Source organism: Homo sapiens, chromosome 14, assembly GCF_000001405.40.
Source record: "Homo sapiens chromosome 14, GRCh38.p14 Primary Assembly".
NCBI lineage: Eukaryota > Metazoa > Chordata > Mammalia > Primates > Hominidae > Homo > Homo sapiens.
In genome coordinates, this window is record NC_000014.9 from 61,665,531 (window position 1) to 62,242,246 (window position 576,716).

Here is a 576,716-nt window from a genome sequence, read left to right on the forward strand (position 1 = left end):
TTAAGTATACATATTTGCATGGGAATGGTTTTAGAAGGATTTATTCCGAATTGTCAAAGGAGATCGCCTCTACATAGTGGAATTTGCAGTTATTTCATTTTGTTGTTTTCCTTTTTTCTTATCTGTATTTTTTAGTTTTGTGACAAATCCATATTTGTTTGTTCTTTGCAAAGTTAAAATGTTTCTAAAACACAACATTTGTCACTGCTATTCAAATAAAGTTATCAAGGACTCACTCTCTGTACCTTCCCAATGCCATTTCCATTTTTGATGTAGGGAACAGGAGGAAATGTTTCTCATGGGTTCTCAACCACCAGAAGACAAAAGACAAGCTGAAGCTATCATTAGCTTCATTTATTCCCTCCCACCCATAGAGTCAGCACCATCCAACATATACAGATCCCCTAGACACCAGCATGGCCCCTCACCTTGCTGACAGAAGCAAAATACAAGATCTGTAACTCTCAGGAACAGACCTGATGATTCTCCTCTGGGCCAAGGCCAACATATACACTTCTTAATGCCCTGTGTGTACCACCCGACATATTTAGCCATCGCTCACATTTAATAATATAGACCCTCACCAGAGGTTACCTCTGCAGATCATTTCTAGGGAAATTCATTGTGTATCCAAGACAGGAGAGTCAGAGGAATATTTAACCAATTTAAATAAACCTGCTATCTTCAGTTTATTTAGCAGTGCCCTTTATATACACAGTTATATTCACAACTGCAATAATTTCTAATTACTCTTATCTACTCAATAAGTGAATTAATAGCGAGGGCGACTTATTGCTGTCCATTTATTTGTATGACAACAATCCTGAAGGTAGTAAAACTGCATATGTTAGCAAACATGCAGTGATTCGGATTTGTTTTAACTCAGATTGGGCACTCCCCTGGTTGATTGAGCTCAGTTTTATTGTAAAAATGCATCCACCAATTAATATCACCTAAAAATAATGCTTAGGGTTTATACATTGATTTCTTCAGTGAATAAACACTATCAAGCACCTACTCTGTGCCAGGTGCTGAGTGGACTCTAGGCAAATGGACAGAAATAAAACGCTGTGGCTGGGCACGGTGGCTCACGCCTGTAATCCCAGCATTTTGGGAGGCCGAGGAGGGCGGATCATGAGGTCAGGAGGTCAAGAACAGCCTGGCCAACATAGTGAAACCCCATCTCTACTAAAAATACAAAAATTAGCCGGGCGTGGTGGCACGCGCCTGTAGTCCCAGCTACTAGGGAGGCTGAGGCAGGAGAATCGCTTGAACCCAGGAGGCAGAGGTTGTGGTGAGCCAAGATCACACCATTGCACTCCAGCCTGGGTGACAAGAGCAAAACTCCGTCTCAAAAAAAAAAAGAAAAAGAAAAAGAAAAAAAATGCAAATTAAAACCACACTCCAGCCTGGGCAACAGAGTGAGACTCCATCTCAAAAAACAGAAAAAAGAAATAAAACACTGTTTCTGCACTTAAGGACTTCTCAGACTGGTACTGGGCACAGTCGGGTAAGGAGGCAGTTGTCCTCCAGGGAAGTAAGTGCCATGGTAGAAACTCCAGCTATCTATGTGTTGATAACGCTCAGCCTATAACTTTGTCTCACATACTCAGGAGCTTTCTGGGTACCTCCACTTGGATGTTCCTCAGAAAATCAGAAATCACCCTGAACATTTAAAAGAGAAAGTGTAATGCTGCACAGGGAAGACAGAGCACTGAGAAGCCAAACAGAAAACTCTGAGGGTTCCCTGAATCTGGCATCAGCAGGAAGCCACTATCACCCCTAGACTGGATGGACAAAGGAAAGCCTCTGTGTCACTAGAGCACAAGGCTAGGTATTGCTGGAGAAGGCTGGAGCAAGCCTGTCGGGAGGGAGCTGGGGCTGCAGAGAAGATGCATCCACGACTGTAGACCCTGTCTGAGGTGGAAAGAGAAGAGGAGTAATATCTCACTTTTCCCCTGCTCTTGTCCTCTAATACCTGACCAGTGCCTCCCATTGCCCAAACCACATCAGAAGCCCACTGACATGGGAGCCTAGGAGTTCTAGCCAGCAAATCAGCTCCCAGTCATGCATGACAGAGGAAGGAAAGAGCAAGAAAAATGCATCTGTGGGCAAACAGGTCCCAGACTACTATGTGCCTCAAACTCACCCAAAATGTTCAAAACTGGACTTTTCTTAATTTTTTTTTCTGAGACAGGTTCTCACTCTGTCACTCAGGCTGGAATGCAGTGGTGTGATCATGGTTTACTACAGCCTTGACCTCTTGGGCTCAGGTGATCCTCCTACCTCAGCCTCCCGAGTAGCTGGGATTACAGGCGTGTGCCACCACACCCGGCCTAAAACTGTACTTTTCATCTCCCTCACAGCCCACCCCTAGCTCCAGAAACCTCTGCCTTTGTTTCCTATCCCAATGAGTGCTGCTAACAATTGTCCAAGACAGAAACGTATATAGCATCCTCAGTGCCTTTCTCATCATCATTCTGATGATCAATCCTTTGAGCTCTGTCCCCTTAATCTCTCAGACCAGTCCACTGATCTCCATCCCAACCACATGACCTGCTTTCAGGTCACCGTCACCTCTGACATCGTTTACCACACCAGCCTCCTAACTGATCTCCTGCTGTTAGACTTGCCTCTCACTCTCTTTCAATTCATCTTACCCAGAGTAATCTTTACAAAGTACACATCTGATTATGTCAACCTCTTGCTTAAAGTCTTTCTTTCTTAGAGTACCAGTAGAGTGTCCTCAAAATAAAATACAAACTCCTTTTCATATGAGATCCTTCTAATCTCGCCCCTTCTTCAGCCTCATTTTCTTGTTCATTGACTCATTCTTTCATTCAATAAGTGTTTGCTGAATGCCCACACTGTGTCAGGTATTGGACCAAACACTGGGACACACCTTACCCTGCATGAGTCAGGCTGTCACTAACCAGCAGTCTGAGCCACACTCCCTCTCTGTTTGTCTTTTCCAGCCACTTCCTCCTTTACCCATTCCCATCCCCTAACTTCCTCCCATTCTTCCTTCATATCTTAGATGACTTCCTCCAAGCAGCCATCCCTTGCTCTTCAAGCCTGGACTTACTTATGCCCCTTCTAAGTGTTCCCAGAGTGCCTTGTGGATACTTTTTCCATGAGCTAGCCACACTTTATTACAGTTATTTCTTTTGCTGGTCTAACTCCCCAACTAGTGTGTAAATTATTTGGGAGCAGCAGCCCTATTTTATTTACTGTTATATTCCCATCACCTAATCAAGCACATTGTAACCCTTCAAATATGTATTAAATGAATCAATTAATTAACTAATAAGCACAAAGTGCTGTGGGAAGGTGCTCTATGAGGGACATCTCACCCACACTTAGGGGTGATAGAATGGTAGGAACAAAAGTTTCTTCCCAGAGTCTTCCCAGAGAAGGTGGTGTCTAAACTGTATTTTGAAGGGCAGCTTGGAAAAGTTGTTGGAAGTTAGAAGGACAAAACTTAGGTGAAAAGGTAAGGGAAAACACACCAGTGAGAAGAGTTAGCATGGTATCAACACAGAAGATTTTTCCAAGAATTTTAAGTAGCTTTCTATAGCTGGTTCCTAAAGTCCAAAAGAAAGGCTGGTGAAAGATGAAGCTCATTAGGGATCATGAAGGGCTGTGCTAAAGGTTAGGAGCTTAACCTGAAATTCCTGAAAGATGAAACAAGGAATTGAAATGATCACATTTGCACCTACAAACAACACTCTGGCAGCTGCTGGTGAGTGAATTAGAGATGAGCAGGCCTGGCTGCAGGAAGAGCAGTTGAGAAAAGAAATGATCAGGGCTTGAACTTGGACAGAGGGAAGAGGTGTTAAAGAAATGGAATTGACAGGACTTAGTGACAGACTGATAAGGGAAAGGGAAAAATAAAGGGTGACTCTAGAATGATGACTTCAATTTCACCATGTTGAGTTTGAGAGGCCTCTAGCGCTGGGCCAGAGTCCAGGTAGAAATATCCATTTGAACTAGATAGGTATGAACCCAGAAATGTTCTAAACTAGATACCTGGGGTAGGAGTGACAATGAGAGTGATAAGGTAAAGTGACAAAGGGGCAAGTATATGGATGTACACTACACAAGTCTTCCAACTGTTCTCTAACTTGAATTTTTTATAATAAAATGTTGAGAGGGAAAAGTTGAGAAGAGGCTGATGATGAAATACTGAGTAGCAAAAGCCTAGGCAGAAAATGAAGAAGAAGCGATTCAAGAGGCATATAGAAAACTAGCCAAGGATGGGTATCCTAGAAATCAAGGGAGGTGTTTCAAGGAGGAAGAAATTGTCAAATTTTGCAGATCAGAAAAGTGAAATAAGAACTCTAAAGCATGTTGTGAATTAAGCAATTTAAAACCTAGTTAGGACAGGCGTGGTGGCTCACACCTGTATTCCCAGCACTTTGGGAGGCCAAGGCAGGCAGATCACTTAAGGTCAGGAGTTCAAGACAAGTCTGACCAACATGGCGAAACCCCATCTCTACTAAAAACACAGAAAAGTAGCCAGGCGTGGTGGCACACACCTGTAGTCCCAGCTGTTCGGGAGGCTGAGGCAGGAGGATCACTTGAACCTGGGAGGTGGAGGTTGCAGTGAGCTGAGATCATGCCACTGCACTCCAGCCTGGGTGACAGAGCAAGACTCCATCTCAAAAAAAAAAAAAAAAAAAAGTGGGGGAAAGAAAAAATAAAACCTAGATAAAGGCAGTTTCCTGGAGTGATGGGAATAGAAGATAATGGGACTAAGCAGTGATTGGGAAGTGAAAAAGTAGAGACAATGAGTGTAGGCTGTTCTTTTGAGATTTAGTTGTGAAGGGAAGGCAGTATTAAGTGAGAGAGACTGGGTGAGGTAGCTCATACCTGTAATCCCAGCCCCAGCTATTCAGGAGGCTGAGGTGAGAGGATCTCTTTAGCCCAGGAATTCGAGGCTGCAGTGAGCCATGATCACACCACTGCACTCCAGCCTAGAGGACAGGATGAGACTGTCTCCAAAAAAGAAAAAAAAAAAATGATACCTAGAGGGGACAGTGCAATCGAAAGCCTCTCTTTAAGATGGGAGCCATCTGAGCCTGTTTGTACGCTAAAGGGGAAAGAATCAGGGTGGAGTTTTGATAATACAGGTGAGAGAGGAGATCAATGATAGTTCTGGGTCCTTGAAGATAGGGAGACAAGAGCAGAGAGCAGAGATAAGCTGCTGGCAGCAGGAGAGACATCTCTTCCTAGAGCGAAAGAGATAAGGATGGGAGCAGATGCAGGTACATTTGTCAAGAGGAATGCAGGAAGTCAAGTGAGTTCTTGTCCAACTGCCTCCAGTTTCTATATGAAATGTTGGAAAGGACAGTTGCTGATAGGAACGGGAAGGGGACAACCCAAACAGCAAGAAAAGAGGACGGAACCACCCGGGTAATAAAATTTCCATATATACCGTGCAAGTTTACCGATTTTCATGGGATTGGAGAACTGTAGGGTAAAATGTAATTAATACTACACTAGACTATATGCAGCATAATTTAATCTTTCTTTAATGTTTTCATTGCCTGTGGATTGTTTTTACAAATATCAATTATAATTACAGTACAATCTGCTTAAAGAAGTGTGAGAGGAAGTGCTAGTTGATAGAAACTTCCGGCTGACAGAGTTCACAACGTTTTGCCAGAAACAGACATCCTTTTATACAATAGGAAAAAAACTGTTTTCTTCTACTGTACTCTCAAAACTCTATTTCTGACACCACATGTAAGGGAAAATGAAAACAGTTTTTCGTCTCTATACTCACACTTTTACAGAACACTTCTGTGACCAAAATGTGTGGGGTTTTCCCCACACCAGCCAATTCTCTGACACCAGCTGGTGTCAGAGAATTTAACTCAATTTAACTCAATTCTGACACTACTTACCTGGAAATAGTGTCAGATCCCATAGGTTAAGGGCTCAGTCTCATAAGACTGCCCCCCACTTCAGATGCCAATCACAAGTAGAGGTCTCCAGATTGCCCACAGCTTCTGTCCAACTTGGCTAAAAATTGGAGGTTCCTTTGACTTCCTCCTCAGGTTCAATAATTGGCAGTAGTGGCTAACAGAACCCAGGAAAACAGTTTACTTACTACTGCCTATTATTTCAAAGGATGTTTTGAAATATACAAATGGAGGCCGGGTGCAGTTGCCAGGCCTGTAATCCCAGCACTTTGGGAGGCTGAGGCTGGCAGATCACTTGAGGCCAGGAGTGACCATCATGAGACCAGCCTGGCCATCATGGCGAAACTCCGTCTCTACTAAAAATACAAAAATTAGCCGGGCATGGTGGTGCACGCCTGTAACCCCAGTGTTAGAAATATCGCTCAAATCCTAAGGAAATTGAACACTCGAACAAAGAATTCCTAGCCAAACAATTTTACTTCTGCGCAGAGGGGTGCCTCCTCGGCCAGTTGCCATGAGAGCACACCTGAACAAAGGGGCACGAGAGCCTTTATTCCTGACGCAAGTCAGTCCTGCCCCTGTACCCTTTCCCCATTGGCCGGGGTCGGGTTGTACAATCTAAACTAATTCCGGTTGGCTAAACATTTGATTTTTTTAGATAAGGTGGGCACGTAAAAGAAAGTGGAGAGGAAGGGGAAGGGGTGTCTGTAATGAGCTAGAAAGTTAGTCCTCTTTCCAAATAAGGAAAGGAATGTGAGCTGGTACTGGTAACGCCTGGTACTGTGGCGTGCCTGGGCATCTAACAAAGGAAAAAAGGAGAAAAAAAGTGGGGGGGGGGGAGGGTACTATGAATTAAAGAATAAAAGATTGATCAGACTATTTGAAGAGAAACCTCATCATATCCCACACCAGCTACTCAGGAGGCTGGGGCACAAGAATCGCTTGAACCCGGGAGGCGGAGGTTGCAGTGAGCTGAGATCATGCCACTGCACTCCAGCCTGGGCGACAGAGTAAGACTCTGTCTCAAAAGAAAAAAAAAAGAAAAAAAAAAATACACACACACACACACACACACGCACACACACAAATGGACAGCCAGATGACAAGACATGTAGGGCAAGGTTCAGAAGGGTCTCAAGCACAGGAGCATCTGTCCCTGTGGACTTTGGGTGTGCCACCCTATCATCATGTGGATGTGTTCACCAACCCTGAAGCTCTCCAAACTCCATAGTTCAGTTTTTCTTTTTTTTTTTTTTTTTTTTTTGAGATAGGGTCTTACTCTGTCACCCAGGCTGGAGTGCAGTGGTGTGATCTTGGCTCACTGTAGCCTCAACCTCCTGGACCAAGTGATCCTTCCACCTCAGCCTCCCAGGTAGCAAGGACTACAGGCGTGCACCACCAGGCCTAGCTAATTTTCGTATTTTTAGCTAGACCTGGTCTCAAACTCCCGGGCTTAAGGGATCTGCCCACCTTAGCCTCCCACAGTGCTGGGATTGCAGGCACAAGCCACTGCACCTGGCCCGTAGTTTTTACGGAGGCTTCATCACATAAGCGTGATTAATTATTAACTCAATCTCCAGCCCCTGTTTCCTTCCAAAAAGATGGAAGGTGGGGCTGAAAGTTCCAAGTTTCAAATCATGGCTTGGTCTTTCTGGTGGCCAGTCCCCACCCAGGAGCCTGCCGAGTGCCACCTTGTTAGAGCAAAAGATGCTCCTATGACCCAGGAATTCCAAGAGATTAGAAGTTCTGTGTCAGGAACCGGGGTCAATGACCAAATATTAGAACAAAAGATGCATGTAGCACCCCAATGGCTCATGAAATTACAAGGGTTTCAGGACCTCTGTGCCAGGAACAAAAGCAGAGACCGAATATATATATATTTTTATTATGTCACACCTTCCTATGCCTAAAAATTCTCATCTGCAAACCAAAGCACTTATCAATTCTTGTGATTACTGTGTGATGGGGCCTTTAGGGCACCTTTGCGTTGTGCTGGAGGCTCTTGTCTCAGAGCAGTGTTTTTGAGGATGTTTTCTTAAGAAGTATTCAAAGAATTTCCTGAATTAACACAGCTTCCACTTAGGACGCCATACAGTTTCCCTGGGCTAAGAATCCATCGATGTGACTTTCAGTAATCTCCCTCCAAAATACCACAGAATATAATTTAAGTCAGATTGGGTTTAGGTCAGTCTCTTCTATAAATTATATTGTACGAATAATTGTGAGGTAGAAAGTTGAAAAGCTCATTCTATGAGAAGGAATAATGAACCTATAAGCCTTAAATCTAAAAATTAGCAAAAGTGTTTAATGACAACATTGTTTTAAGACTACTATAAGTCTAGGGAGATCCTCTCTCTCTTTTTTTTTAACAGGACTTACACAACGAATACTTTCAGCCATAAGCGACCAAAGCTTTTATTTTTAAAACAAAATAAATGAAATAAACAGAAGAAAGAACAGATAATTTCTGCCCTTTCACCTCCACCTCCTCACCCTATTTTCCCCTAAAATTCCATCAACTTTCTACTTAGTGATAAATACTTACACTTTTCTGCAAATCTCTGCTACTGTACTATAAATATTTGTTGTGCTTGTTCAGGCAAACCACATTTTTTAAAAACAAAAGAGACTTATTAAGACATGATTGAATCAGTAAACATTTATTGGCCAGGTGCGGGGGCTCATGCCTGTAATCCCAACACTTTGGGAGGCTGAGGCAGGCGGATCACCAGGTCAGGAGTTCAAGACCAGCCTGGCCAACACAGTGAAACCCCATCTCTACTAAAAAGACAAAAAAAAAAATTAGCCGGGCGTGGTGTTGCGCTTCTGTAATCTCAACTACTCAGGAGGCTGAGGCAAGAGAATTGCTTGAACCCAGAAGGTGGAAGTTGCAGTGAGCAGAGATCACACCGCTGCACTCCTGCCTGGGTGACATTGTGAGACTCCATCTCAAATAAAACAATAACAACAACAACAAAAATTTATTTTACCTGAAGTTAACAATAATAATGTCATATGCAAAGTTTGCCATTTTTAAATTTTTATTTTACTTTAAGTTCTGGGATATATGTGCAGAACTTGTAGGTTTGTTACATAGGTATACACGTGCCATGGTGGTTTGCTGCACTTATCAACCCGTCATCTAGGTTTTAAGCCCCACATATATTAGGTATTTGTCCTAATGCTCTCCCGTTCCTTTCCCCCCGTCTTCCGACGGGCCCCAGTCTGTGATGTTCCCCTCCCTGTGTTCATGTGTTCTCATTGTTCAATTCCCACTTACGAGTAAGAACATGCGTGTTTGGTTTTCTGTTCTTGTGTTAGTTTGCTGAGGATAATGGTTTCCAGCTTCATCCATGTCCCTGCAAAGGACATGAACTCATTCTTTTTTATGGCTGCACAGTATTCCATGGAGTATATAGGTCACATTTTCTTTATCCAGTCTATCATTGATGGGCATTTCTGTTGGTTCCAAGTCTTTGCTATTGTAAATACTGCTGTAATAAACATAAAAGTTTGCCACTTTAACCACCTGGTTGCAGCTGGTGGTAACCAGGTTACTACGGTTGGTTTGTTGGGGAATTTTTTAATTATTTTCTAGTGTAGTTTCTGCAATTGGCTTTCCTGGAAACATACTTGAAACCCAAAGTTGCATGCCAAAGATTTATTGGAGAGATCTCTAAGGAGATATATTTGCAAAGAGGAAAGGAAGACAATATTGGGCAGAGGGAGAAGCCAGTCCCCGGTGCATTTGCAACTGAGACTTTAGCCAATCCGGCAGGCAGCTCTGGAATGGAGATGGCCCTTCTGAGTTGTCTCAGATTGAGGTAATCTGGCTATGTGTTTGTACCTGCACATGAGCTAGGCTTTGTTTGCAGGTCACCCCATCGCAGTGGAGATAGAGTTTGGCATGGTCGTTTTCTACGGCAAAGGGCAGAGAGAGACACAGCTGCAAGCTATCAGTTAATATTCCCAGCAGCTGGGGTTAGATGAGCCAACCCTGAAGAGATTCTGTGGAGCACCACAGAATTCACCAAAGCCTGCCACCACACCTCACAATTCCACTTGTTTCTTACAAGTTTGCCCCATCTAAGAGTAGCTTATCCAGGAGTTTGTTTGGGAAACCCCCATGTTTTCTGGACAACTTAAAAAGGTTAGTGTGATGGTGTCCAGCCTCTGAAGCTGCCACAAAATATCTTAGGGTCATAACTGATACTCATTATCCTCCTGCACTGTCCACCCTCATTCAACACCTCTGTTGGTCTAGGCAGCTTGCCTGGTGGGGTAACCCCAGCCTTCATTCCTGAAGAATCTGAGCCTCTAGTTACCATTACCCTTCTCCGGTGGTGGCTGTTGATGGTATCCATTTACTTGTAACAAAAGGGCATGGGAAAACCAAGAGAGGCTCCATGGATTGCCTGAGTGCCAAACACATTCTTTACTGCCCCTACTGTGGAGTAGTAGCCCTACATTCTTCTGACGATCAGGAACAATTACTTTTTGCCAGGATAGTGATTCCTTTTCTTGCTTGCTAGTCTCTTGTAAAATAGAGCCCAAAGTGACCAGGTAACAGCTGGAGCTCAAAATGCAATACTTTTTTTTTAAATTTTATTAAGTTCCGGGATACATGTGCAAGTTTGTTACATAGGTAAACATATGCCATGGTGGTTTGATGCACCTATCAACCCATCACCTAGGTATTAAGCCCTGCATGCATTAGCTATTTATCCTGATGCTCTACCTCACCCTGCCACTACCCCTCACCCCAACAAGCCCCAGCATGTCTTGTGCCCCTCCCTGTGTCCATGTGTTCTCATGAAATGCAATACTTTTATTATGTGCTTTGGTAATAGCGCCTCCAGATCCACAAAACCCAAAGCAAGGATAGAAAGTACAGATTTCTCAAAAGTACAATTTCTCAAATCACTTCCTGGAAGTGATGATATAAAGGGACATTCCTATACCATTCCTTGGTTCCCAAACCCTTGTATTCTATTAGGGATACAGAAGTACCATATAATGGGTTATCTCACATTCTGGGATATGGTACCAACCAAACTCACAGGGTATCGTCTCCAAGACGGAGGCTCAGATACATTTGTAAGAGTCTGTTCCACCATCCTATCAGGCTGGATGGCTTCTGGGGATATAGTATATGATAGAACCAGCAGACCCCATGGCCCTGTGCCACAGCTGCACCCCTTTGTTATAAAGTGGGTCCCTAGGTAAAGTCTGAAAGAGTTCAGCTCACAATGGGCAGCTCTAGGTATGTGGCTACTTGATGTCTCATGGTCATATGCTCTAACCCTACCACAGCCCAGTAGCCTACAGAGCTGCTTTTTAACTGGTTTGTAGTTCTTTGCAGCAGAAGGCATGGCTTTGTACCAGAACCCCCCAGATGTCTAATGTGATTGTCCTTTCGGGACTTGACATGAACTTCAAATGACATTTTTTCCCCATGACAAGTACCTCTAATACGTGCATTTTGAATGGTGGCAATATTGCCCACAAAAGAGCAAAAATAGATTCTTGGGTGGAAAAAAACTCTTAAATATCATAATAGTTTGTGGTTCTCCAAAGCTCGATCCTACCTGACAATATCTTATTCCTTATATCATTTCTCTTATTGGGTTTTCTTAGGCATTACATGAGCAATATTGACATTGACTTTATGGAAAATACACAAAAGGTATAAAAAGATCAATGCTACAAAACTATGGTGAATAGATGGCTGTGATTGGCAGACTTTCTTTTGATGGATTGCTCTGTCTTGAGGTTGTGTGGTGAGAGGTGTACTCTGTGTCTATTGGCCACCATTGGCTACCTTGTGGGTACTGTCTATGTTTGACCCTCAGTGCTATTGTGTATGACTTGGACTTTGAGAATTAAGTAAAAATAGTTTATACATTATTATTTAATTCTACAAAAGTCATTCAACCCATCATTAATTTTGTCAACTGCTGAAAAGAAATATTGAGAATATCTTTCTGAATATCTGACTATGATTTTATTGAAAGCCCATTAAACTCAAGACAGTCTATGTGTCTTATATTGTAATAGTTCTTAATAAAGAAGGTAAACTTACAGAGTATTTCAAAAATTTCAAACAGAATTTTGAGCAATGTAACACTGCTACTTCCTTAGTTAAGAACACATGAACAAATGAGGATGAAATGATTGGGTCTTAAAAAGTTGCAGAAATCCTTACAAAACCTGGTCATGCTCATACATTTGCCTAGACTGCAATTTCAATAGTGATGAAGCAAAATCCAGTATTTTGAAAGAACTGCCATTGAGCAAGAATTCAATTCAAAGACATATGTATGAGTTGTTAGTTAACATTTAAAAGCAGTTAATTGGCACATTCAAAACAAGAAAAAATTTCTATTCAAATTGATGAAAGTTACAATAAAACCCTCCTAATGGCAATTGTTTGTTGTCTCAATGATGATTGTGTATTGCAAGAAGGGATGTTTGTAAGTTCTTTAGAAACTGACTATACTAGAACATCGATTTTTGCTACTATAAAGTTTTTGTTTAATACAACACAAGTGCCATTGGAGAATCAGGTGTCCAGTGCTTCTGATGGAGCAAATTCCGTGGCTGGAAGACACAAAGGTTTATAGCTCACCTGAAAGAAGTATGTCTTAATGTTCTTGCATTAAACTGCATTGTTCATCTAGATCAACTGGTTGCAAAAATGTTAGCCCAGTTCTTTATCACTCTCTCACTGTAATAATTAAAACCATCAGTAAAATATAGTCACATAGTAAGTCACATTTTCTGCCTTTTCAGAAAATTAAGTGTTGTTAAGAAACAGTATATAAGGTCTCGATGTAGAAAAGTCAGATGTTTTTCTGAAGAAACCTGTCAACAAAATTTGTAAACTTTTTTGATATAATTCATTTTTTTAGAAAGTGAATGAGACACAAATTTAGCAAAGGAAATCCGCAAACACAAAAAATAGCTTATATTTATTGGTTGGATTTTTCAGAAACTTAGTGAAGTATCATTTCAACTTCAGACAAAGTTTAATTTGCATGTTAGCAGCCTTCACTGGAAATATTTTAAAACAATATAATGAGAAAATAATTGCATGGTATTCAGGAGTTAGTTGAAATCAAGATCACTCACTAAGAATAAGCTTAGAAATTATTCAGGCAGGCCGGGCATGGTGGCTCACGCCTGTAATCCCAGCACTTTGGGAGGCCAAGGTGGGTGTTCACCTGAGCTGAAGAGCTGGAGACCAGCCTGGGCAATATGGTGAAAATTCGTCTCTCCAAAAAAAACAAAAACAAAAATTAGCCAGGTGTGGTGGAGTGGGCCTGAGGCTACTCAGGAGGCTGAGGTGAGAGGATCACTTGATTCCAAAAGGCTGAGGTTGCTGTGAGCCAAGATTGCGCTACCACACTCTAGCCTGGGTGACTGAGTGAGACCCTGTCTCAAAAAAAAAAAAGGAATTATTCAGACAGTTTAAGATAAACTTCTAACCACAAAGCAACCTAGAACAGCATGGTTTAAGAGGAGCCAAAATCCAGAAAACAGTACTCATTGTCTTGTAATCCTGTATGACATTTTGCTAGTAGAAGTCACCACCTGTTTAGGCAGGAATTCCAATTCCCTAAAGATTTTTGAGAATCCCAGAGGAATGTCTTGCATGCATTAATTAAGTAGTCCAGGTCATTCACTCTCCTAACTGTGGCTGGCCTCTGCCATGCTTGGGCTCTGGTGCAGCTAAATGCCGGCTGGAGCTCTGCTTACACGCAGCTGCTGGCCTCTGCTATGTTCATGTTTTACACCAGGTACAGATCCTTGCTAGCCCCTCCAGCTACCAGTGCTCTCAATCCTTGCTAAGTTGTAATAGCACAGCAGCAGTGAGTTGCTAGGTGAGAAAGGAAACAGTTTTCTCCCTTCTGTGTTAAACTATGTTAAAGGGTCCCACAGCAACATTTCTTAGAACCTAATGTGTTTAAAACCAACAAAAAACCCAGAACTGCTCTTCAATCCCTTAGCTTTTGTTGCTAAATCCAATTCACACCAGGCTTTTTCCCTATAGGGCAAATTGTCTGTGAGATTCAGCTGGTTTTTTTTGTTCTATTTTGCTCTCATTAGATTCTTCATTATCTAAAAGTTCCTGTGTATGCTTGAGATCCAATTATTGATGCTATCCCAGTTATTTTCCCAAAAGGCTTATCAGCAACCTTATAAATCAAATCAAATGGAATAGATGTACATGGAAAGGAAGGTGCCTATTTCTGTCCCCATAGCTGTATTGGAATCTTAGTTTTGGCCAACCCAGAAATGCCCTATTATATTTTCAAAATAAATATTTGTAAAATATTTTACTAGGCAACTTAATATATATTTAAAAGGAAAAAAACTAAAACAGGATTCTGGAGATTTGAATCCTAGTCTTATCACTAATTTTCTTTGTAAACTCCTGCCATAAACCTATTTCTTAGTGCAATGTATTAAATAGTTTTGCATGGTGGCTTTGAAAATCAAATAAGGAGATGGATGCAAATGCACTTTGAAAATATTAAATGTTCAATTCAAATGTGAAGAATTCTTATCTTTGTAATACTTAACAAAAATTTGGTCTTTGACTCTAATTGTCCACCTATTTAGTTATAATACTCACTCTACGTTTCTCAGTCTTAATTTTCTTTTTTTTTTTTGAGACAGAGTCTCACTCTGTCGCCCAGGCTGGAGTGCAGTGGCATGATCTTGGCTCACTGCAAGCTCCGCCTTCTGGGTTCACGCGACTCTCCTGCCTCAGCGTCCTGAGTAGCTGGGACTACAGGTGCCCGCCACCACGCCTGGCTAATTTTTTTGTATTTTTAGTAGAGATGGGGTTTCACCGTGTTAGTCAGGATGGTCTTGATCTCCTGATCTCGTGATCCACCCGCCTCGGCCTCCCAAAGTGCTGGGATTACAGGCTTGAGCTACCATGCCTGGCCTCTCAGTCTTAATTTTCTAAGGACTGTGTAAAATAAATTATTTTAAAGGAGCTTTGTCATAAAATGTTAGAGCTAGAAGAGAATTGGAGATCATATGCTCAAATCCCTTATTTTAGGATGAAAAAAGTGAAGCATAAAGAAGGAAGTGTTATCAGAATTGTGGATGGTGGAACAGGTCAAGAACTCAAGATCCTGATCCATAAATAGCAATCACTTCACCACATCCTAAAAGACTGTCCTCAAGGATACTAATTCTCCCTTTTCTGGGATTAGTTAACACAGCAATTATCCAACATGGGTTTCACTGAGCTTCCAAGTAAGCTATTTATTTATTCACACCATTCCTTATTTCCAGAGCTTCTACACACCAGTGCTCCTGGAACTCTTTTTAGGGCAGCAACAAAATGATATTTATTGAGCTCCTTTGCTGTGTTATGCACAGAAGGTACTGCAGATATAGCATTTAATAAGACAGACAAATTACTGCCATAATAGAGCATATATTTTACCAAAATACTGACCATAAAAGTAACATATGTATTAAAATAAAAGTAAGTTATTCTCCCAAGCTTATAGGACACACAGCTAATGTTCTTCTTGATAGTGTATTTCTTTAGTTGGAAGGCTAATGGAACATTTCTTCTCCCTAGTGGACCAACATTCAAGTTTCAGGTTTCCTAGAGGTAGTTTCCAAGTCCTTAAGCCATTTAAGAATATGTCTATGGATGCCCACATGCATTATGAGAAATACCTGTATGTCTCAGTTATCTTCCTCAGACTCAATGACACATGTATTTTTGCTAATACTCTCAGCGGCATTCATCCCCTAAACATGGAACAGCCCTTGCTAGGGCAGGAAAGAGCAAGGAACACATTTTTAACATCTGGGTCTGGCCATTTCATTTTTCCTCTGCGTTCTGGAGCGGGGATAATTCATTCAGCTATTTTATCTTCCTGAATTTTCCTCCTTTTCGCCAGCTGACAGTTAACTGCTATATATATTCTTCTGGTTGGGGTACTGGAAGCAGGGTGCGTAAAGTACCGAAGAATGGAGCTGGGATCCGGGAGTCAATGGGCCATAGGCAGAGACGAGATGAACAACCATAGGCTAAGGTGTAGATAAAATCCGGGTGATCAACCAATTGACAGTTGAACTGTAGTCTGGTGAGGATCGCATGAAGGAAAGGAACAGAAATTAGAAGAGCAATACAGTGAACAGGTGGTGAGCCTCTTTATGACAGTATCATTTCTAACAAACTTTATGGAGGTAAAATTTACATACAATAAAATAAGTCATTTTGTGTGAGCTTGATTTAAGATATGCATACATTCATGTATCCACCACTACACCAATATAATATAATAGTGTTTTAGGGTGGACTTCTGTTATTCCAAGGCATAGTTTTCTCAGCTTATTTCCTCCCACAGTTCCTCAGATAGCCAAGCACTGGGATTTGTCTTTGCTCCAGCAGCAAGTATCAATGAAGTATCAATAGCAACAAGATCTTGAGGCAAGCAAACTCTTGTTCCTGAACCGAGTTGCAATAGATCTCGCTAAGAGGATCTGGAACAGGGCTTGGAGAATGTCTGTGCAGCAAAATCAGAAAATGTTCTGTTTGCCTGGTCACATGGGGGATGTGGTAGAGACAGTCAGTTGAAGAATCCAGATGCTTGTCTGTCTAAACACAGATACAACCCACTGGATGGTCTTCCTTTTGTCTCTTATGATCCTAGAAGAGCAGACAAAAAGTGAGGGGCGGAGGTATAGTCAGGACCAGAAAGTGTTGGTCCAGGTAACGTTAGAGGGTGTCTGCAATTCCCAAGATCCACCCCAAAACTTGGCACATTGTACCTATTTAATATCATGATCCCTGTAATAAGATAATCCTGTGAAGTTCTGGCTTACTTGATACTGCCATGTAATTTACACTCACACAAGAGAGTAGCTAACCTGTCTTTGCAAGTCCAGGTATAAAATTAATCAACTTCTTGTGACTGCTTCTGCTTCTTCGTAGACAAGTTCTGACACACTTAACCAAAGGAAACTTTATAAGTTTTCCAATATAAGAGCCAAACAGCTAATGTTCCTTCATTACCCACAAAAAAAAATCAAAGGGAAAACATTATCCACCCAAAATTTGGAAAATATGAATTGCCAGTGGCTTAGGGCACATGGGAAGAAAACCAAGTTAGGATAAATATTAAGCTATGTATGATCCTTCTTTCTTTTCTGCTGTAATTCTTCCATTACAGTTTTTCATTTTAAAATAGTAAAAATCCTCAAATAAAAAAGATACAACTTGTAGTGAAAATTAACAGTTAGGGGAAAAAATAACTTTTAAATGCCACGTTCACTGGCATTTTCAATGTTTTGATAGCGTTTTTCTTCCTGATAGAAACCACAGTTGTTTTTGGGAGAATGACTGTGTCACAATAGCTTATAGAAGTAAAAGCTTGTGTCCTAAGATTTATTTTGAGATTCTCTCACCTACTCTCCATCACCTGACTGCCTGTATTATTATTATACGAGAAAAAGAGTTTTCTTCGTAGCATTGAAACAAAATAGGATGGAAATGCACAAAAATTCTGGAAGATTCACCAATTAACAAGAGTTATTGTTCAGCAGTGTTTTGGCAGAAGTTCAGCAGACTGTATATAGAACTTGAAGATGTTTCTCCTGTAGAGACATATGAACACATTTAAATTTTGGCCCCAAATAAAAAAATAACTATATAATATTAATTCATGTCATGGTAGCTTGGTCAAAATCTAGCAGGTGAATTCTATAGTAGAAGAATTCTTAGATTCATTGGCTATTTTTCACCCTTTGCTTTCATAAAAACCAGATATATCTAAGCTGGTTTGAACTGGATTTTGAAATTGTTAGTCATTTACGATAAAGAGATATAGTGTCCTTGCTGCTGAAAAATGATGTATGAGATGCGAAATCATTGTAGTCACTCCATAGATAGTAAGGACAAAGGAAAGAAAAACCCTAATCTTCTAACTGGTTGGAATAGTGAATATAGGTGGAAAGTAATTTTCTCTATTTACCTCTCATTTAAGGTTGATAGCTTTCACAAACAGATAAGGAAATTGATATGGTGGGGTTTTCCTGAAGCAAACTAATATCTAAGGTTCTCATTCTATAAAAGTTTGTCTTCCTAGCTATTAAATGTCTCCTTGCTAACCTGCCTAGAGAAATCTAATTTTATTTGCAATTAAATGTAAAAGATACTTGTTTATAAATATTAATGCCACATTAATTTTTAAATTCTTGTGATTTTGTTGACTTTATTATACATCTGTTTACTTTATAAAATATTTTTATATCATATAAATATTTATATTTAAAATATTTCATATTTTAAATATTTTACATATCATACATCTGCTTATTTTATAATATTTAAAATATTAAACATTTGTTTTCAGCAATCCTCCCACCTTGATCTCCCAAAGTGCTGGGATTACAGGCATGAGCCATTATGCCTGTCCTTTTATGTTTATTAATATGATATGTATGATATATAAAATGTTAAATATTTAAAAAATAAACAGATGTAGAATATAGAAAAAATTTAAAATATTAGATGTATGTGAATTTGTAGGAAATAATCTCCAACAATATTGTAATATGAAATACATTCAGCAGATAGACAAAGCATAAACTATTCTATCATTTGTACATAAAGGAAAGGACACTAAACACAGATATTTTGGTATACTAAATGAATACCTCTGACAGGTACACAAATAATTGATAGCAGCAGTGACCTCTAGAGAGAAGGAAGAGGCAAAGGAAGTCAGGAGAACTTTTGTGGTATTTGCTCATTTGCTGTATTTGAAAAAATTTTAACTAAATGTAAAACATATCCAAAAAACACACATGTAGTTATATCACTCAATTTTCTCTCATTCTAAAACTGACACTCCAGGAAGATGAACTATGTTTTTTCCCCTGCAGTAATTCCCCCCACCTCCACATTCCATAGATGTGAGCATTTCGTACACACTATTATCGCAGTTGGAGTAGAATAAAGGAGCGACATGGTCTATAATCCTATTTCAACTGCTTCCTAGATTTTGGCTTTGTATTTGACCATACCTCTTTGACCATTAACTTACTGATGCATAATGTGATTACTAGAATTCCTACCTCATAGGGCTGTCACGATGCTTAAAGGAAAGAGCATATCTAAAATGCTTATTACAGTGTTTGGAATGTAGCAGGTGCTCAAGAAATGATTGTTCTTGTGTGCTGGGCACCGATCCTAGATTATGGGACTGCCAAGATAAAAGTGTTCCAGCCCATAAGGAGCTCACACTCTATCTACAGTTGCACACAAACCTGCAGATTAAACCAAAATATATGTCTGACTCAGTAGAATGGACACAATATATTGAATTAATGAATTATAAAATGATATAATCTAAGTAAGTTTACACATTGTATTGTCTGGGATGGGAGATAGAAAGCAGGCAAAGCCAATTCTTTTTTTTGTTTTTTCAGGATGGAGTCTTACTCTGTTACCCAGGCTAAAGTGCAGTGGCGCAATCTCGGCTCACTGCAACCTCCACCTCCCAGATTCAAGCGATTCTCCTGCCTCAGCCTCCCAAGTAGCTGGGATTCCAGGCACACGCCACCATGCCCAGCTAATTTTTGTATTTTTAGTAGAGACGGGGTTTCACTATGTTAGCCAGGCTTGTCTTGAACTCTTGACCTCGTGATCCACCCGCCTCGGCCTCCCAAAGTGCTGGGATTACAGCCGTGAGCCACCGCGCCCGGCCCTGCAAAGCAGAATCTTAATAAATATCCTTCTCCTGGTAATTTATTTATTTATTTTGAGGCAGTGTCTCACTCTGTCACCCAGGCTGGAGTGAAGTGGCATGAGCATGGCTCACTGCAGCCTCAAACTCCTAGGATCAAGCAATCCTCCTGCCTCAACCTCCCATATAGGTGAAACTACAGGCACACACTACCATGCCTGACTAATTTTTAAAATTTTTTTATAGAGATGGGGTCGCACTATGTTGCCCAGACTGACTTCAAACTCCTGGGCTCAAGCAATCCTCCCACCTTGACCTCCCAACGTGCTGGGATTACAAGCAGGAGCCACCATGCCTATCCTTTTCTGTTTATTAATATACCAACTTACAGCTAGCTACGCTATTTACTCTTCAGCTATTGAAACTGATCATTTTAACAATTTAAAATTAATTTTATGAGTGAAGAAATATATTGAAATCCTGTAAGTGTCTGAATCAGGGGAGACTATTACCATTAATTTTCAAAAATGCAACTCTGTTCTTTGTTATGTCTTCTTTTTCTAGAAATGTAATATCTTATGGAACTGTGGCTTTTAAGAATCTTCCAATTGACTTTGATGTTGGAGAAATACCAAATATCATTTTCCTTTCTAGTCAGAATATAGTGAATGGGATGTTTTATTAAGGTTTATTCTTACACATCAACCCTTTTGCTTCATTCAGAAAGATAGGAAAACGTGACTTTGGTTAAGAAAAAAAGGGGGATATTCATTTTGAAAGTGGCCTTGGATTAATTTTAAAAAAGGTATTCAGGCCAGGAGCAGTGGCTCAGTGGCTGACGCCTGTGATCCCAGCATTTTGGGAGGCCAAGGCGGGTGGATCACCAGGTCAAGAGATAGAGAGCATCCTGGCCAACAAGAGATAGAGACCATTCTGGCCAACATGGTGAAACCCCGTCTCTACTAATACAAAAAAATTAGCTGGGCATGGTGGCACGCACCTGTAGTCCCAGCTATTTGGGAGGCTGAGGCAGGAGAATCGCTTGAACCCGGGAGGTGGAGGTTGCAGTGAGCCGAGATCGCACCACTGCACTCCAGCCTGGTGACGGAGCGAGACTCCATCTCAAAAAAAAAAAAAAAGTATTAGTTTTTTTCCTTTTAATTAATAGACTTTATTTCTTAGAGCAGTTTTAGGTTTAAAGAAAAATTGAACAGAAGGTACAGAGAATTCCCATATACTCTCCCTTTCCTCACCACCCCCAGACTCATGGTTTTCCGTATTATTGACATCTTGCATCAGTTTGGGACACTTGTTACAACTTATGAACCAATATTGATACATGATTATTAACTAAAGTCTATAGTTTGTATTAAGGTTCTCCCTTAATGTTGTATAGTTATATGGGTTTTGCCTAATGCATAATGTCACGTATCTACCATTTGAGTACCATACAGAATAGTTTCACTGTCCTAAAAAATCCCCTATGTTCCACCTATGCATCCCTCCCCTCTTCCTGTTAATCTCTAGCAGCCACTGATCTTTTTACTAGCTCCATAGTTTTGCCTTTTCCAGAACGCTGTAGAGTTGGAGTCATACAATATATAGGCTTTTTGGATTGGCTTCTTTCACTTAGCAATAAGCATCTAAATTTCCTCCAAGTCTTTTGGTGGCTTGATAGCTCATTTCTGTTTATTGCTGAATAATATTTCATCATATAGATACAGCACAATTTGTTATCCATTCACCTATTAGCAATTCTTGATTGTCTACAATTTTTGGCAATTATGAATAAAGTTGCTATAACATTTGTTAGGTAACATATGAGTTTTCAACTCATGCAGGCAAATAACAAGGAGTGCAATTGCTGGATTGTATGGTAAGACTATGTTTAGTGTTGTAATACACTAACAAACTGTCTTTCAAAGTGGCTATACCATTTTGCATTTCACCAGCAATAAAAGAGAGTTCCAGTTGCTCCACATGCTCACCAGCATATGGTATTATCAGTGTTTTGGATTTTAGTAGTTTAAGAGTGTAGTGGTATCTCATTGTTATTTAAAATTTGCAATTCCCTAATGACATATGATGTAGAGCATCTTTACATATGCTTGTCTGTCATCTGTATGTCTTTAGTAAGGTTTGTTCAGATCTTATGCCCACTTTTTAACTTGGTTATTTATTTTCCTTTTGTTGAGTTTTAAGAGTTGTTTGTATATTTTTGATACAAGTCCTTTATCAGACATGTGTTTTGCAAATATTTTCTCCCAATGTGTGGCTTGTCTTTTCATTCTCTTAGCATTGTCTTTTGCAGAGAAAAGGTTTTCTAAATTTAATGAAGTCCAACTTAGCAATTTTTTCTTTCATGAATTATACTTTTGGTGTTGTATCTAAAAATTCATTGCCAAACCTAAGGTCAACCTAGAATTTTTCCTATGTCATTTTCCAGAAACTTTATAGTTTTCCATTTTCCATTTAGGTCTAGAATCCATTCTGAGTTAATTTTTGTGATAGGTGTAATAAGGTGAGAGTCTAAAGTTAATTTTCTTTGCGTGTGAATATCTAGTTGTTCCATCAGTATTTGCTAAAAAAAATTATTCTTTCTTTATTGAATTGCCTTTGCTCCTCTGTCAAAAACGAATGGCTATTTTTGGTGGCTATTGTTGTGTGGGCTTATTTCTGGGCTCTAAATTCTGTTCCACTGATCTATTTGTCTGTACTTTTGCCAGTACTACACTGTCTTGATTACTGTATGTTTATATTATAGCCTTGAAGTAGTAGTAGTGTCAGTCCTGTAAATTTGTTCTTCTTCAATACCATACTGGCTATTTGGTTTTGCCTTTCCATGTAAACATTAGAATCAGCTGGTTGATATCCACAAACTAAGTTGCTGGGGTTTTGATTTGGATTGTATTAAATCTATAGATCAACTGGAAAAAGAACTGACCTGTTAATATTGAATTTTCCTTTCCATGAACATGAACTATTTCTCCATTTATTTAGATTCCTTTGTTTTCTTTCATTCGAGTTTTGTAGTTTCCCTCATATAGATCTTATACATATTTTCTTAGATTTATACCTAAGTATTTCAATATTTTAGTGCTAATGTAAATGGTAATTTTTTTTTTTTTTGAGACAGAGTCTTGCTCTTGTCGTCCAGGGTGGAGTGCAGTGATGCGATTGCGGCTCAGTGAAACCTCCGCCTCCCACGTTCAAGCAATTCTTCTGCCTCAGCCTCCCGAGTAGCTGGAATTACAGGTGCCCGCCACCATACCCGGCTGATTTTTGTATTTGTTTTTAGTAGAGACGGGGTTTCACCACGTTGGCCAGGCTGGTTTCAAACTCCTAACGTCAGGTGATCCACCCGTCTCGGCCTCCCAAAGTGCTGAGATTACAGGCGTGAGCCACCATGCCCGGCTGGTATTGTGTTTTTAACTCAAATTCCAACTGTTCCTTGCTGTATACAGGAAAGAAATAGACTCTTGTACATTAACCTTGTATCCTGCAACTTTGCTATAATAGCTTATTTGTTTCAGGAGATTTTTTGTTTGGTTTTGTTATGTCAATTCTGTGGAATTCTCTTTTTTGCTCTTGTCCTTTGTTTCTGTGTTGTCTTCCACTCATTTTCTGTCTTCTTTGGTTTTAATTGAGCAGTCTACATAATTCCATTCTTTCTCCTCTCTTAGCATATCAATTATACTTTAGAGAAAAAAATTTTACTGGTTGTCCTAGAGTTTGCAAATACACATATATGACTAATCCAAGTCCACTTTCAAATAATATTATACTGCTTCACTGGTAGTACAAGTATCTTATAACAGTATTCTTAATTCCTCCATCCCATCCCTTTTAACATTGCTGTCATTCATTTCCCTTTTCCATAAAATAATCCAGAATACATTTTTACTATTCTTTTTCTGAACAAACTATTATGTGTTAGATCAATTAAGAAAAAGAAAATACTTTATTTTACCTTTATTCCTTTTATAACGTTCTTCCTTTATGTGGATTCAATTTTCTGATCTATATTATTTTTCTTCTTTCTGAGGAACTTCTTTTTAACATTTCTTGCAAGGCAGTTCAACTGGCAACAAATTTCCTCCATTTTATACGTCTGAGAAAGTCAGACTTTCTTTTGAAGAAAGGACAATTTACTCCTTTAATTTTTACTCCAACATTTTTGAAGGTTAATTTCACTGAGTACAGAATTTTAGATGGGTGAGTTTTTTCTTTTAACACTTTAAGTATTTCATCTCACACTTTTCTTGCTTGCATGGTTTTTGAAAAGAAGTTTGATGTAACTCTTATTGTTCCACCTCTATAAGTAAGGTGTTTTCTCCCACTCCCATACTCCCTTGCCCCTTCTTTCAAGATTTTCTCTGTGTCTTTGATTTTCCACAGTTTTGAAAATACTATGCCTAGGTGTAGATTTTGAAGATTTTGTTTATTTGTTTCTTTAAGAGACAGGGTTAGGCCAGGCGCGGTGGCTCACGCCTGTAATGCCAGCACTTTGGGATTCCAAGGCGGGCGGATCACCTGAGGTCAGGAGTTCGAGACCAGCCTGGCGAACATGGTGAAACCCGTCTCTACTAAAAATACAAAAATTGGCTGGGCATGGTGGCAGGCGCCTGTAATCCCAGCTACTCGGGAGGCTGAGGCAGAAGAATCCCTTGAAACTGGGAGGCAGAGGTTGCAGTGGGCTGAAATTGTGCCACTGCACTCCAGCCCGGGCGACAGAGTGAGACTGTCACACTCACACACACAAATGACAGGGTCCCACTCTGCTGCCCAGGCTGGAGCACAGTGGTGCCATCATAGCTTACTGCAGCCTTGAACTCCTGGGCTCAAGCAATCCTCCCACCTCAGCCACCCAAGTAACTGGGACTACAGGCACATGCCACCCACTCAGGCTAATTTTTTATTTTTTATAGAGACAGAGTATCCCTGTGTTGCCCAGCCTGGTCTCTAACTCTCTAACTCCTGGGCTTGAGTGATCCTTCCATTTTGGCCTTGAAAAGAGCTGGGATTACAGGCACGAGTCACCATCCCTGGCCAGTCCAGGTGTAGATTTTTTTGTGTTTATCCTGTCAGTGCTCTCTGAGATGCCTGGATCAGTGGTTTGGTATTTGTCATTAATTTTGGAAGATTCTCGGTCATTACTTAACTATTTCTTCTTTCCTTACCTCTCTCTTCTCTTTTGGTACTTTCATTACAGTTAGGTTATAACTTTTGTAATTGTCTCACACCCACAGTACGTGGGTATTCTGTTCCATATTTTTCATTTTTTTTTTTTTTTTGCTTTGCATTTCAGTTTTAGAAGTTTGTACTGACGTATCTTCAAGCTTACTTATTCTTGCCTTGGCTGTATCCAGTCTATTGATGAGCCCATTAAAGGCATTTTTTCATTTGTTCTATTGTTTTTTATTTCTAGCATTTCCTTTCTATTCTTTCTTAGAGCTTCCATATCTCTGCGTACATTACCCATGTGTTCTTGCATGTTGTCCACTGTTTCCTTAGAATCCTTGGCATATTAATCATATTTATTTAAAATTTTTGGTCTCAAATTCAAAAATCTCTGCCATATGTGAGTCTGATTCTGATGTTTGGTTTGTCTCTTCAGACTGTGTTTTCTGTCTTTTAGCATATTTTGTAATTTTTCTATCATTGTTGTCATTGTTGAAAGCCAGACATGCTGTATCAGTTAAAAAGAACTTAGGTAGATGCGCCTTTAAGTGTGAGGTTTCATGTTTATCTGGCAAAGAGGTAGGCTTTGTTACTGTTCGTGGTGTCAGAGGCTAAAATTTCCTACTGTGTCCTTGTTTTTGCTTCCTATGTTGTCTTTGGCTGTCCCCAGAGACTCTTAAAATAGGGTCTGAGGTTTGAGTTCTTTTAGCTGTAATGCCCCGTTATTACACAGGAGCTCTTCTGATGTGGTGATAAGGTGAGGGGGAGAGGAGGACTTTCTGCAGTCCTATGATTAGGGCTCAAGTCTTTTAGTGAGCTTGAGTTGAGTATTTCCCTTCTCCCCTGTGGAAGGCTAGAGCTGACCAGAGTTGGTAATTTCCCTTCCTCCAGATTGGTTAGCCTTTGGTAGATTCATCTGGTTAGGCTCTGATAGAGAGTTTCCCTTGAGGCCAGGTCTTGTTAAGAAGAACAGAGAGCCCTGAGAGTATTTCACGATGGTTACTTACCCCTTCTCCCTGGCAAAAGCAAAGCAGATTTTTCTCAGATCTTTACAGTGAGAATCTGACAGGATTCACAGAGGTAAAACTGAGGTAAGTATTGAGGCCCCTCTCAGACTGAGCCTCCTTGGAGTTTTTTAACTCTCAAGCTAGTCTGCACTGAGCCTCCAGCAATTCCCCAATTACAGTTTAGTGTTCCTACTGATGTTGGCTCCAGCTGTGAAACTAGCTTCAGCTTCTGGCTTCTGTGCCTGGGCTCTGCTCCTGGTAAACTGTGATTCTCTGAAAAGCTGTGATTCTCTGTATCTATCTGTCTGTCTCTCTAGTTTTTAGGGCAGTGGTTTTTCCTGTGACCTCAATTCTCTGGTGGATCTAAGAAGAGTTACTGATTTCAGTTTGCTTAGCTTTTTTTTTTCTTGTTGTGAGGATGGGAGTGACAACTTCCAAGCTCTTTACATGTTGAACAGGAAACTGAAAGCCCCTTGGTGTTCCTTTGTAAATTCATCTTAAAAATATTTATCATAATTGAAAAGTGCTAATATCAAATTTTCAGTCTGTTTATATTCCCCCTAAACTCAGATAAATATACATTTTATTTTGTGTGTCTGTGTGTGTGGGTTTTGTTGTTGTTTGTTTTTTGTGTTTTTTTTTAAGATATAGGGTCTTGCTCTGTCAAGGCTGGAGTGCAGTGGCACAATCGTACATCTCTGCAGCCTCGAACTCCTGGGAGAAAGTGATCCTCCCGCTTTAGCCTTCAGAGTAGCTACGACTACAGGCACTAACCACCAAGCCCAGCTAATTTTTAAAATTTTTTGTAGAGATGGGAGTTTCACTTTGTTGCCCAGGCTGGTCTCAAACTCTTGGCCTCAAGTGATCCTCCTGCCTCAGCCTCCCAAAATGTTGGAATCACAGATACTTTGTGTCTTGATTCTTGAAAGGAAAAAACAAAGATTTTTAATGCCTCTTATCTTGTACGCACTTTCCTTCCAAACAATACCCTTTTGCTGCCATTGTTCTCGTTATGAATAGCTTAAAGAAAAAGAAACAACTAAGGGTAGTAATAGGCCAGGAATCACTTACTGAATACTAGGTCTTCTTGTATAGTTTGATACCCTATAAATTGTGTGCATCTGATGCATTTCACCTTCAAAAGGCTCAATGCTCTGTATTATTTAGTAGTAATCAAAATTTCAAGTTTTACTTAACCTCCTGATTCACTGCCCAATTTCCTAATAAATACGGGCTAAGGGTCAATGGGGTCATTTGCAAGTAATCTTGTAGTCTACTCAGAAAGTTCTGCAAAGTTAGAAAGTGATTAAATGACTGTTTGTTAAGATATACTTACATAGTAATAACCTAAATGCATTTGTTAAGTGGTTGTAGAGAGAGGGATTTAAAATTTTATCCTATATGAAATTTTCCTTTTTGGTGTCTGTTATTTAATAGGATTGTTTGAATTAGGGGATACTATTTGGTGCCTTTGTAACTATATGAAAATTAGTTGGTTGAATATTACTGCTTTCCATGTTCATATTTATATTTGTATAGACATATATATATATACACATATACTACTTTCCTTTCCATTTTCATATTTATATTTGTGTATACACATATACATAAACATATATTTTATACATTTTTGAAAAGGAAAATTAACTTAAGGGCATATTTAATGAATATTCAAAAATTTTTTTGCTGATCAAATTATCATTCTGCTTTAAACTTTTGAAATGATCCAAAAAAATTTTAAATGACTTAGATTTACTGTTACAAAATGCTTGTCTTTTGATGTCACAAACATTATATACTATAATCACTGGCCAGAGATAATTGCTATAAGTATAATGAAAAGGGAAATGATGGAAGATCTCTGCAGCTATCCTCATAAATGAGGGTGGGAACACGATGGGCAGTTCCAAAGTTGAAAATAGAGAATATATGTGGATTTATATTAACATAATTGGTATTCTTGGATAGTTAAAAATGGCTAAACTGTAGGAGAAGCCCGAGTAATTACTGTTAACAGAGGAATAAATTTGAGGGCAATAATAATGATGATAGGCCAGGCACTGTGGCTCATGCCTGTAATCCCAGCACTTTGGGAACCCGAGGCGAGCGGACCACCTGAGGTCAGGAGTTCGAGAGCAGCCTGGCCAACATGGTGAAACCTCGTCTCTACTAAAAATAGAAAAATTATCCGAGTGTGGTGGTGCGTGCCTGTAATCCCAGCTACTTGGGAGGCTGAGGCAGGAGAATCACTTGTACCTGGGAGGCGGAGTTGCAGTGAGCCGAAATCGCGCCACTGCGCTCCAGCCTGTGGGCCAGAGCGAGACTCCGCCTCAGAATAATAATAATGATAATAATAATAACGCCACCAACAATACTAAGAGCTAACATTTACTGAGTGCTTACTATGCACCAGATATTGTTCTAAGTATACATTTATTATCTCATTTAACCATCCATAATACTGTGGTATAGACACTTTTATATCCATTTTATAAATAAGTAAACTGAGTTATGGAGAGATTAAACGACTTGCCAGTAAGATTCAAAGCCTGTGTACAAGCTCACGCTTGATTCTGGAGCCAGTGTTCTTAACACAGTATCTTGAGAATGTTAAACTAAAAAGTTTTTAATTTACAGTATTCTTTCCACAATTAAAAAAGAAATTATGAGTAATTATTTTTAGTTCTTTCTTCTCTTCAGGCATTTCCCATGGTTCTTTTCAAGACATAATACATATCATTTAGTGTTGTAGATCTGAAAAAACAAAAGTAGCGTGAAGATCAAAAATTTTCTAAAGAGACGGAGTCTCGCTACGTTCCCTAGGCTGGAACACCCAGGCTTCTCCAGCCTCACACCTCTGAGTAGCTGGAACCACCCTGTCCGCTAAGGTCAATGTTTAATCGTATCTTTGTAGGTCTACTGACCAGTTAAAAAGAGGTGCTGTATACATTGGTTGTTGTCTTGTCAGAGTTTGATGCTTCTATATAGACCATTGTTTTTACATGCTAATACAATTGAAAGCCACTACAGATATTTATATTTACAACCCAAAGCTAGGTTTTAACAAGAAACTCATAAGGCAAAGGTGAGAAGTAAAATAATTTAGCGCCAAGTGGAGATATATGTGCAATGCTACTTTGTTGGGCTCAAAACATATTTTTCTTTTAGAAGACTGACAGGCTTGAAGTTTATGCCTCCAAAGACAAAAGTGATTATGTTTTGTTTAGTAGCTTGCAAAGTTGCCAAAGGCCATTTTTTCTACTCTTTCCCTGAAATTGGTTTATATGCTTATTAAAGTCATTTATACCTATTTGCAAATGCTTAACATAGTTTCAGATTTTAAGATTTCCCTGCAACTTTATTTCCCTTGAAGTTTACAGCAACAGGAGTTCATTTTTATTTTTAATTGCATTTATTCAGTAAGTAAACTCCGCCACAGAAAAACTTAGTAGACAAGGTGAGTTCCCCTGTGCTCCGTGGCAAAGAGTGCGGTGGGTGACATTGACCCATGGTTAGGTAATCTGGTAAGGAAAGACCCCGTTGTAACACATCTGAGCAACGAGACCAAAGGAAGGGCTTGCTGCCACGAGGCGAAGTCTGCTTTTTTGAACAGAGAGCCCAGCAGAGTTGGGCGGCAATCGTGCCCAGCACTGAGGCCGAGGAGAAAGAGAGCAGGAGCATTACATTACTGCACCAAGAGTAGGAAAATATGATGCATGTTTGGGACCAGGCAACCGAAATCCCTTCTCAGCAGCGCCTCCCAAAGCCGGGCACCGCCTTCCTTCGGAGAAGGCGCAGAGTCCCCAGACTCGGGCTGAGCCGCACCCCCATCTCCTTTCTCTTTCCTCCGCCGCTAAACACAGACGAGCACGTGAGCGTCGCAGCCCGTCCCAGCTGTGCCTCAGCTGACCGCCTCCTGATTGGCTGAGAGCGGCGTGGGCTGGGGTGGGGACTTGCCGCCTGCGTCGCTCGCCATTGGATCTCGAGGAACCCGCCTCCACCTCAGGTGAGGCGGGCTTGCGGGAGCGCGCGCCGGCCTGGGCAGGCGAGCGGGCGCGCTCCCGCCCCCTCTCCCCTCCCCGCGCGCCCGAGCGCGCCTCCGCCCTTGCCCGCCCCCTGACGCTGCCTCAGCTCCTCAGTGCACAGTGCTGCCTCGTCTGAGGGGACAGGAGGATCACCCTCTTCGTCGCTTCGGCCAGTGTGTCGGGCTGGGCCCTGACAAGCCACCTGAGGAGAGGCTCGGAGCCGGGCCCGGACCCCGGCGATTGCCGCCCGCTTCTCTCTAGTCTCACGAGGGGTTTCCCGCCTCGCACCCCCACCTCTGGACTTGCCTTTCCTTCTCTTCTCCGCGTGTGGAGGGAGCCAGCGCTTAGGCCGGAGCGAGCCTGGGGGCCGCCCGCCGTGAAGACATCGCGGGGACCGATTCACCATGGAGGGCGCCGGCGGCGCGAACGACAAGAAAAAGTAAGCCCATTCCCTCGGCCCGCCGCCTTCTCCCCCGGCGACCCCGCCCGCCTGCCCGCCCTGGGCTCCTGGGCCGGCCTCGGCGTTAATGGGATTGGGGGGGGCAGCCTTTTTGTTTCTGCTGCTGCTCCCCTCCCCTCTCTTCCCCCAACCTCGCCGGCCGGGCTCCCCCGCTGTCCACGTCGCCATCTTGTCGTGGGGGGTGGGAGACGCCTCGAAAGTGCTTTCAGGGGCCGGGGTCTGAGCCCTGCTTGCCCTCCCCGCCGGCCGTGGGGGCCTCGCGCCGCCCACCTACCCGCCTCAAAAACCCAGCCTGCTCTGTGGCCCCATCCGGAGGGGACTTTACCCAGCCTGAAAACCCCGGGAAGAGAAATGAGCTGCAGCTCGGTAGCCGCGGTTTGCACCCGGAGCTTCCGCTCCTTCCCGCCCCCATCCTCTCCAGTTCCATTGAAAACTCGGCCCTGGGGCGGACCCTGCACGCTGGTCCTGGCTTTCCAGTGGACTTGGGGCCTTGAGTTCCCGACTGAGGGACTCGCGTGGTCGGATGCGATCTTGTCCTGTAGTTGTCCAGCCGTCGCGGGTGTCTTTGCCTTTGTGCATTAGGGATTTGCCGCGATGGCCTTAAGATGCGAACTTTTTAGTTTGCACGTGCAGGTTTTGTTTCGTTTTAATCGCCTTGAAAAACTTGCCTAGACTGAGAGTCAGAGTAATGGGAATTTAGGGAAATGGCAACATTTTAAAGAGAACTTCAGAATTGGATACTTGAGTTCATATCACCTGTCACGAGAACGCAGATATTATAAATGAATATATGCCTCATTCATTCTTCAAATAATGAAAATGTAGGGGCTGGTTAAATTTAGGCAGTTTTAATGATACTGAAAAAAGTATATGATGAGTGAATGAAATGCGGCACTAAAATGTTGCAAAAATTTTCGAACTCTGTCTCATTTTCCTGAAATTGAAGTATATTAAAGGAAAACCGTCAACATATATCTAAAGTAAGTAATCACTCGGTTAGAACTTAATGCAAGTTTTATAAATCACCTTGAAGTTTGAGTCTAAGGGGTACATTAGAGATTAAGAATTGTGAGTTGGACCAGTGGTGTTAAGAGCGGACTCCCCCATCCCCCAACACACACACAATTTTGCCCACTTTGGCATTTTAACTTTTAAGGAAATCACTTAAGGAATTGAAGATTTAGAGTAAGAGTTTTGGTTAGTAGACTGGCTTTGCTGTTAAATCCTTCCACTCTTCTGGCAGAGAGATTAATTTCCCTAATCAGTATCAGCAGAAGATAAACTTGTTTATATTCCTGCTGTTTTGTAGATCCCTTCTCCTGGTCCTTCTTCAATAGAATATTAAATTCTTAGTTTGTATACAGCAGAGAAGGTCACTTATAAAATTCAAAAAGTGAGCAAACAGGTCTAGATTAATTCCAAGAGTTACCAGGAATTAATTGCAGTTTATTTTGCGGAGGTGATTACAGTGCTTTTGATGAAATGATAAAGCTGCTATATTGTAAACCTAAGGCAGATTACCTCTGTGTAGTGCCAGTTTTCTATCCTTATTATATATTGAATCATACTTAATACAATGCATTAAATTATGTACCACTTTTTTTATATACAGTATCGAACTCATTGTTTTGCCATTCATCCGTTCAGAATATCAGAAGCAGTTTTGAAACGAATTAATAAATTAGCTACTGTTCATCAGCCCCAATTCTAAATAAGCTCTTAGATTTTCCTCAGCCCATCTGTTACTTTCAAAATTTTCTCATTTGAAAACTTGGCAACCTTGGATTGGATGGATTCATATTTCTTAGTATAGAAGTTCTTGATATAACTGAAAAATTAAGTTAAACACTTAATAAGTGGTGGTTACTCAGCACTTTTAGATGCTGTTTATAATAGATGACCTTTTCTAACTAATTTACAGTTTTTTGAAAGATAACTGAGAGGTTGAGGGACGGAGATTTTCTTCAAGCAATTTTTTTTTTCATTTTAAATGAGCTCCCAATGTCGGAGTTTGGAAAACAAATTTGTCTTTTTAAAAGAAGGTCTAGGAAACTCAAAACCTGAAGAATTGGAAGAAATCAGAATAGAAAATGGGTATGGTTATGATACTGTAGATTTAACGCAGGACATTTCATGTTGTTCCTAGTTATAGGGGCTGAACTTATTTAATAGCACGTGCATTTTGATTTTTAGATTTTTAAGGGAATGTCAAGAGAGTAATGATTCTGTTTCAGGCTTCAGGCCAGACTCCTTCAGAGTTTTCCAAAACAAATAATTACTGAATCATTAAAGTAAAATTTCTGAGAATAGATATTCCTTAATTTCCTTCATTAACTTTGGCCATTAAAAGTCAAGAAGCTCTCTCATTTATTAGCAAACTTTTCTCCTTATGATTCTATTTTGATTGTCCTTTTGTTTGAGGAAGCAGCATATGGTGGTTAAGAGCATAGGATCTAGAGGCAGATACCTCTGAGTTAAGGGTCCCAGCCCTTCACTTGTGAGCTTGAGCAAGTTACTGAATGCCTCTGAGCCTCTTTCCTCCTTTTGAAATGATGATAAGAATAGCAGCCATCTGAGCAGTTATTGTAAAGGTTAAATGAGATAATGCTTGTGAAGCACTTAGCCCATTGCAGGAGTCTTGATGACACTGTGTACTTGAAAATAGATGTTACCTGTTAAAATTCTTGTTTAAACTTCCACAACTCTTAAAACTCTTTTTTGCTAGTCCTTCCAGCTGTTTCCTTTAGTTTCTTTTCTGTGTCTTCATGCATCTTTTCTATCTCCTGAAAGTGAAAAGACTAACATTGGATCCAGAGCTTGAAAAGCGTTTTTTTCCTGTTACAATGGGCAAAAGAGTACATCCTTGGGTTATATTGGCACCTAGTATCAGTTATTTTTCTTGAGCATCTGATCTGCTCTCTACTCTAGTGGAGGCCTCCTGCTTCACAATTGCTCACCCCTGTGTTTTCTCCCCAAATAGAATACTGAGTTTACTCTGGACTCTAGAGTCAAACATACACAGTATTCTAGTCTTACTGTTCATTTAAGCAAGATATGTGCAAGACACTGCATTCTTAGTACTGGCAGTAAGTTAAAACATTTTTCGTCTTGATGCCAAAGTTTAGACAATTTTATAAAAATTAACCTTTGTAAAAGATAATGAGTTGATAAAATATTCTCAGTAAAGCAGCTACGTGGTAGAAAAACTGTCCTTTGCTTATGAGTTTCTCCAGAGTTAAGACCATTGGGTTCCATCTGAAGGCAAGACTTCAAGCTTGTCTTACTGGTCTGTTTTGTGGCTCAATTTGTATGAAGTCTATGCACTCTTCCACACGTGTGTATTTACTGAACTATCGAGTTATTTTAGACTGAGAAAGTATTGGAGTTCATTCCTACGGTCCACTGCAGAGCACCTTGTGCAGTTTGGAGAATGTCAACTTTTCTACCTGTTAACTTCCATTGTCTTTACTTTTAACGCCATTGTCTGTGACTCTAATGGTGTCACGGCTCAGGGTTTAGATTTTGTGGTTACATTCTATTCTTGTATGTCAAGAGTGGTGTATAGAAAGCTGAGGGGGATTATTTAGTCTCTTGACTGATTTTTTTTTTTTTTCTGAAGAACTCAGTTTATTATGTTTGGTGGTGAAATAAAAATTGATGTGCATGGATGTTAAAGATTTGGGTTAAATTGTGTGTTCATAGATGCCTTCTCTTAGTATATAATTTTTTAAATTTAGATACTTAAAATACTGTATCCCTTTATCTAAGATTAACATAAGTCTGTTTCTTAACCAGGATAAAAAAATCTAAATTTAAATGTGATGTTGGATGAGTTTCCAATCAAGAAATTGATTTTTTAAACTTTGTGACTAGTTATCCAGTGGGTGGATTTTACCCAGTGTGTGTATGTGTTTTCTGCTTAACTCTGGAAGGTTAGAAAGAGAATTTGAAACTAAGACAAGCCAAGCTTCTTGTTGCTCAGTATTTTTGGTAAAAATATGGTCAGATTGTTTAAATTAACTATAGGCTTTGGAATTTTAAAAATAATTATATCTCTTGGTCTCTTGACACATCAAGAATTAACTGTTTTGTATATGCGTTGAGTATTAATGTTCATGTTTTCTGCAGTAGAAATTTATAAACCCTTATTTATTTGCCAGACATGATCCCTTTAGAGAAATCTAGTATCTAAAACCTGAATTTTTAAAACAAAATTTAAAATTTTTGTTTCATAAAAACAAAAATGTGATTACCTCATGGCTTTTTTCTTATAGCTTTTGATTGTTTTTTAAAATCGTAGTTCAAAAACATTAACCTAAAATTTACCATCTTAACCATTTCTAAGTACTGTTCAGTAGTGTTAAGTATATTCACATTGTGCCACTAACTTCCAGAACTTTTTCATCTTGCAAAGCTGAAATCTTACCCATTAAACAACTCCCAATTTCCCCCTCTCCTCAGCCTCTGGCAACCACCATTTTACTTTCTGTTTCTGCAAATTTAACTACTCTAGATGCCTCATATAAATAGAATTATAGGGTTTTAATATTTTTGTGATGGGCTTATTTCACTTTGTGTAATGTCCTCAAGGTTCATCCATGTTGTAGCATGTGTCAGAATTTCCTTCCTTTTTGAGTCTGAGCAATATTCCATTATATGTTCCATATTTTGTTTCTCCATTCATCCAGCAACGGACACTTGGGTTGCTTCCACATCTTGGTTATTGTGCTGCTCTGAACATGAGTCTGCAAATCTCTCTTTGAAGCTTTCACTTTTTTTGGATACATATCCAGAAGAGGGATGCTGGATCATATGGTAACCCTTTTTAATTTTCAAGGAACCACCATATTGTTTTCTATAGCAGTTGCACCAGTTTACATTCCCACCAACAGTGCACAAGGGTTCCTATTTCTCCACATCCTTCTAAACACTTGTTTTCTTTCTTTCCTTCCTTCTCTTCTCTTTCTTTCTTAGCCATCTAATGTGGCAAAGTGGTAGCCATCTAATATGTTGAAGTGATTGTTTTTAAGGGCTTGTTTGTGGATAATTAACCAGCTGAAAGCTAACTACAGTTTGCCAGTGGAAGCTTTAACTGAAAGGAGAGTAAGTACCTCTAAAAGGAGAATTCAATTTTTCTAGTGACTTAGATTTGTTATGCCAGTACTTTTTCACAGAAACACTTTTTGGGTAAAATAGTGTACACCTGTTCTATTGTTGATAAAGCCCAATTTAATTAGGAAATTTGTTCTCTAAGATTTAAAACAATAATTGAAATAATGTATTTTTATTAAAAACTGTTCCCAAGATGTTAGCTTTTAGCTGTTCTGGTGATCTCAACTGTTATTTATGAGTGTTTCTTTATTTTAAAATTTCACCTTAACCGGTTACAGTTTTAACCATAAAGATTATTTCAACATATGATTTTGAAAATTTATTATCTTGTAAATGGGAAAATGTAGTGATGGAACATAGTTTACTGTATGTAGTTCTTCACTTGTTTGAAAAGTCACAATATATTTAGGCAAATTAATTTAAAAGTGTCTAGTATTTAATATTGCAATTTTCACTCATTAAGGACAGGTCCCCCGTGTTTCCCCCTTTTTTTTTTCCAAGTAGTTTGGGAGGATTTGTTTTTCCAGCTGAAAAATACTATGGTTAAAAATAAGGTTTAAAGGCGAAAGTTGAAGTCTTTGAGGGTTGGGATACGTTTCTGTTCTTAAGAGTCTTGTAAATTCAGATGCTAAGCAAATTTCTTTAAAATGATTTCTACCCTCCCCCTTTCCATTATAAAACTGGATATGTTTCAGTGGACCAAATCCCAAGTAGGCTGAATTTGAAATTTGTGGGCTGGGCGCGGTGGCTCATGCTTGTAATCCCAGTACTTTGGGATGCCGAGGTGGGTGGATCACCTGAGGTCAGGAGTTCGAGACCAGCCTGGCCAACATGGTGAAACCCCATCTCTACTAAAAATACCAAAATTAGCCAGGCGTGGTGGCGGGTGCCTGTAATCCCAGCTACTTAGGAGGCTGAGGCAGGAGAATTGCTTGAACCTGGGAGGCGGAGGTTGCGGTGAGCCAAGATCGCCCCATTGCACTCCAGCCTGGGTGACAGAGCAAGACTGTGTTTCAAAAAAATTAAAAAAGAAATCTGTGGTGTGAATACTGGTACGTGGTGTACACAGTGAGCTCTTAATAAGTATTTGAATTAACAAATGAGACAATGATTGAATAATTGGATGAACAAAGAGAATGCAGGTTTTTAAAAGGTTTCTTTAGAAATATTGTCGGCCCGGCACGGTGGCTCCTGCCTGTAATCCCACCATTTTGGGAGGCCGGGGCAGGTGAATCACCTGAGGTCAGGAGTTCAAGACAAGCCTGACCAACTTGGAGAAACCCCGTCTCTACTAAAAATACAAAAAAAAAAAAAAAAAAATAGCAGGATGTGGTGGCACATGCCTGTAATCCCAGCTACTCGGAGGCTGAGGCAGGAGAATCGCTTGAACCTGGGAAGCAGAGGTTGCAGTGAGCCAAGATCGCGCCACTGCACTCCAGCCTGATGACAGTGTGAGATGCTGTCTCCAAAAAAAAAAAAAAAAAATTAAAAAGAATGTTTTAATTCTTTAGTTCCCTGTCTGAGATTCACTGATTGGTAAGAAGAAAGTTAAAGAATCTCCTTTGACTTTTTTTGATATAGATATTTAAATTCTATTACTTTATAGTAAGGTTGGGGTTTATTTTCTTTGCTTTATAATAGAAGAGCATTGATTATTCTCTTTGCTTTATAATAGAATACCATTTAAATAGGAGTTCCCTGAGTGTGTTTACAATCATTTGATCTGGCTAAACTATTTTAATGTTAATGAAATTTTAAAATTTTGGAGGAAAAAATTTAAAAACTACACAGGTGCACAAAGAAATAAAAATCACCTGCTTTTTCACTATGTAGAGACCATTGTCTACTATTTCTCAATTCTGTGTTACATCTGTATGTTAATAACTGTAGGATTAGGGACTGAGTACTGTTTTTAACCTGCTTTTAAAAAATTTACATCTACATTTTTTCCCATCTAAATAGTGAGGAAGAGTATCAGAATTTTGTAGGCTTGTGGTGATGGTTAAATTAGATAATATTAATGTTGGGTACTTAACATAATATATGGCTCTTAATACTCTCCAGATTTCAGATATAGTCTGTTTTACCATTACTGCCTTTTTATCAAACCTATTCTCAAAAAAGTGAGAAAAGTGCTGAGATTACAGGCGTGAGCCACCATGCCCGGCCTCATGGTTCTTTCTTAATAATAAATTAGAAGAAGTAGAATTACAGGGTCAAAAAGTATCCATTTTAAAGCTTTCAATGTAATTGCCTGTTTATCTTCTAGAAAGTTTGACCTAGTTGTATTTTAGAGTGTCATTTTCTTGAACTTTATCATCATTAAAGTTTTAAATTTGGAACACTGGCAATTTGATAAGTATATTAGGATTCTTCTTATTGCAAGTAGCAAAATACAACTCAATCTAGTTTAAGAGGGGAAAATGTAGTCATTGGCTAACACAATCTAATTTTGGTTTAAGAGACAAATCTAGAGTCTCAAATGATCTCAGAGTGTAATAATCCCTGACTTTTGTCTTGATATTACTTGGCTTGTATACCTTTGCTCTATTTGCATGCTGGCCTTACTCTGCCACTGACAGGCTGTCTGTATGGTGTGGAAGAGGACGGCTAGCATCCCCATACCTGCATCCATACAGTTTGTAATATAAAAAAAAAAAAAGTAAAAAAAACTCCCTCTCTCTTCTAGTGTCTATATATCAGTTTCCTAGAAGAAAACGTTTTGCCCTACTTGGCCATGTGAATGGAGTTCCCTGATTACATGAGTCAAATATGTCTTATTGTAGCATATTTGATGGTCTTCTTGTAGAATATTATCTTACTATACACAGAACTCTTGACCAGTAATTAATGGGCCATGAGTTTTTGTTGCAAGTCATTTGAATTCATATTCTATAGTTTTCTACCAAGTGTAGTCATTCTGCAAGCTGTTCTTGTCATGACTTTTGGGAAGTTGAGTATTTCTTCTATGGGTTAGGGTTTTCATCTCAAGAAAAAGATGATCCTTTTCTCTACTAAATATGTGTTAAGATCACACATTTTTCTAGATCGTTTAGCTCTACTGTGTGATCTTACACAAATTGCTTTATTGGGATGATAAGAATAATTGCCTTATAGGATTGTTATGAGAATGAAATGATACATCAACTCATATGAAACACTCAGAACAGCTCTTGGCACAAAGTAAGGGCTTAATTAAGTAGAAACTATCCATATATTCATAATATTATAGTATTGGTTAAGTTGTTTTCAACATTGTTTAGAATCGCTCAAGCCTTCTTTGTGATAATCTGACGAAGGCTATTCACCACCAGTGAGTAAATAATAGTGGCAGAATAGTTACTGATGCTTTTCCTTTACTTGGTTTTTTTTCCATAAACATCTGGCCTTTGCAGACTAAATACTGGTTTATGTATAGACATGTTATTCTAAAATAATTTTCCATAGTGGTAATACTAAAGGAAGAAAAATGTTCTCAAAGCTATTTATTTGGGATGTTAAAGGAGGGGGAAATTAAGAAAGCCTACATTTCCATGTCCTTTGTGTCCAGAATCTCATTAAATGTCTTTTAACTTGTTAGCAGAGGAAAGTTGGATATTGCCTGCCTTTGTAGCTAACATAGTTAAAATATTTAAATGGTTATAGTGTCAAACCAGTAGTCAAAGCCTTCACTGTGAATGGATGAAGGGATATTTTCTTGAATAATTTAAGTTGACTTATTTCAGTGGTTCAAAAAATTTCTTCAACGCTTAACCATGACTCAGGCACCTAACTATTATACTATGTCCTGTAACAGATTGTTGTGCATTCATTTATTCAACAGGTATTTGTGCAGCTAATTTATTGAGTACAGCATTGAATCGTTGATGGCTTAGGCCACAGTTGAACATTCCATTTTTTATGTTCATTCATTCATTCATAGCATATTCCATTTTTAAATTTTCAGTTCATTGCACTTTAAAGTTTGAGGTTCTTGCGAAGTACAGACTTTTGGGTTTAAGTTTTGTTATTTAATGTCAACCACCACAGGCGCATTGGCCAGTCTGCTTTTAGAATTTTCAGACATACATACACAAAACATTCTCACAAGACAATCTACTTATTTTCTTTTTTATTCCTGTGTTTCTTAACACAGGATTAATGTTCAGATCTCTTTTGGAGCAAAATAATCCTCTGAATTTTTGAGATGTACCCAGTGACCTCAGTCTGAGTATGTATACTGCATTAAAAAATGTAACCTTGTTCCTTTTAGTGGTCATTTGGTAACAGTTTGATCATAAACAAATGCAGCCTCAAACACAGAAGGCTTGAGGCAAGTATACAGAACTATGGAGAGATCATTTAGATGATGTAGAATATGCCTTTTCTTTTTTTACAATGCCACCAAAATGAAAACACGGTTTTAAAAATTCTCATAGAGTGTAACTTCAACACTGCTTTAACTCTATTAAACAAAGCACTGCCATGTTGTAATTCCTATTTATTACTCTCTGGAGTTGTATAAATTACCAAATCCGCCTTTTGTTTGATATCCTTTTCAAATATCTGAGGGTAGCTATCATGTTTCTTCCTTCTATTCTTAAAAAATAGTCCCAAATTTCTTGAATCTTTTAATTTAAAAATTATATATTGAGCATCTGATTTGTGGAAAGGCATAGGCCATATTAAAAATGGGGCTTCATATTAAAATGGGGAAAAGGGTGGAGATTCTCAGGTGGAATCTGAGATCTGCCACACACTAATAGTGTTACCTAACCCTTTTTAAAGACAAAGAAACAGGATCAGAAGGTCACTTTGGAAAATTTATTTGGTAATATTGGATAGGATGGATTAGTATAGTTGGAAAACAGAGACTCTTGCTTTAGGAGAGCTGCTCCTTTGTCATTTCCAGAATCTTAATCATGGTCAAGGTTTAGAGCTAAATATTTAATAGAAGAAGTCTTTAGGGTATGCTTTCTATTGTACACCCTTATTTCAATACATGTGTTTTTTCCTGTTATGTAAGTACTTTATTATTATTTATGCATCTTCTATTAAAGTTAAGCAAATAATTATTTCAAGGACACATTCTTCTACATACACACAAAGTTTAGGGTCACTGACCTTCTTAGGTTCTAGTCTTAGATCTGTTACCATCTAAGAGCATATAAATAAGGGAAACAGAAAGAAAAGGATTTACAAGCTGAGAAGGAAGCAATGCAGAGAAAGAAGAGTGATAGAGTAGGTAATTTGGGGAAAGTCAGTGATACACAGCTCTTAACCATGAACAGTGATTCTTCACTCTTGAATGTTTGTGACATTCATGAAGGTATTAAAAGCTGACTTTTAAAAAATTGTTTCAGAGAACTGGAAAAAAATTCAGTTGCCACATTCTTCCTTAGGTCATCTTTGAACTCTACTCATGCACTTACGTGTTTAAGGCAAAGTTTTACTAAACGCACACTTGTTCTTGCTGGCTTATTGACTTTTACTGCTAGCTTCTTATTCTTAGCAATTATACCTCACATTACATAGTATTGTGAAACTCACTATATTCAGTGTTTTGCCTGACAAACATGGTATGTTATAGGATGTGTATTCAGTTATAGCTAAAAATAAATTATTCTCGTTTTTCAAAATTTGCTGGCCTACCTGTTAAGCTTTTGCTTTAAGACCTGCTAATGTTTCTCAAACTTCTGTGGTTAAATCACCTGAGTGTCTAGTTGCTCTATGGATTCCCAGGGACCCATTCGCCAGAGATTCTGATTTGGTAATTTTGGGATGGAACTCAGGGATCTGTAAATTTTACAAGCACTCAGAAATGAAACATAGACTTTAAACAGCTAAGAGTGCTCATCAGGATTATGTTGATATTATTTTTTAAACAGATGTGCCAAGCCTTTAATTTGAATTTCCAGGGTTGGGATTTGGCCTTCTATATTTGGGGGAAAAAAGTTCTATTGATGATTGTGGATATATACCACAGGTCAACCATTGAATAGTCTAGTCAGTGTAGTTAGTGTATTTTATAATTACTAAGTTCTAAGTATGTGGTGTATTAATGTCTTAGGAGGTGGATATATTTCCTGTATTTGTAAAGCATTTGGGTAGGTTTTTTAAAGAGAAAAGTATGTAACAAACTAGTTTTGAGCGTTGCTCTTTTACTTCTTTGGGCATTTTTGAAGAACACGTTAAGTATCTTCTTAGAGCAGAGGGGCTCAGAGTGGTCCCCAGATTATCATCATTGGTAACACCTAGTTGGTGCATTACTAACTTGTTAGAAATGCACATTCTCAGGCGCCATTCAGACTTCATAAATCAGAAACTCTGGAAGTAAGGCTCAGCATTCTGTGTTTTTTTTTTCTTTATTATACTTTAAGTTTTAGGGTACATGTGCACAACGTGCAGGTTAGTTACATATGTATACATGTGCCATGTTGGTGTGCTGCACCCAGTAACTCGTCATTTAACATTAGGTATATCTCCTAATGCTATCCCTCCCCGCTCCCCCCACCCCACAACAGGCCCCGGCGTGTGATGTTCCCCTTCCTGTGTCCATGTGTTCTCATTGTTCAGTTCCTACCTATGAGTGAGAACACGCGGTGTTTGGTTTTTTGTCCTTGCGATAGTTTGCTGAGAATGATGGTTTCCGGCTTCATCCATGTCCCTACAAAGGACATGAACTCATCCTTTTTTATGGCTGAATAGTATTCCATGGTGTATATGTGCCACATTTTCTTAATCCAGTCTATCATTATTGGACATTTGGGTTGGTTCCAAGTCTTTGCTATTGTGAATAGTGCCACAATAAACATACGTGTGCATGTGTCTTTATAGCAGCATGATTTATAATCCTTTGGGTATATACCCAGTAATGGGATGGCTGGGTCAAATGGTATTTCTAGTTCTAGATCCCTGAGGAATCGCCACACTGACTTCCACAATGGTTGAACTAGTTTACAGTCCCACTAACAGTGTAAAAGTGTTCCTGTTTCTCCACATCCTCTCCAGCACCTGTTGTTTCCTGACTTTTTAATGATCGCCATTCTAACTGGTGTGAGATGGTATCTCATTGTGGTTTTGATTTGCATTTCTCTGATGGCCAGTGATGATGAGCATTTTTTCATGTGTCTTTTGGCAGCATAAATGTCGTCTTTTGAGAAGTGTCTGTTCATATCGTTTGCCCACTTTTTGATGGGGTTGTTTTTTTCTTGTAAATTTGTTTGAGTTCATTGTAGATTCTGGATACTAGCCCTTTGTCAGATGAGTAGATTGCAAAAATTTTCTCCCATTCTGTAGGTTGCCTGTTCACTCTGATGGTAGTTTCTTTTGCTGTGCAGAAGCTCTTTAGTTTAATTAGATCCTATTTGTCAATTTTGGCTTCTGTTGCCATGGCTTTTGGTGTTTTAAACATGAAGTCCTTGCCCATGCCTATGTCCTGAATGGTATTGCCTAGGTTTTATTCTACGGTTTTTATGGTTTTAGGTCTAACATTTAAGTCTTTAATCCATCTTGAATTAATTTTAGCATAAGGTGTAAGGAAGGGATCCAGTTTCAGCTTTCTGCATATGGCTAGCCAGTTTTCCCAGCACCATTTATTAAATAGGGAATCCTTTCCCCATTTCTTGTTTTTGTCAGGTTTGTCAAAGATCAGATGGTTGTAGATAAGCGGCATTATTTCTGAGGGCTCTGTTCTGTTCCATTGGTCTATATCTCTGTTTTGGTACCAGTACCATGCTGTTTTGGTTACTGCATCCTTGTAGTATAGTTTGAAGTCAGGTAGTGTGATGCCTCCAGCTTTGTTCTTTTGGCTTAGGATTGACTTGGCAAGCATTCTGTGTTTTGAGAATTCTTCCAGGGGACTGTGATGAAAACTGACGTTTGAGAACCTTCATCTTAGAGTAAAAACTTTACATACACATTTTTGTTGTTTTATTTATCTAGCACAATACTTCTTTTTTTTGAAATGGAGTTTTGCTCTTGTTGCCCAGGCTGGAGTGCAATGGTGTAATCTCAGCTCACCACAACCTCCATCTCCCAGGTTCAGTTGATTCTCCTGCCTCAGCCTCCCGAGTAGCTGGGGTTACAGGCACGTGGCAACATGCCTAGCTAATTTTGTATTTTTAGTAGAGACGGGGTTTCTCCATGTTGGTCAGGCTGGTCTCGAACTCCCGACCTCAGGTGATCCGCCCACCTCAGCCTCCCAAAGTGCTGGGATTACAGGCGTGAGCCACTGCACCTGGCACAATACCTTATATATAATCAGGGCTCAAAGATTTGTTGAGAGGCTCAACACCAATTCTGGACCAGGAAAGATTTTATTTATATCACTAGTCAGGAATAATCTAAAAACAAAAAGCACATTCTTCTTACAAGTAATATTTCAATACACATTAATGTAAACACATGGAAAAGTATTAGCTACTTAATAAATTAACATGTAAATGAAAAATTTACACATTATGGCTATTTCAGATGTGATATAGATTTCATTTTCAGAAGGAACCCTCCAATGTAAAACAGTGATTCTTTTCCCCGTTTATTTTACTGCATTAGAAAATCACATTTAAAGTAAGCATTTTGGTGAGGTTTGGAAGGTGAATAAATCCATCTTTTCTTTAATTATGGATATTTAAGAGAGATGTTGTTGTGCCGTTTAGATAATAATGATCTAAACCAAGAAATTTAGTTGCTTTCAAAAATAAAATAAGTGTATGCATTCTGAACATTTTTCTTTAGAAACAAACCATTTCATCTGTTTTTTTGAATTTCAAATTAATTATACAGAATTTTCAAAATTTGAAAATTAGGTTAGCATGAGAAACTGAAGATACTGAATTATATTGCCTGTTCAGTCTATACTTTTCTTTAGGATATACAGTAGGAAAGAAATATGATAGTTCAAGTTAGATTACTACTTCTTTCAGAGTTTTTTGACAAATGCAGGTACAGTGATAGTGTCAGTTCATGGTGAATTTTTGTTAAAATAAATTACAAAAAATTTGTGATCCTGGTATCTTGAAACTAGTTAATATTTGTAAACTTTGCTAACACTGTATATCACTGTATTCTGGTTTTATCTGTGCATCTATGAGTTATATGTGTGTATAGCTACATATGTTTATATTTATACACATACATTACACACAGGAGTGGAATCATACTCAATTTTTTTTGTATAGCCTGCTCTGTTCATATAATACTATATTGTAGCATCTAGTATAAGCAAAGATTAATTTTTGTAGACTTTGCTTTTATCCTGAAATTTTGTGGTAGCTGGTTTAATGGAAAGACAATTTCTGTGACGTGTTTTGTCAGTTAGGGATTGACCCTGGTAAAATATTGCTGGATAACAACAAGCAATGTAAAAATACATTTGTTCCATAAGATAACCTCCGTGAAGGTAGAGACTTGGTCTGTTTTGTTTATTGCACCGTGTCCTGTTCTGGGAAGAGTGTTAGACTCATAGAAGATGATCAAGAAATATTTTTTGAATACATCAATAACATTCTCTAACATGTGGGTATCCTAAAGGTTTATTTTTAAAGTTTATTGATTAGAATTCAGAAGATATTTTCCCAGATAAAATAATAGATTGCTAGCTGTCTTGAAAATGTAATTTATATTTAATTTGAAATGTCAGGTTTTTGCTATTTTTTCCATTAAGTAGAGATAGGGTTTTTAAAAATTACATGTGATGTTTTAAGTATTCTGGTTTTGCAACAATTACTAGATAGAAAATGTAACAACAGATCCTATTAATAATACTTCCAATAATACATATAAAATACTTGTCTAAAAGTAACCCTCCTTAAAAAAACAAAGCTGGCCAGGCGCGGTGGCTCACGCCTGTAATCCCAGCACTTTGGGAGGCTGAGGCAGGCGGATCAAGAGGTCAGGAGTTCAAGACCAGCCTGGCCAACATAGTGAAACCCCATCTCTAGTAAAAATACAAAAAATTAGCCGGGTGTGGTGGCAGGCGCCTGTAACCCCAGCTACTCAGGAAAATCGCTTGAACCTGGGAGGCGGAGGTTGCAGTGAGCGGAGATCGCACCACTGTACTTCAGCCTTGGGCAACAGTGCGAGACTCTGTCTCAAAAAAAAAAAAAAAAAAAGGCAATAGGATTAGGTATCAACTTAATGAAAACTTCGTGACAGCACTTTCTTGAAAAAGACTGTGGAAACCAAAGTTAGTAAACTCCTGTTTCTGCCTGGGTTCGGAAAACATAAAGATGATAAAGATGTTTAAGTATTCCTTTTTTTTTTTTTTTTTTTTTTTGAGACAGTGTCTTGCTCTGTCTGGAGTGCAGTGGCACAATCACAGCTCACTGCAGCCTTGAACTCCTGGGCTCAAATAATCCTCCTGCCTCAGCCTCCTGAGTATCTGGAACTACAGGAGTGCACCATTACACTCGGCTAGTAATTTGATTGGTTAAGAACATTAACTATAACTCACACATTTTCCTGACCACATTTGCTTAGGACAAAACAGTAAAAGACATGAGTGTAGATGAAAGCGATAAGGGAACTAATCTTAAACACTGAACCTCTTTTCAGCAAATTGGCTTTCTAGTTTCTCAGCTCTCTCTTTACACCTCTAAATCTCTTTCCTGGCAAGATCATTTATTTGCCTTGGTTTATGGTGATACTCTTCATTGTTATACTGGTGGGTGATTGTTTTAATTGATAGCTGTTTTTTTCTACTTCAGGAAGATGACACTGCTGGCTCTGCTGGCTCTGATGTTTACCTTGTGGCTAATGCCTGTGTTTGCCTGTGTTCACATTTATTCCACGATTCATTTGTTAACATTTACTAAGCTGCTTTTCTGTGCCAGGAACTTGGCTAGATAAATAAATGGTTGTTTTTGTACACAGAATTAGCTGTCATAATCAGTTACTGTAGCATTTATTCTTGCAAAAATATATATTTATACTTCAACTAGTGATCGAATCTCAACTTATTAATTCATACATTCAGCCAGCACATAATTGAATACTTCTTATGTGTCAGAAACTGTTCTAGGTGCTTGGGATGTTCATTGAACAAAATAGACAAAAGTCTCCGCCTCTATGGAACTTACTTTCCAGTGAAGGTGTGGATTGGTGGGATAGAAAATAAAATAATCAAGTAAGATATGTACTTAGGCTTTCATAAAAATACAGCAGGGCAAGAGGACCAAGATGGAGGCAGTGATCAGGGAATCTCAATGAGGGTGAGACTGCGACAAAGACTTGAAAAAGGTGGAGAAGCAAGCCTTGTGGGTATTTAGGGTAGCAGTAGTCCAGGCAAGGGGAACAACTAGTGCAAAGGCTCTAGGAGGCAATGTGTTTGAAGTGTTTTAAGAACAGTAAGGAGGCTAGTATGGTTAGAACAGAATGAGCAAAGGGGGCAAAGTGGTAGAAGGTGAGATCAAAGAGGTAATGAGGCCATTGTGGAGGCCCATATGGACTATTGGAAGGGCTTTGGCTTTTACTCTAAATGAGGCAAAAACCATTTTAAGCAGAGAGGAGTGATATGACTTGATTTCTTGTTAAAAGGATTATTCTAGTTGCTGTTACAGAAAAAGATTACAGGGGTGCAAAGAAACAGGGAGACAAAAGAATATAAGATTTTCACTGTAACTTATATCTAGTATGCTTGCTTATACTTGAAAATGCATATCCAGATAATTGTAGTAAATTCAAATATTATGTTTATTTAATAGTACTAACATTGATATGCTGGTTAATTATGATTAGGAGCACTAATAAAGCACAAATCAGGGATTCCCAAAAAGAATGTTGAAAGGGCAGTCAGCTTTTCCTGTGCCAGAAATCAAAGTCATAGCAGATTTGGGGCAAATATGTCAAAGTCAAACTTACGCACATCACTACTGAGAAGACAAAGATGAATGTGTGACAGTTTCCTGCCCCCAAGAATCTTTAAGCATTGTGAAGGAAGATTAATATAGCCAAATAACTAGAGTGATCAGTTCTACCAGAGAGGACCAGTTTTGGAAGCCAGAGGAAAAAAAAAAAAAACAGAAACAAAATGATGTTTGAATTAAATCTTTAAAAGTTTCTCTTATAAATTTACCAAGCCACATATTGGGAATGGTACCCCAGGCAGAAGGAGTAGAGTAAGCAAGCCAGAAAGGAAATACTATGGTGCTTTTGAGTAACTGCAGTGTGGCTGAAGAATGTGGAAAATGATGAGGATAAAGAGGTGGACAGGGAACTAGGTAAGGGAGGGCTTCCTTTTAAATAATTAGACCTTGTCCTGTGTACATTTAATGGGATTTTAATCAGGCCATAATGCCAAATTTCTTTACTTCGGAAGGATCTTTATGGTGATGGTTTCAGAAAGAAATTAAAGCAGAGTAACAGTGGTTAGCAATAATGATCAGCTAGTGGTTCCCAAACTTACGTATCATATGCATCTTGGAAGTTTTTAAAAACTCAGATTTTGGGATCCTGACTTAGATCTACTGAATCAGAATTTACAGATTCAAATTCCCAGTGAGGCCTAGGAATTTGAAATGTTGAATGTCCTTCACGATGCAGCTAGACAAGCATTTGGGAATAAAGCATTAGGTGACTATTTCAGTAGACTAAGGAGTGGGAGGCCATTTAAGCTCAAAGGCTATTCTACTTCTCACTATATTTCTAGTACCTAGCACAGTGCATGGTACTTGATAGATGCATCCTTTCTCCCATACCTCGCCCTACACATCTCTTCATGTGTATCCTTATTAATATCCTCTATTATAAACTGGTAAACATGTTTCCCTGAGTTCTGTGAGCTGCTCCAGCAAAGATGGGTTTGTGAGAATCCCAACTTTTGAAGCCTGTCAGTCAGAAGTTCCTGAGGCCAGACTTGCAACTCCTGTTGAGGGGGCAGTCTTGGGGACTGAGCCCTCAACCTGACACTGTCTCCAGGTAGATAGTGTTAGAATTGAATTGAAGGACACCCAGTTGGTGTCCGCTGCAGAACTGATTGCTCACCTGGTGGTGGAGAGAACCCCTCCTCTCCCGATAGGGTTGCAGAAGTTGTCTTCTGTGTTGTTGATTGCTGTGGTGTGGGAGCAGAGGGGGGAAAAAAGCTGTTGGAGAGTTTTTTCCAAAACAATAGGAGATTATTTAGATTTATAAAAATAGAATCAAAGTAGATTAACTGAGCACATTGTGAAATATAGAGTAGAGCTGTGTGTAAGGAGTATATCTTAATGTCAAGCTGACACCAAATTGAATGTTTGCTGGAACGTTCAAAAATCTAAGCTTCCCAAATCTGTGAAAACACTCAGGTTAGTAAACAGTCTTATGCAAACAGCAAGACAATGCTCAAAGCCATTTAAGGAAAAAGAACAGTAACTGAATTCTCTTATGGAAATGTGAGATGTTGTTTTAGTAAGTACTGATGGTGTTATACTTTTTGTTTATTCGTTTGCTGGTATTTCAGTTCCTAAAATTCCTTCAAATATGCTGCAAAATACAAACCAAGAACTTGGTGGATTTTCCATTTGTTTTCCTGTGGGAAATGATGGAATTAAAAACCTTGAGGATTAGACCTTGAGAGTTACCTTCCAGTGTTTATGCCACCATTATACAAAATTCTGGAGGACAAAACCCTTCCCACTTAAAAACCAGTTAGTTTCAGAAAATCACCTCATGTTAGGAGACTGCATCATTATAGTATGTGTGTTAGCTTTAGGTATAGATCTAAAATATTTTTAATATTTTAAAAACTTAAGCCTTTCTTCATTAATTTGGCCTAATACAAGTTAGAATAACTTTAAAAATGAGTACAAACAACAAGGAAGGGCCAGGCGCAGTGGCTCAACGCCTGTAATCCGAACACTTTGGGAGGCCAAGGTGGGCAGATCACCTGAGGTCAGGAGTTCCAGACCAGCCTGGCCAACATAATGAAACCCCATCTCTACTAAGAATACAAAAATTAGCTGGGCGTGGTGGCACACGCCTGTAATCCCAGCTACTCGGGAGGCTGAGGCAGGAGAATTGCTTGAACCCAGGAGGCAGAGGTTGCAGTGAGCCGAGATCGCGCCATTGCACTCCAGTCTGGGCAACAAGGGTGAAATGCCGTCTCAGGAAAAAAAAAAACAGTTTCTGTGACTGCTAGACAAATGTTGAGCAAGTAAAACACCAACAATGTTGAACTTAGATATTGAAATAGCTGCTCTGTACAAATAAAGTCTACTGGGAGTATAGACTGAATTACCATCTTTTGACTCTTTCGCCATAATGATTGGCATTACCGGAAGGGATTACCTTGCTTTGAAGAGCTGCTGGACAGTAGAGCAGAGAGCATCTATTACCATTGTAGGTGCCTTTCAGTTAGGATTTTGGATTTATAAGCAAACTCCAAGAAAGAGCCTGGTTCTGAGTTTCTCTGAATAGCTTAGGTCAAGTCCTAAATTCTGAAGCCAACTCCTATAATTCCTTCTTTATGTCTTTGGCATGTGAAGTAGGCAAATTTCGAACTTTATAATAATAGCCTAGACTTACAAATACTTGCCTTGGTAATCAGGATGAGTTTTTGAGAGACAACATAGTCTAGTGTTAATCGCGTGGACACCAGACTGCTTGAGTGAAATACAGGTTCTACCATTTATTAACGGAGTAATGTTGGGTAAGCTATTTAGCCAGGGTCCTTATCTGTAACATGGTGATAATAATAAAGATTAAATAATAGGTGAAAAATGTTTAGAATACCACTGTGTTATTAGTAAGCACCATGCATAGGTGTTTGGATTTAAAAATACTGGCAAAGGCCAGGTTGGGTGGCTCACACCTATAATCCTCGCACTTTGGGAGGCCAAGGCAGAAGGATCGCTTTAGCCCAGGAGTTCAGGACCAGTCGAGGCAACATAGATTCCGTCTCTGCAAAAAATTTAACAGAATTAGTTGGGCATGGTAGCGTGTGCCTGTAGCTACTTGGGAGGCTGAGGTAGGGAGGGGGAGGATTGCTTGAGCCCACGATTTCGAGGCTGCAGTGAGCTTATGATCATGCCACTGTACTCCAGCTTGGGTGACAGAGCAAGACTCTGTCTCTAAAATAAAATGAAAATAAAACTGCAGGCAAAAATGCCAACTGAAGAGTGAACATGAACTTTTCTTTGCATTTTTCTTGGGCCTGAGACTTTAAGAAGTGCAGGGCAGTTAAAATGATGAGATATAATTCTCACCTATCAGCTCAGCAGAAATTAATAAGATTAAAAAGATGCGTAATATATAATATTGCAGAGTGCATGGGGGAATTGATATACACATTCATGAACTGGCAGAGACAAAAATGGGCACAGAACCATTTGGAAAGCTATTGTGTATTTTAAAAAATTTCAGTAGCACATTTTTTATATCATGAAATTTCACTTCAGAATGTCAGTCCTGTAGAAATACTGACGCAAGTGCAAAAACAACAAAAACCAACTTGTACCTTCAAGGCCAGAAAGAGTTATTTCACCAAATAACATAATTGAGGTACATTAACTTTATTAGAAGTAAATCTGATAATCTGCTCACATTTTAAATAGTTATGGTTTAACTTCAGTTCTTGAAGTCACATATTTTTACAATTAGGAATGCTAACAGGCTTTTTGTGCAATACGAAAAGATGACTTTAAATGCCTACAATTATTTTGTGTCCTTTTATTTTTTTTTAATTTTTACTGACCTACTACAAAGCACTAAATATTTTATGTTCTTAATCTGAAGAACAATAGACATTCTCTATAAAACAACTCTTGCTTATTCATGAACTTTGTACACAAGAAGCTTAATAAGACGGGCTCAAAATTATTTTTCTAAATATATTTCCTATACAAAATAATTTCAAGATATAATTGTTACTTTTGTGTCTAATACTGTATGTTAAATAATAAAATGGTAAGCATGTAAAAACTACAATACCACAAAGATTGAGCTATTTTGCCAGTAGTATACTCCAACTTTAGTTCTAGAACAGTTGTAGAAATGGGTAAACAAACTGTTTTAACTGTACTCTTAACTGAAATATAGTACCTTATGCAGTAGCAGAACATATCAGCAGAAGAACTTCACTTGACCTGTACTTAAAAACAAAACAGATGCAATTTATAAAATTTAGAGAAATATAGTGACCTTATTTGCATGTGGAAAATGTACTTCTTTCTGATCTACATATCTTCTGTTGTGCAATGTAAGCAGTAAAACAAATAGTACAGGATTCATCTCTGTGGGACCTAGACCCCCTGGTCTAACAAATAATTCTTGGTCAGTACTGTAATTCTGTGGTATAAAACTGATAAAATTAGCCTTCCTGTGACTAGACAAGAAGCCGGGCAGTTTAAATGCTGAAACTCACAAGAACTTCAGAAGCTTTAGCTTTAAGCTTTAAGCTTACTTAGAAATGTTATAAGACCTCCAGTAGTCACATATGAAGAATATCATGAAGATTTTTCCATTAAATCTTTATTATAGATCCCTTGATTGGTTTCTGTCTAGACTCATTGTGTGATAAAGGACATAATAATTTTTATCACCTTCATCTAATATAGGTTTGTCAACTCTATATTAGTTGTTTTCTTGAAGGCTGGTTTTCTTCCAAAATTCAGTCTTATTTTCAGTCTACACTAGCTTTTAAATATACTGTCCTTTAGATGCTTTATCTAACCTCAAATTTCTAATGGATTTGTCTTAGACACTTATTGCCACTCCTTAGATAGTCATTGCTATCTTTGAAGTTCTGGACGATACGTGTATTACAGAGGAACTGGAGACATTCCATCACCATAGTTAGCTTGATTGGATACCCTTTAAAAGCATATACTCGCGCCTGTAATCCCAGCACTTTGGGAGGCCGAGGCGGGTGGATCACTTGAGGTCTGGAGTTTGAGACAAGCCTGGCCAACATGGTGAAACCTGTCTGTACTAAAAATACAAAAATTAGCCTGGCATGGTACCACATGCCTGTAATCCCAGCTACTCAGGAGGCTGAGGCAGGAGAATTGCTTGAACCTGGGAAGTGGAGGTTGCAGTGAACCAAGATCTTGCCATTGCACTCCAGCCTGGGTGACAAGAGCAGAACTCCATTAAAAAAAAAAAAAAGCATATATAGCACATATTATAAGGTTTTCAATTTTTTCACCAAGTGTTTCATTTGGGTAGTCATTTATTGGTAGTTTACATCAGTTGAGTGGTTCAGAAAAAATACAGTAAGTTGCTTATAAAATTCTGAACACTTTGGCCAGGCACAATGGCTCAAGCCTGTAATTTGAGCCCTTTGTGAGGCTGAGGCAGGAGAATTGCTTGAGCTTAGGCGTTCAAGACCAGCCTAGGTAACAAAGAACGCCTGGAATGATTGTGGCATTTGAACTAATATTCAGGTTTAACAAGAGATAATTGACCATCACTCTATTTTAGAGGCTTTATTTGAACCAGATAGAAATCTATTTCCCACAGCTATCACTGCCTGTCACCTACAACTTAAGGGGGTTGGGGAGGAAGTGAGAGATTTTCTGTTAGGGCCAATAGGGACCTGCTAGATACCCCCCCATCCTGGGAATGGTGTATGGAACTCCAGTGTATGCTGGAGTTATTATCATCATACTTGTTTTTTTATTTTACTCTTCTGCTTATACAGATCAAGTCTTACGTTTTATTTTTAAGTTTAAATTGAAAACATTTACAGAGAACAATGCAGTGAAATGAAAAAATTACAGACTGCTGGCATTTGCATTTTCATGTAGCCTCAGTGACTAATTTTTTTTTATTGTACAGCATTGAGAAAATCCTAGTTCATATAACTAGTTATAGTTCATATAGATTCATATAACTAGTTTTAAGTGATAATAGTTTCTTCCTTTTTTTCCTCCACCATCTAACCAGATGAAGATAATAGTTTTTAATAGCTCACCGTAAATTTCAAGGTACTCAAGTTAAATTGATCTAGATGCTTGAGTTGAAATTTTTCTATCAAAGTTCAATAACATGCTTACATTCCTTATTAAAGTATAAAAGTCCTATAAACACACAAACTTGAGTAAGTACTAAAACTAGTATCAGTATTGTCACAATACAACATGTTATATTGTAACAAGAGCATTTGCTGAGAACTGTGCTTGTTACTCCAGAATGTTGCTTCTATGGTTGTACCTTTCAACTTTGCAGATCATTTGGAAGGAGGAGAGATTTGGGGTGGAGACAATTCGGTACTTCATTCACAGGATGTAAGGAGGATTAAGTAAAATAATGCTGGCTAAAAGTCCTTATTTAGCATACTGCCCAATGCTCACTAAATCATAATAGCTGTTTTTAACATTTGGTGAAGAATCTATTTAACAGGAGTGAGTTGAGGGGCATAGGAGATCATGTGAGTGTTTAAAGTAGAAGCAGCATTCCCCATTAAGAAGAGAAATACTGTGGAAGAGCAAAGACTTTAAAACACCTGGGTTCAAATCCTATTTGCTACATAATGGCTACTTTTAACCTATTGAACGCCAGTTCCCTCATTTGTAAAATAGGGACAATATTTAACCTATTTACAGGTTGTGAGAGAACTAGGCACCTAGTACAGGGTAATGTTGGCACATGGTAACCTTTAATAAACTGTTGCTATTCAACAAGCTATTAGATGTCACTAGGCAGTTAAGCAAAGGAAGACAGCTTTTGCTTGGTGTGACAATGAAAATCTTTCTGATTTCCTTCTTGGAAGAGTTCCCTGAAGATATGTCATTGTATTGACACCTTTATTTTTGCTAACCTATCCCTCTAAATTCTGGATATTGTGTGTGCCACAGCTTTTTTTCTTCCATATTCCTGCATTTATTTGGCACCTGTTGTGCCAGTAATAGATAAGGGGCTGCTAAGGGAGGAGGCAACCTGCACTGGCTTATAGCTGCTAATGTCAGTTCCTATAGCTTATCGTCAGTGTTATTCATGTGGTAAAAGGGTGAGAAAGTACTGGAGTCTAAAGAAACAAGTAGAAATCAGTTTGTAGCTATTACCGTTCTACCTGCTAACAACTCCTGTTTTCAAGTTATTATGTACAACTTTAGGTAGTTTCTCTAGCCTTAATCGTGGTTTCTCTGTATTGAGACTACTTTTGAATTCTATGAAGTACAGCCTTAGATGTACAGGCTACTTTAAATTTTTGCCTAAAATAAAAACATTCTCTCCAATTACATATGCTGGGGAGGAAACACCTGCTTCCGACAGGTTTAAAGCTTGGTTTTGGACTTTTTGTGAGAGTTCCTTATGTGTGCAGTAATCCAAAATTTGTATAGTTGCCCTTTATAAAAGTACATTAATCTAGTAGACAAATCTCCATGTAACTTAATTACATGGCATCTTCTAATCCTTCTGTGATAAGCAGAAATGTAAAGTTTTATTCAAGTTAAGGCAAACTAACTTGTATACACTTTCCATCTCGTGTTTTTCTTGTTGTTGTTAAGTAGGATAAGTTCTGAACGTCGAAAAGAAAAGTCTCGAGATGCAGCCAGATCTCGGCGAAGTAAAGAATCTGAAGTTTTTTATGAGCTTGCTCATCAGTTGCCACTTCCACATAATGTGAGTTCGCATCTTGATAAGGCCTCTGTGATGAGGCTTACCATCAGCTATTTGCGTGTGAGGAAACTTCTGGATGCTGGTGAGTTATTTTACAAGGGTATAAATAGGCCTGAAAATTAGAAGTTAGAAGTAAATAGAAATTATTTTTAGAAGGTGGTCGCAATGTTTTGATTTTGTATACCTCTTTATATTGTGATATGTACACGTTTAAAAATTTTTCTGTAATTCTCACTATTTTTATCAAGCTTCATTTTTTTCTCATCAGTTATTCTTTGAAATAATCATTCTTTATGCACATAATTTGTTTTGCTTTATTCTCTTAAACATACTCTCAATTCTTTTCTAATATAACATCCTTTTTATTACCTGCTTTTAAAGCTTTAGTCAGGAATAAGATACTGGCTTTTCCCCTCCCCCCTTTTTCTCCTGTTCCATCTACCTTTCTTCCTTTAAAAAACATGACTCAGGCCGGGCGCGGTGGCTCACGCCTGTAATCCCAGAACTTTGGGATGCTGAGGCGGGTGGATCATGAGGTCAGGAGTTCAAGACCAGCCTGGCCAAGATGGTGAAACCCCATATATACCAAAAATATAAAAAATTAGATGGGCACGCTGGTAGGTGCCTGTAATCTCAGCTACTAGGGAGGCTGAGGCAGGAGAATTGCTTAAACTCAGAGGGCGGAGCTTGCAGTAAGCCGAGATCAAGCCACTGCACTCCAGCCTGGGCGGCAGAGTGAGACTCCATCTCAAAAATAATAAAATAAATAAATAAATAAAAAACATTACTCTTCTTTCTTCTTCTATGGTTTGCTTTGCTGCATTACTTTAATCATGAAAAGCAGCTGGCACATCTAATTATAGTTTTTCTAGCTTCTGGCCTGCACTTTTCTGTGTTGAAATGGCTGTATATATTAAATAAAGTGTCTGCGAGAAAACTTTGTAAAAACATCTAAATATTATATCATTTAAGTACAACTTTTTAACTAATTATTTTCCTCTTCTTGTGCCCTTTTTAGGTGATTTGGATATTGAAGATGACATGAAAGCACAGATGAATTGCTTTTATTTGAAAGCCTTGGATGGTTTTGTTATGGTTCTCACAGATGATGGTGACATGATTTACATTTCTGATAATGTGAACAAATACATGGGATTAACTCAGGTAAAATGCACACATATTAAGAGCTCTTCTATATGTTTTTATGATTTTATGATCTAGCCCTAATTTTTAAAAATGTGTTTACAGTTTGAACTAACTGGACACAGTGTGTTTGATTTTACTCATCCATGTGACCATGAGGAAATGAGAGAAATGCTTACACACAGAAATGGTAAGAAAAGTCTGTTGTTTGATTTAATGTGACAGGTGGTTTTACATAATAAGATACTATTGCTAATTATTAAACTTTGCTATTGTACTTACCCAAGGCAAAATGTTATTTCATGTTTAATAAAATGTCTATTCTTTGTTAAAACTATTATTTTAGTTTTTAGGAATTTCATTTTGAAAGCCCACCTAATTGCATAAATAATTGTGTGGGTGTGAGAAATAAAATGGAAAAGTAAAATCATGACCAAGAGAGTTACAAATAACTTTTTTTTTTTTTTTTTAAGATGGGGTCTCGCTCTTTTGCCCATGCTGGAGTGCAGTGGCACAATCAGCTGACTGCAGCCTTGACCGCTGGGACTCAAGCGATCCTCCCACCTCAGTCTCCCAAGTTAGCTGGGACCACAGACGCGTGCTACCATGCCCAGCTAAATTTTTAAAAATTATTTGTAGAGACAAAGTCTCACTATGCTGCTCAGGCTGGTCTTGAACTACTGGGCTTAAGCCATCCTCTCACCTCGGCCTCTCAAAGTGTTGGGATTACAGGCATGAGCCACCACGCCCAGGCTACCTTTTTTTTCCTTTTCTTTTTAAATTGTGATAGGGGTTCTTGCTGTATTGCCCAGGCTGGTCTTAAACTCCTGGACTCAAGTGATCCTCCTGGCTCAGCCTCCCAAAGTGCTAGGATTATAGGCATGCGCCACCACACCTGGTGGAGTTAAAAATTAAAATACACCATTAAGGCAAGGAGAAATTATAATACAAATGGCAGATAATAGGACTTTAGACAGTCATTAAAGTTGAGGTGCCAGTTTGAGTCTAAGGCCCAATAAAAAAAGTTCACCAGAATTTTAAGACAAACAACTGCTTATTTGACTTCTTTGGATGTTCTCAATAATTCGAGACCGTGTAGTTAGATTATAAAGTATTACATTGTGGATGCCCACATATTAACAAAAATAGAGAGTAAGACCTCTAATTCTTAGGAATTAATTGTTAAAAATAATCAAGTGTTCCAAGATTTTTTGGAAACTACCTCTTGAATTAAAAAATTAAAGTCTTTCTACATTTTTATCTTGTTAAACAGTGTATACTGATCATAATTATTTAAAAAATCATGTGTTCTAAGATTTTTGGAAAGTACCTCTTGAATTACAAAAACAAGAAAGTCTTTCCACATTTGTGCCTTCTTAAGCAGTGTATACTGATCATAATTGAACTTTTCTTCATGATGGAAAGTTACCACAAGGAAAATTTCTTATGTTCTGCTGTTCTTTGTTGCTCTCCAATTTAAGTGCATACGTTTGTTTGCTTCTATATTATAAAACCTCAAATTTACTTTTTGTATAATTTTTGAGGTTTTCTTTTTCATCTCATTTATTATAATAATAGCTAACCTCCATTGAGAGAATGCTGTGTGCCAGGACACTGTTCTTCCTATTTTATATGCTTTTAACTCCTTTATTCCTCACAACAACCCTGTGAAGTTAACTGTTAGACAATTTCTATTTTACTAGGAAACTGAGGTACAGAGTTACTAAGTAACTTTCCCAACATTATTTGGTTAGTAAATGGCAGAGCTTGGGCTGAACTTCAGTAGACTGGCTTCAGAGTCCACGCTCATTAGTCCTTTGGAGCGCTTTTCATATTCTTGAATTCTCACATTCTGTCTTTTTTCACTCTGTCAGCAGGACCTGACTCCTGTTTTTAAATTTCATATTGTGTTTTTACTGTTAATTTGGAAAACAAATGCATACTTTTTAGAATTCTGTATAAAGGAGGAGTAAATATGCTGTGAACAAGGACCTAAGTGGGTTGTCAATGAGTTTAATATATGAGTTCTAATGTGCAGAGTTGAGGTTTATATTGACTGCTCAGTGCTTCCCTGGGGCTAGACTATAAATGGATGGATATTAGGAAGTCTTGTTCTGATTTGGTAATGATGTTAATGCATTATTCTAAATCAGATAGTCTTAATATAGTTTAAATGTATGTTTCGAACCAAATGTTCTTTTTTAAAGCACACAAACATTTTGAAATCATTACTAATGTGGTTAATGAATTATTGATGTTCCATTGGGAAACTAAAATGCAGATTTTTCTCTTTTAGAAATCAGGGACTATTGCAAAGCATCACATTTTAGTGATACACTGAGAGCCAGTGGTGTGTTTATACAAATAGTCCTATTTTCCAAATAAATTCTAGAAAAATGCTTTAGAATTTATAAATTATACAAAATATGACTTATTTTTAGAGAGTTTAAAATTTAGGTTTTTTTAATGGTTTGTTTTTGTTTGTTTGTTTTTTGTTTTTTTTTTCCTCATTAGGAAAACACTAGTACTTTTCAGTTACCTTGATTTTTAAATTAATCTGCAGGTCCCCATTCAAAGGCCTTGGGTTCCTTTCAAAGGTCAGTATAATTCAAGCTTAGTTTATGAAGGACTGAACATACCCAAAGGATTTTGCATGTGGATCTTTACTGCCACTACCACAACCATCAACACCTACACACACACGACACACACACATTCTCTCTCTCTCTCTCTCTCTCTCTCTCTCTCCCCCTCCCTCCCGCACTCCTTCCCTTCCCCCTCCTTTGCTCTCATGGCATCTTTTAAAAATATACTCTTAAATCCTTCCAGGGAGGGCAAATTCACTTCTTAATCTAAGTAAACCCAAATGGCATGCATCAGCACCAGGACTGCCCATCTTTCCTAGTTCCATTATTCATAGAGTATAGGCTGGAATTCATCTTGTTCCTCAAGAGTCCAGCATTTCTAGTTAACCATGCCTACATTTAAACTTACTCTCATTTCTTTTCTACTTTACAGTGTTTTTTCAATATACTAGCATTACAGTTTCCAGATTTGATTTCTCTCCTGTCTTATTTCCATCAGTTTTCAAGTCTATTAAGATTCTACCTCTTCATTTGTCTTTTGCCACCATTCTTTTCCCTCATACTCTACTGGCTCAGCCCTCTCATTACAGTCACCTAATTCTAACATATATATTGCTGCTAAGTTAATTTTCCTTAAGTTACTGATTGTGCTTTTTTAAAGCCCCTTGTTGAATATTTAGGCAGGACTCCATGTGGACATCCACAGCCCTCCGTGGTACAGCCCTAACCTTCCCTTCTAGCTTTGCCTTACTACTCTTCTACGTGTACTCTACATTGTGGACAAACTACTATATGCTGTTTTTCAAACATGTCCTATTTTTCCTACCTCTGTGCTTTTCATTCTCTTACTTCTCCTTGGAATACCCTTCTAACCCATCTCTACTTACTGACATTCTAATGTCTCTTTTTCTAAGCAAGACTTCTTGATTTCCCTTGACTAGAAATTATCTTCTAAGCTCTCCCTATCCTTCTTTAAAGCATTTTTATAAGTCTCAAGTACCAACTCTACATTGTGTTTTTGTTGACCTTACTATATCTACTACATTTTTAACTTCTTCAGGAAAGGTGGCGTATCTTACTCATCTTTGTATTGCCTACAATATCTAGTCCAGGTTCTGAATAATAAATATTTTTATATGTGTTCTGAAGCACACTGACCAATGAAGATAAGAAATCAAGAGGCTAGTTCCTTATTTTTTTTAATTTTTTTTTTTGAGACAGTGTCTCACTTTGTCACCCAGGCTGGAGTGCAGTGGCACAATCTCAGTTCACTACAACCTCTGCCTCCCGGGTTCAAGTGATTCTCACGCCTCAACCTCCCAAGTAGCTGGGATTATAGGCATGTGCCACCACACCTAGCTGATATTTATATTTTTAGTAGAGATGGGGTTTTGCCATGATGGCCAGCATGGTCTCAAACTTCTGTCCTCAAGTGATCTTCCTGCCTCAGCCTCCCAAAGTGCTGGGATTACAGGCATGAGGCATAAGCCACTGCGCCCAGCAAGATGCTCTTTTCTCAGTCACCTAAATATAATCTCATTTTTAGTTATAGAAGGTTTGAAATTGGAGTGAATAGACTTTACTTAATTCTGACTTTATTTCTGTAGCTTTTTTTTTTTGAGATGGATTCTCGCTCTATATCCCAGGTTGGAGTGCAGTGGCACAGTCTCAGCTCACTGCAACCTCTGCCTCCCACGTTCGAGTGATTCCCCTGCCTCAGTCTCCCAAGTAGCTGGGATTACAGGCACCCACTATCACACCCAGCTAATTTTTGTATTTTTAGTAGAGACAGGGTTTCACCATGTTGGCCAGGCCGGTTTCGAACTCCTGACCTCAAGTGATCCTCTTGCCTCAGCCTCCCAAAGTGCTGGGATTACAGGCATGAGCCACCGTGCCCTGCCTATTTCTGTAACTTTTGATAAGTCATTTGATCTGTTGTTGTTGTTTTCTCATAGTAACAAAGTAGAAGTAATTTTCTGCCTGCTTTACTAGATAAATTAAGGGGAAAAAAATAAGATACGTAAAAATGTTATTTGTTATTAAAAAGAAAGTTGTTATTTTAAAGGTTCTATAAAGACATAGAGTGCTTATTAGAAATTGAGCTAACACATTCAGGAAAGGATAGGAAGAGTTTGCTGAAGTTCTTTCTTTAGGGATTCTTGTGTACCGATAGCACAGTTAAAGAGCAAACTCATACCATTTTTATATTTCTGTGTATTTGACTAAGCTTACTGGCTTCAATGATTAACTGTTATCCCAAATATGGATTATCTTTCAGCCAACTCAGGGAATCACAGCTACTGAGTAGTGTGTGTCAGATCTCTTGGGTGTGCTGGAGTGAGTAAAAGGGGAATGAATTACTGTGTTCATGCTGAGACTTAATTGAACGGGTATTCAGTTGATCTAGGTGATGGGCACTTTGTTACTTTTATTGTAACAAATTTGTATATTTAGTTGCTTTAAAACTTTATTTCATGCTTTCATTAGGCCTTGTGAAAAAGGGTAAAGAACAAAACACACAGCGAAGCTTTTTTCTCAGAATGAAGTGTACCCTAACTAGCCGAGGAAGAACTATGAACATAAAGTCTGCAACATGGAAGGTAAGTGAAAATTATTTGTGATTGATTATACACTTTATTTATACATAGACATTGTAGTATTAAGATAACTTTAGAATTGTGAGGGAAGGTTTACAGTTCCATGGTGTTTGGTTATGTAACATTTATATCTTCAACTCATTTGCATGTGATCTCCAAAATGCAGAACCGTGTAGTAATTTGCCAATTTGAGGCACAAACTTAAATTACGTGAATTGTGGCACTGGTGTTCCAGGCTTAATCAGTTGGCTTTGCCAGCCACACAATATTTGAATCCTGATAGGGCTTAATTTTCTATTAATCATGGTTTTATATCTTTGTTCAATGTTGAAACATAGTCATCAGTGCAAGAAATAACTATCAAACAGCCATGATGATGAGATGAATGAAAAAGCAGCCTAGACTTTATACGAGGGGAATTTTTTAAAGAGTAATGTATAGGCCCTGGGCAGGAAGTAGGTCATAGGTGGTATCATAGGAAAAATGTTCATTGATTTTCAAAAACGTGATTAATCCACTAGTGACAGTAAATTTTATCAAAGCTTACTGGCCATGTCAGACTCAACTACTTATCTCTGCTTTTTTTTTCCCTAGCATTGTAAATATTTTTTTTAACTGCTTTGTTCTTCATACACAGGTATTGCACTGCACAGGCCACATTCACGTATATGATACCAACAGTAACCAACCTCAGTGTGGGTATAAGAAACCACCTATGACCTGCTTGGTGCTGATTTGTGAACCCATTCCTCACCCATCAAATATTGAAATTCCTTTAGATAGCAAGACTTTCCTCAGTCGACACAGCCTGGATATGAAATTTTCTTATTGTGATGAAAGGTAAATTAGATCTAAAATGTGAATTTGAAATTTTTAATTAGTCTACAGCATTACTGAATATTCACCATAGCAAAGATTCAGCGCTGGCCATGCATGGTGGCTCACACCTGTAATCCCAGCACTTTGGAAGGCTGAGGCAAGCGGGGGGTGGATCATCTGAGGTCAGGAGATTGAGACCAGCCTGGCCAATGTGGTGAAACCCCATCTCTACTAAAAAATACAAAAATTAGTGGGACGTGGTGGCAGGCACTACTCAGGAGGCTGAGGCAGGAGAATCGCTTGAACCTGGGAGGTGGATGTTGTGGTGAGCTGAGCTCACACCACCACACTGCAAGCCTGGATGACAGAGCAAGACTCCCATTTCAAAAAAAAAAAAAAAAATTACTCAATGTTAAACTATACTTTCCACTAAATTGAACAGAATGATACATCCTATAATATTAGATTAACTTTGTAAATTAATTCAGCCACATTTATTGAACATTTACTCTGTACTATGAACACTTACTTTACTAGGTGCTATCCAGAAGTTAAGATGAGTCTTTTTTTCCCCAATAGGGGCTCTACTTACTTAGAGAATTTCAAAGATATGCAGTGTGTATTTTGAGCAAAGATAGATTACCTTAGGTTGGGGACTAGAAAGCCAAGTGTTTGTACATCTCTTCATCCTACATATTTTCCCTGAGAAGCTTCAACCTTGCCCATGGTTTCTATTACTATTTCCCACATTTCTTCCTGTAACTAATTCTATTTAATTGCCAACTTAATATTTCTATCTGGATATTCTTCTGTATTGTAAACTAAGTATTACTGTAACAACTGTACTACTACTGCCCCCAAACAACATCATCATCAAAAACTGCCTTTCTTCCTATAATGCTTATTGTGGTTTAATACACCACCATACACACATGACTCCAGCAAAACTTTGGAAGTCATCTGTAACTTTTCTTTTACATTCATTGGCTACATACAGTTGGTGTCTAAATCTTACAGATTTACTATCTACATATATCTCTTGATCCATTTCCTCCTTTCCATCCTTGCACTCCTGCCATTGAATTCATTAGCTCATTATTACTCTTGACTTGAGTTGTTGGCATAGCTGCCTTTTTGCCAACAGATTTGTACCCTTATAATCTTTCATCTAAGTTGCCAGAAAGTGGGTGTCCTAATGTGAAAATCAGATCATGTCATTCTGTTGTTGAAAATGCCTCAAATGCTTCCCTCCATCTTTGCACACAAAAATATTTTGTTTATAAAAATACTAGATGAGGGAAGTAAATTTTTCATTTATCAAAAGAAGATGTGTATTTTAGAAGACTGAAAAAAAATAGACCTACACAATACAATCTAAACTTAGCATGGCAAACAAAGATATTTATGCTCTGGCCCTAACTCTGTCTTTGGAATCAGATGTTAGATTCACTCATGGCTTGCAGCTCTGATACTTACAATGTGGCCTTGGCCTTGGTACTTAACTGTTGTAAAATTCACATTCCTTATCTATAAAATAAGAATCATGGCTGGGTGGGGTGGCTCATGCCTATAATCCTAGCACTGTGGGAGGCCGAGGTGGGTGGATCACCTGAGGTCAGGAGTTTGAAACCAGCCTGGCCAACATGGTAAAACCCCATCTCTACTAAAAATACAAAAATTAGCTGGGTATGGGGGCACATGTCCGTAATCCCAGCTACTTGGGAGGCTGAGGTAGGAGAATTGCTTGAATCCAGGAGGCGGAGGTTGCAGTGAACCAAGCTTGCACCACTGCACTCCGGCCTGGGAGACGGAGTGAGACTCCATCTCAAAAAACAAAAACAAAACAAAAAAAAGACCTCAGAAGGATGTTGTCAGGATTAAAGGAGTCCATTGAGTGCCTAGTACAGATAGTGAATGCTTCACTACTGGTGTCAACTTTAAGAAAATGAATATAGAAAAGCTAAGAATTATTTTAAGGTGTTTACTACTAGCATGTAAATGTATGATGGGACAGAGATTTCCATCCTATTTTGAGGAATTATTTTTTATTTTTTTGAAAACTTAAGGTAACAAAGTAGAGAGGAGGCCAGGGAGAAAGGAAGGTAGTGGAGCAAAAATGAGAAAGGGAGTGACATTCCCCTCTAGTTATAGCAGAAAATTAGCAAAATGATCATGACAGGAGGTAACAGTAAAGACAGCCAGCTCATATATCAACCAAGACAGTTTTGAGTTTGACCAGCAGACTGTTATTTTCTGGTTTAGAGCTCTTTCCAGGAACTTCTTGCATCTATAACCCCTGAGAACCAAGCTATGGAAAAAATTTTGCTCAATTTTAAGAAAATCTAACATATCAAGCTCCTCAACTCCAAAATATTCCACAAATAGCTGCTATTTACTATACTGAGTAATAATCATTTAAAATTATTCAACACTTTATTTGAGCATCTACTATGTTCATGGCACTAAAGTAGAAATGAAGATGAACAGTTCCTGCCTCAAAATAAATGAGTAGTATACTGCTTTAGATCATGGGTTTCCTAGTCCATTAAAAACACTTTTTGGTCATATTTTCTGGACACCCCGACCCTTTTGGTATAGAATATAACCTATGTAATTCTCTAAAGTTAAATTAACCTCACTTTTCTTGCTCTAATATGTGTAAAACTGACCTTCTAGGAAAGCATATACAGTTTATATTTTTGACTTCTTGGTATCTTTTAGTGATAGACATACCTCAGATTGAGAAGCACTGATTGACATTAGATTAAATCAGAGCTTCCTATGACAATATAAACAATACCTTCATTAATCTGATCCCCCTACCTACTTCTTCAGCATCATCTCATATCTGTCTCCACTAATCATATTATAGAATCTTTGTTACCTGCACCATGTTAAGCATTTTTAAAAATCTTTTGTTTATACCATACCTTTTTCCTGAAAGCGGTTTTGCCTTTCCTTTGTCTCTAGTCATAAGTCTCCTATAAGAGGCTGTTCCTCATTCTACCATTCCTTTGCATGGATAGGATTCCATGGAATAGATTCTCATCACTGCATTTATCACATTATTTCCTAAGTAGTACAGTACATCTACTGGAAGATTAGCCACGTATTGAGTTTTGTCTTTGCATTTTCATGCCTAGAATAATGCCGGGCACACATAGGCATATTAAGATTTGAATAGTGAAAAAGTTTTTAATTCCATGGGGATTTTATTTAAACAGAAAAATATAAGACCAATTAGAATTATTTTTAAAGCATAATTTCAAGAAATATGACTGATTTTGTTTAAAAACATGTTTTCCTTTATAATGCTGCCACCTGGTGTTGCTGTGTTTAGAGATGTCCCTTTGTAAAGAATTGAGGGTTTGAGTTGAGTTTGGTTTGGTTTTTGGCAAATCAGCTTTTCCTTTGTATATTTATTTTGTAATAAACTATGGAAGATCTTGCCTTTAAGTGTGAGAACACAAGCAATGTTACTTTTATACCTTTATAGAATATCTTGCCTATGTCCTTCCTGTAGTTAGGTAGGGTTTTTTTTTTGACACACAGCATGTTATATAAGGTTTGCTTGCACCTCGGTAGGAAAGTCCTCTGAAATCTAAAGGCTGAGAATCTAAAAGCTTAACTCATGTTTTGCTCCTAGAAAGACTTGAGAAGAGAGTATTTCTGTTCAGCATGGTACTAAGAAGACAGCTTTCTCTTCCTCATGTCATGGTTGCCATTTCATACTGCTTACAGAGAATAAGATCTAGTCTCTGTCTTAAATAAAGGTCTACTCTCTGCCAGCGAGCTAGATAGGGTAATTGGATTGTTTTCCAATCTATTTTCATTTGAAATATTGTTTTATCTGAAATTACTCCCATAATTTCATGTAATGCCAAAAACTAAACTAAGTACAAGAGCATCTTCAAAAACCAACATAATTCCTTTAGTTCCCATTTAGTGTAGATGCTCTTTGGTTGATGATATTAGAATTGTGTAATGGCTATTGATCTCTCAAAGTGAGGTGTTGCCTAGGGGCTTAAAAGTTACTACATAAAGAATTTGGCTTTATGAAGAAATGTTACAGATTTTATCTATATTTTAAAATAAGTGTAAGTGACTACCTTTATAACTTTTACCATGTAGTTTAGTAGTATTTCTTATCTGTTTATTAATACCCTGCCTTGTTACCAAAAGTATGTATAATGAGATGTAATAAGAATAGGTAACAAGTAGGCTGGGCACGTTGGCTCATGCCTGTAATCCCAGTACTTTGGGAGGCCAAGGCGGGTGAATTACCTGAGTTCAGGAGTTCAAGACGAGCCTGACCAACATGGAGAAACCCCATCCCTACTAAAAATACAAAATTAGCTGGGCATGGTGGCACATGCCTGTAATCCCAGCTACTTGGGAGGCTGAGGCAGGGGAATCGCTTGAACCTAGGAGGTGGAGGTTGCGGTGAGCCAAGATCACACCTCATTGTGCTCTCCAGCCTGAGCAACACGAGGGAAACTCTTGTCTCAAAAAAAAAGACCAGGTAACAAGTTTGGGTGAACAGGATTAAAGAGTTAAATAACAGGAGGAATCTAGAGGACTTAAAGAAATGTGTGGTGTTGGATTTAATAACTGTAGTTGCCAAAGGTGAGGTGTAAATTTATTCTAAGCAAAGGAGGATGCTCATTTTTGAAAATTCACTTGTCCATAAGATTAATGCCTATCAGTTAACTTGGGAGGAGAAAAATTTTTCTTTATCAGTGTCTCCCTTTTTTTTCTTAAATCTTGTATTTTTTACTAACAGAATTACCGAATTGATGGGATATGAGCCAGAAGAACTTTTAGGCCGCTCAATTTATGAATATTATCATGCTTTGGACTCTGATCATCTGACCAAAACTCATCATGATAGTAAGTACAATGGAAGAACTCAGAGATATTCTAATTACTTAACTGTTGCAACCTCTGTACAGTTTGGCTACCCATCTAATTCTCTGGTTAAAAGTTCTAGACTAAATGTGTTAACAGGCCTATTCAGTAGAGATCTTGACCATTTTGTGTTTTGTATGTGTTGCAACAAATATCAGTAAAAATAGAATCATTTAATCATAGAAAAAACTTCCTGGCATTTTAAATACAAAGACTTTTGAAAATCCAAATATTATAGAGTATTGAATAGCATAATTTTCAGAATTCACATAAATACTCAGAACAGTGGTTGGTATGTAAAAGGCACTCAGAAAGTATTTGTACAATCAATGAATGTGAAGGTGGTGAACATCACCTTTGGTAATAAGTACCATTTTAAAAAATGCTTATAAGTGCATAGTTAGGTATTTATATTTATGGGTTCATGAAATATTTTGATATAGGCATGCAGTGCATAAGGATAAATGGAGTACCTATCACCTCAAGCATTATCTTGTGTGACAAACAATCCAGTTATACTCTTTTGGTTATTTTTATTTTATTTTATTTTATTTTTTTCTTTTGAGACAGGATCTCACTCTCGCCCAGGCTGGAGTGCAGTGGAGCAATCTCAGCTCACTGCAACCCCCGCCTACCGGGTTCAAGAGATTCTCCTGCCTCATCCTCCCAAGTAGCTGGGATTATAAGCATGTACCACCATGCCTGGCTAATTTTTGTATTTTTAGTATAGACAGGGTTTTGCCATGTTGGCCAGGCTGGTCTCGAACTCCTGACCTCAGGTTATCCACCTGCCTTGGCACCCGGCCTCTTTTAGTTTCTTTAAAATGTACAATTAAATTATTTTTTACTATAGTCACCCAAAACAAGTACCTTTGACATAAGATTTGATTCTGAATTTTACTCAAATGAATGTTAAGATCCCCAAGATAAGTTAAACTTTGGACTATCTCACCTGTTTAATCTGTACCTATGCATGACTTCCCACTGTGCTTGAGGATACCTGAATATCACTGAGTTTGTGTGACTGATCAGCCTTGAACTCAAGAGTAAATCCAAGTCTGCAGTCAGGACACCCCAATCCTCAAAATAATACCATCATTAGCATTTATTTAGTACTTTCTCCCAAATCAGTATTTAATTTAAATTGCCAAAAGACTTACAATGTGGTATCAATTTATATTTAAATATGCTACATATAGCTTTTTAAAGCATCTTTGGTTCTCTGGAAACCATAGTCAGAATTTAAGGAAGTTATTGTGGCACCATTTTCTTGAAAAAGGCTATTGATTATTCTCTAATCTGACACCAACCTAAGTCATTAAAGGAATTTTAGTTACTGAAGATTGTATATTCATGAACTCTTCACTTAGCTCACTGGCAGCAAAGGAGTTTTATTTAGGGGGTTTGAAAAAGGAAATGGGTACATTTTCAGCTATTCTGGGACGCACTGTCAGAATGTAAGCAGTTACAACTGATTCCACTAAATAAACATTTGTTTTCCAAAACAATGATGAACATTCAGCATCTGTTCATTTAATTGAAAATTCAAAGTTAAAATATTTTCTCTGCATGATTCTTTTTCTTTTCCCCCCTAGTGTTTACTAAAGGACAAGTCACCACAGGACAGTACAGGATGCTTGCCAAAAGAGGTGGATATGTCTGGGTTGAAACTCAAGCAACTGTCATATATAACACCAAGAATTCTCAACCACAGTGCATTGTATGTGTGAATTACGTTGTGAGGTAAGTAAGTTTGAGAAATAAACATTTTTGGGGAACAAATAGTAATTCTTTTTGGATACTCTGTTCATTTATAGGAAGATAAGATAATAAATATTAACTAAATTTTAATTCTTTTACATCGCTACCAAATTATTATTTTCTATACTCTGACCTAGGTTTCCAGTCCAGCTATTCCACAGTGATGCTGCTAAACACTGTCAGTAGTTGTCTATCCCCATACCTTCACTCCTATTTTTAAAAAGACCATGAAAAAAATACCAGATCCATTGATTGGTTTGGTCTAATTATACAGATATCGGCATATACTATCTCAAGACAGCTGTGTTCTTTTTGTAGGAAGAATCCTGGCCTAGATTTGTATCATAGCTCTACCACTCATTAGCTCCCTGACCTTGGGGAAGTCTCTTCATTTTTCTGAATTTCATCTATGTAGATAATCCTTCAGAAGGTTATAATGAAAATTAAATGAAATTCTATGAGATTAGGGAGGGGGGAGGGATAGCATTAGGAGATATACTTAATGTGAATGATGAGTTAATGGATGTAGCACACCAACATGGCACATGTATACATATGTAACAAACCTGCACGTTGTGCACATGCACCCTAGAACTTAAAGTATAATTTAAAAAAGAAAAGAAATTCTATGAGATTAATAAGCTATATGATGTAATACATGGCTCTTGTATATTCATGAACTCTTCACTTAGCTCTTTGGCTTGTGAATATTATGTACATCAAAATTTAATTTTTCATTTGATCTATTTTACTAGACTCCTGCCCCATCTAGTCTACCTGTCCACATTATTACCACATTCTAGTCCATCTTGCCCATTACTACCAGGCTAAGCTTTCTAGTGTGGATATGTCATCATCTTATTTTCCTTAGAATTTTAGCGATCTTTTTATCATTTCCAAGATAAACACTTGCCTAGGTGTACAGCATCCTTGTTTACCATCATACTCACGCATTAGAGATTTAGCCTTCCCTTTAAAATCTAGGGTCACTCCTCTTAGGAAGACTTTGGGCAGTTTTTATTTTTGCTACTTCTGACACCATCCTTTAATGTTTTAATATTAGTGCCACAGAGTTCTTTTGTGACTTTACCATTATGTAAGAATCTTCCACTTGGAATGTCTTTCTCTTCCTCACACCCCAGTCTGCCTAGCAAATGCCACTTGATCCCAAGTATCAGCTTGTTAGCTTCTCAGTGAAGCAAGCCTTCTCTATTTTAGCAGTTATCACAGTGTATTTTAATTGTTTACATATCTACTTTCACAATGGGTTATAAATTTCTTAAGGTCAAGGGTTGGCTATTTTAATCTTTGCATTATCAGTTCATTTCAGATAGTGAACATTTAATACGTTAATTAAAGGAATAATTTACATTTAAGCCAAACGTGAAGATAAACTATTGCTCATCATCCCTCTTCAGCCGTATCCTGTAGGTGGTATCACCTTATATTCTTACCACCAAAGAAAATATGGCCCCTCTCTTAGAAAGATCTTAATCATTTATCTGTGTATCTTTAGGACTATCCTTAGATCATGCCTCACATATTGATGCCAAAGAGTTCTTTTGTGCCAATTTCATAATGTGTGTCAGCACAACAATTCTGAAGATTTGTTGGTGTCTTTCATGTACTTGACTACAAATTGCCTTGCCATTACTACTCTTCTCAAAGGATATCTGAAATTCTTTTTTTCTTTTTTTTTTTTGAGATGGAGTCTCACTGTCACCCAGGCTGGAGTGCAGTGGCGTGATCTTGGCTCACTCCATTTCCCGAGCTCAAGTGATTCTCATGCCTCAGCCTCCCAAGTAGCTGGGACTACAGGTGTGCACCACCACACCGGGCTAATTTTTTGTATTTTTAGTAGAGACAGGGTTTTGCCATGTTGGCCAGGCTCTTGAACTCCCAGGCTCAAGCGATCCACCCGCCTCAGCCTCCCAAAGTCCTGGGATTACAGGCATGAGCCACCACGCCCAGCCTGGATATCTGAAATTCTTAACTGAAATTAGTCAAATTATCTTGTACTGGGGATTTTTTTTTTAATTTCAACTTTTATTTTTGATTCAGGGGATACATGCATAGGTTTGTTACATGGGTATATCATGTGATGCTGAGGTTTGGGGTACAATTGATCCTGTCACCCAGGTAGTGAGCATAATACCCAACAGTTGTTCAACCCTTGCCCCTCTCCCCTAGTAGTCCTCAGTGTCTATTGATGCCATCTTTATGTCCACAAGTAACCCAGTGTTTAGCTCCCACTTACAAGTGAGAACATGCAGCATTTGGTTTTCTGTTCCTGGGTTATCTCACTTAGGATAATGGTCTCTGGATGCATCCATGTTGCTGCAAAGGACATTATTTCATTCTTTTTTATGGTTGCATACTGTGGATTTTATTGGGTCTTTATTTTGTATTAGCATTTTAAAACCCTAAATGTGACACAGTACGCATGAGTGATCATGCATCTCAAGAAATCTTGAAATGTTCCTGTCCATAAAGCAGAATTTTTTAAGAGACCATTTCACAGTCTCCCTTCCCCTCACTGTATCAAGTGCTCATTTGTGAATTACCAATTTCTCTTGTTTTGACAGTGGTATTATTCAGCACGACTTGATTTTCTCCCTTCAACAAACAGAATGTGTCCTTAAACCGGTTGAATCTTCAGATATGAAAATGACTCAGCTATTCACCAAAGTTGAATCAGAAGATACAAGTAGCCTCTTTGACAAACTTAAGAAGGAACCTGATGCTTTAACTTTGCTGGCCCCAGCCGCTGGAGACACAATCATATCTTTAGATTTTGGCAGCAACGGTGAGTAGTTATTTTTGTTAATCCCCTAAATTGTGTCTGTTGCTACAAGCCCCATTTCAACTAAACATTACTTTACGGTTTTTGTTGGTAATCATTTGGACATTACAAGCTAATATATGTTTATAGTTTTCTTAAATGTATTTGCTTAAATATTTTTGCCCCCGTAATTTCTTACCATTCTTGCTTTTTTATACTGTTGGAAATTGTGCTTCAAAGTGTCCTTAAGGTATTTCTTCTTCCCACATAAATTTTTCCTGGCTACTCTATTTCTGTATCCTGCTGTCAGATTTTCTCCACAGTTTAGCAGAGTTATATGGAAGTAGGCATTGTTGCATTAAAGGATAAAAAAGTAGTCATACTATAACATCAAGCATTGAAGATGAAAACTGCAATTTTAAAGTAGAGAACATTTTAATGTATAAAAAGGTTGGTATTGCCTTTTGTCTTTTATGCCATAGAGATTAAGACGCGGTATCAATAGTGGATTGTAAAGGTAACTCAGACTTATGGTTATACTATACTATTGTATGTAAACTTTCTGATGAAGGAAAATTTGGTGACATTTTGTTGTTTGATGAATTAGACAAACCTTTTGTGAAAAAGAACATAAATTTTTTATATGTGAAAATCCTTGTGGCCGGGCGCAGTGGCTCACGCCTGTAATCCCAGCACTTTGGGAGGCCGAGGCGGGTGGATCACTTGAGGTTAGGAGTTCGAGACCAGCCTGGCCACCATGGTGAAACCCCGTCTCTACCAAAAATACAAAAGTTAGCTGGGCGTGGTGGTGTGCGCCTGTAATCCCAGCTACTTGGGAGGCTGAGGCAGGGGAATTGCTTGAACCTGGGAGGCAGAGGTTGCAGTGAGCCAAGATTGCGCCATTGCACTCCAGCCTGGGCAACAGAGCAAGACTCTGTCTTGGGTAAAAAAAAAAAAAAATCCTTCTATACTTTAGATTGACTCATATTTTTTCCCCACAGACACAGAAACTGATGACCAGCAACTTGAGGAAGTACCATTATATAATGATGTAATGCTCCCCTCACCCAACGAAAAATTACAGAATATAAATTTGGCAATGTCTCCATTACCCACCGCTGAAACGCCAAAGCCACTTCGAAGTAGTGCTGACCCTGCACTCAATCAAGAAGTTGCATTAAAATTAGAACCAAATCCAGAGTCACTGGAACTTTCTTTTACCATGCCCCAGATTCAGGATCAGACACCTAGTCCTTCCGATGGAAGCACTAGACAAAGTTCACCTGAGGTAGGTGTCATGATATAATCAGAAAGGGACAACTTTCAGATTTTAACATTCAAGAATGTATTTATAAGTTTGATTCAAACACTTATTTGAACCACAAATTACATTTGTGTGTGTGTTTGAATTTTAGCACTTTAAAATTATTGCAAGAGCTACTGCCTAACCTAGACCTGAGCACATGTTTTAGGCTCAAAGATAGTCAGGAACATGGGAAGAAACTAGCTTAATATAAACCAAAAGGTGAAACGTACATTGTTTCTCTATTATTTATATCAGTAGGACAAAAACATCTTGAATTTGGACATTTAAAGAGAATAGTACTAAGTGTGCTCAAGGTAGCTACAGCCTATACCTGTTACCCCTTTTAGTTTGTTTTATTGTGTTTTGTTTTGTTTTGAGAAAGAGTCTCACTATCACCCAGGCTGGAGTGCAGTGGTGCAATCACAGCCTCAACCTCCCAGGCTCAAATGATTCTCCCACCTCAGCCTCCCAAGTAGCTGGGACTACAGGCCTGCATCACCATGCCTGGCTAATTTTTTAACCTTTTTTTGTGTGTGTGTGTGGAGTTGGGGTTCTCACTATGTTGCTCAGGCTGGTTTTAAACTCCTGGGCTCAAGCGATCCTCCTGCCTTGGCCTCCCAAAGTACTAGGATTACAGGCGTGAGCTACCATGCCTGGCCCATTACCCCTTTGAGTTGGAGAACTGTCTGGTAGCAATAGACTTACGAGGGTTTAAATGGGAAAGGACCTTATAAATTCTTTGCCCAATTTAGTCTAATTTCCATCACTATTTTGAAATTTTGGGTAAGTATAATATGAAAATAACAAGTGTTACATAAAATAAATACTTAGTAACTGGTCTTTTTTATTCTGGATCTGTCTTGATATTAATTGTCCTATGAACACAAAAATAATCTTTAAAGGCTAGGCTGGCCAAGACTTAGAGATATCACACAGGGCTCTATTTCTAAATCTAGAATGATTCCATTTTAGGGCTTCCTACATCTAAAAATATGCTCAGGAGTAGGGCAACTTAGATCTGAACATTATAACTTGATAAATGAGGCATAAATAAGCTTTAATAAGTGGTAAATAATTCTACATTAGGTATTTGTTGAATAAAACTGACAAGCTAAGAGTAGGGGATTTGACATCTCACAGCCTTGTGTTGAATGAATATATATCCTATGCTCTGGTTGCTTAATTTACCCAGAAAAAAAAATGTTTGATTCATCTTGGTTTTTATCTAACAAAAGTAAATCTAACAAAAACGTTAGAATGAGGAAAGCAAAATTTCTTGTTTAGAATACACAGCTATAGTTTTTTGTTAAACTTCTTGCCCAGAACTCTTAAAATAGTAATAATGTACATTCGTTCAGGTATATGCAGGTAAAATAACTTAGGTTTCTACTCCCACCCCCGACAGTAACAGTGAGATTTTTAGGTAGCTCAGTCACCACAGGAGTGTGCCTTCTCAGTTCAAAGGTAAATTCCAGTGAATGTAGCATCTAGTTAATTGGTCAATTAGGTACCATTGTGGGATGTGAATTACCAAATAGGTTTTATTCTTTAGAATAAGGTGTTTCTTTTCATCTCAATTTTGTAAATGATGTTATATTACATAGTCAGAAATATATATATTGGCAAAATTAGTTACCAGTATAAGCTTCAAAATGTCACTATTTTCACAAATTTTTTTTTTTTTTTTTTTTTTTGACATGGAGTCTCACTCTGTCGCCAGGCTGGAGTGCAGTGGCATGATCTTGGCTCACTGCAACCTCTGCCTCCCAGGTTCAAGTGATTCTCCTGCCTCAGCCTCCTGAGTAGCTGGGATTACAGGCGTTTGCCACCATGCCTAGCTAATTTTTGTATTTTTAGTAGAGACGAGGTTTCACCATGTTGGCCAGGATGGTCTCGATCTCTTGACCTCATTATCCCTCCACCTTGGCTTCCCAAAGTGCTGGGATTACAGGCGTGAGCCACTGAGCCCGGCCTAGTTAAATAAAATTTGATAAACACGATGGACTTGGTTGTGTGTTTTCTGGTTTTTCTGAGATCTAGTTTGAAAATTCTGACAACTAGCAAAGTATATGGAAGCTTCTTCAGGAAATAGTAAACATATTTCTTTTTACAGCCTAATAGTCCCAGTGAATATTGTTTTTATGTGGATAGTGATATGGTCAATGAATTCAAGTTGGAATTGGTAGAAAAACTTTTTGCTGAAGACACAGAAGCAAAGAACCCATTTTCTACTCAGGTATATGAACTTATTTGTTTTATATTAAATTTCATTAATTTTTAGTCTGAAGTGACTTTGAGTTTCACTTGTTTTTTATTTATAAGGTGTGGCCATTGTAAAAACTCATGTATTTGCTGTTTTAAAGGACACAGATTTAGACTTGGAGATGTTAGCTCCCTATATCCCAATGGATGATGACTTCCAGTTACGTTCCTTCGATCAGTTGTCACCATTAGAAAGCAGTTCCGCAAGCCCTGAAAGCGCAAGTCCTCAAAGCACAGTTACAGTATTCCAGCAGACTCAAATACAAGAACCTACTGCTAATGCCACCACTACCACTGCCACCACTGATGAATTAAAAACAGTGACAAAAGACCGTATGGAAGACATTAAAATATTGATTGCATCTCCATCTCCTACCCACATACATAAAGAAACTACTAGTGCCACATCATCACCATATAGAGATACTCAAAGTCGGACAGCCTCACCAAACAGAGCAGGAAAAGGAGTCATAGAACAGACAGAAAAATCTCATCCAAGAAGCCCTAACGTGTTATCTGTCGCTTTGAGTCAAAGGTATTTATATGTAACATTCAAGTTATAGTTCTTTTATTATTTTTGAGATAAATGTATGTGATAGTACATGATTTTTAAACTTATAGCAAACTTTCTGATATATATGCCCTAACGCAAATTCTTGAGAACTCAAAAAACTTTCTAAATTAACCTCATATATTTTTTCTTTTTCTTTCTTTTTTTTTTTTTTGAGACAGAGTCTCGCTTTGTCGCCCAGGCTGGAGTGCAATGGCATGGCACCATCTCAGCTCACGGCAACCTCTGCCTCCTGGGTGCAAGAGATTCTCCTGCCTCAGCCTCCCGAGTAGCTGGGATTACAGGCATGCACCACCACGCCCGGCTGATTTTTTTGGTATTTTTCATAGAGACAGGGTTTCTCCACGTTGGTCAGGCTGGTCTCAAACTCCCGACTTCAGGTGATCCGCCTGCCTCAGCCTCCGAAAGAGCTGGGATTACAGGTGTGAGCCACCATGCCCGCTCCTATTTTTTCTAAAATAATTATAAATTCTAAAATTACCTATCTAAATGGAGGAGGGTCTTCTGACACCTTTAAAATAAAATCCAGCTCAGTACTGTAAATGTGTTTACAGAACTTGTTTAAAGTTCTTACAGTTGTTTAAATCAGACTAGTTAACTACCCTCACTACTTAGATGCTTCCATTTCTTAGAGCTCTTTTTTAAGCTTATCTGAAGAAAAGCCCTTCCAATTTAAGGGTTATTTCCAATTGCACATTCCAAATTGAGCCTTCCATCTTCAGCATTCAATATAGATATTTACAGGCCCCTCTTTTAAAATTTTATTATAGTTAACTTGTATTAAAGTTGCTTTTATTTTTCATTACGTATTTGTAGAACATTAGCTATATATATATTGCAGGCTACATAGGTTTTCAAACTGTACAACAGGAATCTAAGCATGAATTGTTACTTCTATGGAGCTAGTTCAAACAAACATATGGACATGACCCAATTTTTAAGTTATACTTTCTGTATATAATTTGTAAGGGGATTTCACATATTTTAAGTTTGAGGCTATAGCTAGAAGAAATTAAGTTTTATCTAATAAGTGTGTGGAAAAGGGAAATGATTCCTTCTCTACTATGTCTAGACTAAGCCAGATATCAATAGCAATAGGAAAGAACCACTGTCGTAGCCAGAACACATAGCTTTTTTCCCTGCCTAACATTCCCACCTTGACCTAGAGTGCTGGGAGAGGTCTTTTCCCTAAGCTTGGAAAAGACATTGGGGCTTTAGATGAACTCAGAAGTACTTTACATTACTTTATTTACTGTGTCACTTACTCACTTTTGACTCTGAGCTCCACGAGGGCAATCACAGTGTCTTGGGCATTTTAGTGATACTAATACTTAGCTCATGACCTAATGTGTAGTACTTCCTCAATAAATGGTTGTTGAGGCAGGGCGCAGTGGCTCATCACTGTAATCTCAGCACTTTGGGAGGCTGAAGCGGGTGGATCACCTGAGGCCAAGAGTTTCAGACCAGCCTGGCCAACATGGTGAAACCCGGTCTACTAAAAATGCAAAAATTAGCTGGGCGTGGTGGCACGTGCCTGTAATCCCAGCTACTTTGGGAGGTTGAGGCAGGAGAATTGCTTGAACCCTGGAGGTGGAGGCTGCAGTGAGCCGAGATCGTGCCATTGCACTCCAGCCTGGGCGAGAAGAGTGAAACTCGGTTTCAAAAAAAAAAAAAAAAAAAAAAGTTGTTGGACTGACAGATGCATGAATACAGTAGTAAAAATGACAATCACTTATAAGTTACAGTTTACTATCAGCTACAGAGGATGGGATATCCAGTTTTCTGAACAACTGTTCTCTTGTACTTGTCAAAGCCAAAGTGTAACAACACATCAAGTCACTTTAGCAATTTATTTTTGAGACGGAGTTTTGCTCTTGTTGCCCAGGCTGGAGTGCAATGGCGTGATCTCGGATCTTGGCTCACCGCAACTGCCGCCTCGCTGGTTCAAGCAAATCTCGTGCCTCAGCCTCCCGAGTAGCTGGGATTACAGGCATGCACCACCACACCCAGCTAATTTTGTATTTTTAGTAGAGACAGTGTTTCTCCAGGTTGATCAGGCTGGTCTCAAACTCCCGACCTCAGGTGATCCACCTGCCTCAGCCTCCCAAAGTGCTGGGATGACAGTTGTGAGCCACTGTGCCCAGCTAGCAACTGTTTTTAAACATTAGTTCCAATGTAGTGTACACTGAAAACTTTTATGAAAGGAATTTCAAAAATTAAGATAAACCATTAAAAACGTAATTACTAAGTACTACTACTACTACAATGATATTTACATAATAGACTGAGTTACATTTCATAAAGACAATATATCTGTATAAGAATTTTTAAACTTCCCTGTCTATATAATAGAAGTTTTAGAGAAATTTTTTAAAAACCAAAGAAAACTGCAAAATAAGATCACTTACCTATTTGGCATTCTCAACTGTCTGGAACAGCAAGGAGCCATTATGATTATGCATTTGGTTTGTGGGGTGTCTTGAAAAGTCAAAATAATGTAACAAAGCTGATGTACTTTACTCATTAGAACAATTCTTCACAATTTAATATTAATTTTAGATATACATAGTTCATGTTTGATAACCAGATCAATACTGAGTGAAAAATAGCATAGTGGGAAGAGCAGGGGAGGGGAGGTAGGGATCTGGAGACCTAGAGTGTACTTCCATATTGCAACTAGTGAGCAGTAGGACTTTGAGAAAGTTACCCAATAGGCCTCAGGGTTCTAATTTATAAAATGGGTATGATATGCCTGCCTTATCTGTCTTGGGAACTTAAGTAAGGTTAAAATGAACTAATGAACTTGAAATGTTTTATAAACTGAAAATGCTATACGAATGTGAGATTGATCTTGTATTTCAATAGTCCCAACAATATCACTGCATTGTTATATTAGGTGGAATAAAAGGACAATATTTAACTGTTTTGACTCTACAATAGTGTCAATTTAGTTGTGTTCAGCTCTATTTTATAAAATAGGGATACGCATACTGTAGAAAATTTCCTGTTAAATTAAGCTTTGACGGCCAGGTGCTCACGCCTGTAATCCCAGCACTTTGGGAGGCCAAGGTGGGCAGATCACTTGCGCTCAGGAGTTTGAGACCAGCCTGAGCAACATAGTGAAATCCTGTCTCTACAAAAATATGTATATATAAATTAGTCATAATCCCAGCTACTTGAGAGGCTGAGGTGGGAGGATCACTTGATTCCAGAGGCAGGGCTTGGTTGCAGTAAGCAGAGATCACGTCTCTGCACTCCAGCCTGGCTGACAGAGTAAGACCGTGTTTCACCAAAAAAAAAAAAAAAAAATTAAGCTTTTACTTTTAAGATGATAAACTTTAGTGATCAGGAAAGTTATCTTATGTATATTATATTCCTTAATATTGGAGAACTAAAGAATTATGTATTTTCTTTAAAAGCGCTCACTGGATATTTTTTTTAAAAACGCTATATTTTCATTTAGAATTTTTTTCTTTTCAGAACTACAGTTCCTGAGGAAGAACTAAATCCAAAGATACTAGCTTTGCAGAATGCTCAGAGAAAGCGAAAAATGGAACATGATGGTTCACTTTTTCAAGCAGTAGGAATTGTAAGTATGAGTAGTAGGTTTTGCTTTTCTAGCTAATGTGCTATTTCGTGTGTGTGTGTGTGTGTGTGTGTGTGTGTGTGTTTCCACGTTTCTTCCAAATAGTAAAGTTATATTTTCAGAAGTTATACATTGGGTTTTTTTACTCTGTATGCACTGGTTTTTAAAAATACAAATGTTTAATACATACATTCTTGGTATAAAAATTCCAAACAATTCCAGTGTATTTTGAGTTAAAAAGTGAAGTTCTCCCCTTACTCCACCCTGAATATCACCACCAATCTCATTCTCTTCCCTTTAAGTTACTTTGCCTTATTAAAAGAACTGCTATTGGCCAGGCACAGTGCCTCACGCCTGTAATCCCAGCACTTTGGGAGGCCAAGATGAGGATCACTTGAGGTCAGGAGTTCGAGACCAGCCTGGCCAACTTGGTGAAACCCTGTCTCTACTAAAAATACAAAAATTAGCCAGGCGTGTTGGTGCACAACTATAATCCCAGCCACTCTGGAGGCTGAGGCAGGAGAATAGCTTGAACCCGGGAGGTGGAGGTTGCGATGAGCTGAGATCAGGCCACTGCACTCCAGCCTGGGTAAGAGAGTGAGAGTCCATCTCATATTTAAAAAAGAACTGCTATGTTTTGGGGTAAGTCAATGGTGGTATAATACATTCTGATATTTTCAAACTAAATTAACTGGAAAGTATTTATAGACAGAATGGTCATAATGGATGACAAATAACTTAAGAAAGAATTCAAAATAATTTAGGGTAGTATTTAAGAAACTGCCTATAATGTTATTAAATTTACACCAATTTCAAGGTTTTTGGTTGTTTAAAAAAAAAATTCAACAAACTAAACTTGAAATAACTTTACTGTTTATAGGGAACATTATTACAGCAGCCAGACGATCATGCAGCTACTACATCACTTTCTTGGAAACGTGTAAAAGGATGCAAATCTAGTGAACAGAATGGAATGGAGCAAAAGACAATTATTTTAATACCCTCTGGTTAGTTTATTCTTTTTGACCTTGAACATCACAAAGACAAAATACATGAAACATTTTTATTTAGGAGCTTTAATCTAAGTGAGAATGACTTTGGTTCCTTAGCAAGATTAAAAAGTAAAGTTGTGGCTGGGCGCGGTGGCTCACACCTGTAATCCCAGCACTTTGGGAGGCCGAGGCAGCCAGATCATCTGAGGTCAGGAGTTGGAGACCAGCCTGGCCACCATGGTGAAACCCCGTCTCTACTAAAAATACAAAAATTAGCTGGGCGTGGTGGCGGGCGCCTGTAATCCCAGCTACTTGGGAGGCTGAGGCATGAGAATTGCTTGAACCCGGAAGGCAGAGGTTGCAGTGAGCCAAGATGGCACCACTGCACTCCAGCCTGGGCGACAAGGGTGAGACTCTGCCTCAAAAAAAAAAAAAAAAAAAAGTACAGTTGTATTTCATGTGATGGTCTTAATACAGAGATTAACATTTCAAGGTGGAGCTTTTCATTTTTAGTAATTTTCTTTGATTTCTCTATGTCCATGTGCTGTCAATATTGATAGAAGCTGAAATTTGTGAACTTTTATGACTTCTTTTTTTTTTTTTTTTTTTTTTGAGACAGGGTCTCGCTCTGTTGCCCAGGCCTGGAGTGCAGTGGCATGATCATAGCTCACTGCAGTCTCAAACTCCTGTGCTCAAGCTCAAGCAATCATCCTACCTCAGCCTCCTGAGTAGCTCGCACTACAGACATGCCTCACCACACCCGGTTGCTTTTTGTAGAGATGGGGTCTCACTATGTTGCCTAGGCTGGTTTCAAACTCCTGGCCTCAAGTGATCCTCCTGCCTCAGCCTGTGCTAGGATTACAGGCATCAGCTTTGATGCCCACCATATTTATGCCTTTTTCCAAATTGTTATTTCTTTGTGCCTTTATTGTATCCTGTAAACATTTCTGACACAGCAACAGTATCACTGGATTATACTTACTTTTTAACATAGTTGTGGTTTTGCCAGGTAAACTAAAAACCCTTCCAGAATTTTGCTTTATTTTCTATGATACCTAACACATTGTGGGTGTTTAATAAATATTCATTGACTAGATGAATGTATACTTAGGTATCTCTTTTGTTTTTCAGATTTAGCATGTAGACTGCTGGGGCAATCAATGGATGAAAGTGGATTACCACAGCTGACCAGTTATGATTGTGAAGTTAATGCTCCTATACAAGGCAGCAGAAACCTACTGCAGGGTGAAGAATTACTCAGAGCTTTGGATCAAGTTAACTGAGCTTTTTCTTAATTTCATTCCTTTTTTTGGACACTGGTGGCTCATTACCTAAAGCAGTCTATTTATATTTTCTACATCTAATTTTAGAAGCCTGGCTACAATACTGCACAAACTTGGTTAGTTCAATTTTGATCCCCTTTCTACTTAATTTACATTAATGCTCTTTTTTAGTATGTTCTTTAATGCTGGATCACAGACAGCTCATTTTCTCAGTTTTTTGGTATTTAAACCATTGCATTGCAGTAGCATCATTTTAAAAAATGCACCTTTTTATTTATTTATTTTTGGCTAGGGAGTTTATCCCTTTTTCGAATTATTTTTAAGAAGATGCCAATATAATTTTTGTAAGAAGGCAGTAACCTTTCATCATGATCATAGGCAGTTGAAAAATTTTTACACCTTTTTTTTCACATTTTACATAAATAATAATGCTTTGCCAGCAGTACGTGGTAGCCACAATTGCACAATATATTTTCTTAAAAAATACCAGCAGTTACTCATGGAATATATTCTGCGTTTATAAAACTAGTTTTTAAGAAGAAATTTTTTTTGGCCTATGAAATTGTTAAACCTGGAACATGACATTGTTAATCATATAATAATGATTCTTAAATGCTGTATGGTTTATTATTTAAATGGGTAAAGCCATTTACATAATATAGAAAGATATGCATATATCTAGAAGGTATGTGGCATTTATTTGGATAAAATTCTCAATTCAGAGAAATCATCTGATGTTTCTATAGTCACTTTGCCAGCTCAAAAGAAAACAATACCCTATGTAGTTGTGGAAGTTTATGCTAATATTGTGTAACTGATATTAAACCTAAATGTTCTGCCTACCCTGTTGGTATAAAGATATTTTGAGCAGACTGTAAACAAGAAAAAAAAAATCATGCATTCTTAGCAAAATTGCCTAGTATGTTAATTTGCTCAAAATACAATGTTTGATTTTATGCACTTTGTCGCTATTAACATCCTTTTTTTCATGTAGATTTCAATAATTGAGTAATTTTAGAAGCATTATTTTAGGAATATATAGTTGTCACAGTAAATATCTTGTTTTTTCTATGTACATTGTACAAATTTTTCATTCCTTTTGCTCTTTGTGGTTGGATCTAACACTAACTGTATTGTTTTGTTACATCAAATAAACATCTTCTGTGGACCAGGCCCCTTTGATCAGCTTTTATGTTCAAATATTAATAATATTTGCTTCAACACCTCCAACTCATAAAATTGTTTACCAACAATTTAAGCACTTATGAAAATTACATGGTACTGGTTATTTCTACATTTATCTTAGTGCCATCACCTTAATGTATGTTGAGTCCCTAAATGTCATGTTAAATAATAACAACCATAATATCCCATTGAAAAGAGTATGTTGTTAGAAAAGAAACATCATTTTTAAGTTTCTGAGCCTATTAAAATGCTCAAACACAAAATATTAGTATTTTTAAAATATGAATGGGATGAGTGAAGCAGTTCTCAGCATTATAGTCACAATGTTACAAAGGCTAGAGCTTCTCTGAAGATTTCTAATCTGTTCCCATTAACAGATTAATAAATTTAGACTTCAAATGAATAATTTGCCCAAGCTTTAAAAGTAATAGATGGCAGACCAAAAATGTAAGCTTAAGTTTCCTGACTCTAAAGTCAAACTTAGAACAAATTTGGTTTGTTTTTGTTTTAATGATACTGCGTTTTAAAACAAAGTAGCTTTATCCTTTTTCTCCTGTATTTTTCTTTTACAAAATAGCTGTATTTCTTTTATACTGATAATCTCATTTTTAAAAATCAGACAGTGTAGAAAGATATTTTTTAAAACAGAAAAATCACTATGAATCCCTGCACCTACAGGTACAGAAAATTATTTTTATGAACAAATTATGTAGGAAGTGCCAGAGCCTTAGGTCCTTTACCCTGAGGTATATATACTGAACAAAAGGAACTGAGCCACAGATCTCTTAGGTAGCTCTTTTTATCTTACAATGGAGGACAGTGATTACAATTATATGAAAATTTTGGAACAAAAGTTAATACTAAGATTCAGTGCAAAATTTGGGGGGGGGGGGGGCACAGGTATACTTAAGCACAAACACTGTGACCCAAAGTGCTTCAACATTTAGTTACAGATAGTAGTATACTAGAAGTGGTATTTTAGAATAAAGTGGTTGCTTAGTATTCACAGGTCACAAAACAAAAAATTATTCTTGTATAGCAAATTAGCTTCAGTTGAAAACTATTTGTAAAAGCAGATTATGTAATGACCAGGAGTTCAGGAAAATGACTTCTGAAAGCATTGAGAAGGGAAAGCCACGTTAAAGGACAGTACAGCTGGAAGGAAGCAAGTACTTACCCACTGCTCAGTCACTAAGACAACAAGCTCCTTGGAGTGCTTTAAGCTACGGAATAGCAGAACTGGCCCTTCCCAATTTTATGCACCGTCACAAATTTCTTCATAATGGTTTTGTCCAAGGCTTATAACCCAACCCTGGCAACTATAATCCTTACTTTATGAAACAGCTGTATTTCTTTTATACTCATAACCCAGAAAAATGAGAATGTATGTTCTGAGTATAAAAGAAATGTAGCTATTCCATAAAAATACAGGAGAAAAAGAATAAAGCTATTTTAATTTTTTTAATGCAGTATCATTAAAAAACAAACCAAGTTTGTTCTAAGTTTGACTTTAGAGTCAGGAGACTTAAGCTTACATTTCTGGTCTGCCATCTATTACTTTTAGAGCTTGGGTAAATCTTCATTTGAGATCTAAATGCTATATATAGTTCATTCATAGCAGTACCAGATAAGGGAGGAGTATATCTATACAGTATATAGTCTTGAAGAAGTGATCTAAGGCTCGGAGCTTTTGAGGTGGCCATGAGTGACTCCAAAGTCCATGGAGCTAACCACCCTGCAGTGCTAGCCAATCCAGTTGAACATACCCTTTTCTCCATTGTTAACTGTTTGTTTAAATAGCAAACAGAAGGCGGCAATGGAGGTGTGGAAAACTGAGGATCCGATGTCACTTGAAAGTAATGAGATCACATAACATTGAGGGAATGTCCTAAGAGGAGTGGCAGGGCATAAATAGAAATGAATAAAAGTGTTTTCAAGTGCCATTTAGTGGGTTCTGAATTTGAACTAGAGATTGAGATATCCAGTTATGGAGACATTAACTCAAATTAACAAGGTAGTGAATGGGAAAGCACAAACTATAAAAGACTGTATCAATGTATGGTATTTTTTCCCAGAGCTGTTTTGACTTAATGGCATAATAGATATGTTTAAGTTTTTATAACCTCACGATTATCATTCCAAATCTTATTTTCCTCCTAGAAGCCTCTGTACAGAAAAGATGAACTTAAAATTACTCGCTTTGTAGAAACTTAATCTAAAAGTTCAAAATGTTTAAGTAGCAATACCTAAAACAAGTTGCAGAGTAAAGAATCCTCTTTTTTTCTTTTTTTCAACATTAAGATTTGGTTAAATAAAACCTTTGCAAACGTGTTGCCAGCTGGAACCAACAAAAATGTAAAGAAAAAAACTTTTACTTTTTTTTTTTTAAGTTTTCCACTAACCACTTTGCTCACATTTCGTTCCTTTAAATAGAGATGAACCTGTCGTCCCAGATTATTTTACAGAGAAATAGTGAAATTAGTGGAATTCGATACAAAAATAGTCTCCCTGTAGGATAAAAGTTATACTTTACCATAAACCTTCCTATGAACGCCTTCTGGAGCTTTGATGTGTTCACACCTTTCAGAGGTTTGGACATAATTTTTATTCTTACCTGTAGTGGATAGTTTTTCCAAGACGCTGCCCAGACACCCGATCTCCGTGTACTATTGAATTTCGTTTATTCCCTTGTCTTGGCTCCATTCTGGGACGGAGAGGAAAGACAGGTGCCTGAGAGCGGCAGCGGTCAGAGCCCCGCGGGGAGAATACCAAGCATGCGGAAGGTACCCGGCACCCTTCTGTTCCTGGTGTGGCTGGCGCTACATGATGAGGATGCGAAACCCAAGCCAACCCGAGAAACTTCCCGAGCCCCGCCCGGCGCGCGGCAGGCCACGCCTCAGTACGTGCTCGGGCGCAGCACCGCAGTCCCGGGCCCCGCCCGCGGCCCCGGCCGTGGGCTCCAGGGCTCCAGCCGCGCAAGGCGACTTTCGTGTACGCTGTGGGGTGGCTGCTGCCCGCTGCGCGTACGTGTGGGAGCGCATGCGGGAGGCCCTGGCCGCTCCTGGCCTGCGAACGGGCGGCGCCAGGCGTGGGGGGTCAGCCCTGGGCTTTGTCTTCTGGGACTTGTCAAAGTCGGAAGCCTAGTGCTTCCCCAAACTTTGTTTTTTAGATGGGGGGGGCGTGGGCGAATGGGACTTGATGTATTGCGGAAGAGCTGCCTCCCGAAATTCCCAAGCAAATGCTTTGGGGTATGAAGCTTTTTCTTTGTAGAATAGAAAAAGTTGAGTTCTAACAGATTGGATAGTGGTTAGTTATATAATACTTTTTTAAAAAAAATTAGACATCTAATCAAAAATAGAGGAGTTCTATGTTTATTTAAATATATTCCTCTTAAGGCACTCAAAGAGTTCGTTTATTTTAAATAAAGCACGTTGAGATATGCCTAGTTAAGGATCTCGAAACTTTATCCCACTTGGTGCCGTTTTTATTTTGGTGGTTTTGTGGGGGGTGGTTTTTTGGGCTTTTTACTGTTTTGATTTTATTGTATGCCAGCTATTGAGAATCCTTTGGGAGAAGATAATCTTGTTGGACAGAAGGGAGATGAGTGTATAGAGTACGGAAAAAGCTTGGAGCCTTAATCTCTGTAATAATTGGTATGTTCAGATTGCACAATGTATTATAAAGTACAAAGCCAGGTATTTAGAATAAATAACTTCGCCTCTGCATATCCACAGCTCACTACATTTTACATTTTATTTTCATTTGTTTCCTTCAGGAAAATTCATTGTTTGTGGTTTCCTCAAATAGCATTTTATAGAAAGCAAAGGTACACTTTTCAAAAGTAGTTGAGGTGTTTTAGATACTTTTTTACTAATAAAAACTGATCTGTAGCCTCACTTATCATATGTGTGTGTGTTCGTGTCTAATCAGGGAGGTGCCCTTTAATGAGAGTGCCATAATTCTTTTGGTCCTACGGATGCATAATCATTATAGATGGACAATTTTCCATAGAAGAGAGCAGGCTGGTGGGGCTGTAATATTTATCACAAAGGGTCATGCTTTTTACAAAGTAGAGAAACACTGTGTAAAGTCAGACAAGTAGATTAGGATTCTGTGAAGTAAAATCTAATTTTAAAGATCTTTGAAATATTAACATTAAAAACCCTGTTTTATGTAGAGATCCTTTCCAAATATGACTGGATAATATTATTTCCTCTGAAATGGATTTTTAAAAACGGTTCTACATACAACTGCTATGACAAAATCTTTCATAGGCGTACAGAAACAAGCTGGACAGAAGTCATAAACTGTTGCCTGACTCCCTAATCTGCTGGTAGAATATTAAAGCAAAAACCTAAAGAAAGTGAGCTACAAATACGGAAAATTAGAAAGGAGCCAATACAGCCTGGGAGGTACTTTGCATCAGCCTTTGCCTCTTACTTAGAGTTTTCCCAACTGCAAATATTTATCATTCCTGTGAATTTCCTTATCACTTCCTCTTTAGCTTTCTCACTTCTCTTTTTTTAACCTTATAATTTTTGCATGTCTTATCCCTCGTACTAAACTCTTAGTTTCTTCAGAGCATGGTTCCCATCTGACTCATCTTTGATCCGTCCTAAAGCCTTCCACTCTGCATGCGCAAAAACAACTCACACATGATCCAAGGTGGAGAGGATTTCAGGTGTGTCAGAGACTAGAGAAGAATTATGATCAGAGGAACAAAGTGGGGAACAGAACCATTTTCTAGCTCTTCCAGGGAGATCCATTCAATCAATGAGTAGTGTTGAGTGAGTACAAGATATTATTCTAAGACCTCTAGGTGATATAAATATTCTAGAATATGGTGCCTGCTATCAAGGGTGCAGTTAATTCCCATTCTGTGAGGTATTCACAAATTCAACTGTACTTGTGCAAACACAGTTGAAATCTAAATAGAGTTTTTATTGGCCCTTTGAGATGTTCCAAGCCACCGTTACCTTTCCTTTTCATGGACTGTCTCCAGCTTGATAATCACCGTCTCCAGCCCAGGGTGCTCCCCGCAGGCGCCCCAAATTTGGCATGTCAAAAATTAACTCCTTATTTGTCTTCCAAATGGCTTCTCCTCTTGCATCTCCTGCTCAAGGAATGGCACCATTCAGTCTGAAACCAGAACCCTAGAGGTCACTTGTCACTACTCCCTTATCTACCATATATAGTCTGACACAGTCCTTTGCTTTTCTTAAATTATAATTATGGAAACTTGAACATGTACAAAAGTAAAGAGACTATAATGATGCCAAAGTGTCTTTGCAATTTGTGTTCTCTGGGAAGTAGACTCTGAGATGGAGATTTCAGGTGATTTATTGGGGAGTGCTTTTCAACACATGTGGAAGAGAAAGAACAGAAGTAGGCAGAGGGAGAAACAGCTGAGGAGCAGTCCCAACAAAGCCTTTAGCAGCCACATGGGGAGCTCTGGAACTGCAATAGCCCTTGAGACTTGTCCCAAGTTACAGGGAGTATGGAGGCCTTTACACCCCTACACTGATCAGTCCCTTGATGTGGGCTGCCCCCAGGAGACATGACCTTTAGTAAGGCAGGTTTCTTCACCTGAGACAATCCCCAGAAAGGGCTGACAGCTGAAGACCATCTTCTGCTGCACTTCCAGCAGCTTGGAGAGTAAGTGGTTCATTCCTGAGACATCTGTGTGTCATCACAATATCACCCACAGTGCAAGCTTTAACAGGGGTCAACTCATGGATGATCTTTTTTTCAGCTGTACCTCTACATACACGCACACACACACAAGTGTACCCATTATTTTGGTTTTTGGGTTTTTGTGGGTTTTTTTGAAATTGAGTCTCACTGTGTCGCCCAGGATGGAGTACTGTGGCACGATCTCGGCTCACTGCACCCTCTGTCTCCTGTGTTCAAGCGATTCTCCTGCCTCAAATTTTTGTATTTTTAGTAGAGATGGGGTTTCACTATGTTGGCCAGGCTGGTCTCAAACTCCTGACCTCTGCTGAGCCACCTGCCTTGGCCTCCCAAAGTGCTGGGATTATAGGCGAGAGTGAGCCACTGTGCCCGGCCAATAGCTACTAAATTTTAAAATTACTTTTTTCCTGTTAACAAAAGTAATCATATTCCTTGTAAAATGTTATAAAGATACAGAAATGAATTATGTAAGAAGTAAAGTCCTTTGGCACTCCACCTCCAAGGACAACTACTGTTTTACATTCATTATACTGTTCCCATTGAGAACATTTGAAATATAGAAATAACATAATCATAGTGAGAGAGAAAGGGCAGGTCTTTAATTTTCCTTTACCACCTTGGAATGTAAATAAATGGTTCCAAGTGAGAGAAGTCTCTAGATCTCTTCCGAATTTTCTTCTTTAAGATTGATATCTAGTTATCCTTTACTCAAACGGTTCAGGAGCACTGAGAAATCCAGGGAGAAAAATCTTCCAACTCAAGGCATTCCAGGCCTTGAGACCTCTTGCCTATTTGTCCAAATTCTGCTAACTTCTTTCCCTTGCGTCCTGTGTCCCAGTGATGTAACCTTCTAACACGCTCTCTGACCTCTTTGTCCTTTGTAGTTGCTTTCTCTCTGTGTCTGCAACACCCTTCTTATTTCATCTTCATCTCCTTAATTTCCTGCATTTTTCACAACTCATTTCTACTTTAGAAAGCCTATCCTCTCAGGGACTGGATTAGGAGATTCTCCTCAGTGTTCCCATTTTGTGTGGTGTTTAACTCTTGCACGGTATTAATCACACTAAAATTGTACTTATGTACTTGAAGTGAATTGTTCTGTACTAAATGATGAGCAACCTGAAGATAGGAGTTATGCCTTTAAATGCATACCTAGCAGAATGGCAGCTTAAAGAGCTCTGTGGCCTCACTCCCCATGAAACAACTGTAACTGGTGAAGCACTTTAAAAACAACCATTTAAAGTTTATTGAAACTGCCCAAAGGTTATACAGCAAATGAAGAACTGTTTATTCAAGAAAATCTACTACATCTTGGTAAGAACAGCAATAGTTAGTCAGAGGTACTCTCAAGTACCATGCCTCACATGCCACTCCTCACATGCCACTCATGCCTCACATGCCACTCATGCCTCACATGCCACTCATGCCTCACATGCCACTCATGCCTCACATGCCACTCATGCCTCACATGCCACTCATGCCTCACATGCCACTCATGCCTCACATGCCACTCATGCCTCACATGCCACTCATGCCTCACATGCCACTCATGCCTCACATGACTTGCTGCTTCTACCACCTTGCCCACCTTGAGGAAAGTTCCACACAGGTGGGTATGGCCAAGAAGATGGGGCTCCTTCTTCTCCCAAATCCCAGTAGAGGACTATGAGCATTTTGGTCACAACCATTTAACCAGTCTTTAGGAAATTCCAAACTTTCCCTCATCTTCCTGTCTTCTGAGCCCTTCAAACTCTTCCAGCCTCTGCTCATTACTCCTGTGCTCATTACTCTATGAAAGGAAAATAAATCTCAGAACCACAAAATCACTAAACCAAGGGAAAAGTCAAGCTGAGAACAATGTCTTATTTAGGAATAAAACTTCTAAATGAAGTTGTCCTGCCTAATCGGACCAAACCAATGTATATCTTACACATATTGATTGATGTTTCATGTCTCCTTAAAATGTACAAAAGCAACCCAATCACCTTCAGCACATGTCTTCAGGACCTCCTGAGGCTGTGTCACCAGTGTGTCCTTAACCTTGGCAAAATAAACTTTCTAAATTGATTGAGATTTGTTCTAGATACCTTTTGGTTTACAGTTTGAAAGCCACTTCCACATCTTTGTAGCAATGCCTCAATCCTGGTACCAATTTTCTGTGTTAGTCCACTCGTGTGTTGCTATAAAGAAGGACCTGAGGCTTGGTAATTTATAAAGAAAAGAGGTTTAATTGGCTCATGGTTCTGCAGCCTGTATAGGAAGCATGGCACCAGCATCTGCTTGGCTTCTAGTGAGGCCTCAGGAGCTTCCAATTATGGCAGAAGGTGAAGGGGGAGCCAGCACATCTCATGGTGAGAGAGGGAGCAAGAGAGAGAAAGAGGACGTCCCAGACTCTTTTAAACAACCAGATCTTGTGTGAACTAACTGAACAAGAACTCACTTAGCACCAAAAGGATGGTGCTAAACCATTCGTGAGGGATCCACCTCCATGATCCAATCACCTCCCACCAGGCCCTACCTCCAACATTGGGAATCACATTTTATCATGAGATTTGGAGGGGACAAACATCCAAACCATATTGTGTATCTCCCTGGAGGGACAAGCTGCCAGCATTTCTACCCGCTCTCATGTTCTGTTGCAAAGGCTAAATTCCAGATGAGTGTGGCCTGGAGAATGGAAAGACTGGGGACTCCTTTCCTCCTTTCAGACTGCATTCACAGAGCAGTGGCTCTATCCCAGGTGTAGCAGACTGAGAGTAGTGGAGCCCCAGTTGCCCTTATTGCAGCTCACATATAGGGTGCGAGTTCCAAGCAAGGACAGGCAAGCTGAGAAGAATGAATGGAAGCTACTTCCCCCTTGCAGAGCCTTGCTTATAAAGCAGGAGAGTCAGCCAGGCGTGGTGGCTCACGCCTGTAATCTCAGCACTTTGGGAGGCCGAGGTGGGCGGATCACTTGAAGTCAGGAGTTCAAGACCAGCCTGGCCAACATGGTGAAACCCCGTCTCTACTAAAAACACAAAAAGTTAGCTGGGCATGGTGGCGTGTGCCTGTAATCCCAGCTACTTGGGAGGCTGAGGCAGGACAATCACTTGAATCCGGGAGGTGGAGGTTGCAGTGAGCCGAGATCGTGCCACTGCACTCCAGCCTGGGGAGCAAGAGTGAAACTCCATCTCAAAAAAAAAAAAAAAAAAAAATGAAGGAGAGTTACTCTGAGAGAAGAAAGTGACTGTCCCCATCCTCAGCTCTGGCTGGAGCAGTGGCTCAGAGATTTTGCTCAGGGGGAGAAACATCCATAAGAAAAGAAAATTCTGAAGCTCTTCCCAGAAGAAATTAGTTTATTTGGAACGGAGTAGGGGAAAACTTGAACCTAAAGGTGCTCTTAAAAACAATGGATATTTTGGTTGTAAGCAATTAAGAGGAGGCTAGTACCTTCTAAAAGCAACAAGCTAAACTGCAGACCACTAGTTTACCAGAAAAAGCTAGGGAAGAAATGGCTAAGAAGAGCCTTCCTGGGATCAGAGCAAACCTCAAGATTGAACTCAAAAACTACCTCTGCAAAGGAGCCTAAATTTAATCAGATTAGACAATGGAGTAATTTATTCCCCCAGGGCATTGTCAAAAACAACAGAGCAATCAGCTAGCAATTAGTGGACTCTAACAGCTGGGTGGATACTAAAAGGCAGACAGTTTGACAGAGAGATGGGGAAAGACAAAGATTACTGGTAAAACCACTATCATCCCAGGGTGAAGGGTCTAAGGAAGGTCAAGGCTGCAGTCTCTGAGGAGCAACATCAGAAGCTTCACACTGAGCTGGGGAACTGGACTTCACTAAAGCACTCCAGTCAAGTCAGTAAACAAATAAATAAGTAAACAAAATCAATAAGCTTCAGAAGGGGAAGCAATCAATACCCAGATTTATATAATAAATTGTCTAAAGTATCAAATCTTTAATAAAAAATGCATGAGATATGAAAAGAAACAGGAAAATTTGATCCATACACAGGAAAAAAGGATGCAAGAGAAATTACATAACAGAGGGCTCGATGGCTGACTTTTTAATAAAGACTTTAGAGCAGTCATTAAAAGTATATTCAAAGAATCAAAGGAAACTCTGCGTAAAGATGTAAAGGAATGTATGGTGACAATAATTCATCAAATACAGAACACAAATAGCTAGAAATTATTTTTAAAAGAGCCAAATAGAAATTCTGGAGCTAAAAAGTAAAATAACAAATAAAAACATCACTTCATTGAGCACCTACTGTGTATCAAGTACTTATAGGTGCTGATGGTACATTAGTGAACAAACACACACCCATTCTCCCAGGTTTATCTTTAACAGTATGGGAAGTCTTAGCCTGGGAAATGAAGTAAGAGGGAAAGAAATAAAAGCGATAAGGACTGGAAAGGAAAAAGCAAACTATTATTACTACTGTTATTCACAGCTGCAGATATCATCTATATAGAAAGCCTAAAAGAATCAATAGAAAAATTATTATAAGAGTTTAAACAAGGGGACTGGATACTAAATAAATATATATAATTCAATTGCATTTTTATATATTGGAATCAAGCAGTTAGAAAATGTAAGGCAAAGATACTAAATACAATAGCCACACAAAAACATAAGACATATAAGAAAAATCTAACAAAAGACAAGTAAAAAGTTCAGGGAGAAAAATTATGAAACTTCAGTAAAGATGCTACAGGTGACTTAAAGAAATGTTTGTGGATAGAAATAATACAATAAAGATATTATTTTGGCCAGGCGCAGTGACTCATGCCTGTAATCCCACCACTTTGGGAGGCAGAAGCGGGTGGATCATTTGAGGTCAGGAGTTTGAGACTAGCCTGACCAACATGGTGAAACCTCAATCTCTACCAAAACTACAAAATTAGCTGGGTATGGTGGCACATGCCTGTGATCCAAGCTACTTGGGAGGCTGAGGTAGGAGAATCACTTGAACCCTGGAGGTGGAGGTTGCAGTGAGCTGAGATCGCGCCATTGCACTCCAGCCTGGGCAACAAGAATGAAACTCCATCTCAAAAAAAAAAAAAAAAAAAAAAAGATGTTATTCCTTCCCAAATTGACTTACAGATTTAATGTAATTCAATTGAAATCCCAATGGCGCTATCAGAGAAATTTGACAAGTCAAATTTAAAATTTATATGAAAAAGTGAAAATTCAAGAATAGTCAAGATACTCTGTAGTAATTAGTGTGGTGTTAGAGAAGTGAAATCTAAATGGAGCCTTGAAAGTAGATAACAACCCTAGGAGTAGACTGAAGCTGGAGCCGGCACTGAAGGTTCCTTCCTGTGCCAGGCTTAACCACTTCAGTTTTAGAGGCTGGGAGGTTGAGGGATTTGTGGCCTGGGGGGCCCAAGTGTTTGGGATGAGGGTAGTAAGGAGGCTTAGAGTGGTAACTGTTATACTAACAGTAATGGAAATACTGCACTATGGTTTGGTATTTTAATAACAGGTACAAAGCCATAGTTGTGTACTGTTTGCAATTAGCCATGCAACTTGACATATAACAGAAGTGAATTTTGGGAAAGGATGGACTTTTCAATAACAGATGCTGGAAAATTATACATACGGGAAATACATATACATACATATGGTTATACATATGGAAAAAAGTGAAATAGGATCCTTATACCATACATAGAAATAAATTTTTAGATGGATGACAGTAAATTAAAAGTGAAAGGTAATACTTTCAGAGTTTCTGAATAAAATTGCAGCAGACATGTTGGCAGTCTGTTCTGGTCTGAATGTCTCCCAAAATCAATGTGTTGAAACTTAATTAACAATGTGATAGCATTAAGAGGTAGGGCCTTAGCAGGTAATTAAGTCATGAGGACTCATGAATGGGATTAGTGATTTTATAAAAGGGCTGGAGGGAACTAGCTAGGCCTCTTTTGTCCTTCCGCTATTATGCCATGTGAGGACACGGCAACAAGGTGCCATCTTGAAAGCAGAGAGCAGCCCTCACCAGGCACGGAATCTGCCAGCACCTTGATCTTAGATTTCCCAGCCTCCCAGAACTGTGAGAAATAAATTTCTGTTGTTTGTAAGCTACCTATTCTATGGTATTTTGTTATAGCAGCAGAAATGAGCTAATACGTGGTCCAACAAAGACGTGTGCACCTCTTCCAGCGATTGAAACTATTGTTGGGGAGAGGTTGCCTAATTAGTGATGACGTTTCTCAGCCACCTTTGCACCTGAATGGGTCCATGTGACTGAGTTCTGGCCAATGGAATGTGGACTGAAATGGTGTATAACAGTGCTTCTCAAATTATCTGTTGTAATGAACCATTTCCCAAATGGTTCCCCCACTCTATCATGGGGGAAATAATGCATTTTGGCTCACTGCAACCTCTGCCTCCCAGGTTCAAGTGGTTCTCCTGCCCCAGCCTCCCAAGTAGCTGGGATTACAGGCACACGCCACTACGCCTAGCTAATTTTTGTGTTTTTATTAGAGACGGGGTTTCACTATTTTGGTCACGCTGGTCTCGAACTCTTGACCTGGTGATCCACCCACCTCAGCCTCCCAAATTGCTGGGATTACAGGCGTGAGCCACTGCGCCCAGCCAGTTGCAATACCATTTTCATAAAACTCAAAACCAACCACAACTAAAAAATATACCGTTTAAATATACATACATATGTGATAAAATATATACATGAGAAAGAGAAACAAAATTCAAGGTAGTTATTTATTTATTTTTTGAGATTCGGTCTCACTCCGTAGCCCAGGATGGAGTGCAGTGGCACGATCTCGGCTCACCACTGCAACCTCTGTCTCCTGTAACCACCATCTCCCAGGCTCAAATGATCCTCCCACCTCAGCCTCCCGAGTAGCTGGGACTACAGGTGTGCACCACCATGCCCGGCTAATTTTCACCATGTTTCCCAGGCTGGTCTCCAACTCTTGTGCTTAAGCAATCCTCTTGCTTTTGTCTCCCAAAGTGTTGGGATTTCAGGCGTGAGCCACCGTGCCCAACCAGTAGCTGTGATTAAAGTAGGGTACAGTCAAAGGAATAGGTCAGAGGAGGAAATCGCAGATTGATGTGAAGGCGTTGGTAATGTTCTGGTTCCTACACAGGTGAAAGGTGTACAGGTGTTTAACTGCTATGCTTTTTATCTCACACATCGCATAAATTTTTCTGTGACATAAAATATTACATAACATTTAAAAAACAGGTCAAGAGGGCAGGGTGCAGTGGCTCACGTCTGTAATCCCAACACTTTGGGAGGCCGAGGGGAGCGGATCACCTGAGGTTAGCAGTTCGAGACCAGCCTGGCCAACATGGTGAAACCCTGTCTCTACTAAAAATACAAACAAAACAAAACAAAACAAAATCCGGTTGGAGTGGTGCATGCCTGTAATCCCAGCTACTCGGGAGGCTGAGGCAGGAGAATCGCTTGAACTCGGGAGGCGGAAGTTGCAGTGAACCGAGACCGCGCCACTGAACTCCGGCCTGGGCAACAAGAGCGAAACTCCGTCTCAAAACAAAAAACAAACAAATCCAAACAAACAAACAAACAAACAAAAACAGGTCAAGGATCAGAAAAGTAAAGTGAGTTGACACTCCATTTACACACAGAAAGCCCAATGTTTTTCTATTATATCAGGATACCTCTTCTAAAGAATGATAGCTTACCTTTCAATCAGAGAAATGATCTAAAGTTCAAAATGTTACTCCATAGCTAGCTCCTGGAGGAAGGAAGCTAGGTGGCAGCGTGTACACAAAAAGGCAATTCATCCAAATAATAATATAACAAGAATATAACAAGTAGGTATTTTCTGCTAAGTGCTATGTAGCACAGGGGTGAATGCGTGGCAGGGCAGGAGGAGGGCTGTTTACAAGAGGGTATGAAATGCAGCTCTTCTTTTCAAGAGTGGTTGCAGAATGCCAGGGCTACAAAGAGAGGGCCGCACATTAAGCATCGTATTATGTGGGTACAGAGTATTAGGGTTCTCGATGACCAGAAGGAGAATGAGTGCAGTTTGTTTCCTAGCAAGCCTTCTTTAGCTTCTCTTCCCAAGTGGGAGTGGGGTTGGGGTTGGGACTGTTCTTTCCTAGCTCAAAAGTTCACTTATGTCACACTAGGGTCAGTTTAAAGGAGAGTGCTAGTAAGGGTAAAGTCAAGTTACATAACCTAGCGGAAAATGAAGACCTAAAACCGCTCGTGAGCAAACACAACACTTTAGACGTAAACCTCTTCCAAAGAAGGGTGGATCTCAGCACTCTGGGTGAAAGCAATCTCAGCCAGTAAAACATCAGAACGCTTTCACGCACGCGCAGTAAGCACACGACCGGTGGCAAGAGCCCGGATAAAGGCGGAGCTAAAGGTGCCGGATAATGCATCACGGAGCGCGTGTGCGCACGCCGTAGGGGGCGGGCCGTTCGGGCTTGGTTTCCTGGGCGACCACCGCTGGCTAGTCCGTTAGAGGCGTGCGGGCTTCGGAGGCGTGCGGGCTTCGGGTGCCATGGGGACTCCTCCCGGCCTGCAGACCGACTGCGAGGCGCTGCTCAGCCGCTTCCAGGAGACGGACAGTGTACGCTTCGAGGACTTCACGGAGCTCTGGAGAAACATGAAGTTCGGGACTATCTTCTGGTGGGTGTTTCTTGTCCACCACCCGCCTCTCCCTGCCCGCAGGTGGTGTAGAAAGTTGCCTCCTTCCCGGCGATATTGCACTTGTGAAGGGCTGAGAAGAGCGGCAGTCACCGAAGGTTGCCTCCATGACTCCTGGACCTTCCCCTGTGCTCAGGCAACGCGCTTTCCCTGCTCTATTTCATTGTGCCCTGATGGTTGTTGCGGCCTCCTCCCAAATATGCGTCTCTGCCTGGCCTCCCTTCTAAACTCCTCTCTCCCATCTCCACCCTGAGCCAGGCCACTATCATTTGCCCTTCCCCAGTCTTGTTCTAGGACCTGATGTTTAAAAACACACAAGCAAAGACAAAACCCTTCAAGATTGAATTAATTTTTCCTCCAACAACCAAAGTTGTCTTTTTTTTTTTTTTTTTTTTTTTTTTTGAGACGGAGTCTCCTTTTGTCGCCCAGGCTGGAGTGCAATGGCGCGTTCGCGGCTCAGTGCAACCCTTCGCCTCTCAGGTTCAAGTGATTCTCTTGCCTCAACCTCCGGAGTAGCTGGGATTACAGGTGCCCGGCACCACGCCCGGTTAATTTTTTGTATTTTTAGTAGAGACGGGGTTTTACTATGTTGGCCAGACTGGCCTCGAACTCCTGATCTCGTGACCCGCCCGCCTCGGCCTCCCAAAGCGCTAGGATTACAGGAGTGAGCCACCGCGCCCGGCCCAAAAGTTGTTTTTCAAAAGTGCAAATTTGATTATGTCACTCCCCGACTTATTACTCTGTAGTGGTGCCCATTGCCTTTGGGATAACGCTTGAATTCTCTGACTTGCCAAGACCATTCCTCACTGGCCTTTGCCTATCTCTCCAGCTTCGCCTGCCAGTCCCCTCCATGCACTCACTTTCTTGCTCCAGCAGCTGCTTTTTTTTTTTTTTTTTTTTCTTTGGGCCCTCTACAGGCTTTTCCTAATCCTGGAGTTTCCACCGCAACTCTCTTGTTTTGTCCACCTTATTCTTCACTCAGGGTTAAGCTCAAATGACATCCTCGGGGGAAGTCTTTTTTGCTCTTCTAGACTGAGTACGCTGTTCATGTTTTTTCCCCGCATAGCACCCTGTTTTTATTTTATGTCACCGCTTTCCACATTTTGTTGTAATGGTATAGTTGAAAAGGCAGTGTGGGATTGTTAAGGGCATAGGTTATGGAACCCAATTGGCTGCATTTGATTGCAGGGTCCGCTATGACTTGGGGCAAGTTACTTGAGTTTCCATATCTGTAAAATAGAGGCAATGATAAACCTCATAGTAGTTGTGAAGATTAAATGAGCTGATATATCAGAAATACATTCTAAGTGCTCAATAAATGTTCATTATTATTATTTTTTTTTCTTGAGACATAGTCTTGCTCTGTCACCCAGGCTGGAGTGTAATGGTGCGATCTCCTATCACTGCAACCTCCACCTCCCGGGTTCAAGAGATTCTCCTGCCTCAGCCTCCCGAGTAGCTGGGACTACGGCTTGTGCCACCAAGCCTGGCTAATTTTTGTATTTTTAGTAGAGACGGGATTTCACCATGTTGGCCAGGCTGGTCAAATGTTCATTATTACTACCGTTTTAAAATTTTCCTTTGACTAGACTGACCTCTGTGAGGACAGTGACTGGATGAATCTATTTTTATTACCATAGTACATATAATATTAAAAAGGCGAAATAACTGATTTTCTGAATGAGTTAAACCTTATGATTAAAACTTTTTCTGAACAAAATGTAAAAACTCATTTTCTCTCTGTCAGTGTAAGCAAATTACCTTTGTAGTTTTTTAAATTGCAAGGAATGGAGGATGAAGAGCTGTTTGTTGTACAGTTAATAAAAGGAGAGAGACTTTTTTTTTTAAATGGCTACTACATGCCATTTATTTATAGCTTTATTTATTGCATAAGACAGTTATAAAAAGCAGGTATAATTATCCTTGTTTTATAGATGAGGAAATTAAGGCTTAAAGAGGTTAAGTAATTTCTCCACCATTACAAAGATAGTGGATTGTAGAGCAGATGTTGGAAACTATGTATCTGCCTGTTTCTAAAATCCGTTAATATTCCACTGTACCACTTCTTGGGGGGAAAAATGCATTTAAGGAAAAAGCTAAAAATGTAACATTTACATTTTCTAGTAGGGAGAACCTAAAATGATAAAAGAAGCAGGAATCACTAGAGTGGTGGATTTTCTTGAGAAATTACTTTGGTTACCGTAACTAGAGTAGGCATTTTGTATTCTTTTCCTATATTTATTATTTGAAGACCCAAAATGTCCTCCTACTACCCCCTTCCCTTCCACCCCTGCATTGTAATCAGATATAATAGAGCCCGTGTTTATGGCTGCAGGGCAAATGTCTTTATTGTTTGTTGCTGGTTTTAAAGTAAAAGTTCTACATATTTATATTTGTATAGCGTATTAGTCACTCGCATCAACACTTTGAGACATTTATTTTAGCTAATGTTTTATTTAAAATCTGGCATTTTTTATCTACTAATTTCAGGTCTTACATAGAAACCTATAATATGCACAAATGTGGCTTCATTGTTTTATCCAAAGTGGTAAGAAGACTGTTACATTGACTTTTTTAAGGCCTTGTTTTTTAAAATTTTTTGTTAACTTAGCACAGCAGAACAGTTTCAGATAGTTTATTCATTATGCTGTTTATATCCACAGAAAATATATGTGAACCTCGAAAATTTGAGACACGTCTCAGTTAATTTAGAAAGGTTATTTTGCCAAGGTTGAGGACGCACCCGTGACACAGCCTCAGGAAGTCGTGTTGACATGCGCCCAAGGTGGTCAGGGCACAGCTTGGTTTTGTACATTTAGGGAGACATGAGACATCAATCAATATATGCAAGAAGTACGTTGGTTCGTTCTGGAAAGGCGGGACAACTTGAAGCAAAGGCAGGAAGACTGGAAGTGGGGAGGGAGCTTTCAGGTCACAGATTGGTGATACACAAATGCTTGCGTTCTTTTGAGTTTCTGATTAGCTTTTCCAAAGGAGGCAAATCAGATATGCATCTATCTCAGTGAGCCGAGAAGTCACTTTGAATAGAATGGGAGAGGTTTGCCCTAAGCAGTTTCCAGCTTGAGTTTTCCTTAGTGATCTTGGGTGCCCAAGATACTTTCCTTTCATGTACATTTCCTATGTTATTTCATTGATTGATTGCCAACAAAGCCTTGTTGCTCTCTTGGATGTTTGGACAAAGCTTTTGGTTGTATGCTGGAGTATGCTCTTCTCCCTTCCTCCTCCTTTCTTCTGATGAGCTTGCAGTGCTCTGGACAATTAGGAGTGCGGGTTACTTTGTGCTGTTTCTCTATCTTTTTCGCCTCGGCTTCGCAAGGACAGAGGAGATTTAGTGCAAATCCCTGAGAGTATTGGAGAAAATGTTCGTTAGGTAAAAAGTAAAGTAGAGGTTCTGCTTCAAAGAGTTTCCTCCCCATCTAATTAAGACTAAATAGTAACTTATCTTAGAAGCAAAATTTATTCAAAGACCTATGCTAACATTCTTAAATATCTGCTAGCTGTAATAAAGAAATCAGTGTATTTTATGTTCTTAGCTCCCACAATTTAGCCTAAATATTTGCCCTGGCGTGCTTATACTGGTCCAAGCAAGCATTAAGTCATAGCCTGTTCTTCTTCCTTATTTAAAAGTGTTTTTACCTTTCTCAGCATTCCACAAGTTACTTCAAGTTCTAAGTTGCTAGTCAATGAAGACAGATACAGAATGTGAAGTCCCGTTCCAGCCAATAGAAACCGGACACAGCAGTAAAGTAGATGTGTCAAGTTATAAATGACCCTGTCTCCTTTGTTCAGTGTAGCAAAACTGCTGGCGACTGTACCCTTTTGTGCAGAAAGTAAAAAAATGGCCTTGCTGAAGAAATAAAATTTACGTTCAAGTGATACTTCTTTATAGCACCAAAGAACAAGCATTTTTGGCAATTGTATATTAAAATGCACATAGTTCTGTAACATAACCATGATTATTTTAACATTATGGGTTTTAAATATTTAACCAATAGTAATTTGAAACCCCTTCCTTCTTGCTCTTCAATTTGGCAAGTAAAGTTGATGCTTTTGGAAGCTGCGTCATGTTTACCTAGTAGTTGCCTTTGCCTTGGTGTAAAATTATCTCTTTGTGCTTGAATCATGAAAGAATCAGGTATGGAATCCTCATCAAATTATAACTACCGTTTAAACAAGTATATACTTTTGGCTTTTGTTCATTACTTATTCACTTAATGAGTCGTAATATATTTTCTCTCTGTTTATTAGTGGCAGAATGAGAAATTTAGAAAAGAACATGTTTACAAAAGAAGCTTTAGCTTTGGCTTGGCGATATTTTTTACCTCCATACACCTTCCAGATCAGAGTTGGTGCTTTGTATCTGCTATATGGATTATATAATACCCAACTGTGTCAACCAAAACAAAAGGTAATACTTAGTGAGTTATTTTTCCTTAGCAGAAATGTAAAACAAGTACCATATTTTTATAATAAATATTATATGATTAAATATGATTTAAATAAAATGCCAGTATTTTAAAATTATAATATGTTTGTGAAAAAATATTTACATTTAGTACAACTTTTTTTTCTTCCTGGTTGCAGATCAGAGTTGCCCTGAAGGATTGGGATGAAGTTTTAAAATTTCAGCAAGATTTAGTAAATGCACAGCATTTTGATGCAGCTTATATTTTTAGGAAGCTACGACTAGACAGAGCATTTCACTTTACAGCAATGCCCAAATTGGTATGTTGCCTAAAATAATTTGGTTTTTTCAAAATGAGCAATTATACTTTATTGTCCATAAAACCTCTCAATCTCCAGAAAATGGAATAAGTATTGATAGTGTTCAAGACTTTTAGCTTTTTTTTTTTTTAGACAGAGTCTTGCTCTGTCGCCCAGGCTGGAGTGCAGTGGCACCATCTCGGCTGACTGCAACCTCCGCCTCCCGGGTTCGAGGGATTTTCCTGCCTCAGCCTTCTGAGTAGCTGGGACTACAGGCATGCGCCACCACACCAAGCTAATTTTTGTATTTTTAGTAGAGACAAGGTTTCACCATGTTGTCCAGGATGGTCTTGATCTCTTGACCTCGTGATCCACTCACCTTGGCCTACCAAAGTGTTGGGATTACAGGCGTGAGCCACTGCGCCCGGCCTGGCTTGTAACTTTTTTTGTGTGTGTGTGCCTTTTTGATACAGAGTCTTGCCCTGTCGCCCAGGCTGGAGTACAGTGGTGCTATCTCAGCTCACTGCAACCTCCGCCTCCAGGGTTCAGGCAATTCTCCTGTCTCAGTCTCCTGAGTAGCTGGGACTACAGGCGCCCTCCACCACGCCTAGCTAATTTTTGTATTTTTAGTAGAGATGGGGTTTCACCATATTGGTCAGGCTGGTCTTGAACTCCTGACCTCAGGTGATCCACCCGCCTCAGCCTCCCAAAGTGCTGCTCACCTCAGGTGAGCCACCATGCCCGGCCTTGTAGCTTTTTTAAAATAGGAGAAGGTATTTTCTAATTACTACTTTTTTTTCTGCAAGCAAAAATTTAGCCTTTGCTTTTTAAATGCAGTGTATCTGGGTGCCACATATTAAGCGAACTGTTTTGAGAACAAATTAGATTTGGCATCTGCATTTGCTCATGTCTCAAACATCAGAGGAGGTTACTGAAAGACGTACAAAATTGTTAAAAATTCTTTGGTGAAAAGTTGAAACTTCTAATAGCATTTGTTTTTTTTTAATCTAGTGGTAATTGAGACACTAGGTTGAAGAGCACTAGTTCTGGTTCTGCCATTAGCTGGCAAATTATGTAATTTCTGTCTTATCTGAATTTGTAGGCATGTGGCATGGCATGTGAGAGGATACTTCACAAGTCTAACAGTCTTTGGAACGTGGATATTTAACAGATGTACCCTTACAGCTGGTTTTGTTTTATCTGTGTTTACTTATAGACAATTTTTAGTGCTGGCTTATATTTCAATACTTTTAACAATACTGTTTAAAAGATACTCATTTAAAAAGACACGTATTATCACATAGCTGTCATATAGGATGAAGAAAAAAATTCACCGAGCTGAAGTTACAGAAGAATTTAAGGACCCAAGTGATCGTGTGATGAAACTTATCACTTCTGATGTATTAGAGGTAAATTTTCTTTTATGCTCTTGAAAATTTTTAAAAATTGTTTTATTGCCAACTACATATTGAGGTTATACCTTCATCTACTGGATACTGATTTTTCTAATGATTTTAACCACTCTAGGATGCTATTTCTCTAGAGTATCAGACATAAAATAGCCTAAATATATCAAGGCTTACAAATCTTGAAATAGCGTGAGAAAAAAAGATGTAGAAGACTGGACCTGGACTGAAGATGTGTGGATTCTGTTACTAAAACTATTGTTTGTATTTGACTTTAGTTAGGTCATAAAACAAGAGTTTAAAGTGACTTTACTTACTTTTTTAAAAAAACAATATACATGACCAGGCATGGTGGCTCACACCTGTAATCTCAGCACTTTGGGAGGCCGAGGTGGGTGGATCACGAAGTCAGGAGTTTGAGACTAGCCTGGCCAATATGGTGAAATCCCGTCTCTACTAAAAATACAAAAGTTAGCTGGGCATGGTGGCGCACGTCTGTGGTCCCAGCTACTGGGGAGGCTGAGGCTGGAGAATCACAAACCCCAGAGGTAGAGGTTGCAGTGAGCTGAGATCGCACCGCTGCACTCCAGCCTGGGCAACAGAGCAAGATTCCGTTTTGAAAAACAAAAAAACCAATGTGCATTTATTTCCTGAGGTTTTTTTTTTTTTTTTTTTTCTCACACGGAGTCTTGCTCTGTCACCCAGGCTGGAGTGCAGTGGTGCAATCTCAGCTCATTGTAACCTCCGCCTCCCAGGTTCAAGCAATTCTCCTGCCTCAGCCTCCCGAGTAGCTGGGACCACAGGCGTGTGCCACCATGCCCGGCTGATTTTTTGTATTTTTGGTAGAAACAGGGTTTTGCCGTGTTAGCCAGGATGGTCTCGATCTCCTGACCTGGTGATCTGCCCACCTCTGTCTCCCAAAGTGCTGGGATTACAGGCGTGAGCCACTGCACCCAGCCTACTTCCTGAGTTTTAACATTTATTTTAAAACCTACCATTGAAAACAGTGAGTCTATTTTGATAATATATTTTCGTATTTTGTTTGAGTGTACAGTATTGGGAAAAATCTTATGCATGGATAAGTAGTGTTACAAATCTTTTTAAGCATGAGTAGAAAAGCATTGCTTTGAGGTTGAAACAAAATCTCAGTACAGGGTTACAGTATTCCAAATCAATGATATTTCAAAAGAACATATAGAGAGGAGACGAGAGGGTAAGGGGACACTTTGGTCGTGCTTTTAAATTTTCTTTAAGCCTAAATGTCTCCCTCATTACTATTAGGATTATAATATTTTATTTCATTCGGTTGTTCTGCAAATTGAAATGAGGTGATGCCTAAATAGTGCTGAGTGTGGTATATTACACACAGTATATACCCTTAATAAATGTTAATTCCCTTTTTCTCCAGCCCTACTCAGTCTTTTCTTGTATTACAATTGAAAGACAGGGATCAGATCTTAGATTTACTCAAATGTTTGTTTAGATGCCCCCATGTTCTTTTTTTTTTTTTTTTTCTTGTCCCTGACACAGGATCTTCCTCTGTCACCCAGGCTGGAATGTAGTGGCACGATCTTGGCTTGCAGCAACCTCTGCCTCCTAGTTTCAAGTGATTCTTGTGTCTCAACCCACTGAGTAGCTGGGATTACAGTTGTGCACCACCATGCCCAACTAATTTTTTCTATTTTTAATAGAGGTGAGGTTTCACTGTGTTGACCAGGTTGGTCTTGAACTCCTGGCCTCAAGCGATCTGCCTGCATTGGCCTCCTAAAGTGGTGAGTTTACAGGTGTGAGCCACTGTGCCCGGTCGCCCCCACGTTGCAATAACATCAGCCTGTCAGGTTGTTTGTAATTCAGGTAGCAAATTGATTTTTGGGAGCACTCTGGGTCTGTTCTGTAAAGTAACTTTATTTTTGAGCAAGGATCCTTAATCTCTGGCCTGGAGATGGTCCATGTCCCTCTCCCCCACCACATTGTATGAAAAATTGATGTCATACATATGGATCCTTTTTTTTTGAGATAGATTCTCTCACTCTGTAGCCCAAGTTGGAGTGCAGTGGCGCAATTTTGGCTCACTGCAACCTGCAACCTCTGCCTCCAGGGCTCAAGTGATACTCATGCCTCAGCCTCTCGAGTAGCTGGGACTACAGGTACGCACCACCACACTCGGCTAATTTTTTGTATTTTAGTAGAGATGGGGTTTCACCATGTTGCCCAGGGTGGTCTCAAACTCCTGAGCTCAGGCGATCCGCCCGCCTCAGCCTCCCAAAGTACTGCAATTACAGACATGAGCCACCCCACCCAGCTCATATGGATACATTTTTAGGGTGAGGTACTGTAATTATCCTCAGATTCTCAAAGGTGTTCATGTCCCCCAAAAAGGTTAAGAATTACTGTATTACAAGGAACTGAATATTCCTCAATATCTGAAGACATAGTATAATGCAGGAACTCTGGGAAAATATTTTGTGTAGATTGTTTTACTTCTACAACATTTCTGCAAAATAAGTGTTTTTAAACATTTTTAATTATTATTTTTAAAAATAGGGGTTTTTATCCGTGATTTAAAGTTGAGGAAACTGAGTTACAGAGACTAGGTTAGGAAGTAATGGAGCTAAGCTTCATACTCAGTTTTGTATGGCTGTGGTGCCTGTTTGTTGGACAGCAAAGGACTGGTCTGAGGTGGGACTGGGGTTAGAAATTTGTCATTCAACAAACAAATGAAGTGTAACAAGAACTAGGATTTTTTTTTCCCTCTAGCAGCTTAGTGAGAAAGAGGTAGGAGAGAGTTTATGTAGAAAACTAAATAAGATAAAAGTACTTTGTGTAATAGAAGGAATTTGTATTTTGTCTTTTTGGCAGAGGGGAGTCGTAAAGTTTTAGAGATTGGAGAGACATAATGTTTATGTTTGGAGTTGAGGTAAGGAGCTAGTTAGAGGGAATGGTTGTATATAGGAGAGGTAGCGAGCAAGGTTCCTGCTATGGAGGAGGTGGGTGTGTCTGCGATTGAGAGTCCATGGAGGGAGTAGCCTTGAGCAGAAGGCATACTTTTTCCTTTGAAACTTGAGGAAAGAAGGTGAGAATGGATTTTTATAAATCTTTGTGTAGAGGAGAAATAGAAGGCAAACAGACCTGATTGCCTGAACTTTAAGAGAGCATCATGGGGATCAGGGAACTGAGAGTTGAAAATGTTTGGAATAGCGGTTGTGGAGAATGGAAGAAAGATTTCGGGATACCAGAAAGTTGAGAAATGCTGATGTGAATCATGAAGAGAGAGGCATAGGACATTTTCAAACAGCAAGACATTATTCTTATCAATATTCTAATGAAAAAAGATGATCTGAACCCAGTTGGTTACAATTTCTTTTTTTTTAATTTTTGAGACAGGATCTTGCTTCATCACCGTGGCTGGAGCGCAGTAGGGTGATCGTAGCTCACTGCACCCTCAGTCTCCTGGGCTTAAGTGATCCTCCCACCTCAGCCTCCTGAGTAGCTAGGCCCTCACCACCATGCTGGCTAATTTTTTTTTCCGAGACGGTGTCTTGCTCTGTGTCCCAGGCTGGAGTGCAGTGGTATGATCTTGGCTCACTGCAACTGCCACCCGGGTTCAAGCGATTCTCCTGCCTTAGCCTCCTGAATACCTGGGATTACAGGCACGTGCCACCACGCTGGGCTAATCTTTGTATTTTTAGCAGAGGCAGGGTTTCGGCATCTTGGCCAGGCTGGTCTTGAACTCCTGACCTTGTGATCCACCCACCTTGGCCTCCCAAAGTGCTGGGATTATAGGCGTGAATCACTACGCCTGGCCCATGCTGGCTAATTTTAAAACATTTCTTGTAGAGACAAGGTCTTGCTATGTTGCCCAGGCAGGTCTTGAACTCCTGAGCTTGGGTGATCTTCCTACCTTGGCCTCCCACAGTGCTGGGATTATAGGCATGAGCCACCATGGTTGTCCGGTTTTAATTTTTCTGACTGTTGACCAATTTGGTGGTAGAATGTAAATATTTTTTCAACATATCTTTTTCAACATGCTTTTTCATTCTAAGCTCTTTTAAGTTGGGGTTGATGAACAAAGGTCTACTCTTTTAGAGTGAATAGAGAAGAGTATCAGAAGGGTCAAGCTATGAAATGCCTATACCTGGAAGCTTTTAGGAATGGAATAGTCTGTGAAGTTATCCTGGCTCTGTCGGATCTCTGGCTTGTGACATAATTGCTTTGAGAGCCTTGTCCCTTGATACTTCTGCTGGCTCTATATCTTTTGTCCTAGCATAGCCTGTAATCCATTCTCACTGATAATTCTTAAATTTAATACTTTTAAATTTTCCTTCTACTGCCTGCAACTGCTATTAAGTCTTCATTTCAGAAGATCTGAATTCTGGTCATGATTCTGCCACTTGTTCTAGTTTTGTGGTTAAGAGGCATAATAAAATGAAAAGAGAACAGGATACTGAATCAAAACATTTGACTTCTAATTCTAGCCCGCTGCTATGTAAGTAGGACCTTGAGCAAATTATTTCATTTCTGTTTCTTCATTTATACAGTTATAATAATGGACATCGTGTGCTGAGTACTCACCATATACCTGGAACTATGCTAGATGTTTTATGTATGTTATCTCACTAATTATCATAGTAACCCTGCAGAGAAGGTGGTATTTCCTTAGTTTTTTTTTTTTTTTTTTTTTTTGAGATGGAGTCTCCCTCTGTCGCCCAGGCTGGAGTGCGATCTTGGCTCACTGCAAGCTCTGCTTCCTGGGTTCATGCCATTCTCCTGCCTCGGCCTGCTGAGTAGATGGGACCACAGGCGCCTGCCACCATGCCCAGCTAATTTTTTGTATTTTTTTAGTAGAGACAAGGTTTCACCGTGTTAGTCAGGATGGTCTTGATCTCCTGACCTCATGATCCGCCCGCCTCGGCCTCCCAAAGTGCTGGGATTGCAGGCGCGGGCCACCATGCCTGGCCTTTTTTTTTTTTTTATTTTTTAAGGCAGAGTTTCCCTTTTATTGCCCAGGCTGGAATGCAGTGGCACGATCTCGGCTCACTGCAGCCTCCACCTCCCCACCTCCCAGGTTCAAGCGATTCTCCTTCCTCCGCCTCCCGAGTAGCTCGGACAACAGGCACCCGCCACCATGCCTGGCTAATTTTTTGTATTTTTAGTAGAAATGGGGTTTCACCATGTTGGCCAGGGTGGTCTCGAACTCCTGACCTCAGGTGATCCGCCTACCTCGGCCTTCCAAAGTGCTGGGATTACAGGCATGAGCCATCGTGCACGGCCCCCAGTTTTAAAAATAAGGAAACTGAGGTTTAGAGAAGTTAAGTAGTTTGTATAAGGTGAGGCACAATAAGGTACAGACACTATGTTTGAATGTCCAAGTCTATAAGGCTCCAAAGTCCATGCACTGTCTTTTATTTCTTATTTAATTTTCTTCTTCTTTTTTTTTTTTTTTTTTAAAGGTGGGGGTCTTGCTGTGTTGCCTGAGTTGGCCTTGAATTCCTGGGCTCAAGCCATCCTCATGCCTCAGGCTTCTGAGTAGCTGGGACTACAGGTGCACACTACTGTGCCTGGCTTCTTTAATCTTCTATAGTGCTTTACATTCTACTGAATACTTTCACCTGTATAAGCTTGTTTAATACTTAACAATGGTGGGTTTGTTCATTTTGTACAAATGCGAAACATGAACATGATTCTTAGGTTGAGGGACTTCCCCATTGTCATCCATTGAGCAAATGACAGAGCTCAGACTCAAAAATTAGATCTGACTGGTGGTCTTTCTCTATCACATGAAGTAAAAATAATGAGAGTATAGCCAATGTAAACTGTAAAGAGTTAGGGGCTCTCCATGTCTGGACACTGTTCTCCCATTGCAGATCCTGCATATATGAGCACTCACTCACCACTATTGATCAGTTTCTCATTTTTTTTTTTTTTTTTTTTTTTTTTTTTTGAGAGGCAGAGTTTCACTCTTGTTGCGCAGGCTGGAGTGCAATGGTGCGATCCTGGCTTACCGCAACCTCTGCCTCCCAGGTTCCAGTGATTCTCCTGCCTCAGCCTCCCGAGTAGCTGGGATTACAAGCATGTGCCACCACACCCGGCTAACTTTGTATTTTTAGTAGAGACGGGGTTTCTCCATGTTGGTCTGGCTGGTCTCGAACTCCAGACCTCAGGTGATCTGCCCACCTTGGCCTCCAAGAGTGCTGGGATTACAGGAGTCAGCCACTGTGCCTGGCCTAGTTTCTCATTTCTTGAACAGGTGTTGATTCTACCAAAATCTGGAAATGAATTGAGTGGTCTGAGTTAGGGATGACTCAGATGTTGCAATGTCCATCTGTGATGGAAGTGTCAGTAGTTCTCTCTTGATCTTAGAGCCAAGTCCCTATGCCAGGTTTTCTTAAGTCCACTCTGTGGTATGCTGTCTTTTTCCTTACCCCACAGATCTGCCCATTTGGCTGGAGATTTTTGGAGGAAGAAGATCTAATAAATAATGCCACAAATGGTGTCATAAATCACCCTCTATTTCTTTCTTTTTTTTTTTTCTTGAGATGGAGTCTTGCTCTGTTACCCCTGCTGGAGTGCGGTGGTGGTTCAATCTTGGCTCACTGCAACCTCCGCCTCCCGGGTTCAAGCAATTCTCCTACCTCAGCCTCCCAGGTAGCTGGGATTACAGGCGCCCACCCCCATACCCGGCTAATTTTTGTATTTTTAGTAGAGACGGGGTTTCACCATGTTGGCCAGTCTGGTCTTGAACTCCTGATCTGGTGATTCTCCCACCTTGGCCTCCCAAAGTGCTGGGATTATAGGTGTGAGCCACCACACCTGGCCTACCCTCTATATCTTTAATCCTGAATGTTATCGCTGAAGCAATGGGGAAGCTTATGGGAACAGGCACATACGTTTTGGGATTTCTGTGGCAGGTTGGATGAGAGTCGTTACATAGGAATTTCCAGCAGAGCATAAAGGACTATGTAAATATTCTTGATGTGACAATATGATATAAAAATATCTTAGTTATCAGTAGTGATATTTAATGATATGTCATGCTACAAATAATTGTGATATTCTAGAATGGAATTTTATGTTAACTGATTTGTCTTTCCCCAATGTCTTCCCCATAAGTGTATCTTATATCTTAGTTAATGTTTGTTGAGGTAAGTCAGTAAATCCATACCTCTGGAATCCACACCTCTATGTTAATGAAGTTGTACTATTTTGCTTACATGATTATGTTATTTTTAATATACTATAGCATGTTATTACCTATCAACTGGAAGTCACTTTGGAAGGTGACTATTTTGTGTTGGTTTTGCCTTTTAGTTTCTCCTCAAAAAGTGAAGAAATAAAGGACTCATCTTTTTGCTTTTAGGAAATGCTGAATGTTCATGATCATTATCAGAACATGAAACATGTAATTTCAGTTGATAAGTCCAAGCCAGATAAAGCCCTCAGCTTGATAAAGGATGATTTTTTTGACAATATTAAGAACATAGTTTTGGAGCATCAGCAGTGGCACAAAGACAGAAAGGTATGCAATCACTTGTTTGGTGCCTCACCATTGTATTTTACACGAATGTTTATCCGTGGATGATAATGTTGGGAGGCAGCCTAGTTTTAGAGGCTGTAATCCTGTGGAGCTAAGATTTATAGGGCTTGGCTTTTCTAGTTCCACTTTTGCCACTTATTAGGTATGTGATGTTATTTAACCTGATAAATGGAGTATATATGTATTTTCTTTTTTTTTTGGTAGAAGAGTAAATAATCTTGTTATACCTCAGATTTATTACAGACTTTATAATTTGGCATTTTTTAGGGGTTGCACACTCAGTCTTTGGGCTAAATCCTGCACACAGATGTGTTTTGTTTGGCATAGTGTTGATTCTAACACTGTTTAAAATTTTTGAGTTAATTACCAAATTTAAGTATTTGTGAACTTCACCTAAAATTCTAGACATACAACTTCTCTTAAAATTCAGAAGGTCTGGTAACACTGATTCCACTTTGCTGCATGACAGCAGACAGTGGGACCTGAGTGGGGGCTTTTCCTACTGTGATAGGGCAGGTGTTTCTCTGTTTACACATTGTCTACCTGGTATGGTTTATCTTTTTGCAAGTCTCATCAACACAGATCTTCAACTTAGTTTATTTAACCAAAAGTATTGATGCTAGAGCTACCCATATTTCACATTAGCCTTTTCCAGCTAGAGAAACTTTTTTTACCCTGGAAACCTAAAGGCTAGCCTTGTGAAATTTACTTTTGAAACTATTACTCCATCTTATTTTAGTAAATCTAGGAAAAAAAATTTTTTTAAAGTAAGCAATTTCTGATTACTTACTATGTGTCTTGATAATGTGTTGGTGTTTTCACAAATGCCACACAGATACTGTTATCTATATATTGTCCTTCAGAAAGATTTCTTGCTACTTTTTCACTTTCTGTTATATAAAGGAAGCTGGCTCAAAACTTAATTTTAGAAAAGATAAACAAGGAAACTGATAAGATGATAGTCTCGGGAAGAAGAAAATAACTTTATTCCTCTGCATTTATTTTAATGAGAGATAGCAAGTTCTAGAATGTTTGGATACTTTAAGTCCTACAAATAGGTTACACAAATGACTTAGGCATTTAATGTAAAAATTTGTTAGTATTCTTTATGTATATGTATATAGACAGGGTCTTCTTGCTCTGTCACCCTGGCTGGAATGCAGTGGCATGACTGCAGCTCACTGCAGCCTCAACCTCCCAGGCTTAAGTGATCCACCCACCTCAGCCTTCAGTGTAACTGGGTTTGCAGACACGTGCCACCATGCCCAACTAATTTTTTTTGTTTTTTGTAGAGACAGGGTCTTGCTATGTTGCCAGGGATAGAACCAGTTTAGTTTTAATTTTTTTTTTTTTTTTAGAGATGGGGTCTTGCTATGTTGCCCAGGCTGGTTTGGAACTCCTGGCCTCAAGCGATCCTCCCACCTCAGCCTCCCAAAGTATTAGGATTACAGGATTAGCCACCATGCATAGCTAGTATGCTCTTTTAATAGATAAACTCTCTTCAAAGAGCATTACTCCAAGCTCTGAAAACCTGAAGGAAAGGAGAATAAGCCCATTTTCTTACTACCACATAAAGACTACCACATGAGTTAGGAGGATTTAAGCATTTTGTTGATGAATTGTAGAACATTTTGATGTAATCTGATGTAATCTTAATGTTAGGTGGTATATAATGTGAATGATCTTTTAGTTTTTCATTTATTAAAAATGATTTCTCACCATTCTAAAATTGATTTGCAGTTAATTGAATTGTAAATTTGTATGTGTGTATGTGTGTATGTATCTTTTTTGCTCTTTTAGAATCCATCCTTAAAGTCAAAAACTAATGATGGAGAAGAAAAAATGGAAGGAAATTCACAAGAAACGGAGGTCAGAAAACTTTGCAATTCATATTATGTGTGGCTGTGATTCTGTATACTGAGCATTGTGACCCATGGTCAGTATTATAAGACATATAAGAGAAAATTCTGAATCATGCTTCTGTGAAAAGGTAGTTTGTTCTTTACTGGAAGCCTTGTGGAGGCCACATCAGGTGTAGATTGGGAGAGAGGATGATAATAATTTTCCGCAGGGAAAGGAAAGCTTGACTATGGAAAGTGCCCTCAGTTCGTAGAGGATCAGGATCAGGCTTTTGTAATATATCTTTTCTCACTTGTCAGCCTTTCAACCAGTGTAGAGCCCAAGCTATTATACTATATACTGCTTCCTGCCTCCAGAGTTTTCATCCATCTTAGTGGATGAGACAAGGAGCCATCTTTGAGTATAGGCAGATGAGGAGGGAATGGCAGTTCAGGGCTCTGCCTGATCACCCAGGCTTTCATTCATACTGTCCTCCTTGAATCCTGAATGAAAATGATCTCTAACTATGGGGATGGTGTTATGGCACCTGCTACATCTGTGAGAGAATATGATGTATGTTTATGTGTGTGTACTCAATGTATACCCAATGTATGTTAGTTTCTTTTACCCTACATTGTGTCTGAAATCTTATTTCTGATAATAAATACTTGGGTATTCAGTTTTTCACCTAATGTTTGTGTGTTTTAACTTTTTTTTCCTTCTTATTTTACATCCAGAGATGTGAAAGGGCAGAATCATTAGCGAAAATAAAATCAAAGGCCTTTTCAGTTGTCATACAGGTAAGTTATTCTTTAATAAGGTAATTTGGAAATTGACTGCTTTTTAAATTATATTTCAATTTTTCATCAAAGTAGTAATACATGTACTTAGTTTTAAAAGTCAAATAATGCTAGAGAGATTATATAGCACAACAGTCCCCTTCTCTGCCACTTCCCACCCTTGTATTCCTAACCTTCAGAGACAGCATCTTTCACTTCTTCTCTTTTAGCAGTTTCTTCTAATATTTACCTGGAATTTTGATGCCATTTCCTTTATTGTCTTCCAGCTTCTAGTATTCCTGATTTTGGAAGGTTTTAGGTTTTGCTTTGTCCCTGGAGTTCTGAAATTTCATTTAATACATATAATGTAACTTGGTGTACATCTTTTTTGTTTATTGCCCTTGGCACTCATGGTGACCTCCTTTCAATCTGATATCCTTCAGTTCTGAAGAAGTTTCTGTATTGTTTCTTTGATACAAATATTCTTTCCTGCATCTTTTCTCTTCTTCAGCTTTTCTTATTTTTCTCTTCTATTTCCAGTCTCTGTCTCATTTTCTGTTTTCAGGGAGATTTCTTAGGCTTTTATCTTCTGAACCATTATATTGATTTAAAAAAATTTCCCCTGATATTTTTTCATTACCAGTAATTTTTTTTGTTCTCTGAATGTTTGTTTTATTTTTTTAAATGTATTTTTCTTTTTCACAGGATGCAATAACTTTTTCTCTTTAAGGATATTAACTACAGTTTTTTTTTGATGGTTCCTCCCATTTCCTTTGAGTTCTTTTTTTTCTATTTGTTTGAACTCTTTCACTTTGTTGGTTTTTTTTTTTTTTTTTGAGACAGAGTTTTGCTCTTGTTGCCCAGGCTGGAGTGCAATGGTGCAATTTTGGCTCACTGCAACCTCCGCTTCCCAGGTTCAAGTGATTCTCCTGCCTCAGCCTCTCGAGTAGCTGGGATTACAGGCATGCATCACCACGCATGGCTAATTTTGTATTTTTAGTAGAGTTGGGGGTTTCTCCATGTTCACCAGGCTGGTCTTGAACTCCCGATCTCAGGTGATCCACCTGCCTTGGCCTCCCAAAGTGCTGGGATTACAGGTGTGAGCCAGTGCACCTGGCCCATTTTGTTGGCTTTTTAAAAATGATTGAAGATCCTCAGATGTCTTTTCATATTTAAGGGTAGTCAAGAGGAGATCAGGAGCTTATCTAACCTCTAGATTTCTTTGTCTTGGAGCTAGTTATTTAGAGAGCAATCTTTCACTCCCTTGTCTAGGGGAGGAGGGTGGGAAATAAGCCCAGCTGCCAATGTTTTGGGAGCCTACAGAGAGAATCAGCCACGAGGCTCACCATTCCTTATGCAGGTTTCACTCAGCCCCTCTATTTTCAATAAGAGGCCTCATCTCCTTCCTCACCTACACCAGTTTCCTTTGAGCCCACATCCTTTCTCGTTTAGCCTCTTCAGAGAGCAGGCCTTCTGTTTTGTACAGGAGATCAGTTGCCTAGCTCTGAGGTTGAGGAATGAGACACTATTCTCTATAGATTTTCAATGCACCTGCCTGTTTTTTCAGTCCCACCTCAGCCTTCCAAAGTGCTAGGATTACAGATGTGAGCCACTGTGCCCAGCCCTTTGCCCGTTTTTTAACGGGGTGGTTTTTTGTTTGTTGAATTAATTTTCTTATAGATTATGAATATTAGACCTTTATCGAATGCAAAGTTTGTGACTATTTTCTCTCATTCTGTAGGGTTGTCTGTTTACTCTGTTGTTTCTTTTGTTGTACAGAAGCTCTGTAGTTTAATTAGGTCTCACTTTTCAATTTTTGTTGTCAACTTTGTCAACCATCAGGTGGTCGTAGGTGTGTGGCTTTATTTCTGAGTTCTCTGTCCTGTTCCATTGGTCTATGTGTCTGTTTTTGTACCAGTACCATTCTGTTTTGGTTACTGTAGTGTGTCTGTGGTTTCTGCATCCATGGATTGAACCAATTGTGGATTGAAAATATTTGAAAAAAAAAATGCATCTGTACCAAATATGTGTGGACTTTTTTCCTTGCCATTATTCCTTGAATAATATGACAATCATTTACATAGTATTAGGTATTATAAGTAATCTAGAGATGATTGAAAGTATATGGGAGGAAGTGCATAGGTTATATGCAAATACTACACAATTTTATATCAGGAATTTGAGCTTCTCTGGATTTTGGTATACGAAGGAAGTCCTGGAACTAATCCTCCATGGATACTGAGAGACAGCTATACGTGGTTGCTTTTTAAGAATTGTTGGCCGGGTGCGGTGGCTCATGCCTGTAATCCCAGCACTTTGGGAGGCCGAGGTGGGCGGATCATGAGGTCAGGAGATCGAAACCATCCTGGCTAACACGGTGAAACGCTATCTCTACTAAAAATACAAAAAATTAGCCGGGCGTGGTGGTGGGCGCCAGTAGTCCCAGCTACTCGGGAGGCTAAGGCAGGAGAATGGCGTGAACCCCGGGAGGTAGAGGTTGCAGCGAGCTGAGGTCGTGCCACTGCACTCCAGCCTGGGTGACAAAGCAAGACTCCATCTCCAAAAAAAAAAAAAAAAAAAGGACAGAAAAAAGAATTGTTAATACCTGTATTGCATATACAGCATTAACTGAAAATTCTTTGCTTAAGCAAGTAAGGGAATTCACCTACTGATGTAACAAAACAAATCCTTAGCCAGGATTGGCTAAAGATATCTGTGTCGCAGACAAAGCTATCATTAAGACTGGCCCTCCATTTTCACTGCCGTCAAGTGCTGTTTTCCTGACAGCTCCAGCCTTGCATGTTCCCAGCTTTAGCTTCCAAGGCAAGAAAGAATTTTTCCTTCTTAATAGTTAGACAATTCCAAAATAGCATTTCATTAGCCATGATACATACCACATACCCCGCCTGCTTGCCTCCCCACTCCCAACAAATTACCCTGGCCATGGGGATGTTAAACTCATTGTGGCCAGATCTGGGCCACATGGCCAAACCTGGAGCCAAGCGTGAAGTACTTCTACTTGGAATGCGTGGTAGTGCCTAAGGGAAATAAATTTATTAGAAGATGCCTCTACACCTTTGTTGCCTAACCATGCCAGATAATAGAACAACTTCATTTTAAGCCCATGTGAGTAGATGATGATGACAGCTGCAGGAAACTTCATGTTATAAAAATAAGAGACTATTTACATGACACAGGTAGTTATAGTAAGCCAGCCAGGGGTAATAGTAAAGTACTTTATGACAGATATTTCTGTAAATCTTTCCTCATCTTTGATTGTACATTTTGTCTTCCTCTCAATTTTATCATTTGGATTCATTTTATAATTTATTGGTTAATTGGATTGTAACTCTTAAGGCATCCAAATCAAGAAGGCATCGTCAAGTCAAACTCGACTCTTCTGACTCTGATTCTGCATCTGGTCAAGGGCAAGTCAAAGCAACTAGGAAAAAAGAGAAGAAAGAAAGATTGAAACCAGCAGGAAGGAAGATGTCTCTCAGAAACAAAGGTAACTTTTTAAAGTCTTACTAAGATTCAACAAAGGAGAATGGGTTTTATTTACAACTTTGCCTCATGTTTATTTCCTTGTTAAGAAGGATTAGATACTTGTTTGAGAACATTTTTGTGAGATTTAATATTAAAAATAAATTCTGTTAGATTCTTGGAATCTTATTGCTTGAAAGGGATCCTAGGAATCATATCAAATGTATCGTTTTATAGATGATGAAATTTTGGCCTGGCCGGGTGCTATGGCTCATGCCTGTAATCCCAGCACTTTGAGAGGCCTAGGTGGGCGGATCACTTGAGGTCAGGAGTTCAAGTCCAGCCTGGCCAACATGGTGAAACCCTGTTTCTACTAAAAATATAAAAGTCGGGCATGGTAGCGCATGCCTGTAATCCCAGCTACTTGGGAGGCTGAGGCACGAGAATTGCTTGAACCTGGAAGGCAGAGGTTGCAGTGAGCTGAGATCATGTCACTTCACTCCAGCATAGGTGACAGAGCAAGACTCTCAAAACAAACAAACAAAAAAAGAAATTTAGGCCTATACAGATTAAATAACTTGTCTAAAGTGATATATCAATTAATAGCTAGATAGTTATGAAATCAGTCTAGAATTTTCCAGTGCATTTTTTTTTTTTTTTTTTTTTTGAGAGGGAGTTTTGCTGTTGTTGCCCAGGCCGGAGTGCAATGGCACGATCTTGGCTCACTGCAACCTCCGCCTCCCAGGTCCAAGCAATTCTCCTGCCTCAGCCTCCTGAGTAGCTGGGACTACAGGCACCTGCCACCATACCCAGCTAATTTTTTTTTGTATTTTTTTTTAGTAGAGATGGGGTTTCACCATGTTGGCCAGGCCGGTCTTGGACTCCTGACCTCAGGTGATCCACCTGCCTTGGCTTCCCAAAGTGCTGAGATTACAGGTATGAGCCACCGCACGCGGCCTCCAGTGCATATTTTAGTAGTAATTTTTGTGTGCGAATCAAACTTATTTGTAGAATGAGATATAAATAATGCATTCTATAAACCATGTTTCTTTTTAGCTGTATTAAGATGTCCTTTTTCTTTGACACGGTGTATCTGTAAAATTACCTTTCTTCTTAAGGAAATTACTTTCGTATATATTTCAATAGTTTGGTTTGGTTTTTTTTTTTTTTTTTTTTTTCTTGAGACAGAGTCTTGCTGTGTTGCCCAGGCTGAAGTGCAGTGGCGCGATCTCGGCTCACTGCAACCTCTGCCTCCCGGGTTCAAGTGATTCTCCTGTCTGAGCCTCCCAAGTAGCTGGGACTACAGGCGCCCACCACCATGCCTGGGTAATTTGTTTTTGTATTTTTAGTAGAGACGGGGTTTCACTATGTTGGCCAGGCTGGTCTTGAACTCCTGACTTCGTGATTCGCCCGCCTTGACCTCCCAAAGTGCTGGGATTACGGGCGTGAGCCACCGCACCTGGCAATAGTTTGGTTTTTTAAAAATTGTCTGAATAATGTATATGCACCCTACATAAATTTGGAATTTGATTAACAGGTTTACTTAAGGTGAGAAAAAAAGGAGCGTTAGAAACAGTAAATATTTAATGACTAATAATGAAATTCACTCTCAACTACTGCAGGTATATATGAAGATAAGTTAACAGCCTTTTAGCATTTTTTCCCCTATATTGAAGCAGTGGAGGGAGAACTGAAGTTAAATACCTTTAATATGTCCCAGATATGATTAAGTCGTGTAACAGTAGCTTGAAGTGCACTGAGAATTCAGAGGAGATACCATATTTGTTAAGTATGATCAAGAAATAGTTCAAAAGGAGATTTTTCTACTTCCTTTCACAATGCTAAAGGATATTGTGAAGAAAATTGTTAGACTAAACTCACTTATGAGTATTACTGAAAAAATCCTAAGTCACATGTATCAAAAATAATCCTAGACACAAAAATACCTTGACTGAGTACACTTATTTCAGGATGCATTCAGAATCTATTAATATGATTTACCACATCAATAGGTTAAAGGGGAAAATGTGAATTTATTTTAATAGTTACCAAAGAAGACATTTGATAATATCCACCATCCATTCTTGATTTAAAAAAAAAAAATCCTCTAGATCAAGGAGTCAGCAAACAGTTTCTGTAAAGGGCCAGGTAGTAAATAGTTTAGGTTTTGTGAGCCGTGTTTCTGTCACAACTACTCAGCTCTACCATCGTAATGTGAAAGTAGCTATAGATAATACCAACACACACTAGTGTGGTTGTAGTCCAGTAAAACTGTATAAAAGCAGGTGGTTGGTCACATTTGGTCCAGGGGCCATAGTTTGTTAACTCCTGCCCTAGGTAAAATAGAAGATTATTTCTTTAATCTTTAAAGTGTGTGTGTGCACTTGTGTATTAGATTACAAAGTGCCTCATGTTCAATGGTAATATGCAAGAAGTATCACAGTTTTATTTAACGTTGCTCTTAAAGAGCTAGTCAGTGTAATTAGATAAGAGAGTGAAGGGAGATATGACATCAGAAAGAGAGACTAGAAAATTATCATGATATGTGAATGATTTTATGCCTAAAAAAATTCTAAAGAGAATTTGCTGAAAAATAATTAAGAACAAAAATTTAGGGAGGTAAGGGTGACCACTGTAAACCTTACAAAGATTAAAAGGTGACCAAGGCAAAATTATAAATAATTTTATGCCAGTAAGTTAGGTAGCTTAAATAAAATGAATAAATTTATTAAGAGACACAAGTTTCCAGGCCGGGCGCGGTGGCCCATGCTTGTAATCACAGCACTTTGGGAGGCTGAGGCAGGTGGGTCACCTGAGGTTGGGAGTTCAAGACCAGCCTGGCCAACATGGAGAAACCCCGTCTCTACTGAAAATACAAAACTAGCTGGGCTTGGTGGCACATGCATGTAATCCCAGCTACTTGGGAGACTGAGGCAGAATTGCTTGAACCCGGGAGGCGGAGGTTGCGGTGAGCCAAGATCGCGCCAAGATGGAGCCTTTGCGCTCCAACCTGGGCAACAAGAGCGAAATTCTGTCTCAAAAAAAAAAGAGAGAGACACAAGTTTCCAAAACTGATGGAGGAAATCTGAATAGTCTAATGTCTACTGAGACCCCAGAATATCTGAGACAGGTCTCAGTTGATTTAGAAAGTTTATTTTGCCTGGGTTAAGGATGTGCCTGTGATACAACCTCAGGAAGTCCTGAGACATGTGCCCAGTGTGGTCGGGATACAGTTTGCTTTTATACATTTTAGGGAGACATGACACATCATCAATATGTGTAAGTCGTACATTGGTTTGGTCTGGTAAGGCAACAAGTGGGGGCTTCCAGGTTAGAAGTAGGTAAGACAAAAAGTTGGATTTTTTGAGTCTTTGATGGCCTTCCACCTAATACAAATAATACGCAATTTACTCTGGCTCAATGAATCTGCATTTTCACATAAGCAATAGGGGAGAGGAAGCAATCAGATATGCATTTGTCTTAGGTGAGCCTCAGAGGGATCACTTTGAATAGAATGGGAGGCTGGTTTGCCCTAAGCAGTTCCAGCTTGACTTTTCCCTTTAGCTTAGTGATTTTGGGGTCCGAAGATTTATTTTCCTCTCACACTGCTAAAGAAATTAAATTCCCAGGCTTCTCTGGAAATTTTAGCAAACATTTAAGAAAGGAGTGATCTAGATTCTTTCAGAAAATGCAAGAGGGAACACTTTGCAGCTTACTGACATTGCAAGAAAGAACTAAAGACCAATATCCCTTATCTTATCCAAAAAAAAATTCAAAATGGATTATGGACCTAAATTTGAAACCTAAATTATAAAACTTGTGAAAAAATATGTAGGAGAAAAATGTTTGTGTTCTTGGGTTGGGCAAGATTTTTAAATACATGACACAATAACACGAGCAAATCATGAAACAAAAAAAAACTGATAAATTGGCATTCTCAAAGTTACAATTTTTGTCTTCAAAAGACACTGTTAAGAAGATGAGAAGATAAGCCACAGACTGGGAGAAAATTTTTGCAAACTACTACGCTGATAAAGGTCTTGTATCCAAAATAGTAATATTTAAAGAAGTCTAACTCAATAAATATACAGCCCACCCAATGAAGAAATGGCTAAAACATTTCACCAAAGAAAAGATATGGATGGCAAATAATCATATGAAAAGATGCTCTGCATCTTTAGTTACTAGAGAAATGTAAATTAAAACCACAGTGACACTCCACTAAACCCTGAATGGCAACAACAAAAAGACCCCACAAAGCAAAACAAAAATTGTGATGAAAAAAGCTGTTGAGGATTTGGAACAAGTGGAACCTGCATACTTTTCTGGTGTGAATCCAGAATGATGTGGTTACTTTAGAAAACCTGTAGTTTTTAAAAGGTAAACGTGTACTTACCATCCGACCCAGAAATACTATTCCTTGGTATTTACTCAAGAGAAATGAACACTTAATGTTCACACAGAAATGTGTATGCAAAAGTTTATGTGGCTTTATTCATAATTGCAAGAACTGCAAACAGCCTAAAAATCCTTCCACTGCTGATTGGATAAACTGTGGCATATCCATGCAATGAAATACAACCCAGCAATAAAAGAGCTATCATACATCTAACAACATAGATGAATCTGAATTCAGTGTGCTCTGTGAAAGAAGACAGACACAAAAGGCTATATACTCTGTGATTCTATTTATATGACATTCTGGAAGAGGCAAATCTGTAGGGACAGAAAACATATATTTGGTTGCTACGGACTTAGGGGTAGGGGAAGGTATTAAATGCCCAGTGGCACAGAGAAACTTTTGGGGTGATGGAAATCTATATTTTCGTTGCAGTGGTAGATTGCACAGCCGTGCATTTGTCCAAACTTCTCTGTATAGCAAAAATGGGTGAATTTTATTGTATGTTAATAATACTTCAATAAACCTGACTGATGGCCAAACACGAACAAAAAGAGAGGACATAAGGAAAAGATTGTTTAGTTTGATTATATTTCAAAAATTAACTTCTGGTAGATTAAAATGTTTTTTTTTTTTAAAGAAAATGTTCAGCTGAATTAAATTTAAAGGAGTTTAATTGAGCAGTGAACATTTCCAGTATCGCACAGCCCCTAGAATCACGGCAGATTCAGAGACTCCAGTGCAGCCACGTGGTGGAAGATGTATAGCCAATAAAAAGGAAATGAGGTACAGAAATCGGAAGTGAGGTACAGAACAGCTGGATTGGTTACAGCTCGGCATTTGCCTTATTTGAACACAGTTTGAAGACTCAGCAGTGTATGAATGGTTGAAGTACTGCCGCTGGGATTGGCCAAGTCTCAGCTATTGTTAAGGCACATACTCCTAAATTTGGTTTTCAGTCTTGTCTACCTATTAAGCTAGATTGCAGTTGGTCCACAAGGACTCAAATATAGAAGTACGGAGTCCTTCTCAGGCCATATTTAGTTCACTTTAACATAAGTACCAAAGATAGTTAGGTTTAGAAACCCTCACAAGCACTTTTTATTAATTGCCTTCATATAGGCACAGCAACGTGATGAGCTGGCCAAGCTGCTTTCTTGAAGACCTGAAAAAAAAATTTTTTAATGTGGTTGGGGAACAAAGGAGGAACAAGAACAAAATAGGAAAAGAAAGAAGTTAAATGAAATTAACTTTCATCTTGAATGTGTGACAGTTATAATTTATGATCACCAATCATAATTAGTTGCTGAAAACAACTGTTTTGTAAATTCTGAAACTAACTGAAGGACAGGCTCTATAGTACATCTGAGATTTGTTAATGAATTTTCTCAGGGTGTTAGGGAGGATTTACCCATGAGAAAGAATAAAGTATTATAAAATGTGATCTGAATTCAGATCTCCATCATGGCTTAACTAATCCAGCTAAGGTATTGTAAATACTCTGAAGCAGAAGTAGTTACCTGAATAATAAAGACCCAAATGCTTACTTTGTAGTTTCTCATTAATCAAACGTTCATTTCCATACAGTGGAAAGGTGTTTTTGATTTTACAGTTTTTCAAACAGAGGAGCCTTCAGTTCCATAAAAGGCAAAAGATCTTACAAATCCATTTGCACATATGATACTATTAAAATTTCTAATTGTAAAAGAGCTTTTATAAATGAATAAGAAAAGGGCCACCACCCAGTAGAAAAATAGCTTAGGACATGAACAGGCAATAACAAATGCAGGCAGACAGTCAGTGCATATAGGAAATAATTGAATTTCATTTATAATTAAAGATATATAAATTAAAACATGATTTTTATATTATTTGATAAAGATTAAAGATAATACCCATTGATAATGAAAGTGTGAGGAAATAAAATCTCAGTTTAAGTGGGAGAGTAAATTGGCACATTCTTTTCATAGAGCAATTTAGAATCAGGTCAAAATTTTAAATGTACATGCTTTTTAGAATTGCTAGGAATTTATTCTGTACAAATCATAAATATAAAAGGAAATTCATTGCAGGATTATTTGAAATGGCAAACTGTAAACAACTCAAATGTATAATGGGTAAATAAAATTATTGTCAGTCCATACAAAGGAATACTTTGCAGTTACTAAAAAGCTAGGGAGGCTGGGCACGGTGGCTGACGCCTGTAGTCCCAGCACTTTGGGAGGCCGAGGCAGGCAGATCACAAGGTCAGGAGTTCAAAACCAGCCTGGCCAATATGGTGAAACCCCACCTCTACTGAAAATACAAAAATTAGCTGGGTGTGGTGGCGGGTGCCTGTAGTCCCAGCTACTTGGGAGTCTGAGGCAGGAGAATCACTTGAACCCAGGAGACGGAGGTTGCAGTGAGCCAAGATAGCGCCACCGCTCTTCAGCCTGGGTGACAGAGCAAGACTCCATCTCAAAAAAAAAAAAAAAAGGCTAGGGAAAGCTCTGTATTATGAAAGTATATCCAAAATATATCGACTAAAAATAAAACACAACATTATCTATACATTTCATAGTGAAAAGGCTTTTTAAAAAAGTATGATCTCGTTTCTATTAATAAAAAAATATACATACATACACACATGAACATAATATATAGCACTGAAGAAATCTAGATGTGTATGAAGTATTACCAGTGGTTAATTTTCAAGGATAGTATAATGAGAAACTACCCATAAATGTCTGTAACGTTTGGATTTTGTATAACCAAGTGTTACTTTAGTAATCAGTAGAAATCCAAAGACCTTTTTACAAATAAGGTAAACATAATTTCATAGACTCAGACAAGTAGAGGGGCTGGTGTGAAAAAGGCAAAGTAGCTGGGAAGTATAGAGTGAGGGGTCCATTTAGGCTGGATTGTAAAGGGGATATGTTGGGGAGTTAAATGTTAAAAGTGCTGGAAAAATATGTTGAGGATTGTATTGTGACCAGGCCTTAAATGTGGAATCAAGAAGTTTACACTTCAATTGGTAGGCAGAGGGGGAGTCAGCTGAAACTTTTGAGCAAGAAAGTGGCATGCCCAAAGTTTTCCTTGAAGAAAATCAGTCTGGGAGTAGAATGGTAGGTAGCTGGGAACAAACTGAAAATAGGAACACTAAGTAGAGGGCTGTTGCGGTAGTTCAGATTTAGGAGTAACGAGCGTGTGCCACATGGTTGTAGGAATTAGAGAAGCAAGGCTAACAGACATAAGAGCAAATACGGAGACTAGTGGAGAGGGGTGAGACAAGAATGCTTAATGTCTGAGCACCTGGGAGGATATTTGTGTCCTTGCTGGAGAAATACAATGACACAATAAAGATTTCATTGGGGGGAGAATTCGCTCCAGTCCGCCTTGCCAGACTGATTTCTGTAATAATTGCTTGGTGTATTAATGGGTGCTCAGTATATTGATGGAATTTACTTAAGCTTATGTTATTTAAGCTTTAATTATGTGCTCACCATTCCTCGAATATAACATGCATGTTGACAGGACATCAGTAATACCAGTGCTATGATGGATGAAGATGATAGCAACTACTATTTATTAACACTTTTTTTTGAGATGGAGTGTTGCTCTGTCACCCAGGCTGGAGTGCAGTGGCACGATCTCGGCTCACTGCAACCTCCACCTCCTGGGTTCAAGCGATTCTTCTGCCTCAGCCTCCCCACTAGCTGTGATTACAGGCGCTCGCCACCACGCCTGGCTGATTTTTGTATTTTTAGTAGAGACGGAGTCTTAACCATGTTGGCCAGGTTGGTCTCGAACTCCTGACGTTAAATAATCCACCCACCTCAGCCTCCTAAAGTGCTGAGATTACAGGCGCAAGCCACCGCACCCGGCTATGTAACACTTTTTATCTGACCAACTTTTTCTCACATGTCCAAGACCTTCTAGATAATACATAGCAGAACTGAGACTGGAACGAGTCTGTCTGAATCCAAGCCTGATTCTTTAACTGTCATACTGTGCTACCTCCCAGGTCACTGGAGGTGTGGATCTGGAGCTCAGATTAGACATACACTTAAGTAAATTTGTTGTTAGTTGCATTCTAGCTGCCTGACTAGTAATCATTTGTTTGGATAATCAGTAGTGGTCTATTACTGATCATTGCACCCCACACATTTAGCTTTGAGCATAGTAAAACTGCCCACCTGAGACCTTCTAGGGAGTTAGTTTTATGGATAATTGAGGTTAATGATTACAATGTTGAAATTTACTTTTTTGTTCCCTCCCGAGATGGAGTCTTGCTCTGTCGCCCAGAGCTGGAGTGCAGTGGCGCGATCTCGGCTCACTGCAACCTCCGCCTCCTGGGTTCAAGCAATTCTCCTGCCTCAGTCTCCCGGGTAGCTGGGATTACAGGCACCCACCACCATGCCCAGCTAATTTTTGTATTTTTAGTAGAAGCAGGGTTTCACCATGTTGGCCAGACTGGTCTCGAACTCCTGACCTTGTGATCCACCCACCTCAGCCTCCTAAAGTGCTGGGATTACAGGCATGAGCCACCACCCCCAGCCAAAATTTACTTTTTAAAAATTTAATTATTTTTTGCTATCTTTCTCAAATATATTGCATTCTCTTTTATATGTTTCCTTTTTTCTACATTTATCATTTTTGTAATTATAAATACATTAAAGTCAAATATATTTTATGCTCTTATTTTCTGGAACACTGTATCCTTAACATAATTTAATTTTCTCCTGACAAGTCATGGTCACCATCATGAGGATTATGTTACTGGGTTTTATAATGTAATGATTCTATCAAGAAATAGGCCGGGCACGGTGGCTCACGCCTGTAATCCCAGCAGTTTGGGAGGTTGAGGCAGGTGGATCACTTGAGGTCAGGAGTTTGAAACCAGCCTGGCCAGCATGGTGGAACCCCCATCTCTACTACAAATACAGAAATTAGCTGAGCGTGATGGCATTCACCTGTAGTCCCAGCTACTCAGGAGGCTGAGGCATGAGAATCATTTAAGCCTGGGAGGCGGAGGTTGCAGTGAGCTGGGATTACGCCACTGTACTCCAGCCTGGGCTACAGAGAGACTCTGTCTCAAAAAAAAAAATAGCTTAAGTGTGCGGCAGTTTATATTAAATGGCTTCATGCCACAATGCTTTGTTCTTATGTCTTTTTAAAAAAAGAAAATAGTGTTTCTGTTACACTTATTGTAGTGAACATCTTTCTGTTCTCAGTGTGCAGGCTCAGGAGGCAGAGGCAGGAGAATTGCTTGAACCCAGGAGGCAGAGGTTGCAATGAGCCAAGATCGCGCCACTGCACTGCAGCCTGGGTGACAGAGTGAGACTCCATTAAAAAAGAAAAAAAAAAAAAAGCAAGATATAACATATCAAATGATAAAAGTGTTGGGGCAAAGAAAAACAGCATAAAAAATAGTCACTGTTTATGGGGGTTGCTTTTGGGACATGGAAATTGTGTGCTAAATGGTACTTGATATGACAATGGTATCTGATAAATTTGGTTGGGATACTTCTTCAGGTAACAGAAGGTTGATGTAGAGAACCTCTAGTGTTTTTGAAAATGGAAAGTCAATCGCAAATTATGACTAGAGGAATATATCTTGTAGAGCATATGTGGTGAGAAAAGAAAGTATGTTCACATCCAAAAGTAAGGCTGTTAAACTCAAAAATTACATTTGTAATTAATTTAATAAAGTTGAAGTAACATATGTGATTATTCTTTGATGGCTGCAGATATAACCCCTGTCATGTGTGGTAAAGATTAAATATGGTATTTGTGTTTGGCTAATTTTGTTTATTCCTTTTTTCTCTGTTTTCTCTAGTGGAAGAACTAGAGACTATTTTCAAAGTATAAATACAAATATGTTAGTATTTGAAAAAATATAGGTATTCTAGAATGCGTATTTCTGTTACCATTACAGTTTCAGTTTTTACATGTCTAATTTTTATGCTGTAATAATGACAGTTTTTGTAAAATGTTTTCTCAAAGATTATAATATTCTTTGCTTTCATATAAAATCATTTTCTAAATATTTCTAGGCAATGTGCAGAATATACACAAGGAAGATAAACCTTTAAGTCTGAGTATGCCTGTAATTACAGAAGAAGAAGAGAATGAAAGTTTGAGTGGAACAGGTACAGATAAAATTTGGTCAAACTAGTCAAGTAAACTAACTTATACTCGTAGAGCATCAAGGTTTAGAACCCTTGAGGAACATGACAGTTTGCTGTGTGTTCTTGTGATCCTTTCATCTTTGACCCATTGGAGAATTTCAGTATTAGTCATATCATTAATGACATCTCAAAGTCAGGGATAATACAATAAATGAATGGTATGGATACCCATTAGGTATCCTATCAGTTTCATCTTTGTAGAGATGTCTCTGTCAGACCTCTGACCTGCTTTCATCTGGACAGTGTTCCAGTACTTCTAATCCTGACTGCTGCTCTCTTCCAGGAATTTGTTTTCTTTATTTTTTTTTCATGAGACAGGGTCTTGCTGGGTTGCCCAGGCTGGAGTGCGGTGACTTGATCACAGTGACTTACTACAGCTTCGACCTCCCCGGCTCAGGCTATCCTCCCCTCCCGCCTCAGCCTCTTGAGTCACTGGGACTGAAGGCACATGCCACCATGCCTGGCTAATTTTTGTATTTTTTGTAGAGACAGGGTCTCACTGTGTTGCCTAGGCTGGTCTCAAACTCCTGGGCTCAAGTGATCCACTTGCCTCAGCCTTCCAAAGTACTGGGATTACAGGCATGAGCCACCGTGCCTGGCCTAGGAATTTGTTTTCATCTTAATTTGTTTTTTTTACTTGTCTTTTCTCTTTTTCTTTTTCTGCCATTTCCCTTTTGTTTTTCACTGGTGGGGAATATTTTTTTTTCTTTTCTTTTTTTCTTTTTTTTTTTTTGAGACAGAGTCTTGCTCTGTCACCCAGGCTGGAGTGCAATGGCGTGATCTCAGCTCACTGCAAACACCATCTCCCAGGTTCACGCGATTCTCCTGCCTCAGCCTCCCAAGTAGCTGGGATTACAGGCACTCACCATCATGCCCGGCTCATTTTTGTATTTTTGTAGAGATGGGGTTTCACCGTGTTGGGCAGGCTGGTCTTGAACTCCTGACCTTAAGTGATCCGCTTGCCTTGGCTTCCCAAAGTGCTGGGATTACAGGTGGGAGCCACTGCACCCGGCCGGAATATTTCTTTTTGCCACATCTTTTGTAATTTTCATGTTTTTGTGTTTTCTATTACTTTCTTTGCTTTTAATGATCAGTAAACTTTAGGTTCGTGCTGTTTCTAGATGGACAATTATTCGAGTGTTGGTTCTGGCATCTCCTGTGGTAGCCAGAATGATGTGTGGTACTGGTGTTTTGGGTTACATTTCTAGGTTTAATTGAAATGAAATTGAAATCTTAGTCATTTTCTTCTTCTTAGTACTGGCCTAAATACCTTTGAGATCTAGTACCCTGGGTTCATATAATTATAGGGAGGGTGTACCCATATGAAACAACTTCACAGTAACTTATTATTAATTAGGATTTAGAATGACTAAGGGCCACTATCTCAATAGATTGATATTGCAATAGGATTGAGATCTTACTACCTTAATGGAGGTAGTATTTTTTGTTGTTATGTGTTTTTTTTGTTTGTTTGTTTGTTTTGAGATGGAGTCTCGCTCTGTCGTCCAGGCTGGAGTGCAGTGGCACGATCTTGGCTCACTGCAACCTCCACCTCCTGGGTTCAAGCAATTCTCCTGCTTCAGCCTCCTGAGTAGCTGGTACTATAGACATGTACCACCACGCCCGGCTAATTTTTTGTATTTATTTTAGTAGAGATGGGGTTTCACCATGTTAGCCAGGATGGTCTCGATCCCCTGACCTCATGATTCGCCCACCTTAGCCTCCCAGAGTGCTGGGATTATAGGCGTGAGCCACTGCACCTGGCCGATAGTATGTTTTAAACTGCTGTATCATTTTGAAGAAAAAATTCTTGAATATGTCAGGTTTAAGATTTTTTTGTTGTGTCTTTGCTGTGAGGGCATTCTTATTGTGTTGTACCAGTTAGACGTCTATGTAGTTGAAATGTGTATTATCAATTAGGTATTATCATGTAAGTGTCAGTTGTTTTTTTTGTTTGTTTTTTTTTTGTTTTTAGATCTGACTGACTTTTAAACTTTATGTCTTTAGAGTTCACTGCATCCAAGAAGAGGAGAAAACACTGAACAAAGAGCCTGGTGTAGTTTTTAATTTTGAGTTTTCTGACAGAAGAAAAGATTGATATTTTGTGTATTGAACAGGAAGACTGCCAGTATTAAAAAAATCCTTCTGGGAATCTGTAGGTTATTTCTTGGAAATTGCAATACGTAGTTCTAGAATAAAAGTACAAAAAATTAGAATAAGAATTCTTTAACATTTTCTTTAATGATTTGCATAAATGGAGATAAAACTTGTATTTAGTATGTAATAGAAAAAATTCTGTTATTCGCAGATTGTTACTATTTCCTATAAGGTTTTGTGATACTATACTGTCCTAATACAGTCTGGTAATACTATTCTATTTTATTTAAAATATTTTTTATTGAAATATTAATGTTTATTACATGCAAATAACTATTTTGTATCTACAGTCGGATAATGGATTTTTTATTTTGTATATTTATTCTATTTTGTATATTGTTAAGTGCAATAAAGTTTTTGCCTTGCTTTATTTTTTAATACATAAAACTTACATTCTCATAACGTGATTGATAACTTAGGAAGTTCACAATGTATTTTCTACTTCTGCAATTAAATATTCTTTAGTGCTTGTTTATTATTACTAAATACTAATTAAGTACTAACAAGTACTTAAATACTAATGTATTAAGTATTTAAGTACTTTCTAATAAAATCTTTAACAATAATAATGTAAATTTCAGAATGTGTCTCTGGTACAGAATAGTTGATATTAACAGAAAAAAAAAAATCTGTAGCTTCATGAATATGCCACTCTGTTAATTTCTTGTTCCAGACATTTTAATAGAGATTGCTTGAGCCATGTTGTTTGAATTGCTGCCAATAGCAGACCATATCCCTATCATGTTGTTGGCTCAACTGTTTTTTTTTTTTCCCTAATAGAGATGGAGTATCGCTATGTTGCTCAGGCTGGTCTTGAACTCCTGGGCTCAAGCTATCCTCCTGCCTCAGCCTCCCAAAGTACTGGGATTATAGGTGTGAGCTACTGTACCCAGCCTTAACCTGTTTCACAGTTGATTATACTTCATGCTGTTTTCCAGCATGGTATTATTAAGGGATTTAAAGTTTGGGTTGCATGCCTGTAATCCCAGCATTTTGGGAGGCCGAGGTGGGCGGATCACGAGGTCAGGAGATCGAGACCATCGTGACTAACACAGTGAAACCCCGTCTCTAATAAAAATACGAAAAATTAGCCAGGCGTGGTGGCGGGCGCCTGTAATCCCAGCTACTCGGGAAGCTGAGGCAGGAGAATGGTGTGAACCCAGTGAGCCGAGATCGTGCCACTGCACTCCAGCCTGGGCAACAGAGTGAGACTTCGTCTCAAAAAAAAAAAAAAGTTTGGGTTGAAGATCAAATTCGTGATATCTCTATATCTAATCTTTAAAAATCAGAATGCTAATGCTGACGCAAATAAAATTTTCATTTATTAGCATTCATGCAGTCACAATTGTTTCCTTTGATTCCTTTGACTTCAAATATATTTGGTCATAGAGGGGGCAGTTTTCATAATGTAGACATTAGGTGGAGCATCTTGGATTTAAACATTCTAGGGTTGGGGTGTAGATCCATTATTGGCCCCACTTGATATACTAGGTTGTTTGCCAGAACTTGTCTGACTGTTAAAAGTTTATAGACATTGTACAGCTAACACACTGAGTTGCCCTCTCTTTTTTCATAACTGTACTTATAAAATACATGCTATTGTTTCACTTGTACCTCAAGATGGTTAGTGCCCTGCCCCCATTCACAAAGTTAGTAAGTCATGCTTCTGAGTTATAAACACAGGGCTCAGTCTTATAATTTCAGTTTTTTTAAATAAGCCAACACGTGGAAATCCAGAAAGATACTTTTTTAACTATAAGCAGTAAAACTCCACTTCAAAATGGCTTAAACGAGAAGGAAAATTTATTAAAATCAGGTGAGTTCCAACAAAGGCTGGCTCTGGCTTATATAGTACATCAGTTCCGTGATGGCTTCATATACCTAGGTTTCCGTTTTTTCCTTTTTTTTTTTTTTTTTTTTTTTTTTTTTTGAGACGGTTTTGCTCTGTCACCCAGGCTGGAGAGCAGTGATGTGATCCTGGTTCACTGCAGCCTCAATCTCCTGAGATCAAGCTATCTTGCCACCTCAGCCTCTTGAGTAGCTGAGTCTACAGGTGTGTGACCACATGCTTGGCTAATTTTTTTTTTTTTTTTTTTTGATACAGAGTCTCCCTCTGTCACCCAGGATGGAGTGCAGTGACATGATCCTGGCTCACTGCAACCTCCGCCTCCCGGGTTCAAGCGATTCTTCTGTCTCAGCCTCCCGAGTAGCTGGGATTACAGGCATGCATTACCATGCCCGGCTTTTATATTTTTAGTAGAGATGGGGTTTCACTATGTTGGCCAGGCTGGTCTCAAACTCCTGACTTCAAGCGATCTACCTGCCTTGGCCTCCCAAAGTGCTGGGATTACAGGAGTGCACCACCGCACCCGGCCGCAATAGTGAGTTTTTCATGAGTATATGTTGAAGATAAGGTATGAATCAGTTGATAGACTTGCTTTAAATATGAAATTGAAGTTCATTGAACAGAGTTCAATCTGTGTTTTACAGTGAGTTTTCAAAATTAAAGTATGAAGTCCAAATACTAGTTATCTATTAAGCTACTTATATTGCCAACTTAATTATAATAGCTGTACCAAGTGATAAAGGCATGATTTCAGTATTAAATATTTGCTGAATTAATATTTTGTGGGAGAAGAAGGGTCGTGGCAGTGTATATAAACATACACTGTGTTTTAAAATCATACCACTCCCAGAAATCCCCGTATATGAAAGTGTTGTTCAAAGTAGATAATTAGAATTAGAGTAGTATTAATGTTATATACCAGGTTTATTTGGGGTATCTTAAAACCCATGAATAAAAAGTGGAGTCATAAGGAAAATGCAGCTTGTATGGATGCTTAATTAGGGGAATATTTTTCACTTTGGAAGTAAAGTATCCTAATTTCTTCAGAAGAAAACTACCCTGGGAATATGCAGTTCTCTATGAGAAATCATAGTGTCATCTTTGTTTTTTTTTTGTAGTACTATTATGAGTTTATGTTGTAAGCACATCCAAGATCCCATCTGGGTTTATAACCCCTTTGTCTTAATAACTCAAAGTTTTCCTAACTGTGAGTGGATATATTCAATGAGGAGAAACATTCCCAGTCTCTTTAATACCCAATTAAAGTGATTGTTCCCTGAGACAGACACAGTTGTACCATTTGCAAGCAAAAGGAAAGACAATGAACAAACTTTTGAGCAAAGGCTTTGTCTTATATAGGGATTTTTCAGAACAGCGATTTATTAGGGAACTACGTTAAAAACTTTAAAGTGCTACAAAACTATTTTACTGACTTGTTCAAAAATATTAAGAACTGCAGAGTGCTTTGGAAATGGAAATGCAAAGATATAAACGCTAAACTTCAAAATAATTACAGCTAAAAAGTAAGCTTTTAAAAAGTACTTGGATGCCAAGGAAACCAAAGTAATTGTGTGGTGACTTTTGAAGCGGCTTTTTAAAGTTATAATAATTGAAAGCTTATGTGTTTACACAGATCTTCAGATTGATATGAGACCAAGCTCTCATGGCTTGACAACTGAAGGAGACCCAGGTTTCTTTTTTTTAACTTGAATTGGCTACAATACATATTTTATTTCCAATAACCTATTTTGGTTATGACAAAAGATTTACACATGTATATAGAGATAAAATATCTTTAATTGCGGTATCTTTAAAAATGAGCTTTATGGGCTGGAAATTACTTTCATTTTGATGTAAAGAGCCCAGGAAAATAAGCATAATTACTAATGCCTTCCTAACTTACCCTTGATTCTTGAATTCTAGTTTAAAGAATGCTTGCTTTTTAAATGCCATTGAGCAAACTCTGTGGGTGCTTAAGTATTCACGTTTTCATTTTGAACACGTTTTCATTTCATCTTTTGAACAACTATAGAGTAATTTTCATTGCACATTTTTCTTATTCCCTTTATGAAAGTAAATGTCAAAGCCTCGACTTCGGGTTGTATAATTTTTTTTATGTGGTATTTTTTATGCCTGACTTATTTATTTTAATGTGCTGTATATTGCAGGTCTGAATTTTTCTTTTTATGATGAATTCGGGCTGCGTCCTTTAAGTTACAAGGAACAAAGTCACATTGACATTATCTTAAATGCTGGAGGCTTATTTTAATACTTGATCAGAGGCACAACTTCTTGGAGAGCTGGAAAAAAAATGTAGTGAACACCAGCAGCTTAGACGGCTGGGCTGAGTCCTTGCTTTTGAAGTGGATGTCTATTGCCCTGTAGTTACAATGTGCATCCTCTTATTCATGTGCTCTCCAGCTTCCCTGCCCACTTTCCCCTTTGCTACTTCTCTTGTTCTCTATAGTCCCTGAAAGAGGATCAGATTGATTCTATTAGTTATAATCCAAAATAGAGCTCCCTGATAGGGTGCAGATTATTCTGGCTACTGGCCTCCTTTTTTTTTTTTTTTTTTTTTTTTGAGATGGAGTTTCGTTCTTTCACCCAGTCTGGAGTGAAGAGCCGCAATCTTGGATCACTGCAACCTCCACCCCCCAGGTTCAAGTGATTCTCCTGCCTCAGCCTCCCAAGTAGCTGGGACTACAGGTATGTGCCACCACGCCCGGCTAATTTTTTTTTTTGTATTTTTAATAGAGACGGGGTTTCACCATGTTGGCCAGGCTGGTCCCAAACTCTTGACCTCAGGATCTACTCCTCTTGGCCTCCCCAAGTGCTAGGATTACAGGTGTGAGCCACCACACCCAGCCCCGCCTCCCTCCCCCACTTTTTTTGAGACAGAGTCTTGCTCTGTGGCCCAGGCTGGAGTGCAGTGGTGCCATCTCGGCTCACTGCAACCTCCACCTCCTGTGCTCAAGCAATTCTCCTGCCTCAACCTCCTGAATAGCTAGGATTACAGATGCGCACCACCACACCTGGCTAATTTTTGTATTTTTAGTAGAGATGGGGTTTCACCATGTTAGCCAGGCTGGTCTTGAACTCCTGACCTCAAGTGATCCGCCTGCCTTGGCCTCCCAAAGTGCTGGGATTACAGGTGTGAGCCACCACACCCGGCCTGGCCTCCCTTATGTCCAACTGAAAGGATGATGCCCCTTAACTAGGACATAGATCCCTGATACAATCAATTGTGGACAGTATAGAAGGGTCGTATACCTCAGGACAGGGCAAATTATGGGGAAGGACCCAACTCTGTCAGCTTTCTGCAGAAGGGGTTGTGAGTAGGGCAAGCCTGTAACATTTCATGGATTTGTCATTCTATTCATGGATTTGATGGAAATGATAATGATGGCAAACACAGTCGTAAATATTTTAACTTCATAATGTAAACAAGTAATGGCAAAAATGTTCACTTGGCTGGACATGGTGGCTAATGCCTGTAATCCCAGCACTTTGGGAGTCTGAGGCAGGTGGATCACCTGAGGTCCGGAGTTCAAGACCAGCCTGGCCAACATGGTGAAACCCTATCTGTACTAAAAACACAAAAATTAGCCGTGTGTGATGGCACGTGCATGTAGTCCCAGCTACTTGGGAGGCTGAAGTGGGAGAATCACTTGAACCAGGAGGTGGAGGCTGCAGTGAGCCAAGATTGCACCACTGCACTCCAGCCTGGGGGACAGAGTGAGACTTTATCTCAAAAAAAAAAAGAGAAAAGAAAAAAAAAAGTTCAGTTGATGCAGCATTGCACAGTGGAAGAGTATCAGACAGCGTGGATTTGCTCTGAGATTACAATCTGCATATGAGACGTAATAAAATCTACCTGTAAGTTAGGGATGGATATATCCCATTTTATCCTCTTCCATCCTTTGAGATATTGTCATCATATTTTACTGCTATGATATAAACCCCATCATACAGTTATATTCTTACTTTAAATAAAGGAAAAAATAGGAGAAAAAGCTGTTACATTTACCCACATGGGAACCTTATCCACTGCTCTTCATTCCTTCATGCAAATCTATGCTTTCACCTGGGACAATTTTCCCTCAGCCTGGAGACATTCTTTTAATTTATTGAAGCTTAGTTCTGTTGGAGATCAATTCTATCAGATTTTGTTTTTCTGAGTCTTTATTTAACCATTTTTGAAGGATATTTTTCCTGGATTTGAATTCTAGGTAGACACCTCTTTTCTTTCATCACGTTAAGGATTGTTGCATGTCTTCAGCCTTCATTGTTTCTGATGAGAAGTTTTCATTCTTACCCATTTTTTGGTATATAACACGCCCTTTTTCTCTGGCCACTTTTAAGTTTTTTTTTTTTTTTTTTTTTACTTTATTTTCAGCCATTTGCATGATGTGCCTAGTGCAGTTAATTTTTCCAGTATATTGTATATGTTTTTCTGTACTGGTCTCACTTGCTTCTCTTTCTAGGACTCCAATTACATGTCTGTTAACTGCTTAATACTGTCCCAAATGTTATTGTGGCTTCCTCCCACACCCCCAGTAATTTTTCTCTCCGTGCTTCAGATTGAATGATTTGACTTGTCTTCAAGTTCATGAATTATTTCTTCTTTTGTATTCAATCTGCTGTTAATCCCATTCAATAACTTTAATTTTAGATGTAGTATTTTTCAGTTCTAACATTTCTCCTTGGTTCTTCTTCATGGTTTTCATATCTGCACTGAAATGTCCCATTTCTTCACCAATTATAACATTTTTTGCTGTAGGTTTATACTATTTTATAGATACTATAAATTTATACTGTAGGTGCTATAAGTTTAGCAAATTTAGCTACCTTGAAGTGTTTGCTAGTTTCAACATTGGGGGCATCAGTATGTCTGTTTCCCCCAAAGAGTATATCTGTTTTTATTGACCGATTTATTTTTTTATTGACTGTGGTTTACATTTTCATGTTTCTTTCCCTGTCTACTAATATTTTATTGTATGATAATACATGTTAGGGACTCTGAATTCTATCACCTTCCTCTAAAGAGTGTTGAGTTTTGTTCTATAAGGCAGTTAAGTTATGACAGAGCATCTTATACTTAAAGGGGCTTGATTGTAGGCTTTGTCAGGGTGGATCTATTCAGCTTGATCCTTAGTTTTAGGGCAAATCCCTTAGTCCTGGAAGTGGTCCCTAAATCTAAGGTGTGGGCTTTTTGAAGTTTAATGGAAACCGTGAAGTGTTTGCCACATCACTCTATTCTTGCAAGACTTGAACTTTGAACTCAGGAGACCTTTGGGTGGTCAGCTGCTGAAATACCCACTCGGGACTTTCAGATTTCTAGCTCTTTGCCCTAGAATCATGGGGGTTTTTGCCTTGCTTGCAGCCAAAGATCTGAGGGGATTTTATACACAGATTTTGGAGTTTCTATGATTGCTCCTTTTAGGGATTTCCCATCTTGACTTCTAACCACTCTGACAGCCCAAACTCCATTCTCTGACTCCTCAGATAGGTAAGACTATGACATTCTGCCTGAGTCCTACCTGCCCAGTGCCATGGACAGGGGAGTGCACTCAGGTAAAGTTGTATAAACATGCATATCTCCTTTACAGCATTGAATCCCTTACAGTTGCTATCACGGAAAGTAATCATTAGGTGACATCCCCCTATTTACCCTGAAGTTACTGAACCATCTTCCCTGGATTTGTGCAGGGTGTCTCCTAATTTACGAAGATTCCAATTAGATTGGGAGTATGACTTAACTCATTTAAGTCACCCAAATGCTATTTGATCATAATTTAGTGTCTTGTTAACCTAATGGCTTGAAATAAATTGACGCACTTCTGAAAATAGGGTAAAAATCCCTGATTTTTCAAGGAGGCTAATCTTCCGTAAATGCTAAGCACTATAGAATCAATTATGTTATTAATTTGCTCTTGGTTGCAAGCTACAAAGCTTGATCAGGCTAATTACAGATTATGCTCTGAGGAAAATATTTTTATATGCACTATTTTTTTCTTGCAGGCACTTTAATATGAGGTTTTAAAAAACCTTACTTAAGACAAATAAAAAAGAAAACCTTCATGTAATTACTTTACCTGCAGGCTAATTTTTAAATACTTCAACACCGTAACAATTAAATGGGCTATGTTAGCTTCAGTTGACAACATTTATTTATTTATTTATTTGCAATGAGACCTCATAATATCCACCAGGCTGGTCTCGAACTCCTGGGCTCAAGAGATCCTCTTGTCTTAGCCTCCCAAATAGCTGGGCCTACAGGTGCCAGCCATTCTGCCTAGCTAGTTGATCACTTTTAGGGAAGGCAACACCCACAAGATTTGTTGGACCTGAACTTCTTATGGTGTGTCTGATTTTAAATGAAATGAATTTTGCTAAAGTCTCACAAATGGTTAACTCTTCTGCCTTTATTACATGTTTTAAATAGTTGATTTATCTCTTAGTTTCTTGCAGCATAATTGGTATATTGCTTCTCTTGCTAACATGTCATTTTACTGTAGGTGGTTAACTGAATGTATTCTCTCTGTAAATTTCAACAAGTTGCTCATAAAATTTTCCCAGCAGAAACTTTTTGTTTCGTATTTAAAAACTGAATACACTGTCCTTTATTTAGAGAGTGTATGTTTGGAAAATCATCCTGTTTATTTGTAAATAAAGATGAACCAGCCAGTCACAAGATATAGTTTGTCTTGTTACCACTTAAAAAAATCCCTTATATTTACAAATATAATTCATTCACAAAACTACCCTTGATAGAATTAGGACTAAATTGCTTTATAATGTTTCTGGATCTCCATAATTGAGACTGAATTTCCTCAGAAAAGAAAATGAAGAATATAGAGTGACTCCTCAGGGTTGTCAAGTCAGAATCACCTTGTTCTTTGGTGGATTTAAATATGTTTTCTGATATAAAGTTTTAACAAAATGAGGAGACTATCTCTAGCAATTTGTACAGGCTAGATGACTACAGGAAATGAAACCAGGCAGGTGTAGCCTACTAGGAAGGCCTCGTTTGGCCTGAAACTTGTGGTGCCAAGAGGAGATAAGTCCTGGCCTGGTCAATAGCTCCATCCATTTAGTTTTTAATTTTTACTTTTTTTGTTCTGTATCTGAGAGTTTATTTATATCTGTCTAGATACGTTTTATATTTTCTTGTTCTTTGATTAGCTTTTCAGTTTCATATTTTATTTCTTCAAATATTTCAAGCATAATTAATTTACATCCTGTATATTAATTTCAGTATCTGCAATTCAACCAGTCAGTCTATTATTTGTTGTTTTGCTGATTCTCACTCTTGGTGATTTGTATCCTTGTTGTATTTGGTGGTGATCTTTATTTGGAGCTCAAATTTTCTTATACTGAATCCTGTGGATTTAATTTGGGATGCTCTCCTTTAGAGAGGATTTATGTTTGATTCTGCTATGAGCCAAGAATACTATTGTTCTGATACCTCTAAAGTCCTTTGAGTCCTTGGAATCTTAGGTTACACTCCAAGTTTGATCTTTTGATTTCAGGAATTATTAGATGAACTCTGCTTCATTGGTTTCTACTCCACTTGCTTAATATCCTACTGCCTCTTGCTCTGGTTTCAGCTAATTGTTTTGTTTTTCTCCTTGGAGATTCTGCTACTTTCTGGTGAGCACAGGAATGCATTAACCTTTTTCTTTAGTAGTATATTCAGGAGGGATGAGAAGGCCCTTTGAAAATATCTGTCTGTCATCCTGCCAGAAGTGGAAAGTCCTAGTGGGTATTAATTTATCAGAAGAAGAAACAAAGGCACAAAGATGGCATGTAGTATGCTTAAGATCACAGAGCTGGTGAGTAGTGAGGCTGTTATTGGAAGCCATGTGGTCTGGCTCCAGAGCCTACGATTTTAACCACCACACACGAGTCTGAACCTCAGTGGATATTGTATAAGTATTGCAAAGAATACATTCATGTAGAGCCCTCATGAATGTGATTAGTGCCCTTATAAAAGAGGCCCCAGAGAGACCCCTTACCCCTTCCACCGTGTGAGGTGACAGGGAGGAATGGACCCTTGCTGGGCACTGAATCTGCCAGCTACTTGATCTTGGACTTCCCAGCCTCCAGAACTGTGAGAAATAAATTTATGTTGCTTACCAGCACCCAGTTTACTGCGTTTTATTATAGCAGCCCAAAGAGACTAAGACAGTTAGTAAATGAGGACTTAATTATAGAGAACTGTGACCAGTTCACTATCTTCATGGAGGATAAAAAGAAGGATAAGAAGACTTTCAAAATAGATATCTTTAATTAGATATGAGTAAGATATTTTAAAAGTTTGTTAACACTAAATTTGTTTCCTAGTGGCTACTTGTCAGCATTTAGTGGCTCTTCATTGTAGATAGAGAAAACTGAAGCAGAAACTCCTAGGTGTGAAATTCCAGGTCTCCAGGCAGTTTTATTATTCTGTAACCAGCTGCTGCTACCTGAGCTAGGTAAGTATTAGATGTATTAGGATGTATTAGAAACACCCGGCTAGCTCATGTGCGGATTACAGTGTCCCATTGCTGGCTTCAGATCCAGTAAGTGTTGGTTAGGGGCTAAAAATCTGCATTTTTAACAATTTTCCAGGTGATTCTGGGCTGGGTAATCTGAGGCTTATACTTGGTGAAAGCTGGCCTAGGCTTGTCTTTGGCAAAAATGGAGATTTATGATAATGCATTCCTGGGTCCCTGTTCTCTCTCTCGTCCAAGCATACTTAACCCCAGGGTGAGTGTGTCTTGCTTGAGACTGTTAGTGTTATTTCCATAACTGTGTACTTTTTGGGCTATTTTTTGAATGACTGCTAAAAAGTCCTTTTTTTTTTCTTTCCCCCAAGACAGAGTCTTGCTCTGTCACCCACACTGGACTGCAGTGGCGCAATCTTGGTTCACTGCAACCTCCACCTTCTGGGTTCCAGCAATTCTCCTGCCTCAGCCTCCCATGTAGCTGGGACTACAGGCACACACCACAATGCCTGGCTAATTTTTGTATTTTTAGTAGAGATGGGGTTTCCCCATGTTGACCAAGCTGTCTCGAACTCCTGACCCTCAAGTGATCCTCCCGCCTTGGCCTCCCAAAGTGCTGGGATTACAGGCGTGATCCACTGTGCTCAGCCTAAAAAGTACTTTTTAAAAATAGGCTTTATTTAGTGACAATAAAAATATCAATAGAGTATTCACACATATGGCTTTGAACAGTACAGCCATCCGTTTGACCTACTTGTCTGCCTAGTCTACAGACTCTTATTTTTCCCTGAAACTGGTTATTCCCACACTTAATTCTACTTGTAAATTTCTACCTCATAGATTCCTTAACTACTCGCCTTGCCTGTACGTGTTCAGACAGCATAGGGACAACTTGGAGTGGGAGACAGGCAACCATAAGCCAGTGGTTTTCTGGGTTTAGGTCACTGAATTTCTCCAGTCATTGTTGGAAATTTAACCATCAAACCTAGGCCCTGCCTTCCACCTTCCAGACCAGAATTCTACCTGAGTGGCCCTGTCTTACTTCTGTTCATTCTCCATATGACTTGCAAGGATTAAATCAGAACGTAATCCTATTTATTATCTAATGGCTATTTTTAAGATCCTATAATTTTTATTACCATATTCTATGTCATATTTGAATGTTCTGAAGTTCTTGAGTTCAGAGGCTTAGGAAATATACAGAGATACTATTGCAAAGAGATATAGACACCTAATGAAACTCAAAGATAAGTTCTATAAAAACAATTAAAAAATGCCTCTCCTTTGGTGTCAGATAAAATGCTCAGTAGCTTGCAGGCCACACGCACAGCTAAAATAATTTTTCCATTTCCACCTACGGCAACAAAGAAAAAGCAATAGCTATTTCAACCAGAAATAGTCTCCACGGTGACACAGACCCACTCAGCATGTGGCTGCAGCCCTTCACCCTGCCTTGCTCTCATTTCTTGTTTATAGCCGGAGTGTTGATATAGTCAGCAGGATGCGGTCATCAGCCAAGGGTCAGAGGGCCTATACAGTAACTTCTGTGCAGTTGTATAAAAGGTCTTTGTCCTACCTTATTCTGGAAATTAACTTAAGCAATGTGAATGGTGACATCTGAATTACAATTATGGCAAATAAGTCAGAAGAGCCCTGCAAGAATCATAAATTATCTTTGCTGAAGTTTTTTTTTTTTTGTTTGTTTGTTTTGGTTTTTTTTTTTGAGAGGGAGTCTTGCTCTGTCACCAGGCTGGAGTGCAGTGGCATGATCTCAGCTCACTGCAATCTCTGACTCCCTGGTTCGAACAATTCTCCTGCCTGCCTCAGCTTCCCGAGTAGCTGCGATTACAGGCACGTGCCACCACGCCCAGCTAATTTTTGTATTTTTAGTACAGACAAGGTTTCACCATGTTGGCAAGGCTGGTCTTGAACTCCTGACCTCGTGATCCGCCTGCCTCGGCCTCCCAAAGTGCTGGGATTATAGGCTTGAGCCACCGTGCCTGGCCAGCTAAAACATTTTTAATGCAATTGTTCAGTCTTGCCCTTTCTCTGTCCCAATCTCTATTATGTATATACAGTCCCAAGAGCTAACATTCACCCAGACCACCTGAGCCTGTCCTCCTACCCTTCATCTTCAAGGTTTCCAGGCCCTGGGCATTCTCCTCAGCATTCTCCCTCTTCACTCCTGCTGTGGCTTCACTCATTTCTTCCAACCCCCTGAGCCCTATGGCTGGCTATTTTGGGGACACAGTAACCCAGAATTCAATTTCCATTTGCTTCCACTACCTGCTTCCAAATGGCTGCCTTGCCTTCTGCACTTCTGAGGTCTAATTCCAGGAGGGCCCCCACTGCTGGCCGGAAGTCCTTCTCTTCTATTCATCCCTTTCATTTCCTCTTCCTAATAGAGACATCTTAAAACCTCTTCCATGCTCCTAAATCCTCAAATCCACCTCTTCCACTTCCTTCTTGGCAACTAAGCTCAGGTCCTATATTGTAGAGAAACTTGAGACCACATCGCATGCCTGAGCTCCCTCAACCTCCCTCTTCATAAAATCCTTTTGCATCATAACATTCTCTTTCTCTACTTATGTTTCTGAGACTGAAAATGGTTCGTTTATCAAAGATGAAATTCTCTGCCTGTCCTGGCCATGCTGCCACTAACACCTGTTCCTACCTTTCTTTGCATTTTATTTTTGAGACAGAGTTTCCCTCTGTTACCCAGGCTGGAGTGCAATGGTGTGATCTCGGCTCACTGTAACCTCCGCCTCCCAGGTTCAAGCGATTCTCCTGCCTCAGCCTCCCAAGTAGCTGGGATTACAGGCTCCTGCCACCACGCCTGGCTAATTTTTGTAGTTTTAGTAGAGATGAGGTTTCACCATGTTGGCCAGGGTGGTCTCGAACTCCTGATCTCAGGTGATCTGCCCTCCTTGGCCTCCCAAATTGCTGGGATCACAGGTGTGAGCCACCACGCCTGGCCTTTTCTTTGCATTTTAGATCTTTCCTCTCTAGTGGCTCTTTCCTCTTGCTTCATAAGTGTACTGAAGAAATCCTAGCTTGCTATGGAGTTATGCATTTTTCATTCCTGTTACATAATTTCACGTATCATATGGGTCTCCCCATCTCTAACTAAACTTTACTATCTCCGGCCTTAGGTGTGGAGGCAACCAAAAGATCCAAAATCTTGGCTTTTGAATTTCAAAGGTGAAGGTCCAAATGTAAGACACAGAGATTTGCAAGAAAGCAGGATGTTTCAAGAGTGAGTTTTCCAGCCTGTTAGGAGATAGGTTTCCTTAGCCATGGAGAGGGGAAGGGACATAAAGGACAGCAGTGAGGCAAGAGTCTGCCGAGGGTATACGAAGACGATGGCAGACACTGACGGTGGGCCAGGCAGTCATTCCCACCCCCTTCTTCCTTGTTGGCAGAATCCACTTTGTGCCATAAACGCTGAAAATAACAGATGCTTGCGTTCCCAGCCTCCAGTGCCACCAGAATGGTGGAGAAGGCCTTTGAGGGCTTTTACAAAGATTTCTTTCTCTGATAAAAAGAAAGAGACGAGGCTGGGCGCGGTGGCTCACGCCTGTAACCCCAGCACTTTGGGAGGCTGAGGTGGGTGGATTACTTGAGGTCAGGAGATTGAGACCGTCCTGGCCAACATGGTGAAACCCTGTCTCTACTAAAAATACAAAAATTAGCTGGGCATGGTGGTGGAAGCCTGTAATCCCAGCTACTCGGGAGGCTGAGGCAGGAGAATCACTTAAACCCGGGAGGCTGAGGTTACAGTGAGCCAAGATCACACCACTGCACTCCAGCCTGGGAGACAGAGTGAGACTCTGTCTCAAATTAAAAAAAAAAAGAAAAAAGAAAAAAAAAGAGTGAGAATGACAAGGAGGAATATCCCCCTCTCCTACCAGATTTGGGAGATTTTGTGCTGCAGCAGCCTTACTGCCGAGGAGGAAAGTGGGGAGTCCAAGTTCTTATGGGCGTTGTGGAGATGCTAAATCAACCACGGGTGGATCCCTTGATATATAACAAGGTGTGTTATTGTTTAAGCCACCTTATGCAGTTACATGGGGCTGAAAACATCCAATACCCCTTCTTAGAAAAGCATCCCATTGTCATGCATTGGCTGGGAGGTGGTAGAACTTCCAGATAGGCTGGGGAAATTGAGCCATAAGGGGACCTTTGTCTCATGTCACATTAAATGTCTTGCTTGGTGGTCCATCATGCAGAGCTCCCCTCCACCACATAGTAAGGGAATGGTAAGAAAGAAATGGTTGTTTGGCTTGTTAGAAAAGGCCTGAGACTCCACAGATCTCACTGTTTTCTTAGAATGGAATGGGTGAGTAGCCAAACTTGTCCTCTCCAGAGCAACAGGAAAGTCAAGGAGAAAAAGTCAGACCTGAAGGGGCTTTGGTGTGGAGGAGAAGACAGAGTGGTGGCTGCCACCCACACTCATGGCTGTGGAGGTCTGACGAGCTCTGAGGTCCAGACAGAAGAGGTACCTCCCAAAAGGGACAGATGGGGCCTGATACCTCTTACCATCCCTGATGCTACCCAACCTGTCCTTCCAAACATGGATGCAACCCCAAGAAAAAATGGGGAAGGAAAACTCTGAATTGCCTGAGAAAAGCCTGAATCGATGTTTACCTTGAACTGAGTAAAATCAAACTCCCTAACAATGGGTCTAATAGGGGCTTGGGCCAGAAAGTTAATTTGGTTATAGAAAAGTGAAAATTTATTCTTTTATATATTAAATACTTGAATATGTGTACAGAAATCTATCTTAAAGCAAAACAAAACAAAAAACCCATCTTATCTTGATCCTGCTCTCTTCCAAAGCTCTCCATCCTCTTTCATTCCTTCACCATTAAACTTTTTAAGAGAATTATCTATGCTTGGGGCCTCCGCCTCTATGAAATCTACTTGTTCATTAACCCCTTCTCATCTGACATCTGGTGCTATGCAAACCTGCTATCCAACAGGTCCATTATTCAGAAATCATTTATTGAACATATCCTTTGAATTGTCATTTTTTTTCCTTTTTCTCATTTGGAAAAGCCAGTTTGATTAATGCATAAGGAGCCTCACACATGTTCCACTGACCCTTCAATTGAATCCAAGCCCAACCCACCCTTTTTGCCCTCACACCAGCTTAACCTCCTGGTTTGTGAGCTCCAAACAGGTTGAAGACTCCAGGGTCATGTTTAATTCTTTTTTCCTTTAACCTCCTGGTTTGTGAGCTCCAAACAGGTTAAAGACTCCAGGGTCATGTTTAATTCTTTTTTCCTTTTCCCCATCCAACCCACTTCCAGAGTGTTGGCTTTTGGGTCTACTGCAGATGGTTGTTGTGAAAGACAAATGAACCAGGTCTCTGTGGTTCTTAACTAGAAGTCTGCTTCAGAATCACCTGTGTTAAAACAAATAAAGGCTAAACACAATTTAAAAAAAGGACACCCCTAAGTGCTACTCTAGGTGGACTGAATCAGAATGTGGAGCCTGATCAGAATATTCTCTCCCTCATCGTGCTCTGTGAACTGACCAGAGAGGACTCCTGTGTTGTTCTCTGGCAGTTTTCTGTCTGCCTAGCCACGTGGGAGCTAGTGGATAGGCAGACGGGAGCCTTGCTCCTGAGTCTTCTCAGCATCCAGCCCGGGGCTGATTGGGTTGAATGTGCATCTCCAAATGCATCAAATGGATTGTATCTTTGTATTTTTATTTTATTTTATTTTTAAGACAGGGTCTCATTCTGTCACCCAGGCTGGAGTGCAGTAGTATGATCTCAGCTCACTGCGGCCTTCACCTCCCAGCCTCAAGTGATCTTCCCCCTCAGCCTACTGAGTAGCTGGGACCACAGGCATGCACCACCAGCCTGGCTAATTTTTGTTTTATTTTTTCTAGAGACAGGGTCTCACTATGTTGCCCAGGCTTGTCTCAAACTCTTGGGCTCAAGCTATCCACCTGCCTAGACCTCTCAAAGTGCTAGGATTACAGGCGTGAACCCGGCCCTTTTTTCTTCTTTTAAAAACTAGGGACAGGGTCTTGCTCTTTCACCCAGGCTGGAGTGCAGTGGTGCAATCATAGTTTACTGCAGACTTGAACTCCCGGGCTAAAGTGATTCTCCTACTTTGGCCTCCCAAAGTGTTGGGATTACAGGCTTAAGCCACCATGCCTGGGCGAAATGTATTGTATCTTTAAGAAGTATCTAGCCTGCCATGTAATTTAGGGGATGTGTTTGAGCCATTTGATCCTTCACATGATGGATCTGGTGGTGGAGACGGGGGTTTCTAATGTACAACTGTCCCCTAATATATTAGGTTGGTGCAAAAGTAATGGCAGAATAATCCAATAATCCATCAGAAATTGGTTTTTGGACTTCAAGAAGATGTATACAACATCATTCTGAACTGACAGCCTCAGTTCAGAGCCCTCCTGAACCACAATGGCCTGTGAGGCACAAGACTCCGGCTCACTCATTCGGCCTGGTCCACTTACTTACTCTAGCGTCCATCCCTAGTCAGTGGCAGGGCTGTAGTTGGCTATGATCATGTATCAGTTGCTCATCCAGTGGACGTCCAATCAGTTAGTTGGCCATTCATTCATTCATTCATGCAGGCATCCAGTTATAAAGACATCCATTCACCCACTCAACAGAAATCTGCTGAGAGCCTACTACGTGCTGGGAACTATTTTCACATCGGAGACAAAACAGAGGGTGACATGAAGAGCACGGCCCACTTGGAGCCTACGGAGATGGCGTTGAGCGGTTTCGCAGGAGAGCTCCTGCCCCGGAGGATTAATGCCCAGCACCTGGCTCATCCTCCCCACACCCCTAGCTCTTCTCCCGCTTTGCTCCTTCCAGCTGGGGCTGAGCATGGGGTCCCAACCCCGCTGGTGAGAAGCTCGAGGTAGGGATGAAGCGGAGAATGGAAAAGGTGACTCGAAAACAAGGATATAGCGGGAACGTTGTAGGAAAGGTGGCGTGGAGAGGCGACCCTAGCGTGGCCGGGAGCGTGTTTCCAAGTTGCGGCGAGCATCCTCTTTGGGGGAGGGGCGGGAAAGGAAAGGAGGGGAGGGGGACGGACGCGGCGAGGCGAGGAGGGGGAGATCCAGCCTCTAGGCGCCGCAGCTCGGCCGTTCTGCCCGGGAGGCTGGGCTCTCAGGACGCCGGCGGCGGCCGCAGGGCTGGCGGCTGCTGGGCGCGGGGCGGCGCGGGGCGGCGCGGCGCGGCGGGGGCGCGCGGCAGGAGGGGCTGTGCGCGGCGCGGCCCCCGAGCGCACCGGGCCTGCCGAGGAGCGCGCGCCCGGCCGGGCTCGGCGCCGGTTTCCCGAACCTGGGCGGCCGTCGGGCAGCCCCCTCGTCCGACCATGGCGACTGACAGTGAGTGCGCTCCGGCCGCGGAGGCCAGGGGTGGGGGGAGGCCGCGGTGCCCAGGGTGGGAAGTTCGATTTCAGACGCTGCCTTTGTGCTGGCTCGCGGCAGCAGCGGCCGGGTCCCTCTCCGCTCCTCACCCTTGGCTGCCTGGCGGGGCTTGAAAGGGCAGGTGGCCCTGGCGGCGCGCCCCGCGAGGGATGTGGCAGAAGGGCGTGCGCCTGGCGCCGAGGCGGAGGGACCCTCGATGCCGTGTGGCAGCGGGGCCTGCCATCGCAGCCCTTCGCGGGCACTGCCCCCAGGCCCAGAGCCAGCCTTCAGCGAGCCGGGCAAACGAAGGCACTGCGCGTTTTTGGCGCTGTGAGTTCAAGGTTCGCCTCGAGTTCTGGGTCGGGTTTGTGCGTCTGCCTTTTGGGGATCAGGGTGGCTTGCATGGCTCGGCTGCCCGGTGGCCCACGGGCTGTATTCGCAGCGGGCAGCACAAGGCCGGCTGGAGACCGCATCTGGTTACCATGGTCAGTGGGTGGGAGGAGTGCCTGGAGACATCAGGTTGAAACTCTGAATGGAAGCGTTGGAAGGCGCTGGGTTGGCCTGCTTTTGGCATCTTGGCACCGCTGCTCTTATGGCTCAGTGCCTTTGGAAATTGGAATCCCGTCTGTGAAAACTGGTTAAGTTAGTTGCGTTTGAAGCCAGATACGTATTAGTGAAGCTTCAAAGGGAGTTCAGAGTAAAACCAAGTCACACCTGCGTACCTAGCATCCAAAGTCCCTAGCACAGGTGTGGCGCATGTTAGGGACTTCATTAGATGAGTGAATGGGGCTGGATGTGCTGGCTCAGGCCTGTAATCCCAGCACTTTGGGAGGCCGAGGCGGGAGGATCACTTGAGCCCAGGAGTGCGAGGCTGCTGTGAGCTATGACCCTGCCATTGCACTCCAGTCTGGGCCACAGAGGAAAAAAACAAAAATCAAATGGTGTGCTGGCTACAGAGGCCCTTTGGAAGGTATTTTTTTTTTTTTTTTTTTGAGAGGTGAGGAGGAAAAGAGATGGGAAAATGAGATGTCAAAATTTCTGCAATAATTTATTATTTTTCTTGTAAACAATCATCCCAGCCAAGAACACAGCTTTAGGATAGTGTGGAGAGCTTGAGTTTTTGTAGTCAAACAGACCTGTATTTTATCTCTCTAGAATTCCCTAGCAGTGGGACCATGGCACTGTCCTCAGTTTCTCTAAATTAGGACAAGGCTGTCATTCATAGCTCTTACAAGCGATGGGCACACAGGTGGCCTTCAGTAAATGGTGGTTGTCCTCTCCCTGCTGTTTTGCCATCATCTGATATGTGTGGGGATACCAACATGCTTTCCTCCTTTTTAAAGAGAAAAATGTTGATCAGGTGTTTCCAGTAAAATCAGCTAATTTGGGCCAAATTTCCCTTTCCTCAGCTCTGTTCATTTATACAAAGTGTGATTCCATTCGTGTGTGTGTGTGTTTAGAAAAAAAATTATGGTTGAAGCTTTACTTAACAAAGTAAGACTCAACAAAGAAGGAGATCATGAGATTTGGCCTTATTGTGTTATTAATGAAAAACAAAGGCAAAGGGGTTCAAAGTATCTACCAGCAACTGTGCATCACACACATGCAGTGAGACACTGTTCTGCTATTTACTTTCTTATGTTTTGGTTAAGATGATACATTTAGTACCCTAGAAAAATAAACTGAGATGCTTCCATACCAATTTATTTAGATTGATGTTTCTTCTACTTCCTTATATGGTATACTCAACTGTACTGAAGAATCAAACTTTTGCCCATTGATTTTGTTTATGAAAAAATTATGATGATATCTGACCATCTCAGCTCTTGACCAGTTTTTTAGGCTCAATCTTATGTTCTTTCTTAGCTGAGATGGAGCTAGAAATCTGAAAGGTTTCCAAACTGTGGAGAAACATTATTTTGTCTTTTTTCTTATTCAAAACTAATGTGAGAGGCTTACTATGTGTCCCTACTATCAAAAGGGAGAGAAGGAAAGTATTCTCAGTCAGTGTCTTGAAAAATTTCCCGCAAAGCTTGACCATGTTTGCAGCCCGAAGTCCTACAACCTTCTGTTAGCATGGAGATGATTTTGAAAACGTAGAGCCCAGGGCTTCTCCCAGATACAGAATTCTTTAGTTAGCTCTGGTTCTTAGTCCTAGTTGCATATTAGAATTACTCCAGAGAGCTTTAAAAAAGACCCTGACATCAGTATTTTTAAAAAGGAGGTCTTAAACTTTAACATGCATCAGAGTTACTCAGAGGACTTATTCAAACAGATCGCTGGACTTCACTCCCAGAGTTCCTGATTCAGTAAGTCTGGGGTGCATCCTGAGAATTCACATTTCTAACAAGTTCCAGTGATACAGGAACTACTGTTCCTCTGTCCTTCTCCTTACCTCTGCAGGTGAGGAAGTGACAGGTGAGAGGGAGGTAGGAACAGAGTGATGATCACTTCTTTAGCAGTCCTGTCTTGTCACCATGCAGTGACTACATGACCTCGATAAGATAAATCAAACCTGGGCACAATATTGCCTTAGGGCTATAGCTGAGTGCTTCCCTCAACCCCCATTTTTCTCCCCCACAAAATTTCCCCTTGAGGGAAAAATTGGTTCTAAAACCAGGCGAAATCCAAGTATTCTATTCCAGTCATTTCTGGAGAGAATCCAGAAAGACCTTCTATATGAATGTAGCATGTAAATTATATAAAATATGGAGATATTTTTAAAATATTTGCCTGGAAACTTATAATGTTCACAAAAAAGAACATAGCCAATAGAAAATGTTCTTATATCTAGATAGCATGCTGTCTAAGGGCAGATTCCAGAGGAGAAAAGGGGAACTCGAGAGCTTCAACTAGGTTTTCAGTAAGTTATCATGAAATCGTGAGGAACTTTGAGATCCCAGTCTGTTATATAAAGTGGTGGTACTTGGGTACTGAACTATTTCATGATTTCCTCAGTGACAAGTATTCCAGATAATATTTTGTTTCCAGAACACAAAAGTAGTGAAGCGCTATTTTATTTTTTTATTCCATTTATGGCATATGTTGCATTATTAGTACTTCCTTTTATAGGTGTTTAGTTTTGAAGTCACTTTAATCTGTTTGTAAGAATAATTTCTTAGGATCAGCCAGGCATGTTTAGGTAATGTTGGAAACATCTAACTCTATTATACCCCAGAAATCTTGGGCAGTTTTCAGGTGGATGTGTCTTTGGGGCTGTGACAGATGAACATTTGGTATTGTAAAAGGAGACATCTGTCCCCGTTTGGGTGCTCCTGGTTTCCTGGCTGATCTTGTGTCATTTTTGCCTGTTGCATCCCAGGCTGATGTTCCTGCCCTGCAGTCAGTCTCCACCAGCAGCCACTTTTTCCCTCCTTCTTTCTTGTTGGCAACCTGCAGTTTCCTTTCTCCCCATCCTGTCTACTCCATCAGCAATTTCCACTCAGTGCTCAGTCCTGGAAGAGGGTGGGTGGGGGTCGGGGATCAAATATAAGCCCTCAACAAGTCCACGTTAGAAACTAGTGCTAAACAGTGACTTGAGATATTCAGGATTTCAGATGCCTAGACTTTAAAAGAAAATTGCTTCACTTTGGCTGAAAATGGATGGAAAATCTTGAGTTAAATGATTTCTAACCCTAGTCATTATTAAAAAGTTTACAAATGATGCCAACTAAAAAATATAGACAAAGAGAGTTAGAAAATTACTACTTTGAAACCATCATAGCAATAATTAATTCAAGCAAGATTCATCCATGGATGCTGAACTGTTATGTGAAAATTTTAAGAGGAACAGAATTATTTACATTGTTAAAGAATTTCCCCCAGGACAACCCATTTCTTTAGGATCCCTCTCTGCTGCAGAGAGCTCTTTCTTTCTTAGTTAAGAACTTCCACTCTTGGCCGGGCGCGGTGGCTCACGCCTGTAATCCCAGCACTTTGGGAGGCCGAGGCGGACGGATCACGAGGTCAGGAGATGAAGACCATCCTGGCTAACATGGTGAAACCCCGTCTCCACTAAAAATACAAAAAATTAGCCGGGCGTGGTGGCGGGCGCTTGTAGTCCCATCTACTCGGGAGGCTGAGGCAGGAGAATGGCGTGAACCCGGAAGGTGGAGCTTGCAGTGAGCCGAGATCCTGCCACTGCACTCCAGCCTGGGCGACAGAGTGAGGCTCCGTCACACACACACACACACACACAAAAAAAGCATTTTCCCCAAAGATTATTTATTAATTGGAAAATGGGGGGAAAACCTGGAGTATACGAACTTAACCAAATAATCAAAGTTAACATTAACAATAATGGGGCTAGTTGCGGTGGCTCATGCCTGTAATCCGAGCACTTTGGGAGGCCGAGGCGGGTGGATCGCCTGAGGTCAGGAGTTTGCGACCAGCCTGGCCAACATGGTGAAATCCTGTCTCTACTAAAAATACAAAAAATTAGCCGGGTGTGGTGACAGGCGCCTGTAATCCCAGCTACTTGGGAGGCGGAGGCAGGAGAATCTCTTGAACCCAGAAGGTAGAGGTTGCAGTGAGCTGAGATCACGCCATTGCACTGCAGCCTGGGCAACAAGAGCAAAACTCCATCTCCAAAAAAAAAAAAAAAAAGAATAATGGGACAAACTGATATCCTGTACTTCCTGATAGGAAGCACCGGGAAGGACACAATGCCACTTACTGTGCCACAAATGTATAACCTGGTTCTGATCACGAGGAAACATCAGACAAAGGCAAATCAAGAGACATTCTGTAAGTCAGTGTCATGAAAGATGGCTGAGGCACTGTTCAGATTGAAGAAGACTAAAGAGACCACTAAATGCAATGGATGATTTCAGGTTATATCCTAGATGAGGGAAAAAATGCGACAAAGGACAGTGTTGTGATAATTGGTGAGATTTGAATATGGCTTGTATATTGGATAATAGCATTGTATCAGTGTTAAATTTCTTAAATTTGATATTTTTATTGTGGTTGACATGGGACATGATATCTGTACCTAAATGTCAAAGGCTTTAGGAAAAAAGGATATATGCATGTATGTGTGCATTTATATGTATATGTGTATCATATGAGAGAGAAAGCAAAGGTGGCCGAAGGTTAGCATTTGGTAAATTTAGGAGTTCCTTGTGCTGTTCTTGCAGCTTTTCTGCGAATTTGGGGGAGGGAGTTTATAAATGAAAGCACTGAGCTATTAATCTGTATTCTAGGCTTTATGGTCTAATACTATTGAGTTTACTTTTTGAAATAAATAACGTTGGACTCCTAATTCTGTTGTGAAGTGATAATGTTAACAAAACTTTTTATTAGGGAAAATTTCATATACACAAGAAGAGAGAATAGTATAGTGAACCCCCATGTATCCAGGTCACATAGCTTTAATGAGCGTTGGTATTTCACCAGGCTTGTTGCATCCATCTCCACCTCCACCCCCACTTTTCTGGGAGAGGCATTTTGAAGGCAAATCCAAGACATCATGATGCTTCACTGCCCCTCTGTGCATACTTCCCTCCTCATAATCCCCAAGCTTTTATCAGACTTCAGTAGCAATTCTGCAATAATAGATGACAGCAGCCAGGCGCGGTGGCTCACGCCTGTAATCCCAGCACTTTGGGAGGCCGAGGCGGGTGGATCATGAGGTCAGGAGTTTGAGACCAGCCTGATCAACATGGTGAAACCCCATCTCTACTAAAATTACAAAAATTAGCAGGGCGTGGTGGCACTCATCTGTAATCCCAGCTACTTGGGAGGCTGAGGCAGGAGAATCGCTTGAACCTGGGAGGCGGAGGTTGCAGTGAGCCGAGATTGCTTCACCGCACTCCAGCCTGGGAGACACAGTGAGACTCTGTCTCAAAAAAAAAAAAAAAAAACAGCATTTAGATATTATTAATGTTATAGAATAGCAGAGTTCTGAGGAATGTACTGATTTGACATATATGGGCTGTGCACTTGTTTTAAGTTTGAAAAGCTGACTAAGCCTGGGTAATTATAAACAGTGTAGAAGAAAAGGTCTGTGAACCTGCTTGTTCTTGTTTTGTTTGCTAAACTGCTCCTCCTGTTTTTAAACCAAGAATTAAATTCTAGAAGAAAACATAAATATGGTTATGGTGGCAATATTCTCAACTGATTTACCCAGTTGATGTTATCTTATTGAAACATTCTAAGAGTAAATCAGCATAAATAATTTCATACTGTTTGAATAGAATTCCTATGTTTTCATTTCACCATGGCATCTTTGAATTGGTAAACCCAGTAAAGCTTTTTCTTGACCAACCTGAGTTTCTAAATGAATCTAAAATTTGGTCTATATGTTTTATAAAAGAAATGGGACAGACATCTTGGGAGGAATAAACCTTCCCTTCTCCTGAGTATAGTAGATTTGGATGACATTTGTCCTTTTAGATCACTAGGGTATTATTTAGTCATTAACTATTATTTAGCATTATGAATGATAAGATGGCTATTATGCCATTTAACAATTGTCTGTATATTAAGATGATAATCAAACTCACTGACAGTGCTTTCTAGTAGATTGGAGAGGTATCTGAAGTGCATATTACAAAAAAAATTTTATGCACAGCTGTCATCCTTCCATTAAGGATTATACATATCTGATTTTAGGTAGTTTACATTTATGGATGGATATTACCCCTTTAGAATAAAATTTTCTTATTGTGAGAATATAATATTCTTCTGGCGTCTAATTTTAGGAATATAATAAGTCACATTCTATAATTTTACTCACAATGGAGCAAAGATTAAGAGACATAAAATGATTTTACCCACCCTGCATGAAAATGCCCCTGGTTTATATACTTAATTCAAAAGAGCACCATACAGATAACCTACCAATTACAAGGAGGTTTTCAATTGGCTTAGCTCAATAGAAATTGCAAAAGATTGAAGAACTGAGTGTGGTATGGTGGAAGAGAGCACAGGCCTGGTTCCAGAGGTGCCTGAGTCGTGAACTCTGGTCCTGCCACTCAAAGGCTGGGTAAGAGGTAAATTGTTTAACTTCCCGGAGGCTTTGTCTTATTCCACTCTGAGGAATTACAAGGAGTAAAAGAGATGGAACAGAGTTGCTGGCACAACATATGCATTAATAAATGTCTGTCCCTTTACCTGCTACAAGATCCTTCCAATGGCGTGTACCTCCCCATAGGGTGTACCTCATATTATGAGAACAATCTGACTCAGAAACAGGGTGCCTAGTCATTGATTCCATTTTTTGTGTGTGAGGAATATAAAATTAAGAACAAATGATCTGTGTACAAATGTAAGACTAGGGAAGAGAATCTAGGACAAGCACCCAAAGGTGCAGAACTCAGATTTTAAATAGAAGTAATAATCATGTTTTCTTCCCCAATGTTTATTGTTTTGTGCAAGTGTACTTGTACCATGAGCATGTGGATTTGTGAAATGTGCACACACACAACTTGTAGAAACCTTGGGAGAATTCACTGATGGGCTGTGAAAAGGGCTACAACAGCTACCTCTTTGATTTAAGAGGCAAGAGGGTTTTGAGCACTTCTCCGCTGATGTGCATTTGGCGATCTCTCTGGGCTTCGTGGCCTACCCCTCTCAGGAATGACTGATGGATGGCTATAGCACTGGGCGGATATGCTTCAGGGCACCTCTTCAGAGTTTTTTTTTTTTTTTTTTTTTTTTTTTTTTGAGACGTAGTCTCGCTCTGTCGCCCAGGTTGGAGTGCAGTGGCACGATCTCGGCTCACTGCAACCTCCGCCTCCTGGGTTCAAGCGATTCTCCTGCCTCAGCCTCCTGAGTAGCTGGGATTACAAGTGCCTGCCACCATGCCCAGCTAACTTTTGTATTTTTAGAAGAGACAGGGTTTCAGCCTGTTGGCCAGGCTGGTCATGAACTCCTGACCCCAAGTGATCAGCCCGCCTCAGTTTTCAGAGTTGAATGCCCTCCTGGCTCTGAAGTTTTATAAAAGCCCCTTCAATGATGTTGATAAGCCTGAAAAATTTCTGGCTGTTCCATTATTGAGCTTTAAAAAAGCTTAATATGCTAGTAATACTCATACATAAATGACCTTGTCTCCACTGGTGCTGACCTTAGCCATCCAGCCCTTCCTTCTGGGAGTAGCCTTTCTCTGTCTCAGACATCTGCTCTGGGATCCTCCCACTGCCCATGTTGACATTCCCTGTCTCTCTTGCTTCCCAGCTCTTGCTCTAACTCCCCATACCTGCCAATATGCTTTTCCCTTTGGTTTCACTATTCTTGGTATTTTGGCTGAGACACACCAGCTCTATTAGTGTCAGGTTTGCAGAGCCCTCAGCCGCTGGGCTGCCTTCAACAGCCCTCCCCTTCTTCTCCACAAGAAAAAGGTAGAGGATGACCCCTCTCCCTTAACCCCTATCATCCTATTTCTTAGACTTTTTAGAAGTGCATTACAATATCTTTCCTAACTAGCCCAAATCAATTGTTAGATTTTAGTGGTGATAATTAGAATCACAGTCATATTTTCTACAGTGTTTTTTAAATACTCCCCTATATTTGTTATCTATTGCTGCATAACAAATTACCACAAAGCTAGTGGCTTAAAAAAACACTTATCTGTCATTCCACAGCTCTGTAGGTCAGGAGTTTGCTGGCTGCAATCAAGGTGTCAGCTATGGCTGGGCTTTCATCTGAAGGCTTGAGTGGGGCAGATCCACTACTGAGCTCATGGGCATTGACAGGATTCAGACTCTTGCAGGCTGATGGACTGAGGGCCTCAATTTCTTACTGGCTTTAGCTAGAGGCTACCCTCAATTTCCTTCTATGTGAACCTCCCAGTATGGCCTCTTGCTTCATCAAAGCCAGCAAGGGAGAAAGTCTGCTAGTAATAGAATCATGCAAGTGACATTCCATCACCTTTGCTGTATTCTCTTGGCTAGTAGCAAGTCATAGGTTCCTTCTTAACTCAAAAGGAAGGGATTAAACAAGGATGTGAGTACTAGGAGATGAGGATAATCATAAACCATCTTAGAGTCTGTCTGCTATACTCCCCATGAAACTTTTATATCTACTTCTTCAATTAGATTTTTATTTGGAGTATTACATTTCCTCTTTAAGACTTTAGATATCATTGGGATGGTGTACTAGTCAGGGTTCTCCAGAGGGACAGAGCCAATAGGATATATCTATAAAAATGGATTTATTAGGGGAGAATTGGCTAACACGATCACAAAGGTAAAGTCCCAGCATAGGTCATGAGCAAGCTGCAGAACCAGAGAAGCCAGTGGCATGGCTGTCAGAGAGCCTGGTAGCATGGCTCAGTCCAATTCCGAAAGCCTCAAAACTGGGGAAGCCAACAGTACAGCTCCCAGTCTGAGGTCAAAAGACTGAGAGCCTCTAGGAGCTTGCTGGTACAAGTCCAACAATCCAAAAGCTGAAGAACCTGGAGTCTCACGTCCAAGGGCAGGAGGAGAAAGTCCTGCTCTGGCAGGGAGAGACAGAGCAGAGGGTGGATCCCCCATCTTTTCCCACACTCCTTCTTTGTCCTCGTGGGGCCACCAGCCAACTGGATGGTGCCTATCCATATTGAGGGTTGGTCTGCTTCTCTTAGGCCACTGACTCCTGCATCATTCTTCTCTGGAAACACCCTCACAGACACATCCAGAAACACTGCTCACCAGCCATCTAGGCATCCTTCAATCCAGTCAAGTTGACACCTACTGTTAACCATTGCAGGTGGTAAAGCCTGAAATAACTGCCTCCGTCAGAGAAGAAATTGTTCTCTTCTTTCCAACCTGAGAGCTGTTGCACTGTAGAAACAATGGCGCTGGAAGGGTAATTTTTGGTGTTTGAGCTGCTATTGGGGAAGTCCATCTGAATAAGAGGCTGCTGTGGTGAGCTCTGAAGAAGCAGAAGGCAGTATGCTTTGTGAATTTTATGCAAATGTTACAGATTTATAAAAATGAAAACACTCAAATTGTCTCATTTTTGGAAAAATTAAAAAACACAGGAAGTCAGGATGATGCTCTGAAACTCAGGTTGAAAGTGGGTAAAGGGCACAGAGTGAGACAAATGAGAATTATACCAAAGAACAACTGTTTTTTCATGGGAGAAAATGGATTGTTTTAGGGTACCTTGCCAATGTGTGAGGCATTATATGGGCATAGGGTATTACTTAAAGTTTTAAGGCTCTATTTTTTTATTTTTTATTTTATTTATTTTTTGAGACAGAGTTTCATTTTTGTCGCCCAGGTTGGAGTGCAGTAGCACGATCTCAGCTCACTGCAACCTCTGCCTCCTGGGTTCAAGTGATTCTCCTGCCTCAGCCTCCTGAGTAGTTGGAATTACAGGTGCCTGCCACCATGCCCGGCTAATTTTTTGTATTTTTGTAGAGGCAGGATTTCACTGTGTTGGCCAGGCTGGTCTCGAACTCCTGACTTCGTGATCCTTCCACCTCAGCCTCCCAAAGTGCTGGCATTACAGGTGTGAGCCACTGCGCCTGGCCTATTTTTTTATTTTTAATTTGTTCTTAAGAGACAGAGTCTTACTCTGTTGCCCAGCCTGGAATGCAGTGTAAAGTTTTAATATGCTTATGTTGTATACTCTTAATGATTTTATCCACTTCAGGCTATTGCTTTGCACTTACGAAAAGCATGATAGAGGCTGGATGTGGTGGCTAATGCCTGTAATCCCAGCACTTTGGGAGGCCGAGGTGGGCAGATTGTTTGAAGCCAGGAGTACAAAACCAGCCTGGTCAACATGGCAAAAACCCATCTCTACTAAAAATACAAAAAAAAAAAAAAAAAAAAAAGAAGAATTAGCTAGGTGTGGTGGTGCACACCTGTAACCCTAGGTACTCGGGAGGATGAGGCAGGAGAATCGCTTGAGCCTGGGAGGTGAAGGTTGCAGTGAGTTGAGATGGCGCCACTGCGCTCCAGCCTGGGTGACAGAGCGAGACCCTGTCTCAAAAAACAAACAACAAACAGAATGTGATAGAAATCTAGAAACTGGACAGCGACTGACTGCTTTATGATACTGTTCCGTGCGACAATAAGCTGCTGATTGAATTCTTGCTTTAAGATGATTGTCTTAGAGTTTAAAATATGAAGCTATTCTCAAGAGTTTGGTTAATGGAAAGTACTGATTTGATTCCATGTCCCTTTCTTGAAACTCTGAACACTATTTGTAATCAACTTAAGACTATCCCACTCTTTATGAAGTCAGTTGGATCCTGGAGACAAACATTTTTATTTTATTGGAGAAAATTGGTCTATATAAAATGAATATAAAGAGAAGAGTCTGAACTCACTTTATTAAAAAGGGTTCTTTTCAGCACTGTGGCCCGAGTCCCATGCTGTTCTGTTTTCTCTTTGAAATCTTTGTCAATTCTCCCATTCAGAATCCGTCACTCATTTTATTCATATCTCCTATATACTTTTTCTTTTTTGGTCTTATTCTAGTCTATATTCTCCTTGAAGGAAAGAACTACTTCTGCAGATATTTCCTCAATTTTGTTTTCTATTGAATATGCATGGTGATGGCTTATATATAATAAGCATTTTATTTTATTTATTTATTTATTTTTGAGATAGAGTCTCACTTTGTCTCCCAGGCTGGAGTGCAGTGGCAGGATCTCGGCTCACTGCAACCTCCACCTCCCGGGTTCACACCATTCTCCTGCCTCAGCCTCCCGAGTAGCTGGGACTACAGGCACCTGCCACCACGCCTGGCTAATTTTTTGTATTTTTAGTAGAGACGGGGTTTCACTGTGTTAGCCAGGATGGTCTCAATCTCCTGACCTCATGATCCGCCCGCCTGAGCCTCCCAAAGTGCTGGGATTACAGGCGTGAGCCACCGTGCCCGGCTATAATAAGCATTTTAATGTTTGCCCAGTTCATTCTGTTTATCTGCTGTGAGGCTGCCATTTTTTTCCTGCATCCCATCCTTTACTTCAGCAGTTCCCAGAGTGTGAACTCAAGGTAATGGTGGTCCCTAAGACTTTTAGAGGGTCTGCAAGGTCAAAACTACTTTCATAATAATAAGAATGTCTTTTTACTCTCATTTTATTAAGTGTACACTAAAATTTGCAGAGGGGGCATGAGGAGCTATGACTTCATCACCATGTGGCTAATCGAACTTGTGCTTGTATATGCTTCTGTTTTAAAAATGTCTCATCTTTAATTTTGAATATGGGAAATATCAGTAAATAAAACAAAAACTAAAGTGCTTTGGGGTCCTTAAAATTTCAAAGTAGAAAAGAGCCCTAAAACCAAAAAAATGGAAAACTGCTTTTAGTCTGTCATAGGTTATTCTGGAACAAATCCTCCACTAGCATCTTGAAAAATGAAGTGTGATCCTTGGTGGTTCTTTCACATTTGAGATTGGGGCACCAAAACAGCTTGTAAGGGCAGGGTTGTGGGCTGCTTTACTTGCTGTGTCACTTCAGGGTGGTTATTCAGGATTCCATTTCACTGTGGCCCCCTCTTGGTATTTGTAGATGTAGTAAGTCTTCACTTAATGTAATTGATAGGTTCTTAGAACCTGTGACTTTAAGTGAAACAACATATAACAAAGCCAGTTTTACCATAGAGTAATTGAGGTAAACAAGAGTTAAATTCCTGGCTGGGGCTCATGCCTGTAATCCCAGCACTTTGGGAGGTGGAGGCAGGTGGATTCCTTGAACCCAGGAGTTTGAGACCAGCCTGGGCCACATAGCAAGACCTCGTCTCTACAAAAAGAATACAAAAATTAGCCAGGCTTGGTGGTGCGTGCCTGTAGTCCCAGCTACTTGGGAGGCTGAGGTAGGAGGATGGCTTGAGCCCAGGGACACTGAGGCTGCAGTGAGCTGAGATCATGCCATTGATTCCAGCCTGGACAACAGAGCAAGACTCTATCTTAACAGCAACAAAGACAACAACAACAATGAACTAAGTTTCTATGGTGTATTTCTGGTCACAAAACTTCTAAATAAAGACCCCAAGCCCTTTAATATTAAACATGGAAATAAATGTAAGCTACATATACATTTAAGAAAGATTAATAAAAACAAGTAAGATAATTATTTATCTAATTTTTGGTGAATCAGTGAGTAATAGTGGCTTATAGTGTGGTGGACCAAATCAATGAATTAACTTTTGCAGAGTGAAAATTGTCAGGAGCACTTCCTGCCACCCCATAGTTCAAAAAGCAAACAAGGGCTTGCTGAGTGCTTTCATAGTGCATCATTTATTTTTGTGCATTGGTATGATTATCATATACTTTATGAATTTTTATTTTATAATAATTTGTTTTTATTTCTTCATTCATTCTTCAACTCACTTATTCCCGTTCAGGGTTGTGGGTGGCTGGGGCCTGTCCTGGCAGCTCAGGTGCAAGGTTGGAACCAGCCCTGGACAGGATGCCATCCCATCTCAGGGCACTCACACACAGCCACACTCACTCACGCTGGGACCATGTGGACATGCTAGTTCGCCTCATGTGCACATTTTTGGGATGTGGGAGGAAACTGGGGTACCCAGAGAAAACCTATGCAGACATGGGCAGAACATGAACTCCACACAGACAGTGGCTCTGGTGTCAGGAATAGAGTGTTTTGTTCTCATCAATGTTATAACAAAACAACATTATTTGAGAACCTGCTGTATTTTTTCTGGGCCCAGTAATTTTCTTTACAGATGAAGATTCCAATTTCCTGTCTCTGTCTCTCTCCCTGAAAGTGCTCCTGGGCATAAGCCTAGTTGTCATTATTTTGCGAATCCAGGAGGTGAAGAGACCTGGCAGACTTCCCTTTTATTATCATGGACTTGTCCTGAATACTCCATTTTTGGTACAGAACCTCATTCTTGCCACGAGGGATGCGAGGTTTCCAAACCCACAGCCTCTCTGCTTTTATTTCTCCAGAGATTAAACAGAGATCCCTGTAGACTTGCTGCATTGGTCAGCTGGGACTCTCATAACAAGATACCACTGTCTGGGTGGCTTAAACAACACACACGTATTTTCCTACAGTTCTAGAGGTTGTAAGTCCAAGACTGAGGTGCCAGGAGGGTTGGTGTTTGCTGAGGCCAAACACAACTTATAAATACCCCAACCCCTTTTAATATTCCTGGCTTGCCGGTGGCACCTTCTTTCCGTGTCCTTACCAGGGTGGAGGAGAGAAAGCTCTCGTGTTTTTTCCACTCTGCGGAAGCCCACCAGTTCCATTAAATTAGAGTCCCACCCTTATGACCTTATTTAATTTGAACTACCTCTTTAAAGGCCCCATCTCTAAATACAGTTGTATTCGGAGGTAGTGGAGTCAGGGCCTCAACATATGAATTTTGGGGAACATAATTCAATCCATGACACTTAGGAAGGGAATAGTCCTCTGGCTTCATTGTTGGCTGCTGGATCTGGTGGAGGCTTGGCTCTCTGTACATCCTTTCTGCCAGTTCTCCTGTTTTCAGCCCTATCTCTGTTCCCCACCTTCTGAGGGAACAGGCACCTACAATGACAGAACCATTCTGGGATTCTGCTGCATGAATCAGCTAGCCTGTTGTGGCATTTCCCCTGTGTAGGTGCCTTGCAGAGTGAAGAAAGATGGTGAGACTTAGTTTCTGGCTATATCCTTCTCATCTTCCAAAAATGTGTTGATCTTTCTCATCTGCTACTGTTTCTCCCTTGCTCTTTTTGTCGATGTTGGTTTTTACCTTAAAAAAATACTTTTCTCTAAGAAATCTGAGGTGCAGCAATAGAGATAAAAGCATGTGTTCAGTCTGCCATTTTACACTGGAAATGAGTCATTGATAGAATAATCAATGCTATTATTGTTAACCAAAGGTACATTGCTGGGACAAGACCTATTGGTCATGATTTTTTTTTGGTTATTCTATTTCCCCTTCTCTATCTTATTTTGGATTATTTACACACTTTTGATATTTTATTTATTGCCATATTTTGTATGTTTTTAAGTGGAGTAGGAACTACACTGTACATACTGAACTTCTGTCTACTTAGAATCAATATTTCACCACTTCAGTGGAATATATAATTCTTACCACCATATAAGTCCCTTTATCTGCCCCTCTATGTTTTAGTTATATATTATATTCATATTCTCTGATGGGCCAAATTGTATACACCCCAAATTCATATGTTGATGTACTAATCCTCAGGACTTCAGAATGTGACTGTATTTGAAGCTAGGGTTTTTAAATAGGTAATTCAGTTAAAATGAAGTTAAAATGAGGTCATTAGAGCGAGCCCCAATTCAATATGACTAGTGTCATTGTAAGAAGAGGAGACTTGGACGCAGACACAGAGAGGATCATGTGAAGACACAGGAAGAAGATGGCCGCCTACAAGCCAAAGAGAGAGGCTTCAGAAGAGACCAACCTTGCTGGCACCTTGCTCTTGGAATTCTGATCTCCAGAAATATGAGAAAATTTTATTGTTTAAACCCCACAGTTTGTGGTACTTTGTTATGGTAGCCCTAGCAAATGAATACACATACTTTTTGCCTTCAAAAATCAAGCATGTTTTAAAGAATTCATGAGAAGAATGGTTTATTATGTTTACCAAGATATTTATCATCTTTGTTGCTCTTCTTTCACTCCTGATGATCCAGATTTCTCTTAATAATATTTCCCTTCTGTCCAAATAACTTCCTTTAGCAATTCTTTTAGAGTAGGATTGCTGGCAACAAGTTTTCTTAGTGTTCCTTCATCTAAAAATGTCTTGATTTCCCTTTTGATCTTGAAGGACATTTTCACTGATATAGAATTCTGACTTGACAGTTGCTTTATTTTAGCACTTGAAAAATGTGCTACTTCCACCCCAACAAAATAATCATAGGATCTGAAAGTGTGGTGCAGACTTGGTAGAAATGGAAAAGAAGAAAAACACACAGAGTTATACAGATTGTTCTGAGTGTAAAGGAGAATTGGATCCTATCTGATACCATAAACATATAAATTTGAATACACATCTCAGATCCACTATGTGCAGTGACAGTTTGTCCTTTGGCTGAGGGTGAAGACCCTGAGTACTCTCAGAGACAGACAATACAGATCAAATTCTTTTTCCTTATTCTCTCTTTAAGGCTATTCCTAACACTGTTAGGCCCAAAGCATGTGCACAATCATGGAAATGTTAGGGAAAACACCACCACCAACTGGACCAGGAACAAAACACTGATCATAAAGTCTATGGGCTTAGACAGACATTTGAAAAAGATAAGAACTGTAATGAAACAATAAGCCATTATAAACCCAATGCTATTTTGCATTGGAGAATATGTTATATTGGACAAAATAAAGTTTGCTAAAACCTATTTCCTCATTTTTATAATAGTATCTACTATTTAGTGTTGTATTTTATGAGTGATATTTTAGTAGACTTGTTGGCATTCTGCTTGACATATATTTAAGTATAAATCTATTAATATATCACAAAAGAAAAAGTGCCACTTCCTTCTGGCCTCTATGATTTTAGATGTGGAAATCCACTGTCATTTGAATTGTTATCCCACTGTATATACTTTATCATTTCTGTCTGACTGCTTTCAAGATTTTTTTATTATCTTAAATTTTCAGAAATTTAATTATGATATGTCTGGGTATGGATTTCTTTGGGTTTCTCCTGTTTAAAGTTTAGTTAGGTTTTTCAATCTCTAGATTTATGTCTTTCCCCAAATTTGGGATATTTTTATTATTTCTTGAAATAGTTTCTCAGTCCTGAATTCTTTCTCTGATCCTACTGAGATTCTGATAACACAAATATTAGATTTTTTTTTGGTTATTGTCCCACAGCTCCCTGAGTCTTTGTTCATACCTTCCTCCTAAACTTGTCTCTCTATTGTTCAGATTAGACAATTTCTATTGATATATTTTCTTTTCTTTTTTTTTTTTGAGACGGAGTCTCGCTCTGTCGCCCAGGCTGGAGTACAATGGTGTGATCTTGGCTCATTGCAAGCTCCGCCTCCCGGGTTCATGCCATTCTCCTGCCTCAGCCTCCCGAGTAGCTGGGACTACAGGTGCCAGCCACCACGCCCAGCTAATTTTTTGTATTTTTAGTATAGACGGGGTTTCACCGTGTTAGCCAGGATGGTCTCGATCTCCTGACCTCGTGATCCACCTGCCTTGGCCTCCCAAAGTGCTGGGATTACAGGCATGAGCCACCATGCCCGGCTTTATTGATATATTTTCAAGATCACTGATCTCTTTCCTCTGTCAATTCTCTTCTGCCACTGAGCCCAGCTAGTGAGTTAAAAAAAAAATTAAGTTATTGTATTTTTCAGTTCTATTATTTTCAGTTTTATTCTTTATATCTTGAGTATTTTTCTGAGCCCACTGGTTTTTCCGTTTGTTTGAAGAGGGTTCATAATTTCTTGGAGCATTTTTATGATAACCGCTTTAAAATCCTTGTCATAAATTCCAACATTTGTGTTGCTTTGATGTTGGTGTCTGTAGATTGTCTTGTCTTTAAGATTTTCCCTGTTCTTGGTATGATGAATAACTTTGATGAATAACTTTGGATTGTATCCTAGACATTTTGAGTATTACATAATGAGATTCTGGTTTAGAGGCAATCAACCTGCTTGGACTCAAAATTCATGTCTTATTCACTTTTGTGGGCTGTGGCTTGAATGTCGATTTAGTTTTTATAGCCTTTGCCCTGCTATTCTGATCTGCTCTATATAGAGTGTTATCCATAGGTGAACTGAAACCTGTATGATATTTCTCACCGTAGTTCAGTTCCCAAAACTTTACTATGTTGACTCCGGTTGATTTCACACATGGACCATTTAGGGGTCTGCACAGGACTTCATACACAGATTGACAAGATTTCTTTATCCAGTCCTCTTTTCTCCATAATCCTTCCTCACTCTCTAGTTGAGAGGAGGTAGGGTGTTGCCTCTTGCTGTCCTTCAGTTAGTAAGTGCAGGGTGGTAGAGTGCTTCTCCCTACAGTCCATGGTGGGTTCTGTGGTCGCTATGCCATTGAAGAAGGGAAGGGGCACTGCTTCTTTCCCGATCTTGTCTTGGTTTAGGGCAGGAATGGTCAACAGAGCTCCAATCCATTCCAGTGAGGAGGAGAAGGCGTGCTACTTCTGCTGTTAGTGCCAGGCAAGGATGGTCAACAGGGCTCTTCACAGTGCCTGGTGAGGATGCAGAGAGATGCGGTTCTTTTGTGGTGTTTGCCTAAAATACAATGAGTATATTCACAAGGGTTCTGTCTTGCAGCACTGTCCTCTTCCACGTCCTTTGGCTAAGGGGATGGATTCTCAACTGGAGATAATTTTATTCCCCCAGATGACATTTGCCAATGTCTAAGACATTTTTGGTTGTCACAACTGGAGGGTTGTCACTGACATCTAGCCAGGGATGCTGCTGAATATCCTATAATACAGAGAACAAGATCCTGCAGCAGTTATCCAGCTCCAAATCAAAAGTGCCAAAGGTGAGAAACCCTGAGGGACAGAGAGCAGACTTTTCTTGAAGCTTTTTGTTTTTTGTACTTATTCCATCTTGTCCAGAAATGAGAGTCCCTTCAACATTTTAATGTATTACTTTTTAGTCCTTTATCATCTATCACTGATGAGAATTATAATTTATTTTTAGATACATTGTCTTCCTCCGGTTGATTTTAAGAATTTCTCTTTTTTTAATCTTAAATTTAACCATTATGGGTATAGGTGTGGATTTGATTTTATTTAGACATTTTCTGTCTTAATTCTCACTTTCTAATTCTGGAAAATTCTTAGTCATCTCTTTGAGTATTGTCTCTCTCCCATTCCCTTCTTAGACCTCTTTAAACTGCCATATGCTGAAGCATCTCTTTCTGTGTTTCTTATCTGTTAACTATTCATTGATTCATATTCATATTCTTTATTTCTCCTTTTTCCCTTCTCCACACCTTGTCTCTGGTACTTTCTCCAGATTTTTCTTTCACTTCAGTAGTTCTTTTTTTTTTTCTTTCAGGTAAACTGGTCATTTATTAGCAGTGGTACTGTTTGGCATAACAGGTTTCCAGTAAATAGGCATGGAGTTATAGTATGGAGGTGACAGAGCAAGGCTCAAAAGCAGGACAGCATCTCTCACTTCTTCCACTCGTTCTTGTCATAGTCCCACTTGGCTGGCGAAGCCCTGCAGGGGTTCACCTCATGTCCAGCATCCTCTTGGTCTGCATGGGCACCCACTCTTTGTCAAAGGTGTGCGGGATGGGGCCGTACACACAGCGCTTCTCCCAGATGATAATGAACGCCGTGAAGCCAAGGAAGAACATGGCAGCGCCCACAACCGTCTTCCACTCGTTCACGCCCCTGTTCATCTCAGCAAAGCTCTCCTTGAACTGAATGTGATACAACTCGACTTTCCCATCCGTGGAGCGGTTGCTCCAGGAGGCCTTCTCCTTCTTCTTCACGGCTTTCTGTCTGGCAGACAGGTGCTTGACATGGGCCACATCGGGTACGGGATAGTCACGTCGATCCACATAAGCTGGGAGCGCATAGTCATCGCTCTTCACAACATTTCCGTGTGCTCGTACAGACACCAAGGTGGAAATTGCTCGCTTGCCAACTAGGCTAACTACCCTGGTAGCCAACATTCTGCCGCAGCTGCCCCACCACCGCCGCCCTCTATGCCCGGTGTCCCGCGACCCCAGTAGTTCTTTTTTGTTTTTTTCTTTTCCGAGACGGAGTTTTGCTCTTGTTGCCCAGGCTGTGGCGCAGAGGCGTGATCTCAGCTCACTGCAACCTCCGCCTCCCGAGTTCAAGTGATTCTCCTGCCTCAGCCTCCCGAGTAGCTGGGATTGCAGGTACCCGCCACCATGCCTGGCTAATTTTTTGTATTTTTAGTATAGATGGGGTTTCACCATGTTGGCCAGGCTGGTCTCGGACACCTGACCTCAGGTGATCCGCCCACCTCGGCCTCTCAAGGTGTTAGGATTACATGCGTGAGCCACCGTGCCCGGCCCAGCCCAGTAGTTCTTTTTAAAGGTGGCTCTGTTATATTATTTAACCTAGCAATAGTTTTGTTTTCCACTAATAATATTTTTTATTTATAAAATTTTATTTGGTTATTTAAAATAAATCTATCCCTTTGCCAGAGTATCTTATTCCTTCACTATGGTTTCTAAATTATTTTAAAACTTGACTATTTTGTAGTCCGTTTAATTCATCTATTGTTTTCACTTCTTAAGGTGTCAATTTTCAGGTCTGCTGATTCACCCTCATGGTGATTCGTTTCCTCCTGTGTTCTGTGATATTTAATTGTGCTAGTTCATCTTCAGTGAGTTTTCCATAAGCTTTGAGCTGTAAAATTATTTATTTCAATCTCTGTCTGTAAGGACGGAGATTTTCATGTTGTGTTTACTGTATCCCTAGGAATTTTGGTGGTCCTGGATCACTTTTTATAGTAACAATTCATCTTGGAGTATTAAAAACTGTATGGAGGAAACATTTAGACCCCTCAACCTGTGCAAGTCCTAGATTTCTATTTCTCATGGCTCATGGGTGGCTTTTTTTTCTTTTCTTTTTTTTTTTTTTGAGACGGAGTCTTGTTCTTGTTGCCCAGACTGGAGTGCGATGGCTCGATCTCAGCTCACTGCAACCTCTGCCTCCCGGGTTCAAGCGATTTTCCTGCCTCAGCCTCCCGAGTAGCTGGGATTACAGGCATGGGCCACCATGCCCATCTAATTTTGTATTTTTAGTAGAGACGGGGTTTCTCCATGTTGGTCAGGCTGGTCTCGAACTTCTGACCTCAGGTGATCTGCCTGTCTCCAAAGTGCTGGGATTACAGGCGTGAGCCACCGTGCTTGGCCAATTTTTGTATTTTTAGTAGAGACAGAGTTTTGCCATGTTGGCCAGGCTGGTCTTGAACTCCTGACCTTGTGATCCCAAAGTGCTGGGATTACAGACATTAGCCACTGCGCCCAGCAGTGGCTTTTTTTTTTTTTTTTTTTTTAAATTTAAATTTTAAACTCAAGGACCAGGGCACTCAGCAGCTTCCTCGCTCTTTCTTTGCGCTAGCGAGCAGGCTGTGTACAGTTTCCTTTTTACTTACAGGACTGTTCTTTAAGGTGCAGGGCTTTATTCCTGCAGGGAGTTGGAGGTGGAGCTTCCAATCCTGTTCTTTTTCCCTGTGGAGTCCCATAGCCTCTAAGTCTGAAACTAAATTTCCAGTGGATTGCTGAAGCTCTGGCTTTGATTTTTTTTTTTTTTTTTTTTAAATTTTGGAATCTGGGAGATACTTGTTCTTTGGAAGTAATTTTGCTTATTGGTTATATTTTATTTAGAATTTCCATGTGTTTTTAGTGGGAAGGATGCATCCATATCAGCTCTGTATACTACACGGTTAAATGTCCTGATTCACATTTATTTTTTTTGAGATGGAGTCTCCCACTGTCGCCTGGGCTGGAGAGCAGTGGTGCGATCTCGGCTCACTGTAACCTCCACCTCCCAGGTTCAAGCAATTCTCCTGCCTCAGCCTCCTGAGTAGCTGGGATTACAGGCACCTGCCACCATGCCTGGCTAATTTTTTATATTTTTAGTAGAGACAGGGTTCCATCATGTTAGCCAGGTTGGTCTTAGACTCTTGGCCTCGTGATCTGCCTGCCTTGGCCTCTCAAAGTGCTGGGATTACAGGCATGAGCCACCGTGCCTGGCTTTTTTTTTTTTTTTTTTTTTTTTGAGACAGAGTCTTGCTCTTGTTGCCCAGGCTGGAGTGCAATGTGGTGTGATCTCGGCTCACTGCAACCTCTGCCTCCCGGGTTTAAGTGATTCTTCTGCCCCAGCCTCCCAAGTAGCTGGGATTACAGGTGTGCGCCACCATGCCTGGCTAATTTTGTATTTTTAGTAGAGATGGGGTTTCACCATGTTGGCCAGGTTGGTCTTGAACTCCTGACCTCAGGTGATCTGCTTTCCTTGGCCTCCCAAAGTGTTGAGATTACAGACATGAGCCACTGCACCCAGCCCTGATTCACATTTGATATACCAGATCACCCATCCATCTATCCAGTTGTACTGGTATATAAATACTGTTTGATGCTCTGAATTGTTCTCTCTTAAAATTATTCATTAAACACACTGCTGTATTCCAATTACCTGTTGTTTGAAAAAGATGTGTGTTGATATATGATGGTATATAGCATAGCATTCCCATAAAACCAGGCATGTGTTTGGGAATATTTGTTTCCAAAGCACTTGTTTTAGTTTCATTAAGGTCTTAAAGAAACTTACCTTTTTATAAATCCTGACCTTTTATACCCACTTTGCATATGAAGATATTAAGAGAAATTGTTGCATTGTTTGCTGTGATAAGACATTTTCAAGGAAGAAGGCAGTGTGTGCTGATTTATAGCTTTAAGAACAGCAAAAAACAGTTAATAGGCTGCTACTTTGAGCAGCACTGACTAGTGGAGTAATGTGTATAAGGACCTGCCTTTTCAATAAATAGTACACTGTAAATGTTGTCTCATGAAAGGTGAATTTTTTTTTTTTTTTTTTTTTTTTTGAGACAGAGTCTCACATTGTCGCCCGGGGAAAGAGTGCAGTGGCGCGGTCTCGGCTCACTGCAACCTCCTCCTTCTGGGTTCAAGTGATTCTCCTGCTTCAGCCTCCCAAGTAACTGGGATTACAGGCGCCTGCCACCATGCCCAGCTAATTTTTTGTATTCTTAGTAGAGATGGGGTTTCATTATGTTGGCCAGGCTGGTCTCAAACTCCCGACCTCTTGATCTGCCCATCTTGGCCTCCCAAAGTGCTGGGATTACAGGCGTGAGCCACTGCGCCCGGCCAGGTGACTTTTTTTTTTTATGATTGATTTTATCAATCACCTTTTTATGGCCATTTAGGGATTTTTAAAAGATCAAAAAATACTGCCAGAATATTCCTGAAATTATCTTTTTACACTGTTTTCTTCTTCTGGGTGCAGAACTGCTGAGTCAAAGGATATACTCATTTAATATTTTGATGTTGCCAAATTTCCCTACAGAAGGATTGTACCAATTTATACTTTGATCAGCAGCACATTGATAACAAAATCAAACAAAACTTTTCTACAGAAATACATTTTAAACTATAGATAATGGAACAAAAATTTTCCTACCTGGCTCACAGAAACTTTTCCTGTCTTTCTCAATTTACATGTCCCAGGTGAGTAAGACCCACTCTCGTTGGCCTAGAACGGTGGTTTACAAAATATGGTTACTGGACTAGTAACGTTGCCATCACCGGGAACTTGTTAGAAATTTAATTAATCAGAACTTGTATCAGATCCACTGATTGAGAAACCTGGTGGAGCGTAGCAATCAGTGTTTTGATTAGCCCCCCAGGTGATTCTGGTACTTGCTAAAGTTTGAAAACCACTGGTCTAGGGGCAGCTTATCTTTGTATAACCCAGAGGTCAGCTCAAGTCTTTACTCCTGTATCCTTCATACACATCATAGAAATTGAATTCCTGGGGGTTGATTTCTCATGGTACCTTCCACCTCTTTGTGCCTGCACCTGCGTGTGTTTATTGCTCTACTTTACTGCCGGTGGCTGCTCTTGTGTCTGCATTGCAATGGCCCAGATCGGCAAAGGAAAAGGAATCCATTTGCCTTAATTCACACAAACATCAGCAGTCCATTCACTTGAAAGGCATTTGAATATGTAGAAAACCAATTGATGGTTTGGAGGGATAGGAGAAGTTTATATCTTGGTAACATAAACAGTCTAAAATTGAATATTAAATGTGCACCTTCTGAAATCCTGTAGCCATTCTCCTACATTCCTTCCCCAGTCCCTCATTTTCCTTTCTACTCCACCTCCCATTGATTTGCTTTTTTCTCTAGAGTGATTTACTAATTCTATTTGTTTCCTTGTCTTCTGTTGTAATAACCAGGATTTTTATTGCAGACATTACAACCTACTCAACTACCTTAAGAGAAAAGAGTCTCAACTATAGAGTTACATGGCAGCTTACAGAATTGATGAGAGGGCCGGGGAAACAAGCTTGTTAGCCATTCAGTCATAGGTAACCTTTACATCCATTTATTTATGTCTGTCTTAATTTCTTTCATTGAATTTCTAAACTTCTATGAATTTTTTTGTGTGGCCTTAAATTAATACCCAGTTAGGTTTTTATTTTCTGTCATGATTTCATGCAAATTTTCTGATTGCTCTGCAGATTTTCCAATCTCTCCTACCTCCCCTGCAGACAGTACGCTAACCCCTACTGATAGGAGGAGCAAGGGAAGTGATTTGAATATAAGGCCAATTCCCCTTGACTGAGGCAGTTGAACCTGCATTTGATGAGTTTGACATTGAGCTTATCTTTCTTCCTGTTTGAAGACAGGACTTTGAGATTGAGGGGGTTTCAAATGATACCTCTATTCAGTGGTAAGTCTGTGCTGGTGAGCAGGGCCAGGCCTCCTCATAGGTGTTGATCCTAACAGATTTCCATGATTCTCCACTGAGTGGCAGAGGCTGATTTTTTTTTTTTTTTTTTTTTGAGACAGGGTCTTGCTCTGTTGACCAGGCTGGAGTGCAGTGGTGCGATCTTGGTTCACTGCAACCTCTGTCTCCTGGGCTCAAGTGATCCTCCCACCTCAGCCTCCCTAAGTAGCTGGGACTACAGGTGTGGGCCACCTTGCCCAGCTAATTTTTTGTATATTCAGTAGAGACAGGGTTTTGCTATGTTGGCCAGGCTGGTCTCGAACTCCTGGCTTCAAGTGATCCTCCCACCTCAGCCTCCCGAGTAGCTGTGATTACAGGCGTGAGCTGCCGTGCAGCTGAGGCTGATCTTGGAGCTGGGGAATCGGCATCTGAAAGCTGCTAAGGCCTCACAAAGGCTCTTGGAGGGTTTGCCTCTAGAAGATGGGTACATTAATAATATGAGAATCCACCGCTCAGTGGAAAAGTCCTCTAGATACAGGCTTTCCAATTATTCTGTATTGCCTGTCTCCTGGGTTCTCTTTCTCTGTGCATTCCAGAACAGCCACGCCTTGGATGCTATGCTTCTGGCGTGCAGAGTCACCCTGCCACCTTGTGGCCATGTTTGGGAACTGTACTTCCTCAGATGTCGGCTTCCTTCCTATGTCTTTCTCAGTATCCAGCAAAGCTGAAATTGGTCACCCTGGATTGCTTCTGCCTTTAGCTTTTTGAACTAATAGGATTTGAAGAGATACTTCATAGCATACACCAAAAGAAGACTTTCTAATAGCTTTAAACAGAAATATATATGCAAGAAATTTCGTTGCCCCTGTAATGACATCTTGACATATTAGATAATGTGTGTTCAAAGCAAGAATAGGTCAATGTTATGTCTCAAAGCTGTTTCAGGGCTGCTCTGAGAGATACTGTACTTTTCCTGGGGATTGGAGTGAGCATTATGTAGTAGACATTAATTTTAGAGCACAGTTCTCTTTTAGGTCACATTCCTTTATTTTTCTATATTGAATTAACTACCTGACTGGTGGGAAAATTAAATCTCAATCATTACTGATACCCTTTCCCACTCCATAGGATAATATAAGAATCCCAGGCTGGTACAGTGCCATAAATTTGGGATGGGGCCCAGTCCACTCCCCACAGTTGGCTCCGTCATGACCACTGCACATTCCGACATGCTGCTGCTGAAGACATGATCCCCAGCAACTAGGCTGTCAGAGGACCCTCCCAGCTGTTCACCCACTGACGACCACCCTGAGAGAGAATGCACCATGTCCATCTACTGTTGGCTTTCTGGAAGAGCTCCCCCAGCTCCCACCTACCCAGGCACAGGTGGGAACGAGGTCTGTGTTTCTGACAGAACACAATCTCTTAAATTCATTCCTTTCCTGTTCTGGAGAATATTCCTGTCCTTTCCCTTTTGGCATAGGCTTTCTTTCACAAAGCCCTGTCTGGATGGGAACTTTTGTAAGTACCTTGAAACTTCAATTTATTACCCTGAAATTCACAAAATTATTAAAAATGGAGTGTGACTCTTGCTAAGGACTCAAAAACTCCAAACATAAAGTTGTCTATGTTATTGGAAGGGAGAAGGGAAAAATACTGATAGTAGCAATAGCAGCAGGAAGAAAGTACAAATTAATATCTCGATGAATCATCATGCCCCATTGTGTTTGATGTAGGCAACAGGCCTAAGGCTTCTGCAGCTAAATCTTCTCTTTACTTGGGCCATCCCTAGCAAGTGAAAGGGTGTTTATTGAGGGTGTTTCCCCACCGGCCCCCCACCCCCCCGCCATGGTCTAAGCACTGTGCTGGGTTCTTGCAAAATGAAGATGACCTCGCAGCCACAATTACAGAATGGTAATCAAGTACTAAGTGCTAGGAGAGGAATACAGCTGGAGTTCTGTGGGAGTGCTAAAGGAAGTTGCTGTAGTCTAAATGTGCCCTCCAAAATTCATGTGTTGGAAACGTAATCCCCAAGGTAACATTATTGAGATGTGTGGCCAAAGGGAGGTGTTTAGGTGATAGGGCTCTGCTCTCATGAATGGATTAATGCCACTATAAAAACAACTCTTGGGAGTGGATTCATGCTCTGCTGTTCTTCTGCCATGTGAGGACACATCAAGAAGGCCCTCACCAGATGCTGGTACCTTGATCTTGGAGACTTTTCAGCCTCCAGAACTGTGAGAAATAAATTTCCATTCTTCGTAAACTACCCAGTCTGTAGTATTTTGTTATAGCAGCACAAAATGGACTAACACAGAAGTGATGATAATTGCAGGAGGAGTTATATATAAGTCAGGAGGTAACCTATATGAGATGATATTTTAGCTGTGCCGTGAGAAAGCATCTGCTTGGTGGGAAAAGAGTGAGGTGCAGTACATTCAGGCAGTGAGAACTGCACCAGTACAAGTGTGGGAATGCTCTGTGGCTGAGAGTGATGCACGTTTTGGAATTATCTGAGGAAATGAGTAAATGTGAACTGGGTTGGAGCCCAATCACATTTGACCTCATTTGAAAAGCCAACAAAATCGTAATTTATTTTTTAGGCCAGCAAATCACAGTCCATTTTCTGTTGCATTATATTCCCATGCGCTTACTTAGGGAAATGTGCCAGTTCCTCAGGGCTAACTGTATTTCTATGTCTTTTTCTTGTGATGAAGAATGTCATTAATCTGGGAACATTGTGGAGGGGAAAGGGGGAGGGAGGAGGGAAAGAGGAGGGGAGGGGAGCAGAAGAGGAAGAAGGGAAAGGGAGAGGAGAAGGAGAGATGAGTTAGTGATTATTGGATTAGGTCAAGCAAGAGGTATTCAGGGGCTGAACTCAGACAATTCATGGGGAATGTGTGGATATAAGACATTTTGGAGACAGAATCCAGGGCTTGTATGTCATAGATTACATGTAGGGAATAAGGGAGAAAATAAAAGATTATAGAATTTTTCAAGTTTAGACAACTGGTGGGATGAAAATCACATTGAGACAGAAGATAAGAGAAGAAGCAGATTTGGAGGCCAAGATAATGAATCATTTGGGGGCACATTTAAGAGCCTGTGGGACTTCTGGATAGGGAGGCAAGGTGCGCTATTGGAAATACGAGTCTAGAGCTTGGGAGAGAAGTTGGTGGTTTTAGTTTTGGGAGACATCAGTGAAGAGAGTTTAGGGAAACCCCAAGAATGGTTGAGATCACCCAGGGAGAGTGAGTAGAGTAAGGAGAAACGTTAAGGTGAAAACTGTGGGGATATACATGTTGATGAGTAGGAGGTTAATGAAAGTATCACCAATGAGACCAGGAAAGAATAGCCAGAGTTGGGAGCAAAACCCAGGAAGAGGGTGGCCGTAGCAGGCAAAGAAAGACAATTTTATTTCTCTTTTCTTTTCTTTCTTTCCTATTTCCTTTTTCTTTATTATTCATTTATTTTTATTAGGAAGACAATTTTAATGTCATAAAGCAAAAGTGTAGGGAGTGAGCAAATCTTTAAAACAGCAGTGACAAGGTGGCTGGTGGCTTCCATGTTAGTGTTAGCTAAGCAGCATAAAGGGAGCTGAGATAGCTGCATCCTGGTAATTAGGTATTAAGGGAGATGAAGAGGTAGAGCTCATAAATATAGGCTATTCCATCAATAAATTTGTGGGAGAAAATAAGGAGATGAGAAGGCAGCTTAGTATTCCAATAAAATATCTTATTTTAGAAGAGAAGACTTGAGTATATTTATAGGCTCAGAGGGAAAAGCCAATGGAAGGGGAGAGATGGAGGTGTGAAAAGGAAGAAATAATCAACGGAACAGTCACCCAAGTGAGGGGAAGGCAATGGGATTAAGTTAAACCTGTGGTTCTTTGTCATTTGGAACCAGTTTTGGGGACTAGTAACCAATTTGGCTTGCTTGAGGACCTACTGAAGTGGGGTAGAAATCCCCTAAGATTTCCCTGGGCCAAAAGATAGCCAGAATAGGAGGTAACCCAAGGTCTCTTAGGGTTATCTGGAAATAGTTTGACCTTCCAGCACCATTGAAATGCTTTTGTAGAGAGCCATATTATTCAAGTTCAAAAAAGAAAAATCACAGAGCATTCATTCTTAGCAGACATTGTATGGGGATACATTTATAGCTATGTTCCAGGGTTTTGTTTCATGTCACAGAAAATGCTTGGCAGCTCTCCAGCTAACTGAATCTGGTTACAGGAAAAAGAAATGATTTTATCCTGTGTCACTGCTTTCATATTCATTAGCATGTAATTAGAAGCAATGGAGGAATTCCTAGATTAGCAGTTTTCATTTAAAAGGTTTTTAAAAAATAATAGCTAAGTCTGTTTAATTTGAAATTCTTTAATTTTAATTATTTTATTTTAGATTCAGGGGGTATATGTGCCTGTTACATGGGTATTACATGTGTAATGGTGGGGGTTGGGCTTCTAGTGTACCCATCAACCAAATATTGGACATTGTACTCAGCAAGTAATTTTCAGTCCTTCCCTCTGTGGAGTCCCCAGACTTCATATGATAGCTTTGTTTTTCTCCATCTTTATGTTCATGTGTGCCATTTGGTTAGCTCCCACTTATAAGTGAGAACATGCAATGTTTGATTTTTTTTGCTTTTGTGTTAGTTCCTTAAGATAATGGCCTCCAGTTCCATCCATGTTGCTGCAAAGGACATGATTTCATTCTTTTTTATGGCTTCATAGTATTCCATGGGGTATCTATGCCATATTTTCTTTACCCATTCAACTGTTGGTGGACATTTAGGTTGGTTCCATGACTATGCTATTGTAAATAGTGCTGCAATAAACATATGAGTGCAGGTGTCTTCTGTTTTTATTTTTTTAATCTGTCGCAGGCTTTAAAAATTAAATTTTAATTTGTGTGGGTACCTAGTAGGTTTATATATTTGTGGGGTACATGAGAGGTTTCAGTACAGCCATGCAATGTGTAATAATCACATCATGTAAAATGAGGGATCTCTACCATCAAACATTAATCCTTTGTGTTATAAACAATCTAACTATACTCTTTTAGTTATTTAAAAATGTACAATTATTATTAACTGTAGTTACCCTGTTGTGCTAGCAAATACTAGGACTTATGAATACTTTCTACTTTTTTGTACCCATTAACCATCCCCACCTTATCCTCCTGCCACTCTTCTAGCCTCTGATAGCCAGCCACCCTTCTACTATCTATGTCCATGAGTTCGATTGCTTTGAATTTTAGGTCCCACAAATAAATGAGAGCATGCAATGTTTGTCTTTCTGTGCCTGGTTTATTTCACATAGCATAATGACCTCCAGTTCCATCCATGTTTTTGCAGATGACAGGATCTCATTCTTTTTTATGGCTGAATAGTACTCTATTGTGTATAAGTACCACATTTTCTGTGGCACATATACACCATGGAATACTATGCAGCCATAAAAAATGATGAGTTCATGTCCTTTGTAGGGACATGGATGAAGCTGGAAACCATCATTCTCAGCAAACTATCGCAAGGACAAAAAACCAAACACCGCCTGTTCTCACTCATAGGTGGGAATTGAACAATGAGAACACATGGACACAGGAAGGGGAACATCACACACCGGGGACTGTTAGGGGGTGGGGGGAGCGGGGAGGGATAGCATTAGGAGATATACCTAATGCTAAATGACGAGTTAATGGGTGCAGCACACCAACATGGCACATGTATACATATGTAACAAACCTGCACATTGTGCACATGTACCCTAAAACTTAAAGTATAATAATAATAATTAAAGAAAAATTTAAAAAAGTATCACATTTTCTTTATCCACGCATCTGTGATGGACACTTAGGTTGCTTCCAAATTGTGGATATTATGAACAGTGCTGCTACAAACATGGGAGTGTAGATTTCTCTTTCATGTACTGATATCTTTTTTTTTAAGGTATATACCCAGCAGTGGGATTGCTAGATCATATGGTAGCTCCATTTTTAGTTTTTTTTGGAACCTCCCAACTGTTCTTCGTAGTTATTGTACTAATTTACAATCCCAGCCAACAGTGTTCCCTTTGCTCCACATCCTTGCCAGCATTTATGATTCCCTGCCTTTTGAATGAAAGCCATTTTAACTGGAATGAGGTGATATCTCACTGTAGTTTTGATTTGCATTTCTCTGATGATCAATGATGTTGAACACCTTTCCATAGAGTTATTTCTTAACTTTGTTGATTGTTTCCTTTGCTGTACAGAAGCTTTTTAACTTGATGCAATCCCATTTATCCATTTTTGCTTTGGTTGCCAGTGCCTGTGGGGTATTACTGAATAAATTTTTGCCCAGGCCAATGTCCTGAAATGTTTCCCTGATGTTTTCTTGTAGTAGTTTCATAGTTTGAGGTTTTAGATTTAAGTCTTTAATCTATTTTGATTAGATTTTTGTAAAAGGCAAGAGATAGGGATCTAGTTTCATTCTTCTGCATATGGATTTCCAGTTTTCCCACCACCATTTATTGAAGAGACTATCTTTTCCTCAGTGTATGCTCTTGGCACCTTTGTCCAAAATGAGTTCACAATAAGTGTGTGGATTGTTTCTGGGTTCTCTATTCTGTTCCACTGGTGTATGCATCTGCTCTTATGCCAGTATCATGGTGTTTTGGTTAGTGCAGCTCTGTAGCATAATTTGAAGTCAGATAATGTGATTCTTCCAGTTTTGCTCTTTTTGCTTAGGATCATTTTGGCTATTCTGGGTCTTTTGAGGTTCCATATAAATTTTAGGATTTTTTTCTATATATGTGAAGAATGTCATTGGTATTTTGATAGGGATTGCACTGAATTTGTAGATTGCTTTGGGTAGTATGAACATTTTAGCAATGTTGATTTTTCCAATCCACGAATATGAAATATCTTTCCATTTTTTGGTGCCTTCTTCAATTTAGTTCATTAGTGCTTTGTAGTTTTCATTATAGAGATCTTTTCCTTCTTTAATTCCTGGATATTTAATTTTATGTGTGGCTATTATAAATGGTATTACTTTTTTGATTTTTCAGATTGTTTACTGTTGTCATGTAGAAATGCTGATTTTTGTATGTTGATTTTGTATCCTGCAACTTTATAGAATTTATCAGTTCTAATAGTTTTTTTTTGGTGGAATCTTTAGGTTTTCCAAATATAAGATCATATCATCCACAAATAAGGATAATTTGACTTCTTCCTTTCCAATTTGGATGCCCTTTATTTCTTTCTCTTGTCTGATTGCTCTAGCTAGGACTTCCAGTATTATGTCAAATAACAGTGGTGAAAGTGGGCATTCTCATTGTGTTCCAAATCTTACAGGAAAGGCTTTAAGTTTTTCCTCATTTAGTAGGATACTAGCTATGGGTCTGTTATATATGGCTTTTATTATGTTGAGGTATGTTCCTCTATACCCATTTTTTTAGAGTTTTTATCATGAAGGGATGTTGAATTTTATTAAATGCTTTTTCAGCATCAATTGAAATGATCATATAGTTTTTGTTTTTCCTTCTCTTGATATGATATACCACACTGACTGATTTGCATATGTTGAACCATCCTTGCATCCCAGGAATAAATCCCACTTGGTTATAATGAATGATCTTTTTAATGTATTGTTGAATTCCATTTGGTAATATTTTGTTGAGGACCTTTGCATCAATATTCATCAGAGATATTGGGCTACAGTTTTCTGTTTTTAATATGTCTTTGTCTGGTTTTGGTATCAGGCAATTCTGGCATTATAGAATGAATTTGGAAGGATTCTGTCCTCTATTTTTTGGAATAGTTTGAGAGTTTGAGTAGGATTGGTATTGGTTCTCCTTTAAATGTTTGGTAGAATACAGCAGTGAAGCCATTGAGTTGCAAGCTTTTCTTTACTAGAAGACTTTTTTTTTTTTTTTTTTTTTTTTTTGAGATAGAGTCTCACACTGTCACCCCAGCTGGAGTGCAGTGGCATGATCTCAGCTCACTGCAACCTCTACCTCCTGGGTTCAAGTGATTCTCTGGCCTCAGGCTCCCAAGTAGCTGGGATTACAGGCATCTGCCACCATGCCCAGCTAATTTTTTGTATTTTTAGTAGAGACGGGGCTTCACCATGTTGACCAGGCTGGTCTTGAACTCCTGACCTCGTGATTCGCCTGCCTCAGCCTCCCAAAGTGCTGGGATTACAGGCGTGAGCCACTGTGCCCAGCCTGGGAGACTTTTTATTATGGCTTCAATCTTGTTACTTGTCTGTTCAGGTTTTGGATTTCTTCATGGTTCAATCTTGGTAGGTTGTATGTGTCTAGAAATTTATCAATTTCTTCTAGATGTTTCAATTTATTGGCATATAGTTGCTCATAGCAGCCACTAATGATCCTTTGAATTTCTGCAGTATCAGTTGTAATGTCTTCTTTTCGTGTCTGATTTTATTTATTTGGATCTTCTCTCTTTTTTCTTAGTCTGGCTAAAGGTTTCTGAATTTTGTTTAGCTTTTCAAAAAACCAACTTTTTGTTTCATTGATATTTTGTATTCTTCATTTCAAATTTATTTCCGTTCTGATCTTTATTTCTTTTCTTCTACTAATTTTGGGTTTGGCTTGCTCTTGTTCTTTAAAATGCATTATTAGGTTGTTTATTTGAAATTTTTCTTGTTTTTTGATGTAGGCACTTATAGCTATAAACTTCCCTCTTAGTATTGTTTTTGCTGTGTCTCACAGGTTTTGGTATGGGACTTATGTGTTTCCATTATCATTTGTTTCAAGAAAATTTTCAATTTCCTTCTTAATTTCTCCGTAGACCCATTGGTCATTCAGGAGCATATTGTTTAATTTCCATGTATTTGTATCGTTTCCAAATTCCTCTAGTTTTATTCCATTGTGGTAAGAGAAGATGCTTGATATTATCTCAGTTTTTTGAATGTTTTAAGACTTGTTTTTTGACCTAACATATGGTCTATTCATGTGCTGGGGAAAAGAATGTGTATTCTGCAGCTGTTGGATGAAATGTTCTGTAAATATACATTAGGTCCATTTGGTCTATAGTGCAGATTAAATCTGATGTTTCTTTATTGATTTTCTGTCTGGAAGATCTGTCCAATATTGAAAGTGGGGTGTTGAAGTAGAGCACTCCACTTATTATTAGCTATTATTGTACTGGGGCCTGTCTCTTTAGCTCTCATATTTGCTTTATATATCTGGGTTCTCTAGTGTTGGGTGCATATGTATTTAAAGTTGTTATATCCTCCTGCTGAATCGACCCCTTTATCATTATATGGTGACCTTCTTTGTCTCCTCTTACAGTTTTTGTCTTGAAATCTATTTTGTCTGATATAAGTATAGTGATTCCTGCTCTTTTTCAGTTTTCATTGGCATGGAATATCTTTTTCCATCCCTTTATTTTCAGTCCATGTGCATCTTTATAGATGAATAGTGTTTCTTGTAGGCAACAGATCACTGGGTCTTGCTTTTTCATCCATTCTGCCAGCCTGCATCTTTTGATTGGAGAGTTTAGTCCATTTGCATTCAGTGTTACCATTGTTAAGAACTTACTCCTGCCATTTTGTCATTTTCTTGTTGTTTTATGGTCTTCTCTTCCTTCTTTCATTCCTTCCTGCCTTCCTTTTAGTGAAGGTAATTTTTTTCTGGTGATATGATTTAGTTTCTTGCATTTTATCTTTTGTGTATCTGTTGTATGTTTTTTTATTGGAAGTTACCATGAGGCTTGCAAATACTATCTTATAACCCATTATTTTAAGCAGAAAACAACACTATTTGCATAAACAAACAAGCAAAAAGAAAACTGATAAAGATTCTATGCCTTTACTCTGTCTTCCTGTTTTTAAACTTTTTGTTGCTTCTCTTTATATCTTACTGTACTGTCTACATTTTGAAAAGTTGTTGTTATTATTTTTGGTCAGTTCATCATTTAATCTTTCTACTTAAGACTAGTTTACACACCACAGTTAGAATGTTATGTATGTTTCTCCTTGTACTTACTGTTACCAGTGAGTTTTACACCTTCAGATGATTTCTTATTGTTCATTAACATCCTTTTCTTCCTAATTGAAGTACTTCCTTTAGCATTTCTTGTTGGACAGGTCTGGTGTTATTGAAATCTTTCAGCTTTCGTTTGTCTGGGAAAGTCTTTATTTTTCCTTTATCTTTGAAGGATATTTTTGCTAGATATACTATTCTATGGTAAAAGTCTTTTTTTCCCCAGCACTTTAAATATGTCATGCCATTCTCTCCTGACCTGTATGGTTTTCACTGAAAAGCCTGCTGCCTGATGTATTGGAGCCCCATTGTATTTTATGTTAGTTGTTTCTTTTCTCTTGCTGCTTTTAGGCTCTTTTCTTTATCTTTGACCTTTGAGAGTTTGATTATTAAATACCTTGAGGTAGTCCTCTTTGGGTTAAATCTGCTTGGTGTTCTATAACCTTCTTGTACTTGAATATTCATATCTTTCTCTAGGTTTGGGAAGTTCTCTGTTATTACTCCTTTGAATAAACTTTCTACCCTTGTATCTCTCTTTCCATCTCCTCTTTATGGCCAATAACTCTGCCTTTTAAAGACTATTTTCTAGATATTTTAGATGTGCTTCCTTGTTTTCTATTATTTTTTCTTTTATCTCCTCTTACTGTATTTTCAAATAGCCTGTCTTCAAGCTGCCTAATTCTTTCTTCTCTTGATTAATTCTGCTGTTAAGAGACTCTAATGCATTCTTCAGTATGTCAATTGTAGTTTTTCAACTCCAGAATTTCTGCTTGTTTCTTTTTAATTATTTCAATCTCTTTGTTACATTTATCTGATAGGATTCTGAATTCTTCGTGTTATCTTGAATTTCATCGAGTTTCCTCAAAACAGCTATTGGATTTTCTGTCTGAAAGGTTACATATTTCTGTCTCTCTCAGATTGACCCCTGAGGGCTTATTTAGTTTGTTTGGTGAGGTCATGTTTTCCTGTATGGTCTTCATGCTTGTGGATGTTTGTCTGTGTCTGGACATTGAAGAATTAGGTATTTATTGTAGTCTTCACTCTCTGGGCTTTTTTGTATTCATTCTTCTTGGGAAAGCTTTCCAGGTATTTGAAGGGATTTGGGTGTTGTGATCTAAGCGTTTGGTCACTGAAGCCGTATCTGCATTAGGACACATCCCATGCCCAGTAATAATGCTGTGGCTCTTGCAGACTTAGGTGCCACCTTGGTGGTCTTGGATAAAATCTGGAAGAATAATCTGGATTACCAGGCAGAGACTCTTGCTCTCTTTCCTTACTTTCTCCAAAACAAAAGGAGTCTCTCTCTCTCTCTCTGTGCTGAGCAGTCTGGAAGTGGAGGACACATGACATAAGCACCCCTGTGGCCACCACCATTGGGACTCTGATGGTCAGACCTGGAACCAGCACAACACTGGGCCTCATTCAAGGCCCACTGTAGCCGCTACCTGGGTACTGCCTATGTTTGCTCAAGAACCTTGGGCTCTGTGATCAGCAGGTAGTGAAACCAGCTAAACTTGTGTCCTTCTCTTCAGTGCGCTGAGTTTCCCTGAGCCATGGGAAGGTCCAGACATGTTCTCTGGGAGACAGAGCCTGGAGTCAGAAATCTACCTGGTACTTTATTCTACTGTGGCAGAGCTGGCACCTAAACCACAGGGGCCCACTTAGGGCTTGACCCTTTTGTGACAGAGCTGGTATCTAAGCTGCAAGACAAGCCCCCTTTACCTTTCCCTCTGCTTTTATCAAGCAGAAGGAGTCTCTCCTTGTAGCTACCACAGGTGGCAATGTGCTGGATCAAACCTGAAGCCAGCATGTCTCAGAGTCATGCAAGGCCCACAGCACATATTACCTGGTTGTTGCTACAAATTTTTCAGGGCCCAAGGGCTTTTTAGTCAATAGGTGATGAATCCTGCCAGGACTGGGTTCTTCCCTTCAAGGCAGCAGGCTCCCTTCTGGCCCAAGCTTGCCTAGAAATGATGACCAGGAACTAGGCCCTAGAATGGGGGGCCTCCGGACTCTGTCTTGTGCCCTATCCTATTGTAACTGAACTTGTATCCAATTTGTAAGACAAAATTGTCTTTACTCTTCTCTCTCCTCTCCTGAGGCAGAAGGAAGGAGTCTTTTTTGGAGCTGTGAGCTGCACTGCCTGGAGTTGGGGGAGGGCTGACTGGCACAAGCACTCTCTTAGTTGCCCCAGCCAGTGTCTCGCTGGGTCATGTGTCCCCCAAAATCCACTGGTTCTGAGCCCAGCACAGCATTAGGATTTGCTTAGGAGTTGCAGTCGTTGTGGCATAGATTGCCTTTCAAATTTATTTAGGACCCCAGAGCACTTTAGCTTGTGGTGGCGAGGCTTGCTGAAATTCAAGTTCTGACTGCTTGGATGGGTGATTTCCCTCTGATTAGGGCTCATCTAAATGCTCCATCCATGGGCACTGGCTGAGTTCTGTCTGGTGTTGCTTTCTGCTGTGATAGGGCAGCACTGAGTTCCAATGCAAAGTCCCACAATCACTATGCTCTCCCTCCCTCAAGTGCACAGATTCTTTACCTCATGTGGCCACTGTCGGGGTGGGAGAGGGGTGGCATTGGCAGTTCAAGACTGTCTTTCCTACCCTCTTTAGTGCCTCTTTCAGTGATATGAAGTTAAAACCAGGTACTCTGATTGGTCACCCGATTTTTCATTCTTATGTAGGTGCTTTTTTGTGTGGATAGTTGTTCCATTTGATGTTCCTGAAGGGAGGATGGTTGGTGGAGGCTTCTATTGGCCATCTTGTGCTGCCTCCACTTCCACAGGTATCTTTTTGATATGATGATTTATTTTTCTCTTGGTAGACATTTCCATATTTTTTTCCATAGATATTGAACTAATTTACATTCCCACCAACAATATGAGTTTTCCCTTTTCTCTGCATCCATTCCAACATCTGTTGTTTTTGACTTTTTAGTAATAGTCATTCTGACTGGTGTAAGATGGTATCTCAGTGTGGTTTTAATTTGCATTTTTTTCTTTTTCTTTTTCTTTTTTTTTTTGAGACGGACTTTTGCTCCTGTCACCCAGGCTGGAGTGCAATGGTGTGATCTCGGCTCACTGCAACCTCTGCCTCCTGGGTTCAAGTGATTCTCCTGCCTTAGCTTCCCTAGTAGCTGGGATTACAGGCACCTGCCACCATGCCTGGCTAATTTTTGTATTTTTAGTAGAGATGGGGTTTCACCATGTTGGCCAGGCTGGTCTCAAACTCCTGACCTTAGATTATCTGCCTACCTTGGCCTCCCAGAGTGCTGGGATTACAGGCATGAGCCACCGTGCCTGGCCTAATTTGCATTTTTCTGATAGTGATGTTGAACTTTTTTTTCATGTGGTTTGTTAGCTGTTTGCATTTCTTCTTTTAAGAAGTGTACATATCATTTGCCTATTTTTAATGGTGTTGGTTGTTCTTAAAATAAAAAACATTTTTATCTAACTTTATTATGTCTACCCAGTAAGTAAATTGTAAACATTTCAAATAATGAGATTCTTTTATGTTTATCCCTTCAGTGCCCTCCACATCAGATGCATTCAACAAAAATCTATTGCTTTGGTTTGGATGAAAATGCCTGTAATCTTTCTATTTGCCCTATTATGTGTTGGTAATCATTAGTGAATCAGAATGTTCTTCAGATTACTTTTGAGGCCAACATTATATTTTCTTGAGTTTTAAACTTGTGAAAGGGTTAAGGGGATGAATTGGCTGTTGTGAAAACAGCAGTTACTCTGAAAGATTATTATTATTTTTTCTTAAACTTTTATTTTTATTTTAAATTCAGGGGTACATGTACAAGATGTGCAGGTTTGTTATATAGATAAATGTGTGTCATGATGGTTTGCTGCACAAATCATCCCATCACCTACGTATTAAGCCCAGCATCCATTAGCTGTTCTTCCTGATGCTCTCCCTCCTCCCACCCCACCCTCCAACAGGCCCCAGTGTGTGTTGTTTCTCCCCATGTGTCCATATGTTCTCATCATTCAACTCCCACTTACAAGTGAGAACATGTGGTGTTTGGTTTCCTGTACCTGCATTAGTTTGCTGAGGATAGTGGCTTCCAAGTCCACCCATGTCCCTGCAAAGGATATGATCTTGCTCCTTTTTATGGCTGCATAGTATTCCATGGTGTATATGTACCACATTTTCTTTATCCAGTCTATCATTGATGGGCATTTAGGTTGACTCCATGTCTTTGCTATTGTGAATAGTGCTGCAATGAACATACGTATGCAGGTATCTTTATAATAGAATGATGTATATTCCTTTGGGTGTATACCAAGTAATGGGATTGCTGGGTCAAATGGTATTTCTGCCTCTAGGTCTTTGAGGAATCACCACACTGTCTTCCACAATGGTTGAACTAACTTACACTCCCACCAGTAGTGTAAAAGCATCCCTTTTCCTCCACAACCTTGCCAGCACCTGTTGTTTTTTGACTTTTTAATAACAGCCATTCTGACTGGCACGAGGTGATGTCTCACTGTGGTTTTGATTTGCATTTCTCTAATAATCAGTGATGTTGAGCTTTGTTTCATGTTTGTTGGTTGCATGTATGTCTTCTTTTGAGAAGTGTCTATTCATGTCTTTTGCCCACTTTTTAATGGGGTTGTTTGCTTTTTTTCTTGCAAATTTGTTTAAGTTCCTTGTAGACTCTGGATATTAGACCTTCATCGGATGGATAGATTGCAAAAATTTTCTTCCATTCTGTAGCTTATCTCTTCCCTCTGATAATTTATTTTGCTGTGCAGAAGCTCTTTAATTAGATCCCATTTGTCAATTTTTGCTTTCGTTGCAATTGCTTTTGGCATTTTCATCATGAAATCTTTGCCAATGCCTATATCCTGAATTCAATGCCTATATCCTGTATTGCCTAGATTTTCTTCCAGAGTTTTTATAGTTTTGGGTTTTACATTTAAGTCTTTACTCTATCTTGAGTTAATTTTTGTCTATGGTTTAAGGAAGGGTTCCCATTTCAATATTCTACATATGGATAGCCAGTTTTCCCAGCACCATTTATTAAATAGGGAATCCTTTCCCCATTGCTTTTTTTTTGTCAGATTTGTTGAAGATCAGATGGTTGTAGGTGTGCAGTCTTATTTCTGAGATGTCTATTCTGTTCCATTGGTCTATGTGTCTGTTTTTGTACCAGTACTGTGCTGTTTTGGTTACTGTAGCCTTGTAGGATAGTTTGAAGTTGAGTAGCGTGATACTTCCAGCTTTGTTCTTTTTGTTTAGGATTGTCTTGGCTATTCAGGCTCTTTTTGGTTCCATTTGAATTTTAAAATAGTTTTTTTCTAATTCTGTAAAGAACATCAATGGTAGTTTAATAGGAATAGCATTGAATCTATAAACTACTTTGGGCAGTATGGCCATTTTCATGATATTGATTCTCCTATCCAAGAGCATGGAATGTTTCTCTATTTATTTGTGTCCTCTCTGATTTCTTTGAGCAGTGGTTTGTAGTTCTACTTGAAGAGGTTCTTCGCTTCCCTTGTTAGCTGTATTCCTAGGTATTTTATTCTTTTTGTGGCAATTGTGAGTGGCAATTCATTCATGATTTGGCTCTCTGCTTGCCTGTTGTTGGTGTATAGGAATGCTTGTGATTTTTGCATGTTGGTTTTGTATCCTGAGACTTTGCTGGGAAAGATTATTTAAAAAGCAACATATCTTTTTCATTTGAAAGAAAGTTAATTAGGATTTTTAAAAGTCAAATTGATACTGTAAACACAGAGGTTTATTGCCTGTTATATTATTGATGATTTAAAGCATGGAGTTTGACTTTTTGTTTTGAGATGGAGTCTCACTCTGTTGCCCAGACTGGAGTGCAGGGGCGTGATCTTGGCTTACTGCAACCTCCACCTCCCAGGTTCAAGTGATTCTCCTGCCTCAGCCTCCTGAGTAGCTGGCATTACAGGCATCTGCCACCATGCCCAACTAATTTTTGTATTTTTAGTAGAGATGGGGTTTCACCATGTTGGCCAGGCTGGTCTCAAACTCCTGACCTCAAATGATCCACCCGCTTTGGCCTCCCAAAGTGCTGGGATTACAGGCATAAGCCACTGCACCTGGCCTTGTTGTTCTTTACTTGTCCCAAACAGACAGAGCTTTAAAGTCAGAAGAATTAAAATTGTTTTGGACCCTTGAGTCACTGGGGCCCTTTAGAGGCTGGGCATCTTTTCACTATTGCTATATTCAGGGTCAGTTTTTAATCTGCAATGAGAAACCTACTGTTATGGTTTGAGAGTTTGTGTCTCCCCAAGTACATGTGTTGAAATCCTAACCCTCAAGATGATGGCATTAGGAAGAGGTGATAAGGTCATGAGGGCAGAACCTTCATAAATGGGAATAGTGCTAAGGCCTTCATAAAATAGGGCTAAGGCCTTCTGCTATCTTCTTTGTACCTTCTACACAGGGAGAAGGTACCATCTATGAATCAGGAAACAGAACTTCACCAGATACCAGATCTGCTGGCACTTTGATCTTGGAACTTTCCAGACTCCATAACTGCAAGAAATAAATTGCTATTGTTTTTAAGCCGCTAGCTTATGGCATTTTGTTACAGCAGTCTGAATGGACAAAGACACTTACATGTTGCAAATGGGAAAATTTGGGGATAGGAAACGGATGGGTTTTTAAGGAAGGAGCTTCTCGGGGAAATAGTAGTGGGAGCACAATTTATTATTGGAGGTCTTTCAGTCTGTGATTACCTTTGGAATTATTAGGATTTCTCATGGACATCTTATTCATCAAGGACATAAAATTTGAACTTTTGATCTAATGTCTAAATGTGTCTCTATATACATGCATATTGATACTGTAAGTCAAAAAGGTGTACACATAATACACGTAATCTATGAACATCATAGTTTACCCTACCATACTTTAAATATGCTCAGAACACTTGCTTTAGCCTATATATATTAGGTTGATACACACACACCCCCACCCCAATATGTGTATGTGTACATACACATATGCACATACACACATGTATACATGTATATATACTTTTTCCAGAGATATACTTGTGAGATTGAAAGAAGGTATTAGTATTCATTATGCAACTTTAAACTTGGGTTCTAGATCACACCACTGTGAATTAAGGTATTTATATATCTAGTGATTATCTTGTAAATAATATAATTTTGCCACTTTTTTCAAAAGGGGCTAATTTGTTGAATGAAAAAATTTAAAATATACTCCAATGATGTTAAAATCTCTTCTGGCATTTCCTAATTTTTATTATACTAACTTTACCTAGTTTTAATCATACTACACACACACGCGCGCACGCGCGTGCACATGCTTATACCTCTCTCGGAGATCCTTGTCACTATTACTATAGTAAGAAATAGTAAGTGGATTGGCTTTTGCTTGTGCCTTTCCTTTTTTCACATGTTCAATGTTTATAATGTCACTGCTCTGGTTTGCCAACCCAGAAAGTCAGCCCATCTGGGAGTCCTTCTTGTGCATTTGTTTAGGGAGAAAACTGGTTTCCTTGGACTCCTTTGACCAATTTAGCAAAGTGAGGAAAGAGAGGAACCCAACATTGATTGCCTCCCTAGAAACATACGCATCACTCGTGGTTATTCTATCTTGTGTATATATGTGTGTATACATTCATATGGAGCAGCAGTTTTTTGCAGTGTGTTTTTCTCCACACTTACCTAAAGTTTATAAAAACTGTTGCTTATTCTTTTTTTTTTTCCCACTAGCTTAGCCCATGGCATGCACAGTGAATATTTCCACCACTCCCACCCTGCCTCTATATATAGAAGAGGACTTGTGGGATCTTTCTTTTGCTTGTCTCATATTAGTGAAAATCTAGCACCTTGGGTTTTTCTCTCATCACACTTGCTTGTATAGGAAATGGGGAAGCAAGGTTATATGAGTACCTTATCTACAAGGACTGAGATAAATTTATTGATTGTTAGCTTGGTGTCCAAAAAGTTTTTCTCTTTTTGTCATTCATTAACTACAAATCAAAGACAGAGTCCTTCAAGTCAAAAGGTGACTTAGGGCATATTTACATTTTCAGAATCTATTTAATGCTATCTGAGTCCAAGTTAATTTCCTAAGGAAGGTAAGGAACAAGTTTATCTTGCACCTATTGGTGGATTAATTAGACTATAATTTTGCATGGAACTACAGATGTATACAGATGCTCCTTGACTTATGATGGGGTTGTGTCCTGATCAACCCATCGTAAGTTGAAAATAATTGTAAGTCGAAAATGTGTTTAATACACATAACCTGCCAAACATCATAGTTTAGCCTACACTACCTTTAATATGCTCACAACACTTATACTGGCCTAGAGTTGGGCAAACTTATCTAGCACAAAACCTATTTTATAATAAATTATTGAATATCTCATGTAATATATTGAATACTGTACTGAAAGTGAGAAACAGGATGGTTTTGTGGGTACTCAAAGTATGGTTTCTACTGAATACATATTGCTTTTGCACCACTGTAATGTTGAAAAAAATCTTGAGTTGAACCATCCTAAGTTGGGGACTATCTGTATGTGTATTTAATAGGATGACTATTAAACTACTAGAAACTATTATAAAAAATTTACCATCATAAGAGTAGAGTGGTAATTATGTTGTTATTTATTTATCAGTTATAATGCCTAGGCAAAGTTTTTCTACTTCTTCATGATTAGGGAGCAGAATCCAACAGACCCATGAAAGAGGGTCCAGTCCTTTTGTAATAAACCTGAATGGTTTGAATAAATCTAAACTGACTCAGCTGAAAAAAAGACTCTTACAAGTAACATTTAAAATTAACATGTGAATTTTATATCTTCCCATTCAAATGTTATCTCCAATGTCTGCAAAGGGATATAAAAAGGAGGAGCCAGGAGTGTATGTGGTGTGGTTGAGGGATGGCGGGGGGTCAGTCCACCTGGAGCAGAGCGAGTGGAAGGGAGTGCAGGAGGAGGGAGGTTAGAGAAATGATGGACAGCCAGATGTGACGGGATGGCCCCTGGAAACTGGCAGGAAGGCTTTGGATTTTACTTTGAATGAGATCTGAAGCTATGAAGAGTTTTGATAACAGAATAATGTTATCTAACACATACATCTCAACAGGATTGCTCTGGCTGCTGCTTTGACGGTCAACTAAAGATGGGTGACAGTGGCATCAGGTAGAATGTAGACAACAGATGATGGCAGCAGGGGAGTAGCAGTGGAAATGGTGAGAATAGTCAGATTTTGGAGATATACACACACTTATCTCCAATATAATATTTTATACATATGCACATATACTATTTAATACATACATACTATTTTGAGGATAGAACAGACAGGATTTGCAGACAGACTGAAGTATGAGAGATACTGAAGATCATTCTAAAGTTTTTGCCCTGAGAAACTGGAGGGCAGGAGATGCCATAAATTTAGAGGGGAAGACTGTGGAAGGAGCGGGTTTGGGCGGGTGAGGGTTGGGGATGAGTGGAGATCAGGAATTTCGTTTTGGGAACACCAAGTCTGAGATGTCTATTAAACATCCTATTGGAGATATTGAATAAGCAGTTAGGTGTTTGAGTCTGGAGATCAAAGGAAAGATCTGGGCTTGATATAGAAATATGGGAGTCATCAGCATTTGGGAGATGTTAAACACCATGATTTGACATCACCAATGGAGTAAGCATAGGCATGGGAGACATGTGGCCAAGGACCCAGAGTTTAGGGAGGAAGACCTAGCAGGGATGAGAAGGAGCGGTCAATGAGGTAGGAGGAAACACACGATATTTAATATCCTAGAAGCCAAGAAAAATCTGCTTCAAAAAAGAGAATGATCAACCATGTCAAATGTGGTTAAGTTAGATGAGGATCATCTTAGTTTGGGTTCTCTAAGGCAGAGATGGTGGACAAGGTATTTATTTGGGAGATGATCCCAGGAACAGGAATGAGAGAGCAGAGAAGTGAGATAGTGAAAGAAGAAAGCCAATAAAGGGTGTGTTATTGAGATGGTTGCTCCAGACTGTGGGGTCAGCTCCACTGAGACATCTAAGAAGGATGTAAAGCGCCAGCCACAATTTTCTGCTCAGACAATGGGAAGCTGGGACATGTGTCTGGTCCCCCTTGGTTGAGGGTTTTCTTGAGAGTGTTAACTCTTCTCTACTTCTGGGATTTGCAAGCTCTTGTGGGAGAAACCTTGAGGCTGAAAGCAGAGAGAGATGAGGTGGGTGCTTGTTAAGGAATGCTGTTAATGAGCACGGAACCAACTGCAGCTATGACTGAAATTAGAGGTGGGCCCAGGGAACATGACATGTACCATAGAAAGTGTCTACTTCGAAGATTGACAGTTGACTGCCAGAGTTTACAAAGTGAGTTTCCCTAGTGACCTTGAGAAAGCAATGTAATGGAGTGGTGGGGTAAGCCTGGCTGGAGTTGGTTAAGGAAGAGGGGCTGGAAAGAGCATATAGACAGTACTAAAGGAGAGTGCAGTCAAGAGGCTGGAGGGGAAGTGGGAGCAAGAGATTTTCTTCTTAAGATGGGAGAAATAATAGCATGTACAGTGATAGGAATAACTCAGTAGAAAGGGAAAAATCTCTGATGCAGGAGAGAAAGAATTGATGGAACAGTGTCTTTGAGTAGAAGAGAGGTTGGAATCCAGTGCATAAATGGAGGATTTGACCTAAGATGGGAACACAAGCAATTCATCTCTAATAAAAGGGAAGAAAGAGTATATGGAAGGAAAGTTTGGTCCCTTCTGATTGTCTGTCTGTCTGTCTGTCATTTTGACAGGGGGAAAAAACATTCAAAATTTATTTTCCAGCAGACAGCATCAGTGGATAAAACTACAGGGGTTTCTCTGTAGATCATACATTCACAAGACATTATCATCTCAACAGTGAGAAAGCCACTGTTGTGTTCTCCGTAACAGTATCCACTTCACAGTGTAAGCATGTACTATTGTGTTCACTTACAATTCCAGAAGGAAAGGCACAGCTTGGCAAAAAAAAAAAAAAAAAAAAAAAGAAAGAAAAAAAGAAAAAAAAAATTGGGGAATCCTAAAGTCAAGGTGCAATAACTAAGAGACAAAACTTGGCAAACAGTCTTAGGTCCACATTTCAATCAGGGCCTTCCGCATACAGGGGAAAGACTTTTCCACCCAGAAGTTAGGATCTTTCTTTCTCCTTTCCCGTTAAGCCATTAGAGGAACAATAATTCATATGCTCAATGTTATTACATGTACAAAAGGAGATTATAAAAAAATGGAATAAAAAGATCATCTTGAACATTCAGTTCTTCCCACCAATACATCAACTCTTAAGTTTAAGACAGGGCCTGGGAATACTTCAGTGGTCTTAAAATAGGAAAGCAGAGACTATGACTACAACAAATAAAAAATAAATGAGGTAGATAAAATAAAGCTTTCACACCCAGGATTTGCCTGTTCCAACTTCCTAGGCTTCATGAAATACCCAGGAAAAAAAATCTTCATAATTACTTGGCATAAGTCGCACCAAGGAAATTAAACAAAAAAATTAGTACGTGAACTTGTGATAGGAAACGTGTCCTTCCATAAGTTTCTTCTCAAGAATGAAAAACTAGTTTTTCAATAGAGTAGGCACTGATACAGGGGTTAAGAAGAAATCACTTAGGCAGATAGTAAGGTTATGGGAGTCCTCGGTAAGGCTTTTTAATGAAAAGCAGCCCCAAATCATTTTCTTTTTTCTTTTCTTTTCTTTTCTTTTTTTTTTTTTGAGACGGAGTCTCACTCTGTTGCCCAGGCTGGAGTGCGGCTGTGCGATCTCGGCTCACTGCAACCTCCGCCTCCTGGGTTCACGCCATTCTCCTGCCTCAGCCTCCCGAGTAGCTGGGACTACAGGCGCCCACCACTACGCCCGGCTAATTTTTTTTTTTGTATTTTTAGTAGAGACGGGGTTTCACCATGTTAGCCAGGATGGTCTTGATCTCCTGACCTCATGATTCGCCCGCCTCGGCCTCCCAAAGTGTTGGGATTACAGGCGTGAGCCACCGCGCCCGGCCAGCCCCAAATCATTTTCTAACAAAGAGCAGCCTGTAAAGTCGAGCTGCAGACGTAGACAGCCAACCTGGGAGCTTGCGCTAGTGAATGCTGGCGGGAACTAGGGACTAGACATGTTGGCTCCATCTTCCTTTAGGTGCCAGCCATGTGTACAGTAAAGAGCGACAAGATGGCGGCCAGACACGGAGAGTTCATTAGCATAATAAGATTAGGGTGGGGTGACCGGATTTGGGCGTGCTATGTAAACTTCACATTTGATTAAACCAATCTGTGAGCCCTACCTACCTAAATCAGACACCACCTCCTCAAGCTTTACTATACAATCCGGCACATCCACAGCCAGCCCATCTTTTCCGCTCGGAAAACCCCTCTCTCTCTCGACAGAGAGAGCTGTTTCTCTTCTTCTGCCTATTAAACCTTTACTCCTAAAGGTTTAGGACACAGACACAAACTCCTTGTGTCTGTGTCCTAAATTTTCCAATGCCAAATGGTGAGCCCCTGGATATATACCCCAGACAATGTAGCCTCCTCAGCACTGGAAAACCAAATTAAGTCACCTGAGATTCCTAGCTCAAGTGCTCACAGGAAGATGAAGGCATCTGGGAAGTGTGGGGAGGACATTGGCACACTTGGGGCTCCAAGCGAACTATATTATAATAAGCAGCAACACATTGACTCCCTAAAGACTAACATAAATCCATTTGAAGGCATCTTAAGGTTCTAAGGTTGAAATAATTTTATAATTCTTTGTTTGGAAAAGTACATTCAAAAGAAAACAAAAAGATGTGGATAAGGTCGGGGACATATAAAACAAGTCCCTAAATAGATGACAGACCTTGTCCATATACCCACATACAGTTGCCACAGAAATAAACAGTACCCTTCTCCTCAATTAGGCTCAATAGTTGTCTTTTCCACTGTGGTTCAGTACGTTTTAATGGTTCCACCTTGAAATAGGTAACAATCTTTGGAAAAAGTCACTCTAGGTTGCACAAAGGTTTTATGTTTACAGTTTGGTACAAGTAACAAAGCTACTTTGAAAGAACTGCTTCTTTCCAAACAACAACAACAACAACAACAAACCATTCTAGCCTGTATTTGTTTGGGTGTGATTTATTTTTAGTTTTCATTTTTTGCAAAGCAGCACAGAAGCAATTATAGGAGTGTAGTAATAACCTTTGTAAACATCATTTGCATATCAGTAAGAACTGATTGTCTTTCATTCCTTTTTAGTGAAAGAGGAAGCAAGATGATCAACTCAGAGTGAATAAGGTGGGGAGGTGCTGGCAATTTGAGATTTGTCATCTAGGACTGCAGTGCACAAAGTGGCCAGTTGGGGAGCCCTTGGTTACTGACTTGCCAGGAGATGAGTACAGAAAGTGAGAGCAAGCTTTTAGAAACTGTTATAGCACTTGACATTGCTGTAACATTTTTATTGTATTTTTAAAAAGTATTGGTCTATAATAGATTGGAAATAAAAACATCTAGTCCTCACAGCAGATAGTTTAAGAGGCACTGGGCCAAGAGAATGGGAGAAAATGGAGTAGGGAAAAGTAGAAAGATTGCTGCACTACATTGAGGATCCACCTGAGGCTTGAGGCCATGAATTTCATGTGAGGCCATTCGATTCAAGAGTGTTTTTCTCCAGCCTTGTTTAGCTATGTTGATACAGGCAGTGTTGGATTTTACCAGGGTGTGGTTTTGCTAAGTGGGCCTAATGCAGTGGGAAGATGCAAGTGTTGAGGAAGTATTCAAGTGAGGTGTACGGAGACTGACCATGGCATTTTAAGCTGGGGGAAGAAGAAAGCAATCGGAGGAGGGTGAGAGGCAGTGACGAAAGTGGTAGGATGGATGGAATCTAGGACCAGGAAGAATCAAGTTGGCTGGAGTTGGAATGTAGGACCAGCAAGGAGTGAACTAGAAGTATGGAAGGTGGTGATCAGAGAGTGGGATTTCTGATAATGAGATTCATCACAATACTGCTCACCAACTGGGAGGGAATCTGAATTAATTATTTTGTATATATCCAGTGGACTATTTTGTAGCCATTAGAGCTCATGTTGTCATTCTATTTCTTTATGGGCACAGAAATGTTCAGGATATCTTAAGTGAAAAAAGCTTACCAATTTGCAAAATTAAGTGGCAAAATTTACTAATTTTTTTTGGTAAAAATATAAACATTTTAATGCACAGAAGTCTTAACTGTGGTAGTATCTGGATGGTTGAATCACAGATGCCTTTTACTTTCTTTCGGATAATCTCCTTTTTGTTTTCGAGACAGGGTCTCCCTCTGTTGCCCAGGCTGGAGTGCAGTGCAAACATGACTCACTACAGCCTTGATCTCTTGGGCTCAGGCTCTTGCTTCAGCCCCCCACGTAGCTGGGACCACAGGCACGTGCCACCATGCCTGGCTTATTTTTATATTTTTTGTAGAAAGGGGGTTTTGGCATGTTGCCCAGGCTGGTCTCGAATTCCTGGGCTCAAGCAATCTGCCCACATTGGCCTCCCAACGTGCTGGGATTACAGGTATGGGCCACCATGCCCAGCCTGTTTGATAGAATTCTTACATAGGCATATTTTAGAGATACTGGGGATTCAGTTCCAGCCTATTGCAATAAAGCAAGTATCTCAATAAAGTGAGTCACACAAATGTTTTGGTTTCCTAGTGCATATAAAAGTTACGTTTACACCATGCTATAGTTTATTAAGTATACAATAGCATCATATCCAAAAAAATACCTACCTTAATGAAATATACTTTATTGCTAAAAAAATACTGGCACAGAGTCACAAAGTGAGCACATACTTTGGAAAAATAGTGCTGACAGACTTGCTTGATGTAGGGTTGCTACAAACTTTCAATTTGTAAAAAAAACACACACAATATCTGCAAATCACAATAAAATGAAGCGCAATAAAGTGAGTTATGTGTGCTTTATTGTTATATTCTTATAGCTTTATGAAAGTATAATTTGCATGCAAAAATTCACCAGTTTTAAGTGTACCATCCTATAACTTTTGACAAGTGTGTAGTTTTGAAACTACCACCACATTCATCTTGTAGAACATTTCTCTCATGCCAAAAAATTTCCCTTGTCGCCCATTGCAGTCAGTCTCCTCTCCCACCTCCCGGACCCTGGAAACCAGTGATCTGCTTTCCATCATGATAGTTTTGTCTTCTCTAAAATTTTATATAGATGGGATCATATCATATGTCATCCTTTGTGTCTGGCTTCTTTCACTTAACATAATGCTTTGGAGATTCATCATTGTTCTTGTGTGCATCAATGTTTATTCCCTTTTAAAAAGTAGACATATTTTAGAGTAGTTTTAGGTTCACACTAAAATTGAAGGGGAGGTGCAGGGATTTCCCACCCATGCCCTGCCCCTACACATGCACAGCCTTCTTCACTATCAGCATCTCCCACTAGACTGATACATTTGTTAACACTGAGGAACCTACCCTGGCATATCATCATCATCCAGAGTCCATTAAGGTTCACTCTTGGTGTTGTACATTCTCTGAGTTTGGACAAATGTATAGTGACATGTATTCATTATAGTATCATACAGAGTAGTTTCACTGCCCTAAACATTTTCTGTGCTCTGTCCATTCGTCCTTCTACCCTTTCTAACCCCTGGCAATTACTGATATTTTTACTGTCTCCACAGTTTTTGTCTTTTCCATAATGTCATATGGTTGGAATCATACAGGATATAACCTTTTCAGATTGACTTCTTTCACTTTGTAATATGCATTTAAATTTCCTCCATGGCTTGTCATGGGTTGATAGCTTATTTCTTTTTAGCACCGAATAATGTTCTATTGTCTAGATTCACCACAGTTTGTTTATCCATTTACCTATTGAGGGACATCTTGGTTGCTTCCAAGTTTTGGCAATTATGAGTAAAGCTGCTATAAACATTCATGTGCAGTTTTTTGTGTGGACATATATTTTCACGTCCTTTGGGTAAATCCTAAGGAGAATGACTGCTGGATCATATGGTAAAAGTGTGTTTAGTTTGTTAAGAAACTTCCAAACCGTCTTCCAAAGTGGTTGTACCATTTTGCATTCCCACCAGCAGTGAATGAGAGTTCCTGTTGTTCCGCAACCTCTCCAGCATTTGGTGTTGCCAGTGTTCTGGATTTTGGCTATTCTTATACATGGTATCTCATTGTTTTAATTTACCTTTCCCTGACAACATATAATCTGGAACATCTTTTTACATGTTTATTTGCCATCTGCGCATCTTCTTTGGTGAGGTGTTTGTAAAGCTCTTTGGCCCATTTTTCAATCAGGTTGTTTGTGTTCTTACTGTTGAATTTTAAGAGTTCTTTGTATATTTTGGATAACAGTTCTTTATCAGATAGTGTTTTGCAAATATCTTATTCCAGTCTGTGGCATATGTTCTCATTCACTTGACTTTCTCTTTCACAGAGCGGAAAGATTTAATTTTAATAAAGTCCAACTTATCAATTCTTTCTTTTGTGGATTGTGCCTTTGCTGCCGCATGTAAAAAATCATCACCAAATCCAGATCATCCAGATTTTCTCCTATGTTATCTTCTAGGGGTTTTGTAGTTTAGTGTTTTACATTTAAGGCTGTGATCCATTTTGAGTTAATTTTTGTGAAGGGTGAAATGTCTGTCTAGATTCATTTTTTTTTTGCATATCAATGCCCAGTTGTTCCAGCACCAGTCGTGGAAAAGATTATCTTTGCTCCATTGTATTGCCTTTGCTCCTTTGTCAAAAATCAGTTGACTGTATGTATGTGGGTCTAATTCTTGGCCCTCTGTTTTATTCTATTGATCGATTTATTCTTTCACCAATGCTACATTGTCTGTAGTTTTATAGCACGTCTTGAAGTTGGGTAGTATCAGTCCTCCAACTTTGTTCTTCTTCAATACTGCATGGACTATTCTGGTAATTTGTTCTGTTTTATGTGGAGGAATATACTTTTGTATGAATAGACCACAATTTGTTTATCCATTCACCAATTGGTAGACTTGGGGTTGTTTCAAATTTTCCACTATTATGAATAAAACTATTACGACCCAGGAGGAGGTACTCCCCTTACAGGCTGACGTTGTCCAACGTGAGGAGGAATTGAATTCCCTGAAGCAGAAGCTGGCAGCGGCCCTTTTGGCGGAGCAGGAACCGCAGCCAGAACGACTGGTTTCGGTGTTGCAGCTGCCGCGGAAGGCCGCTGTGTTCCAAGATGAGATTCTGCGCTCTAGCCGGCAGTTAGTGCTGCCCGAGCTGGGCGTGCACAGACACGTGCTAGTCGTGGGCTGCGGTGGGCTCCGCTGTCCACTGGCGCAGTACTTGGCAGCGGCCAGCGTGGGCCGCCTTGGCCTTGTGGATTATGATGTGGTAGAGATGAGCAACCTGGCCTACCAAGTGCTGCATGGCGAGGCACTGGCTGCACAGGCCAAGGCCGCTTCGGCCGCCGCCTCGCTGCGCGGCCTCAATTTGGCGGTGGAATGAGTGCGGTACTCTCAGGCCCTTTTATGCCGGTCCCTACCCTAGACCCGCTCCGCCGATATGATGTGGTGGCGACTGCTCGGACAACGTGTCCACTCGCTACCTGGTTAATGACGCATGTGGCTGGCCGGTTGGGCCCTAGTGTCTGCCAGCGCCTGGAGGGCTAAATCACAGTCTACCATTATGACGGTGGGCCTTGCTATCGCTGCATATTCTCCCAGCCACCCCCGGCGGAGACAGTGACCAACTGCGCGGATGGCGGGATGCTCCGTGTCTTAACCGGGGTCCTGGGCTGCCTGCAGGCCTTGAAAGTGCTGAAAATTGCTGCGAGTCTGGGCCCCTCTTACAGTGGCAGCCTGTTGCTCTTTGATGCCCTGAGAGGGCATTTCTGCTGTATTCGGCTGCGGAGCTGCAGGCTCGACTGTGCAGCTTGCGGGAAATGGCCCACTGTGACTCATCTGCTGGACTATGAAGCCTTCTGTGGCTCCTCAGCCACCGATAAATGCCGCTCCCTGCAGTTACTGGGCCCAGAGGATCGTGTTTCTGTCACTGACTATAAGCGACTTCTGGATTCTGGGGCACCCCATCTGTTGCTGGACATCAGGCCTAAGATGGAGGTGAGCATCTGTCTTTTGCCTCATGCCCTACACATCCCTCTGAACGCAGGGATGCGGAGAGCCTGAAGCTCTTAGGAGAAGCAGTCCGGAAAGGGAAACAGGGCACACAAGAAGGGGCTGCTCTCCTCATTTATGTGATTTACAAACTGGGAAATGAATCACAGAAAGCCGTGAAGATCCTCCAGGCCTCATCAGCAGCTCAAGAGTTAGACTATTTAACAGTTTGGAATATTGTGGGGGACCTCATGGCCTGGGCTGCCCAAAACGGTGGAACATTTCCACAGTACTAAGGTGACTGGTATAGTCTGATGGGAAAGATGTGGATTGCCGTAATACCGCAAAGATATATTTATTTGCATTTTTCAGTAATATACATAGGAGCTGGAGATTCTACAGTATCTGTGAATACATGGACTCCTTTTTTATAAAGAGTTTTAAAAATTGTTATATATTGGGTGACTTATTAATGGATTATACTGTTTCTGGGAATCATCATTTTTTTTCAGCACATGGAGGGTGTCTTGAACATGTGAGATGTAATGTGACAGGATTTTGTATTTAAGCTGCAGATCATTTACCTGTCCTTATTTTCCACCTCCCCCAGTCAAAATGCTTTCTAAATCATTTTATATCTGGAATTAAGGTGCAGTAAACTTAGTCTTACGAAATTGATCACAGATTATATACTTAGGATCAGTTTACTGTTTACTTAAGAAATTATTGGATCTTATTAATATTTCAGATGATAGAATACATCCTACAGAAATACATGTTTAAAATGTAAGTTGTTTTAATTATTCAGAAAGTGGGTCATTCTATTTGGCATTTTGAATTAGTATCAAAATGAGATCTTTAAAGTTTACCAAAATAAAGGAAACCACCTTTGTAGTCTGAAAAAAAAAACTATTATGAATACTCGTGTATAAGTATTTGTGTGGATACATGCTTTAATTTTTCTTGGGTAAATACCTAGGAGTTGACTTGCTGGGGCTGGGTTATATGGTAGATGGGTACACATTTAGCTCTACAAAAAATTGCCAAAAAAGGAAGAGGAGGGTGGGGGAGAAAGGAAAAAATAATTGCCAAAATGTTTTCCATAGTGGCTGTACCATTTTGTATTCTCCCTAGCAATGTATGACATTTCCAGTTGCTTTACATCTTCTATTATACTTGATATCATCAATTTATTTTTATTTTTGTCATTCTCATGGTTATAACAAGGTATCTCATGTTGGTTTTAATTTGCATTTTTCCAATGACTAATGATGTTGACCATCTTCTCATATGCTTATTTGCCATCTATACCTATTCTTTGGTAATATATGTGTTCAAATCTTTTGTTCATTTAAAAATTATGTTTGTCTTATTATTGCATTATGAGGGTTCTTTAGTGTGCATACAAGTTCTTTGTCAGATATGTATTTTGCAAATACTCTCCTGTAGTCTGTGGCTTGCCTTTTAGTTTTTCTAACAGCATGCTTTAAAGAGTAAAAATTTTAAATTTTGATAAAATCCAATTATTTTTTCTTTTATATTTAGTGCCTTCTGTGTTCTACAGAAGAAATCTTTGCCTAATCCAAAGTCAAAAGAATTTTCTCCAATGTTTTTTCCTAGAAGTTTTATAGTTTTAGATGTTACATTTAGATCTGTGATGCATTTTATATTTTTGCTTATGTTGTGAGCTAAGGGTCTAGGCTCATTTTTTTTTTCATATGCACATGTAATTATTTTAATAGCACTTGTTGAGATTATCCTTTCCCGGTTGCATTATCTAGGCATTTTTCCTGAAAAGTATTTATATATGTTTGAGATTATTTCTGGAGTCTCTCTTCTCTTTCATTGTTCTATGTGTCTATCTTTATGCTAATATCATACTGCTTTGATTACTGTAGCTTTATATATAATAAGTGTTGAAATCAGGTAGTGTAAATCTTTTTCTTTTTCATTTTTTCAATCCTGTTTTGGGTAATCTAGGTCATTTTATTTCCATGTCAATTTTAGAATTAACTCATCATTTTCTGTGAATAAATTCTTCCTGGATTTTCTTGTTTGTACGTTAAAATTTGTTGAGAAAAAGAAATAAATGGCATATAGGTTGAAAAGGAGGAAGTAAAACCCTTTATTTGCTGATTTAACCTCACGGTGACTCATTTTCTCATGCGGTTTGTGAGAATTTTGCTAGTTTGTCTTCAGTGAATTTCCCCTGTAGCCAACGTCTAGAAGACCCATATGCTCTGAACTATGAATTGGAATCTACATAAAAGCTACGAGAATTAATAAATGAGTCTAACAAGATGCAAGGGAAAATATACAAAAATTGTTTTTCTATATACTAGCAATTAACTTAAAACAATATTATTTACAATGAAAATACATTACTATTTACAATAAAAAACAATACTATTTACATCAGCATAAGAAATATGACAGACTTAGGAAGTGATTTAACAAGTTTGTACTGTTGAATAGGATGACCTTGCTCCCAGTCTTGGGGGAAAGCATTTAGTCTTTTACCATTAAGTCTGCTGTTGCTTGTAGATTTTTCAAAGATGCTCTTTATGAAGTTGAGGCAGTTTCCTTCTATTCCTAGTTTGCTGAAAGTTTTGATCAAAAATAGATGTTGAATTTTGCCAAGTGCTTTTTCTGCATCTGTAGAGAAGATCATATGGTTTTCTTTAACTAGTCTGTTAATATGTTGAATTACATTGAGTTTTGAATGTTGAATCAGTCTTGTATTATTGGGATAAACTCCACTTGTTCTTATGTATTACCTCTTTTAGGTTGGGTTTCTTTGGATAACATTTTAAGAGTTTTGTGTGTCTATATTCTTGTTCATGAAAAATATTGGTCTAAATTTTCTTTCCCTAAAGTAGAGAGTAGAATAATAGTTGCCAGAGTCTGGGAAGGGTAGTCTGGGAAGGATTTAAAGAGATGTTCTTTCTCTCTTTTCTGAGAATGGTGTCTTCTCTCTTTTTTTAATCTTAATCAGTGTGATTAGAGGTTTATCAATTTTATTGTTTTTTCCAAAGAAATAACATTTGGTTTAGATTTTTTTGTTATTTAAAAAAATTTTATTTCCTTAATTTTTGCTTTCATCTGCTTATTATTACCTTTCATCTGCTTACTTTGTTATATTTTGCTCTTATTTGTCAGATTTCTTAAAATGGAAGCATTGATTTTAAATATTTGTATTTTTATAATATAAGCACTACTTTTGCTGCATTGCATTCATTTTGGTATATTTTGTCTTCATTTTTATTCATTTCAAAAAATTTTTAAATTTCCCTTTTGACTTCTTTTAATCATGGGATATTTATAAGTATGTTCTTTAGTTTCCAAATATTTGGGGGAACTGTCTAGAAACCTTTTTATTATTGATTTCTTATTTAACTCTCTTTCAATAACATTTGTATGAGATGATTCCTTTTAAATGTGTTAAGACTTGTTTTGTTGCCCAGATTATGGTCTGGGTAAATGTCCCATGTTCACTTTATAAGAATATTTTGTTTTTGTTGGTTGTTCTATAAATGCTGATTAATTTTATTGATAGTGTTTTTCTAGTGTTTTATATCCTTACTGAATTTCTGTCTACTTTTTCTATCAATTATTGAGGTTCTGGTATTAAAATATCCAACAATGCTTATGAATTAGTCTGTACATTTATCCTTCTAATTCCATCAGCATTTGCTTCATGCATTTTGAAGTTTTTTATTATCTGAATAAACATTCAAGATTTCTATGTACTCCTGATGACTTGATCCCTTTATGATTATGAAATGATCCTTTTCTTTGGTAATATTTTATTGTGAAATTTAACCTTAGTATAGCCACTCAGCTTTATTTCGGTTAGTTTTAGTGTGGTTTATCTTTTTTCTATCTTTTTTACTTGTAATAATTCTGTCTTTTTACTTAAAGAGTATTTCCTGCAGATAGCATACATAGTTGAGTATTGTCCTTTTATCCAATTTTATAGTCTGTTTTTTAGTTGGTGAGTTTAGACATTTCCATTTAAGGTTGGATTTAAACCTACCATTTTATTATTTGTTTTCTATTTGTCTTACCGTCTTTATTCTTTTTGCTTTGTTTCTACCTTCTTTTGGATTAAATGAAAATTTATTAATATTATATTTTAGGTTTTTTTGGCTTATTAGCTCTATCTTTTTTGTTGTTTAATGGTTGCTCTAGAGTTTACAGTATAACTTTTAAATTTATCAACATCTACTTTCAAATAATATTACAGTGATTTCCACATATTTTAAGAAACTTAAAATTGTATAGTTCTATTTCTCTTGGTCTTTGTGTTGTTGTCATACATTTTACTGCCACATATGTTATACACCCAACTGCTGTGGACTGAATGTTTGTATCCCTCCACAACTCACCTATTGAAGCCTAATGCCCAATGTGATGGCATTTGTAGGTGAAAGCTTTGGGAGATAGTTAGGTCAAGAGAATGGATCCCTCATGAATGAGATTAGGGTCCTTATAATAAGAGACATGAGAGAGTTTTCTTTCCCTTTTTTTGTTCTCTGCCATGTGAGGTTATGAAGAGAAGATGGCTATCTGCAAACCTGGGAGCAGGCTCTAACCAGACACTACATCTTCCAGTGCCTTGAACTTGGACTTCCCTCCCCACAGAACTGTGAGAAATAAATATTTGTTGTTTAAACCACCCAATCTGCTAATTTGTTATAGAAGCCCAAATTGACCAAGATACACAACAATATGTTATTATCTTTGCTTTAGAAGTTATCTTCTAAGTATATTAAAAATAAGAAAAAATTTATATCTAGTCACTCTTTTACCATTTCTGATGCTCTTCATCCCTTTGTGTAGATACAAATTTCCATCTGGTATTATTTGCCTTTTACTGAAGGACTTCCTTTACTATGTGCAATGATGCTCATGATATATTCTTTTAGATTTTGCATGTCTGAAAAAGTATTTACTTTCATTTTTGAAGGATATTTTTGCTAGATATAGACTTCTAGTTTGCCAGCTATTTTGTTCATTGCTTTAAATACGTTGTTCCACTGTCTTCTGACTTGCATTGTTTCTGATGAGAAATATATTGTCATTCTCATTGCTGTTCCTTTGTATGTAATGTGATATCTTTTTTTTTTCTTGCCTGCTTTTCAGTTTTTCTTTGTCACTGTTTTTTTAGATACCTGATGATGATGTACTTTAGTTTGGTGTTCTTATTGTTTCTGCTTGGGGTTTACCAAACTCCTTGGATATGTAGGTTTATAATTTTCTTCATATTGGTAAACTTTTTTGGCCAATTGTTTCTTCAAATATTTTTGCTACACTTCTTTTCTCTGAAACTCCAGTTATATGTATGGTAGGCCACATGATGTTATCTTCTTTTGAGTTTCTTTTCTTAAAAGTCTTTTTACTCTGTGTGTTTTATTTTGTCTAGGTTTTATTGCAATGTCTTCATGTCCCTAAATCTTCTACAATAACTAATCTGTTAATCTCATCAGTGTATTTTTCATCTCAGTTATTATATTATTCATCTCCATAAATTTGACCTATGTCTCTTTTTATCTTCCATTTCTGTTCTCAATATGCCTTTGTGGAGTACATTTATAATAGCCGTTTTAACTACCTTGCCTAATAATTCTATAATCTCTGTCATTACTGGGTCTGTTTCTAGTTATTGAATCCCTCCCACTCCCACTCCCCATTTTTCTTTTTTGCCTGCCTGGTAATTTTTGGTTGGATGTTAGATATTGTGAATTTTATATTGTTGGACGGTGGTTCATTTTATTTCTTTAAGTATTTTTGGCTATGTTCTGGAAGGCAGTTAAGCCAGCTTGACTTCATCTAGTTTTGTTGAAACTTGCTTTTAAACCTTTTTAGATGGGTATAAATCATCCGATAATCTACTGCTAATTTGGCCCTACTAATGAGGCAATCAACCTTTAAGTATTCCACTTTATACTCTATATATTAGTATTTTTTGCCCACTGGCTAGTGACAATGTAAATTATTCCCAGCTTTTTATGAGCTCTAGGGATTTTTTGATTGTACCTTTCTGGTGGTTCTTTTCCTGGTCTTGTTAGTTTCTTAATACACATGTGCTGATCTGTACTCAAAGACTCAAAGGAAATCCTGTCTGTGAATGTCTCTTCTGCAGTGCTTTACCCCACAAATTCTAGTCACTGTGGCTTCCCCAAACTCCACCCTGCTTCTATTCAACTCAGCAAGACTCTGTTCTGGGTCTGTTTGGGCTCCCCTTCCCTGTCCCGTGACCTGCTCTCCAGGCAGTGAGCTGGAGCACCCACAGGGATCACTTCATTCATTTATTCTTTCTCTCAGGGATCACCATTTAGTGTTGCCTGCTTTCCTGCATCTTTAAAAACCATTATTTTATATATTTTGTCCAGTGTTGTGGTTGTTTAAGGCAGAAAGATAAATTTAATCCCTATTACTATATTATGATCAGAGCTGGATTCCTTAACTTTTTCACATGAAATTACAATAATTATAAAAACAATACCGCATTATAGACAATATATTAAATGATATAAAATGCCCTTCTATAAAGTGTTGTCATAGCACATTTTCTTTCAGTAGTTTTTGTCCTCTATGAAGTTTTTAGGCAATATTGTTGGTAAAATGAGACTTTGGAGTTGCTTGACCCTACAATTTATTATCACTGTTCCATTTTTAATTCTTTTTTATTTTGGGAATATTATCTTCTTTAAGACTCATTTTCTTACCAGTAAAATGTGTGGGTAATTGTACCTTCCTTGCAATATTGTAGCAGGGATTGAAAATAAAATATGAAGTATTCAATAAATAGTAGTTATCAATAGTTTCAATTACACTATGTATGCAGCTTCATACCTTGATTTTAAAACAATTATAAACATTTGCTATATTGTCTTATAGCATTGATTGATGCATAATGAATGGCCCAATGCATACTCATAAACTCTTCCCTTATTTTTGTTTATTTCTTTGTAAATACATATTTTTAATTGATATATAATAGATGTACCTATTTTTAGAGTACATATATAATGTTTTGATACTTTCATATAATGTGTAAAGATCAAGTCAGGGTAATTGGGATATCAATCCTCTTAAATATTTATCTTTTTTTAATGTTAGGTCTTCCCTTATTTTTGGATATCTGGTTTATTTATAATTTTCTCCCTTAATATACCATCATACCTGGGGCTGTCTTATCTAAATTTAAAAGTTCTTAATACAGCCAATTTGAAGATAAGTCTTGATTTGAAACATGTTTGAGATCTTCCTGCATTAGTTCACATGAATTTAACTGGATCTCAGCAGCTTCAACTCTTCATTGTGCTTTTCCTGCCCCTTCCTGTTTCTTCTCAAGAGAAGACAATTTCTTGCTCATTATTTTCTGTGGTAACTGAGAAGAGGAACTGAGTAGAAAGGTGTTGGGCTGCTAAGACCCAGGGCACATCCCATATAGAATTCTTTCTACTCTGTTTTGTGCTTTGGGGAATACAGACGTTGGTTCAGCTGCCCTCATCACAGCTCATGGCTTCTCTTGTTTTATTCTCTTTCAGGGCAGGGAGTTAGCTCTTGTCTGGATGCCTAATTCAATCTCTATTGACTATGTTTAGTTTTGCATAAATTGTTTACACATTGGTAAAAATAATTCATTAATCTTTTCTGGTAAACAGTTACAATGACAATAATTTGATTTTGAGTAGAATACAGATGAGACTCATATTAAAACGTTGTATTCATAGGTAGGATGTATCCAAAAGCAATTTCATTAGCCTTATCTGTTTGTTTTTTTCATGAAAGGCAATCATTTGTTAAAGAGGGTTCAATGTTTTACTGAGAATGGGCCAACTAAAATATTGATTATAGATAGATCCTTCCTGGGAAAAGAGGACCCATGAGTTATAAAAACCTGTGAAATTTAAGTATATGATCTCAAATAGTCCCTAATGTTTGCTATTGCAAGCTTGGAGAGTCCTTGGTTGAAAAAGCATAATTCTTTCCCCGAAAGAGTTATAGGCTTTTCCCATTATCTGAAGAGAAACCACCATGTCACAGCCAATCAGGAATGAAATGGGATGAGAGGATGGATAGGCATTTTTTCCTGGTTCATCTCAGGCCTCTTTCTGTCATGCTGGGTTTGCCTCGCTTCTCCTTAACAAACCGTCTTTCCTTTTTCTCCTACTGTCTTTCCACCAGAGCCCTGGCTGCCACTGGCCCCTTCCTTCGTACTTACTGCCTATGCCCATTGGCCACAGAGCTTGATGTTGTTCAGAATATTCACCTGAAAATGAATCTCTTTTGTGAATAACATTTATTCATAGCCTAACTTTGATGCATTTTTAAAAAATCATTTTCTCACATGAGTAGGGGAGGTACAAAGTGAGCAAAGTGGGAAGAGAATCCATGTGTAATACCCCAAGGGTGAATATTCACAGGAGTGCTAAAATGTCCCTAATTAATGAACCATTTCCTATTCTGACCAGTAATCTAAGCTATCCATCATCATATAAAAAACAGAACTACATGTTATGATAGCCAAAAGTAGGATGATGTCTTCCTCTACCCTGTGGTCTTTTAGGAAACCATAACTGATGGCAGTTCTTTCTAGAGGTATTAAAACGGGATGGTGGGCCTTTTAAAATTTTCGTATGTATTGTGAAATGTTGGATATGTTTAGTGAGGAGTTGTCAGTGTTTTAAGTAAAGGAGAATATATTCTGCCTTCAGTAATTGCATTAATACTCAGAATAATTAATACTCAGAAAAATACTCAGATTAATACTCAGAAATACTCAGAAAAATGTGATGACCAATTTTGGAGGTGAATTTGGGGGTAAGAGCTGCTGATGGCACCAGCGTTATAGAGGATGGTGAATATGAACTGTGAACTCTAGTTGCATAGAATTTTGCAAAACAATTTTGTTCCTATTGACAAGGGACAGTCCCTTTCAAAGACATTACTGTGGAACTCTATTAAGTGCAGGAGAGGAAAGTGTGACCTGGAAATACAGTTGACCCTTGAACAATGTGGGCTTGGACTGTGTGGATCCACTCACATGTGGATGTTTTCCTACCAGACAGCATTTGCGGGATGTGAATGCCACATATCTGGAGGGCCGACTTTTTGTATGAGTGGGTTCCACAGGGCCTACTGCAGGACTTGAGTGTATGTGGATTTTTTTATATGAGGGGGTGATGGTTCCTAGAACAAATCCCTTGTGTATACCGAGGAACAACTGTACATACACAATATATTTTTATATCAGACAAGGTACAGAGAATATTTCTTTCTTGTGTCATCACACGTTTGTGCCCAGGTATTACAGTGCTTCAAAGATAAGTCTTCATACCTTTAATTTATATTTGAAAAAAAGTTAGAGTCCATCCAGATGAGACTCTTTGGGACCATAAAGTAGACAATTTTCTCTGTAGTATCCAAACTGAAAGCCTAAATGGCTCTTGTATTAAATAGGCTAGTTTTATAGAATTTAACATTTTCAGAGCCAATGCAGCAAGATTTTTTTTTTTTTTTTTTACATGTTCTAACACTTTGCACATAAGAAATTTTCCATTTGGTGTGAGGCATGTGCCAAATGATGGAATGTATTGCCACGTTAGAGTCTGGTTATTCTAAATATAAAATTAAAAGGAAAAGTAGGGAGATGAGCTCCAGAAAATGGAAAGAAAACACACTGAATTTTTTCTCTTTGGGGAGAGTTTTATTCTGGGGACATTGGAATAGTTACCTGAGCATTCAAAACTTTGCTATGCAAAGTGCAGTTGTGGATCAGTAACCTGCCTGGGAGCTTGTTAGAGCTGTGGAATTTTAGGCGTACTAAATCAGTCTACATTTTGGCACAATTGCCATGAGATTCATAAGCAGATTACAGTTTGAGAAGCATTGCTCAAAATTGATAAGGGCTGCTCTGTGCATCACCTGATATCAGTGTTATGGCTTTAGAGTATAGATGTAATGCTTCTTGATCCTTGGGGAATATTCTTATACAAAAAGGGCTGTGTCAACCTGTATCTCCCTTCTGTGACTTTGACCTTTCTATGTTTGGTTACATTCCTAGTTGGAAGTGAGGAATCAGGGAATCTTTGGGAATTAGAGAAATTTATGTGGATTGGGTGTACATAAAATAAAGACCGAAAACTCAAGAATTAGGAAAGAGATGGACAATTTTGAAGGGTAACGAAAACTTCAAGGATATTATTGGTTTTCATGTGGTTAAAACATTAAAATTTTTTTTCTCATGTAAGGTTTTTGGTTGTGGCAATAAACACCAGTGCTGGTTGATTTAAGCAGCAAATGAATTGTTTAAAAGATGCTGCTTGGTTCACAGATTCTGGGAGGGCTGGAGAGCCAGATTGTAGCTATGAAGCCAGGGACAGAGTCCAAGTCAGCCTGTAGAGCTGGGTTGGTGGATACTCCTGTTACTGCAGAGCACTAAAGGCTGCAGATGGCACCCCAGGTGCCATTGGTACCAAACCATGCATGCCTGCACCAGACCTGCATTGTGGGGCCTCTGTATTCCTTATGGCATCTCTATTCCCAGAGGGAACACTGGGTGATCTCTGTACACTGGGGTGCGTATGTCTGATTGGTGGTGTCTAGACCATGTTCCTTTGTCCCAGGTGCCAAGGAAGCTGGGAAAGCAAGTCTTTGGTATTTTTGCAGTCATTGTGGAAGGTGACCACTGCCTTGTTAGGTTGGGGAATTTCCCAAACCCAGTTCTAACCTAGGGTTCAGATACAGGTGGATAAAAAGAATGATAGATGCTTGATAGAGTTGCGTGTTTGTGTGTGTGCGTGTGTGTGTGCACATGCACGTGTGTGTGAGTGCGTGTTTACTGTGTTTACTAGGGATATTTATTTCAATAGGGCATCTTCCTGAATTTATGATGCAGGTTGATAATGGAAAAATCGGATTCATTTTGCATAATTTTGCTTTTTGGTTAAAAATGCTAACATACATATAAAATCAAGAGTACCGATACTTGTTTCAGGTTGCATTTAACCAGGAAAAATCTTGTGTTCTGTGAGATTGAACAGCTTCCTCGCACTCACGCTGAAATGTGCAGTTCATTGCATTTGCTTTCTAAATGAGAACCACATTTAATGAAACCCTGACCATGTAATCAAGATAATGAGGGATTTTTAATTTGGGTGAGTGACTCAGTTGTGGAGTACACACTTTGACTTGTGTTCGGATGGGAGGTTGAGAAATTATCACTGCCTTGGTGTACATGAGACACAAAGCAGAAAACAAAATCAGCATGCGCTGTGTCATATTTGTACTGAGATAACACCGAGGAACAGCTGTGACTCTTTCAAATGACTCCATTTGTTTGATAATTGCTGGGTAAAAATAGTGCCACTATTGGCTATTTCAGGAAGACAGATGGCGTTCTAGATTATGTTCCTTTCCTTGTACCCAAAAAGAACAGGACCAAGTCTTTCTGAAAATTACTGTCTGTGTGTGTGAAATAGCATCGGGGAAGGGGACAGCGCATTTCAAGCTTTTGCCCCGCAGGTAGGTAGGAAGCAGGGGCTGAGCCGTAAAGGAAACAGGGAATTCAATTATTCCAGCCTGAGCTAGGGTGGGAAATCAAGGCATCTGTCTGTTGCTTAGGAACAGAAATATCTTGTGCTTCAGCTACAGTTGGAGAAACCAGGTCATTTACTTTGAGAGTTCACCTACTGGTTATCCAAACAGAGCTGAAGGAGAAAGCACCTCTTTTCTCCTCCTGGCAGGGGTTGTTTTTCTCATCAGACCTCCTACCTTTCTTCCACTCAGCAAATTCTCTGTTGTTCCTAATGCATTGTCTCAAAACTGTGCCAATCAAATGACAGTACTACCTGGGGAGGCGGGTGGGAGATGATCGGTTTTCTTCGGGAGCTGGTCCTTGGGTCTTCTTCCCTCCCAGGAAGCCTGGGGACTGGCGGTGGTGGAGTGCAGTACTCCGCCTTTTGTCTGAATGGCAGGCATGTGATGGTTTGACATCTGGTTGGCATTCTTGTCTGCACCTCAGGGAGGGAAGGTTGTCACACACACACTCCCACAGTCCGACAGTTAGGTCTGGGGTCAGGCAGGGAGGCAGAAACACAGATCTTTTGTGAAGTATGAGGACTCCACTTCCTGTGCTAAGGGAGGACCATGAATTGCAACCTTACCCGTGTATATGAATCTCTTTGAGATCTTTCCAAAAAACACACACCTGAGACTTACACCCAGAAATTCTGCTTCGTTAGATCTGAGGTATAACCTGGGCCCCTGAGGGTTCAAAAGTTTCCCAGGTAATTAGAACTTAAAAGTCAGTCCCATTTTTCTCCTTAGCCCCTGCTAAAGAGTGCTGGACTCCCAGATCCAGGCTGGGCATAGAAACGCTTAAGCATGGAGTTCCTGGGTGTCCTCATTTCTGTCCAGAGTTGAGAGCTTGCCCTGTGGCCTTCTCCCTGGGGAGCTGTGTGTACTCAGGGTCACATGATTCCTGCAACAGTGGGTTCCTTGGTCTTCAGTTTGGGTGGGAACGTTTACTCTTTCAGGAGTACCCAGAAGGAGAATCGAGACTTGTAGTTGGGTGGAAACATGCTGGAATTATTTAGGCGTTAACTAGACAATGGGAAACTGGTAGGTAGAACCTTAATCCCTGGGTGTTTCTGACTAAGCAGGGTGATAAGAGCAGAATGTCCCAGGCACACAGGCACACACTGCCAGTATACCTTGCCCTGGGCACACAGACACACACTGCCAGTATACCTGCCCTGGGCAAGGCCTTGGGGTGTATGAACACTGATCATTTCTACTCACCGTTCTCCAGGGATCCCAGGAAAATCAGATAGTTTCAATAAGAGTATTACAGTACGCAGAGGCAAAAAACTTAAAAGGACCATGAGATGTAGTTCCTCTTTGCCTCTTCTTTTTATCTTCACAAAGAAAAAAAGTCATTATATTGAAAATGAAGATGATTAGAAAAGCTTTAAAACATTCTCAGTATGTTTTAAACATTTCTCCTAGAAAACCACAAGCCAAAGGCAGTTATTTCTTGCCTCCTTTTTGCTCAGTTATGTAAACGTCCATTTGTGGGAATACCAGGTTGATCCGGAAATCTCAATTTAAAGAGAGCTGAGAAGTAGACTTGTTATCAGGAGCATGAAAGGAAACACTGTGGGGCAGCTTTAATTTTCATGACTCTCAAATGCAGGGACATGACTGAAGCACAAGGTATCTGATTTTCAGTTGTACCCGGCCATGAAATCAATCTCTGGGTCTACATAGCCACACTTGAAACAACCTCACATCTCTCACACTGGCTTGCCAAATCTGAGGGACTTTGATTTGAGAAAAGAAAAGGAAGACATTTCCACCATTCATACCAAAACCTGGGTTTTTGAAGTAATTTGAATTTCTGATCCTTTTTTTCAGCCTGTACTTGCCTCTCTTCCTATCACTGCAGAATCCAAAATAAATTCGAAGCTCTCCCTCTTCTGCTGTGGACTAGGAAGAGTCAGAGAATGTTAGAAAGATTTTTGCCAACCTGCTGTGGACTAGGAAGAGTCAGAGAATGTTAGAAAGATTTTTGCCAACCTGCTGTGGGAGGTACAGAATTTCTAAATAGCAGGGGCTTGGAGTGGCATTCTAGGCGCTATTAGGGGATTTATCTAGAGGCAATGTCTATGTAGCAAGCATACTTAGTTTGTAATGTTTATATTTAGGATAATGAGAGTGTTGGCTCTAAACCCCCAGACTTCCCTTCAGTGCTACCACTGTAAGCTATGAATAATCTTTTATATACAGAATTGGATATCTCTCCCCAACCCTTTCCTGCTATTAATTTGTGTTTTTTTTTAAGTGTGAGTCCATTTCTCTTGATACACTCAATGTGCCTGTAAGGAAGAGGGCCAGCCATATCCCAGCTTGGAATACGACCAAAGCAGCCAGGACAACTGTGTTATTAATACTTTTTCTCTTTGGCTTCCATAAGGATTTAAAAACAAAAACAGAAAAGTGTGCCTTTTCTTGTCTCTCCTACTTGACCTTCAAGTTAATAAAATGAGTGACAGAGAGATTACAACTGTGAAGAAGTAAGGATGCCCTTTCAGCCAAGGGTGCTTGTCATACTTTCATCTCTGTGCTCTTGGAAAATAGTAAGATCTCAATAAACATTCTCTCTTAGCACTTTTGACAAGCAATTCACCTCTCTGGACTGAAGCTCTAACATTGCATGATCTATGATTTTAGGACCCAGATAATAATATTGCCAACCCCAGTTTCCATGGGTCCCTTGCTCTTTCATCACCAGTAAACGGCACCATCTTCAACATCTTCGTTTTAAGGTACCTGCTCTCCGACTCCTGTCCCACCCTCCTGGCGGGAGCTTCTAGTGTTATCACCCCACAGACCTCTAATCCATGGCCTACCACATTTTCATTGTCTATGATCCCCTTTCTCTCTTTTCCTTTTTTACTAGTTTAGATTTCACATTATATCATTTAAGCAGTTAAATATGTCAGGAGAAAAATGCATAATTGTGCTCAGTGATCTACAAATTCCTGACATCGATCTAACATTAGCCCTTGACACTGCCTGGCAATCCTGCCATCTATCCTTTGGATTTTTGTCCTTCTACTCTCCAGAACAATCACACTGTCTTCTCTCGCCCCAGCTTTCTGGGCTCCTTTCCTATTCACTCTTAGCTGACTATGTTGCTTCCAAATTCACTGAAAAGATAAAAGTAGTAAGGCAGGCCACATGCCTATCATCGAATCCAGCACCCCACTCATGTCTTTATTTGCACTCCATTTCCCACCTCTGTCTGCAGATGAAATGTCTTAGTTCCCACCAAAAGCTGCTTCTGCTTATTTACCTCCAGTGCTGCCACAGATATACTGGGCATGCATCCTCATTTGCCCAGTTCAATGATAGTTTCCATTTGTTGGCTTGGCATAACCGTGAATAAATAGTTCCCCCTAAAGTACCTCAGTTTGTGTGACAAATTATATAGTCTTAATCATGTAATAAACTTCCATATGTGGGTATGGGGGGTCTGTTTCTGGACTAGCAGGTCAGAGCATCTCTGTGACCACATCATACTGTCTTAGTTGCTTTACAGGTGGTTATGTAGCTTTAACAAGTCCAGACACAGGGCAGAGCAAGCATTCCTTTCTTTTCTTCAGATGTGAATCAGCTTTTTTTGGTCCTTTACTATTTCATGTGCATTTTAGAATTAGTTCGTAAAGTTCCACAAAATCCTGTTGGGGTTTTGATTGGAGTTTCATTGAGTCTCTAGATCAATTTTGGAAGAATTAAATCACTGCAAAATCAAATCTTCCTACTCATTAACACATATATTGCTCTATTTAGTTTTTCCTTAATATCTTTCAGCAAAATTTCACAATTTTCTGCTTATAGGTTAAATACATATTTTGTTAATTTTTTACTAGATATTTTATGGTTTTTGTTTCTATTGTAAATAGTGTATTAAAAATTGAACTTTTTTTGTTGTGGTACTGTTGACTTGTGTATTATTCTTATAGGCAGCCAGTTTGTGAAATTTTTATTTATAATGATTTATAAATTTGTCAGGGTTTTCTTTATAGGCAATCATAACACTTGCAAAAATGATGGTTTTTGTTTTCTTTTTTCTAATCCTTCTACTTTTAAACAACTTGATTGACATGTAGCATACATACAGGAAAGAGCACACATCATAAGGTCACCTCTTGATACATCTTCACAAAATGAACAAATTTATTTGACTAGCACCTAGATCAAAAAACAGAACATTATTTGCATCCATGAAGCCCCCCTGGTGCTCTCTTCCATCACTACCTCCCCAAAGAAAAATGTTTGTGTTTTTATTATATTTTTCTGGTCTTATTGACTTGGCTCTTGCAAAGTTCCCTTTCTTAACATAATCACTTTCTCCCTTTCTGCTGGAATATTTCCAGTAACATACAAATGTGCTTTGCAGTCTTCCATCTTAAATCTGAAATCACTCTCCCTTGACATTTATGTCCCTTTCTAGCCAGTGCTCCATTTGGCTGCTCCCCTTCTCAGCAAAACCTTTTGAATAAAAGTCCTATAGTCATGGTCTCTACTTCCTCACTGTACAGTTTTCTTTTCAACTCACTTTTATCTGGCTTCCGTTTTGGTATTCCATTGAGGCAGCTCTTGTCATGATACCAGTGTCATCCTTGTTATCAAATCCAATAGATGGCTCTGTTAATATCCTCTGCATCTCTAAGCATCATTTGATGTAATTAGCCCTTGCCCATTTTGAAACACTTCATTTTCATGGCTTCAATTTTTTGCATTTGGGTGACTAGTTGTTGAATGCCCTTCTCTTCACCTAGACTCTAAGTTCCACAATGGCTATGGTGATGTATAGCTTTTTCACTGTTCCATTCCCAGTGTTTAGTCCAGTGTTGACAGTAGATTGACAAATATTTGTTGCCTGGGCTTTAGGGGTGACAGTATATATCCAGTCACTTTTGTCTCATGTCTACTTAAATGTCTTACGGGTACCTCAACTTCAACATGTCCAAAATGTGTTTATCATCTTCTTCTACAGTCCCCCTCCTCCACTAGTATTCCCCTTTTGAGAATATACCAGTAACATCCACTAAGCCAGAAACCTTAACTCCTTACTTTTTCTCATTCCCACATCCAGTCCATGATTTCTGACCATGCTACTGCCTGCATACTTTTCCCAAATTCATCCTCTTCCTTCTATGTCCATTTGCATTCTTCTGGCATGCCATTATATTGAATTAATGAAACAGCTTCGAATCTGTTTTTGTTCTGAACTGTTCTGAACTCAGGTATTACTTCCTTCTAATTAGTCTCCACATAGCAGCCAAAGTGATCCTTTTAAAAATACAGGTCTAATTAAATCACCCTCATATGGCAGACATTGTGCCATATACTATCCTCCCAATTATAAAAATAGAATGAACAAAGGATAATAAACAAGAGAGTACAGGATTGCACTATTAAAAAAAATTACATGATAAGTAATTTATAGTTAATTTTAATATCACTATTCTTTCCACATTTTCAAAGCATCTGTATTAGTCTGTTCTTACACTGCTATGAAGAAATACCCAAGACTTCTTCACAGGGCAGCAGGACAGAATGAATGCAAGCAGGAGAAATGCCAGATGCTTAGAAAACCATCAGATCTGGTGAGACTCATTCACTATTATGAGAACAGCATGGGAGAAACTACCCTCATGATCCATTTACCTCCACCTAGTCTTGCCCTTAACACATGGGGATTACAGAGATTACAATTCAAGATGAGATTTTGGGTGAGGACCAAACCAAACAATATCATTCCTCCCCAGCCCCTCCCATATCTCATGTTCTCACATTTCAAAACACGATCATGCCTTTCTAACTGTTCCCCCAGATCTTAGCTCATTCCAGCATTAACCCAAAAGTCCAAGTCCAAAGTCTCATCTGAGACAAGGCAAGTCCCTTCTGCCTATGAGCCTGTAAAATTGAAAGCAAGTTAGTTACTTTCTAGATACAATGGGAGTACAGGCATTGGGTAAATACACCTGTTCCAAATAAGATACATTGGCAAAAACAAAGGGGCTTCAGGCTCTATGCAAGTCTGAAATCCAATAGGCCAGTCATGAAATCTTAAAGTTCCAAAATGATCTCCTTTGACTCCATGTCTCACATCCAAGGTGGCGTGGGACTTGCACCCTCTGAAGCAATGGTCTGAGCTGTACCTTTGTCCCTTTTAGCCATGGCTGGAGATGAAGCAGCTGGGATGCTGGGCACAATGTCCTGAGGCTGCACAGAGCAGGGGAGCACTGGGACAGGCCCAGGAATCCATTTTTCCCTCCTAGACTTCCAGGCCTGTGATGGGAGGGGCTGCCAGGAAGGTCTCTGACATGCCCTGGAGACATTTTCTCCATTGCCTTGGTGATTAATATTTGGCTTCTCATTACTTATGCAAATTTCTGCAGCTGGCTTGAATTTCTTCCCAGAAAATAGGTTTTTCTTTTCTGTCACATCATTGGACTGCAAATTTTTCAAATGTTTTTGCTCTGCTTCCCCTTGAACACTTTACTGCTTAGAAATTTATTCTACCAGATACCCACTATCATTTTTCTCAAGTTTATAGTTCCACAGATCTCTAGGGCAGAGGCAAAATGCCACCAATCTCTTTGCTAAAGCATACCAAGAGCGACCTTTACTCCAGTTCCCAACAAGTTCCTCATCTCCATCTGGGACCACCTTAGCCTGGACTTCATTGTCCATATCACTATCAGCATTTTGGTCAAAGCCATTCAACAAGTCTCTAGGAAGTTCCAAACTCTCCTACATTTTTCTGTCATCTGAGCCCTCCAAACTGTTCCATCCTATGCCTGTTATCCAGTTCCAAATTTGCTTCCACATTTTTGGATATCCTTGTAGTAGTACCCCACTCTTGGTACCAATTTACTGTATTAGTCTGTTCTTACACTGCTGTGAAGAAATACCTGGGTCTGGCTGTTTTATAAAGGAAAGAGATTTAACTGACTCACAATTCCACATTGCTGAGAAGACCCTAAGAAACTTACAATCATGGCGGAAAGCAGGCACCTTCTTCACAGGGTGGCAGGATGGCATGAGTGCAAGCAGGAGAAATGCCAGATGCTTATAAAACCATCAGATGTTTTGAGACTCACTAACTATCATGAGAACAGCATGGGGGAAACTGCTCCCATGATCCGATTACCTCCACCTGGTCCCACCCTTGACATGTGGGGATTATGGAGATTACAATTCAAGATGAGGTTTTGGGTGGGGACACAGGCAAACCATATCAGCATCCTTTGGATTTCACTGCCACTCCTGTATCCTCTACAACTACACACCCATCAGTGGCCTTTGTTTTTCTGCACCTACCTTTTCTCCAAATTGAAATCTCAGGACTATTTTTCAATAATAGCAGGTAGATTTTCAGTAACTATGAGAAGGAAGTATATAACTAGTTATCTGGGTTGATGAGCTACCCAGCAATCCATTCATCAGCAATAAGTCTTGTAAAAACATAAAAAAGAAAACTCTTCAGGCTTCCTTTATTAATATTAAAGATTGTTAGAAGTGATCAAAAGTAAGTTAATTATTACGTCGCCTCCTTTCTTAAACACAGATCTTCAACTAATTAAGGAAGTACCTTCTGTATTACTAAAGGCACTGTGCTTCAGTCAATGATATGCATATATCCTACAATGAAAAAATCTAGGTTTAAAGTGATAAACAGCTTCTCTTCTCCACTGATTGGAAGTTGCCACTTGCAAGAAAGCCTGACCAGTTGAAGGACAAAGTTGAAAAGTTCTTTGTTTTTGATGATGTGCCCTGTTTTTAAATTCGAGAGCAACAAGGCGTGACTACTTTCCTGTTTCCAAAATTAGCAGGAGTAGCAGGACAAGATTAATAGGTGGGTTCATTATGCCTAAGAAGCTGACTTTTTTTTCCACAGAAAATAATTGCTTTTTTGGAGTGCAAAAAGCTTTTGCTCATGCAGTGTCAAGATCTGTTATGTTGATTGGGGGATGAAGTCACTCTTCCCACTGTTTGTAGGGCAGAAAGTCAATAAATGTGATCGGTGGTTTTGTACAGCATTGAAAAGTCTCCAGAAGATTTCTCTCTTTTGGGACCCACTAAAAACCAGAGGACTCCAGGAAATAAAGCCAAATTGTGCTCTTTTGACATGGGGCCATAAACGTAATGGAATGATTTTTCCCATGAAAGATCTGAGCAAAATAACCTCTACTGATTTATTTGACTGAGTCACATCCAGCTTTCCTTCCTTCTTAGGTGCTGTTGCTTCAGAAAGTATCATCACAATTTCATTATCTGTCTAATACTGTGTAAACAGATACCTTATTTCAAATGGACACAAGGAGGTAGTGGAGTAGAGAGTAAGATCATGGGCTCTTGAACCAGACTCTTGGATTCTAAACTTGATTCAGCTGGTTTTAGAATGTTGGGTGAGTAACTTACTTTTTCTTTGCCTCAGTTTCTTTATCTAAAAAGGGAGAGAGGGTAGATAATTACCTCCCTTGGCCATGGAGTGTTTTTGTGAGGATTAAATTTATTTATGTAAAGTGCATGGCAGATATGATGATGATGATGATGATGATGATGATGATTACTGAGGTAACAAGGACTGGCTGAACATTCTCTTGTGGCATTCAGGGAACACTGAAGGTGAATTCTGCCTAGCATTAACATTTGTGGGTGGATGAATCCTTGCACATATAGTCAGATAAATGTTTAATAAGTGGTCATTGGGGGTTTGACAAAGCAAGGAGACATTTAGAAAACATACAGAATCCTGTTTTAGAATGTCTTACTTGATAGATATTATTTCTATTTACAGGCTTACTTTGGAGATATTGCAGGTTTGGTTCTAGACACCAAAATAAAGCAAATATCTCAATTGAATGAGTCACATACATTTTTTGGTTTCTCAGTGCGTATAAAAGTTATGTTTACACTATTATGTAATCTATTAAGTGTGCAATAAAGTGATGCCTTAAGAAGTACATACCTTAATAAAAAATATTTTATAGCTAAAAAATACCAACAGTCATCTAAGTCTTCAGTGAGCCATAATCTTTTTGCTTGAGGGTTTTGCTTCGATGTTGATGGCTGCTGAATGATCAGGGTGGTGGTTATTGAAGGTTGAGGAGGCTGTGGCAATTTTTTTTTTTTTTTTTGGAGACAGAGTCTTGCTCTGTCGCCCAGGCTGGAGTGCAGTGGAGCGATCTTGGCTCACTGCAAGTTCTGCCTCCTGGGTTCATGCCATTCTCCTGCCTCAGCCTCCTGAGTAGCTGGGACTAGAGGCGCCCACCACCACGCCCAGCTAATTTTTTGTATTTTTAGTAGAGATGGAGTTTCACCATGTTGGCCAGGATGGTCTCGATCTCCTGACCTCGTGATCCGCCTGCCTCGGCCTTTCAAAGTGCTGGGATTACAGGCGTGAGCCACCGCACCTGGCTGGCTGTGGCAATTTTTTAAAATAAGACAGCAATGAAGTTTGCTGCATTGATTGACTCTTCTTTTCACAAAAGATTTCTCTGTAGCATGTGATGCTGTTTGATAGCATTTTACCCACAGTGGAACTCTTTTCAAAACTAGAGTCAATCCTCTCGAACCTTGCCACTTCTTTATCAACTAAGCTTTTGTATTATTCTAAATCGTTTGTTGTCACTTCAGCCGTGTCCACAGCGTCTTCACCAGGAGTAGATTCTGTCTTAAGAAACCACTTTGCTCATCTGCTCATCTGTAAGAAGCACTTCTTCATTCATTCAAGTTTGACCATAAGATTGCATCAATTCATTCAGATCTTTAGGCTCCACGTCTAATTCCAGTTCTCGTGCTATTTCCACTGCAGTTACATCCCTACTGAAGTCTTGAGCCCCTCAAAAGTCATTCATAAGGGTTGAAATCAACTTCTTCCAAACTTCTGTTAATGTTGATATTTTGGCCTCCTCCCATGAATCACAAATGTTCTTAATGACATTTAGTGAATCCTTTCCAGAAGGTTTTAATATGGTAGCAGTAGCCTTATGAAATGCATTTCTTTAAGGGGAGTTACGCTTATTTTTTTTTTGTCTTTTTTTTTTTTTTTGTCTTTTTTTTTTTTTCCTTTTTATGGAGAACGGGGTCTTGCTATATTGCCCAGGCAGGTCTCGAACTCCTGGGCTCAAGCTATCCTCCCGCCTCTTGCCTCCCTGAGAGCTGGGATTACAGGCGTGAGCCACTGCGCCCGGCCATGAAATGTATTTCTTAAATAATAATACTTGAAAATTGAAATTCCTCCTTGATCAGTGGGCTGCAGAGTGGATGTTGTGTTAGCAAGCATGTAAATAACGTTGATCTCCTTACACATCTCTATCAGAGCTCTTGGGTGACAAGGTGTACTATCAGTGAGCAGTAATATTTTGAAAGGAATCTTTTTCTGAGCAGTAGATCTCAACACTGGGCTTACAATATTTAGTAAACCATTCTATAAACAGATATGCTGTCATCCAGGCTTTGTTGTTTTATTTCTAGAGCACAGGCAGAGTACACTGAGCATAGTTCTTAGGGGTCCTAGCATTTTCAGAATGGCCAGTGAGCACTGGCTTCAATTTAGTCACCAGCTACATTAGGACCAACCAAGAGAGTCAGCATGTCCATTGAAGCCTTGAAGCCAGGCGTTGATTTCTCCTCTCTAGCCATGAAAGTCCTAGATGATATCTTCCAATAGAAGGCTGTTTTGTGTACATGGAAAATCTGTTGTTTGGTATAACCAGCTTCATTAATGATCTTAGCCAGATCTTCAGGATAAATTGCTGCAGCTTCTACATCAGCACTTGCTGCTTTGCCTTGCACTTTTATATTATGGAGATGGCTTCTTTCCTTAAACCTCATGAACCAACCTCAGTGAGCTTCCAAGTTTTCTTCTGCAGCTTCCTTCTGCACCTCTCAGCCTTCATAGAATTGAAGAGAGTTCGGGCCTTGCTCATGATTAGGCTTTGGCTTGAGCAAATGTTGTGGTTAGTTTGATCTTCTATCCAGACCACTAAAACATTCTTCATATCAGCAGTAAGGCTGTTTTGCTTTCTTACCATGCCTGTGTTCACTGAAGTAGCAATTTTAGTTTCCTTCAAGGACTTCTCCTTTGCATTCACAACTTGGCTAACTCTTTGGTGCAAGAGGCCTAGCTTTTACCGTCTTGGCTTTTCACATGCTTTTCTCACTCAGCTTTATCATTTTTATCTTTTGATTTAAAGTGAGATATCTGTGACAATTCCTTCCACTTGAACACTTACAGGCCATTGTAAGGTTATTAATTGGCCTAATTTCTTTTCTTTTCTTTTTTTTTTTTTTTTTGAGACGGAATCTCACTCTGTCACCCAGTGCAGTGGCGTGATCTTGGCTCACTGCAACCTCCGTCTCCCACGTTCTAACGATTCTCCTGCCTCAGCCTCCCGAGTAGCTGGGATTACAGGTGCACGCCACCATGCCTGGCTAATTTTTATATTTTTAGTAGAGACAGGGTTTTGCCATATTGGCCAGGCTGGTCTCAAACTCCTGATCTCAAGAGATCTGCCCGCCTTGGTCTCCCAAAGTGCTGGGATTACAGGCATGAGCCACCATGCCCAGCTTAATTGGCCTAATTTCAATAATGTTGTGTCTCAGGGAATAACTAAGTCCAAGAAAAGGGAGAGATGTGGGGGAATGACTGGTCAAGGGAGTAGTCAGAAAACACACAGCAATTATTGATTAAGCTTACTGTCTTATATGGGTGCAGTTTGTGGCACCCAAAACAATTACAATATTAACATCAAAAGTCACTGATCACAGATCACCATGACAGATGTAATAATAATGTAAGGGTTTGAAATTATTGTGTGAATTACAAAAATGTGACAGAGACACAAAGTGAGGCATGTGCTGTTGGAAATATTGTGCTGATACACTTGCGCAATGCAGGGTTGCCAACAACCTTCAATTTGTAAAAAAAAAAAAAAAAAAGCAATATCTGTGAAGTGCAATGAATGAAAGCATAATAAAACAAGATATATCTATTTTTTTCTAAAAAGGTACAATGATGAGGATAAAACTAATAGCTATCTCTCTATAACTCCACATCTTGTAATCCTCTGTCACATTTAGGTTTTGCGCTGGTATTGGTACAAGGACTTAGGATCACATTCACTGTAGGAGGCCCAGAAAAGGTCATAATAGTCATTGCATAAAATAAGGTATTTAGAGCTGTTAAAGAAAAAAAAGATTCAAAAACTTGGTAAAGTTGGTAAGGCAGACTTTATTCAAGGGAGGCATGGTGATAGTTGCAGGGACCACTGCCATAGGGTCTTGCAGTGGAGGAGAGAGCCTGGACTCAACTCTGACTCCAACAAGGACAAGTGGGGGTTTATAACCACTGAGCAGGGTAGGGGTCAGTGGATGGAAAATTATTAAGAGGAAACTTCAAAGATAAGGGGTTACTGGCTAAGCCAAATTGTTATAATTATTGCTGAAGGGAGGCCAGGTTTATAAGATACTGGAGGGTGGTCAGATGCCAAGGTTGGGGACATTTTCCCTAAACTGACTGCTATAGTTTAGGTGTTTGTCCCCCTAAACCTCATGTTGAAATCTGATTTCAATGTTGGAGGTGGGGCTGTAATGGGAGACGTTTGGGTCAAGGGAATGGATCCCTCATGACTCCATTAATGCCCTCTCTGGAGGGCAGATGAGTGAGTTCTTTCTCTATTAGTTCCTGCAAAAGCTGTTTGTTAAAAAGATCCTGGTACTTCCCTCTGCTCGCTCTTGCTCCCTCTCTCTCTCTCTCTGTCTCCCTCCCTCTCTCTCTCTCCCCTCCCCTCCTTTCTGTCTCTCTGTCTTGCTCACTTCTTCTCCACTCATGTACCCTCTGCACAGGCAAACTCCCTTTCATCTTCCACTCTGAGTGGAAGCAGTCTGAGGCCCTCCCTCAATGCACCATCATGAACCTTCCAGCTTGCAGAATCGTGAGCTAAATAACTCTCTTTTCTTTATAAATTACCCAGCCTCAGCATTCCTTTATACCAACACAAAACAGACTAAGACACTCATTTAGCAGTATTTTTTCTCAAACTGGATTCAGCAAGGACAGAGAGAGAACCCCAAGGTCAGCCTAGTCAAGCAGAGGACTCAGAGGGGCTGGATACAAGTTTTGATCAAAGGAGGCAGTCTTTGTCACAGCCACTGGGGACATACAATCAGGCCAGATTCGGTAAATAAGAATAACCTTTTATAAGTCGAGAAAGATCACGAAGAGGCAGGATATTGCTCTACCCTGGGTTAGGAGGATCATGAGCAAGCCTTTCTTCCTCCTTTCACTTTTAGTTTCAGATGTTCAAGACTGTGTGGGTACATTGGTGGAAGTGAAAACAGTAAGAAAGGCTGGGAGCTTCTGGGCTGTGGGTAGTTTGGGTTGGTTGTTGGAGGGAGGACTGCCACCCTGGACAAAAGAGGGGCCAGGGGAGTTCCCAGAGCTTTGGATATGGGGCAGGCCCCTGGGAATTGTTGAGAAGGCGCTTTGGGTTTCCCTTCAAGTTGCCCATCTCATTTCACAGGTTAGTGAGAGGGACAAGGATTCAGGTTCACTGACCCAACCAAAGTGGAGGGGCTATATTTGTCCCTGAGTTCCAGATACAGGTAGTTGGGTGGTCTTAAATATAGTCAAGAATGTTTCCTTCATGACAAAAAAAAAAAAAAACACTATACAATTTTTACTTCTATAGAACAAACAATTTTTACTTCTTTTTAAAAGAAGCTCTTTTGAGCTTCTTTTGCTGCAGTATCTTTTTATATGCATCTAGATTTTTATAGAGTCTTGAAATTCATTGATATATGAGAAACTGAGGCCACCAATGACAGAAATTGTGTATGTTAGTAAATTGCGTATGTTAGTAAATACGTTAGTAAATAAGGGTAGCTAAGGAAAACCAAGCCTCTGGGATTGTATTGAACAGTTTCATAGCTGTGGTTCTGTGAGTGAATGGGAGAGGGCTGGCTTCCTGCATGTGGGGGTTGGCTGGTGAATGAGGAAAATTAGCATGGCTGGGTTGATTTTTCTCTTTGAAAAGACTTTGTTCCCAGATGTCATACATATTATTTAGCTTGAATAAATATGAAATATTCTGGGGAAATAAATATAAGTCCCTGGAGTGCAGAGACTCTCTGTTGCTAACTTCAGTTCAGGTGCTTTCAGTTACAAGAAAGGAGGTGACGTTTGTCTCCAGTGTGTGTGAGTGCTCCCTTGGCTTTTGGCTAAGGTACTTTGCTTCTTTTGCCTTTTAAAATTCCACTAATCACTTCATTTTTCTTTTGGCTCTAGAGAAAGCCAGAGTGTTTTATTCCTTGATGAGCATTTGAGAACTGAATCCTTTAATTTATCTTTTGGTCCACCTTCCAGGACATGTGTGCACGTGCATACACACACGCGCACACACACACACACACACACACACACACAATTTATCCATCTCTCTCTTGCTTTTGTGGCAAGCACGTCTTCACCTGTTTTTTTTTTCCCCTTGCAAACTTGAGCATTGATTCACATTTCAAGCCAATTGTTTATTGCTGTTGCTATTGAGAATGTGACATTAGGGAGATTCAGAACAATGCATTTCAGCTCACTGTTGACTCATGTTGGATGATTTCAGCAGCAGCAGCTCAAGCTGGTGGCCTGTGGGATCAAGATAATGAGCCTGAATAGCTGCCGCTGCAGCACTGAGAGGACAAGTAGGGCTGGAGGGACCAACAGCTGGGACCCTTCCAGAATTCTAAATGATCATGCAAAAGACAGAAACAAGGCAGTTTGCATCAGGAAAAGGTGATAAAGGTAGAACAACTTATTAGAACAGAGAACAAGATAAAAGGAGTGATAGGGAAAAGAATGAAGCCAGAAAATATAATAGTGTATAACCTTAGGCTAGGATCCTACTGAATAAGTCAGCTGGTAAAGTCTAAAAGGATAAGGTAGTAGAGATGCTCTGAAGGTTGAAAGTTCTTATTTTGGTAGAAGGTAGTCAGTTCTTGCTGGCTGTGTTATATAATTATGTGTCCATGTTTTGACACATATGTTGCTTTCATCTATTTTAAAGGTTGTTTTGGAAAATATAAGAAAATTCCCTACAGCAAATGGCAGGACCCTAATTAAAATGATAAATGCAAAAGAATTTATTGACTCATCCAGGGGCGAGGCTGACTGGGTTTGGCTGGACTGAAGCATTCAAAGGAAGATCTCACTTCCCTGCCTCCCTCCTTCCCTTCCTTTTCTCCTTTTCTCTCCACTTACTCCCCTTTCTGCATCTCTGCCCCTTCTCCTTCGCCCTGCATCCTCCCACCATAAACCTCTCCTCTTCCTCCCTTCTCTCTCGCTTCTTCCTCGCATCTTTCCCCTGACCCTCCGTCTCTCTGACTCTACCTTCCTCACACCACCCTGGCCCCTCTCTCCATTGCTTGCTAATCTCTCTTTCCATCCCCTTGATTTCTCTCTCCCTCCACCTCTAGCTGCTACTCTCGCCCCGTCTGCCTCCTCTCCTTCACACCTCATGCTCCTTTCTCTCTTTGCCCTCGCTTTGTCCCCACTGCTCCCCTGGCCACCCTTGGCCTCCATTTTCTCTCATGCTCTGCCTTCCATTCTTTCTCCTTCCCCCATTTATTCTTCCTCACCCCAGCCCTCTCATGGCTCTGTTGCTCCCTTTGCTAATTTTGTTCCAGGGCTGACTCTCCTCCGTGGTGACCTGCCTGCTGCTCCAGACTTGTATCCCCAGCTTGGCCTTCCCAGTGGAAAAAGAGTTTCCCTTTCACAATAGTTCCAGTAAAAAGTCTCAGGATTGACTCTCATTTGGCTGATGTGGGGACCAAGAGGCTTTAGAACCGATGGGGGGTGGTGACATCCCTTTCTGAACCATGTGGACTGAAGTTCAGGTACATCAGAGTGCTGGAGAAGGGGAATTGAGGACTGCATTCAGAAGAAAGGGGATTAGATACCGGGCCGGCAAGAAAACTAAGGCACCATTACTGTTCCCATTGGCCAGGCTTGGTTGGTAGTGGCTGTAACAAACAACCCCCACATCTCAGTAAAATACAGAATAAACGGTTTTTTTTTTTCCTTCCCTTTGCCACGGTCCAGTGCAGGTGGGGCCGCCTTCCACAAGCCTTCCTCAGTGTGGTGACTCAGGTGTGGTCCTGCTGTACTGGAGTCCTTCACTTCCAGGGCATCAATAGGAGGAAAAGAGTATAAAACAGGCCGTTATAGCGACACTCATGTGGTGTAGAGAATTCCTGCACACTTCCCATTAACTGGAACCCAGTTCCTGTTCTTGATCTTACCAGAAGAGATACTGGGAAACTTCGTGTTCTTATGTGCCCAGAAAGAAAGTGAATGTGGTTTGGGGAGCACACAGCATTGTTATGGCCATAGCCAGGCTGTTTGGATACATAATTGGATGACAAGCAGCTGGTACTAAACCAATATAAAGTTAACGCTGGGTATTTATGACTTGTACGTTTATGCTTTCCTCTGAAATGCCTTTCATTCCTTCTTTGATTTTAGATATTGTCCTGAAATTCTGCTTTTATGTGAAGCCTTCCAATATGGCACTGTATAAGAGCTTAGACTTTGGAACCAAATGGCATAAGTTAAGTTTCAGCTTCCCCATTTTCTAGGGGGTGACCTGGAGCAAATTAACCTCATCAAGCCTTTGTTTCCTCCTCTCATATACTGTGCAAAAAGAATCATTAATAATAATCCAGATTTAAAAAGCATTCAAATCACTTGGGTGCTTGTGACGTTTTCTTTTTTTAGCTGTAATTTTACTTAGCAACTCAGTGAAGCTCAGCAAATCAGTGGTACATCTGGGCGTGGGCTGCACTGTAGGCTCCCATTTTCCATCCACTAGAATCTTATGATTTCAGAGCCAAAGGGAAGTTCAGTGGTCACCATTCCAACCTCCCCATTTTACAGAAGAGGAAACTGAGGCTCAGGCAACTTGATTGTGCACATGGTGGCAGAGCTGGAGGTAGGTCCCATGTCCCCCGATTCTGCATCTTCTGATTCCGCATCTGAGAGCCTGTGGCTCCTCTCTCAGCGGTGGCCTTTTTCTTTTGCAAATCTTGTTACCTCAACACATCAAAACCTGGCAGTCTAAGGAGAAGGCTCCTCAGTTCTACCCCACAGCTCAGGAAAAAAAGGCCTGGCTGGCATGGTGGCTCATGCCTGTAATCCCAGCACTTTGGGAGGCCAAGGCGGGCAGATTACCTGAGGTCAGGAGTTCGAGACCAGCCTGACCAACATGGTAAAACCCCATCTCTACTAAAAATACAAAAAATTAGCCGGGCATTGTGGCAGGTGCCTGTAATCCCAGCTACTCAGGAGGCCATGGAAGGAGAATCGCTTGAGCCCGGGAGGCTGAGGTTGCAGTGAGCAGAGATTGCGCCATTGCACTCCGGCCTGGGCAACAAGAACGAAACTCTGTCTCGAAATTAAAAAAAAAAAAAAAAGCCTGTTCATTAGGTTCTCGGTTCTCTCTCCGTACCCACCCCCTGCCCCCCAAATCAAGTGTAGACATCTTTTTTGTGTTCTAGACATAAGACCGTCCTATCTGCAGCAACTGTGGTTTAAAACTTTTTGGTTTTACAGAGATGGCTGCTGCAGCTCAATGAGAGGTGATAAAGACATAGGTAATTGCTGTAGAATAATCCTGCTGCCAAGAAGATGATTGAACTCCCACACAGAAGGTGAACAGATGGTATATTTATTGAAATTCATAGGCTGTGAGATGGAATAATTTAACTGATGGCTGGGCACCCTCATTTCAGATTGAGGGAGGTTCTCAGAAGAACAAGTGTGCCGCTAGGTGGCGTGATTATCTAGGGCCCAGTGTGGTCTTCTCAGAGAGGGAGGCTGGATTCTGTGCACACTCAAGAATCACTTCATTTCCTAATTGGGATGACAAATCTTCCCTGTGGCTAAGTAGGAAACCATCATGTTTTTAAAACTTAAAATCGCTTTAATTATAAAATAAATATTTACCACTAAGGACTTTTGCATGGAAAAAATGCAATCAAATGACAGGATATCAAATTACCAAAGAGATGGGGTCATGGCTTGTTGGGGGGCAGTTTCTGGACCAGGAGTAGCTGTGGGCTCCAACACTGTCTCAAAGCATTGGCCCATCTGGGCCCAATGACATTTGCTCCCTGCCAGCTGCCTCACTCCTCAGCTCTGCCCACTGCTTGCAGTGCAGAACGGCAGAAACAACGGGGGCTCTAGAAACCTCATTTTTGGAAGTTGGTATCGTTAATGGCATTATATCAGAGGAAGAATAAAGGAATCCATTGTGAACTAATGTGAAGGAATGGAGGTAATGATTAGATCGCACAGGTAGGTTGATAACAACTTAACCTCTGATGGTTTCCCATCCTTATCTCTTTTGTTTAGTTAAATTTTTTTTAAAAAAATCAAAGTTCTTCCTCTAATGCTGAATCCCTCTGGCTTCCAAATCTAGAGCACCAAGAAACTTTGCCAGTGACTTTGGGATGCCCACACCTTGCTGATTTTGTGTGGGTACCACTTCCTGCTTATGTTTGATTTCATAAATGTGTCCACTTTTCAGCTCAGCAAATATTCATTGAATCTTTTTCTTGTTCAAGCTGTTCCTTTTTGTGTCTGAGTTTTCTCATCTGCAAAATGAATATAAATACTTGTCTCAAAGGGTTGTTGTGAGGATTAAATGAGTACTTTTATGTAAAATGCTTAAAACAGGGCCTGGCAAATAGAAAGTACTCAGTGAATATTAGCTGTATTTTACTATTACTGCTACCCCCACCACTAGCTACTATTGTATTACTACTACCACACCACTGATGCTGCTGCTGTTACTATGTATTTCTACTATATTGTTACTACTACTGCTACTGTTACTCTTGCATTACTACCACTGTTACTCCTACTATTCTGAATTAATTGGATTTTTGAGTCTTTATTACCCTGAATTGTAAAAAAAAATTAATCTTGTCAATTTAAGGTACATTTATTCTGCATTTTTAGGTAAATATTAGTTATTTAGGAATTTTTTTCTATGATCACTTCTCCTCAGAGGATGAGCTAACCTCTTAGGGTTTTATCTCCAGCCTGGCAGTGCGCGTGGGGACAGTGTGGTTCATGATTGCCCTCTGTTTGCGCTGGGCTACCTTGTCATTACTGTAGTTTGTTCTTTGGTCTTTGCCCTTACACCTCTCTGAGATCTCAACTGGTCGCTTTGGAGCCATTTTTTTTTTTTTGGAACTTGGTGGGCGTGGGGGATGGGATGGGTAGAAACCGGTCAGAATTTTCCAGATCTTCTCTGGCCCTGTGCTTTGTGAGGCTCAGCTAAGGCTTATTCTTGCTTATATGGGCAAGAACCCCCATACGTCACTCACACACTGCTGTGGGGACCAAGCTGGACTAGAGGTCTTCCTGCAAGGTGTACAGGTCCCCTGGGCTATACCTGGGAAGTAATGTACAAACCCCTTTGTCCTGGAGTCCCCACACTGAAGTGAGGTTTTATCACATAATTGCCTACTTCATTTCCACATACCTACTCATAGTGGAAAGGGTTTTGGGAAGAGGATAGAGTGTCCTTGAGAAATGCTTCTAAAGTCATAGCACAGAGAGGACTAGTTGAAGGCTCAAGTATATTGTCAACCATGAAGTTGTGCCTTAACAGTTGCTCTGGAACAAAATCCTTGGGTATGGCCAGTTACCCATTCAGACTGAAAATGGGTGGTGGTGGTAAGGCCAGAATGAGTTAATGAAAATTCTGGGTTATAGACTACAGAAAGAAATAGAGGTTTTTGGACTGAATACATGCCCATTCAACATAGGCCAGTAAAATATGCCAAATAGGGACCTTGTCACACTTTAAAAAATGAATATATAATAGTGTTTTCACTTATATATGTTGTGCTTGAAAATATTTTGCTTTATGCACTTTAGATGCTCATCTTATAATTTTGCATTATTTATAAAGAAATATGTAAACTCTAGCCCCCTCCTCCCATATCAAAAACTCAAAAAGAAATGGTTAATAAAGTTTCCTTTTATGTATTACTTGGGACCAGAATTAGTTGCTTGTTAGAACTGAGATTTATCCTATTAAATTGAGATGATCTAAGACAGAGGTCAACAAACTATGGCCTCTGGGCTTTGTTCCACTGTCTGCTTTGTATGAGCAAAGAATAGTTCTTACAGTTTCAAGTGGTGGGAAAAAAAAGAATATTTCATGTGAACATTATGTGGAATTCAAGTTTCAATGTCTATAAATAAAGTTTTATTGGAACACAACCATGCTTACTTGTTTACGTATTGTCTATGGCTACTTTCACACTACATTGGCAGAGATGAGGAGTAGCAACAGAGACCATATGGCCTACACCGAAAATACTTACTGTTTGACCCTTTCCAGAAAAATTTGCTGACCCCTGGTCTAGAACGTGGAAGCAGCATGAAATGAAGAGGAATTTAAGGAGACAGCATTGTTTTTAGAATTTTCTTTACGTTGTCTACAGGTAAGAGCAAAGCGGCCTCACAGTGGAGGTGTTGATCTTGTGGAAAGCGGGTGGAAAAAGTTGTGCTTCCATCAACCAGTGCATGGTGCTGTGTCAGCTCCACCCCTCATTTGTGGTTCTTAAAGTCTGCTGTTATTTTATGCCACCTGCATAACCTGATTTGCATCTTAAATTAATATCTAACTACCACTTGGACTTTTTTCAGAATAAGGAGAATGGCTTTTATGAAGCCATCTGTAGATGAAAAATAAATAGCAGCTAACAGTCCTGGAATATGTGATTCAGGGAGCTCCTGCATAGCAAAAGACTCACACAGCTGATTTGCTCCCCAAGTCAAGAAGATACCAAAGAAATTTCAGTATTTGCAAGATGAGGGAGGCAAGCAGAAGCCATCTGGGAGATAAAAGAAAAATGAAAGCCTTTTAGAACCCATAGACACACTTGGCTCAGGGACTGGGTCAGAGCTTGTCCTCTTATTCTGAATCCCCTGCCCTCTGGAGCTCCTGGGTCTTCTGTCCTTCTTGAGCCCGGCAGGCTTTGCTTGAAAGTCATGGAGCCCCACATCTCTTGGGGCTGCACTTGCTGCACACGTGGTTCTTCCTGTAGTTACTCAAATCAAATGATTTCTACACCTGAACCCAAGTTCCAATTTTGTCTTAATAATGTCAGAGGTTAATGACTAGATTAATATTCTGGTTCTTTTTACTTTTCCCTAACCATCCCTAGCGCCCGTTACCCCCACAGGAGTTGTCCGGGGCAAATTGCAGAAAATGTGCCAATTCTTAGCTTCTAAATGCAAAACAGAAGAGTGAAACAAAGGTTGAGGAAATAAATGTGAACAGTCAGAATAATTCTCTATAATTGAATTCTTCCCTGTAATTCCCCACCTCCCCCCACTCCTACCTTATCCTAGTTTTCGTCTTTGAGTAGATATAGACCTTTTAACCAGGAAAAGAGAGAAGAGAGGTAGACGAGGCATGCAAGAGAGACCTCTCTCACTGTGCCTGTTCCCTGCTCTTCTTAATATCCATCTCAAGTTGAGCGTTGGGGTTGTGGGAGTATAACCCCCTCCACCCCATTTGATTTAGAAATATGACAGTAGAGAAGATTTGTGTCTGGCATCCTGGGTGAGGTTTAGGGAGTTGTCAGATCTCATGGAGGAAATCCCGGGGCCATGATAGTACTGCTGGATAGTAGAAACAGCACTGAGGTGTGTCTAGGCTGGGGCAAGTCCTGAAGATCTGTGCACATTGGAACTGTAGAGCATCCAAAGTTCATGTGACTCCTTCCAGTGGGCACAGACACGAGCTGAGAGTGTACACTTGAAACCTCAAAGGTTCTTCCAGCCAGCACAGGGGGATGTGTGTTGGAAAGATATGACAGGGACGGTCTCTGCTCAGAGTGTGCCAACATCTCACTCCGGGAGCTATTTGAGAAGCCTGTTGTCTGCACCAGGGACTGAATGAGATAAGTTGTGTCCCCGTCCAGCACAGGATGAGGCCCGCACAGGATCCCATTTAGGGACAACTCTAGAGAAGAGAGGGACGAAGAATACTCTATTTTTCTATGTAATTGAGTTTTATTTTTCATATTGGGCAGAATGGAGGATCAAAGTCAGAAATTAAATTGAGTTATAGGAAATAAGTTATGTTTCTTGTACACTGGAATTTATGGTTGTAAAATTTGTCCAGATGCAGTTACATTTATTTTATATTTTGTGCTGGGTATTCTGCATATGATTTTCATGTATTTTCACATTTAATTCTTTTAATAACTTTGTGAGGCAGGTATTACTAATCCCATTCTGCAGAGGAAACTAAGGCTTTCACAGGTACAGTAATTAGCTTTAGGTAACCTAGTCAGAAGGGTAGGGCAGGATTTCAGTCCAGGTAGTTATGACTTCAGAGTCCCATTTGCTCCATGTACCCTGAAACTTGAGGGTCAGGTAGGGCCCTAGGAGAGGCTGCTGAAATCTACTTTGCCCATGGCTGTTAGAGAAGCAAACTTTTCCTTTGACAATAAAACCTTTTTGGGTCTGTTTTCATGTGCCAGGTGCTTTGCTAGGCATGGGATACATAATGAATAATATTCACTTCCCTCCAGGGATGTAACAATCTGCCTACATTTGTTCTTAACACATGGAAGGTACTCAGTATGGGCTGGCTGAGTGAATAAATTTGAAAGGTACAAAGCATCAGTAAGGGGAAGAATGCCTTTGTCTAGTTTCAAATGTAGCATCATGAGCTTTGCAACCGTGCTCATAGAGAATTTGAAAGAATCAGATGACTGATTCTGGTGGAAATACAGATTTGACTTCAGAATGGTCTCTGTCTTAGGCAGCGCCGGAAGGCCTGTTGGTTGGAAACTGAATCCTAGATGAACAAAGCCCTGGGGAGCAATTGGGCTCAGAGCAGAAAGACAGATGAGCTGATGTGAGGAGGTTCCTTTATTCTTAACATCAATGCTATGGTACCGATGAGGGAAATCAATCAGTGAATCTCCCAGGGAGGAACTGTGTTCAGAAGGGGGCACTCACTTCCCAAAAAGTTCCCCTTTCTTGGTGTTGATCTAAAAAATGGAAGAAGGGATTGATAAAATGACTGACATAAGGCAAGAAATATAGGTCTTATTACAATTTCTGTTATCACATATCACACACTGTTGAATATGGGATATATTAATACAACCAGACTTCAAGTTGCTGTAAGAGAAAGAAGAAAGAGCTGGTTCCAACCTCATACCTTGGGCAGCCCACAGGTAGTGACTTTGATTGCCAGGCAGTAAGCATCCTCTAAATTTCTGCTTTTTTTTTTTTTTTTTTGAGATGGAGTCTCACTCTGTTGTCCAGGCTGAAATGCAGTGGCGCAATCTCGGCTCACTGCAACCTCTGCCTCCCAGGTTCAAGTGATTCTCCTGCCTCAGCCTCCCGAGTAGCTGGATTATAGGTGCCTTCCACCACGCCCAGCTAATTTTTGTATTTGTAGTAGAGACGGGGCTTTGCCATGTTGGCCAGGCTGGTCTCGAACTCCTGACCTCAGGTGATCCACCCACCTCAGCCTTCCAAAATGTTGGGATTACAGGTGTGAGCTACTGTGCCTGGCCGCTATTTTCTTATTGGTACTTCTATTCTGAAAACAAATTTCCAGGAAGGCCAATTTATTGGAGTTGTATTAGGATGTAAGGGATCTTTGGTGGTTTGTAACAGACACTAGCTTTTGTTAATTTAAATCAAAAGAGAACTTACTGGAACAATAGAGGAGGGCCTGCAGGAGAGAGAAGCAGCTCCGAAAGGGCAGGGATTAGGTAGCACTGAAGGTCTTGAGGCAGGAATTGCTCAATGGGTCACTGGGGCCAGTGAACACCAGCCTTGCATGGTGTTTTCATCACTATCCTCCCAATTCCATTCCAGGAAGGAGGGAGGGCCTGTTTGGCTTGGCTTGGACTATGTACCCACCACCTGATCAGGGGAAGGCAAGGCCTCTTGATTTAAGTTACAAAGACATCCAATGGAGAAGAGGAAACTCCTCAAGGAAATAGGTGTGTGGGGCTTCTTACCAAAAGAAGGTGGACTGGATGCCAGGTGGCCACATACACCCCTTGGTTGAAAGGGCTCTGCTTCCTGAAGCCTTGTTGACTGCAGTGTAGGTTCCTTGGTATGGTCTTGGAAGGGTTCTGTGATCCTGCCTTCCAATTTCCCTTCTGACTTACTTGTGATACCTCCTCCTCGTGATTCAGCCACCTTCAGGCTTCCTCAGTGTCTAACTAATCTAGCCTTCCCTTTCTGACTGGTGTGTCTTTGCACTATCTGCTCTAATACCAGTTTGTCTTCACCTGGAATGAATCTCTTCCTGTGTGCTCTCTTAAAACGTTTTGTTTTGGAAATGTACAATCCTTATCTTCCTGGCCCAAGAATCCCCTGTGTACCTATGGCTGCTGCTGCTGCTGCAGCAAATACAAGGCACGTAATATGTGCCAGGCCTTTCCTAATTACTTTCTATATATTCACTCACTGAATCCTCCCAGCCATCTTTGTTGCTAGTTACAGGTGAGGAAATGAGGAGGGAAGCTAAACAACTTGTCTAAGCTCAAACAGCTGGTAAGTGGCTGAGACAGATTTTGAACTCTGCATTCTGGGTAGCAGTCTGTACCCTTAAGTAGTCTTGATTTTATTTCATGTCTCCTATGCCCTATACACTCATCAGATGTCTGTCCTACTTCTTAACTTAATAATTCTGGGTTCCCCCTGTATCCCCATGCATTAGTTGAGCCTGCTTGATCTGTTTGAGTAGCATGGTAACTGGTCTTCATCTTTCAAGTGCATTTAGCACACCACTGTCAGAAATATCTTATCAAAAAATGGAACATGATCATAGTGTTCATCTGCTTATAATAATAATAATAATAATAATTATTATTATTATTATTTTTTGGAGTCTTGCTCTGTCGCCCAGGCTGGAGTACAGTGGTGCAATCTTGGCTCACTGCAACCTCCACCTCCTGGGTTCAAGCGATTCTCCTGTCTCAGCCTCCAGAGTAGCTGGGATTACAGGCACACTCCACCACTCCCAGCTAATTTTTATATTTTTAGTAGAGACAAGGTTTCGCTATGTTGGCCAGGCTGGTCTCTTAACTCCTAACCTCAGGTGATCCACCTACCTTGGCCTCCCGAAGTGCTGAGACTATAGGGGTGAGCCACCGTTCCAGACCTGCTTATAATTATTGAAAGGTCTCCTATTACCTGCTGTGCCAACATAATTTGGGTCTAATGTTATGTTCCAGTTGTATCTTCCACCCTTTATACTCCTCCCTGTAGTTCTCTACCTCCATTCATTCTCTATGTGCCCCTTAGGAAATTGCCTAGAGCATATCAAGTGCTTTATAATTTGGCAGCTCCTCCAAATTACTTGCGATTCTCTCAAAAGGCCATATCTTTTCATCTTTGGCACAGCCTAAAAGACCTTCATGTTTGACTTCTCCCATGCGCCTGATAAAAGTCCTGATTATATTCCAAGACCCTGTGCAAATAGCATTTCCTGTGGAAAGCCTTCCTCACCCATTACAGGTACAGTTAAGTGATTTCTTCCTCTGTGTTCCCATCATAGCTTGTTCTTAGCTATGCTATAATGCTTAGCTGGTATATTCATTTCCTAGGACTGCTGTAGCAAAGCACAGCAACTGGGTGTCTTAAAGCAATAGCAATTTATTTTCTCACAGTTCAGGGAGCTGGAAGTATAAGATCAAGGTGTCCCAGGGTCATGCTTCCTCTGAAACTTGGCTTTTGGTGGTTTGCTTGTTGTATCAGTCCATTTTCACGCTGCTGATAAAGACATATCCAAGATTGGGTAATTTATAAAGAAAAAGGTTTAAGGGACTCAAATTTCCACATGGCTGGAGAGGCCTCACCATCATGGCAGAAGGTGAAAGGCACTTTGTACATGGCAGCAGCAAGAGAGAATGAGAGCCAAGTGCAATTGGTTTCCCCTTACAAAGCCATCAGATCTTGTGAGATTTATTCACTACCACGAGAACAGTATGGGGGAAACTGCTCCCATGATTCAATTATATCTTACCAAGTCCCTCCCACAACACGTGGGAATTATGGGAGCAACAATTCAAGATGAGATTTGGGTGGGGACACAGTCAAATCATATCAGTTTTTTACCAACAATATTTGGCATTCCTTGACTTGCAGCTGCAGAACTCCGGTATCTGCTTTTGTAGTCCTATAGTGTTCTCCCTGGTGGCTCTATCTTTATGGAACCATCTTCTTATAAGGACATCAGTCATACTGGATTAGGGGCCCATCTTACTCCAATATGACCTCATCTTCACTACTAGTATTTGCGATGACCCTGTTTCCAAATAAGGCCACATTTTGAGTTAATGGGGGATTAAGTCTTCATTATGTCTTTTTTTTTTTTTAGGGTGGGGCACAATTCAACCTGTGTAACCCCTGGCTATTTTGTAACCTTTTGTAAATGCATGGTTTCCCCCAGTAGACTGTGGCTTCCGCCTTATTCGTCTTTGTGCCACTTGCTCTTTCCCATAGTTGGCCCTCATTAAATGTATGTTAAATGTCTGTCTCCCTTCGTGAGATAGTAACTTGTGAAAGGAAAGAAGGCGGCTGTGTTTTTTAAATTAGGTTATGAATAAAGAAAGTAGATTAGGATTTCTTTTCAATATCATGTAAATTCCACAAAAGCAGCAATTCTGCCTGTTTGGTTGACTAATATATCCTTAATGCTTAGAACATGACTGGGCTTAATAAATATTAAGTAGGTGCTTAATAAATATTCACTAAATATTCATTTTTTGACTGGGATGGAAACTGGAATGAGTGGATTAAGATTATAGGAAGTAGATTATAGGTAGTTCTGGCAACATATTATTGGTCTTTGTCCTGGCCAGGTCTTTGCTGTGGTTGTTTAAATAAATTCATAAGCTTTAACAAGTAAACATGATTCTTGCTAGCTGCCAGCCAGTGGCAGGAGCTTGGTATAAAGGTAACCACTGCTGGGATGCTGAAGGTGTTGTAATTGGTTTTCTTGCCTGTAGATCAGCATCCTGCTGAAGACTTTGTGGGTTTCCTCAAGTCCTTCGAGGGTATCAATAATGAGGGAATGCCAGTAATTCCTGAGAGAAGTTGGCCCTGCTTTTCAGTCTATTCCTACAAACGCCCAATCACTCCTTTGACTGGGACCCGAACTTTTCTCCTGGATACTGCTCACACTGGATACTTGGCCGAATCCTATGCATTTCCTGTCATTAACCAATAACCTCTGGATACCACTGGAACTATCCATCCTTGGCTTTTCCCTGGGTCTCCCCATTCTGTGGAGTTTTGAATGCCCTCCATTATACCACATGTGGGACTTGATTTAGGACTATCAACGCTGAGGAAGTCAAAATTTGCTTTGTTTGCTTCACTTCCTGCCTCCCAACTGGACTCCTTTTGCTTAGGTGTGGGGTTGGCTTCTGCATACCATAGAAGGCAGATGCCAGCTTCCTTTCAGGGCCTCGGCAGGAGCAGCTCAGTGTAATGTGAAATGCAAACCTGGGATTGCCCATACCTTGGAGGCCTGCTTTGCATTCCTGTGATGTTATGAGGTTGTGTTTCTTAATGGTCACTTCATGTTTAGGCTAAACTTTTACGAAGAGCTGTGAGTGCTGGCTTTTGCTGGTTTGAGTCTTGAGTCTTGGAAATGGTATGTGGAGCTAATGATTGTAATGATTTCAGATAAAGGGGAGCTACCAAGGAAAGAGTAAATCTGTGTATCTTTGAACACTGACTTTCTACTCACTGAAGTGATGGTGCCTGAATAGCTGGAAGAAGTCAAGGCTTTGAGAATGCCCACTGACATACTGCATTCTTCTCACTGGGCCTCTGAAGGCAGATTGACTAAGCCTTTGGCCCACTTTTGTCACATGTATAATATTTATGAATTTTCCCTTTGTCTTTTCTTCCCTATATCTCATTACTATAATTAGCAGCTCCTAATCATAATTCACTTGAACCTGCAGGACCTCTGGGAGGTTAGAAACATAGCAATTATTAAAAGCGGGAGATCATTAAGATTCACTCAAAGGAGGTGAAGGAATAATCATGAACACATTTTCTTATGTGGCCTAAAACTTGTGTTGCCATCTAATTGCTTCTGTTACAGTTGGGGTCAGAATAGAATATCATGTATTTACTTATATCCCACTTCGAAAACCTCTCCCTTACATTTCTTCCTTGTTCCTTCAATAACCTGATTTCTAGGAACTACCTGCACTGACTTATGCCCTAGGGCCATAAAGATGAGTGAAACCCAACACAATTCTCAGATGCCTGAAATTCCATCTAAACCATTCTTTTAGCTTAAAATCATGATTTCTGCGAACACATCTTTGAGAAGACTTAAGCTTTTATCAAGTATTAAAACCTTTGTGTGAATGGAATATTCATGGTAGGGATGTTAGCTGTCCTCCAAAGTTCATGCTCTTTCTTTATTAGGCTAGTGCAAAAGTAATTGCGGGTTTTGCCATTATTGGCAAATTGCTGCAATTACTTATGCACCAAACTATTATATTGCGGAGTTGTTGCTGAGAAGTGGCTGTCTAGGTAGGAACTATATTTCCCAGATCTTCTTGCATCTGGGACCATCTGACTGAGTTCTGACCAGTGGAGTGTGGCTGGAAGTGTTGTAAGCTGCTTCCAAACCCAGCCTATGGCAACCTTCTGTGTAATTATCTGCTTGCCTTGCCCTCTTCTTACACCTGCTAGCTGACTGTCCACACCCCGGGTCTCTTTGGAAGTCAAGGGTTGAAGACAGCAGGGTCTCTATCAGTCTAGCCCTTAAAAAATTATGTGACACAGATCCCCTCCACTTCTATTTTCTGCTGCAATTGGACTTCTTCTTCTTCTTTTTTTTTTTTTTGGGGATAAATCTCGCTCTGTTGCCCAGTCTGGAGTGTAGTGGTGTGATCTTGGCTCACTGCAACCTCTGCATCCCAGGTTCCAGTGATTCTCCTGTATCAGCCACCCAAGTGGCTGGGACTATAGGCATGTGCCACCACGCCCAGCTATTTTTGTATTTTTAGTAGAGACGGGGTTTCACCACGTTGGCCAGGATGGTCTTGAGCTCTTGACCTCGTGATCCGCCTGCCTTGGCCTTCCAAAGTGCTGGGATTACAGGTGTGAGCCACCGCGCCCAGCCATGGACTTCTCTTATGTTAAGACACTGAAAATTGGAGTTTATTATCACAGCTAGTGCTTCCCTAACTAACAAAGAAGTAAAACACTTTCTTTAAAACAGTAGGTTTTGATAGGGAATTTGAGACAGCCAATTTCCTCAGAGAAAGGGAGAGGGCTGTGTCTACTGGTGAATGTGGGAGGGTTCTAGAATGACAAGCAGTGAGCCATAAAATAATTTTCTTCATTTAATTATTCCTTATGTTTTTTAGTAGCACAGTCTTTCTCTGTTACCCAGGCTGGAGTGCAGTGGTGCAGTCATGGCTTGCTGTAGCCTCGAATGCCTGGGTTCAAGCGATCCTCCCATCTCAGCCTTCTGAGTAAACACGAATATTCTTAGGGCTCTGTACTGTTTGTAGCATATTGGCTAAAAAGGATTTTTCACTGATTTAGCATTTCAGATTCTTTTCTCGCTCTTCGGCTTTTTTTAGTATAGTTTTCCTTCTCTTATTTTCATGGCCTGAAGCAAATATTTGTAAATCATCTCCTATATGTTCAGTACTTTGCTAAGCACTAGAGTATGCAGTTTTAGTTTCTTCTTGCTCCTAGCTGTGATGTGAAAATTCTAAAATGATATAAATGAACAGCTACACTAACTCAAGATGTACCATCCATCCATCCTTCCATCCATCCATCCATCCATCCATCCATCCATCCATCCTTCCGTCCGTCCGTCAATCCATCCATCCGTCCGTCCGTCCATCCATCCATCCATCCATCCATCCATCCATCCATCCATCCCAGTACTTGTACTATCCGCCTATGATGTGCCAGGAGCTCCACAAGGCTCTGAGGACACAATGGTAAATGAGACACACAGCACTTTGTGTCTCACAGAGCTCACATTCTAAAAATTAGAAATCATCTTAGAAGTAAATTACTGTTTTAAATGCCTGTTATTCATACCCTGTGCTAGAAGTTATGATGGATATAAAAAATACATGGAATTTCTGCTCCAAAAGCCTAGTCGAGGCAGAGACAAGCTCCCTTTGTCATTGCAACTGAAAGAACTGCTCTAAAGGCAAGGTGAGCTGAGCAGAGTGATTTAGTTCCTTCAATAGCTGCTTGGTTCATGGAAACTTGAGTTCAAGTGCATCATGAAAGTGGCTTTTAAATATTTGATCATTTTATTCTTGGTTATGGTTGCTTTGAGTATTTTCAGTAAAACATCTGCTTGTGTTTCCTGAGTGAGACATGTATATTAACTAGAGATGACGTTCTTATGAGTGATTATTACCAATGAAAATGTACTTCATTAATAAATGAAATCTGCATTAATTATCTTTTTGCCATGTAACAAATTACCCCACAAGTTGGCAGCTTAAAATAACTTTTATTATTTCATAGGTTTTGGCATCAGGCATTTGGGAGTGACTTGGCTGTGTGATTCTGGCTCAGGGTCTGTCTGAGGCTGCAGTTAGACCTTCCATTGGCATCAGAGGATCCACTTGCAAGCAGACTCACACACATGGCTGTTGGCTGGAGGCCACAGTTGCTCACCGTGTGGGCCTCTCCACAGGGCTGCTCATGATATGGCTGCTACATCTCCCCAGAGTGTGGGATCCAGAAGAGAGAGTAGGGCAGAAGCCACAGTATTCCTTATGGCCTACCTCGGCAATGACATGCCATCAGTTTTTCCATGTTTTATGAATCACACAGGTAACTCTGGCACAATATGGGGAGAGACTACAGAAGGGTGTGAGCCCCAGGGGGGTGCATCCTAAAGGCTGACTGGCTACCACAGTATCCTTTCTCCATAATTTTTTTAACTCTTAGAAATATCACTTGAATAAAGTGAGCTTACGTCGTGTTCCTACAAAGAGATTCAGGTGCCACAGGATCTTTAGGACCATATACAAAGAACACAGAGCATGAGAGACTTTGTGTGTGTTTAGGTGGAGATGTGTATGTAGCCATGCTCTTGCAACTTTGAGAACCTGTTGATCATTTAATACTATACTTCACAGTCCTCACCTGAGTAAGGTGGTGGGCCACCCCTGTAGGACAAGACCAGCCTTTGGCCTTTAAAGGCTGCTGTTTACCTGTCTTTCCCCTTTTCTCAGTTTTTCCACCAGCGTGTGAACTGCAAAGTTGATTTAGGTGTACCAGGTTTAGCTGCTTGGTGAACTCACAAAGTGTTCCCTTGAGACTTAAAATACAATAAGCCAGATTGAAGAGAATCAAACATATGCCATGGATTCAATCAGTGATTCACGAATTTGTCTGATCATAAGAATTATCTTCCATTCATTAGAAATACATATTCTCAGACTTTCCTAGACCTATTATATCAGAATCTTCTGTGGAGAGGCCTGTGTTTGTTTTTTTAAAGTCATTTCAGGTATTTTTTTAGGTTTCATAAGATGAGAAAACACTGGATTATATCACGTCGGGAATAGGAATTAGATGAACATCTAACTTAATGGGATTCATTTAATTTGAAATAAAATGGAGAACACAGTTTTAATAAGTGGACGGTTTTGTTTCCTAATTTTTCTTAATGAACATTTGCTCCAAACTGAGCAGGGATGGAAGGAAGGTCTGACTGTATTGCTTTCTTGGCAGTCTGAGCTCCATGGTGCCTTCAGGTCATGAACATCTTTTTCTGATTGAAAATCTTATACTGAGAGATACAGGATTTTTTGGTAAGTGTTCCTGAAACGCAAGCTAGCTTCTACATCTGGTGGCTGTGGCTCAACCAAAAAGCAGCAATCCATTTCTTTCTTTCTTCCTTTCTTTCCTTTCTTCTCTTTGACAGAATCTTGCTCTGTCACCCAGGCTGGAGTGCAGTGGCGTGATAATGGTTCACTGCAGCCTTGAACTCCTGGGCTCAAGTGATCCTCCCACCCCAGCTTCCCAAGTAGCTGGGACTACAGGCACATGCCATTACACCTGGCCAACTTTTTAATTTTTTGTAGAGATGGAGGTCTCCCTGTATTGTCCAGGCTGGTCTTGAACTCCCAGTCTCCCAAAGTGCTGGGATTACAGGCATGAGCCACCGTGCCTGGCCCCATCAATTCATTTTAAGCACAAAGTCAAAATGAACCATAATGGATATTTTTGTGAGTACTTTCAGAGTGATAGAGGGGATTTTCAAGGTGCTTTGGACTACAGGCAACTTTTACTTTATGTTCTAATTTTAAAACTCCACAAGAGATACTATTCCATCATGTATAGTGCATATACTACTTATTTTCTGTGGCCATCATAACAAATTACCACAAACTTGGTGGTTTAGAACAACAGAAATGTGTTCTTTCACAGTTCTATAGTCGAGTCTGAAATCAGGGTGTTGGCAGGGCCATGCTCCCTCTGAAGGTGCCAGGGAGCGAATCTTTCTTTGCCTCCCCTTATGGCTCCAGGTGTTTCTTGGCTTGTGATTACATAACTTCAGTCTCTCCCTCCATCTTCACATGGTGTTCCTCTCTCCTTCCTGTGTGTCTCTCCTGTGTGACTCTTGGAAGGATACTTGTCACTGGATTTGGGACTCATTGGGACAATGTTATCTCAAGCTGCTTAACCTAATTACATGTCCAAAGACCCCTTTTTCCCAAGTAAGCTCATAGTCACAGGTTATGAGTGTTAGGGCATGGAGATATCTTTCTGGGTCCACCATTCAACGTACCACACTACTTTACTGTAAAACTGGAAGCAAATTGTATGTAATATAGCTTGTAATGGCCCGAGTTAGCTGAGAATTTTTCTTTACCAGAATATTTGTGGAGCCTTTAATCAAGAATGGCTATGGCAGCACTTGGAGACGTCCTTGGTCTTTCCGTACCTGTGTTTTTTTCTTCTAAGTTGTCTCTGTGCCATTCTCTGATGTGCCTTGTCCATAGTCATGCCCCATGCCAAACCATGCATCACACTGGTTTTGTTGCTTTTTAATACAGAGGTTGTTGCACAATTTGAGTGAGTCCTCAGTTTCTGTTTGCATTCATTTAAAGGTCAGTTTTACAGAACAGAAGCTGTCTGCTCTAAATTTGACAAGTATGCTTCCATTATGGTAGCTATTTCTACTCTTACTTGCTATCATTGCTATCATTCATATCCATATAAATATATGCCCTCCAACTCTGTTATTTTTTTCAAATATGACATCATATTAATAATTTCTGCAAAATGTATGCTGTCTCCTTTTTTTGTTTTGTTTTGTTTTGTTTTTTGAGACGGGGTCTCACTGTTGTCACCTGGGCTAGAGTGCAATGGCATGATCTCAGCCCACTGCAACCTCCGCCTCCCAGGTTCAAGCAATTCTCCTGCCTCAGCCTCCCGAGTAGCTGAGATTACAGGCGCCAGCCACCATGCCCGGCTAATTTTTGTGTTTTTAGTAGAGATGGGGTTTTACCATGTTGGCCAGGCTGGTCTCGAACTCCTGACCTCAGGTGATCCACCTGCCTTGGCCTCCCAAAGCACTGAGCCGCCGCATCCCGCTGTTTTGTTTTTTTTTTTTTTTTTTGAGACAGGTTCTCGCTCTGTCACCCAGGCTGGAGTACAGTGGCATGATCTCAGCTCACTGCAACCTCTGCCTCCCGGATTCAAAGATTCTCTATCTCAGCCTCCCGAGTAGCTGGGATTACAGTCATGCACCACCACGCCAGGCTAATTCTTGTATTTTTAGTAGAGACAGGGTTTCACTATGTTGGCCAGGCTGGTCTTGAACTCCTGACCGCAAGTGATCCACCCACCTCGGCCTCCCAAAGTGTTGGGATTACAGGCGTGAGCCACCGTGCCCGGCCATATGCTGTCTTTAAATCTGTTCCAAAGCTTGAAACTAGCTCTGATGAGGCAAGGTAATAAACCTCCCTGCAGGGTATCAAATGACTTCCCACCATTTTTCCGAAGTTGTTTTCCTATACTGTGTTCGCTTTCAGTATTTCATTTTTAGATGTTCCCCCAAGCTGTTCCTCATTCTCTGGCAACAGCATGTGGTTTTACTGGGATCTTGCTATTGAACAATTTCTTGCCTATTGACTGACTTGCAGGTAGCACTTTGAATTTACACACTTGAATTTTTATGACTAAAATTTGTAAGGCGTTTCCTCTGACAGATCTTTTTTATCCTATGGACAAGTATTTCCTAGGATTCCAACTAGGTAACTAGATAACCCTGAAATGGTTGCAGAGGTTGAATTTTCAAGGACCGGCCATAGACTAGAACCTACCTAGGCTTGGAGATCTGCTATCAGAACCAGGCACTTTCTAAAATAGTTTACAGCCCTTACCTTTAATGTTTGGCCCTGATTTAGGTAGTTTTAAGTATTTTCTGTCTAAAGTAATAGTTTGGCCAATTTGGAGGGGCATTCACATTCTTACAGTTCTGGATTATATCACATCAGAGTTGGAAAAGCAGGTGCTGTCCCAAGCCCATCCTCATTCAGCAAGGCAATTGTTGTTTTCTGTTGAAAAATGTACAAAAGAAGATGCCAGTGGATTTGCATCATTGAAATGAAAGAACCAAGACAGATGAAAAAGAGGCTCAGAGGAGCTATGTCCTATGTGTTTAAGAAAAAGCTGAACACCACAGCAGCTTAAAAAATTGAAAGCATTAAAATCAATATCTAAGAGGTTCATTTAACCATAACAAAAACACCTTAGCAACAGACTTTTTTATAGTGCTTTGCAAAGGAAGTGGGGCTCTCTGAGCTGTGATTGGCCACTCGGTGCAGTGAACCTGTGAAAAAGAACTCAATGTTCCATTGAACTGGAAGCAAATTATGGTTGCCAAGGGAACCAGCTCCTCTGCACCTCTCAGGTGAAAGGATGTTTGATCTTTAAAATAACAGAAACGGGTTTGCATGAGGAATATTATCTGCATGGTGCAAAAAGCGCAGTTACGGGGAAACAAATGTATTATTGCTGTAATTTACCTAATGATTATAGAGGCAGATAATTGTTGGGAAGGCATTTGGTATGTACCTTACAAGACAGGCTGGCAAAAATTCAATTGCAAATTTATTAACATCATGTATATTTTCAAGATGATTATGGGAGTGATGTGTCTTTAAGTTTTAATGCCATTTTAGAATGAATTTTGATTACCAGTTAATATTTGATACTACTGCTCTGGGTACATGTCCCATGCTGGGAGACTAAGAATTTATCAAACCTTACCTCTAATTTGAAAAGACTTTGCTAAGCACTGAGAAACAGAATTATGCATGAAAAAGGGGGAACACGTGGGCTTCTTTAAAAAATCAGAGGATAGGATAGGATTACTAAATTCATTTTCATTTTGCTTACTGCTGTCACTCTGACAGCGTTTCACACAAATGTGACATTGTGTGTACTTATGACCAATGAGTCATTTGTTGGGTATGATTTCAAAAGAGTCAATTTGTATTATCCTATGTTTGGAAGCTCTGAATTATTGAGCTAAGGCAAGGTTTATGGCCTTTATGTTTGCTGTCTAGCAAAGAGTATTGAATAATGAACTACATTTTTAATCAAAGATTTCCTTTTACTCTAATCCTTTATTTCCCAGTGGCCCTAACCTGATTTATTGTGTTGAGTGCTCTACGAGGAGTCTATGTAACCTTGGTGTTCTCCTGAGAGAAGATGTATATTGACTCAGGAAGTAGCAAAGAAAATAATAGTTTTGACTCCTGGAAGTACTTAAGTTTTAGGCTATCAGTCCATTTATCTATCCATTCATCTCTCCATCAAACATATCATTCCCCCACATACAAAACATTAAAGGAGCTACAAAGATAAAGATGATTTAGTCCCCATCACTGTAATCTCTTGATAGGAACAGACAGAAACAGAATGAACTAAAGCTGCAAAAGAGCTCCAGGAATAGTGCCAGGGATGTGGTAGGCATTCAAGAATGAATGAATGAATAAAGATAAAAAGTGGGATAGAAACATGAGGTACAGAGTGATGGGTGATGAATTCTATTAGAGAATCTGGAGTCTTGGTCCTTCTTCATTTCATCCAGATTTTGCTCAATGTGACATTCCTTAGAAATCTTCCCTTCTCCCTATCCCTCCCTATCCTGTGGACAGCTCAAACATGTTTTTATCTCCTTGCCTAGCCATGTTTTTGTCACGATGTGCAAATATACCATATATTTGTTTATTAAAATTTGTGTATTTCTGCCATTAGAATGTGTGCTCATGAGTATAGGGATTTTGTCCAGCATGTGACCGTGTCCCCAGAGCTGTAGTGCCCAGAACATAGCATATGCTGCACCCGATATTTGTGGAAAGGATGAATGAATGATGGGTTCTGGAAATACAGTTTGCTACCATGGAAACCTGAGGACTACTTTATACTTTAAAGACTATAGTCTATAGACTGGAGGGGATTGGTGGCTGACCAAAAAATTAAAAAAAATTATTTTTCTTTTTACATCTTTAAAGATTGCCCTTAAGAAAAAATTAATATCATGTAAGACATGAGGAGTAAGGCAGCATAGAATGCTAATGCATACTGATATGTGATGTACAATTATTGTCTTTTCCATATTTTGAAGTTAAACAATTTCCCATTGATGGAAATGAAAGAAAATATACTCTGCTGTAATGATTATGGACACTGGACTGTATTTACACTAGTTTTAGCCTCAACTAAAAATGATAGAAGAAAATAAGATCATCCTTCTTTGGGTCTTTGTGTGTGTGTGTGTGTGTGTGTGTGTGTGAAATAAAACTCGAAGTTACAGGGACGAACTTGCATATGAATTTTGAAAATACACCAGGCAAGATGGATCTTCATAAGAAAAAGGCTCATTCAGTTTAAAAGCCTGGGCCCAAACTTGGATTTTTCCAACATAGCCTTGTCTGCAAACTTTCTTTTTGCAGTGCAAAGGAAAATAATGCACACACTATTAGAGAAGCTCCAGATTTACTGGCCAGTCTCACATTTTAAAGCAGGTCTTGGAGAAATAAGGTCACACTTCTTTAGCATTCAAATGGAAGAAATTACTGGGGTTTCTCAGGATAGCCTCTCCTATTTTTCCTATTCTGTGAGCCCCTTTTGGAACATTTAAAGGCTATTGACATCTTTGAAATGGTATAGAGAGTTATAATTTGTTCAGTTTGGGATAGCATTAATTTCTCTGTAATATTTTGTTGGATCACTTTGGAGCTGGAGAAGCTTCATGACTTCTGAAAACTCAGGACCAAGCAAAGTTTCTTTGCTAGGCAAAACTCCAACTGGAAGGAAAAGCTTGGTCTCTGAAGTCCAATGAGGCACAGATGACGCACTATTTTTGCTGTTTTGGTGAAGCAAAAGCTCCACATGTTGTGGCTGAATCATGCTGTCTATATGAAGGGATCTCATTCAGTCCCATGCACACTATTTTAGCATACTCTTAGGACTCTCTATTTTTATCTCCAGTGTTGACCTGAAATCCAGACTCATTTATCCAATCAGCATTTTCACTTAAGTGTCCAGTAGGCCTCTCTAATTGAGCATGTTCAGGACAGACTCCCTACCATCAGATTCCTCCCTACCACCTGTTCCTCCTCCAGTGTTCCCCAGCTGTGTAAAGTGGCACCATCTGTTGGCTGAGGCCAAAAACCTTGGGGTTATCTTTGACTCATTTTCTTCATGCTTTATATCCAGTCTATCTATCAGTCATCCCAACAAGTTGATTTGGGTTTCTCCTCAAAAATATATCCACATCCATTGCTTTTACCCAGTTATAAGCCACCATTATCCTTCTCTTGAGCTCCTGAGGGAGGCTTCTAAGTAATTTCCCTTCTTACAGCCTTGCCCCTTTTAGCCTGTTCTCCAGACAGCAGCAAACTGAGCCTTTTATGCTATAAATCAGGCCTTGTTACACTCTGGCTTAAAACCCTCCACTGGTTTCCAATTATGTCTAGAATCAGATCCAAACTCTTACCATGGCCCATAGGTTGTACATGATCTGGTGCGGCCTCATCTCCTCCAACTCTTCCCTTATCTACTGTGCTCCTAATCACATAGTCTAGAACAATTGCCCCTATCACTCTCCATGCCTCAACCCACTTATTTTTTTCATGGATTTGTAGTTTGAGATGACAATAAATGATACCCCTCTTTTTCTGTCATGTTCTGAATTTCATAAATAGGATAATGAGGATAGCCGGATGGTCAACAAAATATATCTGCCTTTTTTTGGGTGGTAAAGTGGTTAGATGAACATGGCTTTAGATTTTTGGCCAAGAAGGGTATAGCAGTGATGGCAACAAAGACCCTGTTCTCAAGATACTTAACATTTGAAGAAGATTGAATTTTTTTTAAAACAGCACACACATACATTTAATTCGTGTAATATGTAATATAGATGTATGCATACATAACATACATCTATGAACTAGAAACATAATATAAAATTCCCTACTGCCAGAAATTCTTTGAATTTATAAACATCGCATGTTTGAAACATTGAATTGAACTATAGGAACAAGTTTAGGACAACTTTTTTTTTAGAGAAATAAAAAACCCAGTTGAAATCATTTGAGAGTGAGGAGTTAATTCTTCATTGGTTTCTTTTTTGAACATGTGTGTGTATACATACATTTATTAGGTATACCTTTTTACTTCTCAACACATACCATGATGAGCAATTGTTTTTGAACAGATTTCTACTCTAAAGGAAATAGATATCTATATGAAGTTCACTGCTGGGAAAATTGCTCCTGTGTGTTGGCGTCCAGTGTGACTATGCTTTGTCAATTGATCTTTCTATGGTCAGAAATCTCCAGACATCTGGAAATGCTGAAGAACCCATTTGAAGGTTGCTTCTACTTAGAAGACCTTTACATTAAAGCATGGATTATTAATCCTTTCCCTGCTGACATCAGTGCATCAGTGATATAGTCTTTGCCAAAGATGATCTCACGGGTTTGAGGACAAAAGAAATAGTACAACGTGAATTCAACCTACATCTTGGAGCATTCTTGTGTTCCTTGATACAGTGTTTTCTGTCTGTCAAGGTGAAAGACATACTTTGATTCTTTGCTGTTGCATGTCTTTAAGCATATTTTTTTTTCCAGGACTAGTTGCTATCAAAATGCAAAGTTGCTTAAATACTAAAGATGACTTGCATTGTATTTGAAAACCATTTTAGAATTCCAAATCAATAACTTCAACCTTCTTATTGAAATTTAGCTTTGAGCAGATTTTCTTTTGTGGAGCAAAATTTGGATTTCAGTCTTTGTTCAGGAAATATCCATTACTTTTTTTCATAAAAAATGAGTGAGAAACATAACTTTTTATAAGGCTGCTTTTATATTCTGCCTAGGTGAAGAAAATAAATTTCCATTTCACAAATGCATTGTATGTGCAGTCTTTTGTGTTTTATGTGCTCCTATTACTCCACGGAGAGCTTATATTAGATTCTGGGAGGGCTTTTTTCCCTGCGATTTATTTTTTTTATTGACGAGTAATAGTTGCAAATATTTATGGGATATATGTGATATTTTGATACATACATACTATGTATAATGATGAAATCAGGGTGATTCAGATATCTATCACCTCAAACATTTATCATTTCTTTGTGTTAAGAACCTTCCAAATCTTCTCTTCTAGCTATTTTGAAATGTGCAATATATTATTGATAACTATAGTCACCCTGCTGTGCTATCGAACAGTGGAACCTATTCCTTTTATCTAACTGTATTGGACTCATTAACCAGCCTCTCCTTATCTCCTCTCCCCTGATCCTTCCCAGCCTCTGGTGACTACCATTCTACTCTCTACCTCCATGAGATCCACTTTTTTTCTTTTGGCTCCCACATATAAGTAAGAACATGAGATATTTGTCTTTCTTTGGCTGGCTTATTTCACTTAAGACAGTGACCTCCAGTTCCATCTAGTTGTTGACAATGACAGGATTTCATTCTTTTTTTAACCAAATAGTATTTTATTGTGTATATATGACACATTTTCTTTATCCAGTCATCTGTTGATAGACACTTAGGTTGATTTTATATTTTGGCTATTATTAATAGTGCTGCAATAAACATGAGAATGCAGATATCTCTTCAACATACTGATTTGCTTTCTTTTGGATATATACCCAGCAGTGGGATTGCTGGATCATATGGTAGGTCTGTAGTTTTTTGAAGAACCTCCATAATGAGATTCTCAGATGGGTTTGTGATCCCAACAAGTGAAGATCACTGTCTTGGAGAGTCCCATCCTTGCATGGATGTCTATTGCCTTGTTTACACAGCATCTATTTTCCTCCTGGTAATTGTACCCTGTCTCTTTGGCCATACTTAGTACACAGCATGGGAGTCCTGTGACTAATCAAATCAGTGGCCTATTCATCCTCTGGGCCACAGGGATTGACTGGTTCACGGACAAGTAAATAAGCCTAGTGGTCCAATAAGAGCCAGTTCTAAGATTTTTTGGGGGGAGCATATTGAGGAAGGAAGCTATCTTCTACTAGACTTGGAGCTATGATCATAGAAGCCTAGTTACCCCTTAAGGGGAAACGTTCCCAACCAAAACATAAAGCCAGTGCAATTGAAAGCAGAGTCAGGAGGTCAAGGAGGGCAGCTTCTTGATATTGTTTGAGTTTCTGGATTTGATTACATCTGATTTTAAGTTGTGTGAAACCACTTTTTTTTTGCTTAAAGGTACTTGAGTTGGACTTTTTTTTGTCACTTGCAAATGAGAGTCAGAACAAGGCTGTTCTAATTATAAATAAACACAGCACTATAAACTATAGGTTAAGTATCCCTTATCTGAAATGTTTGGGAGCAGAGTGTTTTGGCTTTTGGCTTCTGGAATATTTGCATATATATAATGAGACATTTTGGGGATGGGACACAAGTCTAAACATGAAGTTCATTTATGTTTCATATATACCTTATACACATAATCTGAAGGTAGTCTTAAACAATATTTTAAATGCTTTCGTGCATGAAATGAAGTTTGTGTATATAGAATGATAAGAAAGCAAGGGTGTGACTACCTCAGCCATCCATGTGGTGTCCTGTCGGTATTCAAAGAGTTTTGAATTTTGGAGCACTTCAGATTTTTGAATTAGAGATGCTTGACCTGCATAAGGAATCATAAGGTATGGAACTTTTAGTTTTAGTAACCAAAGCTTTGGCAGGAAGGCATTTTCAAATTGATGTATGTTGCTGGCCACTATTAACATTATCAATGAAGGTCAAGTTTGTTGTTCTGTTTTAAACAACTTTTGTCTCATTATCCAGTGTCCTGATTAGAAGGACCCAGAGATCTAAGTAATTAATCATATGGGCGGAAATATGGCATTCTGGAACCAAAGCATCCCCCCAGAGCATCCATGGGGCTAGGAGCCATAAACTGTAGCATGGCTGACCTAAAGCCAACAGGTGGTGATGGCTGCAAACACCTGGAAGAAAAGAGGGGAAATACAGAAGATGGGGGATAAAGGAACAATAAAGCCAAATGTCCAGTGATGAGGGGACTGAGGGAATAAATGATGGTATATTCTTATGTTGAAAATACCTAGTAGCCTGTAAGAATTATATTTTAAATGTTTATATTCATGGAAAGATTCATAATATATTGCCTGGCAAGAAAAGCATGATGTTTTATAAGAGTATGATTCCACTTTTAAAAATAAAATACATGAATATGTATAAATATTAATATAACATTCTCAAAGATAGCTCTGAAAATACAAAAAAAAAGTTATCTCTGGGGGGTGGGGTGATGAATCATGGTTGATTTACCTTCTTTTTCTTGTTTGTGTTCTGATTTTTCTACAATGAATATGAATTACTTGTGTGGAAAAACAGAAGCAGAAGGTACCTCCTGAGAGAGAAAATTATTAGTGTTGCAAGCATGTAGGCAAGGCATTTCTAGGTGCCAGGGAAATGTAGAGGAGAGAATCAGGAGCTAGAAAAACATTTTTATAACTTTTGGAAATAATATAAGACTAAACCCAACATATGGGGAGGATTCTTAGAAGAGACAGGTCCTGGGGTGCAGTCTTAAAAGTTCCTGACTCTTTTTTAACCTGCCTTTGGCAGTAGCTTCCAATTCAATTCATTAGGTAGTTGTTTCTCCAACAGGGATATATTTTAACTTTGCTGCAATACATGTGTTCCATTATTAGACCTGATAAAAATGTGATAGAAATACGTTGCTAGGCACAAGAGCAGGTAAACAGTAGCCACTGTTCCCTACCCTGTCCCATTTTCCTAAGACAGATCATCATCTGTCCTCTGCATGAACGCAACAGCCTCCTAGTTGGGTTTTCTGCTTCTAGTGTTTTACCTCTTAAGGACATTGTGCTAATTTCTTATTGCTGATGTAACAAATTACCACAAACTTAGTGGTGCAAAGGTACACAAATTTATTATCATGCAGTTTGTGGTTCAAAAGTTCGAGACTCATCTCACTGGGATAAATCAAGATGTCAGCAGAATGGCACTTATTTCTGGAGGCTCTAGGAGAGAATCAGTTTTCTTGCCATTTCTGGCTTCTAGAGGCTGCCCACCTTCCTTGGCTCATGGCCTCTTCCTCCATCTTCAAAGTCAGCAGTAGTGGGTTGAGTTCTCATGCTGCCATTTCTCTGGTCCTTCTTATCTGATTCCCTCTGCCAGTTTTAAGAACCCTTGTGATTCCATTGGACCCATCTGGATAATTCAGTATAATTTCCCTATTTTAAGGTCATCTGATTAGCAACCTTAATTCCATCTGCACTCTTCCCCTTTGCCATGTAACCTCTCATATCCATGGGTTCCAGGGATTAGGACATAGACATATGAAGAAAAAGGGCATTATTTTGCTTCCCATAGGCATCATCCAGATAGCTGCTAGAAAAAGCTATCTGATATGCACACTTGGCCAGAACTCTGTCGTGGTGAAAACCTCCTCAAACCTCTGAGATGATTTAGTCATCTCAAATCCTTGATACACATTTTATCACACTCTGTTTTTCTTATATCTCAGTTTTCATCTCCCCACTGCCTCTCAATTTATGCTCAGAAAGTATTGAACTGCTGGAGATTTCTGCATGCTCCAGGCCCCCCGACATACACACATTGCTGTTTCACACGCCTGTGCCTTTGCTGATGCTGGTCCTTTGGCCTCTTATTCATCTGGTTACCATGCACCTGTTTTTCCTCCTACCTTGTTGGTTGCTTCCTCCTACCCTTTTATTTTCCTTTGCTGTTTCCCTTCTTGACCTGAATTCTAAGTGTTTCCACTGTTAAGAACTTGGTTTTTTAAAATTTATTTTACTTTAAGTCTTGGGATACATGTGCAAAACATGCAGGTTTGTTAATAGGTATACATGTGCCATGGTGGCTTGCTGCACCTCACCTATCAAGCTGTCATCTAGGTTTTAAGACCCACATGCATTAGGTATTTGTCCTAATGCTCTCCCTCCCCTTGTCCCCCACCCTCCAACAGGCCCCGGTGTGTGATGAAGAACTTGGTTTTAACCTTTCTTTCTGTCCTCTCTCTCTTCTTAGATGATCTCATCCATTTCCATGACTACAACCACTCAATGATTCCCAAATTTATATCTCTAGGTCCAGGCCTGTCTCTAGAAACATTTACTGGGGTGTCCCGTCGGCACTGTAGACATTTGAGACAATGCCATTTCAACGCAGACTTCCTCCTGATTTCTCTCACTCCCAAATTGTTGAGTTCATTCATTTGTTGAATGAATATTTATTATTCTATTCAGCCATACAAATAGTTGACTTATTGATTATTTACTGGATGTGTCAGACTCTCGTTTAAGCTTTAATCTTTATAACACCGTCGTGAATTAGATACTATTCTTGTTTCCATTTTACAGGTGAGGAAATTGAGGCCCAGAAAGTTTAAGAAGTAGCATGCCTAAATTAAAGAGCAGTAAGTGGTAGAACCAGGATGTGACCCTTTACAGTCTGACTCCAGATGCTCATAACTACTAGGTTAAGCAACTAAAGAGCCTCAGCCTTCAGTAAACTCTCCTCAGACCTCCAGGCTGTTGGAGGAAACCCTTCCCTGTGTCCCCCAGTCCTCTGTGCTCACTTCCAGCTTGGTAGTTTACATGTACTGATTAAACTTAGATTTGTCTCTTGCCTCCCTTTGGAGAATATGCACTGACTTCTTCATCTTTGTTCCCTCAGCATCTAGCACAGAACCTGGCACAGTAAGCCTTGAAAAACAGAGCTTGACTGAATAAATGCTCCTGTTTTGCTTAATTATTGTCATAAAACTCATGTTCCTGCAGCAGTGGGTTCTTTTAGAACCTTCCCCTCCTGCCCGGGGTGTCACTTTGCCTCTTGAATCAGGTCTAACTCCATTGTTCCTTATTGCAAAGGCCATGAGCCACTTCCTCAACCTGACAGCACCTGAAATTATCCTGCCAGGAGCCTTCTGTTACTAATCATAAGCAAGGGGACCACTTTCCCAGTCTCAGTCTCTGTAGCAGGAAACTTCAGTGTTTCTGTTACATTCATAACCTTAGCTCTGGAGGCAGTGTTGATGTTTAATTTCATGTCTGCCCTATCTATGTATTCATTCTCAGTTCTTTCCTTAGAGGTCTATATTCCATATTGACTGGTGTCACCTGGGGTTGTGAGCTTCTGCTCTGAGCCCTGGTAGCTTTGTTGACTTAGAGTAAAGGGCTCAGGAGCCACAGAAGAACCATTTTGTTTGGCCTCTTCTGTTTCAACATTGTCTAACTCAAGCCAGCTACACTGCTAGTTGTCATTAGTCACATGGAGAACCCAGCAAGAGAGAGTGGACAGGTAGCAGGCTGTCACCTATGGGGCAAACACCTCAAAGCACATGCCCTATTGGAAGTGGGATGAAAGAGCCAGTAATAGTGCAGTGATTAAGAGACAGGACTTGGCAGCAGACAGACCTGGTTTCAAGTCTTAGCTTCAATAAAATACTAGCTGTTTTACCCCAAGCAAGTACTTCTATGAGCTTTTTCCCTGGCTTTAAAGTGGGCCCAGGGTTCTTATGTCTAAAATGAGAGTATCTGGCACATATTTAATTGTCAATGCTACAGTCTCAAAAGAAAGAGCACACTTAGGGCTCAACTTAGTGCCTTGTGTAAAGAGAAAAGAAATGCTTTATAAGCAGCGTGGTGATTCCTCAAAGAGCTAGACACAGAGCTACCATTCCACCTAGCAATCCTATTACTGGGTATATACCCAAAGAAATAGAAATCATTCTACCATAAAGTCACATGCATGTGTCTGTTCATTGCAGCACTATTCGCAATAGTAAAGACATGGAATCAACCTAAATGCCCATCAATGGCAGATTGGATAAAGAAAATGTGGTCCATATACATCATGGAATACTACGCAGCCATAAAAAGAATGAGATCATGTCCTTTTCAGGAACATGGATGGAGCTGGAGTCCATTATCCTTAGCAAATTAACTCAGGAACAGAAAACCAAATACTGCATCTTCTCACTTATAAGTGGGAGCTAAATAATGAGAACTCATGGACACAAACAGGGAAACAACAGGTACTGGAGCCCACTTGAGGGTAGAGAGTAGGAGGAGGGAAAAGATCAGGAAAAATAACTATTGGGTACTAGGCTTAGTACTTGAGTGATGAAATAATCTATACAACAAACCCCTGTGACTTGCATTTACTTACCTTGAATTTACAAACTTGTACATGTGCCCCTGAACCTAAAATTAAAGTAAAAAAAAATGGTTTATAAATTTGCATGGGTAGCAATGAAACTAGTGTTACAAAGAAGTGGACTATTTGTAGGCCAGGCGTGGTAGCTCACGCCTGTAATCCCACCACTTTGGGAGGCCAAGGCAGGCCGATCACAAGGTCAGGAGTTCGAGACAAGCCTGGCCAACATGGTGAAACCCTGTCTCCACTACAAATACAAAAAATTATCTGGGTGTAGTGGCAGGTGCCTGTAATCCCAGCTGCTCAGGAGGCTGAGGCAGGACAATCGCTTGAACCCGGGAGGCAGAGGTTGCAGTGAGACGAGATCACGCCATTGCACTCCAGCCTGGTCAACAGGGCAAGACTCTGTCTCAAAAAAAAAAAAAAAAAAATGAAGTGGACCTATTTGTATACTATTCTTTCTGCTCATTATGGCAGGCTGGAAGAGAATGGCTCTTATAAATATTATGTAGAAAATTATTAGGGCAACAAAAGAATATTCCAATTATTTGGGCTACAAATTATGGAACTATGGCACCAAACTCATTCATAAGAAGTAGATCAATACAACTTAACAACTCTCTCTCTCTACCTTTTTTAGCAGAATTATTCATCACTTTCTTATTATGTAAAATGGCAATGATGAAGACTACTTAATATAAATAGTGTATAGATTAAATAAATTCACTGTATCAGTTAGGACTAAATTCAGCCATGTGGCTTGACTTGCATTGTTCTTGGTGATAAATTGTATTGATTTCTACTGCTTGGTTTATTACAGAATCAAGCAACCATTCCAGGAACCCCAAACCTCTCTTCCCCAAATCTCTTATTTCCTGACCTCACCACTAGATGACAATCCCTTCCTGTGTTTTGGCCAGTGAGCGAGCGGAAACATTTCAAGCTGTTTGTTTTACAGTTGTTTCCAAATAGGCGCCCTAGTAATATCTGGAGAGAAACTTTATTTATAGCCTCTAAACATCCTACTGAAGTTATTGGGACGTAGTACAGTGAAATGTCTGTGCCAGACAAATGGAAATGAATTTTGAGTTTAGGGGTTTGACTGTTACAACTTAATTATCTAGTATTTGGTTTTTTAAAAAAAAGTTCTTGAAAATCATGCTGTCATGTCTTTATAAAGATTCAAAACCAACATATTATTAGCAGGAATTTGACCTCCCTTCAAAACCATGTTGACAAAAATGATTATAAGACTACATTCTTCATTAAGATCACAATTAATGTATTTTGTGACTGCTGTCAGTCTTTTTTGTTTGCAGAAATGAATAGTTTCCCTTAAAAGGTAAATCTCAGGCGAAGTTAATACAAAGTGCTATACATGAAAGATTACTATCTATGCTGAATCAGGATGAAAGGAAAGGGATATGGAGACACTGAAATTATTTTGACATTAAAGTTGAAGTGGTGAGTCTTGCATAGTAGACAGTCCCTTTAAATGACTGTTTTTGATGAACTTGGTTACTCCCAGCACTGTGCTAGGGGGCATGGAGAGATACAAAAGGTGGGGTTAAATTGGGTGAAGTTTATTTATTGAGATTATTAAACCAAATCACCCCAGAGCCCCTAATGGTTGGCAGGTCTCTGAGATTATTTGAGGGTATATGAGACCTTGGAGCCAAGATAATCCCTGGGTGTCAGCACATTAGGATATGTAAGGTTTAGAGTTGTCTTTCAGATGAAATTGTTAAGCAAGGCTTGGAAACTTCATTGCAGTTTAACCAGAGAGTAGAAGTGTTTGTAGCAGCAGCAGCAATTTAGGATGTAAACAACTAGTGTGTTATGAATTCAGAACGAGGGTGTATTTCCTTTTCATTATTAAATCAATTACCTGAATGAAATCTTGGTTCGAGTACCTACCCCTCAAAATTCTGTATAAAAACCTTTGATGACAATCTAGTTAGTGCTATCGGCTACATATTGCACCAACTTGTGCTTCTTTTTTTCTCATACTACCATGTTTTTCTTTCCCTGTATGAAACCCTCTTGCTTATGAGAGACCTAGCAGAAATATTCCTCAGTTTCTTATTATGTAAAATGGCAATGATGAACAGTACCTAATACAAATAGTGTATGGATTAAATAAATTTGCTGTATCAGTTAGGATTAAATTCAGCCACAAGTGACAGACAACCCCAAATTATGGTGCCTTTAACCATTAGTTTATTTCTCTATCATGTAAGCAAAGTTCACAGGCACTTTAGTTTTGGGTGATTGTGTTAGCTTCTTGATCCTTAGGGACCCAGGCTGCTTCTGTCTCATTGCTTCACCATCTTTAACACATCTCAAAGTTGCCTATAAAACGTACACTTGCATCTCATTTGCCAATCCTTAGTTATATGGTTTCATCCAGTTGTTAGAGGTGCTGGGAAGCGCCCTCTTGATTTGGCACAGCCATTGGCATAGCTAAATGCTGGTTGTTCTATTCCTAAGGAAGAAGGACAGAATAAACACTGGGGGGCAGTCTCTGGCACGGTAACCTAGCATAGATTCTGACGGTAAGATGCTCTTCGATTGCTTTTTCAATTCTCTTCCTTCCCTCTTTCCCTCCTTTCAGCTATTTACACCTGGGATGGGTCTTTATGCTGAGGTTGGAAAGTGTTAAGCCTGAAAAGAGAGCTTTTTGGCAGTAAGAAAGGAATTCCTGTGGCCAGTTTTAGTTAATTTGTGACTGTAGAGGAAAATCTTGGCATAGATTAGTATCAAATCATGTGTTGTGCAAAGAGTGTCCAACGTGGACACAAAATGGTGTATTAGCATTTGCTTTTAAGTAGCTAATTATATTCTTAGCATTAAAATGTAGAAAACAAATACTTTTCAAGATTACTTCAGAAACTAGCATTGCTTAGTCTCATTGTAATTAATGTACAAAAAAGGGGGTTTCTTCTCTAAGATTTTTAGAAATGCATACACAGTTTTCCTTGTACAGAGAACATGTGTTCTCTTATGAAAATTTCCTGGTTAGGCTTTATTTTGACCATCTTTCACGTTTTGGCCTTATTTTCTTCTAACATCTTATGATGCAATGATTATGTTCCTCTCCCTTTTCACCTAAATTGAATAAATCAGAATCTCTTACCTTGAAGGTGAGAGAGAATTCCTGGAAGAATTATCTGAAAGCTGTGTGTGGGGCCTACACACAACTGGTGGTATTTTTCCCTCAAGGAAAAGGTGGAGATTTCACAAGAATGTAAAAGCCAAAGGAAAACTTGGAAAATCTAAGACCAGGGTCATGGTTCAGATTGTGTAAGACCACTGTGTAAACTCTGTGAAGGCAGAGACTTCTTCTGCCTTAAACCTGGCTGTATGTCTGGATTATGCTTGGTACATGACATGCTGTCAATAACAATATATGGTCTAAATGAATAAATGGTCACCAGGAATGGTGAGTGCTATGACTTAGCAGCATATGTGTGGGAGATATCGGGGTTTCATAGACTGAGAACTCAATAGAAGTCAAGTTGTGACTTCCAAAAAAATCTAGACATTAGATGCTAGAAGGAATTTGCTTTCTTAGGGCTAAAAATAAGGTTTACTCAGCCCAAATTAATGCAAAGAGTCAAAGAGTATGTGTTCTGTCTGGTTGAAACTCATGGGAAACACAGTGTTTAGTTTTTATTGCCACCCCTATGAAGGACATAGACAGACATATGAATATAGTTTAGTCTGGATTCTTGCATCTTCTCTGCAACACCCTTAGCTAGTGAGAGTTCAGTCTCTGTATGGGGAATGAGTGATGGGGGAACTCACTTCAAGGCATGCTCCTTCATTTTCTAGAACATTCTGCTTCTGTGCTTTGGGAAGAAACTCATATGACCAGGAGAATAAGAGTGTAAAAATCATGTTTAATTAAGGTCAGTTGGAAGGACAGCACCTTGGACTCTTTAAAGAGCTATAATGTGAAAGAGATACTGCTTTTCTGTATTGGTCTCGTGGGAGAATTGGACTGAGGCAGTGGCCAGATATTACCTCTGAAGTGGAAATTCTTAACTTGGACTTTGAGGAACTCAAAGGGCTTTTTAGGTGAATTTTAAGGGGACATGAATACATTCTATGAATATATTTACACAATTTCGTTTGTGTGGCCCCTCCCCCTCACCCCCCACCCTGCCAGTAGAGGGTTCAGGGCTTTCAGTTTCAGAGGGTGTCCTTAGCTCCAGAGATAAAAACTACTATTGTGGGGTCTTCTGTAACTCTGAGTTTCTATGCTTTTTAAAAACATGTACAAAAATAAAATACTAGTTTTCTTTTTTACTTAGGTGAAATAGACTAATTAGTAATCCTGTAACAAAGACTCAGCTGTAATTATAGGACTCCTCCTGTATGAAACAGGAAAATTAAAAATCTGTTACAACTCAGCAACAGTGGTCCTTCATCCCACATAACTTCACTTTTTTAGTGTTCACAGAGTAACAGCCCAGCTATTGCCTCTGGCTTCACAGTTTTACCTATGCAAAAGCAGTGATTTTTAGCTTCTGTGACCCTCTTGGTTTTAAATTCCAGGAAGCATGACTTCATCTCAGCCTGAGGCTCTATAAAGCTATTCAGTGAAAAAATGAGTGATGAATACTTGGGAAGTAATCTATTTTTATTCCAGGTTACGATATTCACAGGAGACTAGGCATTTTGTCTTCATCAGCATCCCAGCTGTGATCCTGCACTGGCTATTTATTGTAGGAGCTTTAGGCACAAATAAGAGAAAGCACTTTTTTTATTAACCAAAATATTTATGGCCAGAGTCTGAGTTTAGTCAGGGCAGCAAATTACATCTGTTCCCTAAAGGGAATAATTACTTACAGTTTGACAGCAAATGAATAATAATTTGCAGCAAATTTATCAGGATGATAATTTTTTTTCCATAAAGACAGAACTAATAATGCCATTGAACAGGTGGTTATGTGTTTTTTAAAAAATGATTAAATTATTAAGGCAGAAGGTTGTAATAGCTATCATGGTGAGTCAGACCAGTTTCTCTACCTCCTCGTTAGCAAACATTCCTTTGGTGAGTCTCACACTCAAGTAAGCAGCTGGCTTTCCTTTACCCCTGCTAGGTGGGAACTGCAGTTTTGCACAGTTGGGGTACGTATTATTAACTCCAAGGAGAGCAAGAAGTCATTATGACTTAGAGTTAGAAAAAAGTTAATAACCTAGTGTCAGAAGGGGAGGTGGAGGTGCTTTTCCAGGAAGTACTAGGTAGCCTCAATTGAATCAACTTTCTCAAGGAAATATCATGCCTGGTTTAACTTGCTTTGCAGTCGTGAAAGTTCCAGAGAGCTGGGTAAGTTGGTTGTTCTGAACAGTCCTCAGGCTAACTTTGATATTCTGAGGGAAGGGGCTAGTTTACTTTGAAAATAGTACAAGAACTGTAATAGGTGTAAGTTTGATATTTAACCTATTTGTTTTCTCTTAAATTGAGACTTCTGTTGTTGCATGTTCAAACCCCTTATGGATCTGTATCATACGAGTTCACCTGAGTGTTATAGAAAATGGAGGGGTTGAAAGGCGGAGCTAGACAGAGGCTAGAGGTGGGAAGGTGGGGAAGGGATGTTGACTGGAGCTGCAGTGGAATTGATTTGCTTTGTCCTCCTAAGAGATAGGAATGGACATCAGGGGCACTTACTTAAAGAAAGTAGGTGCTAGAAATCTGTTTGCTGAGGAACAATTGGCAGGAAAAAAGGACATAACTGAAATTTTGCTCTCTTGTTCTTGTTTTCAGCTTTTAACATAGTCTTGACCTTGGCATATATGTCTTTGAGCTAAGTGAGCTTATGTAAAGCTTCCTTTTTGTGTGTCTGAATACCTAGTCCAGAGAGGGTGTGTAGAAGGATTAGTGATCTCTAGTCATCAGAAATCCCATGGCAACATGATCAGGCATTTACCTGATAATTTTATACCTAGGTGAGAAGCCCAGTCTTCTGGGATTGGCAGAAACAGACAGTGGCAATTACATTTTGTTCTCATTTACAGAGCTTGCTTCTTTGCTATTAGAGGGGCTTAAGTCTGTAGATATCGGCTACTCTTCTGTTCATAAGCACACCGGAGGTGTCTGGTTATTTTTTAAATAACCTGGGTTAAGAACTGAGCATTACTTCCTTTTGAGGCTAGGGCATAACACACAGCTTGTTCTCAGGAACACGATAATGAGGATAAGTACATAAATATGGATAAAAGCACGTCCCAAAGCACCATCTCCTGCAGGAAGAAAGGTGATTTAGTAGGCACAAGCCTGACACTTCTTGTGTGCATAGTCATTAGTGACAACCTGTGTGCAGGGGAAAATTCACTTTGTACCATGGAGCAAGAACATTGCTAAATATCTATGAAAAATCCTCATGCTAAACACATTTCTGGTGGTTCACCTCTTCAGCACTGGCTTAGTTCAGTTTTTCTCTCCATTTTGAGGCCCAAAGGAAGAGTGATCCGGGGATTACTAGTAAAGACAGTTCAGGCTGTTTTGATGTAGTCAGTTCATCTAGCTATGCTCAGTGCATCTCTGTAACAGCTGGTGGAGCAGCTTCTGTGAAATTTGTTGGTCAAGGCTGCTCACTAACCCCTCAGGTTTGGCCGACTAGAAAAACCCTGTTGGAGTCGCTGGAGGTTTGAGTTGTTTAAATTTTATGAAATACAATTCTAGGTGTTTATAAAGTTTCACACAGAGAGATGGACAGGAACAGAGAAAAGTGTTTATGTTGTTTGTAGGGGAGGATGCGTACAAGTCAGGTGAAGAGGAGAGATTCACAAAAAGATGTGCAAGGGATATTAACCTGGCGGTCGTGCCTAGCAACACCCCGCTGCCTCTTTCTGGATTTTAAATGTTTCAGGGAAGAATACTTGTTTAAGCAGTAGTTGGGCAAAACCAAAATTGATAAAACTTTTTTCTTTTGCCTTTGATCCGTGAATTTACAGTGAAGGCATGTCTGAAATATCTTAGATGTTTGTTTCTACTGCATTGCTGGAGCATTGATGTCTCTGGAGAATGTGTTGTGGGAAGCTGAGTTTGGGTAATCAAATTGGTTTTCTTATTTTTCTCTACGCATGTTTCTAAAAGGGTAATATCATAGCAAAGGAGTTTCAAAATTTGTTATCAGGGTGATTGAAAACTTTTGATGGCTTAAATATGGTTTTAAATGTTGCTCAATTGCCTTTTTTTAAAACTGAAAGAGTGGGCAAGACCGCTGAAATAGAGTGTAGCCTTTGCATAATCACATAGTTCACTAGGTCAATTTGTATATAAGGCAGTTACATGGTGTGCTTAGGTCACAGAAGTACTTTAAAACTATGGAAACATAAGGCACTTTTCCCTATGGCTTTAATTGAGCAAGGAAGGGGCCAGCTTGCTTAATCCACCTTGAGAATAATCCTTCCTGACCCATGTGGTGCTCACATCTTATCTAGGGCTTCTAAACCTGTGGATGCTGAGTACAAGATGCTTATATTCATAAAGGCAGGCTTTTCTGTTCTTTCCATGTGATTCATACTAGAGCAGATGGCTTGATCTGCTCCTATCTCTCACTTCATCCATGAGTTTTATGCCGCTGTCTCCTATTTCTTTTTCTCCAGCCAGTCCTCCCTCCAGACCACCTGTTCACAGAGCCGTGTGTACCCAGACATCCCATGAGCACCTCTGGTTCTGCATGTGTATCACATTATCTCCCTCTCTCACCTGGTCCTTTGCATGTGTTCCCGGTCTCTGTGAGGGGTCACAGCTGTCACCTGGCAGCTAGGCTGCAAGTCACTTTCCATATCTGACCACCACCAAATCCTAGAAGTTTCAACCTTAACATCTGTTGGAACTGCCTTCTCCACCCCTTCCCTTTGGCCATTGCCATCCTTCTGGCTCTCATCTGGATCACTGTAATAATTTTTAAATGGTTCTAGTAGGCCGAATAGTGCCCCACATCCCCTCAAGATGTTCACATCCTAATCCCCAGGACCCATGAATATGTTAGGTTACATGACAATGGGTAATTAAACTTGCTAATCAACTGGCCTTTAAATAGGGAAAGCATGCTGGGTTGTCCAGGTGGGACCAATATAATTACGAGTCTATGCAAGTGGAAGAGGGAAGCAGACGAAGAGGTCAGAGTAATGTGATATAAGAAGAACTCCACTAGCTGTTGCTGCTGGGTTTGAACATAGAGAAAGGGACCATGAGCCAAGGAATTTGAGCCACTTGTAGAGGCAGGAAAAGATAAGAAAATGGATTCTCTTTTAGTGCTTCTGGAATGGAATGCCGCCCTCCTCACACCTTGCTCTTAGCCTGGTGAGACCCATTTTGGACTTCTGACCTACAGAACTGTAAGATAATAAATGTGTACTCTTTTAAGCTACTAAGTTTGTGATAATTTGCTACAGCAGCAATAGAAAACATACTTGTCTTCCTACCTCTGGAGTGCCCCATTCCAATGCACATGCAGATCTCATATTACTTTCTTGTCTTTAAGGCTTTCAGTGGCTCCCCTACCTCCACACTGTCTATGCAGCACCTCAACTTTGTAAATAGGAGGAAATTAGTAAATAATGAATAAATGAAAACAGCCCATTTTGCAGCACATTAGTCCAAGTCAGGATTCTTTCTTAGAGGAGATAGATTAAAAGTCAATTGGTTATATTTTGCATATACTTTTCTAGGGACAGGATGGAGCCAACATATATTCTTTCTCTTATTTTCTTTTTTTTAAAAATATTCGCTTGTTTTTTAAATTATGTGATAGCATTTTATTGTAGCCAAATTGATAAATGAAAAAAAGTCCACAACGAAGACACTCAGAGATGATTATTTTTATTATTTTGATGTATAGCTTTCTAGTTATTCATATGCCTACATCTGTATTTTATGTTTTAAAATCCATTCTTCATTTTGTATAGTAGTACAAAAGTTTTTCTACAGCCCTTTTAATGGCTGCATGAAATGCCTTTGTGTGACTGTACTAAAACTTAGTGCCTGTCTCATATTGAACTTTTAGGTTGTTTCCATTTTTTCCCTATTGTGAACAGCCCTGCAATTAATATCTTTGCTGTATCCGTGTGTACATCTAGGATCATTTCCTTAGAATAAATTTTTTTTTAAATTATACTTTAAGTTTTAGGGTACATGTGCACAATGTACATGTTTGTTACATATGTATACATGTGCCACGTTGGTGTGCTGCACCCATTAGAATAAATTCTTTAAGTGTCATAACTGGGTCAAAGGCTCTGGAATGTTAATGGTATTTGATATGTATTAGAAAACTGCCCTGAAGGAGAATTGTACCAGTTTGCAGTACCACCAACAGTGTCCTTTTCTTAAGTTGACCTTCCTGCTCTTGGATCTTTTGAATTAATGGGAAGACTAGAGAGCTTGACATCAAAGGTGACCAGAGGACAATTTTACTTTGGAACTGGACACTGCTTTAACCAGTTGAACACACACTGGGCACTGTGGCCACCAGCCAGCACACCCAGCTCCTTCATAACCGAGATACCCTCTTACCATCCCTCCAGAGGACTGGTACCATTGCTCCTCAGAAAAGTCTCAGGGTTGGCCTCGCCTTTCTGACTACACCAAATGCTGGAAACCAAGGGTGGACCCATGGCCCCCTTCAGTGTTTACAGGCTTCTGATTTCTGATAGGAGTCTGTGTTAGTCTGTTTTCACACTGCTATAAAGAACTGCCTGAGACTGAGTAGTTTATAAAGAAAAGAGGTTTAATTTCCCACAGTTCCACATGGCTGGGGAGGCCTCAGGAAACTTACAATCGTGGTGGAAGGGGAAGCAGGCACATCTTACATGGCAGCAGGTGAGAGAGAGCGTGTGAAGGAGGAACTATTAAACCTTATAAAACCATCAGATCTCGTGAGAATTCACTCACTATCATGAGAACAACATGGGGGAAACCACCTCCATGATCAAATCACTTCCTACCGGTTCCTTCCGTCAACACATGGGGGATTATGGAGATTACAATTAGAGATGAGATTTGGGTGGGGACACAGAGCCAAACCATATCAGAGTCTGAAAGGAGACTTGACATGGGGCACACAGATAGATCTTCTCTCTCCCTTACACCCCTTCCCCATCTTTGCTTCAGAACTTATCTGCTCATGAGATTAAGCTACTCATGCCTCATGTATGTAGGTGCTGCATTTTATATGGCAGGGAGTGAGTCCCATAAATGCCTGTTGAATGGACCAGCCTGACATCTCTGCTCACTCAAAATTAAGAGTAAAAATCAACTGCCCAGTCCAGTATAGTTGTGACATGGTCATAGTTAGCTTTGGCTGTTTTTGTAAACACTGATCAGCTATATACAAAAGCATTAATAAGATATCAGGTGTATTGTTAGCTACATTCTCTTTTTTGGTGGAATATCTTTGACAGGTGAGTTTGGGAAAGCCAGTCTAGTTGCCATGGAAACGCAAAAGCTTTCAGGCACTTGTTTGTTTGTTATATTCTTTTGTCGGTTTATGGAGTGTTCCGTGGAGCCCCTTGAAAGAAGATGTGCCACTTAGTGCTGACAGTTAAATCACCATGCTGCCTGTCAGAGATGAGAGCCGGGAGGAGGGGAAGAGACAGACACAAAGCTCCTTTCCCATTGTCTGTTTTCACAAAGATTCTGGCTATAGAAAGAAGGTATCTGAATCTGAAGCAAGAGGTCTCACTTAGTGTCCCTAAAATTACAAAATAAAATCAGTGAAAGTTGGAATAATCAAACCTGACTCTTTCACCCTGTTTTCCCAGCCTCTACCCTATACTCATCCCTGAATGTAGGACTGTATAGTACAGTTATGTGATTTTTCTCTCAAAAGTCCAAGGGTGAAGAGCTGTTCTAATCAATCCATGGACTCTGAAACAAAAGAGATGCCAGGAGAAACAAAACAAAACTGTCCTTTTCAGAGTTGAGCTGTTCTGGTCACCATTTACCTCCTCTTGCCCTAGTCTCTGGGAGAGTGTGCACTCACAATGTGACCCCTTCCCAGCTAAAGGGCTAGTTGTGTGCAGAGGCCAGCACTGTTCCTGTTAGTATGATGGCTCAGGGTAGATAGTGAGGGTTAGGTTATCAGACACAGTGGAGTACTGCCTAGCTGGCAAAGCGTTTGGACATTTACAAAATAAGCTATTTTCTATTTAAGAAAAAAACAGTCTATACTAGAAGAATAGAAAATAAGGAGGATATTTAAAAATACTTATATTCTATTTCCCTAGTCTCCAAATTAGCATTTTAATACAAATTGTGTGTATGTGTATATATACATATATATACACACGTACACATGCATATTTGTGTGTATATATGAGAGTGTGTGTATATATGTATGTATACAAGTACATAGTCATATATATATATGCACACATACATTCATGTATTACTATTGTTTTTGTGGAAATAAAGATTTTGCTGCATATACTTTTTCTGTATAAACTTTTCATTCAACCAGCTTATGAGATATTTCTATGCTTATAACATTCATGATTGTATAAACTTATTTTGTTTGCTTTTTAAATCACATAGATATACTATCATTTGATTCAACCTTTCTTTCATTTTGACATTTAGTTGATTTCTATTTTTCTATTTCTTCAAATCATTCTCTGCTTACATTTTTTTGTACCTATATGTAAATGGCTTAAAAAGTACATGGCAAGTCAACAAGTCCCCATTAAATGTTAATCATCTCAAGTTTCTTTTTTTGTTGTTAAAGTGGTGATTCAGCCTGAGAAAACCTCTGTATGACAAAAAATGTAGAATGCTTTATGAATGTGTAAATCCTAAACTGACATGTAATACCGGAATTGAGGCACTGTTATGCAAAGGAAACTCTGGGAAGAAATGATGTGGTTTGGGACTACACTTGTGGGTAGCACGTGCTTAGATGTATTATTATAGCCAGTGCTATAAGGAGATGACTAAGTTATTTCACCACATTGAGATTTTATTGTGGTGACCCAAAAGCGTTGGATGCAGCATAGTGGGCAGAGATTGGTCTGGACTGAGGCAAGCTCCATTCTAGTTCTGCCTCTCACTAGCTTGTGGAACCTGGGACAAATCCTGTTTCCTTACCTGCAAAGTGATAGAATTGTTCTAGTTGACCTCTGAGGTTCCTTTCAGATCTAAAATCCCATTATTTGAAGATGACTCTTCTCTGTTTAATTCATTTGTAACCCATAGTGAAAACAAAGTGGACTTGCAATACACTTCCCAGAGTTTAAAACTTTGTGGCTTGGGTACATTATGGCAATTTTATTATCGTGAACTCAGTACAGTTTTGCGAAAGAGTATTTTCATTCCTTCTTCCTTTTTATTTTCAAAATTTATTTATTGCATAAATTTAAGGTGTGCAACATGATATTTTGATATGTATGGGAAAATGATTACCACAGGCAAGCAAATTAATATATCCATCACCTTCTACAGTTATTTCTTTTTGCCCATTCCTTTTTCCCCTCTAATTTTACTTGGGGGCGGCACTACTTTCCATTGCAGGCAGTTTGGGTGGGGCTGTCAATCAGATGGCCTTGCTCCTCCAGCCAAGAGGTCAGCATGACCTTTCAATAGGGGAACTCAAGGCCCTGCGGTGATTGAAGCTGATTCACGCCGACAGTGGCTCCCATTAATTTCTCCTACGCAGATGCCCACACTGTCCTCATTCTGGCCCTTTTCATGTCTTATTTGTTCCCTTTTCTTTCTATCTGGTGGTCTTTGCATATTTTTTCATTATAGTTTGGTTGCATTTTTTAGCCAGAGTCATTCTGCTGCCTGCAGAAGAAAAGTCCTAAGCCTTGGTCGCTGGTACTGGCCTAGCCTGGCTCTTCACCTAACTGGGGCTTTGTAACCAATGGGCACCTTGGTCATTCTCTAAGCCTGTGTGTCCTGATCTATACCAGTGAGGGTAAGAAAACCGATCTAGTTGTTGGGGTGGTGAAACGGACCAAGCACAGAGTCGACACGTGGCAGTTTCCCTTCAACCTAGAGTTTCTCTGGGAAAGTGTTTGGCCTGTGAATTTAGGACCTTCACCTGGATGTGTCCCATGTGGGCTCTAAGTCGGTAGAGTTAGAAGGATGTTTCTGGTAGTAATTATGGTTAGTTTGTTCTTGATCTTGCTTTGCATCGTGGTAAGCACATAGTAGGTTCTTTTGAATGTATTTTAGAAATCATTAAATAAGAACATATGAAAACATTTTGTTATGTGTTTTAATAGTACATTTTTTCATAATCATCAATGTTTTAATACATTGAGTAAAGGGCGCAAGTATTCTGACCCTTCAGCCAGGGTTTGTAAATGTTTTAGCTCTGAGAAACTTGTGTCTAACTATATTGCTTTAATGGAATTTCAGTTGTATAGCACTGCTTTAATTATTGGAATCTTCTTTAGAAAAAAAACCTCTGAGATTTGAGATAAGTTTACATATTATTATATGAATCACAATTTGCTTTAAGAGCTTATCTAAATCCCATCTGTTTGATTGGAAAAAGGAACTCGGAATGAATCCATCTGATTTTCAGTTTTCTTCCTTGGAGAGAATCGTGATTGAGAGTCAGAGTGGGGTTATGCGCTGCCTCTTTTTGATGGTTTCTAGAGGAAGTTTTAGGGTTTCCATAGCAATGCATGAGGAGTCATCATTTTCTGCCATGATTTCCCAGCAAAGAAAAAAGTACTGATAACTATGGTTTAGTAGAAATGAAAAAGTTGATACTAGATCATTTTAAATTTGTTCCGGCTGCTGGGGGATAGATAGGGCAGAGCATCATTCTATCAGCTGGAAGTGACTGACTCCCAGTGCCACAAGGCGGCTAATGAGTTCACTAATCATCAGTGGTAACGTCACAGAAATACATTTCTTATTTTGATTAGGAATAACACAGGGAAGAGGTCCTGCCATAATTGTCCCGAGATTCCATAGAGAATTTGCATTTTAGAATGTAATGATGTTGCTGCACCTCCTCTATCACTTTTTCTCTCTTCATTTTCCACATCCCCCGGACTTTCTCTCTGCTCCCTGTGCCACCTGTCTGTCCCCTCCTCCGTTCTATGTCTGCCTCTATAGCCATGTTCCTTTACATGATTGCCTTAGCTCTTTGACGCTCCCAGAGAGAGGGTCACAAGCCCAGGTACCATCCTCGGCAACTTTTCATCACCCTCAGGCTGCTGGGCCTGACATGTTCCCTTCCTTGAACAATTCAACCTGTTTTCAGGTTTTCTAAAAATGGCAGCATTTATACCTGATGTCACAAGGGGTACCCGTGCATCCTTGTTTTGTGAAATCTGAACAAATTGTTCTCATTGGTGAATTTACAAGGACTAAAAATCCTCATCAGCTGTCCAGCATAACCATGAACTTGTCTTACAGACAGCAAAAGCCAGCAAAAAAGACTGTGCCAGGAACGGTGCTATCACTTGCTTCAGTGGAAGCTGGGCTGGCTGGAGCAGGGATTTCCCCGTGGATGGTGATGTCTCTGTGATTCTATTTCTAAGAGCTTCAAAGTTTACATTTGCTTTAAACTGATTTTGCTTTGAAGCAGTAGTTCATCATGATTTTTAAAGTTGGTTATCATTTGTAATTGCTGGAGCAAGGCCAGTGTTAATGGCAACCATGCCTTGCAGTTTGAAATGTTTTCTCTCCTTGTTTAACAGAGTTAATTGGTTTAGTGAGTTCTTGAAAAGAAAAGGCGATCCTTTGCCCTGGGGGAAGACTAACTTCCTTACTTTGCCAATTATGAGGGGAAGTCCTTTGAAAGTAAGGTACATAGGAGCTGTAAGACTTACTTAGCTTTTAGATTTTATTTATCAGTTTCCAACTCCGACCTGTGCTCAATCTCCACTGCTCCTCTGCCTTTTTGGTTAAAATTACTGAAGCGTTTGCTGACAAAGTCTCTAATTATCTCAGGACCAGTCAGGGTAATTTCTTGATGTACAGCCACTGTGGATGGGCAGGAAGCCCCACTTGCCTTTCCATGGAGATCTGGAGAGTGTTGGGACAATTTTCAATAAGAGATTATTGTTGTTTCAGTGGCAGAAATGGAAGTCAGCTTTAGGCACCAGGCTTCCCAGATATGATGTGGCATTTGGCTTTGTTGGGTTAGAGAACTAGAGGAAAGAGGAAGGATGGAAACTTGTCCCTAACTTGGCAGTGGGAAACCCCAGGGACTCCCATGTTTATGGTCAGGCTTATAATTGATCCATGTGTCTATGTGTCAATCACACATATTGACAGAATACCCGCTTGTACAAGTATAAGGGTCAAAATGGCATATGAGTGTCCTGCCTTTGAGGAGTTTACAGTCCATTGAGGAATACCCATTTTAACTTTCATCTGAGGCCTCTTCTGTTGCCCCAACCTCCTACCCCGCAACACACACACACACACACACACACACACACACAGAGTGTTTCAGACAGGAAACTTGGAGGGATGAGACCACATATCTAGACTATAAGTTTAATTTTTCAATTAATTACCGAAGGATAAAGAACTTTTTAAGAAATGAGATACGCAAACAGGGTGGGGATTGCTACAGGCTCTGCTTTCACACGTTTTCCTCCTTATCTGCTTCCCTGGTGTTTATTGAATGATACTGTACCCAAAACCCTGTGATAGACACTGTATGAGCTGGGTGGGGAGGATACAAGGAATATTAGACGTGGGCCTTCAAGGGCTTCACAAAGTAGAAAACAGCTGCCCAGCTTGCCAGATACGAGATGTTTGCCAGGTAAGTAGTGTGGGAGTGCCATACAGTTCACCTTCAGGGTTGGCTGGGTGGGAGGGGACTTGACTAGGAAGGCATTCTTGGGGAGGGGATTGGATTAAAGGTCCAGAGGCCTAGAAATGAATAAATAATGCTCTCTCCAGGGCAATGCGCTGAGGTTGTTAACTCTGTGGAACTACAAGGCTTCCTTTGGGGGCACAGTGGGATAAACCTGGAGTTGACCTTAAGAGACAAGCAAAAGGATTTAAGGGGTATCCTTAAGAGACAAGCAAAGGAATTTGGGCTTTATATTGTAGCTAATGAGAAACCATTAACACCAGCTAAGGGGGACTGACATGGTTAAAAAACAGGTGAAGATGAATTTTGTTTGATGCTAAGAAGGATGAATTTAGGGGACAGAGGGAGTGTGGAAACAGACTCTAAAGGGATTTTGTGGTAATTCCTAAAGGATATAAAAAGGACAGACATGAGGCTGGGTGCGGTGGCTCACGCCTGTAATTCCAGCACTTTGGGAGGCCAAGGCGGGCGGATCACTTAAGGTCAGGAGCCCGAGACCAGCCTGGCCAGCATGGTGAAACCTCGTCTCTACTAAAAATACAAAAATTAGCTGGGCATGGTGGCGGGTGCCTATAATCCCAGCTACTTGGGAGGCTGAGGCAGGAGAATTGCTTGAACCCAGTAGGCAGAGGTTGTAGTGAGCTGAGATCGTGCCACTGCACTCCAGCCTGGGCAACAGAGTGAGACTTGGTCTCAAATAAAAACAAAAACAAAAAAACCAAAAAAGGACATGAACCAGGGCATTATGTGTCTGGGAACTTTGCTATAGAAGTCTGGAGGACCTTTAATTATTCTCTCCTCCTGTTCCTGATGGATGCATAATCCCCCCAAAGCACTAACTGGCAGTCTGTTTTAGGGCCAGGAAGCACATGGTTGTTCAGTGAGACAGCTAGCAAATAATCCTCCTGTGCACACCTACAGTTTACGAAAGACACTGTATTAGTCCACTAGTGCTGCTTTCACAAATGCCACCAACTGCAAAGCTTCAACAGCAGAGATCTATTTTCTCACAGTCCTGGAGGACAGAAGTCTGAGATCAAGGTGTCCGCATGATTGGATCCATTCTGAGGCTTCTTTGCTTGGGCTCTACATGGCCATCTCCTTCTGTCTTCATACGATCTTTCCTTCACGTGTGTACATGCCTGTGGCCAGATTTCCTCTTTTTATGAGGATGCCAGTCGTGTTGGATCTGGGCCCACTTTTAAGCCCTCATTTTATCTTCTCTCTAAAGACCTTATCTCCAAATACAGTGACCTTCTGAGGTACTAGGGGTTAGGATTTCAATCTGTGAATTTTATGGGAGACACAGTTCAGTCCATCACAGTGTCTAAGGGGGAAGAAAAAGGACGAATGGAAGGACAGAGGCCAAGCACCTCCCCTGACCTCTCATCCCAGGCCCTCACTGTACACCTGAGTCCTATCTATGGTGATAAAATGGGTCACCTCCACAGAGAAAGTTCCCTGAGCCAGCTTCCTGTCATTCTTTTCTAGGAGAATTTAGGCTGATGTCATCTGGGGGCTTTTCAACTCCCAATCTTAGAATTAGCAGCCTTTCTCCTTTTTTTTCAAAAAAACTCTGGCAATGCTCGTTTCTTACCATATTTATTGCAGTCAACTGTTTATGTGCATGATAATTTTTATAATGATGTGAGGAAATCTCTGAAGATGAACAGAATATACAGAATAAACAGATGCATTAAGTTGCAACTACATAGTTTTCATTATTGTCCTTTTCACGGGGTTAGCACATATTTTTGAATTCTTTAACCTCAGCTTTTGAGGTGACATTCCTTTTATTTCTATTTTTTTTTTTCTGTTTCCATCTACTGGCTTAGGCTGATGCTTAAAGGTCCTCATGTTATTGCTTCCAAATTCTTGTTCCTCTCTCTTGATTTGAGACTAAATGGCTCTCCTCACGGCCACTGAATCCCTATTGACAGTGTCTGTTGCATTCTAGCTTCAAATAAACAACAACAAAAAAATCCCCTAAAAACCTATGATAAGGCAGAATAGCAGAGTGATTAAAATAGGGTCTTGAGCCAGACTGCCAGGGTAAAATTCTGGCTCTGACACAGCATTCTGCAACTTTGGATAAGTCATTCTCTAAGCCTCAGTATATTTCTCATCTGTTAAGTGATAATAATAATAATTTCAATGTCTTAGGACCCCTGTCAGATTTAAATGAGCATAAAGTGCCTGGCACATAGTAAATGCCATGTAAGTATAAAGTATAATAATTATTATTCTGCTTGTCTTTGTTCTGAGTAGCTTCCCTGGAGATTCAGATCTTGCTTGGCCCCTTCTCCATTTCCCTCCCTCTCAGGTTTTCCTTTTGTCACCCACATAGTGGTGGGGCAGGCTTCCCTGGAATGCTCTTCAGACCGGCTGTTCCTAGATCAGACTGAGAACCGGAATGGTTGACAAGGTCTGTATGTTTTGCTTGCCTGGGGGCAGATCTGCTTGAATAATCACAGATAGGCTTTGCCTTCCCTTCCAGACTCCACTGAAATGAAAGGCTTCCTGGGCCTTAGGGGAGACTGTGACATTTGCCCCTTTCCCGTGCAGAAGGACCACTTATTTGGAAGCAAGAGTTACAATCTAAGGGAAAGTTTGGACGGGCATGTTACAATGGGGAGGGGTAGTGCTCCTTTTGTTATGTTAGCTTGGGATCTATAGACAAACACATGCCTATCAGTGTTGAAGGTGAGGTTCTCTGGCTCAGTAGGGTTAATTGCACAAACGCCAGCCTCTTTCCCTGTGCCAGTGGCCTGCCTTGGGTCAGCCGCTGCCAGGACTTTACCAGTCACTAGCTATCCCTTAGTGATGCCTCGTTAAATGCTTCATCATCCAAGGACTCCAAGGGCTCAGATTCACAGCTCTACCATTCAGGCTTCAGCTCATATATAAACCAGTAATAATTCAGATCTACAACAGTATCCTCACTCTTTGGGCTATTCTTTGCCTTGGGGAAGGGTGACAGTTTCAGTTGTTTTTTTCTAAATCTTCATTCGTAGCCCTCTCATTCTTCCCTGAAATCTGGGACTCTTCTTGCAATCCGTAGTGACTTTTGTGAGACATTCTTGCTACTTTTCCCTCTTTCCAGCACAATCCTGTCCTCCATGAGATAAAGCCTTCTGCTCAATACCTCTCATTCTATCTTCCCTTGCCCCAGCCTGCGGCATCAAAGTCCACTCATTTTTTCCCCTTATCTAGTCAAGTGGAATCTCTCTTTTCTTCTTAGCTCTGCAGCTCCCTTTAGTACTTCCTCCACAGTCCCCATCCCTTTCCCAAATGGACAAACCCCATCGCTATGACCATAGGTGCAAAGGTGCCCCTTCCCACTACAAGTTCTCAATGAAGTGGGGGGCAGGGTCTCAATTTTCAGTTTGTGAACAATTGAAAGGATTTGTCTTAAATACAAGTCAATAAGCTTTTTGGAAAGTATCTGGAGCCAGATGAAATCCATCCAAAGGTAGAAGACATTTTTTGCCTTTGCCTGGCAAGGCTTCTTTGGCCATATATAAAAAAATATTACTCATCAGTCAAACAAATGTATTTATGAATATGAAAGATGTTCAGAAATTGGCAGAATATACTGCTTTTCTGCAACTCAACAATGAATATTATATAATTTACAAGTTTCAGATGTTGGTCTTATTTTTATTTTAGATAAGGCATTGCTTACAGATGTAGATAATGGGATGTTTTTACATCAAGTTGTTGGAGTGATTCTTGCTAAGTCGCTTGGCCTCCTTTAAAATCATTTCTTATTTTATAATAGTTGATCCTTATAGTCCCTTTTTCAAGTCTTGTTTTGTGTGGAATAAATTTCCCACACATAGAACCTTCCTTGAGAATACTTATTAAGCTTCTTGAAGTTAGAAATCAAGTTCCAGTCATGAATGGATGCTCAGCAAGCAGTTAAATTATTGATGGAGTGGTGTCAGGCTAGTTTACCATGTTGGAGAAGAGGCTCTATTCAATCTTCACTCTCTTTAGTAAAAATACCAGTTCTGTTATCAAAGTGACACTCCACTAGGTTTAAATAATGAAAGTTTAGCTTGGAGAGATGTCAGATAAGCTGAGAAATATATTTCTTCTTCTGTTTTTCGACTCACAGTGGGATTCTGAAACAGAATTTCAGCAGGAATTTAGATGACTGTGATCCTGTCAATGATATGTACTGAGTATTTTTGGTTTTGAATTGATATTTTAGTGAGTGCTTTCCTAGACTAAAGATGGGGGTGGAAAGGAGAAAAACAGGCAAGAATGTCTTGAAATGTTTAAATTCATTCTGTAAAGTTTCAGTTTTATTTGTTTGTGTTCTAGGGTATTCTGGCCCTAAATTTTTTTCTTGGGTATTTCCATCTAATAGTTTTCCATCCTTAGGTTTCTATCAAATATAAATCAGTTGAAAAACAACATTCTCATAACAAAGATCAGAACAGAACTGAAGGAGATAGAGACATGAAAAACCCTTCAAAAAAATCAATGAATCCAGGAGCTGGTTTTTTGAAAAGATTAATAAAATAGATAGACCACTAGCCAGACTAATAAAGAAGAAAAGAGAGAAGAATCAAATAGACACAATAAAAAATGATAAAGGGGATATCACCACTGATCCCACAGAAACACAAACTACCATCAGAGAATACTATAAACACCCCTACACAAATAAACCAGGAAATCTAGAAGAAATGGATAAATTCCTGGACACATACACCCTCCCAAGACTAAACCAGGAAGAAGTCGAATCCCTGAATAGACCAGTAACAAGTTCTGAAATTGAGGTAGTAATTAATAGCCTACCAACCAAAAAAAGCCCAAGACCAGACGGATTCACAGCTGAATTCTACCAGAGGTACAAAGAGGAGCTGATACCATTCCTTCTAAAACTATTCCGAACAATAGAAAAAGAAGGACTCCTCTCTAACTCATTTTATGAGGCCAGCATCATCCTGATATCAAAACCTGGCTGAGATAAAACAAAAAAAGAAAATTTCAGGGCAATATCCCTCATGAACATTGATGTGAAAATCCTCAATAAAATATTTGCAAATCGAATCCAGCAGCACATCAAAAAGCGTATCCACCACGATCAAGTCGGCTTCATCCCTGGGATGCAAGGCTGGTTCAACATATGCAAATCAATAAACATAATCGATCACATAAACAGAACTAGTGACAAAAACCACATGATTATCTCAATAGATGCAGAAAAGGCCTTCAATAAAATTCAATACCCCTTCATGCTAAAAACTCTCGATAAATTAGGCATTGATGGAATGAATCTCAAAATAATAAGAGCTATTTACGACAAGCCCACAGCCAATGTCATATTGAATGGGCAAAATGTGGAAGCATTCCCTTTGAAAACCGGCACAAGACAAGAGTGCCCTCTCTCACCACTCCTTTTCAAGATAATATTGAAAGTTCTGGCCAGGGCAATCAGGCAAGAGAAAGAAATAAAGGGTATTCAAATAGGAAGAGAGGAAGTCAAATTGTCTCTGTTTGCAGATGACATGATTGTACATTTAGAAGACTCCATCATCTCAGCCCAAAATCTCCTTAAGCTGATAAGCAACTTCAGCAAAGGCTCAGTGTACAAAATCAGTGTGCAAAAATCACAAGCATTCCTTTATACCAATAATAGACAAACAGAGAGCCAAATCATGAGTGAATTCCCATTCACAGTTGCTACAAAGAGAATAAAATACCTAGGAATCCAACTTACATGGGGTGTGAAAGACCTCTTCAAGGAGCACTACAAACCACTGCTCAAGGAAATAAGAGAGGACACAAACAAATGGAAAAATATTCCATGTTAATGGATAGGAAGAATTAATATTGTGAAAACGGCCATATTGCCCAAAGTAATTTGTAGATTCAGTGCTATCCCCATCAAGCTACCATTGACTTTCTTCACGGAATTAGAAAAAACTACCTTAAACTTCATATGGAACCAAAAAAGAGCCCATATAGCCAAGACAATCCTGAGCAAAAAGAACAAAGCTGGAGGCATCACGCTACCTGACTTCTAACTATACTACAAGGCTACAGTAACCAAAACAGCATGGTACTGGTAGCAAAACAGAGATATAGACCAATGGAACAGAACGGAGCCCTCAGAAATAATACCACACATACATCTACAACCATGTGATCTTTGGCAAACCTGACAAAAACAAGCAATGGGGAAAGGATTCCCTATTTAAAAAACAGTGTTGGGAAAACTGGGTAGCCATATGTAGAAAGCTGAAACTGGATCCCTTCCTTACACCTTATACAAAAATTAACTCAAGATCGATTAAAGACTTAAATGTAAGACCTAAAACCATACAAACCCTAGAAGAAAACCTAGGCAATACTATTCAGGACATAGACATGGCCAAAGACTTCAAGACTAAAACACCAAAAGCAATGGCAACAAAAACCAAAATAAACAAATGGGATTAATTAAACTAAAGAGCTTCTGCACAGCAAAAGAAACTATCATCAGAGTGAACAGGCAACCTACAGAACGGGAGAAAATTTTTGCAATCTATCTGTCTGACAAAGGGCTAATATCCAGAATGTACAAGGAACTTAAACAAATTTACAAGAAAAAAAACAACCCCATCAAAAAGTAAGCAAAGGATATGAACAGACACTTCTTAAAAGAAGACATTTATGTGGTCAGCAGACATATGAAAGAAAGCTCATCATCACTGGTCATTTGAGAAATGCAAATCAAAACCACGGTGAGATACTATCTCATGCCAGTTAGAATGGTGATTATTAAACAGTCAGGAAACAACAGATGCTGGAAAGGATGTGGAGAAATAGGAACGTTTTTACACTGTTGGTGGGAGTGTAAATTAGTTCAACCATTGTAGAAGACAGTGTGGTGATTCCTCAAGGATCTAGAACCAGAAATACCATTTGACCCAGCAATCCCATTACTGTGTATATACCCAAAGGATTATAAATCATTGTACTATAAAGACACATGCATACATATGTTTATTGCAGCACTGTTCACAATAGCAAAGACTTGGAACTAACTCAAATGCCCATCAATGATAGACTGGATAAAGAAAATGTGGCATATATACACCATGGAATACTATGCAGTCATAAAAAAGGATGAGTTGGGGCCAGGCGCGGTGGCTCACGCCTGTAATCCCAGCACTTTGGGAGGCCGAGGCGGGCGGATCACGAGGTCAGGAGATCGAGACCATCCTGGCTAACACAGTGAAACCCCGTCTCTACTAAAAAATACAAAAAATTAGCCGGGCGTGGTGGCGGGTGCCTGTAGTCCCAGCTACGCGGGAGGCTGAGGCAGGAGAATGGCGTGAACCCGGGAGGCGGAACTTGCAGTGAGCCGAGATCACGCCACTGCACTCCAGCCTGGGCGACAGAGCGAGACTCCGTCTCAAAAAAAAAAAAAAAAAAAAAAAAAAAAAAAGGATGAGTTAATGTCCTCTGCAGGGACATGGATGAAACTGGAAACCATCATTCTCAGCAAACTAACACATGAAGAGAAAATCAAACACCACATGTTCTCACCCATAAGTGGGAGTTGATCAATGAGAACACATGGACACAGGGAGGGGAACATCACACACCAGGGCCTGTCAGGGGATGAGGGGCTGGAGGAGAGATAGCATTAGGAGAAACACCTAATGTAGATGACAGGTTGCTGGGTGCAGCAAACCACCATGGCACGTGTATACCTATGTAACAAACCTACACGTTCTGCACATGTATCCCGGAACTTAAAGTACAATAAAAAAAAGGATGAAATGATGTATTTTGCAGCAACATGGATGGAACTGAAACCATTATCTTCAAGGAAATAACACAGAAACAGAAAGTCAAATACTGCATGTTCTCACTTATAAGTGGGAGCTAAACAATAAGTACACATGGATATGCGTGGAATATCCACTCATGGATAGAGTGGAATAATAGATGTTGGAGACTCCAAAAGGTGGGACGGTAGGAGGGGGGTGAGGGCTGAATAATGACCTATTGGATACAATTTTCACTATTCAGGTGATATCTAAAAGGCCAGAATTCATGACACAATATATGCATCTAAAAAACCTGCACTTGTACCCCTAAAATATATTTTAAAAAAGAAAACATTCTCAGGTACTGTTTTCTGTTAATGGGTCCCACATATTACTCCTCAGACATCCTACAGAGCTGATGGAAATGGCAATTTTGCATTGGAAAGTTAGAGAAATGGGCACTGAATAATACTCTTTCAGAGGCTTTCTGTTCTCTTTTTCAAAGCCCAAAACTGTTTAGGACTAGGTCCTATTCTGTGGGGCAGAGGAGGGCAACTAGTAAAATTGGGAGTTGCAACCATATGTTTTGAGAAATGGTTGAAGAAACTGCAATTGTTTAGATTACAGAAAAAATTGGGGAGGCATAGAACTGTCTTTAGCTATTTGCAGGATTGGTGCTGGCTTTCTTTGTGAGGAAGAATGTCTAAGCAGAAGATGTGGACAAAGAACGGTTGGACTGCTTGGCAGAGCCATGAGCTTCCCAGCCATCAAAAGTATTCAAGCAGATGCCGATGGTTGTCAGACAGGGTGGTATACAGTGAGGTCCTCCTTCATTTGGTGAGTTGTTGGAGGTTCTTGGTTGGGAGGAGAGTACTACTGCTGCAAAGAGTGGATGCTGTGATTCTATGTAAGATGGTCTCAGGGAGAAGCAGCAGAGAATGGTAAAGCCAGTACCGTCAGAATGCACGGAGAATCCTGGGCTCTGGTCTCAGCTCTGCTACAATATTGCTGGGTATTTTCGGTGGATCTTTTGGCCTCTGACTTTAGTCCTTCGTGTGTGTGTGTGTGTGTGTGTGTGTGTGTGTGTGTGTGTGTGTTTGTGTAAAATGAAGGGTTGAGTCAAAGTCCTCCAGGGTTCCTTCTAAATTAACAGTTTTAAGATAATAGTTTTCTTAGCCTGCACATTTGATAGTTGACACAGCCCCAGAACCACTGAGGCACCTAAAGCATAGGACAAGAGCAGCAGAGCCATGTGCTTGTTAGAGCCAACAAGGACACACTACTTATGGGATTAATTTTCTTGAGGAATCTTCCAGAGATATATCTCATTCCATACTCTTATTCAGTGACAGTTTACTGATAGGGTTATTGTGCATAAAATGACTTAAAGCAAAATGTAATCCTGGAGGTTATACTTTTTTGTTCAATTAAAGTAACATGGATCTATTAGGATTAAGGCATCAGGAATATGATGATGAATAATAAGATGCCTTCTCTGGCTTCAATAAACTACAGCCTCGTGGGGATAACAGCTGGATTAAACTAACAATGATGCACTTAAATGAGCTTAGTGTAAAGGCACAAGCATTGTGCAAAGGGTGCATTCATCCCTTCTGCCAGGTGGGACTTGGATAGGCTTTGTAGAGGCGTTGACTTTCCAGAGGGTCCTAACAACATGAGTAGGACTTTACCTGTGGAGAAAGTTTATTCCAGGGACAGTGATTATTATGAGGCAATGCACAAAAGTTTGGAAGTACTTGGTGTGTTTAGAAAAATGAGTAATCTGGTGAGGCTAAGCATAAAGTATCTGGAAGGTCTGCTTGGTAACCAAACTGGAAAGGTGGTCTGGGGCTGGTTTAGAAAGAGTCTTGAATGTTATAATATTTTGAACTTTAAATTTTAGAGGAGAGCCCTAGAAGCTTTTAGGTATAACCATATCTGTGGCTCGTGTACCTAATTCTATTAGGGGTTAGTAGAATGGATTGGAGTTGTGAGGGATCTGGCAGTATCCTGCGTAAGTGTATGTGTGTAAAATAATCATTTTTCAGCCATGTTCGTGAAATCATCTCTATCTGAACCTCACTATCCTGTAAGTTTATCAAAGTAGGTTAGTCTAGCTAAGTCCTCTCCATCAGAGACCCAACTTATATTTTTGAGAAATTAAGGAGGTGAAAACTTGGGCTAGGCTTTTAAAAAACTAAAAAAAAAAAAAAATTCTAAGGGAAAGGAGATGGAGGACAACCTGAAACTGGAGGCTTTCACGGCAGTCGGGCCTCAGAATGGTAAGGGTCTGATTGAAGCACTCCGCTAAGAATGAAGTGGGTGCATATTTGGGAAGTTTCAGAGGACTTTTGAAGAGGAGAGCGAGTGAAGTCCCAGGCTTGATGATGTTAGGAATCCTGCAGGACATCCTGGTAGAGATATACGTGCCAGATTAGAGATTTGACATATTTGGTAGCACTCAATGACAGCTAAAGCCACGAGAAAAATGCAGAAAATATGTGAAGGAATCCTTGTTAAAGTGGGAACAGTACCAAGCTCAGAATCTTGAAGATCATAAAAACTTTGTGAGGTGAGTAGAGAGGTGGAACTTTAAGAAAGTGGTTGAAGTGATAGGAAGAGAACCCTAAACCAGGAGATTCTGGTGATGACTTAGGCATACAGAAAGTAAAGTTGAAGAATAAGGATGTGCAATGTGGGTTCTAGCTCTTCCCAGAGGTTTGGGTCTTCTGATTTTAAAAGGCCATTCTGGAATCTGAGTGAGAGAGACCTTAGGAGGAGACAGCTGAGTCATCTACCTAGTAGATGGATGGAAATAGACCTTGAGAAGATCCAGCTTTTCTTGCTCTTACTCATGGCTCACCAAGCAACCTTTTGATCTGTAATTTCATCTTAAGTGAATCCACCACCAGATACAAGATTGGTTCTAGTTTCCTGGCCAGGAATAATCATTATAGTATAAAGGCTGGTGTTCTGATTTGTCACACATCTATGTGAAGGCACATTGACATCTCCAAGGCAAGACACAACCCTGTCCTCAGCACCTCATATCACCCTGGTTATAGAGTTAGTACACTAGACCAGAATCTCCTAACTCACAGCCAAGTACTCTTTTTATATCCACTATGTTTCTCTGCCTTTCAGCCTGTGGCTGTTTTAATTAGAATGAACCAGTCCACAGAGACTGAGTATCTCTGTGTGAACGTTAAATCTCATATATTTTTTTCTTTTCTTTTCCTTTTTTAAAAAGAGATAGACTTTGCTATGTTGCTCAGGCTGGAGTGCAGTGGCTGTTCACAGGTATAATCATAGTGCACTAAAGCCTTCAACTCCTGGGCTCAAAGTGATTCTTCCACCTCAGCTTCCTGAGTAGCTGAGACTATAGATGCTCACCACACCGCACTGGGCTGATTCTTGTATTCTTAACCAACAAAATCCTAGAATAGAATTTGGACTGTGATGGTGTTATTGGATGCGGCAATAGGTGAGGCTCAGCTTAAAGTCATCCTATATCATTCACAACTTTACAGCATTTGAATGATCTCGGTTAACCCATGTAAGTACTTTAGCCCCCTGTGATTCTGATCTGGTGAGGGTAGCTCCGTACCCTTAGAGGATGTTCCCTAAGGAGGCACACTTTTCTGGTGAAAGTTCAGCACATAGCTTGCTATGAAATCAGGGCTTTGTTTCACAAGACTTTGTAACACGGTGCCTGCAAAGCACAAGAATAAAAACACCACCTTCTGTGCCTCAGAGTCCCAGTTTTTTAGTTCTTGTCTACTTTGCGAATTAAGAGGCTTTGACAACTCCCTCTTGACCTAAATGTGTAAAATGTTGCATGTTGTTTGGGCTGTTCTAATAGCTTTTGTTTGCCCCTTTCTGAAGTTATAAGGTCAAATGTAATTAGCCCCAGATATCCACATCCCCACTGGGAATGATTTCAAGGAGCAATACATGTTAAAATCTATTTAAAAGCCTCCAACCTCTTTACATCTTTCAAAAATTGTTTACGTCTCTAAATTGGCCTTGATTCTGGAAAGGTAAATGGGGGAAGTTTGGGGGAGTAACTGGGTTGAGTCAGGTACTTGTGCTCAAGGTTGGAAATAAAGGACTCTTTTAGATGGGCCTGTAGTAGTTGTGTTTTCAGATCAACACTCATGCTTGCCATATGGAGCCAGACCTATGGCTTTCACAGCTGCAACCCTTTGGCCCCATGTAATCTTCCCTTGATGTGTAGTGATAATCACCAAGTGGAATGCCTGGTACAGATGGCCTCCCATGCTTCAGTGCACAGCCCTTCTGGGTACAGATGATGTGCAGCAGAGTGATGTGGGCACGCAAGTGGGTGGAAATTTTCTAATGTGTCACAATAATAACAATGCTGAATCCTATTGCTGTTCAGCTTCCTCTAGAACTTCGGCCCACGTGGCAGCCTACTTGGTTCACAGTCCTATGTGAATGCTAGACAATTAGCAGCTGATAATGAAAAATGCCATGGGAACCAGTGGGAAAATAATAGCTTACTCCAAGGATATAATGAAATGAAATTAGCACAGACAGTAAAACAGACAATTTATGGTGTCTTTTTTTGTAATTAAAAAGAACCAGTAAATACTTCTAGTAGAGAAATCTGAGAATCGATTAGAATCCCATCTGTTTTGGAAGAGGGTTTTTGTTTTCTTTTCCCCCAGAAATTAACTCTAGAGAAACTTCCCCATAGGAAGAGGTTCCTACTAAGGAACTTGAATAGATAAAGGATGCCGATTTTATTTGAATATATGATAGTTTTGTTCAATGGTTATTACCTAAATGGTTGTTTGTGATCTGAGCTTTAAAAAGGGACACTAACGCTAGATAATTGGTTTTATTGGTTAGGGCTATGCATTTTTGCTCTCATCTGAAATATCTGCAGATTTTGAATGCTCCCAACAAACAAATTCTTAGTAACAGGGTGAACTTATATCTGTGGACAGGTAACCTTTTGAACACAAGAAAATGTGTTGTCTGAGAAGTTTGGGATTGAATGGGTCTTTCAGTATTCTTATTTCTAGATGTCCCATGTACTACTTAGGCAAGTCCTTAAGCATCCAGTTCTACACCTTACTTTGGGGGTCAGGAGTTAAAATTGGGAGAGTTTTATAATCATCTTTTCAAAAATATTTGTTTTAGGCTGCAAGAAAATGGTTTGTCTTTTTAAGGGTATTGGATTAGTGACAAACAATTCTGTTAAAGTTTTAGTCTCACTGTGTGGGCAGTCTTCTGTGAGTTGAAAAATAAAGTTACAAACAAATCAAAATTATATTTCACTCCAAATGTTTTCCAAATGCATTTGTTTTGGAGAGTTGAAGAAAGTCGGATGTCTTTCTTCCAAGATTTTTTTTATCTGTCTGAAGTAGACTTATCTCTCAATCTCTCTCATTTGTAAAAATATTCTCTTTTTATGTGAAAGTTAAATTGCCCCATTGACTCAACAACCAATCCCCCAAAATAATGTGATTGAATATTCTCTGACATTTCAACATGACATGTCTTTATTGGGCATATGTTCCTAATTATTTCTATAATTATATTATATTCAGTATATATATATTTTAAGATAGGGTCTCACTCTGTTGCCCAGGATGGAGGGCAGTGGTGTGATCACTGCTCACTGCAGCCTCAACCTCCTAGGCTCAAGTGATCCTCCCACCTCTGCCTCCCGAATAGCTGGTACTACAGGTAGGTGCCACCATGCCCAGCTGATTTTTGTATTTTCAGTAGAGACAGGTTTCGCCATGTTGCCCAGGCTGGTTTCGAACTCCTGGGCTCAAGCGTCCTTCTGCCTCAGCCTCACAAAGTGTTGGGATTATAGGCATGAGCCACTGTGCCTGGCCATTAAGTTCAACAATGTTGAACTGATACAGTGATATTCATGCTGATTTTTTTTTTTTTTGGCAAATGACATAAATTGTACAAGGCTCATGTATTGCTTAATTAAATTCAGCAACATAAGCATGCCATTGAAAACCCAGCCATCCAGAAATGTTGACTGTGGCCTTATGAACTGACAAATCACCTTTTGCTGGTTTTCTATTCTCTTCCCCATCTGGGAAGATACAGGAAAATGGAGAGGTCTGCAGAGAGTGGAGAATAGCTGAAGTGTGCAGGGAAACTCAGACAAGTGAGGAAAGTCTCAGAGATTCACTCCATGGACTATTGGTGCATCTCAACCATTTTCATCATTAAATGCTGCTTCTGAGCCTACATCTGAGTATTAAAGGAAAGGAGAGCAAGTTTGCTGATAATTTTCAGCTTCTAGAAGTGTATGTGTCTGTGTGTGTTAATGCTAAGAATGTACATTTTAAACATGTAAAGCAGATAGGTTACTTAATTCTCAGAAGATGATGGACTTATTTCAACACACATATTTTATTATATTAAAGATAGCACCCCATGTATACCCCCAAATGTTGTGTTCTCAAGTGTTTTGAAAAATGATTGGTTGCTAGTGACTCCATATGTTGCTATGTTTTATTTTGGAACATGTTAAAATCTCACTTAGGTTTCATTAAGCCACTTTTTTTCCTATTTTTTGAAAGGTCTATTTTTTCCTTCCAAAGAATTTGTTTTAACATGTAGTTAACGTATCTTTGTTAGTTATTAACTAGGAAGAACATTTAAGTGGAATCACCCATTTTCCTAACTTTAAATATATATTTTTTATATTTCACAGTTTCAGAAATTTTAGAAAAATGACTGAGTATCTATGAATATTATTACGCTTATAATGCCTAACTAGCTCTGGATGTAGGACATTGGCAAAATAATATGCTGTGAAGTATCACAGACTTTGTTCTTCTCTTCTTTTAGTTCTAGAAGCATCACATAGCAAAAAAGGAAAATTAAAGCTCTCAGTGTAACTTGTTCTGTTTTAATTTTTAAGTGGCTTATTTAATTTTGTAGTTGGTTGTATAAACAACTAATATAGAAATGAGTCTAATTGTGCAGATATTTTTAATTTGTGTCCTTAAGTTGCTTTTTATAGAGAACAGACACATTGGTTGTCAGTGCTTAAAGGTTTCCAATTTCTTACCTCCTTTTTGTTGATTGCAAAGAAAATCTGAACATAAACTGTAGTATCTGTGATTATGCTGGTCAAAGCAAGAGAAATGGTCCAAATTTTTTTTTTTAATCTCCTCTTTGAAAACTTCAACCTCCATATAATGCCTGCCAAGTAGTTCTAGAGGTCTCCAGGAGACCTCTCTCTTGTACTCTGTGGACCAAGCCTTTTGTTCACAGCATTTGCTCTCTTGCTCTCTCTGGTTCCCCCATGGTGACCTCCTAAATTGCTGGTGACACTGAAAGTGACCAGCACTGTTGCTGGAGCCAATTGCTGTCTCCACCATCCTGTTGAATTCTGAGGTCTAGGGCCTCACCTCTTACTGCTGCTGAAATTGCCTTTGAAAACATCTCCTTGTTTTGCAAAAGCTGCTGATACCTAATGCTATACCTTTGATTGTCACTTCCTTATCCTGGGACTGAAGGAGTCTGGGCTTGGGTCAACCTGAGTGGTAGACAGCTGTGCTGTACCCAGGTCACCTCTACTCTGACCTTGTTCACTGCCTTTCCTGGGAGGCGCTGTGGTCCTTAGGGAAGTGGATTCCTGGAGGAGAATGTAGTCATGCTGAAGCAAGACCAGAATCCAAACAAAGCTTAGGTTTAAGTCAGGGACTTCTGCTGCATGACTGTTTGAAAACATCATAGAATGTTTCAAACTTCTGCTGCTTTCTAAATGGATGAGTGAAACTGAGGTTATTTCATTGGAAGGAGAACTTTCAGGTTAATGGATACTCAAAGATGGGAGGGATCTATAAGTGGCATTTTAGATTTACCTCAGGCTTTCCTCATGTTTTTAATGAGATTCCTCACACTTCCCACAGTGATGGCAGAAAGTTTATAATACCTGTGAAATTATACCTTTACTTTCTAATTGTTCATATTGTTTTTGCTCAGTTATCTGGTTCCCTCCTTACTATTTTGTTAAATAAACTTTCAGCTTCCTTTAATCTTATTTCTAGTTCTTGTTGTGAGTCAGATGGCTGCAATTGGTTAGCCTTTTTTTTTTTTTTTTTACCCCTTCACCAACCATGGAATGAAATTTACAAACATCTAGTGACTGTGTGACATGCTGAAGCATCTCTATTTATGTCGTTATATGTTCTGCCTTCTCCTTGAGCCATTGCTTGAAAATCAACAGATGGGGCTATCCAGTGGCACGCCAGACATACAGTTAACTTTGAGGAAGTTTTTAGCATGAACTGTGTGACCAAACTTTACAGCCATCTGATTTCCAATTTAGTAATTACTGGAATAATTAGACGAGTTACTCTGCAGATGGCACTTAAATTTCTTGACATATGTGCCCTTGTCATCTATAGCAGATGATATATATACTGCTTTTCTTCACTATAGCATTTGTATATAGGGATGCAACATGCCTTTAAAGCTTCCCTGTCAAAGTCTCTAATTTTGTTTAGACTCAGATGCCACCTTGGCTTACACTGATAGAGCTGTTGGCTTGCTCTGTTCGGTGTTACACATTAATTGTAGCACTGTGCTGACTACAATTCTCATGACCTATAATATTTAAACTTTATTTTTAATTCTAAATGTTGAATAATAAAATTGCAGAATCTTTAAATATGAAGGAAATAACTCTCAAACAAAATCTAAGGAAATTATGATTTTAAAAAATATATATATTTTGAATTTAAAACTTTTTTTGAGATAAAATTCATATATCATAAAATTCAGACCCTTTTAATAATGTTTTCAAGGTTCACCCATAATGTAGCATGTATTAGTACTTCAGTTTTTCAGTCTTTACCATAGCAGGATGGTATATAGTACCTAACTGATTTATTGAGGTGTGATTAACATACAAAAGCTGTGGGTGTTTAGTGTAGACAGCTTGATGTGTTTGCAGATAAGTATGTACCTGTGAAATGATCAAGCCATCATCACTATCAATGGTATAAACTTGTTCATTGCCTCTAAAAGTTTCATACTGTCCCTCCCCACTATTTTGGGGGTGAAGTCAAGAGTACTTAACATAAAATCTATCCTTTTAGCAAATTTTTTACATATACAATACAGTATTGTCGATCATAGGCCCTATATTGTACAGTAGATCTCCAGATCTTATTTAGTTTGTATAAATGAAACTTGATATTTGTTGAACTACAACTCCCCATTTTCTGCTCCAGCCGCTGGCAACTAACATTCTCTCTGCTTCTATGTGTTTGACTATTATAAATCTATTGCGTATATGAGATCATGTGGTACCGTATTTATCTTTCTCTGTGTGTCTTATTTTACTTAGCATAATGTTCTTTAGGTTCATTCATGTTGTCACAAATGGCAGGATTTCTTTTTTTTAAGGCTGAATAATATTTTATCTTATGTATATACCACATTTTCTTTATCCATTCATCCATTGATGGATACTTAGGTTGATTCCGTATCTTGGCTATTGTGAATAATACTTCAATGAACATGGGAGTGCAGATATCTTTTTGAGATTCAGATTTTAATTCCTTTTTGAATGTATGTACAAGCTAGATTGCTGGGTCAAGTGGTAATTCTATGGTTAATTTTTTGAGGAATATCCATCTTGGTTTTCATAGTGTCTGTACCAATTTACATTCCCATCAACACTGTAAAAGGGTTCCCTTTTCTTCATATCCTCCCCAACACTTGCTCCTTTTTTCTTTTATTTTTCGCTTTCTCTTTCTTTCATAATGGTCATTCTAACAGATCTGAGGTGATATCTCATGGTGGTTTTGATTTGCATTTCCCTGATGACTAGTGATTTTGAGTACCTGTTGGTCATTTACATGCCATCTTTGGAGAAATGCCTATTTAGGTCCTTTGCCCATTTATTAATTGGGTTATTTGGTATGTTTGCTATTTAGTTTTAGGAGGTCCTTATGTATTTTTAATATTAATCCTTTATCAGATATATGGTCTGAAAATATTTTCCCTCATTCCATAGGTTACCTTTTCATTTGGTTAATTGTTTCCTTTGCTGTGCAGAAACTTTTTAGTTTGATGTAATCCTGTTTGTTTATTTTTGCTTTTGTTGTCTGTGCTTTTGGTGTCCTATCTAAGAATTGATTTGCCCAGTTCAGTGTTTAGCAGCTTTTAAAACTACGTTTTCTTCTAAAAGTGTTATTGTTTCAGGTCTTATGTTTAAGTCATTAATCCATTTCGAGTTGATTTTTGTGTGTGGTATGAGATAAGGGTCCAATTTCATTGTTTTGCATGTGGATATCCAATTTTACTGAACCATTTGTGGAAAAGACTGTTCTTTCCCAATTGCGTACTCTTGACACCCTTGTCAAAGATCAGTTGACCATATTCATGTCTGTTTATCACTGGGCTCTTTATTCTGCTCCATTGAGCTATCTCTCTGTTTTTATGTAAGTGCCATGCTGTTTTGATGACTATAGCTTTGCAATATGTTTTGACATCAGGGAGTGTGCTACCTCTAGCTTTTGTTTTTCTTACTCAGTATTGCTTTGGCTATTAAGAGTCTTTTATGATTTCAAATAAGCTTTAGGATTTTTTTTTTCTATTGCTTTAAAACATGCTATTGTGATTTTGACAGGGATTGCATTAAATCTATAGATTTTTTTTAAATCTGTACATTGCTAAAATAGACAATATTTATTATTCCAATTCATGATCATGGGATGTCTTTCCATTTATTTGTATCTTTTAAAATTTCTTTCATCAATGTTTTGTAGTTTTCCATGTATAAGTCTTTCACCTCCTTAAGTTTATTCTTAAGTATTTTATTCTTTTTGATATTGTAAGTGCAATTGTTTTCTAATTACTCATTCAAATAGGTCATTGTTAGTGTATAGAAGCACAACTGATTTTTATATGTTAATTTTTAAATCCTGCAGCATTACTGAATTCACTGATTAGTTCTAACAGTTTTTTATTATTTTTTTTAAGAGTCTTTAGGGTTTTCTACATAGAAGCTTATGGCATCTGCAGACAGAGAAAGTTTTAACTGCTTCCATTCTGATTTGGATGACTTTTATTTCTTTATCTTGCCTAATTTTTCTGGTTAGGACTTTCAGGACTATATTGGAGCTCATAGTATGGTCATCCTTGTCTTATTTTGGATCTTAGAGGGAAGCTTTCCACTTTTCATTGTTGAAATGATGTTACCTGTGGGCTTTGAATAAGTGGCCCTGATTTTGTTGAAGTAAGTTCCTTCTATACTTATTGAGAGTTTTTCAATTACGAGACAATGTTGAATTTTGTCAGATGCTTTTTCTGCATCTATTGAGATGATTATGTGATTTTTATCTTTCATTATGTTAATGAGGCATATTTCATGGATTGATTTGTGTATGTGGAACCATCCTTGCATCACAGGGATAAATCTCAGTTGATCTTGATGTATGATCCTTTTAATGTGCTGTAGAACTCAGTTTGCTAGTGTTTTTGTTGAAGATTTTTGTATATTCATTTATCAGGGAAATTGGCCTCTAGTTTTATTTTCTTGTGGTGGTTTTGTCTGGTGTTGGTATTTGGTGATAATGGCCTCATAAAATGAGTTTGGAAGTGTTCCCTCTTCTTCTCTTTTTAAGAGTTTTAGGATTGTTATTAATTCTTTAAATGTTTGTTAGAATAAACTTATGAAGCCATCTTGTCCTGGGCTCGACTTTGTTGGGAGTTTTTTTATTATTCCTTCAATATCCTAATTTGTCATTGGTTTGTTCAGGCTTTCTGTTACTTCTTGTTTTAGGTAGGTCGTATATTGTTAGGAACTTCTCCATTTCTTCTAAGTTGTCTAATTCATTTATATGTAATTATTCATAATATTCATTTATGATTCTTTTTAATTGTAGGTTCAGTTGTAATATCTTCCCTTTCATTTCTGATTTTGAGTTCCCTTTTTTTTCTTAATTCAGCTAAGGGTTTGTTGATTTTGTTTATCTTTTCAGAAAAACAACTCAGTTTTTTCAGTTTTTAAAATTGTTCTTCCATTCTCTAGTCCATTTTTTTTCTGATCTTACCTTTACTATTTTCTTCCTTCTGCTAATTTTTTGTTTAGTATTTTTTTATTTTTCTGTTTCTTGAGGTATATAGTTAGGTTTTTTATTTGAGATCTTTCTCCTTTAATGTACGTATTTATTGCTTTAAACTTCTCTTCTAGTACTGCTTTCCTGAGTCACATATGATTTCGTATGTTGTATTTTTTGTGTCTTGATAAATATTAATTTCCTTTTTGATTCATTCTTTGACCTCATAATTATTTGCGTGTATTATTTAATTTCCATGTATTTGTGAATTTCCCATTTTTTCTGTTATTTCAGTTTTATTTCATTGTGACTGAAAAATGTATTTGTAATGATTTCAGTCTTCTTAAGTTTGTTAAGAATTGTTTTGTGACCTAGCATGTTATCCATGCTGTAGAATGTTCTGTGTGTAATTGAGAAGAATGATTACTCTGCTGCTGTTGGGTGGAATGTTCTGTATGTATCTGTTAGGTCCATTTGGCCTGTAGTGTTATTTAGTTCTGCTGTTTATTGATTTTTTTTGTCTAGATGGTCTATACATTATAGAGAGTAGGATATTGACGTCTTTTATTATATTGCATTGCTACCTATTTTTCACTTCAGATTTGTCAATGTTTGTTTTATATTTCGGGTGTTTTCATGTTTGGAGCATATATATTTTTAGTTGTGATAGATCCCTGTAGAATTGACCCTTTTGTCATTATGAAATGCCCTTCTTTGTCTCTTGTGACAGTTTTTGTCTTAGTGTCCATTTTGTCTAATATGAGTATAGCCACTTTGCTGTCTTTTGGTTACTATTTGCATGGAATATCTTTATCTACCATTTTCCTTTTCAGCCTATGTGTGTCCTTAAATCTAACGTGACTCTTTTATATGTGGCATATAGTTAGGTCTTGTTTTTTGTTTTAATCTATTCAGCCATTATATGTCTTTTAATTGGAACATTTAGTTCACTTATGTTTAATGGAATTATTGATAGATAAGGGCTTACTATTGCCATATTGTTAATTGTTTTCTGTCTCTTTTGTAGTTCTCTTCTTCCTCTCTTTTTCTCTTAGTGTCTTTCTTTGTGTTTTGATTTTTTTTATAGTGGTATGCTTTGATTAATTTTTTTATCTTGTGTGCATCTACTGTACTTTTTTGTTATGGAGTTTACATTGAACAGTTTATAGTTATAGCAGTGTATTTTAAGCTGATAACTTCAATCACATACACAAGTTCTGCACTTTATGTCTTCCCCCAACGCTTTGTGCAACTGACGTCATATTTTGTTTCTTGGTATGTTATGTTTTTATGAACAAATTTCTGTGGTTATAGTTATTCTTACTATCTTTTCTTTTAATTTACATTCTTGTGTTAAATGAGATTTACACACTGCCACTACAGTAGCACAATATTCTGTGTTTATATTTACCTTTAGTAGTGAGTTTTATATTTTCATATTCTTTTTGTGTTCTTTAGCATCTTTTCATTTCCACTTGAAGAATTCCCTTGAGTACTTCTTGTAAGGCAGGTCTAATGGTGGTGCACTACCTTAGTTTTTTTGTGGGGCTCGGGGGACAGGGTTTCACTCTGTCACCCAGGCTGGAGTGCAGTGGTGCAATCATGGGTTCACTGCAGCCTTGACCTCCTAGGCTCAAGTGATCCTCCCACCTTAGCCTCCCAAGTATAATAACTGAGACTACATGTCTATGCCACCATGCCTGACTTTTAAATTTTTTGTAGAGATGGGGTCTCTCCATGTTGCTCAGGCTGGTCTCGAACTCTTGTGCTCAAGTGATCTGCCCACTTCAGCTTCCTTAACTCAGTTTTTATTTGGGAAAGTCTTTATATCTTTTTCATTCTTAAAGAACAGTTTTGGTTTTTTGCTTAGGATTGCCTTCTTCATTCAGGCTCTTTTTTGTTTGCATATGAATTTTAAAGTAGTTTTTTCTGATTCTGTGAAGAATGTCACTGGTAGTTTGATAGAAATAACATTGAATCTATAAATTGCTTTGGGCAGTATGTCCATTTAAAAAATATTGATTCTTCCTACCCATGAGCGTGGAATGTTTTCCTGTTTGTTTGTGTCATCTCTAATTTCTTTGAGCAGTGTTTTGTAGTTCTCATAGTAGAGATCCTTCACTTTCCTGGTTAGCTGTATTCTGAGGTATTTTATTCTTTTTGTGTCTATTGTGAATGGGATTTTGTTCTTGATTGGCTCTGAGCTTGGATATTACTTGTGTATAGGGATGCCAGTGATTTTCATACATTTATTTTGTATCCTGAAACTTTGCTGAAGTTGTTTATCAGATCAAGGAGCTTTTGGGCAGAGACTATGGGGTTTTCTAGGTATAGAATAATATTATCTGCAAACATGGATAGTTTGACTTCCTCTCTTCCTATTTGAATGCTCTTTTTTTCTTTCTCTTGCCTGATTGCTCTGGCCATGACTGCCGTACTATGTTGAGTAGGAGTGATGAGAGAGGCCATCCTTGTCTTGTGCTGGTTTTCAAGGGGAATGCTTCCAGGTTTTGCCCATTCAGTATGATGTTGGGACAGAACTGGGAGGCATCACATTACTTGATTTCAAAATATCCTACAAGGCTACAGTAACCAAAACAGCATGGTATTGGCACAGAAACAGACACTTGTGTCAATGGAACAGAATAGAGAGCCTAGAAGTAATGCCATACACCTACAATCATCTGATCTTTGACAAAGTCAACAAAAATAAGCAATGAGGAAAAGACTGCCTATTCAATAAATGGTGCTGGGATAACTGGCTAGCCATGTGCAGGAAATTAAAACGGGACACCTTCTTTACACCATATACAAAAAATTAACTCAAGATAGATTAAAGACTTAAATGTAAAACCTAAAACTATAAAAACCCTGGAAGGTAACCTAGGAAATACCATTCTGGACATCAATCCTGGTAAAGATTTTATGACAAAGATGCCAAAAGCAATTGCAACAGTGACAAAAATTGACACCTGGGACCTAATTAAAGGAAAGAGCTTCTGCACAGCAAAGGAAACTATCAACAGAGTAAACTAACAACCTACAGAATAGGAGAAACTATTTGCAAACTATCCATCCAACAAAGGTCTAATATTCAGAATCTATAAGAAACTTAAAAAAACTTACAAGCAAAAATGAGCAACCCTGTTAAAGAGTGGGCAAAGTACATGAACAGACACTTTTCAAAAGACATACACGTGGCCAACAAGTAAGTGAAAAAATGCTCAATGTCACTAATCATTATATAAATGCAAATCAAAACCACAAAGTGACATCATCGTATACCAGTCACAATGAATATTATTAAAAAGTCAAAAAATAACAGATGCTGGCAAGGTTGTGGAGAAAAGTGAACACTTATACACTGCTGGTGGGAATGTAAATTAGTTTAGCTATTGTGGAAAGCAGGTTAGTGATTTCTGAAAGAACTTAAAACAGAATTACCATTCAACCCACCAATCCCATTAGTGAGTATATAGCCAAAGGAATATAAATTATTCTACCATAAAGATACGTGCATGCATATGTTCATTGCAGCACCATTCACAGTAGCAAAGTCATGGAATCAACCTAAATGCCCATCAATGGTAGACTTGATAAAGAAAATGTGGTACATATATGCTGTGGAATACTACATAGCCATAGAAAAGAATGAGATTATGTCCTTTGCAGCAACATGGATGGAGCTGGAGGCCATTATCCTAAGTAAACTAACACAGGGACAGAAAATCAAATAACGCCTGTTCTTACTTATAAGTGAGAGCTAAACATTGAGAGCACAGGGACACAAAGAAGGGAACAACAGACACCAGGGCCTACTTGAGGATGGAGAATGGGAGGAGGGTAAGATTTGAAAAACCACCTATTGGATACTATGCCTATTACCTGGGTGATGAAGTAATCTATACACCAACCCCTGTGACATGCCAATTTAGCTATATAAAAAACCTGCACATATATCCCTGAACTTAAAAGTTAAAAAAAAAAGTTTTGCCAGGTAAATATTTTTGTTTTGTAGTTTTTCTCCCAGTACTTATATCATCCCATTGTCTTCTGTCCTGCAAGGTTTCTGCTGGGAAATTATCTGATAGTCTGTTTGGGCGTCTCTTGAATGTGACATGTGGCTTTTCTCTTGATTCTTTCAAAATTTTTCTCTTTGACTTTTGACAGTTTAATTCTAATGTGTCTCGGTATAGATCTTTTTGTGTTCAATCTAGAGAGTTTTGAGATTCATAAATCTGGATGTCTATGTTCCTCCCAGTATTTAGGAAGTTTTGGTGATTATTTCCTTAAATATACTCTTTGCCCCTTTCTATATTCTCCTTTTTGGACTTCCATAATGCATATATTTGTTCACCTGAGAGTGTCTCATGAGTCTTGTAAACTTTCTTTACTCTTTTCATTCTTTTCTTTCTGTTCCTCTGACTGGATAATGTCAGATGACTTGTCTTTGAGTTCACTCATTCTTTATTCTGCTTGAGTAAGTTGAAGCTCTCTCTTCAGTTCAGACATTGTATCTTCAATTCTAGTATTTGTGTTTGGTTCTTTATTTCTTCTGGCTTCTATTTATTAGTTGTACTTCTCATTTTGCTCACATATTGTTTTCCTGATTTAATTAGTCTATTTGTGTTTTCTTATAGCTCACTGAGCTTTTTAAAGATGGTTATTTTGATGTATTTGTCAAGCAGTTTATGTATCTCCATTTCCTTAGGGTCAATTTCTAGAACTGCAATAGTGTCCATGGAATAACTTAATCGATAAATATTGTGTAAGTTCTGACTGCCCCACTGACCAGTTGTTCCTCCATCTCTCTCCCTCTCCTCAGGCCTTCCTATTCCTTGAGACACAACAATATTAAAATTAGGCCAATTAACAACCCTCCAATGGCCTCTGAGTATTTAAGTGAAAGCAAGAGTCTCTCACTTTAAATCAAAAGCTGAAAATTATTATACTTCATGAGCAAGACATGCCCAAAGCTGAGATAAGCCAAAAGCTAGATCTCTTGTACCAAACAGCTAGCCAAGTTGTGAATGCAAAGGAAAAGTCTTGAAGAGAATTAAAAGTGCTACTCCAGTGAACACACAAATGATAAGGAAGCAAAACAGCCTTATTGCTGATATGGAGAAGGTTTTAGTGGTCTATATAGAAAATCAAACCAGCTATAGCATTCCCTTAAGGCAGTGCCTAATCCAGAGTAAAACCCTAAGTCTCTTTAATTCTATGAAGGCTGAGAGAGGTCAGGAAGCTGCAGAAGAAAAGCTTGAAGCCAGAAGAGGTTGGTTCCTGAGGTTCAAGGAAAAAAGCCATCCCCATTACATGAAAGAGCAAGGTGAAGCAGCAAGTGCTGATGTAGCAGCAGCAAGTTATACAGATGGTCTACCTAAGATCAGATCTTCAATGTAGACCAAACAGTCTTCTACTGGAAGAAGAGGCCACCTAGGATTTTCATGGCTAGAGAGGAGACGTCAATGCCTGGCTTCAAACTTCAAAGGGCGAGCTGGCCCTGTTGGTAAGGGCTGATGTAGCTGGTGACTTTAAATTGAAGCCAATGCTCATTGACCATTCAAAAAATTCCAGGACCCTTAAGAATTATGCTCAGTCTTGTCTGCCTGTGCTTTAGAAATGGAACAACAAAGCCTGGATGACAGCACATCTATTTATAGGATGGTTTACTGAATATTGTAAACCCGCTGTTGAGACTTACTGCTCAGAAAAAGGAGACTCCTTTCAAAATATTACTGCTCGCTGACAATGCACCTGGTCATGCAAGAGCTCTGATGGAGATGTATAAGGAGAAAAATGTTGTTTACATTCCTGCTAACACAACATCCACTCTGCAGCCAATGGGTTCAAGGAGTAAGTTCAACTTTCAAGCTCATTATTTAAGAAATATGTTTTGCAAGGCTATAACTTCCATAGATAGTGATTCCTCTGACTCATATGGGCAAAGCACATTGAAAACATTTGGAAAGGTTCACCATTCTAGATGCTATTAAGGACATTTATGATTCATGGGAGGTCAAAATATCAATATTAACAAGAGTTTGGAAGAAGTTGATTCTAACCCTCTTGGATGACTTTGTGGGGCTCAAGATTTCAGTGGAAGAAGTAACTGCAAATGTGATGGAAATAGCCAGTGAACTAGAATTAGAAATGGAGCCTAACGATGTGACTGAATTGTTGCAATCTCATGGTCAAACTTGAACAGATGAAAAGTGGCCTTCCTATAGATAAACAAAGAAAGTGGTTTCTTGAGATAGAATCCACTCCTAGTGAAGATGCTGTGAACATTGTTGAAATGACAACAAAGGATTTAGGATGCTGCGTAAACTTAGTTGATATAGCAGTGGAAGAGTTTGAGAGGATTTTGAAAGACTTTCTGCTGTGGATAAAATGCTCTCAAACAGCATCATATGCTACAGAGAAATCTTTCATGAAAGGAAGAGTCAGTTGATGAGGCAAACTTCATTGTTGTCTTATTTTAAGGTAACAGCCACCCCAACCTTCAGCAACTACCTGTCCTGATCATTCAACAGCCATAACATTGAGACATCCTCCATAAATAAAAAGATTATGTTTCACTGAGGGATCAGTGATTTTTAGCTTTTTTTTTTTTAGCAATAAAGTATTTTTAATTAAGGTATGCACATGGTTTTTTAAAGATATCCTGCTATTGCACATTTAAGAAACTACAGTATAGTGTAAACATAACTTTTATATGCACTGGGAAATAAAAAAATTGTGTGACTTGCTTTGTTGTGATTTTTGCTTTATTGTGATGGTCTGGAGCTAAACCTGCACTATATCCAAGGTATGACTGCATTTTCAATTCTCTTGGGTGCATACCTAGGAGTGGAATTGCTGAGTTACATTTGGAATTTTAAACATGTCTAAACAGGGCCCTTTTTGTGCAACCCTGATTAGGCAATCCTATAAGTCTTGTGTTGCCGCCTTCTGAGTCATTGCTATGACACTCTACTTATTTAGAAAGCATGTAATCAAATCTACAGTTTAACATAGCTATGGCTAAGAGTCCTTCATGCACTTCTTTAGACTTCTCACTAAGTACTCATAAGCACAGAAAAAGATGAAATTGAAATTAATAGATTCCGGAAGAAACATGAACTCTTTTGAAATAACCAAACTTGCCTTTCTCTAACCTCTCTCTAACTGAACTAAGCTTTCTCTTTCCTTAGCTAGACTTGAACTTATTTCTAGTGTTCCCCATCCCTCACCCCTGCCCCAACCTGAAAGCATGGAGAAAGACCATATCTTAACTGTTTGTCTCTGACTCAGATATTCAAAGGTCATAATAGTGCATATGCCAGAGTGGTTATAAGCATGTTTTAACTTCTTTAACTTAGTGAAAATGTGTAGGGAATGTTTAATATCTGTCAGATTGTAGAGGAAAAAACAAATAGGGAAAAATGAAAGTTTGTAGCTGAAGAAATAGTAATGTAGTTTAAGATGGAACAAGAGCAGTTGAAATAGAATAAATTATCGAAGATGCAATTGAAGAAAACTCTCCTAAGCTTGAAAAAAAAATTGTGGATATCTGATGAAATCTGGCTTCCAGGAAAAATGAACAAAAGAGACTCACAGAAGGATACATTCTGGTAAAATTTTTGTGTTATAAAGGAAAAGCTTCTAGTAGCATACAGACTGAAAAATTCTGTTGCCCACAGAGTAACGAAAAGTAAGCTGCATCATCACACTTATTTATGGAGCATTAAGGCTAAAAGGTAATGGAGCAATGTCTGTATAGTTTTGGGAAGAAAAAAATATTGGGACTTACTTAAAAATGTTATACCCATCCATAGTTAAGCCATTACTACAAGAATTGTTATTAACAAAAATGTTTCTTCTCCAAAAAAGCAGAGTTATTTTGAGTAACATAAGGGCCATTTTCTACACTTTTTCTTGTGTCTTTGGAGATTATATTGAATAATCTCTTCATATTACCTTCAATCTGTGAATGTTTTTACATTAAATTCATTAATATAAGCATATGAAATAGTATATCAATTATGATTAAAAAAAGTTAAGAAAAAATTATTTACCAAGCTAAAATATTAACTGTGACAGGTGATAAGATTGAACATTATCATCATTTTTATATTTTCTAATATTTTCCAAACATTCTACTCTATGCATGAATTGCTTATTTTTTCTTTAACTTATTTAAAAATAATTAAAACTTTTTAATAAATACAAATATTTATAAGCCAAAACAGTGAGGTCTTTACAATTTTATATTTGCCATGTAGATAAAGTGACTGAAAGGAAGCACACAAAATCTTAGTAGTGAGTTGTTTTATCTTTTTCCATATTTTGCAGATTTTATGTAATGAGTTTCATGCTGCTTTTATGATGGAAAAAGATCCTTTATTCAAAAATAAAAATTTAATTTCATTAATTAATGACATTATAAGATGAAGATGTTTCTGCTTATACATGAATCCTCTTTTTCCTAAGACCTATCTTAATGTAAATCATATCCTATGTTGGTAGTTTTGCTGACACCCTTGAGGTATGTCTTTCCAGGAGTTTTCACTGACAGGCACATTGGCCAATGTGTTGTAACATAGAAGAGTTCCAACATTTATTCAGGCAACAAATTATTTATTGAATGTTTACCTTTTGCTAGCTGCTGAGAGTACAATGAGTAACTCAGACATAGTCCCTGTTCTTATAAAGTTTAAAATTTAACATTTGAAATTGGTTGAAGAAGCTGTCAAGGGCTTGGTAGGTGGCAACACACTGTAGAAGCATCCAGCTTTGTCTAGAAGAACAAGAAAGGTTTCAAAGGAAGCATGGTATCAGATTAGCCAGAGGAGCAGTTGTCCCAGGGAGTTGAAATATGCAAAGATCTGGAGGTGTGACCTACGTTTGGGGAACCAGAAATAGGTGAACACAGCAACAAGAAAGAGTTTGATGTTGGAGAATGATGAGCGATAAAGACTGGAATCAGTATCCAGGTCATGAAGGGCCTTGTAACCTGAGTTAGGGAATTCAGATTTTGTCCTCTGGGTAATGGGATGCCATTGGATGGTGCATTAGTTTCCTAGGGTTGTTATTGCAACAAATTACCACAAACTTGGTGACTTAAGACAACAGAAATCTACTCTCACAGTTTTGGAGGCCAGCAGTTCAAAATCAAGGTGTTGGCAGGTTGGTTCTCTGGAGGCTCTGAGGGAGAATCTGTTCCGTGCCTGTCTCCTAGCTTCTGGTGACTGCTGTCCACCCTTCGCAGTCCTTAACTCGAGGTTTTGTAACTCGAATCTCTGCCCTGGGCTTCATGTGGCTTTCATCTCTCCATGCCTTCTTTTTTTGCTGTCTCATAAGGACACTCATCATTGAATTTAGGTGCTACCCTAATCTGGGATGAACTCATTTCAAAATCCTTACCCTAATTACATCTTCAAAGACCTTTATTCCATATAGGGTCACCTTCTGAGACTCATGGTGAACATATGTACTTGAGGCCACAGCTCAACCTGCTACAGGAGGCTTTAGAAGGGCAATTGAACAAACTTATAAATGAAATGACTTATACATTTCAGAATGATTGTTCTGGCTATTGTGTGGAGAATGGACTTGAGGGGGCAAGGTTAGAAACAGGGAGGTCAGTGGGAATCTAGGTATAGAGTACCAGGAACTTTAGAGGTAAGAAAGTGGAGATGAGGCTGGGTGCGGTGGCTCATGCCTGTAATCCCAGCACTTTGGGAGGCCGAGGTGGGAAGATCACTTGAGGTCAGGAGTTCAAGACCAGCCTGGGGAATATACCGAAACCCCGTCTCTACTAAAAATACCAAAATTAGCTGGGTATGGTGGCGCATGCCTGAAATCCCAGCTACTCAAGAGGCTGAGGCATGAGAATCGCTTAAACTCAGGAGGCGGAGGTTGCAGTGAGCCAGGATCGCGCCACTGCATTGTAGCCTGTGTGATGGAGTAAGACTCTGTCTCAGAAAAAAAAATGGTGATGAGTGCAGAAAATACTTTGAAGATGGTTGATTGTGGAAAGAAGAAGATAAAGGGGTGTGGTTGAGGAGCATGTGGTGGTGAGGAGGGAATTTTAAAGGATGGGAGACACCTGGTTCATTTCTCATGCAAATGAGAAAGACACTGCATTCACAAGGGAGAGTGGCTGACAGTATAGGAGTGAAGGGCAAAAAGCTAGAGAGAAGAGGAGGATGGGATCCAGACCTCAGACTGAGTACAAAGCAGCTGGTCCATCCCATATTTGACTGCTCCTAGATATTTTAGTAGCTCTGGAAAGTTGGTGATGAGAAAGATGGTTTACTCCTACTTAAGGACTCTGTTTGTCAAGTGCCACATCAATTACTTTCCATGTGTTACCTCTGTTAATCTTTGATGTAGCTGTGTTTATTTTCTCCTTTTATAGTTTAGCACACTGAAGCACAAAGAGGTTAAATAATTTGCCGAAGCCACACAGATAGTAAGTGGTATGTCATTTCAACCAAGCGCTGTGACTGCTGATCCCTTGCCTATAACTACTGCTACCGGGTACTGCTTCTGAAGGGAGAGGGCATAATCAATATGCATGTACTTTATTTTTCATGGTATGTGTTGGTTTTGATAGCAGGCACTGTTGCTATTTTGCAGACTATAAAGCTATTATCTTGCCTGCTATTTTTGTTTTGTTTTGTTTGTTCTTATATTGGCTTGCCACTAGGTTGATTCAGTAAGGCAGTATCATTTATTTCTTTATCTTTTCAAGGTGTTGAGATTGGTTTGATTAATCTTTTCTCTATTTATCTGGATAGTAAGGTTAGGTGAGTATTATCTCTTCATATTATTAAGGCTTTGTATTATTTGTATTATTAAATCATATATTAAACCTGCCCACTGATTAAAGCTGCTCTTAGGAGATTCATTTTCATAAGCGTTCACATATACCCAATTCCCTTGAATCATTCTTGATATTTGTTCTGTAATCTAACCCTTTATACAAGTTAATTTCTGGATGTCTTTACTGAATGTTACTTTGGCTCAAATGTCACTTCCTTAGAGGATTCTTCTCTAAACTCTGAACTAGCTTCTCTGGTCTCCCTGTTATATATACTTATAGCTGAATGCAATGGCTGGGACTCTTTGAGGCATACTGGGTAGTACTTAGGCAGGTCAGTTAAAGGGCAGAGTTTTTTGATACTGATGAGGAGGAGGAGGGGAAGGAAGAAATGGAATTTCATCTGCCAAAATTCTAAAATATTAGTAGTCAAAACTACAATTTGCATTTCTTATATGGATGGCATGAATTATTAATTTTCTTATTGCTGTTGATAACCATGATCAAATTGCACAGCTGGATTTGCAAAAATGTATCCAGGAAATGACTTTCCCTCCAATCGCTAATATTGGTAGAATTATTTATCTGAAAATTTGTCTCAAGTGATGATTGTGTAAGCTTTAGGCAGCTGCATTTTTGGAGACTTGCTTTTATAACACTGGTCAACCATGTCCAGCTAAACCCATTTGATTGAACTCTGTCTTAATTGTGTGTTTGAAGTTGAATACTGGGCTGAGGACAGGAGCAAGAAGAGTTGTACTCCAGGTAGAAGAAACTACACATTCAAAGGTATAGAGGTCTCTCATCTGAGGAGCCAGCATCACAGGATGTACTGGCCAACAGTCCTTTTCCTTTCCCCAGTACACAGTCTTGGGGGATGTCAGCCAGAGTCAGGACTTGTAGAGTGTTTGTCATTTCTCATTAATAAAAGTAAAAATTCTGAATAGCATTGATCACAATTTGTTAGAACTGAAACTTAGGTCATTCTCATTGTGATGATATTTTTTTCTTTGTGTTCTCTCACCAGTCACTCCTGAAGCCATTGGCTTCTTGTCTGCTGTTGGGGTCTTTATTGTTCTTCTGGCCGTCCTCTTCCTCTTCATCAACAAGAAGCTGTGTTTTGAAACGATAGGAGGCCTTCCTTTCCTGGAGCATCGAGGGAAAAGAAAGCATTCTAAAGACAAGACTGGGATTCACAAGGGGCTGGGTAAGCATTATGCTTCAAATTCTCCTGGGCTTGGCAACTTGCTGTGGTCTGGGTCAGGGTGGACATGATGAATCGACTTTACTAAAGAATACATTATCTTTATGAAAGTAATGTTCTCCCTAGAGCTCAAGGAGCAGATGGGAAGAGGCTCTGACTACCACTTCCCATCTTCTTAGCTCTTTAGAAGTCTCTGTTGAGTTTTCCTCTGATGAATGCTTGGAGAAAAAATATGTGTTCTGTTTGACAAGAGCCTTGATGCGTTTTAGTCTCATGATGTTAGAACGATGTTGGCATTTCACTTGTTAGCTGTTTTTGAGATTTTTCAGTGCTCAGGACCATGTCCCACCTTGTATGGCAATGGTCACTTTTCCAAAGGGAGGTTTTTACTCTTTAAGCTCACTGAGTATACCATGTCACTTACTCACTGCCTTCAATTTGATGAGGGAAAAATAACACACTTAAAGAAATAATTGGCTTCCTGCTCTTAAAGGACATATTCTATTTTCAATTACTGAAGCCTAGAACTTTGTGATACAGGATGTTCTTACAGAGGGATGGTTATCATCACACAGATGTGGGACATTTAAAGAGAATACTCTTATCTTACAGACGATAACTTTGCTGTTTTTTTTTTTTTATCAGTCTGATTATTACTCTCCTTTTCCATACCCCACGAGGTATGGGGCATGATGTACCTGGTCAAGGAGCAACCTTACATTTTTTTGAGTGAAGGGAAGGTCTTGAGGAGAGTACCCTCCAGGTATCCTACGTTCTTGATGTGTTCTAAGTATGCCTGGACCAAGGAGAGGATTTGGGTTACTGATATGGCAGCTTTTGTAGCCATGGATAGTTCAGCTTTTTTGCCTTGTTACGAGAAAGGCATAATGTAGGAATAAAGGCATATTATCTACTGCTTATAACAAATTATCCCAAGACTTAGTAACTTAACAAAAATTCATTATCTAACAGTTCTTGAAGTTCAGAAATTGAGGAGTGGCTTAGTTGGGTGATTCTAGATCAGGGTCTGTTGTAAGGCTGCAGTTAGAATGTCATCTCAAGGCTTCAGTTAGAATGTCATCTGAAGGCTGGACTGTGGTGTCAGAGTCCCCTCCAGGATGGCAAAAGGCCTCAGATCAGATCCATGTGGAACCCTCCACAAGGCTACTTGAGTGCTTTATGATGTGGCAGCTGGCTTTCCCTGGAGTGAGAGATCCATGAGAAAGCAAGGAGCCACTGCTCTTTTTATGCCCTAGCATGGGAAGTCTTACAATGTCACTTTTATCACATTGTGTTTGTTCATTGAGCACAGCTCAAGCTCTACGTTTAGGAAATTCACTTCTACTTTTTGAGGGGAAGAGTATCAAAGAGTGTGCAGATATATTTTTAAATATCTCTGTGAGATAATAATAATGGGAGAGGTGTAAATTGCAGATTTGACAATTGCTTTGGCATTCCTGCTATCGCAGTGGCCTTATTTTTTGAACTTCCCATGGGACATATGACTTATTCTGAAAATAGAATGGAATATTTTAATTACAGCTTGCCATGCAAAAGCTGGGACTTATGAATGGTTTAGACACTATTGTCCCAGCTGGGGCATAGGTGAGTGAGACGAACAGATGTCTGTTTGGCCATGGGGTGGTATGAAGGTAGGATTCATCATGATTCTATTTCTCTCCCTTCAGCAGCTGGCTGTCACTCGTTATGTGACCTTGGCAAATTATGGAACCATTATGAACTTCAGTTTCCTTGTTTGCATATTGGGATTATCAGTACATCTCTCACAGGGTCAACCCAGATTAAATTAATTAATTCTGTAGAGACACCAGCATGGTGCCTATAGCAATGCAACAGCAATAGCAAGTCACAGTAATGGCTGCGAGGAATGACATCACACATTAATGAATTGTATTCATTACTTAAATTGGGAGATTAAAGTTGGTGATGTTTTCTCCTTTGCAAACTATAATGGTTATGAGGAACTGAGGTTAGAACTATTTAAAATATTTCCTTTTTGTCTTGTTTGACATTTTATCTGAATATTTTAGAGACAATTATGAATTATACTTGCAAATAAGTTGAGGTTTTAAGAATGTTGAAACAATAACAATAAAGCATGAACAAAAGCTGTTCACTCAGGAAACACTGAAAAATACATGTCTCAAATTCAGAGTGGGGTCATGTAAAGGGAGCTTTAAAAATAGTTTCTTCAGGAGCATCCCCAAATTATAATGTCTAAAAAGCAAACACCTTCACTTTGACATTTCTCCTTTTACAAGTTTAATTATTGTTATCAAAAGTCTTTGAAAAACGTGCTTCTACCCCATATTGTGTCTAACCTTTGATATTTGCCTTAATTATCCTCAGAGTACTGATTTCTCAGTGAAGTTGGGATGTTCTTAACATATTTTGACAAACGTAAAGAAGGAAGGCAGGCAGCCTAGTGTGGTGGGAAGAAGCCCAGTACAGACAGACAGAGCTTACTTTTGCCACTAATTGGCCACGATATTTTGGGAAACTCACTTCACCTCTCTGAGCCTTAAGTCTTCATTTGCAAATTGATGAGTCTGGACTAGGCTTCTCCCATTCTCATTCTGTGATTCTGTTTGGTTCTTAGGGTTACCATAGCAACTTCTTCTCTAGCTTTCAGTCTATGAATGGAAGAGAACTAATAAAAATGCGACCATCCTACTCTTAGATTAAACCATATAAGATTGCCATTTTTGTTGATAAAAAAATGATAGAATATCAGAAACTGAATTATTTTAATTTAATATATGTGAGGTTCTGAAGAATAAAATAATTCCTTTCGATTATGTGGTAACATCAGAGAGGCAAGAGTGGATGTTTATTTTCCAAACCTACTATGCAAAATGATTTGCTTGACAAAAATACCTTGCTTTCCTTTAGGCTATATATATTTTAAAGTTTAAAGAATTTACACATGCCATTCTGTCTGGATTTAGGCAAGGGGACAAAGAAACTGGAATGGTGTTTTCCTAATAACATAGGTAATAGTAATAATAATAATACAGATAATGATCATTGGTAACTATTGTTTATTTAGCAATTAGTATTGCCAAGCATTTTACATGCATTGTTATTCGAAGTATTTTACATGCATTATTTGATTTCTTTATGTAATGTTCTTGTGTTGCTCATTGACAGTGATTGCTTTGGGGAAGGATGGATATCAGTTGGAACAAAAAAGCCAATATTCAGCTTTGAGATAAAAAATTGATTAAAAATAAAAATTTCACAGTGAGACAATAGTTTTTAAAAGAAGCCCAGCTTTGAGAGAAGGCGGGAGAGAGAAAGAATATTTCGGTTGTTTTGTTTTGTTTGCTGCCCCCTTCCAAAAAACTTTATATTCCAAAAGCAAAATTTAGGAGTTGGCGCAAAGAGTTTCATTTTAAGAGGCACATTGTCTATGCTTTTAAGAAAGCATAGACAATGTGACATGAGGGCATTTCCTCCCAGGCAGGGAAGGGAAGAAGAATGCCCTTCCTCTTCTGGAAAGGGCAGACCATAACTTGAAGTGGTGAAAGGAAAGAGGTTTGGAGACCATGAAGTGTTTCCTGGACCAGACCCTGAGAAGGAGGACAGATGTGGGACCCAGTCAGGCCGGTTGTGATAAGAAGGTTGGAATTCAACACGCCCGAAGAAGAGTCAGAAAGGAGAGTGCCGCATGCTTCTTTTTGGAATTGTGGCAGGAGACTGCCTCACTGGTGTCCCATGTGGGCCTGGGGGGCTGTGGTGGGGCAAATATACTGGTGGTGCCGGAGGGAGAGAGAACTTGAGAAGACGCCGCTGCTACAGTTCCTCCAGTGAGCAGGAGAACACTTGTTTTAGAAATTTCTGCCTGACCCTGGTGGTGGGAGCGGGGGCAGAGAAGATAGCAGAGGAATGAGTCAATGTGCCTGCTGGGGAGTTATTGCAGCTTACCATGAGGTGGGCCTGTATTGGAGGCTGGAGGATGAACAATCCAAGGCCTTATGTAGTCAGAGCTGGCTTCCTGGGCATGGAACTGCACAACTGCACAAAGCCTACACTTAGAAGGGCCCTTGTGCTTAGCTTAGTGATGATGTGCTGTTGCAGTCTTGAAATCCTTAGTGATTTTCAAGGGCCCTGCATTTTCATTTTGCACTGAGTCTTGCAAATTATATAGCTTGTGCTGCCTAGGGTCATCACCAAGAGGTACTCCTGCTGTGGAATGCTGTAAGGCAGAGGTTGATTCTCCTGGAGTCAGCAGGAGCCAGCAGGAACAGTGCATCATGTTAAATAAACTCACACCAGTGCCCAGATGCTCCCTGCTGTAAGGGAACATGAAGGTGGGAGTGGAAATCCCAAAGACTGATACTTTATCCAAAATGAAATTGACCGAGTTACTTTGAGTAGCAAGTTTAAGTTTAGTTTCTCAACACTGAGTTGGGAAGATGGAGGATTCTCCAGAGAAAGATAAGAGCACTGAGTAAGTAAGGAAACAGGTTTTGTACATTGAGGCAAAGCTAGTGCTCAGCTGGAGCTCAGAAGGATGGTTGCTAAAATGTGACAATTTCTCCCTACCAGTTGGTAGAAAGGCCCAACTGGCTGGTGCCTGCACAAGATTACTCTCTGCTCTCTACCTGCAACTAAACAGATACCTTCTGATTCAGCAGGGGCTTCTGACCTGCCCCAGCAGGTGTGGCCAGATTCTTTTTGCTTGGGCCATAATGACTGCTGTTATAAAATATTTTTCATTTTATTTCTGCATTTAGGTGAGAGTATGTTCAAGTACACGTGCCCCTGCACTTACAATGGTGTTAATTCCAGATAAACCCATCATAAATTGAGAATATTAGATAAAGACAAAAAAATCATGTGTTGAACCATTGTAAGTTGAGGACCATCTGTGCACCTTTCCCACTCACAATTCAACAAACAGGTGGTAATATAATCTCCATTTTATAGATGAGAAAACTGAGGGTGAGAGAGGTGAATTTTTTTTCAAGCTATTAAATGGCAAGGCTGGGAGTCAGACTAAACATTGCCTGACCCCAGTGGCCAAGATCTTAATTGCCTCATGTGTCAGTCCATTTTCATACTGCTATAAGTAACTGCCTAAGACTGGGTAATTTATAAATAAAAAAGGTTTAATTGACTCACGGTTCAGCATGTCTGTAGAGGTCTCAGCAAACTTAATCATGATGGATGGTGAGGGGGAGACAGGAGCCTTCTTCACAAGGCAGCTGGAAGAAGTGCCAAGTGAAGGGGGAAGAGTGCCTTATAAAACCATCAGATCTTGTGAGAACTCACTCACTATCATTAGAACAGCATGAGAGAAACCATCCCCATGGTTCAATTACCTCCACCTAGTTTCTCCCTTGACATGTGGGGATTATGGGGATCCTATTTGGTTCTTAGGGTTACCATAACAACTTCTCCTCTAGCTCTGGGGATTACAATTCAAAATGAGGTTTGGGTGGGGACACAAAGCCTAACCATATTATTCTGCTCCTGGTTCCCCCCAAATCTCATGTCTCTTTCGCATTTCAAACCAATAATGCCTTCCCAACAGTCCCCCAAAGTCTTAATTCATTTCAGCATTAATTCAAAAGTCCAAGTCCAAAGTCTTATCTGAGACAAGGCAAGTCCCTTCCACCTATGAGCCTGTAAAATCAAAAGCAAGTTGGTTACTTCTTAGATACAATGCAGGTACAGGCATTGGGTAAATACACCCATTCCAAATGGGAGAAATTGGCCAAAACAAAGGGGCTACAGGCCCCATGCAGGTCCAAAATCCAGTGGGGCAGTCAAATCTTAAAGCTCTGAAATGGTTTCCTTTGACTCCATGTCTCGCATCCAGGTCATGCTGATGCAAGAGGTGGGTTCCCATGGTCTTTGGCAGCTCCATTCCTGTGGCTCTGCAGGGTTCAGTCCCCCTCCTGGTTGCTTTCATGGGCTGGCATTGAGTGGCTGTGGCTTTTCCAGGCACATGGTGCAAGCTGTTGGTGGATCTACCATTCTTGGGTCTGGAGGATAGGGGCCCTCTCCTTACAGATTATTAAGTAGTGCCCCAGTGGGGACCCTGTGTGGGGGCTTCCATCCCACATTTCCCTTTCTCACTTCTGTAGTAGAGGTTCTCCATGAGGGCTCAGCTCCTGCAGCAAACTTCTGCCTGGACATCCACACATTTTCATACATCCTCTGAAATCTAGGCAGAGGTTCCCAAACTTCAATTCTTGACTTCTGTGCACCCACAGGCCCAACACATGTAAGCTACCAAGACTTGGGGCTTGTACTCTCTGAAGCAACACCCTGAGCTGTATGTTGGCCCCTTTTAGCCATGACTGGGATGCAGAGCACCAACTCCCGAGACTGTACAAAACAGCAAGGCCCTGGGCCTGGCCCACAAAAACATTTTGTCCTCCTAGGACTCTGAGCCTGTGATGGGAAGGGCTGCCATGAGGACCTCTGACATGCCCTGGAGACATTTTCCCCATTGTCTTGGTGATTAACATTTGGCTCCTTATTACTTATACAAATTTCTGCAGCCAGCTTGAATTTCTGCCCAGAAAATGTTTTTTTTTTTCTATTGCATAGTCAGGATGCACATTTTCCAAGCTCATGCTCTGCTTTCCTTTTAAACATAAGTTTTAAATTCAGATAATTTCTCTCAAGTTCAAAGTCCCATAGATCTCTAGGACCCTAGGGCAGGGGCAAAAGGCTGCTAGTCTCTTTGCTAAAGCATAGCAAGGGTGGCCTTTGCTCCTGTTTCCAAGAAGTTCCTCATCTCCATCTGAGACCACCTCAGCCTGGACTTCGTTGTCCACATCATTATTAGCATTTTGGTCAAAGCCATTCAACAAGTCTCTAGGAAGCTCCAAATTTTCTCACATCTTCCTGTCTTCTTCCAAACCCTCCAAACTGTTCCAATCTTTGCCTGTTACCCAGTTCCAAAGTTGCTTCCACATTTTCAAGTATCTTTATAGCAGTACCCCACTCTTGGCAGTACCAATTTACTGTATTAGTCAATTTTCATACTGCTATAAAGGACTGGCTGAAACTGAGTAATTTATAAATGAAAGAGGTTTAACTGACTCACAGTTCAGCATGGCTGGAGAGACCTCAGGAAACTTAATCATAGCAGAAGGAGATGGGGAGGCAGGCACCTTCTTTACAAGGCAGCAGGAAGAAGTGCCAAGCAAAGGGGGAATAGCTCCTTATGAAACCATCAGATCTCATGATACTCACTCACTATCATGAGAACAGCATGGGGGAAACCACCCCCATGTTTCAGTTACCTCCACCTGGTCTCTCCCTTGACACATGGGGATTACAGGGATTATGGGGATTACAATTCAAGATGAGGTTTGGGTGGGGACACAAAGTGTTACCATTATCACCCCATTTTTTTGCCCACCTAATCTTCCCAACTTAATCCACTACTTCATAGCTTTGAAGTAAACATCTGGGTTGAAAAAAATAGGAGAATGGAGGATTTGGGGGATGTATTAGTTTCCTATGGCTGCCATAACAAATAACTACAAATTTGTTGTCTTAAAACAACATAAATTATTTTTGCACAATTCTGGAGACCCATATTCTGAAATCAAGGTGTCAGCAGGGCCACGATCCCTGGAGACTCTAGGGAGAATCTGTTTCATGACTTGCTCCTTGCTCCTGGTGGCTGGCAGTCATCCTTGGCATTCTTTGTCTTGTGGCTGTATCATTCCAATCTCTGCCTCTGTCTTCACCTCACCTTCTTCTCTGTGTCATTAGTCACTGGTGGTAATCAAGGAATCTAGTCTCATCTCAAATTCTTCATTTGATTACATCTGCAATGAAAGACCCTTTTTTCAAATAATATAACATGCATAGATTCCAGGGATTAGGACATGGACATATCTCTGGGGAGCTACCATTCAGCCCACTATAGCAGGAGAAGAAGGTGGAAGCCCAACTTGGCAGTGGTTTCCAATCCTTTCAAATAAGGAGAGTTGATGAAAATTGGAGGCAAGATTCTCTTTTCTCAATTTTCCTCCAGCACTGGTATTCCACACTCCTCAACTGGGGTTATAATGATTCTTACAAAGAAAGATGTAACAAAAGCTTGTCAGACACTTATGATAGAGATTGTAATTAGCAGTCAGGGTATTTTCTAACTGTAACCTCAGTTGAACCACACAGGATCTCAATTCTGGGAAGCTTTTAAAAACTACAAGTGTGAGGCTCACTGCAAATTAATTACATCACAACAGGGAGTGGCAGGGCAAACTTACAGCTTTAAAAAGAATGCCAGGTGATTTAAAGGTGTGGCCAGGTGGAGAACCATTGATGAAAAGGGGTAGACCTATTGTTAAGTTCCCCTTTTAAGTCAGGGAGGGAAGTGCTTGACCAGAGTGTTAACACTGGACCAGTGCCCCTTTGCTGCTGCCCACACAAAGTATCCATCTGGTGGTTTCTCCACCTGGCTCCCTCCCTCACTGCTTTAGTCCACCTTGTGAGCAAACAAGGTTTTTCCTTCATGATGCTTTTCCTCCCCACTGCCCCATATATATTGGGCAGTTGACTTCTGCACAGGGAATAAAAAATAAGTTATTTACGAAAGTTGTCTATTCCATAAGATTATTCAAGATTGTCAAATTATAACCAACTTTAATTTAAATTCAAGATTTCGAGACTTTTAGAAGTTTTTGGTGAATTTGGCCAAAACAGAAGAGTCTGGCTGTCCCATCTCTGTATCTTTCAGGATCCTCTTAATGATTTGGATAACATTCTGTTTTCCTTTTATGCCCATATAAGGAAGAATAATGACAAATTTTGTAAAATGGTGTGAATCAGGATCTGAAACAGATGTAAAAATAAAAATAGATAGTATAGTAGCCTGATATAGGGATGTAGGAGTGGTCTTATTATTATTATTATTTTTGGCTCCTTGAGATGGAGAGGAACATTTAGCCATGTGCTCATCTTATAGTTGTAAATAACCATCGTCAGCTTCCTCATACTTCATATTTAGTATGATTGATGAATTAAATATAGGCAGAGAAAGACATTTTTCAGGATAATGTAAAATCAGCATAATCTATAGTCTTCTTTCCTGGGGCATTTTGTTGCCTTCTTTAGCAATGAATTTTCTTTTACCTGTACCCAGAGTCTAGGTTCCATCACCTGCAGGTCTGTGCAGTGGCTTCCTTTTAGGCATGGCCTACTCAGATGAATCTTAAGTGAATCAAATATCTTGGAATAAAAAAAGAGTACATATTCCCCTCCTTTTCTTTTTCATTAGATGATTAAAAATAAATTCTGGCCAGGCGTGGTGGCTCATGCCTGTAATCCCAGCACTTTGGGAGGCTGAGGCGGGTGGATCACGAGGTCAAGAGATCGAGATCATCCTGGCCAACATGGTGAAACCCCGTCTCTACTAAAAATACAAAAATTAGCTGGACGTGGTGGCGTGCATCTGTAGTCCCTGCTACCCAGGAGGCTGAGGCCGGAGAATCACTTGAACCCGGGAGGGAGAGGTTGCAGTGAGTCGAGATTGTGCCACTGCACTCCAGCCTGGCGACAGAGCGAGACTCTGTCTCAAAAAGAAAAAAAAAATTCCACTGGGATAGTTTTTGACGGTCTATAGAATTGCACAGTAAGTTTTAGAATTAAGTTTTCAATCCCCAATTGTTTTAGAATTAAGGATTGAATGCTCTTTAGAAAACTGATATCTTCTACATTCCCCAAGCCCTCCACTTTTATAGTTTTTTGTCCTGAAATAATAGGATACATAAAATGTCCCCTTTATACTTCTTTTGTCACCCGTCTCCACTGGGGCATATATAAAACAAAACCCAACTGGAAAGGTGGTCCCTAGTGTGGAAGCACACTTGTGAGTAATCTAAGTTGCAAGGTATTTTCTCTTCTGATTTTAATATCTTAATTTGCATAGAATATACATTTCTCTCACTATGGGTTACATTATATTGCACTATGAAATTGCTGTTTTTGTAGGTGAGAAGTTTCATATGGTTCAACCTAATATATGATATTAAACATTTGAAAATTGAGGAACTGTGAAAGTTTATTTCAACATCAGGACAAGCCTTGATATATCTCATGGCAATGCATAGTCACTGGTTTTGGTTACTTGACTAAGGCACAAATAATTGAGAATTGATATTAATCTTATATTTTGCTTTAAAAATATATAGGCTTATAATAATTCAGATGGGCCCATCACCTGTTTGGTGTGTGCAAATTCCAAAAAACTCGGCTGAGAGATTACTGGTTTGAGAATATTTATTCATCCATTCAACATTATTCGTTGTGAAGCTATGTCATGCCACACATTGTGCTAAGTGCTGGAAATAAAATGGTGAAAAAGAGAGTTGTAGTCCCTACTCTCTTAGAAATTACATGCTTTTGGTGAAGACAGGGAAAAACAAAACCAAACGTAAAGAGGCAAATAAATAAAATAATTATAGATTGTTATAAACATGGTAAGGGCTTAAAAAAAGACTAATTGACATGACAGGGAGATGTACTTTAGATAGGACTGAGACCATCTTGCTCATTGCTGGGCAGAAAAACTGAAAATTCTGTAATGGCTATAGGGAGCTCTATTAGGGAGAGTTTTTCCAGAGAAACAGTACCAACATTGTGTGTGTGTGTGTGTTTGTGTGTGTGTGTGTGGTTGTGTGTAGAGAGAGTTTAAGGAATTAGCTTACATGATCATGGAAGCTGGCAAGTGTTAAATCTGCAAGTTGAGCTGATAGACTGGAGATCCAGGGAACAGCCAATTTTGCGCTTGCAGTCTGAAGACTGTCTGCTGCACAATTCCTTCTTGTTTGTGGGAGGTCAGTTTTTGTACCATTAAGGCCTTCAGTGAACTGGATGAGGCCCACCTACATTATGGAGGGCAATCTGCTTTGCATAGAGTACACTGATTTAATTATTAATCTCATCTACAATAATATTCTCACAGAAACATCCAGACTAACATTTGACCAAATATCTGGGCACCATGGCTTAGCCACACTGATGCATAAAATTAATCATCATAGAATCTTACCTTTCATCTATCTGTATTTGTGTTTTTGTTTCCTTCAGTATATTATGGTGGGGAGGTTGGGAAAAGAAAATCTTCACTAAAAAAACTTATTATGGAAACGTTCAAACATACAAGAAAGTGGAGAGAAAATCATATAATGAACCCCATATATCTATCACACAGCTTCAACAATTATTAACAAAGACAATTCATTTCCAAATGATACTCTCTCGTCTCCATTTTCTTGTTTCCCTGGCTCAGAGAACATTCCTTTAAAATCTCCATCCTGTACTGTTTGTTTTCTTGCAACTTAGACACGGGTTATTGTCCCCTGCTTGAGAATTTGACCCAGCAAATGAACATGTTACACAGCCAGCTGATTGCTGGAGATGGAGGCATTAGGTTCGAGGTTGGGAGGGAACTAGAAGTCATTTGACAGACCTGTGCACGTTTACAGTTGGAATATGAGCAGCCCTGCTTTCTGAGTTATTTACATAAGGGTGCATGGTGAGTTTCCTTAGAAACAGATTCTTCTTGGGGCATTTGAGCTTCCTCTGTGATGCTAGGATGGTAATAAAAACAAATCTGAAGCTCTCTGTAAGTATGAATTGCTGTGGAAATGTTTAACACCTAAGTTTGAGAGCTCCCTAAACATACATCACTATTTCAAAAGCTGCAGAAGATTTCCTTCATGCTTTTTCACTTTACCAATGACTGTGTAACATATGGATATATATATATTTAACATATATAGCTCTGAGTCTTATTTTTAGTAGAAGCTCTGGAGCCATTCTATGTTTGAAATAGTCATAGCATGGAATTTTATGACTGAGAATTCTAGGCAGCCCTCAGTAAACCTTGGTAGTCCACATAGAAACACTCAGTAAATGCTTTTTGCCTGGTTGATAGTTCTTCCTTCAGTCTTGCAGCATGGGTGTATTAGTCCGTTTTCACACTGTTGATAAAGATATACCTGAGACTGGGTAATTTATAAAGAAAAAGAAGTTTAATGGACTCAGAGTTCCATGTGACTGGGGAGGCCTCACAATCATGGTGGAAGGTGAAAGGCACGTCTTACATGGCAGCAGGCAAGATAGAGAGAATGAGAGCCAAATGAAAGGGATTTCCCCTTATAAAACCATCATATCTCATGAGACTTATTCACTACCACAAGAACAGTATGGGGGAAACTGCCCCCAAGATTCAATTATCTCCCACCAGGTCCCTCCCATAACACGTGGGAATTATGGGAGCTACAGTTCAAGAAGAGATTTGGGTGGGGACATAGCCAAACCATATCAGTGGGTCTCCAGGATGATCTCAGGCAGCATGAAATGCACATCTTCTTGCTGGAGACAGTAAAACTATCTCCCCCTACTTTATGGGAAGTTTTGAAGGATTTTTGACGTAGTGGAGATAAATATGTCATTTTCAATTATAGATGAGGCAATTTTTTGTAAGTTTAAAGCTTGTGTGCTTGTCTGCACATGCTAAAAACTGGCATCATTAACAACAGCTCTTCTCTGGATGTCGTCTTCCAGAGAAATCTCTCTCCAAGATACATCCTGTCTGGAGGATACCACAGGTGGTAAAAGTTGCATTTATCAGAGGACTATTGGGGTTTTGTGCTTCTCTTGTCAGCAAGATCCTAATATTTATTACACTTTAAAGAGATATATGCCTTAAATTAAAATCAGAATTAGTTGATAGGTGGGAAGCAAGGAAAAGAAATATTTGTGTTGTTTGAACAGAATGAATTAGTAGAGGTGACTGTTTCTGCATTGAAGTGGGTGTCTACGAGTTTATATGCTTAACTAGCTATTTGAGTGATCAGTTTTAAACTAGTTTTTGGAGTAATAGGTTTAAAATTTCATTATTTTTCTTAGCCTGACAGATTAAAGTAAAAGAAAGAGCATGTCTGTGTTTATACACTTCCATTAAAAATATATGTGTTCCTCTAAAGCCTACTTAAGGAGCAAATACCTTATTCATAAAAGCTCTCATAATAATGGCAAGCTTGTGTTATTTTGGGCACTTTGAGGTTTAATGAAAAGATGACAGGTATTATTTGAAGTGTGTGAATTTAGAAATTTGAAAAACATTTTGAATCTTATTTTCTTATAGTTTTTCTACTCTGGATCTCCTAAACAGTTCTTGATACTTTTGAACAAATAATTTCAGGTTTTTTTTGTTTCTGTTTTTGTTTTTAGAGATAGGATCTTTCTATATCATCCAGGCTGGAGTGCAGTGGTGTGATCATAGCTCACTGTGATCTCAACTTATTGGGCTCAAGCAATCCTTCAGCCTCAGTTTCCTAAGTAGCTTGGACTTCAGTTGCAAGCTACCACACCAAGTTAATTTTTCTATTTTTTCTAGAGATGGGGGGTCTCACTATGTTGCCTAGGCTGGTCTCGAATTCCTGGCCTCAAGGAGTCCTCCTACGTTGGCCACTCAAAGTCCAGGGTTAACAGGTGTGAGCTACTGCTCCTGGCTTAATGTCAGCTTTATTGAATGAAATTGCTATGTGATTAAAAACTGCTTATCTTTTTTGTTTTTCCCCAGTAAGCATTGACTACAGAGTGGTAATTTATAGTTGCCACTCCACAAAAGTGCAGAACATTTGATGGGAACAGGGTGATGAAGAGAACCTACTTTTAGGGCATAAACCCTTTGAATGTTTCTTTTCAAAATTATCTTGAAGCAAAATCCAAATCATAGCATTACAAGACATTACAGAAAGTATGGTGAAGCTTTCAATATTTTACCTTGACTGTTTAACAGAAAGGTTTTTTAAAGGTTTGCATTTGATCTTCCCAAATGCCTCCACCCCTTCTGCCCCTAAACAATTAATGCCTATTAAAGCTATACTCAGTGCTTCTTTAGTCTATGTTGGAAAGATGTCAGAGTCCTTTTAAATTTTTATTTTTCCTATTGTTTGTTTTTGTGGTTGAAGACCTAACTGGTATTAATTTTAATAACATTTTAGGGCAAGAATTCCATTTAGAATTTCTCCAAAGAAGCTGAAATGAATCAAATGTGTATTTTATGTGGGACTGTGCTTAGAAATAGAAGCCAATGTGAAATGTCATTTTCCTATCACTTGGAAGATTTTCCTTTCCATTAGCTGCTCTATTGCAGGACTCATATTTATATTAAAATTCTTTTTGGAATGAAATTTTAGTATTTTGCTATCAGAAAGTAGAATCTTATTCATTATGGGTGATGGTAGTAAATTTTAGTTGAATATAAACTGAGCTATGCTAACAGAAGACTGCAAGGTATTTGCTGTTCCTCAGTAAGTAAGATTCCATGTCTTTTAGTGAGAAATTGGAAGGATTCAAGGAGAAAGAGAAGGAAAAAGCAACAGACAGGCATTGTTGGCTTAAAATAGAAATATAACTAGCATTTTGGTTTAACTGAATAGATACAATCTGTATAACTATATATAATGCTATAAAATAGGTCACACATGTATGTAGAATTAGTTAAGAACATTTGGCTCCACTATCATGCCTAGAAAACAGTGCTTCCCAGTTCTTATGTGAAATTCCCTGCCAGTAGAAAGGGAAATGTAAAAGGAGTGTTTTCAAATATTCTTTGATTGGGGTCACTTTGGCTCGGTAGACCTGAGAGACATCATGTACCACTCATGTAACCTACTTATGTTTGCAACCACAAAGATCCCATTAAGGCTGCTGTTTTTGATGGGATCCCAAGAGGATCTGATTATTAATGTTTGCCAGACACAGAAGCATTGAGAATGTCATATTATTAGCATTACTATTCTAACAGCCCAGTCATCAAGGACCCTAGGAGACCTCATTTTGATAACCACTAATGAAGAAGATAAAATGTGTAGCAATAGTCACTTCAGTAATGAACAATTTTACTACCTGTTTAGTTTGAAGCTTGTGTAAACAAATGAGGAGAGAATATAAGGAAAATATCAAACAGTTGTTAGCACTGATTTAGATAGAGACTTTCAATTTATGAATGCTGATGTGTTCATTCACAGGAGGGGGCCAGTATAAATAAGAATGTGAGTCTGTGCCCTAGGATTTAGAAGAAACATTTGCAATGAATTAGTAATTTGTGGTGGAATGGTTTTCTGCCTATCAATAAAACTTTCATCAGATGAAAGATTTATATTTTCCTCATCCCAGAGTGGGGACCAGATTAAAACCTGTTGTGTAATTGTTGGTTGTAGGGTATCTTTCAGAGACAGACCAATTTCAGCAGTCTGCGCTCTTCATAGAAGTGAAACTGGGAAATAGAGATCCTTTTAAGACTCTGAAAAAGGTATGAAGATGATCTCCTGGAAAAACCTCATTCATTTGACATTTTGCAAATAGTTTAAAATTTATAAAAACTATCCCTAGATTTTTTAGGAGGTTGACCTCCTGATTAAGCAGATCTAATTTATGGAGGCCAGTCTCAATTGAGTTCAAATTTATTTGATATAAATATTTCTTGAGTGACTTCTATGTGCTAGATATGGCTGCTAGATGCTACAATTTGTGATATGTCTATATCATAGTTATGTTTGAAACAAAATGAATTATATGTGTATTGGCTACCAACAGTAGTAACAAGTCCAATGGAGGTGGCTAAGGGGAGCTCCCCAAGATCCTGCTTTAGAATGTTATCTTCAGAGAACACTGACAACTTACCAAGTGTAATTCTATCATTTGCAGGTGAAAAAATGGAAGTCCAGGATATTAAACATATTTTTTGAGTTCATAAATAGTACAGCGGTGGAACTGGCTCATGGTGCCTGATACCTATTTTAGTGTCATTCCACTGTCTCTCCTAATCTCTTAATGAAAAAAAAATAAAAGTAATTATAAGGTAAACAGACCCCTGATTATTATTGTTATTTATTAAGTTGTTTAACCAGCTAAACAACTTTTTTTAATATAGAAAATACAGAAGTAAGCTTTAGCGTAGCTCCTATCAAAAGACTAATAAATGCCAAATTTATGATGTCTGAATTAATACAATTTATAGACATTCTCATTCTGATGGAGAATACTGGATATTTTGTCTTGAAATGTAAAGGATTGAATATTATTATTAGAACAGGTACTTTTTTATTTTTTATTTAAAAAATTTATATATATATATATTTTTATTATACTTTAAGTTCTAGGGTACATGTGCACAACATGCAGGTTTGTTACATATGTATACATGTGCCATGTTGGTGTGCTGCACCCATTAACTCGTCATTTACATTAGGTATATCTCCTAATGGTATTCCTGCCTCCTCCCCCCACCCCACAACAGGCCCCGGTGTGTGATGTTCCCCTTCTTGTGTCCAAGTGTTCTCATTAGAACAGATACTTTCATAGATTTGAATGTGGGAAAAGTTATTGAGGCCCTAATTGAAAATCTAGTTTTTAAAATATTAAATCATTTAAAATGATAAACATAAAAGACTGTAGAAACATGCAAAATGTGTTAAAATGTTAACTGAAAGAAGCAGTATGTAATATTTGTGTATGTGTATATATGTGGAGCTGTGTATTCAAATATTCAAAAATATTGATGGCCTATTCTATGGTAGTCAGTTACTCTGCTTGGTGCTGACAACATGGCAAAGACAACAATTAACCTACTCTGTGATCTCATAGAAAGTCTTGTTTAGTGAGACAGATGGGTATTAAAAGAAATAATGTTATAGGTCATCAATAAGCTACAATTATAGTAAGTGTTAATAAGAAATAAGGGGTGTTATGGGAGAATATTTCAGCGACATCATTTAGTGTGGATTATGGCGGGGGGAAAACATTCTGAAAAGTGAAGTGTAACCTGGGACCTGAAAGGAGATGGATGGGCACTGTCAGGGTCAGGGAGCCTGAAGGGAGAAGAGCTTTCTTAGCCTGTGAGAGGAGCCTGAGCAACTAAAAGGAGGAGGTGAGATGCCCCAGCCTGGAGAGCAAATAGCACTTAAAGACAAGATGGAACCAACCAGGGATGGCCTTCTGAGTCTTGTGAATTTTGAACTTTGCCATAAGTGCAATGGGAAGCCATTTTAAACACTGAATGACGTGATCAAATATGCACCTTAGAAAGATCATGAAGTTCATTTTGTGGAAATGAGGTAGGAGTGAATGCAGTGGGGTCATTTAAGAGACTGTTGAAGTGGTTCAGTTAGGAAATAATGGTGACTTGGACTCAAGTATTACCTGTTTAGGTGGCAGAAGGCCATAGAGTTTAGAGTTATTTAGATGAAAGAATGGGTAGGCCTTGGTAAGCAATTCTAAAGGAGAAAGAGTTGTCAAAGGTAATTATTAGTTTCCTATATAACCCGATGATAACTGTGCAAATTACAAGGAAAACGATAGAAGAAATGTGCAAAAATAATTGGAGTTGTGTTATGGTGGAGGGATTAGGAATGATTTTTTTCCTTTTTTTTTTTTTTACCACATTTTTATAAGGCTGATATTACTTTTATAATTAGTATAAAAAACTTTAACAAACACTGAATGATTGCTGATATTTAGAATATTTTAAAATCTATCTCAAGAGGGTTACAGTGACCTTAGTTCCATCATTTTTGGCCTACTTTTGAGCCTAGTGCCTTTTCAAGTGATACAAATGATGTTTCCATCTGTGCTTTGGGGACAAAAATCAGTAATCTGCTGTATCTTATAGTCTGGATGTAATTCCTATTGTGTCTGCATTTTGCCTTCTTCAATTTTATTACATTTCCTCCTAATTATATTGCTTCATACTGTGGATGTTATTTGAGATTTCAGAATCTCCTCTACTGGGGGCCAGTAGATGTGCGCCCATGGCCCTGGAGCACAGATGCCCTTTTGGAAAAGGTCTGTAGTGATTGCTTTAGATTGGATGACAATAAGATTCTTCCTCATTTTGGTTGGGGTTTTAAAAAGGCAAGTATAGTCTAATAGAATTCATTCTTTTTTCATAAAAATTTTATTATGTGTGTATCTGAAAATGGATTTCTGTGCGAGAGCAGTGATAGTCTCTTTAAAAATATTGTGTCATTAAAGCCATGTTAAATAGTCCCCCTGGAGATGCTGAAGACCTTATGTGTTTATATAACCACTGAGTATTTGCGGAACATGTTTAAATCTCTGCCTTGGATAGAATAAATACTCACAAATACTCAATGGGCTTATGAAATTTAAGGAATACTTACAATGTGCTGTTGCTATAATGTTATAAACCTTGAGCAATGTACAACTTTTATTGAGCCAGTCCTAGTTTGTTTGAGATCATCATGCTCCAGAGCTATTTGTTGGGTAGAGTTTAAAAATATATTTAAATATAACCCTCACTTGACTTAAGCAGAAGTTTATAATTTTTTTAAACTTTATTACACTTATTTTCAAAAGTAACTGTGACATTTTACATTTTTTGAAGAGTTCCATTAGTGAAACAGGCAACTGTGTTGTACTAGAAACAGTGAGAATAAACTTCAGAGCCAGACAAAACTGGATTTGAACCCCACACTTGTCACTTACTAGGAAAATCACTTTACCTTTTTTTATTTCTAGTTTCTTCACTATCTAATCGCATTTTTTTTTTAAAGATTTGGAGTAATGGTTAAAGTAAGAATTTGGAATTCAACAAAGGATTCCGTTCCTTTGTTGAAATACCAGATCCACCTGTATTACACATATAAACCTGGGGCAAGTCACCTACCCTTTCTGAGCCTCAGTTTTTTTCAACTGTAAAATGGGAAGGCCAATATCTTCCACAAAAGTTTTTATTCATATAAGTTGTCAAAAAGCATTATATACTATATAGTGTTTGGAAAATGCTTGATATAATGATAGTACCATTTTTTCCGTGGTATTAGCTCATTAGGGAAAGATGATAGGAGTTTAATGTATTTTTACCTTTTGAAATATGATGAATTTGGGATTAATATTGAATACCTGATGTTGAGTGCCTGTTAATACTGGGCTCTGTTATAGCTGCTTTAAAAACATTGTCTGTGTAATCCCAGCACTTGGGAGGTTGAGGCGGGTGGATAAACTGAGGTCAGGAGTTTGAGACCAGCCTGGCCAACATGGCGAAACCCCGTTTCTACTAAAAGTACAAAAATTAGCCAGGCCTGATGGCAGAAGCCTGTAATCCCAGCTACTTGGGAGGCTGAGGCAGGAGAATCGCTCGAACCTGGAAGGTGGTTGTTGCAGTGAGCCGAGATCATGCCACTGCACTCCAGCCTGGGCAACAGAGCAAGACTCCACCTCAAAAACAAAACAAAAACAACAACAACAAAAAATTGTCTAATTTGATTTCCATGGTGAGTTGCAAGAGTAGTGATTTTCCTGAGATCTTACTAGGATCTCATTCTCCTAGATGAGAACATTTAGATGCACTCAGCTAGTATGATTTGCCTTGTGCCATGGAGTAAGTGAGAAGCAGATCCAAGACAGCCTTGTTTTGTATGATTCTAAAGCTATTAATATTTCTTTCCTTTGTATTGTCTCATTTTTCTGTGTCTAATGATGAAAGCATATTTTGATTATAGGGCAGCTTCACATTTCATTTTATATTAACTGCCTCCCTGAAGTCCAGTGTAAAAAGGCCTGTTGGATTGCTCATGCCCCGGCAGTGACAATATGGCTGTACTGTATCCGTATTTTTGCCAGAAAGAGTCCTGAGTAGTCCCTTTTTATATTTGTTGAGATGCCAACGTTTAGAACACATTTTGGACAAATGCTGTAGAAGATATTTCATTTCAATGACACATATTCCAACCCACATAAGAAATTTGCTCTTAACGGAAAACACCTGTAGACTCCTTTGAATCATGTTAAAGATGAGTTGCAGCCTATTTTATAGTTCTTATTTTGACTCCATGCATTATTCATCTTCCTAAGCTTTCTTATTTATACCAGGTCTATGCAAAATGTCTTTCTCCAAAAGGCATGATAATTGTCATAAAAATAATTAGCTTTATGACTACTCTAGTAAGTCAATAAGAAATAACCAACGTTTTATAGGTGACACAAGAAAGTTAACTGAAAGCTATGAGAAGACACTTGAAATAAACCCATGGTTCTTGACTTTTGCTTGTGACTAACCTATGAGTCTTGGTGAAGAATGAGAAGAGTATATTTTTCCAAGTGATTTCTCCTTCAAGAAATGATGAACATCAGCACACTTTAGTAGATGAACTTGTATACAATTTTGATTTGATGTTTGGTTACCTGGGGACCATATTATTGGAAACATGTTCTTGTCTTTCAGAATGTGTCTGACTTTCTCCAGGAGTTAGTTGATAATCCTTTGAAAATCACACAGGCATACAGGCTTCTGCTTTAGCTTTCACCAAAATAACAGATTTTTAAAGCACAGCTTCTAGAATCTGGTATTTCTTCTTAGGTCGTAACTGTCCCCCAACCCTGCAAGCAACCCCATCAGATAGAAAATGGGGTTGGAAAGATTTAACTAACAACCCTTAAAGGACTATGAGCATTGTTATTCTGGGATGGAATACCTCTTCTCTGTTCACAGTTAGCTTTGGTGAGAACAATCAAAATATTTGATAAAACATATGGCTCAGGAATTTGACAGTTTTTCTTTCTACAGAAACACAACTCTTTAATATTTACTGCTTAGTCATTTCCTATGTACAAAATGATCTTAATTAAAATAGAATTCCAATTAAACCAAGATTTTAAAAAAGTAGCCTTTAAGAATATATTTATTTATGGCTTTTTAAAATCTTTATCAATTGCTACTAATTCTTTCTTAGATTGTCAGTTTATTCTGAGTACTTCAATACTTTGTAAATCTTCCCAGGTCATGTTTGTGATAGAAGCTTGTATGGTAAACACACACACACACATACACACACACCATCTTTTTTTGTTGTCTCATTTTATACTTCCATAGTGATGAGATATCATGAACCATTTCAATTGTAATAATGGGCCTTCTCAGATATGACAAGACCTTAAATGTATTTTTCCTTCTAATCCAGGGAACTGGACTTTTTTTCTGTTTTTCATTTGTGTGTGTGTGTGTGTGTGTGTGTGTGTGTGTTTTCTAAAACACCAGAAGCTACTTTGTCTTCTTGTTAGCTGTAAGAAAGCCACCAAAGAAGTAGGATACAGTATATATCTGGCATTATTATCCTTGGTGTGCTCTACCAATCAAGTTGAAATTTACCTAAGCCCCAAAGATATCTCCATGGTTACCCTGCCAGTGCTGGGCCTCTTTGGCTTTAGGCTGATTTAGCATAAAATGAAAGATCTCTGGCGTTGCTAACTAGGTAGTTTTTCAGATTCTAGCTGTAGGTTTCATTTCTTTTTGAGTATTTTAGAATATAGCAACTGGACACTCTTTTATATAAAGACTGAGATTTGGCTTCTTTCCAATTATTCTGGGATCATCTCACAATGGTTATTGACAAAAAAGTACAGAACTATTCCATGAAAAGGCATCTTGCTTCTGGTTGTATCCGTCCTCAATATTACAATGTTCTGTGGCACACAATGGCAAATTCTTGGATTTAAGAGCAGAAAGGGTGTTAAAAGTCATCTAGTGCGTTAATGCCACTTTAGAGATGAATAAATAGAAAGGAATCAGGTTTACTTAGCTTTAAATGTTTTCACTAATAACTTTGTTCGTTCATTCATTCATTCATTCATTCATTCATTCATTCATTCATGGAACATGGAGAGCCCCTGCCCTGTGTGGATTCTGGAGCTACAAAGTATAAGCACAGCCCTAGCACTTGTGGACTCCCAGTCCATTGGAAGAGGAAGACTGACAAATATCCATTATACCGAGGGAAACGTTATATCATAAAGGCACATTCAAAACACTCTGAGGCCACACCTTTGATTGTAGATGAAGAGTTGACAGAGGAAGCAATAAACATTTCCTCATAAAAAATGAGTATCGGGCAGTTTAGGGAGAGAAGTCATCCTGGGCAAAACAAACAGAAGTCAGGAAAGAGCACAGTCACTTTGGAAAATGCTTAGTGTGTCAGTGAGACTGGCACATAGGACTTTACAGCGAGGAGTGGTAAGGAAAGGCTGAGTTCTCATGGCGCGGCAGCATTATTGCGGACAGCTCAGACAGCTAGGTATTCAGTGAGGACAAAAGGCGGGAGCTCCGTGAGTTGCTGTTGTCCTGAAATTAGTTCCAAGCTGGTTGATAAATAGCCACCGATCTGAAGCCCCTTCCAGTGTCCTTTTGTACCTCTAGACCTCCTCAGACCCAGTGATACAGCAATTAAAGTGTTTACACTTTGCAGGAAGCCTTTAGGATCCCCCCAGCACTAAGCCCAGTTGGATGGTGCTGATAATTATTATTATTGTTTTTTTGAGCACTTCTCCTCTTGTATGCCACAGTACAGAATTTGAACTTTATCCTATAGGGTGGGGCTTGGAAATTCAAATGCATCCAGGGGTCGGGCAGGCTACATAGAAATGAGTGAAGCGAGTGGATTGTAAACAACAGGGAGAGGTGAAGATTATATAGAGTTGGAAACATTCAAATTAATTTTTAAAAAACGCTATATCAACAAACATAAATGAGTAGTGATTTTGACAGCACCAGTGCTCAAACTTTGCAGTTTAAGTAACAGGGAATCATAATGGCTTTTTTTCTTTAAAACTAGGAGAATGATCAAAATTCATTTTTTACAAAATTTGCCATTTTGATGAACTGTCAATTTTTGTAAAAAATGAATTTTTTCATTTTCGTTTTGATGAACAGAGATTATAGAAACCAAGGGGATATGAGGCCAAGAATATGAGCTGTACTAATTTGAAGATTTGGACAAGAAGATGCTGGCTCAAATTCAGAGATTTTGGGTTGCATATGAAAACAAAGTTTTCTACCAAACATCACATATGCTCACTCAAAAGTGGGAGTTGAACAGTGAGAACACATGGACACAGGAAGGGGAACATCACACACCGGGGCCTGTGGGGGTGTGGGGGGCAAGGGGAGGGAGAGCATTAGGACAAATACCTAATGCATGTGGGGCTTAAAACCTAGATCCAGATTGATGGGTGCAGCAAATCACCATGGCACATGTATACCTATGTAACAAACCTGCACGTCTGCACATGTATCCCAGAACTGAAATAAAAAAAATTAAAAAATTCAGAACAACAACAACAAAAAACTCAAAGTTTTTTTGTGTGTAATAGAATGATGGAAGAATTATTAAGGAAAACATGTCATTTCTGGCTTAAAAAGTTTAAGGTACCAAAAAGATGGCCGTGGGAGCTAAAGCCACTGGAATCTCAGAGAGAACCTTGTAAATCTGTGACGCACTGAAGCTTAGTAACTTACACAAAATATTTGCAGAGAAAAAAAAAACCCGAAAAACTTTGAGTGGCGAAATGGGATGTAACAAATGGCAAAAGGATCTTTACTGTTGTTACTATGCAGGGAACTTATGTGATAACATTGTTTAACATCTTTTTAACAGTTCTGGATAGAATTTATCCATCAACTTAACCAATTTACTGAGTACATAATATATGCTAGGTGTTGTTTTTTGCATGATTTTTAATAGGATTTGTTATTGAGAATTCACTATGTGCTCAGCACACTTCTAGGCAATGGGGATAAAATAGAGAACTAAACAGACAATCCCTGCCATCCAGGGAGCCTCCATTCTAGAGCAGGAGACAGGTGTAAACCTCATATAAAATCAGGTTATGGTGAGCAAACAGAATGAATTGAGTCTGGGTAAGAAGAGCATATGAAGCGAACTAGGTATGTAGTATGTGAGGGAACTAGGGTGTGGGGAATGAGATAACTGTACAAAATATGATGAAAGAGAATCTTTGGAGACCAAAAGCTAACGGAGTTTGGAATGGAAGAAGGTAGTGTTGAAGAGAGAAATTCACAATCCCCCATGTTGTGAGTCTAGAGTGATGAACGCTTGTAGCAAAGTGATACACTAGGTTTGGATGAGCTGAATTTGAGATTTTAGTGAGACATCCAAGTCTATCAGTATTTCTCAAACTTCCGTGGGTGTCAGACTCACCTGGAGTACTTGCCAAAAATCCCAAGGTTCAGACTAGGCCCTTTTCCTTCAACCAGCCTGGGCCTTTGTGTTCTTTATTAGCTCACTAGGTGTTTCTGACACACCAGAGTTTGAGAATCATTGGCTTTGACAGCCACAGATACAAGCCTGGAAAGAAAAATTGAGCAAAGGCTGGAGATGTATATTTTGGAGTTTCAAAAAGGTGTTAATTGAAATGTAGGGATGGGCCTACTCTTGCAGCTGGTGAATATAACAGGGAAGGGAAGCCATAGGACAAGTTTTGGTTGTATACATGTAGGTGGTGGGAAGACAAGGAGGAGCCTGAAAGAGCGACACATGAATTATTCAGCATAGGGGGGAAATGTGGAGAACTCAGTTCCCCTGTAACTGAAATGTGGGCTGTATGGAGGCAAAGCCCTCAGGATTACCTTATCCCTGGCATTGTGCCAGCATTTAATAGATAATCAATATTTGTTTATTGAATAAGTCAATGCATCCATGAATGGCTAATAAAAAATTTTTAGAATGTAAGTAGTCATATCACATGCAGTGGCTGAGGTCAAGAGACTAAGGGATAGCTAGTAGATTTAGTTAAAAGGAAGTTATTGCTATACAAGATATTGGGTAATTAAGTTTAAGCAGTGTGTTAGGCCCTCTAGTCATTTGTAACGTTCATCTTGAGCTGTTGATGAACACTGTAATAGCAATAAGATATATACACACATAATATACACACATATGTGTATGTATACATTGTATGCACATATACATGTAAAAGTATAAATATTTAGCTCTGGGGTCTTCATAGTGTCCTGTGGTTCTGTTGATATCCTGGAGCTGCTTCCTTCAGGCTGTAAATCTTGTGGGATGAAGTGTGATTTAGGAGTCTGAAAGATTGTGGAGAGCTATCTATCTTCGGGAGGTTGGAACATAGACAAAAGCAATGAGATTCCAGGGACATGTCTTCAGTAAGCTAGATAATCCATTTGCCACCCTCAGTTTTTCAGCGATTGCTCCCCAAGAATAGATATGATTTCTAGAGATTGCATAAAAATATAAAATCCTATTTTAAGATTTGTTTAAAGCTTTTTAATTCCAGACACATACTTCCTTTGCAAGTATAAACTTTAGTGTCATAAAGCAGAGATGCTTATTAGTCAGCTCTTTGGGATCTGCAGGTTTGTAGATGAAACATCTGACCTTTTTTGCGTTTTGAAATGTCATGCCCAATTGGATCTTAATGAAGATTCATTTATCCTTTTCACACTGTTAAGGATGGTCTATGGGGATAGACTTCTCTCAGTCCACGTGAACAGAACCCATTACTGCTAATGGAAGTTTTCCACATGGCTATGGAGGTGAATAGGCATTGAAATAATCTACATCTAGACTTTCACAGTCATTTTTATGTAACTATTTTAAGATTTTCCTGATGATCCCTTTTTGTGCCCAAATGCTGTTTGACATCGTCTGTAGGTATCTGGTGATGGGTCTGAGGTTGTAACTTTAACAGGTGTAAGTATTTCTTTCCTCTGTTTCAGCTGGAAGTTTTGAGAGTGAAATATTCACAGCCATTAAGAGACCTCCAAATTAATTTCTCAACATGCTTATTCTATAGTTCACATTCAATCCAGAGCACTGAAGGAACTGAACAACTGGACACTGTAGACATCAGATAGCTGGCCATGGTGTTGGCCATGGCGTCTCAGGATGTTCAGAACTTCTTCCAGCCTTTCTCTTCCTGGATATCTCGGGTTTATGAAGCTCTCCAGCAAGCAGGAGATATGTTATCTGCTTCGCTGGTTAACATAAGCAAACAAGACTCTAAATTGAGTGACAAACTAGATCAGGACTTAGATAATATTCAGATTCAGGAAACGTACTTTGAAGATGAAGAACAAGACAATGATTGGAGTCAAGAGGATGCAAATTCCTTGTTTCTTGAAGTGGATCATTTCTCATGTTGTAATAGTGATTTGCAGGACTCTGCCCAAAATTCAAGCCCAAGCCTTAGCCAACATGCAAAGGACTCATGTTCCACAATGTCCCAGTGGCCCAATTGGGCCAGTGATGACCGCAAGTTACCACATGTGCTTTCTTCTATTGCGGAGGAAGAGCATCACCTTGAAAAGCAAAGAAGTGGCCTTCAACATGGCTTTGACAGCCAGCTCCCTGGTACTTTAGAAACTGTTAATGGAAAAAAGCAAGGTAAGCTAGCCAGTCATCATTTTCTCTGCGTTCCTCCAAAGAGCATTTCTACTTATTTTATTTTGACTTGTTTTTAGTTATCATGTGGATTTTATTTTTCTCTCTCTTATACCTTCCCACATACTGGCTTCTGATTGAGAGATATAATCCTTAGGAATATTTTCAATATATAAAGCTTTGGAGGATCCACGTTTGGGAGTTCCATATTTCAAAACAATAGTTCTGAGCAAGTGAAATGGTGAAAAACGAGTCTGTGGATTCTGTTTGAGAAGCCCCTTGTGCACATGTCATGCTTTTAAAAATATCTTGCAAAATGTTCTTTTTTTCTTCTAGGTTAGGAATTTCTAGATGTTACTATATTATTCAGTGTGAAATCCTGTGCAAAAAGCCGTACTTATCGCAGAATTTTTAGTTGATAACACTCCAAGAACACTTCTCACAGTGTTTCACTGAGACGTGATGTGAGATGACAGTGGATAGGAAATCTCTGAAATAAGAATAGCTTGATTTTCTTTTAGCTCTGAATGGTAAGGACACATTTAATAAAAACTGCCTATAAAGATTTATGCTGTGAGAACTGAGCACATATTGGGCCTTCAATAAATGTATATTGAATATGATAAAAATGTAATTAACTCTCTAAAAGTAGCTGAGGTGTGTTCCAGCATGAATTTCTCATGCCTCTAATACTCTAACCTTGAAGTAAGGACATTCCACCTGGTTAAGGGACAGAGGTAAATGATATACACAGAAGGGATTTGGGTATGTGTGCATGGTGTGTAGTTGTAATGCACATATAAGTCACACAGATTGGTGAGTCATTTATGTGATCTAAAGACAAAGTTATTCAATGTCCCTCTTGCTGGAGAGAGCAGACTTTTCTGGAATACCTCATAGTCCCTTCATTCATTTTCCATGATTCCTATTAGCTTTGTCTTTTTAGGGAAAAGTTTTATCCAGATATATGAAGTCTTGGCATATAAAGAAACACAATTTCATATTCTTCTCATAATGCTCTCTTGATACTTTTATTCAAATTAAGGTAACATTGAAATGCTAGAATAAATTGGTGAAAATGAGGTAGGCTGATATTCTTTCTGAACCTGATAAGCTGTAGCTAATTGCAATTTTGAGTCTTTTAAATTGGCTATAGAAATATTCTAGAAATATCTGGGCCAGCAGTAGAATTTCTTAGATTTGAGTTGAAATTTCGATTCCTATTTTAGAACATTCTTGAAAAGGTTGAACTATATTTGAAATTGATATGAATTTGGCATACCACTAATTTTGCTAATTTTTGTAATTGTAAAATCTAATGGCAGTAAAACAATTGTGTTCATCTGGCCTTTCCAGAGATGCTTATTCACTAGATTGGAGCCTCCAGGAAGTCAGGGACCATGCCATAGATTCATCTCTGTTTTCTTAACAATGAGCACAGTGTTGGGTAGGAGATCAAATAATAATTAACGATGGAACAGCAACAAGGAAAGCTAACAATGTTAAGAGGTAGATGCTGTTATTACTCTCACTTTACAGTTGAGAAAATTGATGGTGAGAGAGTTTGAGAACCTACCCAATATCCACATTTATTATAGGAAGAAGCAGAGCTCAGGCAGTCTCATACTAACATTTACACATACACATATTCTTTTTTTTCCTCTTAAAGGTATAATTTACTATAATAAAATTCATCCTTAGTGTATAGTTCTATGCTTTTTGACAAATAGACACAGTCTTGTAGCCACCACAACCAAAGTATAAAATGGTTTTGTTATGTCAGAAAATTCTCCTACATTCCTTTTTAGTCAGTCCTTTCCCTATTCCAGCCCCAGACCTGTGTGGATACATTTTTAGCCTCTCTTGTTTTATCTTTTTCAGAATGTCATATAAATGGATGTACACAGTTTGTCGTCTTTTGAGTCCAGCTTCTTTCACCTACCATAACGCGTTTGAGATTCATCCATGGTGTTGTGTGTTTCAGTAGTTTTCCCTTTTTAATTGCTGAATCATATTCCATTGAATGAATGCACCAGTTTGTTGATTGATCAGTTGAGGAATATTTCTGTTGTCTCTAGTTTTATTTATTTATTTCCAATATCAATGTCTATTATTTCTTTTTCTTGACTGATTACACTGGATAGGGCTTCTATTATCATGTTAAATAAGACTGGTGAGAGTGAATATCCTTGCCTCAATCTTAAACAGTGTTAAATCTTTCAGTCTTTCTCTATTATCCTCAGTAGTTAGGTGCAGGCTTCTGTAGATGCTCTTTATTATGGTGAAGTTCCCTTGTATTCTAGCTTCCTGAGAGTTTTATCAAAAAAAGGATGTTAAATTCTGTCAAATGCTGTTTCACATCTATTGAGATGATCATATGATTTTTGTTGTTTAGTATGTTGAAATAAATAACACTGTTTTGAAAGTTGAGCCAATTTTGCATAGCTTGGATAAAATCCACTTGGTCATGTTATGGTATTCTTTTAATGTATTACTGGATTTGATTTGTTAGTCTTTGCTAAAGATTTTTTTCCATTTTTTTTTTAGGGATATTGGTCTGTAGTTTTCTTGCAATATCTTTGGTTCTGGGTAATGTTGACTTCATAAAATGAGTTGTGAAGTGTTTTTCCTTTCCTATAAACTAGAAAAATTTGTGTACAATTATTATTTTTTAATGTTTGCTAGAATTTTTCAGTGAAGCCTTCTGAGCCCGGGATTTTCTTTGTGGGAAGGTTTTGAAACATAAACTCAATTTATTTAATAGGTATAAGGGTAACCTAGTTTGTTTTTTTCTTAAGTGATTTTTTGGCACTGAGTTTTTCAAATTTTTTCATTTCATCTATGTTGTTGAAGTTATGGACATAGTAGTTAATTACTACTTTTTAAATGTTGTTAGGATTTATAGTAATTTCTCCCTTTATTTCCTGATATTGGTACTTTTTGTCTTTTTTTGTTGTTGATCTGTCTGGCTAGAGGATTATTTGTCTATCCACCTACCTATCTGTGTTTTTTCCAAATATCTCATTTTTGGTTTAATTAATTTATCACTATTGTTTTTCTGTTCTTGAGTTCATTAATTTCTGTTATTATTATTTTCTTTGTTTTTCTTGCTTTGGGAATAATTTGTTCTTTCTTATTTTCTATTATGGATGTATAATTTTCCCTCTCAGCAATGCTTTAGCTGTATCTAATAAGTATGAATGTATTTTGTTTTTATTTTCATTCAATTAAAAATATTTTCTAATTTCCCTTGTTACTCCTCTTTACTTAATTGGTTATTTAAAAGTGTGTTGATTAAGTTCCAAATATTGGGAATATTCTATATATTTTTCTGTTGTTGATTTCTAGTTTTATTCCATTATGGCTTGAGCACATACTTTCCGTTATTTTAGTTTTTAAAAATTAATTAAGGTTTGTTTTATTACCCTGTCCTGAATTGTTGGATATTTCATGTGCACTTGAAAAGATTGTATATTCTGTTACTGGAGAGAGTATTCTATAAATTACAAGTTTCTTGAGGCTATTTTTTCTGATTTTCTAATACTTATTTTGTCTCTCGATTTTTTTTTTTTTTTTTTTTTTTTTTTTTAGCGTACTGATTTTGTTCTGTTGATCACTAAGGGAGGAGCATTGAAGTCTGTAACTCTGTGGATTTGGCTATTTCTCTTTTTTATTTCTGTCAGTTTTTGCTTTACGTAGTTTGAAGCTCTGTTAAGTACGTACATGTATTAGAAATATGTATCTTCTTGGTGAATTGACCTCTTTGTCATTATGTAATGTACCATTTTTACCTCTAGTAATATTTCTTGTCCTAAATTCTACTTTGATATTAATACAGCTGCTCCAACTTTCTTTTGATTAGTGTTGACATGATATATTCTTTTCCATTCTTTAAACCTATTTTATGTGGTAGGTTTCTAGTACATAGCATATAATTGGGTCTTACTTTTTAATCCAATATGACAAGCTTCCACTTTTAATTTGTTTTAACTGTTTGTATTTAATATAATTGTTGATATTGCTGAATTAAAATCTGTCTTCTTGCTAGATTGATTTGTTTGTTCCATCTGTTCTTTGTTTCTTTTATCCTAATTTTTCTGCTTTCTTTGTACTGAGTATTTTTATGATTTCATTATATATCCACTCTGGGCTCATGTTAAAAAAAGGCTTAATGGTCATCCTAGGATCCCTAATGCATGGATCTTTAATTAACTTCAGTCTATCTTGAAATAATACTGTACTATTTCATGTATAGTTTGATGATGTTGCAACAGTATACTCAATTCTTCCTGCTTATCCTTTGTTTTATTGATGTCATATATTTTAGTCTTATACATGCAATAAACGTATAATACGCTGATACTGCTTTGCCCTAGACTATTGGTTATCTCTTAGAATGGTTAAAATAAGACAAAAAAAGGCTGAGGTGGGAGGAATGCTTGAGCCCAGGAGTTTAAGGCTGCAGTGAACTGTGATTGTGCCACTGCACTCCAGCCTAGGTGACAGATTGAGACCCCATCTCTAAAAATAATTTTTAAAAACCCCTCCTCAAAACCAAAAATTTAAAAAGATAAAAAGATTATATTTACCTCATTTATGCCACATGAACATATACCACTTATGAATTATCTCAACTTTTCTTTGAAAAATGCGTGACATTTATGTTTAAAAATATTTTAATTATTTTTATTTATTACCTTCATTTATTCAATTTGAAGCATTCTTCATTTTAACATTTCTTATACTGTATATATGCTGCTAAAGAATTATGTCAGCTTTTGCTTGAAAAATTTTCTCAATTATTTGAAAAATATTTTAGCTAGGTATAGAATGTTGGTTGACAGTCATTTTCTTTCAGCACTTTAAGATTGCCATTTCACTATCTTATGGCTTGCTATAATACTTTCATTTATTTTTCTGCATGTAATATGTGTTTCTTTCACTTGGAGCTTTGAAGATTTTGTCTTTATCTTTGGACTTCAGTAGAGTGTGTCTAGGAGTGTTTGTGCATGGACATGCATGCATGTGTATGTTTTGGTATTTGTTTTTCTTGTGTTTTCTAAGCTTATTAGGTCTGTGGGTTTAATGCTTTCATTACTTTTGAAAAAGTTTTGGTGATCATGTCTTCAAATATTTATTCTACCCCATTCTCTCTTGTTCCTCCTTCTGGTATTCAGTTGTACAAATATTAGATTGGTATTATCCCACAGCTCTCAGATATTTTTCTTTGTTTCATCACTTTTTTTTCTTCTTCGTAGTTCAGCTTGGGTAGTACCTACTAACATATCTTCAAGTTTACTAATATTTTCTTTGACAGCATCAAGTCTACGAAAGCCTTTTTTATTTTTGTTACCGTGTTTTTCGTGTCTAGCATTTTGATTTGATTGCATTTTAAAATAGTTTCAGTCCCTCTGCTCATCACTTCATGTACATTCCCCCCTTTTCATTATGGCTTTTAACATATTAATCACAGTTATTTTAAAATTCCTTGTCTGATAGTTCCAATATCTGAGTCATATTTGAGTTTGGCTGTCTTGGTTGTTTTGTCTCTAGACAGGATGTTTTTCTTTGTTTCTTTTTTGTTTGTCTTGTAATTTATGACTGAAAATAGAACATTATATGTAGGGAAAGTATGCGATATTTTTTGCCTGGAAGTGAGCAAATCTTTTCTAATGCAGGATGTTTAGTGTGAGGGGGTTGAGTCAGTTTAGTCAGCATTTGAGTTGGGTTTTTGTTTTGTTGTTATCGTTCATCTCAGTGCAATACAGGCTTCAAAATGCTCTATTACTACATTGTGTTTAGGGTAGGGGCTTGTTTGTTACACAGTTTTGTCAATATTGGCTCCATCTTTAACATCGTCTCCTCTTTTTGCCTATGCATCAGAGAGTGTCTCTCCTTTCAGGCTTTTGCCCCTTCCCAGGAAAAGCCTGTTATTATGCATTACTTATTGTTTGCTAGTGTGATGTGGTTGAGTTGGAGGTTGTGTTTCCTGCTGTTGTAGAGTGCTCTCGGTCTTAGGCAATTGCTGTGTTCCTATGTCTTGAGGTTAGGACGTTCTCAGTAATCCTGCCTCTCTCCCCGGAGACAGGGGAATCTGCAGTGGTCTGACCCCAGGAGTTTTTCCTGCCCCTTCCCCAGGGATAGAAGTGTTTACTCTGTTCTGCTTACTCACCTTAACGTGTCTTTACCTGTGGTCTGAAAGCAACAGGATTTGCTGTTGTATTAGTGCATTCTCATGATGCTATCAAGAGCTGCCTGAGACTGGGTAATTTAAAAAGAAAAGAGGTTTAATTGACTCATAGTTCCACAGGGCTGGAGAGGCCTCAGGAAACTTAAAGTCATGGTGGAAGGGGAAGCAAATGTATCCTTCACATGACAGCAGCAAGAAGAATGAGAGCTGAGTAAAGGGGGAAGTCCCTTGTAAAACCATCAGAGCTCATGAGAACTTACACATTATTATGAGAATAGCATGGGGGAAACCACCCCCATGATTCAGTTACCTCCCTTTGGGTCCCTCCCACCACATGTGGGGATTATGGGAACTGCAATTCAAGATGAGATTTGGGTGGGGACACAGCCAAAACTTATCAGCTACCCTTCCCCAAGTGGCCTAAGGCTTTTGTTTCATAGTGGAAATTCAAGAGCAGAATCTTGGTGGGGCTTCTTATTTTGCCTGTAGTAGCCATTGTTCCCCTTCCTCATGACTGTATCACGACAGCAGCTTTCTCTGCCCCTGCTCTCCACCCGTCTTTCTTGTGAGTGCCTGGTGAGCTCTGTGAAGAACTTCTAAGTGGGCTTGAATTTCCATTTGGTTTGTGACTCCCATGGGTTCTGTACTTCTGTGCTAGTCCACTGGGCCTTTACAAATAACTGGAAAATATTCATTTAATTCTTACCAGCTTGTATGAATCTAGTATCTGCCCCTTGCCAGCAAGTGCTTGTGTTCTTTCTCTCCTTGAGATAAGTTGCCTCTTTTTAACTTTTGGACTAGTTGGTTGCTGAGTTTAAGAAAATATGTGATTTGACCACTTATATAAATTTTGTTGTTGTTTAAAGAGTGGGAGCATTATTTCCAACTGTCTACATCTTAAGTGGAAGCTGGAACATAGAGTTTATATGCTTAACACTACACTGTGAAATTGAATTGGACATTCTTATTAAACTGGGTAGCATGTTTGGGCTGAGGGATAATTGTGTAAAGAACATATTGGTCTTCCATTAAAGAGTTCTGTGATGTGTAAGATATATGTAACCAATCCTATAAAAAAAGTTTGTGAGAAGTTATAGTTATGTACGTGATAACTTTTGTGATGATTTTGCCAGAGGTGATCAGATAAAGTTCTTGTCAGGATGAGTCAGAATTTAATAAGTGAATGAAAGGAGAAAGGCATTCCACCTGGAGGAAATGTCGTGAATGCTGACATGTGAACAAGCCTGACATTTTCAGGGATGGATCATGAGGCTAGAGCTAAGGCTGTGATTGGGAAGGTCTTTGGTTTTTGTGTTAAGAATTTAGCCTTCATCCTGTGTATTAGTCCATTTTCACACTGCTATAAAGACATACCGGAGACTGGGTAATTTATAAAGAAAAAAGCTTTAATTGATTCATAGTTCTGCATGGCTGGGGAGGCCTGAAGAAACTTACAATTATGGCAGAAGGTGAAGGAGAAGCAAGGCACATCTTACATGGCAACAGGAGAGACAGAGAGACAGAGAGAGAGAGCGCACAAGCGAGAGTGAGCAAAAGGGAAGCGTCACTTTTAAACCCTCAGATCTCATGAGTACTCCCTCATTATCATGAGAACAGCATGGGGGAAACTGCCTGCATGATCCAATCACCTCCCACCTTGTCCCTCCCTCCACACATGGGGATTACAATTCAAGATGAGGTTTGAGTGGGGACACAGAGGGAAACCGTATAATCCTGTAAACAGTTGGGAATCTTAGAAAGATCTTAATCAAGGGTAGCACCCACAGAACTCTGATATAGAAGGATAACTTTAGCATCAGTTTGGAGGCTAAATTGGAGGGGAGAATATTGGAGAACTATTATAGTAGCTTGTAAGAAGGAACCTAAGAGAATATGAACATATAAAGAGAAATAATTGTCATTATTTTGTCATTGTTCCACCAAAAAGACGTGCCATGAAGAGTCTGTGACATGGTTCTGGCATGCAATGGGATACCACCTCATTACTGTGGAGGCAGAAGACGAGGTTCCCCTCTTGGCATCTTTGACCCTTGAAGAGGTGCTCTTCATTAATGCTGAGTTAAGATGGGAGTTCCATCTCCTCATGTGGTTTCCACTGACCCTGCGGTGTGGGTGGCCTCATTACCACTGGGTTGTGGTGAAAGTCTTGGGTCTCTACTAGACCTCCCTTGACATCACCTAAATGGGGAGGGGGAGGTGTGCCTCATGACTTCCAGGCAGGGGTGGTAGATGAGGCTTCCCAGATGGTCTCCAGTGAACACTGTGTGGGTGGGGGATACTCACCTCTGGCATCAGGGATAGAAGTTCCAGTTCCTAGCTTGGCCTTGTCTGGCATGCCTTGTGAGAGTATTGGGTTGCCTCATTACAGATTGGTGAGGATGGAAGTCTAGGTTCCCTATGTGGCCTTGTCATGGGTGAAGATGAGGACACAATTTTTTTCTGTGCTGTTTGGCTGGAGTAGAGCAGGTCCTATCTAAACATTTTCTGGCTTACTAGGCTGCCCTTTTCCTAGTCCTTTGGGAAGAAAGAGCAAGCCTTTATTGAGACTTTTGTTTTGGTCGGTGTACATTGACATTTTTGTGTTGCCAGCTTCTTCAGCTTCAGGTCTGGGATATATGAGGTAAAAGAGCCCAGGGAACTCACGACTGTGTTGTTCCTTGAGTCCCAAGGTTCCTATCCATTCTGCCTTCTTCTCTGTACTTCTCAGTCTTCTGATCTCTGTTTTATAGACAATGTCTAGGGTTTAGGGTGGTACTTAGAGGGAAGAAGAGGGAAAAGTATGCTCCCTTTAGCTTCCTGGAAGTTTTCACATTAGTCCTTAAACAGCATTATGACTTTGAATTCCACCCACTTCTTTCCATTTCACAGGCAAAATAAGAGCAGTAGAAAATGATAAAGAGTGGTGTGGGTGTGTAAGTAGATATGAGGAGGAACATTTCTCTATAAAGAGAGGTGTTATACTATGGCCCCTTTTAACCAATCAAATATGTATTGAACACCTACCACGTACAAAACATTGTGGGGAACAGACAAGTATACACAAGTATAAGCCACAGGCCTCTCCTTCAGACTGTGCAGAAGCCTATATCACTTGTTTATTTGTTCCAGAGGATGCAAAAATGTTTTTAATGCCCTGGCTCTGTGGTGGCAGTGGGAATTGGGAATGCACCATGGGCTTAGAATGAGGCAGCCTCAGCCCAATTCACTCACAGCTTTATAGATGGAGGAGGTTGCCTAAGTTGCCTCTAGGGAACTTCCATTTCTCTCTCTCACTGATGTGATAGAGCCCACTAATTTACTTCAAATGCCTTTTAGCCATTGAACAAAAGCTCTTATTTCTCTTTCTTCAAAATATTTAAATACCCTGAGGGCCCTATAAAACTAGGATATGTGATTGGACTCTCAGCTGTATGGGTGTTAAAACAGCTGTTTTTTGTTTTGTTTTGTTTTTGTTTTTGATTTTACTGATGGGTTAACAGTCTGGAAGACTCCTCATGCACTCATTTGTTCCTTTATACTATGGGGTGATGTAAGCCATAGTACATGGGCTGCTTTGCAGTCTGTTGAAGAGCAGTATTAGGAAATACGCTAGGGAAAAGCAGCATTTTAATCGGTGATTTATGTGCACGTCTTAAAAAGCCTTGTCAAGCTCGCTTTTCCCATTTAACCTTGAATTCTTTTCATAATGTTGTATCTTGATTTTATGTTTCTTAATGTGCCATATTTTTCTCCACAATAGATTTTAAGCTAAATTGGCCCAAAACAAGAGGGATGCTGAACGCTTTTTGTAACCATGGAAACATTTCTGGGCACTTACTAAGGACCTGGTTGCCAATAGTAATGTAACAGAGAAAATAGATACACTTCATTTAGCAGTTGCCGATGATTAAGAGGCAGAGAGACTACTTATAGTGTCATCCCAAGATAGGCTTTTTGGTTTAAAGACTCAAATCCAAAACACCACCTTCTCAGTAGAGAAGCAGCTATGACACCTTTGATATGTGATGGGAAGGAGTTCTAATTGCATTTAAAAATCATTGTTTTCAGTTTTTTACCTCATGCTTTTTTTGAAGCTGTTTTTTAACCACATATATTTGTTTCCAAGAAATATGCTCACTATTTCCTGAAATAGCCTGCTAATGGAATTAATGTGTTCCAAGCACATTGGCATATAGAACTTTAGAAACAATCTCGGAACGTACTTAAAATATAGAACAACAGGCTTTGAAATCATGGTGATATTTGACTTTTCAACCAGATTACTCTGCTATGCTAATGTAACATGGAAGGGAAAATCCTACAGTGTTCTTAGTTGTTGATTGATTTCAACCCTTTGCAGATTGAAGGTATTTTCTTCTGTCAGTATTATTGGGATTGCTTGTGGCAATTGAGACTAAATGGTATCAGATAATATAGCTGATCCACAAATCACAGAGGCCTTATCTTTTCTACAGGATATACTACTGCATGTCAAATGTTGCATTCCACCTTTCCTTCCTTTGCAATACTGGAACTTTGCTTTTCCATTGCATAAGTGCTTTCTTGAAAGTAAGCCTACACCTAGTTAAATTTATCTTCATTTGTTAGTCCTTCATTTGATAGTATTTGCCATCATGTTCCTTGGTTATGCAGAAGTGTCCAGGGAAAAAGGTTTAATATTCTGTGGCTGATTCAGAATCTGTTTTCTAAAAGCTTTATACAGTTAATTTTCTTGATATTTTGATTTGCATGTTTTAGCAAGGGTAGATATTAATGAACATGTTAGCAGCTGACATACAGTTTTCAAAGCCTTAACGTTTAAGTTGAGAAGATGATTATTCCCATTGTTACGTATTTTGCAGTTTTGTGTCATTTTTGGAGGAAATTTCAGGCATATAACAAAATCCTATGTGGACAGAAGTTAGAATATGTAAGATACAAATGATCAGACAATTCAATCCTTACTTTGACTTCTGGATGTTGTTATGATAGAATACTGGAACATTTTGAAGGACAGATTCAAAATAAGAAAATTAAGTCCTTTTTTTTTCTATTCTTAACATAATTAGGAATGGATTAGAGGAATTAGAGGCAAGTTATCCTCCAGATAAGCTTAAATCCCATTTTAACAATTCTCAAGGAATAAAAAAAATTTTCTTTATTAGTGGAATCACTTGATAATTTTTTTTTAAAAAAGCTCAGAAGTTTTCCTTGCCCTATAAAAAGTAAGAGGAGGGATATCTTTTTTTCAATTACCCAGCCAAAAGGGGAAGAAGCCAGAGCTAGACAGGAACTACAAAATCAATAAGGTCTTTTTTCATGTATCTTATTTCTTCTTCCTGAGGAATATTCTTACCTGTGTGTTTGTGTGTTGTTTATTTATTTATTTATAAAAATATGGAGATATTATCCTCTTCTTCCCTCTTCCATTCTTTTTTCTTCGGTAAATCTCCTTTCTTTCTTCGCTGGTACCCTCTTCCCATATCTGCCCCTGAGGAGAGCGAGTCTTGTTTCTGAAAAGGAGCCTTACAGTGGGAGGAGTTTCTAAAATGTGATTATAAGTTCCTCTTCCCTTTGAACTCATGTTAATTATGCTAAGGGCTGGTCTAGGTCATTGCTAATGGAGTTCTTAGTGCTCTTTACATTTCCTAGTTTGTAAGTTTATGAAACATTTTTAAAACAGAAAAATATAGAGTAATATAACAAAGAGTCACAGATTGCCACTTTGCCAGATCTTAACATTTTGTCATATTTAATTCAGATTTATTTTAAAGAAGCCATCCAGGACAGAGGGAATTGAAATCCCCTAAGAAGCCCTTTTTGTTTTCTTTCTTTTCTCTACTCACTGGGGTAAAACAAATCTAAATTTGGAAATTATGATTCCCATTGTGTTTCTGTTTTCTTTTTTTTTTTTTTTTGCTGCAAGCATATGTAACTGTAAACTACATATAACATAATTTTGCATGTTTTAAAACTTTATACAAGTGATATAATGCTAAACATAGTATTTTGCAACTTTTTTCCTTCCTTCTCAATGTTATGTTTTTGAGTTATGCAGATACATGTAGATTTGTTTTATTTTTACTGCTACATGGTAGTCAACTGTATTAATTAATATACCATTTTCCATCCTTCAATTGATGAACATTTAGTTTGTTTCTAAACTTTCACTATTAAAAATAATTCTGCAATATTAATATCTCTTTGAGCACATATACTGGAGTTTATTTAGATGGTATGTATGAAGAGACAGTCCTATTCTACACCTCCTTCTTAAAGTAGGTAGTTTCTTTCCTGGTCGAGGTCCCTTGAATAAATTTCCTTCCCTTCCCTTGCTTTATCTTTAGATGGTTCATATTGGCTTCTTCTCTCTGTCACCAAAAGAGTCATAGTCAATAGTGAACTTAAGGCATTAAAAGAATCTAAGTATTAGAAGTTGTCTGTTTGTTTAGTAGCAAGTTTAAATAATGAACAAATGAGAACATGGGCAGTGATTCCAAATCTTAGGAGGTTTACAGGCTCCTTTGAAACTTTAATGAAAGTTACAAACTCACTTGTCCAGAAAGATACATCATGACATATCAAAAAAATTTATAATGACACTTCATGGGTTCATGGACCTCCTGAATTTTATCTGTCTTACTCTAGATTAAAGTCAACCAAGTTTACAAGAGGAAACTAGTAATAATACAGTCAGGAGTTAATCATTGTACATTCATTTTTGGCTTTTCTAAGAATATAAAATTGGAGAAATGTGTTGGAATCTGTGCTGGTTCTCAAACTACTATCTCTCAGCTCAAATCCATTCTTCTAGATTCTGCTTTGGATGTTGGGTTTAGAATTCTGCAAACTACGGTTCTCCTATGTTGGCGGGATCCTCCTAGGTTCTCCTATGCCCAAAAGAGCAGTAAAAAGACATTGAAAGATGGGAGGAGGTGAGAAGGGACTTACTGATTCCTGTTTTACTCACTGTTCCTATTAGGGGTACTCCAGCACAGCCCCTCACTCTGCTATCAGCAGTTTGGGTTCTCGTCTGTAACTTCTTTCAGTGTTCCAGAACCAGCCTCATTGCAACCCACTCAGAGGAATAGCACCTGTCAGACAGTTTCTCTTCCTCAGATGCCTGAGCCCAATTCTGTGGTGCTTCCGATTTCTGATATTTCTGATAATTTGACTGCTTCCCTTTGGTTCCTCAGTCCTAGGGGTGCTAGCTGCTTCATGCAGTTGTAATCTCTGGCCTATTTCCCTATTCTTCTTCCTATTCATTTGACATCCAGTACCTGTGAAACCAATACCCTGTATTAAATAAATTGCCTCTGTTGAAATAATTTCTGCTTCCCTGAAATTTGACCAATAGTGTAGTGAAAGTATTGTCAAAGCATTTGTATAGATTATAAAATAGTCTATGTTAAGTGCACAAAACTTAGATTCTGCAGGTAAACTGCCACTTTCTGGAAATTATAGGTAACTGATGAAGCAGACATCTATGTCTTACCCATATGTGATATTCACCAGCCAAACAAATAAATATAACATGTCAGGTGATGAAAAGTGCCATGTAGAAAAATAAAGCAGGATAAGGGGATACAAATTAATTAGATGAATGCTACCTTAATAGGGTGGTCCTATATTTTATAGGATGATCTCTCTGAGAAGGCAGCATGTAAACAGAGACCTGAATGAAGTGAAGATGAGAGCTGTGCAAATATTTGAGGGAAGAACATTCTGGGTATAGGGAAAAATAACTGGTCATGCCCTGGGGTGGGGTGAGGAGTGTTTTGGTATTCGATTGATTCACTTTGCCCGTGCTTATTAGCATCTGGTCATCGGTAATACCATCCAGTGGTTACTCTGGAATTTCTGCTATCCTAGAAATTTCCTAATATTTAATACATTTTTACTGAAGGATGTCAGGTATAGGATCATCACAGGAGACATTGCTGTTCATGGAAGGACTTTGAGAACTTTTATATTATTTCAAAAATTGTTTGTCTTTTTTTTTGCGGGGAGGTGGGGGTGAGGATAAACAAAGTTGAAACATCAAGCAGTATCTTCTTAAGCTGTAATATCAGAGCCTATTTCAAAACCAAAATAAGAACTTTAGGTTTTTCTGGGACTACTTGGTTTTTATTCTGTTTCGATCTCACAAAAAGTAGCCACTGCAAACCCTATGTGCAGAAAGTTAGAAAACTGTTCTTCAACATTTAGATGCATGATGACCAGCAGTTACTTCTTTTGGTGTCTGCTAAATCAGTTTGTACATGAACCACAATTTCTTACCCTTAATATTTCCCTTTGCGAAGTTGGATTTATTCTTAGCCATAAAGTGACATAGAGGCAATATTGCTTATGTCCCAGAAACCATGCTATTTACACAATTGAACTAAACTCAAATTAGGAATTTCTCGGTTTCTTATAAGCAAAGATAAAGGTGTGAGCTCAAGTAATGGATGAATCTGGGAGTAAATCTGGTTTCATGGGGAGTTCTATCCAGAAGTGCAAATGTTATCTTTGGGACCCAGTTTCTCCCCTTCAACTCCAGTTTCTAATCTCTACTTCCATCTGAGCTGGCTCCATTCTCAAGCTCCATGTGTGGTCAGATGGTTACCAGAACCTCCAGGTTTATATCCTCCTAGGTTACAATCCAGTGGAGAAAAATAAAAAAAAACACCACCACTTTCTGGCAATAAGAAGAAAATCCTGGGATTAGCACTAATTGGCTTGATTCACGTGGCTTGACTTAAATTATGTGACAAACTTTAGCAATCTCTGAAGCCAGGGAAATGTGATGTTCTGATTGGCCAGGCCTAAGTCACCTGCTACTTCTGGTGTTTGGGGTAGAGAGCTTTTCCAGAAACTACCTGAGAGTGGAGGAAAGGTGATTTACTGAAGAAAATGAAGATTCCAGAAGTGGAAAGAATAGATGATGGGTGTCAAAAAACCCCACAGCTCTATTAGAGGAGTCAATGCCATTCATAGACCTCTCCACTGCTTTGACATTGAATGCTGTTTACAAGCCTGTTTCAAGGAAAAGCCTAGATTTGTTGTGTCACCACATATGCCGTATATCACCACAGGACCCCAAACACCTATTTCTCAGTGCTTATGGACACATGTCTACCACAAGTCAGGGAACACTATATATACACACACACACACACACACACACACACACATATATATACACACACACACACATATATATATATATATTTGATGCTGTGCATCATCTGTCACTGCTGATTTAGATCATGGCTTTTCTCCTGCATGTTAAAAAAAAAACAACCTCTCATGCACCTTTTTAGAATAGTGTAACCATATAGGATCTGTATTAGTTATCTATTCATGCATAACATATTACTACACATTTAGTGGCTTAAAACAACACACATTTATTATTTCACAGTTTCTATGGATTAGGAGTCCAGGCATGTGTTAGCTGAATCCTTTGCTTAGGGTCTCACATGGCTATAATCAAAGTATCAGCTGGGCTGCATCCTCATCTGGAAGTTTGACTGGGGAAAAGTCTACTTCTAAGCTCTCTCAGGTTGTTGGCAGAATTGATTTCTTTGTAGTTATAGGACTGAGGGCCCCAGCTTCTTGCTGGCTGTTGGTTGGAGGCCACCCTCAACTGCTGGAGGCTGTCTGTGGTCCCAGAGGCTACCTTGCCACGTAGGCTTCCCCAACATGTCTGCTTACTTCATCAAGCTAGAGTCTGATAGCAAAAGGAATCTCATGTAATGTAATTGTGGTGTGACATCTTATCACCTGTGCTATATTCTACTGGTTGGAAGCACAAGTGCCATCAGTGCTGAAGGGGGAGGGGCACCAAAGGCATGGACACTAGAAAATGGGGCTCAGGGGGGACTACTTTAGCATCTTCTTACCACAGGATTCTATATTGTCCATTTAAGTAAATAGAGAAATTGCACAAAAGGTGGGAGCTACTTACATGCCTTCATGTGAGTTATTTACTCTTATAGATTTTTTTTTAGGTGAGGAAATTATATTTTTGTCTTAAAAGGCAACTTTTACTTTACCTTGGCTATTCTGCAAATGGTGCATCCAGGAATTGTTCTTAAGATGATTTTGGTTACAAGCTAAATCTATATATTTGAATTGATTTTGAAATTATAAAGAGAGTAAAAGGAATACAGACTGCAGGGAAACTCACATTAGCATGAGCTTTCACACGGAAAGTGCCTAAGACAAGAGACTTGCCAAGAATCCTTATTGGTTTTGTAGATCACTTCAGGTGAAGAACTTCTTAATTGTGAATGTTAGCAATAATAAGTAGAGAGTGACATCCTTAACTATATAGTAGTTATCTATATAGTAGTTAACTACGTTGTAACCTTAACTTATGGTAGACTTTTTACATATATTATTTAATCATCATTGAAATGTTATGAGGTATATCCAGAGTGGTGGTAGATTATTATTCCTATTTTTAAATAAAAGGTGATCATTTTAGGGAGGTTAAGTAGCTTGTTCAGTGTCACTATATGGTAAAGAAGCTGGGTTTTCAAGCCACATGTATCTGACTCAAAACATCAAGGCATTCTCCTCATGGTGATGGTTGTCCCAAAGGGGGTTGAAGTGCCCCCACTTCCAGCCCATGCCTTTGCTACAAGAAATTCAGCTCAACAGCGTTTACTGGCAATGAAAAAATTCCTGGGCATTATGGTTTCTGAGAGTGGACTTACACATTCCTAGGTCGAGTTTAAGGAGTTTATGGGAAAATAGGCTGTATTTGCAGTCTCCATTTCCTCCTGCCTGCTTCTTCATTCACTGTGATTTGGCTTCTCTTCTGTCACTCCCATGGGCATGTTTTTTTGTTTGTTTGTTTGGATTGCCGTGACCTCCTGAATGGTTTAGTAGCAAAATCAGTCTTCCTCCCCACCTCCTTCAACTTTACCTGACTTATTTTGACAGTTAAAATTGTTGACTATTCGGCCAAGTGCGGTGGCTCATGCCCGTAATCCCAGAACGTTGGGAGACCGAGGCAGGCAGATCATGAGGTCAGGTGTTCAAGACCAGCCTGGCCAATATGGTGAAACCATGTCTCTACAAAAAGCAAAAAAATTAGGTGGGCATAGTGGTGGGCACCTGTAGTCCCAGCTACTTGAGAGGCTGAGGCAAAAGAATTGCTTGAACCTGGGAGGCGGAGGTTGCCGTGAGCCGAGATTGTGCCACTGCACTCCAGCCTGCGCAACAGAGCGAGATTCCATCTCAAAAAAAAAAAAAAATTGTTGACTATTCCCCCCATGAAATGCATTCCTTACCTGGGTTCTGGACTCCACTTGTTCCTGGTTTTCTCCCTGCCACTCCTAGTCATTCCTTTTCATTCACCTTCCTTTGCCCGTTCCTTAAATATTTGGTTCCCTCTTATGCATCCTTCCATGACTTCCATGACAAATCTTCATCTCTAGTCTGGACCTCTTTCGAACCGTGGGTTCACAGATCCAACTGCCTTCACGTGGATGACAGATATCACATACATGTTTAAAAACATAACTAATCATCTTCCTTTCTTAGTTATGGACATCCTGTTATCAAAGTAAGATATAAGTCCTTCTCAATCTCTTATCCTTCACAGCTCCCCCACCTTGCCTATATTTTGTTCAGTATATACCAAATCCTATTGATTCCGTCTCTGCTGCTTATCTTGTATCTGTCCAACTCCTCCTTATCCCTACTACCTTAATTCAGATATGCATCCTCTTCTGCTTGGTCTATTCCAATAATGTCCAGAGTGTAATGGTGCAGTCTCAGCTCACTGCAACCTCCACCTCCTGGGTTCAAGCAATTCTTCTGCCTCAGCCTCCTAAGTAGCTGGGATTACAGGTGCCCACCACCATGCCCAACTAATTTTTGTATTTTCAGTAGAGACGGGGTTTCACCATGTTGGCCAGGCTGGACTCAAACTCCTGACCTCAGGTGATCCACCCGCCTTGGCTTCCCGAAGGGCTGGGATTACAGGCACGAGCCATTGCGCCCGGCTGGTTTCTCTATTTTTATGTTATTTCCATCTTTTATTCATTCTTGAGTTTCCCCCTCCGAATGTTCATTTTAAAGTCTGCATCAGATTTCATATTTTCTCATACAAAAAGCCTTCCAGTACAACTTCCTTTGAAAGATACATAGCCTTCAATGATTTATGTCTACTGTCTTCTAGCATCCTGAAATACTAAGTACACTTTATACCTAAAACCTTTGGTTTCATCTCCCCCAACCTTGTGCCTTCCTCGTGAAAACTGTTCATCTTTCAAGAGTCATCTCAAGCAGCATTTTCTCTAGGAAGCCTTCCTTGTCTTCTTTCTCCAGCTTCTGTTGCATTCTGCACATTCCCTCTCCCTGCCTTTTTCTGGCAGTTAGCTGCTTCCTCTTCTATGTTCCGATAGCATGTTACATTTCTCAATAATATAGATTTTATATTGTATCTAAATTTTTTTATGGATGTACCCACTCAAATCTGTAGACTCTTTGAGGGGTTTATGCTTTCCCAATAATTTTTACATTGCCAGCATTTAGCATGGCATCAGTTTCATTAACAAAAAAAAAAATGAATGGCTAAATGAAGGAACATAAACCTAATCTTAGCTGTCACCACTGTATTTCATCATCTCCAGAAAGATGACCAGTGTAAATATCCTATAAATACTTTTAGATTACAGATTATTAGAAGAATGCAGCCGAAGTTCTTAACATTTTTGACAGTCTGTGTTTGCCTTATGAAGACATTTGCCTTGACCTTCTCCTCCCAACATTAATGAGGACTTAAAAAACAAGTGCTATGATCTGAAGGTTTTTGTGTCTCCTCCACAGATTCACATGTTAAAACATAGTCCCCAGTATGATGGTATTAGGAGGTGGGACCTTTGGGAGATGATCAGATCATGAAGGCAGAGCCCTCATGAATGGGATGAGTGCCCTTATAAAAGAGGCCCCAGAAGCCGCCTTGCCTCCTCTACCATGTGAGGACACAGTGAGAAGACTCTGTCTCAGAAGTTGGCCTTCATGGGACACTGAATCTGCTGACACCTTGATCTTGAATTTCTCAGCCTCCAAAACTGTGAGAAATAAATTTCTGTTGTCCATGAGCCACTCAGTTTATGGTATGTTGTTATAGCAGCCTGAACGAACTAAAATAAGTGAAAATAAATCGTGACTATTATTGTGTCAGCCTTCACTCTTAGTCCTTAATTGTTTCTTTGAGATATAAGGCAAGACATATGAGTCCTTCCCCCAGGATAGTCCTGGGAGCTCTGGTTGCACAGGTGTGGCTAACATGGTATCACCGTTACCGTGAACAGCTGTGAATGGGTCTGTTTCAGAAAACTTGTCAATAGTGAAACCATTTACAGTGTCTCTTGATGTGTTCTGGCAACACCTCCTGAGCATGCTCCAGGAACAAAAGATCAAGGGAGCAGTAACTCTTCTCTGGCACTCCAGCTATGGAAATGAAGTCATGATGTTTCAGTTTCCATGGCACAGCTCCAAGTCATTTTCACAAGAGGTGTCCTCCTGTTAAAAGATTTTGTAGCAAAGATGAGAGAGATGTTATACATACCAGAGAGGCACTATCATTCAATATTAGTGCTGAAGAACATTTAATAAGATCATCATCATTTGAGTCTTTGAAATAATTCAAGTACATTTTGCTTTAAAGTTATGGCATTGGCCGGGTGTGGTGGCTCACGTCTGTAATCCCAGCACTTTGGGAGGCCAAGGCGGGCAGATCACAAGGTCAGGAGTTTGAGACCATCTTGGCTAACACGGTGTGAAACCCTGTCTCTTCTAAAAATACAAAAAAAAAAAAAAAAAAAAAAAATTAGCCGGGCGTGGTGGCGGGTGCCTGTAGTCCCAACTGCTCGGGAGGCTGAGGCAGGAGAATGGCATGAACCCGGGAGGCAGAGCTTGAAGTGAGCTGAGATCACACCACTGCACTCCAGCCTGGGTGACAGAACTAGACTCTGTCTCAAAAAAGAAAAAAAATAAAGTTATGGCATTGCTTATAATGGGATTCTTGTCAAATTATTTGATGCCTAAGTATGTTTTTATAACTGCTATGATTTTATCTATGTTAACTTTATCTCTATTTCTGATGTACATATTTGAGCTCTCCTGCTAAACTGTGGACTCTTTAGAACAGGGACCCCATATTATTACTCATCCCTGTATCCCATCACCAGTGTGTTTAGTACTGTGATTTTCCTGTGCTAGATTCATAATAAATATTTCACAACTTAAGTTAGTGGGAAGGTTAGTTAAATTTTGCTGAAATTCTGCCATAACTTTGTCAGGCAAAGTAGAAGACTTGAGGAGAACATGCCCAAAGAATCTTAGTGGCATGCTCTTTTGGGTTGCTCTGTTTTATTGAATTGCGGGGATTTAAAAAAAGAAAATTTGTGAAAACTGATATTCATCAAATACTGGTTTTATTAATAATTCTTTAGAGATCCAAAGTTTCATTGTTGGTGTAGGAAATAAATGCTTCCTCCTACTTACCTGGTCACTTTCTCTTAGTTTCCTTTGCTTGATCTCCAATGCCTCCCTGACTTCTAAATGTTACCGTGATCTGGGGCTCAGCCTTAGGATTGGTCTCTCTTCCTGATATCATCACATCCTAATCTCATTCACATGCTGACAAATCTATAAACTATGCTTGAATTATCCAAGCATATGCTTATAACTCTGCTTGGATGTCTAACAGATACCTCAAAATTAGTGTGTCCAAATCTGAATTTCTGACCTCCTCTCAAAATCCTGTGCTTTCCACAATTATGCTTATCTCTAAATAGCAACTTCATTCTTCTAGTTTCTCAGTTTAAAAATCTTGGAGTTATTCATACCTCTCCCTTTTATTCATGCATGTAATCCATCAGCAACTCTGGTTGGCTCTACCATTACAATATATCTAAACTCAGGCTGCGTCTTCCCACCATCACTGCTATCGTGGTGCTTTAAGCAACCATTATTCTCAGTGTGTGGTTTTTTTTTTTTTTTGAAATGAGGTCTTATGCTGTCACCCATGCTGGAGTGCAGTGGTGCGGTCATAGCTCACGGCAGCCTTGAGCTCCTGTGTTCAGGTGAACTTCAGCCTCCTGAGTAGCTAGGACTACAGGTGCACACCATGACACCTGGCTAATTTTTTTCATTTGTTTGTAGAGACAGTGTCTCACTATGTTGCCCAGGCTAGTCTTGAATTCCTAGCCTGAAGCAATCCTCTGGCTTCACCTTCTCACAGTGCTGGGATTATAGGCATGAGCCACCTCGCCCTGTGTTATTGAACTTACCTCCTGATTTCTCTGTATCCATCTCTCCCTCTCATGTGGTCTGTTTTCGACATAGTGCATTCCTTTTAAACTTACGTCAAAGCATGTCATTCCTTTGCTGTCAATAATTTCCAAAGCATTTAGAGTAAAAGCCAGAGCCCCTGTAGTGGCAATAAGGTCCTGTGTCATCTAGCTCTGTTGCCTCTCTGACCTTATTCTGTTCCTTTCTCTTTGCTCACTCTGATTCAGGAACTCTGGTCCCCTTGGGTCTTTCTCTTCTTCTTCTTCTTCTTTTTTTTTTTTTTTTTTTTTTTTTTTTGAGACTGTCTCGCTCTTGTTACCCAGGCTGGAGTGCAATGGCACGATCTCAGCTCACTGCAACCTCCGCCTCCCAGGATCAAGCGATTCTCCTACCTCAGCCTCCCAAGTAACTGGGATTATAGGCACCTGCCACCACGCCTGGCTAATTTTTTGTATTTTTAGTAGATGGGGTTTCACCATGTTGGCCAGGCTGGTCTCGAACTCCTGACCTCAGGTGATCCGCCCACCCTGGCCTCCCAAAGTGCTGGGATTACAGGCATGAGCCATCGTGCCTGGTCTACCTTGGGTCTTCTTCTAAAATGCTAGTTATGCTTTTGCACTAGCTGTTTCCCCTATCTGGAACACCCAAACTCCACATCTCCCCAGGGCTGGATTACTCACTTCCGTTGGGTCTTTGCTCCAATGTGGCCCCCTCAGAGGTCTCCCTGACTACATGAATGTAAACGGTACCTCCCTCCACTCTCCACCTGTCCCCATCCCCTTTCCATGCCTTATGTTTCACTCTACGGTGCTTCTTACTATTGGACCTGTTTTACTTGTTTGTTTGTTTCCATGAGGGCAGGCGTTTCCATCCACCTCTTTCACTGGTGTTGCCCCTGCATCTGCGCTTGCCTCATGGTGGTAACAAATCTTTGTTGAATAAATGAAAGAATACTTTAAAAAATTTGGTGTACTCTGTTTCCAAACAGTTCATTGTGACAGCATTCACAAACTAAGTGACTGAATTTACTGTGAGACATTTTTAGTTTTGTAATCAGTGGAATTATAAGCTATTGACATGTAAGGAAAAGTGAAGTTTTTCTTCACTTCACAATGCCTTAGAAAGAAGTAGGCCAAAGCTTGAACAGAAGGAATAACACTGTAGTAATACAAAAGATTTTATTTTTAAGCTTGAATTTTAGCAGATCATCTAGCAGAATTAGAATGCGCCTTTCTCTTAAAAGAATTGGGGAATGTGGAACTAAACACAGAAATGAAGATATTTGATATGTTTTTTTCATGAAATGAGTCAGTCCCATTTTTTAACTTATCACAGTGAGCGTGTGTGTGAAGACCCTGGTTTTTGGAGCCATCTGGGTTCAAATGCTGACGCTGCTACTTTCTTGCTGTGTACCTGTGGGAACAGGTAGAGGCTCTCTTTTCTCATCTGAAATGCGAGGATAATGGTATCTAGTTAGATGTGAGAAGCTGTACAAACCCAGGCACAGAATTAGGATGAAACAAGCACATTTTCTGTTTTCACATATTGCTGTACTTTTTTTTGTTTTATCTTTATGGTCTTTTGAAATGTGAAGTTTGGCCTAGAATCAAAGGAGATGCTTCCAGGTGTTTGCTTCTTCATGGGGTACGTTTGCAAACACAGTGAGTCCTCTTTTGCTAGCCAGCTATATTATCAGACAATAGGCAGAGTGTAATCTAAGTCATGGGAAGTCCCTGTTCCACCCTATGAGGTGTGATTGCAGTGCAGCGGGCACTGACCGCTTTTCCTGGGGCTCCTGTGAAGATGAGCTGCCCACTACATCATTTAAAAGCGCCTATCTGACACCTGATTCTAAATGGTGGCCTGACCACAATCCCATCAAACACTAGTAATGCTGCCAGAAGGCCTGGAGATAGGCGGTAGTCAGAATTAGTCAAGGGAATTGTTCTTTTTTAAATTTTTAAATAAAGAAATCCTTTCAGGTTTTTTTCTAACTTACTAGTTAGAGATAGGTTTAAATTCATGAAGGAATTTGATTTTATCTGGGTCACTTCATAAATCACATGTAGTGGTTCCTGAAGAAATTTGCCTGACAGTCTTGATGGAGTTCTCATGCTGAATTCTGATCCCTTATTTTGTGACACCTTATTTCAGTGGGATGGAAAGAAATTCAGTGAGTGATTCCAAAATGTTTAAAAGCCTCAATTATTTCATTTTCTTAAAGAATTTTTTCACCTCAATAGTAAAAGTACATTAACATGCCACCTCACTCAAGTTTACTACTGTGTGTGTATATATCTTGTATAATATAATATATAATAATATCCATCTTTGTCACTTAATTTTAGGAAAGCACATGTGATCCTACCGCATACACCTCTCCCTCTCCCTCTTTCTGTCCTCTTCTCTCTCCGTCTTTAGAATAGTTCCTAAAGTTACCCATACATTTGCCCAGGAATTGTTGAATTGAATTTGGAGGGTTCAGTTGCAAAGTTTTCCACATTTTCCAAGGGAGGAGGGGGACAAAAGGTAACGGAGATTCCCTTTCAACTCTTAAAAAGTTGTCCATGTTTTCATTTCCCTCTCTCCAATTCGTTTTCACCAGCCAGCAGTGGGCTCTTTCCACCTGGTTCTGACTTTGGTTAAACTCAGGGAATCTCGGCGAAGCTTAGCTAAAATTCCTGGTGGGCGTCAGGAGCCTCCTAGGATCAAGCTGGAGATTTCTAAGCGAGCATAACCACTGTGATGGTTGGGGCACCGCATGTCCCCAGTGCTGGCACACACCACCTATGCTGCTTGGCAGTGACCATGGGCATGATCCATGCAGCCACATGGCTTCTCAGGATGCAGGTGGCTTGAGAAAGAGCAAAGCTGTGAAGGTTCACACTCATAAGTGGTGACATTTTATTCTTTCTTGGAGTGTGAGCTGTTTCTGATTTTTAAAAAACCTGTGTACCTGCTCTCTATGTCGGTGCCCTGCTCATGGTTTTATTCTGTGTTGGAAATTTTCTTCTTAATTCCTCTCCTAAGAACTCATCTTGTATTATAATAATTATTAAGGCTTTTTGTGATGTTCTGTAAATATTTTTCCAAATATGCTTTTATAGAGTGTGAGTTGATCATTTTGAGGGGATGATTATTCCATTGCTTTTACGGTCACAATCACTCCAGAAGGCAAGAGTAAAATCCAAAATAAGTTTTATTGCATTTTCTAAGGCATTGCTTGGAATTTGCCTAGTGGGCAGAATGGAGTGGTGGTCTTTGTTGTTCTGGTGTAAGTGTGGTCTTAGGTGGGTGTTACCTCCTTGGCTGTCATGGGTGTGGCCTTCTTATTAATCCTTCCTCTTTCTCAGATGTAGGAGACATCTCATGACCTGGGCCCAGGCTCTATTCCTGCCACTCTACAGTGTTAGAGGTTGAGGTTATTTTATTTTATTATTATTATTTTTTTTTCGGTTGTTGTTTTTTTCCTGTTCCCTTTCCCCAGTTGCAGAGGTCTTCAACTGTGCCCAAAAGCCAACAGGATTTTCTGTCCTTCCCCCAATGGCTTAAGTCTATTTTTTCCTAGGAAAGATGGACAAGAATCTGTGTAGATTTAGTGCTGTTTTCCACAGTGCCTGCTGTTTCCCTCTACCAAGAATGGACTAAAAGGGAGGCTTTCTCTAGTCTCTCCCTCAGCCCCCAGTCTTTCTCATTAGCATCCAGTGAAGGTGGTTGAGAAGAGTCTGTGAGTGGGTGTAAATTTCTATTTTGTCTGCAGCTCCTAGAAGTTTTGTGCTCTCTTGCTAACTCATACTTGGTCTTTAGCAGTCTGTTAAAACTTTTAGCTGAAATTCTTCCTAATGGCTTGTCAGGGGTCCACTGTCTGTCTCAGGTAAGCAAATTCTAGTATCTTGTCTCCCTTTGGAGGCTCCTGTCTTTTCTTAAATTTTGGGTTATTTTGGTTGCCCTAAAAGCCAAGTGCTTTCTAATGGGTTCAATAAAAGTTATAATTTTGCAAATCTCTTCTTTTTCTTTTTTTTTTTTAAGGAGTGGGAGACAATCTTTTCCAATGGGAAGAGTATTATAATTCTTGTTAGTCAGTATTTTATATCTACCTACACATGTACTCAATCTTCCCTTCTACATTTCCATAATTCCATATGAGACTGTTTTCTGTTAGCTTCAAAAATTCCATTTAGTACTTCTCATAGTGCCAGTTTGCTGGTTATGAATTTCTTAGCATATATGTGTTTGAAATGTATTTTCCTTTATTTTTGAAGTAAAATTCTGAATTGGTAGTTCTTTTTTTGTTTCAGCACTTTAAATATATCATTGCATTGTCTTCCAGCTTTGAAATTTTTTGTTGAATATTTAGACCTCATTCTTATTGTTCTTTTGAAGCTAATATTCTGTTCTGCACTGGCTGTTTCTGCGAGTTCTCTTTGTTTTCTTAAGCAGTTTTACCATGATGTATTTAGGTGTGATCTGCTTTTTATTTATCTTGATTTCGTGTTTGATGTTTCATTCATTTTGGAGAATTTTTGGCCCCTATTTCTTCAGATATTGCTTCTGCCACATTTCCTTTTCTCCTTCTATAATTTGTATTACACACACACACACACACACAGACATATGTATATATGTCATACACTATTTGTGCTTTTTTTACTATCCGGTTTTAAAAAATGTACTTCAGTGTAGGCATTTTCAGTTTGCTTATTTTCTGCTTTGCTTTGTCTAATCTGCCATTGGGTTCATCAATTGGATTATTTCACTTAGCAATAATTGTGTACTCATTGGCTATGATACTGCCACTGTGCAAAGCTATCAATTGGATTCTTAATTTTAGTTATAGAATACTTTTAAGTTCTAGATTTTCCATTTGAGTCCCCTTATAAACAGATTCTACATCTCTATTTAAATATTCATGCTTAAAAAATTTTAAAAACATATTAATCTTAATAATTTTAAAGTCCTTGTCTGATAACTTCATTGTTAGAATTGCTTGTGGTTCTATTTCTGTTGACTGATTTTCTCTTCGGTTTTATGTCATTTGGTACTGTTTTTTCAGTAAGCCCAGTAATTTGTGACTTACTGCCAAACATTGTGCATCAAAAATTGTTGAGGCTGTCCATGATTTTTTCTTCTTTTTCCCTGCTGGCTGGGAGCTGGAATACCAGTGGATTACCTTGACACTTTCAAGGGCTTATTTTAGGCTTTGTTTGGGTAGGTTTATTGCAGTCTTACCTTTGTTCTTAGAGATGGCTCTTATTGCTAACCTGCAGTGCCTCACATCTCAATGAAAGTCCAAGTATTTATCAAGTGTACTTTACCTTAGTAGAATTTGACCACCAAACTCTGACTTCCCCCAAACATACAGGTGATAAAATCTCTGCTTAGCTTTTTAGTTTCCCAGCTGCCAGCTTAGGAATTGGCCAACAACTTGGGGGAAATTTTTACTCATATTTTTGGGTTCACTCTTCTGTGCTTACCTACTCCCAGGAATTTTGTCCCAGCTGCTTTGGCTGATTTTACCATTTTCTCTTCATCTCTAGTTCCCCATGGTGGAATTTTGAACAGTGCTCCCAAGGAAATAGTTGAAGTGAATGTGTAGATTACCTTCAGTGCTTTTCTTCTCTCAAGGATCATAGATTCTTAAGTCCTACCTGTGCCAGTTGTTCTTGAATAGCTTCAAAATTTTGTTCAAACAATTGTGTATATTTTTTCATTCAGCTTTTAGAGGTGGCTTTTGTGGGATGGTTATTCTGATAAAAGGTACTCCATCCTTAGTTTTTTAATCGTGTAGTCTTGCTACCTTGCAAACATGTCCTGTTTATCTTATCTTTAACCAAACATTGGTAGTGTATTCTTTTTCAAACATGTGCTAGTCTTGGCTGTTTGATTCTAAAGTTTATATGGGAAAATGTTTTATCAATTTCCCATAAAAACCTTATTGTGTTTATCTAATATAAAAAGTAGAGGAAGAAATGGTGTCTTTAAAATATGCCTTTCCACTTAGGAATGTGGAATATTTTCTGAATTTTTTCCTGTTACCCTTTTACAAATATTAGTAAAACAGCTCAGATATGAACAATATCTTTATGGTCATAATAATATAAATAGCAACTGTTGACTTAATGAAAAATTTTGTATATAATATTTGGACAAAGGTGGAAGAGAATGGAAGTCGTGCAAAATAGCTAGAGTTTCATCTACCGCAGGAATTCTATAATATTCAAACTTGATAAGTGAAAAGTAGTAGTGTAAATATACTTAGAAAAATGAAGGTAAATACCAGAAGAATCAGCTCTAAGAGTTTAAAATATTGGCTGCAGAGGAGCAAAATTGCGAGGTGGGACAAAGGATTGCTATTTTTATTACTGATTACTACTCTTTTATTTAAGAAAAGTGATGTATGTGTATTATCCTTAAAATAAAAATTATGGAAAACAGATAGCTTTTTAGTTAATAGACTTTCTAGAGCAGTTTTAAGTTCCCAATAAAATTGATCGGAAAGTGCATAGTTCCCATACACCCTGTGTTCTCCATTTTCCCCCCACTATCATTCTTCTCCACCAGAGTGGTAGATTTATTACAATCAGTAAACCTGCAATGAAACATCATTATCACCCAAAGTCTAGAGTTTATATTAGCCTGCACTCTTGGTGTTGTATGTTCTATGATTTTTGACAAGTATATAATAATATGCATCTACCATTTATAGCATCATACATAATATTTTCACTGCTTTAAAAAATCTTCTGTGCTCTGCTTATTCATAACTCCCTCCTCACTAACCCCTGACAACCACTGATCTTTTTACTGTTTCTATAATTTTGTCTTTACCAGAATGTTATATAGTTGGACTTATATAGTATATAGGTGTTTCACGTGGGCTTTTTTCACCTATAGTATACATTTAAGATTTCTCCATATCTTTTCATGGCTTGATAGCTAATTTCTTTTCAGGGCTGTATAATATTCCATTATCTAGATGTAACAGTTTATGTATCCATTCACCTACTGAAGGACATCTTGGTTGCTTCTAAATTTTGGCAATTATAAATAAAGCTGCTATAAATATCCGTGTACAGGTTTTTGTGTAGACGTGTTTTCAATTCTTTTGGACAAATACACAATTGTTGTATCATATAGTGAAATCTTAGTTTTGTAAGAGGCTGCCACACTGTCTTCCAAAGTGGTTATACCATTTTGCATTCCCTCCAACAATGAATGAAAGTTCCTGTTGCTTCACATCCTTGCCAGCATTTACCATTTCTAATAAGTATGTAGTAGTGTCTTATTGGTGTTTTAATTTGTAGCCCCTGAATGATGTATGAGGGTGAGTGTATTTTCCTATGCTTATTTGCCATTGGTATATATTTTCTGGTGGGTTATCTATTCAAACATTCTGCCCATTTTTAATTGGGTTTTTCATTTCCTTACTGTTGAGTTTTAAGAGTTGTCTGTATACTTTAGAAAACAATCGTTTATCAGATATATCTTTCACAGATATTTCCTCTCAGTCTGTGGCATGTCTTATGGTTCTCTTGACAGTGTGTTTTGCAGAGCAGATGTTTTTAATTTAATGCAGTCCAATTTATTATTTATTTCATGGATTGTGCCTTTGGTGAAATGTTTATTTTTTTCATAATTTTTTGTATATTTTTATGTTATCCAGCCCCAAAATGTCAAAAATATTTCTAAGTGTTTCATTTTGGGGGGTGCTAATGTAAGTGGTATTCTATTTTAAATTTCAAATTTATTGCTGGTCTATTTTAGTTTTATTGTTGGTATATAGGAAGGCAGTTGACTTTTGAATACTAACCTTGTACTCTGCACCCTTGCCATAGTCACTTGCAAATTGTTAAAAAAAAAACAATAAAATATTTCTCTAATTACATTTTTCTATTGGATCAAATGATACATATTAATTGCTAATATTAAACTATTCTTGAATTCTTGAGGTAAACCTTATTTGGTTATGTGTGGTGATTCTCCAAGTTTGCTACACTTTGCTGTCTTCATTAAAAAATTAGGTAGCTTTTCTTTTATATGCCTTATAGTAAATTATTACATGTAATGTAGTATCTGAGCCCTCAAAGTTTGGAGTAGCTCTTTGTCCCTGTCTTTTTGTTTGCTTAGCAACCTGCCCTTTTCCTTAAGTATAGCATGGATCACAATGAGTGGGGGGAATGTCTCCCATGATCCATACAATTGTCATATCAAAGTATATTTCAAACTGTTGCAATTACCCATTTTCTTAATCTGTTTATGTTGCTATAACTAAATACTTGAGACTGAGTAATTTATAAAGAAAAGACATTTATTTCTCACAGTTCTGGAGGTTGGGATATCCAAGATCAAGGCACTGGTATCTGGTGTCTGGTGTCTGGTGAAGGCCTTCTTGCTGCATCCTCACATGGCAGAAGGTGGAAGGGCAAGAGAGCAAATTCACTGAGTGAGCTCACTATGTGAAGCCTCTTTTGTAAGTGTCTTAGTCCTATTCAGGAAGGAGGAGCCCTCATGGCCTAATCACCTCTTAAAGTCCCCACCTCTTAATACTACCACTTTGGCAACACCTGGATTTTGAAGGAGACACAGTCAAACCATAGCCCCCATTTTCTTTTCTCTTTCATTTGCTAGTTTCTAAGCTTTGTAGAGGCAGCAGCATGTCTGTCTTGGTTACTACTGTAACATCAGAGCCAGTATACCGCATAGCATGTAGAAGGTACTCAGAGAATATATGAGAATAAATGAATAACAGCTTCTCCTTCTAGTAATGTATTGGCTTTTCCTTTAAGACCAAGTATAGGTACTTTGACACTTTAAAATTAGGTGTCCTTTTTGCTTTTAAGAGATGAAGTTTTATGTACCTGAAGCTATTAGTTATATTTTTATTTTCAACTACTTTTTTGCCTGCTTGATCTTTCAGAGACTTAAAATGTTTTTTTAATGCATGTCTTAAATGTTTTTTATACATTTCAATGCTGTGTGTCTCCGCAAAATTGTTTATGATGCTGATGTCTTCATTGCGAATTTTGTCTTTTATCCTTTGTAAAACTAACTTCTCTGTCATTTAATGCTCTTTGCCTTAAATTTATCTTTTTCTGAAATTAGCCTTTATTTCATTAAAAATAGGTGGGAAAATGAGAGAAAGTTCCCTGAGAGCTTCTTACTTTTCCTGTTTCCTCCCCTTAGCATCTGTGACTGCAGTATATGGCTTCCCATCCTAATTCAGCCTTGACCATGTTATGTCTCTGATAGCCATGCTTTCCAAAATGAATGTAGATCCAATGATATCGATGTAGGACCAAGAAAGAGAATGGCTGTAGCCATCTCAGAAGTAGAGCCCAAGAAGAGAGATGGAGAGGAACCTCAGTTTCTGGTTGGTAGCTCTAGACCTAGGTCTGTATAAGGGCACATGGAAGGGATGGGTATAAGCAAAGCTTTTACATCCAGACAGTATTCTGACAGGTTGTTACCTATGTTTCATTGACTGTTTAAAAATGTTTACTATCATCCTTCTCTCACTAGATATTCCATTTTTTATACTGAAGCATGAGTTGGTTGTTCATTGTATTTCAGTCCAGCCTTACATGCACCACAGTAATACTCTCAGAGGTGACATATCACTGATCACTATCCTTTGGTTCCTGCAGCACCAAGACCTTGCATGTTTTATGTTATGTTGGGAGTTTCACTGTCTTTGACCTGCCCATTGAATCAGACATGGATCCCTGATTGGAAATACATCTCAAGTCTGTAGTCAGCCATGTTTAATTTGAGTCTTGTGTTCTCCTTTTTTGCCTTCCCCAAGCTGCTTGAAAAGAGCCTTTTTATTTCAGAGGGAACTTTATATTTTGTGCAGGCGGTGTATTTCTGAAATGTTGCTCATTTTTATTGCAGACTTCTTCACTGCTGGGGGTTGTGCCAAATGTGGGATTTGATTCCTTGGGAAAGAGAAACCTCTGAGTTTTATATGCCAGAAAGTGTTATTACCCTTATCCTTCTTATCACTGAAGGCTGTGATGTTCCATCTGAGGTTCTCTATATTGAGAAGACAGCTCTGTGTCCTTCCTGGCCTGGCTGGGTTTTGGAAGGCAGAATTTGCTCAGTTGTGTTATGCCATTATATGATGTGCTGACTAGTCATTTATGTTTGGCTTCTACCTTCAATTGATTGTCTTGCAATGGTTTGATTAGAGCCCCAAACACAGTGGGTTGTGCATTTACTAAGTTGTATTGGACAGTGTTGTGGTTGGGATGACAATGATTATAATCACTATCGCTTCCTGAAAGCCTGCTTACTGTACGAGTTCTAAATGCTTTATGTACACTAAATCATTCAATCCTCCCAACAATTCTGTAAATACTATTAACTCCATTTTACAAAAGAGGAAGCTGAGGCACAGAGCATTTAAACTTACCAGGGTCACACAGCTCATATTTGACAGACCAAGATTTGAATATAGGCAGCCTGTCTCTTAACCACAATGTTATGGTCTCTCTATACAGAATTAACTGTGAAATTCCTCTGTTCATTTAAACTTTTAGGTGAGTTGGAAAAATTTTTATATTAATTTATGTGTTAATTATAAGTGTCAAAGTAGGATTAAGGTTTACCTGAAAAGGCTAATTAAGGAGAACAGGTTTATGACTGAATGGGAAAAGACATTAAAATGTTACCATTCTGAGAGACCAAAGTCTTATGTTCTTCTATTGTACAACTAGTGCTGAAATAAATACTCTTTTTTTAAAAAAAAGTAAACCCCATACTATTTTTAATTGAGTTTAAAAGATAATTGTAAAAGAAAATTTACAATTAATTTATAACTATGAACTTGAAAGTATTGTGCATAATGACAGTACCTTAAAGTGTAATTCAGAAAAAGTAGGAGAAACTGAGTGGAATTTATCAGGTGAAATCAAAGACAAATGTGGAATGTTTTAACATTAAGTTCTGGGAACTATTTCTTAATACTGAAAGTAGCTATCCTATCCCTCAGTGCAAAATTCAGAATGAGGCCAGAGTAGCAAGCTTTGCATAACTACTTTTCATCTGAGTGGTTCCCATAGGGCCAGCCTGAGCATCACAGTTAAGAATGAAATGGTTCTTTTTTCTCCCCTGCAACTTTGAGACAGTCCCGCTCTGTTGTCCAGGCTGGAGTGCAGTGGCATGATCTCAGCTCACTGCAACCTCTGCCTCCCCGGTTCAAGTGATTCTTGTGCCTCAGCCTCCTGAGTAGCTGGGATTAAAGGCACCCACCATCACACCTGGTTGTGAAGTGGTCCCTTTGGAGCACAGTCTTGGGTGAATGTGGGAGGAAAAGGAGATAGAAAGAGCATCATGTTCTTCCAATACTTGGGGCAGCCATGTTTCATGCTGGGAATAGGCGTCGGGCTTTTCCACTGCACCTGCTTGAGCGAATAGCGGTGCCCACTGGTGGTTTTCTGTTGATTGTGAAGACTCTTGATGAGTGTATGGAGATCATTTGGAACTCTAAAAATGACATGTTACACTTCCTTTCGGGAGTTCTATTCCCAGAATAGCACAGTTCTTTGAAATCCTCATTTAAATGAGCCTCATGATTTGTGGAAGGTGAGAATGCACACACCTGCTTTGCAAATTGATAAACTATGCCCTAAATTCATAACAGGTGGTTTGCTTGAAGTAGAGTAGTGAGTCAGCAGTGGGGCTATCAATAGAATCCAGTCAATAGTTCTGTCGCTCACCCTCTGACCTCGCTTTTGATGTTAGTCTAGTTGGAAAAAAAAAAAAGTAGTAGGAGGAGATTGATGGTTTTATCAGCTGAGGCCATTGCCTTTCTCTGTGTGTATGTGTGTGTACACATTGATATGTTTGTGTGTGTTTCTGTGTTTGCCTGTGTTTTCTGAATCATTTTTGCCAAGTGGTATCTTCTTCCTACTTCCCAGATGGTAGTTCTGATTTTTTTTCTTTTGGAAATTGCTCACAAATCAGAAGGCTTCACTTGCCAGTTGACAGATTTTAACAGCAGCTGGTAGCTGACCACCCTCCACCACCCATCCCTCCCACCTTCTTCCATGAAGAGGCATCAGGAGATAGCACAGATAAGCTGTAAGATGTTTAGCTTTGTTAAGGAGGTTAGGACAGTAGGAAAATTTGACCATTATTGAAAATATTCAATACAAAGCCAAACTGAAATGTATCTTTCTGCTCAGATTAAAGCCATTTTTGCCAATGTCTCTGACTCCGTATTTTGATCAATTCCTTTTCAGTCGCATGGTAGTTTTGTCCGCTTATATCATCCTGCCGGGAAAAAAATTAGTTTTGAAAGTGTTTTAAACAGAACTTACTCAGAGAATATTGAAAATGCAACCATTGTGATGTTGATGTTATGCGATGGATCCTCTGTGTGGAAATCGTTCTGAAATGTCTTTGGATGATGAATTGTACGGAGACAAGTGTGGCCTCAATTTACCTTAATTTGTTGGGAAATAAGAGATACATAGAACTACACCAGTCCAAATCCCATCTAGATTTGTGCTATACATTTTGTTTATTACTCTCACTTTCTCTTTCACACAATTGCAGTTGAACTACCTGTTTCACTTCTTGCCAGGAGCAGAATGTAGCTCTGATCAGTCTGCCATAGGTATAAAGGTTTTTGTTTTTCATTTGGTTATTTGTTAATCACATTCAAAGGTGGCTTTAACCTTTCTCTCAATTAGCCAAGAGTGTATTATCATTGATTGAATTCAAGCATTGATGAAACAAAATGGATTTTCAGACAGTGGCCTTTTGTATTTATAAAATGAAAGCTGCAAAGAAAGGAAATCAAAGCCATAATTTATCTGTTGCATTTGGTTATTAATAAGCACCAGAGATGCCATATCATTTGATTTCAGGTTGAATAATGTGCTCCCAGACTATGTGGGATTGAAGCCTAGGCTACTTTGAGCCTGCTAACTTAGCTGCCTCAGTTTCCTTATCTATAAAATGCAGGAAATAATAGTGCCTGCCTCACAGTATTGCTGTGAGAATTACATGGGATGTTTGTAAAGCACATAAGCTATACGACATAGACTTTCTTGAACTGTTAAAACCTGCTTTGTGTAATATTTTGCAAGTTTGCTTTAAAGTCTCTTTGAAAATATATGGCTTGTGTTAAAAAATGGAAGGCCACAATGCATAAATAAATACAAGCCTCCTCCCTATATGAAACACAACCATGCCTTTAAAACTGATTCCTATTTGGTTGAGTTCAGAGAAAGAGACTTGCCAATCTGGATTTCGAATGAGCTAAACCGCATTAATTTGCTGGTCTATTCACATTTAGCACAAACACTATAGTTAGAAAAACACTGTGGAGCTGTTCAGAAATGGAGATGATGTTCACAGTGTATTTTAAAGGTGGAAGAAAATAGTTCAACTTCATTTGAAAGGCAAATAGCTACTAATCTATGTGAACAGGTAGTTGAACTTTCGGGCATCTTTTCCCTTCTACTAATCATGAAAACAAGAGGGGCAAATGTGAGCCTGGAAGTGAGAAGAATCACAGTGTTTTAGAGCTAAAAGTAAGTTAAAATCCAGGAGAGTCCCCTCATTACTGTCGAGGAAACTGAGACCTGGAGAATATATAATAGTGAACTTGCTGTAAACCACATGATTAGGTGGTGACAGGGAGCAGACCTTATGATTCATGTAATGACTCAATATAAGCTCAACTCCCTGGGTAAATTAAAACATCTAGGTAAGATGGTAACTTACAATTGATCAATCCTTGACACCGGGGAAACAAGCCTTGTACTGGAATTAATAGTGGGTGGTGTCTGTATCAGAGTTTCACCCAAAGAGGAAGGCTTTAAGTGTTTCTGCTACTGAAAGACTGTTGCGATAAGGGAGGGCCTATACAGAGACGATGGACTTCATCTGAACCCTAAAAGCAAGAGGCTGTAGATACTAAAATCTAAGAAAGGCAGCAGCACAATTTGCAGACTATAAAAATGGAAGGGAATTTAATGGAGTACAGAATATCAGGTGAATTGCCTTGACAATGGCTAGAGAGGTTAGAAGGAAATTCGGTGGCTTGGATGACGAAAACGGGAATGATGAATTAAATGACCCAGTAAGTTGAGTGAAAAGAAAGCATGTGACATTGAAGGAAACTCAAGTTACAAAAGAAGGGTAGAAGCTTAAAAGAAAAGAGGGAGAATGTTGGCATGATTGCTAGCACCTGAACATCTTAATAAAATTTAAAATTCCATAGAAATGTAGGATGCTATTAAGGTAATTTTGTCATTTTCTTCACTATGGTAAAACCATTTAGTCTTTGTGGCTTTTAATTCCTTTCTTGGTAAGATAAGAGTTAGAATAGTATACCATCCTAAAAGTCTGTTAGTCTATGACATTTAAAAGAATCAAGGATCATTTTCTTGACTCCTGCAAGCAGTGGCAATTTTGAATCTATTATTTTGTAATATCCATTAGCTTAGGATGGTTTTCTGTACCTAATACACAGAAAATTCTTACTTGAATTTATGAATATATTAGTTATTTGAGCTTATAAAAATGAATTCACATAGGGTAATGATACTGAATAATGACAATGATATTTTAGCTGTAAATTCCTAATTAGTTTTGCAAGCAAAACTCTCATCCGGAAGTTTTGGAAATCTGATTAAACATAATATTGACAGATCGTGGAGCTTCTACAGTTAGTAAAAAAAAAAAATTAAGGTAAATTTAACAGATTAAAATGAACTTATTTAATTGGGGTGGAGGGAGGAGTGGTTGTTTCAGGACTAAAATATTTTGGTAAACACAATCTTTTTTTTTGTTACAGCCCATTTAGCTAATGAAAGTGTCACTACAATGAAAGAAATTTGTATCCCTAATTGTTTTGGGTATAAACCCATCTGAATTGGTTCACTTTTAATTCTAATTTTAGAAATATAGCAACTGTTAAATGCAAATCTAATACTAGATCATAAATTACAATTTAACAAACTTTGAAAAACATTTCATGAAATTAAGGTACCACTGAAGTTCAGTTAGCATACTAAACTTAAGGAAAAATATTTCTCGGTAAATATTTCAGAAAAAATACAATATAGAAAATAATAGATGGCTAAATATTGTATTTGATTTTAAATATTAAGGCAAGAGGACATCTTAAAAACCATAGGACAGTTGAAAAGTAAGTATATAGCTATTTTATAAATCAAAATAAGAATGTGTACTTCGGATTGTGTTATGAATGAAATCAACTGCATTTTTTTTTCTCCTGAAAGTCAAAGTGGAAATAAAATATTTGACAATATGACTGATAAGTGTATAAATCTTGGTTATCATATGAGGGATATCTTTCCTCCCCGGCCTGTTGCACAAAGCACAGGAACTGGCAAAATGTGGTCTATCCATCAAAGGGAATATTACTTGGTTATAAAAAAGGATACCTCACTTTTTAATTTTCAAAGCAAGAACACATATTCTGGAAGAAATTTAGTAATCATGAATCAGTTGAGTTGTTTTACAAGTTCATGAGCCAATGTGAAGAAAGAGAGTATATGAGAGCATGAGTGAGGTGGAACGGAGAGGGACTGAGTTAGTGCCCCATAGGAAATGGAAAGACATGAGAGCTGCTGTATGATTTATGAATATATAATTAATATCCAATGAAAAAACAGCCTTCTCATATCATACACACAATAAACTCAGACCCATAGACATAAATGTAAAAGTTAAAACAATAAAACTTTTAGAAAGAAACCTGAGAGTAAATCTTCATGACTTTGGGTTATGCAAAGCCATATTAGATATAACACTAAAAGCACAAGTGACAAAACAAAAAATTAGATATATTGGATGTTATTGAAATTCAGAATTTTTGTGCTGAAAATGATACGATGAGCAAAGTGAAAAGACAACCTAAAGAATGAGGGAAAGCACTTGCAAATTTTATATCTAGTAAGGGACATGCATCAAGAATGTGTAAAGAGTTATTACAGCTAAATAATAAAAAGCCCAATTAAAATGGGCAGAGAACTTGAATATGTCTATTTTTCTAAAGAAGATATACAAATGACCAATAAGTATATGAAAAAATACTCAACATTCTTAGCTATCAGAGCAAAGCAGATTGAAACCACTATGAGGTGCCACCTTGTACCCACCAGCAAGGCTGTAATAAAAAAGACAGATAATAACAAGTGTTGGTGAGGATGTGGAAAAATTGGAACCTTAATATACTGCTGGTGGGAATGTTAAATTGTTTAGCCCCTTTGGAAAATAGTATAGCAGTTCATCAACAGATTAAACATAGAGTTACCATAGAACCCAGCAGTGCCACTCCTAGGCATAAATTCAAGAGAAATGAAAACATATGTTCAAACAAAATCCTGTACATGAATATTCATAGTACCATCAGTCATAATAGCTGAAAAATGAACACAACCCAAATGTCCATCAACTGATGAATGCATCAACAAAATGTAGTCTATTCATCAAATGGAATATTACTTGGCTGTAAAAAGAATGAACTACTGACATATGCTACAACATGGGTGAAGCTTGGCAACATGCAAATGAAAGAAGTCAGTAACAAGAGGCCACATATTATATGACTCTTTTTTATATGCAATGTCCACAATAGGCCATTCCATATAGGCAGGAAGTAGATTATGCTGACTAGGGCTGAGGGGATGGGGGGATTCCAGGGGTGGGGGAGAATGGGTTGGTGACAGGTAGTAGATATGAGGTTTCCTTTTCGTGTGGTGAAAATGTGCTAAAATTGATTGTGATGGTTGCATAAGTCTGTACAACATTGTACTGTATACTTAAAATTGGTGAATTGTTATGTGATTATATATCAATAAAGCTGTTTTTTAAAAAAGGCTTCCTCACAAACAAAACAAAAACTGTTCCAGTTGATCTTCCAGAAAATGACAAAAGTTTTTCTGTCTGAGGGTGGATTTGACTGAGTGTCCTACCCCGAAAGCTTCTTAGTTTGCCTTGTGGCTTTGGTGTGACAGACAGTATTGTCTTTGAAGTGACCTTAAGTATTTACATATGTCCTCTGTTTTTCTGGTGCATTGGAAGGGTAATTTTTGAGTATGAAGGGTCAAATCTTCTGGGCACAGCTTGCCTCAAGAGCTCTGGTAGGTTCTTGTATGAAGGTTCTTTAACATGTTGCTAGACTCCCCTTAAATCCAATTTGGATCATGACCAGTTTTAGCATATATTCCAGAACTCAGCATGCAGCAGTTCCAAGGGCATGTAGCCCAGTTGTTTAGTATCTTATTTTTGAAAGTATGAATTCTTTCTATTTGTGCTGTGTACTGCTTTGATTTTTACTTTGTCCTAATTATTTGGTCAGACTATTCTCTTAATCTTTTTACCATTTTATAATAGCTCTTAAGAATGTTGAATCCACTTAAGAGAAAAAGAACATGAAGATAAAGGTTGGATACAATACGGGAAGAAAATAATGAAGGAATATATATTTAATTCCATCAAAGAGACATATATCAATTTCCAGGTTTAGGGAAGAGAAGTGAAAATAGACTAATAAAAACTAAATTTGATTAACAGGGTTTCACTGTTGTGCACAGAGCTCTTGCTTACCAATGGGTGTTGTTCCACGCATTGCTTTGTAAGCTATTTGGAACTTGAAAGACACTTTCCTATAAAAGTTGGGGCTAAAATCCAGAGCACAAAAGCCCATTTAATCTGAATTTCATGTATATCTGAATTTCAAGGTGAAGAGTCCTATAAAGACTAATGAAATATATAATTGATTCATTCAACAGATCCGTATTAAGCACCCATTGTGCTGGTTATGGTGATAGATGCTTTTCCATGTTAGATGCTCTTAGAATTCCTACTCCTCCAACTACAGTAGGATGGGGCTAATTAATTACTGCCTTCATTCAATAAATATTTATCGAGCAGCTGCTGTTGGGCTGACACTGTGCAAGCTATGTAGGCTCTGAGGATGCAGAGAGAGGGATCCTGCTTCTACTTTTAAGGAGCTGTCAGTCTGGTCAGGGGAATATTACAAGTAAAGGGAGAGCTTCAGATTATTTTGGTAAGTGCTTCCATAGGGGTAAGCACAGGGCGTAGGAGGAATGAAAATGAGGGAAAGGAACCCAAGCTGAGATTTGTTTTCTGTGGGAGGTGGAGAATAGATCTCAAAGCAGGTGAAGCTTAGAGCATTTTGAAGAATGAGTTAAAGTTGGAAATGAGAGTATGGGAGCAGAGACATCCTGGGCATAGAAACGTGAGGATCTGAAAAAAGAAAAGAGGTAACCACGCATTGGTTGGGTATGGCTGGAAGCGGAGATGGGCAGGGTGGGGATGTGGAGAAAGCTGAGGCTAGAGGTAGTGTTGAATACATGTGTCAAGAGTTCAGGAGAGAGAGGGATGGAGAAGCTGCCCTGCTGGCCATCAGTATGGAGGTGGGAGTTGGAGCTGTGGGTTAAGATTTGCAGAGACAGCATATGGACTCAGTGTGCTAGTCCATTCTCGTGCGGCTAATAAAGACATACCCAAAACTGCCTAATTTATTAAGGAAAGAGTTTCAATGGACTCACAGTTCCACATGGCTAGGGAGGCCTCATGATCATGGCAGAAGGCAAAGGAGGAGCAAAGGCACATCTTACGTGGTGGCAGGCAAGAGAGCCTGTGCAGGGGAGCTGTCCTTTATAAAACTATCAGCTCTCATGAGACTTATTCACTAGCATGAGAAAAGCACGGGAAAAACCCGCCCTCATGATTCAATCACCTCCCACCAGGTCCCTCCCATGACACATGGGGATTATGGGAGCTACAATTCAAGATGAGATTTGGGTGGGGACACAGGCACACCATATACTGAGCAAGTGCTCACAGTAGATTCCTGAGGAGCACTGGTGCCAAGAGATGGTAGAAGAAATGAGTTGGCTTCAGGGGCTGAGATGAACAAAGAGAACAGAGGAAAATGAGGCTGTGTTGTCATGGAGGACAAGGGAAGGAACTTGGTCAGTGGCCACGTGTTCTGCTGAGAGGATGGCAAAAGAGGACTGAAAAGCCTCCACTGTATGCAGCAACTAGGAACAAGTTATTGTGTTTCTTAGACACTTTTGCCTCTGAGCTACAGTCAGGTCTCAGATGCTCTGAGAATCTGGTCCCCACTTGAAATGAATTTCAGAAGCATGAGCTTTTTTTTTTACCCCTTTGGCTTAGTTATGGCAGGATTCCTGTTCACAAGGTCTTGTAGTTTTTTAGTGTTTTCTTTGTGTTTATGTAACTTCCTTGCATACTCTGTCATCTCCAGACTCTATCCTGTGTCTTAAATTTATATTAATTTACCAATAATCTCTTAGGGAAAAAGTTTACACGTCTTTATTAACTATCAACATGTGGTTCGGGATGTCTCTTCTAGAAATCAGGGACACATAATTAGCTTGTGTCTTAAATTGATGTTTTCAACACTATTCTTAATGCAGGTGCACAAACCTTTATCTGGAATTGTAAAAACCAAACCATCTAAAACTGGAATGTTTTTCTTGTCGTTAAGATTGTTTTAACTGAGATGAGGTTATTTAGAGTGTTTACTTATCTCTCTGTTAGTTTGAATAATCATGTTTTAATTATTAATGTGTTTTATTACAAGGTGTTTCCTCAGACTCCACTGGGGTATTAAATAATACATGGTACATGTACCATATTGTCTTTTTAAAATCTGAACGAACCTGAATCTTGAAACATATCTAGTCCCAAGGGTTCCAACAATGGACTTGGCATGTCTAAGCTAGTGACTCATCTGGGCTATTTCTGATTTCTTAAGTGAACCTGACTTTCCTGCCTGCTTTGTGGCCCCCCAGAGCCTTCTAGTGTCATAGAAGAGGGAGCTGGTGGTATTGTAATTGTATGTTGGTAACCTGTAGCCAGGCATGGGCAGAGGTCTTTTTATGATCACCATGTACATCTGCATCAGGCTTGAGCCTGGCATGTCATAGAGTCAATACTGTTGATTAAGCAGATGGATTTGTAAATAAGTGATTTTCCCTGAATTCACTTTTCTTTTCCTATCCTGCCTCCAGGCTTGGTTATAGCTCCACTCTGCCAGCTCTAAATAGGATGTGGATAGGGGTTTCTCCAGGGCCCACACATGGCCGGTAGTTTCGCTTGCAGGCATCTCTGATGGATTTTGCTGCTGCTAGAGTGTGGTATATGGGTTGGATTCTGAGGCCACACTCAGGCAAGAGTACCATAACCAATTCACAGCCTCTACTTTTGATACAGAAGATACATGGTACTCTTTCCTGAGTGTGGCCTCAGAATCCAATTCATATACCATACTCTAGCAGCAGCAAAATCCATCAGGGGTGCCTGCAAGATTAATCTACTGGCCATGCATGGGCCCTGGAGAAACCCCTGTCCACGTCCTGTTTAGAGCTGGCAGAGTGGAGCTATGACAAACCTGGAAGCAGGATAGGAAAAGAAAAGTGAATTGAGGGAAAATCGCTTATTTACACATCCGTCTGCTTAATCAACAGTGGCACATATTCCATGATTTTGTTGATCCCAGCTACTGTGGAAAGCAAGGACTCCTTGGGTCCCAGGACTCATTTGTTTTGTGTCATTTTGGTTTTGAGGCCCAGCTCTCTGTCTGGCCTTTATAGTTCCCTGGAACCTGAGGAATGGAACACCTGGCATTTGTACTTTGTGTTGACCCAGCAGGAAAATGTGATGGAAGGACTATGTACTTGAGAATCAGAAAGGGCTCACCCACATGTTACTTAACTTTTCTGGGCTTCAGTAACTTCATCTGTTGAATAATGATTTAATAGCTTTCTCTGAGGATATTGTAAGTTTTAAATGGAATATTATATGTAACATGAGGAGCACATGATAATGCCTAATAAACGTTGCGTAGAGTTCTTTTGTGCCTACAAAGTGTTTCTTTTGCTTGTCACAACAACTTTGTAAGGCAAGGCAGGGATTATTATTCCCATTTATATATGAAGAAATGGAAGGTCAGAGAAGTAAAGTGACAAATGGCAAGTCACACAGCTAACAAGTGGCAGAACTAGGACCCTAACTTGGGTTTTTAAAATTCTAAATCCTTTATGCTTCACTCCTCCTCTTCTTCAGTGAAGAAAAAAATTTCTGGCTGTAAGGGGAAGTTTTGATCTAGTTTAGTTTAATTCAGCTAATGCTTTCAGTGTGCTAACAGTGATCCATCTTGGGGTTGTGGAGACCTAATGCAGACCCTGCAGCTGCAGGGAACTTGCAGTGTTGAAAAGACAAGGCATGAGGTGCCTTGGTCATTATGAATAGAATGCCATGAAATCAGGGAGCAGTAATGAATGATATTTGGGGCTATGATATTCTTATAGATTCATAAAGTATTCTAAGCTAAGAAGGCCCTAAAATCCACTTCCACATATTATGTATGCTAGGTCTATGTTGGGATAAGAGAGGGTAGCATTAGCTATGTGTGAGGACGCAAGGACATGCAACCTGAAGAAATAAGACATTAAATGAATAAAATGTTAATAAAGATTTAAATAGCTAGTCAAGATAGAAGACATCACAAGATGATATATATTTATATGCTTAATGAATTTAATACATTTTTAATGCATTAAGAATAGAGACAGCATTTATTGCAGGAATTCAGCAGACAGAGCAATATAAAGTTCTTTGGCCAAGATTTCATAATTATGTGTTGACAGAGGCAGATCTTGAACAGAGATCTCTGAACTCTCACCTCTAATACTTTTGCACTTCACCACTATATGAGAATACATCTGGGCTCAAGTGATGGAAGCCAAATTCAGAGGGGCTTAAGCATACACACACACACACACACACACACACACACACACACACACACACGCACATACACACTAGATTTTACTGACTCACATTAGTGAAAAGTGATATGCTAGGAAAGCATATCCAGTGAGTGCTGGATACAAGAATGATTTGCTCCAGTTCACGGAGGGTGTTGAAAGCAGTAATCTAGCAGCAATCTTGGTTCTGCTTTTTTTTTTTCTCTTTTACTGTGTTGGCTTCTTTCTTAGGCAGAATTTCCCCAGATGATGGCAGATACCAGTTTATGTTCTACTTGTTTATCCACCACAGCTGCAGGAATGGGGAAGCTTGCTCATAATATTTCCAGCAAAGTCCTGAGGCTGGTTATCATTGGCTAGACTTGAGTTTTTTCCCCAGCCTAAAATGAAGGAATGTGGGATCAATCTCACCCAAACCTCATGAAGATATGGAGAGGGGTGGTTTTCTACAAGAAAATCAAGATATTGTTACTGAAAAAGAGAGAAAGATGCTAGAGGGTCAAAGTTAACATCTGCCTGCTACAACACATACATACAATTGGGACATTTCAAAAAGAGGTTTAAATAATAAGAACCCAAATCTTTATGTATTTATCCACATAGTGATTTCAGGTGCATACATCCAGATTTATATTTGGTATTTTTCTTTTGCTTGCAGGACTGACATTAACATTTTTTGTTTTGCAGGTCTGACAGTGATGAATTCTTTCTGTAAAGTGTATTTTGCCTTCGTTTTTGAAAGATATTTTGTCTAAGTATAGAGTTCTGTCAGTTTTTTTCTTTCTGCATTTAAGAAATATTGTTTCACAGTGAGATTTTAAAATGAGAATTCTGCTGTCATCCTTATCCATGTTCCTCTGTACATGAAACATCTCTTTTTCCTCTACTTTTAAAAAATATATTATTTTTAGAGCAATTTTAGCTTTATGGAACTGGAGAGCAGAAAGTACCAAGAGGTCCCATATACTCTTACCTCTTCCTGCCTTGTTTCCCCTGTTAACATCTTAGATTGGTGTGGTACGTTTGTTACAATTGATGAACTGATATTGGTACCTTATTGAATTAGGGTTCTCTAGAGGGACAGAACTAATAGGATAGATGTATATATAAAGGGGAGTTTATTAAGGGGTATCAACTCACACAATCAATGGGTCCCACAATAGGCCGTCTGCAAGCTGAGGAGAAAGGAAGCCAGTCCGAGTTCGAAAGCTGAAGAACTTGGAGTCCGATGTTTGAGGGCAGGAAGCATCCGGCATGGGAGAAAGATGTAGTCTGGGAGGCTAGTCCTGTCTAGCCTTTTCATGTTCTTCTGCCTGCTTTTTATTCTGATTAGATTGTGCCCACCCAGATTAACAGTGGGTCTGCCTTTCCCACTCCACTGACTCAAATGTTAATCTCCTTTGGCAGCACCCTCACAAACACACCCACAAACAATACTGTGTATCCTTCAATCAAGCTGACACTCAGTGTTAACCATCACACTTATTAACTAAAGCCCATAGTTTGCATTAGTGTTCACTCTTTGTGTTCTGTTCCTGGCTACTTTTAACTGATTTTAAGGAATTTATTATATGCCTTGATAGAGTTTTCACCATTTTTCTCAGGCTTAGACTGTGTTGAGCCTGTTGAATTGGTGGGCTTATAATTTTCATCAAATACAGAAAACTCTGGGCCATTTTTTTATTTTTTGAGATGGAGTCTTGCTCTGTCGCCTGGGCTGGAGTGCAGTGGCATGATCTCAGCTCACTGCAACTCTGCCTCCCGGGTTCAAGCAATTGTCCTGCCTCAGCCTCCTGAGTAGCTGGGTCTACAGGTGAGTGCCACCATGTCCAGCTAACTTTTTATATTTTTAGTAGAGTTGGGGTTTCACCATATGGGCCATTATTTTTTAGATTTTTTTTCTGCCCCTCTCTCCTTCAGGGTTTCCCATTACATATGTATTGTGCCACCTGAAATTGTCCCACAGCTCACTGGTGCTTTCTTCATGTTTCTTACGTTGATTATTTTTCTCTGTGTTTCATTTTGGATGGTCTCTATTGCTGTTTTCAAGCTCACTAGTCTTTTATTCTGCATTGCCCAAATCTGCCATCAATCCCAGTCAGTATATTTTACTGTGTTTAATTTTCATCTCTATAAGTTTCATTTGAATCTTTCATCTCTTTACCTATCAGGTTCAATCTGTTGTCTAGTTTGTTGAATATATGGAATATAGTAATATAAACTGTCCTTTCCTACTAATTATTCTCTGTGTAATTTCTAGCTCCATGTCAATTGATTGACTTTCCCCTTCATTATGGGTATATTATCTTTTCTGCATCCCTAAAATTTTTTTTCTTTTGCTTTTTTTTGTGGGGGTGGGATCTTGCTATGTTGACCAGGCTGGTCTTGAACTCCTGGCCTCAAGTGATCCTCCCATGTCGGCCTCCCAAAGTGCTAGGATTATAGGTGTGAGCCACCACGCCCAGCCCAAACATTTTTGATTGAATATCACACATTGTGAATTTTACCTTTGCGTGCAAGATATATATAAATATTTTTGAGCTTTGTTCCAGGATGTTGTTAAGTTATATAGTGGCTCTTCGATCATTTCAGATCTTGCTTTAAGCTTTGTTAGGAAGGGCTAAAGCAATGGTCTACCTGGGGCTGATTGTTCCTCATTACTGAGGTCAAATCTTTCTGAAGAGTTTACCCTGTGCACTGTTAATAATGAGGTTTCCATTCTAGTTGGAACAGGCACTATTTGTGGCTCTCAGTGAGCCCTGGGTACTGTTCCTGCCAATCATTTCAAGTGGTTCTTTCCATGATTCTGAATCCTCACATGCATGTATTGATCAGTATTCCGCTAAACACTCAAATACTGTATATCTCTGGAGTTCTTTCTCTTGGCAGGTTTCCTCTTTAATACTGTTTCTGTGAGCTCTTAGTCCTTGACCTCCCTGGACATCTTACTCCATCTTCTCAAATTAGGGAAACCACCCCAGCCTTGTCTTGAGTCCTCTTCTCTGAGCTGTGGCCTGGTAATTTTCTCTAGGGAGCCAGCTTGGACAATCATAGGACTTACCTTTCTCATTTCTCACCTCTCAGGAATCCCTGGTTTTTTGTTTACTAGAGTTCAGTATCTTGAGAACCATTGTTTATGCCCCCATCTTTGCCTGTTTTATGTCTATGTGGTGGTAAATTTGGTACTTGTTATTCCACCTTGATCAGAAACAGAAGTGTCCTTGATAAATTCTTAATGGTTTTAAAGGTTGCCTGTGGTTTCTCTTTTTTTTTTTTTTTTACATAGAAAGTTCTATTTTTGAAATTTTATTTCTTGCTTTCCAGTTCATGTACTTCATTTATTTTTCTCGTCCTATAGTAGTACTTCTAAGACCTCCAGTACCCCCTCAGAAGGAAGTGATGAGAATAAGTATTCTTGTCTTGAATTATCTCTGAGGAATGCTAAAGTTTCGCTATCGACTGTGATGCTTGATAGATTTTCTGTCTCAGGTTGAGAAAGTTATCTTCTATTCCTAGTTTGTTAAGACTTTCTTTTTTAAAAAATCAGGAATGGATGTTGAAATTTTTCTTTCTTTTTTTTTTTTTTTTTTGAGATGGAGTGTTTCTCTGTCGCCCAGGCTGGAGTGCAGTGGTGTGATCTCAGCACACTGCAAACTCCGCCTCCCTGGTTCACGCCATTCTCTTGCCTCAGCCTCCTGAGTAGCTGGGACTACAGGCGCCCACCACCATGCCCAGCTAATTTTTTGTGTTTTTGGTAGAGACAGGGTTTCACTATGTTAGCCAGGATGGTCTTGATCTCTTGACTTCGTGATCCACCTGCCTTGGCCTCCCAAAGTGCTGGGATTACAGGCATGAGCCACCGCGCCCAGCCTTGATGTTGAAGTTTTTAAAATTGATTTTCCACATCTATTGAGATGATTATATGTTTTTCATCCCTAACCTGTCAATGAGATTAATTATATTTAAGAGACTTTCATAATACTTAAACTTCTTTGCATGACTGCTACAAACTGTTTTTGTAGAGACAGAATCTTGCTATGTTACTGAGGCTAGTTTAGAACTCCTGGCCTCAAGCAATCCTCCTACCTCGGCCTCTCAAAGTGCTGGGATTACAGGCATGAACCACCATGCCTGGCCTATGCTATAGGCTCTTATTCTTAATGTACCACTGACCCTTGAATAACATAGATTTGAATTGCACAGTTCCATTTTTATGGGGGTCTTTTTCAATCACACATGGATCAAAAATACACAACTTGGAGGCTGAGGAGGGAGGATCATTTGAGCCCAGAAGTTTGAGGCTGCAGTGAGCTATGATTGTACCACTGCACTCCAGCCTGGGTGACAGAGCAAGACCCTGTCTTTGAAAAAAAAAAAAATAGGAAACGAAAGAGAAATTACAGTATTCCTGGGATTCAAAACTTGACTATATAGAGGGTTGACTTTTCTTTTCTTCTTTTAATTTTACTTTAATTTCTGGGATACATGTGCAGAATGTGCAGGTTTGTTACATAGGTATACACATGCCATGGTGGTTTGCTGTACATATCAACCCATCATCTAGGTTTTAAGCCCCGCATGCATTAGGTATTTGTCCTAATGTTCTCCCTCCCCTTGCCTCCCCACCCCCAACAGGCCCTGGTGTGTGATGTTCCCCTCCCTCTGTCCATGTGCTCTCATTGTTCAACTCCTACTTATGGGTGAGAACATGAGGTGTTTGGTTTTCTGTTCCTGTGTTAGTTTGCTGAGAATGATGGTTTCTAGCTTCATCCATGTCCCTGCAAAGAATATGAACTCATTCTTTTTTATGGCTGCATGATATTCCATTGTGTATATGTGCCACATTTTCTTTATCCTGTCTATCATTGATGGGCATTTGGATTGGTTCCAAGTCTTTGTGGGTTTTGCTGGGCTGACTGCCGGACTTGAGTAAGTGCTGATAAGCATATGTGGGGGTTATGTCCTAGAACCAGTCCTCTGCATATACCAGCGACAACTATTTTTAATACATTATAAATTTTGTGGAGAGTGCAGTGGCTCACGCCTGTAATTCTAGCACTTTGGGAGGCAGAGGTGGGTGGATCACGAGGTCAGGAATTCGAGACCAGCCTGGCCAACGTGGTGAAACCCCATCTCTACTAAAAATACAAAAATTAGCTGGGCGTGGTGGCACGCACCTGTAATCCTAGCAACTCAGGAGGCTGAGGCAGGAGGATTGCTTGAACCTTGGAGGCAGAGGTTGCAGTGAGCCAAGATTGCGCCATTACACTCCAGCCTGGGTGACAGAGTGAGACTATGTCTAAAATAAATAAATAAATAAATAAATAAAATAAATTTTGTTTGCTGCTATGTAGTTTAGGATATTTGCTACTAGGATCATAAGTGAGATTGATCTACTGTATAAATTATCTTCCTTGAGTTTACATTATTCTCATATAATTATATGGGAAGTTTTTCCTTCTAAAACAGCTTCTATAAAAGAGCAGTCACCTAGTCTTTGAAGGTTGGACAAAGGTGTATAAAAGCATCGGGGTATGTTAAGTCTTTTGGAATTTTTTTCTAAATACTATTTCTGTAATGGTTGTTGGTCTGTATGTTTTGTATTTTTCTTTTTTAAAATTTTATTATTATTATACTTTAAGTTTTAGGGTACGTGTACACAACGTGCAGGTTTGTTACATATGTATACATGTGCCATGTTGGTGTGCTGTACCCATTAACTCGTCATTTAACATTAGGTATATCTCCTAATGCTATCTCTCCCCACTTCCCCCACCCCACAACAGGCCCCGGTGTGTGATGTTCCCCTTCTTGTGTCCATGTGTTCTCATTGTTCAATTCCCACCTATGAGTGAGAACATGCGGTGTTTGGTTTTTTGTCCTTGCAATAGTTTGCTGAGAATGATGGTTTCCAGCTTCATCCATGTCCCTACAAAGGATATGAACTCATCATTTTTTATGGCTGCATAGTATTCCATGGTGTATATGTGCTACATTTTCTTAATCCAGTCTATCATTGTTGGACATTTAGGTTGGTTCCAAGTCTTTGCTATTGTGAATAGTGCCGCAATAAACATACGTGTGCCTGTGTCTTTATAGCAGCATGATTTATAATCCTTTGGGTATATACCCAGTAATGGGATGGCTGGGTCAAATGGTATTTCTAGTTCTAGATCCCTGAGGAATCGCCACACTGACTTCCACAGGGTTGAACTAGTTTACAGTCCCACCAACAGTGTAAAAGTGTTCCTATTTCTCCATATCCTCTCCAGCACCTGTTGTTTCCTGACTTTTTAATGATCGCCATTCTAACTGGTGTGAGATGGTATCTCATTGTGGTTTTGATTTGCATTTCTCTGATGGCCAGTGATGATGAGCATTTTTTCATGTGTTTTTTGGCTGTATAAATGTCTTCTTTTGAGAAGTGTCTGTTCATATCCTTCGCCCACTTTTTGATGGGGTTGTTTGTTTTTTTTCTTGTAAATTTGTTTGAGTTCATTGTAGATTCTGGATATTAGCCCTTTGTCACATGAGTAGGTTGCAAAAATTTTCTCCCATTCTGTAGGTTGCCTGTTCACTCTGATGGTAGTTTCTTTTGCTGTGCAGAAGCTCTTTAGTTTAATTAGATCCCATTTGCCAATTTTGGCTTTTGTTGCCATTGCTTTTGGTGTTTTAGACATGAAGTCCTTGCCCATGCCTATGTCCTGAATGGTATTGCCTAGGTTTTCTTCTAGGGTTTTTATGGTTTTAGGTCTAACATTTAAGTCTTTAATCAATCTTGAATTAATTTTTATATAAGGTGTAAGGAAGGGATCCAGTTTCAGCTTTCTACATATGGTTAGCCAGTTTTCCCAGCACCATTTATTAAATAGGGAATCCTTTCCCCATTTCTTGTTTTTGTCAAGTTTGTCAAAGATCAGATAGTTGTAGATATGTGGCATTATGTCTGAGGGCTCTGTTCTGTTCCATTGGTCTATATCTCTGTTTTGGTACCAGTACCATGCTGTTTTGGTTACTGTAGCCTTGTAGTATAGTTTGAAGTCAGGTAGCATGATGCCTTCAGCTTTGCTCTTTTGGCTTAGGATTGACTGGGCAATGCGGGCTCTTTTTTGGTTCCATATGAACTTTCAAATAGTTTTTTCCAATTCTGTGAAGAAAGTCATTGGTAGCTTGATGGGGATGGCACTGAATCTGTAAATTACCTTGGGCAGTATGGCCATTTTCACAATATTGATTCTTCCTACCCATTAGCATGGAATGTTTGTATCCTCTTTCATTGTATTGTATCTTGTATTGTATCCTCTTTTATTTCATTGAGCAGTGGTTTGTAGTTCTCCTTGAAGAGGTCCTTCACATCCCTTGCAAGTTGGATTCCTAAGTATTTTATTCTCTTTGAAGCCATTGTGAATGGGAGTTCACTCATGATTTGGCTCTCTGTTTGTCTGTTATTGGTGTATAAGAATGCTTGTGGTTTTTGCACATTGATTTTGTATCCTGAGACTTTGCTGAAGTTGCTTATCAGCTTAAGGAGATTTTGGGCTGAGACAATGGGGTTTTCTAGATATACAATCATGTCATCTGCAAACAGGGACAATTTGACTTCCTCTTTTCCTAATTGAATGCCCGTTATTTCCTTCTCCTGCCTGATTGCCCTGGCCAGAACTTCCAACACTATGTTGAATAGGAGTGGTGAGAGAGGGCATCCCTGTCTTGTGCCAGTTTTCAAAGGGAATGCTTCCAGTTTTTGTCCATTCAGTATGATATTGGCTGTGGGTTTGTCATAGATAGCTCTTATTATTTTGAGATATGTCCCATCAATAACTAATTTATTGAGAGTTTTTACCATGAAGGGTTGTTAAATTTTGTCAAAGGCCTTTTCTGCATCTATTGAGATAATCATATGGTTTTTGTCATTGGTTCTGTTTATATGCTGGATTACGTTTATTGATTTGTGTATGTTGAACCAGCCTTGCATCCCAGAGATGAAGCTCACTTGATCATGGTGGATAAGCTTTTTGATGTACTACTGGATTCGGTTTGCCAGTATTTTACTGAGGATTTTTGCATCAACGTTCATCAAGGATATTCGTCTAAAATTCTCTTTTTTTTGTTGTGTCTCTGCCAGGCTTTGGTATCAGGATGATGCTGGCCTCATAAAATGAGTTAGGGAGGATTCCCTCTTTTTCTATTGATTGGAATAGTTTCAGAAGGAATGGTACCAGTTCCTCCTTGTACCTCTGGTAGAATTTGGCTGTGAAGCCATCTGGTCCTGGATTTTTTTTGGTTGGTAAGCTATTAATTATTGCCTCAATTTCAGAATCTGTTATTGGTCCATTCAGGGATTCAACTTCTTCCTGGTTTAGTCTTGGGAGGGTGTATGTGTCTAGGAATTTATCCATTTCTTCTAGATTTTCTAGTTTATTTGCATGGAGGTGTTTATAGTATTCTCTGATGGTATTTTGTATTTCTGTGGGATCAGTGGTGATATCCCCTTTGTCATTTTTTATTGCATCTATTTGATTCTTCTCTCTTTTTTTCTTTATTAGTCTTGCTAGCTGTCTATCAATTTTGTTGATCTTTTCAAAAAACCAGCTCCTGGATTCATTGATTTTTTGAAGGGTTTTTTGTGTCTCTATTTCCTTCAGTTCTGCTCTGATCTTAGTTATTTCTTGCCTTCTGCTAGCTTTTGAATGTGTTTGCTCTTGCTTCTCTGGTTCTTTTAATTGTGATGTTAGGGTGTCAATTTTAAATCTTTCCTGCTTTCTCTTGTGGGCATTTAGTGCTATAAAGTTCCCTCTACACACTGCTTTGAATGTGTCCCAGAGATTCTGGTATGTCGTGTCTTTGTTCTTGTTGGTTTCAAAGAACATCTTTATGTCTGCCTTCATTTTATTATGTACCCAGTAGTCATTCAGGAGCAGGTTGTTCAGTTTCCGTGTATTTGAGGGGTTTTGAGTGAGTTTCTGAATCCTGAGTTCTAGTTTGATTGTACTGTGGTCTGAGAGACAATTTTTTATAATTTCTGTTCTTTACATTTGCTGAGGAGTACTTTACTTCCAACTATGTGGCCAATTTTGGAATAGGTGTGGTGTGGTGCTGAAAAGAATGTATATTCTGTTGATCTGGGGTGGAGGGTTCTGTAGATGTCTGTTAGGTCTGCTTGGTGCAGAGCTGAGTTCAATTCCTGGATATCCTTGTGAAATTTCTGTCTCGTTGATCTGTCTAATGTTGACAGTGGGGTGTTAAAGTCTCCCATTATTTTTGTGTGGGAGTCTAAGTCTCTTTTTATGTCACTAAGGACTTGCTTTATGAATCTGGGTGCTCCTGTATTGGGTACATATATATTTAGGATAGTTAGCTCTTCTTGTTGAATTGATCCCTTTACCATTATGTAATGGCCTTCTTTGTCTCTTTTGATCTTTGTTGGTTTAAAGTCTGTTTTATCAGAGACTAGGATTGCAAGCCCTGCCTTTTTTTGTTTTCCATTTGCTTGGTAGATCTTCCTCCATCCCTTTATTTTGAGCATATATGTGTCTCTGCATGTGAGATGGGTTTCCTGAATACAGCACATTGATGGGTGTTGACTCTTTATCCAATTTGCCAGTCTGTGTCTTTTAATTGGAGCATTTAGCCCATTTACATTTAAGGTTAATATTGTTATGTGTGAATTTGATCCTGTCATTATAATGTTAGCTGGTTATTTTGCTCGTTAGTTGATGCAGTTTCTTCCTAGCCTTGATGGTCTTTACAATTTGGCATGTTTTTGCAGCGGCTGGTACCACTTGTTCCTTTCCATGTTTAGTGCTTCCTTCAGGAGCTCTTTTAGGGCAGGCCTGGTGGTGACAAAATCTCTCAGCATTTGCTTGTCTGTAAAGGATTTTATTTCTTCTTCACTTATGAAGCTTAGTTTGGCAGAATATGAAATTCTGGGTTGAAAATTCTTTAAGAATGTTGAATATTGGTTCCCACTCTCTTCTGGCTTGTAGAGTTTCTGCCAAGAGATCAGCTGTTAGTCTGATGGGCTTCCCTTTGTGGGTAACCCGACCTTTCTCTCTGGCTGCCCTTAACATTTTTTCCTTCATTTCAACTTTGGTGAATCAGACAATTATGTGTCTTGGAGTTGCTCTTCTCAAAGAGTATCTTTGTGGCATTCTCTGTATTTCCTGAATTTGAATGTTGGCCTGCCTTGCTAGATTTGGGAAGTTCTCCTGGAAAATATCCTGCAGAGTGTTTTCCAACTTGCCTCCATTCTGCCCGTCACTTTCAGGTACACCAGTCAGACATAGATTTGGTCTTTTCACATAGTCCCATATTTCTTGGAGGCTTTGTTCGTTTCTTTTTATTCTTTTTTCTCTAAACTTCTCTTCTCGCTTCATTTCGTTCATTTTGTCTTCCTTTGCTGATACCCTTTCTTCCAGTTGATGGCATCAGCTGCTGAGGCTTGTGCATTCGTCACATAGTTCTCGTGCCATGGTTTTCAGCTCCATCAGGTCTTTTAAGGACTTCTCTGCATTGGTTATTCTAGTTAGCCATTCGTCCAATTTTTTTTCAAGGTTTTTAACTTCTTTGCCATTGGTTCGAACTTCCTCCTTTAGCTCGGAGTAGTTTGATCTTCTGAAGACTTCTTCTCTCAACTCGTCAAAGTTATTCTCCGTCCAGCTTTGTTCTGTTGCTGGTGAGGAGCTGCGTTCCTTTGGAGGAGGAGAGGCGCTCCGAATTTTAGAGTTTGCAGTTTTTCTGCTCCGTTTTTCCCCCATCTTTGTGGTTTTATCTACCTTTGGTCTTTGATGATGGTGACGTACAGATGGGTTTTTGGTGTGAATGTCCTTTCTGTTTGTTAGTTTTCCTTCTAACAGTCAGGACCCTCAGCTGCAGGTCTGTTGGAGTTTGCTGGAGGTCCACGCCAGACCCTGTTTGCCTGGGTATCAGCAGTGGTGGCTGCAGAACAGCAGATGTTGGTGAACCGCAAATGCTGCTGCCTGATCATTCCTCTGGAAGTTTTGTCTCGGAGGAGTACCCAGCCATGTGAGGTGTCAGTCCGCCCCTACTGGGAGGTGACTCCCAGTTAGGCTACTGGGGGTCAGGGACCCACTTGAGGAGGCAGTCTGTCCGTTCTCAGATCTCAAGCTGCGTGCTGGGAGAACCACTACTCTCTTCAAAACTGTCAGACAGGGACATTTACGTCTGTAGAGGTTACTGCTGCCTTTTGTTTGGCTATGCCTTGCCCCCAGAGGTGGAGCCTACAGAGGCAGGCAGGCCTCCTTGAGCTGTGGTGGGCTCCACCCAGTTCGAGCTTCCCGGCTGCTTTGTTTACCTACTCAAGCCTGGGCAATGGCAGGCGCCCCTCCCCCAGCCTCACTGCTGCCTTGCAGTTTGATCTCAGACTGCTGTGCTAGCAATGAGCGAGGCTGTGTCGGCTTAGGACCCTCCGAGCCATGTGCGGGATATAATCTCCTGGTGTGCTGTTTGTTAAGCCCTTTGGAAAAGTGCAGTATTAGGGTGGGAGTGACCCGATTTTCCAGGTGCCATCTGTCACCCTTTTCTTCGACTAGGAAAGGGAATTCCCTGACCCCTTGCACTTCCCTGGTGAGGCGATGCCTCACCCTGCTTTGGCTCATGTACGGTGCGCTGCACCCACTGTCCTGCACCCACTGTCTGGCACTACCCAGTGAGATGAACCCAGTACCTCAGTTGGAAATGCAGAAATCACCCGTCTTCTGCATCAGTCACGCTAGGAGCTGTATACTAGAGCTGTTCCTATTCGGCCATCTTGGCTCCACCTCCCTGTATTTTTCTTTTTAAAATTGCATAGTTGCTTAAACTTATTTTTTTCTCTTTGGATTTTTAAAGGTTCACTGTATGTATAGTCTTATATCTCAGTCGATCTTGTTAGTGGCTTATTGTTAAAACATGCAGTTTTTGGCTGGGCATGGTGGCTGTATTCCTAGCACTTTGGGAGGCCAAGGCAGGTGGATCACCTAAGCCCAGGAGTTTGAGATCAGCCTGGGCAACCTGGTGAAACTCTGTCTTTATAAAACATTAGAAAATTAGCTGGGTGTGGTGGCACACACCTGTAGTCTCAGTTCCTTGGGAGGCTGAGTGTGGAGGATCCCTTGAGCCTGGGTGGTTGAGGCTGCAGTGAGCTATGCACTCCAGCCTGGGAAACATTTTAAAAAAATGCAGTCTTTATCGTCTCTGATTTTGTTATGTTTTCTTTATATTAATATTTTTATTAATACCTGCTTTTATCTTTTATAGTTCTTCCTTGTATTTTGCTTTGGTTTAAACTGTTGGTTGATAACATCTTAAGTTGACCATTTATCATATTAGTTTTTCAATCTTTTTTTGCTTTCTAATATGTGCATTAGATTAATCCATGAATTTCCTTTAAGTACCACTTTAACTATACCCCACAAATGTATGATATGTGATGTGTTCATTATTTTTCAGTTGTAAATATTTTATCATTCCAATTATGGCTTTTTCTTTGACCCATCAATTATTTAAAAATGTGGTTTCTGGTTTCCAAAAGCATTTTTATAATTTTTAAGAGACTTTTATTTTTAACGGTGTTGAAATTAGAATGTGGTCTAATTGTAGCTCTGAAGCTTCTGTTCTCATGGCCTAATATAGGCCTAATTTTTGTAAATCTTCCACATATGCATGCGATTACTATGTATACTTTGATTGTTTTCCATCCTTCCTTAAGCTAGTTGAATCCCTCTAATGTATTATCTTCTGTGTGTTTGTGGGGTGTTATGCACTAAATGTTTACATCCCCAAAAAACACTCATTTCTTAAAACCATAATCCTGATGGGTTGGTACTTAGAAGTAGAGTGTTTGGGAATTAATTAGGTCATGGAGGTGGAGCCCTCATGAGTGGGATTAGTGCCTTCATAAGAAAAGGCAAGGGAGTTAGTGAGCTCTCTTTCTGTCATGTGAGGATAAAAAGAGAAGTCAGCTGTCTGCAGCCTAGAAGAGGGCCCTCACCAGAGCCTAAGCATGCTGGCATCCCGATTTCAGATTTCTAGCCTCAAGAACTATAAGAAATAAATGTCTGCTGTTTATAAATCTTTCAGTCTGTGATACTTTTTTATAGCAGCATGAAAGACATAAATTGGTTCTGAGCAGTGGGGTGCTGCTGTAATAAATATCTACAAATGTGAAGGCAGCTTTGGAACCGGGTAATGGGTAGAGGCTGGAAGGGTTTTGAAGTACATGCTAGAAGACGCCAAAATTGTCATGAAGGAACTTTTAAAAGTGATTCTGGTAAGGGCTCAGAAAAGAGGAGAGCTCTAGAGAAAACTCCCATCTTCTAAGAGAATACGTAAATAATCATGTCCAGATTGTTGGTAGAAATGTGAACAGTAAAGTCCATTCTGATGAAGTCTCAGATGGAAATGAAAAAGACGTTTTTTGGACAGTAGAGGAAAGGGGATCCTTTCTCAAGGACATGAGCCTTCTCCTGCCCTCAGACTGAAACTTACATCATCTGCTCTCCTGATTCTTAAGTATCTGGACTCTGACCGGAACTTACGCTATTGGTTCCCCTGGTTCTCAGACCTTCAAAGTCAGACTGAAACTACATCACTGGCTTTCTTGGGTTTCCAGCATGCTGACTGCAGACCTTGGCACTTCTCAGCTCCCATGATTGCATAAGCTCATCTCTTATAACAAATCTTTCTATACACATTTATATCCTATTGATTCTATTTCTCTGCAGAACCCTAATACAGTATTGTACTAATTTTTAAATTCCTTTGTTCATTCACTATTGAAGCATGTGCTTTATTCTTAATAGTATAATAGATGTTAAGGGCAGAGACTAGAAAAGTATGAATTAAGACTGCAAATTCCTCAGAAATGTTAGGGGAGTCACGACTACATAAACCTATTTAGAAAATGTAAATAAGAAAATAATAGAAGGTAAACTAAACTCTGTATGACAATTATGAAAATGAATGGAACAAAAGGCATTATTATACCTAGAGCAATTTTTTGTTCAATGGTGCCAGGCTTGTTTTTAGGTGGTTGAATGCCTAAAAAGTCGAGGTGCTTTTTGTGGAACCCCATGAAACTTTAATGGATTTATTTTCATCATGAATCAGGAACCATTTTACCAGTGGAAAATATGACTAGATTATGGAAGCCATTTAACAGTCATAGCCGTGAATGTGCATATCCATGACAAAGCAAGCTGGGGAAAGAAACATGATTAGCTATTTCCAAGTTTCTTTGCTAATATTCATGTGTTTTATTACCTGCTTATTCTTGTCAGCATGTGTGTGATAGCAGGCATCCACGGCATAGAAGTGTTAGGGGAAAAGTGAACATTTAGAAAACCTTTTCCATTTTTCTTTTTGCAAATGGAGAAGAGTTATTTATTATTAGATTTTATCAGGGAATCATTTGGGGGCTGCTATTCTAGTATAAGCATACCACCACCAAATATCTGATCTACAGATTGTATGATTTTTTTTTTTTGAATATGGCCTTTATAAAAGCTGTTACTTAGTGAAGTGAGTTTTTTTTTTTTTTTTTGGAGATAGGGTCTCACCCTGTCATCCAGGCTGGAGTGCAGTGGCATGATCATGGCTCACTGCAGCCTCAATCTCCCAGGCTCAAGCAATCCTCCCACCTCAGCCTGACTAGTAGCTGGGACTACAGGTGCGTGCCACCACGCTCAGCTAATTTTTGTATTTTTTTGTAGAGGTACAGTTTCCTCATGTTGCCCAGGCTGGTTTCAAACTCCTGGACTCAGGTGATGTGCCTGCCTTGGCCTCCCAAAGTGCTGGGATTACAGATGTGAGCCACTGTGCCTGGCTAGTGAGTCTATTCTTAATATTCAGTCTATTTATTTTCAGTTGTGATATATTTGGATATATTCATTATAGAGTCGATGCTGAAGGGAGTTTATAACTGCCTTATAGAAATTATCTCTGTAGCTTGACTTGCCTCTGTTGTGAGATAAAAGAATAACTTTAGAAATTGCCTTGAGGATGATTTACAGCATGGGATAGGAAGACTAGTGAATAAACTGAACAGCTAGAAAGCTAGAAACTCACAACACCTGAAAATTGCAAGAGCCATTCATGATCTTTTTCAGCCTGTTTACACATCCCAGGCCCTTCATTTTAGAATCTATGGCAATGAGATTAAAAAAAATCTTTCTAGTCAGAGAATTTGTAAATTAAAATGTTGACTCAACATTTGCTTGTAAGGATTCATTGGAGTGATAGAGAAATATTGGGGGTTTGGGGAAAGAAAGCAAGAACAACCGTTTGGTTTTGTGTTTTCTCTGCATGTGCAGAAATTTAATTATCAGGTCACCTCAGTTCTCAGCAGAGTAAATTACAGTCTTGGCCATTCATTTGTATGCAAATGCCACCATAGTAGGAAAACAACACAACTCTTGGGTCCTATCAAGCAATTCCCTTATAGGAGGCATACAAATGAGACAGCAGAGCTTAAAAGAGTCAGAGAGGCTGACAGTTTCACACTTGCTTTTGTCTAGGTGAATCTTTTTGCAGTGATGAAACAGCTTAGAGTAATCATCAAAGCCAAATGTTCAGAAAACATCGTTACTTGAGAGAGTCCTTGCAGTGAGAAAGGAGGGCGCAGTGAATCTGACTACAGATATGAATCTGTTTAGAATACTACCTGTGGTGAGGGTTTTGTGATCCCTGCAGTCAGAACCAATCACCCTACCTGTCAGTACTTTCATCATGGCTCTTCTTTTATCTTTGATGGATTTGGTCTGGCGGGGAAAGAAAATAAGCCTCAAAGAGGCTAGAGGAGCCCTTGATATAGGGTGGATCCCTTAGGTGAATAATCAGCAACACAAATCCCTGCTCAAAAATGCAAGGACAACTTGGGGCTGATATAGGTGTATTAGTCAGGGTCCTCTAGAGGAACAAAGCTAATAGGATGGATGTATATATAAAGGGGAGTTTATTAAGGAGTATAGACTCACATGATCACAAGGTAAAGTTCTGCAATAGGCTATCTGCAAGCTGAGGAGCAAGGAAGCCAGTCTGAGTCCCAAAACCTCAAAAGTGGTGAAGCCGACAGAGCAGCCTCAGTCTGTGGTCGAAAGTCCAAGAGTCCCAAAGCTGAAGAACTTGGAGTCCGACGTTCAAGGGAAGGAAGCATTCAGTGTGGGAGAAAGATGGAGGCCAGAAGACTCAGCCAGTCTACTTTTTCCACGTTCTTCTCCCTGCTTTTTTTTTTTTTGCTTTTAAATAGTCAAATGTTTATAATAAACGTATTTTCCAATCTCGAAATGATTATCAGTGGTAACAATGATCAACGTAAAATAGATGTGACAGGAACATCACGACGTTTGATTATACTTACAGGAAACACAAAGCTACAGTGAAATACTATCTCACGTCTACCAGGTCTGCAAAATCCAGCTTGGGCAAGGGTGTCACCAGCCCCTTCTTATGCTGGTGGAGGAGGGCGATTTGGTACCACCCCTTTAGGGGCCTAAATACAGCCCTCGCACTTCTACACCAAGGAATTTAACCTAAGAAAATAGTCTGACCTGGGCAAAAAAGGGTTTGTACAAGGAATAGTCAGGCTAGCATTGTTGGTTATAAAAGACAGCAAAAACCCTAAATTTCTACAGGAAAGGGGATAAAGTCTGGTGCTATAAAACTCCGTTTCCGGATGAATCCCACCTGTATCTGAATGCATGGGGCGCTCTCCAAGCTACGTTAAGTATAAAGGCCCCGAGTAAAGTAACTGACCTTTTGCAGAAACGCACGTAGATGTTCCTGCATAGACTTTCTTTGTAGACACATAAGAAACGGGTTTCTCTCTGCCCCAGGGGAGAACTGGGCCTTGGAGGTTAGGACTGGGAAAAACACATCAAGTCTTCACCAAATACCCATTCAGGCTCCTTGAATTTTCTACTCTGTGCACCTGAACACACTTTTGTTCTCTTGCAAGCAGTTGCTTTGCACTGGAGGCAATGAAGACACGGCGGAGTCCCAGCTTGCAGGGAGCTTAGGTTCTGACGGCGTCGGAGGACAACACGCTCTGGACGAGCGCGGCGCCCAAGGGTCAGCGGCAGCAGCGAGCAGGGGGCACGGGATGCAGGGAGGCTCTTCGGGAGGCATGAAAGTCAGACGTGTTCCGAAACGTGAGCCGCGCTGGGGGGCACGGCGCACGACCGGGGACAGGAGGAGGACACTGCGGTCGCAAAGCCCAGGCCGTGCAAAGGCCCCGTGGTCAGCCAGGAGCCCAGTTCTGCCTGCTTTTTATTCTGGCCATGGTGAAAGCTGATTAGATGGTTCCCACCCAGATTGAGGGTAGGTCTGCCTTTCCCAGTTCACTCACTCAAATGCCAATCTCCTTTGGCAACACCCTCACAGATATACCCAGGAACAATACTTTGCATCCTTCAGTCCAATCAAGTTGACACTCAATATTAACCATCACAATAGGTAAACACTTTTTCTCATAGGCATAAATATAGTGGGCTGAATATGGCACCAGAAGGGCCCAGGTTGTAGTATCATTGTATTCAGAGTTAGTTGGGTTTGACCTTAGTTCGTGGCTGTTGGGACAGGGAAGAGGGTCCAATAACTAGAGACATGGGGGTAGGGTCGGACAAGTAAGCTCTCGGCTGGATTTAAAGGTTTGTCTAGGAACTCACAATATAAATAGGAATGCCAGAAGAACTTCCCAGGTAAATACAGTGGGGAGTAGAGAAATGCAACATTTCATGGGTACTTGGGCTTCTTTCCTAGGTTTAGGGCAGGAAGACAAGTACTTATTGGCTCATGACTTATGGATTTGAGCTTTCTCAACTGCACAGAAATGACTTAATGCTGGGAATATTTGAGTCACCAAGGGGAGATCCTCTGGGTCTCGCAAAGGAAAGAGGTAAGGCTGCTATAAGATATAGATTTCTTTTAAGCTACTTAAAAAAACTCCATTGAGGCACACTTGAAGTACAATAAACCGCACATACATAAAGTATACAAGTTGATGAGTTTTGACATATTGTACTTGTGAAACAAATACCACAGTCAAGAAAACATATATTTACATCACTCCAAAAATTTCCTCCTGCCTCTTTGTAATCCATCTCTCTCTCTAACCCCACCCCAGGCAACCATGGATCTATTTTCTGTCACTATATATTATTTTGAATTTTTAGATTATTATAAAAATGGAGTTATATAATGCACATTCTTTTTACCTTTTTACCCACTAGTTTAATGCTTTTGAGATTCATTCGTGTTGTTGCAGGTATAAATAGTTCCTTCCTTTTGATTTCTGAGTAATATTTCATTGTATTTATATACCACAATTTGTTTATCTGTTCATGTGTTGCCAGGCTTTTGGTTTGCTTCCAGATTTTGACTATTACACATGAAGCTTCTATGAACATTTGTAAGTCTTTGTGTGAACATGTGTCTTTGTTTTTCTTGGGAAAATATCTGGAAGTGGGTGGCTAGGTTATATGGTCAAATGTATGTTATGTTTAAATTCTTTTTTTTTTTTTTTTTTTTTTGAGAAGGAGTCTCGCTCTGTCACCCAGCTCTGTCACCCAGGCTGGAGTGCAGTGGTGCAATCTCGGCTCACTGCAACCTCCGCGTCCCAGGTTCTTCTGTGAGTGATTCTCCTGCCTCGGCCTCCTGAGTAGCTGGGATTAGAGGCATGTGTCACCATGCCCAGCTAATTTTTGTATTTTTTAGTAGAGATGGGGTTTCACCATGCTGGCCAGGCTGGTCTCGACCTCTGATCTTAGTTGATCTGCCCGCCTTGGCCTCCCAAAGTGCTGGGATTACAGGCATGAGCCACCATGCCTGGCCTAAATTCTTAAGAAACTGCCAAATAGTGTTCAAAAGTAGTTTTATCATTTTACATTTTCACCAGGAGTGTATGAGGGCTCCAGATGCTTTGCTTCCTTGACTTTGATATGTTCAGGTTTTTAAAATTTTGTCGATAGCAAAGACATGGAATCAGCCTAAATGTCCATCAGTGGTAGACTAGATAAAGAAAATGTGGCATATATGCACCGTGGAATATTATGCAGCCATAGAAAAGAATGAGATCATGTCCTTTGCTGGGACGTGGGTGGAGCTGGAGGCCATTATCCTTAGCAAACTAACACAGGAGCAGAAAATCAAATACCACATGTTCTCACTTATAAGTGGGAGCTAAATGGTGAGAACACATGGACACATAGAGGGGAACAACAGACCCTGGGACCTTTGGGAAGGTGGAGGGTGGGAGGAGGGAGAGGATCAGGAAAAATAACTAATGGGTACTAGGCTTCATATCTGGGTGATAAAATAATCTGTACAAAAAAACCCCCATGACGCAAGTTTACCTATGTAACAAACCTGCACACGTACCCCTGAACTTAAAAGTTAAAAAAAGAAAAGATTTTTAAAAACAGCCCTCAATTTATCGGTATCTCATGTGATTTTACTGTGTCTTACCCTGATGATCACTGATGTGGAGCATCTTTCATTTGTTTATAGGCCATTTGTACACATTAATTTATGAAGTGTCTGGATTTTTAAATTTTGTTGGTTGTGTTATTTATGAGTTGTAAAGGGTCTTTATAAATTCTAGATAGAAGCCCTTTATTTTCCCTCAGCCTATGGTTTGCCTTTTTGTAAATGACATTGTTCAAAGAGCAAAAGTTTTTAATTTTGATGGAGTCCAACTTAGCAATTTTTTTCTGGTATGGTTAATGCTTTTGTATATCCTAAGGTCACAAAAGATTGCTCTGAAGTTTTTCCTTGGGTATTCTATAGTTTAAAGTTTTACAGTTAGATTTAGGATTAATTTATATATATGTAATTGATACATATATATAATTTATATATATGTATATATATACATATAATTTTTATATATGTATAGCTACATATATAAATTAATCAAAATCATATATATGTGTATATGTATACACATACACACACACACACACACACACACTCAATGTGAGATAGAAGGGTTGATGTTTCTTTTCACAAATAGATACCCATATGCTCAAGCATCAGTTTTTGAAAAGACTTTCATATTGAATTACGTTGGCACTGTTGTGAAAAAATAATAGACCATACTTGTGTGGCACTATTTCTGGACTCTGTATTCTGCTTCATTGATTTATTGATCTATCCTTTTGCCAATAGCAAGTTGTCTTGATTTAATGTAGCTATATAATAAGTCTTAAAATCAGATAGGTGGGTCCCCCTACTTTGCTCTTCTTAAAAATTATTTTGACTACTCTAGGTCCTTTATGTTTTCTTAAACACTTCAGAGTCTACTTGTCAAACTTGACAAAAAATATCTGTTTGGATTGCTTTAAATCATTACACTGGTTGAGGGAAATTAGCATCTTAACAATATTGAGTCCTCTATTTTCTCTCAGTAATGTTTTAATGCTTTTAGTGTGAGAGTTTTGAATGCCTTTTGTTAAATTTACTTCTAAGTATTAGTGCATTTTGATGCTCTTTCTAAATGGAATTTTTAAAAAATTTCATTTGTAATTTGTTAGTAGAATATAAAAATAGAATTGATTTTTATATAATGACCTTGCCAAATTCACTAAGTAGTTCTCACAGTTGATTTTAGCTATAGGGTTTTAGTAGATTCCCTACACTCCTTTTCTTTCATGATTGAGAAATATCCATAGGATGGTGAAATTTTTTTTTTTTTATCAGAAATTGACAATAAATTCTGTCAGCATTGTTTTCTGTATGTGTTGAGATGATTATTTGGTTTTTCTTTTTTATTGTGTTAATTTGGTGAATTGCATCAACTTTAGTATCTTAAACCAACCTTGCCTCTCTAGGGTAAACCTTATGTGGTCATAATATATAATCCTTTAAATACATTATTGGATTTCTTTTTTTAATATATTGCTGAGGATTTTTTATGACTATAATCATAAGAGATATTGGCATATGATTTTCTATACTTGTAATGTCTTTGTTAGAAGGAGTTTATATTAGGATTATGCTGGCCTCATAAAATGGGTTGAGAAATGTTCTTTCTTTCTCTTCTTTCTATAAGAGTTGTGTAGAGATTGGTACTATTTGATATTTATTGAACTCTATATCCCAAAACTGCAGAACACTCTTTTCAAGTGCATGTCATTATGATCAACTGTATGTCAAGGTACAGAGATAATAAAAGATACAGTATTGCATTGTGGGGTTGATAAACTGTGAAGTTAAATATGAGATGACAGTAACACAAAGGAGAGGGGAGGTAAATTATTTATGCTGTTGCAAAGTACAAATCATTGTAGAGTGGTATAATATTGTATAATGCAACGTGTAAATTTTGTAAATTGATATAACACTGGCTTAAAATAGACTGTGATTCACTTAGGACACAATCCCTAGAACAACCGTTGACAGAAGAAAATGAAAATAGGTATAGCCAAAGAACTTAATAGACAAATTAAAATTGAATTCTAAGCAAACAGGTTATTAACACATGCATAAAGTAGTAAGAGCAACTGAAGATGAAAAAACAGATGCAACAAATAGAAAACAAACAGCAAAATGACATACCTAAACCTAGCAATGTTCATACATTAAATGCAAATTAAATAAATATCTCACTTGAAAGTACAGATTGTCAAAATGAAGAAGAAAGCAAGACCCAACTGTATTATAGCTATAAGAAGCATACATTAAATATAAACACAGACGGGTTGAAAATGAAAGAATTAAAAAATATGAGTTATGCAAACTGTGAGCATAAGGAAGCTAGTGCAGTTACATTAATATCAGACAAAGTAGACTTCAAGACAAGGAGTATTAGGAAAAAGAAAGAAGTATGTTTTGTAGTGGTAAAGTGGTCAATTCATCAAGAAGACACAAAATTGTAAGTGTGTATGCACCTATTAAGGGCTTCAAAATACATGGAGGAAGACGTAACAAACTAAAAGGGGAAATAAAATTTCAAAATAAAAGTTAGAGATTTTAACACCTCTTTCTCAGTAGCTGCTAGAGCAATGAAAAAAAACAGCAAGTATATATATAATCTGTGTTCCCTTCTTTCAGAAATTGGATCTCCTCCAATTTCTGCCTGCTCTTGCTCACCATGCCTTCAAATAGTTGACTTAAAAAATGTTGTTGTGAATTTATAATTTTTTACTTGTAGAGGGGTTAGTTTGAATCACTCTGCCATTATCAGAACCGGAATTTTCAATATTGTAACTTGTTGCCTAGTATAGTGCTTTGTATGTTACTAATTGTAATGGAAGATTTTCTATTTGACTCACTCATATTTAACTATTACAAGTGCCATCGCTTTGTTCCTATGTGAAATGGAGTTGTCAAAACATCTCATACAAGGTTTGGGTGACAAAACAGATGTTTGCAGGAGGACCAGATGTTGATCTTTTTTCTGCCACTTACTAGCTATTTGATTGTACTGAAGTCTCTTAAGTAGCCTCAGCCTTAGTTTCTCTATTTGAGGGGGGGATGAGGGAGAATGAAGGAGTTTGTTTACATCAGTGTTTTTAAAACTTAATGTGTCAGAGTCTTCCTTCTCCCCCCAGCATAATCTTATGAAAATGTAAAGCATATTAAAACAAAATAGCCCTGATTGAAAAGGGTGCAGAGCCCAGCCTGTGCATTGCATCCCTTACACACCTCCACGTCTACGTTGGCATTGAAGCTCCTTTGGGGAACCTTAGACTTCCTCAGGGAATAGTCTGAAAAAAATCAAGACTGGGTAATTTATAAAACTCTTTTCCTAACTTGTTTGAGTCCGGGAATGGCCAGATTGTGCTTTTAGAAATGTGGCCGTTTTTCCTAGGGTCTAATGTGGGCAGTTGTCATCTTTGATCTCCCTTCTGCTTTTTTTTTTATCCTTATTTCTATCCTTATCCAACCAACACAGGCAGCCATTTGCTGTGGATATTGGAGAAATCTCGTATCTAAGGGATTTCCTGAAATTGCAGTTGAAAGTAGCACTCGGGTACTGCACCACTGAGCACAACCCACCCCTACCTGTCTCTACTTCCCGTCTGTACGATGTGAGCAATACTTGCCTCCACTGCATTGCTCCTATGTGGGTGGGAAGGAATTAATAGGCTTGGAGCTACTCTGATCATTTATAATTTTTTTCTCCATCTGTAAAGTAGCAGCAGACAGGCTCAAGAAATCCTCTCTTTGCATCGCCAGTTGGTAATTTTGTTTCCTTAAAAGAAGCAACAAAATGAGCAGGTGTTGGGCACTTCCCACTTCCAGGCAGTGTTGTTAGCTCCTACAGAGCACTCCACCTCCAGGCTTGGGAAAAAGGATTGTAAGGTAAGGTGGGAAGTACAACCCACACTATCAGCTTTATCTCCTCCTGCCTCAGCCCTTGTATTTTCCACCCTTCCACTACAACAACCCTAATGGTGAGTTCTCAAAGTCAGACCCTGGGAGAGGGCACATGCTTTCCTGTGCGTATAAATGCCAAGCTGGAGAAAAGGATTTCCACAAAGGGCAGTGACATGATGGGGGATGCTGATGAAGACGATGAATATAACAATAGTAGTTAAACATTTAAAAAGTATACCATATGCCAGACATATGCTAAGGCCTTTACGTGGCTTATCTCATTTAGTCTTCTCAACAATTTTAAGAGGTAAGGGATATCAAAATGAGGACACTGAAGTTTAGAGAGATTAAAGGAACTTGCTTAGGTCCCAGACTCGCAAATATAATATCCCAGTTTTAAACTCTGTCAGCTTGGCTTCACATTCTGCACTCTTAACCACTCTAGCCGTGGGTGATACTACTCCCAACAGCCAGTTTCTGTCATACTAAGACCCCACCATCCCGTCTCTTTGGAAGATAAAGATGGAATTTCCTCTGCCCCTCCTTCAACTAGAAAAAAAATGATTAAAAATTAGAGAGAGGAACACTCTGGCTTCATAGCAATAGGAACTTGATATTGATAGGTCATTTTTGGATACCTTTCTGCCTGTCAAAGTCATTAACTGCCTGCCAGTGCAAGAAGCCCACAGTAGCACCTTGGTTGTGTGTTAATAAAGGGATGAAGGTGCCGGAGTACATGTATCAGAAAGATTGCGGGAGAGTCAGCTTTCTCTTTGGTGGCAGATGTTTAGATGATATCTGAGATCTGTCTGAATTCTGTGATTGAGTGAAATGAACAGTCTTTCAGCTTCAAGGTGTATCCACATTTACGATAATTGTGTAACTTTTTTTCTGTCACATTAGCAAGTTAATTGGATGAAGAGGTAAAGATTTTAATAAAAATTTCTACTGTATTATTTCCTTGGTACTTAATGGGAAAGGGATTTGAACTTGGTATTTATATGATGCTTCAGAAAATACTATCTTATTGCTGAAATAAGTGTCACAACTTAGATGAGACCTTGTGATTTTCAAAGATTAAGTTAAATGAAACCCACATCAGCTATTTAGTTGGTAGCATAGATACATTGAAAGGCAAGTAGCTGGGATCTTGCAAATAGACAAGAGCCAAACTTTAAATTTGAAAAAAAAAAAAAAAAAAAAAAAAGAAAACACTGGGGAGAGATTGGAAAATGCTATGGAAAAACCATTGACTTGGAACATGGTAGACTTTAGATTGGTGCTTGTTTGGTGCGATGGTGGGCAAATCACTTCAGCTTTTTGGCTTTAGTTTTTCTGTGTGAAATAGAGGGAATAGATGCTCATGAAAATCTTTTCCAGCCCAATATATGTGATTTTATTTTTCTGGTGATAAAACACAGTTGCATCCATTTTGTCCAGAATTTAAGAAGTTTTTTCCATGGGGAAACAGATGGTAGAGGGAGCGTAATGGACTATTAATAACATGGACTTCGGAGCAAGACAGCTTGGGTTTGAATCTTGGCTCACTGCTTATAAACTGTTATGACTGTGGCAAGTTATTAACCTCATTGTGCCTTAGTTTCTTCATTCATAGCCTGGGGATAATAATAGTACCTACTTTCTTAGGTTATTGTGAGGGGTAAATAAGTTAACATATGTCAAGCAGTAGAACAATGCCTGGCATGTGATAAATGCTGCATAAAGGATTGCTTTTATTACTGTAACAGTGCCACTATTGACTTCTATTGCTGCTCAGTGGCCTTTGCAAGAGATCGCAAGTTTCATTTTTAGACTGAGAATTCCCTGAGGTCCTTGGGGAGTGAGGCTTAGAATAGCACGTGTGGATGTGTTTATAATCCCACAAGGAACAATAAGCCTGTATGCACTCACATCTACACTACTACTGCCCTTTTCACTGCTCTGCTCTACCTTTATCCATCACAAAGAAAGCACTCTTCACAGGTTTCAGGGTGGAAGCAGGAGAGCTCCCTGAACCTTACTGTGAGGAGTAAGCTAGATAGGGCTTCAGCTTCCTAATGCAATGAAATCTGATGATATGCAGAGTGGTTAGGGACATAGATGCTACGCTTAAGTCCCAACTTTGGTAATGTCTTAAATTTGTTGCCTTATGACAAGTTACTTAACTTTTCTCTGTCTTTTGTTTCTATCTATATAATCAGAATAGAATTCCTACTTCATGGAATGGGTAGATGCAAAGTCCCAAGAAGGTAGCTGGTATATATGTTTAGTATATGGGAAATGTTATAACTACTGTATGATTGTATATCAGGCAAGGAGAATTTTTGCTCTGTGGATGATCAATGGCTCACTGAAAAAAAATCAAGAACCATATACTAATAAATTAGTTGCAATTATTAATTTTATAGATGGAAAGATATCCATGCATTGGCTAACTCATTTGAAATGGATGACTTATGACTACTTAAATTTTAAAAATTGGCCTAAAAATATAAATTAGAATGGAATCTCAGAGTTGGAAAGCACTCCAATTGTTGTCTAATCCAGACACCCCTCACATTCATGTATCTCCCCAGGTGCTTAGCTGGTCCTGTACTCTAAAGGTGGAAGTAGTTTGATTTTGTTCCTGTTGTCCCTGGATCTCTCCTATATGCATTGGTCCATCGCATCCTAGAGTGCTATGCCCAGCACATGGAGGCATGAAGAGACTGGTCATTATGGTGGTTTTCTGATGGAATGGTATTTGCCTAGCTTATTGGAGTAATGCTGGGAAATCCAGTCTCTTCTGACACTTAGGTTTTCAAGCCCTACTGTGGCGTTAGATGCAGCCAATAGAATTAAGTGAGATGACAAAGATGTACTCTTATGTTCATGGAGAAGCTGCTCCATAAAAGAGAAGATCAGTGAAAAACAAATCAAATGTTGATGCATGTCCAGCAGGAAGTTTGGAGTTGGAGAATTTTAGAGCTAGAAAAGACCTGGGAGATGATCCAGACCTTTAAAATGATCCAAAAACAAGGCATAAGAGAGATTAAGAGACTTGGCCACAGGACCTCCACTAGTTAATGTGAGTACACAGAGTGAGAGTTCTTTCCACCACCTCTCTCTGATTCTCCAGCACTATGATTAGAAATGTGGGTGCTAGAGACTGGCTGCTTTAAATCAGATCTTGGTTCTGCTCTTAATTGACGGTGTGATCTTCTGCCAGCTGTGTACTTCTCTCTGCCTCAGTTTTCTTGGAAAAATGGAAATAGTTGTAAAGGTTTTGTGTGTCGGGCACTTATGACAGTGCCTGGCACATAATGAGCACTCAGTAAGTGTGTTATTATTGCTAGTCTTCCAAAGAACCTCAGGAATGTCAGCTCTTAGACAAGCCAGAGAATACATGTTTTGACCAGGCTGGTGTTTAAAAGTATTTTCTCTCACTTGAAATATGGCTTTTTATTCCTTCCTGGCTTCTGACTCAGAAGTGATCTTCAGGACCCATCTGTGAATGAACAACCATATTCTTCTCTGGAATCACTATTTGACTTTGGGATATAAAATGATGAAAAATTATTCCCCATTATTTATGGTTTCCAATTCACATTCAGCAAATATTTACAGAGTATTCTGCTTTGTGCCTGGCTTGGAGATAGGGCCTGGATGCAAAGGTGGGCAGTCTGATGTGCTCCTCGCCCTCATGGTATATGCAGATTAGGTGGGGTAACTTGCAGTTAGATAGGTAATGCTGCCGTGGCATCCGAGGGAGCACTGACAAGAGAGAACAGAAAATTGTTTCACAGCACATGCAGGGAGCTCTTAACCTGCTGAACCTGCTGTAAGAGGTCAGGGAAGGACTTTCTGGAAGAAGTGATGTCTAAGCTGAGACCTCAATGATGAGTTAGATTCCTGACTAGTGTATATAGGGGCTGGAGAAGAGTATTCTAAGCACAGGGAACCGTGTGTGTGCATGTGTGTGTGTGTGTGTATGTGTGTGTGCATGGATATACACTCAGGCTTAGGAGAACTCTGGGTATTCACCAAGTCATTCAATATTTAACAAGTATTTATGAACTACTTACCGTGGAGAAGGCATTGTTTTACATATTGAGAGACATCAGTTAACAAAATAGGAAATATCCTTATTTTCATGGAAGTTATAGGGGAGAACAGAGAACTAAAGCTTAGTGCTATGAAGGCAACTACTTAAGGGAGGGTGTTCAGGGAGGACTGTAGGATGAAGTGCCAGTCAAGCTGAGACCTGCGATGTGAAGGAGCCAGACATATAAACACCTGGGGGAGGCAGAAGGAACAACAAAGTCAAAGAGCTCAACAGGAGGAACAATCTCGGCCTGTTGGAGAAACTGAAAGAGGGCCCGTGTGCTGGTATATCAAGGGTGTGGGAAAAGTGTATGAATAATTCAAAGGGTGTTTCATTAGGAAGGCTATTATCAAAAACACAAAAGACATCGTGTGTTGGTGAGGGTATGGAGAAGAGGAAACTCTAGCATACTGTTGCTGGGAATGTACATGGTGGCAGCTGTTATGGAAAACAGTATAGAGGTTCCTAAATAAATTAACAATAGGCTGGGGGCATGGTGGCTCACGCCTGTAATCCCAACACTTTGGGAGGCCCTGACCAACATGGTGAAACCCTGTCTCTACTAAAACAAACAAACAAACAAACAAACAAATAAATAAATAAAGCTGGGTATGGTGGTGCATGCCTGTAATCTCAGCTACTCTGGTGGCTGAGGCACGAGAATTGCTTGAACCTAGGAGACAGAGGTTGCAGTGAGCTGAGATTGTGGCACTGCACTCCAGCCTGGGTGGCAGAGCGAGACTCTGTCTCAAAGAAAAGAAAAAAAATTAATAATATACTACTATATGATCCACAAGTCCATCTTCTGGGTATATACCTAAAGGAGGTGAAATCACCACCTCATAAAGGTATCTGCACTCCCATGCTCACTGCAGCATTATTCACAATAGCCAAGATAAGGAAACAACCTAAGTGTCCGTCAGTGGACAAATGGATAAAGAAATTGTGGTACATAAATATGCCTTAGAAAGGAAGGAGATTTTTATATTGACAATGAAAAAAAAATTTTTAAAAAGGAGATCTGCCATTTGCCCTAACATGAATGGAACTGGAGGACATTATGCTAAATGAAATAAGCCAGACACAGAAAGAGGCATAGTGCATCATTTCACTTAGATGTGGAATCTAAAAAAACAAAACAAAACAAAACAAAACAAAACAAAACAAAACAGTTACCAAGGGGCAGGGGGCAGGAGTAGGGATGCATGTCAAAGTATACAAAGCGGATATGCAGGATGAACAAGTCTACAGATCTAACCTATAAGATGTGGATTATAGTGAATAAAACTGTATTTCATTAGGAGCTTTTGTTGAATAAGTAGATTTCAGCTGCTCTTGTTACACAAAAAAGTAACTATGTGAGGTGATAGATATGTTAATTTGCTTCACTCTAGGAACCATTTTACTATCTGTATGTATCCCATACCATCATGTTGTAAACCTCAAATATGTACAATACAACTTATTTTTCAAAGGTTGGGTTGTTGATGCTGAGAAAGATTCAGAAAATTTCTAAATGAGTTAAAACACACACACACACACACAATGAGTCTCTTTTCTCTTCTTTTTCTTTTTTTTGAGACAGTGTCTCACTCTGTCACCGAGGCTGGAGTGCAGTGGTGCGATCTCAGCTCACTGCAACCTCCACTTCCTGGGTTCAAGTGATTCTCCTGTCTCAGCCTCCCGAGTAGCCAGGATTACAGGCTCCTGACACCGTGCCTGGCTAATTTTTGTATTTTTTGTAGAGACAGGGTTTCACCATATTGGCCAGGCTGGTCTGGAACTCCTGACCTCAAGTGATCTGCCCACCTCGGCCTCCCAACGTGCTGGGATTACAGGCGTGAGCCACTGCGTCTGGTGGGGTCTCTTTTCAAAACTAGAAAGCTTTTGGAAAATAAAATCGTGTTGTAGATATTCCTTCTCCGAAGTGGGGATTGGCTATGTGTGTTTTAATAAATGAGATTAGATGAAGAGCATACATCCCATGGTCATTGACTAGAACTGCATATAAGGCAAATGTGCTGATAAACGTTCTGTTTCCAGTTATGAACACATTTAAGCAGCGTAACAAATCAGCAGGGCTGCCTGGCTCAACATGAGGGTTCATTATGATGATTATGGGTGTCCCAATGATTTGTCTTGGGTTCTAGCTATATACCGTATTTCTAATTACCTTCATGAGCATTCTTTGCTTTGGACTCAAATTTGTGTTGCAAAAGTGCTTTAAATTTTTTTTCTATCCAGTTTGAGTGTGCCTTCGTTCAAACTCATTGTCCACGTTCTTCTCTTCTGTTTTCCTGGAGAGTCTATCTCTGTATTCGAGCATATAGGCCACACAGGAGACTCATGGCTCTTGTTTACTCCCAGTCAACAGCTTTGGGGATGACGAAGAGCTGTCCACATCTTCTGACAGTGACGAGGAGGTGATCAAACAATTTGAGATTTCCGTGTCCCGGTCCCAGAGTTTCCGTTCAGTGACATCTGAGAAAGGAAAGCAGACAGGATTGGAGCAGAAACCAAAATTCAGCCGTTCGTTGTTGACACACGGAGAAGATGGCACAGAAGTATCTGCCTGCGAAGGTATCCTTTGCCTCACATCCTTTCTTTAGACCAGGGATGGCCAATGGTAAGAGTGCATCCGAATTATTCACCCTCTGCACTCTGCATCTGAGAGTCCAGAGAGGAAAAGAAAATGAGGCAGGATGCATTACGTGGAGCAAAGGGGCTGCTTTGAACCTCCCAAGGGGACTGCCATGCAGGAGGTTGAGAGAGGGAATGGATCAGGAGTGGGTGGGTCTCAATACTAGGTTGTGGGACCCCTTCCCTTTCTTTCTTATTGGCCACTTCTTCCTAAATTTAGAATAGTATTTGTTGAGCTTAGCAAATCTTGTTCCCTTTTGATAGATACGAAAATGTCACGTACTTGTCCACTGACATTGAGAGTCTGTGCCATTTCTCCCATTTAGAATCATAAAATAAGTTTTCCACATATCTGTATAACTCCGGAAGATATTTTGAAGCCTTTCTTCTAATTAGTTTGCATTACGAAATCAATGGGTATTTTTATCTTTCAAATAAAAAAAGTAGTGTAATAATATTAAATAACCTTTTTCAAACAGCACATGCCCCTGCATCCTTACTCTCAGTCCCTGTAGTTTCTGACACACCCCACCTGCATGAAAATTACTGGGTAAGCACAAAGTCTTATGTCATTTTCCAGCATCATCATCCTAAATTTACATTTCACAAAGGGGAGGGGATACTCAAAGCTAGGGCAGCCAGCTTGGGATGTTGGGCAGACCTTGTTACAGGTCCTCCTCCCCTCTCTAACATTAGACCCAAAGTAACCTGGAGAGAGGGTGCAAACAGAACAGTACACTATTTCTTTGTGCTTTCCCAAGCAAAGGTCAAGGTATCTATCTGACTCCTTCATGCCCAGAGCCCTGAATAGACAAAGCCATTGTAACAGGGAAGGGTCTGTGAAGTGTATTTGGTAAAAAAGCAAGAGAAAATGCTATGCCACCCACCTTCATGACCTGGTCTCAGTTACCTGAGCTCTCTAACCTTTCCTTCTTTCCTTTTGGGAAGGTGGTCAGTCAAATGAGGGCATAGCTGTAGATGTTCCATATTTTCAAACCCAGACAGATAAAAAGGAGGGTGCAGAAATTGAGAGAAGATAAAACGGGAGAAATTTTGATTTCAGGATGAGCACAGGACAAGCAGACAGAATAAAGGATTAAAGAGGTGGAATTAACAAAAAGACCCCTAATTTTCAGCAGGAATAACTTGCTATCCATCATGTAGTCTGACTTATTGACATAAGCCAACATCATGTATTTTATTGCCATTCTTTTTAGCTCAAATTAATAAGTAAAGGCCCTATATAACCAAACCACAACATCAGTGGCCGCTGACAGAGTCATTTGCCCACACCCCCTCTCTTGGCTTTTCTCTTTCTCTGATGTTACATCACAGCATTCCTTTCTCTCCATTGAGAGGGCAAATGTTAGCTAATGAAAGTTAATAGCAGTTGATTCCCTGAGAACAGCTTGTTTAATCCTAAAGCTAATGGCCCCATTTCCCAAAAGCCCAAGTGTCTGGCTTCTGATTTACACAAATGGCTGATGTTCTGAGAGTTCTGACAACCATTCTAACCCTTATCCTTCCTGGAACGAGCAACAAATTATCTCTTGTCCTAACTGGCAATTCTGAATTTTAGACAGATGGTGATAGAAAAGGTTAAAGAGGAAAAAAATCTACTACATTGAATGAAGTACCTGTAGATTTTGAAGAAAATCAGCAGGATTTTCACAGAAATAGCCACATGCCAAACTTTAGGTTACCAGACGCCATGGAAATGTTAACATGGTTTTTATTGCTTGATTTTTTTTGTTCATCTTTATATCAGTGGATTTTTTTCAGTGGTAAAGAATCATGAAAAGATTAAGCATGCACTCCAGAGAGGAATTTTTTGGTATGCCTATTCTCTATTTAGCTGTTTTATTCCACTGTAAACATTGTTTTGTAAGATCAAATTTAGTTGTAGAAACAGTTCTTCCACTTTAAAAATGCATTCAAAAGTGCTGGACAGTGAAATTAAAGGGCCAAATCTAAGTAAAATCTGAAACATGAGTGAGCTATTGGTAGGTTGTCTCATATTTCATCTTAAGTGAAATCCTTCATTCTAGATTCTGTGGTGAGGCTATTTAGAACCATGTTCCAGGCAAGTTCTCTTTTGTCCTGTGTATCTGATTTAGGATTATTGCACACTAATTGTCAATGCATTCCTGATAACGTTAAAGAGGGTTTTTGGTCTAAGTGGTCTGGATTGGAGGCCTGTATGCAAGGTCTTTAGACGTGAAAGGTTAGCTGTAGAATAATAGTCCATTTCCTGGGGCTTTTTCTTTTTTTCTAGCAGTAACCTTATTTTTGTGTATGGAATAGTTATTCTGAGGATATTTCCTACAAGCTAGATGTTATTACTCTGGTGTCCTCAAAACCAGCTCAATTGTCTCCAGAATGTGTACTTAGTTTTGTTTGAGATGGTATATCTGCCATGGTTCAATTGGAGAACTAGAATCAGCAGGATTACATGCATATATGTACATACAAAATGTACATGTACATGCAAACACCTGCACATGCAGGGGTGTGTGTGTGTGTGTGTACCCCAAGAGATTCATTGCAAAGAATTGGGAAGGTGGTGGCTGGCTAGGTAACAGAAATACACAGCCCCCATATTTGCGGTACAGGTTGTTGGGAAAGGTAGGGGGAAACTCTAGGCATGAGCTGAAGCTGTAGTTCTTAGGTTGAATTTCTTCTCCCGGGAACTTCAGTTCTCTTAAGGTCTTTCAGCTGACTGCTTATGTAGGATAATCTCCTTTGCTTAAAGTCAACTGATTATAGGCTTTAATCACATCTATAAAATACCTTCGCAGCAATACCTAGATTTAGTGTTTGATTGAGTAATTGGCACCTATAGTCTAGCCAAGTTGACGCATAAAACTTGCCATCACAGATGGTAAGCAGAAGTCTTTGTATTTGGGTGGTGATCGGGGAGAGAGGTTTGGGAGTATGAAAAAAGTATTTGAATAATGGGGTTTTATTCCATCAAAGTGGGATATGAACTAAGCAAGTGGAAGAATTTCTCTGTTAAAATAAATTTGGTTGATGTGACATAGTTATGGCCTATAATTTCTAAGAAGCCAGGATACGTTTCTCTGACAACAGGCAATTACTTTTGTGCGTCTATTGAAGGTGTCATGATCTTCTTTAATTTAAAGGCACGGGAAGACTGCTTTATGGAAAGGTGAATCACCTTTCCCTTTCCTCCTCCTCGCAACTTGACTTGTACCCCAGATTTGCTTCTCTAATTCATTCCTTGCTTGTCTGTCATGGAAAATGGTTTGTTACATTAATATCATTCTTATGTTTTTCAGTTATGAATAACTTTTCAAGGCTTAATGTAGCTTTTGAAAATTCTCTTATTACTGATCTTGGTATTATCACCGTAGGAGTTAAAGTCATGAGACAATTTTATGGGGATAATTTCTTGGCAAAGTAAAATTTTGTGCTGAAATCCTGCTGGGTTCTACACATGTTGATGGATGACCCACTGTTTAATAGGACATTTTCCTGTTCGCATATGTGAGGAATGGGTGTGCTAATTAGAGACTTAGAAGAAAATCCTGCTTTATGTTGTAGGTTTTTGCATGTGGATTTTTCCTTGTTCTGTCATTTTGTGTGGCCTGTTTTTAGGATGTTTGCCAAATAACCGAAAGTCTGGATGTAAAAATTTTGTAATGTCCCATAAAAGTGTTTCCAAGGGGTCTGAACTGAATAATGAAGGATAACGAGGAAGATAGGGAACTTTCTCAATGGCCTGCTGTGATTTTACAAAACCCCATATTAGGAGTCTGAAGTTCTGCCCCGAGGATCTGCCTGAAGATGTTTTTGTATGGTCTGGTTGATAACATATTTTTAAAATTTGAATGCTTACTATACATGGGTCATGTACTCTGGTGAACCCCTGTCACCACCACTCATATTGCTGCATACCTGGCTGCTTTCAATATTTGCTACCTACCTAGACTTTAAAGTTCTCTGAAGGGTAAGTGATAACGCATTGGCAGATAAAGACTATGCAGTAGATATATGTGGCTTAGTACCATCCAGAAGCTTACATTCTATTAATAGCTGAGGTATCAGACTAACAAGGGAAAACAATTGCTACCATACAATGTATATAGAAGAGCTTTATGACATAGACTTTGCCAACCCACGCCCTTGTCCTGTCTACATCTCTAGTTTTCTTTCATCCTGGGATGGGGTCTGCTGGAGGAGAAAAGAGGCCAAAGAGATAAGAGATCCTCAATTTCTCTTTGGGTGTGGGAGGCAAATAGTGGGGGCAGCTATTTCTTAGGAAGACCCTGCCAGCTTTTCCTGACCATCTGAGGACACTCTTGACATGTAGGAAGACGAAAGGGATGAATGGAGGTGAGGGGTGCTGAGAGAGAAAAGTGTGGAGACTGAAGGAGTCAGGGAAGTCTCAGGAGTTGGTGGTGCTTTGTATGGGGAGGGAGGACAGGACACAGGGAGGGTTTGAGGGGCACTGTGAGCAGAAATACACAGCTAGTATTTTCATAAACCAGTGAGACCAGAGGAATGAGACATGGTCACTTGGGAAGCAGTGGAAAATGGGGTTGGATGGGTTGGATGAGGCCAGTTCAGGCCAGGCAGGTAAGCAAGCCTAATATTTACGGAAGGCCTTGCTGGCTGCCAGGTGAATATTATTTCATGTGTCCACAGTGACCCTCTGATGGCTTTTATCATTTTTTAGATAAAGAAGCAAAGATTCAGAGAATTTGAATATTGTCCGGGTTCTTATGGCAGAGACAGGATTTAAACTCGGATCATACCAATCCAAGACCATGGATCAAGGAGAGAACTTTTTACTTGGTAGGATCACCAAAGCTTTTTGAGCAGAGGGTAATGTGGTAAACACTGAAGAGGAAAGGAAGCATGGTAGAGTCGGGAGACCATACGATCTCCATATTAGATGACTCTTTTTGCTTTTAGATCCATTGCAGAAGTCTTGTGGTCATTAGCTCCAGCAAAATGCTGTGTCGATTTTATCCTTTTGACATAAATATATATTCTCTACACTCATATTTAAAAAGTATTAAGCCTTCTGATACGCCACATAATGAGATAATGTTCTTTTTCATTTTATGGATCAAGTTTCTTCACTGTATGGATAGAATTATGTTTCTGCAGGTATTATTGGTATGGGTTCTGTTTCTGCAATCTTGATTGTTGTGACTGCAATTACTCAATTTCTCTAGGTAAAAAGGTGTTAAAAATAATGCATTTGAAATGGTTTTCTTATTGCAAATTTAGATTTGGATGGAGCCAGCCAACGGCGTTATTCTGAGAATCTCTCCTACGGTGAAGATGACCACATCCCTGCTCACTCACAGTCCCCATGTGAAAGAGGGGATGCCAAACACCACGGCACATCTCACCAAGAGTCCAGTGTGGTCCAAAGCCTCAGGCGCCAATCCACAGAGGGCAGCTTGGAGATGGAGACAGCTTTTAATAGCCGGGGATTTGAAGATTCCTATGCCACTGACAGCTCCTCCATGTGGAGTCCAGAGGCAAGTTATTTGTTTTTCATTCTTTCATTGGTTCCCTTTCCCCTTCCCCTCTTTCCACTCTCCTTTCTCATCTCTCTAAAAAAAAAAAAAAATTCCAGAAAGGAAGCATTACTTTTATCTGCAATAAATTTTTGTCCAGATGACCAAAATCCCATGCATGTCAATAAAAGAGTCATAAATTTCTCTCAAAATGGAAAAAAAAGGATGAACGGTAAAAAAAAAAAAAAAGAAAAAAAGAAAAAAAAATAAGAATGGTGGCAGAATGGATCCAGGAACAGCCAGGCTTTTCTTTTATATAAAGGCTTTTTATAGACTTAATTTTAAATAATGGAATTTTCAGTTCTTTAGAGGGACTGGTTTATTTACTTCATGGTTTCAATTAAGTGGAGTCTATTTTTATTTAGCCCAAATCTCAAGTTACGATTATTTGATATGAAAATTATTTGAAAATTGAACTAAAATGAAATGGCCTTCCAAGTGAAATTATACAAGGTGTAATGATGCAGATCTTGCACTGTGAATATATACAAAATATATTTTGTGCCTAGGAGACAGCATTAATCAGTAATGCCCCTCTGGCCATTGACATTGGTTTTGTAGTAAATCTCTGATAAAAGATACTTCTTCCAAAGTTCTTTTTCAAGTAAAGCTTAGTCCAGAATAAATGTAACAATCAATCCAGAGATATGGCTGGAGGTGATGATGGTAGTAGCTACCATTTATTGAGCAGTTAATATATGCCAGGCACTGTGATAAGGATTTTACCAAATTGTTTCCTTTTACTGGCCCTTACGGTTATTTTTCCATTAGATAGATCCCTCCTATCATGATTCTGTGACATTGGAAGGCATTAAGGAATGGTGTTTAATACCTAATTTGAAATTAATTTTGATGAAATAAGTCATATACATATATAAACCTTTAATATAATTTGCAGGGATGGGGGAAGAAGGAGAGAGGTGAATGGATTTTATTAGCATCCATTTGAGAAAATAAACAGGATGCATCTCTTATTAGGACTTGGAGTGTCACACACGCTAAATGCTCAAGGTAAAAAAAAAAAAAGGAATCACAGAAAACCCTGTTTCCAAGCCTTAACTGCTAACATGTTGGCGTGTGTAGGTAGTATCTAAGGAGGGGTATGCATACACATCTGTGCCCCTGTGTAGATGTCTCTGCTGAGGACCAGAAATGGTAGCTCACATATGTGGTTTGTGGCTTGTTAAAAAGCAGCCCTTCATATGGAGGCACCCAAAGCCATTAACTTTATACATTTTGTTTAAAAAAAGAAAAAACTCTGCTTACCCGTTAGTTTACTACCAAGCCGTATCAAATCCCACACACTAACTCTTAAAAAATATTTTGAATCTCTCTCCCAAAAACAAAACAGACCAAATGATTTGCCTGCCTATTGATACTCTGTCTCCTTGGTGATTGTGCCATGAGGCTTGGAAGTGACTTCTCCAGGTCACCTCCCATTTACCTGCCTGCTGGAGCTTTAATAGAAGACTCGGTATTGAGGGTACTAAATGTTCTCAGACTCCAAAAATACCCAGACATCTCTGTGTGCTCCATTCAACCTCCTATCTATTTTGAGAAAAAACTGTAATTTGGTGCTCCTACAGTAGAACCTCAAATCCAACTCGGAGGCAGTTCCCGTAACTGCCTGCTTTGCAGGCTTAGCTTGCCTTTTAAGAAATGATTTATTTGCCTCTTAGCTGTATTGAGAACTCTGTCTTCCCCTGTGTATCTGGCATCAGGAACATATTGTAGGCCTGTTTACTTTAGGCCACACAGATGACATCAACACTATCTTACTAAAACAGAAAGGCTTTCAATTTGACAGAAAATCTTTAAACCTACCTGGGTTTTGACAATTTGACACAAGTATTCTCATCTTAAGGAAAAGCCCAGGATATTGGAGCTCAAGGAATCATTTATTTTGTCTCAGCAGGAAACTGGTCGTGCAGTGTGACTACCTGTTAGGCTGATGGATTTTCGAGCTCTGCTCTTCTCTGCTGGCGAAGGCCTTTGGCTTTTTCCTGCAGACCCAGGGCTTGGCAGGAAAGACAATGGGAGTGTGGCTGGTGATTTTGAGCACACAGGGAGACAGGTGTCCCACTTTTCATCTCTGCTTTCCACTGATTAATTGGTTGGCCTTGAGAAGTTAATTAAAATCTGCCAAATGGGGATAAGAATGAAGAGATTTTTACCTTGCAGGAAGGTCAGATGGATTAGTGGTATTAACAGTACCCAAGTGAGGAGCTCCTTCAGTTGCCTGGTGAGAGGTAAAGTGTGTTGAAATAATTAATTGCTATGAAAATACCAGCATTCACAAATCTTTTTCTCAAATCAACCCAGGGAGGGGCTACAAAGCCCAGTTTTCATGGGCCACAGCTTGAATTGGCCTATCCAAAGCCCAGCCATTGGCAGGATCTGTTTATTCAGAGGAGTTCTTAGGACAGTCAGGAGCTCTACCCAGGACTCTCTTAGAAACCTGCAGGTGGAGTGAGCATTTATCCGAAGAGACAGCCTGATACATAAGTGGAGAGAGCTCCTCATTCACTAAAATATTTTTACCTTGGCATTGAAGTTGACAAAACTAAGAGCTATTAACTAACATTAAGAGCAGGGGCCTCAAAGGATGTGAAAACCACAGAGAGTGTGATTCCAACCCCCACCTTCCGTCTTCTCCCCCTTCATCTTGTGCGCTTGCTCTCTCTCTCTCTCTCTCTAGTGCTCTCTCGCTCTCTCTCTCTCTCTCTATATATATATATATAAACACACACACACACACACACACACATATGTCTATATGTAGAAATAGTTATGCCTAAAGGTTTGGGGAAGAAGAAAGGAGACTGTATGTTTCAAAATAAGGTTTGAAATTTTGAGTATTGGATACGAGTTAAGGCAGGCCTGGGACTCAAACTGCCAGGGCATGAGTCCTGGATAATCTTGTCTGGGAATTTGATCTGGGCTTGGGGGGAGAGAGCGTGTTAGTTATTTAGTCTTTCTAAGCTTGAGTTTCGTCCTCCATAAAATGAAGATATTAAAATACCTACCTCATTGCATTGATGTAAATATTCAAAAAGATAATGTTTCTTAGTTGGGTTCCTCAAAAAAGCAGAGCCTACGTAAAGGCTTTGTTCCCTGCTTTGGGAGTGCAACCCCAGGGAACAAAAGTGCGAGACAAGGGAAGTAAGGCAGGGAAGAAGGGAGGTCAAGTGTGAGAATACACAGTTGAATTGGCCACCACTCAGTATGGCTAATTGCCTGATCTTGTGTGATCACACTCCAAGAAGCTGTATGAACTGATAGGACAACTGACTACGGGGCAAAAAGTAGACTTCACATATATTGGTGTCAAGCAGGGTTCTGCAGCTGTCTAAGCCTTGGCGGTCGACAGAGAGACCAATGATAAGAAATGAGAATTATATTGTGTGGGTAGAAGGTAAGACTTTATTGAGTAGTTCCAGGCTGAAACTACTTAGAGCCCATATAGGCTGTGCCTTAGGGGAAGATGGAACATGAGTTAAGGCCAAGAAGATCTGAAGTGTTTAAGAGCCAATTTTTATAGTCTGTAAAGGATTTGATATGGTATTTGGCATAAGAAATAGTTTAGTAGATGTTAGCTATTATTACTTATGGTCAGAAATGCAATACAGAGATGATCAAGAGTAGGCTAAAATAGATGGGAGTTTTAGGAAGAGACAAGGGAGTTTGAGAGAAGATTCTGACTTGATTTTTGAGTTGGCCTAAATCCTTGGAGACTTGCTTCTAATATATATACACTAGTCAGTTGTATTCAAAAGTCTCTATAGCAACCACTTTTATCACTTGAAACTAAGTACCTCTGAATAGAAACACTCACGCATGATTGCATGCTCACAGGAAAGGATATAAGAAGCTTCACTTATTTTACAAGAAATCTAAATTTTCTTGCAGGCTAATTTGAATCTTAAAAGAAAAGGATATTTATTAGATGTCTACTGTCTGTCAAGTCCTCTACTTTTTACAACATCCCTACACAGAAGGTACCATCTCCATTTTACAGTTGAGGAAAATAGAACATGGAAAGGATTAAATGACTTGCCCAGTGTCATAGAGCTAGTAAGTGGTAGGCCTGGGCTTCCTAAGGAAATACGAACCCAGAGAACCATGAACTTTCACCCAGACTATGTGGGAAAGTTTCATTGATGGATGCACATTTTGAGGCATTGTATTATAATTTGAAACGAGATCTCTAAATTAGCAAGTTCTGGTGTTCAATTGCATAAATAAGAACTGGTTTGCAATAAGAATCAGATCAAAGTTTAGTTACAGGTAAGGATCATGCCTTCAGAGGAAAATAGAATTATTATTGACATTATTTATAATTTGTTAGTGGGGTGGTTCATTATAATAAATGCAGCCTAGCTCAGTTTTCCCAGTAAGGTCATCAGATCTGAGTGGCTGCATGTAAATTGCTACCCAAGGGTGACATTCCATAAAGAGGGATGTGTGTTTGAGAATAGGTAGCACCAGTCCAGTGGTGGGAATAGATATTTATGCAGTCTGGTCTAAGCCAGGTATTTTCATATCAATGAAAACCTCACAACAACACACCAGCAAGTAGGCACATTAATGTGCATTTTTAAGCTAGACTACCGAGAGGCTGGTCTATTTGGCCAGGGTAAAAAAGCTAGTCAGTGGTAGAGTTATGATTTCAATTTAGGTGTTCTGGCTCCAGGCTCAGTGTTGCTGTTTACTAAAGGGCTGTGGAGGTGTCCTCCTAAATCCTTGCTGCTCAAAGTGTGAGCCGAGGCTAGCAGCGTCAACATCCCTTGTGCCTGTCCCAGAAATGGCAGGATCTCAAGCTCCACTCCAGACCTACTGAATCAGAATCCTCAGATGATTTAGGTCTACATTAAAGTTTGAGAAGCTCAGCCCTAAACCTTTTCTCCCACTTAGATTGAAAATATACTGAAGCATCACCTTCCTGGGACTCCCATCAAAATTCTTGTCTGTAGAAAGCTCTTGCCTGTGGAGAACAGGCTCAGGCTCAACCATCTGTATTTAGGGACACAAGGAAAAGTTGCCTATGGACAATTGCCTGTTGACTTAATTTTAGATTTAGCATCTCAGTTGGTTTCAATGATCCTGGGCAATTGTGCTTTTTGAGAGGCAGTATATATGAAAACACTTTGCAAAAATATAAAAGCTTTAGTTATCCATTCCAAAAACATTCACGAAGGCGCACCATATGCTAGGCACTTTGCCGTCAAAGAATTCACAGTTTAATGCAGCGATAGACCAGTAAACAGACCTATCTGATATAGAGGGAATACACTGGCAGTTAGAAAGCAGGGATTCTGAAGGAGCACAAAGGGGCACCAACTGGCCAAAATGTAATTGGGTATCATCATTTCCATTTCTAATTGTTTCCTCTGCCTGCAACAGGAACAGGACAGGACCAATTTGCAGGTGCCATCCGGGGTCTCAGAGCCCATCTCAAAGTGTGGTGACCTAGATGTCATCTTTGAATATAGAGCCGCCAGCCAGAAGCTCACAGTGACCATTGTGAGGGCACAGGGCCTCCCAGATAAGGACCGAAGTGGTGTCAACTCCTGGCAAGTTCATGTAGTGCTGCTGCCTGGTAAGAAACACAGGGGCAGGACGAACATACAGAGAGGGCCCAACCCCGTCTTCAGGGAGAAGGTCACCTTTGCCAAGCTGGAGCCCAGAGATGTGGCTGCCTGTGCTGTCCGCTTCCGCCTGTACGCTGCCCGGAAGATGACCCGAGAGAGAATGATGGGAGAGAAACTATTCTATCTCAGCCACCTGCACCCAGAAGGGGAAATGAAAGTGACTCTGGTTCTGGAGCCAAGAAGTAATATAAGCGTGAGTATGTTAAATGGTGCTGCTAATGATGTGGTGTGTTCGAAGACCTGGGATTGTCAGCCCTTGATTTAGTACGTTCAGTCTGTGAATTCAGAGACTTTAATTTAATTTTCCATTTGGCTCTCCTCACCCTTGTAAGCCATGATTTGCACTTCATGGTACAATGGGTCTTTCATGCCTGTCTTCCTGATAACCTGATGGATAAATGCCCTGTCCATTTTAGGACAAAATAGCAGCAGTGTGGTAGAGGGCATGGAGAAAAACAGGGAAGGTGGCTTGGCCCTCTGGATTGTGGATAACTGATCCTACTCCTCCTGCCCCCAATCTGCATCATGATGAATCTCAGAGATGGGACTTTCTGGGCAAGGTTCTTAACGGGTATGCTGGGGCAGACTGAGAGAGCAGCCCAGAACTTCAGCTGCTTCTGAAACCTTTCATTTGTGTTACTACCGTCTTCCCTCATACCCCATTTCCCTGCTTGCCACAGGGTTTCAAGGAAAGGTGTCATAATTTACATGCCTACAGGATGGGCAGCTCACTACTGCTGTGGGTTATATGTCATGTAGTATGCCCATCTCCTTTTACAAAACCACGTTAACAGATCAGGGAGCTCTGTAGGCTCTGGATTCAATCAGTCATTCATTCAGAGATGTTTACTGTCAATTATGGTATAGGCAAAGTGGATGCAGGAAAGAACTAAGCAGGCGATGCCTCTGCCCTTGGAGAGCTTGCAGTCTAGTGGTGGCCAAGTAGGCAAGGAGACAGAGTGATAGGCTGCCGCTTGTTTAGAGGATCAGAGAAAGTTTCTTTGAGGTGGTGATAAAACGCCGGAACTCAAAGCATCGAGAGAGCGAGGCTGGTGCTGTGAGGAGGATGAGAGTTCCAGACAGAGTGAACAGCACATGCAAGCAGTCAGGATGTGGGGTGGCCGGGGGAGTGGGGAAGCTTGTCATATCTGAGGAAGAACAAAGGAGACAGAAAGTCTGGACTGTAGTGGTGGCAGATCTGTCTGCTTAAATGTCCAATGATGTCTCAAAATTAACGTCTTCAGGCCTGAAATCCTGATTTTTGCCTCCCTAAATCTATTCCCCCTGCAGTCTTCTCCATGTTGCTTAAAGGCAGTTGCATTCTTCCAATTGCTGGGGTCAAAAATCTCAGAAGTCATCTGTGACTTTTCTGTTTTCCACCTGAAATCCTATTGGCTCTATCTTCAGGTACAACCAGAACCTGGCTCTCTGCTGGATTACTGAAATAGCTGCTCAGCGGTGGTCTTTCCACTTCTGCCTTTGCCTCTACAGACTCTTCTGGACATGGGAGCCAGAATGAGCTTTTTAAAGTTATAAGCCAGATGATGTCTCAGCTCTGCTCAGATCTCCCTTTTTTCTTAATATCTGAGTAAAGCACATCGGAAATGATGGAAAACAGAATGCAGTGGAGATCAGAAGGGATCCTGCGTGATAGAGCTTGGGAATGGGGATGATCACACCCATATTTATGCTTGCTAGGCCCTATGCTGTGTGCTGGTGGCACGGAGTTGAATGGGGAAAATGAGCTAGTGTAAAAGAACTTTGCAGGTGGAAGTCTTTCATTCACCAGTTATTTGTTGAGCACAGTTATGTGCCAGACATTAGGCTATGCACCAGGGACTGAGAGATTTATACGGATTCAGAATTTGATGGGAGAGGCAAGCAGTGAGTGACAGGTGCCACAGCGGGAAGCTTTTATAGGAGCACAGGAGGGGGAGTGAGTCTCACTTAAGAGTAAGCAAATATTTCATTGTTGAATTTTTATCTTCTAGACAGCAGGGTCTGTAAGACATCTATCACGACCACCTAGCCCTGCCGTTTACAAACTATGTTCCATACAGCCTCAGGTTAGGTGGGGGGCGCTCTGCAGAAATGTCTGTGGTTTGGTAAACAGGATACTTTCCTGCAGATGGGCAGAATATTTGATTCCTTTTATTGGTTCTAATTATTGAGTTTCTGGTCAGAAATTTGAAGAAATGATTTCAAACATTGAGAAGAAAGGTTTAAGTCAAGTCTAATGCCCTTGTTTCTGGTGGAGGAGATGGTGTTTCAGGGGGACAGGATTGCCTGCCCCCACAGGGTCGATTCCTACTCCCGTGCCTTGAGGGACAATCAGTGTCCTTCTCAGTTTTGTGCTCCTCCTCCCGATGTGCCCGTGCCTGGTGGGGAAGTGTAGGTGCTCAGGAGAAGCGTGCCCATGAATAAACATGACAGAAAGCTCAGGTTCTCCTGGGCTCACTTGGTGCCTGCCAGGTCGCTGAGACCCACAACCCATGTGTTGTCTTTTTTCTCAAACAGTTGTAAACGTGCTCATTTGTAATGTAAGTTATTTCTTTAAAAGGCAAAATTTGGCACCTGGCATATATTTAACAACCTTAAGCAGAACTAGGAGCCAAATGTTCTATGTGGGGGTAGACGTCCAGTGGTCATTTCTTTTATAGTTAAGACACAACGCCTCCTGTATTGCCATATTCATCAAGGAGCTGCAGAGAACAGAAACAAACCTCAGGCCTGGAGTGGAGGGGTTCCTTAGAAACATCCAAGCACAGATTACACAGGGGGGAATTTGAGTCTATATTGAATGTATTATTAACTCTCCTTGTATCTTAGAGGGTTTGATTTACACTAGTAATAACGTCTTTGTCCGTTTTGCCTTTAGAGAGGAAATATTGAATGGAGACAGCTCTTGAAACAAATATGTCAGTTCCTAATGCAGGGATCTCATCCGTGACTGTGCTCCCTGGGCCCATTGTAATTCACGCCGAGTGCGCCCTTAGTCATCTTTGGCAGTCATTGGGGATTGGGTCACAATTTCACCAAACATAATATCGGCTTTCTCTAAAAGAGAGTAGTGCAGCGTGGGCCAATGGATTCTTTGTTGTTCTTCCCCTCCAGAGTGGAGGGTCTCCGCTCAGCCCATCTGCGGTTTCTCACAGTGATAGTACTTCATCCACGCAGTCGCTGTCTCATGGAGGGGCGCCAGAGCTGTTGGTGGGGCTCTCGTACAATGCCACAACGGGGCGATTATCTGTGGAAATGATCAAAGGCAGCCATTTCCGAAACCTCGCTGTTAACCGAGCACCTGGTAAGTGTGAGTCTGTTCTCCCAGCTCTGGTTCTTCCAGAGGCAAGTGGAAAGCCCTGTCTGCTTTCATCTTAGTTCTTTAATTTTTACCATAAAAATGATCTTATTATGGCTTAAGCAAGCTTTCACAAAGAGATACCTCTGTATTTTTTAAATGGCTCTCTATTTAATTAGACTTCTTTGCTATCTAGATGTTTCTGGACATGAAATAGACTGGCCTGTGTGTCTATATTGTTTAAAGGAAAAGAATGAACAGCATTTTCAGCAACATAATGTGTATGGGCAATTAAAATCTGCTAATACGTCCTAGGCCCTCAACTTTAAAGAAAAAGAGCTCTGGCTTTGGAGTAAGGCAGATCTGGGATTGAATTCCAGCTTTACCTACCACTTAACCACTAGCTTTGATCTGATCCTGTGCAATTTATCCCTTTTCAGAACACAGCTAACTCATCTGACAAAAAAAGATATTAATAGTACCTTCCTGATGGAGTTGTTTTGGAGTTTAAATGAAATGATTTATTTAAAGCATTTAGTACCATGCCTATCACATAGTGAATGCACAAGAAATGTTAATGGTTGTGGTGGTGACAGAGAAAGGAAGTAAAGGAGGCAGATCTGGGGCAATGCAGGACTGGCTTTCTAGGGGAACTGCCACTTTTGAGATTGTCACTGGAAAGAGGGGTTCAAGGTATATCCCCAGAGCTGCAGTCCAAGGTTCAGAAAGCCAGACTCAAAAAGCTGCTGTTTTCAGTTGCCTCAACAGCCTCTCACCACCTAGGAAGTTAGAGATTGAACATTAGAAGCATGCTGTTAAAAAGTTAGCTTACCTTTTTATGATCTTGTTTTGCAGCAAAAAAGCTTGAAAGGGGGGCAGGAAGATGATTTCTTTTTTGCTTCTGCCTTCTGGACCTCATGCAAATACACCTAATTGGAGGACTTAATTTGGATCTGGAATGCTAGCTGCAAGAGAGTCTGAAAATGTTGTTGAATTTCTAGTCTTTTGAGTCAGGAAGGTAAACTAGAAGGGAGTAGAGTAGAGGGCTAGGGAGCCTGCCCACCATGGGCACCAAACTGTTATTGAAAGAAGGATGAAATCAGTATATTTGTGGCAGGCTGAAAGAGTCAGTGGGCTCAGGCCTCAGGTATCAGCAGCAGGTGAAGAACTAGGAGCACCACTGGAAAAGAGTCATCTCCTACAACTGAATCTGGGCTCTCACTCTTTTTTTGCCCTTAACTATGCTGCAGCCCACAAAGGATCTGTGGAATGGGGGTATCTTGTTAGTCAACTTGTATGAAAACCATTAGGAGGGCAAATTAGTAAGGAATGCCCCAGCACTTTGGATAACAGAATAGACTGGGTTTATCAGCCATATTCTATGTCGACACTCAGAGCCACATGAGGGCTATTTAGAATGCATAATAGATGCTTATTATTAATTGCATAGCTAGACTCTTTTTGCTAGATACCAATTTGTTTTCCAGAATAGCTCTGAATTTACTAGAGATCTGTCTGGATTTACTACTTTGCCTTCTGAACTTTTGCTAACCTCTTTTGCTGTCCTTCTGAGATCAGGTAAAGTCTGAACAATTTTTTAGGAACAGGGTAGAGATGCAGAGAATGATGGGGTTGTGGATCACACAATCATGGCCTATTCAAGTCCATGCTGGGAAGCTTTATTTGGTATATTGGGTGGTACCGGGCAATCCAGAGGAGAGGTACATCATCGTGCTTGAGAAAGTACCAGCTGGAGGCCAACAAACCAAGGTGTGAATTCAGGCTCTGCCACTTATTATAATAGTTGTGAGTTACTGGCTAGGCACGGTGGCTCAATGCCTGTAATCCCAGCGCTTTGGGAGGCCGAGGTGAATGGATCACCTCAGGCCAGGGGTTTGAGACCAGCCTGGCCAACATGGAGAAACCCCAGCTCTACAGAAAATAATAAAAATTAGCTGAGCTTGGTGGTGCACGCCTGTAATCCCAGCTACTTGGGAGGCTGAGGCCAGAGAATCGCTTGAACCGAGGAGGTGGAGGTTGCAGTGAGCCAAGATTGCACCACTGCACTCCAGCCTGGGTGACAGAATGAGACTGTGTCTCAAAAAAACAAACAACAACAAACAAACAAACAAACAAAAAATTGTGTTATGAAACTGTTCAGAATCTCAGTTTCCTCATCTATAAAAAAGGAGTCAGTATAGTGTATACTTTATAAGTTTGCATTCCTGTAATACATGCAAAACTGTGATGTTGAGGATGGAACTATTATATCTTGATAAATATCTACATAAATATGCTAAAGATGAAATTCCTGTAACAAATATTTAAAACCAAATAGGAAAAAAAGGCAAGTCCTAATTTAGAAATGGATTTTATTCCAGAAGTTTAAGTCTATTTGGCATTTAGTACATGATTTGCCATAGGCATAGTGTTGCAATAAAACTTAAAATGTAACTGACATGTTGTATCTTTGCAACCCATGGAATAGAAAACAATGCTGCCGTGATGCTAGTAATTAAAACAGAAAGCCAATAGTGAAGACAAAAGTTTTTTGTCTCTGTAGAATGCTGGTACTTGAGGAAAAGCCAGTTTAATTAGGAAGGGATGAGAAAGTAGAAGGTTCCTTTGTGGAGCTTCTGAAATGGACCTCTTGGGATTTTCAAGGGCTTTGGATGTCGACGGCCTTGGTTTTTCATTATGTCTCGCTTCATTATGGCACTCACACTACTTTGACAGTTACATGGCAAGCTTGGGATACATTTTTAGTTCCCATATGGAAGAGAACAAGAGAGAGAAAGAATGAGGGGACACGAGTTTTATGAGGTAACTGAGAAGAGTTGGAAGGAAGAGGGGGAGAAGAAGAGAGGACAGGAGCCAGGAGAGGAATGGAGCTGTGAGTGGGGAAAGGCGGAGGCCGCATGCCAAGTGCACCGCTCCCCACGGCAGAGGGAGAGCCGGCGGCAGCCTGGGGCCTGCTGCAGAGTCCACCACAGGGTCGCCGCCGGCCAGGGGAACTTGTACCACTGAGGGCCATGACAGCTTGTGGTTGAGGCTCTCGGCTCAGGTGCAGTTACCTCTTCCGTGACCTCAATCATGCCCGACGGGGCGGTCATGATCACATAAAGAATGGTTCTTAGGGAAGTGTGAAGGAAAATAGGTTGAGCCTGAGTGTTAGGAACTTTTCTTCTCTTGAATATTGTTAAGGTTTTACATGTTGCTGGAAAGAGAGACAGCGGCTAGGATTTAGAAGTGAGAATCTTTTTGCCTCAAAATATATCATAAAACAAAAGGCAACTTTGAATTCACCAACCTGACCCGGTTAGATAATCGGATATTTTTTAAACTTTTCCTCCTAAGTAAGACAGAGGAACTGAACAAACAGTAGATGAAGTTCTTCTCCTCTGTTGGGGTTTAGAAGAAATAAGCCACTGAGATAGAAACCCCCTCCCCTTCTGAGGTAAAATCCTTGGGCGAGAGGGCTCCTTTCTCTGATGGGCTGGAGGTAGTGGGGCCAATAATAGAAATGTGAGTCTCTGCCGGCTCCAACCAGAGCCTCCACTGCACAGCCCCCAGCATGGCTAAAATGAAAAATTTGCACCAAGTATTGGTGAGGATGTGGAGAATACATTCTTGGTGTGAGTGTAAAATGGAACAACCACTTTGGGAAAAGGCGTAGAAGCTTTTTTTTATATAAAACTAAACATGCACTGAGAATCTAGCAGTTACGTTCTTGGGCAGTAACCGGTAAGTCAAAAAAGAAAAAAAGACCCATGCAAGAATGTTTATAGCAGCTTTATTCATAACGACAAAAACTAGACAGTCCTCACGCCCATCTAGAGAAGAGTGAATAAGCAAATTAAGATATATAATTGAATACTATTCAGCAATAAAAAGTAATAAAATTAAATGTAGGCATTCAACAGCATGGAGGAATCTCACAAACTTACTGAGTTACCTACTGCTTGATTCCATTGGTAAGAAATTCTGCAGTAAGCAAAACTACTCTATAGTGGAGAAAAAAAGCAAAGGAGTGGTGGTGTCAGGAATGGTATTGGTGCTAGGATGTACTTGGTAGGGACATGAGGAAATGTTCTGGGATGATGGGAATATTCTGTATTTTGTTATTCTTTAAAATTTTTTATCTATATATTGATAGGGATGTGAGTTAAATGGATGTATGCATTTGTCAGAAGTTGGTGAATGGCACTGAGCTTTGTACATTTCACTTTAGGTAAATTTTACCTTAAAAAAGTACTGTAAAATATTAAACTCTAGCTAATGAAATGCATGCTGAAATTTTTAGCATTGAAGAGCAACAATGGCTACAATTAAAATGGATTAATGGATGAATAGAGGCACAGATATGTGAGAAAAAATAAAACAATCGAAAACTTAAGGTGGTGGGTATAGGGACCTCCACTGTACTATTATTTCAAATATTCTATATATTTTAAATTTTAGGTATAATATACTGGGGAATACAATCTAGTGTGGTATGAAGTAGATAAGCTGGGTCAAGTTGGTAAAAATAAAATGAGTCTTAGCCATGCATAGGGACTTCTGTGGTTGGCAATACTTTTTTTTTTTTTTAATTAGAGTGATTGAGATGTCACTCTATTTCCCTAGATAAACCTTGGATCAGAAAGATGGGGTACTGGCTGGGCTTGGTGGCTCATGCCTGTAATCCCAGCACTTTGGGGGGCCCAGGTGGGCAGATCACCTGAGGTCAGGAGTTTGAGACCAGCCTGGTCAAAATGGTGAAACCCCATGCCTACTAAAAATACAAAAAATTAGCCAGGCATGGTGGCAGGTGCCTGTAATCCCAGCTACTTAGGAGGCTGAGGCAGGAGAATTGCTGGAACCTGGGAGGTTGAGGTTGCAGTGTGCCAAGATCGCACTACTGCACTCCAGCCTGGGCCACAGAGTGAGATTCCATCTCAAAAAAAAAAAAAATGGGGTACTGAACATCTGAACCTGAGGGTATCTTTTCTAGTGTCCTCCATAAAGCACATCCATCACAAGGGAAAGTATTTGGCTGGGCATTTCTTCTTTTCGAACTTCATTTCTATGTATCTATCTGTCTATCAATCATCTTTTGGTGAAAATGCCCATGTTATAAAGTGTTGTGATTTTTTAAAAAAAATCATGTATGTGGGCTAAGAAGATAAAATAGGCTATTTGAAAATTACTGTAACTAGCCTATAGAACCTATTTATAAACATAAATAAGTACGGTAGCAGCATGAACTTATCTTAGTGCAAATCAAGTAACAACATGCCAAATGTCACACCAGCCATTTTCAAGGTGATGTCTCATTTACTACACGTGGTCAGTGTTCAAAACTATTGTTGCTATTAAGATGGTATAGGGTAGTCTACAAATCTTCTGATGGCAAATGATAACCTCCAGGTCTGTCCCTGGCTAATGGTCCAGATGAAAAAGCAGTGTATAGTGTCTAGCAGACATCTGAAATCCTGATGTGCATTTACAAATGCTTTTGGAAAAGTTAGCAGTAAGAGTTAGAAACATTTGATCATCTTTTGAATTTGGCTTCACGGGAAAGCAATTCAGTAACAACTTTGCAGCTCTATTCTGTTCTTATCCTAGCCCTGCTATCCAACTGCTTCATGGCCTCAACATTTGATTTAACCTCTCTGAATTACATTTTCCTTATTAAATGAGGTTAACAAGCTAGTGTTACAGATATACTGCTATGTTTCAAAAAAGTTAGGTATTGTGTTGACAGGTTCTCTTTCTCCATCTTCAGCTTTGCTATGTCTCCTTCTACAGTGTATTACTGCATTGTGTTTATATGTGTATATGTACAGATATAATGGTCATTGTCAAAAACTATCATTAAGATGTTCCCTCCAGTTAAAAACAAGTTCCCCAGCTTCTCAGCATGTGCATGATTAGCCACACATGATAATTACACCCCAAATGATAATACTTAACAGCAGCAGCATATTAACCTTGTTAGGCACTCACAATAGCAGAGACTAAAGGAAAGAAAAACAAGCAAATCAAGCTCCCTCATGTTTTGTGTGAAGAACAAGTGGGATTCAGAAAATGTGCTCTACAGAGTGCAGGGAAAAAAAGACTCAGTGAAAATGAACATATATGAGACATATGACCTTCTTTTAGAATCCTGGTCCAGTTTTTGTTAAATATAGTGTATTAAGAGCCACTGTCTGCTCAGAGTCATGGCCATTTCATATGAAAATTTAGATGAGGCACTAACTTATTGAGTGCATAGGTGATATTCCTTTTTCTACATCAACTCTAATTCTCATGATGATATCAAAGTTAAAAAATATTAAAAGCAATAGAAAAGAAAAGATAGTTACTATGGTGTATTAGTCTGTTTTTATGCTGCTGATAAAGACGTACCCAAGACTGAGTAATTTATAAAGTAAAAGAGGTTTAGTGGACTCACAGTTCCACGTGGCTAGGGAGGCCTCACAATCATGAAGGAAGGCAAAAGGCATGTCTTACATGGTGGCATACAAGAGAGAACTTGTGCAGGGAACCTCCTCTTTATAAAACCATCAGATCTCATGAGATTTATTCACTATCATGAGAACAGCACGGAAAGACCCACCCCCATGATTCAGTTACCTCCCACCGGGTCCCTCCCACAACATGTGGGAAGTATGGGAGCCACAATTCAAGATGAGATTTGGCTGGGGACACAGTCAAATCATATCACATGGTATGTCAATTATATTGCAATAAAGATGTTAAAAAACCCAGTTACCTATAGAGGAATCACAGTAAGACTGAGGACAGACTTTTTAACAACATTAATGGAAACCAGAGGACAATGGGAAAAGAATATCAAAGTATTGGGAGAAAAATACTCAGCTTAGCATTTTGTTCCCTGAGTGAAGGAAAAATAAAGATATTTTCCACAAAGTTTGACAGAGTTTTTCATTAGGAAAAAGCAACTAAATGATGCAATTCAGAAAGAAAGCAATTGAAATTAGAAGGAAGTAATGGGAAGCAAGAAGGAAGAATGAACAAATAAATTGGTTAACATGTAAGTAAATATAGGCCTGCATGGATTGCCTAAAGCAAAAACAGGAGCGGTAGGAAAAATGACTACTATTGCGGGTACTACCACAAAATGGTAATAAAATTCTAGGCAGAAATTACATAAATATGGGAATGGGATAGTGACTCCAAATGATTTTTGACAAGGCTGCCGAGACCATTCAAAGGGAAAAGGATAGTCTATTCAACCAATGGTGCTAGAAAAAGTGGATCTCAACCTGCAAAAGCATGAAGGTTGGATCCTTACCTAACACCATATATAAAAATGAACTCAAAATGGATGAAAGACCTAAATATAACACCTAAAACTATAAAACTCTTTGAAGAAAACATAGGGCAAAAACTTTATGACCTTGGATTTGGCAGTGATTTCTTGGATATGACAACAAATGCATAGGCAACAAAATTAAAAATAGACAACTGGACTTCATGTAAGTTCAAAAATTTTGTGCATCAAAAGATAATAGAGTAAACAGACCACCCATAGAATGGGAGAAAATATTTGCAAATTATATATCTGATAACAAACTAATATCCAGAATATATAGAGAACTCCTAAAACTCAACAACAAAACAGTGTGAGTTTAAAACTGGATTAAAGACTTGAGTAGACATTCCTCCAAAGTTGATATATAAATGGCCAATAGAAATATGAAAAAATGCTCAAAATCAATCATCAGGAAAATGCAAATCAAAACTACAGTGAGATACCACCTCATACCCATTAGGATGGCTACTATAACACACACACACACACACACACACACACACACACACACACACACACACACACACTAACAAGTGTTAATGAGAATGTGGAGAAATTGGAGCCCTTGTCCATTACTGGTAGGAATGTAAAATGGTACAGCTCCTATGGAAAACAGTATGACAGTTCCTGAAAAGATGAAAAATAGAATCACCATATAACTCAGCAAATCCATTTGTGGGTATGTACTCCAAGGAATTGAAAGCAGGGTCTTGAGAAATTTGTACACCCATGTTCATAGCAACATTATTCACTATAGCTAAAATGTGGAAGCAGCCTAAGTGTCCATTGAGGGATTAATGTATGAGCAAAATGTGGTATATACATATAAGGAATACTATTCAACCTTAAAAAGGAAAAAAATTCTGACATATGCTGCAGTATGGATGAACCTTGAGGACATTATGTTAAATGAAATAAGCCAGTCACAAAAAGACAAACACTGTATGATTCCACTTATAAGAGGTATTTAGAGTAGAAAAAAAAATCATAAAAGCCAGTAGAATGGTGGTTGCCAGGGGGTGAAGGAGAGGGAAATGGGGAGTTATCATTTAATGGATATGGAGTTTCAGTTTTTACAAGATGAAAAGAGTTTTGGAGATGGATGGTGGTGATTTTGTACAACATTATGAATCTAATACCACTGAAATGTACACTTAAATATGTTAAAATGGTAAATTTTGTTGTGTATATTTTAACACAATTTTTTAAAATTGAAAAAAATACACTGGAGAGAGATCAGAGGATATTGCAAAACCAGGTTATGAGTAAGAAATATGACAGCTGGATGTTTAGACTGATGTTGCTTCAAGGAAAAGAAATACTAGTATTAAAATGAAGAGATTAGCAGGCTGTATGTATGTGGGAGCAGGGAGTTTATGGGAAATCTCTGTACCTTCTGCTCAATTTTGTTAAGAAACTAAAACAGTTCTAAAAAATTAAGTCTATTTAAAAAATTAAGAGATTTAAAAATAGAAGAGAGTAGAGATTTTGATTAATTTTAGACATTAAACCAAGTGAACATATTAAAATTTTAATCTTTTAAACCAATAGAGGGAATAAATGAGAATAAAGCAAATGTAACCAATTCAATAGAAAGCAGAGAAAATACTTTTTAAAGTGTAGAAAAATGTGTGATAAATAGAAAGCACAAACCAAACAGTAAATATAAATCAAAATATATCAGTAGTCATAATAAATATAAAGGGACAAAAATTGCTATGTAAAAGATAGATATTAGATTAAGGTCTCTCTCTTTTTCCCAGTCCCTGCCTGCCCCTCTTCCTCACACTGCCTCATACTATAAACACACTACAGTTTATACTGGGTCCACCTAGCTTTATAATATATAAGGAAGGAAGCCATTAATGACCAATGAATTGGGCTTAGCTCAGGAATGCAAGAATGATTTAATATTAGCAAAATCTGCTAGTGTAATTTACCATATTAACTGGCTTACGAGAAAGCCTTATGATAATCTCAGTAGATGCAAATAGAAGCTTTTGATTAAAAAATAAAATTTTTGAAAAAATTACGATTATCTCAATAGATGCAAAAAGTTGCTTTTGGCAAAATGCACTCTTCATTACTGACAAAAATCTTAGCAGATGTGTAATAGAAGATGTATTAATATAGACTAGGCTGTGATGTAATGATTAAACCCTGCTGACTCAGGGGCTTCACACAGCAAAAGCTTATTTCTCCTTTGCATTACAGTCCAAAGTAGTTATGTGACTGTTCTCTAAGCTGTAACTCAGACATACAGGCACTCCCCGTTTACTGAGGTGATGATATTCAAAATGTGACCTCCATTGTTGGCATGGAAAGGGAAGAGACAGCATGGGAGATTTATTGCTTGGGTGGGAGTGGTTGAATATAACCATGATTGAAGGTGACATTTATCACTTCTCATATTCCATTTTTCAGAACTCAGTCACATGGCTCAGATAATTCAATTCTGGTGTAAAGACCACACTGTTAATTTGATATTTGACCTGAATTAAATGTCACATTATTCACCTGAGAAAGTTTACTGGGCCTTTGTGGCTCAAAGCCTTTTAAAATCTCTTTCTTCAGAGATCCGGAATCAATCAACTCTTCCAGCCAGGGCTGAATTTCTGTATTTTCTCTTTTTTCTTGCATACTGGTCAGTTCTTTCCCAAGCTTAACTTTTCCCCTCTTCCCCCTAAATGCAGCCAGTAGTACTGAATACATACTTCTAACATTCCATTTTTCAATTTCTTTTTTTAGAGCAACAAACTCATTAGGCACATGTTCTTTATTCTAAGTTATAGCAGGTGGAAGTGTTACCATCTCATAATATGGATTATGGATCTTCGCTGTTATATCCTCTGATATTAGTTTATTCATTACCTGATACCCAACTTCTAGACCAATCCCCAATCTTATTTTATTTTATTTTTATGATAGCAACGTTCCAGTTCAGGTTAGTAATTACTGTATCAGTCACATATTTTCAGGAAAATAGCAAATATTCTAGGTATGTTTGATCAGAAGTTATTATGGGATTTAAACATTGGAAGACAAGGTAGTAAAGATCAGGAAGACTGTTTTCAGGAAGTTCAGGAGTATAAGGCATTACAGGAGAGATGTCAATAGGCTCTGAACTGTTTGCACACAGGACAGGCGATTTTTTTATAGGGATCTTTGATCAATATGGGCAAAATTTTTCCATTCTCATCTAATGATCACTATGGGCAAAAATTTTCCATTGTCATCTTCTAATGCCTACTCATGCCTGCAACCGGTTCTAGAGTACTGGGGCTCTCTCTCCTTCCACTTTCCTGTCTCTTGCCATAGCTTTCTTTAGTGGAACCTTACTGATAAGAGACTAGGGGAATGTCATTTTAAGGGTTTATATCTTTCACCCAGGAAAGATCTTAGAATGGTGGATATCGTAGTAAATATCAATAACTAATAATGTGGCACAGAAAGAAACTTGCTCAACTTGACAGTGGATATTTTAAGGAAATCTATACCAATTCTTAATCCTCAAATCCCTTTATAGTCAAGAGCAAAATAAGGATTCCCACCAGTAGTTTTGTTTAATATTAGACTGGAAACTTGAGGCAGTTAAGTATAATAAGAAAAATAAATAAACATTTAAAGATTGAAAGGAAGAAATGAAGCTGCCATTCATTATTTGTAGAAAATCTTATTATCAACATTAAAGATAAATGAAAATCTATAAAGTAATATTTCTTATATAAAATCAGTTGTGTTATAATACATCAGCAACAATCAGAAAGTGGAGCTTTAAAATGTTACTATTTATAATAGGAACAAAATATCTACGATACCAAAAAATAATAAAAGATGAATATGAAAATTATAGAAAAACAACAGAACTTTATGAAAGACACAAACAGAAACTATATACACACACACACAAACACACACATATCTATATATACTATGTTCATTAGCAAGAATATTCCATATTGTAAAAACAACAGTTTTTTTTCCACATTATATGTCCAGTACAATACCAAGTAGAATCCCAAGTGTTTCTTAGTATTTTTGTTTTAGTTTGTTTTTTTATCTTGTTTTGTTTTTTACAGAGCTTGGCAAACTCATTCTAAAATTCATATGCAAGAGCCAATTAAACCAAGCAAGAGAGTAGAATAACTAAAATAGCTTTTAAAAAGATGGTAGAGGGATTATCCCTAGCAGATATCAAGACATGTTATAAAATGATTATAATAAATATTGTCAGACTTAGGGAAAGACACTGAAGCTTGGAAACTTGATATTTGACAGACATGGTATTAGAAATTAGTGGGGAGATAATGGATTATTTAATGAATAATCCTTCCCATATACAAAATTTAGATCCCTACCTCACACCACATGCAAAGCTCAATTACAGCTGTATTAAAGATCAAGTGTGAAAAACAAGATCTTAAGATTCAGAAGATAATATGGGAGACTATTGAGTTTGGGTAGGGTTTCTTTTAAAAAGCATCAACTTAAAAGAAGACACCAATAAACCTGACTCCACAAAAATTTAAAACATTTGTACTGCAACTGACTATAAATGAAGCTGAAAGGCAGGTAGAAGGTAGTAGCAATTAATACAACTGGCAAAGATTTTGTGTCTAGAATTTGTAAAGAGCACAGTCATTCACTTCTAGGTATATCCTAGAGAAATTTTTGAATATTGATATAATGCAAAATAGAGAAAAACGTTCACTGAAATCTTTTTAATTTTTGGTAATTATAAGCAATTAAATGTTCATTAACAGAATGAAAAAATGAATTATAATTTATTAATACATTGGAACATTACACACAGAAGATAAAATAAATGAATCACATACATGTATACATAGAGATAATATAAAAAATTAATGGTAAATTAAGTTTTAGAAGGACATACACTACAATGTTAAATTTTCTAATGTGCAAAATTCTATTAAATATATTTTGGACACCTCTATTTACATATTGAAAGTTTAAATACATCTATGGAAATGATAAACTGGAAATGATAAACTCCAAATCCAACATAGTAATTACCTTTGTTGAGAAAAGAAGTTGGACAGGATCCCAAAGAGGGAGACTAAAGGATCTTCAGTTGCAATGTTTTATTTCTTAAAAATCAATAAAAAGGCAGAAACATTAGTAGCACATGTGACAAATTCTAAATATCCTGTCAGTTTGTGTGATTTTTTTATTTTCATATATGTTTAAAATTGTTTATACATATTAATAAATTAAAAGGGAAAGTTAAATGGCCAAATTCCTTTCCCTTACCCTGTATCCCAGAGATTCATAGTTCCTCTGACCCCTAGGCCAAGGCTCAGCTCAGCAATTCGTAGAAAATTATGCTGTAAATGGGTAGGTATTTTGTGGGGGCTGTTTAACTACGGGGTACCATGTTGTTTCTTTGGAAAAATGCCTTCTGAGTTCCAAATGACATACTTTTGTGCCATAATAATTTGGAGATTATGTACTATTATAAATATTTTAGTACAAGTGGCGTCTTCCTTTAGCAAGAAAAAGGGAAGTGACTAGTAAAACAGTTGACAGGGCTGTCAAGGGATTATGACCCATTCAGTGTTTTGCTAATGGTTCTGAGTTACTAAAGATACTATAAAGCTTTCTGAATCACCACCAGAAAAGAAAATATTGCTCAGCATTGTTTTGTAGCCACTATTACCAGTTTCCAAAGATTAAAACACAGCTTATTTAAATGGCATATTTACTTAGCTAGAGTCTTTCTCCATTCAGTCTGACTGGTGTTCATCAGAGTAAGTCACGGAACCCCAAAAGACCCTGGTCATGCTCCCCAACTATTCCACAGAAGCAGAATTTCCTGGGCACAGCCTCTGCTCTGAAAGTTAAGAAGTAGGTGCATTATTACTGTTAATAGATGTTTCCGTTTTGAACTAGAACAATGAACATTTTCCTTCCTTTTGTCTGGTGTCTTCAGACTGGATTGCTTTTAAGATTATTATTATTTCTCTGCGTTATACACATACAATCCAACTTCAGTGATAGTAATTTGGTAGTAAGTGGCCTTTCTCATAATTAGAAAATACTCTTATGGCAGGATAAAGCTTGAAATTGCTCTCTTTGTGAAATGAGCATGCTTTTGTTTGCAAGATTAACTCAATTCCCACTGCTATACCTGGCAGCACAATTGCCCAATCAGTTTGGTGACTGGACTGAACTTTTTCTACAGGAATCATGTAGCTATGCAGCTTCAGAAACACAAATCCACTCCCTCATTGTTGGTTTTCTGACAGCTTTTTCTGTAGAACAGTTTGAAGAGAAGAGAGCCCTGTTTCTGAGACAGAGAAGTGTTTTCACACCTGAAGTGTAATTTCACACCTTGTGTTTCTCAGCAGATAAGTGCATAAAATAACACATCAAACTGAAATAGAAAAAGATCAACATAGAAAGAAAACTGCAGGTTGTAATTTGTTTCCTATCTTACAATGCTTTTGGAGAGAACAGTAAATTACAGAGATCTGCGTTTACGCTTTAAAAAGTTTGACTGGTCGTTAGGTGGGAAAATGAGCAGTAAACACTAATCAGCTTGCTGCCTGCATTGAACAGAATGTACAGAATGATTGAATTTGGGAAACACCCTAACATTTTGAGTTTTAAGGAGAATAATGTGTGCATGTTAGTAGTAAAAGTTGCAGATAAAGGTCAAGACATTTATAAATTGATTTTAATAAAAATGTGATTGAGGAGATAATTATTTTATGATGGTTCCATTCAGGAATTTTAGCAAAAGGAGATCATGTTAGTAAAATTTGAGTGCTTTCTTTCCTTTCTATATTGACGCTAGTCACTGTTTTCTGGCACTCTAGTGGAGGGGTTCTACGATGAGGAGGTTTAGCTTTATTGCACAAGTTTGAAAACTTGAGACTGAAAGAAAAAGTTGAGCTTCCTGACTAGACATGAACATTCATTACAAAATATTTATTGAAGGTCTAGCACATGGTAGTCACGAGCTAAGCATCAGGGGTTCAATGGTTAATAAGGAAATCCCTCTCTTTACCACTGGAAAACTGCATCTTTGCAGACAAATAGGCAGCGATAATACTGGTGATAAGTGCTGAGACAGGCTAAAACTAGGTTTTAGTGGAGACTATAAGAGGGTTATCTGAACTGGTGGGAGTGAGAGAAAAAGGTCAGAAAGGTCAGCAAATATTCCCAGATAAAGTGATATCCAGATTGAACTTAATGAACAAAAGTCATATGAGGCTGAGTATTAGTGGGGATGTCAGAGCATGGGGAACATGTACAGATGAGACAGGGAAAAAGAACAAATTGGGTTGGAGGAGGGGAGGAAGTTCAATGTAGTAGAATGCAGTGTATAATGGCAGCAGTGGTAAGCAATGAGACTAGAAGATAGGGCCAAAGAAGACAGTCTACACCAAGAAATTGAGCTCTCATCTTGAGACTAGTGGGAAGTATTGAAGACTTTGTTTGTGTTTATTAGTGAGAGTGACATGGCCAGATTTGTATTTCACAGAGATTGCTCTGGCAGTCCCCTGACTAGAAGGTCAGTGAGGAAACGTGAGGTAATAAAGGTGAGAAATGCTGGCACCCTGAGCTTGCAGTGTACACAGAGTTCAGAGGCACTGGGGATGGAAAGAAGTGGGTAGATTTGGGAGCTGTTTGAGAGTTAGAATCAACAGAATGTGGCAACTGATTGGGTGGACTGGGAATGAGGAAGTCAGTCTTGTGAAAAATGAGGTCCTGATTTCTGACTTGGATAATTTGGTGAATGATGCTGCTATTCACAGGGATAGGGAACACTGGAACAGCAAATGTTTAGAGTTGGGGGCATATTGAATGTAAGATTAGTGTAAGATTTCAAGAGAAGAAGTGTAGTATTCAGCTGGATCTCGAGTTTGGGAGAGAAGTTGAGGCCAGACCTGTGGACTTGGTAGATGTCATTGAAACTATGGGAGTGGATGAGATGGTCCAAAGGATATGTAGATGCCTGGGCAACATAGGGAGACCCTATTTCTACAAAAAGTTAAAAAATTAGCTGGGCATGATGGTGCATGCCTGTGGTTCCAGCTACTCAGGAGGCTGATGGGGTAGGATCGCTTTGGGCCCAGAAGTCAAGGCTTTAGTGAGCTGTGATCATGCCACTGCACCCCAGCCTGGGCAACGGAGCAAGACCTTGTGTGTCTGTCTGTCTGTCTGTCTGTCTCTCTCTCACTCACACACACATGCACACACACATACACAGACATATGAATATGTAGAGAGTGAGAAAAGAATTCTCCAATTCAGGCATAAAATAGCAATTTGACTATGAAAAAATCATGTAGAGCAAAATGTGTATATTTATCTTGTTACATAAATAAATGTAGATGAAGAACTGTGCCTGCCCACAAGCACCATTGCACGTATGCCTGTGCACGAATGTATACACCCTGTGCATGTAGAAGTACTAATGAACATCAGCAATGTGTGCTGGATAGTGAGCCACATGAAACATTAGGTATTCAAGGTAATAATTCCCTTCCTTAATAATTCATGCAAGATGTGTTGCCCAACAGCAAGAACCAGGCTTAAGGATACTGATCAGTATGTTGAAAGGAGAAATTTGTAGCCCATATAAATGTTACAGCTAGTCTAGCCAAACAGAGAGCACTAATGTTTCTTATCATCCCCACCCCACCCTTTTTTTTTTGTCTTAGATACATATGGAAAACTCTTTCTCCTCAATTCTGTGGGTCAAGAGATGTCCCGTTGCAAGACGTCCATTCGGCGTGGTCAGCCCAATCCTGTCTATAAGGAGACCTTTGTTTTCCAGGTGGCCCTCTTTCAGCTGTCTGATGTCACGTTGATGATTTCCGTTTATAACAGGCGTACTATGAAGCGTAAAGAGATGATTGGCTGGATTGCCCTGGGCCAGAACAGCAGTGGAGAGGAGGAACAAGATCACTGGGAGGAGATGAAGGAAACCAAAGGCCAGCAGATCTGCAGATGGCACACTTTGCTGGAATCCTAGGTTTGCTAACCTGCATTTGTGTGCTGTGTCCACCTTGGTTACCTGTGTTGCTGTCTACTGACACTAAGTGTCCTGGCAAGGGTTTCAGGGTTTCAAAAACAGATTCCACTAACCCCTAGGACATTGTGAGTGGGAGTTTTGGGTTTCTCAATGGTCTGATTTGGATTTAAATATTGTAATTTTAAAAACACACATACACAGTGAAGTGTCCGTATGGAAAATATTATACCACAATTAAGACCACTGATGAGTTAATTTGTGCCAATAGATCATTGAGTTTTAGTTCAGGGTATGGGGTGAAGCTTCTTCTGCTGTCTCTGTTTGCTTGAAGAGTAACCTGAGATTGCAAGGGAGCTGTTAATTGTTACTATTTGCAACCATTTAGGTGGATGAATCAGAATTTTCTTAATATGGTACAAAAAACTCCAAAATATAGATATGAATCAGATGCTGAGCCTCATAAAAGAATCAAACTCTAATCCATAAACTCTTATTTCACATTTTTCTCTTTATCAAAGAAACCTATTTACCTAACGAGTAAATATTATAAACTTGCACTTTTAAAATAAATTTGTATTAATTAAATACCTCTTTTATCTTATATTTTGTGGTTTCTATGAGATTTGGTTAGATGAATCATTTTGAAGCAAGAAAAGAGTTCAGAAACTACTGTTTTAAGACAACTTGTCTCCTTTTGAATATGTAAGATTTCAAACTTGTGACTTTCAAGGTTTTTATGCTGTCTTTCTCACCCAATAAGTTCTTACAGAATAAGAAAACAAAAAACAAGACTACTGCAGTCATAGATTTATTGATTTTTTCTGCTTCTGGTGTTCTTTTGGATTATCCTTTTTCTATGTTCAATTATATATACTCATATATGAATATTTTGAATGTACTGCATGTAAACCATGCTCTTTTTAAACTGAGTATTTTCCATCACTAGAGCATAGTAAATTGTACACAGTGAGTCCTTAATAAATATTGATTTGATTGACTCTTCAAAGTGAACATGTTATAACACCTGTGAATGGAGAAATATTTTCAGCTTGTGTGGAATGACATTAAGTTTTTCTTTGAGCATTTGAAGTGCCTATAACTGTCATTTTTTTATGGCATTTGCAGCAACATATATTAGTCACTACTTGCAATCTGGGCATGTGCCATTCAGAATACTGATCTTGTATGGTTATGAGCATGGGATTTTACTTATGACTTAATTTTACATATTTATGCAGTGCATGTTTACTTTCCTTATTCATAGGTCTGGGCCCTTAATTTCAATTACTTTAAATTGGCATTAATAAAAAAATAGGGAAAGAATGTATGTACATTTAATCCCTGCGCTCAATGTGCAGCTCTTCTGAGCAATTGCTCAGTCACCTATTTTTAGTTTCTATGTTTCATTGTGGACTTTTTCCTGTCTGTGGGAAGAGTGATAGCTAGTGATGGCTGTATACAGTTAAAAACACATAACTCCTCCTCAGCTCCACGTTTTGACAGATTGTAAGCGTAGGCTGTAACACTTGAAGAACATATTTATTCCTTACAGTGTGTAATGGTTATCCTGACAAGACCAGACTAGGGCACAGGATAACTCTACTATGCTTTCAGGGTTCAGTCTTTGAATGAAATGATTTCATATGGAAGAATGAGAATTTGCCAAATAAATTAATACCTTAATTACTTTTCAGGTCATGGGAGTTTCATATATATGGCTGCTCAGTTATTAGGAATATGTAATAAAACCATGTTCCTCTGGGTTTTTACCCTACCTTTCTTTGGGAGATCTCAGAGTGCTTTTCCAGCATTATATCCATTAACTGCTGAGTGGTCTTTGCAGCGTGGCTAAGTCATTGAGTAGAACTGAGTGCGATTGATTAAGTAGCAGCACAAAGAAGTGGCTTTTCACATCTCTTACTCTTTATGCCTTGTGTTTAAAGGGAAGTAGAACAGCCTCGCTATGCTTTCCTTTATGCAGTAACATAATAGCAGCATTCATTTTAAAATTTACATTTGAAAAAAATCTGTATATATTGTACAGACAGCCCTGAATTTTTCCCTCTCATATTTTCCTGCTGCTGCATCCTTGTTTCTTGGTACCCAATAATCACCTATACTTCATTTTCTGTTCCCAAGACCCACCCATTTTTAAGGTTTTCGGCTGGTGTAGTGAAGATATTTGTGTGCTTGATCTGCCTTCCAATGGTCTGTTTATGATACAGTTTACAGGAATGCGCACCATTTTAAGGGAAGGAATGCCTGAAAACATTTTTTATTTTTATAATTTTACTATGTTGGTGCTACTCACCAAATAGGATGCATGTACATCTTGAATATACAGCAACATTCACCCTCAGCTGATTGTATACATTTAAGTGCTGAAGACAAGATATATAACAATATGTGGCTGATTTTTTTTACCTTTATTTGAAATTCTAGTTTAGTAAGATCTTTTGATTTTGTGCACTTAAACTCCCTTATTTTCTTGGCAAAGTCTAGACACAAATGCATTTAACATGTTTTTCACTTGAGCTTTTACATTTGGTTTTCAAAAGAGTTATGAAAGATAATTAGTTGGTTCTGCAGTAAAAAACTGCTTTTGCCTATTTCTTCCAGCTAATGATTAATATCTCATAGGGAGATTTGACATTGAAGCAGCACTGGTTTTTGTTGCTTGAGTAGGTCTTTCAGCGATTTTGCCTGAAGAGCATGCTTTTAAAATAATATCGTTAAGAGTAAATGATGCGCTGGGTTTATGGAAATCTGCTTTATAGTGTGCCTTCTTTTAGGGTGTGAGTTTACACTGAATTGAGAAATCCTGATTTCACCAATTACGGTGGTGGCTGTTGTACTCTCTACTCCCCTCTGACTATTGTTGAATTTTTAAATGGACCATTCACCAGGCAGCCGAACACCTGCTCTCCGTTCCCTCTCCTTCACTGGCTCCCAGTGTGATGCACAGTTGTTTTGGACTCTGTTTTTGCTGATGCTGCATAACTGTTGGAGGTGGGGGTGTCTTGCCTTCCCTAACATAAGAAGAATTTGTAATGTCTTTGGATGTGGCATTCCACCTGCATGAAATCAGGAAAAGAATCATCACCATGTTTGTGAGAGGGAAAAGAGTATGGCATTGCATAGTCATTCGCTTTAGGCACTATTAATTCTGACATCCTTCATTGAAAATTAACTGACATCAAATGTCAATATTCTCCATAGTCCTAGGTGCCAGTGAGCCTGAAACACAGCTTCTGCCTTTTCAATGTGTAGATTTCATGATATTTTACAAATTATTGTTACCTCTTGTGCAGTTACTGTGCTTTAGATGACCTTATCTGAGAACCAAAATTCTTTTCTTTCCAGATGAAGTACTATTTAAGTAGAAACTAGCATTAGGTTAAATCAAAGTGCTTCTCTGATAGCCACCAATTTGATTTAATTGATGATTCGGTGTGGACACCACTGTGGGTTTCCAAAAAAACTGGTTATCCTTTTGCAGCAGAGGACTTAGTATTTTAAAAACAGAAAAGTAAGTAGGAAAGTATTATTTGTAAATGTCATAAAACCAGATGGAGGCATATTCTTTACTGATAAAGAAACAGGACTAGAACACGCATGTGGTATCTCCTTTTACTTTTGAGGAAACTGTGGTTAAAGAACATTCTATTCTATTTGATCTAAGAGCAAAGCAAATGATGGATAATCCTGAAATGGTAAAAGTATTTTTGTCTTAAAAATTATTCATTTGGGCAAAGTCATTTACAACAAAATAAAAAGTCATACAGCACACCTATGGAAGAATTAAAGAATACATAAATGTGCTGGATACATTTAGCATCCTCCAGTGAGTTGTATGTAAGGAGAGTAAACTAATAAACCAAAATACATATCAGATCAACTAGCTATCACTTTTCTAAAACTTGTAGAATTCTGAAAAATATTTAAAGATGGGAGAAACGAAACTGTGCTAAGACAATGAGATTGGCATAGCACAGTGAAGTTGGCACAAACTGTGATCCTGGCCTGGGTTTACATGAAACTCTGCTGTGTGGCCTTAAGAAAATTACTTAGCCAGCCTGTATCCTGGTTTCTTCAACTGGAAAATGGAAATAATACCTACCTCATTAGGTGTCTTAAAAGATATCAGTGAAATCACAGATGTAATGTGCCTAGCATAGAGCCGGGCATGTAGTTAGCATTCCGTAGTTCCTCCTTACAGTCATGCCTGAAAAAGAAAATATTTAAGATGTGTCTTCTTTTTCTAGCAAATGTTATTATAACACTAGAGAAAAACAAAAACCAACGTTCAGATACTGTAACAAGGATAGGCTCATGAAGCCAGGCTGGATTCGTAAATAAAGGAGGCTTCATCAGGACAGCCTAATCAGAGATAAGCCTGGTATGTGGAGGAAATTGAGCCTTAATAGAGTCCAACTGTGGTAGAACCAAGTCTTTGCATTTATCCCCTTAGTTTGGAGGGAGTACAAATCCTTGATGGTTTGTGTGTACCTCTTGATCGATCACAAACAAGGCCTCTCCTTGTCTCCAGTTCTCTTATTCATAAATGGACAAGGCATCTTGTCGCCTTTATCAAAAGAGTTGGTGACAATGGCAGTTTGACTACATATTTCAACTGTGATCCAAAAAAGTAAAATAAATGATGTGATACTATACTGAGACTGTTTTAAAAATGGATAACACTTTCTTTAAAACCTGCATTATATATCCATTTTATATCCTGATAGCCAAACATTTTAAAATACTCTAATAACACAGCTCTCAAAACGTATCTGTTTGACTGGAATGTCCTGCTCAGAACAAATTATCACTGTTTCCCTTATGAGATCCTAATGAAAGAAATTCAGTTGATACTACTTTTTAAAATGGGTTTTAAGAGTGGCTTGTTGATATAATAGCGCATCCACTTGTTCTCAAGTGATTCAAACCTTGAGTAAAAAGGAGAGTTTCTGGAGAATTTAGAAGAATCTTTGTTGACATTTAATCTAGAGAAGTCTTCAGGAGCAAACCACTTCAAGTTCAGTGTAACCAGGTGCCATGAGTCAGTCATGTGCTACTTGTGGTTTTAAACGAAACATGATTCTGGGATGAGAAGTGCGAGGCTACACTCCTAATATAATCAAATTGCCAAAGCACTGTTTTGAGTCCTCGGTATCCCAATTAAGGAGAAACATGAAGACATTGGAGAATCACTTAGCTTAGGGCTTTTAGTAGGGAATAATTAAACATGTAGGGAAGGTGAAGGAGTTAGATGGGAGGTAAGAAGGCTGAGGAGATTTCTAGTAACAATGATCCAAAAGTTCTAACCAGGGGGATGGTGCACACTTTCTCTTCTTGACCACATGGATAGATTTCAGAGCATCCCTCTAAATCAAGTCTGGAGAATTATGTGAAGGTTGTTTCTCATTAATTCAAAATGTATTCATTGTCTAGTACTATGCTATCTGGGCTGGCACAGAACTTAAAATCTCTTTGGAGTGCTATGAGTGCACATTGAAGCAGTTGGTCATCATTATACAATGATGCTTACCAATATACAACTGTTAAGTTAGTCTAACTATGTGCCATAAACAGTAGAGTTCCTTGTTACTAGTATTGGAAGGTGAAACATTGGCTGAATTTATTGGGGCAAGTGTCTAGGAAGCCTTGGACTGGCAGTGAGTCTTGGTTGCATTATATGGGAAATTGGTGGGGATGGGGGTGTCATAGAATCATCATCTTTGGAAGTTTTTTAAAATAGAAAAATGTACTTGAAGTCTTGGTTCTGCTAAAGAAGAATGAGAGGACACCCATGAATATACCCTTTATAAAGTTCCTTCTAATATTTAGGTGTAACGTTAAAAAAGAATCAACAATAACACTCCAGGCCTGTCTTCTTCCACTTTGGACATTTTTTCCACATTGATTTTTCTCTGCATCATAGAAAGTTTTCTCTGAAGAGTTCCTATTTGGGTTTTGTTTAGGGCTTTGGGGATGCCTGCAGGCTCAGGGGGAGTTTCCTCTCCTATGGTGCTTTGACTGTTTTTGTTTCCCTTGGGTCACAAAACCATATCCTAGACACACAGACAATAATCACCTTATTTATATCCACTGTGGAACCTGTGAAACAGCTCGAGGCTTTACAGAACAAGCTCATAGGCAGTCATGGAGATCTGAGGCCTTTCTTGGAATGAAGCCGCTAACTTGCTAACTGCTTTCCATTGCTCACTAATGCTGCCTTAAGGTTTCTTCATGGGAATTTTTACTTCATGCCTTTGAGTGACAGTGTTACCAGTTTTACCTTGAGGATGATGAGAAGGCTGACTTCCTATTGTATTGCCATATTTATGCATTATTTTTGTTTACGTCATTTCCCCCTTGAAGTATCTAGTTGCTGGGGTTTTGTTTGTTTTATACAAAATTTATTCATTCAAAAAGATCTTTATAGGTTGGGCATGGTGGCTCACACCTGTAATCCCAGAACTTTGGGAGGCCGAGGTGGGAGAACAGCTTGCGTCCAGGATTTCTAGTCCAGCCTGGGCAACATAGTGAGATCTTGTCTCTACAAAATACCAAACATTCGCTGGGTATGGTGGTGTGCGCCTATAGTCCCAGCTCCTCAGGAAGCTGAGGTGGGAGGATTGCTTGAACCTGTGAGGTCAAGGCTGCAGTGAGCCGGGATCATGCCACTGCATTCAGCCTGGGTAGCAGAGTGAGACTCTGTCTCAAAAAAACCAAAAAACAAGACCTTTTTAAGTGTAAATGTTCCAGACTCAGGGTTAGGGGTTGGAGAATGGCAGATGGATAAAATAGTTTAAGTTCAACAATATTTTTTTGTTGTTTCTAAATATTCTTTTTAAAAACTAGAGTCTGATAAGAAATCTAGGTAAATAATAAGATCTTTTATTAACCTTGAATTTTTGGCTTAATGTATTTCTGTAATTGTCTCTTTCCCCCTTTGAAAGGCAGAAGATTTAGGGAAGGTGAAAGTTATTACCCTGTATCTAATTAAGAAATAGGTACACTTGTTTGTCAGTCTATGCTTTCATTCAAAATAAATGGATATGTTTTGTATCTGGGGGAGGAAATGCATCATTCCATTCCAGCAGTGAAAAGAATTATAGCATCAAATAGGATATTTAGTATTCTTGACTTTTATAATTAAATACTGAATGCCCTTTGCAAGACAGTAAGTTAGATCCTGGAATGCTAGGTCTGTACAAACTTGACACATTTCTTACAAGCTCTGTGTTTTAATAGTCAAAGGCATTGCTACCCTTTGCTTTTTGAAAGAGTGAACTGGTAACAGTAGCCGCCAGAGAAAGAGGTGACAATCTAAACAAAGAGCCCTGCTTACCTTTCTGTGACTAAAACTAGTCTTAAAAACTGAATACATTTGGGGCATCCTTATGAAATAGGTAAAGGTCAACATTGGGAGTGTCCCTACCTTGGCAGATAGACCAATACTTTTTTCCTAGACTCAACCCATTTTTAAAGCAGGAGTTTTTCCAATGGATTTATTGTTTATAATTCTACTAAACATGTCTTAGTCCACGCAAATTAACTCAAAATCTTTGGTGGCCTGAAAATTCTGACTGAAAGCAAGTTTTTCGTGTTGCCCAGTTGATAGTCCATAATAAAAAATGTACATATCTTGTTTAAAAAAGACCTTGATGTTTGAGAAGAAATATCGGAAGTCTGCCAGTAAAAACTCTGATTAAGTGAGGAACATGTACATTAAAAGATATTTTCATGTAAGTTATTTTAAGATAGTTGCATTCTAGGACCATGTTTCTTTTTTGAGAGTGTTTCTTTGTCAAGTTCCTTATAGCCAATGCCTTGACCAAAGCTTACTAATTTTGCCACATTTCCTTGTGGGTTATGATAATCTTTATTAATTCACAACTCTACCAAATTATAATACAGTCTTTTATTATGCCACCATATGAATGCAGCTGCAAATTCAATTTTGTGAAATACAAAGTCCTTTCCAGAATTTTAAAACTTAATTTCAGTATAGATTTTAAGTTTGTGAATAAGAAATTAGTATTTGTATACCTTATTATGACAGAGGTTTCTGTTACAATATTTTCTCTTATAGTGTTGGGATAGGATTTGACCTGTATTTTCAGGTTAAAGCTGGTCTTTGAGATCTACTTTTTAAGAAATTAATAAATTTTATTTTTTAGAGTTTTAGGTTCACAGCAAAATTGATCCTAAAATATAGAGTTCTCATATACTCCAAACACAACCTTCTTCCCCGTGAACATTTTGAACACCACAGTGCTATATTTGTTACAACTGATGAACCTTCATTGACATAACATTATCACCCAAAGTGCATAGTTCATATTAAGGTTCACTCTTGGTGTTGTGTATTTTATGGGTTTTGACCAATGCACAATGACGTGTGTCCACTATTGTAGTATCATACAGAAGATTTTCACTGCCCTAAAAATCCTCTGTGCTCTGCCTATTCATTCCTCCCTCCCACCTAAGCCCTGGCATCCACTGGTCCTTGTACTGTCCCCAGAGTTTTGCCTTTTCCAGAATGTCATACAGTATGTAGCCTTTTCAGATTGGCTTTTTTTTTTTTCACTTAGGGATAGTCATGTAAGTTTTCATGTCTTTTTATGGCTTGATAGTTCATTTATTTTAAGTGCTGAATAATATTTCATTGTCTGGTTGTATCACCATTTATGACCTATTTGCTCTTATTTCTAGTTCCAGTTGCTATGGCAAATTTTATTAAAGTGCGTGCTCTCAGGAAAAGCTGCATATATTTTATATGATCCATCAAATAAAATGTAGCAACTTCCAGTCTAGAATAAATTTCACCTATATGATATTGAGCTTGTTTTACATTGGGGGAGGAGATTTATGAAAAAATATAATAATTTCATAATTTATATTACCCTATCTATGAGTTTTTCCCTCCATTGGAATCTAAACAGAAAGTTCTGAAGGTTATGAAGACGTGATCCCAAATTTAGTGACTCTGTAGTGTCTTTTGTTGAGCAATGAGTTAAATACCTGTCGATAAAAAGTGTTAATTATGTTATTACTGATTCATGATAGAAAATCACCTTCTGTCGCTAGTTTATATGACTTTACATTTACCACTCCTGCCAAGAGAAAGGAAGCTTTGTGATTGTGCCCCGTCATAGTTAATTGTACAAATCAATTAAAAATGGTATGTAAGCATCTGGCTCACACAGCAGCTCTGAATTCTGAATGAAAAGATAACCCATGCTAATGTATATGTTGCATGAACAAGTAGATGGGTGTTGGAAAGAAAACACTGATAGTCACTCTGGGTGAAGGGGGAGGCCTGGCCAATGATTTGTATCTGAGAAACATTTTGAGATTATTTATATGTCTTCTGACTGCCCTTTGCTTTGTAGCTACAGCAACTTGCAGAACCTGGCATTATTGCAGAGATGAAGGTATAGTTGTATAAAGAATATTGGATTAAAGTTGATGAGGCCTGTGTTCTGATATCAAATCTTCCACTAATGAGCTCTAAAATGAATATCAAGTCACAATTTTTTCAAGCCTTCATTGTTGCATCTATCAGATGGGAATAGTAATACTCATTTTACCTATTTTTACCAGGTGGTTGTAGGAACAGGATTCATTCATTCCTTCATTAATATAATGAACACTTTGAGACCCCACTATATAACAGGGCCATACATATGACAAGGTGATAGATGGAAAGACGTTTTGCAGAATTTTTGAAGACTTGCAATGTTTTTGAAGACTACAGGATAGTTTGTGATTTTTATATTAAGGTCGTATCAACTCTTTATGTCAATATATCAAAGTAATTGACACTTTTAGAGCTCTGCCAATCAGTGGGCCATATTCATAGAATGTCAGTAATCTGTCTGAATACAAGTTATAGTTGGTCTTTAGCTGTTCTGTCTCTGAGGAGCTAGAAATAAAATATTAGGTTCTAATTTTTTTTTGTTCAAACACTGATCATGTAACAAACTGCAAATCCATGTTTTCAGCAGGTTCGCCAACCTTTGAGTTGAATGCAGACCTTTCTTTAGAACAACCTAACTTTGAGTACAGGCAAAGTATTAAATGGAATAGCTTTTCCTCCCCTACAAAGTGGATTTGAATACAGTCCTTAGAAAAATTCTTCCCCTGCCAAAAAAGGTCCTTCAATCTCCTTTATTATTTTTCTTTTGAAGAATCAAACTTGTCCATCTCTCCCCTCCCAAGTGACTTTCCTCACTCATGTAATCATTTTCTTCATAAATGCCCTTTTACTATCCCACAGAAAAAGTAAAGATTTAAAAAATCATTTTTAAGGTACATCCAAGATTTCATAGCAATATTTTATTTGTGTTCACAGTGCAAGATAAATCTGACTTTCTCAATATTTTTGGTCTTCATATGGCATCTGAAACAGTTGTTCACATTCACACATTTATGTTTCACCATATGCATACTGTGTACAGCTCTGTTGTTCTAAAATATTTTATTGGTTTTCCTTTATATCTCAACTTTTGATGGGTGTCCTTGAAGAACTTTCATGAAAAAAATGTAAATGTGAATGATTCATTCATTTTGAACATATGTAACTATTTTAGGAGATTTTCAGGAGATTTTACCCTACATGGAGTACACTGTTCTTAGCAGGGAATGTGCTTTATATTACTATTCTACTCACAGCTGGATGCTGCAGATGTATTAACATTGTAAACATGTACTTTTTCTATTCTATGCTTACTTTAATACATTATTTATATGTGCTAGACTGTGCTGAGTTTTGGTGGTTGTCAAAGGCAGTCAGTAATTTTATAAATTTCACTTTTGTGGATAGTTAAGTATAACATGGTTTAGTATAAAATCTGGTCTTCCTCTAGATTTCTAAGTCACTAGAAGAATTTCTTGGCAAATTGATTGTTCAAGGCCAGTTTTGTTAGTTGTAAGGTGGAAGCCACCCCAATCCTCTCCCAGTGTTTCATAGGCATTTTCAGACCTGGATGCTATTATAGTTCCTCCTCTAGTTTTCCAGTAGAGAATTCGTATGTGGTCCAGAGGTTCAAGAGAGAGAGAGAAAAAATTTCTCCTCAAAAGAATTGAACCCTTACTTTAGAAACTTCTGACAATCTTCAGAACATTCCATGTGGGTGTCCTTGTGTTTCTCATAGTATGACTTATTGATTCATGGTGTCTCTTATTAAAGAAGCATGAATGTATCACTAGCTGTTACCAGAACAAACAGCTGTAGAATGTAATGACCCATCCTATTTCTAAATTTACTTCTATCAGTGGATAATTTGTGTATAGGAAAAGGTGTGGAAATTTTTTAATTGTTAAAAACTGGAATACCTTTCTACCTTTTGTAGTCTTTAAGATTTCATAATGATGGTTTTAATGTATTACTATCTTACTATTATGTATTGTGTTTAAACAAGACCAATCAGTGAAATATTGAATGTCAATACTTTTTGTTAGAAATGCCCTCTGAAAATGTTAGAAAATGTAAAACTTTACCTGTGACAAGGAATAAATTCATGATTAGAAGAATTATACTGTTTTTCTTGTGCAAATAATACTTAAGGCAGATGTTCAGTCTCACAGTGATGTTGGAAAGCATATTTTATGCAGTCTAAACACTATTTCTGTATTAGATATTTAAATGCATGAGGATAAATTCTAATTGCTTTTTGTTTAAAACAGAAACATAGAAGAAGCATTAGCCCCAGTTTGTATAAAATGTCTGCTGCAACTGAATTCATGATAGTTCATGAAAACTGAAAATCATTCCAATTTTGTAAAACTGCTGCTACTGGTTTTATCAATAAAGTTTTAGCAGATGGCTTATATGTACATGTGTGAAAATTTTTTATGTTAAAAAAAGATACAGTTTTGCAGCATCAACATGCAAATTTTATGGGCCTGAATGATACTGCTTATTTTAGTATATACAAAAACCATTAACTTCAAAACCATACCAACTGCAGACATATATTTTAGAACTATAAGCATTACATGTATGATCCATACAGTTTATTTGGTTTCAGGGTGCTGTAGGCTTTTATGGTGAACACATATACAAATCAACATATACCAGTTCAAATGCTGACTTGAAGAACATCAGGTAAGGAGCTATATAAATGTAAGGATCACCTGAATTAATTAAATTGCATCTAAAGGGGATTCTGAGAAGGCAAACTGCAAAGTGTAGGTGTTCATGTACAAAAGTGTATGTAATTCCTCATTAGAGAAGCTCTTGTCCAGAACACTTTCCCCTCTATGAATACCCAGTTCTCAAAAGTTAACAAGGCTCAGATGCAACAAGCTAGAAGTAGAGGGAGCTGAGTTATTATATTCGGACACCTACATAGCACTCAAAACATGGCTGACTTCCCCCAAACAGAAAAGCATAGAGAAATACAATTCTATAGATGTTTCAGTGACAATTTTTAACAATTTTACAATTCTGTATTAGTTGAGGTAATGTTACCTGTTGTAATAACCCAAAATGTCAGTTGACTCACATAAGAAAGGTTTATTTCTCCCTCATCTGGGATGTTTTTGGCCATTCAGTTTTCTTTCTAGCAGTATCTCAGGGATTGAGGCTCCTTTTGTGATTTGGCCTTTCAGAGTCCTTATGGACTTTGAAGGAATGTATTGCCATGCAAATGGAGGAAGAAAAGCCATGAGGGTCAAATGATGTGTTTTAGGGGACAGGCTTAGAGGTGCTGCTCTTCACTTCTGCCCAAACTCCGTTGGCCAGAACTAGTCCAATGGGTCCACCTATATTTAAGAAGGCTGGGAATTGTAGTTTATTTATATGCCCGAGAAAATGAAACAGTATTGGTAAGACTCTTGTTAAGTCAGTTAAGTTATGGCATACTTACATTTTTAAAAAAATTATTTGAAATGTTGTGGTACTGGTGACTATTTATGAAAAGCTTATTGGTTGCTTAAGTTCTTTCTAACCCATGACAGCACTAGAACACTATGGGCTGATTAAGGGTTCTACTTGTACTTTTACATCCATAGTCACCTTAGACTTAGACCATTTCAACACTTGAAGGAGCATTGTTGCAAATAAAGACTATTTGAGTTCACATTTCCAAAGCCACAGGGCAAAGAGTTTTGAGCTAGTAGGCTGAGCAAGATTGACCATTTCTACATGTGTATGTGCACTAGTAGGTACATACATATATGGCATACTGAAAACATTAAAGCAAATATATGAGCAAAAGAAGAATAATGCAGAAGAAACATTTTTCCATATATGAATCTTAGAGTATGTCATCTGGAGAGCTTAAACTTGGCAAATGATTGCTATCTTGTGGCATTGCTTCAACACAGGCTTACCCATGCTGAAATGTTAAAATAATTGAGACAGCCATCTATGACTCTGGTTCTTTGGTTCTTTTTTTTTTTTTTGTCTTTTGTAGTAATTAAAAAATTGTGCTGTGTAGCATTTTATTGATAAGTCAAATAAGTCAAATCACATTATATGTATTGTAAGCTTCATAGTCTCCTTACAGTTTCTCTGGGGTTGCTCCAGAAAGATTCAGAAATATGGCTCAAGGGGAAGCTTGGGTGACATTTCACAGTGCTGATAAATTTTAATGTGCATTCCACTACATAATAAAACATCTGATTCTTTTCAGTAAACAGATAAGAAGTAGGAGACAGGATTGGCATTATATCTATGGTCATGTCGAGGAGGGACAAGATTGAGTGGTGAGAAGATTAGAATTTGGATAGATTCTAAGGTAGGTAGTATGGAATTTTAATATGTATTTTAAAATCCAAAATTGTTTAGTGAAAGATTCTAATCTTACAAGGAGAATTGCAGAATTTATCCAATTATATATGCAGACATAAATAACACAGTCGAGATTAAAATCATACCTGTTTTCTAATTCCAGTTATGCCATCAAGGAATCCTGTGATCTTGGATTACCTTGACCTTTCTTTCGTGTCTTCCAACATCTGTTATATCTTGAGGTAGTCCCAGAGGAGGAGGGGACTTGGCAATTATTTGTTGATTTAAACTGACAATAGTAAAGATTTCCTAGTCCATTCAGATAAAGTATAACACTAGACATACCATCCATACTGGTCAAATTACCTAGCTGCTCCCAAATACATTTTTTTCTCCATAAGATATAGCGTGTTGTTATGGAGGCTGCTTTTACCTGAGGTAGAGGAGTATTTTAAGGAAAAATGAAACCGTTCATCTCGGAGGTCTCACAACCACTTTAGAGGGTGTGGAAAGACAAGAATTAGGAAAATATATAAATGACTTTAGGTGAGTATTTCCCAATGCTATTAAAATGCAGGTAGTGACCTTTATAAGATGTTTTGAAAAGGAAAAAAAAAAGTCACTTTATAAACACAATGTCTCATTAAGGGAAGAAAACTATTTTCTGTATAACAGGCTTTCCCCCAGCTCCCTTCTTCTGCTTGAGTAACTGTAAAGACAGCAACTAGTGGCTGCCTTCAAGGTTAGTGTAAGTTCATGAACTGATAGCTACGTAGCTAAGGTGAAAACAGGGACCTCAAACCAGGCAGGGTGGATTCATCTATTCCCAGGCGTTCTTGGTTACCTTTGATGTACCAGGCACTGTGTGCTAGACAGTTGGGACACAGTGTTAACCAGGTGAACTAGCTTAAAATCTGGTGTAATGAATATTGTGAAATAGGATTGGTAGGGTGAATTGGGAACATAATTAGGGGGCTAATGTAGTCGGTGGGAGGCTGTCAGGGGAAGCTGCTATGAGGAAGTGGTATTTAAGCTGAGACGTGAAAGCTGAGTAGGAGTAAGCCAGGTAAAAGGGAGGCACATTAAGAAAGAAGAAACAGCATGTACAAAATACCTTAGGCAAGTGAGACCCTTCCCTATTCAAGGAAACTGAAAAAAGTCCAGCGTGACTGGACCTTAAAGAGCAAGGAGGAGAGTGTTTTGAGATGAGCTGGACAAGAAGACAAGGCTCATTGAGATATCAGCTGCATCTTGCCCTTATTCCAACGAAGAAGGAAGCAGCAGTGGTGTACTTCTGGCTAGGACCATCTCCTGGATGTGAAGTGTACCCGTCTCAAAGCCCCCTGTCATACCCGATAGCTGAAACTTTATCATCAGATCTTCAACCCACTGTGGCTTATTATTACTTCTTCAGACAGTTCGATTTTAGGTTACCAGCTTTTTAAATCTTAGGGCTAACAAACTGTTAGCTTTGCCACAGGCTTTCAGTAGGTGCTGAGAGAGCAAGCAGGGGGCCCTGAGAGTGGTGGGGCCGCTGGTGTAGCCCCTTCAGCCTCACAGAGTGCCAGCCACCAGAGGAATCAACATAACACTGCACAGCAGCCCTGCCCTGGCTCCAAAGACAGCAACTTTTCTTTCTAATTGATTCCCAGTCGTGTTCTCTTCCTTCCAGGCCCTGGCATGACTCTACAGGGAACCAGGGAAGTGATGTGTCTCTTCTTCAGTGCGATTCTCTCTCCGAAGATAGCTTTGGGTAACATTTCTCTAGTAGATTTTTCATCTTCCCTTCTTTAATTTGGCTTACTGGCTACCCAAATTGCCCACTTTGATGTTCTAATCATCCCCCATCCCCAAGAAAACAGCCCTATTTAACAACAACAACAAAAGCAATGTAAAACATGAAAACATAGCTTGAGATATGAGAAATTATGCAATCATTTGGGGAAATGTATACTAATGTGTACATGTACACTAAAGTGTACTAAAGTGCTAAATCATGCACACCTCTAGTCTCCTTTGTGAAAAATACCTTTGCTTTTGTGCATTTTCATGTTAAAGAAGTTTACATGTTGGCCTGAGGTTTTAAGTAGCTGTTGGACCAAAATGAGGACTTTCTAATTGTGTGAAGGACGTGTTTTAGAGCACAAGAACTTTTTTTTTTTTTTTTTTTTTTTTTTAAATCTGAGGCCCCCTGCCAGTAGGCAGCCACAGACAACGCCAAAAGGAATTAGACTCTGGGCTGATTTTTATGGATTAGTTAACATATCCCTCCTCAGAATCTATCAAGTGCTCAAACCTGCAGACACAAACACGAACACACTAGGGAGGAGAGTCCCAGAAGGCGGAAGATCCCGTACTGCTCATCCCCAAACGCCTCACCCCGGGTCACACCCACGAACTCATCCGGTTCTCCCTTCTCAGGGTCCTACTCCAAGGCGAAGAGTATCCCAGAGGAAGGGTCAGGGTCTTAAAAAAAAAACAAAAAAAAAAAACACTGAGCCAAACCCCGCTGCTTCCTCAGCCGCTGAAAGTGCCGCCCCACCCCTCTCCCCAAACCCGACCTCCGTAGGGGACACCGAGCCAAGGCCTGCAGCGAGTGACCTGCCCGGGGAGGCGCGGGACCGAGGCTCACCTACCCGGGCCCGCGAGTCTCGCCCAGCCCCAGCCTCCCAACCCACTCTGCCGGCCCCAACTTAGGCGAGCGCAGTCGGGACCCTTCTGTCGGGGCTCTTTGTTCGCCGCCCCTCGGCGTTCCAGCTCTCAACCTTGCTCCCAGCAGCCCCCGCCGGCGCACTCGACCTACAGGAAAGTTGCTCCCGAGCTGTGGAGGGGCGTCATCGCCTCCTAGCAACGCTCCTAGCAACCGGGTAACATCTGCTCCCTGTGGTCCAATGCGAGCTGAGAACAGCTGCGCGCCCGCCTAGCGCTGCGAACCCGGAGTGAGAGGCGCTTCAGAGACTGGAGGGACGGACCTGCAGGAGCCAGGGCTGCCCGCCGAGCTGCAGTTGCCGCTACTGCCGCTGTCAGCGCCCGACTGAAGAGTGACAGCCGCAAAAGCAGGAGTGAGCACCGAACCCCGCGCTTCTACCTAACAGGTGCATGCGCCGATCTGGTGAGTGGACCCAGCTCACAAGGTATGTCTGGATTCATCCAGCCAGGTGCCTTCCTCCGAGCTCAGAAGGGACTCCTTTCCTTGAGGGGGAGGATAGGGACGTGTTCCGGGATCCCACCCCGCCCCCAACCACTGAAGAGTAGCCAGCTGCTGGTCCCAAATGACCTGATTCGATTTTTTAAATGTAAACCTTAGGATTGGTTCTTGGGTGAAGAGTCCGCTGCTCTTCGCTATTAGGTTAGCGTTCGGAAGTTTTCAGTCCTTGTTTTCCCGTTGACTTCGCTGCCTATGTGCAGCTAGGCTGGAAGCAGCAATCGCTGATAGAAAGCCTGTGGTTAAAGCTCAAACGACATAGTGTAGTCTCGACTAATTGAATCAACACGTATGGATAGCAACATTCTTTTTAGGTCCTCCTCTGGAAAGGGTCCATTTGGCCAAGAGCACTGTTCACTGTTACTCAACCTCCTGAAAAGTAACCATAGTAACTCACCTCTCTTTTGATGGGATCCTCCTTATTGGCTGCCTATCTTCCTTTGGAAAGCGCATCTCTCTAAATTTAGAAGATGATGAGATCCGTAAGCATACATCCATGTAGAAAAGGTGCAGTTAAACATGGCCCTTTAAAGAAATGCTGTCTTCAAAGAAAAAGTAGCATTTGGCGATTTCAAATCTTGTGAGAAAGAATGTGCATTCCAAAGAAAGACGGGGTTCGTGTTTTGAGCTAACTGCTGGTTTGTTACTTTAGAGGGAATACTTCCTGAAATTATATAAAATCTGGCATTAAAACTTAAGAATGACTCTGATTTTTTTAAAAAAATATCAGCCTACTGATAATCTTCCAAAAATAATCTCCCAAGTAAATAACTGGTAAGATGAGTTATTCAGTTATTTCCAAATGTCTTAGGATAGTTAAGATTCCTTATGTTTAAACTTAAATCTGGACAACACTGAAGTGATTGTGTGTGTTTGAAGGTTTATCTATCTATCTAGTCCAGACCAACCCCATCTCAAATATCTTAGATAATATCCTCCTGCTGCAGGCTTTCTCCTGACTTGAGAACCAGTTCATGTCAGTGCAGTCCTGACTCGCCCGATGTTATTTGTGTCTGTCTCCTTGTTTCAAGATCTCAGGTAACCATTCATGAGCCTGAGGCTGTGAGAAATGCTCGCTGTGCAAAGGGGAACTCTCACCAGATTTTCTGAAACTGTTCTAGAAATACACTTTTCGGATTGATTCAGCATTACCAGGTAATTGCTAGCTTAAAAGAAATTACTGTTTAAATATGTATCCAGAGAAATGAATGCTAATGTAACATTACCATAACTTATAAGATCAATATAAGGGGTTGTTTATATAGATGGTTGCTGGGTAGAAGTCAATAGAGGTTTTCTGTAAAAAGGACATTTGTGGGCTGGCTGATTTTCCTCTCTAAGATCCGTGTGAATAGGGTGGGCCAAATTAGGTAGCCTGGCTCCGGAAACATGCCAAGCGGAAGCCTACTGAGCACACGAGTGCATGTCCGAATGAAGGAAGTGAGGAGAACTCTCCAAGTTGCAGAAAGAGATTATTGTGATGTTTCAAATTTAATTTGCATAAGGTCATGAGGATAGAAACTTATGAGGCTTCAACATTTTAAACTCAATTTTCAAGACTGAATACGTCTTAAATGAGTGTTCAACCCTCCAGCATTTGTAACTTTCACATGTACTGTGCCCTTCCTATAGGTAACCAGCCTAGCAAATTGCAATCAAATTTATAAGAATATACCATGCTGCATTTCATCCCATTTCTTTCCTCCCTTTATAAAAATAAATAATTGACAATTCTTATTCAGAAACCTATTTGAAAATTTATTCTGGTCTAGTGGTACAGATTTATGAATACCGTGAGACTTTAAGATTATTGATCTCTATAGTCACTTGTTTAAATATCTGTAGTTTAATAATTTTAAGGATTAAAGATTAGCATTTGAACTGTCAAAAATGTTGGTTTTGTTGGCCCTTAGCACCATCCATCCTTCTTCATTTATCATACTGACTGTATTTTATGGTGAGAAACAACCCAAAGAGACCAATAATATTTACCGTCATCTGCCATGAGATGTGTACAGAGTTCCATTCATGCTATCAATCTGAGGAAAGTTTGAGCAAAGCAGCCACAATTATTGGTTCATGTAGGTGAATTAGTTGTGTGATTAGTAATTTATACCACAGCCTGTCTCTTATGTCATGTGCATAAAAGTTGAAGATCATTCAGTGCCCTTTAATTTACGTGAATCAGTCTGCCCTTTCGTTGAGACTGCTGCCACAATCCAAAAGGGCAATGAAAGAGGTTCTTAAATTTTAATTTTGATTCTATCATAAATGTGTAATATGCAGACTATATCCTGTGCAACTTTGATAAACGGATCTGTTTGAAAAGTCATTCATCAGAAAATTTTATGGTATTTAGCTTCAAAAAATAAAAATAAATCAAATGGTATCATTATAATATCCACATTTAATCCTGGAGACATTGGTGGGTCCAAAGTTAGAGTGTGGAAGAAAATTCCACCAATTTTTATTTAAGGATCTAGTCACCCTCATCAATTTGAACACCAGCTGCACTTGTATATGTAATGGGTTATAAAGAAGGCATGCACTTAGGAGTATAAGATTTGGCTAAAGCTGAGATCAAGCAGGTTACTAAACCAAATTCTAATTTCAGTCTTTTTTACTCATATACTCTATTTGGAAGTTTTTAGGCATGTGTGAAAATTCTATGTTCAATTTTATGTCATGTAAACTTCATGGAATTTAGAAGACGCCTTGATGCAGACAGAGATGTTGAAAACTTTTATCAAGAGGTTGAGGCCCTTACCTCCATACCTGGGCTCTCTACTGATGACTCATGTCAGCTGGCATCCCAACAATAACTCTAAAGCCAAGGAATAATCAGTTCAGATTGCTCTATTTGTCAAAGCAATATGCCTCAGAAACCTAGAAAAAGCTAAACTGCTAACTCTGAAGCAGAGGTAGGAGTACATTGACCAAAACCATTCAGCACTAAAACGAAGGAAGGATACCTTTGAGTTTTGGGAGAGGCCAATCCTTGTCGATTCTTTTTTCCTTTTTCTTTTTAAGTTGTTTATCTAAATAGTGTTAATACATTAATGTTTACTCTTTGTAATCTAACACCATTTTTTATATTTTCTTTTTTCCTAATTAAATTTATACAAATGGGCTAATTAACAGAGCCATCCAATTCACTGCAATAATTCTCAGCTGGGGGGAAGGGGTGGCGGAAGGATATTACTGAAAAGCACTAAGAGCTAACCAATGTTGTCCTCAATATTGTAATATAGCCTTATGTTTAGAAAACAAAAGAACGACAGAAAGTGAAGTGCAGCAAAAAGGCTTCTTGGTAGAAACACAAGAAACACAAGATCTGAACATCAGTGGTGCTTAGAAGGACAGGAGGTACACGTTTGAGGCTGGGAAGTCTACTCTGCGTGTGTATTTCAGAGTACATATTGTTTTCAAAGTGCTTAGGAAAAGGGAGCATGAGTAAGGAACATGAAGAAAAGTTGGGAATATTGTAAAGAGAGACAAGACTCAAGAGCCTAGAACCTCAATTCTGCCTCCATGTGCTGCTCATTTTACTGCTTTATGGCTCATTTTCTCTCTATCTAATGTGGGATATAAGACTACAAGCTTAAGTAGATTGCTTGAGCATGAATGTAACACAATTTAATGAAGCAACTGTAGCTCTGTAAGAAAAACTTTTATGTTCACGGGTACCTGTGCAGGACTGTTACACGGGTGAATTGTATGCCACTGGGTTTGGTCTACAGATTATTTCACCACCCCCATAATAAGTGTAGTACCTGAGAGGTAGTTTTTGTATCCTCACCCTCCTCCCTCAAATAGGCCCCTGTGTCTGTTCTTTGCGTTCATGTGTACTCAGTGTAGCTCCCACTTATAGATGAGAAGATGCAGTATTTGGTTTTCTGTTCATGTGTTAGTTCTCTTAGGATAATGGCTTCCAGCTCCGTCTATGTTGATGCAAAGGACATGATTTCATTCTTTTTTTATGGCTGTGTAGTATGGCTGTGTGCTATTCCATGGAAGCACCTATATAGCTCTTTAGCGAAAAGGTACCCTGTGAATGAAAATTATTTCACCACTAGAGCAACTCCAGGTGAAACACAAATCAGATACCATATGAGTGAGGGCAGAGAGTCACCCAACTCCACGCGAATCCTCATGTGTTTTAAAGTGAGTAAAATTAATGATTAATTCAATCTTATGTTTTTTTACAACCCTTTTGGGATAGCAGAAGCAACGTTGGCGTGGATAGATGTTTTTGTTAATATACTCAAGCATGGAGTGGTGGTGGTAGTGATATCAAAGTGGAAGACAATGTGAGTGATATAGATCAGGTACTTTTAGAAAGGCTGCTATTATCCATAGGTTAGGGATTAAAACTCTTTTCTTTGAGTACCAGTCCTGGGTATCGAGGGAAGTTGTAGTATCTCTCTAGCATATCTCTAGGTATGGATTTCTTGGAACCCATATACTGCAATGTGCTTCCAAAAAAGCAATTTTCTTTCTAATTCATTTCTACTTTCCAAGGTAAAAGATGGGGTAAAAGGAAGCATCATTCCTCAGAATCAGGAATGCACTTCTAGGGGGTGGAAAATCAAAAAGTTTACCCAAGAAGCCTCCTGCACTTCGCCTCTAAATTTCTGTCATTAGCAGGGCCAGATCACGGCAGCAACTGGCTTTAGTGCAGCATCTAAGGAAACCTAATGGTGTTCTGTTTGGTTCAGAGACCATTACCATTGGAGCAGGATAGGCTTGTGGAACTGGTGGGGTTTTCTTTACTATTCCATGCCTGTGCTTGGGGTTATCCCAAGGGACATGGATGCAATCTAGTACCAGACAATGCTGCTGGTATCTTGAGAAACTCTTCTAAGTCATTGGCTCTCAGTATTCCTGGAAGTTCCTAAGAAAGTCTGCTCGAGCTGGAACTTGTTAGTAATTCTAAATTGCCAGTAAAGTCAATATTGTGCTTGGGGTGGATAAATCTGAAGAAACAGATTGCTCCATTGATTTGGAGATAAAACCTGACACTGAGTTCTGCTACCATAAAGGATATTATCCAGAAAGGTGATAGGCAAGGGGGTTATGAGAGAGAAGAAAGATGGCTGATGGAAAATTGTTAAACATCAACAGAGCCAAAGGTCTCCAGAAGGCACAGCATCATAGCCTTGAACTTTGCACCCATCTACCTTCTTGAATACACTCATGAATGCTTCATGCAGCCCATGCTTAGCACTAAAGAGAGGACCAATGTCCTAGGTATAATATAATGCTGCTGAGCAGGATATGTACTTATGATTTCAAAATGAAGTCACTGCAATAATAATACGTAACATTTACTGAGCAGGAAATATGAGCACATGTGACAGGCACTGAGTAACTGCTTTTTAAACATCATCTCTTCTAATTCCAGTAAAACTCAATGAGTTTGGTATTGTCCCCCCGTTTAACAGATAAAGAAAAGTTAGGCTCTTTGAGTTTAAATATCTTGGCCAAAGTCAGTAAGCAAATAAACTGTAGAGCTGGTATTTGAACTAGTGCCGTTGGACAGAACTAGAAGGTTATGCTGAAGTATTTCAAGCCATGCAGTGAGACTGCAGAATGTGGTTAGCAGGGACAGATGGGGTAACTCTTTCTAATCAACTGTGGTCATGGCCCTTAAGGAAATATCTCCAGTAGCTTTGTCACCAGCAAATCATTATTTAGCTAGATAGGGACAATTGCACTTTTAAAGGCTCATGCCAGGCTAACATGTTACAAAGAAAAATCAGTAAGACATTGTGAAGCTGAGGTGCCTGATTTATCTATAACACAAGTCAGTTGTTGATCTGAGATGGAACCCACCTTCTTTCTTGTCATTGATCAGCCTCCACCCCTTCTGTCTGTGGGTAGGATGCACACATCTAATAGGATGGTTTCAACTCTGTTTTTGGAATGTTTTGATTTAAATGTTGTGGGGGGAAAAATGAAAGCCAAACTAAAATTAGGATATATTGAACTGATCACTTCTTCACCATGTCTCCAGCTTTGAGTCTTGACAAAGAATGGATTGCTTTGACAGGAGTTGTTCTTTTTACTGTGGTCTGTTATCTCAAAGTGTTTGTAAATTAATTTGCTGATGATGTTTCCTTAATGTACTGTCTCCAGACCATGTACCAAATGAAATCACTTACACCGTAATAGGATTTCAGTTTTCTGGAGGCAGAAGCAGAGCAATGAGGAAGAGCATTTGAGCAATCATTTGTAATTACATTTTAAACATTTATTTAAAGAATTATATAAAAATTATATTGCTAGAACTCTAATGACAGGGATGGTCACTCTGTTCTGTAACTTTTAATTTGTTGGTTATTTATGTTTTATACTACCAAATACACTGAGCTTGGCACAGATATTTTATGGGCCCAGAGGATATAGCATTAGAAACAGCTTGAATATTCAAGCCATCATTAGCCATTTCACTTTCAGAGACAAATTTAGGCTCAGCCTAATTCAGTTTTGTAATTTACATACTGTTCTCAGAGCTCAGAACACTCAGAATGTGAAGACATAAAGTCATTTCATTTTTTTTCTTGTCTATTTCGTCATCTTTATTTGAATAATAGGCTGGGTTAAGTTTGGCCTTTTAGTTGCAGGAGAACTATAACCGATTTACACATGTTTACTGAATCATAACAACCAAACTTCTTTGGATAGTCAGATCAACTTTAATTAATTATCCAGATGATTACCTGTATGTTTCAAAAATAGTTTACACCTCCTTCACCCAAAATGCATGACCAGTGGCAATACACCAGAAATATTTGGAGTTGTTATAGAATCTGTACTACGTTTTTTCAACTTGATCATTTGCAATATCTTCTTGCAGTTTTTTTTAACTGTCTAATTACAATCTAGTATCTTTGGGAGGCAGGGTGGTGGAGTCTTTGAGTCAGAGCTAGGAGGCCAGGCTGGGCTCTGCTTCTATGTGGTAGATTTGTGACTAATGGCACAAATAAGGTCTACAATTTGATTGAGTGTTTACTATATGCTAGGCACAGTGCCAGTCACTTTCCATGAATTATTTCAATGATCTTATGAGCCAGTGTTATTTCTATCCTTACTTTACAAATGAGATTTCTAGAGAGTTTATGTAATTTGCTCAAAGTCACTCAAATAAGAAGCAGCAGAGCTGGAATTCAGACCACTTCCATCTGACTTCAAAACCCAAACTCATAGCCACGTGCCAGAATGTAAATTATTGAACTCGTCTGGGCTGTAGTTTTCTCATCTGGACACTGAGGAGGCTGAATCAGGTGATGGATACATAGTTATCAGCTCCGAATGTTTTGAGTTCTAATCCAGCCAAGCAAACAGATGTAGGAACTTATGTTTGCTATATATTTTAACCTAAAAGTGGCTAGAACCATCCTCCAAAATTGATACTGAAAACATTTTAAATAGCTAAACAGCTTTCAGGGAGATAATTGTCAAACTGATACCAGCTGTGAAGGCTTTTCAGCATTTTAACAACCCATGTGGGTATTTTTTAAGAGCAATAAACTAAATGGCTAAGTGTGTTGCCCACGGAGGAGCTGAGACTCAAATCTAGAACTCCTGGGAATTTTCTCTGTATTTTCAGGATCTGATACATTCAGTATATTAGGCTAATTGGTTGATGATAGCCAGACAGTCTTTATGAACCTTGGAATCATTTGATATGATTTTTTTGGTCTTGATCTGTCAAATAAAAATATCTTTCCTGGAGGTACACTTGGGATCCAGAACTATAAGTTTATTTGTCATTTGGTTCTCTAATCTGCCACCTGCCTTCCCTTGTATTACTCATTAAAAGATTCTTAATTGGTCATAAATGCTGTAGATATTGCATTACATTGGAAGATAAAATGAGCAGACATTTTAAAAAGATACATATAAGAAAGTCATGTTTGCTCATGATGAAGTTACTCATCTCATTTTCTAGCCTTTTCTCACTGTCACCTACACTATAGTAATTCATTAGAGCTTGTTAAAAAAATTAGAGACCTGCCCAGCTATCATGCTAATAATAGCCATTGATGCTTCTCAATGTGAACCCAGGAAAAGTGACTTCATTCTTCACTATTTAGTTAAAATGCAGTCTGGCTTTGTTCATGAGGCTAAAGCATCTAAGCCAGTGTAGGGAAGCAATAGCAACAACAACAACAATCAATCAAACCAATTGCCTGGCATTCTATTGATATGGCAATCAGCTGATTGACTGAATGTTCTGCTCTTAACTTGTTGCCATAGTGCTACTACTACACCTGCTGAATGCTGCAACCTAGAGGCTCTCAAAATGCAATCCCCAGACTGGCAGCATCAGCATCACCTGGAAATTTGTTAGAAATGCAAATTCACTGCTGCTAGCCCAGATCTACTGGATTAGAAACTCTGGGGGTGGGACCCAGCAATTTGATTTAACATACCCTCCAGATAATTCTGATGCTCACTAACATTTGAAAACTACCATTACATCAATTAGTGAAACAGTTTAAAAAAAAAGTACAAGTAATTGTCACACGGGATAACCCAAAGCTTCACCTAATTATTTGATTAAATCCTTAAAAAATATACCAAAGAAAATGCAGTTTACTAAAAAACAGCCCCTGAGAAACCTGGTTTCAGTGATGCTTTCTTTGTTCTCTCTACAATCAGCTTTGTTCTTCTTTCCTAAACTTTTGAAATCATTGAAAACTCTATATAAGCTGAGTTTGCTTACTGAATTCAGGGACTGTGTAGGTATAGTAGTAGCAACTATTGTCTTTGCTTCAGTTCACTTGTGAATTATCATGACATATTCATTTCTTTTAAGATCAGATACACCACTGTTTTAAAATTCTTCATTCCCTTAACAAAACATAACAACTATAACTTAAGGCTTTCTTGGGTTAATAATCCACAGTGATGTCAGTGGAAAACTGGAATGCTTGGGAATGATTTTGTAGCTTTTCTTACTGACTGAGGAAAATCATTTAGCTACAAAAAGTTGCGGGAAGCTTTTGTAGCTTAGATGCACTGAGTTGGAGGACAAACTAGAAAAAGCAAATTCTTGAACACATTTAAAATATTTAAGCTTAGAAAAATTTAAGATTTTAGAGGAAAACCATCAAATGTCTTGCTGTAGATTTATTTAACTAACACATACATTATTCATTCTTTTGTGAACTAAATGGTTTCAACACATAGAAATATTTGAGGATGTGTATTAAGGGTAAAATAAATTATGTTTAAATATGAAGTTTCTTTCTGGCCTGGTCCCCCGAGGTTGAATGAGAATTGAACTGGACTCAATTTGTTTTCTAAATTCATTCAGTGCTTTCTCTAGAAGCTGCTTGTCTTTAGCTTTCAAAGTAGATCTTGCCTCCTTTTTGTGATATGAGTGCCACCTAGAGTACACTCTGAGAACTCCCTTAAGCACTATCGTTAAACTAAACGATAACTGAAAATTGGCTTTTGGAACTCCGTCCTTCCTTAAGCAAGTAAGAACCTCAGTAGCAATCGTATTTTAAAGGAGAAAACAAAGGTCTTCACTTTCAGTATTATGACAAGGTCAAGTTTGCAAGTCAGAACGTTACCTAAATCTTTCATTTACTTAGAACACCATTAAACCATGTGTTAGGACGATGGCTACACCATAATCATATCATAGAGTGTTTTGTCTACAGATACACCATTATTTCTTTAAAGTGTAATTGGGCTGCCAACTATTTTATGCCAGTTTGATTAACCTAGTGACACTAAATGATCTCTCTGTATTAGGCAGTTTAACTAAAAGAATGATGAAAAATTTCTTTTCTCCTCCCATTACATTCCATTTCAAATTTGGGTGTGTTTTGACATTAAATGGCATGAAATAAAATAGTATATTGGTATTTGACTTCTGAGGGGCTGCATAAGGAAATAAACATGAGTATCCTATCTAGAACATCTGTTTTGGGTCTGAATGGTGGTATTTTCCTGCCTGCAGGCTTTTCAATCCAGGGCAGTTGTCACTGCTTCACCACGTTGAAGGGAGAATACCAATTTCCAGGATCACCAGTTTATTTTTATAGATAAAAGTTATATTATAAGATACTATTTGCCACAATAAAATCTAACCTTTCCCCAATTATTTTATTTGTTTAGCTTATCCAACAAAAGTATTAACATATACATTAACAACGTCGAAAGTAGCCTACTTTAAGAGAAAATATGCAGAAGAAGAAGATTTACATCAAGATTACCATGGGTATTTTCCAAAAGTAAGGGTTTACTTATTATTATTTGTTCATTTTCATGAATGTTGTCAACATAAAAAGCTGTAGTTTTTGTTTTTCTAAATATAGATTTAATGATCATGTTTGCTTTCCAGCACCTGATATTACCTGAGGACAGAACTTGCATTCTCAAACTTTCTCTGGAGAAGCTCAGGTTTCTTGAAGACCCAGAAACCTACTTAAGAAGGTCTGTGTTAATTAACAATTTGCTGAGGAAGATACATCTAGAGACGGAGAAAGAGAGCTATGAATACTTTAAAGAAGCTCCCTGTTATAAGACTGCATATTCTGATACAAGAAAACGGCTGAAGTTTATGGTACAGGAATGCTGTTCTCAGTCTCTCTATTATGAAGAGCTGCATTCGTATCATATTGTGCCTTATGCTTCGGAGAATGCCATTTATGAAATGGGCTACACTAGCAGCCACTTGGAGCAAAATTCTCAGTTGCTTATTTATAAAATGAATTAAAGTAACTGTTAAGTCCATTGATACTTTGTTTCTAAATGCTTGAACTGTTTATAGTGAAGATGTTAATATAAGGCACTCATTACCAGTGCACTTGATATCAAAGATGAGATGCATGCTGAACTGATTGGAGAGAGCAATGGTTATTACTCAGCAGTCCTTAGAATCATCAAATTGAATAGAAAATATGTTCACATATGATAAAGCGGTCAATTAGTGCTTTAGAAGCAAAGATTTTTTTTAAACATAAGATGTGTAGGAAGGGGCCTACGTTAAACAATTACACAGATGAAAAATTTTCTTTTATGCCTTGATTTCCAAATTCTGCCACTCTTACTGGAAAGTAATGAAAGTAACAGATTAAATTGATAATGCCATGTCCCTGAGGATGAAGGGTGGAACACATTTAATTTTCTGTAAATGATATGAGGAAGGGCTGGTTCTTTCTGAAGTGCTTTGACTTGTCAAGCATTGTGCCAAATAATTGACACCATTCTCCTTTTACCATTAGTAGCAATTCGAGATGGGGCAAAGACACTGCAACTAAACTGCTGAATGTAACAACCAGATTACTCCAAACTGATCCATTGTACTATTTTGCGGGGAGGGCTTAGACTTTTCTCTTTAAAAGTGAATTTTAACGAAATAGCCTTGCAGATGGGCTTATCTATAAGTTCTACAGGTTGGTTAAAATTTGTGGTGGGCCTTTAGTTAGCCGTTTACATTTTATTTGTTTTTTTTTATAGGCTGTGAAGCTCAGGAAAAGGGTAGGCAGGTAAAATTTGTTTTTAATGAGTTGATACTTTTTAGAAACCTTATCTGCAAAAATTAATGAGAACAACAAATTCCACATGATGTTATTTCTTCATCTAGCTAAGAGTACATTTAAGGCTGCCTGGATGAAACTTTGCACTGATTTTTGTATAATAGTTGATCATTCACTATTTGACAAATTGTTTCAGAATGCCTTTGGTGGTGAAGTTTAGATAAGTCCCTATGTTTTGCAATTTTACAGATAATTATTTAACAAGTTGGATAGATTCATGAAATTGTTTGAAGTGGTTCATACTGTTCTTTCAGGTTTGAGTGAGATGTCAGATTTCAGTGTCTGAAGTTTTGTCCTATGGAGCATATCATTTAAAGAATTGTCATTAACTGATAAAACAGATTGGAAAAACTAGGTGCCAAAGGTGTATTTAAGAAAATACCAAAGACTCAAAGATGAGTGTTAGGAAGACTATGATAATGAAGATAAGAATCTAAAGTAAGGATTGCATAGGACATAGAAGAACATTGTTAAAGGGGTTTGGAATGATTTGCTTACTAATGTACTTTCAGAACACTTTATACATAATAATGGTAATCAAGGGCACTGCTTTAAATGAAGATACTACAGACCTTTAGGAATCATATGCCTTGGAAAACAATCTATGTATGGTGACTTGTCAACAAAGTATCTTCCCTAGTTGGATGCCAACTTGTAACCAAGAAGACTTTCTTCTATTCAAGAGAAATTTGGTTTTAGTTTTGATTTAATACTTGGTCCCTCTAATTAATCACTGGGGTGATTAACATGAATTCTGTTGGTATAAAGAGTATTGGTTCCCTAATTAGCCTGCATTGTTGAAGACCACATAGATGTATTACTGATAAGACTATGAGGCTCATGTTTAATTACTCAATCAAAATTAGGAAGAAATGCTTTGGAAGAAACTAAAAAATTACAATTTAGGTTAATTTTTAAAGGCAATTTAGTATACATGATGAGCTAGCTTTGAAATACAGATTTAAATGTTTAAAAATTAATTTGAGGGCAAGATTTGGTACCAAAGTTTCAAAAATTTTATTTCACTGCTTATAAAATACTTTATCAGAACACTTATTTTAAAAAATAACATCTTATTTGAAAAACTCCAAATTTGATGGGATAGTTACACCATCATACAATTTTAAAGGTAGAATTAGCTTTCTAATACTTTAAAATATTTTCTGAAATGAACATTTCACTTGGTTTAGGACCGTGTCTGTAAGTAAAAGACACCAATGCTAATAGATATGACTTACAAAAATGCCACATATCGAAATTGATTGAGGATTGAAATATATATACTTTGGCATTGAGAAGAGAGGAAGAGAAAAAAATAAAAAAAGTGTGACATTGTAATATTTATTGTATTTAATAAATCTTGAAGAAAGAACTCTTGAGCAATGAACCAGTGACAGATATAAAAGCCTGTTTTATTTGATGACATCATTAACTGAGTTTTCTCATCTATACATTCATACATCGAGAAGGAACTGTCTTAAAAACCAGTGTTTCTTTTTTTTTTTAAGTTCTAGCGTACATGTGCAGAATGTGCAGGTTTGTTATATAGGTATACACGTGCCATGGTGGTTTGCTGCACCCATCAACCTGTCATCTACATTAGGTATTTCTCCTAATGCTATCCCTCCCCAGTGATATTTGTTAATATGCTTTTTTAAAAAAGTGTCTGCCTTGAAACTGGTAATTAAAAAATATCTCCTAGGGCATTTAATTATTTTTCCCAATAAACAACTCATAGATAACGGGTTGACTAATGTTATCTTTATTTAGAAAATTTGTATGTAAACTGTGTAAACTTGTCTGAGTTAACCAATAGACTACCGGGGTTTTAGCATGGTAAACTGATATACAGGGAGACCCAAATACAGGCTTGCTTTGCTGACTACCCAGCGTGCTTTATTACAGGAGATGCAAAAGGTGGAAGACCAGTTACACCTTTTTTTTTTTTTTTTTAAAACCTGGACATCCTTTCTCTGGTGACAAGAGCCATCCTTATGGTAAGGAAGGTGAGATAGAAAATGGAGAACCTTTGGTAATGTTGATCTTTCTTGTGGGTGTCCACCTAGCCTAAAAGCCAAGTGAAGAAGAACATAAAAAAGCAGAAGAGGAAAAATGAAGAAAAGAGGAAAAAGAGGGTGGGGCCAGAGAAATAAAGAGTAGGATTAGTAAGTGAAAGAAAAAGTTGCTTTGTTGTGTGGGGGGGGTGTTCTTGCTTGCTATACTCAATTTTGCTTTCCCGTGTCTGCTGTACACAAAACACCTGATCTCTGCAATGTATTGCTCCTTTCTTTCATTCACCTGTGATGCATAAGACTAGATTATTTTCGGCATATCTACTGTTTGCAAAGTGTTACTACTGAAAAATATCCCTGAAACTGAGCTCTTTGGGTGGATAAGCAAAGGAAAAATAGAAAATAATTAAGGTAAGGGAAAGGCTAAAGGATAAGCCTGTGTATAAATGGGAAATGGATAAGCTCAAATGCATTATCTGGTTTCAATGTAACACCCAAGATTTAACAAACTCAGTGCTAGAAGACTTGAAAATAAGTGTAATTTACCACCATCTATTGAGCAGCTATTATGAGCCAGGCACTGTGCTAGGGCTGGGGATACATAAGTGAATAATGCACAGTCCCAGAACTCAGATTATTTGGTTTTGTTTTACCAAATCCAAATGCAGTACCTGCATTTCTCTTTTCCAAACTGAGATGGCTATCAAACATGTCTTTCAGAAAGTGTTTGCAGGTGAGAAGATGCGCAAGGTGAAGGAAAGTTTTCCTGACCCAGATCTTAGAAGGAAAGGAGAGGATACATTTTGCTTTGTGGCATATTTATTGTGGGCAAAAAGCTACTATTGCCTAAGGGAAGTACGGCTGACCTTAGCCCATCCCTGGGGCATATCTTGTGCGTGTGGTGGGGAGACAAATCAGGTAGGGAACAATTCCTTCTCGCCTTACCTCTCTAGCTTCCATGTTCTTTTATGGAACAAATCAGATTAATACTAATGTTAAGGAGAGCTTTAAAGGAGAAAGAGAATCAATAAATCACAGCCTGAAAGTTGTGTATGTTGTGTGCAAGCTCAGAGGGGCAGTCTTCTTCAATTTGCCTTGTGCTGGTGAATTGCTTGAATGAACTTCGGTATTTCTTAACACCAGGTACTGGAGCCCACCTTCTTTCTCTCCCTCTGGTTTCCTCTTTAAATCACAGCCTGACCCCAGTCTTTATAGTCCATTGTAAGTGGAAGTTATAGCTCTATTCTTCACCCACACCTTGCTCCCTATCATTGATACTTAGAAGAAAGTAACAATTTGCAGTACTGGCTGAACTCCTTTGGGAAAGTTTCTGGAGTGTATCAAATAAGAATTCATCATAGTAACATGGTCGTTACTGGCTGAACAAAATTCTTTTTGAGACTATTGTACTTAGTCATTAAATAATTGTTTACTAAGGCAATTTTCATGTTTCTGGAATTCAGTGTAATAGTTAACAGCTGTATATGTCTCACAAAAGAAACTACTTAGGTTGGAAACAATGGAAGGTTGTGTATAATTAATTCAATCAGGTCATGAATATTTATGTAACATATGGCATTTTAATTTATATGTTCCCATTCTCATACTTCATTACTATACAGCAGCAACAAGATAAATTTCAGGTTTTTTGTTTTTTTATTAAGTGGGCCATGTCTAAAAGTTGTCACATTCCTGGTTGAATATTATGGACAAAATTTCCCCATTAAAGTAGTTTTGTCTTTCTCAAGGATTATCCTTTAGGGTTGGGTGGATTAAAAACATTACATTAGTGCTTCTTGAGCATACAAGTCACTAGGGATCTTGTGAAAATACAGATTCCTTTTAGTAGGTTTGGGATGAGGAATGAAGGTCTTCATCTCTCAAATCTCCCAGGTGATGTGGATGCTGCCAGTCCATCGACCACACTTTGAGTTGGGAGATTCTACATCTTTTGAGAAATATCCACACTGAAGCCTATACTCTTAAACTTTCAAAGACTCTGTGTTCATGTCTGTGTTCTGCAAGAATTTTTTCTTTTAAGAAATAAACTGCATAAAGTAAAATCAGAAAACCATAACACTGGTTTTCCAAATTTGCCACAAATACTGTAATACTCTGTAGAGTAAAATGCAAAGATTATTCCTGTTACAAGTTTTCTCTGTATCAAGTGCAGGAAAGGAACATGGGTAGAGTCATGTACCATTCTTATCAGTCAGGAGATGACACGTGGTAAATTTCTCTTCTTGATTTTCCTCTTGATTATACTCACATAAGGGAGCTCCATTTGGTAACAAAGATGAAATTCTGTTCACAGTTAACAAGAATTTAGCAACTTCTTGCTTGGCAAAATCTGAGACAACCTTACAAAAACATCCTACATTAAATTCAGAATTTTGGGTAGCTGCATAAGCTGAAGATTATGGAAAACCTGAGCTGAAAATGGCACCTGGATCTGTAACTTCTTGTCTTGAACTCTTTTTTGAGCTTTATTCTGTGAGAGATCTTCCCCTACAGTGATTTTTTCTGTTTCTCCTCAGTCGCTGGGGTCTCAGTAAGGGGTGGAGGATTGGTGTAAATGAGACAGTCACATAAATTGTCTAATTTGAGCATGCCAAGTGATTTTTGTCAGCCTCTTTTGGTCATAAAATTTTGGTATAGCTATTGTGAAATATAGTGTCATAAATTTGTCATAAGCCATTAATGAAGGAAGAGAAGCAGAAATTTATTTCTGTGGGAATGCACTCAAATATCAAGCAGATGGTGTTCTACAACATTTATTTGGGAAAATGTGTATCTGTTACATAATCTGAAATATGTCTTTTTCACATTTAAAAATATTTGGGTCATGATTTAGAGTTTTTATTGGATTGTTTTTTAAACTGAGAGGAAGAAGAAAGGTAATTGTATTTTAAAACATTTGACATGTTACTAATAAAATTTTATTTCTGGTGAAATATAGGTGCCTTTGTTAAGTAGGGGAGGTGGGATCATGAACATCTGGCAGCTGCTGCATGTCCCTTTTTTCCAGAGGCATCGTTTTAAAGTCAAATGCTTATTTTCTTTCAGCAGTTTGTTTTCAGCACAGTTTGCTTAAGGATTTAGAAGATATTCCCAGTCTCCTGGCACAGTTTCTTCACTGAGTGACCCTGAAATGGTTTTAAGATAGTGCAAGTCATTAAAAAGACACAACAGAACTGACTCCATTTAGGCATTATTTAAACATAACAACTATAAATCTCAGGGTGAAAGATAGCTCCTCTACCCAGTGAACAGCAGTGGGTGTGTGCATCATTCTCCATGATTCCTTAGGTGAACTGGGCATTAGATGAACTTGGATTCATTGGGTGAACTGGGCATTAGATGAACTTGGATTCATTAGGTGAACTGGCATGCACCAGAGACATAGCGTCCCTCTTTTTCTAGCAGGAGCTAGTGTTTGTTATCAGCTTTGCAAACTGATGATCGTAGGGGCCCCTACAAAACGCTGACTCATGTGGGGCATCAGTGCCCATGTAGGTGTTTCAAAGCAAATAACCTTTTTCTGTGTATATCCAGCGTTTTAGTCTGTTCTCTCACTGCTAATAAAGACATACCTGAGACTGGGTAATTTATAAAGGAAAGAAGTTTAGTGGACTCACAGTTTCACATGGCTGGGGAGGCTTCACAATCATGGCAGAAGGCAAATGGGGAGCAAAGTCATGTCTTACATGGCAGCAGGCAAGAGAGCTTGTGCAGGGGAACTCTTATTTACAAAACCATCAGATAGCATGAGATTTATTCACTACCATAAGAACAGTATGGGGGAAACCTCCCCCCCCTCCCCGATTCCATCATCTTCACCTGGCCCTATGCTTGACATGTGGGGATTATTACAATTCAAGGTGAGTTTTGGGTGGAAACGTGGCCAAGCCATTCTACCCCTGGCCCTTCCCAAATCTCACGTCCTCACATTGCAAAACCAATCATGCCTTCCCAACAGTCCCCCAAAGTTTTAACTCATTTCAGCATTATCTTGAAAGTCTACAGTCAAAAGTCTCCCCCGAGACAAGGCAAGTCTCTTCTGCCTATAAGTCTGTAAAATCACAAGCAAGTTAGGTACTTCCTAATACAGTGGGGATATGGGTATTGGGTAAATACAGCCATTCCAAATAGGATAAATTGGCCAAAACGAAGGGGCTACAGGCCCCATGCAAGTCCAAAATCCAGCAGGGCTGTCAAATCTTAAGGGTCCAAAATGATCTCCTTTGACTCCATGTCTCACATCCAGGTCATGCTGATGCAAGAGGTAGGTTCCCATGGTCTTGGGCAGCTCCACCCCTGTGGCTTTGCAGGGTACAGCCTCCCTCTCAGCTGTTTTCATGGGCTGCCATTGAGTGTCTGTGGCTTTTGCAGGCACACGGTGTAAGCTATTGGTGGATCTATTATTCTGGGTTCTGGAGGACAGTGGCCTTCTTCTCACAGCTCCACTAGGCAGTGCCCCAGTGGGAACTCTGTTTGGGGGATCCAACCCCACATTTCCCTTCTTGACTGCCCTAGCAGAGGTTCTCCATGAGGGCCCCGCCCCTGCAGATTTCTTTCTGGACATCCAGGAGTTGCCACATCTCCTCTGAAATCTAGGCAGAGGTTACCAAACCTCAATTGTTGACTTCTGTGCACCCACAGGCTCAACACCGTGTGGAAACCACCAATGCTTGGGGCTTGCACCCTCTGAAGCAATGGCCTGTGCTCTACATTGGCCCTTTTTAGCCATGGCTGGGATGCAGAGCACCAACTCCCAAGACTGCACAAAGCAGCAAGGCCCTGGGCCTGGCACACAAAACCATTTTTAATTCCTAGGCCTCCAGACCTGTGATGGGAGGGGCTGCTGTGAAGACCTCTGACATGCCCTGGAGGCATTTTCTCCATTGTTTTGGTGATTAACATTTTACTTCTCGTTACTTATGCAGCCAGGTTGAATTGTTCCTCAGAAAATGGGTTTTTCTTTTCTATCACATCATCAGGCTGCAAATTTTCTAAACTTTTATGCTCTGCTTCCCTTTTAGACATAAGTTCCGATTCCAAACCACTTCTCTGTGAATACATAAAACTGAATGCTTTTAAGAGCACCCAAGTCAAATCTTGATCGCTGTGCTGCTTAGAAAATTTCTTCTGCCAGATGCCTTAAATCGTCTCTCTCAAGTTCAAGGTTCCACAGATCTCTAGGGCAGGGGCAAAATGCTGTCAGTCTCTTTGTAAAACATAGCAAAAGTCACCTTTATTCCAGTTCCCAACAAATTCCTTATTTCCATCTGAGACCACCTCAGCCTGGACCTTATTGTCCATATCACTATCAGCATTTTGTTCAAAGCCATTCAACAAGTCTCTAGGAAGTTCCAAACTTTCTCACATTTTCCTGTCTTCTTCTGTGCCCTCCAAACTGTTCCAACCTCTGCCTGTTACCCAGTTCCAAATTCACTTCCACATTATCAGGTATCTTTACAGCAGTGCCCCACGACCCAGTACCAATTTACTGTGTTAGTTCATTCTCACACTACCATACCCAAGACTGAGTAATTTATAAAGGAAAGAGGTTTAATGGATTCAGAGTTCCACATGGATGAGGAGGCCTCACAATCGTGGTGGAAGGCAAAGGAGAAGCAAAGACACATCTTATATGGTGGCAGGCAAGAGAGCTTGTGCAGGGGAACTCCCACTTATAAAACGATCAGATCTTGTAAGACTTATTCACTATCAGGAGAACAATATGGGGGAAACTGCCCCCATGATTTAGTTATCTCCACCTGGCCCTACACTTGACATGTGGGGATTATCACAATTCAAGGCGAGATTTGGGTGGGGACACAGAGCAAAACCATATCATCTAGCAAGACAAAGTCTTGATTAAATGCACAGTTATTTGAGCAACCCAGTTATTTCAGTTTATATGAACAACTGACTCATATAAATGACAGACTATCACGTATGTGTTAGTAGAAACTTAAACACATCCAAGACAGTAACATACACATCCAAGACAGTAACATAAAGAGCTGATCAGTACTTTCCAGCAGTAAAGAATCAATCTTATATATTATATTATGTAAGTGCCTTGGATAGTGCCTGGAGCATATCTGGTAGTAATAAATGGCACTGTCCAAGTGACTCTTAGTTTATTTTTTAAAGAAATGTGTTTTTTTTCCATTGGTGTTCTACTTTAAAGTTTAAAAGTAGGTTGATATAATTTTCTTTCATATTGAAATTTGTAAGCTGGGCATGGTGGCTCATGCCTGTAATCCTAACACTTTGGGAGGCTGAGGCAAGAGGACAGCTTGAGCCCAGGAGTTCAAGACCAGCCTAGGTAATATAGTGAGATCTTGTCTCAAAAAATAATTAAAAAAACATTAGCCAGGTGTGGCAGTGCATACCTGTGGTCCCAGCTACTCGGGGGGCTGAGGTGGGAGAATCATTTGAGCCTGGGAGGTTGAGGCTGCAGTGAGCCAGGATCACACTGTTGCACTCCAGCCTGGGCAACAGAGCAAGACCCTGTCTCAAAAAAAATAAATAAGCAAAAAATAGAAGAAAGAAAAAATTTATGGAACACACACACATGCACACACACACATATAGAGAGTGCGTGAGAGTGGGAGCAAGAGAGAGAGAGAAACCACCAATTGCAGGTGAATGGGCCTCTTTATTTATTACCATTAAGAAGTAAAAGAAAGGGTGAGTACCTCAAGGTGTTTCTTTCAATAACCTTGGAATCTGCATGAGAATTTCAAGCCACATTGAGAAGCTTAAATATAGCGGAATTTGTGAGTTGATAGTTTTAACCTCAAAACGAAGATCCACCACAAAAAAATTTCTGTTTTTATTTCCCAACACTACTCCCCAACCTTATTCTAGCTTATTCCTGGCCCACTGCTTCTGTTTCAGACCTGATTGCTGTCACTGAAATTATATATTAATGGTAAACTCTACCAGGACAAATCTTTCAAAGGCTTTGGTTAAATCACCCCAGTCGTTTCTTCACATTTTACTTGTTTTCTTACAATTCCTCTGTGTGTTCCATACAGTGAGACTCACTACCAAACATTTACTTATCTGAAAGGTATTCATACTGTTGCCTCATGGATTTTATAATTAGAAGTGTTTACAAACAGTTCTATGTAAACTCAAATTATACAGAATTATTACTCCCCTCAATGCAAAAGAAGAGATATTAAATTATTATTAGTTCATACGTACAAGTAGAATACAGCACCACTTTGATCAATTATGGTCATAGTATTTCTATAGTTTATGAAGAAGCCAAATACAGAAGTTTTATCTGTATGTCTGATATTCCCTCCACTTTCTTTTTATCAGTTTGTGAAAAAAAGGGTACAATTCTTTAATTATCTAATTAAAATACTTCATGCTCACCTGACCTCATTGGCAGGAGGAAAGACTGGACATCTTTCTCCTGGGAGAGCTTACCCCAAGGTTCTCCAGGGCCATGTCCACTGGTCACTAGCCAGCTGCATCTTGTCAGGAGAGAGCAGGACTGCTTAAGGTGTCTAATCTTGCCAACTAGAGGCTGCTGGGGCTCAAGTAGCAAAGTGATGTCACCATGGAAACCAAGCCCTTCCAGGGCAGGCCTTACTACTACTTGTGGTTACCGTGAATAGGGAAACTGTCTTCTTACAATGGAACCTTATCCTGATTGCCCTATTTTTATAAAACACACATAGACTAAACTCCTTTTCATGTCATACTCCCCAAGGAAATTATCTCTGTGGATACTAAATAATTAAGAGGCCCAAATAAACTAGAAACTGTTGTCTCTGTTTAGCTTTCAAAATGAGCCAACTGCAAAAACTCTTCACTCTGTTGTAGTTGATAGGCCATTAGGAACTGGAAAACAAGCAAAACCCAAAACACTAAGTAGTTCACTGTCTCTGGTTTGTATTATGTCCACTTTCCCGGATCCCTGCATGATTGAATGGAATGGAATTGATGTAGTCAGCATTGATGGAGAGAGTTTTCTGCCTGGGGATAAGAAGCAGTCAAGTCGTGGGGAGGCAGAAGCATGGAAGCAACCTGGACAGTGGGAACAAATGCACCAGGGAATTAAATATTTATTCCTATATTTAGAGGAAAAGAACCCTAGGCATGGGACCAAAACTTCGACAGTGCTGTTTTTCCTTCTTTGAATTTGCTCTAAGGGTGTGAGTGTCTTTCAGACAGATGGCTGAAATGATTGCTACCATCACTTGCATATTGCACAATGAATTTAGTTTCATGGATTTGGTTTTATCTAAAGAAACTTTTATATTATTTTTACATACCACTGGCCTACTGATTTACAAACTTGTATCCTATTACCCTGGAACAAAGACCCAGTAATTGTCCTGGTTATAGAATGAGACATCATCTGGGAGAATATAAGGGATATCCTCAGCCAAAAACAAGATTATAGTATTGGAAAAAATGCTCCTGGAGATGGTGAGGATGCACACATTATAATATGACAGCCCTTCAGTAATGATGCCAGGCTTCTCTCTCCTATGCAGCAGTTTCCAAAACAATGCTGCCTGAAAACACATCTCCAAAAGAGAGTCTGTAGGCTAGCTTTTTGGGTTTTAACCTTAACTTCCCATTTAAGCTCACAGAAAAAAAAATATGACATTAAATCTCCCTGCCTTTATGGGTACTTACTGTTGCCTGAATGATGGAAAGCTCTTTCGAAAAGATGGTTTTCTGCACTTTTGCTTTTCTTCACCAATGGGTCTCAGAGATTGGCTTCTCTTACGTATCTATTTGTAGATTCAAGGAACCAGTTGACTGTTGCCTGGGATACTGAGATTTTAAAGATTCCATCCTGGCTCGCAACAGGCTAAAAATTAGAAGGGATAAGAAAAATATACACAAAATAGATTTGCCTAAGTTGCATGAGAAATACAGAATCGTGCAATAAAATAATGAAGAGATTCTATTTAGTTGGGAAAAACAGGCAAGCATTAATGAAAAAGTAGAGTTCAGCAACAACTTTGAAGAAAGAGTAAAATTTTAATAGGCAGAGAGGGGAGCCAATGACCAAAGTGAAAGGGTTGGGAAAGTAGGGATACGATGGGGGAACAATCTGTAGTCTGGATTAATTGAAGGAGACTAGTGTTAGAGAGGGGCAAAGAAAAGTGATGCCCTAAAATAATCAGGGCACTTTTTGTGGAAGGCTTTGAACACCAGTGTGAGGCATCTGAATCCTCTTTGGTAGGCGACTGGGAGCCATTGATGGTGTTTTTGATAGCACTTTGGAGAGGTTGGTCTTACATGTGTTGAATAGAAATGGCAAAATAGTTATGAGAGACATTACGGAGACACACTAAACGCTTGGAGATGGAGGGTGAGGGAACAAGAGTGAAGAGTCACTTTTCAGATGCAGACAGACCTGCATTTTCTATGTAACAAAGACCCAGTAATGTAGCAACTGGCCGCTTGAACTGTGGATGGTCTAAATTGAGATGTACTGTAATTGTAAAATATACTCTGGATTTCTAAGGTTTTTATATTGAAGAATGTAAATATCACATTGCTTACATGTTGAAATGCTAATATTTAGTTCATACAGCATTACATAAAATATATTTAAAATTAACTTAACCTGTTTCTTTAAAAATGTTTAGTGTGGACACTAGAAAATTTAAAATTATGTATGTGGCTCACATTGTATTTCTATTTGGATGGCGGTCGTTTAGATTTCGGACAAATGGAACAACGGTCGGCCACTTACAGACAAAGAAAAAGAAGAACATGAGGTAGGGAGAGGGATCATCAACTTAGTGTTTCATATTTTAGCTTGGAGTGAAACATTCAAGTGGAACGTCAATAAAGCAGCTGAAAATATAAGTCTGGGATTAGGAGGGAATTGAGTGGGAGAAGCAGTTAGAAAGCCAGTTGCTAAATCTTCTAGAACTACTGATAATTACTCAAAAATACTATATCATTATGATTCTCTGACAAATAATTTCTTTGGGCATGCTCCTTAAAATTCCATATGGTATATATGGACCTCCTTGACCTTCCATGTGGGCCTTCTCCTTACAAAATTCTCTCTAGTTTCCAGTGCCCATAGATATGGATGACTTACAAGGTGCCAAAGACTTGTAATGGAGTGAGAGATGATGGTGTGGGGTGCAGGCTGCTGCCACAATTGTGAACAAACTGGTCCCTAGGGGTTGGTGACGTGAGTGAATATTGACACTCAGAACAACCACAACTGTTTTGCAGTGCTCAGGAGGGAACAACAGAAGCAGTCTTTGCTCTTCACGATTTTATAATCTGATTTGTGGACATAAAACACCATCAGACAGTGGGATTTTTCTTTTTCGATCCCAGTGTCTAGAACTGTATGACCAGCAATTTAAACGCTCCATTCATTTTTGGTCCAATTCTAATGTCATTTTTTTTTCCATTAAATGTCTTGTACTCTTCCAACTGGATATACTCTTTTTTTCATTTGGGCCCTTATAGCATTTTGTATCTCTCTCTCTCTCTTTTTCATTGTCTGCCTTGTGTTGAATTATTTCATTACATACCTCTCCTCTCCCCTAGACTATATGGCCCTTGGATATGGAGGCCACATATTATCTTGATCTTTCCTGATAATTTGTCTTTAATTCATTCAGCCAGTGCTATGCTGAATGAACAAAAATTAAAATAGCTACCATTTGTTCAGCATTTACTATATGTGAGGTTTTGTAAGTGTTTAATTGACTTCTCACCAACCATAAAAGTTACATTTTATTATTTTCAAATTTATAGTGAAGAAAACTGAGGTACAAAGAATTTAAGAAACTAGTCCAGCGCTGTCCAGCTGGTCGGTGGTAGAGCCAAAATTAGAACTCCTGTAGCCTGACTGCTGAGCCTTCACTGTGAGACAGTGTATTGTTGTGCTTAGGAAAATGGTTTTTGAGTAAGATGGACCCAGCTTCAAGCCTTAATACCACTACCTATACCTGTAGGACTTTGGGAAAGTTCCTGTCTAAGCTTCTTTAACCCTTTTCCTGTTTTCCTTGAGACGACTTGCCGGTGGCTGCAGCGTTTACTCCAAGATAACTTTGCCACAAAATATCTCGCTTTTATTATTATTTTCACATCGCTCTACTATATCAACTTTGGAAACAAGAGACACCATTCTATTGATAGCATTCTGTTTTTAGTAGTGGTATTTTCGTTTACAAAAATGTAATAATTCTCCATCGCTGAAAATGTCAAATCCTAGAAAACGTAGCATTCCTACAACGAGCAGTTGTTGGCCAATGATTCATTTGATGAATTTGATTTTTCTGAAACGGATGATTCTGATGTTAGTTCTGTTTAGAAGTAACCCCAAGAACAGTTTTTATATTTTATTTTCACATTGAAAATCAGTCGGATTGGCTTTAGCCTCAAAGAATGTGTTTATGTAAAATTAAATGAGTGCTGGTAGCGAGCTGCATTTTTTTTTCTAAATGGAAAAAGCATTAAACTTTGGTTTTCTCGTCTCTAAAACAGGGGAAACAATTTCACCTAAGTCTTAGGTTTACTAAGAGAAGCACCAATTATCTCATGTACAGCATTTAATACTATGCCCAAGTTAAGGATCAAACTCAAAAAATTTTAGCTGAGTAAAATAAATAACAATGCAAGATTAAAATGTCAATCCATTAATCTGATTAAGAAAATTTCTGTTACTGACTTAGAAATAATGAGAAACCTTTAGTTTTCCAGTTATTCTAGGTTCCTCATTCATTCAAAAATAGCTTGGTATAAAATGGTTCCAGACAAGTAATTCTGATGCTTCTCATGAGACTTCTCAAAGCTTGAGGTATTTATTCTTTATAAAAGATGCTCTGTTCTAAGCCAATGTGTATGTATTAATTAGATGGTGGAGACTTCAAAATAAGAGGAGGTATTTCTTTTTTTTCCTGCCAAGAACATGCTAAGGAAACCTAACGTATATACACATACACACCACAAATGAACTGAGAGTGACTGACGCGGGGGGCATAAAGGAAAGCATTGCCAGGACATTCTCACTGTTTATTTTCCAGGCCATGTTCCTATTAGCTAAGTGATGCCCACAACACAGGCAATACAGCCTTCCCAAGCACAAACAGTTTTTCCAACAAAGAACTCCAATCACAGAGAGGAGTCTGACTCAATACTTGCCAGACGCCTGAGTAAGGGCTGTTCCCTAAGCTTGGCAGTGTTTTCAAACACACTCAAGGGCCAGATGGCTATTGGTCTGATTCACAGGAATGTGGTATAGTTACCAATAATGTGTCCAATTTTTAATTCCCACGCAGATAGTTCATCTTGAGGGGAGATTAAACATAGCTAGATAAGATGGCAGTGAACCAGAACTTCAAAGCTATGTGTTATTGAGAGGTTGCAGTTTGAACTAGTTGTAGAGAAGTTTCTTCTGTAGCCTTTAGAATTACAGATTTGTAGCATGTGATAGCCAGAGAGAATGTTGGAGGCCATCTCACGTAGCATTCTCCTTTTATAGAGAGAACAGAACCCAAGAGGTTATGTGATTCAAGATGGAAATCTGGGGTAGAAGCCGGAAATCTCAACTCCTCCCCAGTTCTGAACATTTTTCAGTAATTATGATAACATGTTCAGCAGTTGTTTCAGTAGCCTTATAACATAATCATTAACAAATTCTAGAGAATAAAGGAGTTAAGCTTCAATATTATTCTAGTCATGTTTCACAGCCCTGTTATTCTTTGTTGCCATAACTGGTTTTGTCTGTCCCCTCCTCTACTCTGTGACGTCCCCAGGAGAATGAGTGTCTTTTGTTTTTCTCTTTATCCTCATGAACTAAATAAATGTTTCTTGAATGAATAAATGAATAGATATAGACCTGTCTGTGAAATTCCCTTTACAGGGCACTTCACACATAGTAAAACTCAGGTAAACTCATACTTACTTACTAGGATGATAATGAAAGTAAGTCCATGGAACAAAACACACACTTCCTATTCACTGGCAATAAAAGAGAATTTATATTGCGAATGAACAGTTAATAACTAAATGAAACTACCAAGTAGAAGACGTGTTAAATAAATGGAGACGCTAAAATGGAGCACAATGACAAATGCATGTGGTGCTGAAGAAGGTGCTTTCAGGACGATAAAAAGATCCAATTTCTAACCTCTGTAGGCACCATCATGGAGCAACACAACAGCTGTTATTATTTTAGTCTTGCATTGTTATTTACTCAGAGCAAATCTTCAAACAAGTAAATAAAAGAAATATTATGCTAAAATCAAATTAGTAAAAGAGGTAGGGATATTATATGCTAATTTCAAGTATATTGCAAGAGATCATATTAATAGATGGAAGAATTAGTACTGAGACAGACTGCTTTTATCCATAGCCAGGAAAGGCTTCAAAGAAAAGATGGAGTTTTAGGTGAAATCCATTAAACTGAAAACAGCAAACTGATGGATTGCTCAACCTTACATCGAAAGGCAGTGATAAGTAAATATAAAATTTGGGGTTCTTAATTTTGAACCCAGAGCTCAGTTCACTGAGTATTGTACATTGAAGCTACAGTTTAGCACATTAAAAAAGCAATATATTGATAAGGATTCTTCTTACTACATGTGACCGAAACACAACTAGTTTAGGCAAAAGGAGAAAAGCATTAGCCAGAGATAATTCTGGATATTTAGAGAGACACTGTTTGATTAAGAGAACTCCTTTCTCTCCAATGCCTGGCTCTGGCAACTAAAGACTATTGTTTCTACTTATGCTCTTTTAGAAAGTTTGTTTTGAAAGTCAACGTTGGACAATTTCTTTGTTGTTCTTGGCTGTATCTTTCCTTCCTCTGAAGTGCTGGATGCCTCAGCTTCCATGTATGAAACAAGAATTTTAGAAAATGAAAATACATCTGGTAATATTTCAGAAATATTATCTTATTATGTTGATTTGTGGCAGACTTGGGTTTCTGCTGACATTTGCAAGCCCAAATGGAATAGGAACACTCTGCTAGCAGTAATTAATATTACTTATAAGATATGAATATTTTCAGTGACTTCAACATAAATTAATAGTGCATTTAAACTACTAAATCTTTATCCTCTTCCACCTGATTCCAGTGGAGGTTGAATTTATCTGTATTTTCCCTTCAGGCATACGAAGCAATTGCCAACTTTAAGAGTTTTTAGGTAGTGGGCAATTTCAACAATTTCCTAGCAGATTTTTGCAGGTCTACAGTGTAGGGTAGAAACTTCTGGGTTGAAATATACATGTCAATAATCCCTTGACTGACCCCCTACTTTCTACTATGATGTCCACTGTAAAGGCACACACTGTCTCCCTATGAACCACTGTTCCCCTCACTACACACAAACTCAAAATAGCTTTAAACCTAAGCTGCACCTTATCTATTGCCAGTTTCTGGGATAATTTTCTATTTTCTAAGACAAATGGAGCTGAAGTGATGTTGACATCTATTTTGCCACCTGAAACTTAACTAACCCATCATCATCCCTTTCTTATTCCTTTGCTTGCCTTCTGATTGGGGTCTTTATAGTCCTATCTGAGTACTGTCTCCACGTCCCAACCCTTATTTTCTCCTTCCTCATTAGTACCTCTTTTTCAACATTCGTTTGGATACTGAAACTTCCAGAAAACAACAGGACAAGATATCAGCATTTGGGTGGGGAGGTGGCAAACAGTTTTACTTTGTATTACTGGAGATAGAGTACCAATATATAAAAATCCTGTGGGTGGGAGCAAAAAGAAGAACAGCCCGAATACTCCAATGGTTCACCAAATCAGATAGTCAAATAGCAGGAATAGGATTAATGATTTCACTGAAATCCAGCAGAGCCATAATAGCAGAATATCTCTAAACCCTGGAAATCAAGTTAGATGCTAATATATCATTATACCCTCCAATTGTAGTAAGCTGTGTTAGAGCTAAGCCATAACCCCTGTGTGTTGGCAAACATTGGGACTAGATAGATCTTTTCTCTTTCCACGAGGAGTAAACTGAAAAATAATAACAGACTTCAACAACAGCTGGGATGTTGCTCAACATGTAAAATTATGTTGGAATACAAGAGATATTACATAATTGTTAAAATTCAGAGGAATGACAGTCTCTTCAAATGATGAATTCCTGGTGTCAGAAAAAAGTTTAGAAAAAGTTAGTGTCCACAGTAACATATGTGACGATATGGCATCTATAAAATAGGAATGAAAAGCTATAAAAAGCGAAAAAGTTACAGAGAAAAGATGACCAGATGAGCTCAAAAGCCACTATTTCAAGGTGAAGCTGAAGCTGAATGCAATGAAAAAAGATTACACAGCAATTAAAAATACAAAACAGAATTAAAATCAACATCAGAAACAGCAGAAGGTTAATATAAAATCAGTAACAGAGAGTAGCAATATGAAAGCAAATTTAATGACTTCTTCCATAATGCAGAGGCAAAAATTAATTAGAGTTTTAAATATCATGAAAAAGAATATTTACAGAGGCCATGCAGTGGAGAAAAATGTTTAAAGTGTAAAGATTTATGAAGGATAAACAATTGTCACAGAAGAGATACTAAAAGAAATCACTGAAGAAAATACTTCTCAGCATACAGATTAAAGGCTCACTGTGTTTGAGGAAAAGTTGACAAATTACCAAGCCACCACTACAAGGACTTCTAAAAGGAGCTCTAAATCTTGAAACAAATCCTGGAAACACATCAAACAGAACCTCTTTAAAGCAAAAATCACACAGGACCTATAAAACAAAAATACAAGTTAAAAAAAAAACAAAAAAAATCAGTGTACACAGGCAACAAAGAACATGATGAAAGCAATGGTACCTGCAAATAATCTCACTAAGAAACAAAAGGGGAGATATTACAACTGACCCCATTGAAATACAAAAGATCATTCAAGGCTACCATGAACACCTTTATGCACATAAACTAGAATATCTAGAAGAGATGGATAAATTCTTGGAAAAATACAACCTTCCTAGCTTAATTCAGGAAGAATGAGATACCACGAACAGACCAATAACAAGCAGTGAGATTGAAATGGTAATTTAAAAATTACCAACACAAAAAAGTCCAGGACCAGATGGATTCACAGCAGAATTCTACCAGACATTCAAAGAAGAATTGGTACCAATCCTTTTGACACTATTCCACAAGATAGAGAAAGAAGAAACCCTCCCTAATTCATTCTATGAAGCCACCCTAATACCCAAACCAGGAAAGGACACAACCAAAAAATAAAACTACAGACCGATATCCTTGATGAATGTAGATGCTAAAATCCTTAACAAAATACTAGCTAACCAAACCCAACAAGATAATATCAAAAAGATCATCCACCATGATCGAGTGGATTTCATACCAGGAATGCAGGGATGGTTTAACATATGCAAGTCAATAAATGTGATATACCACATAAACAGAATCAAAAGCAAAAATCACATTATCATCTCAATAGATGCAGAAAAAGCATTTGACAAAATCCAGTGTTGCTTGATGATTAAAACTCTCAGCAAAATCGGCATACAAGGGACATATCTTAAGGTAATAAAAACCATCTATTAAAAACCACAGCCAACATAATACTGCATGGAGAAAAGTTGAAAGCATTCCCTCTGAGAGCTGAACGAGACAAGGATGCCCACTCTCACCACTCCTCTTCAACATAGTACTGGAACTCCTAGCCAGAGCAATCAGACAAGAGAAAGAAATAAAGGGCATCCAAATTGGTAAAGAGGAAGTCAAACTATCACTGTTTGCTGACAATATGATTGTTTACCTTGAAAACTCTAAGGACTCCTCTAGAAAGCTCCTAGAACTGATAAAAGAATTCAGCAAAGTTTCCAGATACAAGATCAATGTACACAAATCACTAGCTCCTCTATACACCAACAGCAACCAAGCAGAGACCAAATCAAGAACTCAACCCGTTTTACAATAGTTGTAAAAAAAGTACTTAGGACTATACCTAACAAAGGAGTCAAAAGACCTCTGCAAGGAAAACTACAAAACACTACTGAAAGAAACCATAGATGACACAAACAAATGGAAACACATCTCATGCTCATGGATGGGTAGAATCAATATTGTGAAAATGACCATACTGCTAAAGCAGTCTACAAATTCAATGCAGTCCCTGTCAGAATGCCATCATCATTCTTCACAGAATTAGAAAAAAACAATTCTAAAATTCATATGGAACCAAAAAAGAGCTCACATAGCCAAAGCAAGACTAAGCAAAAAGAACAAATCTGGAGGCATCACACTACCTGATTTCAAACTATACCATAAGGCCATAATCATCAAAACAGCATGGTACTGGTATAAAAATAGGCACATAGACCAATGGAACAGAATAGAGAACCCAGAAATAAATCCAGTGCTTACAGCCAACTGATCTTCGACAAAGCAAACAAAAGCATAAAGTGGGGAAAGGGAACCCTTTTCAACAAATGGTTCTGGGATAGTTGACTAGCCACACATAGGAGAATGAAACTGGATCCTCATCTCTCACCTTATACAAAAATCAACTCAAGATAGATTAAGGACTTAAACCGAAGACCTGAAACTACAAAAATTCTACAAGATAACATTGGAAAAACCCTTGTAGACATTGGCTTCGGCAAGGATTTCATGACCAAGAACCCAAAAGCAAATGCAATAAAAACCAAGATAAATAGCCAGGGCCTAATTAAACTAAAGAGCTTTTGCACAGCAAAAGGAACAGTCAGAATAACCCAGGAATAACAGGAATAACCCACAGAGTGGGAGAAAATCTTCACAATCTATACATCTGACAAAAGACTAATATCCAGAATCTACAACGAACTCAAATTAGTAAGAAAAAAAAACAAACAATCCCATCAAAAAGTGGGCTAAGAACATGAATAGACAATTCTCAAAAGAAGATATACATATGGCCAACAAGCATATGAAAATAATGCTCAACATCACTAACGATGAGAGAAATGCAAATCAAAACCACAATGTGATACCACCTTACTTCTGCGAGAATGGTCATAATCAAAAAATCAAAAAACAGTAGATGCTGGCATGGATGTGGTGAATAGGGAACACTTCTACACTGCTGGTGGGAATGTAAACTAGTACAGCCACTATGGAAAACGGTGTGGAGATTCCTTAAAGAACTAAAAGTGGAATTACCATTTCATCCAGCAATCTTACTACTGGGTATCTGTCCAGAGGAAAAGAAGTCATTATTTGAAAAAGATATTTGCACACGCATGTTTATAGCAGCACAGTTCACAATTGCAAAATCGTGGAACCAACCCAAATGCCCATCAATCAGCGAGTGGATAAATAAACTGTTGTGTGTGTATATATATATATATATATAATATATACTATGGAATACTATGCAGCGATAAAAGTGAATGAATTAACAGCATTTGCAGTGACCTGGAGGAGATTGGAGACTATTATTCTACGTGATATAACTCAGGAATGGAAAACCAAACGTTGTATGTTCTCACTGATATGTGGGAGCTAAGCTATAAAGGTGCAAAGGCATAAGAATGATACAATGAACTTTGGGGATTTGGAGGGAAGAATGGGAGGGGGCGAGGGTTAAAAGACAATAAATATGGTGCAGTGTATACTCCTTGGGTAATGGGTGCACCAATATCTCACAAATAACCCCTAAAGAACTTACTCATGTAACCAAATACCACCTGTACCCAAATAACTTATGAAAAAAAATGCAAATAAAATCGGCAATGAATACTGAAATTAGTTAAACACAAAAGTATAAATGAATGGCAGAAATATGGTTATAAGACTGAATAAAAATATAAAAAATATTTTTAAATTTAAATTTAAAAAATAGAATTGGGGTACAAATGTAGTTTTGTATACTGATATGTAGTGGTGAAGTCTGGGCTGTTAATGTACTCATCATCCAAGTGGTATATATTGTACCCTTAGTTAGTATTTCATTCCTCACCCCCACTCCCATTCTTCCACCTTTAAAAATTATTCTTAAAAAAGAAAATATAAACTGTTAATAAACAATGTTTAAAGCAAAGACTCTAGCTCTGTATTATTTTTTTTTTAAATTATTATTAATATTATTACTATTATTATTATTTTTTAAGACAGAGTTTTGCTCTTGTTTCCCAGGCTGGAGTGCAATGGTGCGACCTCGGCTCACCACAACCTCTGCCTCCCAGGTTCAAGCGCTTCTCCTGCCTCAGCCTCCTGAGTAGCTGGGACTACAGGCATGTGCCACCACACCTGGCTAATTTTGTATTTTTAGTAGAGACGGGGTTTCCCCATGTTGGTCAGGTTGGTCTTGAACTCCCAACCTCAGGTGATCCGCCCGCCTCGGCCTCCCAAACTTGTATTATTCTTTAAAATTGTTTTTGGAAACAACGTTTAAGAATCGCTGTGGATAGTTAAGAGAATGGATATATGACTCATTCAAGACAATGGAGTATCAAAGCTAGTAGAAGACAAGTTAAATGACAGATCCTCATCTTCTCTTAGTTCTATGGGCTTCAGCCATCTCAAAAACCTTCCTAGAGCTTTTATATCTTAATATGCCTCAGAAAACTCTTCTTTCTTCATCACTTCACTTTTGTACCAGCGAAAAATGGCATCAGGTTCAGATGAGTCCTCAGTGACAGGTGAGGTATTGCTTATATGTACATAGCTATCAGTAACTTTGATAACATCTCCCAGGGGAGTGATAGTGGGAGGCTGACTGATAATTGAGCATGACTTCCAAGTTAGTGAGGCACCAACCTATAAGCTGCGTGCTGCACTTGGTCTTGACGTGGCAAAAGCAGCATGGGCATTATTGAGAATCAGATAACTCAGCACAACAAACAGCAAAAAAATGTGTTTACTATGATGAAGGTGACATTTAACCAACCTATTTGGCGTCTTATTCATTAGTAAACTCTGCTATAGCCAATTGCTTTGACAGAATTTCCCAGTAGTTGTTACTGCAGCATATATGGGGAGAGGGAGATGAATATGGGGATTGATTTGGAATTCTGTCTGTTCAATATTCAGAGTATTATCCAATTTGAGAAATAAGGGATGGCACACCCAGTCTTGCTAACTAGGCTGGGCCTTTAACTGGTCTTTCTAAAAAGCAGAGGCTGAGTTAAGGATTAAAAGTCTTTTTCATTGGAGAAACACAAGACAAGCGCAGTGAGATTGAGGAAAAAGTGGAGTGAGGCAAGGGAAGAGGCAAGGAGAAGCAGTGGAGACCCCTTCTTGAAGAGTCAGAGGAGATATGCGAGGTCACATGGTGGAAGTGTTCGCTTGGCACTCAAATATTGTCTCAGAGGCCAGGGAGGAAGAGCTAAATTCTGGAGTAATTCATGAGAGGGAGAAAGGAGGGGGGAATGTATTGGCCCACCTCCTTCCCATTTCCTGGTTTCCATTGGCCGAGTTCACCTGTGGTTCCCGCATTCATCCTCCTTTGCTACTTAGGAAGTTTAGATACCGTACCGGCAGCGTGTCATTTCATCTTAGTCTAGAAGTAGAGATGCCATTTGGTATGGATAAGCTTTTGGAGTCAGGCAGCATCTTTGGAAGGAAGGAGACAGTCAAGGGAAACTGAAGAGTGACTACAAGGTTTTCGTCTCATAGAGGCGGTTAAGGTTAGTGTCATTTGGGTACTTTGTACTGAGGTTTCTGTAATTGATTTTGAAGACAACCTTATAGTTATTTATGAACATATAATCAGAGTGCTTTAGGATGGTGATGATGATGGCGTGTTAGGGATGAACTATAATTATGAGAACCTCAGGGACGAGGAATAGAGAATTGCTGCTCTGGCTTCTTATCCTTATCAACATTATCACCATTATCAGAACTAGACCTATCACTCAAACTGGAGGACCAAGAAGCTCTGAAGACGTGTACCCAGGTCAGAAATTTTTTGAGTCCAGTCAAGAATAAGATAAACGATTTCATTGCAGTAGTACAGTGCCCACAAGCCTAGTTTCTTTCACATCTTCCTTGCTGGAGGTGAGATGCTATAGATGAAAGGGTTTCTAGGTCAATTCTATTCCTGCCAATAACCATAAGGCTTTTGGGTTGCATTCTTGTGTTGGCTGGCAATATGTTCCCAACAGGACTACCCTATCTGGATTTTTGATATAATGCAGTAATAAATAATAAAATATAAATTTCTAAGCATATATCAAATACAATTTTTTTCTCTGGGCCATAGAACTTCAACTCCTAGTCGGTAATGTAGGTTTTTTATTTCTGGCACCAGGAGATTTTCCTTTTCTGCTTCTCTGCTGAGCTATGTAGAATTAGCCTTCTTTCCCCTGCAGACATGGCAATTCTAATTTCTGGGAGTCGGGTGTGTAGTGGTGGTGAGCTTTTCTTCATCTGCTTATTCTGTGGTCTTCATTCAGAAGTCTCTCAAGGCATTCTGTCCTAGCATTTGAAATACAAACTTTACCTTGAATTAAATTCCCACCATATATGCGGGTCTGTTCCTGAAATCTTAACTCTGTGCCAATGATACGTTTGCCTATTCTTGTGCCATTGCTGCATCATTTAAATTACAATAGTTTGAAGAAAATTTTTATATCATGTACAGTAAGTCACCACTTGTTGCTTTTCACATTTCTAAAAGTTGTCCTATATGTTCTTGTTCATGAACTTTAGAATTGGCTGCCAAGTCCAATAATCAGTTTAGACTAATAGGGAAGAAGTTACATTTTTACAATATTAAATCTTTCCATATTGAGATATACTATGTCTCTCTGTTAATTTGAGTTTTTCTTGTCCTCTGGAGGAGTTTTACAGCTTCTCTAAGGCTTTTCACATTTGAGTTCGCCTTATTCTCATTTCATGGGCTTTGTTGCTGCAGTGAACTGGATTTTTTAAAAATTAAATTTGCTAATCTATTATTGTTGTTATAGAAAAATCTGTTGATTTGTTGTTGTTGTTGATCTTATTTAGCCATCTTATCCTAATAGTTTTCCAACTGATTTATCTGGTTTACCTAGGTAAAAAGATTATTTTTAAAAATAGCTGTTTTACTGCTTTTATTCTGATCATTTTAACTTTTGTTCATGTATTTTTCTTTGAACCTGCAATGTAATGTTAACTAATAATGGCAATAATGGACAGCCTTGTCTTGTTATTTAGTTAAGTTACTTTTAATATTTCATGATTAAGTGTAAAGTTTTCTTGTAGGTTTCTTAAAGATGGCTTTTATTAGATTTAGGAATTTTTTTTCAATTGTTAGCTTGTTGAAGGTTTTCATTAGGTAAGTACATGGAATTTCATTAAGTTATTTTTTTTGGCATCTATTGACAAGAAGCTTTGTTTATTTTTCATCTTTTTATTTAACAGATTTTCTAAGTTGAACAATCCTTACATTCCTACACTAAATGTTATTTGGTTGTAATGTATTTTTATTTCCTTTTTGAATTTGATTTGTTGAGTCTTAATTAGGAATTTCATTTCTCTATAATGACATGGTCTTTTTAAAAAGTGCTTTAGGGCCGGACACGGTGGCTCTTGCCTGTAATCCCAGCACTTTGGGAGGCCGAGGCGAGTGGATTACCTGAGGTCAGGAGTTCGAGACCAGCCTGACCAATATGGTGAAACCCCGTCTCTACTAAAAATACAAAAATGAACCAGGCGCAGTGGCGGGCACCTGTAATCCCAGCTATTCGGGAGGCTGAGACAGGAGAATCGCTTGAACCCGGTAGGCAGAGGTTGCAGTGAGCCGAGATCGCACCACTAGTACATCAGCCTGGGCGACAGAGCGAGAATCTGTCTGAAGAAAAAAAAATGCTTTGGTATCAGAGTTATAGTAGCTTTGAAAGTTTTCACTAAATAAGATAAAAGTAAAGGAAATAAAGTCCATTTAGATAATACAAATAATAAAAATTTTAAAAATATGAAATATGAAAGTATAAGATACCAGACACTATGGTTGAATTAGCCAATATAAACTTGACATAATAAAAGCAAAGGATTGTATCAGAGGAAAAATGTACAGACTATTTGAAAAGAATAAGCACACTATATATCAAAAGTTTTGTGCTGTGGTGAAATAGTCTCAGATAAAAATTTATAGCTGTATATATTTTTACTATTTAAAAAGAACAAATGACAACAAACAAGGCATTCAGTTTAAAAGTTGGAAATATTATAGCAAAATAAACATGGAAAAAGCAGAAGTATACTGAATATAAATTTAGAAGTTAATAAATTATAATACAGAAAAATTCACAGCATTGGTAAATAAATTCAGGAGTTCATTCTTTTAAAAAAGTATAAAATAGGTAGAAAAACCTTTGCTAAGTTGGATTAAGAAAAATAGAGAAAAACAGTAATTCTATAAATGGTTGATTTTCAAAATTACAAGTAAAAGGTATGTACAGCGTTCTTTATGCCCATAAACCTGAAAATCTCAGTGAAATAATTTTTTTGGAGAAATTATAAATAACCAAAATGAAATGGAGGTGAAATTGATAAGCTGAAGAAGCAAAAACTTTAAAAATTATCAAAGTATTAATTACAAAAAAATTGGTGGGGCTAGATATTCTTACCAATTTGAATTATTTCAAGCATTGAAGACATAGTATATCAACTGTTAAATAGTGTAGAAAAAGATAAAAAGCTTTCCATTCATTTGTAGTTTGTATTTTTATTGTTTTCAACTTTTAGATACAGAGGGTACATGTGTAGGTTTGTTTCATAGGTATATTGCACCCTGGTAGTGAGCAGAGTATCCAATAGGTAGTTTTTGACCCTTGCTTCCTCCCTCCCCTGTCTAGTAGTATGCAGCGTTCCCATATTTATGTCCATGGGTGCTCAATGTTCAGCTCCCACTTATAAGTGAGAATATGCGGCATTTAGTTTTCTGTGCCAATGTTAATTTGCTTAGGATAATGGCCTCCAGCTACATCCATGTTGCTGCAGAGGACACAAGTTCATTCTTTGTATGGCTGCATAGTACTCCCTGGTGCCTATGTACCACATTTTCTTTATCCAATCCACCATTGATAGGCACCTAGGTTGATGCCATGTCTTTGCTATTGTGAAGTGTGGAACTACTACTATAAGTGCATGTCTGTTTTTGGTATAATTATCTATTTTCCTTTGGGTATATACCTAGTAATGGGATTGCTGGGTTAAATGGTAGCTCTGTTTTAAGTTCTTTGAGACATCTCCAAACTGCTTTCCACAGTGGCTGAACTAATTTACATTCCTACTAATGGCATATAAGTGTTCCCTTTTCTCCACAGCCTCACCATCATCTGTTGTTTTTGACTTTATAATAACTCCAGTTTATTTTTAAATTTAGGGAAATTCTGACAACAAATCCAGTCAAATATAACATAGACAGGAAAAACAGAACAAATTCTATACATGCAGTTGTCAAATACTAAATTCAGCAGTAAATTAAGAGACTAATGTATCAAGACCAAATGAGTTTTATTTTGGAGATATAAGGATGTTTCAACTAAAAAAGCTAGAAATAAGGCATATTATCTTAATAAAGGAAGAACATGAAATATTTCCAGTTTCTGATAAAAACCAATCTCTCAGTAAACTAGAAGTGTAAGATGTTTTTAACAAGATAATGAATATCATTCTATGTTTCCAATTCTACATTATGTACTTAATAATGAAATAACGGAAACATGTCCTCCATAATTAGTAGTGCACTAAGCATGCCCACTATGACTACTTTTATTTACTGTTGCCCTGGAATTTCTAGGTATGGGTACAGAAAATGTAGACGTTATTAGTTTTAGATAGTATTATTCCCATGGACACAACACAAAAAATCCATTAAAAAACCATTAGCTATAATAAGAAACTTTAATTAAGTGACGGATTTAAAAGTAGAGGAATAAAAGCTTTTCTATTAAGTAGTAACTATCAGCTAGGAAAAAGAATAATGAAATAAGGATACCATTCAGAATGCAATAAAAGTACAAATAAATATTTGATATAACAGTCATTCAGGGTATCCTATTTCATGGATTTACCCTAACACAACAGGACACCTGAGAGAGATGAACCATATTTTTATATGGGGAGTGTGACTACCATAAACATATCATTTTTTCCAGGCTAATGTATATGTTTAATGAAATTCTAATAAAACCTCCTTTAAAAAACCTTTCAGCAATATGATTCTGGTGTCATTCTGACCTTCTAAATGAACAAAGCTATGGGGATGAATTTATTTATTTTTTTGGGGGGGATGGAGTCTTGCTCTGTCACCAGGCCGGAGTGCAGGGGCGTGATCTCGGCTCGCTGCAACCTCCGCCTCCCAGGTTAAAGCGATTCTCCTGCCTCGGCCTCCTGAGTAGCTGGGACTACAGGCGTGCACCACCATGCCCAGTATTTTTTGTATTTTTAGTAGAGACGGGGTTTCACCATGTTGGCCAGGATGGCCTTGATCTCTTGACCTCGTCATCCACCCAACCCGGCCTCCCAAAGTGCTGGGATTACAGGCATGAGGCACCATGATCAGCCGGATAATAAAATTGTGAAGAGAGAGAGCAAGGAGAAAATATTTGCTGAACCAATCACCGAACATTATTATAAAGCCATAGTAATTAAAAATAGGATGCCACAGGAGCTGAGAGTAACGGGATCTAATAACAGTAAATAAACAAACACATATATATGTACACACACACATATAATAAAGGTGGCTTCACAGAGGAAGAGTTACTCAATCAATTATATTAAGGGAATAACATTGTGTACAATAAATGGTAGCCGAAGAGAGAGAAACATGAAACAAAGAGGTGTGGAGCCAATGATCAGTATGTTACCAAAGAGATGAACATGTCCCAGGAAGCCTGGGCTGGGAAGATGGGGACAGAGTCTGGGATGTCAGCACAGAAGGAGCTTTGCATATGTCATAAGTGTAGGCACAGGAGTTGCTCCGTAGTCAGGGAGAGTAGGTGGTAGAATTCAGAGCCCCAGACAAGGGCTTGAAAATAATAAGTGATAGAGAAACTAGTCGTTTGAATTATATATTCTCACTTATAAGTGGGAGCTAAGCTATGAGGATGCAGAGGCATAAGAATAATCTAATGGGCTTTGGGGACTAGGTGGCAGGGAAGCGGGTGGAGGGGCAAGGGATAAAAGACTACATACTGGGGACAGTGTACACTGCTCGGGTGATGGGTGCACCAAAATCTCAGAAATCACCACTAAAGAACATATCCATGTAACAAAAAACCACCTGTACACCCAAAACTATTGAAATAAAAATAAAAATTAAAAACTCAATACAACAATTAAAAAATGAACAAAAACCAATACAGTTAAAAAAAAAAAGAAAAAAGCAAAAGAAACTAGTCATTTAGAGCAGTAGCCGAGGCACACAAAGATTGGTGTTAGGTGTTAGAGCCTATTGTTTCTTCATTGCTCATTGATACATTCATCAGTATAGTCTCAAGGACCCCTGGTTGAAATCTCTGCTCTTCTATTTACTAATCATAAAATGGAAAACTTATTTAGTCACCCTGAGCCTCAGTTTCCTTATGTATAAAATGAGAATGATAGTACTTGCTTCATAGAATTATAAGGATTAAATTGAATATATATATATAATGCAGATGATTAAGTAACATTTATGTAGAACTTAATATTTGCCAGGCATTTTCTAATATATACATACATATCGTGAACTATTATTAAGCTTCTTCCGTGGGGTACATGTGGGTGGAGAGACACTGAAGTAGAAATGCCTTGTAGATAAATGGAAAGATTCTAAACATCCCCAAGGGTGCTGTATTTTGCTGAGTAAAATGCCAGATCTTAGATCTTGTAAATCTTGTCACATTTGAGACCCCAGCCACCATGGTTTCTGGGACCAACTTAATGACTGATTCTACACTCTCTCGGTTTTGTGGTAACTAGCTCTGATTTGTGCGTGAGAAACACACACACACACACACACACACACACACACACACAAACAACACAGCCGATGAGGAATAGGTGAGCACTGGAGATTATTCCTCTCATCATCAGTGCAGATGTCCACAGAAATTCCCTGAGGGTCTTTAAATTCGAGCTTTTGGTCACTGAATTCAGGCAGGCATTTATAAGAGATTTTTAGGCTTTTCCATTATTTTTCCTGTGATTTGTCTTTTAAAATAAGCTTTTATAGTAGACGCCTATGTTATTTTTCCTCCATCAGATGAAAATGATTATCTTTGTGAATTGTACTCTCCACTTGATTATCCCCTTCCCACTTTCCTGGGTGTAGCAGAACATCCTCTGAGGTCACTTAAGGGAATACATCTTTTACTAATGGCTCGTTGTACATGAGGGAACTGGATTGCCTGTCTGTTTGTTTAGTTTTACATTCTGGAACAGTTTTCTTGACAGAAAATAGTCATTTTTTTATGTATGAATCAGATATCAGGGCTATTTACCAAGTGAATCCATTTTTCATATCCCAGAAGAAAGAAAATGTATTTTAAAATAAGGTTATTGTAACTTTTGCTTGTATGTATAATTGATGTAGTTTTGGGTAACACATATCTATAATGCACACTAACAAAAAAGGGAAAAAATGAGGATGTGACATATAAACTACACTTTAAGTACAGCAGTGCATGTGATCACATTGTTAACAGAAATTGTGTCAATATTAACAACTGCTCAGCTCAGTGGTGGGCAGCCCAGCCCAAATCTGGTATAACTGTCTGTTTAGTTTATCAGTCTTGGCTATCAAGTCTCCTGACGTAACAAAACCACCCATGACAGCTGACCACATTGAATATCCAGATAAGGACTCGGGGAAAATTGAGCTGACTACTTTGATCATACCAGAACAGTTAAGATTAATCTCACTGGGAAATGCATGTAATCAATTTCTCATTTGTTCCTATAAATTAAAATGAACATAGTTTGTTTTCCCAGGGTCAAGATGATGGCATACATGCAAATTTGTATCCAGTTCTTTTCACTTAACATTACAACAAAAATTCTCCTGTCATTACTGGCTTTTGAAAAACATCCTTTGGTGTAAATATTTATTCAATTAGAGGGAAAATAATGTTATATTTTTGTTGGAAATTTAAATGATTTTAATTTTTTGGTATTACAGATAGTACTTTTATCAATATCATACATAAAGCCTTTTCAGTTTTCTCATGATAGGTTTATAAAAGTGGAATTTTAAAGTCAAATACATTTATAAGACTCTGGATAGATACTCTCAACTTATTCTTCAAAATGGTTACATTGTAGAATCTGAAAATGCTTACGTCACCACACTCGAGAAACACAATTACTGTCTCTCTCTATGAAAGATGGCATAATTAGTTGGCATTATTAAAGCATCATTGCAGTATGTTGATATGTGCATATGTGTGGCAGGAGTGTGTCTGTCTGTCTGTTCTTCCTGTCTGCTATTTATTCTGAATCTACAGTGGGAGTCTGGTGTACCCAACTTTTAAGTGTGACTGGCTTCGATTTATTTTGTGTCTTTTTTGTTTTCCTTCTTTACCACACAGCCTTCTTCATATTGTCCCTCTCATTAAGAATGACTGGGTTGTTCAGGGGATTGGCAACATTTTCTTTTCCATCTGAAAGTCAGGAAAGTGCATAATAATCACGTCCTAAGAGCAATACGGATAAAACCATTGCAGGCAGTGCACAATGTGTGGCAATAGCCAGGGTTCTCTGGTGAACTCTTTTAATATGTGTTCTAAGTTGATAGGACATTTCTTTAGGAAAACTTTTTTTAGTGGCTGAATCCTATGCTGTACTGGGCTTTACCTATCAATCTACACATTTTCAGTTGTTAGTGTCAGAAACACAACCCAAATAGGGAAAATATTGGCTCAAGGGACATAGAAGTTCTAGAATTATAGCTACTTTAAATGAAATGAATGGAGGCTTGGACCATCCCTTGGGTGCCAGTTTTCCTCTCTGCCAGCCTCCCTGGTTCTGCTCCTGCCTCTACTGTCTGCCCTCTTGCAATGGGGTTCCAACTGCACATTTTCTGTCTGTCTAGTGGGAAAAGAAAGATTCCTAATCTCTGATAGCTCAAACTGAGGGTTGGGAATTGTGTCCTTATTAGGTCTGATTGGCTTTCCTTGGGTCATAAACCCAACCCAGAACCGATTCCTAAACACAGATGAGCAAAACGAACTGACTGGCTTAGCTTTGGGTGTTGTGTCCTACCCTTGGACTTGGACTGTAAGTGCAGTGGAAGGGATCCCAGACAAAAATCAGGGGTTGTTGCAGAAGTGCATACTTGGAAACCATGTGTATTATAACTCTTATCGTTCTGCATTCTAAAGGCAAGTTTCCCCCAATAAACTATAAACCCCAGGATCACAGAGACAATGTTTGTTTCGTTCTTCAATGCCAAGCTACAAGCCTTGCTCTTAGTAAGCACTCAATACGTATTTGTTGAATAAATGAATAGGAGCAGCTGATTAGCATGTCTCAATTTAATATCCTGGTATTTTTGGTAACTATGAAATTGTGGCAGTGGTAGATGCTGTGATACTTAAAAATAGTCTTTACAAATTATTAAAATTTTAAAAATTTGTAAAAAGGCCTCCCTCCTGTTGCCATGTAAAAAGTTGGTAACTTCATGGTAACTTGATCTGTGTTGCAGTTTATAATTGCAGCCTTCACTCCCTTAGCAGTGTTTGTACTCAGGAAGCTCATCGTCAGTGACTTCTATCTTCTTCTCAGCTCTAGTAGTATACAACATCTAATCATGGTCAATTAATACTTGATGGCTTCCTTCAGGACTCTAGATGCTGAAATTACTGCTCAGAGCTGAGAGTGGCTTTCCCAACATGCAACATCCATAGACAAAGCAAATGTTAAGATCCCCGACAGGCTATATTGCAAGAATGGGAAATTGAACAATTCCATGGCCGGTAAAAAGAAGACTGGCAACCTTTATAATACAAAAGGGAATATGGAATGTGACTAAGTGTGGTGTTAAACATTAAAATGACACCATCAAGAAGGACAGAAAGCACCAATGATAAGAATAAAGGGGAACAAAAATTTGGGCAAAATTTGGAACAAAATAAAGGGGAACAAAATTTTTTTTTCTTCCCCCTCTCCTCTAGTGTTTGAGGCCTGATGTGATCCAGTCAATTCCTTTATCCACCTGGGTTGTCTTATTGACCTCTTTGATGTTTTCCCTGCTGGCACTGAGGATGTTGCTGTAGTGCTGGAAAGGGCTTACTTTCGTTAACCAGTTCCCTCCCAGTTAGAACGGCTGTCCTACCTACACGTTAAGTTCATGTCCCAGGAATTGCCGAGCACTAAACTTTCATTTGTATGCTGACTGATCAATATGTCTGACGTGAATATAAGAGAGAATGAAAATCTCCATTCCAGGTATTCAGTGGAATACAATGGTGGACAAGTTTTCAAAAAATTGGGGAGGAAAGATTTCCTTTGGACTTGGAAGGGGAGTAGAGGTCTATGCAGCCCAGAAAAGAGCAGGCAGGTATACAGTGCTTAGACGGTTGTGGGAGGCAGGACAGCAGCTTTTGGGAGCTTTGGCTATATAAAATATTTCCATTCCCTGAAACAGCTAGATCTGAAGAGGGTAAACCAAGCTGAAACAGGGCTCTTCTTTCCTAAACCAGAGGAGGCCTCCCTGCCTGTTGCCACTACCTAAGGTCCTGGGACTGCTTTGCCACAGCTGTGTGAGTATGTGTGTGTATGTATGTGTATGTGTGCATGTGTGTGCGTGTGTGTGTGCATGTGTGCACATGTGTGTGTGCCCCCACTGATGACTGAGATTGAATTCTCCCCACTGTGGTATTATTTTGGGTGCAGGTGAGTGCTTAGAGCTGCAGTGGAGTGGTTTGTCTTTATAAACTCTTTGTTATATTACTGTGTTTATTTCTGTTAGAAAAACACAATTCAATAATAACATGATGTTTATGGTGGAAAACCTAAAAAATATAGGGTAGAAAAAAGAAGAATATAGAAATGACTTTTTTTTTTTTTGAGATGGAGTTTCGCTCTTGTTGCCCAGGCTGGAGTACAAGGGCGCGATCTCAGCTCACTGCAACCTCCGCCTCCTGGGTTCAAGTGATTCTCCTGCCTCAGCCTCCCGAGTAGCTGGGATTACAGGCATGCACCACCACACCCGGCTAATTTTGTATTTTTAGTAGAGATAGGGTTTCTCCATGTTGGTCAGGCTGGTCTTGAACTCCCAACCTCAGGTGATCAGCCCGCCTCAGCCTCCCAAAGTGGCAGAAGTACAGGCGTGAGCCACCGCGCCCGGCCTAGAAATGACTTTTAATCCACCACTCAATCACTATCTGTATTTTGATATATATATTTCCCCTCCTCTTTCTCTTCTTTTTCTCTTTCCCTTCCTAAAGCAAAATGATAGTGGACATACTGGCCTTTTTTTTTTTTTTTTTTTTTGTAAAACCTGGCTTTTACACACACACACTCACACATGCACACACACACAATCACTTTATATATTTGTGGTGACAACTTTCTAAGTCATTAAATATTCTTCTACAATACTATTTTTGGTGATTATAAAATGTTACACAATCCATTCAACAAGTTCTCCATTGTTGAACATGATTATTAGTTCAGATTTTTGCCGTTACAAATATCTCTCTGATAAGAAATGTATAAATCTGTTTGTGCATCCATTAATTAATTTTGAATACATCCATCATTTCACAAACTTTAGAATTTACAGGTCTGTAATGTCTCATGCTTTCTAGTGGTTTGTTGATTCCAGTTTGGGAATAAATTTCATTGAATACATTCCTGAAAGGGGGCATTGCCAGCTCAAAAGGGACCCAAAATGGTAAAGTTTTCCACATTACTCCAGAGAACCACTTTCCAACGTGCAATTGTGTGATTCTAGGATTCTGTGGTCAGGTTCTCTTTCTGGGTGACTTGCTGCAGCACAAGCCATTCTACTCTAGATGGCGATGTTTCATTAGTTTAAAAGCCTGCTCTGCCGTGGAACAGATGCATAACAATCGTTTTCCCAATTACCTGTGGATCTACTAAAACTTAGAAGAGAGACAACAATGGGGATACAGTAGTCACATAACTTTCGTCTAAAAGGCATTATTTATTCAAGGCCAAGAATCAACGAGTCCTACCCTGGCGTTCGCCCTTTGTGACATTAATCTTAGGAAAGTGGTAACTATTTACAAGGGTGCAGGATGTTGCAGATCTTGAAGCTTGAAAAGATGAAAATAAACCCCCATAGATGAAGTTCTTGTCTTGTCCCTTACCCTTGCACACTTACTCTCAATTTCTCAGGTCAACCTGGCAGGGGGATACCCTCACTTTCCCTCCTCATCCCATGACTCTCCAGTGGATTTTCTATCCCTGGGTTCTTTCTGATTTGTGGGCATGGGAATATTCACTGTTCTGAGGACAGGTCTGGTGGTGTGTCCTGCAAACCTCTCACTCACCTCTCTTCCTGTACCCAGTCTCTCTCCTGCATAAACGGAACAGGATTTGAATCTGAACACAAAAGCTTCTGGATGAGTGGCCACCCTTCAGGCAGCCCAAAGCCTCCTTATAGCACTGAAGAAACACTTTTGAGAGACATAGGTAGGAATCTTGTCACTCTTTTGGGCTGATCACTATGAGAAAATTCTACAGAGACTTTGTTCACCTGGCAAACTACTGTGCATCTTTTAAGACTCAATTCAACTCACATGTCTCATCTTCTGCAGAGCACCTCTAAGTCCAGAGACAGTAGGTTTTTCCTTTGTGCTCTCAAACACATTCATTCATTCTTTTTTCAAAATTATTTATTGAGTGCTAACTATAGTTGGGGTATACTACAAGCAAGACAGACAGGGCTGCTGCTTTTTCATAGTTCAGAACCAAATGAAATGCCATTTAATTACCAAAAATATTTTTGACAAGAATCATGAAGAACAAGTACAGGTGTTTTAAATCCTTGTGGAATTTAAATACCTACAGAATTTAAAACAACGCAGGTTGGGAAGCCAAGAATGACCAGAAGTTAATGAGGTGACGGCAGAAGGGCAAGAGAGTCGGGCAGGAAGGAAAGCCATGCACACAGGGCCCCAGGAGGGAGGAATTGAGTACATGTGAGAAACAGGGTGGGCCCAGGACAGTCAGTGCCTAATGGAGAGAGGCATGAGATGAGGCTAGAGATAATCTCCCACAGCCTATAGGCTGTACTGTGGACTTTGCATTTATCTAAGAGCATTTGGGAAACTATGCAGAGGTTTAAAATAAGAACGTGATGGGATCCAATTTGAGTTAGATAAGCTCACTCTGGCAGATATGTGGAGAACAGTTCAGTGTACAGATGCTGGGAGACTAGTTGGGAAGCTATGCCACCTTCCAGGCATAAGGTTTTAGTGCTGGTGGAGATAAAAGGGATGGATTTGAGACATAAGTAGGAGGTAGAGGAGCCATGAGGTAGTAACTAGTTATATGAAGAGTGAAGGAGAGGGAATAATCAAGGATGGCACCCAAGTCTGTGGCCTCAGTAAGTAATTGAGTTTATTAAGACCATGGGCAACTGGAAGAGAAGCAGATATGGGTACAATTTCATGATGTCAGTTTTGGACAAGTAGCATGGAAAAGCCTGAGAAATATCCAAGTAGTATTGTCAAATATATAGATTTGGGGTCTGGAAGAAAGTCAGGTGGGAAAGTTGTCCTTAAAGTGTGATCCCTAGAGCAGCAGTGTCACCTGGGAACTTATTAGAAATGCACGTTTCTGATTCACTGGAATCAGAAGTGGGAGCACAGCCCAGCAATCTGAGTGTTAACAAGTTCCCCAGATGATTCTGATTCATGCTAAAGTTTGAGAACTACTAGCATATATCTCCAACATTTAGAAGCTGTGTAGAGGAGGATGCATAATCAAAGAATCCCAAGCAATGATGAGAGGTGTAGGAGGAAAGCTGAGGAAGTATAGAGTCACAGAAACCTAACGAGAGAGAGGTCAACTGTGTGGAGGGCTGCTGTGAGGTCAAATAAAATGAAGACTGACATGGGTCCACTGGCTTAACAGTTGGTGGTCATAGCTTCAGCAATTATGGGGGAACCGTGGGGCGAGCAGCCTGTTGAGTGTGCGTTAAGGAAGGAGAGGAAGATGGAGAAATGGGGTGCTACATTTCTCTTTGATAAACCTGTCTTAGAACAGGAAATGAAAGGTGGGTGGTAATTTGACAGAAAATGTGAAGTTGGACATTTTTTATAAAGAATGTATGCTTTCTAAGCAAATGTATAGAAAAGTGCACAAATCACAATTATGAGGCTCAACTTAGACAAGTTGGTGACCAAACTCAATCACAAAAATGGAGAGTGACAGGAGATGGTGTCCTTTGCCTGGAGCACAGCCCTCCTCTGCGTACAGCTACACCATTCCAAGCCTGCTGTCTACAGAATGTTGGAGAACACGGACAGGTGCATTAGATGACTCTTCTGCCTGTAGGATCCACTCAGCACCTGGTAATGCTGGCTGGTATTCACCTGAGCCCTTCACCTGAAACGTATCTATCTTTCCCCCGAGGAAGCATGTGAGACTCAGGATGGGAACCCTACATTTACCTCCAGGGTTAGATCCTAATCAGTTAAATTAATCATGGTAATATCATCTTCCTTGCCAACGATTGGCTCAGTGCCCAGGCCTTAGCCAATCAGGGCAATTTTCACTGGTACAGGCGTGGACAAGCAAAGTAAGTTGAACCAATTAGAATGAAGGATAATGCTTTTACTCCGTGATTTGGGTGAAAGACATTCACTACACCAGAGGAGACAAAGGAAGCACGTTGCTGTTATTGCTGTTCATGGCCTTCTTCCAACAGTAAGGGAAGCTAGTTTGAAGATAAACTGTACAAAGGAAAGTAAAACAAGAGAAGTGCAGCGAAATGGTGCCGGAGCCGTGATGCAGCTACAACCTAGAGTTCTCACAATCTCTTAATTTCCTGCTGTCGGCGATAAATGTGATCATTTTGGCCGATTTGGTTCAGTTTTTCTGTTCCGTGAAGCTGAAAGCATCCTGACACAGGTAGGTATCACTGTTTTCTCGAGTACATAGATGAGTAAAGTAAGACTTAATAGAGGTGAAGTCACTCACCAGCTGTACATTTGAACCCAGAACTTCTGATTTCTAAGCCCACAATCTTATCTGTTAGCCTTATGCCTCCAGCTAAGGCTGTGTGCCCTCTCTCTCATTCCTTAGAAAGATTTATTTCTCAGAAGGCTGCTTGCATCTCCATACAAGTAAACTTCTACTGGTCTGTGTTTATCAGGGACACAGCAGAAAACAGATGGCGTACTTGGGTAGGGTAATTAAAGAACACTTAATAAGGAGTCTTCTACAAAACTGTGGGCAGAGTTAAGGGAAACCAAAAAAGGCCAATGAAACTCTCCAGGGTTCACAATAGACAAGGTTCATTCCTACTCTTAAATCCAAAAGAGCAAAACAAGAGTGAGGAAGTGGGGGACAATTCAGGGAAACTGCAGAGAGCTATACCTCTGAACCTGGGAGAGGGTCACTTTTTAAAGTCAAGGTTTTCAGTGGAGCATTGCAGTCATGGCCCAACCTGTGAGAAGACAGTAAGGGAGCCTGGGCCATATGTATTTTGATCGCTTTATTCTCTCACCCTTCAGTCTCCTGTTGGTCTCCCTTGAGAAGCCAGTGGGCAAAGGGCTTGGATGATGGAGTCCATAGAGAAGGGAACAGAGCAGGAAGAAGAGTGGAGAATAGATATGGAAGATATCCAGCACAAAGGACCTCTCATTTCCACCAGTTTCCCTGACTTGCTCAATGTTGCAGATTGGTTAACCTGGGAAGTGGACTCTGAAAATGAGATTAGCTTGCAGAATATTTTATATGAAATGTCTTTGCTGTCAACCCCCATGAAAGGAAGGGAAGGAAGTAGGATTGGGCAGAGAGGATGAGATGCAACACGGTCCTCAAAAAGCTCTCAGCCAATCTCATGGGAAGCTCTTGGCCTGGGGTGGCCTTTCAGGGTTCTCCGGAGTTGGGGTGTAGGAATTTTATAGGCCTCAGTTGATCAATCATTGGATGTAGACTGTTTGCGTATTCAGGTATCATTGTCAACTCAGACTCTGTCAACAGTCCTTAACATGTTTCAATTTCCCTTTTTCAACTCCACGGTTTCCTAATCAATTGTATAGGTCTCTTTAAAAAGAGACTGGAGGAATCATTCCCAGCATGCTTGCCATGGTATTGCTGGGTTCTTCCTCCTGGAAACCTGACTTCTTTTTCCATCCATGGGTTCTGATTCTGAAACCTAGCTTAGGTCTAGAAGCTGAGAAAGGGATTGTGACTTTGCATTGAGATGGCAGCTTTCAGACTCCTGATTAACCACCTTGGATTTCTTTTGATTGTATAGCTTAAGTGCCCTTATTGCTTGCCCATCTACTTTGCCTCTAGCAAAGCTGTTTTCTATTAACCATCTCTATGGGTCATGCTCCCTTTTGCTGACACTCATTCCAATGCTTTCATCCATCCAGTCTCCTGGTTAAGTCCTGATACATGGCCTTGCTTGTTTCAAGGACCTAAATTTCCCACTGTCAGTAGTGAGCTCATTTCTACATCTGCCTTGGCCTATGTAGGAGAGCCACCACAAACAACTTTAGTAATGCTGTTGCCCCTCTCACTAGACACTCATTACTGTTTTAGTAAATGGCAGATCCTCCAGCCCACTTGTGAAATCTGGTGAATTTTCTGGCCTTTCATAGTATATTTTGACATATTCGTTTCTTGAGTCTTTCAATCCCTTCTTCCATTGTCTGGTAGTAATTCTTGGATTTCTCATTTAGTATGAGTCAGCCTAGCAGTATGTTTTCATCATTTCCAAGGGTCCTTGCCGGAGCATTAAAGGCTGTATTATAAGAAACTACTCTTATATCAAACTGTTATTCAAATTTGTTTTACCCACCTTGATCTGGGACACCCAGATTCCTACTTACATCTTTCTGGGTAGAAGTGTACCATACAGTTACTTTAGGATTAAAGTACCTCTCCTTTTAGCATGTTCCAAACCGAGTTATGTTGTGACTTAACCATATTTATTTGTCAAGTGACCAGGAAGGAAAGTGAGGGCAAATCCTGAGGGGGCATGTGTTCTTTTGTGTGGGTGCGATCTGTGAATGATCCTCAAGCAAAAAGAGTGCTAGCCCTTAACTGGGAAAATTGGGCCAATTCTGCAGGCTTAGAGAGTTTACGGAAGTCTGATGGTTCAAGACTTGAATCCATTAACTTAGATGTCCCCATACCGTATGTCAGCTTCCTATTCTTTTCAAATCAGGACCCTGACTGTGGCACAGCTGATCTTCCTTGGTTGGGAGTTTAATCTTCTATAAAACCTGACTGTTCCTTGGTGGGATTCACAACTTTTCCTGCCCTACTGCTGAGGAGACAAGAACCTCTTTATTTGTTACCATGGAAGTACTCACTCTTTTTATATTTAGCTTTTAATTGCCAATGTATCCATCTCAACTTTTTGTTATTTTTTTTAGAGCTTCAGCAGGTGGCAGTAGCTACCCTATTTCACTGTCCTCATGGTTGCTCTTTCTGCATTTTCCCTCAAAATCCAACCAATGCATTCCCTTCCACTGGAAAAGTGTCAACAATTATCCTATTATCTTGTGCCAGGAGATATGTGTGCTGCCTCTAGCATCAGACATGGGGTAGATGGCACATTGCCAGCAGGTGGGCAGGCAATCCGCATGAAAATTCTTATCTTAACGTTTGTTTTATCACTCCTAAGGACAATGGCTGCGGATTGGGTTCCCTGGGAAGCCAACTTTAAGACAGAGAAAGGCATGCAGGAGCTTATTAGAGGATGTTTTTGGTAATGCTCTTAGGGTCAATTCTTGAGGATAGTAAGGAAGCAGGAGGGGAAGTTGCATCCCAATACAGAGCCAATAGAGATCTCTACTGATGCCATAGACTGCTCTGAAGTTGACATGCCCCTTGTCCTAAGTTGTAGTGAGGAGATTGGGCCTTTATGTCTCTGAGTTTATCAGTCTTTGGGTATGGGATGCCCTGGAAGGTGGTCTGATGTTAGGTGAAACACTTTTTTTTTGTTTTTAAGCTAATTCAAATCTCCAGAGAGGGTTGATAGCAGCACTCCCAGCAGCTCAGGAAGCAAGTCTTTCATTCTTGAAAGAGGATCTGGAGATCTGGATGGCCCAGTAGAGCATACTCCACGTCCAAATACATCTAAATTTTTAGGGTGAGCAAGCTTAAGTTGGGATGAAAATGAATGACCTGGGAATGTGAGCAACATAAGTGCAGTGGTTTTTGTCTGTTTTGTGCATTGCTCTTGTCCTAGCACCTAGAACAGTGCCTGACATATAGCATTGGCTCCAGAAATGTTTGTTGAACAAATGCTCGTCACTCTCAGATTCATAGATTCTGACATGGTATGTAGTGTCTTCCTACCTCTTTGGTCAGAACTATTTCTTTTGCACACATGTTTCTATTGCCATAGTCTGTGATTCAAGTTCAATTCTCTGTATATTGAGGTTAGTGAATTAATATTTACCAACTGATGTTAAAATGGAAAACAATGTAATGTTTTTCCTGTTTTTTGAGACTTACATGGATGATTGTGTCATCATAGTGTTATTCCTGACTCAATTTTTTTCTTGAAAATTACTGTGTGTCATATAATTCATTTGTATGCATTTGGCTGAGAGTTTTTTTTTTTTAGAGATGATGATGCAGCCACAATGGGAAAAAAAAATTTAACTTTTGTCTTGGCCTTAAAATATCTGACCTCTTCAGAAATGTTTTGGGCAAGCCAAATACTAACACTCATCTAAAGAGAAGATGAATATGCAAATTGACATAGAACATTGTCAAACTAACAAGAAAATGTAGTAAAAAGTGAAAATCCCTCAGGAAGCAACATTTAAAAAAATCCTTTTACATTTATTATACTTTAAGTTCTGGGATACGTGTGCAGAATGTGCAGATTTGTTACATAGGTATACATGTGCCATGGTGGTTTACTGCACCCATCAACCCGTCATCTAGATTTTAAGCCCTGCATGCATATAGGTATTTGTCCTAATGCTCTCCTTCCCCTTGCCCCCCACCGCCCTGACAGGCCCCCCGTGTGTGATGTTCCCCTCCCTCTGTCTATGTGTTCTCATTGTTCAACTCCCACTCAAGAGTGACACCAGAATTGCAGTCAATTTGTTCCATTAAAAAATCCTACCTATTTATAATCTGGCAAAAAAAATCCTTTTACAAATATGTCATGTAGTGAAAATGACACCTACCTATTCTCCTATTTTTCTTGTTTATACTATGAATAGCTACTGTAGATAGAAGTATACATATGTATGTGAATCTACATTGTATAAAAATAGTTTATGGACTATGAGTTATTGTTATGACAATTTACAGATTTTTAGATTTAAATTCTTTTGGAAAATCACCAGATAATTTCATATTACTCATCTTGTACACTCACATGCACATCCTGTAGAGCTAAATGTCTTAATGGATAGCAAAATTCATAAATATCACAGTATAACTATAGAATACACCTTCCAATAATTTAATAATAGAGTAGCATCTGATATTTATGAAGTGCTGCTTATGTGCCAGACATGGTGCTGAATATCTGTGTCATCATCCTACATGACGCTCACAGGCATCCCATCCTGACTCCAAAACCCATATTCCCAGCTTCTACCTGTGTTCCCTTCCAATGATGCATTTGCTTGTCTTGAGAGCTGTTTTTCACTGCCTCATGTATTAGTCTGTTTTTCTGCTGCTGCTGTGATCTTTATTTCCAAGACTGGGAAGAAAGAGAGGTTTAATTGGACTTACAGTTCCACATGGCTGGGGATGCCTCAGTCATGGTGGGAGGCAAGAGAAAATGAGGAAGAAGCAAAAGTGGAAGCCCCTGATAAACCCATCAGATCTGGTGAGACTTATTAACTGCCATGAGAATAGCAGAGGAGAATAGCAGAGGAAGGACCGGCCCCCATGATTCAATTACCTCCCCCTGGGTCCCTCCCATAACACGTGGGAATTCTGGGAGATACAATTCAAATTGAGATTTGGGTGGGGACACAGCCAAACCATATCACCTCAGCTCACTGAATTCACTGACAGCCACCACTAATAAGATCATGAAAAGAGCCTTCCGAGTCCAATGCTGTGATTCTTTCACATTAGGTACATTAATTTGGGTCATTGTATGAAATTGTGGTCTACCAAGATTCAGCCAAAGAAGCAATAGAAAACATTGAGGGTGATTGCAGGATTTGTAGTTAACTGAATAGCTCTGTCAGCCTATGCTTTTAGATCTCTGTGCATGGTGTTCCTTATGCGCTAACATGGCCTACTATGTCCCACTCCATTGCTGACCTTACAAAAATCTTCTCACTTTCCAAGTTTCAGTTCCAACATTTCTTCCTGTTTGAGTGACACCTTTTGAATTACCAGACTGAGTGAAGCACTCGCCTATGCTCTCAGTTTTCATTCTCTCCTTCCTCCTCCACTCCTTCTCTCTCTATAGTGTGTGTATACATATCACTATGATAGAATTTATAGGAATTATTTGTAGACATAATAGATTATGATACTTAAGGGTATTATCTGGGTCTTTTAATTATTGACTTCCTGGGACTTTGCACCGTATCTTGCAAAATTGTTAGTGAATGAGTAAATGCAAGAATAGACAGAAATTTGGAGACTACTAGGACTGAAAAAGACAGGTGGGCAAAAATAGCCATCTCAGTATAAAAATGTAGGGCATGTGTCTTGGTTATCAGTGCACACAGACTGGATGTACCATAAAAAATACTTTTCTCTCCATCCCAGGAAGGACTCTTGCTCATGCTGGTAGCCTTTTGATACTTGCTACTCTGGATTGGAACAGAAATCCCTTTTCTTAGTAGTCATGTGCACCATGTACAAAATATCAGTTAGTTTCACTCTTTTGTCAGTTAATTCTCCAGTTGCTTTACTGAATTAATGTCACTGTGAACTTATAAATGCCACCTCATTGTAGAATTTGCCGTTTACTGCCAACGAAGGAACAGAAAATTTCTTGCTTGCTTTCTAGTGCCCCTTTAAATACCTTTAGTACATTCTTCCTCTTTTAAATTCTATCAGGTCTTTAAAAGCCATATGTACCTTCTCTTTCTTCTACTATTAAACACATGCCGACCAAGAGAAGGAGCAACTTATTCTAACCTTCCCAGTCCATAATTATGTGTGGATTTCAAAGGAAAATCTGCACAAATCCCTTTTCTAATCTCTTACGTGATTAGATTATTCCTGCTTCACAATATTTTGTTAATAAATAAGGGGCAACAATTGGGAGAAGAGGAAGAACAGGAAGATGGGAAGAATTTTTGAAAAGTGGAAGCGTCTTAACGGGGTCACATTCCCCTCACAATCAATATGGTGTCACAGTTGGATTTCTACCAGGAAATGAGGATATAGGGACTGTGTGCTAATCAATGAGATGGAGAGAAAAGTGTGAAGCTCTTGCTTTTTGTTCCACTGAAGTGTTTTTTCCTTGGCGTCTCTCCTCTGTGTTCTCTGAAAGAAACAATACTGGATCTGAGATTAAGTCTCCCTTTGTCTTCACCTCTAGCAAGCGCACTGTGACATTTGGCAGCTCAGCTCTGATATGCAGGTACCGAAGGGCAGCTTCTGAGGGATTCTTCTGTGATGTGCAGGACAATCTTTCAGGTGATTAACTAGACTCAATAAATGGGTCAGCAAAGAAATGCTAGCCTAAGATTTCCTCAGTTCTGTCACAGGTCAAGAGTCTTCACCAACCACGTTTGAACAACTCATTAGTGGATGCTTTCAACCTCACACTCTCCAATTGGAAGCTCTTGCTCGGTCTAAATTGATACTGAGTTTTCCCTTTCCCTGCATTATTTTAAATGAACATAAAGTAGGATGACCTGTCTTCTTAACCATACCAGCTCCCCTTTATGATAAAAATAATAACTCAGAATCTGGCATTTCCCCCATTTCCAGTAACTGACTTTGGTAGAAACATTGCTATAGTCATAGAAAGTAAATTTCAATAAGGGGTTTACTATAAAAATATGTAAGGATTCAGGGTGAATGTGATAAAGTGGTAGGTGATACTGAGAACTGTTATATGGGAAAGTTTAATATAATTTGGGAATAAAACGTTGTTCTTATTGATCATGTTTCTTCAAGTGAGCTGAGAAGGGGTTTATTCTTAAATTTTATGTAGAAAGCAATGTCTGGACAAATTGTCAAGCTATTCATATTGAGACTGAAGCTATGCAGTTAATGTTTTTTGGCCCTACTTTTTTTTTTTATTTTGATGTCACTCTGATCAATTTCCATGAGCTTGCTGGATCAGAAATCCACTGTTTTCTACAGGGACATTAAGATTTATCAGTCTGATCACCTTAAAATTGAATTTGGGTAAAAAAATATAGCTAAAAAAGACAAGGTTAACATACTGCATACAGACACGGGAATAAACTTGTTTCAGTATTTTTCTTTTTTTTCAATTTTATTTTATTTTATTTTTTTCTTTTATTTTATTATACTTTAAGTTTTAGGGTACATGTGCACAATGTGCAGGTTAGTTACATATGTATACATGTGCCATGCTGGTGTGCTGCACCCATTAACTCGTCATTTAGCATTAGGTGTATCTCCTAATGCTATCCCTCCCCCCTCCCCCAACCCCACAACAGTCCCCAGAGTGTGATGTTCCCTTTCCTGTGTCCATGTGTTCTCATTGTTCAATTCCCACCTATGAGTGACAACATGCAGTGTTTGGTTTTTTGTCCTTGTGATAGTTTACTGAGAATGATGATTTCCAGTTTCATCCATGTCCCTACAAAGGACATGAACTCATCATTTTTTATGGCTGCATAGTATTCCATGGTGTATATGTGCCACATTTTCTTAATCCACTCTATCATTGTTGGACATTTGGGTTGGTTCCAAGTCTGTGCTATTGTGAATAGTGCCGCAATAAACATACGTGTGCATGTGTCTTTATAGCAGCATGATTTATAGTCCTTTGGGTATATACCCAGTAATGGGATGGCTGGGTCAAATGGTATTTCTAGTTCTAGATCCCTGAGGAATCGCCACACTGACTTCCACAATGGTTGAACTAGTTTACAGTCCCACCAACAGTGTCAAAGTGTTCCTATTTCTCCACATCCTCTTCAGCACCTGTTGTTTCCTGACTTTTTAATGATTGCCATTCTAACTGGTGTGAGATGGTATCTCATTGTGGTTTTGATTTGCATTTCTCTGATGGCCAGTGATGGTGAGCATTTGTTCATGTGTTTTTTGGCTGCATAAATGTCTTTTGAGAAGTGTCTGTTCATGTCCTTTGCCCACTTTTTGATGGGGTTGTTTGTTTTTTCTTGTAAATTTGTTTGAGTTCATTGTAGATTCTGGATATTAGCCCTTTGTCAGATGAGTAGGTTGGGAAAATTTTCTCCCATTCTGTAGGTTGCCTGTTCACTCTGATGGTAGTTTCTTTTGCTGTGCAGAAGCTCTTTAGTTTAGTTAGATCCCATTTGTCAATTTTGGCTTTTGTTGCCATTGCTTTTGGTGTTTTAGACATGAAGTCCTTGCCCATGCCTATGTCCTGAATGGTATTGCCTAGGTTTTCTTCTAGGGTTTTTATGGCTTTAAGTCTAACATTTAAGTCTTTAATCCATCTTGAATTAATTTTTGTATAAGGTGTAAGGAAGGGTTCCAGTTTCAGCTTTCTACATATGGCTAGCCAGTTTTCCCAGCACCATTTATTAAATAGGGAATCCTTTCCCCATTGCTTGTTTTTCTCAGGTTTGTCAAAGATTGGATAGTTGTAGATATGTGGCATGATTTCTGAGGGCTCTGTTCTGTTCCATTGATCTATATCTCTGTTTTGGTACCAGTACCATGCTGTTTTGGTTACTGTAGCCTTGTAATATAGTTTGAAGTCAGGTAGCGTGATGCCTCCAGCTTTGTTCTTAAATTCTTTTAAAAATTGGGATTTTAGGCTGGGTGTGTGGCTCACAGCTGTAATCCCAGCACTTTGGGAGGATGAAGCAGGAGGATCACTTGAGGGCAGGAGTTTGAGACCCACTTGGTGAACATGGTGAAACCCCGTCTCTACTTAAAAAAAAAACAAAAATTAACCAGGTGCCGTGGCACGCACCTGTAGTCCCAGCTACTCAGGAGGCTGAGGCAGGATAATTGCTTGAGCCTGGGAGATGGAAGTTGCAGTGAACTGAGATTGTGCCACTGCATTCCAGCCTGGATGACACAGCAAGATCCTGTCAAAAAAAAAAGTTGGGATTTTATGAAGAGAACATCAGCTCTATTTCAATTGAGATTGAAAGAGACCTTGGGATGATCAATGTTTATTTTCCTTAACAGGACTAAGTACACTGACAAAACACATTATAAATAATAGCTACAATGATACGATCCTTTCTCATTAACATGAGAGAAACCCTTCACTAGAGGAAATATCGCCATCCTGGTTTTCTGAGTTTGCCCTCTCTTGTCATGATTGCGTGTGCCTGTCGCCCATTTTCTCCTGTTTGCCTTCTGGTTTGAGGTAGCTGACGATCAGCAGGTCCCCTGTTTGAATCAGGGCAGGCGTACCAACTCCAGAGCATGATCAGTTTTCCTGTCTGTAGTTGTTCATGGTTTAAACTCTAAATTCAGTTGTTACCAATTGTGTGTCAGTATTGGGATATAAAGCTGGGGATTTCAAAGCACTTCCTTTCTGATTCTCTAAAATGCTTACTATGGCTACTGCTTACAAAATTTCCATGCTGCAGAGGTGGACAGGCTTTATAAGTCTCCATTGTTTTTGGAGGAAGTGGGGATGACTTTTCTCCAGAGTACATCTAGAGCAGTTTCTCCCACTGCTGAATGTAGTTTGTTTTCCTCTATCAGTTTGCCTAACTAATATCAGCAGTTAAAATGACCCATTTGCTACTTCTTGGGTTTTGCTCTTTACCAGTTTGTGTATCTTATGTTTCTGATTCACAAATTCACATGAAACAGACCTCCTAAGAGGCATGTGGTAGGAAATAATATGGAGATGATTCTACAGACTGCTCCACACTGACAACTAGAGCAGGTTCCAGGAGTCACTTAACCATTAGTTACTATGAAGTCATTGAAACCTCAGAAAATTGAGTTTATTCTGATTATCTGATTATAGGTAGTTGGCAGTAAGGGGTATTATGGAAATACAAGAATATACAGGCATGCACAATTTGTTGAGTATTTATATGTATCAGATATTGCTCTGCTTTATATATTTTAAAATAATTATCTGCTTACTTCCATTGAAATGATAATGGAATATTCATTACAGTGCACCCTTATACTTTCAAAGTGTTCTCCTGTGTGAAGTAGATATTATTACCATTCTTTTATAAGCAAAAATACAGGCACAGAGAAGTCAAGTAATTCATCTAAGGTGCTACATAATTACTAAAAGATAAATCCAGAATTGGATCCTAGGCAGTCAAGTTCAAGTCATGTCTTAACGACCACACTTATCAGCTATCCCATTTAATTTGGGAAATCCAATTATGGAGGCATCAGCACCTTCCCCAATATCAGCAATTGAGGCAAAAACTTACATATGATACCTGATGGCATTTTTCTTTCTAACCAGTTCATATTATGTTTTGCACTGCTCCTTTTACATGCTCTTCCTCCTCTTTCAAGTCCTTAGAAAGGATTTAATGTATTTAGAAGAAATGACACAAACAAATGAAAAAACATTCCATGCTCTTGAATAAGAAATCTCAATATCATTAAAATGGCCTTACTGCCCAAAGCAATTTACAGATTCAATGCTATTCCCATTAAACTACCATTGACATTCTTCACAGAACTAGAGAAAACTATTTTAAAATTTATATGGTACCAAAAAGGAGCCCATATAGTCAATGCAATCCTAAGCAAAAAGAACAAAGCTGGAGGCATCATGCTACCCAACTTCAAACTATACTGCAGGGCTACAGTAACCAAAACAGCATGGTACTGGTACAAAAACAGACACATTGACCAATGAAACAGAATAGAGAACCCAGAAATAAGGCCACACACCTACAACCATCTGATCTTCAACAAACCTGACAGAAAAAAGTAATGGGGAAAGGATTCCCTATTCAATAAATAGTGCTGGGAGAACTGGCTGGCCATATGCAAAAAGTTGAAGCTGGACCCCTTCCTTATATCATATACAAAAGTTAACTTAAGATGGGTTAAAGACTTAAAACTATGAAAACCCTGGAAGGCGACCTAGACAATACCCTTCAGGGCATAGGCACAAATAAAGATTTTATGACAAAAGATGCCAAGAGCAAATGCTACAAAAGCAAAAGTTGACAAATGGAATCTAATTAAACTAAAGAGCTGCTGCACAGCAAAAGAAACTATCAACAGAGTAAACAACCTACAGAATGGGAGAAAAATTTTGCAAACTATACACCTGATAAAGGTCTAATATCCAGCATCTATAAGGAACTTAAATTTACAGGAAAAAACAACCCCATTAATAAGTGGGCAAAGGACACTTTGAAGAACAGACATTTCTCAAGACATACATGCAGCCAACAATCACCTGAAAAAAAAAACTCAACATCACTGATCATTAGAGAAATGCAAATCAAAACTACAATGAAATATAATTTTACAACAGTCAGGATGACTACTAAAAAGCCAAAAAAATAACAAATGCTGGTGAGGTTGTGGAGAAAAATACTTTTACACTTTTGGAGGGAGTGTAAATTGGTTCAACCATTGTGGAAGACAGGGTGGCAATTCCTCAAAGACCTAAAGATAGAAATACCATTTGACCCAGAAATCCCATTACTGGATATATACCCAAAGGAATATAAATCATTCGATTATAAAGACACATGTATGTGTATGTTTATTGCAGCATGATTCACAATAGGAAAGACATGGAATTAACCTAAATGCCCATCAATGATAGACTGGATAAAGAAAACATGGGACATATACACCATGGAATACTCTGCAGCCATAAAATGAGATCATGTTCTTTCCAGGAACATAGATGGAGCTGGAGGCCATCGTATTAGTCCATTCTCTTGCTGCTATAAAGAACTGCCCAAGACTGGGTAATTTATAAAGGAAGAGGTTTAATTGACTTACAGTTCCACATGGCTAGGGAGACCTCCCATGTGGGGAGGAAACTTACGATCATAGCAGAAGGGGAAGCAAACATGTTCTTCACATTGCAGTAGGAAGGAGAATGAGAGCTAAGCAAAGAAGGAAGCCCTTTATAAAACCATCAGATCTTGTGAGAATTTACTATCATGAGAATAGCATGGGGGAACCACCCACATGATTCAGTTACCTCCCACCGAGTCCCTCCCATGACACATGGGGATTATGGGAACTATAAGATGAGACTTGGGTGAGGACACAGCCAAACCGTATCAGCCATTATCCTTAGCAATCTAACACAGGAACAGGAAACCAAATACTGCATGTTCTCACTTATAAGTGGGAGCTAAATGATGAGAACACATGGACACAAAGAGGGGACGAACACACACTGGGGCCTGTCAGAGCATGAAGGGTGAGAGGAGGGAGAGGATCAGAAAAAATAATGGAGAGTATGCTTAATACCTGGGTGATGAAATAATCTGTACAACAAACCCCCATGACACATGGTTGCCTATGTTGACAAACCTGCACATCCTGCATATGTACCCCTGAATTTAAAAGTTAAAGGACTATAATGAGAAAAAAATCAATGTCCCTGTCCTAATCTGATACCACTGGGTCCCTGGATATGACAGAAACAAAGACAAAAGGCTAGGGATCATGAGGAAAGGGTGAAGATAACCCCTACTTCATAGATTTCTCTAGGACCAGCTCCTGTGTACCACATTCATCGATTTCTAATGAAAATGAAAGAAAAATTACTAGAACGTGCATCTTCCTTGGGTAGCTAATAATCATTTTGACACATCACAAGGTAAACTCTTTTTTTGGAAGATGCAAAGATATTTTAGACAATATCTCTGCCCTCAACTTCTCATTGCCCTGCTCTCTGTCCTCTCATGACATAGATTTAAATTCAGCACGGGCAGGAGTCTCATCTCAATCATCTTTTTATCTCCTTCCCTAGATTAGGGTGCAGAAGGTTCACAATAAATGCTTGTGAAATACATGCTTGATGGCCCCGTGGTTCAGCTCTGGTATGAGTAAGTTGGAGTCTGGGTTCCTGGAGATGTCCCAAAGCACCAAATGCCTCAAGCCCAGCTGCTGTCATCTTGTTAGCAAGGATGAATATGCAACAGCAGGTGGCAGCAAACCTTTGCATTTGCTCTTCTCTTGGTAGCAATAAGTGTCTCAGCCAAATTGTGTTATGGCTCACAGGTGTCCTGCTTTTTCCACTTGGTGCCTTTTGGATCTAGTTTGCTGAGAAATGCAGCTCCACGAACAATATCCTCAGCACCTCTTTCAGAATAAACTAGATTTCAGTAGAAGGAGTTCAATTTGAATTAAAGTGAGCCAACCTGCCTTGCCAGCTGTTGCCCTTGCAGACTCTGTGTGCCAGTAACGGCAGCCACCTGGGGAGATGCCCTTCCTGGGAAAGCGCTGCTGCTGCAGTTGTGCCCTTTGCCTCAGCAGTCCATTAAAAACTGTTTTGCAGAGAAGGCGACTGGGAGGTATGACAGGTTGATTATACATTGAGGTGGACTAGGATAGCCTATCTTATGTCTGATAGGCCAACACATTTAGCAATAGTGTCCCCTTACACTCTCAAAGTGTTCTTGCTTGGGTGGAGGCTAAGTTGTATGGTCATGAGTGGCTCATGTTTCCATCTGGGTCCTCAGCTGTGTAAGAAGGGAATTGAAAGGAATCTGAAGCAATTGCCTTGATGAGTATCTGAGATTTGAGAGGTGAGAGGTAGAAGGAGGAAGTGGGATTCATGGAGGAGAACTTTGGGGCTTGGGTAAACTCTTTTTCTTCCCTTGTCTTCTGAAGCTGGATGGCTTTGTGGCCAAGTTGCAAAGGAAGTGGTACATTTATCCAGTCCTCCAACAGGCTCCACAGACTTTCTTGTCCTTCTGAAGACATCCTAGGTATCATACTTCACATCTACAGGAATGTGCTTTCTAATGGGCAGCATTTGGCCACTAGGTAGCTTTTAGGCAAGGGCCCTGCTGAACCTAATTAGAACACACAGAAAATTCCCATGGTAAATTGACATTAGACAGTGAAGGTGGGCAGCAGTGTGTGTGTGGGTGGGGGTGGTCGGGGGCAGGGTCATAGGGATGAGGATCTAGTTTTGGCAGGAACTTGAGCTAGCTTCAGGACCCCAACAAAACCCAGTTGTACGTGGTGGGTGATGCTCTAAGAGGTGGTGTAGCATAGTGGGTAATATGGTCCACTTCGAAGGTAGAAAAGAGTAAGCTGGCTTCAGACTCTGCCATTTCTTCATTGCATGAACATGGGTAAACACTCAATTCCTCAGGGTCCTCATTTCTAAAATGGGTCTAGTAACGCCCACACTCACAGTACATACTCTACACATGGTAAATCATGAATAAATTGTTATAGATGATTTCATAGGAAAACTGAAATAATCTGTGGTTATTTTTCTGCATATGTAAAATTAAGGGTCTTTATACTTACTTATTTTAGTTTTTGATGAAGACACATTACAGTTATTTTCATAATTAATGTTAAAGAGAAATAGTTCTAAACCTAGGAATTAAAACTTGGACATTGGCCTTGGCTCTGGCATTAACTAATTATATCACCTTTTACAGGTTGCTTAACTTCTGCAGGCTTTACTCCTTTATGCAGGTGAGAAGTATAGGGCCTGATGCTTGCTTCTGTGCCTTTGACACTAACAGCCTTAGATTTCCCAAGATTTGCCTTTACACAGTGTAATGCAGTGCTCTATCCCCTACATTGGCTGGCTGGTTGAGTCTATTAGAGGCTGAGGTTTGAAAGGCTGGGGTCATAGGCTTGATTCCACAATGGCCTAGTTAGTTGTGTTTCAAGGTTGTTTCAAGTCATCTCTCTGACCTCAGCCATATGTTCTGTGAGCACAAAGAAGGACACTTTCACAAATATGGGGTATTCAACCATGCCATCATGACTACTACAAGGGGACAAAAAGATGAAGGGGTCACCTACGCTGAAGGTCAATCAAATTGCCCAGGTGTGAAAAGAACAGTATCATCTTCCAGGGATCCTTTACCATGGTGGTCACCTCCTGCTAATTACTGCCTGTTTTATAACAATTTGCTAAAATAAGTCATATGGAAATTTGATTAAATTTTAGGATCTTAAATTGCCTTAAAATAATTCTTTCATTAATGGCAAGGTACTTGTTGGAAGAAACAAAACACATCAGAAACAAGATTTATGACCACTTAAGAAATCTGTTAAAATTTTTTTTTTTAATGGACTCCAGCTCTTGGTGCTATTTGCATGCTATTGGAATGCAGAGATGGTGAATCAGAGCCTAAATCCGGGCTCCGAGCAGATCGAGGTGGGAGAGCTTTTAACTAGAATTAGAACCTTCTCTTCTAAGAGACTTTCTGCAGGCAGGAAGTCATTTGCCCAGGGTATTGGTTCTCCTGCTGTGGTGTTGGTGAGAGTCCTTTAGGGCTCTGCAAGAGGGACCTTAACTTGTGTAGTTAATGAGCCAAAGGCCTTCTGCCTGACAATGTTTTCTGAAGATCTATCTTCCTCTGAATGCAGCAGTTTTCCTCTCTTTAATAAGGATGATCTGATTTACAAAACAACAAAAAAACAGTAAATCAAGACCAAAAGGTAAGACACTCTGCCCTCAGGATTAATGAACCCAAAGGCTGGTGTCCATACAGATCCTTCTGATCCTAATATCCTACAGTAGAAGATAGAGCAGCCTCCATGTTTGGGACAATATTTTTATTATGTGTTAACATCAAATCTGTAGAAGCTCCAAGCTCTGAAAAGATTATACCCACTCCTTGTCATGTAATTTAAAATAATAGAAGAATTTTCTAAACCAAAAAGTTAAAAGTTAAACAAGATAAACAGTTATGACTTTCTGATTATTTTGATAATTTTTTTGTAATGCCACATATCAAATTACTTAAATAATTACTTTCATTATTGTCCTCTTCCCCTTTTGTGCCCCTGCATTGCTGGTACAGTGCTGGTGGTTGTTTTCACCTGTTCCTTGTGTGACAGCACTTCCCACCCCCAGAGAGGTATTTTTTCAAATGTGGTTCTGGGGGTCCCTTGAGTTAGATCATGTGCAGGGCATAGTAAATGAACATTCCAGGGGACCTCAGGTTCATTTCAGATCGAACTCATCAGAATCTCTGGAGTTGAAGTTAGCTGATTAATGAGCTCCCCAGGTGATGGATGTACAAAAATAAAGCTTATGAAGCACACTTAGAATGTTCTAGTGCAGATACTCTATGGCTCTTATAATCACTGAGGAGCATCTTCAAAAACAGGACCACTCATAGTTTCTGCTGATTCATATGTACTGGGAGAGACCTCTGGGATGTCTAGATGAGAAAAGCTCCATTGCAATTTTATTGAGAATCATACACTAGACCAGTAGAGTTCAACAAAAACATAATGTCAATCGCACCTATATTGTACAGTTTTCTGGTAAATACATTTAAAAAGTGAAGTGCAACAAGTAAAATTACTTTTTAAAATATTTTAACTTTAAACCAATATAACATCATTTCTCATATAATCAATATAAAATCATGGAGATGCATTACATTCTTTTTTCATATTAGGTCTTTGAAACTAGTGCGTAGTTTACAGTTGCAGCACATTTCAGGTTGAGGTAGCTGCGTTTCAAGTGCTCAGTAGCCACATGTGAGTGGTTACTGAATTGCATAGCGTATCCCTAGACAGTCTTTCACCTAATCTGGAAGTGCTGGAACTGGGGTGTTTCAAAAAAGCTATTTTATCTGTGATCTCAGTCACCTTTGATTCCTAAATATACTTACATAATTAAAAAAAACTTACAATCCTTTTCTTTTCCTTTTCCATTGCTCCCGTCTTAGTTTAGGCTGTGCTTACCCTACACCATCACTTCATTCTATGCAACCTGAGAACTTCCCCCTACCTCTACGTTGTCTTCAATTCATCTTGACTTATAAATTTTCCATTGTTCTTACAACATAATTTTCATCATAACACACTCTTCTGGACCTTAACATTTTTAGGCTATAAACACAGAATTGCAAGTTGGAAAGAAGTTTAACACTTGTTAATGTTAACTATTATTGATATAATCTACTTTTACAAAGTAGATTCACATATTGCATGTACTTTGTCCAATCACCCTCTGATGCAGTTACTATTATGCTCATTTTACAGATGATAGAAGGCTTATAATGACAACCCTAGGATAACAAAGGCAGTAAAGAACAGAGCTGGTCTTAAATTCAGGTGTTTGATGCCACATTCTAAGCTCCTCTGTTGCATTGCCTAATTCTGCATTCCACAACATAGAGCGGAAAACCTTTGATTGTTCATCCCTAACAGATCGGCTGTTGACAAACTTCTAGTAATGGAGGGTCACCACATTTAGAAGCGGCCAATTTCTTTGTTGAAAGCTGATTTTTAGAGAGCTATGTGTCATTCAAAGTTCCAACCTTGCAGCTGGATTCTCAACATCCTCCATAATCTGGCACTAATCTTCTTTATCAACATTCCCACTTCTCTCCAACCATAAGGTATATTCCACATTGTGATCCACATTCTGTCATTTCCCTGGCCATCCCATTCACATTGACTGTCTTCTTACTTCCTCTTAGTGCAGAATGGCATCCATCCTCCAAAGGCCAGCTGTGAGCCCTCCCTGTTTGCAGGAGAGCCTCCTTCTCTTGAATCTGGTACCATGCTACCATCTCCCTGTCACTGCTTACAGAAGGTCTTGGATTCATTTTATTTTTATTCCATTCTTGTAGTAGAGGACTAAATTCTTGCAAGTGTTGATGATAGAAATCCCCTTTGATAAGGTTTGGCTCTGTCACTCCACCCAAATCTCATCCTGAATTGTGGGAGGGACCTGGGGAGAGATAATTTGAACCACGGGGGCAGTTTCCCCATTACTGTTCTCATGGTAGTGAATAAGTCTCATGAGATCTAATGGTTGTATCAGGGGTTTCTGCTTTTGCATCTTCTTCATTTTTTCTTGCTGCTGCCATGTAAGAAGTGCCTTTCACCTCCCACGTGATTCTGAGGCCTCCCCAGCCATGTGAAACTGTAAATCCAATTGAAATTCTTTTTCTTCCCAGTCTCGGGTATGTCTTTATCAGCAGCATGAAAATGGACTAATAAACCCTTCAAGTACACCTAGAGACTGAGACCTTGGATAAAATCTTCACGAGCTAGTGATATCCCTTTACTGCCAGATATTCTCATGGTGTCTACATTTGTCCTTGAAAGCCTACTCAAAATTTCTTAAATCACTGTTCTGAAGATGAACAGTTGGTTTCCATGAGCCTGAAGGGAGTTGTGAATGGTGAAGGTGTCTGAGGAGACTGGGACCTGAGTTAGCTTTGGGTGTTACATAACTAACTGCACAGATCAGTCAATGTACACCATGACAAGTGTGTGACACAATGCAGCCTGCTGAATGGCTGTCACAGGGCCACCAAACTGGGTTTGGTGAGATCAGTGAGCTCCAGGAATGGTTCTCTGGAGGAAATTGTCCAGCGCAGCAGTTAGAAACGGTTTGCCCTGGCTCTTCAGGAAAAGTGCAGAAACCATGAGGTTTATGATACCTGAGCAGACAACTGGTTCACTCAACACACAGTGCCTCTGGAGATAGTCAAGGAGAGTGGGGATCACGAAAAGAGAAGTTCCAAAGTGGGGAAAATCCCCAAAACATTGAGAGGCCATTTTTTTGTAGCTATTTTATCTTCCACTGCATGTAATTACACTATATTAAACTAATAACCCTTTACTCTGCACTGACCATAAGAGGGCATTATGGGACATACCAAAAAAGAATGTTATGTACTTGCCCTCACCCCAGGAGACTTATGGAATAAATAGTTGCACACACAGAGAAATCTGAACACTGCTGGAGGGATGGCATGAGGAGGGAAGTGGACAGCCAGTGGTGTTTGGAACAGTTCAGAGTAAGGTGGTTGGTCAGGAATTTGTAGATGTGGAAACTGAATTTTAGATATATTCATGGAGGATTTATTTACCTTCTAAGTGACTCATTTGAGCTTTGAAGGAGAATCTTTAAGAGAAGGTGACAGGAATGGCAAGTTTAGTGGGCTTACTCTGAGGATAATGGAAGAAAAAGCATTAATGCTATGGCTTGAACGCCCTTTACTTGGCTTGTCTGCCTTATGGAGCAAGAGTAAAGGGGGACTGTAGACTCCTCCTGGGGTCTTTGTCTAAATCACAAATGCTGGAGCTCATTCTTCAAGGTGAAGAAATCTACCCTCTCTGGAAGTCTCCTTTAAGATAGAGTGTTATTACATCTCATGATACCATAGGGCACAATTCCATCTACTGGCATTCTACAATTGCTCTTCCTATTGATAGCCTTCATCCATTCCATTATTTTAAATCTTTACTTCAATCTACTGCTCAATTCTTAAGAGCTCCTGAAAGATGGCACCCTGTGGGTGATTGGGGTGCAGAATCTTGAATGGTGGGGGAAAGGCAAGGCATTGTTGGTGCCTTGTATCCACAAATCCCCTACCTCACAAACTCACAAACTTCAAGGTTTCTTAGGTTTCTAGGGAGCAGCACTTGTATCTCCAACTTGACAGATCATTGGTGGCCCTAGATAAACTTTGTGAACTAGAAACTACTCCTCGTGTATGACCTATTCTGAAAATCCTAAGCCAGAGGTCATCCCCTTTACCTTAGCCTATCAGATGCCCCTCTGGAAAAAACATGATTGCTCCTCTAAACTCCATTACACTTTATGAGGAATCACTGTTGTGAGCAAGACCACTTAGATTCTCATGGTGATACTTACCTTATTTCCTCTTAGTCCATGCTGGTCACACCTGGAAGGCAAGTTCTCCTCTAATTTTTTTTCTCCCTTGTAGTGCCTGGCACAAGTTCTTTGCATGCGGGGGGAGTTGCAGTGAAGTTGCAAGGGCCATGGTAAAGTGGTTAGGAGATGAGTTTTAATCTTGTCTCTGGTACCACACCTCAGGTAGAAATATACTATGTATCAATCTGTGCATTTGCATCTGTATCTCTCTACTAGTGAAATGAGTTGCTACTATTCATTTCAGCTGTGAAATTCTGTAACTCTGTGGCTACTTTCATACCGTTCAAATGCGATGTTATATGCTGGTAACATGAAAATAATGGATGAGCAGTTCAACTATATTAAAAATAAACGTGGTTAAGAGTGCTCACCTTAAGTGTAGGATTTGAAAGTGTAGGCTCTAAAGTCAGACTGGGTTCGGAACCTGGTATCATTACTGACTTGGTGTGTAGCTTCTCTATTTCTCAGTCTATTTAACCTTTCTCATCCAGAAAATAGTGATAATAATGCTGTTTATCTCATAGAGTTGTCGTGAGAATTAAGTGAGTTAATTTGGGTACAGTGTTTTTAACAGTCAGGCACATGGTGTGTCCAACAAATGTTGGCTATTAGAATTGTGATGGTTTCTCCTATAGTTCGAGATTTTAGTCTCTGCAAAGTAAAAGACTTAGAGGGGGGAAGCTGCCCCTTTCAGATGTGGTGTGGCATTTATTTCCAAGTGCACGTGTGAGTCTTCTGTCTTGGTAACTCTCCAGTGTGGTCATTAGTGTTTTCCAGTTGGTTAGTGTGTCTCTTCTCTTCCAATAGCAAGATAGGTGTTTCAAATTCCTAGGGCTTCTATCAGCACACATGAGGGGGCTTCTGTCCCTTGGTGAGCACTGGCTTGTTTATAAGCCTACAAACAGCACTGTGTGCTCAATATTCTGTCTGCACCTCTAGATTTACCTCCATTCTTCACCCTGATTTTTGCCCCCAGCAGGCTGACCTCTAAGGATCCCCTGGCTCCTGTGCCTTCTATATTCTGGTTGGAGTCAAAGGGAGTTGCAGGGAGGCAATCAGAGAGCAGGAGGAGAGAGATGCTATGGGATTATCTCCTCCACCCCAACACATTCCTTTTCTTCTGGGCTGCAGTCTGGCAGCGGCTGCATTCCTCTACTAAATGCCACAACTCCTTTCAAGTGGCTCCTGTCTGACAACTTCCTGCTGGGTTCCAGTGGCTGCTCTTTCTCTTGCCCCTTCAGATCTGAAGGACTCCTCTGTTTTCTAGTTCTAGGTACTGCCACTTACCTGTTCCCTTATCTCTTGCCACACCTCGGTAGTCCCTTTATTGAAAGTTCTTCAGCTATCCTCTTTGAGCACACTGTTTCCTAGCTGGTACATATTGACCTTGAGAAGGTTGATGCTTCCTCACCTACTTACTGTTGGGAAGAAAATGGAATATTTTAACTGCTCCTGCAATGTCAATACAGAATCGGCCCTTTCAAAGTCCAGTGCCATAGGATATGAAGAGCATTGCTAGAACAGCGGGACATGAATGTTCTACGTGGCTAAATACAATGATCTCCAGTATAAAAACCCAAATGGTCAAAGATGAACTCAAAGGATTGGAGTGAACACAGGTTTTATTATTACTCTTAGAACACTCTGGGTTATAAAAGAACTTACATTCTTTAACATAATTCTGTTGTTTTGATACTAACGTTTAGTGCCCATTGGATGGCAGTGCCAGGAATAAAATGTCTGAATTAAGCTAGTGGGGGTGATTGAGTTTATGGCCAGGAGCTACATTGGAGAGAGAGCCATGTCAGTAGCCTAACACTGGCAAGACAGTGACCCAAGTACTCTAGACTTGGATGTTTTTGATAGGTTCTTTGGAAAAACCTCTTCTAGGTCGTTAAGAAAGTTTGAAAGGCTTTAGTGGTTTAATTAGATAAAATGTAGCAGAAGGCAATATAACATAGGCACCCATAGAAAGGAGGGCAATGGTTTATAAGAGCTTGACTCTGGCTCACATCTGAGAGACAAGAAAACATAAATCCTTCAGTCAGATCCTTTTATGGGACCCACTTTCCTCATAGATTAGTTTATGTAAAAACTCCAGTAAAGAATAGCACAGAGACCTCTGTTTGTATGTTTGATGATTTTACTGTTAGGGTTTTATTACTTGGTTCATGTGCCCGAGGAAGTGAACGGGTCCATGAAGGATATATTTGTGAGGTTAAAGCCACATGTAGTTTATTTAACTTTTGCAGTTTTCCAATTTGGGTCTATATTTCAACCCCGAATTTTCTAATTTGGGGTCTACATTTCAATCAAAAAGATTAAATTTCTTTTCCTCTGTGTTTGTGGATCTCTCTGGGCGCCACCCTTAAAATTAGCATCATGGTTCCCATGGCAACTAACGTACCTGGAAGATGGCAAGAAAGGAAAAGGACTAAATAAAATAGAATGAAGCTGCATCTGAAAAACTGGAATTAATTATGAACTTGAACAAAGGGTTATACTGCAAGTGGTTGGGGAGATGAGTATTAAGCATATAAGGTCTTTGCTTTAAGACCTCTGTAATTCACTTACCATTTCATTACTTTGTTTATTCAGCAGCCCCCAAATCACTGCTAGTTTTCTTTTCCCTCTCACCTTCAATAGAGAACATCATTGGGGTCAGGACTGTGCATAGTTCAGGACGAGTTTACCTCTACAGGGTGCATTTTGTAAGATGTCCCCAAAGTCATATGGACCCTTGGTTATTGTCTTCGTCTGCACAGACTGCTGTAACAGCATTCCATTGACTGAGTGGCTTAAACAGCAGAAACTGATTTCTCTCAATTATGGAGGCTGGGAAATTAAGGAGCAAGGTGCTGGCTGATTTGTTTCCTGGTGAGGGCCCTCTTCCTGGCTTGTTGATGGCCGCCTTCTTGCTGTGTCTTCTCATGGTGGAGCAACAGATCTCCTGTCTCCTCTTATTTTTATAAGTATATGAATTCTATCACGCAGGATCTACCCTCATGACCTAATCTAATCCTAATTACTTTCCAAAGGTCCTGTCTCCAAATACCACCATAATGGGGATTAAGACTTCAACCTATGGAGGGACACAAATGTTCAGTCCATTGCATTCTGTTCCTAGACCTCTATAATTTATGTCCTTCTCATTTGCAAAATACATTTGTTCCATTCAAACAGCCCAAAAGTCTTAATTCATTCCAGCATTAATTCTAAAATCCAGAGTCTTATCTAAATATCATCTAAATCATATATGGAAGAGACTTGAGGTATGATTAATTCTGAGGCAAAATTCCTCTCCATCCTCTGAAATCAGACAAATTATGTGTTTTCAAAATGCAGTGGTTGGACAGGCATGAGATAGACATTTCCATTCCAAATGGGAGGAATACAGAGGAAGAAAGGGGTGACAGGTCTGAAGCAAGTCCTAAATCTAGCAAGGCAAACTCCATGAGGTTTTAAAGCTTTAGAATAAAATATTTGGTCCAGTTCTCTGCCCTTTAGACCCACTGGGGATGAAAATGGACTCTCTCCTTGAATGAATTTGAATCAGGCTCCTCTGAGTCTTCTTTCTGACTAAGCCCTGGCTTTGGGCCCTGGCCTTGGGCCACTTAGTTCAGTTTAACTAAGAACCCTGATGAGTCAGTCCAGTGCAAATCTCTCACCTTTGCTATCTTACCACTTTTCCCTGACTTCAGTAAGAGTCCTGTTAGGTAGCTTAGCCAGAATCCCCCCCATAGCCTTGATGTTTCCTCTTAGAAATCCACCGACATCCCCACCATCAAACCTGCTCCTTGGCTATAAATCCCTACTTGTTCTTGTTGTATACAGAATTGAGCCTGATCTCTCTCCCTGTCAAGCCCCCGATCTCTCTCTACTGTCAAGCCCCATAGCAGTGATCTCTTTTGAATAGAGTCTTTAACAAGTCATTAACAGGTGTCTAATTTTTTTTTCTTTAACAGTTATGGCTTCCACAACTCAGGATCAGATTCATTGGTGAGTCTAGATTATGAGCTAGTGCTCTGAATGGCGGTCCACTGATGCATGGTAGGGGCAGTTTCATTCTTATAATTAAAGGTACTTCCTGGGCTGAAAGTTCTTCCTGGCTCCTTATTTTGAGTGGGGTTCACTCCCTGACTTTTGGACTGAAAATTTTTGTCCTGGATCCTTGTGTGGCTTCTCTGTTCTATTTGATCCGACTTCTTTCATGGGAACTTCTCAGTTACCAAAACTTCCCTTCTTGAACTCGGTGTCAAATTTGGAACTTTGATAGCATCTTTGGGAAACATCTCCCCAAACTGGCTCCTCTAAGACCTTTCCCTTCCCATCACCTTCACTCCTCCTTTCTCCTTTTACCATGTTTTGTCTTCCCTTCAGCTCCTTTGTGTCCTTGGATAGTGTTCTTTCAAGCCCCTATATCCTCCACCCCTCTGCTTGCTTCTGCCAGGGCTTTCCCTTCCCAGTTCAGCTTCTCAGCTCCCTGTAGTCCCTGAAATTTTAGCCCCCTGACCCACTGTGGGACTCTCAAGGAACTCAGACCCCCAAAAGCAACTACCTGAGGCTGAAAAGAAAAAAAGCTAATTAGAAACAGATGGATAAGGCTTTGAATACACCCAGACAGCTTTGATGTCCCCTCAGTGTCTTGTCTAAAATGTAGTTTATTACCTCGATAAGATTACAGATCATAGCAAAAGGAAATCTTAAAAGTCTTCATAAATATTGGTAAAAGCACTCACCCTCATACTAAGCAGGTAACCTTAAGTTGTTTCATCTGTTACAAACACAATTTGGATAAAAGTATAAAATGGAGCAAAAAGTGAAAAACAACTCATGTAAACTGTTGAGTTTTTGTTTTTATGTCTGACTCAGGGCTAAAATTTTGAAATAAAACCACAGATCTCAATTTGCATCTTGTCTCTGTGTGTATATGTGTGTATATTATCATGTATATTTCCCTGCTTCTACATACTATTACCAAGTTTATAAAATCCCTTAAAGTAGTTCTGCTCTAATTGGCTTAGAAAGAAATAAGTGCTCATATGACTTGTCTTCCCAAACTCCCAGAAATGCAGCAACCAACTAAAATGTATTTCAAATTCACATGGGTTGGGTAAATATTTCCTAAAAAAGGGGCTAGTTTAATAGTATTGGTTTAATATAAACAGCTGTATATTCTGAGTTAGCATTAAATATAATATGAACATATATTATTATTTACTTGGGTTTACTAGTCATATGAGGTTAAAAATTACTTAGCAGGGAAATAACTGGAGATGATAGCCAGCCCTGTTCAATGTTATGTGTCTATCTAAAAATACATTTCCAAAAATCTTTTTGGTGACTCAAATCCTTTAGTTATGCTAAGTTAGATATTAAGAGTCTATATCGTTTCTAAACAAATGTACTTTCGAAACAAAAGTACTAAAACATACTTTGCTAAGTACAAGTTTACGTTTGTCTTCTTATTTACATATGATATACACAGAGAGAGACTAATTATATTTGAGCTTGTTAATAAACACGTTCTTTTTGCCACCTTGAGAATTTGTATTATGAAACAGCATATGCCTATAAAATGGTGAGGTGGTATATTCATAAAATTTGCTAGTCTTTCAGAGGACACTGTCGTGTGACAGGTAGTTTACAATCATCTACTCCTAGTTTCTCTATTTAAAAGTTTACTAATGGTTTAAAATTATAATCCAAATATGGGAATAAGGCTACTAAAATCATAAGAGAAACAACTCTGCATGCAAAATCTACAAGAAAAGTAGGATATATTTTTGATAAAACTATACAAGGTATAAAGGATGTATTTTTGTTAAGGAAAAAAGAGTAATTTTATTGTGAAGTAGAATGGCTGGTTATTCTAGAATGAGAGAGGGAAATGTGTGGAAAAAACCTCTAAACCAGAATGAATACAGAAAGTCGTAGAAGGTTCGCAGAGAAGTAATTTTATGTGTAGTTGAGCTAGCTAAGGGTAAATGCTTTTATTTTATAAATGGTTTTTAAAAAATGAACTCAATATCAAAAGTACACTGATATAAAACTAGAATTTTGGTGTCTTTCTGTCAAAAATGACAACATTCTCATGCAGTATTGACCTGCTGTTAATGAGAAATTGCAAAAAGGGTTTACCTTATCTTTCAAGTGATCTGCCTAGGAAACAAAGATTCTGTGTTTTATCAGAATATTTTCTTGTGATTTATGTTCACCTTTATCATGTCCTCGATTATTTAAGAGAACTGAGACGTTTCACTTCTAAAAGAGCTAAGTTTTTATATATTTTTGGCAATTGTGGGCTCTGAAATAAAATCCTAAATGAAATATTATTTTCAAACTGATCTTGAGGTTTTCCAGAGGCCCCCTGGAAAATCTCAAAAGATTTGTTCTTTCACTTTGTAGAAAAAGACATGTTAAAGATAATTTCATTAGTTGATACACCGAATTTCATGTAAAGCATTGTCATATAAGAAAAGATGATAATCTTTCCTAAATTATGTTTGTATGGGTAAATATTATTATAAATATTTCAGAAATTTTATGAAATTTCTAAACCTTTGTCAATGTCCTTACTTCCCATGATATGTCCTAATATGTTATTCGTTGTAATTTCACTTATTTTAAAATGTTATATACCACAGAAACAAATTCCCTTGTCAATGGTGCCATTTTAATAACCTGATTGGATTTTTAAAAAGCAGTTTTAGGTTTACAGCCACATGAAAGGAAGTACAGGTATCTCTCACATGCTCCCTACTCCCACACATGCATCTCCTGTCCCATTACCAACATCCCCCAGCAGAGTGGTGCATTTGTTACAGTTGAACCTACATTGACAAATCATAATCACCTAAAGTCCATCACATTAGGGTCCACTGTTGATGTGTGTTCTAAGGGTTTGGACAAAATGTATACTGACATATTCACCATTATAGTATTGTAGGGAGTAGTTTTACTGCTCTAAAAATTCTGTGTTCTCAGGAATAGAAAACCAAACACCACATGTTCTCACTCGTAAGTGGGAGTTGAACAATGAGAACACGTGGACACAGGAAAGGGAACATCACACACCAGGGCCTGTTGGCCGGGGAGCAGTGGGGGGAAGGGGAGGGAGAGCATTAGGACAAATACCTAATGCATATGGGGCTTAAAACCTTAGATGACAGGTTGATCAGTGAAGCAAACCACTATGGCACATGTATACCTATGTAACCTGCACATTCTGCACATGTATCCCAGAAGTTAAAATTAAAAAAAAAAAAACTGCATTGCTAACCTCCCCCCATAAAAAGTAAATCCTGTGTTCTGCCCATTTATCACTTCCTACCCCCTAACCCCTGGCAACTTTTGATTTTTTTACTGTCTCTATAGTTTTGCCTTTTCCAGAATATAATATGGTTGGAATTATACAGTATGCAGCCTTTTCAGAGTGGTTTCTTATGTTTAGTAATATGTGTTTAAATTTACTCCATGTTTTTTCATGATTTGATGTCTCATTTTCAGCACTGAGCAATATTCCATTTTCTGTGCATACCACAGTTTATGTATTCACCTATTGAAGCACATCTTGGTTGCTTCCAAGTTTTGTCAATTATGAACAAAGCTGCTATAAAAATCCATGTGCAGCTTTTTGTATGGATATAAGTTTTTATTTCCTTTGAGTAAGTGCCAGGGAGCACAATTGCTGGATCATACAGTAAAGGTATGTTTAGTCTTGTGAGAAATTGGTACACAGTCTTCCAAAGTAGCCTTACCATTTTCCATTCTCACCAGTAATGTATGAGAATTCCTGTTGCTCCATACCATCAATAGCCTTTGGTGTTGTCAGTGTTGTGAATTTTGGTCATTCCAATAGATGTATTGTGGTATATCTTTATTTTAATTTGTATTTCTCTGACATGTGATATGGAACATCTTTTCATATGCTTATTTGCCATCTGCATATCCTCTTTGATGGGGTGTCAAGATCTCTGTTCTATTTTTTAATTGTCTTTTTTTTACTGTTGAGTTTTGAGTCCTTTTTTATATTTTGGGTAACAGTTATTTTTTAATCAGATGTGTCTTTTGCAAATGTTTTCTCCTCATCTATGGCTTATTTTGTTCTACTGATGTATTTTGTAGAGAAGTTTTTAATTTTAATAAAGTCCAGCTTATCAATGATTTTTTTCATAGATCATGCCTTTCATGTTATATCTAAAAAGGCATTATGATACCCAAGGTCATCTAGGTTTTCCCCTGTGTTATCTTTGAATTTTATAGGTCTCCTGTTATATTTAGCTCCGTGATCCATTTTAAATTAATTATTATAAAGGGTATAATATCTGTGTCTAGATTCATATTTTTGTATGTAGATGTCCAGTTGCTTAGCACTACTTGTGGAAAAGACTATCTTTTCTGTACTGTATTACCCTTGCTCCTTTGTCAAAGATTAGTTGACTATGTTAATGTGGGTCTATTTCTGGGCTCTCTATTCTGTTCCACTGATACATTTTTCTATTATGTATCAGTCTGTTCTTTCACCAATAAATACCACACTGTCTTGATTACTATGGCTTTACAGTAAGTCTTGGAGTTGAGTATTGTCAGTCTTCCAACTTTATTGTTTTCTTTCAATATTGTGTTGGCTATTCTGGGTCTTTTGCCTCCCCCATATTATCTTTAGAATCAGTTTGTCAATATTGTATCCACAAAATAATTTTCTTGGATTTTGACTGGGATTGCATGGAATCTATAGATCATGTTGGAAAGTACTGACCTCTTGACAATATTAAGTTTTCCTACCCATAAACATGGAGTATCTCTTTTTATTTAGTTTGTTCTTGATTTCTTCAATCACTTCTGTAGTTTTCCTCATACAGATCTTGAACATATTTTGTTAGATTTATTCCTAAGTATTTATTCCTAAGTATTTTTGTGAGCTGCTACTGTAAATGGTATTGTGTTTTTATATGAAAGTGATTTTTTTTGTATACTAATCTTTTATCCTGCAACTTTGCTATAATTGCTTATTCCAGAATTCTTTTGGATTTTCTACATAGATGATTATGTCATCTGCAAACAAAGATAGGCTTATGGCTTCCTCCCCTATCAGTATTCCTTTTATTTTCTTGTCTTATTTCATTAGCGAAGACTTCCAATATGATGTTAAAAACTAGTGATGGGCGAGACCCTGTCTCAAAAAAAAAAAAAGTATTTGCCAAATAGACACAGTCCTCTCAAAAGGAGTTGGCAGAATAACACCCCTTCCTACCACATATCCTCAGAACCTGTGCATTTGTTAGGTTACGAAACATAAGGGAAATAAGATTGCTAATCAGCTGACCTTAAAACAAGGAGAGGATCCTGCCTTACTAGGTGGGCCCAATGTAATCACAAAGATCCCTCAATGTGGAAGAAGAAGGCAAAAAAGAGTCCGTGTCAAAGAGACTTTTAAGAGAGACTTGACTAGACACTGCTTGATTTGAAGATGGGAAGGAAAGGGTCAGAAGCCAAGGAGTGTGTGTGCCGTCTAGAAGCTGGAAAAGGCAAGAAAGTAGATTCTCCCCTAGAGCCTTCCGAAAGGAGTGCAGCCCTGCTGATGCCTTAATTTTAGTCTAGTGAGACCAGGTGGACTTTAGACCAATAGAACTGTCAGATGATAGTATGTTTTAAGCCGCTAAAATTGTGGCAATTTATTAAAGTAACAAAATAGAAAACCTAATATAGGTCTCATGTAGAAGTTTCCATCATTTTTATTTTCTACAATTCTGGCTTACATCTTATTGCTCCATCCTTCCTAATGATAGACTTCATCCCACACAGACCAGTGTTTTCAGAGACTGGCTTATTGATTCAGTAATGGGCTGGGGAAAACAGCACACAAAAGGACATACAATATCTAAGCCTCCGCCTGGGCCACACGACAAGATTCAGAATCGTCTTTGGTATAATGGGTACCCAACTTCATGTGAAAGCCCAAGTTCGGGTTAATGTGAGAGCATTAAGAATTCACTGGCCTAGGCCTGGGAACTAATGCAGTCCGATACGTTCAGCCTCAAAGGAGAAGAAATGACTTGAAGGACATAAGTTGTGAGTTTGCCAATTGTTTTTTTCATTTAAATAGCATCACACGGTAAAAGTAGTAGCTAAAATAATTTTAATGAAAATAATTTTGTGAAATAAAGGCCACTTGGGGAGTATTTGAGCAACACCCAAAAACAAACAAACAAACAAAAAACTAGTGATGAGAGGAGACATCCTTTCCTTGTTCCTGATTTTAGTAAGAACGCTTCCAGTTTGTAAACATTTAGTATGAGGTTAACTATAGCTTTTTTTGTAGATACTCTTCAAGTTGAGAAAATTCCCATCTATTCGTAGTTTACTGAGAGATTTTTTTTAATCATGAATGGTATTGGCATTTGTCAAATGCTTTTTTGCATCTATTGATGTGATCATGTGATTTTTATTTTTTAGCCTTTATATGTAATGTATTATCTTAATTGATTTTCAATGTTGAACCAGCCTTTCATACCTGAGATAAATTATGGTGTATAATTCTTCTTTCCTTAGTCTGGCTAGAGGCCTATCAATTATATTAATCTTTTTAATCTTAATGATCCTAGCTTTTGGCTTCATTGATTTTCTGTATTTCCAATTTTATTGATTTCTGCTGTAATTTTAATTATTTTCTTTTTTCTGTTTACTTTGAGTTTAATTTGCTGTTTCCAGTTTCCTAAGATAAAAACATAGATCATTGATTTTAAATCTTTCTTCTTTTCCAATACATGAAGAAAATGCTATAAATTTTCCTCTAAGTATTTCTTTCACTGCCTCTCACCACATTTGATGCTGTATTTTAATTTTCAATAAATTCAAAATGCTTAAAATTTTCTTTTAAGATTTCTTTTTTGACGCATGTGTTATTCAGAAATGTTCTTAGCCTCCACGTATTTTGGGATTTTCCAGTTCTTTCTGTTACAGCTTTCTAGTTTAATTTCATTTTGATCTAAGAACAGACATATAATATCTGTTCTCTTAAATCTGTTAAGGTGAGATTTGTGACCCAGAATGCGGTCTACCTTGGTGAATGTTTCATGTGAGCTTGAGAAGAAAGTATATTCTGCTGTTGTTGGATGAAGTAGTATCTAGGTGTCAATTATATACAGCTGATTGATGGTATTGTTGAGTTCAACTGTATCCTTCTTGCTTGCTGGATCTATCCATTTCTAATAGAGGAATCTCAAACTCTTCATCTATAATAGTGGATTCTTCTGTTTCTTTTTGCAGTTCTGTTAATTTTTTTGCCTTTTCTTTGTTCCTATTTTTATGTTCCACATTTTTTTTTTGCATTTTGTGGTTCTAACTGAGCAGTTTGTGTAATTCAATTTTATTTAGCTTGCTATATATATACACTTTACCTTTTATATATATTATATAATATATTATAATATATAATATATATAATATATAGTATAATATAATATATAGAATGTAATGTATATATAATATATAATATAATAAATATAATGTAATATATAATATATAATATAATATATATAATGTAATATATAATATATAATATAATATATATAATGTAATATATATATAAAATATATAATATAATATAATGTAATATATATATAATATATAATATAATATATATAATGTAATATATATAATATATAATATAATATATATATATTTTACCTTTTTTGAGTGGTTATATCGTTTGGAATATACATGTACAACTAATCCAAGTCCAGTTTCAAATAACACTGTACTACTTCAAGGGAAGTGATAGCTTATAATAACAAAATTCCAATTTCTCTCACTTGTCCCTTGTATCATTCCTGTCATTCATTTCACTTATATATGTATACATAGCATAGATATACATAAAAAATAAACATATATAATCAGATATATTGTGGCTATTATTACCTTGAACAAATTTATCCATTAGATTAATTAAGGATAAGGAAAATAAAAGTTTTTATTTTATCTTATTTCTTCTTCCACGTGCTTCCTTTATGTAGAGCTCAGTTTTTGACCTATATTACTTTCTTTAAAGAACTTCTTTTAACATTTCTTGCAAGGCAGATCCACTGGCAACAAGTTCTCTCAATTTTTGTTTGAGAAAATCTTTTTCTCCTTCACTTTTGAGGGATAATTTCACAGGATGTACAGAATTCTAGGTTGATTTTTTGTGTGTGTGTGTTTCAAAAATGCATTTATTTATTTTGTTTAGGCAATATAGTCACATGGCTCAAAATTCAAAACTAGAGAAAAGTCTTCCTCCCACATCTATCCCACTCAGTTTTCTCCAGGCAGAAAGGCAAGATACAGTTTCCTCTAGGCAGAAAGGCAAGATACAGTTTCCTCTGTGTATTGACAGAGATACCTTATGCATGTAGAAATAAGCCCTCACACATAGTTATCCTTTTTCCTCTCTTTTTTTGTAAATGGAAACACATATTTTACATCTTAATTACACCTTAATTTTTCTGCACATTGCTTATTTTTCTTTAATGGCTGTAAGATATTCCATTATACAGATGCACTGTAATATATTTAAAGAGTTGCTTTTTTGATAGATATTTAGGTTGTTTCTCATATTGTGTTGTTAAGTTATACTAAATAAAGTTTTTGCACATATTCCATTTCACACATGTGCAGGTATCTCTATATTCCAAGATGAGGAATTTCTAGGTCAAAGAGAAAATATATTAGTAATTTTCATAGGTATTGGCAAATTGCCCTCTGTTCTCCTAAACCCCATGAAGTGTGGGTTTTTAAACTTTTTCATAATGCCTACGATATCTTCAAAGTATAATCTGTTTTCTTTTTTTTAATTATACTTTAAGTTTTAGGGTATGTGTGCACAACGTGCAGGTTTGTTGCATATGTATACATGTGCCATATTGGTGTGCTGCACCCAATAACTCATCATTTAACATTAGGTATATCTCCTAATGCTATCCCTCCCCCCTCCCCCCACCCCACAACAGGCTCCAGTGTGTGATGTTCCTTTTCCTGTATCCATGTGTTCTCATTGTTCAATTCCCACCTATGAGTGACAACATGCAGTGTTTGGTTTTTTGTCTTTGCGATAGTTTGCTGAGAATGATGGTTTCCAGCTTCATCCATGTCCCTACAAAGGACATGAACTCATCCTTATTTATGGCTGCATAGTACTCCATGGTGTATATGTGCCACATTTTCTTAATCTAGTCTATCATTGTTGGACATTTGGGTTGGTTCCAAGTCTTTGCTACTGTGAATAGTGCCGCAATAAACATATGTGTGCATGTGTCTTTATAGCAGCATGATTTATAATCCTTTGGGTATATACCCAGTAATGGGATGGCTGGGTCAAATGGTATTTCTAGTTCTAGATCCCTGAGGAATCGCCACACTGACTTCCACAATGGTTGAACTAGTTTACAGTCCCACCAACAGTTTAAAAGTGTCCTATTTCTCCACATCCTCTCCAGCACCTGTTGTTTCCTGACTTTTTAATGATTGTCATTCTAACTGGTGTGAGATGGTATCTCATTGTGGTTACGATTTGCATTTCTCTGATGGCCAGTGATGATGAGCATTTTTTCATGTGTCTTTTGGCTGCATAAATGTCTTCTTTTGAGAAGTGTCTGTTCATATCCTTTGCCCACTTGTTGATGGGGTTGTTTGTGTTTTTCTTGTAAATTTGTTTGAGTTCATTGTAGATTCTGGATATTAGCCCTTTGTCAGATGAGTAGATTGCAAAAATTTTCTCCCATTCTGTAGGTTGCCTGTTCACTCTGATGGTAGTTTCTTTTGCTGTGCAGAAGCTCTTTAGTTTAATTAGATCCCATTTGTCAATTTTGGCTTCTGTTGCCATTGCTTTTGGTGTTTTAGACATGAAGTCATTGCCCATGTCTATGTCCTGAATGGTATTGCCTCGGTTTTCTTCTAGGGTTTTTATGGTTTTAGGTCTAACATTTAAATCTTTAATCCATCTTGAATTAATTTTAGTATAAGGTGTAAGGAAGCAATCCAGTTTCAGCTTTCTACATATGGCTAGCCAGTTTTCCATTTATTAAATGGAATAGCCAGCACCATTTATTAAATAGGGAATCCTTTCCCCATTTCTTGTTTTTGTCAGTTTTGTCAAGTTCAGATAGTTGTAGATATGCGGCATTATTTCTGAGGGCTCTGTTCTATTCCATTGGTCTGTATCTCTGTTTTGGTACCAGCACCATGCTGTTTTGGTTACTGTAGGCTTGTAGTAGAGTTTGAAGTCAGGTAGCATGATGCCTCCAGCTTTGTTCTTTTGGTTTAGGATTGCCTTGGCGATGCGGGCTTTTTTTTGGTTCCATATGAACTTTCAAGTAGTTTTTTCCAATTCTGTGAAGAAAGTCATTGGTAGCTTGATGGGGGTGGCATTGAATCTATAAATTACCTTGGGCGGTATGGCCATTTTCACGATATTGATTCTTCCTACCCATGAGCATGGAATGTTCTTCCATTTGTTTGTATCCTCTTTTATTTCATTGAGCAGTGGTTTGTAGTTCTCCTTGAAGAGGTCCTTCATGTCCCTTGTAGGTTGGATTCCTAGGTATTTTATTCTCTTTGAAGCAATTGTGAATGGGAGTTCACTCATGATTTGGCTCTCTTTTTGTCTGTTATTGGTGTGTAAGAATGCTTGTGATTTTTGCACATTGATTTTGTATACTGAGACTTTGCTGAAGTTGCCTATCAGCTTAAGGAGGTTTTGGGCTGAGACGATGGGGTTTTCTAGATATACAATCATGTCATCTGCAAAGAAGGACAATTTAACTTCCTCTTTTCCTAATTGAATACCCTTTATTTCCTTCTCCTGCCTGATTGCCCTGGCCAGAACCTCCAACAGTATGTTGAATAGGAGTGGTGAGAGAGGGCATCCCTGTCTTGTGCCAGTTTTCAAAGGGAATGCTTCCAGTTTTTGCCCATTCAGTATGATATTGGCTGTGGGTTTGTCATAGATAGCTCTTATTATTTTGAGATACGTTACATCAATACCTAATTTATTGAGAGTTTTTAGCATGAAGTGTTGTTGAATTTTGTCAAAGCCTTTTCTGCATCTTTTGAGATAATCATATGGTTTTTGTCTTTGGTTCTGTTTATATGCTGGATTACATTTATTGATTTGTGTATGTTGAACCAGCCTTGCATCCCAGGGATGAAGCCCACTTGATCATGGTGGATAAGCTTTTTGATGTTCTGCTCGATTCGGTTTGCCAGTATTTTATTGAGGATTTTTGCATCGATGTCCATCAGGGATATTGGTCTAAAATTCTCTTTTTTGTGTGTGTGTCTCTGCCAGGCTTTGGTATCAGGATGATGCTGGCCTCATAAAATGAGTTAGGGAGGATTCCCTCTTTTTCTATTGATTGGAATAGTTTCAGAAGGAATGGTATCAGCTCCCCCGTGTACCTCTGGTAGAATTTGGCTGTGAATCCATCGGGTCCTGGACTTTTTTTGGTTGGTAAGCTATTAATTATTGCCTCAATTTCAGAGCCTGTTACTGGTCTATTCAGAGATTCAACTTCTTCCTGGTTTAGTCTTGGGAGGGTGTATGTGTCGAGGAATTTATCCATTTCTTCTAGATTTTCTAGTTTATTTGTGTATTCTCTGATGGTTGTTTGTATTTCTGTGGGGGAGGTGATATCCCCTTTATCATTTTTTATTGCGTCTATTTGATTCTTCCCTCTTTTCTTCTTTATTAGTCTTGCTAGCGGTCTATCAATTTTGTTGATCTTTTCAAAAAACCAGCTCCTGGATTCATTAATTTTTGAAGGGTTTTTTGTGTCTCTATTTCCTTCAATTCTGCTCTGATCTTAGTTATTTCTTGCCTTCTGCTAGCTTTTGAATGTGTTTGCTCTTGCTTCTCTAGTTCTTTTAATTGTGATGTTAGGGTGTCAATTTTAGATCTTTCCTGCTTTCTCTTGTGGGCATTTAGTGCTGTAAATTTCCCTCTACACACTGCTTTGAATGTGTCCCAGAGATTCTGGTATGTTGTGTCTTTGTTCTCGTTGGTTTCAAAGAACATCTTTATTTCTGCCTTCATTTCGTTATGTACCCAGTAGTCATTCAGGAGCAGGTTGTTCAGTTTCCATGTAGTTGAGCAGTTTTGCGTGAGTTTGTTAATTCTGAGTTCTAGTTTGATTGCACTGTGGTATGAGAGACAGTTTGTTATAATTTTTGTTCTTTTACATTTGCTGAGGAGTGCTTTACTTCCAAGTATGTGGTCAGTTTTGGAATAGGTGTGGTGTGGTGCTGAAAAGAATGTATATTCTGTTGATTTGGGGTGGAGAGTTCTGTAGATGTCTATTAGGTCCGCTTGGTGCAGAGCTGAGTTCAGTTCCTGGATATCCTTGTTAACTTTCTGTGTCATTGATCTGTCTAATGTTGACAGTGGGGTGTTAAAGTCTACCACTATTATTGTGTGGGAGTCTAGGTTTCTTTTTAGATCTCTAAGGACTTGCTTTATGAATCTGGGTGTTCCTGTATTGGGTGCATATATATTTAGGATAGTTAGCTCTTCTTGTTGAATTGATCCCTTTACCATTATGTAATGGCCTTCTTTGTCTCTTTGGATGTTTGTTGGTTTAAAGTCTGTTTTATCAGAGACTAGGATTGCATCCCCTGCCTTTTTTTGTTTTCCATTTGCTTGGTAGATCTTCCTCCATCCCTTTATTTTGAGCCTATGTGTGTCTCTGCATGTGAGATGGGTTTCCTGAATATAGCACACTGATGGCTCTTGACTCTTTATCCAATTTGCCAGTTTGTGTCTTTTAATTGGAGCATTTAGCCCATTTACATTTAAGGTTAATATTATTATGTGTGAAGTTGATCCTGTCATTATGATGTTAGCTGGTTATTTTGCTCTTTAGTTGATGCAGTTTCTTCCTAGCCTTGATGGTCTTTACAATTTGGCATGATTTTGCAGTGGCTGGTACCGGTTTTTCCTTTCCATGTTCAGTGCTTCCTTCAGGAGCTCTTTTGGGGCAGGCCTGGTGGTGACAAAATCTCTCAACATTTGCTTGTCTGTAAAGGATTTTATTTCTCCTTCACTTATGAAGCTTAGTTTGGCTGGATATGAAATTCTGGGTCGAAAATTCTTTTCTTTAAGAATGTTGAATATTGGCCCCCACTGTCTTCTGGCTTGTAGAGTTTCTGCTGAGAGATCAGCTGTTAGTCTGATGGGCTTCCCTTTGTGGGTAACCCGACCTTTCTCTCTGGCTGCCCTTAACATTTTTTCCTTCATTTCAACTTTGGTGAATCTGACAATTATGTGTCTTGGAGTTGCTCTTCTGGAGGAGTATCTTTGTGGTATTCTCTGTATTTCCTGAATTTGAATATTGGCCTGCCTTGCTAGATTGGGGAAGTTCTCCTGGATAATATCCTGCAGAGTGTTTTCCAACTTGATTCCATTCTCCCTGTCACTTTCAGGTACACCAATCAGACGTAGATTTGGTCTTTTCACATAGTCCCATATTTCTTGGAGGCTTTGTTCATTTCTTTTTGTTCTTTTCTCTCTAAACTTCTCTTCTCGCTTCATTTCATTCATTTGATCTTCCATCACTGATACCCTTTCTTCCAGTTGACTGAATTGGCTACTGAGGCTTGTGTATTCATCACATAGTTCTCGTGCCATGGTTTTCAGCTCTATCAGGTCCTTTAAGGACTTCTCTGCATTGGTTATTCTAGTTAGCCATTCATCTAATTTTTTTTTCAAAGTTTTTAACTTCTTTGTCATGGGTTCAAACTTCCTCCTTTAGCTCGGAGTAGTTTGATCTTCTGAAGCCTTCTTATCTCGACTCATCAAAGTCATTCTCTGTCCAGCTTTGTTCCGTTGCTGGTGAGGAGCTGCGTTCCTTTGGAGGAGGAGAGGCACTCTGATTTTTAGAGTTTCCAGTTTTTCTGCTCTGTTTTTTTCCCATCTTTGTGGTTTTATCTACCTTTGGTCTTTGATGATAGTAACGTACAGATGGGGTTTTGGTGTGGATGTCCTTTCTGTTTGTTAGTTTTCCTTCTAACAGTCAGGACCCTCAGCTGCATGTCTGTTGGAGTTTGCTGGAGGTCCACTCCAGACCCTGTTTGCCTGGGTATCAGCAGTGGAGGCTGCAGAACAGTGGATATTGGTGAACAGCAAATGTTGCTGCCTGATTGTTCCTCTGGAAGTTTTGTCTCAGAGGAGTACCTGGCTGTGTGAGGTGTCAGTCTGCCCCTACTGGGGGGTGCCTCCAAGTTAGGCTACTCGGGGGTCAGGGACCCACTTGAGGAGGCAGTCTGTCCGTTCTCTGATAACAAGCTGCGTGCTGGGAGAACCACTACTCTCTTCAAACTGTCAGACAGGGACATTTAAGTCTGGAGAGGTTTCTGCTGCCTTTTGTTTGGCTATGCCCTGCCCCCAGAGGTGGAATCTACAGAGGCAGGCAGGCCTCCTTGAGCTGCGGTGGGCTCCACCCAGTTTGAGCTTCTGGGCCACTTTGTTTACCTACTCAAGCCTCGGCAATGGCGGGCACCCCTCCTCCAGCCTCGCTGCTGCCTTGCAGTTTGATCTCAGACTGCTGTGCTAGCAATGAGTGAGGCTCTGTGGGCGTAGGACCCTCTGAGCCATGTGCGGGATATAATCTCCTGGTGTGCCATTTGCTAAGACCATTGGAAAAGTGCAGTATTAGGGTGGGAGTGACCCGATTTTCCAGGTGCCATCTGTCATCCCTTTCTTTGACTAGGAAAGGGAATTCCCTGATCCCTTGAGCTTCCTGGGTGAGGCAATGCCTCACCCTGCTTCAGCTCACACTCTTTGCAGTGTACCCACTCTCCAGCACCCACTTTCTGACACTCCCCAGTGAGATGAACCTGGTACTTCAGTTGGAAATGCAGAAATCACCCGTCTTCTGCATTGCTCACGCTGGGAGCTGTAGACTAGAGCTGTTCCTATTTGGCCATCTTTGCTCCACCCAGTTGATTTTTTTTCTATCAACATTTTAAATCACTCTTTTTGCCTGCATGATTTCTGAGAAGTCAGATATAATTGTGATCATTGGTCCTCTGTAGGTAAGATGCTTTTTCTCTGTGGCTTCTTTTGGGATTGTTTTCTGTATCTTTGCTTTTCTATAGTTTGATAGGTATAGAGTTTTCTTGTTTTGTTTATGTTTTGTGTTTTTTTGGTCATTTATCCTGTTTGATTTACTCTGAGCTTCTCAAATCTGTGGTTTAGTGTCTGGCATTAACTTGGGGGAAATGTCCAGTCATTATGGTTTCAAGTATTTCTCCTGTTCCTTTCTTTCTTGTAGTTATCCCACAGTTCTTGGATATTCTGTTTTTTTCTTTCCTTTTTTTCTTCTTTCTCTTTGCTTTTCAGTTTTGGAGTTTTCTGTTGCTATATTCTCAATTTTAGAGATTCTTCCTTGAGCTGTGTCCAGTATACTAAGCCCATCTGTCTTAGTCTGGTTTTGCTATTATAACAGAATGCCACTGATATGGTTTGGCTGTGTCCTCACCCAAATCTCACCTTAAATTGTAGTTCCCATAATCCCCATGTGTCCTGGGAGGAAACTTGTGGGAGTAATTGAATCATGGGATCAGTTGCCCTATGCTGTTCTCATGACAGTGAGTGAGTTCTCACAAGATCTGATGATTTTATAAGGGACTTTACCCTACTTAGTTCTGGACTTCTCTCTCCTACTGCCATGTGAAGGACATGTTTATGTCCCCTTTGCCATTATTGTAAGTTTCCTGAGACCTCCCCAGCCATGCAGAAATGTGAGTCAAACTTTTTCATTTATAAATTAGCCAGTCTCGGGTAGTTCTTTATATTAATAGCAGTGTGAGAATGGACTAATAGAACCACAGATAGGGTAATTTATAATGAACAGAAATTTATTGGCTTATAGTTCTGGAGGCTGGAAAGTCCAAACCTGAGGGGCTGGCATCTAGCTAGAAACTTCTCACTGTGTTGTGCCATGGTAGAAGAGCAAAGATAGGGTGAGAAAGAGAGAAAGAGGGGGATAAAGTCTTTTTTTAAATAAGGAAACCTCCTGTCATAATAAATGCACTCACAATAATGGCATTAATCCATTCGTGAGGGCAGAACCCTCATTACCCAGACACCTCCCATCAGGGCCCACTTCCTAAAACCTCCACATTAGTGATCAAGTTCCAACACATAAAGTTTGGGGGATACATTTGAATCATAGCATGCCACCCATGGACCCCCAAATTTATGTGCCTCTCACATGCAAAATACATTTACTCCATCCCAGTAGCCTCAGAGTCTTACCTTAGTCTAGCATCAACTCAAAAGTCCAAGTCCAAAGCCTCATCTAAATCAGGTATGAGTGATACTTGAGACATGACTCATCATGAGGCAAATTTTCCTCCATCTGTGGCCCTGTGAAAGAAAAACAAGTTATCTACTTCCAAAATACAGCGGTAGGACAGCCATAAGATAAATGTTCCCATTCTAAAAGTGAGAAATAGGTTAAAAAAACGTGGGGAGGGGTAACTAGTCTCAAGTAAGTTCGAAACCCAACCAGGCAAACAAAACTAAATCCTGAGGCTTGGAAATAATCATCTTAGACTCCATGTCCCACCTTCCAGATACATGAGGGTAGGGCTTGGGCTACCAAGGCCTCAGGCAGCCCTGCCTCATGGCTTTGCTGAGTCCAGCCCATGTAGGAGCTCTCATGGATTGGAGTCTTTTGCCTGCACCTCTCCTAGGCTGTGCTATATGCTGGTAACTCTACAGTTCTGGGTTCTCTGTGGCAGCTCTGACTCCACAGTTCCACTGGGCATTACCCTACTTGGGGATCACGGTGGTAGCTCCACCTCTGTAACAAGTTTCTACCTGGGCCACCAGGCTGTCTGATACACTCTTTGAAGTCTAGGTGAATGCTGCCATGGCCCCACACCCTGTATATTCTGCAAGCCTAAAAAATTGGCACCACATGAATACCATCAAGGTTTACTGCTTGTGCTTTATGGAGCAGAGGTCTGAGTTGCACCCAGGCCTGCTTGAGCCCAACTGGAGCATCTGAAGAGTATTGTGCTGCAATGTGGGAGCAGAGACTTGAGGCATCCCGGGGAAGCAAGCCTGTGGAGGATGCCTCTGGCCTGTTGCTCAAAACCATTCTGCCTTCCAAAGCTCTGGACCTGTGATGGGAAGGGCAGCCTCAAATATTTCCAAATGTCTTTAGGGCCATTCTGCCATTATCTAGATGAATGCCACTTGGATTTTTTCTAGCCATACTGATCCCTTTATCAAGCATCACTTGTCTGGATCCTTGTAAGTTATGTTGTTCTTTATGTGACAAGGCTGCAAATCTTAAAAATCTGTTTGCTTTCCTTTTAATTATAAATTCCACCTTTAAATCATTTCTCTTCTCTTTTATTTTACTCTAGGCAGTTAAAAGAAGCCACAGAGCTCCTTCAAATTTTACATAGAGTTTCTTTTGCCAGATATCCTAGTTCAGTGATCTTAAACTCTGCCTTCCACAAAGCCCTGGGACATGAACATGATCCAGCCAAGTTCTTTGCCACCTTATAACTAGAATAGGCTTTACTCCAGTTTCCAAGAAGATATCCCTCATTGTTATCTGAGACCTCATCAGAATGGCCTTTACTGTTTATATATCTACCAACATTCTAATCATGACCACTTGAAAGTAATCTCTAGGAACTTAAATGTTTTCCCTACAGCTCTTCCTTTTTTCTGAACCCTCACCAGAATCACCTTTAATGCTCCTTTTATGAAAATATAGGCTTTTCCCAGCATTTCCTTGAAAAGTGTTCCAGCCTCTACTCATTACCCAGTTTCAAAGCCACTTCCACATTTTCATGTATTTGTTATAGCAACAACTCCAATTCTTGGTACCAATTTTTGGTATTAGTCCATTTTTGCTGCTATAACAGAATACCACAGACAAGGTAATTTATAATGAACAAAAACCTATTGGCTCATGGTTCTGGAGGCTGGGAAGCCCAAGACTGAGGGGCTGGCATCTTTCAAAGCCTGCTTTGTGTGTCATCCCATCGTAGAAGGGCAAAGAGAGGGTGAGAGAAAGTGAACAAGAGGGCCAAACTCATCTTTTTATAAGAACCCAGTCCTGTGATAATGAACCCACTTCCACAATAATGACATTAATCCATTCATGAGGGCAGAGCTCTTACCCCTCACTAGGCCCCATCTCCCACACCTCTACATTAGGGATCAAGTTTCTAACATATAAACTTTGGGGGGACACATTCAAACTATAGCACCATCAAAGGCATTCTTAATTTTTTTCTTTGATCTTTAGCATTTTAAAGTTGTTTTCCTATGATTTCTGTCTTCTTATTATACTGCCAATCTGTTTTTGCATGCTGTCCACTTTATCCTTTGGGCTTTTTAGCATATTAATGAGTTATTTCAAATTCCTGGTATGCTAGTTCCTACATCTCTGCCATGACTGATTCTGATGCTTGCTCTGTCTCTTCAACTTCGTTTTTTAGCTCTTAGTTTGTTTAGTAAACTTTTCTTTGTAGCCAGACACCATGTAATGGATAAAAGAAACTGCTGTAGATAGGCTAGGCCTTATTAATATGGTGGTAAGGTGTGGGAAGAGGAGAAGCATTCTGTGATCTTATGATTAGGTCTCAGTCTTTGGTGATCATTTGCTTCTAGACTGAATTTCATGAGTGCTTCTCAGACCATGCCTGCCTTAGGTGGGACAGAATGGCTAGAGCGGGCTGATTATTTCCCTTCCATGTGGTGTTTTTTTATTACTTTGTGCTGAAAACTTACTGGTCCTTTAAAGTTCTGTAGTCCATATATAAGGAACCTCTTTTTCTTTTCCATTAAGCAGTCTCTAACTCTCAACAATTTAGATTTTATACCTTTGTAAATAAAAATGAAACATTTATTTCTCTCTCTACCTGATCCCTCTATAATTCTGAATATTCTTTATGGTAATGTAGTTATTTGCATAAGTTTAATAAGAATATGTTATTCTTGTAACAGAACATAATTGGAAACATTTGTTATATTATCCAGGTTTTGACTGAAATGTCATATTTGAGTATGATGTACCTGGAATCAGTTATGATCAGACCGTTTAAATAAACTGAGGATGACTTAAGCACTTAAGCAATGAATGCTTATACAGCCCTCTTGGAAAAGCTGTTCTGATACTTGGATTATAAGGTCCTCAATCTTACAGTTGAGTAATTTCCTGGTTAGTCATTTCCTGGTTGGCCTAGGAAACATAGGATATTTTGGAGACCTCAAGAAAATATGAATTCACTCAAATCTAGTTACGGCAGGCACAGTCTAATGGCAAGTTCTTGGCTAGATTTCCCAGCCTTGAGAGGCTTTTTTGAAAGTCTAATCTGAGATTCCTTATTAAACATTCCAGCAAATCTGATTTAAAAATGGTCCTATGCAGTCAATCTCTATTATTGCTGCTCTTACGTAATCAGGCTAAATTTAATGAGATCAGACTTATTTTATGAAGAAAAGTAGTCTTATTTTGATTAACTTTAATCAAAATGGGGATGACTGTGGAAAGATATTTTATCTTTTAGTGGAAAACTATTATCCATCCTTGTGGGTATTCATTGCCTTTGGGCTATTTCTCACCTCTTGATGTACTTTTTTTTTTTTTCTATTTCTAACCTGGACAGGATCAATTCTTTTGGTTTGCTCCAATATCTGGCTGCAACTCTCTAATGCTTCCAATTTTTCTCCAACTTTTCTGACATGGCACCATTGAGAACTAAAACCTGATTGCCCTGATCCTTATTTGGACTATCTAAAGAAGCCCTGTGAGCTAAAACTGAACACTTTCATGCTCTTCTCCAAAAAAAAATCCATGACACTGATGTCTATGCCATCAGTAAAGTATTCAAACTGCCAACTAGGAAATCTGTGGGATGGCCTCTGCAATCTTCACTCTATTTTCTAAAGATACTTTAAGCCCAATGTGTATAAATCTTCTTGACTGGCTTCTCTACTACTAAGTCTTAACACAGAGTTCCACTGGTCCTTAATAAACAAAAGTGTCTGAATGAGAAATGGACTTAACATTGTTCAAAGAAAAGAAGACTATCTCTTTTTTCCTTGAATGAGAGGGAGGTCTGACAGAGTCTCTCCTTGATCAAACTTGAGACAGGCTCCTACTCTTTTTGATCTGGTCTTGACCTTGGGCTCTGTCCCTGGGCCTGTTAGTTGAGTTTCAGCAAGAATTCTGATGAGTCAGTTCAGTGAAAAGTCCTCATTCTTGATATCTTATCACTCTGGTCTGCCTTCAGCAAGAAACCTGTCAAGCAGTTTAGCCAGAATCCCCCATAGCCTTAATGTTTTCTCTTAGTAATCCACTGACCCCCACCCTAAACCTACTCCTTAGCTATACATTTTCACTTGTCCTTGTTGTTTTCAGAGTTGAACCTGATCTCTCTCCCCTACTGAAAAGCCCCCATTGCAGTAGTCCTTTTTGAATAAAGTCTTCCATATTGTCTCTAACAAATGTTATGAAAAAATTTTAACAGGGTAGAGGTCCCTTCTTCTGAACACACTGGGATGGAGATCCTGCCTTCAAAGCTATACCAGGTCAGCATTGCCTTTTCAGAGCTATGCCAGTTGGAGATCCTATTCCCAGAGCTCTGCCAGGTAGGGGTCATGACCCCAAGGCTTCTGGTAGCTGTGCCCCAATAGCTTTGTCACCCCAAACCGTGGGGCTGTCTGACATGTTGAAACTGAGGAGATGGTCCCACTACTTTGAAACTGTGGAGGCAGTCCTGATTATCTCTGAATTATCTTCAGTATAAATCTTATCTTATTTTCAAACACTGCACGTTTGTGGCCATAGTATTCCATAGTTCTGTCTTATAAAATTAAGGCATTTGACAGTCTTTCTTCATTCTGTCCTATCTCCTTCCCCTTCAGTTAAAACTGGCAGTGTTTCTGCTGAGTGGCTGATTAGGATAGTGGTTCACACATGCAGTAATCTGCTTATTAAATGATCACGAAGCCCACACTCTTAGAGTTCTTTTCCGAACATGTGTTCTCATTTTTTAAAATACAGATAGGCTGAGAATTTTCCAAGTCTTTAAGTTCTGGTTTCTTTTTGCTTAACAATTCCTTATCCCTCTACCCCCCTCTCCCCAAACAAATATTCGAAGATCAATTCCATCTTCAATTCATTTGGCTTCTTTCATTTAACAATAAGCTGTTAGGAGGAACTAAGCCACCACTTAAACACTTTGCTTAGAAATCTCCTCAGCTAATTATAAAATTTCATTATTCCCAAATTTCACCTTTCACAAAACATTAGAACATGAACAATTCAGCCAACTTCTTTGCTACTTTATAAAAAAGGATCACCATTCCTTCAGTTTCCAATAACATGTTGCTTATTTTTGTCTGAGAATGGCTTTGACTATCCATATTTCTACCAATATTTTATTCATGAGTATTTATATATTCTCAAAGAAAATAGAGACTTTTATTTCCAGCTGTGTTTTCTTTCCAAGCCTTCACAAGAACAGCCTTTAAAACTTCCTTCATGGCAATATTGACTTTTTCCAGCATGTACCTCCAAATTCATCCAGCCTCTACTCATTTCCCAGTTCCAAAACCGCTTGCACATTTTTAGGTGTTTGTTATAGCAGCACCCTACCTGTCAGTACCAATTTCTGTCTTAGTTTGGGCTGCTATAAAAATTACCATAGACTGACAAACATTTATTTCTCATGATTCTGAAGGCTGGAAGTCTGATGTCAGGGTGCCACATGGTCAGGTTCTTAGGGAGGGCCCTCTTCCTGGTTATATCCTGACTTGACCTTTCCTTAGTAAGTGCACATAGACAAAGGGGATCTTGTGTCTCCTTTTCATAAGGGTGTTAATTCCATCAAGGGAGCTCTACCTTATGATATCTAACAATATCGACCTCCCAATGGCCCTGCCTCCAAATACCACCACATGACGATTAGGGTTTCAACATAGGAATTTTGGGGAATGTATCTGATCCATAAGTTACCTTTCAAATATGAGCTCTAGACTCCTGCTGTTTGTATTCCATATCTGGCTTGTTACAATTTACTCATTTGTTTTGTCTCATACAGAAATAGCAAAAGTAGGATTTGTTCTCTTAAGAGCAAGGTTTGTGTATTTCCTACTGAGAAGTTTGCCAGCTTCCTCCTCGTTCAGTTTTATCCCCAAAATGGGTGAAAACCAGATAATAAAAACTGGCCACTCTTGAACAGGGTATTCAGAGTTCCCGAAGAAAAATGTTTTGCATCCCAACGAGCCTGTGATCACAGACAAATCTAGACCCAGGCTTTAGAATCAATCCACACAATAAGGAGAGCTGACTCAATGATTTTGCACTTACTATATGTCAACCTGCTCTTCCTTACTATGTCAATATCTACTAATTTGAGGTTTATCAACTCCCCTTTTCATTCAAGGGCATAGAAAATCTGCGAACTCAATCTCCATACCTTCTTTATTTTTTCTAGTAGAATTCCCAAACCTTCAGTAATTAAGAACAAGTAACATTTCTAAAACAATTTGGGGACTAACATAGGGTTCCTAGCTTTTTAATTTGCAAAATGAGGACATTAAAAAGAAAATCAACTATTTACTAATATTACATTTTATTAGAAGTTTTTATACCAAACAATTTGGAGGGACTAAGGTTAGACTAAATAATTTTCCCAATAATTGTTTCAAACCTTACCCAACAAATCACATTCCCCACCTCCACATTCACATACATCTAATTTTTTCACTTTGTTTCACAGTTTGGAGGGACTAAGGTTAGACTAAATAATTTTCCCAATAATTATTTCAAAACCTTACCCAACAAATCACACTCCCCACCTCCACATTCACATACATCTGATTTTTTCACTTTGTTCTGGGCCTGAGAAACTTCGTCATGAATCATCAGTGGGACAAATTACTCTGTTTGGGATACTCTACTCCATCATGCCCTCTTTACTGTTTACTGTCTTGCTAAAGATAGATAGCTCACTTTGTTTCAATCAGTTTTGAAAATGTCTCATTTGGGAGAAAACTCAAAACAAGCACTTAGTCTTACTTCCATAACCTCTAATTCCTAACACAGTGCATGGCACATAGAAGGTACTCAAAAAATTCTTGTTGAATGAGTGAAGGTCATAAACTTGTCCATTTTCTTTTCCCTAACTCTGCCTGTTTGGGCAAGTGGTGACTTAGTGGTTTAGTTTATCTGTGGTTATCCCCTGTGTCTGTTCCAATATGTGCAAAAACAGCTTAAGAAGTGAATTTCTGATTGGGTTGAGGGCCATGCTCTATGATGTGTTAATACATTCTTCTGTCAGATTTGAGCCTTGCTATTAGGTAATTTCCACACTTCACCATCACCTATGCTTGGCTAACATCCAGACTCGAGCTCCAATTCTGTCAGCTAATGTGGTCTTGTTTATTTATATTCTCTCTCAGATGACTCAAGTTTCAAAGTGAATAGTCCCTTATAGTAATAGATATGAGCAAATTGCATGACGTGGATAAAAACTGGGAAACTATCTTCTAGCCTACTGCGTATTCATGGAGGAGAAAGGTATAAATCATCACTTAATGTTGCTCTTATTTGAAAGTTTAATCAGCTTTTACAAATGATTTAGTATTTAGCATTTCAGTTATCTTTCCCCTTGGGTCAATGATAGTTAGTTGCTCTAAAATGTTTTTTTAGCATTTATTCCACCCTGTTCACATTTTTTGTTTTAACATCAAGGGAGCTTAACATATACAGTTGGTAGTGATGCCTTAGGGAAGAAAAAAAACATAGAATAAAATTTTGAAATTGAGAAAGAATTCTGGAAGAAACTAGATTGTAAAAGATCACCCTAATTACGTTATTACTAATTTGGACCAATACACCATCATAAAGATGAGAAAACAGACAGAAAAAGTTAACGACCCCTCTCTGCTAACTTTATAGAGCTAGTTGCGATGGTGAGGACTAGAATGCAAGTAAGACCAAATACTCCAGGTAAACAGCTTATTCCCTTTCTATTGTCTATCCACACTTGGCTTCTCTCCCTGCCCTTCTCACATACTCCTTCTGTTTTCTGATTGATAAGTTGAGGAAATAAGCCACACATGTCTGGGCTGGCATTCCTCTCACTTTTCTTCTCTATGACGTTTGCCTGCCTGCAGAGAGCAAGCAATCTGATGTGCTCCTCTGTGCTATAGACTTATCAGTGTACCCACAACACAAACACAGTCCTGCAGTTACACAAGTACTGCCTATGTCTGTGCAGGGCTAATTTTGGGGTTCATTGTCAGGAAGCCCAATTGTAGCCCACACCTAAGCCTTGTTCTTCAACAGCTCTATCAAAAATAAATCTAGCATTTTGATTTTCATCTTTTCAGCTTCTCAATCATTCTAGTTATTAAACACAGGCAAGGAATAAGAATAATGCTATTTATTAGATCCCTATAAGCCCTAAGATAAATCTGCTGTCTTATGGAAGAACAGTAATACTTAGCATGTTGGCTAAAAACAGATACCTCAGACATATTGCCCCAAATGCCAGCATCAGAGGATCAGCCAGAAACAGCAGTAGCCATTTTTTCCCCACCCATCTCTCTCTGAGCCACTTCACAGGTCACCAGCATGCTGAGAAGAGATGTCTGCTTTGAAAGCTCTGGGCTCACCTAATGTCCAACTATCAGTGAATGCTGTAGCATGCAGTCACATGGGGGCAGTTTGGGGTGCGTGCAGGAAAAAAAACACTCCTCCCTATCTTGCATGTACTGCTGGCTATCTCCAGCTGAGGACTTCTGAAGAACTTCATTTGCTGTGATTGTAACCCTTTCCCAGTGGACCATCTAGAGAAGATCTCTCACACACACACCCTCCCTTCCCCCTACACACACAGTTTGTCTACAGAGATACCGAAAACTCTGGCATTGTTAGCATGCTATTCAATTACTGATACCACATCATTCCCCATACCTTTCTGCTTAGAAATTCAGACAAATCAGAAAGTAGGCTTATTACACACAAGCCATTTCAGCAAATGAATAAGAGTTGGAAAAGGGTAGAGTATCATGACTGCCAGTTTCAAAAGGTCTTTTTAGAGCTATTTCTCAAGTTTGAAGGCTTCCCTAAACATCTTTCAAATTCCCTAACTCTGAAATAATAACCATTAAATGTTTAAAATAGCTTTGTTATTTTGTGTGATTAAAGATGCAACATATGTGTACTGGAAGAAAATCATAAAGTGCATCAGTATAAAACAAATAAAGGTAATTAGTAATCCCACCTTACAGATAGTCACTGATCACATACTGATGTATTTTTCTAGACATAAACATTCATTTTAAAGAGCTCATTCCACACAGGCTCTTTTATAACCTGTTTTTTTTTCTGTGACCCAATTTTAATGCTTATCCTGATGGACAACCTCAAGTGCATTTCTATGTATCAAGATACAGCTGGAAGTAGGCAGCCACAGAATTAGTGTTTCTTAAAAAGAGGCTCAGCCTCTGGTTTTTTGACAAAGCCCACTCAGTGTATGGTGACAGGGGAGCTAGGTCTCAGGATGAGAATCATTGAAGCAAATACTAGTTTGGACCAGATAGAAGAAGGAATGTTATTAGAGGAGCTGTCCTCTCAAAGATAATTAAATCTTTCCAGAAGTTAATCTGTCCCAGCAGCATAATACCTGAGATGGAAAACTTTACTTTCATTGTCACCGAACAGCTGTGAAATACAAGTGATAAGAAGGTGGAGAAAATGAGTGATAATTGGATTTTGAGGTTCTGTGTGGTAAATTTCAGTGACAGGGCTGGCATCACTCTGGAACTCCCTCATCAACAAATGCGATCTTTAAGGGCATGCACCAATCAGTTGCTTCCTGCAGCTTTCATCACAAGCATGGCTGTGGCACAAAGTGAAAACACTCAGCTCTGGCTGCTTCAGAACCCTGGCCAATGGCAGCTATGCTAGAGTTAGAAATACTGCTTTTGTCTGAATGTTTGTGTTTCCTCAAAATTCATATGTTGAAATCTAACCCCCAGGGCGGTAGGGTTATTTAGGTCATGAGGCTGGAAGCTTCATGAATGGGATTAGTGTCCTTATAAAAGAGGCCTGAGAGAACACCTTCCACCATGTGAAGACGCAGTGAAAACATGCCCTCTTTGAGGAAGCAGGCCCTCACCAAACATACGCTGCTGCCTTGATCTTGGACTTCCCAGCCTCAAGAACTGTGAAAAATGTCTGTCATTCACAAGTTACTCAGTCTAAGGTGTTTTGTTATAGCAGCCCAAATGGACTAAGAAAAATACCAGACACAACCCAAGGTGAGGGGAACTTTAATGAAAGTGTCCAAAGTGGTTTATTTCCCCTTAAACTACTGACTGATATAGTACAAGGAAGAATATACAATTATTTTTGTAAAAATGATAATACATTTTTCCTGATTCTTTGTAAGTGAATAGACAAAACAACTGGAGGCTTGGCTAAAATTAATTTTTAAAAAATTTTCAAAAGGTTGCTTCATATTATATCCAGAAATAAATGGAATCATTTTTAATTGATATTTTAACTATAACATATATATGGTAAAAATTGAAACTGTGGAAAGGTTATAAAATGAAAAGTAATTCCTCCTTTCTCACTGATGACAAGCCACATGCTTTATAGGTAAACATTATTGTTTCTCGTGAATACTTTAAAAAAAATTATACTGTCTTGCATTTTTTTTTAAACTTTAGTACCCCTTGAGATGGCTCCCTTTTACTCTAGTATCATTTTGTTGAATATTGCTTCAGATTTTTAAATGTACTTGTGGAGGGGGAACATTGGACACATCCGCACACCCCACCTTAACTATTATCTTTTAACATGCTCTGTTCTCTCTTGTCCTTGGGCAAATCCTAGAGTTTTCACCCTTTTTGTTGTAAGAATAGTATCCCATTGGTAACTAAGACATGATTTCAAGTATTAAAATTCCTACCAAATGCTGAAAGCTTGAGTCTCACATCCAATTCATAGCCTCTTTTCTCTCTTCCAATTGCGGGCCGTACTCACAACTGGGACCCACAGGCGAAGAGGATATAATCTAGTCTTCAATTTTTCTGTATTTCTTCTGCCTCCCATTTTAGTACTTACAGAGCAGAGGAAATCAGATGCAAGGGATAAAAATCTTTACTTATCTAGTCCTATAATTAAGGTCCTCTCTTGACTGATACCTGGCCCAAAGAAGCCCTCTGTTGCAGGTAGGTATCCAAGTGCTGGTTCTTTGAGACACTTGTCTGGGTTCTCACAGATCAGAACTCCCTTACATTGGTGATGCACATGCCAGCTGAGATTAACTGTGTATCTGTCCATTGTTCCTTGCCCTCTCTCAGCTCTTGTCCTGCAGTAACTATTTTTCAGTGTTTAGCCTTCTATCTGCTGAAGGTAGATGATGAGATGATGATCTCTCATCATCTCAGAATTGTGTTAGTGCTGTGGAAATATGTTTGGCATTTTTTTTTTTTTTGAGATGGAGTTTCACTCTTGTTGCCCAGGCTGGAGTGCAATGGCACAATCTCAGCTCACCACAACCTCTGCCTCCCAGGTTCAAGCGATTCTCCTGCCTCAGCCTCCTGAGTATCTGGGATTACAGGCATGCGCCACCATGCTGGGCTAATTTTTGTATTTTTAGTAGAGATGGGTTTCTCCGTGTTCGTCAGGCTGGTCTCGAACTCCTGACCTCAGGTGATCTGCCCACCTCAGCCTCCCAAAGTGCTGAGATTACAGGCGTGGGCCACTGTGCCCGGCTGGCAGCTCTTCTTTAGAATATATTTATTTTTACCTTCAATATTGAGTCATTGGCAAAATTCTTCAACAAAAAGAAGAGTCCTACTCAAGTATCAAGTTTCATAATTTTTGAAGGTCAAATACACCTGAGTTCCTATGTGAGCTCTACTATATATTCACTTGGGCAAGTTACTTCATTTTCTCTCCATGTCTCTTTTTTTTTTCTTCAGCTTTTATTTTAGGTTCAGTGGGTACATGTACACGTTTGTTACATGGGTAAATTGCATTATGCTGGGGTTTGGTGTACAAATGATTTCATGCCTCAAGCAGTGAGCATGGTGCCTGATAGGTAGTTTTTCAATCTTTCTCTTCCTCCCACCCTCCTCCCATCTCAAGTAGGCTCTGGTGTCTATTGTTTCCATCTTTGTGTCCATGTGTACTCAATGTTTAGCTCCCACTTATAAGTGAGAACATGTGCTATTTGGTTTTCTGTTCCCGTGTTAATTTGCTTAGGATAATGGCCTCCAGCTGCATCCATGTTTCTGCAAAGAACAGGATTCCATTTTTTAAATGGCTATATAGTATTTCATGTGTATATGTACCACATTTAAAAAATCCAGTCCACTATTGATGGGCATCTAGGTTGATTCCATGTCTCTGCTATTGTGGATAGTACAACAATGAACATGTGAGTGCATGTGTCTCTTTGGTAGAATGCTTAACATTCCTTTGAATGTATGCCTGGTAATGTGAAGCCTGGGTCGAACAGTAGTTGTAAATTCTTTGAGAAATATTCAAACTGCTTTTTTTGAACTAATTTACATTCCCAGCCAGCAGCGTATAAGCATTCTCTTTCCTAAACAACCTTGCCAGCACCTGTAATTTTCTCTTTTAGATAATTGCCATTCTGACTGGTGTGAAATGGTATCTCAGTGGGGTTTTGATTTGCATTTTTCTAATGATTAGTGATGTTGAGCATTTTTTCATGTGCTTGTTGGCTGCATGTATGTTGTCTTTTGAGAATTCTCTGTTTATGTCTTTTTTCCATTTTTTAATGGGGCTGTTTATTTTTTGCTTGTTGATTTGTTTAAGTACCTTATAGATTTTGGTGTTAGACTTTTGTCAGATGCATAGTTTGTAAATATTTTCTCCCATACTGTAGGTTATCTGTTTACACTGATAATAGTTATTTTGCTATGCTAAGCTCTTTAGTTTAGTTACACTCACCTATTTTGGTTTTGTTGTAATTGCTTTTGGAGACTTTATTGTGAAATCTTTGGCAAGGCCTATGTCCAAAATGGATTTCCTTGGTTTCCTTCTAGGGTTTTCATAGTTTTAGGTCTTATATTTAATTCTTTAATCCATTTGAGTTGATTTTTTATAAGATGAAAGGGTCCAGTTTTAATCTTCTGCATATGGCTAGCCAATTATTCCAGCACCATCTATTGAATCCGGGGAGTCCTTTCCCCATTGTTTGTTATCGTCAACTTTGTTGAAGATCAGATGGTTGTAGGTGTACGGCTTTATTTCTAGGTTCTTTAATCTGTTTCATTAGTCCATGTGTCTGTTTTTGTACCATTACAGTACTGTTTTGGTTACTGCAGGCTTGTAGTATAGTTTGAAGTCTGATAGTGTGATGCCTCTGGCTTTATTCTTTCTGCTTAAAATTGCTGTGGCTATTTGGGCTCTTTTTTGGTTCCATAAGAATTTAAAGTAATTTTTTTCTAGTTCTGTGAAGAATGCCATTTGTAGTTTGATAGGAATAGCATTGAATCTATAAATCATTTTGGGCAATACAGCCATTGTAACAATATCAATTCTTCCTATCTGTGAGCATGACATGTTTTTTCATTTTTGTCATCTCTGATTTTTTTAATGTTTTGAAATTCTCAAGTGGAGATCTTTCACCTCTTCAATTAGACTTATTCCTAGCCATTTTATTCTTATTGTAGCTATTGTGAATGGGATTACATTTTTGATTTGGCCCTCAGCTTGGGTGTTTTTGTAATTTTGAAATGCTACTGGTTTTTGTACCTTGATTTTGTATCGTGAAACTTTACTAAAGTTATTTATTGGAACTAGGAATCTTTGGGCAGAGACTATGGAGTTTTCTAGGTATAGAATCATAGCGTATATGAAGAGAAATAGTTTTAGTTCTTCTCCTTTTATTTGGATGCTTTTTCTTTCTTTCTCTTGCCTGATTACTTTGGCTAGGACTTCCAGTGCTATGTTGACTAGGAGTGATGAGAGTGGGCACCTTTGCCTTGTTTTGGTTCTCAAAGGGAATGCTTTTAGCTTTTGCCCATTGAGAATGATGTTGGGTGTGGGTTTGTAATAGGTGGCTCTTATTATTTTAAGTATATTCATTTGGTGCCTAGTTTGAGGTTTGTTTGTTTGTTTGTTTTTAACATGAAGGGATGTTGAATATTATCAAAGGCCTTTTCTGCATCTATTGAGATAATTATGTGGTTTTTGTTTTTAGTTCTGTTTATGTGATGAATCACATTTATTGACTTGCATGTGTTGAACCAATCCTGCATCCCAGGAGTAAAGCCTACTTGATTATGGTAGATTAGCTTTTTGATGTGTTGCTGGATTGGGGTTTCTGGTATTTTATTGAGGATTTGTGCATCTATCTTCATCAGGTATATTAGCCTGAAGTTTTCTTTTTTTTTCATGTCTCTCCCCAATGTTTTGGTATCAGAATGATACTGGCCTAAGAGAATGAGTAGGGGAGGAGTACCCTCTCTTTGCTTTTTTTGGAAAAAATTTCAGTAGAATTGGTGTCAGCTCTTCTTTGTACATGTGTTAGAATTTGACTTTGAATCTGCCTAATCCAGAGGTTTTCCTAGTTGGTAGTTTTTCTGTTCCTGATTCAAGAACTGGTTTTTAGACTGCTCAGGGTTTCAATTTCTTCCTGGTTCAATTTTTGAAGGTTGCATGTTTCTAGGAATTTATCCATTTCTTGTAGGTTTTCTAGTTTGCCTGCATAGAGGTGTACATAACAGTCTCTGAGAGTTTTTTGTGTTTCTATGGGGTTGTTGTTAATGTTTCTTTTGTCATTTCTCATTGTTTTTATCCGGGTCTTCTTTTTTCTTTATTAGCCTAGCTATTAGTCTATCCATCTTGTTCTTTCAAATAATCAACTTTTGGTTTAGTTCTTTTGTAGAGATTTTCACATCTCAACTTTGTTTTGTTAAGCTCTGATTTTGGTTATTTTCTTTTGCTAGCTTTGGGGTTGATTGCTCTTGTTTTTCTAGTTTCTTTAGGTGGTATGTTAGCTTATTAATTTGAGATCATTTTACCTTCTTAATGAAGGTGTTTAATGCTGTAAACTTTCCTCTTAATACTGTTTCAGTTGTGTCCCAGAGGTTTTGGTATGTTGTATCTTTGTTTTCATTAGTTTCAAAAATTTTTTGATTTCTGCCTTAATTTCATTCTTTAATGAAAAGTCATTCAGGAGAAAGTTGTTTAGTTTCATGTAATTGTCTAGTTTTGTGAGATCTTCTTGGTATTGATTGCTATTTTTATTGCACTGTGGTCCAAGAGTGTGGTTGGTATGATTCGCTTATTTTGAATTTGTCAAGAATAGCTTTATGGTCTAACATGTAGGTGATCCTGGAGTATGTGCTGTGTGCAGGTGAGAAAAATGTATATTCTGTTGTTTCGGGTAGGGAATTCTGTAGATGTCTGTTAGTTACATTTGTGAAGTGTCAAGTTTAGGTCCAGAATATCTTTATTAGTTTTCTACCTCAATGATCAGCCTAACATTGTCATTGGGGTGTCGGAATCTCCAAATATTATTGTGTGGTTATCTAAGTGTCTTTGTAGGTCTCTAAGAACTTGTTTTATGAATCTGGTGCTCTAATGTTGGGCACATATATATTTAGGAGAGTTAAGTCTTGTTGTTGAATTGAACCCTTTATGTAATGTCCCTTTTTGATTATTGTTGGCTTAACGTTTGTTTTGTCTGAAATAAGAACAGTAGCCCCTGCTCTTTTTTTTTCCATTTGCTTGATAGATCTTTCTCCATCCTTTTACTTTGACCCTATGAGTGTCATTGAATGTGAGATAGATCTCTTGAAGACAGCATAAAATTGGGTCTTGATTCTTTATCTAACTTGCCACTCTGTGCCTTTTAAGTGAAGCATTTAGTCCATTTATATTTAAGGCCAGTATTGATATGTGAAGATTTTATCCTGTATCATGTTGTTAGCTGGTTGTTATGTGGACTTGATTATACAGTTGCTTTACAGTGTCAGTGGGATATGCACTTATGCCTGTTTTTGTGGTGGCAGGTATCAGTCTTTTGTTTCTATATTTAGCATTCCCTTAAGGTCCTCATGTAAGGCAGGTCTGGTGGTAACACATTTCCTTAGCATTTGCTTGTTTAAAAAGGTTTTTATATTTCCTTTGCTTACCAAACTTAGTTTGGCTGGATATGAAATTCTTGATTGGCGTTTCTTTAAGGATGCTAAATGTAGGACCCCAGTCTCTTCTGGTTTATAAGGTTTCTGCTGAAAGGTCCACAGTTAGCCTGATGAGGTTCCATTTTTAGGTGACCTGATCCATCTCTCTTGCTGACTTTAAACTTTTTTCTTTCACATTGACCGTGGAAAATATAATGACTGTTTCTTGGGAATGGTCATCTTAAATAGTATCTCACAGGGATTCTCTGCATTTTCTGAATTTGAACATCAACCTCTCTAGTGAGTTGGGATATTTTTGTGGACATTATCCTTAAATGTGTTTTCCAACTTGCTTGGTCTCATTCCATGTCTTTCAGGAATGCTAGTGAGTTGTAATTTTGGTCTTTTTACATAATCCCATATTTCTCAGAGGTTTCATTCTTTTTAAAATTCTTTTTTCTTTATTTTTATCTGCATTGATTCAAAGGAGCAGCCTTTGAGCTCTGAGGTTCTTTCCTTGGCTTGGTCTATTCTGTTATTAATGTTTTCAATTGCATTATGAAATAGGGAATTCTTCATTTCCAGAAGTTCAGTGTGGTTCTTTCTTAAAATGGTTATGTCATCTTTCAACTCTTGGATCATTGTATAGCTTTCTTTAGATTGTATTTCAACCTTTTCCTATATCTGTTGAGCTCCCTTGCCATCCAGATTCTGAATTCTATGACTGTCATTTCAGCCATTTCAATCTGATTAAGAACTATTGTTGAAGAACTGGTGCAGTCAATTACAGATAAGAGGTAACTCTAGCTTTTAGCATTGCTAGAATTCTTGGGCTGGTTCTTTCTCATCAGTGTGGGCTAATGTTTCTTTGACTTTTGAACTTGCTGTATTTTGGATGGGGATTTTTGCTTTTACATTCTTTGATGTCCTTGATGGTTTGACTCTGGTATAAGTTGGGTTTAGTTGATTGGCTTCATTTCTAGATGCTTTCAGGGGGCCAAAGCTCAGCTCAGCATTCCTAGGTTGTGTGCTCCAGCCTTGAGGAGTTTGGACCAGGCCCATGGCTTTGTTCTCTGGCTTCTGAAGGTAGAACACCTGCTGTGCTGGAAGGGCTCAGGTATTCCCAGTCTGCTGGCAATGACCTTGTGACTGGGGCTGCAAGCAAAAGCACTCTAGTGGGGTGGCAGTGGGGTTAGGGGTTATGTGTGTATATGCACCTGTGGGGCAGCAGAGGAAGCTGTGGCTAGTGTGCACTGGCATGGGAAGGCTGTAGGTGGGTGTGTGTTGGTGGAAGTCTGTCTGCAAAAGTGTTCTAATGGGCATATGGAGGCTGCTAGTGAAAAAGCTATAGTGGTAGCTACAGTCAAGCATTTCACTGGGGCAGCTGAGGGTGCATTGCAAGTTGGTGAGGCCGGGCAGGGAGCCTGGGAGAAGCCGGCAGACAGGGGCATTTAGATCAGACTGGCCCTATCCCATGAGCAAGACAGCCCTACTCTCTTTAGGTGTGGCAGCTAACAAAGACCAAAGCCACCTACAAGAGTATGATGAGGCTTGGCAGATGAGCACCCATGTTTGTGCACCCCTGCAGCTGTTCCTGCACCAAACCTTCTGGGCTCCGTGCAGACTAGGGTTCTGTCTCTGCAACTCTCCAGGCAGTTTTCCCTGCCCTGTCTCCTGGCAGTTTCCCAATGTCTGGTTTGGTTGTGGGGTCTCCTGTGGCTAGGATCCTGGAGGTCTATGACAAGAGTTGGTCACTTCATGCCTGTTTCACTCACCCCTTCTTTAGGAGCTGCTCAGGACCAGGAATTAGTTCTGGTGCTCAGCAAGCCCATGCAGAAATCCCAGCTTCTTCTCAGGATCTGAGTCCTCCTCCTGTCCACTCTCAGTACCTTCTTTCCAAGATCTCTTTGAAGTGTGCTGGTTTACTTGATGGTCTGGTCTCTCTAAGTGTGAGAAGCTCTTCCTGGTTACATTGTGTTGGCCATCTTTTCTCATTTGTAAAACAGGACTAATGATAATTACCTCACAGGACTGTTGTGGGGATTACAATACAATGCCTGATACTTAATAAGAACTCAATACAACATGACTAACAGTGTGATCTTAATGGTTATAAAAGATGTAAGTGATAAGAACAATGGTATAAAAACCTTTGAGATGGGAGTGGCCAGTTGTGAAAGTGCTATCAAATTGATATACGAGAATATATTTGGAAAAAAGTAGAAATAAACAATGGTCTTGGATCCCAAAGTAACTTGGCTCCAGGGGCTTCTCCAGCTTCCTCTGCCAGCCAGTGGCTGATACCAAGAGGAAATGACAGATTTTTTTCCTCCTTGGGGTAAGGGAATATAGCATGTAGTTTTCTTTTTGATTGTTATTGTTACACAATGAAAACCTTGCAAGTTGAAATGGCCTTTCTTAGGCTGTGATAAAAATGGCTTCCTTATATCTTTGTATAAGGGAAACAATGTGATTGAATTTGATGGGAAAGAGAAGAAAATAGAGGGGTAGCGATAATTCAGACAGCAGTTAGTCTTTTTTGCTCATATTTACACAGTGCCTTAGGACAGTGTTTTAAGTGCTCAGCCTGAGATGATTTATTGCCAGCCCTAATCCCAAACATTCACCTTTCTTCTAAGAGCTCTCACTGTTTGGAAAGGGAACGAGTTTTTGCTACTTGCAGAAAAAGAGCAATTGAACAAACCAAAGGCAGTATTTTCCAACTCTTTAATTTACCCTCTGGAAGATGAAAATATTGTTAGAGTGGACACTGGAAGTCCTCATCTGCTATGTGCATGGAAGACTAGAGAATATTCTACAAGCAACAATTGCTAGAACAGAAAAAGGCTAAAAGAGATTATCTTCAACAAAGCTTTCCTTGATCCCGCCTTCCCCCACCCACTTCCTTCAGAGGTCTCTCTCTTGCTTCTGAGAGTCACGGCAATTCATTCCTCTCTCAAGCCACTTAATTTTAGTCTGTCTAGGTTATTTATTTGTTCCTTTGCTAGGCCTATAATGTAGGAAAGGTACTTGTCTTATATGTTCTCTTTTCGGAACCTGTGTGTTACAGGACATATCAGCACATGACAACAAAAAAGCTCACAGTTTTGTTTTTCTATGGAGCAAAACTTTGTTTTATTTCGCTGTGTCTATGAAAACAAAATTAAAGAACTTGGCAACCTAAATTATTTCTTGCAGGTTCCTATTAGAAAGGAAAGGAGTGTTTTCAGTAGTAAATTTCAGAACATTATACTTACATTACATTCTTGAGACCTGGGAGCCATTTTTGCTTCTGAAAGAAGTGACTGTGCTCAGAGGCAAGATTATATTATATTATAAAAGTCAGCAGGTTACTTTACTTCCTTGGCTGCAGATTGTTGGGATAACCTTGCCTATGTGTCCATAAAAATGTCTTCAAACTCGGGTGCCTTAATATCCCTACCTTTGTTCCTCGATGAATTCATTCAATATATGGTTTCTGAGGATTCACAATGTGCAATATCTTAATCCATTCTTATTCCTTCCTTCAGTGGACATGGTATACACTTCTAGTGATCTTTGATTGCACAAAGGCAGGTATGGATCCTATCTTTCTCTCAACCTCAGGTTTCCATGACTGATAAAGCACCATGGAGTAAACATGGCAGGTTCTGTGCCAGTGAGCCATGGTCTGGCAGCCACAGAAACCATTCATCAGCTGTTCAGTCCCATTACTACTTACTGAGTACAAAATCTTGAGAATGGTAAAACAAAGCTTAGTAAGACAAGTGCCCTTTCTATAGGGTGGGGGGTGATTGAGTCTCTAGCATCATGTGTGTGTTTGTGTGTACGTGTGTGTGAGTGTGATTGTGATTTATTGTTCATCTACCTCAACTTATTAGACTTTCAGCACCTTGGAAACCAGTCTGTGTCTTTAAAAACTTTTATTTTTTATATGACCAAACAGGAAAATTGACCTTCTTGGGGTATACACTTCTATGAATATTAATACAGGTATAGATTTGTTATTTGTGTAACTTCCACTGTAATCATGATATAGAACAATTCAACACTCCTCCCACTCCTATCCCCCGGCAACCACTGATCTGTTTTCTATCTGTAGTTATTTTACAGAATGTTACAGAAACAGAATCGTAAAGTACGTAACTTTTCGAAACTGGCTTCTTTAACCCAGGGTGATGACTTTAGGGTTTATCTATGTTGTTAACATGTATCAATAGTTCTTTCCTTTCTCTTGCTGAGTAGCTTTCTGTTGTATGGGACCTAACAGTGTATTTATCCATTCAACCATTGAAAGGCATTTGTTTTTCATCTTTTGGTGATTGTGAACAGAGATGCTATAAACATTTATATGCAGGTTTTAGTGTGAACATGTTTTTATTTTTCCAGGGTGAATACTGTGAGTGGACTGCTGAATCATATATAGGTGTATGTTTACCTTTATAAGAAATTACCAAGCTATTTTCTAGAGGGTCTGTACCATTTTGCATTTCCTCAGGCAAACGTATAATGGTTCCAATTGCTCTGTATCCTTATCAGCACCTAGTATTCTGTCAGTATTTTTCATTTTGGCCATTTTAATTAGTGTATAGTGATAGCTCATTATTGTTTTGTTTTCCCAGAATATCTAGTGATGTTGGACATCTTGTTATGGGCTTATTTGCCTTTTTTGAATAATCTTTGGTAAAGCCTTATGCCTGTTTTTAAATCAGGTGGTTTATTTTGTTATGGAGAGTTGAGAATTCTTTGCATATTAGGATACAGATCCTTCAAATGTGTGATTTGAAAAATTTCTTCCCAGTTGGTATTTTGTCTTTGAAGTCTCTGTCTGTCATTGGCAGAGCAAAATTTTTTTTATTTTGATGGAGTTCAATTAATGAATTTTTTCTTTTCTGGATTTTGCCTTTGGTGTCACGTCTAAAATCTCTTTTCCTAAGGTCAGATTATAAAGATTTTTTCCCTGGTTTTCTTCTAAAAGTTTTATAACTCTGTTTTATATTTAAATATGTAATCCATTCTAAATTTTTGTGTAATTTCATGAATTTTACATAACTTTACATATTTATTTTGTATAATTTTCTGTCCATTTTCCAATCTGTCCTTTCTTTGCTTTATTGTACGGCTAGGATCTTGGGTATAATGTTAAATAAAAGTTGTGATAGTAGACATTATTCCCTGATCTTAGGTGGAAAGTATTCAGTATTTCACCATTAAGGATAATGTTAGGGCTATGGGGTCAAGGTTTATTTTGTGTTTTTGCATGTGGATTATCAATTGTTTTGGAACAATTTTTCGAAAAGATTGTTATGTCTACTGAATTCCCTTTGCATCTATTAAAAATCATTTTTTTCTGGCCATATGTCTAGGGTTTTACTTCTAGACCCTATTCCATTGATCCATGTGTTCATCTTTTCACCAGTCTCACACTTTGTGATTACTGTAGCTTTATTTTGTAATCTTAAATTGGATAGCATGAGTCTTCCAAGTTTATTCTTTTTTATTCAAAATTGTGTTTCCCTTGCCTTTCCATAGATATTTTAGCATCAGCTTGGCTAATTCTATGTCATAAATCTTGCTGGGGATTTTATTGGAATTGCAGGAAATCTGAGATTGATACAGAAAGAGAGAATCGAGATCTTTACTATGCTGTTTTCTAATCCGCAAACATGGTATGCTTATCAATTTATTTAGGTGTCCTTTGAATTGTTTCATCAGCATTTTGTTGTTTTTAACATACAGTTTCTGTCCATGTTTTATTAGATTTAAACCAAAATATTACACATTTTCAGAGCTATTGTAAATTGTTTTAACTTTCTTTTTCCAATTGTTCATTACTATTATATTAATTTTCTATTGCTATTGTAACAAATTGCCACACACTTAATGGCTTTAAACAACACATATTTGTTATCTTACTCTTTATTCTGTAGGTCAGAAATCCAACTGGAGTTTCACTGGGCTAAAATTAAAATGGTTAGCAGGGCTGTTTCTTTCAGAAGGCTCTAGGGGAGAATCCTTGCCTATTTTAGATTCTAGAGGTTAATCACATTCCTTGGCTCACGGCACCCTTCTTCCATCTGCAAAATCAACAATGTCAGGTGAAGTTCTTTGACTTCCATCCATCCTTGCATCTCTCTCTGATTATAGGTAAGAATATTTTGCAATTTTAAGGAATTATGCAATTTTATTGGGCCCACCTGGATAATCCAGGATAATCTCTCTATTTCAAGGCCCATAACCTTAGTAATATCCACAAAGTCATTTTTGCCATGTAAAGTAATATATTAACAGGTTCTGGGAATCTTGCAGTATTGTCGTGGATATCTTTGGAAGGTCATTATTCTGCCTAGCACAGCTAATATATAGAAATATGGTTGATATCTTAGTGTTGGCCTTGTATCCTGTGATCTTGTTAAACACAGTTTTTTAGTTGCACGTTTTTACCCCCTAGATTTATGGGATCGTATACACGATTATGTCTTCAGTGTTTGAAGAATGTTTTATTTCTTCTTTTCATTTTGTATGACTCTCTTCCCTCTGTCCTTCTGCCCATTATCCCATCTGTCCTTTCCTTCCTTAATTGTACTGGTGAAAATTTTGAGTACAATGTTGAATAAAAGTTATGATAGTGGACATTATTGCCTGATCTTAGAAAACATTCAGTATTTCACCATTGAGAATGATGTTAGCTCTAGGTTTTTGCAGATGCCTTTTATGCCTTGTTTAAAGGTTCTTAATCATAAATGGATGTTGAATTTTGTCAAATGCTCTTTTTTTCTACACCAGTTGATAGAATCATTCTATGTTTATTTAGAATTTAATGTAATGGATTATATTAATTGAGTTTGTACATTGAACCAGCCTTGTATTTCTAGAATAAATACCACTTGATCCTGTATATTATTCCCTTTATATATTGCTAGAGTAAAATTACTTCTTTTTTTGAGAATTTTTACATGTATGTTTATGAGGGGTCTACTGTTTTCTTTCTGTAACATTGTCTTTGTCAGTTTCAGTAGCAGGAATAACTTGGCCTCATAATATTCATTGGAAAGTATTACTTTCTTTATATTATTTGGAAGAGTATATGCAGAATTTGTGTTAATTCTTTCTTAAATGTTTGGTAAATTCTTAAGTAAAATCATAGGGCATGGAGGTGACTGTTTTGGGGAGATTTTAAATTATAGATTCAATTTATTTAATAGTTGTAGAACTTTTCAGATTATGTTTAGCTTGAATAAGTTTTGGTAGTTTGTGGTTCTTGAGGAATTGTCAATTGCAAATTCTCTTATTGACCTTTTAATATCTCTGGGCTTTGTAATGATATCTCTTTTATTCCTGATATTGGTTGTGCCTTTTCTCTCACTCTTTAAAATCTGTTAGTCTTGCTAAAGGTTTATTAAGAAATAAAAGTCATCTGTATAGGAAAGGATGAAGTAAAAGTTTCTCTGCTGATGACATGATCACATATATAGACAACTCTGAAGACTTCACCAAAAATTATTAGAATGGGTAAACAAATTAAAGTTGCTGGTTACGAAAACATAATAGAAAGATGAGTAACATTTTATGTGCTAATAATGGATGATCCAAAAATTAATAATCCCATGGTGTCAAAAAATACTTAGCAGTAAATTTAACCAAGGAGATGAAAGATCTGTACACAGAAAACTATAAAAGCTTGATGAAGGAAATTGAAGAAACAAAAATAAAAGATATCTCATGATCATGGATTGGAAGATTAATATTTTTAAAATATCTGTACTACGCAAAGGAATCTACAGATTCAGTGTAATTTCTATCAAAATTTCATATCGTTTTTCACAGAATAGAAAGAAAAATCTTAAAATATGTGTGAAGCCAGAAAAGACTTCAAATAACCAAAGCAATCTTCAACAACAACAAAAAAAACAAAACAAAACTTGGAGGCATCACACTCCCTGATTTCAAAATACATATAAAATGACTTATAATCAAAACACCATGGAACTGACATAAAAACAGACATATAGACCAATGGAACAGGAAAGAAAGCCCAGAAATAAATCCAAGTATATAAGGGCAATTGGTTTTCAACAAAGATGCCATGATAAAGATGGCACAAATGTACCAAAGAACACACAATGGGGAAAGGACAATCTCTTCAATGAATGATGTTGGGAAAATTGGATATCCAAATTGATATGGTTTGGCTCTGTGTCCCCACCCAAATCTCATCTTGTAGCTCCCATGTTTCCCATGTGTTGTGGGAGGGACCTCGTGGGAGATGATTGAATCATGGGGGCAAGTCTTTCCTGTGCTGTTCTCATGATAGTGAATGGTTCTCATGAGATTTGATGGTTTTAAAAGGGGAGTTTCTCTGTGCAAGCTCTCTTTGCCTGTTGCCATCCATGTAAGATGTGACTTGCTCCTCCTTGTCTTCCACCATTATTGTGAGGCTTCCCCAGCCATGTGGAATTGTAAGTCATTAAACCTCTTCTTTTGTAAATTGCCCAGTCTTGGATATGTCTTTATTAGCAGTGTGAGAACAGACCAATACAGTAAATTGGTACTAGGAGAGTGGGGTGTTGCTGAAAAGACACCTGAAAATGTGGAAGTGACTTTGGATCTGGGTAACAGGCAGAGGTTGGAACAGTTTGGTGGGCTCAGAAGATGATAGGAAAATGTGGGAAAGTTTGGAACTTCCTAGAGACTTGTTGAGTGGCTTTGACAAAACTACTGACAGTGATATGAACCATAAGGTGTCAGGTAGAGATGAGGAACTTATTAGGAACTGGAGCAAAGGTGACTCTTGTTATGTTTTAGCAAGTAGACTGGTGGCATTTTGTCCCTGCCATAGAGATTTGTGGAATTTTGAACTTGAAAGAGATGATTTAGGGTATCTAATGGAAGAAATTTCTAAGCAGCAAAGCATTCAAGAGGTGGCTTGGGTGCTGTTAAAGGTATTTAGTTTCAAAAGGGAAACAGAGCATAAAAGTTTGGAAAATTTGCAGCCTGACAATGCAATAGAAAAGAAAATCTCATCTTCTGAGGAAAAATTCAAGCTGGCTGCAGAAATTTGCATAAGTAATGAGGAGCTGAATGTTAATCCCCAAGACAATGGGGAAAACGTCTCCAGAGCATGTCAGAGACCTTTGTGGCAGCTCCTCACATCACAGGCTTGAAGGCCTAGGAGGAAAAAATGGTTTCAGGGGCTGGGCCCAGGGTCTCCGTGCTGTGTGCAGCCCAGGGACTTGGTGACCTGCATCCCAGCTGCTCCAGCTGTGGCTGAAAGGGGCTAACATAGAGCTCTAGCCATGCTTCAGAGGAGGCAAGCCTCAAGGCTTGTCAGCTTCCATGTGGTATTGAGCCTGTGAGTGCACAGAAGTCAAGAATTGAGGTTTGGGAGCCTCTGCCTACATTTCAGAAGATGTATGGAAATTCCTGGATGCCCAGGCAGAAGTTTGCTGTAGGGGCAGGGTCCTCATGGAGAACCTCTGCTAGGGCGGTGTGGAAGGGAAATGTGGGTTGGAAGTTCCCACACAGAGTCCCTACTGTGGCACTGCCTAGTGGAGCTGTGAGAAGGGGGCCACCATCCTCCAGACACCAGAATGGTAGATACACTGACAGCTTGCACTGTGCACCTGAAAAGTTGTAGACACTCAATGCCAGCTCATGAAGGCAGCCGGGAGGGAGGCTGTACCCTAAAAGCCGCAGGGACAGAGCTGCCCAAGACCATGGAAACCCTCCTCTTGCATCAGTGTGACCTGGATGTGAGACATGGAATCAAAGGAGATCATTTTGGAGCTTTAAGATTTGACTGCCCCACTGGATTTTGGACTTGCTTGGGGCCTATAGCCCCTTTGTTTTGGCCAATTTCTCCCATTTGGAATGGCTGTATTTACTCAATGCCTGTAGCCCTATTGTATCTAGGAAGTAACTAACTTGGTTTGATTTTACGGGCTCATAGGTGGAAGGGACTTGACTTGTCTTGGATGAAACTTTGGACTGTGGACTTTTGAGTTAGTGCTGAAATAAGTTGAGACTTTGGGGGACTGATGGGGAGGCATGATTCATTTTGAAATATGAAGATATGAGATTTGGGAGGGACCAGGGGCAGAAAGATATGGTTTGGTTCTGTGTCCCCACCCAAATCTCATTTATAGCTCCCATAATTCCTACGTGTTGTGGGAGAGACCTGGTGGGAGATGATCGAATCATGAGGGCAAGTCTTTCCTGTGCTTTTCTCGTGTTAGTGAATGGGTCTCATGAGATCTGATGGTTTTAAAAATGAGAGTTTCTCTGCACAAGCTCTCTCTTTACCTGCTGCCAGCCATGTAAGATGTGACTTGCTCCTCCTTGCCTTCTGTCATGATTGTGAGGCTTCCCTAGCCCTGTGGAATTGTAAGTCCATTAAGCCTCTTTCTTTTGTAAATTGCCCAGTCTCAGGTATGTCTTTATCAGCAGTGTGAGAATGAAATAATACACATATGAAGAAGAATAAACTTGGATGCTTATTCCACATGCTACATACAAATCAACTCAAAATAGATAAGACTTAAATGTCAGAGCTGAAACTCTAAAGCTACTCAGGAAAACATACAGGAATTACTCTATGTTTAATGGTTTAGGGAAATGCCAGACTATTCCCCAAAGCAGTTGTACCATTTTACTTTCCCTCCAGCAGTGAGATTCTGATGTTGATATACCCTCATCAACATTTGTTATTATCTGACTTTTTAATTCTAGCCATTCTAGTGGTATCTCATTGTGGTTTTAATTTGTATTTTCCTGATAATTAATGATTTCAAGCATCTTTTCATGTGCTTATTGGCCACTTGTATATATTCCATAGAGAAATGTCTATTCAGATCCTTTACTCAGTTTTCATTGGTTTGTCTTATTATTTAGTTGTGATATTGCTTTATATACTTTAGACATAAGTTCCTTATCAGATATATAATATGAAAATATCTTCTCCCATTCTATGAGTTATCTTTTCACTTTCTTGATGCTGTCCTTCAAAGCACAAAATTTTTTAATTTTGATGAAGTTGTATTTGTTTTTCCTTTTGTTGCTCATGCTTTTGGTGTCATTATCTAAGAACCTTTTACTAAATTCAAGGTCTTATGGATTTATCCCTATGTCTTTTTTCTCAGAGTTTTATAGTTTTAGCTATTACATTTAGTTCTTTGGTTAATTTTCAGTTAATTTTTCTATATAGGGTTTGAGAAAAAGTTTCAACTTCATTATTTTGCACACATGCAAATACAAATGTCACAGAACCTTCATTTAGGAGTCTATTTTTTTCCCCATTGGATGGTCTTGGCAACCCTATAAAAATCATTTGACTATATATATATATATATATATATATATATACACACACACACACACACACACACACACACATATATATATGTGGTTTATTTCTGGACTCTCAATTCTGTTTCATTGGTCTATATGCCTCTGTTATTTCTGAGAATTTACTTGAGTACTTTTTCACACAGGCTATGGAAACATGCTCCTTTGGGTAAGCTTCTCTGGCCTCTCTGTTTTGCTGCCTTACTGCATACTAGGTCAGCATGCTCCACTGAGACAGAAGCTCTTTTGGGTGTAGCTTTCACAATGACTCCCTCTCTTATACTGTGGCTTTCCAAATTATAATTACTACCCTATTCAAACCCAATCTCAGGTCTCTTGCTTAACTGGTTTCAAGATAATTTCCTAAGTGAACATGCATTTTTACTTCATGGGGAATACCTTACCTCCAAATACAGGGTATGGTTTGCTCTTGTAGCCCTGTTAAATCAGTCACAAAACAGTCTGACATTGTTTCATTCTTTTATCATACAACTTGGTAAGAAACATCTTTTTTTGTCATCTGTAAATATTTGTATTTTAGTAAAACCATCCTTTTATAAAGGACATCCAGGAATAATGACTTAGATGGCTCTGGAGTGGTAATCTTCAAGTCCAAGATGGCACCTGTCAGTGGGGCTCAAGGTGAAGAGTCAGCTAACCCCACTAGTTCTCCTATTATTGAGAGAATATTTATATGGGTCATCTTGATTTGTCCTTCCCCATGTCAGTCTGCACTTTATACATGAGCATTATTGGCAGTCATTCCATGACTAGAAGTCAGCATTCTAGCAAGTTTGGGGCTGTTTGATGCTTAGCTAGCAGAAACAAAATTGCCCATAGTGGTCAGCTTACTTCAGCTCCTACCATTGCTTTCAGGCATTATATTGCAGCTTGCACTTTTTGTCATTTCAGTATGCTAAGCTAATTGATCAGCTTTCTCCCTCACATCTCTTAGTTTGGCTGCACACTGAGCAAGATTCCTTACATTTTCACTCTCTTCAATTTGCTGATGCAGAACTAATAGGTAGTCAATATTCCTGCCCAAATACTTAAAGAAACATGGTGTTAATAATAGGTTGTACATAATAGTTTCATCCTTAGTTGCAGTTTAGAAGTGAGGTGAAAATGTAACATACTATTACTAACCTTGTTCACAGCACCTTCTGCATCACTTTTAACGTTTGGTTGACTCAGCTTTGGAGCTCACTGGAAGTAAGCTTAGACATTGGGTCCCAGCCAATCAGTTACCGCAAGAAGCAACTGTCACTCAAAGCCTCTTTCTTTCTCTGGGAGTATTTTAGCATGAAATCTATTTATTGAGGAGCACGTCTCCCATAATATCTGGGTTATTTTTAGTGATTGTGATTCCTGATGGGAAAAGTTTGTGCACAAAGGATGAAGCAATCACATGCTTCCCTGTTGCCAGTCCCAGGGACCAGAAATTTATAAACACTAATTCTAGGGACTTGCCAGCTTAGCTTGCAGTTAAGTTGCCGGATTGACAATGTTTTCCTGTGAAAAACATGCCGTTAAGTATTTTAGCATCCCCCTCCTTATCCTCCCCCCACCCCGCCCCACCGGAAGATGTTGAATAGACCTTCAGGAGCAAACCCAGGGTTTATAATGGGCTTTGCAGACCTGGCATGATCTGCCATTCATAGTTTTTATTTCTATCAGTCTCCATCCTTGGAGGTCTCATCTCCTCTGGAAGCTAGGGCTTGCTGATGTTACCTCTCGCCCTACTCAACTCCCACATTCAAGGGCCCAGCATTGACAAATGACTGTTTTTTTTTTTCTTCTTCTCACTTCCTTACATGTCTAAGTCCTGGATATCCTCCAATGCCCAGCTCAAATCCCTCAAATCTCAGTTCTTCCATGAATCATGCCATGCTCTGCGCCATGGCACTGTGTGAATCTGAGAAAGGAGAAGTCCCACTATTGGAACTATTTTCAGTCCTCTACTTTCTTTTATCTTTACTTCAAACCAGTTGATATTATTTTCCTTAACCACATATAAGAAACTTGAAGCAGTCCGAACGATACTATAGTACTTCATCTATATTCCTACTATGATTTTCTTTTCTTCACAAAATAACTCCTTGAGAATGCTCATCTTTCAGTTCCTTGAAACAACTTGCTCCAGCAGCATTACTGCCTAACTAGTTAATATTCATTGTCTTATATGAATATTAGAAATGAAGACAGGGATTAGGCAAAATATCCCAAATTGGCTTAGAAATCATAATTCTTGGCCAGCGGTGGTTCATGCCTGTAATCCCAGCACTTTGGGAGGTCAAGGCGAGAAGATCACCTTAGGTCAGGAGTTCGAGACCAGCATGGCCAATGTGGTGAAACGCTGTCTGTACTAAAAATACAAAAATAAGCCAGGCATGGTGGCAGTCACCTATAATCCCAGCTACTCAGGAGGCTGAGGCAGGAGAATCACTTGAACCTGGGAGGCGGAGGTTGCGGTGAGCCGAAGTCATGCCATTGCACTCCAGCCTGGGTGACAAGAGCGAAACACTGTCTCAAAAACAAAAGCAAAAACAAAAAAACACAAAAAAAAAAACACTACTCAGTATTTTTCGAAGAACTAGATATACTTAGTAAAGTAAGTGTATGCTCAGCAAATATTTGGTTGAATGTGCCAACAAGCAGAAATTATTTCATATGGCATGGGTATTTACAGAACAAGTAACATTTTTACATTTAAGTCTCATAGCTGTGTTTTGTGGTCTTTCATCCCACGACCTGTCCTCAGACTATAGGATTGACTTTTTGACCACTTTAGAGCTGAATAAATTAGAAAATGGTATTCTGCAATTTTGGGGTTTTATTAGAAAGTTGTGCTTTTGTTAAATATTCGAAGCTTTCTGGAGGCAAAAGTCAGTTTCTAAGTAAATGAAATATTTTGTAATTCTTGGGGCATTTTTGGTAGTACATTTTCACTGAACAATTTGTAGTAATTAATATCAATAAACTAGGTAAGTAAAAATATTTACTAATCTTTGTGCTGTGTTTACATAAGAAACTGGTGAAATGTATAGGAGAGAAGAGCATCATTTATTTCTGTATAACTAGGTGTTAGACTCTTTAGCAGATTACTCCATTCTTCCATTTGGCATGTTGATGGATGGGATGTTGGTAGTTCTTTAAATTGGACTATCAAATATTTATGTTAAATGCTAAAGATTCCTGATACTGGTACTTTTCCTATTTAATGGAAAAGATTACAAGATTGACGTAGTGACTTCAAAATATTCTTAAAAACTTTTGGGTAGTAACATTATGAAGTTCCGTATTGTTCTTTCAGACACCAGGAAATACCTTCCTTTAATTTTAATAATGTTTAATTAACCCAAATAGATGTTGGCTGAATACGACAAATTTTATAATTTTAACCCAAATAGATTTTGGCTGACTTAACCCAAATAGATTTTGGTTGAATGACACAAATTTTATAATTTTGAATAGTTTTTTCAGCTTATATTTATACTTGAAATTCAGTATAAAAAACTTGGAGTAGTTCAAAGTCTGTGGCTTACCATCAGTCAGTAAAGCATAAAGGGTTGTAACAATTTTTCTAAAACAAAAAAGGGATACCTCTTCTTTCATTTGGTAATTCCAACCTTATGGAAAGTTGATGACTTAAAACCTAAATTGTCTTTCACTCAATAGCTAAGATTAATGAGCGAGTTCTACTGTCAGCAAAGTGTGTTTTGCCTCTTGCTGACTCTACAAACTGCATCTACTTTTGGATACCATGACAGCAACAACAGAAAAACAATTTCATCAGGCCTCTAAAACTGGGCAATATAGACATGCAAATATGTAGTTTGCAGATAATGATAATTTTGCTGAGCTGCGTGAGGGTCGTCAAATGCCTTTCCTTTTCAGGGCTTATTGTTCTGTAGGGAATCTAATAGAAAAAATAGGACCAAAGGGGTGAGGAGTGGTGGAGAGGAGAAAAATAGCTTTAGATTTGGTACCTTTTCTGGTGAGCACAGGGACAAAAAATAAGCTAGCTTTGCTTTTAGTAAATATCTCTTACTGTCTCCAATGAAATCAAACTGCTATCAGTGAGTTTTCCTAGAAGGAGACTAACAAAGTAGGTTAGATAAATAAAAGAGCCTAAATTTAGAGGTAGCCAAAATATATTTGAATTCCAGTTTGGCCATTAACCACTAGTGTGACCTTGGGTTGGATCTTTGCACATTTTGAGCTTTAGTTTCCTTATATATATGAAATGAGGATGAACTCCTCATCTTTCACCCCAAATTCGCTTGGAGCAAATTTGGATGCTGGCACTGCCATTCACCTCCTAGGCTAAGAGTCCTTTACCCTTTTTATTCCATAAATCCGATGTGTTCATCATGAATTCTTGGTTCACATTGCCGATGTCTTTGTTCCTTTGCAGTCATTGAGCGCTTAGACTTCTGCAATTGGCTTCTAGTCACTCTGCCTCTAGCAGCTCAGATGCTGCCTCCTCAAGGAAGACCCCTGTGACCTCCCCGTATTCTTTATCCTGTCTCCTCTGGCTTTGTCTGAAACTTGCAGGGGCATCTCTTGTAGCACACTCCATTCTCTTCATCAAGGTCTACGTTATAGTCACCTTTCAGCCTGGGTCTTAGGTGTCTGAGACATGCTGGGAGTCCAGTTAATATTTGTTGAATAAGTGAATGAATGAATGACATCAATTTGCTGGGTGATTGTAATCTATGGCAAAAAACCAGGAATTTAATAAATGGCATGTATTATCAATATGATTACTACTATTTTTATTCTCTGAAAAAGTTTTTAAATGCTTAGCATGCTTTCATAGGGCTTGACACTAATTATTATAGGTGATATATTAACCCAGATATCAGTGCCACCAATTAGTAAGTCAACCTCTAAATTGGGATCATCAAATTCGTTGTTTCCTGATTTAAGCAACAGTCCTTTTCAACTCAGATCATAATGGGGAAGCGGGGACCCAGAAGACACAAGTACAACCAGGGTGAGGAAAAAACATTCAGTTGGGGGTCTGGGTTCAGATAATTCTGAGACATAGCAGGTGAAAGATTTCACCAGCTCTCTGGTAAGCAAGGGCCCAGGCTAATTTCACAACCAGCCTTATATTGTACGGGTGAATTAATAACTTCATGGTTTAGAAAAATGTGTATGGTATATTCTGCAGGGTAAAATGAGTCATTTGCAATAAATTCTTCTGCTAATAAAAAGCCTAGCAAATGGGTACCCATGCCAGGATCATTAACTTTAATTTAAGGGATCAACTGACATGTGCAGCCAATATTCTGATGCTCAGAGAGGAAGAACTAACAGAGCATCATCCCTTACAATCTGCTGCCCAGACAGGATATAATCTTCCTTGAAGTGCTAATCATGTGACAGCCTGAGGATTGGACCCTCCTATGTCTTTGATAGATTCTATGTATAAACTGACAGAAAGGGTATGATGGTGATGTGAATTTGGAGATTTAAATGATCTAAAATGTGTACTTCCAATCTTTGTTGTTTCTTTTGAATAGTGTCAAGCATTTAACATTACTGTGCATAAATCCCCTCATCCAAGTTAGAAGAAATTTGAACAGCTCAGGAAAAATGGTTCTGGTATTCTGAGTTTACCAGAAACATCCTTTTAAGAGTTGCTAATTGGTACTGAAAATCTCTGTAAAACTGACTTGACTGCTTTCCTCCCTCGGATTGGCTGTTGTGCAGAGTGTCACCCTCCACTGATAAGGGCAGATTTTACACACTTGTCCTCTGCCATCATTCTGACCACAGAAGCTCTGGTACCAAAGTTGAAGGCAGAGTGGAAGAATGAGATAAAATTCATGATTCCAGAATGTTCTGTGGAAGAGGTTCCTTTGAAAACAAATTTCCTCACTTGATCTTGTTTTCCTATAATTCGTGTAATTTGTCTCTTTATTCTGAAAAACGAAAACAACAATTTCTTCAACTCAAAGTCCTGGCTGCCAGTTAATTAGTATCTGACTGAAATGGGCCTTCAGGGACATCGAGAAGGTCAAGGAATGATTTGAAGCTTTTGGGTCAATTTTTAAAGTGTTATCTGAACCCCAGCGCTCTTCAATGAATGTACAAATAATTATTTCTTTGAACATGAGAATGTTTAATACTGGAGAAAAAAATATAGTAAAATGTGCAACTTCATCCACTGATGGTCCAAGTGCTAATAGAATAGAATTGATATCTTTTTGGAAAGCACTTTGTTAGCATGACTCAAGAGTATTAAAATGTTTATACCCTTTGGCCCAATAATTCTCCTTTAAAACTTTCCCCCTATTTTTATTGAAAAATGATCAATATAAACCATTTTCCTTTTAAGTTTGCTTTTCTCTATTTTTATTGAAAATGATGCAATAATTTGAATTCTGAGACCCTGTCTTAAGAAATATTTTAAGAAAGAATAATCTTGATACATAAAGATGTTCAGCAAGGTATTATTTAGGGTATTGAACACATAATCAACCTAGATGTACAGTTATAGTATGTTAATTAAAAATGACTGTGTACTGATTACAGAGTTAATTAACATTAATGAACATTTTGTTAAGAATCAAGATGGTTATACAAATGCATATGCAATATAATTAAAATTGGGCAAAATTTATGCACACCATATAGCTAGGATAGTTTGCTGTTCCCTTGAAGTCAACCCTGGCATAGGGTCCTCTTCAGAAATAACAACAAAAAACCTGAGAAAAATCTCAAAAAGAATGAATGTAAATCACTTTTTTTGTGTATGTGTTCTCTTGGAAAACATTAAAGGGGATTTTTTTCATAACACACATCTAATCTACTTAAAGTTTCTCTTCTGGTTCCCATTGGCCCAATGTCTTAGTCATTGGAGAATGAAAGCCGCCCAATTACTTCCTTTCTTTCCCCAGGACTCATCCTTAATTTCTACTGGAATGGCTCTGGTCTTTCTCACTCTTTCCCCCTCCTCGTTTACATCCTCCTCCTTTGATCTTCCTAGAGAATAAGTTTTGCTGTTTCCAGCGTAAATCACTCAACTCTTTCTACTCCTTCATAATCTCAACTGCCTAATTCTGCATGACAAAAGTCGAGAAACAGAGTGAGCAAAGAGAAAAAAAACCTCCGTGGGCTGGTCACAGGCATTGAGAGACTGTGAATACTAAATATACTATTTTTTTTTCCTGTCCCATATGTTTTCAGAAAAGTCTGGATAACATATGCCAGAATGTTTTAATTGAGATTATGGGCAGTTTCAATCTTCTTTTGACTTGTCTTTGTTTTCTAAAATGTTTATATTTAATATGTACTTTTTCAGCCATTAAAGGAAAAGACTTTAAAAAGAATCTTACTTCCAAACTACTAAGCAGAATAAAGAAGGGTAAAACAAATAAATAAAATTAGTAGGTATGAGATAGTTAAATTACTAAGAATAAGTCTAGAGAAGAAATGTGGGATGGATACAGAAAAATAAACTACATACAAGAAATCATTTTTTCCAAATGATAATTATTTAACATTATTATGTAAATGTTATTTTAATAGAATTCTCAGGCTCATTTATTTCCACATATTTAGGCCAGAATGTTCCCACATTATTCCAGATAGATGTGAAATTCCTGTTTTAGAAGATCCCCACCAGGAAGTTAGTCTCCTAGGATTATGTCTAATACTTTACCAGGAATAAGAATGTATATCCAGAGTAAATTTTCTGGATTTAATGGAGATGAGAGGCAGCTGTATAATGATTATCCTTCATACGTTTGAGTAACACTGTTCACTTTTTTTTTTCATTCTGAAGGTTAAATTGCTACAGCTCTTTTAAAATCTTTCCTCTAAGGATCTCTATGTCCTCCCTTGGTACCTTCACATCTGCCTCTGGATTCTCCCAACATTTTCACTGGATCTGTGTCAGCGGAAGCTGAGTCTTTTCCTTGTTCCTGATTGCTACTCCCAACATTATTTAATGATACAAAAGTATGGTGGTTCTTCTCTCCCACAAATGCACTGTAATGGTGTTAGAAAAATAATAGTAGCAATGATGATAACATGTGATCTTAATACCAGTGTCGTGTCTTGATAAACATCTTAAACAACAGAAAACAGGGTCTGTCTTTTTTTCTCAGCCGGCCAACACTTGTGGAAAATAGACCTACATTGAAATATTGGGGGTGGGTTCCCCGGATAGGTTGCCACTGAGGAAAAAGATTTTATTAATAAGTATGGCCAAAATCATCATCGTGCTTCCATGCACATAGATCTTGTGTATGTGTGTGTGTGTGTGTGTGTATGTGTATACATGCCCACAGGAAGTCCAGAGAAAAATGAAAAAAAAAACCTTTGCTCTTCTAGAAATGTAATGAGATGAAGCATGCTCTTCCTCAATGCCTATGGCTGTTTCAGGATTAATCCCTCTGCCCCACATTCCACC

At 39.1% G+C, this 576,716-nt stretch overlaps 3 protein-coding genes, 4 long non-coding RNA genes and 4 pseudogenes across 28 annotated transcripts, besides 24 other annotated features; 5 read left to right on the top strand and 6 right to left on the bottom strand.

The window, feature by feature from the left end:
- Positions 5,867-5,946: an enhancer, noted in NCBI's record as "active region_8499". NCBI's record gives its function as "activates an Ori minimal core promoter by ATAC-STARR-seq in GM12878 lymphoblastoid cells {active_cell/tissue: GM12878}" and the evidence as "EXISTENCE:reporter gene assay evidence [ECO:0000049][PMID:35858748]".
- Positions 13,324-13,824: an enhancer, noted in NCBI's record as "H3K27ac hESC enhancer chr14:62145572-62146072 (GRCh37/hg19 assembly coordinates)". NCBI's record gives its function as "activates a minimal SCP1, AML or CMV promoter by ChIP-STARR-seq in naive H9 embryonic stem cells {active_cell/tissue: H9 hESC(naive)}" and the evidence as "EXISTENCE:reporter gene assay evidence [ECO:0000049][PMID:30033119]".
- Positions 15,511-30,293, bottom strand: HIF1A-AS1 (HIF1A antisense RNA 1). The gene is made up of 2 exons (NR_047116.1): positions 30,177-30,293; positions 15,511-16,045 (listed from the first exon to the last, which is right to left on the bottom strand). It is a non-coding gene; the product is annotated as an HIF1A antisense RNA 1 (long non-coding RNA).
- Positions 25,521-25,815: a silencer, noted in NCBI's record as "tiled region #861; HepG2 Repressive non-DNase unmatched - State 21:Repr". NCBI's record gives its function as "represses a minimal TATA promoter and a strong SV40 promoter by Sharpr-MPRA in HepG2 cells {active_cell/tissue: HepG2}" and the evidence as "EXISTENCE:reporter gene assay evidence [ECO:0000049][PMID:27701403]".
- Positions 29,302-29,671: an enhancer, noted in NCBI's record as "active region_8500". NCBI's record gives its function as "activates an Ori minimal core promoter by ATAC-STARR-seq in GM12878 lymphoblastoid cells {active_cell/tissue: GM12878}" and the evidence as "EXISTENCE:reporter gene assay evidence [ECO:0000049][PMID:35858748]".
- Positions 29,742-30,041: a silencer, noted in NCBI's record as "silent region_5823". NCBI's record gives its function as "represses an Ori minimal core promoter by ATAC-STARR-seq in GM12878 lymphoblastoid cells {active_cell/tissue: GM12878}" and the evidence as "EXISTENCE:reporter gene assay evidence [ECO:0000049][PMID:35858748]".
- On the top strand, positions 29,983-82,728 carry HIF1A (hypoxia inducible factor 1 subunit alpha). Of its 3 annotated transcripts, none has more exons than NM_001530.4 (15): positions 29,983-30,309; positions 54,852-55,042; positions 55,979-56,124; positions 56,209-56,293; positions 61,176-61,288; positions 61,923-62,125; positions 66,888-66,994; positions 68,608-68,755; positions 71,359-71,579; positions 72,557-72,843; positions 74,975-75,097; positions 75,225-75,658; positions 79,175-79,283; positions 80,161-80,287; positions 81,404-82,728. In NM_001530.4, the coding sequence occupies exons 1-15, from the start codon at positions 30,275-30,277 to the stop codon at positions 81,553-81,555; spliced, it is 2,481 nt and encodes an 826-aa protein (NP_001521.1). In that variant the 5' UTR covers positions 29,983-30,274; the 3' UTR covers positions 81,556-82,728. The 3 variants fall into 3 exon arrangements, with proteins under 3 accessions (NP_001521.1, NP_851397.1, NP_001230013.1); NM_001243084.2 differs by lacking the exon at positions 29,983-30,309 and adding an exon at positions 32,182-32,424 and having other exon boundaries at positions 54,849-55,042; NM_181054.3 differs by lacking the exon at positions 80,161-80,287.
- Positions 30,342-30,441: a silencer, noted in NCBI's record as "silent region_5824". NCBI's record gives its function as "represses an Ori minimal core promoter by ATAC-STARR-seq in GM12878 lymphoblastoid cells {active_cell/tissue: GM12878}" and the evidence as "EXISTENCE:reporter gene assay evidence [ECO:0000049][PMID:35858748]".
- On the bottom strand, positions 50,028-85,567 carry HIF1A-AS3 (HIF1A antisense RNA 3). The gene is made up of 3 exons (NR_144368.1): positions 85,355-85,567; positions 51,439-51,487; positions 50,028-50,298 (listed from the first exon to the last, which is right to left on the bottom strand). It is a non-coding gene; the product is annotated as an HIF1A antisense RNA 3 (long non-coding RNA).
- Positions 54,209-54,258: an enhancer, noted in NCBI's record as "active region_8501". NCBI's record gives its function as "activates an Ori minimal core promoter by ATAC-STARR-seq in GM12878 lymphoblastoid cells {active_cell/tissue: GM12878}" and the evidence as "EXISTENCE:reporter gene assay evidence [ECO:0000049][PMID:35858748]".
- HIF1A-AS2 (HIF1A antisense RNA 2) lies at positions 81,509-83,559 on the bottom strand. The gene has a single exon (NR_045406.1). It is a non-coding gene; the product is annotated as an HIF1A antisense RNA 2 (long non-coding RNA).
- Positions 85,589-85,898: a silencer, noted in NCBI's record as "silent region_5825". NCBI's record gives its function as "represses an Ori minimal core promoter by ATAC-STARR-seq in GM12878 lymphoblastoid cells {active_cell/tissue: GM12878}" and the evidence as "EXISTENCE:reporter gene assay evidence [ECO:0000049][PMID:35858748]".
- Positions 89,349-89,850: an enhancer, noted in NCBI's record as "OCT4-NANOG-H3K27ac hESC enhancer chr14:62221597-62222098 (GRCh37/hg19 assembly coordinates)". NCBI's record gives its function as "activates a minimal SCP1, AML or CMV promoter by ChIP-STARR-seq in naive H9 embryonic stem cells {active_cell/tissue: H9 hESC(naive)}" and the evidence as "EXISTENCE:reporter gene assay evidence [ECO:0000049][PMID:30033119]".
- Positions 89,349-90,654: a biological region, named in NCBI's record as "P300/CBP strongly-dependent group 1 enhancer GRCh37_chr14:62221703-62222902".
- Positions 89,455-90,654: an enhancer, noted in NCBI's record as "P300/CBP strongly-dependent group 1 enhancer chr14:62221703-62222902 (GRCh37/hg19 assembly coordinates)". NCBI's record gives its function as "activates an origin of replication core promoter dependent on BRD2, BRD4, P300/CBP, MED14 and CDK7 cofactors, with strong dependence on P300/CBP, by STARR-seq in HCT116 cells {active_cell/tissue: HCT116}" and the evidence as "EXISTENCE:reporter gene assay evidence [ECO:0000049][PMID:35650434]".
- Positions 89,851-90,350: an enhancer, noted in NCBI's record as "OCT4-NANOG-H3K27ac hESC enhancer chr14:62222099-62222598 (GRCh37/hg19 assembly coordinates)". NCBI's record gives its function as "activates a minimal SCP1, AML or CMV promoter by ChIP-STARR-seq in naive H9 embryonic stem cells {active_cell/tissue: H9 hESC(naive)}" and the evidence as "EXISTENCE:reporter gene assay evidence [ECO:0000049][PMID:30033119]".
- Positions 91,053-91,638: an enhancer, noted in NCBI's record as "NANOG-H3K27ac-H3K4me1 hESC enhancer chr14:62223301-62223886 (GRCh37/hg19 assembly coordinates)". NCBI's record gives its function as "activates a minimal SCP1, AML or CMV promoter by ChIP-STARR-seq in naive H9 embryonic stem cells {active_cell/tissue: H9 hESC(naive)}" and the evidence as "EXISTENCE:reporter gene assay evidence [ECO:0000049][PMID:30033119]".
- Positions 94,884-95,628: an enhancer, noted in NCBI's record as "H3K27ac hESC enhancer chr14:62227132-62227876 (GRCh37/hg19 assembly coordinates)". NCBI's record gives its function as "activates a minimal SCP1, AML or CMV promoter by ChIP-STARR-seq in naive H9 embryonic stem cells {active_cell/tissue: H9 hESC(naive)}" and the evidence as "EXISTENCE:reporter gene assay evidence [ECO:0000049][PMID:30033119]".
- Positions 95,629-96,372: an enhancer, noted in NCBI's record as "H3K27ac hESC enhancer chr14:62227877-62228620 (GRCh37/hg19 assembly coordinates)". NCBI's record gives its function as "activates a minimal SCP1, AML or CMV promoter by ChIP-STARR-seq in naive H9 embryonic stem cells {active_cell/tissue: H9 hESC(naive)}" and the evidence as "EXISTENCE:reporter gene assay evidence [ECO:0000049][PMID:30033119]".
- Positions 96,216-96,305: an enhancer, noted in NCBI's record as "active region_8502". NCBI's record gives its function as "activates an Ori minimal core promoter by ATAC-STARR-seq in GM12878 lymphoblastoid cells {active_cell/tissue: GM12878}" and the evidence as "EXISTENCE:reporter gene assay evidence [ECO:0000049][PMID:35858748]".
- Positions 96,373-97,116: an enhancer, noted in NCBI's record as "H3K27ac hESC enhancer chr14:62228621-62229364 (GRCh37/hg19 assembly coordinates)". NCBI's record gives its function as "activates a minimal SCP1, AML or CMV promoter by ChIP-STARR-seq in primed H9 embryonic stem cells {active_cell/tissue: H9 hESC(primed)}" and the evidence as "EXISTENCE:reporter gene assay evidence [ECO:0000049][PMID:30033119]".
- SNAPC1 (small nuclear RNA activating complex polypeptide 1) lies at positions 96,890-130,898 on the top strand. The gene is made up of 10 exons (NM_003082.4): positions 96,890-97,058; positions 101,346-101,505; positions 101,682-101,822; positions 103,106-103,210; positions 110,565-110,723; positions 112,542-112,610; positions 113,318-113,380; positions 116,717-116,867; positions 127,277-127,372; positions 129,419-130,898. The coding sequence occupies exons 1-10, from the start codon at positions 96,931-96,933 to the stop codon at positions 129,451-129,453; spliced, it is 1,107 nt and encodes a 368-aa protein (NP_003073.1). The 5' UTR covers positions 96,890-96,930; the 3' UTR covers positions 129,454-130,898.
- Positions 97,117-97,860: an enhancer, noted in NCBI's record as "H3K27ac hESC enhancer chr14:62229365-62230108 (GRCh37/hg19 assembly coordinates)". NCBI's record gives its function as "activates a minimal SCP1, AML or CMV promoter by ChIP-STARR-seq in primed H9 embryonic stem cells {active_cell/tissue: H9 hESC(primed)}" and the evidence as "EXISTENCE:reporter gene assay evidence [ECO:0000049][PMID:30033119]".
- Positions 130,899-146,631: 15,733 nt separating the features above from the next.
- On the top strand, positions 146,632-447,295 carry SYT16 (synaptotagmin 16). 19 transcript variants are annotated; one of them, NM_001367661.1, is made up of 9 exons: positions 147,173-147,280; positions 219,547-219,719; positions 304,602-304,781; positions 330,346-331,012; positions 404,073-404,285; positions 409,605-409,861; positions 415,304-415,744; positions 418,666-418,855; positions 434,864-447,020. In NM_001367661.1, the coding sequence occupies exons 4-9, from the start codon at positions 330,490-330,492 to the stop codon at positions 435,175-435,177; spliced, it is 1,938 nt and encodes a 645-aa protein (NP_001354590.1). In that variant the 5' UTR covers positions 147,173-147,280; positions 219,547-219,719; positions 304,602-304,781; positions 330,346-330,489; the 3' UTR covers positions 435,178-447,020. The 19 variants fall into 19 exon arrangements, with proteins under 19 accessions (NP_001354579.1, NP_001354590.1, NP_001354588.1 ...); NM_001367659.1 differs by lacking the exon at positions 330,346-331,012; NM_001367656.1 differs by lacking the exon at positions 219,547-219,719.
- COX4I1P1 (cytochrome c oxidase subunit 4I1 pseudogene 1) lies at positions 166,209-166,892 on the bottom strand (annotated as a pseudogene).
- Positions 166,589-167,088: an enhancer, noted in NCBI's record as "H3K27ac hESC enhancer chr14:62298837-62299336 (GRCh37/hg19 assembly coordinates)". NCBI's record gives its function as "activates a minimal SCP1, AML or CMV promoter by ChIP-STARR-seq in naive H9 embryonic stem cells {active_cell/tissue: H9 hESC(naive)}" and the evidence as "EXISTENCE:reporter gene assay evidence [ECO:0000049][PMID:30033119]".
- MOCS3P1 (molybdenum cofactor synthesis 3 pseudogene 1) lies at positions 198,681-200,619 on the top strand (annotated as a pseudogene).
- Positions 264,682-265,534: an enhancer, noted in NCBI's record as "OCT4-NANOG hESC enhancer chr14:62396930-62397782 (GRCh37/hg19 assembly coordinates)". NCBI's record gives its function as "activates a minimal SCP1, AML or CMV promoter by ChIP-STARR-seq in primed H9 embryonic stem cells {active_cell/tissue: H9 hESC(primed)}" and the evidence as "EXISTENCE:reporter gene assay evidence [ECO:0000049][PMID:30033119]".
- Positions 363,461-363,510: a silencer, noted in NCBI's record as "silent region_5826". NCBI's record gives its function as "represses an Ori minimal core promoter by ATAC-STARR-seq in GM12878 lymphoblastoid cells {active_cell/tissue: GM12878}" and the evidence as "EXISTENCE:reporter gene assay evidence [ECO:0000049][PMID:35858748]".
- Positions 405,452-405,953: an enhancer, noted in NCBI's record as "NANOG hESC enhancer chr14:62537700-62538201 (GRCh37/hg19 assembly coordinates)". NCBI's record gives its function as "activates a minimal SCP1, AML or CMV promoter by ChIP-STARR-seq in primed H9 embryonic stem cells {active_cell/tissue: H9 hESC(primed)}" and the evidence as "EXISTENCE:reporter gene assay evidence [ECO:0000049][PMID:30033119]".
- Positions 415,542-415,661: an enhancer, noted in NCBI's record as "active region_8503". NCBI's record gives its function as "activates an Ori minimal core promoter by ATAC-STARR-seq in GM12878 lymphoblastoid cells {active_cell/tissue: GM12878}" and the evidence as "EXISTENCE:reporter gene assay evidence [ECO:0000049][PMID:35858748]".
- A 4,531-nt stretch (positions 447,296-451,826) lies between the features above and the next one.
- SERTAD4BP (SERTA domain containing 4B, pseudogene) lies at positions 451,827-468,656 on the top strand (annotated as a pseudogene). The gene is made up of 4 exons (NR_015358.2): positions 451,827-452,058; positions 453,161-453,284; positions 462,267-462,382; positions 462,493-468,656. The product of NR_015358.2 is annotated as an SERTA domain containing 4B, pseudogene (transcript).
- Positions 468,619-474,443, bottom strand: LINC00644 (long intergenic non-protein coding RNA 644). The gene is made up of 2 exons (NR_104063.1): positions 474,379-474,443; positions 468,619-468,848 (listed from the first exon to the last, which is right to left on the bottom strand). It is a non-coding gene; the product is annotated as a long intergenic non-protein coding RNA 644 (long non-coding RNA).
- On the bottom strand, positions 485,250-485,756 carry LOC100419079 (tubulin alpha 1c pseudogene; annotated as a pseudogene).
- Positions 521,661-522,273: an enhancer, noted in NCBI's record as "NANOG hESC enhancer chr14:62653909-62654521 (GRCh37/hg19 assembly coordinates)". NCBI's record gives its function as "activates a minimal SCP1, AML or CMV promoter by ChIP-STARR-seq in naive H9 embryonic stem cells {active_cell/tissue: H9 hESC(naive)}" and the evidence as "EXISTENCE:reporter gene assay evidence [ECO:0000049][PMID:30033119]".

Bases quoted from the DNA above. Each gene is read 5' to 3' on its own strand.
- SNAPC1 (NM_003082.4), top strand. From the start codon at position 96,931: ATGGGGACTCCTCCCGGCCTGCAGACCGACTGCGAGGCGCTGCTCAGC. The intron at 103,211-110,564 runs GTAAATTTTCTT...TTTTGCTTTTAG, and splicing joins TCACTTCTGATGTATTAGAG to GAAATGCTGAATGTTCATGA. The intron at 112,611-113,317 runs GTCAGAAAACTT...TTTTACATCCAG, and splicing joins GAAATTCACAAGAAACGGAG to AGATGTGAAAGGGCAGAATC.
- SYT16 (NM_001367661.1), top strand. From the start codon at position 330,490: ATGGTGTTGGCCATGGCGTCTCAGGATGTTCAGAACTTCTTCCAGCCT. The intron at 331,013-404,072 runs GTAAGCTAGCCA...GTTTACTCCCAG, and splicing joins TGTTAATGGAAAAAAGCAAG to TCAACAGCTTTGGGGATGAC. The intron at 415,745-418,665 runs GTGAGTATGTTA...CTTCCCCTCCAG, and splicing joins AGCCAAGAAGTAATATAAGC to AGTGGAGGGTCTCCGCTCAG.
- HIF1A (NM_001243084.2), top strand. From the start codon at position 32,321: ATGAGCTCCCAATGTCGGAGTTTGGAAAACAAATTTGTCTTTTTAAAA. The intron at 68,756-71,358 runs GTAAGTAAGTTT...TTGTTTTGACAG, and splicing joins TGTGTGAATTACGTTGTGAG to TGGTATTATTCAGCACGACT. The intron at 75,098-75,224 runs GTATATGAACTT...GCTGTTTTAAAG, and splicing joins AGAACCCATTTTCTACTCAG to GACACAGATTTAGACTTGGA.